The sequence below is a fragment of the Passer montanus genome, unplaced genomic scaffold (genome assembly GCF_014805655.1).
Source record: "Passer montanus isolate IOZ18808 unplaced genomic scaffold, ASM1480565v1 scaffold8, whole genome shotgun sequence".
In the NCBI taxonomy this organism is placed as follows: Eukaryota; Metazoa; Chordata; class Aves; order Passeriformes; family Passeridae; genus Passer; species Passer montanus.
In genome coordinates this window covers 2,067,717-2,597,139 of record NW_024373256.1, presented here as the reverse complement: position 1 = coordinate 2,597,139, position 529,423 = coordinate 2,067,717, and the positions used below count along the sequence as shown (strand labels likewise).

Genomic DNA, 529,423 nt, shown 5'->3' with positions numbered 1-529,423 from the left:
AATTCGCATGTATTCCCTCCCTGCTTAGTCAGGAACACCCAGCTGTGTTGAAATCCCATTCCTCGCAGGAAGCAAAACGCCTGCGGTGCAAGTGAAAGCAAAACACAGACCTGAGCTTGACACATTCCCCTGCCAGCCTCAGCTGAGATCACCCTCGTGGCCAGTCCTTCCTTCCTTCCTTCCTTCCGCAAATTTGCCCTCTCTATGGAACAAGGACAATACATTCCACTTGAAAACATTCCGGACTTCAAAAATTTAATATTTTGGAGCCTTATTCTTGCTGTCGAGCAGAAGCTTTTATTTCCCGGCTCAGTGCGTCCCTAACCCTGTCAGAACCACTTGGAGAACTCCCCCTTCTTCATCAGTTTTAACCCCCGAAGTGTTTTTTGAATGATCTTTGGTGTCTGCTCAGAACATCGAGCCCTCCTTGGTGCAGTGCTGCTTCTTTGGGGCTCGGCTTTTTCAGTGCTGCTCGGCTTTTAAGGGCTCCTGTCACACGAGGGGACAGAGCTGTCACACGAGTGCGTTTCGTGCAGAAAATCACCATTTTTACGTGCGTCCCCACATATCCCCGCCACCTCCGCAGGCAGGGAGGCGCATGGGGCGGCGCTGGGCACCCCACGGCCCGGCAGCGAGGGAAACTGAGGCAGGGCAGCCCGCGGGCGGCGGCGCTGCGCTGGCGCAGGGCGCTTGTGCCGCTTTAAGGCGGTGCCGGCGCTCCGGGCTCGCCAGGCACCGGGAACAGGAACTGGGCTTTGCACTGCCGGGTCGGGCCAGCGGCCCCGCTGCCGGGGAGGGATGGGGCGGGCAGGGCGAGGACAAGCTGGGGGCCAGCACGGGCTTTGGCATCGCCCCCGGCAGCCCCCGGCCGCTCCTTCCTCCCGCCGCGGCTTGGCAGCCTCGCTGCGTGCTCGGGATTGAGGCACCCCGCTTTGCTTGGAGAGCCCCCCCAGCCCTGCTCTGAGCCCCCGATCCCCTGCTCCGAGCCCCCCATCTGCTTCCTCGGGCACCCTTCCCCTGCTCCAAGCTCCATCCGCTTCCTCAAGCTCCCCAGTCCCTTCCTCAAGCCCCTATCCTCTTCCCTGAGCCCCCTTCCCCTGCTCTAAGCCCCATCCCCTTCCTTAAGCTCCCAGTCCCTTCCTCAAGCCCCTATCCCATTCCCTGAGCCCCCTTCCCCTGCTCCAAGGCTCTATCCCCTGTCTCAAGTCCCCTTCCCCTGCTCCAAGCCCCCATCCCCTTCCCCAAGCCCCCTACTCTGAGCCCCCATCCCCTTGTTCAAATCCCCCATCCCTTTCCTTGAGCCCCCTTTCTCTACCCCAAACCCCCATCCCCTGCCCTGACCCTGCTTCCCTGAGCCTCCCATTCCCTCCCCTGAGCCCCCTGCCCCAAATCCCCCCTCTCTTTCCCCAAATCCCTCTCCACAATGATTTTGCTGAGCTGCTTCCTGCACCTGCGGCCGCGGCGCTGCGGCGCCCTGGCCGGGCTGGGCAGGGGGCTGGGCCCCTCAGCGGGGTCCCGCCGGGCTCTGCGGGTGCTCGTGGACATGGACGGGGTGCTGGCTGACTTCGAGGGAGGCTTCCTGAAGAAATTCAGGGCCAGGTACCCCGACAAGCCCTACATTGCCCTGGAGGACCGGAGGGGCTTCTGGGTGTCGGAGCAGTACGGGCGCCTGGGAGCCGAGCTGAGTGTGAGTTGTGCTTGTCCCCCCCAGGGACCCTCTGACCCCCAGGTCATGGGAGCGGTGCTGGGGAGGGCTGTGGGGCCACCAAAAAGCTCCCACAGGAACACAGGAGGGCATCCAGCAGTGGGTTTTCCCCAGAAATCTATTTTTTTTTGTGCACGTCTGTGTCTTTCTTAGAATTCTAGAGTGGGTTGGGCTGATAAGGACCTTAAAGACCATCTCATTCCAACCTCCTGTCATGGGGAGGGACATCTTCCACTAGATATGATGGCCTAGTGGGCTTTTTCTCTGCATGCCTGGATGGAGACAGATGCAAGGAAAGGGGGTCTTTCAGAACATCTGTCTTGAAATACCCCAGATTGTATAGCTGGGGTTTTTTAGCTCTGATTTGGATTGGTACCATTCCTAGATGAATTATTTAGCTCCTCAAGAGTAATGTGAGGGGTGGGATGCAGCAGAACAGTTCAGAACAAACCATGCAATTGATGCTTCATTTGAAGGCTTACTTAAAATTAAAACAACCCAAGCCCTCCCATGCCAGAAGTTATTATATGCAGTTTAATAATTAAAGCTTAAAAGCAGAACCTCTCTTGATGTTGTAATTTAGCATTCAGCAACAGGCTGACTGCTGTAGAGAGGTGGTTTCTGCCTCTACAAATTTCCCATCCCAGTGAGTGTCTGTGGTCTCATCCATGGACTGTACTGATTGAAATGTGTTATGGTAAATAAAAGTGTTCCTGTTGTTAGGAGTATGATGGTTACAGAGAAAGGAGTGGGAATAAGGTCCAGGGCTCTCCCATGGGCAAAGTCCTAAAGAACTTGATGAGCTGAAGGAATAAATTGTCCTTCCTGGCTGGGAGTGGTGAGAGGGAAGTGCAGGACATCATTTGTGCAGTAAAGCAGCTGCTCAAAACCCTGCTTGGCAGGGGTAAGACATGATAACAATTTTTTTCTTCCTTGATCGTAACTACTTTGGATGTGTTAAATGAAGTGAGCTCGTCTTGTGTCTGCTGTGATCATGTAAAACCACCAAAACCTTGGGCTGAACAACTTGCACTGCCTGACCTCAGGGCAGTCCTGGTTTTCCCCGTGGTTTCAGGGCAGGGCTGAAGTGAGTAGGAGCTGCTCTGTGGCTACAGACACGTGGGCCATCCCAGGCTCTGACCAGAGAGCCCCACTGACCTGCTTCAGGGAGCAGAAAACAGGAGCCAAAGAGTCCAACGAGCTGCAGGTCCCAGCTCTGAAAGGGAGGGAGCTCAGCAATGCAGTGAGCACACAGACCTGGAGGGATGAGAGCCCTGGACAGGCAGGGAGATTCCTTAAGGGGCTGAGGGTCTGTCCTGGCCCATGGTGGGATTCCCAGCCTGGGGGATTTTTCCATCTGCTGGTCAGCATGCTGGTCATGGTGCCACAGGGAATTTTTCTGGCTCTGGGAGTGGACTGGGTCTTTTCCTCAAGTTGCACTTGATTGCAAAATGCTTTTTGACACAATTGGAAGTGGGATAGCTGTGGAAGTGCTGCTGTAAGAAAACACTTCAGTGCAGTTTGAAGTGCTCTGCTGCACGAGGCTGCATTTCTCAGGGGTCTCTTGTGCAACTACAGACAATATCTTAAAAATAAAATACCATTAGTGCTCAGTCTGAGGCAGATCAATTGGAGTTTGAATGTTTGCATGGCAAACTTTCAGGCTGGTTGTCCTTGCCATGGAGCCTGGAGGCATTTCTGCACCACAACACTGGGGCTGGGCTGCTTCTGCTTCCTCCCAGCTCTCCTCCCTGAGGACACGGTGTTTGTGAAAAATAATTGCTTTCCTTGGCACCTGACAAGCTGTAAAGCTGTTTGAGGCAGTGCAGGGGCTGCAGTTCCTCACAGCTGAGCTGGACCCATTGCAGGCAGCCCCTGGACTCTGCCCTCACCCCAAGGTTTTGCTCCCTGTGGTCTCCTCTGTGTTCTCCCTGTGCCACACCAGTGCCCCCAGGCTGCTGTCCTGGATGTTGTGTTTCAAATCCTTGCCTGGAGATGCTCTATTTGCCTGCTAGACCTTGCCCAGGCTTCCCTGAGGAGGAGCATCTGCATTCATCCTGACGTGTGGTTCCTGCTGTAATGTAATGTAATGTTCCTCCTGTAACCTTCTCCTGAGAGAGCAGCCTGGCTGCTATTTTAAGTGATCTCATGGAGACAAATAGGCCAGGCAGCACCTGTGCCTGAACAGCATCAAGGTAGAGCAGGGCCACCAGGCCACGACAGCTGGATCCACCTGGATCTGTCCCTTTGCATGGGTTTGGTTTGGATCTGGACAATCTCTGGTGTTTGGCCTTACAGGAAGGTGCAGCTCCCTCTGTGTGTGGGGCTGCAGAGGCAAAACCAAGCCTGGTTTTTTGTTCCAGAGCATCTCCAATCTGAATTGTTTGGGGTGGCTGCAGGTTGGTGGGTGGGGAGCAGAGGCACCTACAGAGGCAGAGGGGTGAGCAGGAGGGACTGGAGCTGGTGCTCCCACTGTTCTCCCTGTCCCATCCTCTGTCCTAGCAAAGAGTGAGGAGGATGCACATGCAGGAAAAATTGCAAGAAGTGCAGTAACTGCTTGCTTTCCCCTCACAGGAGAAAGCCATCAGCATCTGGGAATCCAAGAACTTCTTCATCGAGCTGGACCCTCTCCCTGGGGCTGTGGAAGCTGTGAAGCAAATGGCAAATCTGGCAGAGTGAGTATGAACCTGCGTGTGGGGATGGACAGAGGAGCAGCTGTGTCTTCACTTCCACCTCTTGGCAGAAGTGCTGATACAACAACAGCATTAAAAATAAATATCTCCCAGCCATCAGGGAAGGGAGGGGAGAGAGGGCTTTGACTCCTGGAGCAGTCACCTAGAATATCAGCCATGTGCAGCCTCTTCCCTTCAGCTCTCTGCTCCCAGCAAAGGTTGTGAAAAGGGGAATACGATTGTGCTGTGGGATTCTGTGAGATGGGGGATTCATGTCTTAAATCTGTTTGGTCTGTGTGTGGTGGGGGTTGGCTTTGGGCTGCTGCCTGCTCTGGCCCAGAATGACACTCTGCCCCTGCTTTTCTCCTTGTGGCAGCACTGATGTGTTCATCTGCACAAGCCCAATCAAGAAGTACCGGTACTGCCCTTATGAGAAGGTGAGCAGGCCCAAATCTCAGCTCCCCCTCCCATCCACACTGCCCAGTGAAAGGTGTCTGACCCCTGCATGCCTCTGGCTGTAGAATTTACCTGTGCCATCCATTTGCATGCACTGAGGCTCTTGGTCTTAGTCTTTCATCATGACATCAAAAGCTGCTTGGCTTTCAAAGAACTTTTACTCCAACAGCATCCAAATCCATCCCACTAATGAACTTACTAAGAGAGATATCCTCCCTGAGTGGGGGCCAGGGCTGCTGCCACCCCACCAAGCACCCCCTGCCCCATCCATCAGCCTTCCCTGAGCTCACCAGCCATCCCTTGCCTTCCAGTATGCCTGGGTGGAGAAGCACTTTGGCCCTGAATTTCTTGAGCAGATTGTTTTGACACGAGATAAGACAGTGGTTTCTGCTGATCTGCTTATAGATGACAGACCTGATATAACAGGTGAGGGCTGAGGGTGAAGCACTGACTGGGGGCAGCCGGGGATGGGTGTTGGTCTTGCTGTGCTGTTTGGGTTTTGTAACTTTGGGGTCTTCACGTTGGAGTAAAATCAACCTCAGTGTCTCAGTGGAGTTATCCAGACCACTGACCTTCCTTCCCTTGCAGGGGCAGAGCAGAACCCCAGCTGGGAGCACGTGCTCTTCACTGCCTGCCACAACAAGCACCTGCAGCTGAAGCCCCCCAGCCGCCGGCTGCACTCCTGGTCTGATGACTGGAAGGCCATTCTGGACAGCAAACGCCTCCCACCCGGCCAGGCCACCTAAACACCAGCCCCCACGGCCACCTGGGGCTGCAGCCACCTGCCTGTGTCCCTGTGGAGCCCTGCTGAAGGCCAGAACCACGGATGGACAGACAGACAGACACTGTCTCTGCTGCAGAGAGGAAGGGGAGGGTGAGCTGAAGTGCCACAGTCACCTGGACTTGAAGAAGAGACCCCAGCCCAGCCCTGCCACGAGGGAGCAACAGCAGGATTGTGCCTGCGGACCTGACAGCCTGGCTGGGGGGCATTTCCCACTGGCTCCTGGGGTCTCTGTGCTGCATCTGCACCCCCCACAGCCTGGACAAGGTCACCCTCAGCGTGTCACTGCCCTTGCCTGGTGCACTGCAGGGCACAGACCAGCTCTGCATCCTCCCCTCCACGTCATGTCAGGGATCATGTGTGTGGTTTTAGTCCTTGCAAGGTTTCATCCCAAGGGGCTGCCTCGGGAGATCTTTCCCCCTGGCAGTGCCTGGATCTGGGGAGAGGGGTGGCTGGAAGGGCAGGGAGAGCAGGCAGGGGCTGCTCCCTGCACTGGGCATTGTCACAAGCACGTCCATGGATGCTGTCTGCAGTTCTCACACACTGCAAGGGAAGATGGGGGGATGCTGCTGTTAAAGGCTGGGGAGCTGTGCTGGTTTAATTCAGGGTAGAGTTAATGTTCTTCACAGAAAATAGAGCCCCATACAAGCTGCTGTGAAAAAAATTAACTCTACCCTGGCCAAAAGCAGCATGGGAGCCCATGAGAGGTGCCCAGGGTAGTTTGTTCTGCAGCTCCACCACAGTCCCAGCTCTGGATGTCTGGGGACAGAGCATGCTGCCAGCCCCACTCCCCTGGCTCTGGCCCCTGCAGAGAGGTGTTCAGTGCCTGGCTGGTGCAAAGGGCTCACAGCACACACTGCTGGACCAGCCCCCTCTGCCAGGGGCAGTGCAGGGGCTGCTGAGCTCTGGGAGCAGCCAGCGCTGCTGGGAAGCTGCAGTTGGCCCCCAAAAAGGGAGGGTTTAGACCAAGGGGCAGCTCCAAGAGGGATGGTTTTGGCACAGCTGTGCCCACAGCCTCTTCTTCCCTTGTTTGTCTCATTTTTGCTTCTCTGAGCCCGCAGCAGTCCGGCCTTGAACTTCAGCGACCTGTCTGACAGGAGAAAGCTGCTGCTGCTGCTGCTGGCCTCAGGGAGACATCCCAGCTGCTGGGAGAGCCTGGCATCCCCTCCCTGCCTGTGGCACTGCCACAGGGCAGCCACAGCCTGGCTGTCCCCAGTGGGAGCTGGTGCTGGGCCACCGCAGACCAAGCCCCAGGGGCGAGCTGGGTGTGTCACTGCTGACACCACAGAGGCCATCAGCCCCTGCTGCCGTGTGTCCCCACGCTGTCCAGGAGCCCACTGCCCTCCTGGCCCAAGGACTTGCTGGCTGCAGCAGTAAAATTCCTCACTTGGACACATAACCCCACAGGCAGAGGTGTTAGCCAGGGCTTGGCTGGGATTTGCCATCCTGCACCCTGTGCTCACACCTTTGCTTTGCCTCTCTGCTCTCCTGTGGATCCCCATCAACGAAAGGACATGAACTTGAAGCTACATAACCAACAAATAATGTAATTCAGCAGTGGCAGCCAGACCCCTCCTGTACCCAGGGCCTGGAGGGGTTCTGGACTTGGTGCTTTGGAACCTGTGCCTTCCCTGGGTGCTGCAGGGCCAGGGATGGGGCCTGTGTTGACTTGGGGCTTGCCCTGTTTCTTGGGATGGGGGGAGTTTACAAAGTCAGCATGGTTGGCCCAGGGCAGTAGGACTTACATACCACAAGCATCTTTTTTTCTTTCTTTCTTTTTTTCCTTTCATTTTTGTTTCCTGTGTAAACCACTGTGTGCTTCTCTGGGCAGTGGGTTTGGTTTGGAGGGGTCTATTTGAGACGTGCAGCTGCCTGAGCTGCAGCCCTCTGGCCAAGAGCTGCTGGGGGGTTTGCAGGCTGGGAACTGGGACAGTGTGGGAGCACCATGGGCAGCTGCTGCAGCTGCTGAACATCAGGAACCCCCTGGCTCCACCAGCTGTTGGCCCCTCTGTGCAGCCAGGGTGACCTCATGGGGTCCAAGCTATTTTTTTTTCTAATGGTACCATGTAAATATGAGCTGCCTGAGCTCCCCAGAGCCTTCTCCCTGCTTATTGAGCCAAAACGAGCTGGCACATCTCTCCAGCAGCTGCCCAAATCTGTCATCTTCCCCCGAGGCCAGGGCAGACCCAAGGGATGTGGCTCTCTGGGGCCAGCAGGACTTTTCCCTGTGGTGAGATGTGATGCAAGAGGTAAACACACCACACCGAATATACTTGAAAGCAGAGCTGGAGTTTCTCATGCCTGAAGCTCCAGTTCCATGCACAGAGATCCTGAGCTGGTAGCTGCACTGTTTGCTCCCACACTCAGGACCAGGAGCTGACTCCATGGCTGATGGATCAGCCCCTTGGTCCTTCAAGCCTGTCTGTGTCCAGCTGAGATACACAGAGCTTTTGTTTTTGAATGTACATCTATAAACCTGAGGCAAATGAGGAGCACTGCAATAAACACTGGGTTGTTTGGCATCCAGCTGCCTAAAAATGGGGTTTGGGGTTTGCAGTTTCCCAGCCGTGACTCTGGGAAAAGGGGTGGGGGGGCATTTCACCTCCAGGTTTGGGAATGTCCCCTTGTCCAGAAAACCTGCAGCCAGCCCTGCTGCCCTGGCAGTGCCATCAGCCTGTTAGACACAGTCCCTGTGGGCAGAAATAAAGCCAAGTGCAGGGTGGAGTTCATGGTCCTAAAGATCTTGTATAATAAATAAAGCTGTGAAGTGTGAGTCCTGTTGGGCCACAGAGCAGAAGCTATAAAAGGGGCTGGGACTGCCGTGGGCTGCCTCTCCCTGGGATTTTATGCCTTATCCATCACTGCTGGCTGCTCCACATCCACACACTCCTGTGAGGTGTCCATGGACTCCCCTGCCCATTGTGGGGCTGTGCCATGAGAGTCCCTGTGCCTGACCAGAACCTGCATGCTGTGAGCAGTGCCATAGCCCAGCTGGGCACAGGGACCAGAGCCAGGGAGCACTTTGGGACCATCCCAGCAGGGCTGGGAAAATCAGGATCACAGGACAGAACCTGACTGTGTGCTCCTTGCACTGGTGTGGCTCCAGGATGGGACACAAAGAGTTACCAGGGTCACATCTGTAGTCCTGCTGGAGCTGGGACACCAAGGGATCCTGGCCAGCATGGGGACAAGGTGATTCAGCTGCCAGCTCAAACAGAACTGGGTGTGCACCTCCCCAGGCTGCTGCTGTGGGGCCCATAAAGCTGTCCCAGGGCTGGTTTAGCCACAAGCATCTCCCTGCCCTTCCAGGTGCTTTTTGGGGCTTCCTGGCAGCAAGTGTTGGGCCACAGCTCCTCCTCCATGCCCACTGCCTCCCCTGCACTGGAGGTCCCAGCTCCCCAGAGGAGACCCCATCCTTCCCTGGCCCAGGGATGGTTTGACATCAGCTCTACCTGAGCTGCTGGGTGGTGGCACTGGGACCAGGGTCATGTTTCCAGTACAAGATGGGGCAAGCTGGAGTGGCTGCATCCTGATGGAGCATGGTGAACTCCCGGTCTGCCGCTGTGTCTGTTCTTCCACGCTCTCCTACGTGGCTTTTTTTCCCCTTGAAAAGCCTCAGGTTGCAGATATCACATAAATTCCAGGTGATAAGCAGTTTCTAAAGCAGGCAGAGGTAGAGAGGAGATGGTACACAGGGCACAGGGCAGTGCTCAGGGTGCTGGTGGGAACATTTACACCCTTCCCGTGGGTAGGAGCTGCTGGACAAATATTCCAACACTCACCCCCCTCAGGGGATTCCCACCCGAGAGCATCCCTGGCCCAAGGCAGCAGGCCCTGGCAGGCTGGGAACAAGTGATGCTGGCCCTGGGTCCGGGAAGCAGTCGCTAGTGGGTGCTCATCAGCTCGGATGCTCATCAGCTCGGATGCTCATTAGCTCGGGTGCTCATTAGCTCGTGCTCGTGCTGGCCACTGCCCAAGTGCCTCGGAGCAGTGTGAAATCCCAGCGGAGCGAGGGCCAGGAAGGCAGGGGCCAGCCGGGGCCAGCCCTGACGCAAGGGCAGCGGGCGGTGTGTCCAGAGCCGGGGCTGCGGGGAGGATGAGTCACCCAAAACACGCAGCAGGGGAAGGAAGGAGCGAGCAAGCCACGCAGCAGCTGCAGGCAGCTGGACGGGCTTTGCTCTGCCGCCGTGCCCAGCTGCAGGAGAGGAGCAGCGTGGTGCTGCAGGGTGCTCTGGGACCCGGCTTTGGAGCCCAGGCAGTGCGGGCAGGACATCCGCGAGGATGGGATGTGGATGGAAGAGGAATAGCCACTAGAGGGGACTGTGTGATCGCGTGTGGAGCTGCCAGCCTGCGCTCTGCACCGTGTGCCAGCCCTCCTTGCAGCCCTGCCGGGTATCCAGCCCAGGCTCCAATGCCCTCTGTGTCCCTCCCGCTGGGCTCTGCAGCCCCCAGGCACAGAGGCACACCAGGGGTACCGAGGGGCAGCCGCAGCCGCCAGGGAAATCAGAGAATCATGGAATGGTTTGGGCTGGAAGGGATCTTGAAAACCATCCCATTGCAACCCATGGGCAGGGACACCTTCCACTATCCCAGGTTGCTCCAAGTGCCATCCAGCCTGGCCTTGGACATTTCCAGGGAAGGGGAAATGCTCTGGGGTGGCCTCCACCAGCTGCTGAGCCTCCTCCCAGCCCTTGCTCTCTCTCCTGGATGGGGCAGAGAATGGGATGGGCAAAAACATGAATGACTTGTGGGTTAGAAGATGAACTAGGTACCTATAGGGTCCATATAGAAAATATCCCTGGAAAAATCACAGGCTGAAGGCCCCTGACAGCCCAGGGCTTCCCTCCTTCCCCTGCTCAGCTCTGCCCCTGCTCCCCCCTGGGACCTCACAGCTCTCCCAGGGCTGAGATTGCTCATCCTGCCCCGAAAGCCTGAAATCCCCCAAGGAGCTGGAACATGACTTTGCCTTTTCCTTTTGCTCACTCTGAAGCCAGAGCCTGTTTTGGGGAGCAGAGTGGGGGCAGATCTGACAGTGGTAAGGACAGGGGGACGAGGATGGTTCCTGGTGGGTTTTGCTGGCCTTTCCATTCTCCCCCAGCACTATGATATTATTTCCCTCCAGGTTGGATTAATGGGATTTTCTTCTCAATTTGTGCACAGGGACTTGAGTAATGCACTCCCCAGAGAGAAATAACTTCCCTTGCCCCAGCAGTGCTGGGGAGGCCAGAGCAGAGCCCACATGATAGGCTGCACTGGCTTTCTCCTGTCCTTCAAGGCTCCACACACATTAAGCCCGTCCTCCTGGCAAAAATCTTGCAAAATATTTATTTGTGACTATGTTAACAAACATGCCTGGGGAACATGTTGTATTCAGACGTGAGCATGCCACCTTCTCCCAGCCTCCCTGGGGCCAGGACTGTGGGCAGCGAGGGGCCAGGGCTCAGAGCTGCCAAAATCCAGCTGACGCTGCACTGGGAGCACCGCCGGGACCAGCAACCCCGAGCACGAGGCCACCTCGCCTGCTGCTCCCACCAACCACCAAACCTGCCAGCAACATCCCACCAGTGCCTTTTTTCCTGGAGGTCCCCAGCTCATGGCTTTTTCCTGGAGGTCCCCAGCTCATGGATGCAGCTGGGGGAAGGGTCTGACCTCGCAGAACCCTGGTGTCCTGCAGCCAGAGGGACGTGGACACGAGGGCTCCAGGGATCCTGTCCAGCTCTGTAAACACCCGTCATAGGGGAGGGCACTGCTGTCAGGCCACACCATGGGCACAGACCAGTGGAGCTGAGCTTGCACACCCCACACCACCCTGAGCTCATCCCTGTCCCCCACCTGTCCACTCCTCCTCAGCTGCTGGCTGCCAGCAATGATCCTGGGATGGAGAAGGTGCCCTGGAGAAACGGTGCTGCTCCTCTCCCAGAACACACTCACCCTGAGCACACACTGATTTAAACTCTAACTTGACAGATTTGGGGTGAGCTTGTGTCTGGGTTCAATACTCCATGCACCTGAATCTGCTTTGAGCACCTCCAGGTAACCAGGGCTGGAGCTGGGTCTGTTTTCCTGCCATCCTGGGGAGGGAGATGAACAGTAATTATTGAAGGGCTGTAGTTCAGGCACTGGGTGAGAGCATTTGAGGGTCTGTGGAGGTATAATCAAGCCTGTGAGCCCCTGTGTGCCCATGGCATTTTTCCTTCATGCCATCCCAGAGGGAGCCTCAGCTGGGCAGCACCTGTGCTGCCTCCACAAACCTCTGGTGAGTCACCCAGCAGCTCCTGGGGATGGCTTCAAAACACCAGAGGGCTCAGGGAAACTCCCAAAAATGCTGGGAGATGCACTGGCAGCAGCTGTGGAGGCTGGGAGTTGGCTTCTGTTTAGTAAAGTGAGGCAAGAGGGTCCTGTTGTGAGCACCATGGGATGTGTGAAGATGAGGAGCAGCTCCTGCTGCATGGCCTGAGTCCTTCCTGGGAGAAGGGATGGGAAAGGCAGGGGCTTGGTGCTGCAAAGCACCTGAACACCACACTGCTGCCACCCAGGCAAGGCTCAGAGCTGTCACCAGGGCTGGAACTGGATGGTCTTTAAGGCTCCAACCCTGACCATTTTGTGATCCCACTGCTGAAGGCACCATCCAGGTGTGGGCAGCAGCCAGTCCCAGCTCTAGCCAGCTCCCCAGCTCGCTGGGATGGGATTCCTGGTGTTACCTTTTCTGTGCCCACCTGCACGAGGCTTTTGGCCAGCTGGGAAGCCCTGGCTCAGTGCCCCAGCCCTGCTCCCTTCCCCTCCCAGTCACAGCCATGCCAGGTGAGACTCCATGAGCCTGAGGAACAATCTCTGAAGCTTTCCAGGTGTTCCAGCTGTCCTCCTCTTGCAGGCATCTCCTTTGCTCTCAGTCCCAGACCCTCTGGCTCTCACAGCCTCTGGAAAAGCAAGCTCCTGCCTTGGGTGCCTGTTTTATAACAGATTTTCCTTTTCCAGTCTAGCAGAGCTGTCTCACAGCTGTGCTTCCTGCTCATGCATCTTGTGCACATCCTCTTTTATCCCAGGGAAAGTGCTCCTGGGTGGCTCCTGGGGACAGTGGCAGCCTCAGCCACCCTCAGAGCACAGGGGATGTTTTGGGACTGGTTCCCTGCCCCAGGGCCAGTTTATTCTCTGCAGGACATAACAGTCTGCAGGGAAACATGTCTGACTGTCAACATCACTGGCATCTCCTCACTCCAAAACTGATCTCTGGGTTACCCACAACCATTCAGATTATGAAAATGGAGGCACAGAATATGTTCTAGCTCCTCTCTGTATAGGGGAGTTGGGACTGCCCACACCTAAGGGATACAGGAAAATAGGGACCTGAGTGTCACACCCTGCCCAGCATGGGCAGAGCCCTGCTTTGTAATGGGAATTCATAAAAAGACACCACCAAGAAAGGGCAGAGCTTCATTTCTACTCCTCCTGGTGTGGCCACAGGGCAGAACCCCCCATGGACAGGGCTTTTGACAGTGTTTTATACAAAAAGGGGTTCAGAAGTGCCCAAACCTTTAGGGCTACATGTTCCCAAGAAGCCATAAACCCTCCTGCACCTGTCCCCCCAAACCTGCAGCACTGCAGCCCCAGCCATGAACCCCCAGAACCCCCCAGCCCTAGGGACCCTGCTGTTTTCCACCCTGTCCTGCTCTGCAGTGTGCTTGTGGAACACGTCAGACGTGCCTGGAGGAGTGTTCCTGGCCCAGCACCTGCCTTCCCCACGCAGCATTGTTTCCCCAAAGCCCAGGAGAGCAGCGGCAGCTCCACACAGCCTGACTCCAGCCGGCTCTGTCCTGCTCTGAGGTGGTTGTTTCATCCCAAACTAGCTAATTCTTGCTGCTTTTTTTATCCTTGCATTCGAAGGAGGAAGGGGAGAACAAAACAGCCCTTGGGGTGAAGTTACCTCCTTAATTAACAACGCTGAGAGCTTTGCAGAGATTGTGCAGAAGGAGAGAAAAATAAGGGAAACTGGGCAAAACCAGAAAGGCTTGGGTTCAGTTGTCAGACCAATTAACCTAGATCCACACTCTCCCCCTGGATGAATTGCTCGTTACTACGTAATTGCTCGGGCCCAGCTCCTGATTGAGAGAAATTAAAATCAGACACTTAACAAGGCAACCTGGTGTGGAGATGGGATGCAGGAGCTGCCTGGGGATGCCATTCACAAGACAAAACTCACAGAGAGCCCAAGCTTGGAGGATCTTGCTGAAATCAGCATTATCTGCACCATTTGCACCATCCTGGACTCAAAACATGGCTGGGCTGGGGCATAATTTGAAAAGGCCCTGGGAGATGGTGAGAGGAGGAAAGCCCTGATTTAGCCAAGCATTTCACTTTCTGTATAATTGCAATGTAGCTGCAGGTCCAGCTCAGCTCAGTGCAGGATTTAGATGAAATATAAGATGTGCTCAGTCAGGGACAAAGTGATTAAAGAGCTCTTTTGTCTAAAAGAAAAAATAAAATTCTTTGCAAACCCTTCTTGACTCTGTGTTAAGACCCATCTGCCCAGAGAAGAGGAAAAAATCCACCATTACAGACTTTTAAATCTATACCTAGTGAAAAAAAAAAAAAAAAGCCACTATTCCTGATAAATCAGCCTGGGAAAAGCAGCCTGTGCTGTAGCTGAGCACGTTCTTCCCTGTGTAGGGCTGATGAGTTCACGTGCAGTGGGAAATTCAGACACAGTGTTTGGGAAAGCTCAGTGGTTTCAATATTAGCTTAAGAGTAGGCAAACATGTTTTCCTGCTGCTGAAGGAGAAGGGGATCTCCTTGTGGGAGCATTGGCCTTTTCCATCCCCTGTGCTTCCATCTGCCTCTTTTCCTGCCGAGGAATTATCTGTGGAGCAAGGGAGGGCTGCAGAAAGCCCCAGGCATGGCTGCACCCCCAGCAGCACTGCACTGCTGTGCTGAGGTGTGATCACAGCTCTGCTTCCAGCTGCTCACCCTCCTGCAAGATCTGCATTTCCCCCGAGGAATTTTTGGGGTGCTGTTCCTTTGTCTCGTGCTGGGCTTCAACCAAGCCCCAAGTGCTGACCCCTCTCTTTGGCCAAATCCTGCTGCAGTCTGTGCTTGTTGTGCAATAATCCTTAAAGAAAAAAAGGCCTGGATCCCCCAATTTCAGCAGTTTGAGCTTATCCTGGTGTTTGGTGCCTGCAGTCTCAGCCACACATGTCCCTGGAGCCAGGACAGACACCCCAAAGGGCTTTAATCCCATCTGCTTTATTTTTTATTAATGAACCAGCTGTCCCAACAAGTCATAAAAACTACCACAGGCAGGGCAGCAAAGGATGAGAATAGCCCAAACCAACTCTACACCTCCAGCTGGAAAACCCCAAAGACTCCAGCAACACGTGTCCAAAGGAAAACCACCGGTGCTCTGGCTACACCACGTGTATTTATTGACACAGAAAACAGCCACCGTGTGTTTTCCACCTCCAGGCTCAGCCCACAGCCACCAACACCCTTCAAACATCCCTTGGTGGCATCCAGGAGAGTCTGAAGGGTCCCTCCCCTCCTGGGCAGTTTCATCTGAGGCTGAAACGGGCTCAGGATTTTCCTATGAAGGCGCTGGGATTAAATTAAAGAGGATTTAAGCAGATGGTCGGTTCTCTGCTCATGGTAGTTGGCAAAATGGGAACCATATCGCTGAATTGTCTGCCTGCACTAATTAATGTTTGTACAGAGCTCTGCGCTGCAAACCGCTGCCGACGTGCTAACTGCTATCATTAGTATTATTACTAAGCTGTTTATGCCTGTTCCAGTGCTTTCTCTCCTCATCCCCGAGGGCTTTGCCTCTTTCCTGTGCAGATGTATGGGGAGAGGAATCAGCCCTCTCAGGCTGTGGCTGGCTCTGCCCCAGGCTCAGATCCCTGGTTTGTTGGTGAAACCCTCTGGCTCCTCTGGCAGCTCCGTGGTGAGGGCAGGGGGAGGTTCTGCCCAGAAATGGGGTTTAGCATCATCCTGCCCAGCCCTGGGTGAGGTGGTTGTTTCAGTGCACCTCCTGATTGCAAAATGGGCTGGATGTTGCTTCCCTGCCTCCTTCGTGTTCCTACAGGGAAAAGCTTTTCTGTGCTCTTAGGGGCTCTTCGCATCCTTCTCTGTCACTGCATGGCAAAGGGTTTTGTAGGGGAAGGGAGGATCACTCATCCTTCCTAATGACCTGAGAGGAGACTGAGGAGCAGAGGAGTTCAGTGATGGATGAGCTCAGCCATGCTCCACGACAGGCCCTTGTCCCTGTGCAACAACCCAGCAGTGACGTCTGCTGCCACCGGCAAAGGGACGCTGCATTCCCTACAAATAACCATCCTGCAGGGCAGTGTTCTGCAAAGCTGAGGGATGGCTTCTCCCCTTCCTGCCCAGTGAAGCTTTTGGCAGAGAAGCAACTCACCAGAAATCGGGGATGCTGCCTCTGGAAAGCAGTGAAAGGACAATCATCTGCTCACGGGTGCACGGAGCAGCAAACTCCCCACAAACACACTCAAACCTCAGAGCTCAAGATCATGGAATCATGGAATGGCCTGGGTTGGAGGGGACCTTGAAGGTCATGGGGTTCTAGTCCCCTTCCATGGGGCACTTTCCACTATCCCAGGTTGTCCAACCTGGTTTTGGACACTCGCAGGGATGGGGCACCCACAGCTCCTCTGGGCTGTTCCAGGTCCAGTCCCTCACCACCCAGGCACAGATCTTTGACCTGATCAGTGCTTCCAAGACCCTGCTTGGGAATCCTTTGCTCATTAAACCCAACCAGGCAGAACATTCCTAACCATCCCCACTGGCATCTTTCAGATACCAGAGTGGTTTTTGTGACTTGGTCGGGAGAGAAACTGCCCAAACCAAGAAACTGGGGCAGTCCCTGAGAGGAACCAAACGAAATACAGCATGCAGGGAGTCAGGTATCCGACTTGCCACAGGGACATGACAGGCAGCATTCCCAACTTTGCTCCCTCAGGGTGAGGAAGGCACCCTCACTGCCCAAACAGTGAGGTGATTTGGCTGAGGACTGATGGGATGCTTCCAACGAGAAGTTTAGGGCGTGAATCATCCTTATTTTTCCCCCACAGCAAATGCATGAGATGAAATGAGATCCAGAAAGTTGGATGTGGGATGCAGGCAGAGCAGACAGCTCCTGGAGTGAGAACAGGCATTACTCCAGCCAGGACAGGCTCCACTCTTGCCCTGAGCCAGGCTGCATTTGCTTTGCAGAGGTTGTTTAGCCCAAACAAAGAATTGCAGAGAAAAACAGCTCCGGCAAGCAGGCGATCAACATTTTCTGCGTGGTTTGAATTATCCATGACTTTTGACCCAAGATTAAATCTAGTGTGTAACTGGTGGTTATATATTGAGTCATATGAGCAGCCTAATCACAGAAACCCCATGTTCTCCAAACAGCCTGAGCCCCGTCGGGGCCGACTGCGAGCCGCTCACGTTTCCCAGCCAAAGCACCCTGCAGCTTTTGCATCATCCTTTTAATTCAACACTTACAAAGCATTTTTTTCATCCCACCGGTATCTCAAGCCCAGAACAAAACAAACCCAGCCCCGCCGTGAGTGGCCAGCCCAAGGAAGCCAGATTTCCCAGGAAGTTTGGCCTCTGGGCGGCTGCTCCGGTGGCTGGTGGAGGGCTGGGCTCACGCTGCAGCGTTTTTCTCAGCAGGAGCTGTCTCGCCTCTCCATCCTCCATCAGCAACTCTCCTGATGCGCATAGAAATTGCCTTTTGACTTCTACCTCCAGTGTAATTTGGGTGAAAATGAGCACAGGAGTTGGAAAGTGTTAGTGGGGGGTACATGGCATGACAAGGGGCCCGACACCGCCTTTGATACCCACTGTGAATGCAGCAGGGCTTGGCACAGCACGGCCCTGGCTCTCCCCAAACTAATTTTTAGCTGTTTGCACCTGCCTTTCCTCTCCTTGGGGCTGTGGGAGGCTGAACTGCTTCACCCTTCCCAGAGAGGCTGGCTGGGAGCCGTGAAAGGCTGTTATCAGCCACAGGGATCGGTATCACTCCTGCCAGTACAGCCCTGCAGGCTCACGGGGTATTTCCCAGAGCCCATGGCTGGGACAGGGCTGGCACAGCCCCTGTGTGCTGGAACTCTTTGCCATTCCTCCGCCCAGCCAGGCTGGTCCCCAGGAGGACCCAAAATGGGGACAATCCAGGGTCTGCCCAAACTCTGGTGAGTGGGGAATGTGTTGGAAGACGCTTGCATTGTGTAGGGGCTTCCCACGAGCTCACACACACTGGGGTGGCAGTGGGGGATGCACACGGCCATGGAGGGAGTAGGGTGAAGCTCACAGCCTCAAATCCATACTCAGGGCTGGGGGAGAGACACCCAGCTTTTTGCAGCAAGGATAAATGAAGGCTAAATCCTCTCTTTCCTCCTGCAATAACTCACTGGCTGGTGGCAACCCAGCTGGAAGAGCATGACCTCAGCACGGGCTGGTTGTCAGTCTGGTATGGAGCTGCTCAAGAGGCATTTCATCACCAAAGGCTCTTTGTCTGGAAGGCCAGCCACTGTCTCAAATTGTCCCAGGAGGAATGCTGGTGATGCTGTCTCAGGTTTAGAAGGTGGACAGCTCCATCCTGACAGCCCCAGAACCCACCTGGGGTCCCCTGAGGAAAGGGATCCCCAGCATTCCCCCAGGCAGTGCTGGCTTTGGTGTGACCCCACACGTGCCACCACTTCAGTGTCCCCCAGTTCATGGCAGACCCCAAATCTGTACACCTGATCCCACTGCAGGACCTCTCTGTGTCCCTTCACGTTGATCCCACCCCCCAGGAGAATGCCCAGCTCCTTGCTGGTCTGAACTGGTGCAGGCACCAGTGCTGAGCTTTCACCTGCTCTCAGTCAAGGTGGTTCTGCATCGCTTTGCAGTGAAAATAAAGAAACAGCCTGAGGGGAAAAATTCCCGGTTAGCAAACAGAGCTGAGCAACCACAGACCTCTCACCCAGGAGGGGAGGAGGAGGGCAGAGACAGGCTGGGAGAACCCAGGGCTGGATTTCAACACTCTGCAGAAGACAAGGTGCTGTATTGAATGTATTTAATTGTCTGGGTCGCAGCCGTGTGAGAGGTGTTTGGTCTGGCTGCAGAGCCCTGCATGGATCAGGAGGAGCTGGATGGGAAGGGAGCAGTGACAGCCGAGGAATGAGAAGTGGCTGGGATTTGGGGTTGGCACTTGGGGCTGGCTTTGCCCTCTCCCCTCCCTGCCTCCCTGCAGAGGAGGGTGGTGGTGTAAGGAGATGAGGTGCCTGGAAGCCAGGGGTGTCCCAGATCCCAGTTACTTGGGAGCCCTGAATTTCCACAGCTCCTCTGCTTTGTGTTATTGCTGAGCGACTTCCCTGAGTCCAACACCACATCTGCTGCCACTCCGCATGACTTGCTTTGTCTTTGGGTCACCTGGTGTACCCTGTGGCAGTGCCAGCTCCTATCATGTCCCTCCTGGATGTGGCAGATGAGCAAACTTCTGAACTAGAGCCAAAAATTTGCATTTTAAATTCTCATGTCTGTTTTTTTCCATGAGGGGAATGAGTGACTGAACACATGCACGCTGTCACCCATCCTGTGGATGCCACCTCTGTCCTCAGGGGACACTTCTCTGACCTCAGAGCTTTGTCCTGCGTGGCCAGGTAAGGTCATGCTGGATTAATGCCGGGGCTCCTTTGGTGCTGGCTGTGACAGCTCTGTCCCGCTCCACCTCCACCATAAATCATGGCAGGCTACAAATCCCTGCCAGCGCTCAGGGACCCGTCCCTGGGGAGGGCAGCGGTTCAGCCCTGAGGCAGCAAAAACAAGGATCGTGTTTTTCACAGGGACAGGATCACCCAGAGGCACAAACAAGACCCTGGAGCAGAGGGTGCTGGCACTGCAGCACCTCGGGGCGGCACCGGTCCAGCCGGACCCGTGCAGGGACAACTCGGGGCACAAACCTTTGGCAGGGCACATACTCCCAGCTGAACTTGGTCCCTGACCTGACTTCTGCATGAATCCTCATGTCAGCACAAGGAAAAGGAATCGAGCAGGGCAATGGGGACACAGGGCAGGGATACGTTGTGTTTGGGGGTTCATGGAAATGTTGGGTATTCCTGCCCTGCAGAGGGACTGTGGCCAAAGGGGACAGGGATGGAGCTGCCCTGGGTGTCCCTGCTCCTTGCCTAGCCCCTTTCCCAGCTCTGTGCTTTACAAACCCCAATGTTCCCAGCCCCATAGCAGCTCCTGCACTGTAGGGACCTGTCTTCACTCAGCCTTTTTGGGTTCAGCCAGGAGAAAGATTTGGGGAGATTTTGGGCCAAACACTACAGAACACACAAACAGCCTCACCCTGGCTTTCCATGGTACAGGCAGTTGAGATCAGGTTTAGTTTTCCTAGTAAACTCCTGAGGTCTCCACAGCAGAAATTTCATGGGAATCTTGATTTTCTTTTTAAAAAAACAACTATTTTCCTGATGTGACAACTGCCACAAGAAGCCCAAGACTGCAAAAGGTGTTATGAACTTGTCAGTGAAGAGATTAAATGGGATCTCAGCACACAAAAGGGGCAGAAAACCATGGAGGGCAACCAAAAGTGGCTCATGAGAGTTACTGGAACAATCCAAGGATTTGCTGGGAAATGCTGCAGGAGCCTCTGTGTGCCTGCACGTGCACCAACGTGGCAGGACCCGTGTGATTTCTCATCACTGGCCGCTCACAATCTCTTCCACAGGAACCAGGCAGATTATTTCTCCATTTGTGGGTGTGGGAGGTTGATAAGGAGCAGGGCCAGGAAGCAGAGAGACTGAGTTTTTTGTCCTTGAGCTTGTCCCAGAGCTGGTGGTGGGTGACAACAAAGTGCCAGACCCCCTCCTGCCATCAGGGGTTGTAATGATTCACTTTTTCTTCTAGAAATCTCCCTTGCCACACCAGAGGAATAAAATACCCACAGCAGATGATGAGGGTGCCCACCTCGTGGCTGATACATGGAGCAGTGAACCACTGCCAGCCCTGTGCAAGGAGACACTGCCCAGAGCTTTTCCTGATTTTGGTGCAGGGTCACATTGTCCCTGGTTTCTGTGACTCAGAGTCCCCACGTCCCTGAGTAAGGACCAGCCACAATGCTCATGGTGGGATGTGGGATTCAGTCCCATTTTCCTCCATTTTGTGAGTATAAGCATGGCCTTGCTGCAAGCCCCAGCTGCTCCCTGCCCTCCTGTCCCCAGCCTTGTCCCCACAGCACAGTCCAGGTCACTGCCAGCAGCTCCTTGGTGGCCACCAAGGGGTTTTAGAGGTGAGACAAGGTGCAGACAACTGGAATATGCTGGTTTTCCAGTTGAGTGCCCTGTGCTACCCAGGGCAGCAGTCACATTTTTCATGGAGCAGCACCACAAACTCCCTGACCTCCCTGGGCTCCCTGAGCACGTGGTGAGAGCCAGGGGGGTTTCCAGCTGAAGGCTGACTGAGAGCTGCTCATCCCTGCTTGTGCTCCCAGAGGAGCTTCCCCAGCCAGCCTTTGGGATTTGCTGACGAAGGACAAACGGGAAGGATGCAAAGGAGCAGTGAGGTTGCTTGGGGTGTCAGAGCTTGGTCCCCACCCCCACCACAGCCTGGAGGCTGTAACATCCCAGGAACAGCCTGAAGGTCCCGTTCCAGCTCCCAAACTGAAAACAAAAGTGCGTCTTGTTCCCATCCTGTTTTCAAAGGCAGAAAGGTCGGGGCCGCGAGAGCCCTGCCAGGCTGGGCAGCACTGCCAGCTCCCATTGCCTGCCCCGACCTCGACTCCAGCAGGGACAGAAGTGTCCCACTGCTCCTCCTGGACAGCAGCACTGGGATGGTGACAGCTGGGGGTGTCCCCAAAAGTCTGTGTTTGGAGAAACTTGTGCCCAAGTTCATGTTCTTGTTCCTGCTCCCTGCACTGCACCAGGAGAGGGAGGGGAAGAAAGATGTGGAGCTGCTGGAGCAGGTCCAGAGAAGGCCACAAAGATGTTCCAGGGGCTGCAGCAGCTCTGCTGTGGGGACAGCTGGGGTGAGAGAGAGCTGGGGATGTTCAGCCTGGAGAACAGAAGGTGACAGGGAGATCTTAGAATCCCTTCCAGTGCCTGAAGAGGCTCCAAGAGAGCTGGAGAGGGACTTTGCATAAGGGCATGGAGTGAATGGCTTCCCACTGACAGAGGGCAGGGTTAGATGGGATATTGGGAAGAAATTCCTCCCTGTGAGGGTGGTGAGGCCCTGGCACAGGTTGTCCAGAGAAGCTGTGGCTGCCCCATCCCTGGAAGTGTCCAAAGCCAGGTTGGACGGGGCTTGGAGCAACCTGGGATAGTGAAAGGTGTCCCTGCCCATGGCTGGGGATTGGAACTGGATGACTTTTAACATTCTTTCTAATCCAGGCCAGTCCATAGTTCTGTGTGTGGGAATGCTGTGTCCAAGAGGACACACTTTGGAACCCCTGCACCCAGCACAGCTCCAAAGCTTTCAAACCCCTCCTGCAAAACACCATCAGCTCCTGGGAGTTTCCCTGCCACTGTGAAGGGGTTTCCTAATTCACCTCCAAATTCCCCAAGCCCAGAGACTTTGTTTTCATTAAATAGGTCCATAATTACGGGGGCGGGTGCTGCTGGCATTGAGGGCTCCATGGGCAGCACTCCTGCTGGGATGGGCTGGGGAGGAATGGAAAGGATCCATATGTCAGGGAGAACAGCACGGACCTGCCATTGCCACGTCAGGCTCTGAATGATCCCACTCATCCCCGTGCCCTGTGCCTGCACTGCTGCTGCTCAGTGGAGATTATTAACAGGGAAAATCGTTAGGCACAGGGCCGGCAGCTCAAGGGACACGCGAGTGCCTCTGTCACTTGGAAATCAATCCCAGCCATCCGCTCCAGCCGAGCTTCCTCCAGCCCGGCTTGAAATGACAGCAGTTTCACTCCATCTGGGAAGAGGAGGAGGGGTGGTTTCTCCCGGTCCGGTGCTCAGTGGGATTTGCTGCCTTCCGGATATCAGAGCAAACAGCTGTGTTTTGCTCATGGACATCAACCACACCCGAGCCCTGGGAAGAAAATTCTGCACCAGAGCCCTATGGAGGAGGCAGTTTTGGGCTTTAAAACCAGAAACTGGAGGAGACAGGGAGGATGTCATTAAGAGGCATCACAACCTGCTCACCACCTCACTATCCAGGGATGGAAAGAGGGTATAGGGACCTGTGGGCTGAACAGACAAAGCTGTTAGCACACCATGGAATTCTTATTCTCAGGGACCGTTGTCCTGCTTGACCCTGCAGCAAGCAGAGGCTTTTTGGGCACCCCATGCCTGTTGTTGGGGAGCAGCACACCCGACAGCCGGGTTCCTATAAGCACCCTGTGTCCCCAAGGCGAATTTGGCATTCTTGCTCACAACGTATTGACATTCATTTTGACCTTTTGAATCACAAGGATGTTCTGTCCTTCCCAGCCAAGTACAGCCTGGCTAGCCCGTGGGTGGATTATACTGTATATACAGTGCTGCAAATAGGGAGCTGGCAGAAGAGAAGTGTTTGTGTGCTCGCAGGGGTGCGGCGGTGCTGGGATGAGGACAGGGAGCTGCTGCCAGCTCCCGCTCTTCCTGCCAGGATGCCTGAGCGGATGTGGCACCACGGCAGGAGGACGGAGATGGTGGCAGGAGAAATGCCAGCAGCTGGTTTGGTGGGGGAGAAGGGATCCTGCTAAAGCGGGAGCCTCCCCCTTGCCAGCAGCTCCCGACTGCTGCCGGATCCCCGCACTTCCCGTCCTCCAGCTGACTGAGCCTTTTGCATTGAGGGAACATGAAGAGCTGCAATTAGGAGACAACACACAAAATCGGCCACGAGCGCCCAGCTGGCTCCCGAAGACACTGCTTTGGGTGGTCTTGGCCACCCAAATCCCCCTCTGGGCAGCAGCAGATGTGGTTTCAATACAAAACCTACCCCAGCCTCAAAAGATCGAGCTGGTACAAAGGGCAGGGTTTCCCCAAAGGTGAAAAATTTATATCTAATCCATGCCCTGTTGCTGACCACACCCTGTGCCCTGGGATGGCAGCACTGGCAGGGAATGGAGCAGAGAGTGGGGTGCAGGTGCCTGAATTTGGGGGGCATCATCCCCATCACCCATTCCCCACACAGCCCTGAGGAGCTGGAGCAGGTCCCTGGCTGGGGCTGCCTCCTCCCTGCCTTCTGCAGTTTTGGCAGAGGGCTCCCAAGCCTGGCCAGCAAGCAGGCTTTGCCACAGGGCCAGCTCCATCCAAAGCTGTCACAGCCCGGATCTGGCCACCCTGCAGCCCCATGGTGCCAGGAAGGCCATTGGCTTCATGCTCCCAGCCCAGATGCGTCACTTATCTCTCCCCTTTCTTGCCCTGACGCATTTTTTCCTCTCTCTCCTTTCCCAGCCAGCTCGTAGGACTCTTATCTCAAACCCCAAACCACCCCTTCCTAAGGCAAACTCAGCACCATCTTTTGCAAACTCATTTCTAGGGGCTTGTGTATTACACAAGGGGCACAAGTGACAACCTGGCAGCCAAACCCTTTTGCCCAACATCTTTATGCCACATGGATGTCCTCACACCCCTTCCAGCCACCAAGGCAGGAGGGTTAATTCAAGGGGTGCTGCTCTGAGAACAAGACTTGCACTTTCACAGTTTTCTGCAGCTGCTTTGTGGAGAAGAAGGGAAAAACAAGTGAGATGCAGAGCCCAGGGTTGAGCTGAGAGCTGTGGGATGGGATGGATGGGATGCACAGCCTCTGCTGACGCTGCCTCAAACCCACATGTTTGTGAGCATGAGCAGAGTGGGAATGCCACAGCTGGCTGCTCAATACATCCTGCAGCACGGAGCAATTACCAGCAGCCTTCCAGGTGCCAGATGGGGTGCAGGGAGAGAAGCACCACGCTCCTGCCTTGTTCAAATGCCGTCCCTGCTGCCAAGCCAGCCTCGTGCACTTGAACAGCCCCGATGTGAGATGGTGGATCCTCAGATCTTGCAGAGTGCTTGTTGGTGGAGGAGAAATCAATGCCCAGTCAGGGGTTCCTGCCACGTGGGCACTTCATCCAGCCCATTGTGTGGGGGGAGAGGGTGACGCTTGCTGCGGTCCTGGCCGGCCGCGTGTCCTGGCAGCATGGAGCAGGTCTGCCTGAAGGAACAGCATGGGGAGCCTGTGACAACCCCTGCTGCCTGCAATGGCATTGCCCAAAACCAGGGGCACCACCAGAACACACACAGCTCATCACACTCTGAGCAGCCACTGCACAGTAACAAAGCAGCCTGGCAAACCAGCATTGCAGTCAGAGGACCCTCAGCACACAGACTCTGCTTCAGGTGCCCAGATCCAGCCTGGTCTGGCCTTTCCTGCCTCAGAGGAGCTGCTTTCCAGCCCTGAAATAGCAACTCGGATGATGCTCTCAGCAGCTGGGGATGATGATGCAAAATACTCGTTATCCAGCAGGAACAATTAGACTTATGGCAATTATCTCTGCAGTTGCTGAGAGATGCCGGAACGGGCCGGCCGGCAGCCAGGTCCCGGTGTAATCCCTGGGAGGGAGAGATGCAGTGCCCAGCCTTCCAGCAGCTGCCACTGCCATGGAGAGCATCCCAAGAGCTTCCTGCAGTGCCAGGTGGGCTGGTTTTGCATGGGAGTGAGGGCGAGGATGGGTCAGTGTTTGCCTGAATGCCAAATGTCCCTCTCTAATGACATTTGTTTGCATTTGGATCAATGACGAATGAGCTGAGCCACACTGGGGTAAGAGGATGGTGTTGGGGATTGAAATGCTTTGAGTGATTCTCCAGCCTCCCTCTCTACTGGATGCCCCTACAAGAGAAGCCAGGATGGGCTCAGCTAATCCACAAAGTAGAAAAAGGCAAAACCTGGCTCCAGGTTGGATCGAGCCATGGGCACCCCATGGTCACTGAGATGGGCAGTAGCTGCTGAGCTGGGCTTTAGGGCATATTCCTTTGGGGGAAAAAGTCAGGCTTTTGGCTGAGAATTGCCCATGGGGTAAAGGCAGGAAGAACAAATTCACTCATTTCTCAAGTCAGAACAACAAGGAGGGTTTTTCTTTTCCCTCTTGACATTGTTTGAAAACTTTATTTTGATTTCCCTGCAGCTGCTTGGAGCCAAACCCCCAAACCAATCCAACCCCATAAAACAACTCCTCCTTGGATAAATCAGTGTGCAGCCAGGATGGAGAGAAAGCTTTGGGTAGGATGGGACATAGCTGAGCATTGGATCACCAGCTGAAGGAATGCCCAGGAGTGAGGGAGTAGGGAACCTGCTTTGGGAAACTTCTACAACTCTATCTGAGATGAAAATGTCACCACATCCTGGCCTTGTTTGTGCCACAAAATTCAGCAAACTTCCCAGGAAAGTTTAGCTACCTGGTCGTCAAAACCTCCCCGATACGCCTTGTTTATTAGCAGCTAAACATTAAGCCCTTGGCAAACAGGGGCCAGGGACACGTGACAATGACAAGCCACTCATGGGTGCCAGTGCCAGAACCGGGTGGGAGCTGCTGGTGTGGCTGAGGAGGGGGACAGGCTGCTCCAGGTGGGAGATGGCAGCATGCTGGGGATGCCCAGGGCTCACAAAGCCCAGGGTCAGGAGGAGAAAGGCTCAGCAAACCCCTGCTCTTGCCATGGCCCTGCAGAGATGCACCATTCCCCAGGTCAGGAGAAGGATTAAATGGTTTCTCACTGGAGCTAGAGGGAGACTTCTCCACCTCCCAGGATGTGTCTCCCACAGTGTCAGTGCTGCCCCAGAAACCCACTGTTCTTTCTGTGTAAAATTATTCTTTGAGGACACCTGACTGATCTTGCAAAGCCCACATAAATTTTGTCTCATTTCAGTAATTAGGCCAATTATAGCAAAATGTTGTTTGCAATTCAAGTGAAGGATGGGCTAAAATCTTAACCAGATGCTTTTTCTGTGGTGCCAAAGCAAAGTCTGAACAAAGCTCCTTTCCTCTCCCTCTGTGTTAAGTAACCCAAGAGAAATATTTTGAAGGGCTCCAGCATCAGGTAATGGCTTTTCCTGCCACGCTTGAAGGGACCCTGACAAACACACAAAGCCTGACCCATTTTAGAAGAATAAGTGATTCCAAGAAAGGGAGCTGGGATTTCATTAATGTCCTTAATGTGACCCCATTAGTGAGTGTCTACTCTGTGCATCCAGGTAAATTTATCTGTCCTCCATGACACCCACAGTGTCCCTGTGCAGGGCAGTGGTGCCCTGGGATCCATGGATGCACAAGCACAGGGACACAAGAGCACAAGGATGCACCCAGGGATGCAGCCAGGAATGTACAAGCACACAGGGCTGTGTGTGCACAGGGATGCACACATATGTGCTGTCCCACCTTCCCAACATGCTGGGTATGCATCCAGAAGCTCAGGAGAGAAATCCTTGCTTGGGCTGAGCCTTGCCCTTCAGTGCAGGCTCTTGCAGCATTGCTTCAAGGCCACGGTTGCATATTGAGAGTGAAACTGTTGCTGCCTCATGTTTTTGGCCGCACGTGTTCAGAGCCTCACTCATTATTTCTAAATAATGGCAGGGACGTTGCTGACTCACCACAGTGCAGCAGGAGCCAGCAGGGATCCAGGGCTGCTTTTGCCCAGTGGTAACAAGGGCACTTCTCTCTGCAGGCATAGGTTTCCTCAGGGACACCCCAAATTCACACTCTGAGTTCCTCTCTTGCTCCTGCAAGGTGACTTTTGCCCCTTTGCCCTGAGTGCAAAACAGCTCGGAGTGTTCAAACCTGACTGTGGGATGATTCTGCAGGGACTGGTGGCTCCCAGGACTCAGCACTCTGGGGTGCTGCACAGTCACAGAGCTGCCCAACGGGGACAGTGAGCTCCAGAGCCACCTGCAGCTGGAGCTGGGCCAGGCTGTGGCCGCTCTGCCTGCGTGTTTTCCTCGATCCATGTTTCTGCGTAGCTGATCTTGTGCAAGAAGTCCTCGATGCTCCCTCTGCCCACGAAATGGGCAGGGTGCCTCCCCTGGGGTGGCCTGGGCCAGCCTCCGTGTTTGGTCAGCAGTGGGGTGGCATTGGAGAACACGGGGAGGTCACTGGACACTCCCTGTGGCCTTGAATTATCCCCACTCACCTCCTGAGGCTTGGAGCACTGAAGAACTGGCCTGCATGGCCAGGCCAATGCCCTGCAGTGACACCAACCTGCTGCTACAGGCAGCCTGGCCAAGCCTCCTGTGCCTCCTCTTCTCCCCGGCTCTGTCCTGCATGCTGGGCTCTCCTCGAGGGTGGCATCTCCTGGGTCATGGGATGATGGCCCTCCTCCCATGGCAGCCCCATTTCCCCAGCAGCCAGTGACTCCAGGAGGCATTAGGGTGATGCGGATGTCTTTGGTGCTGCTTGTTTGGATGTTAAATGTCAATGGCACCCGGGGCATCAGCAGCTCTGGGAGGATGTGGGAGTGCAGGGCTGAGTTTTGGGGCAGCCAGACCTCCAGGGCCTGAATTCCTCTGGTAAAACATGGTTTCAAAGGATGAAGCTCAACTTATGACCTGCCACTCCCATCAGCACCCCCATGAGAAGACTGATACACCAGGGCCTGAAATCATCCCAGAAGTCAAGACAGGGCAGAGCCCAAGACTGAATCCACATCTGGTCAAAATTAGGGAGATCTTAGCCACAAACCTGAGCAGTTGTAGGATCACGGCCATGACCTAACAAAAAGGTGCCCTTATCACAGGCAAAGGCTAGAGCTGTAACTTCTCATTCCCATCACCCCCCTCCCAGGTGGCCACAACCCTGACACCTCCCTGACTGAGCAACACAGACTTATCCCACCACAGCAGCTTAGCAAGACTGAAACAGAAAATTCAGCTGATGATGCAGTGCAGGAGCAAGAGGAAGAGATAAAGTTCAACCTGGTGATAGCCTCATAGTAAAAAACGATAACAGAGCTGGTGGCAACAGCACAACAAGCTCCAGATGGTCCAACAGCAAGAAGTGGAGCCCAGTGAAATGTCAGACCATCAATATAAAAACATCAAGTCATTGTAAGGAAATAGTGAAAGGCACAGAGTCACCTGGTGCTGAATTAAATAACTGGTGGTAAATACCTCAAAAGTTCCCTTTGGAAGAGGACAAGAGGTACAATCTGTACAGAAATGACAGGAGAAGAAAGAATAACATTGATATCATAAAGAAACAGGCAATAACAAAAGATACTCTGGATACGGATTATTTGATCAGCTGGGTTTTAGGATAATAGGTTAATGAAATGTCTGGGTGAGCAATGAATGTACACAGAAAATCAGATGGTTTGGAAACATTCACACATTTCAGACACTGCCTGTCCAGAAAATGAATTGTACAAAGAGCCACAATTAAATTGAGGAACAGGTCGATCATTTGCACTTCAGGTTTATTACCAAATCCAGGGGGAAATTATTCATTTCATTCATCACTAAGTGTCTTTGTTCATGCTTTGGCTGCCTCACATGGAGTTTTCACAGGTTGCCCATTCAAACCTTTCTGCTGAGGAACTGATAGCAGGTGAAAAAATCTAGAATGAAAATTAGGGAGAACTGCAGGGCAACAGCAGCTCCTCCTGAGAACAGAGGATGGGCTGACACAGCCCTCCCATCTGAGATGGAGACCCCAACACAGCTGCCAAAGGATCTGGAAAGAACTGCATTACAAGGACATAACAAAGGTCACCCCTTGGAACAAAGGCCTCACAGCTTGGAGCTCCATCAGGACAGGTGAAGATTTGGGTGCACCAGCACTGCCCCTCACCTGAGGTCAACACCGTGCACACCCACAGAGCAGAAAACCAAAAATCTTCTCTTCCCTGCCAGGTCTGTCAGCTGCTCTCAGCTCTCCCTGCAGCCCTCACTAGGGACATGAACACACTGTCATGCTACAGAGCATGGCTCTCCTCGTGCAGGCTGACACCACACAGTCTCATCTGACCAATTCACCAGCATCTCCAGTGGTGGAGGAGCCTTTCAAACTTTAACCAGACTGTGAAACACATTTGCTGTCCCCTGGACTTGCCACAAGGCACGACAAGCCCCAAAGGACAGAGGTGGGTCACCTGGGGGAGCTGGAGGAGCTCTTTCCACAAGGAAGAAAAGGCAGGAGGCAGGGACACACCACCTAGGTAAAGCTGTGTTCCAGCTCTGTGGGAACACGAGACTCCAAATAGAAGTGGAAAGGCAAAAAGAAATGCTGATTGACAGCACTTTAGGTACTGAATAGTATCTGCATGTTGTCACCTGCTGGAACAACTGCCTGATTCAAACATCAGAGGCAGGCATCCAGCAACCCAGCAATTATTGCTGCCCTCCTCCAGAAAGCCAAGGGGAGAATTAAAACCAGCACAGTACAGAGGGAAGTGTCCCCCACAGAGCCTGAATCAACTCCTGCTTTAGAAACAGCCCTTAAAAAGAGGCAGAAATGAACCATTTAGCCCCATCCAAAGGACACAGCATCCTGTGCCTCCTGCTTGGCTCAGTCAAGGGCCATAAATACCAGCAGCCTTCCCACAGGGATCTGCTCAGTGAAACCTGGGCTCCCCCAGGCTCCTTTGCACATTCCAGCATCAGTTACTGAACCAGGATCTATTCCTGACAGTAGGAACAAAGTGAGCGATTGCATCTGCTATATTTAGAGCCAACAGCCAATACCCCCCATTTTAATGGCTGCCAGCATTCTCATTAGATGTATAAATAGCCTCTGTTTGTTTTCAGAAAGAAATTGGTTTAAAAAAGAAAATTGCCTTCCCAGTTTTCCTCAGCCTATAACCATTGAGCAGGGAGGCCTATTTCAAATGAAAAATTAAATAATGCGTTTGGTCTAAGCCAAACCAGGGAAAAAAGCTCTCAACTGTGGCTGGTATTATCCATGCTGTGATGCTTTGTGTGGGTACAGGGGTTTGAACACAAGGGCAGCACTTCACTGAAGCAAATTGAGGCTGCTTGGTGCAGAGGGGCATCACCCTCCCTCTCCCAGCCTTGACCACTCACCATTCCGAGCCACCTCTTCCCCCTGCAGGTCAGTCACACCACAGCTCCACGTCTTCACAGAATCCCAGAATGGTTTGGGTTGGAAAGGACTTTAAAGATCACCTGTTCCCTGCCATGGGCAAGGACACCTTCTGCTAGACCAGGTTGCTTCAAACGTTGTCCAGCCTGGTTTTGGACACTTCCAGGGATGGGGCAGCCACAGCTTCCCTGGGCAACCTGTGCCTCACCCTCAGAGGGAAGAATTCTTTCCCAATATCCCAGGTAACCCTGCCCTCTGGCAATGGGAAGCCATTCCCCCTTGTCCTGTCATTCCAGGCCTTGTCCAAAGTCCCTCTCCAGCTCTCTTGGAGCCCCTTTAGGCAGTGGAAGGGGCTCTGAGGTCTCCCCAGAGTCCTCTCCTCTCCAGGCTGAGCACCCCCAGCTCTCTAAGCCTTCTCCCCCTTCTTCTCCCTCTCCCAGCTTCACAGCAGTCCCAGCCCTGACATCACACTTCTGTTCTTCCTCCAGATTCTTCCAGTCTCTAGTTCAGGCTCTCATCCAACACTCCAGCTTGCTTTTCCTCCAACTGATGCTGGCCATGCTTCCTCCCTTGAGCAGAAAGTCCCACAGAAACATCTGTCCTTAAGGCACTTCAAGGATCACATCCCCATCATCCAGACCATATCATCCCCATTTGCATTAAAGTCAAACTGAGGACTCCAAATAACAAAAAAAATATGTTGGAAGAGAAACACTGCTGTGGTTATATACACAGAATAATGCAATTTCCCCCTCAGATTTGGCTTGAAAGAGGGATGTATAGAAACTTGAGACACCAATCCAAGTGTGCTGAGGGGCTGGGAGCCACAACCAGCCCACGGAGAGCTCGTGGAACTGCTGGGTGGTTCTGGGGATCCCTGGATGGTCCCTGGGACACACGGATGTTTTCTGGGACCTCTGGGTGGTTTGAGTGGCTCCTGGGACACCTGGATGTTTCCTGGCACCCCTTCTCCTCACCGTGCCCTTGGGATGCAGGATTCCACAATCTCTCCTTCCTCCAATCCCCCACCTCTTGTTTGGGGCTCGGGAAGGATCATTGTGGGGGTGTCAGGGGAAGATCCCTGGGGATTACAGGGGGATCACTGAGGGGTGCAGGGGGAAACAGAGGGGCACAGGGACTATCACTGAGGGATCTCAGGGGGATCACTGTGAAGGCACTTAGAGGGTATCACTGTGGGTTTTGGGGAGGATCACTGGAAGTTCCAGGGGGATCACTGAGGGTCTCAGGGGGATCACTGGAGGTTTCAGGGCAATCACTGAAGGTCTCAGGGGGTTCACTGAGGGTCTCAGGGGTTCACTGAGGTTCTCAGGGGGATCACTGGAGGTTTCAGGGGGACCACTGAGGGTCTCAGGGGGATCACTGAGGGTCTCAGGGGGATCACTGGAGGTTTCAGGAAGGATCACTGGCGGGGTGCAGGGGGATCACTGGTGCACAGGCAGGATCACCGTGGAGGCATTTAGCGGGGGGATCACTGTGAGTTTCGGGGGAGATCACTGGAGGTTTCAGGAAGGATCACTGGCGGGGTGCAGGGGGATCACTGGGTGTAGGGAGATCACTGGTGCACAGGCAGGATCACCGTGGAGGCATTTAGGGGCGATCACTGTGGGTTTCGGGGGAGATCACTGGAGGTTTCAGAAGGGATCACTGAGGGTCTCCGGGGATCACTGGAGGTCTCAGGAGGATCACTGAGGGTCTCCGGGGATCACTGGCAGGGTCTCGGGGGATCACTGGCAGGGTCTCGGGGGATCACTGCTGCACAGGCAGGATCACCGTGGAGGCATTTAGGGGGGGATCACTGTGGGTTTCGGGGAAGGATCACTGGAGGTTTCAGGGCGATCACTGCAGCCTCAGCGGGATCACAGTGCGGGCGCAGGGCACGGCTCCACTCCCCGGCCCTCACGGCCGCCCGGCTCCAGGCTCCGTGAGGGGCACCGCGGCGGGCTCCGGCGGCCGTGAGGCGGCCGTGAGGCGGAGCCATGCCGGGCCCGCCCCGCTCCGTCACTGCCGGGCCGCCATTGCGTCCGGGCCCGCGGGCCGCGCCGCCGAGGAGCCGCCGCCGCCGGAGCCGCCCGCCGAGCAGAAGCCGCCTTCGCTGCCGCCCGCGCAGGAGGAGTTCTCCTTCCTGCCGCTCGTCCACGACATCATCAAATGGTAACGGCGGGCACGGCCCCCGCCGCCCCGCCGGGCGCCGCGGCCCTGCCGCCGCCGCTGCTCGGACGGTGCTGCCTCACACCAGGGCTCCCGGGAGGCTGAGGGGTGCCTCGCTGGTGATGCTCTCCCAGTCACAGCATCCGCGGGCATGCCCTGCCTGGGGAGTGAGGCAGTGGGATGCCCCCTCTAGTGATGCTCACCCGGCTCCCGGCATCGCCGGGATGCTCGGGATGGGGAGCAGGGAAGTGGGGTTCGCCCTCAAGTGATGTTCTGCCAACCACAGCATCTCTGGGATCTCTGGACAGGGAGCAGAGTTATGGGGTTTCCTCTAAGTTGTTTTTTCATCCTTAGCACACTCATAAGGCCTTGAACAGGGAGCTGGGCTATTGAATCCTCCCTCAAGTGATGCTCTCCCAGCCCTCACTTCCCCAGGACTCCCTGAAGATGTAGCAGCGCAATGGGGTCACCCTTCTAGTGATGCTCTCCATCCTCCCAGCATCTCCTTTGCCCTTTTTCTCTCAGTTGGAGTGCCTGGGATGAGTGCTGGAGGGAGCTGGCACAGCCCCAAGTGCATCTTCACTCTGAGTCGTGCCAGTGCCTGGGTGGTGCCAGGGTCACCCGGGCAGTGCAGGTGCTCCCATGGCTCAGGAACACTGCCCCACCACCAACCCCAGAGCAGGAGCACTCTGTGGCCGCTGGGTTATTGCTCCAGAGAACTCTACTCTCTGGCTGATAACAGCCTCAGGAAGTACAGGCAGTGCGTCAGGAATGCAGCCCGTTTCTGGGAAGTTGTAAAAAGGGGGATGGCTTCCTCAGTGGGACATACACTGTTCTTTTCCCAGCTCAAGATAAGCACTGTACAGGTGAAAGGTGCTGGTACAAGAGTTCCTAAGAATTTATGTGTTTTTGGGCCAGGATAACCACTCCAGAGATGCTCATCTGAATTCCCAGAAAGGGGATGCCTCAGCCATGGAAATCCATCCAGGCAGACTCTGTGCTCTCACCTGAGCAGGGTGAGGCACTGGGCATGGGAAGCATGAATTGCTTTCTTCCTGCCCTCTCCCTGTGCACTCATTGAGGAGCTGATTTGTGTCCTGCTGCTTCACTTGGAGCAAACATGTCTGAAAGGTGAGGGATGTTGATCCTTAATGGCTCTGCAGCCCAAGCAGCCCAATCCATGGGAATGAATACCTTTGACACACCAGTCCAGCATGGGCATGAGAGCACAAACAGTGTAATTTCACTCACTTTCCCCATTGTGCTAGCTGTAGGCCATCAGGTTGCCCCCTGACCTTGATTCTCTGTGATCTGTGCAGACCACAGAGTGAGGCTAAATCCCCTGCCAGGTGTGTGCGTGTACATCCCCAGAGCGGGCAGTAGCCACGGGCTGAGACCTCCCAGGCTGTGATGTGTCACTGATCAGGTTGTAGTGACTCACAGATGACAGTCCCAGGGATATCTTGTGCCCTGTCCCACCGAGCCACCCACTCCTGCTGCCCAGCTCCCTCCTTGGCTTGGAGTGTGGCATTTCCTGGGCAGCCTGAGCCGATGTGGGGGATCACTGTGGGTTTCGGGGAAGGATCACTGGAGGTTTCAGGGCGATCACTGCAGCCTCAGCGAGATCACACTGCGGGCGCAGGGCACGGCTCCACTCCCCGGCCCTCACGGCCGCCCGGCTCCAGGCTCCGTGAGGGGCACCGCGGCGGGCTCCGGCGGCCGTGAGGCGGCCGTGAGGCGGAGCCATGCCGGGCCCGGCATTTCCTGGGCAGCCTGAGCCGATGTGGAGGCTGAACAGTGTGGCAGAAAGGTCGCACCGCGGTGGCCAGCGGTGGGATGCTGTGCCTCCTGTCCCTGACAGATGGCAAACGGGCTGTCCTCTAACACTGCCTCGAGTGGCAGAGCCCAGCCCTGCTGTTCTGACACTGACTCAGCTGTGAGGACACATCTCCAAGGTGACTCTGTGCTCCGGAGCGAGGATGTATCACGTAAATTTGCTGACATTCAAGGATGGGTGCTGTTTTCCTGTTGTTTGGGTCTGGAGAAAGTTTTCCTAAACAGAGTCTGCTGATGTTTTCAGCCTTGTGCAGTCAATGGCATCACTGCTGAGGTCCCACTGTGTGGCTCTGCCAATGGTTGTGCTGGTGTGGTGAAGGACACCGTGCCTTAGGGCAGGTTTTGTGCCCAGTGTATCAGCACAGGCTGTGGTTGGATGCTGTGTTGAATCCTGTGTTAGTGCAGGCAGCTGCAGGCTCTCCCCACACCTTCTCTTCCCACACCTTCTCACTCCCACATCTCCATGCCCCCCAAAAGGAAATCACTTCAGTGGCTTGATCCAGCAGGAAAACTACCCATCAGGAGAAAAACCCCACCAACTCTGAAATATTTATCCCTTTGGATCAACCAGGCAACAGGCAGCTGTCAGTTCTCTTTGAGTGGGGAGGACACACTGTCAAAGCCAGCCTGCAGCTGTGGTGGATGAAAGGCAGTGCCACCCCATCCCCAGATGTGCCATGGGCTTGGTTGTGTGTCTGTTTCTGTATTTTTCCACTGCCAACCTGGCCCTGAGTGCCTGCATAATGGGGAGACATTATAGTACCAGCTGCAGTTTTATTTAGAAGGGAATAATGAATATTTTGTTCCAACAGGCTTTTGAAACAAGCGGCTGCCATCTGCTTAAAAGTTTTGCTCTCAGCCATGTCACGATTCCCCAAAGTTATAATCGAGCACCTCTCTGCCCTGGTCATGCCAAGCAGATTTATTTTTAGGCCTGGCTATTGAACAGGCTCCCAGTTTTTCAAAGACCATTAGAATCCTGCTCTCCCTATTAACAGGCAGCCTGGAAGCAGGGACTTGCTTTTGCCTGGAATCAGTAAAACTTCTTGCTGGTGCTAACAAAGCTGAGTCAGATACTAATGAGGGTTCAAGGGCAGACGCTGCCTCAGACAACACTGAGCCTTGAAAAGCACAGAGCTGGCTGCAGAGCCAATTCTGCTGCTCTTGGAAAAAACACCCCAAACCAACCCAAAAAACCCTGCCGCTTTTCTTTTATTAAGTATTAATCCCCAGAGACTCATTTTAAAGCTCCCAAGTGCCATTTTCTCTGCCTTTGGACACTCTCTGACACTTTGGGGAGCAGTTTCTGTTTTCTGCTGTCAAGCTCCTTGGCTGCATTGATTTTTTTTGTATTATAGCAGCAACAGGTCACGGGTGAGACTGAGATCTTTTTTTCCAGGTGACTACACACAACACATATGCAATCTTACCTTCCCCAAAGAGACGTACAGGAGTTCAGAGGGAGAATTTAGCCTGCTCCAGGGTGATGTTTAAAAGCTGCAGAGCAGCTCCTAACCTGATTAATGCATCCTGAGGTGACTGGATTGTGTGCTGGGAATTTGCAGGAAACCAGGTTGCCCCATAGCTACCCAGTCTGTATCAATCTGTGTCATTTTATTGGGATAGGTGAATCAGAGTGTGTAGCTAGATACCAAGAGCAATTTTCCCAGTGAATTCCAGTTTAAACCCTGGTTGCATTGGAAATTACAGCATTTTCAGTAGGAGAATTCACAGTGTCTCGATTTTCTCTCCTCTGCAGCATGGACAAGGACAGCCAGGATGTTCACCAGGTGCTGAATGAGCTGAAGAACAAGTTCCAGGAGATGAGGAAGCTGATCAGCTCCATGCCTGGCATCGGGGTGAGCCCAGAGCAGCAGCAGCAGCAGCTGCAGAACCTGCGGGAGCAGGTCCGCACCAAAAACGAGCTGCTGCAGAAGTACAAGAGCCTCTGCATGTTTGAAATCCCCAAGGAGTAAGAAACACACAGCTGCACTCTCTGGGTCTGAGATTCTGAGATACCTCCTGTCCAGGCTGAGCAGGGTGGCAGAAGTTGACATTTCTTTCTTTAGGTTTTGTGGATATGGGGCTGTGGCGTTGTGCCTGTGTGGACCATGGGTGTGTGACACTGGGCCAGGACACTGTGTGCTCTCCTGGGACAATGGCAGCAGCACGTTCCTTTGATCAGCTGCAGGACTGTGCACTTATATATCCCCTCTCCTGTTTTCTCTCAGGGTGGGGTTCTTCTTTTTTATGTTCAAACAAGCAGGAGATATTTTGTTTTCTCCTCACTAAGGGTCAAAGTACCTGCTGGTGAAAAAGGGGGCATTTCTGCAATTTTTTTTTTTAACATAAAAATGGCCAAACATCAAAAGGGAATATAAGAGGGAAGAATGAACTGTTTGGCCCTGCTCCTGGAAAGAGTCTCTGGTACACTTTCCATTCCCTGTGTGTTGGAAGAGGAATGATTGCTTTCAGTTACTTGTGTATGTCTCTTTTTAAACAATTGGTGGTTGTGTCTGAGATGAGTCAAATAAAGATTTATGAATTCCAAACTGCCCCTCTTGTGTTGACTGAGTGGATGTGGGCAGAGCAGGGGCAGGATGTTGGCAGCACGTGGGACTCTGGGCCCAGCTCCAACTTTCCCTCTTAAAACAGAGGAAGGGCAAGAATCAAAACAAAGGCCATAAATGATAAAAGCTTTTAGTTATTCCATACTACAGTCAGGCTCAACAGGTCAGGTAAGTTCCACATCCAGGGGCTTCCCACAAGCACAAACATTTGAGCAGCTGGAACAGGTAATTCTGCTCGGTGGGGTGGTTGCAACTCACCTGTAGCTTAGATATTTACTCTGTCCCCACTGAAATACTGTGCTAGTACTTTCTTTGGGAAGGTGCCAGTGTGTAAACTCTGAGTAAAGCAGAACACCGAGATAAACAAAGCACAATGTACACATTTTTTATTACTGAAATTGCCTTTCCACCAGCCATTGCCTGTCCCAGCTCAATAAATTCCTGTGTCTCATGCCTGGACGATGTTTTCCATTCTTTTGCCAGTTGCTGTTCCTGTGAAATCAGGCATAGTCAGAGCTGGAAGAAACAACTTGTTGCCAAAGAAATGTCTGGCACTTAGCTCAGGAGCAAGTTAACTCTGTCAACTTGAATCCAAGTTTCAAGTGAAACTGAGGGGCTTTGCTTTGCTGCCTCTCTCCCCCACCGTTGTTTTGTGGCTCCAATGTGATTTTTTTTTTGCCATTAATATGTACTAAACACAGATTTGTGCTGCTGCATGAGGGGAAAGCGGAGGTGGAAAATGAGTTCTTTGAAGAGTGATCCTGTTTCCCTTTCAGTTCTAGCAATGATTACTGCAACATGTTATTGGGAAGAGATTAAAAACCATCAGATGTAAAGGTGACCTTTCGAGCAAAGCACTTCCTTTACTCATATTGCAGAGTAAAAACAATCTCCCAGCTGGGGTGCCAATGAATCAGTCTGTGTTGACATCATTAAAGCGTGCTTAGTTAATCGGCAAAGAGCCTGAAACACAATCAGCTCTTTATAACGAAGTGATGTCAGTTTGCTGGGTGACTGCAGGCGGTGACACGCCATGCCCGGCTGTCGTGGGGCTGGCAGCACCGTCACTCGGCGTAGCGGAGTGAGGAAAGAGTGCTGCCTCAGTGACCCCTGGCAGTCAGCAGCTCCTGCGTGGCCTCTCGTTACCCTGTGTGGCAAAACCCCGGCGGCTTGCAGAGGCGGGAACCTTTGCACTGGGAGTCGCAGAAAATGGGGCACTACAGGGCTGAAGTGAGAGGCTGGCTTGGCCTCCTCGGAGCTCAGGCCTTTTCTTGAGCAGGATTTGCTATGGGATGGGGCAAGGAAGCAAAGGCAAACCCAAAGGTGTAATTTTTAAAAAGATTTTATTAATTTGTAGAAAAAATAAAACATCAAGTTTCACCCACGGTAGAAACACTTGAAGATTTTTTTTTTGTTCATGTCGATGACAAACAATACCTACATAAAGTGCCTATTATTTTATTTTGTAAAACCCTTCCCGCTCCCCCCACCCTCCCCAAATCTTGCAAATCAAACAAGACGAATGTAAACAAGAGTCAGTTTTTTGGTCCATCGGGGCTGTAACTCTGCAATGTCTTTTGCAACAGCTTAGGAGTGTCTTCTGCACGTGTTTCGCAGACACAGATGAACACACAACATAGAGCCAAGAGTCCGTGCACAGCTTCTCAAGTTGGAAAAAAAAAAATAAATCAAGAACCAAGCCCAAAGCCCCAGGCAGGTGCTGGCCAGGCCCCTGCCCTCCCTGCTGAAGGCAGTGCCTGAGGCTGGGTGGTCTGGGAGGGAAAGAAACACCAAGGTCTGTGCCCTCCACACTCACCCTCCCACCTGGCTGCCCAGCAGCTCACCCTTTCCCTGTCTCTCTGCCCAGAGGAGGAGGCTGTTCCCAGGGACATCCCCTCCTGCCCTCCAAAGCCTCCCCCTTCGCATCCCTCGCTCCCAAAATGCCCCCCCGGGGAAGGGGGGAGATGATGAAAACGGGAGGAGGGAGGCTGGGGGAGAGGCGACGCCCTCTCTGCCCGGCTGGCCACCGGCCCAAAGTCAATTCGGAAACGAGCATCTTTTCCCTCCTCCTTTCCTTCTTTCCTCCCTTCCTTCCTTCTTCCCCGTGGCGAGGGGGGCTCCTAGCTGATCACGCAGCGGTCCTTGTCCTTGCCGTGCCCGCCGCCGATGGCTTTCTCCCGGATGTACATGAGGTCGCTGTGCACGCTGGGCCGCCGGGCGAAGGGGGCCACGATGCCGTACGCCTCCTCCGTGCCGCCCCGGCCCCCTTCCTTCAGCAGCTTTTTGCCTTTCAGCGCCTTCTTGTGCAGGATGTCGCAGTACTGCACCGAGACCTTGCGGTGCAGGTCGGGGCTCATCTCACTGGGAAGCTTGGCCATGGCGAAGAGCGCCTGGAACATCTGGTCCAGGCTGCTGTTCCTCTTGGCTGAGATCTCGAAGTAGGCGCATTTTTTGGGGTCCCCTCCCACCAGCTGCTCGATCTCCCGGGGCTGCACCTCCCGGTAAAAGTCCCGGTCGCCCTTGTTGCCGCAGATGACCAGGGGCACCTCGATGTTCTCCTTGGTTTTGTTCTTCAGGCACGACTTGGTCTCCAGGATCTGCTGCTTCAGGCGCTGCACCTCCTCGAAGGAGTCTCGGTTGTCCAGGCTGAACACAAGGATGAACACATCTCCTGGGGACAAAGAGAGAACGTGAGATTGTTGCATGGATGGGGACACAGAGAGACCCACTCCTAAGCCAAACACAGGCTTGGAGAAAGAAGGACCAGGCAGCACCAAGAAGAGCTGCCCAACCACTCGAACACACAAAATCCTACCTCCCTCCTCCCAGGACTGCAAAAACATCCCCAAACTGAGCAGGAAACTGGCAGAGGGACCTCCTGACAAGTACCTGTGAGGATGGAGAGGCGGCGCATGGCGGGGAAGGGGTGGTTGCCCGACGTGTCCAGGATGTCGAGCTGGTACACCTCACCACGGATGCTGTAGAACTTGCGGTGGAAGTCCTCGATGGTGGGCGTGTATTGCTCCTCGAAGCGGCCGGTGAGGAAGCGCGAGACGATGGCCGTCTTGCCCACCTTGGAGGAGCCCAGGATGACCATGCGGTAGCAGTTCTTGGCGGGGATGCTCAGCTCGGCCTCGCTGGGACACATCTTCTTGATCATCGCTGCCAGTTTCATTGACGCCGGCAAAAGCGCAGCTTGCGCCGAGAAGGAGACGGAGGAGAAGGAGGAAGGCGCTGCCTGCCCGGCTGCTCAGCCCCTCTTCCCTCTCAGGAAGGGTCGGTGTGAGCTCTGCACGGCGGCCGCCGCGTTATATGGAGCCGGCAGCGACCGCCCCTCGGCGCGTCACGGCCCGGGGCGGCGGCGGCTGAGTCAGCGCCCGGCTCCGCGCCCGGTCCCGTTCGCAGCCCCGTTCGCGCGCCCGCTGCTGCGCAGCCCGGTCCCGTTCCCGTCCCGGTTTGCGCTCCCGGGGGTGCACAGTCCGATCCCGTTCCCATCCCAGTTCGCACTGCCCGGGGTGCACAGACAGATCCCGTTCCCGTCCCGGTTCACACTCCCCGGGGTGCACAGTCAGATCCCGTTCCCATCCTGGTTTGCGCTCCCGGGGGTGCACAGACAGATCCCGTTCCCGTCCCAGTTCACACTCCCCGGGGTCCACAGTCAGATCCCGTTCCCGTCCCAGTTCACACTCCCCGGGGTGCACAGACAGATCCCGCTCCCGTCCCGGTTCGCGCTCCCGGGGGTGCACAGACAGATCCCGTTCCCATCCCGGTTTGCGCTCCCGGAGATTTACAGCCCGGTCCCGGTTGGAACTCTGGTTCTTCGAACTCCCGCTCGCGCTCCCGGTCCCTTTCACAGTCCCGTTTGCAAACAGATCTCTTTCCATCTCAGCCCGGGGTTTCTGTGCTTTGTACCCGTCCCGTTCTTAGCCCGGTGCCGCAGCCGGCTCGGGGCTCCCGGGGCTCGGGGGGGGGGGGGACCCCGAGCCGCAGGAGCCGGGGGCGGGGGGTGCAGAGGGTCCCACGCCACTCCCTGCCGTGGTTTCGCTCCGGTTTACACTTGCCGGGTGCAAATGCCCGGAAAACGGGAGAAAAGCCCCGTTTCGGTGCTAGAGGGGCCGGGAGCAGAGAGAAGCCCCGGTCCCACCAGGGGCTGCAGCGCGGGCTGGGGACGACACCTTGACAGAGGCTCTTAGCACGGCGGCTTCCCTTGACCCCGACCTCGACCCTGATTCCGGTCCCTGTCCCTGTCCCTGTCCCTGTCCCGGTGCCGGTGCCGCTGCTGGTCCCGGTGCGGGGCGCCGAGCGCAGCCGCTGCAGCGCCGCTTCTGCCCGCTAGGGGACGGGCGAGAGTCCGGCCGGCGGCAGCGCGGGCAGGGAACGGGAATGGGAACGGGAATGGGAATGGGAATGGGAATGGGAATGGGAATGGGAATGGGAATGGGAATGGGAATGGGAATGGGAATGGGAATGGGAATGGGAATGGGAATGGGAATGGGAATGGGAATGGGAATGGGAATGGGAATGGGAATGGGAATGGGAATGGGAATGGGAATGGGAATGGGAATGGGAATGGGAATGGGAATGGGAATGGGAATGGGAATGGGAATGGGAATGGGAATGGGAATGGGAATGGGAATGGGAATGGGAATGGGAATGGGAATGGGAATGGGAATGGGAATGGGAATGGGAATGGGAATGGGAACGGGAATGGGAATGGGAACGGGAGTGCAAATGGGAATATGGGACTGGGACTGGGAATGGGAATGGGAATGGGAATGGGAACGGGAACGGGAACGGGAATGGGAATGGGAATGGGAATGGGAACGGGAGCGGGAATGGGAACAGGAGCGGTGCCGTACTGGGGGAACTGGGAATGGCCAGCCTGGGGAATGGAAGGTTCTGGGGAGACCTTAGAACCCCTTCCAGTGGCTAAAGGTGCTCCAGGAGAGATGGAGAGGGACTTTGGACAAGGGCTGGAGTCACAGAACAAGGGGGACTGGCTTCACGCTGACAGATGGCAGAATTAGATGGGATATGGGGAAAAAACTCTTCCCTCTGAGGGTGGTGAGGCACTGGAATAGGTTGCCCAGGGTGGCTGCACCCATTGCTGGAAGTGTCCAAGGCCAGGTAGGACAGACTTGGAGCAATCTTGTTTAGCAGAAGGTGCCCTTGCCCATGGCAGGGGCTGGTTCAAGATGAGCTTTAAGATCCCTTCCAATCCAGCCTGTTCTATGATAAAAATGAAATAAGAATTAAAAAAAAAAAAAAATTAAACTAACAAAAACAAAATCTTAGCAAAAGGTGATGCTTTAGTAAAGTTCAGGGCAGCAGAAGCCTCACCTATAACACAGAGAGGGACCTCAGGGACAGCCAGAACACACAGACTGGGGCAGAGCCGTGCCCTTCATCAGCACCACTCAGGAAATGGATGGTGCTGAGCTTCTCCTCTCCCCTGAGTGCAGTGTCACCCTCGGATAATTTAATTTAAACACCCTTGGAAGGCTTAGGGAGGGATTGTGGTTGTCTGTGTCTGTCTGGAAGGGAGCAGCAGCTCAAGCAGCCCCGTCCCTGCCTGCAGGGAAACATCCTGCCCAGAGGCACAAGGACACTTGGAGGAGAGAAAGTGGGACAGTTTCCTGTGTTTATTCATCTGTGTGTGAGACAGCGGAGAAGTTTAATAGCCCAACACAAAGCCCAAATGTATCACCCCAAATAACAAAAAGATCATTTAATTGAAGCGGTTGATGGAAAACAACGGGGGGAATAGGAAGTGGCAACCTCTGGAGGACAGACAAATCGAATATCTCGATCAGCATTTATTGCTGGCCGTACAACTATTAATAGAGTCAGGAACAGGTAAAAATAGCCTGCTTGAAACCTGCTCCTGGCTGACAGGAAAAAAAATCCATTTGCTCCTTCTCAACAGTTCTTTGGGCAGAGCGTGCCAGGAGACAGATGTGCTCTGGGATCCTGTGGGCTTGGTGGAGTGGGAGCAGAGCCAGGGACCCCCTGGCAGCAAGGACAGGATGTCAGGGATCTGGGGTGGGTGGAGGAGAGCTGCAGTGGTGGGAGCTCTCAGAGAAGGGGTCGTGAGCACTGCCTGTGCCATCCCAGAGCCCAGCTCCTCGTGGAGTCACGCAGAGCCCGAGCAGGGAGCATTACACAGCATTAGCTGAGTCCTCCCAGGCTCATCCAGAAACTCATCTCCTGTAGGAGCAAAGCGCATTTGCTGGGAGCTGCTGCCAGTGATTGATGATAAAGGATCCACCTCGCTGCGAGGCAAAGCCTTGCACTGTTATGACTCTCTTACAAATCACCACCTATTTCTGACCTGACTGCAAATAGCCCAAGGCTTAAAGCAGAGGCAGGTAAAAGGGCATTTCCCCCACGGCTGCCAGAGTTTGTCCCTGCTATTTGTGGGATGTTTTGCTCTTTGCCTGGTTTTGGAGGATAGAATCTCTTTGATGCAGCAGCTCAGCACAGCCACAGCCACGGGCAGGATGCTCTGCACCAACCCCAGCGACACCTTTAATGGAATCACCTTCAGCACAGATCAATCCTTGTTTTCTTGCCATTCCCCTCCCTGTTTTCACCCTCCTCGGTTCACCAGCCACCTGCCAACCAGCAAATCCCACCCCGTGTCCGCGAGCAAGTGGCAGAGGAAAGGAAATTCCACGAAAGTCACACAAACATCCCGGCGACAGAACACGCGGCTCCCCAGGGCCTGCCTTGGACGAGCTGTGCAGCAGCAGAACAGAGCTCACAGCAGCAGCACCACGGCGAAAATGTAGGAAGCAGAATGTTCCAGGAAGCAGGAGCGGCACCGAGGTGCCCAGCGCAGGGGGATACTCGGAAAAGGACAATTACATCAGAACATGAGCTTGGTTTCTGAGTGTGCTGCGAAGGATCATCCCCCCGGGGCCGGGCTGGCCTCGGTTCACGGCCGGGTCCCGCGGCTCTGAGCGGTGAGGCAGGACTGGGAGAGCTTTGTGTCCTTCCCACCTGGCACAGGCAGGTCCTGCAGCTGTCCCAGGCTCCGAGACGGGCACATCCCACAGGAGCTCCCCGTCAGCTGCTGCACATCCCACCAAGGGCTCATCCTCGCAGCACACAGCATTCCCAGGCTCTGGAGCAACCTCGCACGTGGAGCCAAGCCCAGCTCTCCTGGCTCCCCAATCTCTGCTTTTCTCCCCCAGGGCTGTCCTTTGGACAGGGCCCCTCTCCCTGGGGGCTCTACAGCAAGCTGGTGTCCAGCTCCTTACCCTGCTCCCAAGGAACCAGCGTGGGCTCTGCATTTCCCCATTTCCCAGCAGCTGGGACCCCAAATCCTGCCCTGGCTGCTCCCCGGGGTGGGAGAGCAGTGAATGGCCAGAGGAAGAGGGGAGCAGCTGGGCAGGGAAGGGAAGGGAGGCTTTAGCCATAGTTCTTGCTTGTCCCCCTGAGGAAAAGCATCTGATTAAATCAAGATGCAGAATCCAGGGTTGCTATTCATTCCCTATATTATTAGCTTGTCTCATTTTATTAAATCTCTTTAAGGCTTTTCAGAAGAAGCACGTAATTCCCAAAATATAATTTTTCCCAGATGAGATATGATGCAGAAGCTGCTCCTTCTCTGGGGAATGGGGGGGGGGGGGCTTTATTTGTTTCCCTCCCCCACCCCCTGCTTCTTTAGCAACACTTTTCATGTCTCTTGATTCCTTTTAGCACTTGGGATTTGATTAAGAGAGAATCTGAAAGCCTGAGATGTCTCAAATCCCCAGTTCCTGGAGTTACCCAGGCAAGGAGTGCCAAGAGGTCCCTTGAGACACCATCCCTGTGCTCAGCACGGTGCAGCTCCGAGCCAGGAACACCCTGGAAATCTCCTGCTCCCAATTTCCATCTCTTTTTATCCCATCCTCTTGCCCACAGACCATGCAACAGCCTGCCAGCATGAACAAAGGTGTCCCCATGTCCTGGACGTGTCCCCAAACTCCAGCACCTTCTGCTCCCTTCCAAGGAGCAGAGTTTCCTTCAGCTCCTCTGGGAGTGGAGAGAAATGTCACCTGTGACCAGAGACAGGCACCAGCTGGGCTTGGGATACGAGGCACAGGCGAGAGGGAGGCTTGGTGACCCCAGGGGATGCATTGCTGAGAGTTCAGCAGGGTTCCCATGGAAATAGGGATGGTTGGCAGGGCTGGCAGGACAGAAATGAAAGCCCAGGAGCAGGCAGGGAGCAGGCTGGGCAGTGCCAGGCTGGAGGTGGCCGAGGGAAGGGCAGCAGTGCTGGGGCTCAGAGCATGGAGATGTTTCCTGTCGGGTCCCACATCTGTTCCTGAGGCTCCAGAGGGGCTGTGCAGTGATGGAGAGGCTGGGATTTGGGGAGTTGAGCCAGGCAAAGGCTGAGCCCGTGGCCAAATCCAGGACCCTCGAGGCTCCCTTGGGGCAGAGCCTGGCCCTGACGTCTTCCCAGGACTCTGGTGGCTCTGAGCCCTCCTGCAGCCCTGACGGGGAAAGGAGCTGTGCTCCGTAAACAGCTCCTCCCGACCAAAATGCAACATGGAAAAAGCAGCACATTCCTACCATTTCTGTCCTTTGAAACAGGATCCAAGGAGGATGCGGCTCACCGGGCTGTCTCGGGGCGGCTTTTGAGTGTGGAAATTAAAGAAAACAGCCTGGTAACTTGTCCTCTGCCTCGTGGCAGGAGCTCCGTGCGTAAGGGCCCCCGGAGTGAGGGTGGAAATGGGCTGGGAGGGGTTGGATGGAGCCTTCCCCACCCTGCCCTGACAGGGGTGATGCCCGGGGCAGGGGGACAGTGGCCATGGGGGGCTGCTGCTGCTGCTCCCCAGCACTGGGGGAAATGTCAAAGCTTTCCCTGGACACCAGTGGGTTGGGAACTGCCTGTATCCCAGATCCCTGAGCACGGATGTGCCAGCAGAGCCCATGCAGCTCAGCCCTGGGATGCCCATCCTGCCCATGGCATTTGGGCTCCAGCACTGGGGGTTTCCCACATGGGAGCAGTTTCCCACCAGGGCATTCTTGCCATTGCTTTGTGAACATTTAAAGTCCAAATTAAAGACTGTTTTCCCAACACAGCAGAGATAGAACAGACTGGTTTATTCCCCTACAAAATATAAATTCTGTCATGTCCCCTGTCCACCTTCTCTGGATTAAGGGATCCCCAATAAATCAGTGACCAAACTGCCCCCAAAGCCAAAAGCTCATCTTTGCTTTTACATCAAACCCAACCACTGGCAAGAAAGGCAAGGTTCTGCCTCAGTGTTGGGATGGGTTTGGGAGCCCTGAGCCCCTCATTCCCAGCCAGCCCAGACTCAGGAGGCAGGAGTGGGGTGGGAATGGTGAATTCCCGGCGCTGCCAGCGCCACACGTGCCGCCCGGCTGTGCCACGTGTTTGTTCTGTGTTTGTCTGCCACGGTGTTTGTTCTGTGTTTGTTTGCCACCCAAGGGCTGATGGCTGTCCCTGCCCTGGGCCAAGGCAGAGCAGCTTCCCCGGGCAGGGCAAACACGGGGTTACAGGTGGTCACAAGGGAGAGAATGGCCTTTGGGAATGTGTCCCTGCTCCCGGGTGCCACCACCACCAGGGAGAGGGCTGCAGGATGCTGAAGTGCTCCTGGAGGGAGCATCCTGTGAGAGTGGAGCTGGCCCCACAGCCCATTGCTGGGTGTTTGTCGTGGAGATGATCCTCCCATCCCAAGGAAGTGCCACGGCAGTTCCATGGAAGGGAGATGTGTGTGGGGAGCCACGGAAACAAGCACGCAGAGGAAACCCCCGTGAGGGTGGGCACAGAGGTTTTCTGGTGGGGTAGGGGCAGCTGAGGCAGCAGAGAGTGATGGCCTGGGTGACCCAGCTGTCCCTGCCAGCTAGGAGTTGAGATTTAACTAGTTTCTCCTTTCCTGGTGTTTGCTCTGGAGAAATATCCCAAACTTCAAAGGAAGTGTTATCTGTGGCGTCAGCACACAGCACCACGTGAAGCAATTCCCAAGGCTGCAAACAACCTCCCTGCCAGCTCCAGTGGGCCCAGAAAGCTCCATCCTGGATTTTGAAGGCACGAAGGCATGACAATGGCCCCATGACCCCATTTCCAGGGACCCCATTTGGCCCTGGATGCTCCTGCCTGTGCTGCTGCAGAGCTGGGGCTGCATCCAGCTGGTCCTGGGGGTCCCACAGGTGCAGCTCTGTCCTTTGGAAGCAGCAGGACTCACCTTCTGACCATGAGATCCACCCCTAGATCCATGCAGGATGTGTCCCAGCTGCAGCCAGGAAAAGGGGAAAGAGCTGTGACACCACCAGCACTTTGTGCTCAGCCTGAAGGTTTCACCCCCTCCCTGTGTAATCTCCAATTCTTGGAAATATTAGGCAGTTGGAGAGGAATTGCTTTTTTTTTTCCTTATAACCAAGGAGAGTCCTCCAATCTCTTGTTGTTAAATACCATAAAACAACATAAATAATGGAGCAGCACAGCAACACCTGGGACTGTCCTGGCCAAGGCCATCCCTTGGGGTGAAAGGTGGGCTCAGACCCCTTGAGATGGGCTGAAACATCAACTCCCAACTCTTCAGGGAACAGAGCAGGTGCCTCTAAAATATCAAACTCCAGCCTTGTGCCAGCCAGAAGCTGTTGTGTGAAGGCAGAGTTGTTTAATCCGTGCTGCCTGCTGTGGGAAGAGCTGCTAAAATCAGGGATGTGTCTGGCATAACCCCCCAAAAAAACCTTGTGCTGGAAGTGGCAGATGAAGGGGGAAGGAGTGTGTGAAGCCAGACCCAGCACCAAACCCCTGTGCTCACGGGGTGCTGTGGGCATGGCATGGGAAGCAGCTCCACCACTGGGGCTTGTGGTGACAGAACCATGATTTAGGAGGCTGACATTGGCTGGGGAGGGGAATGGCACAACTGGGGTCCCTCCTGGCCTTGCAGGAGGGACTGGGAAAGGCACACATGGTCCCCAGACCGGGAATGAGACAGCACAAATACAGCCCTGGCTCTGCTCTCATTAGGAATAATTCTTCCCGTATGAGCACGTGCTTCTCCAGTAAATACTGATTTCACTTATCAACAAATCCAAGTTTATTGACATCAGAGACTTTGAGCCAGGACTGGCAACTCTGACATAAATTGTCTGAATAATGCAATGTATCCTCTCCTCGATGGTTGCTATGGGTACTGGGCCGGTTTAGCCTCCCTCTATAAACATTAGCTGTGAAGGGAATGTGGAAACTCATCTAAAAATAAAATACTATGCCCAAATCTTTGAGAGGAAGGTGGTTGAGACGGCAATAAAGAAATAAATCTGTGTGTAATGGTTCTGAAGTGATGAAACGCAAACACAGCATTTGTGAGCCCTTCCGGAGGAAATGGAGGCCGGACTGAAAAGAGACCAACACTTTTAATTCTGCTGAGCAATGCCTGGAGGGTGAGTTAATTACAACGTGTGAAAGCAAAGGGAAATGGAACCGTTTCGTGGAGGTGACACTGAGAAGAGAGAGGACCCTCTGTGGAGGGGACAGTGTGGTGCAGAGATGTGGTGCCACATTCCAGTGCCCGTGTGGAGCTGGCAGCAGCACAGCTCCCTTCTCCAGCACCTGCTCACTTGGTCATTTACAGTTTATTTCTCAAACTCTTCTGGGAATCTGTGAAAACAGAGCCTGGGGCTGGAGCATCACCTCTGGAATCTTTGTGCTCAAGGCAGGATTCAGCACTGGACAGTTTCGGGGCAGGCTGGTGGCAGGGGCAGAGGGGCACAGCCCTGCCTGGCTGCTGCACGGTGTGGAAGGCAGAAACAAACCTTGCCCTCTCCTCCCTCCCTCCCACTGCCCCTGCAAGACCGTGGAAAACAGCTGGAAGGCACTGGGTGGTGGGAAAGGCAGCAGGACCCTCATGTGGACCCAGGGAAAAGGAGGGGCATCAACATGGCCAGGGGTGGGATGTCTGTGAAGTGCAGACAGGGATTGACTCTTCCCCTGGGTCTTCTCCATGCTGGGGCTTCCCCACAGGACAGCTGCCATCCCTCCATGCCCCTGGGCTCTGGTTTAGGTCATACATTCACATTCCTGTGCTTTTCAGTCACTTTGCTCAGAGCCTTTGCAATAGTGTGGAGAGGCTGCAGGGCTCTACATGGGTGGGAAACTGCAGCTCTGGATGGGGAGGTTCCTTTCCCAAAAAAAGGGGCTGGTTTTTTGTTTTGCAGCAGGTTTTGCTATTGTTGAGCTCACAGCAGCTTCCCCTGCTCCTTCCCCCTCTGTGTTTGAATCCTCAGGGGCTCCTGAGCTCTCTCCACTGCTGGACCTGAGCTTTGTCTGCTTCTCGTGGCATCTCTTCAGATGATCTTCAGGACACGCTGCAGCTGGTGCTTCCATTTGCTCAGAGCTCACTCGTGAAAGGCCCCTGGTGTTTCCATCATTGCTCTGCTTCCCCTCCAGTCCCAAGGGAATTCCTTGTGCCTGCAGATCTCCAGCAATCAGTGTGGGAGGAGAGGTGAGGAGGTCCCACACTGAGGAACTCCCGGGAGAGCATCGGGAGCTGCAGTGACCTGGACAGAGCCCTGGGGACAGGGACCTCCCTGCCACCACTCAGGCTGTTCCTCTGGTCACTTCCAGTGCTGCAGGGAGCTCAGCTGGCTCATTAAGGGTTGCTGGGTTAATTAGTAGGATACATCTCAGTAGGAAAATGGGCAAATCAGACAGTGTGGGGGCCGGAGAGGCACGAGGTACCCCAGAGAGTGCCCTGCAAAAGGCAAAGGGACAAGAGTCCATTGGGGACCTCAGTGGTGCCACAGCAGCTCTGTCACAGCAGTGCCATGGGATTGTCCCAGCCCTCCAAAAACCAGCAGGCAAAAATGCACTGGGGGTTCCCAGATGGCAATGAACCCCCAGGAAAGGAGCTTGTGCTGCTGGAGAAGCTTTTGGCCCCCCAAACAAGCCTGGGCTGAGGTTTTAGGGTGAGCCCACTGGCAGAAATGTTCCTGGCTCAGGCAAGGAGCAGCTGGAGCAGGGAGGCCTGGTTTCCCTGAGGGATGAGCAGGCACACATGCCCTCTCACACCATCCCTTGCCACTCTCTGGAGCACCTGCCATGGCCAATAGTTGTATTTTTCTGCCTGATTCAGATTAAGCCTGGAGCCTCAAAGCTTCCCAGCAATTTTCCCTTGCACTGATTCTCAAGTGTATAATCAAAACAATTTGGGGGCTGCTGGTCGGGTGCCAGGAGGCAGACACAACTGCTGCTGTGAAAAGCTTTCTGCTTGGGATTTTGCAGAGGCTTGAAGCTTTGAGAAGGGTGGGAAGGGCTCTAGAGGAGCCAGGCAAGGCAGGGCTGGGCTGGGGTGCTCGTTGGTGGGGGAGCCCAGCAAAGCAGCCCCTGAAATGCCCCCATCAGCAAACGTACCTGGGGCTATTTGCTCTTCACTCCCTTCTGCTTCCTCCGATAGATTTCCTCTGTGAAAGGCCTGCAGTTGGGAGGATGGCAATTTGGGGAGAGAAGGGGGCAGAGACAAAAGAGAAGGGCAAAAGAAGGGAGGAAGAATTAAAATCAAGGCTACTGAGTGCTCACCTTTGGGCCTACAAGATTTGTCCTCCACAGGTTGGCACAGCCTGACTATTCCTGGTCTGTGGCAACCCTGGTTTCAGCCTCTCTGGACTGAGGAGCAGCTACAGGACCATCCCTGTGCCAAGCAGGACAAGGCTCAGCACACCCCCCTGCAGACCATGGCTCTCTGCATCTCCCCCTCCCTTGCAAACACAAAAGACCTTTCACTGCTGAAGTACAACTGCCACTTCTGGGAGTTATTTTGTGCTGCTCCATCCTGTGCTACTTCTGGGAGTTATTTTGTGCTGCTCCATCCTGTGCTGCTGGCTGGGCTATTGTAGTGCAAAACAGCAGAGAAGCCCATCCAAGGAACCACAAAATGCAAGTGCTTCTTGTAGGGGGCTCTTGTGAAGACACAATGAGTCCTCTCACTGCATTCCTTATTGTTCTATAGACAGAATCTGGCACCCAAAAGGAAAAAAAGGCCTCGTTTTGATAAAAATAAACACGCAAATGTTCCTAGAACTCAGCAAATAGCTTCGGACTGGAATTTGCCCATTATCAAAACAATTGAAAAAAAATTCCTGTTTTCCTTCTTCCCCGCTGAATTAATTGGAAAAAAAAGCCCATCCCTACTTGTGCAGCTCTCTGAAACCTCGAGAGTTAAAGCTGGTAGAAATAATTAGAAGCTCTCCAGTTCTGCACAGCTACTCACCCCTCGTACAGCACAGCGATTGTGTAGGAAATTGCCACTACAGCTGTCAGCAAAAGGCCAGCTGGGCTGGCGTGCCTGTTTTGAAAGAGAAGGGAAAGATCAGGTAAGTACAGGGGCTTATGCAAGACCTGGTTGAGAAAGTGAAATGAGACACTGGGCTGCAGAGAGCTCTGCTCGCTCATTAAACTGAAGCAAACAAAAGGGTTGGGGTTTTTTTGTGCTTAATGTTAACTGTCTTAGGCAGATGTTCCTTGGCAAAGGCTCTTCCCCAGCCTACTTCAGCGACTTCTTTTAAGTCTGATCCCTGCACGTCTCTGCTGTGAGAGCTCCTGCTTTGATGCTAAATCCTGAGATTATGGGGATGTTTGAGGGCTGAGCAGCTGCTGACACACAGCTGCAGCCCCCAGCCCATGCTCTGAGGGAAATGCCTGATGTCCCAAAGAGGTGGGCCACCCAGGGTACAGGGGACACCAGGCAGCCAGAGCAGGGTATGGCACCACACACATCCAAGTGGTGATGGATGCACTCAGCCAGGGCAGGGATGGGGTTGGGAAGGGATGGGAAGGGATGGGAAGGGATGGGAAGGTCCATTCCTGCCCTGGGCAGGGTGCTGGGGTGGGTGCTGCACTGGGGCTGCGGGCTTGGTTCACTTTTAAACCTTTTTCTAAGTGTTTCAGGAATGTGCCCTCCAGCCAGATGTCACCAGGCACAGCACTGGCTGGTTATGGGGAGACCAAGAACTGAGGCACAGGGGAGATGGCTGCACAGCACGGGGCACGGATGCCACCACTGCTCCTCACTGGCTGGTTATGGGGAGACCAAGAACTGAGGCACAGTGGAGATGGCTGCTCCTTTTCCTCCTTTTAGCAGAGGCCATAGCTTGGGGACCAAAAATCCTCATCACCTCCTGCTCTGAAGAGAGATGTCACTGAATCATAGAATCACAGAATGGTTTTGACTGGAAAGGATCTCAAACCTCATCTCACCCGACCCCTGCCATGGGCAAGGACACCTTCCACAATCCCTGTTCCAAACCCTGTCCAGCCTGGCCTTGCACATTTCCCCACCAAGGACCAGCTAAATACTTTATTTGCTGACAGCCAGCCCTCATCCCTCTCAGAGCTGCCACCAGCAGTCAAAGGCAATCACCAGTGTCCTAATTAAGGGGGACAATTAAGATAAGCTTTAAAGTTTCTTCCAAGCCAAACCATTCTGTGATTTTATGAGGACAAACATCCCACAAGCCTGGTGCAAGGTGACTTGTGCTGCTGGGAAAACACCTGCAGAGAGAGACTGAACTACCTGAACCTCATACTGGAGCCACTTTCAGGGATCACCCAGCCTCATCAGTCCCTGGAGAGGCACCCACAAATCTCCACTTTTTCACCATTTTCATTCTGCAATAACTTTTTCCCTCATTAGGAAGCTTCGGGCAACTTCCCTCTCTCCCAAGCCCCTGCTATTACATGCTTAGTCATGTCTCCTTCTTGATTCCTATCAGAGAGAACAAATTTACATGATTGTTTGTTGACAGCAAGACCTCTAATTGCATCATTTGGCTGCAGCTCCAGCTCTGATTTACACAGCCTGTTGCTGTGAGTTAGAACACTTCCCTACCAGAGGCACACGAAGCTGTCCCCACACAGTGAATGCTCCATTTGTCTGCCAGGAGAAATGAGGCTGCTCAGCACAGGTGATGAGCAGCATTTGGGTGAACTCTTCCTGTCCTCTTACGAGTCTGACCTACATTTTGGGCCACATCTGATTGCAGCAGCGACGATGAATCAGTCAGGAAGGTTTTGTTGTCCTGCTAGGACTTTTTTTTGGGGGTAGGAAGTCTGTCTGTCCCCAGCCTTGCTGCAGCTCCCCATGGCTGTGGGTTGTCACCCCACTTGATGCTTTTGAGGCTGGACTGGAGGCAGAGGCCAGGCTGGTTGGTGTGATGTGTTTTCATCCCTTATGGATGAGAATGGATCAATCCTTTGGGTTCTGATGCCACAATTAGGAGTGTGATGCATCCCCAGGAGAGGACAAATGTGCTCTGTGTTTTTGGTCTGGCCAGAATCAGATTCCTCCAGCAACCCTCCTGCTGCCACCAAGATGGGACATCAGCTCTGGCCTCTGAGGGCAGACACCTGACATCTTCTGAAAGCCCTGGGACCTCAGGAAAAAGTGTGGACCCCCCAAAAATCAGCCAATGGAGAGTGTCCAGAGAAGGGAACAGAGCTGGGGATGGGTCTGGAGCACCAGGAGCAGCTGAGGGAGGTGGGTGGGCTCAGCCTGGAGAAAAGGAGGCTCAGGGGGAACCTTCTCACTCTCTCCAACTCCCTGGCAGAAGGGTGAAGCCAGGGATACAAGCAACAGGAAAAGAGGAAATGGCCTCAAGGTGCCCCACACGAGGTTTAGGTTGGATAATGGGAAAATTTCTTCCCTGGAAGGGCTGTCAAGCCCTGGCGGTGGTGGAGCCACCATCCCTGGAGGGATGTAAAAACCATGTAAATGTGGCATTTGGGGACATGTTTTAGTGCTGATCATGGCAGTGCTGGGTTAATGCTTGGACTCGATGAGTGGTGGAGCCACCATCCCTGGGGGGATGTAAAAACCATGTAAATGTGGCACATGTTTTAGTGCTGATCATGGCAGTGCTGGGTTAATGCTTGGACTCGATGATCTTGTAATTCTCTTCCAACCTAAATGATTCTGTGACTGTATGAAGTGAGGTCCCAGGGAAGAGAAACAGCCAAAAACCACCGTGAGAAGGGCTGTGCTGAGCTTCCCCCAGGCAGGTGGGTGGTGTCTTGGTGCCACTCTGCACAGCACCAGCAATTTGTTCACAGCAATTATTTGTCACGCCTGGCTGGCCTTAATGGTGGCAGCCTTTTAACGAGAAAAAGGAGGCAATCACTGCTGTCCTGAGCTGCCTGGAGCTGCTCCTGCCCAGAACTGTGCTGGAAGAGCACAATGAGAGGGGTGAGGAAGGGATTCTGCGACAGAAACAGCTCAGGGGGTTTCAGTGCATTCCGCAAAGGTTTTAGGAAGTAGTTTGATGCTGATTTTAAAACAAACAAAGATCTCCTGATAATTCCTCCTGGTCAAAACCCTGCTTCTGTGCTTCTGTGGGGGTTGTGGTGTGGTGTGGGGGAATCATCCTGTCCCAGCTGTCCCACTCCCCACAGCAATATAAACATTTCCAGACCTGTGGCCAACTCTCGTGCCCAGCACTGCCTCCCTTTGGCACTGAAATCCTGCACCATTTCCCAGGATTCAAACCCCATCCAGCGCCGTGGCTCTGCCAGGAAGGGAAGCAGCCTCATGCAGCCAGCCCTGACAGCACTGGGGGGATTTCAAGTGCAGAACTTGCAACAACAACAGCAAGCTGGAGAATGGATCAATCCTCTGGGTTTTTTAACAGCAACAAGGCTCAGTGGAGACAGGAGAGAAACCATCAGCTTTAGTTATTACCAGGGGCTGCACACATGGCTGAAAAAATGACCAGAACGTGGCAAAGCACTTCATTTTTCCCACCCAAGCAGAGGAGAGGTGGTCACAGTCAGGAGCACCAGTGCAAAATACCCAGTGATAACAGCCTGCAACACTCCCTGGGCTCCTCAAGTAACACAGCCAGGGCTTTTTTTTCCTCCTGGGCAAATAAATAAAATGTGATATTAAATGAGAACCACATCAAACTTGTTACACTGAATAGAGTATATTGCTCATTTGCTGCTAAATTACAGCCTATTCATTTCCTCCTAAGCAGGCTATTAAGCTGTGTTGTATCACACAAGGAGTGTTTCGGAAGTGTTTTCACCGTGGGCTGGGGGAAAGGGTGGCTTGGCTTGTTTTGCTTTTTTCAGAGTAATTGCAGGGTCACACTGCTCCCCAGTGCCAGTGCCCTGCCCCTGCCGAGTGACACCCTGCATGAATTTGGCCCTGAATGTTGATTTTTCCACGTGCAGAGCCTGCCAAGGGCCTCGTTGAGCCGCAGAGCATTTGCTGATGCCTCCTCTCCCCCAGCACTTGGCTGCTATTTATTTTTCTACAACAAACTCTGCGAGTGTTTCGAGACAGCACAAGATTTTCCACGCACAAAAATAGCCAGGGAGGCAGAAGTCAGGGCATCTGTGCCATCACAGAGTGTCTTTTAGGCCCCAAATGCACCCTGGCACCCCATGCCCTGCCAGGAGCCCCCACAGTGACCCTACAGGCAGAGGTGTTTGCAGGGGCAGGTACTCACATGAGGGACCAGCCCAGGTAGATGGCTGTGCTGCCCCAGTACATGGGGTTATCCAGGATGCTGAAGGGGAAGCTGGTCACTTTTTCCTCCATCAGGATGCCAAAGTAATCACCTAAGAGCAAGCAGAGAGCTTCTGGTTAGGCTCCATGAAACTGGGGGTCGTGGGGGGCTTTGGCACACTGACACCCTCCCTGTGCCACAGGGCATCCCTGGCAGGGATTCACAGCACAGGGCTTCAGCACTGACTTCCAGGCTGAGGAAACAGCAACAAAAAAGCTGTTTGTTTACTCTGTGTCTATCAGCTTTTCCAGGAATGGCTCTCTGCCCACGAGGAAGGCTCCTGCATTGCAATGAGGCTGTGGCAGCCACGTCCCTCATCAGGACACAGCTCTCCAGGTCCCAACTGGTTAATTCTGTTTTTTTTCATTTGTAAAATCGCCTGTCAAATGGCACTCCACGATGAAGCAAGTGCATGGGATCAAACCCGTTTAATGTGAAAATAAACCCAGTGCTGTGAAATGGTGTTTGGAGCTGTTTTCATCATGACCACCACAACCAAATGCCCTCATCCATAATGTCACCCTTATCTCATAGTTCAGAGAAATTCTCAGAATTTCAGAAAATAGCACCTCTGCCTACAAAACACTCAGTTATTGGCACAATGATGATGATGACAATGGGTGATTGTCATCTGTAATGAGGAAAGCTTTCAGAACTGTCAGCATCCAACCAGCTTCCCATCTACCTTGGAGCAATCCTTCCACCCTCCTGAAAGGAGCTTGGGAAAGAAATGACAGGGAGATGTGCAGCTTGTGAGCAACATTTCAGAGGGGCAAAGGGCCAGGATGCAGATTCTGGTTCTGCTGGTCTTACAAGTGAGACCACAAAGCACCACATCCAGATGACTTTTAAATCCCTCCACTGTCCTGGGCAGCCTGTGCCAGGGCTTGACAACCCCTTTGGTGAAGAATTTTTTCCTGACATCAAATGTCAACATCCCCTGGTACAACTTGGGGTCATTTCCTCTTGTCCTGTCCCCTGGGAGCAGAGCCTGACCCCTCTCTGGCTGCACCCTCCTGTCAGGGAGTTGTGGAGAGCCAAAAAGTTCCCCCTGAACCTCCTTTTCTCCATGCTGAGCCTCTCCCAGCTCCTTCAGCTGCTCCTGGTGCTCCAGCCCCTTCTGCTCTGTTCCCTTCTGCACCATCCATGCTCCATGACCACTGCCAGGCACTGATCCATCAGGAGCAGCCTGTCCCTCAGCCACCACCCTGGGCTGAGCTCCCAGCTTTGCTGCCAGCCCCTTCCCTGACCTTGGGCAAGTCTCCCCTGTCCCTCCAGGTGCTATTGTGCACTGATCATAACATCAGTCTTTCTTAGAGCACAGGGGGTGGTGAGGATTAATGTATGGTGAGAAAGTGCTCACAAATCCAGATGAAAGGCATTACAGGAGTGCAAACTATTCAAGGTTATTATTATTACCTGGATCGTAGTGTAATTTCTTTGACCTCACATGGTGCTGAAACATTTATTTCTAAGGATAAACAGCCCCTGCCCAATTACACAATGCTTTTGGGTTTTAACTGCAGGCCACTAAGTGAGATAATTGCCTTGTATTCATACTATATGTTCTCACAGTTACTTGGCAATACATCTCTGAGATTGTTCTGGTAGAAAGAACACATCACCCCCTGCCACAGCCCGTTTCTGTGCTTTCTTATGTGTCAAAATGCTTCATTATCCCCTGCCCGCCCTCGCCCTTGAGCTGAACACCTCATTCCCCACATGGCCCTGGCACTGAGGAGGTTCACACAAAGCCCTGGGTCCCTGGGGCTGGCAGGGGCTTATCTGTGCCCAGCACTGGTGGGGCTGTGCAGCCCTCCAGGCAGGCTCCCCACCAGCAGCAGCACACAGGCAGCTCCCCAGGAGCTGTTCCAAGGTAATCTCTGCCTCTAAACCTGCACAGGTCAATGCACATGACCACCAGAGAGGTGGTTTCTATGTGTTTATGTTCAGAGAGGTGCTTAGGGACAGGTCTGTGTGTTTGTGTTGCACAGCATCACCCTGGGCATCTCCTGTGCCTTTGCTGAGCCCTCAAATCAGGACTGAGCTCCTTGCCAAGCTGAGGCACTTTGGCACCTACGAGGAGCTATTTTCTGCTGGAGGTTTGTGCAGCCATCTCACTGCTCAGGGTGGGATCACAGCAGCAAAAGCCACTCTGCAAGGTCCCCCAGCATGCCTGGAGCCTGACCTGGGCTGGAGCACCAGCTCTGCTTCACCCCAGAGAGTTGTCAGCTTCTCCAGGCCCAGCAACAGACTTTGGTCAAGTCAGATTGAGTTGGAATCTTGGTCAGAGCTGCAAGAAATGTCACTGGGGTATGAGGGTATGAGGCAGATGGGCTCAGACAGGCAGAGCAGCCTCTCCACGTCCTCAGCCTTGACATAAGCTCAGCCCTCATCACTGTTTTTGGGGAAACAGGGAAAAAAAGGAGGGTGCTGAAGTGATGCTGAAGTGATGCCTGAATCCCTGTGAGGGCACAGCAGGGAGACAGGGCACCAGGGATGGCTCTGCCAGGGAGAGGGGCCACATCCAGCTGCTGCAAACAGCATCTGGAGCTGGTGCTGGAGATGGGGTGGCACAGCCAGGCTGCTGGAGAAGGGTGACTCACACAGCTCCCACTGAGCCCACACTAGAGACAAAGTGTTCTGCAGCTGCTCTGAAGCCTAAATGTGCTGTAAGGAAGGAATTCAACAGGAAGCCCTGTGCCTTGCCTGGTTCAGCTGTCACTGCTGTAGAAAAACCCACAAAGGGTCAAATCCAGCTCCTGTGATTTTTGAAGTGCCTGTTGTCAGAGGCTCTCTCAAAACTTCTCTTGAGCTCTTGAGATGTCGACAGTGAGAAGAAGCTGAATTCCCCTCCTTGCCAAAGCAGTGCAGCCCTTTGCTGTGTGGAGTCCTTGCTCCTCCTGCCCACCAGGGCAGCACTAAAATCCTGCATGGATGTTGGAAGTACCAGTCCTGAGAGAGTCCTGAGCAAGAGAATATCCCACACGAGGTCCTCAGAGACCTGCAGACCCGTTGTCTTCCCCTTGGATGGGCAACAAACCATGCTGAGGGACATTCTCCATTAAGAGTCTGCTGACTTGGACTCATGGGGCTTGTGTGGAGTGGAGAAGCTGTTACCAGTGCAAGGATGGATCCTCTGTGGGGCTCTCTTGGGATCTCCTCTGGTCCAGGTGACCCCGATGTGTGTTAAAAAGTCTCTTTTCCCCATCCCAGCTGTTGAAGAAGGAGTCAGAAGTCTTCAGCTGTCGATCTCAGGTGGTTTATTATTTCATATCTAAAACATTTTCTGTCTGGCCTGCCAAGCTCTGTTCAGCAGGTCAGTCTGAGGCACACTGCCTGCCCATTGGGCTGGTGTTATCTTTTATACTATAAACTGCATATTTTGTATTTACAGTTATGTCCCAATACCTATCACCTATGTTAGACAGTGACTTTCTACTCTACACCAATCCCAAAATGCCACCATCACCAAGAAGATGGAGGCTAGGAAGAAGAGGAAGAAGGACAGGACAACACCCAAATTCTCCATCTTGTCCCCTAGACCCCCATAGTAAAAACCTTCAAAATTCCACCTTTCACCCTGTGACAACTACAACTATCTAAACTTTTGTGGTATGTAATTCTTCATATAAAGTTGGTAATTTGCTCCATGGGTTAAGATCAAAATCCCAAATGCCTTTGGCTTCCTGCCAGAGTCTCCGAGCCCCTGCCAGGATTTTGAGCATCCAGAAGGATGCCCTGGGCTCCAACAGGGCTCCATCTGGGCCATGCCTCAGTGCTGCAGAGGTCCTGAGCCAGCCTGGCTGCACTGGCACGTGTGGCATGTCCCCACCCTGGCTCAGCTCTGCCCTGGTGCCCGGCATGCCCTGCCAGCAGAGAGAGCTGGTCCTTGCCGTGTCAGAGCAGGGCAGGGCTGGCAGGGAGGATGGAGCAGAAATGCCTTATAAGGACCACCAGCACCCAGCTCTCCCCTGCCTCGGGGACACGGATCTGAGGGCCAGGGCCTCTCACCTCTTACGCCGAGCCTGACTCACTTGTTTGCTTTTTCCCAGCGGTTCAAGTCCAGTGGATCCTCCTGGTCAGATGAATCAGGCTTTACGTAAACAACTCCAGATCTGGCTGAACTTCAGGAGCATTCAAGCAGCTCCTGCTGACGGGTTCTCCTGTGCCTGGCCCTTCTGGACATGTCTCCACAGGCACAGCATCCCTTCAGGGGCTGCTGGTGATTTTGGAGGATGCTGGTGCCCGGTGGCTGAGGGACAGGGCTGTGACAGGGGGCAGGAGTGAGGCTGCACACCGAGGGTGAGGGCACATGTTTAGGAGTGCTGAGCTCTATTTCTGGCAGCAGGATTTCGGCCAACTCAACACATTTCTTTGCAACTCTACTTGAAACCAGGAAGGCTTATTACATCCCTCTCTTCTTCCTAGCGACGCCACAGGAGCTAATTGAATTTGGTTTGTAAAGCACTTGCAAAAGCACAGCCTAAATGAGGTGTCAAAGCTGGGGCTGTGATTATTTCAGCCAGCAGGAGCTGCCCCTTTCCTTGGATATTTATTGTTCCTGTCTCTACTTTATTTTTATGAATTCCACACATACTGGCATGTTTTCAAAGTCAACAATGCTAACAGAATTACGCTCTAAATGTGAAAGCAGGCACAGTGGAAAATGCCTTCTGCCATAAAGTGGGAGATAAAAGGATCTGTCAACGAACATCAGGTTTATTGCAGAGGGGAGAGCAAACAACATCCTGCCTCAGCACGTGTGATGAGCAGGTGGGTGCTTGGAGCAGGGCTGCTGGACAGCTCACACATGCTGCGCCAGTGCCACTTGTGAGGTCTTGAATTTGGGGTCCCATTCTGGAGGGTGTTTGGGCTGGCAGATGAGCAGCTGTGCTCCAAACCTCCAGGCTTGATGCTGGAGGTGATGGGATTTGCTGTATAAAACCAGAGTGCCATCCCCTCTGTGGTAACAGCAGGATTGGGTCCTGCTTTGGTATCACAATGACAAATCTAACAGCCCTGAAGGCAAGGACGAGGAAAGTCCTACAGGACTCTGCCCTAGCAAGAGATCCCTGCAAGGATTAAATGCACCTTCTGGTAAAGCTGTTGGATTTTCAGTGCTTACCTAGGAACGTCCCAGTGAATCCCAGTGCTAAGAAGCTGGAGATGACAAACAAGGTCCCCACAGCCGAGATGGCCAAGCCTGAGTAGTAGGTCCAGTGGCAGTCCCAGCCCTCCAGCTTCGGCTGGCTCTTCATGGCTTCTGTGAAGCTATTGGGGAGACAACAAGGGCTGTTAAAAGCAGCAATTCATAATTAACATCACTCATATCTCCCTGGGAGACGTGGAGCTTTGGGAAGCTGCTGACAAGGTCCCCTCTTCAGATCCCTTTTTCTACTCAACCTCCCAATGGGAGAAGCAATCAGCTGAAGACTGTGAGGAGCCAGGGCTCGATCTGGGGCAGCTATTTCTGCTCACAACCCTTGCTCACTCCTGGAAATACCAGTCCCACTGACTTGTGCTATCAAATGCTCTGCCTTATTCACCAAATCCCAGTTTTCATCCTGACTGGGAGCTCTGGGACAGACGCCCTTGCAAGTGCTGGAGGCTGCGATGCCTCGGCACAGGACTCGAAGGGCTGGGAACAATTGGCTGGATTATCTCGTGCTCCCACCCCCGTTCCCCTCCATCAAAATATTTTGCAGCTTTCATGTGTTAGCCACGTGCCCAGGAGTGATTCACGGCTGGAGCCTGACAGTCAGGGGGAGGATTGGAACAGCAAAAGGAAAATACGAGAGACGAGGCGTTCTCGAGAGCGAGCACAGCTCCTCCCTTCCAGGCTGGGGCAGGCATTTTGGGTCTGACCTTCCAAATACTCATTTATGATTGGAATAATGGTGACCCCTCCCTTCAGCCCCCCGAGCTCTGCCCAGGGCAGGGCTTGGCAGGCTCAGCATCGCACACGGCTCCCACACGATGACAAAAGAGACAATGCTGTGATTAAAAAAACACCGTTAATAACGCCAGAGGAGGTAACAGACCCACAGAGCTCTACACAGTGTTTCTCCACATGCTGTTGACACATGAGGTAGGAAACTTTGAGCCTTTTTTTAATGAGCACCCTGGAGGCTAAAATTCAAGTGGAATAACAGCTCTCCTGCGCCTCTGGCCACCACTGTCTGTCAGGGCCAGGAGTTATTCCTGCCCACAGTCCTGGGCTTCTCAGCTGGAAAGCGCTTCCATAATGCTACCTGCAGGGCTTGGGATAGCTTTTTTCCCTGGTGTCCATCTTCCTGAAGTCCTGCAACCTCTGGATTTTCCCTGTTGCCCAAATAAAAGCCAAGAGAGACAGTCCTGCCTGCATGGCTGAAGGCCAGGCAGATGGAAACACATCTTTCAAAGGCTTGATGGCAAGTTCATGCACCAAGCAAGCCCAGGATAATACTTAAACTCTGTGGTTTAGGAACCTGGATGATATCCCTTGTTCACTCTGAGCTTGCTCCCACTAGGCTTTCCATTGTTGAGGGGTTTTTAGGATCCCAGAACAAGACATTTAATCATCAGTTTGGATTGGAGCAAGGAAACAAAACATGGAATAAATGTAATATGCTCAGAAGTGAGCAAAACCACAGCATCTGGGTGATTTACACTGTGGAAATTACAGGGAAATTCCTTTTCCCAGGAGCCAAGCACAGACAGAGGAACAACAGCGTGGCCCGAGGCGATGCAGGCACAGTCCCCAGGGCTGGCCCTCCTCCAGTGCCCAGCACAGCTCCCTGTGCTCACCAGGCTCACACTGCCTTAGCTTAAAATCATTTCCGATGGGAAGACGCAAATCTGGCTGCACCGTGAAGCAGCAGCAGCTGCACACCCCTTTGCATCATCTCTGTGCTGGTTATTTTTAAATGACACGAGTCTCCTCTACGAGGAAGCCAAAAAAGCCATGTCCCTGCTACCAGCACTGCCTGGGTTTGGGAGGAAAGCAATCCCCCTGAAGGGATGTGCCTTTCTGCCCGAGGAGTCCTGGCCTGGCTGTGCACTCCAAACACACCCTGACATCCCTGGGGATGCTCCGCTCTTTCCTCACACAGAGGAGGATGTGCTTTTCACAGCATGAGGGTTTGGCTCCACATCTGGCCAGGACCCATCCAGAGGGCAGCAGCACCAGGAAGGATTTTACAGCAATTTGCTGATCCTCAGGGAGGCAAACCTGGGACAGCAATGCTGTGCTGGAAGCCACTTGGATCCCAGGCACTGGCAGAGAGATGGCAAAGCAGAAGAAGTACAGCAAGAGCAAAGCCCTCAGAGCCTGCTTCTTGCTCTGGATGAGCTGCATTCACACCCTCTCACATCCTCGGGGCTCCTCTGTCCGATGCCCATGACCTGACTCGGTCTTGGAACATTGAACAAAGGTGGCTTCAAGAACACAAACTGGCTGGCTGGGAATCAGCACTGGAAGTTTTGCAACCAGCACATGGTATGGTTTGTTTTGGCAAAGCTGTCTCTCCTGCTCCAGATGATCCCATCCTTCCTTTCCATGGTTGGACAGGCCTGCATTAGTTATTCTCATCAGCATGTCTTGCTCAGTTCCCTGCTGTTTGGCTTACAGCTAGGGAGGGAGGTGTTTGCACGGAGATAATGGACTGCCTTTCCCTCTAGGAATGGTTTATATCTTCCTAAACACACTCTGTATTTGCATTAAACATGATGCGCTCAGGAGTTTTCAGAATTGGTAAATAAACCTTTTAAGCATTTATGACGCTGGGCCGTGACAAGCAGCACGGAGCCATCAATTATTGCAGCATCCACGACGGTGAGGGAGCCTCCCTGCCCTCCCTGGCAGGCAAGGACAAGGTTTTGGGCATTTCCCCTGCCAGGGAGCCGGTCTCCTGAAATATGACATATTTCAGTCTGTCATGAAGCCAGTCCCTTCCTTCATGTGCCTGTGAGTCACGTTGGTGACAACATTTATTTCAGGCTCACGACAAGGCGGCGGCGCAGCTCAGCATCCAAGAGGACAGCAATTAGAGCCAGGCTTTGTCCCAGTACCTGGAACTGCATTCTGTGCTGAGCTGAGCCATTGCCATGGTGAGGAGCACCCATCCCTCCTCCAGCACAGGGGAGGGGGGCGAGGCTGAGACCTACTTTGGTCACATCCCTGGCTGCTGTCATGAGGATGGCTGTGCCCATGGCAGGGCTTGGAAGATGCCCCAGCTTCTGCAAAGGGAAAATGGGGTAATGGGGCTTCCCCTGACATCTCCCCACACTTGCCAGCTTGAAGCATGATGCCAGAGGCACACATTCTGAACCAGCTGGGAAAAGCCCAAATCCTTCAACTCTGCTTCAAACTGGCAGATTTGGCTAATTCCTGGCAGGATAGGAGTAACCAAGGCAGTAGGCATTTTCTGCTCACCCTTCCCAAAAACAGAGAGGTGCTTGCTCAGACACTCAGAAATCTTATCAGTGCTCTGTGGGAATCCCAGAATGGTTTGGATTGGAAGGGACCTTAAAGCCAGTTCCAAAATCCTTAAATCCAATTCCAAACCCCTGCCATGGGCAGGGGCACCTTCCACTATCCCAGGTTGCTCCAAGCCCCACCCAACCAGTCCTTGGACACTTCCAGGGATGGGGAAGCCACAGCTTCTCTGGGCAACCTGTGTTTCCTCATAAAACATTTCCTCATTAAAAATTTCATCCTTATATCTAGTCTGAATCTCTCCTCTTTCTGTCTGCCACATAAAATACCACATGAACTGGAAAACCACTCAAAGTGGCTCTGCACTATGGGGATGGACATGTCACACCAGTGGGGTCACAGAAGAAAGAGGCAGTGAGGGAAAGGGGCAGCAGATCCTCTGGCTGGGACACGGACAGGACGTGCAGCCAGGTTTGCACATCAGGTGCCGATTTATTCAGCCAGAAAACTTAACAAGTCACAGTCCGAAACACATCCCCAAAGGCCACGTGGAGCAGGAAGAAAACACAGAAATACTGTACTAAAAGAGAAGCTGAGGTTTCTAGGTCTTGTTGGGGGCATCTCCCCGTGGCCCCCACCGAGTGTATTTTGTCATCCCTCTCCTCCAAAGGAGGACAAAGACCTCGTCCAGCAAACTGGGTCGCTGCAGGGAGCAGCCCAGCAGTGCTCCCTGACTGATCCCAAAAACCAGCCTGGAAACTGGGGCTGATGAGCACAATTGGAGCAGAATTGGGCCAGGGGCCAGCAGGCAGCAAGGAAGCAGCAGTGGGGCAGGCAAGCGGGGTTTCGGTGACAACAGCCACCACTGCAAGGTGCCACAGTCACTGCGTGGGGCGTCGCTCTGTCCCCCGTGCTGGGGGTTTTGTTCTTCTTGGCTAAAGGAGGCAACAGGGATAAAAATCATCCGGTGGTGCCCAGCAGCACAAGCTGCAACAAAAGATCTTGTTCATTAGGAAACAGCAACCTCAACAACACTGAAATCATCCTGCCGATACCACTGGCAATTGTCAGCCCGGTCATCATCCTCACAGCTTCCTCTGCCAATAATGACTTTGCTTTTCTGACAGCACTGGGGTGTGTGTGTTATTTAGGTCAGCTGGGGGCTGTGGCAGCTTCTCCCCCTGCCTTACATCTGAGCTGTGAGGTTTCCTCATCTGGATGCCGTGGGCAGGAGGTGCTGTTGGCTCCCTGGGGCTGTTCCTGAACAGGTATCAGATATTTCTGGCACTGTGGCTCACAGGGGGCACCAGCTCTGTCAGGCCGTGCTCCATTCCCATCATCAACCTCGGTCACTTCTGCACACAGGGCCCTGTGGCTCTGGGATCAATGCCATTTACAGCACACTCATTCATGGTGCCAGCTCACAAAATTGAACAGGGTTGAGCATAAGGTGAGAGGCACTACCTGGCAATGACAAACAACCCCTTTTCTGTGCAAAATCCCGTCCCAGGGGGGATTTATTTTCTGGGAAGCATCGGCTCCAAGTGAAAAATCCACACAATACCCAGAGTGTGGCATCAATGCAGGACTTGATGCCAGCCTGCAGCACGATGCCACTGAGCCACTGCCAGTGGCACTGGGTGGCACAGCCTCTGTGGGACTCACACTGAGCCCCCCCAGTCAAGGTGTGCACATGGGTGTTGCCTTTAAGCTCAGGCAAACATCCTGAAACCCCTCAGGAGGAAGGCTCAGAACCTCCCTGTGCACCTTCCCAAGGGTGGGGAGTGTGCCAGGGTGTGCCAAAGGCCGTGCTGGGGGGTTTGGAGGCAGTGCCAGGGGCTAATTGTGAATAAACTGGTGCAGGGAAAGATACCAACAACGTGGTAAGGGAGGAGAGAGAGAGATACTGGATGTGAGTATGGAGGACAGTGAAGGTTGTCACGTCCCATGTCACACTGATAACAGCCACAAACTGCACACAGTTCAAAAGTTCAGGAGTTGTTTTCACAGATTAAAACCTCGGTGATGGAAGTTCCTTGCTTCTTGCAGAAAGAAACTGTTGTAATGAAAATAATCATTGCACCAAAGCAATTAAGGATGCTTGTCTTGTGCACTTGACTAAGCAGGTCCCCTCTGGTCACAGGTCAGTCTGGATTGCAAGCCAAGGCTGATAATGAAGCTGAGAGCTGGGAAACATCTAATTGCTTAATTGAGCACAAAGACATCCCTCTTCTTCTGGAAAAGTATCCTTTTGGAGCCAAGCTGGCACGAGAGCATCGGGGTGCTGGGCTGAGGAAGGAGCCCTGCACAGACCCCGTGTGGGGTGGGTGGTGAAGCAGCCACACATCCTGGCTCCCAGGTGCTGTCAGCTAAAATGCCAACCCACTCCCAAAGTTCTGTCTGCTCTGCCCTCCCCTCCTCCGCCTCCAGCTTGGAGCCTTTCAAAAAATTCAGCTGCAAAAAGGAAGGAGGCTTTTAAAACCAAAAGAAACATCCCCTGGGCTCCTCATCGCTCCCTGGCAGCCCCCACCCACGTAACAAGTCCCCAGAGCAGGAAAAGAGGAGTTTTAAAGGCTGCATTACAGCACTGGAGGTGGAGGGACCCCTGAGGCTGCTTTTTTGCTCACTATCAGCATCCCTCACACTCTGCACAAGCCACCCTGGCCACCGTGCCAGGCATGGTCTCCAAGGAAGCAGAAAACCTGCTCAGAGAATAAAAAAAGGGAAAAGCAAACTAGCAAGAGCAGGTTAGACATGTCTCTCCCAGTATCACTGGTCTCTGAGGTGACAGTGACTGTCATATGAAGCCCCTCTGGTCAGTGGAACCCTGGGCTGGCCCTGGCTGGTGTTATCCTGCAAGGGTAAGGGGCAGGATGAATCCTTGCCAAGCAGCAAAAGCTCTCCAGGCTGGAGCAATAAGCCTTGGGCAGCCCTGGAGGGCTCACTGAGCTGGGAATGGAGGCAGTGAGGCTCCCAGGTGTGTTTTGGGGTAACTCCAGCAGCTGCTGCTCTGATGATCACCCTGGAACCACCCAATCCCTCCCACAGTTTAGGGCTTGCCTTGCCAGAAGAGCCTCCAAAGCCTGCTGGCCATCACTCAGGCCAACTTCAGCACCAAGGAAAGGGGAGGGGACAACCCAACCACGTAGAAACATCTGAGGGAAATAAACTTTCCATTGCAGTAATTTGAAAGGCTTTGGCCCATCAGGATGGGCTGTCTCATCTGTGTTCTGCTGGGGCTGAGCTGCCCCATCTTCTAGAGCCTCTCCTCCAAACCCAAGGTGCAGAGGGGGCTTTTCCAGCCCCTGGCTCCACCTTGCTGCTTCCTTCAGGGCCCAGCTGCTGGGCTGCACAGGCAGAGCCAAACCCAGTGAGTCCCACAGTCCCCACAGACTCATGGCACAGGGCAGAGCCAGCCCTGGTGGGGCCCTGCAGTGTGACACAGAGCCAGGACACACGAGGACACTTTGGCTCTCCCAGCAGCTCCCTCTCAGTGCCTTGCTGTGACCCACGAGCCTCGCTGACCCAGGAGCCAGCAGGACCACTGGAAATGAAGACTGTCCCTCCACCAGCTGTGCTTTTAATTAAAGGCAAGGACAAGGCTTTGCATTGCTTCCCAGACAACAAGTGACTATGTAATTTGTGCAAGAGACTGTCGAGACATTCTCCAGCAAAATCCAAGCCTGCTGTGTCACTGAGACATCAGCAGCACATACACATGCCCTCTGCATTCGATTATAGCCTTGTTCACTGCAAGCTTTCTTTAGTTTCTGCCATCAGCAGTAGCTGGGACAAACACAGAAGGGCAAGGGCAGGTCCTGGTGTCATTTCCAGGAAAGCAGAGCTCTTAAATACATGTGCAAATTCCAACCTGAGAACTCTTCGCCTGGGAAATTACCCAGAGTACTAAACAACCCATTAGCTGTGACCCTGGTATAACTGAATCTGGGAATTTAGTGAGTCTGTCTCTCCTAACAGCAGTGGAGATAAAGCCAACCAGATTGCAGATAAATTGCTGGCATTGAGGAAATCTTCTGCAGTAAAACCTCTCTGCTGCACTGGGAACGTTAAAGGACATATTCCCATGGAGTATGGTCTATCAGTCATACAATACTATTAGCTAGCACAGGTAGTGTTTAGAGATAGCAGATAAGAGTTTCAAGAGGCTGATTGTTAAGTGCACAGGTAATCCTGCTCTTCTGCACAGGAAACTGCGGCTTCTTAAAAGCACCTTTAATTTTGTTTATGATTTTTACAAGAAAACAAAAAAGAAATTCTGCTGTTGCATATGATCCGCCCTGTGTAAACAGCCCTGCCACCTGGGCTGCTCACAGGAGAGAGGAAACATCCCCAGGGAGCAGAGCAAGGTACCCTGTGACACTTAACCACCGCTGAAACGGATGGGTTTGCCATGCTGCTGCATCCCTCATCTTTATTACAAATCCTGCAATAAATCTGCTGCTGCCTCAAGTTACCCAACCGTGGAAAAGCAATACGCTGGGGTTGGATTTAACACTGCTGAGCAAACGTCCCTTTCCCCCCTCACTCCAGAGGGGCATTTCTTCCCGTGGATATACAGCAGCAGGGTGAGCTCTTACCAGTGGCTGCGCACACAGTTCAGCACCAGGATCACAGCACCCAGGCAGTAACAGGCAGCATGGGGAGAGCCGAAGATTTGGCTGAGTGCTCGTGTTTTGTGCTCCCATCTGGCTACCTGGAGAGACAAGGGAAAACAAAGTGGGTGGTTGGGGTGCCTGGAACACGCTGCCCCAGGAGCACAAATCCCACAGCCTTGGCCTCGCGCGCGCAGAACGCTTTGTCTGTGTGGCTTTGTGCAAGAAACAAGTGGAGGACACTGATGGGGCATGGCTGAATCGAGCCTGGGGATGGGAGCTCTTTCTCCCACCTGTGTCAGACTCTGCTTGCATTGCATATGCCCTTGCACACGATGTCGGCCAGCAGCACCAAAAAAGAGAGGCTCAAACAGGCTCAACAGGCTCAAAAAAAAGAGAGAAAAACAAACCAGAAAATACCCTACACATTAGTTTTAGGGAATCCAAGGCTCATATTCCAACATGTGTCCAGCAAAGCTGAGAGCATTGCTTATGCTGTCCCCTGGCCATCAGAAACAAGGCCCCTGCTGTGGATCCTAGTATTGCTCTCCTGAGAGGAAAACAGATCCTGAGCACCACAGGGATGCTCAGCTCTCATTTTCTGGGCTGTGGCGTCTCCCACAACCAGTCTCAGGGACTACACCTGCCAGAAACAACCCTTCCCTCTGCACATCCAGAAACAGTTGCAAGCCCTCCCTCAAGCTTCCCCAAGACAAGATCTGCCAGCTTTGCCCAGAGAACTGCTTCCACTTTAGCCAGCTTAGCCTTCACTAGCACTCCACAATCGTAGCCATTCAGGTTTAGTGTGCCCTCCTCACCCACCCCAGCCTGGCAGAGACAGCCCAGGACTCACACATCCACACCCAGCATCCCTGGGGAGGTGTTAGCATCCTTCACAGCAGGCTTTTCCCTGGCTGCCATGTTCAGCTCCCTGCTCTGCAGATGCTGATGGGCCCCTTTCCAAACCACCCCACGGATGAGGAGGTGCCCTCTCACCCTAGGGGCTGCTGCACGCAGGTGGCTGGAGCTGCTCCCAAAATCTGCAGAACCAGATCCACCCCAGCCACCAAATCCAGGCCCAGAACTCCCAGCTGATAAAAACCCTTACAGCTGCTTTATCCTCTACCTTTCCTGCATCCCTCGGAAAGCTGCCACTATATTTATGGCCCCTCTCAGGCTCCGCTTTCAGGCACCAAGCCGGAGGTTTGGATCAGACATCAGACCCGAAATTCCAGCCAAGGAGAGAGAGCACACCTGGGCAATGAGGCAGGAAGTGGGAGTCAGCAGAACATCTCAGCACCAATTTGCTTCTCAGACATGGCTGGCACTTGATTAGCTTCAAATGCACTTCACTCCCTCGCATGGAGCCTGGGCAGCTTTCAGGGGCACCTGCAACCCAGCTCTTCATCTACTCTGAATGTATTTGGTAATTTATTGGCTCAATTTGAGCAGAAAAAGGCAGCTTTGCAGGTCTCGCTTTCTTCCCAGGCTGCTGCAGAAGCACAAAGTGCTGCTGGTGGAGGGGGACTGCTGCCTTCAGGAGGGGGGAACGATGAAAACCTCTGATAAGCAGGGGCACTGATTTCACATGCTGAGAGCTGATTCAATTAGTTATGCAATGATTGCTCTGAAATTACAAATCCACTCATGACAGAGAGAGCTGCTTCACTGCCTTTTGCTGGCTGGTATAAATAGTTTGTATTCTAAATTGAATTTAAAACACCGTGCGTCACGCTGCTGCTAAAATCGGAGCTGCTGTTTGAGTGCTGAGAGAGTGGAAAAAGAAATATAAGGTGCATTACCACCTTTGGAAAGTAAAAAGAAGTGACCATACAGGTGACTTGAGTCACAGATGGAAAAATGCAGCCACGTGCCAGTTATCTGTACCAGCTTCCTAATTCCCTGGAAATTACTCTGGCAGCGTTTGCATTGATGGCAGCTCCTGGCTTGCTCGGGGAGCTTTGAAGAGCACCTCAGCAGCAGCAGAGCTGAAGGAAAAGGAGCAGGCAGAGCCACTGGGATCAGAGGGAAGAGCTGGTGTGCTTCTGGGAGCTGGTCACTGTAATTACCCTCAGCTTTGGAAAGGCACATCTGGGCAGCAATTCTGGGATGAGGGGCCGTGTTCCTTCAGGCAGCAGCTGCCACGGCTGCCATGGGATGACTCCCAGTTTGTGCTGCATCACACAGCTGGGACTGAGATGCCAACTCTTATTTAGCTGTCACAGCCTTCAGATGGGACCCCAGGCTCCTTTTCAAGCCCACACAGGAGCCATCCCAAGCAAAGCTGGGAGCCAGAGCGGGGCTGGAAGCGGCGGCACCCACCGGGCCCTGCGGCGATATTGCAGTAACAATTAATTAGTTCCGGTTCTGGTTCTATTCCTTGAACAACTAATTAGTTCTGGCTGGGTTCTAATTTTCTAATTTTAGTCATTTTGAGCTAATATTAGCACTCGATCGACCCACAGCTACGCAGCAGCCTTAATGGCTTTATGAAATCGTGAGCCGGCGTGTTATTATTTACTGTGTGGTGGAAGCAAAATGCTTCCAGCATCTTCCACAGCCGGGTGTAGGACAGAGCAGGGCTGAGACCAGCAGCTTCCCAGGAGGCTGCACCCATTCCTGGTGTGCTGTTTGCCCTCCCAGCTAAGGTGGGCACTGTGCTGACCATGGGCAAGCCCCATGTCAGGGATGTGCATCCTGGAAAAGGAGAGAGAGGAGCATTTTTATTTTTCTTCCAGCTCCAAATTTGGAAATGGAGTTAATACAAAGTTTCCTGACTTACCCAAGGGTCAAAGCAATACAAAAAAATTCCTCTTCCAAAGCTCCCAGCACTCTGCTTTCACTTTAGGATACTTGGTGAGGGCTGCAAGTAATTTTTTTAATGTTTCCCCCAATGCTCGTTATTGAAATAAATCAACGAGCGGATGTGGCTGCAAAGCCAGGGATGCTCTTGGGTCCCATGTTCTGCCTTTGGCAGGCCATTCTGGGGGCAGGCTCAGCTGGCTGATGTTCCCAGGGAATTGCTTCCTTCTAGACGTAAATTTGGGGCTGATTTCTACGTAACCGATCCAAGACATTTCCCCAACCTCTCAGCAAGTGCGTAAACAAAAATGAAAGCACAGGCACACATCCCCAGTGCCTGCCCTGATAGAAAATGGAAAAGCAGAGCATTTCCATTTTCTTCCCGTTTTTTTTGGGGTAGGCAAACCACGAGCCACCTCGAGAAAGGCCACAAATAACCATTCAAAAAGCAATTTCATCTCACGAACCTGCCTCCGCAGTGATCAATGGGAAATGCTCTTTCCAGCTCTGTGTGCACGGCAGACCACGGCCTCTCATTAATATTTAGTATTTGTTTGAAGGAAATTGATTCTTTTTTGTCTGCCATCCAGGGAAGCTGCTTTCTGAACATGCTACATTTTAATTGCTCAGCCCCAGCTCTGAATTAGAGCCTTTGTGCTGTTTCATGTGACTCCATTGCTATATCTGGCTGGCCCCAGAGATGGGCAAGGAAACCAGATAGCCCAAAGGCTCAGGACAAAGGGACACCTTGCATCTCAATGCAAATCAGTCATTTTATGTCCTCACATTGCCCCATCACCATGGTACCCAAAGAAAAACGTGCAGGGACTGGTGAATTTAGCCTTATGGCACTCCTGGGAGCCCGGGATGGATTAGCAGCTCCTTTTGAATCAGGGGAAACTGAGGCACAGGAGGATTGAGATGAATGCTTCCCAGCTCTCCAGGGAGCAGGGTAGAGGGGCTGTGTCTACATCCTGCAAAATCCCTTCATCCACCCAGGGAAATGCTCTGCACATTTCTTGGGATGCCCTTGCCCTGGACAAACTGATGGCATGGAAATATTCAGTATGCAAGTCTGGGATGGAGAAAAGATGACAGTGAACAGAATGTTCTCCCTTCACATACCCTCTCACAGTATTTGACAGCATGAAGGATATTCCCCCCATTCTATGGGGTCTAGGATGCCTGCTGAGGGGTTCATACATCAGAAATTCCATGAAAAGTCCAGAGGAAGAGCAATGAGCTCTCCAGGGTACATCTGAGCCCCAGTTCCAAAAGGATGCAAGTTCACAGGGCAAACCCTGCATATGTGGGTGATCCTGCCCCAACTCAGTAAAAACCTTCAGACAAAACTGACCTGAGCAAATTTATTTTCATAGAATCACGGAGTAGTTTAGATTGGAAGGGACCTTAAACTCATCTCATTCCACCCCCTGCCACGGGCAGGGACACCTGGGCAGCCTGTGCCAGGGCCTCACCATCCTTATAGTAAGGCATTTCTTCCAACAGAATAAATTTCTCCTTCAGTCTGACCTTTCCTAGGCCAGCCACGGGGAAAGTTATCCCCTGAGGTGCTAGGGCAGGAGAATCCCTGACTCTGGGCTTAGGTGGCTCCATGTGAGCATCTCCCACTGGGAAAGACATGCCCCAGCTGGCTCCTGACCTGCCGAAAGAGCACAAAACCTGATATTACCCTTATTTCACCCACAGAGACCAGAGGCATCGACCTGTTCATGTTACGAAAAATCCATTTTTCCCTTTCTGCTTCCCTGTAATCCCTCATTAAAGCATAAGGACATTCTCTGCTCCCTGTCACTGCTTGGATGCTGGAAAACAGCCCTGCTCACAGCCATTACATTTATCTAAAGACAGGGAGGGAAAAGACAGACCTGAGCACCCAGGGCCTGGCTGTGGTGCTCCCAAGAGCAGGCAGGGAAGCAGAGCTGGCTGGAGTGGAAATGCAAGCACTGGGGCTGGCTGACCTTTGCCAAATGCCAGAGGAACCAGCCTTTCTGGCTGTCCCAGGTGGCTGGGGAGGCAATGAGCCTGGCCTGACCTTATCCCTCCTAACTCAGGGCTCGAGCCCCTCTGCAGCACTCAGAGCAGACAGAGCAGTGCCAAAGGGGAGCACCAACAGCACCAGGTGGACACTGTGGCCACCCTGACAGCCTGCATCACTTTGGCTGAGTGTGTCCCTCCTAGGTGAGAAAAGTTCTGTGTTTCCAGAAGGTTGCAAAGCTTAGGAGAGGCAGGAGGGGAAACTGCAGGGCTGCTCCCGGGGAGGATCGTGCATGGCCACCCCATGGGATGTGTGGGGGCTGTTCCTGCAGCTCACCAGGACAGCACTGAGCCCCTGGCACAGGAGTGACACCACCCGAGGCTGGCATGTGCCCATGTGCAGCCACATCAGCCCACCCCAGCACCAGGCACAGGCTTTCCAAAGGCATGTGCAGAAAATGCCCCGGGGACCTGCGTGCCACTGGCAGCAGGAACATGATTAGCAGGAGCTCTGGGCAGCGAAGGCAGGAGGAAAAGAACAGAACAAACCACGGTTTTAATTTGTACAAGCTGGTAATTATAGTTGCTATCTGTCTGAAATCTCTATTGAGTTTATTTAAATATGTTCTCCGTGAAGGCCATTCAGACAGGAATTATCAAGGTGTTGCAGCAGAGGAGATAATGCCATGCAGTTTTCAACAGATCAAGGGCTGATTAGGAGGAATTAATTAGCTGCTTAAACAGTCCTTGACTCGCTGCAGCAATTAGCCATCACCTCCCTGCAGTCACGTTCCCGGCACAGCAATACAAAGCACAAAACTCCTTCTCTGTGTGCTGGTGGGAGCACCAGCCCAGCCCCGGGTGGGCACATGGCCCTGGGAAGGCATCCTCAACCCACAGGAGCCCCAAAGGCACCCCTGGCAGACAGGAGGGCTGAGCTGGGCTGTGTGCCCACCCCAGTGCCCATCGCTGGTGGGTGATTCCCAACACGGGCACCATTGGGTGTCTTCCCTCCTCCAGCCTTTAGCAGGCCAGTCCCTCAGGCATTGCCCACTCACCAGCTCTTCTGTGCTGTGAACCACCAGCTCTCAGCTGTGCTCCTGCACTGGGGCCAGCAGATCATCCAGCAGCCTTTATCCCATGTGCCATCACCTGCTGTCCCTTTGGTGGGGTTGGAGCATCGCCTCTCACCTCTGCAAGCACTAAACCATGCAAAGCTGACGCTGCAGAGCTGGAGGCTGAGCCACCCCCACTGGACACTGCCCAGGAGGAGAAGCTGGCATTTGGGGTGACCAGGAGACCACCACGAGGCTCTGAGCCCCTCCTGCCAGCACAGTGCCTTGCAGGAGCTGCTCACAGCTGCCAAGCTCCTGCCAGCATCCCAGTGGGCTCCACTTGGCTTAGCTGCTCCCTGCCTGCACTAGGAAAAACTGTGGCAGCTTTGGACTACCTGATGCAGAAACTGAGCTACTTCTCTGAAGGTTTCTCGACTCACAAGCTCTTCATTACAGAGAGCCATCAGATGGTAATGCAGCCTGAAAGCTTTTTAGCAAATGATTAAAGCCTTGTGAAGTTCCCCCACCAAGTACTGGAGGAGCAGCTTCCAGTTCATGCAATTAAAACACTGAACTGATATGAGAAGAGACAAGCAGCATCTTAATGGTTTCTTGTGAGCTGTGAGGCAAACCAGGCTGAGGACTGTGTCCATGGAGCTTGTAAAGGCTTTTTCATGGTAATACTCCAAGAAAAGATTCACCCAGAGATGGTTTGATGGCAAGGAACAGGCGCTGGGGACAACAGGTGACAGTCTGTGCCCATGCACGTGGAGCCAGAGCATGGCAAGGACTCTGGCAGAGCCTGGAGGCTCCAAGCACCCTGGTTTGGGGGCTGGCAAGTGTCCCAAGAGATGGGGACAGGCTGGCTCATCCAGGTCTCCCCAGCAAGCTTTACCAGTTAAGTTTTTCCCTTTCCCATTCCCTCACTGTGTGATGGCAGTAAGAGTTGTCAGTGAGGCACAGCTGAGCAGCACAGCTCAGCTCCTCCACGTCTGCCAAGGGCTTGCAGTTTGGAAAGGAAGGCGTTGATTTGACGCAAGGAGGATTTTTTCCATTGCCTTCCACTGGTTCTGGATGGGGGGTTTGTTGTTTGTTCCAGCCAAAAGAAACAGGAGAGGGATTTTGGAGAGACAAGGCAATGTGTGGCCTGGCTGTGCAAGGACACTGAGGTGAGGAACAGCCAGCTGGAACACTGGGGCTGCACGCCCAGGTGACAAAGAGCTGCACAGAGGGAAAAACCACATGTTTGCAGGCTCTCACAGTGGAACATGGGGTTTGGAACACACAAAGGGCTTCAAAAAAAAAGGGAGAACATCCAAGTGCTGAAGAAGAGAACTATCTAGAAGCAGAGAGCAGGGTGGGCTGCTCTCCAAAACCAAAAAGCTGAAGTGAGATGAGACAGCGTGACAAACCCTCAGTGTCTACAGTCCCCATCACCCAAACCAGCAAGTTAAGAGGATGAAACATAAGCTGGAGTGCCTCTTCTAGTGACTCTGTCCTCATGAATGCTGCCAGCGAGGAGGTCAACAGGGTCCAGTCTGAGCACTTTGACACAGGGAGAAGAATAAAGCGACTCCACTTCCAAAGAAGCGGAAGGATAGTGAAGTAACCCAGCCTGCCTGCACCACTTTTAGCCTAAAAAACAACCCTCCCTGCACCCATGCCTAGTGAAAGTAATTGGACTGAAATGGCACAGGTCACCTCAGCTAACAGCCTTGAGCTGGGGAAACAAAACAAGGTAAACAGATAAGGGTTTCATAAAGACTAGGTACGCTTTACCTCAGAGTTATCCCTCCAGATTACCTCCACATGAGCCTTTACCTTGAATCCACTCATGATAAAGAGTGAGATAAAAAATTTCATTTCTCTAATAGTGTTTATGTGATTTGTCAAAGTAGGATCTCATTAGCTGGCTGCAGTGAAAACAAGCCCTTGCTTAGTGTATGCCAAGGCAGGCCGGGTCCATCGATGTTCCATGAGCCACATCCTCTCCTCTTCAATAAAAACAAAAATGACACAGAATATGGGCTGTATTTGCTAGCAATTTCCAACACAAAATCCGAACAGTTTCTCCTCAAAGCAAAGAGCTCATGATTTATGTCCAAAGAGCTGGAAGCTGAAGGCAGGTGATTTCAATAACCCAGAACGAGCTGTGTTAATTAATTCTGAGTGTGGGCATGGGGAGCCCTTATGATCAGCTCCCCGAGAGCGAAGGGGAAGGGCAGATGCATTCCCACCACAGGGAATCAGGCTCAGCCCAACCCGATTTTCCCAGCCAGCAAATCCCATGGAAAAACTATTTGTGAAATAATGATTTCTCCAGAGCACAGCACGGGATGGGGAAGGACCTTTCCAGGCCCAGCCTGGGCCGTAGAAGGGATGGCCCAACAGTGGGAGGGACACGGGCTGCATGGGGGAACAGGGACACACCCAGCTCTTCTAAACCAGGAATGCAACCAAATAAAAGAATCTCCTGAGATTAGGCAAAGGCAGAAATTCCCCCTACACTAATATGTGGGGCTCTGCTGCAGCTCAGAGGGAAGGTAAGTGCTGCCAGATGAGCATCTCGTGAGCAGGACGGTGAAGCATTTTTCCAGATTTCTTTTCATCTTCCATGCCCAGATGACTTGGCCCACACTCAGCTTCCCACTGCACACAGTCCCCATCCAGAAAACCACAAGCCTTGTATTTTCACACGTTTCTCTGAAGCTCAGAGTGTTTTCCTTGGGGCAAACAGATTGGAAACAGGCAGCCCGTAGCAGCCACTTTCATAAACAAACCAGAAGCAAAGGTGTGTGCCAGCCTCCTGAGTGACTGAGAACATTCTGCCCACATCACATCCTGTATTTGCATGGGATTTTTTCCTGTTGCTTGTACTCATGCAGCCCTAAATAAAGCAAAGCTGAGGAAGAGCCTGAAGTGCTCTGCACAGCTGCTTTCATTGAACCAGGCTGTCTACCCAACAGACCCATTTTCAAACAAAGCAGTCCAACAATAGCACTGACGATGTTTGAACTGGCACGGATTTAGGAAGACAAGCTCTTTGCTGCACCACACTGTCAGCAAGGACTCAGTACAAATGCCACGTTACAAGATAAACATCTCCCTTTTTTTTTTAAAGACCTTTTACTTTCGCGCCTCTGTTCGGTTGTGTTATTTCCAAACGAGGCCCTGGATCCCAAAGGATCACAGTGCTGAGGTCAAGTCCCTCAGAATTCACTTCAGAGCCTTGGGTTTGGTTTAAAATGTGGAGATAAAGCTTGATCTGCATCATGAAGCATCTATTCTGCTCCTCAAAGCTTCCCAACGCTGCTGCAAACCTCTAGTTCCAATTGCTATCACTGTTGCAAATAAGGTCAGCCTGATTAAAAAGCAGTTATTCTAGGTGGAGTGAAAATGCTCAATCTTCTGCCAGACTGTGCTATGTAGAAAATATCCTGTTCCTGAACTGAAAGGAGCCTTCATGGGCTCCAGGTAAAAGGAGATTGAGGTCACCTAACAACTGACATTACTTGCAGCCTCTGATTCATTGCAGAGACTGTGTAAAGCTATACTGGAAGTGTCAGCTAAATCAGGTGTTTCTTTCTCTCCTGTATGACCTGCATTTAATTGCAGATACAGGTTCAGGTACCACTGTGAGCAGCCAGTGTCCCCAGCCAGCCCAACCTGCAGATGTCACACTGCCTGCAACCGAAAACTAGGGCTGGATGCTGCAATATTTCAATTCAGGCAATTACTCAAGGAGCTGGGGCCCATGGGAGTGAAAACACTCTGGCTCTGTTGTCTTAAAGATTAAATCAGAAGCTCCAATTCACCCAATGTATGAGTAAGAAGGAGCAGGCAGGAGAGAAGGGGATGGAGAAAGGCTGTGGGTGACAGCAAGCAGCAGCCTCCAGAGACACAAACCCAGCAGCACAAAAGCACCCAGCCCCACACAGAGGAAGATAAAGCAGCTGAGCCATCCCAGCACTGCCTGGATCCTGTGTTTGATGTGAAGGTTTTAAGGACTGGGCATCATCTTTGCAGTTTGCTCTCCTTAATAGGTTTGCTTGGATTCCAGCTCAGCCCAGCTCATTAGCCACACTGCCGAATCCCACACTAATTCTGCATCCCTTCTACTGCTACAGATAAATAACAAAATTGCCTCCACGCAGGGGTTGTTTTCTTCCTCTCTCCCCCTTATGCAGGTCTGGTAGCATCTCATGTTTCTGTTAATGAAGTCCATAATATCCAGAGTTTCTCAGCAAGTAAAAATTACAATCATTAGCCAGTGAGTGATGAGACAAAACCACCATTTCTGCTGGGCTGGCAGTAACAGTACAGCAAGTACACGTCCTGGAGAGCTGAGCCTTGCTCTCCTGTAATGTGGTACCCAATGTTCTTCATTAGCACCTCTCTCTAATAGAGCAAGGCAGCGTCCTGCAGCAGGTCACAATTACACACAACAATTAATTCAGGGAGAAACAATGACAGGCAACGCAGAGGAACACTTTGCAGAGGGGTGTTAAAAAGATGAAATGGAAGAGGAATAGGAACACATTAAAGCCCTGCCTGAAACAAGTGGAGGCACAAGTGACAGCGTGGTAGAGGAGCCATGGCTGGTTTCCTTGTACACAACTTTGTAATTTTTGTTTTAAATAGAAAAGAAACACAGCAATTACTCTTTTGGTCACAATACCCCAGTGACCAGGACCAGCAGGCTCAGACCAGGACTTCTTGTGCTATTTGCAAACAACACACAAAGCCTACTCAGCTTCTCCCAGAGCTGCAGCCTCTCTCTTGCTGCCCTTTTGTGAAATTAGGGTTTAATTCTCTAGAATAAGTCTGCTAATAAGGAGTCCCAACACACCCATCCTCTGGACAGAGTGTACCTGCTCATCGTTCCCCCAGGAGCTGTGATGGGAGGGGGACAGGGAAGGGGGGAGAAGAAAATAAATCCACCTCGGAGAGCACAAAATGCAAGAGAAATCCAATACTCCTTCACAGAGGAGTGAGAGGTTGTTGGAATAGAGGTACTGGCTGCACTGGCCATGCTCAGCAAAGCACAGATTTCGTCTCCTGTCCTCTCCCAGCTGGACAGATCATGTTCCACGCTCCGTGTTAAGCTCCCCTGGGAACATTTCCCACCGAGGACACGCATGTTTGCGATGCTGCTGTCGTGGCAGCAACAATAGAGAGGGACAATGTGATCTTTATGTAACACGGGCTCTGTTCCCCTCTGCCCAGGGATGAGATGTTCAACACACAGGCACAACAGGTAATAACAGCCTGAAGGGTTAAACACAACCACCAGACCCCTCTGGTGTCAGCACTGGAGTTCCTCTGGGTGTGCATGGGTGTAACCACGTGCCCCACGGTATTTCTTCATCTGTTCAATGCAAGAAAAGGAACCCAAAAGCAGAGTGAATACTCAGTCATGCTCAGATCCAGGGATCTGCATCCCAGGGGAGCTCCTTCCTCTTCCTGCAGCCTCAAAGTTCAGTGCTGGGATACAGATACCAGCCCTGCATCCAGCGCTCAAAGATTCCCACAGCCTTTTGCTCCATGAATTTCTACTAGAGGCCTGCACAGAGCTGGAGGAGAAAGGCTGAGAAAGTCCTTCCAGATATGAATCTACTCACATGTGCACCAGTGGCCAAAGCTTAATGGATACAGGAAGAAAAGTAATGTTTCTCCATTGGGCAATGCACCCGCTTTGGCTTCTGAGTACATCAGTCTCTGGAAAATGATTGTACAACAAAATCTCGGAATGAAACTAATTCAATGCTGCTCTCCAGCCTTGGGAATGAAATGAGTAAGTCTGCAGTCATTACAACAATGTCCTGGTAAAAATAAACAGGAAAGGGCACTTAGTAGGAATGCTTCATAGTTAAAAATACAGTATCTCGTCTGAGGTCATTCTGGCTTTTTATAGGAACAGGCATGTGTTCCTCAAAGTGATCAGACTTGGTATTACTTCCTGTTACAGAAGGACACCTCAGCCACGGACAGATGGACAAGGATCTCTTTCCCAGTCCAAAACCTCACCTGAGATGATGCAGATTGAGCATCTGCTACTGGGCTGGCAGCTCTCAGGGAAGAGGCAGGAATTGGAACACCTGACTACATGGGGGGATTTGGGGTCTGTCTTCCATTCACTCAACAAGACTGACAAGGAGGACGCCCAACTTTTTCTATCTGAAAGGTGCAAAGAAGAGGTTTGAGCCAGAGGTGGTCACGCTGAGCAGCAGGCAGGCACAGAGACGGTGCTGGACAAAGGGCAGGAGGCAAGAAAAGCGCGCAGAAGAAGTACTGTAAAGGATCATAAAAGCTGCATGTACACTTTCCTTCACAGAAAATGTCTTTCTGCTTTTATGGCAAGGAGCTGCTACAATTACAGCTTCTTTTATAAGCGAAGCAGAAACCAGATAATGAGCAAACCTCCCACAGTACAAAGGAGGTGACGAAGGCGCTCTGGGAGCCCTGACGGTCAGGCTTCCCCGCAACAGCCAAAAGCACAGAAAATTGCTAAAACCCATCTCCATTTCACCCTCTTCAGGGCTGTGAGCTGTTCATAGCCTTTTTCTTCCCCAAAGTACAAAAAGGATCATACCAAAAATATGCCTACACGGATAGCAAGTGAAAACCCTTCAGCCAGACAAAGCAGAGCTTGCAGATGCGGACCGGCAGAATGAGCCCACGGCTGCATCATCCTGGTCTGGGGGAGTAACAAGAGGGAACAAAAAAAGATTTCACAAAGAAAGAAACAAGTAAGATATTGTCCAATCCAGGTGAGCTTGTACTTCACCACAGAGGTTCATGATTTCAATGACACATGGGAAAATCAAGAGTTCCCACCAGTCTTCCTCTCCTTGACCTCAATAGCCACTGGGTGAGCAGGGCAGTTTGATGAAGCCATGTGCATGTGCAGGAGTTTTCTGGAAACCAAGTTTTTAACTTCCTAAGAAAGTTGCACCTCATTCCTGCATGGGAGCAAGCACAGAAGTTCAGATGGTTTGGTAGGGAATAGGAAAATTCAGGTAAATTCAGGCAGCAACTTCCCCTGGATTGGGGTCACCCTCTAAAATCAAAACTCCTTGCTCTGTACAGTCAGTGCACTGCTGCTCCCATCCCTCTGCCACATACCAACCAAGCCAGGCACACTCTTGTGTCCACAGCTCATGTCCTCCATCAACGAAATACATCAGCACTAACTTCCAAAAATCAACTTTTTTCCCTGGGTTTGGGTACAGGGATTTTAAAGTTTCGTCAGGATCCCTGAGGAAGTGGAATGGTAGGGGACTGATGCAGGCAGGCAGCCTGAGAGGCTCACACACTTGTTTACTTTAATTGAGATGAGGTTCTTAATATCTACAAGGAACCAATGTCCAACAAGCACTGCTGTGAGCAGGCTGCTGAAGTATCTGGTGCCACACTCAGGAGAGCAGGGATGTGGGACGCTCCTGCCAAGAACCATTTCCAGCTGCACATATCACTGAGGTCATTATAGAGGTGGAAAACACATGGAGGGTTTTGCTCTAGTGATTTACTAATCTATTTCCCACCCATTTGCTGCTGCCATGTGAGTAACTGGAGATGTGTCCCCTCAGAGTTCATGCAGGAGGGAAAAAATAGGGAAAATGAGGTGGCATTTTCCTTGGGGTGCCACCAGCCTGCCACAAGCCAGAGTCAGCACCCCCACCATGAAACCCCAAGGAATCCCTCCCCACCATGAGCCCCCAGGCATGCAGAAGATGCAACTGCATCCTGATGGAAGCACAGCAGCAGAAATAACCTCCCAAGAGCACCCAGCACACTGCATGTCTGCATTTCTCCGCCAAAACAGCCTATTTTGGGAGATCACATCCTTCTGGGAACTGGGCAGGCTTCTGCTAAGCAACCTGTGACACAGCACAGCTGGAACTGACCCAGCTCATGTCTGTGATTGTGGCAGGCCCCTGCCCAGCCCCTGCATCACTGACATTCAGTGGAAGTGAGTTTCTCCCCTCGGGGCTCCAGCAGCTCCCAGTCACAAACACTGCCACAGCCCAGGGCCATGCAGGAGGAGCTGCCTCTTCCCCACCTCCCCATCTGGGTAGATAAAAGCACTTTTTTTTTTGCTTCCAGCTGCACCTTTTCCCTTGTCCCGTGAGACACAGGTGGCCACAGACCTGCACGTGAGAAGGCTTAGCAGCAGGATGGCAGGAGAGGGATGGAGTGGGATGGAGAAGAAAGGGCCTCTTCCAGCTTCCAGGGTCTAAAGATAATCCTCTGATCCCATATGGAAACAAGACTCTTGGCTTAAATATTTTTTTTTCATCTTTTGTGTGTGTGCTGACTTACTCCAGCAGGGCTGCCAGAAGCCTGCAGTTTATTTTTAAAATACTAAACAAGAGAAGTCCAGTATATACAACAAAGACCCTAAGTTTTCAGAGAAGCACTCTGCAGATTCTAAAAAAAGGAGGTTGCTTATCAGGTCAGCTGTGAGGTGAGAGGCAGATTCTGACCTTGGCTTGGAGAAATGCTGAGCTGGCACGTCACACACCAGCTGGATCCCAAATTCACTCTAGGAACAGGCACAGAAATGGCTCAGCTTCCCAAGCACAGCCTGCCTTGGCAGGTACCCGTGCACAGTGGGTGGGCAGCTGCTGGAATGACTGTCACCACCTCACCAGAGCCCTGAGACCGTGCCCAGCTCGACACACAGACAAAGCACCTCAGCTCACAGCTGCCTGCCCAGGCTGGGCTCCACCATACCCCCACCACAGGCAGCTCAGCCTGCAGGGACACCATAAAAATACATTGCACAGCTTCTTCAAGAGGATTTAGATGAAAACACCACCACCTCCAGCTGTGAGGAGCAGTGCTGGGACGAAGGATGTGGCTCTCCCTCAAGGTGAGAGCGCTCCTAATTGTGCCAGTCCAGCCGGCACGCCGGAGGGTGCGACCCAGTTCTGGTGCTTGTTATGAGGCTCACAGCGGTGCTGACACGCTGGAAAAGCTAAATTTAGGAGACAAACAGGCCTGGTGTTACACACCCAGGCAGGACTGGCTCTGTTACGAGAGCTGGAAGCGTTACGGCGGCGCTGCGAAGCCCTCGCTGCCGGAGTGAAAGCGTTACCAAGTCACTTGGAATAAAATTGCCACTAAATGCTATTTGGGAGATGGGGAAAAAAAAAAAGGAAGAAAAAAAAGGCAAATCCTCACTCTTTCTCAGCTATTGTAGGAAATGAAAATGGCTATTGCTGCCTGGTAGAGAGTCCAATTATGAATAATGTGCGTTCTCTCCCTGCACAAAGGATGAAAGGCATCAGAGCTGGTGGTGACATTTTAAGACCGGAGATGTAAGAGCGGATCTGAGCCTCGTTGCAAGCCCAGCTTTACCCCAATAAAGAAACACTTTCTGTAGTCAATTGCCTTGCAGCGTAGCTTGAAGCCCTGCTATTGATCTAGCATCTGTTATAAGCAGATAATCATCGCCGCTGTGCCATGGCTGCTATGATGGGGTCTAAAAGCACTTTCCAGAAGCTGGTTGAGGGCTGTTTTCTGCCCTCCCCTGCAGCTGCAGGAAGGCAAAGGTTTGTGGGGGAGCCCACAAAAGTCTCGCAGGTTGACAGAATTTGAAGGCCAGAAAAAGAAATATTGAATCACCCCAATTCATTCAACTCCCAATCCTGTAAACTTCAGGTGACTGAGGTGCACTCCCTGCAAGGCTCTGCTGCCATCCCAGCCCTCACACAGTTATTTTATACCCTGCAATTTCCTTTCCCCAGCGAGGTGCTGACACACCACCATCAAGCCACAGCTCAATCCTTTCCTTCTCTAAGACAGGCAGTGAGAGCTGCTGAAATCTCCCAGCATCAGGCTTTTTTCTCCTGTCCCCAAAAGGTTTCTCAGGCTCTGGCTCACTGAGGTTTGAATCCTGGCAACTCCTGAGCTTCTATCTACTTCCCAGCAGTGTGGGGATGTTTTGGGCCAGGCACCTTCCTCCAAGTTTAGCAAGAAGTGGTCAGAGGTAGGTGAAATCAGACTGCCAGTGCCTGAAATCTCCCCCTCCCTTCCAGTGCAAACACTTCTTACCCACTAGGCAGATTCCTCCAATCTCCAAAGAAGGAGAAAAGCATGGGAAATTAAAAATAAATGAACCAAGAGATACACATCCATCAGGAGCCAGGCGTTGTCAGCCCAGGTCCCTGTGCAACTACTTCTTTAATCAAAACCTCACGCAGCTTAAACGCTTGACAGAAGTCTAGAACAGAGATCGTGTTACCCTGAACAGGAGAAGCTGCAACCTTGAAGAATAAAACCACTCTCTGATGGGGTCTATTTTCTTTAAAATCACGCTGAATTACGCCAAGCCCGTTCCTAGCTGTGACATTTGAGGTTTCACCCTGCAGATTCCTGTGAGACACACGGGTGTCTCTCGGGGGTGACCAGAGGTGATGGGAGGAGTGAGGGCGCCAGCTGAAGATGAGCCATTTCTAAATCGGTCCATGACGCCAGACCTAAATTTTTAAGAGGCTCAAATCAAGAAAAGATTGCTGATGGATGCACTCCCCACTTAAAACTCACTTGCGTGGTGATGGACGTCAGACTGCCGGCCTCATGGCTATGCCTGGCTGCTACTGGGAGTGACAGAAACCTTCCAGCTTTCTAGAAAGTCCTCGCCTGCCAAGGCTCAGCCAGCTCCTTAGAGCCTCCTGCACGCAGGTTATCTGCCTCTCTTGGCTTGAAAATGTTTGTCCCCGAGGAGTTTTTATTTAATGCCTTCCTTAGTTACCAAGGGATGAGAAGTTTCTCCCATCGTTCTGCGGCTTTCCAAACACAGATGGGATTTATTGAAGTTCCTGCTGCTCTGGCCTCATTAATGTTTTATGGCACAGCTCCAGAGATGTGCCTGCTCCTTGCTGGGTGCCCCTCTACACCCCCACGGTGGCTCAGGTCTCCTGGCTGCACTGAACATCCTTGGGGAGTTTTAAGTGATTTCATTCCCAAAACAGTTCTGCTGCTTCCTTTTGAGACCTCACCTGCACCCTGCCTCCTGTGGGACCACAGCTCCCAGCAGCTCCTCTCATAACAGACACAGTGGGTGGGAAAGCAGAGACAGCAGAGCAGGAGAGAGGAAAAAAAATATGAGAAAAACTAGAGAATAGTGCAGGAACACATTCAGGCTGTGCCGTGGACAATATACCCTGTCCAGAGACAGACAGGATTTTAACTGGCACAAAGAGGGAAGCAGAAGAGGGAGTGCAAGCCCAGGGTTTGGTGAGGAAATGCAGCAGGTGGTCCTGGAGAGACATTGCTGGTACCCTCCTGCACATGCCTGCAGGGAGGAAGGTGGGAATTACAAGTCCTGAGGCCTTCTGGAAGAGCTTTTCTCCGATGTAGAGAACAGGAGGGAGCACCAGCACAGCTGGAGTCTGCAAATTGCCCCATTTAGGCTCTGGTCATCAGAACTGCTCTTACCCAAAGTACATCCACTGACCTGACAAGCATCACATTTTTCTCCAGAGGCCACACTCCTCCACAGCCTCCAGAGTTCGTGTTTCATCCCCAAACTCTACAGGTTTTGTCCCAGAGAAACACGCCTGGTGCTCCCCAGGACACCTTGCTGTGCTCAAGGCCTTGGGAAGTGCCTCTCCATGATCCAAGCACTGCATGGAGCCCGGGTTTCCCCACCACATATTTATTCAGAGGCACTGCACAGCAAGGACAACCCGGCGCCAAACTTTGGAAGAGGCAGAGCTGGCTGGAGTTCAGCAGAAACAGGGAATTAAGACACTGAACTAAATCAATGCATACCCACCCAATTTCTATCCAAATCAGGAATTTCATGCACAGGAGAGATTTTGACCAGTGTCCCAGGTTAGTTATTGAGCAGAGAGAGCAAAGAGTGCTTGGCACTGTGCAGAATTCCAGTCTTTGCACTGAAGCTCTTGGAAACCCAGAGTAATTCAGATGCAGAAGCAATCTTAGCTGCTGGGAAGGAACTCAAACAGCCAAGGAGAGAGAGAGTCTGTGCAGGGATGTAGGGGAAGAAAGAAGAGCTGCTGGCTGGGTGCAGGGAGGGGACAATGACCACATGGACAAAAGGATGGGGAGGAGGTGAAGGAAGGAGGGCAGGGAAAATCCACGGATAGCCAGGACCACTCTTGCTGAAATGTACCCAACAGTGAGGGCTTGTTTAGGGCTGCAGGACCCACAGATTTCCTGCAAGAGCTTTCCAGCACTGCCTGGTGTGAGCCACACACGGGGACTGCAAACATCAGGGAGATGCTGGGGGGCTTGGGCAGAGCAAGGATAGAGGCACATGGACTGCAGGACCCACCCGGCCCATTCCAGATGGAGAAACACGGAATGCCACGCTCAGAGCTTTCCCCAACACCCAGCTCGGGTTGCTCACTCAAACCCCCTGCTCGTCTGGCTTGGAGTGCCACCTGCTGCCAACGGTGCCGCTCTCCAGTCCCTGCGAGGGGACAACAGCAGCACAGAGCAACAAACTTCCTGCTCTTACACCGGCTTTCCCTGTCCTTTAACAGCAGCCAAACTCCTGATCCAAAAAGCAACGCTATTTCCCAAGCTGCAGGCGTCCCACGAGTTGCAGGCACAGCAGCAGATGTTAATAAAGTACTTTTTTTCTTTGCCTTTCATGCAGTCTCTCGCTGGAGCCAGCCTCTCCCCCCAGAGACCACATCCTGAATCTTCTTGTTCATTGGTTCTTTATGCTAAATGATGACTCTGCAGTCGAAATAATGTGGCATATTCCAGCTCGCATTTCAGACACCGTGAGACTTTTTAATAACGAGTTGCATGAAAAATTAGAGAGGCTGCAACAAAGAGCTCCGACAGAGGTTTCCAAAGTGACTCACAGCAAGCAGAGCCTCCCTTTTCCAAAGCCCAGTGTGAGACAATCTCAAGAGCCCCCGCACTCAGAGAGAGAGGAGTTCTTCCCCTCTGGAAAAATAAGGCGTTTTTAAGGAGAATTCTCCAGGGAGAGAATCCCTGCAGGGAGGTTTGGCGGGCGGATCTGGGAATTGTGGCTGAGATGACATCCCACTCCCAGGAGTGCTCGCGGGGATGTCTCACCCCACACCTCAGCTGTGCTGCAGGGTGGGAGTCACTTCACCCTGCAGCCAATATGCCAACCTATCCTGCTTGGCATATTGGCTCTGGAATGCTCCAGAACGGGGCCAGCAATGGCTCCTGCAGGTTTTGCAAGGAGGCAGCAAACCACAGCAGTAACAGGCACTGGAGGTTTCTCTGTGGCACCCAGAGCCACAGCAAACATCACCCCTGCACAGGTATCCTGCTCCTCCTAGGGCTGGCTTCTTGCCAACCCTGCAGCTCTCTGCCAGGCTTTGCAGCATGATGGAGGAGGGATTTTTTCAGGCCAACTTTTGGCTGAGTGTTTTTGCTTCCTGCCATCCACAAGAACAGCTGCCAACATATTTCAAGGGGAAGCAGCAGGCAACATATCCAGTGCAGCCACCCTGATGGGGATTAATGCCATTCATTCTCAGTCCCAGCAGTGAACAGGGCCTGGCTGCTGGGTGGGACATGTGGCTGAAGGATGGGCTTGATTGCTCTGCTCCCTCTCCCAAGCTCAGCTCCAAATTCCTTCTGTATCCTGAGCTGGCTCCCACCTTCACCTCCTCTGTGACAGCCCTCAGAGTCACCCCCAGCCCCAGGAGTTGCAGCACAGCTCCCAGCTCACCCACTCCTAAGGTTTAATTGAGCACAGTTCCCCCCACCCAGCCCAGCAGACTTCTCAAAAGAGGTTTTTCCTCCCAAAGGAAGCTGGGAAAGGAAGGCTGGGAGTAAAGGAGCAGCTGGCACAAAGGCAGCTCTTACCACATTCCAGAAGAAAGGGTTGAAGGCTATTGAGAGGACAGCCACAATGAAGCCAGTGTCGGTGACATCCACGTAGCCAAAGAGCTGCACCATGGCTGCCACATCCACCTGTGGAAGAAGGGATGGTTACTGCACCTCACCTCAAACCAAACCCACCAAACCCATCTGCCAAGGGTGGATGAACCTTTTACTAGCCCTAAGCAACGTGTTGTTACAGCTTGCAAAGTGCTGTGTCAAGGTGCAAAGCCCAGGAGGAGGAGGGGGGATTCTCCAAGCTGTCCCCCCAAACCTCAGGGGCACTGGGTCCTCTGGGAGCCCCACACTCACAGCGTGCCCAAAAGGATGCAGGATCAGAGGTGACACTGCTGCCCTGAGGATGAGCACCAGTCCTCAGCTGCCAGCTCATCAGTGTTTTAGGAGAGGGAGCACCATTCCACAGCACCTCAGCATGCCTGGGGACACAGGACTGTCCCAGGGATGCTGCTCTGCATGGAATCCCCCAGCAATGAACTGTGGCAGCTTCAAACTCATCTCTCATAAAGTCAGAGTGATGCAAACCCCCTCCACAGCCAGGGGGAATGCATTTGCACTGTAAGGAGCTGTCTTAATGACAACAACAAAAACCCCTTAAAACTCACTGCTCTCCTTTTTAAAACGAGATTTTTCTCAAGACAGTTCCCTGACATTGTCAGAGTTTTTACGTGCAGTAAGCCATGCTGCTTCTCCCTCCACACTCCCTCTCCCTGTGCTGGTATTTGGATGAAAAACAGCCAGTGTCTTTTCTTTTTTTTTTTGGTCAAAACCTTTGAAAACAAAAAACAAAACAGCCCATCCCAAGCCCAGCCCTCACTTGAAACAAAACCAACACGACAACATTGAGATGTGGAAGGTTTTTGCTTCCCCAACACAGCTGTGTTTTCAAAACCTTTGGATGCCAGGGGACAGGCACAGCTCGAAAAGGGACTGGCTCCACCTGCCCCTTAGGGAGGGAGGGAAATTCCCACTGGCTCCTCACAGGCTCTTGGGACGAACCAGAGCCACAGTGTCATCCGTGGAAAGGGGCTGGTAAGCCCAGCACCCCTCCTAGCCCAGACAAAAGGCTGTGGAACAGCTCCTGTGCTGGCCCAGGGCACATCCAGCCTCTCCTGCCCAGCCATGACTGCCCAAGGTGCAAAGTGCAGGAGCAAAGATCACACAGCCCTGGGGAAAGGGGGGATGGAACCTCACTGGGGTCCACAGCTGCCCTCAAACCAGCACTGCCCCAGGCCCTCCAGCTCCTTCATCCCTGGGGACACAGCTGCTGGCAGAGAATGGGAACAGCCCCCATGGCCTGATCCAGACCCATCTCCCCCTATTCCCACCCTGCACAGCCTCTCCTCCCCTCCCCTCACCCCTAGCAGCCCTTCCCCACCAGATTCATCCCTCCAAGCCACAACCCAAGCAGCTGCTGGCACCGGGGCCGAACTGTCTAATCCCGCTTCAATTGCAATCCCGTGGGACCAGGACAGCTTCTTTCCTCTCGTTTTGTACGGTGCTGAGCACAGTGCTAGCACGGGCTGAACAAAAGCTTCTTGACCTACTAACTCCTGGCAGGCACCATCGTTAACATCGCACTCACCTTCTTTTCTCCTGCTCAACAACCAAATTCGCGGCTGCCAGCGGGAGGCAGATTGGCCTGTGCCTGGCGTGTGCTTTTCGGGATAAAAGGGGAGCCCTAATGGGATGAGCTGTCTCTGCGAGCCGCTGGGACAGCCACGTAACAGGCACAGAACATTCAACTTTGCCCCCTCCTCCACGCTGGGGGATCAATGACCGTGGCGAGCGGTGCCCGCTTGATCAAAGCCCCGAAGTCAGGGACGGTGGGAACAGCACGGGCACACGGGGGAGAGCTGTGCGGGCACTTGGTGACAGCTGAGACCCGGACGGGCACACGGGGAGAGCTGTGCGGGCACCCAGGTGACAGCTGAGACCTGGACGGGCGCACGGGGAGAGCTGTGCGGGCACCCAGGTGACAGCTGAGACAGGAACGGGCACAGGGGGAGAGCTGTGCGGGCACCCAGGTGACAGCTGAGACCTGGACGGGCACAGGGGGAGAGCTGTGCGGGCACCCAGGTGACAGCTGAGACCCGGACGGGCACACGGGGAAGAGCTGTGCGGGCACCCAGGTGACACCTGCACGGGCACCTGGTGAGACCTGGACGGGCACACGGGGGATAGTCGTGCAGGCACCTGGGGACAGCAATACAGGCACCGAGATGAGGGCTGCATGGGCACTTGGGTGAGAGCTGTATCGGCACCTGAGTAAGAGTTACATGGACACCTGCATGAGAGCTGCATGGGCACTTCAACAAGAGCTGCGGGGGCAGCCGGGTGAGCCGGTGGCAGCACCCGCGGGCATTCCGCGCCGTGCCAGCGCAGCCCCTGCTTCCAGCTCACACCGGGCTGGGGAGGGCGGTGGGAGCACCTGGGGAACGGGGGACCGAGCACCCCGAGGCCTGCTGCACCTGCGGGCACAACCCGGGGCCGATTCCCAGCGGATCTGCCGAGCCCCGCGGCAGCACCGGCGGGGGATCCATGCCCGGGCTCCCCGCGCTGCCCCGGGCCGGGCCCTCCCCGGGGCCCTCCCGCCCGCGCCCGGCCCGCCCGCCCCGCCGGGAGGAGCCGGGCCTGGAGCCGCGGCGGGCCCGGGGCCTGCGGGCCGGGGCAGCACTGACCTCACGCCGCGGGTGCGTGATGGTGTCGGGCCGCGGCCGGAGTCGGACCGTGCCCGCGGGAGCAGCGGGAGCGGGCGGGACGGACCCCCCGGGAGCTGGGGAGCGGCTGGGAGTGGGACGGCCCTGGTGGGAGAGGGAGCGAGAACCGAGGGGGCACCGCTGCTGCGGGGGCAGAGCTGGCACTGCCTGCCCCCATCTCTCCCCTGCCAGCCCCGGCCAGCTCCCGTGCCTGATCCCTCCCCGTTCCCTTTTGCCCGGAGGAGCTGTGACTGCCCCTTGCCTGGAAGTGTTCCAGGCCAGGCTGGACTGGGCTTGGAGCAACCTGGCCTAGTGCAAGGTTTCCCAGCCCGAGATGATCTTTAAGGTCCCTTCCAACTCCATGATTCTGTGATCCCTGCCCATCCCCTGCCCTGTCCCGGTTCAGTGCTCACAGCAGCGCCAAGAGCTGGGAAATAATTGCAGTGGCTCCCTGGCACAGGAAATTAAACGCCGCTTGACCAATGTTACTCATTCAAGGGCAAAATCTAAAGCCACCAAGTCTAAATGTATTTTAAGGACAATTCATTGCAGCCTTCTCCCTTCAGCCTATGCAGTATATTTTTTTTTACTGTTGTTATTATTACTACTCATGTTATTTTTTTTACTTCAGTCCCCTCTAGGATGTTTCAGGTTGGTGCACTTCATGGGCTGCAGTCCTGGACCTGTCTGGAAAATAGGTTGCTATCATCCCTGCAGACCCCTGGGGGTCTGTGCTTTTGCAGATCCTGCTTTGCAAGGAAATGAATTTTCTTCAAAAAGGAATTTGGTGTAACGAGCTGCAAGTGTCCCTCCCAGAGGTCTCATGGGAGCAGGAAAGGCACAGGATATCCAAGTACTCATGTCCTGGCAGGCACCGAAAGTGTGCATGAGTGATGGCTCACTTGAATCCTTCCCTGGGAGAATGGCATCTCTGGAGGATACACTTCAGCAGACCCCAGGGATCCCAGTTTGGCTCCACGGGAAGCCAGCCTTCCTTAGTTCTGCTGCTCCAAACCCCTTGGAGCACCAGCACATCCCACCGCCAGCCCCGGCACTCGGGGTGCTCACACAGCCCCCAAGGAGCACATTCACGGCATGAGCTGGGCTGCTTGGGGTGAGGCACACGCCGAGGCGCTGTGGGTGGGAGCGGCGTTCCCCATGGATGATCCCCAGCTGCTTCCAGCCTCTTCTCCCCCGCGCTGGATAATTTTGCTGTGCCGAGTGTGTAATTATCGCCTGTGCCATCTCCCGGGCTGGGCCGCGGGAGCAGGTGGGAGGATGTTTGCTCTCAGTCCCACCAGCTGGGTGCTGGGAGCAGCAGGAAGGGCGGTGTGGATGCGGTGAGGGCAGCGATGGTGGCTGGGGTGTGTGAGATGGTAATGCCCCTCTCCAGGAGGAATCAGCAGGGTGAAATCTCCAAAGTGTCCTGGCTGCAAAGGGAAGGTGTCCTGGTGATGGCAGCGGTGCCAGGAAAGGACAAGGGTGTTGTGGCACAGCGGGAGGAGGAATGGGTCTGGCTGAGGGATGGATGGTGAGGAGGTGCAGAGGGATGAAGTGTCTCACTGGCTACTCATTTAGGGTCGGCAGAGCTGGGCTGTCATGGAAATGTCTCTCCTGTCACCCCAGTGAAGGCACGTGCTGCAGAACACAGTGTCCTGCCACCAGCTCAGTTGTGTTTGGGGCAGCAAATCACACTTGAGCCTCCTTGCTGTTTCCACTGCCAAATTCCCTGTCCGTGGAAGTTTTTCCATGTAAGAAGGAAAGAAGATGTTTGTGGCAGTGGGGCCCCTCTGTGCTGGCCTTCGTCCCACCTTGGACACATCCCTGCAGCTGTGAAGGAGACAAAGAGGGCTTTCTGCAAAGGCTGGACTTTATGTGCCCATCCCTCCCCTTCTCCCCATGGCATGCCTTTAATCCAGCTCTCCCTTTCTGAGCACTGAGCTCAGGAAGAGGACATTGCCCTCAGCTTTCCCAAGTCTTTTATCAGCATGAACTCCCTCAGTGCCCCTTGAAATCCCACCACGGTCCCAAGAGACCCCGATGAATATGGAATTGCATCATGGCAAAGGATGCTGGATGTGTGTTAGCAGGACACTGTGGCTTGGCAAGCTGCAGTTTGTTCAGGAGCATTTCAAATTTCAAACACAACCCGGGAAACTGCCCACATGTGGAAATCTAGGGCAGGGAGTGCTGTTGGATGGTTTTCCCTTAGAAATGGGCCATTGATTGGGAAACTGCAGTCCGGTAACTTCAGCACAGAGGGACAGCTCTCCTTGCAAGACCAGGAAAACTTTCAAGGCCAAATGATTGCTTTCCTTGCTGGGAAAATAAAAGACAAGTCTTACTCCCGTTCCTTTTTGTCCATGTCCCTGTGTCATGGTCCTCATATTCAAACCTGCCCTGAAATAAAGCTGATCCCTGTGGGTTTGGCCCTTACAAACCTGCAAGGTCCTGTGCTGATGGGTCATGGAGATCAAGGACAGAGCATTGAAACGTGTGGTGAAGAACAACAAATGATGCTGCAGCACAGAGCCGAAACCTTGGGGAAAAGCAGCAAAACTGCAGCTACTCCTGTGTCCTCCATCAGATAATGTACAGTTACCAGCGGTGTAATGCTGCAATCCAGACCTGCAATCCTAGTGGAAATCCTCTAGTGTTTGTGCTGGAGGTTAGTTCTATTTATTTTCTGATGAATGATTTACTTGAGTAATTGGCACACAGCTCCCCTATTACAGATCATAAAGAATTAATCACGAGATTTTCAATGCTCCCCTATCAATTTTATTAGGCTTGATTGAGCGTAGTGGATTGGGAGCATATGGTATGTGAGGCAGACTCTGCTCCCAGTTACACCCTGGTTATGCTGAGGACTTGCTCAGCTGCTGATCCCTGTAAATCCAGAGAGACAGCTGCTCCTTTCCTCCTTCCCATGCCCCCACTGTTCCTTGAGTTCCCTTAAATACCCAGGGATACAGAGAACAACCAACACCACCTCCACGTACCTAAATTCTCCAAAAGCCTGAGATGCTCCCAAACTGGAAGCCGAGCTGGGTAGAGGATGCTTTGCTTCCAGCTCGTCCATGTGCCAGCAGGAGCCAGAAACTGGAGCCAAAAGCTTGGGAGCTCAAGATCTGCCCCTGCGAAGGGGACGTGTCACGGCGTGGGAGGCTTGTCACTGATGAAAGCTGAGGATGCCTGTGTTGGCGTCAGGGAGTCCTGCCAGCCAGGTTTGCCCACGGGAGATGTTTTCTTGGAAGAATTGGCAAAAAGAAGCCCTAACACCTGCAGGAGCAGGATGACACATCCCTGCCCCGAACCAGCAGCACAGCGTGGTTCCCTGGAGCAGAAACCTTCTTAAAAGCCACATCCCCTGCGTGATTCCCCTCATGCAGAGAACCAGGAAAACCTTCAAAATTTCCATGTGGAAGGCTCACAGTCCTTCCCTTGCTTTGTGCCTGTGGGTGTTGTTACCATGCAGAGTCGTGATTTCAGGGAAGGGGATGGTGCAGGGCCCTGCTCCAGCTTGTGGGCAACGCTCACCTCAGTAAAACTGCTCCCAGTAACACCAGTACCTCAATAGGTATTTGCAGGAGAGAATGGAAACTTTGGAAGTAGATGGAGCTACTTGCATAAGCCCAGTTTATCCTGAGCTAGCTATCCTTGCAAAGCAGCCAGTCTGGCTCAGCTTCAAGCCCCATCCCCATCTGCTGCCTCGAGCAGCTGCATTGAAGGGCACCGAGAAGTTATTGCCAGTAACCATTGGCAGGAGCCAGTGTGGAAACCTCCCTCTGGGAGAGCTGACCTGGGGAGGGAAAATCAGGAATGCAGCAGAGAACAGAGCAGGATCTGGCTGTTACAGCCAGAACATTTTATATGCACACGGTCGTGGTTCAGGAGCAGAGCGAGCTGGACTTTGCACAAGGGTCTTGCCCAGCTTCAGTGTGCCCAGTTGATAGGACTGCCCCTTTCTGCCCTGACCCTGCTGCCTGCACCTGAACCAGCTCTCCAAGGCTTTGTTGTGTCCATGCTTCTGGGTGAACATCCCTCACAAACCCCCCAGGCTCTGGGAATTCCACGCTGACTCCAGGTGAACCTTGTCTTGAAGCTGGCTCTCACCCGGGTGCTCTGCCCTGGCACAGCCACAGCTCGCACTGCTTCGAGCCAGGGCATCGTGCCCTTGTCACACTTCAGTGGAAGAGGCACACACAGAGGCATAAAGGTGCATTTTTCCAGCCTCAGCATTCCCAGGGAGCTCCAGTGCCCCTCAGAGCCTCACATGTGATGGGCACAGTGGGATGGAGCAGGCTCCCTCCAGAGGAAGCCATCCTGTCAGAGGAGCTTCCAACACCTGCGCTCTGAGCCTGGTGGAGATAACATTTAGGGGAGGATTCTCAGAGCTCCCCTGCTCCCCCAGGCCGCGTTCATCACCAGCATGTCTCTAATGAAGCGGAGGCTTTGCTTTCTGGGATCAATGAATCCACCGATCGTGACCTGTCTGCTAAGTGGGAAATCAGGTCTCTCCCTCCCCAAACTCGTCTGAGCTGGGCTCAAACAGCAGGTTCTGTCCCCAGGGTGACTCTGTGTCGCTTAATTGCAAACCCTGAGTCTGATTAGAGAGCAGCAGCCAGGGTGTGCAGAGCTACCACGGAGCAGCGGCTGCTTCCCCAGCCGGGGAGGTGGCTGCAAACAAGGAGGACATTTTGAGGCTCCAGGTGGGTGGAAATGACCCAGATTTCCCTTTTCCAAAAGGTCCTGACTCTGCACAGCTGGTTGGAGGGTTTACTGCCAATCTGCTCTCCCCCAAAGCCCTAAATCCCTCCAAAGCACTTTTCATGGGGACAGATGCTTTAAGAGAAGCTGAGGCTCCCCAAAGCAGAAGGCAGCTGAAAAGGTCACTGCTACCATGTTCCCTGGCCACAGGCACGTCCCATGGCAGACGTGGGAGCAACCCCCATTGCCCCTGAGTCCATCCAAAAAAGCTGAACAGCTTTCCCTAAAGCTTTCTGCCCCTACACACCACCCTGTGCACCCCCAGCACCTTTTCCTGTAAGGTGCAAAGGGCTGAACCAGCCTCTGAAATAATTCCCTGCACATCAGCAGCCCAGGGGTGAGGGGCATTGCTCCAGACACATCTAATTAGGGTGTCCCCATTTAGCTGAGCCACCCAGATGCCCAGCATCAGGGAGGGGTGGGATGGATCCATCGTGTGGAGGGGGCTGAGTCACAGCACCAAGCATTCCCTCTGTGGCCATCTCTCATCCCTCGCTCTGCTGGTGCCTGGCTTTTCCCAGGCAATCAGCACTGCTCTCAAAAGTGAGCCCCAGGAGGGCTGTGGGGAGAAAAAGCTCTCATTGAGGACTTGGCAGGGGAAAAAAGCCTGGAAGTGGAGGCTGCTTCGTGCCAGGTGTGATGGCCCCTACAGCAAGTGCCACAGAGAGCTGGGCTCAGAGCCTTTTCAGAGCATCAGCCTTTCCCTGAGTGGTCTCCAAAAGCTGTGGGGATGTGCTCTGCCTCCAGGCTGAACCCACGTGGAAGACTCCTGGGGAAGGGCTGACTGCAAGGCAGGGACACAAACATATGCTTGTGGGGGCCAGGGAAGAGGCTCCACGGGAACACACAGGTCTATCCTGAGGAACCACAGAGCCAGCTATAAATACCTCCTCAGAGCATCACTCCCCCTCCTCTTTGATGTTTTCCTGTTATTTACTTCAAACCCACTCCTGCTGCTGTTATTTTTATCTTATCTCTGCTTTCCCCCCTGCTTTTGTGTCTGTTTACGAGCTGCATCACAGAAGGGTTTCAAAAGGAAGATGGAAAGATGGTCAGGGACCCTGGGAAGAAGGTCAGGGACCCCAGACAGAAGGTTGGGGACCCTGGAAAGAAGGTTGGGGACCTCAGGGGGGCAGAGGCTCTCCTGCTGCCAGCACGCTGCTCTCCAGCAGGACACGATGGGAAATGCAGAATGTCCCTATGGGACTGCTGTGGTGGGTGACCCAAACTACTCCCCACTGTGGGGAAGGGGCAAATGGAGCCTCCTGCTGCTCTCCAGCAACCCACATCTGTCAAGTTTGCAGGAAATTGGTCTCCCTGTGATGCCAAACCCCTGCCAGAGCCAGAGGAATCCAGGCAAGTGGCTCAGAAATTAATGAAAGTGGAGGCCCTGTGAGTAGTCAGACACAGATGAGCTTAATTCCCTTAAACAAATTAAAAATACATCACTCCTCACCAGTGTGAGCCTGGAGCCACAGCAGCAGGAGGGGAGTGTGAGCTGTGAGTGCCTTGGCCCTTGGACAGCCCCAAACTGGGTAACCAGGATTGCTGCCATGATCCTCCCATAGGCAGACTGGGAGCTGGGTGCCATTGCTGGGTCATGATTCAACTCATTTCAACAAAGAGAAACTGCTGGAGCCAACTGTATGCTTCCCTTCCTTCAGTTTTTCAGCCCAAACTGATCTTTGATTGTATAAAATGGCACAAAGCAGAAGTTCTGGGGATTCCCCACCCAAGCCAAAGCAGACTGTTTACCTTGTTTCAGGTTTAAGATGTTTAATCCCTTTAGTGCTAAGGAAAGATGCTGTCCCCACTCCTTCCTTCAAGCATCTCCCCTTCCCACACCCACCTGGAAGCACATTCCCAGACATTCCCTTTGCCAGGGTGCCTTCCTGTAGCATCACCCACTTGCCAAGAACTGGGGTATTTTTGCAGATTCCCATAAAAAAGGGCAGCAGCTGGGGTGTGGGTCGGTGCCCAGGCAGGGGGGTGGGGGCTCCCTGCCAGCCCTGCCCACTGGGATGGATGTTTCCTGCTGTGGTTTGTTTCTGCTGGTGGAGAGCCCCTGGGACCCTGTTTGGACATCAGCTAGCAGGGAGAAATGGAACCCAAAGGTCAGGGAAGGAAGGGGGAGAGGCTGGAGTGAAGCTGGGAGCATGGGGTGGCCCCAGCACCCACTGGCCACAGCCCTAGAGCAGAGTGTGGGGTGTGGGAGGAGGAAAGCCCAGCTGGAAGTGTGGCTGGAGCAGGAATGAGGAGGCTTTACCAGCAGATGGGTTTAGTGGGGGCTGCCATGAATTCTTCAATGTGGGCAAAACTTAAAATCCCAGCAGGCTGCTCCTCTGCAAGGTCTGCTCCTGCCCAGACGGGCAGGCATCCAGGGCAGCCTCCAGGACTGCAGGGGAGGCCGTGGCTGTCCCTGTGGGGTCTGTGAGCTGGTGAGGATGGAAACCACAGCCAGGGGCTGCCGTGGATCCGAGCCAGGGCACGGGACCCTCCCCTGCTCCAGGAACACTCCAGGGGAAAGCAGCTGGGCTGGGGAAGTCCTGAGTCACTCTGCAGATGGGCTGCCCCTGTACCCCCAGAGACCCTACTGCTGGCACTGGCCCTGCTATTCAGCTGCCTCTCCTCATGCCTTGGAGCTGGACCGTGCCTGGCTTCGCTCTGGGATCAGTGCTGGGCTGAAAACAAATCTTGGCTGCTTGGAGAGTGACCGTGTCCCAGAGCTGGTAGGGGCATGCAGGACAGCCCTGACTGGGGAGAGAAATTCCATCCATCCCCTTGTGCTCTCCTAAAAGCCAGGCCTGGCAGTGTGCTCTCCCAAGTGGGTTCTCAGTGGGATGGGTGCTCCCCTGGCCTCTGGGGACACACACAGCATCCTTCAGTGCAGGACCTAAGAGTGCAGTGGGTGCAGGGATGGGGTTTGGGGCTGCAGCAGCTGTCAAGGTGCATCTTGGGGTTCCATGATCAGCCCTAAACCTGTCCCTGCTGAGTTCTGGTGCAGGGAAGCTGCCTGCAATCCATCACCTCTCGTGGAGAGGAAAATAGGCTTGGGGGCATGCAGTATGGGTCCAGGGCACGCTCTCTCTGCTTGGCTAAAATGACACTAATTAAGCCCCTTGCAGTGTGTAAAAGCTATTCCTACAGGGCAGACAATTAACCTTGAAACTTGGCTTTTAGTGCTTGGAGGGGAGCGAATTTTTCATCCTGTTATTTCCCCGTGCTATTAAGCTAATCCTGGAGACCGTGAGGGAGAAGCCGTGTGACACGTCTGCAGCTCCCAGCCTTGCCAGGAGCACAGTGTGTGGCCAGCAGCCTCCTCCTCCATCCCTCCATCCTCTCTTATTTTCTCCCATGGTCTCCAGCAGGATCATCAGCACTGGGGAATGCCAGGAGCCAGGGATGTGACCATAGCACATGGCAAGGCTGTGGCATTACATGGTTATTATGGTCAGGAGTAAATCCAGCCTCCTGTGAGTGTGCTAGACACAGAGCCAGCCCAGCCTTGACTTTTCAGGGAGTTCCCTGGGAGGGACAGCGTGTCCCCAGCCCTCCAAGGCTGTGGCTGCTGGCTTGGCATTTCCTTGGCCCAAGCTTTGTGTGAGAAGTTTTGTTTTCCTGGAGGAGAAAGGGAAGGATGAGAGAGGTGGAGAAAGTGGGAAGATTTCCTCTGTGAAGGTCAAACCCTGCTGTGGGGCTGGGGGTGTCCCTGGTGTGCCCTGTGTCCTCCCCAGAGTTCACAGTTCCTCTCCCCCAAGCTCCCCTCTCGTCCCCCAAACACACACAGTCACAGTGCTGAGCCTGGGGACACTGGGGACAGGAGCTGGTGGCTTGGTCTGATCCTGCCCTCAGCAGAAAGGAGGGAAAAGGGAGGATGGAAAACCCACAAAACCCCCTCCACGGGCTGCCACACAAGCACCAGCACACACAACATATTTAAGCACTAAAAACCAGTCTTGGGGTATTTCTTACAACAAGCTACAAAAAAGAACTGAAATGTTAAAAAATCCCTCAGGAAGAGAGCACTGGGAGGGTCCTGTGAGGTGAATAGTGGTGGGAACTGGGGGGTCTGTGGGTTTCCCCACTCCAGGAGTAAGGATGGAGCATCCTTGCTGCCAAGAAGCAAGGGAAGGTGTGGAAGATGCACTGCTCCTGGCAGCAACGGTGCCACGAGTGCATAAACCAGCCCTTGGGTGCCCAGAAAACATGGGAGAGGCATCCTTCAGAAAGGTTTTCCCTGTTTTCAGCAACCCCTTTCCCACTGGTGGGACCTGCAGACCCTCACACCAAGCTGAGCATTGGCTGCTCCGAGCCTCACCCCAAAAGAGCAGCAAACCTCCCACCTGAGCACTCCCCTGAGAGCTTTTTCCAGCTCTAATTGGCCTTTCCATGGCAGCAGGGGAGGCTGCAGCACCCCTCTAGGAGCAATTTTCCATGTGGGAGCTGTTTTTCTGCAATGGCCTGGTTTTAAACTGCTTTCCTGTTTTTTTCTTGAGGGGGTGGTGCATTATGGAGGCTGGATAAAGCGACGGAAGGGAGAGCTGTGCCATAAAAGCCAGGCTGCTGCTAAAGCTGGTGAAAAAAATGATGCTGCAAAGTGCCTTTGCAGTTGTTTAGTCATGTGTTAGCCTGGCTGAGGGGTGATTTGTGTGGCCAAGCACCAGCTGCAGAACATCATGTAGGGCAAAATGCCCTGAGTGTGTGCGGAGACCAGAGGAAGGATCAGGAAAGGAGCATGAGAGAGTACTGAGAGATTTTTTTTTTTTTCTAGGTGATGTTTTTGGCTTGTGTCTCATTCTCCCTTTTACAAAATAACCCTCATCTTCTCCAGGGCTCCCATGGAGGTAAATTCAGCTCCTGCTGCCTCACAGCTTTTCTCTCCCCAAGAACCCTGGCCGTGGAAGTCACTTTTCCTGCTGCCCTGTTGTTTCTCACATTAGCTTTAATAAAAAAAAAAAAAGAATAGGTGCCCGGGGTAGCAGATGGGACTGGTTTCTCCTGCCTGCTGTAAATCACAGAGGAGGTTTCACCTTCCTGGGATGAAGCTCTGGGAGCACTGATCCTGCTGGAATCAGCCACAGGAACGACAGCACAGCTGGCTGCCAGTGCTACCACTGCAGGAGGAGAAGAGAAACCAACCTCCTCACCTCTCCTGCAGAAGTGGCCAGGTCCTAATGGGATTTCTAAATCACCACTGAGCTTCGGAGCGTCCTTCTGCTGGCATAAATCAGCCTGGCTGGAATGGCCAGAGCTGTGCTGATTTACACCAGGGAGCCGTGGGGGGAGAGGCTGGAGGGTTCATCCGAGTGTCCCTGTCCTCTGAGCAGTGGCAGGAGGCCACAAATCATCTGGGGGCCATGGAAATAACTCAGCAGCCTGAGACTGGGTGTGGGGGTGAGGTATGTGAGCCCAAAGGGTTTTCAAGGTGGATGTGGGAATGAATTTTAAAATTAGAATAGAATAGAATAGAATAGAATAGAATAGAATAGAATAGAATAGAATAGAATAGAAGTGTTTCAGCTGAAAAGGACCTACAGTGATCCTCTGGTCCCACTGCCTGACCACTTCAGGGCTGACCAAAAGCTAAAGCATGTTATTAAAGGCATTTTCCAAATGCTTCTTGGGCAGGCTTGGGACATTGAAGGAAGGAAGCCTGTTCCAGGGTTTGACCGTTCCCTCCAGAAAGAAAGAATTTCAAATATCCAGTCTAACACCCCCTACAATACAACTTTTCACCGTTCACAAGTTGGACTTGATGATCTTGGAGGACTTTTCCAACCTTAATGATTCTGTGTTTCATTCCCACACATCCCATCGCTTGATCCCAGGGAGAAGAGCAACGCTTGCAGACCTCCCAGGCCTGCTGGAGGCTGGGTTTCTGCAGGATTTCGGGGTGTTTTAGCACATATCTCGTTGATGTAGCAGGAGAAGGAGCCCTCTGGGCAGGGCAGGCTCAGCCCAGGGCTGTTCTTGGGGCGGGTGGTTCCGAGCGGCCGCTTGCTCCAGAGCTGCAAGGGATAAATGTGGAGTGGAACGCGTGCCAGCCCACCCAGCTGTGATAAACCCGGCGTGAGCGCTGGGCTGGGACAAAGCAGCGGCACCGAGGGGCTCACATGTGAGCCGGGATTTATCGGGATTCACAGCTCCGGGCAGCGGGGCTGGGTGGGACCGGGAGCTGCCAGGAGCCACCACATCCTTGGCTGAGCATAGTCTGTACCTGCCCCCAGCCCGGGGAAAAAAAGCTGGATGGGATCTGTGTGCTGCCAGGAGCCACCGAGTCCTTGGCTGAGCGTCAGGTGTACCTGTCCCCAGCCCCAGGGAAAAAAGCTGGATGGGATCTGTGTGCTGCCAGGAGCCACCACATCCTTGGCTGAGCATCGGCCATACCTGCCCCCAGCCCCAGGGAAAAAAGCTGGATGGGATTTGTGTGCTGCCAGGAGCCACCGAGTCCTTGGCTGAGCATGGTGTACCTGTCCTCAGCCCCGGGGGAAAAAAAGCACCTGCAGCCTTGCAGGTGGCATGTGCCCCTGTTGAGGTGCACGTAAATTACAGCCTGCTGGGTCCCACTGAAAACAAGGCTGAGTTAGATTAGATATAAGGGAGATATTTTTTACAGTGAGGGTGGTAGAATAACTGCAATAGAACACTGGCACAGGCTGCCCAGAGAATCTGTAGATGCCCCATCCATGGAAATATCCATGCTCAGGTTGGATGGGGCCCAGAGCAAGTTTATCTATTTAGAGATGTCTCTGCTTATTGTAGGGGCAGGACTACATGACCTTTTAAAGGTCCTTTCCAACCTAAACCAGCCTGGAATTCTATTTTATGAAGTCCATGCAGGATTGTACTGCCTGCACGTGCTGGGGTGGGCAGGGGCTGGGGAGATCCCCACCTCACACACAGCATTTGGTGCCCTGATGGTGCAGGACGGGCTGAGGGACCAGCTCAGTGTGGGAGCGAGGGTTCCTGCTCTGCACTGGGATAGCTTGGCAAACTGGGTGCAATTCCCAAGGTTAAAATTTGTCACCGTGCCAAGGACAATGCCCGGGAGGGAGCAGGGGCTGCCCTGTGTCATGCTGCCTGTCTCTTTGATCTCCCACGCTGGTTTGAACTGCTGCCTTCCCCCAAAACACCCAGAATGGTCATTTGACCTATTTTTATTTTACTTTCCTGCCATCCTGCGCTGCAGAAAACCCAGAGCAGCCTTTCCCTGAAGTGTCAGCACTTTATCCAGCACAAGTCCCAACGTGCTTCCCTAATCACAGACACACTGACATGCACACAAGCAGGATTCAGCTCCCAGGACTCATTTCTATCCCTGTGCTTCTTGATAGCACTGCAAATCCTCACGGTGGGTTCTGGGGTCATGGCAATACCTGCAGCAGAAATACCTCCTTGCCTTAAGCAGCACGTTTTTATCCCAAGACAGTGTTTGTTTAGTGGATTGTGAGTCTAATTCAGCATATGGTACCAACAGCTGCCAGCCCCGAGCCTTATCTCCCTCCTAGCAGGCAGCACTGACCCGATGCGACCCCGTGCAGGGCACCCAGGGCTGGGGGTGAGGGTGTCCCCTGGCACAACCCTCAGTGTGCTGGGCACCAGGCAGCTCTTGGCCAGGTTGGGAGTCCTGGGAGCCAGTCCTGTACCCTCCCCAAGGGTGCTGAAGCCCCCTGTGAAGATGCTGAAGCCCCCTGTGAAGATCCTGAAGCCCCCTCTGAAGATGCTGAAACCCCTCTGAAGATGCTGAAACCCCTCTGAAGATGCTGGATCCCCCCCGAGGATGCCGAAGCGCCCTCTCAGGACGCTGCTGCCCAGACTGTGCTGCCCGGGCGCTGCCAGGGGCTGCCCCAAAGCCGGGCAGAGGCTGCCACTTAGTGTTGGAAGGGAGCACGGCTGCTGCAGGGAGCTGGCAGAGCGCCGCGGCTGGGGACAGGCCACTCCTGTGCTCCTTGGAAGGTCCCCAGGCTCCTGCTCAGCCCCCGGGCTGCCTGAGCATCCCTGGGTGAGGGTGGTCCCATCTAACCACGGCTCTGCTGATAATTGCTGATGGGGCTGATGGGGCTCGTGCTCATGCAGGCCCTGTTTGTCCCCTTGGGGTGCTGGCAGAGGTCACCCCCCAGCCCTGCACCCCCAGACAGCTGAGCTGGTCCTCACCCCTGCCCAGGCACTGCCCAAATCAGCCCCATCACAATGCCCAACACAAATCACAGAATGGTTTGGGTTGGAAGGGACCTTCAAGTCCACCCATTTTCACCCCCCTTCTACTATCTCAGGTTGCTCCAAACCCTGTCCAGCCTGGCCTTGGAAGCTTCCAGGGATGGGGCAGTCACAGTTTCTGCTCACCTTGTGCTCTAAGGTCTCCCTGGCGCCTTCTGCTCCAGCTGCTCTCCTGGATGTGTTACTATTTAAACAATATTACTTAGAGACCTTTTTCCTAGAGAATGTGGCACCAAGGCATCCAGGGGAGGTAGGATCCTGCTGCTGTCCTTGGCAAGCTCTCCTCTGCCTCAGTTTCCCTTGACTTTACAGTGGTTCAATGAGAAGCCCTTCAACGATCTCCTGGGGTGTCCTGAGTACCTGAGCCCCTTGGCCATCTGGGGAAACTGAGGCAGGGCACAGCCAAGGAGGGCTGGGTGGTCCTGAGCAGCTCCCCCCACCCCAACCCTTCTGGCTGCTGTCATCTCCTGCTCCTTCCCCTCATTCCAGCCTGACTCCCCGGAGACGGCGGCGGCGGAGCGTCCTTCCTGGTGATGTTCTATTAGCTTAATAGCATTTTTCCACTCCATTTGAGAGGGGAATTTACAATGATCTGCGATTAGGACTGCCTCAGGAATGTCTCTGATTAGCACCATCCGCTCCCTGGCCACTTGGGCTCACCCTCCCCACCCCAGATCCAAGGGCTGCGGGTGCCAGCTGACCCCTGGCCACTCATCACCCCACAGAGCCACAGCTTCTCTGGGCACCCTGTGCCAGAGCCTCACACCCTCACAGGGCAGAATTCCTTCCCAATAGCCCATCCATGCCCTTTGTCAGTGGGAAGCCATTCCCCCTTGTCCTGTCACCCCAGGCCCTTGTCCAAAGTCCCTCTCCTCTTTTTGAGCCCCTTCAGCCCCCTGCTTTAGGAGGGGGCTCTGAGGTCTCCCTGGAGGCTTCTCTTCTCCAGGCTGGACACCCCTCAGCTCTCTCACCCTGTCTCCAGAGCAGAGATGCTCCAGCCCTTGGCCTCCTCTGGACTTGCTCCAGCAGCTCCACATCCTTCTGCTGTTGGAGACCTCAGAGCAGGAGGCAGCTCTGCAGGTGGGGGTCCCACCTGAACACAGCAGAGGGGGTGAATCCCCTCCCTTGACCTGCTGGCCACACTGCTGCTCCTCAGGACACAGATGGCACACAGGAACAGACCCTGCCATCCCTCTCACGGCCCTGCTTGCTGGGCAAGTCCAGCAGGCAGCCCCCCAGGGGGGCAAGCAGCCCCTCGCTGCCCCTCGCCCATCCCTGGCAGCCACTGCCCTCCGGAGCACCGGGGGCTGCTGAGCCCCGGCCCCTCCTCACCCTGAGCTGCCACTGCTCTTCCCTCCCCTCTGCCACAGCCGGTGCTGGGATCACTAACCAATTAGTGTGGCCTGCTCATTAAAGCTCATTATCTGCCAGTGTGAACTTGGATGGGATTGTGAGGCTTGGCGGGGGATCAAAATCTTCCCTTTTTTCCCGATTGCATCCCGCTCGGCCCCCACGCTCCGGGAGCAGCCCCGCGGCTGCACCAGAAGGTTGGGGGATACAGTGCTGCCTTTTAGAGGGGAAAATAAAGTGCCCAACAAATTAAGTCGAGTCCTCCACACAGCAGAGAGCGGGTGCTGCTCCACACGGATGCTGTGATGGAGCGGGATGATGCCTGGGTCGCTGTTTTCCATGGATTTCCAGGAATCTGGGGATGCACGGGGGGGGGCGGGGGGGATGGCAGGACTTTTTGTCCATTGTGGGATAATGAGCTCAGCCCGGCTCCAGGATACAGAGCTGGCAGTGATGGGAAATATCAGCTGCCAACCGCAGAAATTAGGTTTCTTCTCCATTGCTGGGAGGGGCTGGTCACAGAGGTGTCTTGGCTATTTCCCAGTTTGAAGTGCAAGGATAGAGAGGAAAACACAAGGCTCTGACAAAACCAGTCTTGCCCCACTGCCTCGGTGGGTGTTTTGAGTTAAACAGAAAACACAACAGATTTTATGGCTTGGATGTTATCACCCCCACTCATGGAGGGAGATTTCACTTCCTGGCTGTGATCTGAGCTGGAGGGCAGAACCCTGCAACCCCATCCTGCCCCGTTGCACCCCGAGCTGTCTGTGTGGGACTGGCTCTGCTGCCACCACACACCCCAGCTCTGGGACACTGCCTGGGGGTGACATGGACCCAGATCCTTGGGCAGGGGTGGGAATGTTGCTTTGCAGCCACAGGGGCTGGTCCTGGGCATCCTGCAGCTACAAGGCAAACAAGCCAAAGTCTTTCTGTGCTGGGAAAATCAATCCCAAATGCAGCCTGGTTTCATAAGAACCAGGAGCATGGGAGTGGGAGCTGTGTCTTTCCAGTGCCTCCTTCCCCTCTTTCCCAAAGCTGTCCTTCCCCAGGGACACACCAGGTCTGGCTTTCATTAGCGAATGAGCCTGTTTTGGTGAATGGCTCTTGTCAATATTGATTAAATTCCATCTTCCCATGTGCAGACAAATCCTCTCTCAGTCCCTTCAGCGCAACCATCCTAAAATAACTCAGTAACAAGGCACGGTTTAACCCTTCCCTTCTCCAAAAAAAACCAAACCCTAAGGTGAAATCACCCACTGGGCTGCTCCTTTGTTCATCTCCCGCATGGAGCCACCCAGTAACAAGACAAAAATCCACCAGCCAGTGGAAAGCAGCTGGTCTAAGTTCAAGCCAAAGAGCCTCAGCTTGTGTGAGCCAGGGCTTTAGCACAGGCCAAGCTGGGAAGGCTGCGCCTACATCATTAACAAAATCCCCAGCAAATGCTCCCCGTGGCATCCAACCAGCTCTCCAGGGCTGCAAATTGTGCCCAGGAGCGTATTCTTCCTCAGCTCCTCCTTGCCAGGGTGCCTTTCACTGCAGACATCCCTCTGCCTGCATCCCACGCTGCCCTGGATTAACCGCCTCTTTTATTGCTGCCAATTACTGGCAGCAAAGCTGCCTCGGGGATGGAGGATGTGAGATGGGTTACACCTTCCTGGCCTTAATGACGTGAGGATTTGCAGGCTGGAGCAGCAACCTCGGCTCCCCACGGAGCAGGGGATCAGCACACAGACCCCCGCAGTGCTTCCCTGCATGTCCTCTGCACCCCACTTCTGGAAGCTGCAGAGATTATTGTGGGGACAGCTGGATCCCCGAGCTCTGGCATGGATCAGGGGACGGGAAATGCGTGGATCAGGGGATGGGAATGCGTGGATCAGGGGATGGGAATGCGTGGATCAGGGGATGGGAATGCCATGCCCATCCCTGGTGACCCGGAGCCTCCCGCGTGGGTGGGAGCGGAGGCAGCGCCGGGCTGCAGGCAGCAGACCACACTCGACTGCTGCTGAATGCTCTGAGGCTTCACACTGCGAGAAGAATGAGCAGATAATAGGATTTTCCATCTCTTCAAAGGGCACTCGAGCCAGGCCCCGGCGCTGTGCGGAGCCCTGGGAAGAGCCGCCGGGAAGATCCCACACCTCGCAGCCGGCGCCGCAGCCCCGGGGATGCTCCCAGCTGCAAAACAGCCACCAGCGTGCAAACGGGGACTGGGAATCGGGATCCTGGGAGGGCAGCATGCTGGGAGGACCACAGTGATACCCAGCAAGGCGAGGCAAGAGGGGTGAAATGCTGGTGGTGCCACATCGGGAGTCAGGGGAAGGTTCATCTGTCCCAGCGTGGTGGGTTTTTAATGGAACTGTAGAATGCTTTGGGTTAGAGGGGACCCTAAATCTCATCTCATTCCACCCCCTGCCATGGCAGGGACACCTTCCACTATCCCAGCTTGCTCCCAGCCTCATCCAACCTGGCTTTGAACACTTCCAGGGATGTGGCATCCACAGCTTCTCTGTGCATCCGTGCCAGTGCCTCACCACCCTCCCAGGGAAGGATTCCTTGTTAATATCCAATCTAAACCTCCTCTCTTCCAGCTTAAAGCCAGGAACAGCTGCTGTGCTGCGGAAGCGAGCGGGGAAGCAGACACTGAGCTTTCCACCCGGTGCCTGCAGCAGCCAAGGGCACGGCACACTCACACCTCTCTGGGCACACACTGGCACAGCCCGGGGCACAGCTGCCGCCCCCGGCCAGCCCTCGGCCCCTGGGTCCCCTCCTGCTGCACAGGGGCAGCCGAGGGACCATCTGGAGCCTCATTTGAAGAGCTCCCACGTCCCCGCGTCCCCGCTCCATTTCTCCTCGGATGGCTTATCAGCAGTGACTTTCCCGACAGCAATCGATAGAAAACATTTTATCACCTTCCCAGGCGGCAGGATCCGTGGAGTGGGTCTGATTTCTGTTTCTATGGTGACATCTTCCGGGCTTGTGAAAGATTTTGCCTTTCTTGGTTGTTGTTGGGTGGTGGAGACAGGGGGGTGGGGTGGAGGGGGGGCTGGTGCTATATTTTTTTGTTGTTGTAGGTTTTGCTTTTTTTATTATTATTTTTTTAATACCATTTTCAGCACACCAAGGAAGCTGCCAGCCAGCCAAACACGATGCTCGCAGCGTACCCACAGCAATGCTGCTCGCTGGGAGGGGCCCCAGGGCAGCTTTCATCCCCAAAATGCCTCTGAAAGCTATTGAAGCTCGAACTGGGGCCGTTTTCTTCCTTCCCTTATCCCAGTCCCCCTTCCCACCCCTCCGGGCTTCTCCTGCCAGGCCTGGAAAAAGCCACTCGGCCACACAGCAGGGATGGCCTCAAGCACAAGTGACTGCTCGGGGCGTTTTGTAGTGCAGCTGATTTTGCTCCTCAGCTCTGCTCCCTCCTCCTTCCCCTTCCTTTTTATCTCCCTCCACCTGCTTTGGTGGAGGAGGAGGGGGTTTGTCACCCTGCTCTGCCAGCTGTGGTGGCCCTGGGACCCGATCAAAGGGACAAGGAGGGACATGGCAGGGTGGGGGGGGGGATAATTTCCTAGCTCTGGGACATCTCCTGCATGCAAATGGCCCAGTGCTTCTGCTGAGTTATCAGCACCTGAGGATCTCACCGACTGCCTGATTAATGTCTGCAGTTCCCTCTCCTTAGAGCTCCCTGTACCCCATGAACCACATTGCTCCTGACACCTGGCCCTGCCAAAACAGTCCATGTGCTCCTGCTGGGGGCTGGAGGGATGGATGGATGGATGGATGGATGGATATACAGGAGAGGGACTTTGGACAAGGGCATAGAGTGACAGAAGAAGGGGGAATCGCTTCCTACTGTTAGAGGGCAGGGTTAGATGGGATATTGGGAAGGAATTTTTCCCTGTGATGGTGGTTGCCAGAGCAGCTGTGGCTGCCCCATCCCTGGAAGTGTTCAAGGCCAGGTTGGACAGGGCTTGGAGCAAGCTGGGATACTGGAAGGTTCCCTGCTCACGGCAGGGGGGTGGAACTGGATTGGTTTTAAGGTGCCCTCCAACCCAAACCATTCTGGGATTCAATGATTCCATGGATGGATAGAGAGAGGGAGGGAGAAAGGGAAGGAGGGAGGGAGTTGCCCTGTGCTGATGCATTTAGCAAAGCAGCCACCACCTCTTCAGCCCCAGTGGATTGGGACCCCAAAGGGAAGCCCCCTCCTCCACTCCTGTGTCCCCAGCAGTGCTGAACCCTTGTCCTTACTGCCAGGGGAGCAGCTGCACATCCTGGTGTGACACCAGCCGTGCCACCTGGCCGGGGACGTGCTGCAAGAGCAAGTGCAAGGGCAGGGACTGGTACAGAGCAGCTGGGAGGGCTGAGGTGCTGCTGACAGCATCAGTCCAGGTTGCCAGAGGGGGGTTTGGAAGGCACTGCCAGCTTGGCTCTCCCCACACCTTTCCCGTAATGATCAAGGCACACTGCTCTATTTAATTAATGTTTCTCAGTGGCACAGCATTCAGCTGCTAAAATAAGTAAATAAAATAAAGCAGAGGTTTCTTCTGTTTTTTTGTTTGCCTTTTTTTTTTTTTAATAAGGGGAAACTCCAAAGCTCATAAAGTTGGAACCGTGTCCTGGCATTAAGTGACAGCAGGGGATCACTCCTTGCATCGGGCACAGACCCAAAGCACTTAAAAGCAAGGGCAGGAATGGGTAATGCAGGGCTGCCATCCCCTTACCCAGCCAAGAGAAACGCAGTGTCCGTGACACAGATCAGCACCCCTTCATATTTCATCTCAACGCAATGCCCTTATCTTTGACCCAAAATAAAAATTATTCCTTGCTCAGCGATCTCAAAATACAAAATTATCTACGCGTGCACTAATGCCACGTATCAATCAACTTCAAATGCAAATCCCCACAGCGTTTAGCCCTAATTTTACCATAAAAGGATGGGTCCACGCCAAGCACCTCGCTCAACGTTATTGGAGGGAACGGCAGCTTCCATCAGCAAATCTTCTCCTGGTCATTGACAAATACTTGGATCCTCAGCTTTTCCTAATGGAAACAATCTGGCCAGTTCCTGAGAAAGGGTGAAGCATGGAAGGAGAGCAGCACAATCTCTTCTCTCCCCCCTTTCCCAGCCTCTCTCCTAAAAACCTCTTCAGTTCTGGTGCAGGGATGGGTGCTGGGGGAAGGAGAGCAGAGCCAGGTGGGAGCAGCCAGAAAAACCCCTCTGCTGTCTCTGCAAGGATCAGCATCCTCAGCCACACTGGGGAGAGCCTGCACCCCATCCCTGCTGACAGCAATGCTGCTCCAAGGGAAGCCAGGATGTGCAGTGGGTAATTAGGGATTTGCAAGGCTGGGCACACTCTGCAAGCCTTTTTCTTCCTTTTTACAGCAGTGAGGGAGCGTTGGTGGGGAAAGGCGCTGTGCAAGCGACAGGAAAACACCAGGGAACACTTGAAGGAATGTCAAAGTGCAGATCAAACCCAGCCTGTATTAAATGTCTTTCCAGGTTGCTGCAAGGCTGGTGGGGTGCGGGTGGAGCAGGCAGACAGCAGAGCTACTGCAGGGCCACTACAAACACCAGCAGGAGCTCTGGAAAGGCTGAAAATCCCCGGGCATGTGCCATGCTCCAGCTGCAAGGAGCAGCAGAGCCCTCTCAAGGGGTTTGTTCCACTGGGGCTGGTGGAATATCAGTGACCCCTCCACCAACCACAGCGTTTCACCAATTCCCACCCTGAACCCACTCAGTCTGCGACCAGTCCCGGCAGTGCTGGGAGCGTGGCACGCAACGGGTCCATCCAAATTTCCGCCCCACATCCTCGAGGAACAATGGCCCGTGTGTCCCCGGGAGGCCCCTCCTGCCACACGCGGCCTCCGAACACTCTCCCTCTTGTTCGCCTTGGCCGGGAAGCGGCGGAGCAGCAGGTATTTCCTGCCCCCGGCTGCCATCCCCGCCTGGCCGGCCCCACGGGGGACGTGCTGCTCCATCTCTCGCCCCTGGCATCCCCGAGGGACCTGCCACCCCTCGGGGACAAACAGGCACCGCAGCGGTCGCTGTCCCCCGGCGGGCAGGTGGCCCCGCTCCAAAGGGACACCAGCAGCTCCGCGCACTCCCCCGCTGTGCACATCCTGCTGGAAAAGATTTCCCTTCTGCTGTTCCAAGTCCCTGCTAAAATGAGGCTCGAAAAACGTGCAAAACGCTGGTTTTGCCTCGTTTCCTTTGTGTGTTTCAGTGTGTTCTGCAAACAGGGCACTTCCTCAGAGCTCCGCTTTGGCTCTCACGTTCGGGAATAAGAGAGAGGCTTTTATTTTAATAGGAAAACAGGATTATAAATTAGCAGTCAAGCTGTGAGAGCACAGAGTCTTCCTCTTAAAATATCTGCACACGTCGCCTCGGCCAAAGCTGGGTGTCAGCACTGGGGACACGAGCACGGAGGGGTCCCGGGTGTCACCCCTCTCGGTGCACTGCAGGTGCTGGTGGCACATCCAAAACGCTCATGAATAACCAGCTGCCACCACCCTGCAGCGAGGGCTTACACCGGATACCTGATGGAGAGGAAAATCCCAGGCAAACATCAGGCAGCGCTGCTGGCTGCAGCCAATTTTCCTCACTTAATATGTTTCCTGCACTCATCCCCCTCCCTGACCTCGGCTCCTCCTTGGAGCACGTTCAGCCCCAGACGCACCGCTGAGCACAGCCAAGGCCAGCGGGACCGCTGCCATTTCGTCCCTCCCCTCTGCTCCTTGCTCAGGGCTCCTGTCACGCTGCTGCAGACCCCAGCTTGCCCCTGAAGGTGCCCAGAGCACGGTAAGTGGGCAGTGATGAACAAACACCCCGTGGGGTGATGGTGCTCTGTGCACCCGTGGAATGCTCGGAGAGCAGGGGGTGGAAAGGCTACATCCATCCTTTTTGAAAGATGCGTGTCCCAGACTCGGATCCAGATGAGGAGCTGAATCCAGCTCTGAAGGCAAGTCCAGATGTGGATCCAAATTCAGCTCCAAATGCAAATCCAGATGTGGATCAGAATCCAGTTCCAAATCCTGATCTAAATCCAGACACAGACCCAAGTGCAGACCCACACGTGGTGCAGTCTTGATCCAATTGTGGATTCAAGCCCAGAGACAGCTCCAGCTCCAAACCCAGATCCAGGCTCTGGTGTGTGTCTGCAGGGACCTCATCCTGCCCAGTGCCCGGTGGGATGCCCTGCACCCAGCACCGGTGTCACCAGCACCTGGCAGGTGCCACCCGGGGGCTTCCCTGCACCCAGCACCGGTGCCACTCTCCCGTGAATGGTCCCCGATGCCCAGTGCCCGCACCCATCAGGGTGCCCGGTACCCAACCCCACTTCCACCCTCCACTGCCCGGTCCCCGGTGCCCAGCTCAGGAGCTGCCACGCGGTTCCTGCTGCTGGCGCCCAGCACCCGCTGCCCGCTGCTCGGTGCGCCGTGCCCCGGCTCCCAGCGTGCCATGCCCAGTGCCTGCCCTTGTGCCCGGTGCTTGTTGTGCCGTGTCCCGATTCCCGCTGTGCCGTGCCCAGCGCCCGCCCCATTGCTCCCTATGCCCGTGTGCCGTGCCCCAGTGCCCGGTGCCGTGCCCCGGTTCCCGGTGTGCCGTGCCCAGCGCCCGCTCCATTGCCCCACTGCCCCGTGTGCTGTGCCCCGGTTCCCGGTATGCCGTGCCCAGCGCCCGCCCCGCTGCCCCCGCTGCTCCGTGTACCGTGCCCCGGTATGCCCGGTGCCGTGCCCAGCGCCCGCCCCGCTGCCCCCGCTGCTCCGTGTACCGTGCCCCGGTATGCCCGGTGCCGTGCCCAGCGCCCGCCCCGCTGCCCCGCCGCCCCCGCCCAGCGCCGCCGCTGAGAGGCAGCGGGGCTCGGCCCGCCAGGTAAGGAGGGCTCCGGACGCGGCTCCGGGGGAACCGGGCGGGCCGCCGGGCCCGGGGAGGGCCCGGGGAGGGCGGCGGGTGAGAGGGGCCGGCGGAGGGAGCGAGGGGAGCGGAGGGGCCGGGCCAGCGGGGCGCTGCCGGAGGCGGGGGGGGCCCTGCCCGCCGCTCCGTTACCCCCCCGGGGCTTCGCGTCGCAGCTGCGGCTGCAGCCGCGGCTCCCGCCGGGCCCGCTGCTCTCCTGCTGCCGCTGGAGCGGCGGGGGCACCGCGAACCCGCCGCCACATCCCCTTCCCTTCCCTTCCCTTCCCTTCCCTTCCTTTCCCTTCCGCCCGCGCTCCCACCGCACCGCGCTCGTATTTCCAACCCCAGCCCGTTGCGGCCCCCCCAAAGCCGCCTCGATCCCCCCAAAACGCCAGCCCGTCCCTGGCTGGCTGACGTCACGGAGGGGCTCCCCGGCCCCCCCGGTGCCGCGGGTGCGGGTGGCCGCGGTGCTCCCGGCCGACGGTGCCGAAATGCCGAGCGGGGACATGGTGCGTGTTGGATAGACAGCCCCGAGCCCCTCCTGTGCCCTTGTGCTGCAGCTGTGAAATTCCATTTAAATTCCTCTGTGTGTGTGTGTGTGTGTGTGTCCATTCCCACTCTCCCTGCAGCTGGAGCAGCACCTTGAGCGTGGCGGTGGGATCCCAGTGGAGGTGCTGAGCTGCCCCAGGGCTCGGCATCCCGAGGGCTCTCCGGCTGGTTGCAGACCTGCCGGAGGTTCTCACTGACGTCAGAGCAGGATGCTGTTGGGGTGCTTGTTTGTTCCCCATTGCCTTTGATGGAGAGTGGTGCCATCCCTTAGATGTGAGCAGATTTTGGCTTGATGAAAGCTCTTGTGGCCACTGGCCCTGCCTGCTTTCCCCTTGGCTGCCAGCGGTGCCCGTGTTGGCTGCCCTCAGGTGACCTCCCAAAGTGATGGTGTGGAGGAGCAAATCCAACAGTTGGGGTTTTGCATGGGAGAGTGCTCCTAGGGCCCTGTGCCAGCTGTGGGAGAGCATCACTGGTGGTGCCAGCACCTTCCATGAGCTCTCCCAGCTCAGCTGCAGCTGCCCCAGCTCCTGGGCATCACTAGAGCCTCCTTGATGGTACAGAAATGGTTCCCTGCTGTGTGCTGGGACTTTGTGGAGTGCTCCTAGCCCCCAGCTGCCTTTCCCAGGGTGGCAGTGTGTGTGCCCCAGGTGTGTGAGCAGCGCCGTGGTGGCTGTGCGGATGTGGGTGCTGTCACCTGTGTGCTGGTGACAGAGGGTGGGGGGCAGAGGCTGGCTGTGCGTGGTGCCCGCCGGTGCTGAGACTGCTTCTCCCGGTGACTGTCAGTGCCTGATGAAAATGGACCTCGAGCTGCTGGGAGACGGAGTGGAGAAAGATGGGAGGAAGCCAAGTGAGATGGAGAAAAGGACATGTTCCCCCTGAGTGCCCTTCCCTCCCCGTTCCCCGTGGGATTGAGGTGGTGTGCCTCGAGGCGTGGCGAGAGTGGTGGTGGTGAGGGGTTCACTGTGGGTCTGTGCACGGGGCTGGGGGCACCCACACCCTGAGCAGCAGCTCTGCAACCCAGGCCAGGAGCTGTGTGAAGTTCAAGGCAGGAAGTGAGAAATAAAAAAATCTAAAAAAATAAAAAAAATACCACGGCTGGTAGAAACCACCAGGGAGATTTAGGGAAGCAGCAGTGCTGTGCTGTGGAGCCCAGAAGAAGTGTGTATCCTCATCTGATGAGGAGCTGCCTGTGCCAGGGACCGCAGACCCACCTCTCCTCTCCCGGCTCTGTCTCCGCTGCAAGCCCCAGGGAACAATTGCATACAGAGTGCTTCGTTTCAGAGCCGCCACAGTCATTTCAGAGACCTTTTAGGCAGGAAAAGTGCTCTGTAGCGTGTAATTTGAAGGCTCTGCTCTGAACCTTCACTGTCGCTCTGCTAAATGATCCTCTGCTCTTCCAAACCTTTGCTGCCTGGAAACCAGCAGCGGTGACCTGGTTCCTGGCCCCGCTGGGTCCCTGGTCTCCCGTCAGCTCCGTGCTAAGGTGAGGGGAGTTGCAGGTTGCAAGGAGCAGCCTGGGGTGGTTCTCTGCCTTGCATGGGGCCTCTCAGATGTCAGAGTCCTGGGAGATTTCAGCCAGTCTTAATCATCTCTCGCCTCAGCCTGAGCTGCAGAGGTTGTCAGAGCACACTAGGATTTTCCAGCCTGGAGGGTCGACTCCTGTGAGGGCTCTGCAGGAAAATCTAGGGACTCCAACTGATTTCTCCCGAAACGGGGGAGGTGCAGAATTTTCTGTAGCATCCCTCAGGCAGCTCACGATGGGGAAGGACCGTTTGTTCTGCCATCAGAGGAAATGGCACAACTTTGGTTTAACCGATGGAGCTGTGCCACAGCCTCACTGGGGGCACCAGAGGTGACCCTGGAGGTGCTGCACCATCAGTTGGCCAGGGAGTGTGATAGCACCTGGGGTTTCCTTGGTTTTCCTTTCCTCCCTGTCCTTGTTAGCTGCCCTACAACTTTTGTCTGCTGGAGGCACACCTGCCGGAGCAGAGCGAGCTGTGCGTTTCCTCTCGCCGTGGGCAGATGCAGGCAGGGCCCCGAGTTCCTGGCAGCCAGGGCGTGCAGGCAGCCTGGCAGGGGGGTGCAGGAAAAGGGTACAGGATGGGGAGGAGAAACGTTTGGACATGAAGGGTTTGGCTGTCACCTCTTCACCTGCTCTGGTCCTGGGCTGGGGTGGCACAGGGCAGGCACCTGTGTGTTTTCTCTTGGCTTCCGTGGCTTTGCTCTGGTTTGGATTTGTTCTGCTTTGGATTTCCTCTGGTTTGGATTTGCTCCTGGTTCCTGCCGAGCCGGGAGAGTCCCAGTGGTGGTGGATTTATGCACGTCACCAAATCAGAGACACAGCCAAGGCAGGAGGCACCAGCTTGAGTCTGCCCTAGCTGTATCAGCCGTGCCAGGCGGGCACCTCAGTCTAACCTGCCCTTAAATCCTGGTGGTGCTGGGGACCCCGCCCTGTCCCCAGGCAGTTGCTGCCACCCACTGATTACAAGACTTCCACTTGGCTTCCGCTGCTGCTCTCATCCTATCCCCCCCAGAAGGTCATGGCAGCAGGGCACGAGGCAGAGGAAAGGCAGTTTCCCTTTCCCTTCTTCACCTCTCAGAGGGATCCTCCACAGCTGCAGCCCTTCCGAAGAGCAGGCAGGATGCATCCCAGCTGGGGTGGAGCGGGCAGAGCCGGGTATTGTCCTGCCACCATCCTGTCCCATTGCCTGCCTGAAAACACACTCAGAATCCACCTGCGTGGGATTGCGTGGGTTTGGGATTTCCCCCTGGAGGACTGGTCCAGCTGCTTGAGGCCGGCAGCAGCGAGGCTTTCACCTGGTGTGGAGGAGGAGGAGGAGGTGGGAGGCAGGTGCAGGTGCTGGGGTTCCAGCCTCACATCCAAGCACAAGGAGCTCGCTCACCACCTGCGCTCACCAACACCCAGCTGGCAAAAACTACACGTCCCAGCAAGCAGAGGGCCACCAGCAGCCCTGCAGGATGGAGAGTGGCTTCCTGGGGCTGGCAGTGACCCCTGATTCCCCTGGGGGAGGCTGGGATCGCTGCGGGAATGCCGCTTCACCGCGGGAAGGTGGCAGCTTGGTTTTTGCTTTGGTTGCACGGCCTAGTTTCGAGAGCTGGAATATGCTCAAAGCTGGGCTTTCTGAGTTGCTTTTTTTGGTTTTGTTTTGTTTTAAATGACAGCATTTCCCCTTTAAATTTACATCTCTAGCTGGGGAACACAGAGCCTGGTGAGAGAGGGAGTGTGAGACTTTTATAAAAAGAACGAGTCGGGTTTTATTATCCCTTTGAGACGAGCAGGGAAAATCTATACTGAAGGCATGAAATAGCAATAAAAATGGACTTTTTGCCAAAGCAAAATTAATTGAGTGAATCTCAGTCCTCAAGCCTGAGCTCTGAGAGGCTTATGAGTTGGATATGAACCACGCTGCCCCCTTCCAGGCTCTCATCCCCCAAGGAGGAGAGGCAAATCCTCCCTCTGGTCCTCGGTGTGCGATGTGATCAGTGCCTGGGAGCCAAACACTCCTGCTTGGGATCCAGTGAGGGTGAGGATGCCTCCAGCCCTGACTGTCCCTGGAGCAAGGACCTTCTCCGTGTCCTTTGGCTTGGGGATGCTGGCGGTCATTCAGAGGTCATCGCTCCGGCGTTCCCATCACTGTGAGTCACGGCATCCCATCTGGACTCTGGATTTGGGGGAGTTCAGCAAGAAAGAAGAGGAAGACTGGACGCAGGCTCCTTGAACCCACTGTGGAAGCCTGGAGAGGATCCTGCTGTCTTACCCTGGCCTTGCTCTTATTGACCATTTTCTTCCCTCATCTCTGCATCCAGCTCTTGCTGCACTCTGGGGTCTGGCTCTCCAAGGTGCTTTCTGGGCAAATCCTTCACAGAAAAGGAAACTCCCCTCCTGGGTTTTGTTCTTTTCGACGTCACATGAGGTGACACCGCTCTGCTTTCCCCATTTTTGGGGGGAGGGTGGCAGGAGGAGCCGCTGGACAGAGCAGCAGGGGAAAGGCAGATTCTTTTCAGCAGATGGTGCAAAGAGGATGAAGCTGTGTAAACCTCCTGAGTCCACTGGAGAGACGAAGATTAAATAGTGAGAGGGCCGAGAGGCAGCTCCAGGCAGGAGAAGGAAGGAGAAGAAAGGAAAATGGGGGTGGAAATGGGATTGGAGAGTGGAGCTGGGGAGAGGAGTGTTGGTTTGAACCGGCATCCCTCTCCCACTTGATGTCTCCCCTCCAATTCATAGGGCCTGGATTCAGTGCCATAAAAATATAGCCCTTTTCAATCCCTTATCTTGCAGGAGCAGAAACAATTGGCCTGCAAAGAAGGAGAAAACAATCTGTTTGACTGACAAACAAAACCACATTTCTGCACAAAAGGAGGAGGAGGAAGAGGCAGCTGTCTGGCTGCTGCTTCGGCTTTTTTCCTTTCCCCTCCCTCTCCTGTCCCCTCGCTGATGGTGTCAGAGCAGAGCCTCTACCCTTGCCAGCAAAACACCCGCTGTTCTGACTGGCTGGGTTCAATGTCAGGCTCCTGCAGCAAATGTCATTGTCCTCCCTGCTGTCCCCAGCCACGCTGGAGATGCACCAGCCCTGATGTGATGCCCTCCTGGGGATGGTGCAGGCAAAGGTGGCACCCCGAGATCACCGGGGCAGAGCCCAGCTGCTGGGAGAGGAGCTTGTGGGTGCCAGAGACAGAAAGGGATGCTCAGGAGAGGGACCAGGGCCAGGAGCTCGTGGCAGCTGAGCTGGGGACGGAGGGGACACAGGAGGTTGGGACCTTGGGAGGTTCAGCCAGGTTGTGGGTGATGCTGATATTGCAGCATCCATGGAGCGCCCGAGTGCTGCAGCTGGAGGTGCTGCTGGAGCCTTGTCCCTCTCCAGAGCCAGCCCTGTGCCTCAGTTTCTCTGTCTGCAGGGTTAGCAGGGTAACACACAGATGCTGTAGGAGGGCTGGGGCACAAAAGTGCCCTGTGCACCTAAAGTCATTATCCCAACAAATTGTTATCCCTAAAAATTCATTACAGCAACCGCTGTATCAGCCAAATGGGTGCTGGGGGGAATCCATCAGACAGGCAGGAGCAGAGCCCATGGGAATCTCCGTTCTCCATCTCTCCGGAACAAACTCCTCACTTGGAGGATTTTTTGAAAAAGAAACTGATTTTCCCCATGTGATTCCCTTACCAGGAGCAGCAGCAGTTTCCTGCCTGGAACAGTTTTCCAAGGGGACTCTGCTCTGTGGGGACATGTGAAGCAAACACCCACGCTCTGAAAACAGCCAAATGCAATAAATACCCAGTGCCTGAACCTGGAAAAGCAGAGGCTGGAACAGGGCAATCTCTGCAGGGGCTGGTAGTGCTGCCACAGAGGGAATCAACAGTAAATAAAGGGGCACAAGAAGCAAACACTGAAGCCCCCAGGACACTCTTTTGATGCAGTTGCTGGTGACCTACTAGAATCCACTGGAAAGATGATCCTCCACTGGTGGGTGGTTCACTTTATCCTTTTTCTATTTTTTGAGGAGCTGTTTCACTCTGCAGACAAGTAGCAAAATAACATGTAAGAAATCAGAGATTCCAGGTGAGTTAATAACAAATAATGAGTCTCTCAGTTCCTGAGTGGTTCTCTGGTTGCCGCAGTCCAGGCGTATAACAGCCAGGCTTTCCTGAGCATCCTCAGCCAGGCTTGTTGAAATACTGCTACAGATTGATAGAAACATCCTGAATTCAAGGGAATTTAAGAGATGCAGCCTCTACATTCTTAGATTGCCAGAATAGAAGCTTTGGGGAATATTTGACCTGAACCGTTGGAAGAATTTGATTTATTTTTAATTCCTGCTCCTGAAATGCAGAATTTTCTGCATTTTTCTTTCGTCTCTCATTTCATAGGAGGAGAGGAAGTATCCCTGCACACGTCAAACTGCAGGAAAGAGAAGATACAAAAGATGACTGGACTACTTTTTACAACTTTGGCTCTTGACTTTCCTCCCCAGAAGGGGAAGATGCACTGTCAGCCTGTCTTGTGATCAGGCTGTATCCTTTTGTTACCCTGATAAATGTCAGCTGACCAGGCTAGGATGTGAAAAAGCTCCATCTTTACCAGACCTTTGCTGCTTTTCCTCACTGTTGGGGCAGGGAAGGGCCCAGCATCTCCCCACCTGAGTGGTGCTTGCAGACTTTGACAGACCCCACAAGGTCCCCATCTCCTCCACGCCCTGCTGTGGTCCCCCAAGGTCCTCCAAAACCTTTTCTCCTTTGCCTGCTCTGCCCTCCAAATTCTCCCTTCCTTCTCCCTTCAGATCCTTCCTCCCAGCTGGACTCTACAGGCAGTGGTGAGATTTTGGCCTCCATGCTCATTGCTGGTAGGTGAAATGCAAAGCTCGTGCTGTGATAAAGTAAATCTAACAAAGATGCAGGTTTTGGCTCCTGGGCAAGAAAGGCCATTCCGTTTTCAGCAGATTCCTGCTTCTCGTGTCCTGCATGCTCTGATCATGGCCATGGCAGCAGCTCTCAGTGTGAGGCCGGGGTTTGGCTCAGCCCAGCACTTGAAGGGAGGTGGCAGAAGCAGAGTGGGTTCTGCTGGAGCCCCATCTCTCAGCCTCAGACCCTGGGGACACCCAGGGATACTCACAGTCCCTGGCTGATGGCATGACGTTTCCCATGGCACAGCCAGCATTTGGTGATGCAGCATCCACCCGTGTTTGATCCAGACCTACCTGGAACCTCTCCTTTCCCAGGGCATCTCCCACCCCTCCCACCAGCCACAATCACACAGAAGCTCGTCCTTGGTGTTCCTGTGTGCTTGTGCCTCTTGGGATTTGGCCAGCATGTGTCAGGGCTCCTCTTCCTCTGCAGCTGCTCTCTGCTCAGCTGCCTCACCCGGAGCATCCCTTCCTCCTGCCCGGGGCTGCTGGAACATCCTGCTTCCCGAGTTATTTCACCCTGATTTTACCAGGTCACGGGCGTGTTGGCTGTGGTGGCACAGCCTCTTTGATTAGGTGTATCTCCAAGCATGACTTCCATCTGTCCATCAGTCTCCATCACTAATTCCTGCAGCATTTACAGCCAGGCAGGGGCCTTGGTCATTTGGAATAGTCGCTGGTGGTGGCAGGACTGTGCTAAATGATCTATTCCACACGTTTCACCTCTTCTCTGTTCGCAAATTGTTGGTGATTTTTTTTTTTTGTAGTTGCATTAAGTATTCCAAGTGACTGCGATTTCCCCCATCGTATTCATTATTCAAAATTGTTCTCCGGATAATTTCTGCAAATAATTCGCGGTCTTTGCTCTTTTGTGAATACTCGGTCTCAAGAATGAGAGTTGTTTTAATTGGGATCTCACATCACATGATGGGTTTTGGCTTCCCGATTGGGCAGGCTTAATTTTTAGACTTGAGATTTGGGGAGGGAAACTGTTGCAATTAAGAATTTGAAATCCACTTTCTTCCAATATCTTCCGCTGATGCTTAAAATTAACAGAAATTAACAGTCTGTCTCACTTTATTTTTTTTTTCCTTCTTCTTCCTGGCTAAAAATCCCTGTCGGTAACTTGTTGGCAAGAAACACTTGGAGAATATAAACAAAAAGGTGGCACCAAAACAGCTAAATTTAACATATCTAAAAACTGGAGTGATGATTCACGGTGGTTTGTTGTATATTATTCACCTCACTCTGGTAAAAATAATGATCAAAATAATTTAGAAACTCAAAAAGTCACATAGCAAGGGGACATTTATAGCACTTGGTTTCATAAAATCTTCCATCAGCTGCTGTCTGTGTGCCTGAGAAACATCCTGTGGGCTGGCTGGTGTGCTGTACCCCAGCCCTCAGTGCTCCAGCCCTGTGCTGAGGCTGCTCCCAGCTGGGTGGAGGTGGAGAAAAGGAAGGTTCAGCCATCAAGGCACCCCACACTGCCTCAGCAGGCAGGGCTCCAGTTGCCTCGCACAGAGCTCGACTCCAGGCAGAGGGTGGCTGTAAGTGACTTGCCCAAGGTCACACTCCAGCTCCGTGGTTCAGCTGGAAATAGCTCCAAGGTCTCCTGATCCCCCCAGCAGCCCCCTCGCTGCCAGGCGAGACGGAAAGGTGCAGAGTTCACGTGGCTTCTCTGACCGACAGCCTGGCTCCTGCCACCTCACCTAAAACCTCAAACCTCCTTGGCTCTGTGTTCTGCCCTCCCTGCCATCGGGCTGAGTCAATACAGCCCCCCCTGAACAGCCTGGGCTCCCGTGGCATATTTATGCCTCTGGAGTGGAGCGTTGTGCCGGCGTTCCCCTTCGTGCAGCACCCGCACAGCCCGGCTGCTCGCTTCCACCAGCTGCTGCTGCCGATTTCCCTTAAAAATAAAACCCCTCTAAAGGTACAGCAGGGACACCTTAAATGCAGAGCCGTGGCGTGCAGTTAATCATATCCTCTTAACGGGTTTATTCGCTCATTAAATATTTAAGACTCGTTTCTCTTTATCAATAGTGTGGAGGCGTGCAGGCCCGGTGCAAAGATTTATGCACACAATAGGATCGGTGCGTTTAGATTTGTTTGAAGGGATCTGAGAGCCATTTAAAACCCGACCGAGGGGGACGGTTGCTGCTGCTGCTGCTGTTTTCCTCCAGCGAGGTTTCTGCCTTTTCTGCCTCCTGACTGTGGTTGGAAGGTGGCAGGAGGTGAGGTTGGGGGGCACAGATTGACGGCTGCCTCTGGTACCCCCACAGTTCCTTTTGAAACAGCTGTGCCCCCTTTTTGAGGGATGCTGAGGTCTTGGTGGGGCCATGTTTGGCTTGAGTGTCTCATAGTGGTGAGGATGGTCTCTAAAAAATGCAGCGTGTGGAGGCAGGACCCAGTGTTGGGAGCGTGTCTGTGGAAGTGGTGTTTTGATCCCTGCTTCCCACTGCTGTCTGTGGGAAGAGCTTTGCTGTTGTGGCTCAGAAGTGAATTCCAGCTCGTCTGGCGCCGTTCGGGAGCCGTCATGCAGGTGCAACATCTGTTGTTCTTCTGTTACTACCTGGGCTCTGCTCTTCACACAGGTGTAAGAGCAGTGGTGGCCGTTTTGGTTCATAGGATGGGGAGGGACAAAACCCATGCCATCATCCTGCCTCATCCCCCCCATCATCTGCCCCTCTGCCCACCACAGCTCGCCAGCCCAGACCTCCATCCAGGACATCTTCATCCAGTACCCAGCATTTCCCACCTTCCCTACGTGGGGCTTTGTGGGTTCCAGCTGCTGCCAGATGTGTCACTCATCCTGGGTGCAGGGAAGCAGCTCCTCCCAGTGATGTGGGGACACCTGCTCCCTGAGCTCCAAGGGCTCTGGGCTGTGGTGTGGGGTGTGGGACACGGACAGAGGCCTCAGTGTCCATTGCACAATGTGCCCTGGTCTGTCCTTTCATGGAGAGCATTGCTGGAGCTTGCAGGGACAGCAGGTCCCGGCATGCAGGACTCAATCTCCATCTCAGCAGCCTCTGCTTAGATCAGGAGGGAACATCTCATGCCAAGACCTGTCCTCCCCAGGCTGAAGCTCGGAGTCAGAGATGGCAGCAGCTGATGCCCATTTTTTTTCACCCCCTGTGGCATCCTGGCAGGATCTTCCCGCAGCTTTGCATGCAGCCAGACATGCCTGTTCCAAAACCTCCTCTCCAGGAGGTGCTGGGGGTGGATAGGAAGGGTGAGTAGCTGCAGTGGCAATGGGCAGAGCTGGCAGCTGCCTCCTGAGGGTGTGAGAAATACCCCGGCTGGATTATTGACAGACAGCCCAGAGCATGGGAAGTGCGTGCGTGCGTCAGATATTTACCCAAACCTCTCCTGCTTTGCAACGTGCCCACAGAAAAAAGGATCTGACAGCAATAAAACTGTCGGGCGGCTGCTGCTGCTTTTTTTTAAAGTTCTATGATAGCTTCTCCCCCCGCCTTTTTTTAATAGCTAATGCATCTGTCACTACTTTCCTAATGAGCTTTCCGAAAAGGGCCTTGGGGACCTCTACCTATCCATGTGGGCTTGGATCAGAGCGTACTCAGGGGAGGCAGAGAGAATTCAGCTCCCTGTTTCACCCTCATCCCCTCCCCAAACTCCTCTCTGAGGGCAGGTTGTCCAGAGGGAGGGGAAGGCAGCAATATCTCAGCACTCGGCGAGCTGGCGTGCACCCCCTGCAATCACAGCCAATAATGACAAAAAGACGGGGCTGCTGCCAGAGATAGAGAGCTGAGCTCCAAGCGTTACAGCAATGTCACAGCCTTGGGACTGCTGCTGGCTGCTACTGGAAAGAAATTTCCTCACAACAGGCAGAGTTATAGGAAGGAGCCATTGATTGCATTAAAAAACACCCTCCCCACCTCTTTTTTTTTGGCATGGATTTTCAAGGCTTTTTTTTTTTTTCCCTTTCCTCTCCCCCCCTTTCTCTCTCCATTTGCCATTGAAGTTGCGTTCAATAAAACCCATCGCCCGAGAGCGTCTGTTCGCATGTTCTCAGCAGTACAATGGGCAGAGGACTGCAGTGTGCAGAGCCCCAGCCAGCCTCTGCAGACAATGAGGGGCTGGCAGCGGGGCAGGGGGGGCTTCTAGTTTATTTTATTTCATTTTTCCCCCACCTGCCAGCCCCCAGTACTAATTGTAATCACAAAAGGCAAATGGGAAGGGACTGGGGGAGCAAGGCTGTGGTTCACTGGGGTCATGGTCTCCATCAGTCATTCTCCCAGCCTGTTGCTGGGTAAAAGCTCGGCTCCTTGGTTTATCAAAATGACTGTGCAGTAAAAGCCTCTTTGCCCAAACCTCCCTCCCCCTCGAAAAAAAGCTGTTTACTGACTCAAAAAGCCTGAATTTCCCATTACCATCCATGGGAGACTTCCCGTTGACTTCTCTAGGCACAGAAGGGAAAACAGAGGGTTTGGTGATTCAGGCACAAACCTGGGATCTCTTCCTCCTGCTGATGCTGTTGGCAAATCTTTTAGGATTTAGCCAGAATCATCCAGGGACCGAGCACCACCATCCCTGTGCCACTGATTGGGCACAAGAGGATGCACCACTTGGCAGGAGTGAATTCCTAATTGTGCCGTGCCTAAATTCCCCTCAGCTGTGAGATGTAACGGTGCTCACCCTGTGTTGCACGATGGTGGAGGAGCTAATAGCTATTAATGCCAGAGAGATGCTTCCAGATCTCTAGATAAAAGGTGCTCAAGGAGGGAAAATTATTATCATCATGGGCCAAAGAGCTACGGGGGATTTGAAATCTGTTTGTGTTTGTAGGATGTAACCACTAAGGAGGGAGAGACTGGGACAATGGAGCATGCACAGCACTAATGGAATGAGCGTAGGAAAGAGGATATCTCTGGAGACCCTTAGAAACCATTTCCCAGTGGTAAGATCTACTTGGGTTGTTTGTTCTTCTTCCCAGATGAGAGCTGCAGTCGTGGACGCTTTTATCACTTACGAGCTGGACTAGATGGAGGCCAGAGAGCGCATTGTAGGGACGAGCCCGTGTGGCTCTCCAGTGGGTAGGTACTGATTTATCCGGTCTCAGCTTCCATTTCTGGCTTTCAGAGCTGTGCTTTATAATAGGGGACCCTGGAATGGATGTTTCAGGCCTGTTTTTCAAGCTTATGGGATGCAAGGTAGAGCTGCAAGGGCATGGTGTGGGTATTTTGAGGCTGCAGCAGAAGGGTTATTTGTGCCTTGGGATACAGTTTGGGCTGAGGTGTGGGTTTGGAGCGGCTCCATGGTAGCATGTGGTGGTTCCTTGAAGACATTTCACTTGGAGATTCACTTTTTCCAGCTGATTCATGTCCTCGTGTGAGCCCATTTCTCGCCATGGTGATAGTGAAGCTGGCTGAGGCTCTGTGTGATAATGCTCCTGGTCCAGGCTAGAGGCTCCTAACGGGCTCTGAGCCCAGAGGGGCCAGAGACTGTACAAACACGGGTTGTTCCCCTGAGATTAAACCCCAGCTAGACGAGCTGTTTGCAGTCTGTGGTCTGGCAGTGCTGAGTACACTGCTGTGCAAAGCGTTGGGCAAGCAGGTGAGGCACAGGCAGCATCCATCCCTGCTCCCCTGGAGTGTGCATCCTGGATCCTCACTTCCATCCTGCTCCAAAATCACCACATCACCTTCACTTTGCTCCCTGAGACAGCCCCATTTTGTGCTCGGGGGAGATGCAGCCTTTCTCACTGGAGACCTGCAGCACACCATGCTCTTTTTTCCCTCTCCTGTCTTTTTTTTTTTTTTTCCCTTCTCTCCTGGACACTTTACTTAGCTTCTTTCTTCCCTCTCATTTTCTCTACCATCAAATGAAAGCCATTCAGACCAAAACGGTTCAGTCTGCTCTTTGTGTCTGGAAAACAGAACACCAAAGACAGCTGGACCTACCCGAGATGGCCACGGCCGTGGCAACAGTGGCTCTTTGTTAGCGCTGTTGTCTCTGCCCCTATCTCCAGTGTCTGGGGCCCTGTCTCTTTAAAGCTTTAGTGTGCTGTGTCAAAGCCAACAGAGAGTTCAGCTTATTAATGGATTCGCTAGGTTAATATCCCAACAGTTTGGTGTGGTGGGTTGTTTTTTTTTTTCCTTTCCACCAGCATAATTTAGAAAGAGGGGGAGGGGGAGAGAAAGATAACCCAGACCCATTTCTAGGGAGGAGGGCACGGCATGGCTCATTGCTTTGGAGAAATGGAGCTGGAATGGTTGGTCGGGGCCACGAGAAGGTGGTGGCCCAGCCCTTTGCCTTCCTGTCTGTATGTACATCTCTCTCTATCTCCTTCTCCTGCGGGGTTCCCTGCATCAAAGCTTCTTCCAGTTCTTATGCTAATGAGGTGCATTAATGCTTAATGACTGTGAACAGGCTTGTTTAATTGCACCTATCTGAGCAGGAGGCACGTTGCTGTATAAGAGGGAACGACCATGTAAGCAGCTGCATGCCCTCCTGGACAGTCTTAATTACATGTAAAACTGATGTGATCTAAACCACCAGGCTGGTGATTAGTTTAGTGAGGCAGGTGGTACTTTGCAATTCAGTGCCTCAGAAACTCTAGAGCAAGTGAGATCAGATTCTTTCGTAGGCTATGGAGGATAAGGCAAGCCCTGATCATCCTTGAATTTGATGTTGGGTGGGGACAAGCACGGCATAGTAGATTAATTTAATTAATTTATTGCAGTTAGTTTGCAAAGACATTATCCGCCAGCGTCTGTGCAGAATACTGAGCAGTCCCATTAATGCAATGCTATTTTGCCTGTAAATCCTCTCCCCCCGCCCCTTACAGGAGGAATGAGCTGCGATGGTCTCAGCTTTCTGCAGCGTTATCTTGCGCTGGTTGAATGCAACTGATTGTCTGAACTACAAAGGGGCCCGGCTAATGCAAAGCCATCCCTATTGGCACCAGACCTAGATTAATGACTCTGCATGCATTGACTTGGCTCCAAACTGGATTTCCCTAAAGCAGCTCGCTGCTGTCTGCACTCCCATATCCCCTAGCTGGGCTGGGATTGGGCTGGTGAGAGCCACAGAGCTGGGAGCTTGGGAGCTCCAGGTGGGAAGGCTGTGGGTAAGGGGTGCACAGGTATGAAGGTACCTCTTATCACCAGCCATCTGCTGCTCATCACCCAGCCTCGCTGCTTGGGGTTATTTGTTTTGCTTTTATTCACCAGAGGGAGGATAAAAAAAAAATAAAACAGCCTTTATTAGAAATGGCTTTGGAAGGGGAGTAAACCAGATCCAGCAGGATTTTGGGGTCGGTTATTTTCCCAGGATAGGTGTCTCCCAGCACTCCTCTGCCCAAGTGGATGCTCACACCTTCCTCGTCCCCACAGTGGACTCCTTGCTGTCACCCCACTGGACTCTTCCCTATCCCTATAGTGGACTATTCTGTGTCCCCACACTGGACCCTTCCCCATTCTCACACCAGACCCTTCCCAATCCCTACACTGGACCATTCTCTGTCTCTACACCAGACCTTTCCCCATTTGCACACTGGACCATTTTCAGTCCCCACACTGGACCATTCCCTGTTCTCTCACTGGACCCTTCACCATCCCCACTATGGACTCTTTGCTATCCTCACACCTGACCCTTTCCTGTCCCTACACTGGGCTCTCACCAGACCCTTCCCCTTCCCCACACTGGCCCATTCCCCATCCCCACACCAGACCCTTCCCCTTCCCCACACTGGATCGCTCCCTGTCCCCATACTGGATCCCTCCCCATCCCCACACTGGATCCCTCCCTGTCCCCACACCAGATCCTTCCCCTTCCCCACAGCAGACCCCTCCCTGTCCCACCCTGGACTCTTCCCTTGGCTGGTCTCCCTCAGGCTCTTCCTCCCCGTAGCCCTGCCATGAACTCAGATCTCCCCTCTCCCTGCCCGCCCGGGCCCCAGCCGAGGCTCTTCCTGACGTTACTCCCACAACAACCACTTCCTTCCCATCCCAGCACCCCAGCTCCACAACCCTCCCTGCCCAGCCCCTCGCTATCTCCCCGATACTCCTGTCCTGCTCCTCTCCTTCCAGCCACCGCTGTTTATTTTATAAAAGAACTTGGAGATTGTTTGTCCTGGAGTGAAGCCGATGGCGGAGCTGCCGGGCGGGGGGTCACTCAGCGTCCCGCTTCCACCACAGAAGTTTCCTCTTGGTGTCCACACTCCTGTGGGGTTTTGGGGTTAGAAACCCAGCGTGTGGGATGTGTTTTTAGCCAACAGGCCAGCACCAGCTGCCCCAAACGAAGCGTCCCCCAAGCCCGCCATGTTTCAGGCTCAGCAGGGAGGGAAGGCCTGGCCATGGCCGCCGCCTGCATGTGGTGGGAAGGCGGCAGGGCAGGAGCTGGGGTGAGGTGTGTGGTGGGGAATTAGAGTGCTGCGGTGTCTTCCTCAATGTCTTTCTCCCACTGGGCACATTTTGTGGTGGCAGAAGGCTCGGCCATGGCGGGGGCAGCAGCTGAGGAGACGCTCAAGAGGGAGGCTCGAGATGGAGGCAGCTTTGAGAGGGAGAGCAGTTGGATTTTGGTGGGAGCTCTCCCTCCTTGCTCCGAGGGGCTGCAGCTGCCTGGCTCCCCATGGGAAGAACAAGCAGCACCACCACCATCTGCCCTCCCCTCGGCCACTCCATGCTGCCTGCTCCCCCATTGTCCCACCAAGACATTTTGCTGCATCAACACTTGGCCTTGCGATGGCCTCGAGGCAGATTTTGGGTGGAAAAGCAGACTTTTCTTCTCAGAAAAGCCACCTAGAGCACAGCTCCATGGTGAGGGCACCAAGGCAGCCCCTGAGCATCGTGGCCTTGCTGCTGCCAGGTGCTACCCAAGACCTCGCTGTGGTGGCAGTGGCATGGCCACCCACAGTGCCACTCCTCTGAGTGGGACAGGCACCCTGAGGCACGCCATCACTGTGAAATCAGGAGTGTTTTGCTCTTCTGAGGGATGCTGCAGAAACCGGTGCCACGTCAGGGTGCATCCCCTGCGGGGGGGTTCAGCCTTGCCTCGTCTGTGGGCGAAACACCCTCACACTGAACCCCCAGCCTGAGCAAAACCTTTTTTTAGCACTCCCCTATTTGCCAAGCATACTTCCTTTCTTTTGATTCTTACCACCTACATACAGTCTGACTGCAACGGCAAAAAAAAAAGAAAAAGGGGGGGGGAAGAATTGCAACATTCAGTTGAAGGCTTTTCTGTCTAATGACGTTAAATTTATTAACCAAAACTCCAGCTGCACCAGGCTGGGATCTAATAATATTCAGGCTATGGAGACATCAAGTAGAAAGAAGCTTAAAGCCCTTTTTATTTCACAGTAAAACTGTCAGTAAATAACTGGATTGTCTTGAGACTGAGAAAATGGGGATTTATCTTCCTGAACATGAAAAGTGTGCTTATTTTTTTTTATCAGCTTCAAAAAGCCCCAGCAACCTTGATTTTCCTTCCACACCGTTCTCAGCTGCTCTGCCAAGCCCCAAAACCACACAAATCAAGAGACAGGCTCTAAAGATATTTTTAATTAAATTAATTCCTTTTCCTTCCTTCCCCATTTCTCCCTTGTCCCCTCCTCCATCCTCTCTTTCTCTCTCCCTGTGTCCCCAGCTAATGACTTCTAAGCACTGTGACATTTCAGCACTGGCTGTCACTAACACCACACCTCCGTGCTGGTTATAAATTGGGCACAGAGACATAAAATTCCCTGCAGAAGGTCCCCGTTTGATGATATTCTCCGAGGTAAACCTCCAATAGCTCCCTGTTTTCTTTAATAACGCTAATAGGCATAGATTAATTAAACTGTTATATTACTTCCTTCTTTCTACCAGCACCAGTTAGAAATCTTATTACCTGCTCCTCTCCGCTTGCCTTTTCCCCAAGGTGGTTCTATTCCAACCAGTTACCAAGGTTTCTCAGAGCCTGTAGCACAAGGTGAAACGGCAGACAGCGTCTCCACGAGGCTGGATCCTGCTCCCAGCCCTTGCCTCCCAAACCCCACCGACCTCGGCGGGCGTAACCGGGGTCAGGATTAAGCCCGGTTTGTCTGAAGAGGTTCTGTCTTGAAAGCAACAGCAGGGCTATTGTTGAGTCTGGATGCCCCCTCTAAAAGGGACCACAGCTGTAGGAAAGGGAATTGTATACATCCATCAACTCCTCCAGGGCCTCAGGATGTATTAGTTAAGATTGTGGGATAGCATGTCTCGGCTCCACTGAAGGGCTCCTTTGAATGACATGTTGGATATACTGTTGCACATCTGGCTGCTGTATTATTGAATTGCTCTATGGTTGCATTTTCCAGACCACGGGAATGTGTTGGTTCAGGAGTGTAGGGGGGGAAAGGATGAAGGGGACAACATGTGGGAAAATTAGAGGGATGCATCCCGCAGGGTGGGGTGGGTTTGGATGGAGCTGCGTGGTGGAGGCGGGGAGGGAGCGGGGGGAGCGAGGCAATGCTTTCACACAAAATGCCGTGTTGCCATTTGAAATCCACTCCAGAGCTTCCTGCTCTAATTAAATTTGTCACCATCGTTACTATAATGCCTGCCATTCCTCCGGTGCTTTTTGTTCTCTGGGATCCCAAAACATGACAGAGGCAAGGGCAGATCCTCTGTGTTTCCTCTGCGGGAGCTTTTTCAGAGCAAAGCAGGGAAAATGCAGTTGTAGGAAAATGCAGTTGTAGGAGCTGCTTTGGGGCGGGAGCGCAGCCACTCCTGGTTTGGGGACACTGGAGTGAGGGACACTGAGCCTGAGGAGTCTGGGCAACTCTTCATGGCCTTTTCCAACCTTAATGATTCTGTAAGGTGTCTCCTGGGACTGCTGCCTTGCAGGAGCTTGGGTGAGTGCCCTGGGAGACCCAGAAGCCCTTCTTGGGCTCTCACTTGGCTCATCCTGCTCTCAGCCCCTCTGGACCCACACTGGAGGCCGGCATCCCCACTGCCACCTATGCTCTTGGCACCACGTGTGCCCACTGGCCACTGCCAGCCTGCCAGGAGATGCTGGGTACGGCTGCTCTGCGCCGCACTGGGGCAGGAGGAATTCACTAATTACTCGCAGCTCTTAATATGGCCCCTGAACGCTGCCAGAGTGGCGTGAAGGGCTCAGAGCAGGAGACACAACCTGCTCCATCGTGTCTTCTGTGTCAGCTTTCAGCGAACTGAATGCAAAAAGGCTGTCTGAGCTGAAAACAGCAGAGCCCTTGGAAATTTAAAGGTGCAGAGCACAGAAAACAAAGGCGTTTACGCTGCTGAATATTCATCCTGGCGTCTGATCCTGCCAGGAGCAAAGCCCGCACAGCTCCTGTGAAAGCTGATGGGAGGGAACCTTGGTCTCAACCTCATCTTGGGCTCCAGCCCAAATCTGAGGGGGGAGAGCAAATTAGTCCTTAATGCACATATATCTTAGACTAAAACCTGATAAGGGAACTCTCCTATGTTAATTTACCTGAGTTATTTGCTATACTGATTGCTGAAGGTACTCTGATTAGCGCATGAAATATTTCTATACCTTCGGTCTGATTAACCCATATCTGCAAAATAAATATTTGTCTCATTATAGTTATGCGATCGTGCAATCAAAGACCCTATCATAATGGGAAAGGGGATTGAGTATCCATGTGAAAAAGGCAGGGAATGGCGACACGGAACGGGCAGGTTGGAGAGCAGGGAGATGAGGAGCAGGGGCATGGCTGCAGGGGGAGGCTCAGTGGTCCCAGCCCCTGGCTGCAGGGGTTGAAATGCCGGGGAGGGCACGGTTCTCCTCCCGTTTCACCGGTGCTAATTGGGACTAATTCCGTTTGACTCAGCAGCGTTGCGCCAGTCCCAGCGAGAGGAGGGTCAGACCTTGGGAATCACAGGGGTGAGTCCCAGCAGGCTCCCAGCCTCCAGCTTTTTTGAAACAGAAGCAGGGAGTTCCCGGCAGCGCGGTGCATGTGCCAGTCTCCCAGACGAGCTCTTAAAATAGCCCAGCGCACCAGGCTGTGGCACCGGGGGAGAGCGCGGAGGATGAAGTGTTCCGTCTTCCTGGCCCAGATCCGGGGAGAGGAGGGGTTGGCAGCTCCCTGCCCAAGGCAAAGGTGCTTTACAGTGCCATTTGGGGACGAGGGCAGTTGTCACCCTTCAGCCAGGTGGCAGGGAGCAAAGGAGTCGCCAGGCAGCAATGCCGGCTCTGCTGAGCATGCTGGACATCCTCCCTCAGCGATGGGAGCTGTAAGTCATCTGGAGGAGAGGATCCCCCCTCTGCCGTTGCAGGGCTGTTTTGCATATGCTCCGTTAGGAAAAGAGGAGTTTTATTGTGGCTGTGCAGAAGAGCTAAGTCAAGAGGTTGCTTTATGGCTTGTGGATCCCAGCGTGGAGAGGCAGGCGTCCCAGATGCAGCATATAGCAAAGCCTGGCAGTGGCGTAGAGCACTGCTGCAGCGCAGAGCAGGGCTCAGAGAAAGAGCTGAAGTCATTTTTCTTCTAAGGGCAGGGGGTAGTGGGGAGGAAATATGAAGGCAGCCCTGTTGCTAAGGAAATCTGCTCTTTGTACGGTCGTACATTTAGGTAATGCTAATGAAAGGCCATATAGTAGCGAGGTGCGGATGTCAGCACTGTGCACTCCTGGATATTTGATTAGCATTTCTTTGACTTTGCCTCCTCTAACAGAAATACCTGAGTGCATGGATATTAGGAAAACAAAATCCCCCTTCTCCTCTGCCAAGAGCCTGGTGTTACGCAGAGAAACGAAAAGCCTCACCAAAATATGACACTCCATAATGAATGTGTGTTTTTTTCCCCCTGCACACACCCTGGAGAGGATGAGAGCAAACATGTGATGAGAACAGAAATAGTCACATCACTTAATGCATTGCTGGACGGTACCCAGCGATGAACCTGGCGTGAGACCCGAGAGCAGCAAACCAGCATAGCATCCCATTTAATGGCTGATGGCCCACAGATGTTTTAAACCTCGAGACTGCATCTCTCAGAGGGTTTCCCTTTCGACTCGAGCATCACTGGGCAGCTTTTGGAAGCAAGGGCTGTATGCAGGGACCCAGCACATCTGTGGGTTAGCTGGTGTGTGTGTGGCATCCGAGGCCAGATCCTGATCTGGCTTAGGGAGCAGGAGAGGACCCACTCTGCTGCTCCAGAGCACGAGCACCGTGTCCTGCTCTCAAGCGTTGCTGGAAGAATGAGTCAGCCGTTTTCCTGCTCATGGGGGTCGAGTGGCTGTCCCTGTCTGAGTGTCACTAATGAAAGCACCCAGGAATGGAAGGGCTCTGTGCTTGCATGGCGTGCTTGCAGCAGTCTTAAAGACCAGCTGCTCTGCGTGAGACTTCCAGAGAGTGAGAGCGCTTGAATGAAGCCCTTATATCTCTCTCTTTTTCTTTCTTTTTTTCTTTTTTCTATTTTTTTTTTTGCCACACAGTGCAGCGTGGGCTCTGTTCCTCCTCGCCTTTTGCTCTTGCTCCCTGGGGCAGCCCGCTGTGTCTCAGAGGCATGAGGAGTGAGTACTCCTGGGAGTCCTCCAGTTCCTGTGAGGAATGGCCCCTCGGGGGATAAATCCACCAGGGCCCGAGGTGGCAGAGACGTCCATGAGTGTCTCTCCTCGATGACAGCAGCGCCTGGGATGGAGATTTGGAGGTTTGCACGCCTTCACTCCCTCCCTGCCAGCACCTGCCCCTCCCTTTCGCCGTTGTGCAACATCCCAAGGGCAATTACAGCAATGCTTACGTGGAGGAGTGATATTGGGAAAGTATTTAGTCATTTTAACTGTTCTGCTGGTGGCTCCCCTCCCTTAAGGTGGTTCCTATTTATTCTTTTCCCTCTCCCAGCAATTCATCGCAACTCTCGCTGCACCCTGTGGCCCAGCGACCCTTTTGGTGTGTCCTGGGGTACTGGAGGCTCCTCTTGGCAAGGAGGAGTGGAAAAGCCACATTCCCATCCGATAATACTTTTCCTTTCCTTTCCTCATCCCTCCCCTGCTTACTACAGTGATTTTAAAGCTTCCGCCCCTTGACAGTGATGCAGGAGGCGAGGCGGGGGGGATGATTCTGTGAGCAGAAGCAAGAGGCAAGAGCCTGAAGAGCTTCTCCTGCTCTCAGAGGCTTCTGGACGCTTCTGTGTCTCCATCCCTGGAGTGATTTTCCCTGGGCCCAGTGTAAACAAGGCAATCCATTACGGCAGTTTGAGCGTTACTCCACAAACACGCTGCCGGTCCCTGCCCCCATCACAGGCTCTGCTCCTGCTCCTCCTGCGCCGTGCAGGGAGCCTTGCTGTGGCACTGGGGTCATCCAGATGCTCATCCACACGTGGGAGCAACCTCCGAGCATCAGAGGGTGGCCAAGGCTCCAGAAGGAACTGGAGCTGAGCCTGAACAACCCCACTGCTCGTTCTGCAAAACAGGGGAGTGTTCAGGGGAGTTCAGGGACATTGATGCACTCGCAGGGAGGGACGTGGAAGAGTCGTGGGTATTGTTTATCCTAACAAGAGAGTGAAAAGAAGATCCCACGGTAGAAGGAAGATAAGCTCACGAGCGCACAGGAGCAACACTAAAAAATACATGATTAAGGTTACAAAGTCAGGCACGGAGCGTGTAAGAAATCCTGGAATTAAGGACATCTGAGCAGCTTATGGCCGTAGAATGCCGTGCATTCATTAGGGGACAGCCTTAACTCTGGTCTCAAGGTGTTTCCTCTGCAGTGTCTCTGCCTCAGGGAGTGTGTGGGATGGATGGAGCTTGGTTAAAAGCAGCTCAATGTCCAGTTTGTGACTGACCCCCAGTATTCTGTCTGCAGGCCCAGTGTCTTGTTCCCTGTGCATTGTGTAAATCCTGCTTGGAGGTTGAAATTGTTCCTCCTGGACTTCCTAAAATGCTAAGCCTGCTCTTGCCTCTGTCTTTTCCCTTCCTTCCCTCTGTCCCACCTTCATGCTGCTTGGGGCTGGCAAGGGGGAATAACAGGATCTCCCCCAGCAATAACCCTTTTGGGGTCTGGCTTTGCCCTGGGACCCTGGCACAGGAAGGAATACACTCTGCAGCTCCAGGAGGGCTGGTGCGAGTGCAGCCCACATGCTTCACACTGCCAGCATTTGATTTTCCATCTGTTTTTTGTTTTGGTTTAGTTAAAGGCAGAGAGGAGAGGTGGGTTTTGGTGTGAACCTCTCGTCTGTCTGCATGCAGTGTGTGGGACAAAGGCAGCTTAGCACGGAAAGCCCCAGAAGCACCCCAAGGAGTGGGCTGGGGGACTTAAAAGACATAATTTCTCCTGAAGCTGTGGGAAAAGTGTATATTTAGGACAAGCAGCCTTGCAGCCTGCTGTATGTATTCACTGTCTGAGAGCAGAGCCAGCCAGAGCCTGGAGGGGACAGATGGAGGAATTAAGGACATCTCAGCTGGGCAGCAGGACCAAGGGATGCTTGCAGGGGAGCTGGCTCCCACACCTGAACCACTTTGGAGGCAAGGCTGGGAGTTACCAGAGCTTTTCTTAGCAAGAGAGCCCTCCACCGGAATAATGTGTTGTGGACATAAAAGGAGATCTGGAGAGGGAATATTTTCACTCTGGAAGCTGCTAAGGAACTTGAATTTAGCTGCTAGCAATCTGTTTCAAACTGAGTTCCTGTCCCAGGAAAGAGAAAGCAGAGCAGTCTCGCTGTGTGGACCGACTGTAAATTCTTTTCTGGCTTTGCTGGGGAAAAACAATGTGCTCTCAGTGAAAACCTCCCAGAAATCCAGGACGTGGGTATTTTATAAGTCAGCCCTTTGGAGAGAGCAGCTAAGGAGACCAGTCAAGTAGATTCCCCTGACTTTTATTTACTGGCAAGTCAGTGGAGTGGCTGGAGAAGGACAGAGATGCTGCCGCCCTCACGGAGACGGGCAGGTCACGGTGACACACGCGTGACCGCAGGAGAGAGGCTGGGAAAGCATTCCTGAGAGAAGAGATTTGAAAGGGATATATCTAGCAGAGCACAGAACTCAAAAAGTCATGGTGAAACTTTGCATTTAGATGCCTGCAGCAGCAACCCGGGGAAGCTTTCCACGAGGACCGATACATTTCCCGCCTCACGGCATTTGCTTAGAAAGAATTCATAAATATACCCACCACTACTAACCATCCTTTTCTGCTGGGAATTGCCATTAGCAGCTAAATTCAGTGTTTTACATATAAAAAGCACCGAGACTTAATTCTGTGCAATGCTTTCTTCAAAGTCTTTGTAGGAGAGACAGCTCCAAGCTGGATTTGGGCTGAGTTACATCGAGGTGTTGGGATTCTGTCAGTGCAGGACATGTGATGGCAACACCCAGGAGGTGCACGTGGAGCAAGATGAGATGTCATGAAGGATGGGGTGTATGACCCTGAGAGGGACCTGTCAGACCTGTGAGTCGCTGCACATGGAAGCAGCTTCCATCAAACATGCACAAATGACACTCACTGGGAGACCAAAAATGGACGGATTTTCCTGGATATATTAAGAATCCTGGAATCACAGAATGGTTTGGGTTGGAAGGGGCTTTAAAGATCATCTCATTCAACCCCCCTGCCGTTGGCAAGGACACCTTCCACTATCCCAGGTGGCTCCAAGCCCCATCCAGCTTGGACACTTCCAGGAATGTGGCAGCCACAGCTGCTCAGGGCAGCCTGTGCCAGGGCTCACCACCCTCACAGGGAAGAATTTCTTCCTAATATCTAATCTAACCCTGCCCTCTGGCAGTTAAGAAGCACGAGAAGCACATCCCTGACTCTAATTATCCCATCACATTGCAAATCCCTGCTGCAGCACCGGGGGCTGTGTGAGATGTTCAGCCTTTTGCATAGGGAGGGAGATTCCTGTTCCCTCAGCCACTTTCACAGCAGGAGCTGGACTTTCCCAGCCAAGGTTGTACCCCTGCTGGAAGGAGCCTGGAGCAAAGTCCCCATGGAGTTGCTTGTTTGGAAGGGAGATGCAGTCTCATGCTCTGGTCTGCGGAGGAGTTACCAAACCCAGGGAATTAGGATGGGATTTCAGTGGAAGCAGATTATCCCGTTTCTCTCTGAGCACATTTCTGCCTCTGAATCAGCACATGACAGGCAGGGCAGCCGGGGCAGCCAGCAGGGCAGCTCCCATGCATGCCAGAGGGGACTGAGCCCGGGTCAGGGAGGGTTTCCTGTGTTCCCAGCGTGGCTGGAGCAGGAGCTGGGATGGCAGGAGAGGGATGGAGGGGGAGCAGGCGGCGGGCACGGAGCTGCGGTGCTGGAGGGGCGGCACAAAGCGCTGTCAGAACAGCAGGGACTCGGCTGCAAATGGAGATGGAAAGGGCTGGAAAGGAAAGGACTCAACACAGCTGGTCCCCTTCGGCTTTGATCTTGAAAGCAGAGGGGTGTTGGCCACAGAGCAGGAGAGGGGAAGAAGGGGGATGACTCATAAAAATATTGGTGTTTCCATGAAGATGCTGTTACCTGAGGACAGGAAGGAGGAGGAACCTTCCCTGCAAATGTGGAGGGAGCTGCAAGAATAAGTCCTCCTTGTGTAGAAATTTCCAGCCTGCTTAGGAACATGGGGCTGTTTGCTCTGGAGCCAGCGGCTTGGTTGTTTGCTGGGAATTGCTGGTTTTGTGCAGAGCAGAAGGTGGTTTGTGTGCTTGTTGCTTCAGGGCAAAAAAAAAAGAGAAAAATAAAGGAAGAGCTGGTTTTCTTGGAGGCCTGTGTGGTATTTGGAAGAAGAAAGAGTGCTCTCCTTCTTGCTGCTGGTTGAGGGTTCAAGGGGGATGATCCCACCCTGGGTGGCTGGGGAGAAGTCAGACACTCCCCAGGATCTTCGATCAGAGACTCTGGCCACAGGAGGGCTCACGTTTGATCTTCCTGGCCACCACAGGGATGTGCTGGGGAGAGGGTTGTAGTGTACTCACAGGCACATGGATTTGCTCCATGTCCCCATCCCTTCCACTCACAAGTGACAGAAGTGGCTTGTCCTGCACAGGAGGACACAAGAAGGATGGATGGACACAGGTGATGCCAGCTCTGTACCAAAGCCAGCTCAAACTTTCTGTGCCCCCTCCATGAGCCCTTGGGGAATTCCAGTTCACAGCAGCCATACATGCAGTGTTGGACCAGCTGTAATTTTTATCCTGGAGGCAAAAATCACTGGAAATAATGCTTCATCACTCTGAAGGTCCTGACACCACCCTTAACCACCACATCACGAACCTCCTGTCGCAATTGTGATCTGCGTATGTGTCAAATCTTGCCTCGCAGATAAAAGCTGCTCCGCAGGCACCTTTTGTACTAAAATACGGAGCCTTTAAAATGTGAAAGAAACAACAAAATGTAGGACGCCACACAAAGCTGACCCACTGGGGACTGGGGGGGAGAGAAAAACCCGCAAGAAGGAGGGCTTGACATACAAAAATTGTTTTGTTAACAAAGCATCATTGTTCCACTCTGAATCGGTTCGACTGGAGTGGTAGAAACACCCCATCTGGAGACAGATGGAGAGTTTTCTGGCTAAAGAGACGGCGGGAGGAGGGCCGGCTGACAACCCAGCAGATAGCATTGTCTGCTGCTACCTTGGCAATGGGGAGCAGAAAGGGCGGGTGGCAGCTTGGGCGTCCCCTGTGCCACCCGCCCAGCACGCTGCATCCCTCTGCACAGGGAGGTGTGAGCCCAGGTTGGCTGCTCACACCTCAGGATAATCCTCCCTCTTCTTTGGGGCTGGCTGGGTGCTCATGGGGACCAGCCACGTGTCTGGGGAGGCTGCAAGCCACTGAATTCCCTTCCAAGGTGCTCTTGGTGGGATGGTCCTGCTCCGCTTGTGTGCTGTGCCAGGCCTTGGTGTGGTGTGGCTTTAGCAGCTCTGGGGGACCAAAGTGCAAATCTCATCCCAGCGTGAGCGTGGAAGGCTTGCTCCTGCTCTTGAATGGGTTTTGCCACTAACTTCCAGGAGAGCAGGGTTTGGGGTGGTGCTGAGTGTAAACCAGAATGGTCAGAGCTGCAGGCGGGAGCAGCGAGAGTTGATGCAATGTCAAAATGCCCAGGGATGGATCATGTGTGGGGTGCTCAGGTTGACCCAGCAGGCCTGCAAGATGCCTGAGGGTTCTTGGAATTGTCCTGGAATTGCTGAGGTTGGGAATGAGCGAGGAAAAATCTGTGTTGAATGCCCAGGGTCTTTGAGCTACAGCACAGGCTAAACGTGAGGTGTTTTATGGCATCAGGCTCTGCTGGCACAGTGTCTGCTCTGCTCCTGAGAGCTCACCAACAGCCCCTGCTCCCTCTGCTGCCTTCCATGCCTGATGGGAAACTCCAGGGTGGGTAATGCTCCTGCCAGAGCTTTGAGGGATGGTATCCTGCCCACCCTATCTGAATTCCTGATGACTTGCTAATTGCTTGACACACTCTACTTGCAATGCAAGAGACAGGCTCACGTCATCCTCTGTGGTTTGCCAGGGGAGAGTGTGAACCTCTTTTTGACTTGCCTTGAAATAGATGAAAAAGAATAGAGCTCGATATGATTAATGTGAAAACTTCAGCTTGGTTTCCTGCTTTGGCATCTGGGCTTTGGTCTTCTTAGCATCCCCGTGCCTTGTTTTTTGAGGAATGGCTGCACGTGGGAGCATCTGAGAGCTGAAGGTGCTGCCTGTGCTGTGGTGGTCTGGGGGCTCCTCTGCAAGGTCTGTCCATAATCCCCAGCTGCTGGAAACATTCCAGGTTTGTGCAGCAGTCACGGAAGGATTCAGGTGGTTGCCTCGAGGCACTGCTGAGATAATACCTCAAGGGGCTCCTATTCAAACCCACTGGGGCCTTCACAGTTGCATGGTGAAAATCTATTCAGATGCACCATGGCTTTTTGGGGAGCCAGATGAGCAGCCCAGCTTGGCCACTGGATGTGGGCAGGTGGTCACCCATGCAGAGTGGAGCAGCACAGCTTTGATACACCCTGCAAAAAAAAAGTGGAAGGATTAAAGGAAAAGGTGGATTTGATCTTTGAGCCTTGCAGCAGTGTGGTGGTGACAAGCGGTGTCCTGGTGTCCCCAGACACATCCAGAGTGTTCCCATGGGCTTGCAGAGCTGGGTTCAATTTTGGCTTACTGGGTTTATCTTCTGCATGCCCTGCTGTGGGCTGGGTCCCACCTGATCCGAGCAGTGCTGAGCTGCAGAGGGACACGGCACAGGGAGGAGTGTGAGGGTGACAGGAAAGTCTGTGTCACATCTGAGATCCCCGAGTGATTGCATCCAATGTGGCACCACAGGTGACTTCGGGATGTAGTGGCCTCAGGGGGGAGAAGTGAATGGGGTCACAGAATGCAAGATGGAGTAGAACAGGATGGATCTGTTCACCTGAGCTCTCCTACAGTGTGTTGTGGTTTTCCCAGAGGGAAGAGACCTGGACTGGTGAGAAGCTAAACCCTTGGACAGCCATCCCCTGCTTTTGCAGCCGTTTGCCTTCCCTGGGCTGCTGGGGACACCATTCCTACAGCTGCTCCAAAAAACCGTCCTTTTGCTGTCTCGGATTTTGGCGCTGCTGCTGCACCAGCTGCACCGTGCTGGCAGGAGGGGAGAGGAGAGGAGAGGGAAGGTGAGGCAGGGTGGGCAGCTCGGTTGGTGCTGGCTGCTGTCACAGCACAGCGCCCTTGATGTGGCAGTGGGTGCCAGGAGCCAGCCGGGGCACTGCCTGCCCTGGAAGGAGGAGATTGGATTGGATTGCTGATGATGCATCAAAGCATCCAGGAGTGAGGTCTGACACCTGCCTGGCAGCGGGTCAGGGTGCTGTTCTCCTTGCCCTGTTCCCTGGGGAAGGAGTGCCATCCACCCCATCCCGCTGCCCTGCGCAGCGTGAAATCTTTCACCTTGCTTTCCCCGCTGTGCAGAAAGAGGAGGCAAATTGGCACGCGAGCTCTCCCGGGACATGGAGGGGATGGATTCACCTTGCTGGGAGGTGAGGGAGCCACTGGGAAAGAGGTGCTGGAAGAAGAGCAGGGTGGATTAATCCGCAGCGACTCCTCTGCCGCCAGCCAGCGGTGCGAAGGCGCCCGGGGAGCTCGGGTGCGTTCGGGCGGTGCTGGGCTGCTCTCCCTGCCTCCCAAACGCCTCCTGCGCCGGGCTCTGTGAATCAGCATTTCTGCAGTCAGAACAAGGCAGCGGGGAAAGGCAGGAGGATGTCAGGGCACGGGGAGCCCGGCGGGGAGGAGGATGGAGGGGACCTCATTAAAAAGGGGCAGCCTGTGAGTTGGGGGTGGTCTCATGCCGCGGCTCTGCAATCTGCTCCCTCCAGGTTTTTGCTCATTACCGCCGTACACCCCTCGTGCTCGGTGCTGAGGTAAACAAGCGCTGCGAGCCATGCCTCCCCTTCCCACCCGTCAGCGACGGGGGAATGTGACAAGCTGGCACCGGGAGAAGGCATGGAAGCGATGTGATCCGCCGCAGCTCCTGAGCCGGGAACCTGCGGAGATCCACTCACAGCAGCGGGGTTAGAACAAAAGAGATTTGCCTCTGGGATCAGTTCCTCTCCGTTTTCCGGGCTGTGCACGTGTGTGTGTGCCTGGAATGGCCCCGGTCTGTGCCGCACCGGCAGCCCGGGCCCGGCTGAGCACCAGGGCTCTGACGCTCCGGAATGCTTCTTTTTCCCAAAACAGGGAGAGCAGGGTAATCCCCTGGGACAGGCCTAGAAATAGCAAGGCCAAGCCAGGCTTTGCAATGCTTGGAAGTCAGGAGCCAAGCAGGGCAGCTGGCGGCCGCTGGAGCTCCAGCCTTTGCTCTGCCAAGGGCTGAGCTCTGAGTTGGGATGTGAGACCACCCCTGGTCCCCGTGGTTTGCTCCCAAGGCATCTCCAGGTGATGCCTCCTCCCTTCCATCATAAATGCGGCCAGTGAGCAAAACCCCAATCCCTCAAAAACCTTTTTTGCCCCTTGTTGGCCGTGCCAACACCGCGTTATCCGAGATGCCTTTAACCCACGGCCGTGGTGGGGCTGGGGGAATATCATGAGCCTTTCACGTGTGCTGCAGAAGCAGCTTAAGGAATCAGCAGGATCCTGCACCCTGGGATGCTTGTCGCTCATTTGGGGGGGGGGTTGGGTGGCTTATTTGGGGGGGGGGTTTTTTTGGCATCTTGCCTTCTCCCAAATGCCGCCGGGGATGAGCCATGGAGAGCACAGATGTGCATCCCGAGCATACCACAACAAGGTTCCTGATTTAAGGACTGTGATTAACCTCTTTCCGACAGTTGCTAACCAGGTGCAGGATTGTGACGGGAAGAGGAGAAAGCTCAGTGAAAACAGCCACTTTTCCTCCGTCACCTGGAAATGCACACGGTTGCCATTTTCTGCCTGGAAATCAGGCAGATTTTAGGATTTATAATGGGTGCAGGGACACCCTGTTTGTGTCAGTGCTGACCTGCAGCTGCTCCCCAGAGCTTGTCTTCTCCTTTCCTGCTTGGGATCCCACAAACAAGGCATCGATAGAGTGTGAATCCAGCACAGGGCATGCTGGTGTGTGGGATCATGGGCCACTTGGGGCCATGCATGCAGGGTTGCTAACAGAAAACTGGGCAGAAAATCACCCTGCATTTGCCCACTCCGGGTTTTCCTGGTATCTTGCCCTTTGGAAAGCTGGGTATCCGGAGGAAAAGTGGTATTTCACAGTTAGCCATGAAAAGGGGAAGCATTGCAGCTTGTGTTTTGCAGGCAAGAGTTAAACCAGGAGCTGCCAAAGTTGCTCATTTTCAGGAAATCTGGTATCCGTGGGATTCAGGGCTCCTCTGGCCAGGACTACAAAAGCTGGAGAGGGACTCTTTCCAAGGGCATGGAGTGACAGGACAAGGGGGAATGGCTTCACATCAACAGTCGGCAGGGATAGATTGGCTATTAGGAAGAAATTCTTCCCTGTGAGGGTGGTGAGCCATTAGCACAGAGAAACTAATTGCCCCATCCCTGGAAGCGTTCCAGGCCAGGTTAGAAGGGGCTTGGAGCAACCTGGGATAGTGGAAGGTGTCCCTGCCCATGGCAGGGGGTTGGAACAAGGTGGGCCTTAAGGTCCCTTCCAACCCAAACCATTCTGAGATTCCATGACTGTCGCTGGCCTCCCAGGTCTGGGCTTCATGTGTGTCACTCATAAATGCTGTACCTCATCCTAAATTCCCCTCTGGCATCATGGTGGCTTTCAGATCAGCTTTGGAATTCCCTGTGCTGTGGTTCATGGATCACTTTGTGCACCATGTTTTTTTGGAGAGCCACACTTACTGCTTTTCCAGCCCCTGGCTGGATGGTTTTAGGACCCCCTCGTTGTACCTCCTCCCCTTTCCATCTCCCCATCTCTTAACTGCAAATCCCTGTATTTCTTCCCAAAGAAGAGGCAGCAGTCTGTGTTACACACTGGGGCTCCAAACACTTTGCAGAGTCAAGAGCTGTTCCATGAGGGAACAGCAAGGAGAGAGAGGGATGGGGGCCTGGGCAAGAGGGCACCCCCCAAAGTGGATGAGTAGAATATAGGTTTGGGAAATCTGAAGAGACAGAAAAATTTATTAAAAACAATTAATAGCTGCTCCAACCAAGGATTTAACCTGAAACCAAAACCTTAGGGAGGGAGGAAATGAAGTGGCGTACGATTGTTATTTTATTGCTTAATTATTTTTTTTTAAATATGATATGCTAAATGCAAATAAGCATTTGCACCAAGCAGGAGAGGGAGGGGATGGAAGACATGCCGGGAAAAGTGAGTGGGATCTAGGTTTTGCATCGTTCACTGAATTACTGGCAGGTCTTTTGTAACATCTGTTAAAAATAAAACAAACATTCATTTCCATTTCTCGCTGCCTGAGATGGCTCCTGCAAAAAAATTTCAACCTGTCCAGGAATTCATCTTGAAAGTTGCCCTCCCTCTCCTCACGCCTCCTCCAGGGGAGATTTCCTTCCTGGACTTCCCAGGGGCTCCATTAGCCCCACATTAAAGCCTTTCTACTTTGCTCTAAAACTCTCCATCGAAGTAAAAGGAATTCTAATAAACCACTGGGAAGACTCTGCTATTCACTCTTTCCATGGAAACACGGCGCTGCCTTGGAGCAGAGCTCCTCTCGATGGAGCCTGGGTCACGGCAGGAGGAGACCAAGGAGGGATGCAGAGATGGTTTCCATTATAAGAGACCTTTTGAGAGAAATAATCGCTGCTCTCCCACCAAGGAAAGCCTTGGAGATGTCAGGGGCCTCGGGAGCGGGGCCGGCCCCGGAGGGGGTGGTGTGGGAAGTGGGATCTGCCGGGCACTGAGAAACTCATTAAAACAGCTGATTAGTGGAAATTAAGGCACCCAGCACTGACTCCTCCCTCTCAGTGTGAGGGATGAGTCCAGGAGGGTGGATGGACCCGTGATGCAGGGAGAGGCTACACAGAGGGGCTCAGGGCTGGGGTACGGGGAGGGCACGGGGTCACGGGAGGACAGTGGTGGCTCCACACCCAAGGCTGTGCTGCACAGACCAAACATCTCATCACAAAAATACATTTTTCAAGGCCAAAAAAAGCCTGTTTGCTCTGGGAGGGGATTTCTGGCTGTTCCCTGGGTCCCAGACGGGAGCTGGACAAGGAGGTCAGTGGATGGATCCCTACCTAAAGCCACTGTGATATAATTAATTTCCAGCCTCCTCGCAGGCACAGTCATCCCGAGTGTTGCTGTTCTGACACCGTGCTGCAAGATGAAGGATTTTATTTTTTTTTTTAAAGCGTGAGGAAGCTCGTTAGAAATAGCCCGAAGGGCAAAGTTAGGAAATGAAAATCCATCGGATCCGCTCGGAGCCGGTGCACGGAGCTTGATGAGAGCTGGGGCAGGGCTGCTGCTCCTGCCTGTGAGGAGCCACCACGTGTGAGGTGTGTGGTACCCGGACCAGGGAACAAAAATTGGGATGGTTGGGAGTGGGGCTGAAGGAAAATCTGCCAGGAAGAGGGATGAAAAAAAGATGAATGAAAAAGAGCCAGCTTAGAGCATCCCATGTAGCTGCTGGAGAGGTCCTTGGACCCCGGGTTGGCCACTCATGTCGGGGCTGGATGAGGAGGCTGGTGGGAAAAGCTCAGTTTTCTCAGGATGCCTTATCATTTAGGTCAAAGCAGTGAGACACGGAGGGAGCCAGAGTGCCTTTGTTTTAGCAGCTCCAGAAATAACATTGCTATGAGTCATTATTTTTTAGCCTCTCCAGGGCAAGGAGGTGGGAGGTTGTGTCCAGGGAAGCCTCCAACTTTGATCAGCAAGGTGAGCCCTGCTCACATGGCAGGGAAGATGGGAAGAGGCTTTTTGATGCTGGTCGTGCTGCTTTGTGGTAGCTCAGGGTGAGATCTGCTCCAGGATGCACTGGATCTGGATTTTATCAAGGGGATGGAAACTTTTCCATCTGCGTAACTGAGCAGCAGCATCCTCTATGAGCTTGGAGGTTTTAATGAGTAAAGTTAATTGGTGTTATAGGTGGTGGTCTCCCACCCAGGCAGTGGTTTGGCTCAGATAGACATGACCGTGTCATGCAAACAGAGGTGACGTGGGTGTTGACACCTCAGAAATGCTGAGAAGTCATGAAATCAGCCTTTTTGAATCCGTAAATCGTAGGTGCAGAACTTTAAAGGTTCCAGAAAAAGAACAGTGTTTAATAACCAAAGTGTTTGGTGGTGATTTAATTTGCATATGGGGCTCTCTGGGGCTTGTGGTTTCAACCTTTCTCCCCACCACGGTGAGGTCAGGGCTGGAGGAGAGCAGGGCTGAGATCTTCCTGAAAGAGGAGGGGATTTCAAACATACCAGAGCTGAGAAATAACACGGACAGACCAGATTGTTGAATTTATTGGATTGTAGTGTAAAAATAACAAATCCTTTAGTCTTCTGTCAATCCCAGAGGAGAAGCTGGGGGTGACGTCCTTTGGGTCCATCCCACCTTGGCTTTCCTAGGGTGGCAGTCACGGCTTGTGATGCCAAACAGTGCCAGGCTCTTGAGTGTGAAGGGCAGGGCAGATTGGTGATTACAGGGAATAACACCAAGTCCCTGGAGAGCCATGAGGTCCCAGCTTGATTTACCATCCTGCAGAGAGGCATGTGTGAAGCTGGAGGTGGCTGGGAGCATATTGTGGTGTATTACCTACAAACAGCCAGACTGGGTCTGCCGTGGGGATGGGGATGGGGATGAGGATGAGGAGGAAAAAGACAGGGGAGATGAGAGCAAGCAGTCTGCTTTTGCAGGTGCTGTGTCCCCTTGTGAGGTTTGGTCTGGTTTGCAGCTTGATGGCTGCTATCTCGAGTAATTAACAGGGAAAAGAGAGGGCCTGGTTATCCATCCTTCAAGAGCAAGGGGTTGAATTGAAAGGCAGCGCCTTGGAAGTGGATCAAATAGCTCTCCAGCCCCCCGCGTACGGCTCGGAAACTTGCTGCCGTGCTGCGTTATCAAGGTGAACAGCTTTAGTTCAATTAACGAGAGGCTCGGAGCGGAGTCGGGGGAGGAGGCAGGGCTGGGCGTTTGTGCCCTTCGGGCAGCAGCCGGGCCACGGCACGGCACGGGTGGCCCGGTGTGCCAGGGCCACCCCTTCCCTTGGCGAGGGGACCAGCTCCCCCTCCTCGCCTCTGCGACGGGTTTTATTTACCCCTTGGAAAAAAAAAAAAATAAAATCAGTGTGTGTGTGTTGAAGGGTTTGCTCTTTGTTAGCACCTCCCTTTCCCCCCTCCTGCTAATGATAAACCTCCCCAAAATCAATCGCTGCCAGCGATGAGATGCCACCGGCTCGCCGTGCGCCTCAGTCCCCGCGGGTGACGGTGCCGGGAGCCCGCACGGCTGGATTTTTGCTGCCGGTCGCTGCCTGGGCTGCAGCTGGCTCCGGCACGCAGAAAGCTGCAGGTGTGATTTGTTCATTTGCCTCCACCTCCCCCCTTTTCCCCCCCTCGCTCTGCCTCCCTCCTGCTCTGCTTCCCCGCCGAGCCCACCTAGCTCATCCCACCCAGACCCGCATCCCGCCCGAGTCCGGCATCTCCCCGGTGCAGTGCTGGCCGAGGGTTGGGATGGCTGGGATGGAGACTGTGTGTGTGTGTGTGTGTGTGTGTGTGCGTGGAGGGCAGAGAGAGGAGGGGGGTTAATCTGATCCTACGAGGTTAGAAGAGGAAAGGGAAAAAAAAAAAAAAAAATAAAATCAGTGTGTGTGTGTTGAAGGGTTTGCTCTTTGTTAGCACCTCCCTTTCCCCCCTCCTGCTAATGATAAACCTCCCCAAAATCAATCGCTGCCAGCGATGAGATGCCACCGGCTCGCCGTGCGCCTCAGTCCCCGCGGGTGACGGTGCCGGGAGCCCGCACGGCTGGATTTTTGCTGCCGGTCGCTGCCTGGGCTGCAGCTGGCTCCGGCACGCAGAAAGCTGCAGGTGTGATTTGTTCATTTGCCTCCACCTCCCCCCTTTTCCCCCCCTCGCTCTGCCTCCCTCCTGCTCTGCTTCCCCGCCGAGCCCACCTAGCTCATCCCACCCAGACCCGCATCCCGCCCGAGTCCGGCATCTCCCCGGTGCAGTGCTGGCCGAGGGTTGGGATGGCTGGGATGGAGACTGTGTGTGTGTGTGTGTGTGTGTGTGCGTGGAGGGCAGAGAGAGGAGGGGGGTTAATCTGATCCTACGAGGTTAGAAGAGGAAAGGGAAAAAAAAAAATCAAAACTATAAAGAAGGCAGCAGCCTCCTCCTTTTCCCTCTCCCCCGCTCCAGAGGATTAAGCCTACAAAAAAAAAAAAAAAAAAAAAAAGGAGAGAGAGAGAGAGAGAGAGAAAAAAGCGCGCACACACGCTTTCTGTTGACCCTGCATGATGGCATTTTTGCGCTCTGTGTGCTGCCTCTGCTGATTGCTATTCCTGGCACAAACACACACACACACGCGCGCACACACACACACACGCAGCCCCAGCACGGCTCACACGGGCACGGCGAGCCCACTCCAAAATACAAAAAAAAAAAAAAAAATCCAAAAAAAAAAACCCCAAACCCAACCCAAACCGGTGCCGCTCGGTGTCCCTGGCCACCCTGGTCTCTGTCGGGAGAGCTGCCAGCAGCCACTCGCCCTCTCCTCCACCCCACTTCTCACCTCGGTCCCCAGCTCCAGCGAGCACTTTCTGCCGGAGCCGCCCGCAGCCAGAGCCCTCCACCACTCCTACCGCTGGCATTACATTTTCAGGCTGGATGCTATAGGGCCGTTTCTAATTACCTTATATCCCCTAGTGGTCTATGAATAATGGTTAGTGAAGGAGCTCAGAAGGGCTGCTGAGAAGGGAAGCAAAAAAAAAAAAAAAAAAAAAAGGGAGAATTGTGCTATTTCTCACATTTTTTTTTCTAAGGATCTAATCTGGCTACTGTGCTCTGGAAGAGGAGGAGAGCGAGCCAGCAGGAGAGAGAGGAGAGAGCGAGGACCATCGCAGGTATTGTTGCAAGCTACATCTTTGTGCTTTTTTTTCCCTTTTTTTTTTCCTTCTTTTTTTTTTTTTTTTTTTTTTTTCCTTGAAGTTGCAGCAGAATTGGAAGGGAGGGCGTGAGGGGGGGGGCGGGTGAGGGTGTGCGGACAGAGCTTTTTCCGGATTTATTTTTCTCTTGTGCAACTCGTGTGCTGCTGCGATTGAATGGATGCACGGCGCCGGCATCGCGGAGTTTGGGGAGGGAGGGGGGATTTTACGTGTGTGTGTTGTGTGTGTTGTGTGTGTTGTGTGTGTGTGTCCTATTTGCAGCAGCAACGGAGGAGCCGGGGGGCGTGTGTGGGGGGGTTGTTTTGCTTTTCTGGAAGTAATAAAGAAATTTGCAACCGGTCCAAAACCCCTCCTGACTTGCCGATTGATGGGTGTCTGAACAAAGATACAGCTGAGACTTGGAAATGTTTGTGTGTGGATTTCGTTTTGCTTGTCCTGAGTCCCTACTTTTGCAAAGTTAAAATAATAATGGGCACGGGGCTGGAAAAGCCTCTGCAGAGGGAAAAGTCTTCCCGGGGAGGCTTGTTTAATTGAGGAGTTATGGATGTGCATGGTTTTATACTTCCAAAAGTTGCGGCGGTGCCGCGGGCGGGCGCCTGGCTCTCCTTGCCGTTGTCTGCACGTGAGAACGCTGACTTGATGGATTTTCTTTCTTTTATTCGGTGGCTGGCAGGGCAGGAAAAAATGGATCTAGCAGATAACCCAAGGAACCGTGGGGTTTGCACATCTGGCTGCGCCTTTGGAAAGCCCCTTGATGGGACTTTCACCTCCCGCTCCCTTTCTCCCACGGCAAATTTTGCCTCCAAATCCTCCGTTGACATTAATAAACAAACAAACCAGGGAATAGCCGTGGAGCCCGGTGAGGGGGCTCGGAGTGCTGCCCGGGGGTGGGGAACCGTGTGCTTTTGTTTTAAATAACGAAACGGCGATGATTGAAAACATATGAATAGGATGCAATGCAGAGCGGGTGTGTAACGGGGCGGGCGGGGGGGGAAGAGCTGGAAAACTGCTTATACGACAGAAGCAGAGCTTGAATGAGTGTGGTGAGATGAAAGGCGAGGGGTCCGTCCCTCGCCCGGCTGCGAGGGGGGGCGATTCCCAAAGGCGGAGGAATGATCTCGGGGTGGGGAAGAAAAAAAAAAACAAACCCAAAAAAAACCACCAAACCCAAAAAAAACCCCAAACCCCCCCCAAAAAAACCCCAACCAACCTGAAGTATGTGATTATATCCCGTCCAACTTTGCCGGTTGCGGTGTTAATGGAGATAATTCTCCTCAAAAATAATAAACCCGGGGGAAATACGGCTGTGTGTGGAGGGGGGAGATGTGCGGGGAGCAGAAGCAGGTCCCCAAACCCCCCAGGGGCTCCCCCAAAAGCGCCGCCGAGGTTGGGGGGTACCCAAACGTGGCTGGGTTGTGTTGATTTGGGCGGAAATAAAGATGGAGCAACTGCCCTGGGGAAGGCTGTGAATCCCCCCGGGAAGGGCTCTGAGGCTCTCCGGTGCTGCCCTTCGCTGCCTGCCCTGCCTGGCCTTGCTTTTGTGTTTGTTTGCTTCCGAGGAGGGGGGACAAGGGAGCTGGGGGGGCCGCGAAGGCGGGGAGAAGCCGGGAGGGCGGAGAGCCGATTTAAATTGGACTTAATGGATTCCCAGGGCAGCTCTTTTAGATGAAAGTCAAAATAAGAGCCAAAGTGAATCTCAGCAGACCTGTCTGTTGCATTAGAGATGCAGCCCTTCCTCTCCCTCCCTCCCTTTATTCTTTAAAAGAGAGGGGGAAAAAAGTGTTATCCTTACGGAAGACGGCGTGGAGTTTCTCATTCCTATAATGCGAGCTCTAATTGAAGAACTTGCAGCCTCTTGGGAGAGTCTTTACTGATCGCTGCTTTTGTTATTCATGCCGCGCTCTGTTTTTCTTGGGATTTTTTTGGGGGGCTGATGCAAGTCTGGTGTGATGCTGTGTCCCCCCCAGGCTGGCTCCGTGGGCTGACAGCAGGTAGGACCCCCTGGTCCCCTCCTCAGGGGGTCACCCCGGGTAGGTCGTGCTGTGCTGGAGGAGGAGATGAGCAGCTGAAAGCCCCCGGGAGCAGTCGGGGGGAGATGCTGCAGCCTGGCTGCGGGTGGCTCTGTCCCCACAGGACCCCCTGGCACGGCTCCTGCCCAGCGTGGCACATGGGGGTGGGAGCACAGCAGGGCTTCTGCCTCCTGCCTGTGTTCGCTGCAATGATTTTGGGGTGCCATGGAGTGCCACACGCCTGCTTGGTGCAGAGGGCACGGTGCAGCCCTGCTGCCACAGCTCTCCTGTCCCCCGGGGGTCTGCGGTGTCACCTGGAGGGGACAGGTGTTGTGCCAAAGCCACGTGGGTGCTCTGCCCACCCAGGGCGAGGAGCAGGACACAGGCAGAGAGCCTGCAGGACCTGTGCTGGGCGAGTTTCCCTCTTTCCTGCCTTTTCTGTTGCTCAGGAATTCAGGGGTGCACAGGGAGACTGGCAGATGGGGCTCCCCCCTTCAGAGGTCTCACCACCACCCATTTCCCCTCCCAGCCCCCTTGGGTGGCCAGAGGAGTTGCTGGCCTGTGTCCCCAAGCCCTGTGTCCCCCCGAGGTCCCATGGTGATGCTGCCCATGGCGGTGGGCTGGTTTGATGCAGCCGAAAGCTCCTTGGGGGCAGGTCCTTGTCCCTGGGTCTCTTTCCCAGCCTTGGGCACCCATTTGAACTACACTTGAGCTCTGCATGGATGAAAACAAGAGCCACAAGCCCCAGGGCTGCTGTCAGTGGCATTTGGTGGCTATGGGGTGAGCGTGGCTGGGGAGGAGGATGTGTGAGCAGCATGGGGCTCTGCCAGCCCATCGGCTTAGCACGGAGGCAAAGCAGTTAACCTGGACATCTGATCTCCCCGGGAATTGTGTATTGACCCTGACAGCGATGCATCAGGAGCGACAGACTCTCCATCATCGATCCCTCTCCTCCCATCACCAGGTGTCGACACCGACAGCCGTGGAGCCAGCTTTAATTTCAGGCCTCTGGCTCCAGCACGTAACACTTAGCCACGGTCCCAAGGTGCCACCAGGCTTTGCAAACAAACACCCCCACGGGCAGGTGACCGTCCCCATTTTGTGGCAGGGATGGCACTTGCTGTGGGAGGCCAGCTGAGCTGGGGGCAGGGTTGGCAAGGGACCATCCCAGGGCCATTTGGCATGGTGACATCTCAGCCTTTGGTGGGGGATCTGGGGATCACCTGGAGTTCCTGCTTTGCCAGTCTTTGCTAGGAAAACCCTCTGATCTGTCACTCCTTGTGCCATCATTGTTGAACAGCAGAGGATTTGCCCAAGCTGGGGTGTCCCACTCCTTTTGCAGCCTCTTCTGGGTGACCTTATCTGGCCTGGATGTGTCTTGTCTTCCCCACCTCTAAAATGGCCACTGCCAAACCTGCTGGGTGGTCGGGTGTGTGTGCCACCCCACAGAGACCTGCTGGGGATCGTGGTGGGTTTCTTGGGTGCCTTGATTTTGGGCAGGACGCCGGCAGTGGCAGGGGCTGGCTGGCACCTCGCCTCTCCTCCTTCCCAGCATCTTGAGATTTCCGAGACGCACGCAGCCAAGCTGAGGCTGGAAAAGCTGCTTGTGGTTCAAGAGCATCTCCTCGAATGGAGGAGAGAGGGAGGCTTTTCATTCCTCCCTTTCTTTTGGAGCTATCCAAGCTCCCCTCACCGGTGCAGGGGCTCTTCCCTCTCCCCCCTGCAAGGGAACGTTAAAAGCCAGGGGCAGAGGATATCTTGACACCCCGTCAATCCGAGCCTTTTACAGCAGCAGTCTCTGAAGGCTGGCACTGCTGCACAGAAGAAAACAAGTGAGAAGAGGGGGGGAGGCGAGAGCAAGCCTTTGCAGCCGGCAATCGATAATTGTGGTGTCACTCACTGCCTTGGAAGTTCCCGCATCCCCACGGTCGCTGGTGGGGGGAAAAGGGGAGGGTGAGAGCTGGGCTCTGCCCCGCCAGCAGTGGGCACGGGGCAGGGAGGATGGCAGAGGGCGAGAGCCCAGCCCTGAGCAGGAGCCTCCCGCTGCATTACTCACCACTTGATGTAGCTTGAACCTTTCAACTCCCTCCCCTTGGGGATGGAGCGGGCTGGGCAGAAGGTGTTGACGGAAAACGCTCTCCTTTCTTAGCTTTGAGGGTTTTTATTCCCCTTTCCTTCTTTTTTTTTTTCCTTCCCCACGTCTCTCCATGGGAATTTTGGGCTTTAATAATCCCCCCAAAATATAAAAGAAACCCAAAAAAAAACCCCAGCCCAGCTCCCCCTCATGTGTGTCTCCATCTTAGCAAAAGCCGAGGCAAAAGATCAAGGAATTCTTCCTTTTGTGCAGCTTTCAAGACCAAAGATGTGTCGGTGAAAAGGGGAGGCTCAGAGTACCAGGCACACACAAGTGTTAAAGGAGAGGCTTCCCTTTTGTCTCCAAGGCAATCAGCCGGTGAAGGGATCCACAAATTAATTAAAAATTGCTCTGTCTTGATTGAGTTATTCCTGCTCGCATCCCACCTGCCTATCAAAAGACTGGGAATGGCAGGAGGAAATTCCTATTTCTTTCCCAAACAGCTCAGACACGTACCATGGTCTGTCTCGCTTGCCTTTTATCCCAGGCAGCAAAGGAAATAAAAAAAAAGAAAGGGCTGGCGCGGTATCCAAAGAGATCTCTCCCGGAGGATGCGTCCCCTCTCCTGCGCTAACAAATGCTGCGGTATTTGGACGATTTGGAAGAAAAATGAGCAGATTTACGTGTCAGGCATGGGCCAAATTGTAGTTGTAAGTCCATGAAGTTGATGGAGATCCATCGGAGATTAATTTGGCCCCAGGTCTGGCGCTTGCTCCGCAGGGAATAGGCTGGATCTCTGCCTTGGTTGAAACAAGAGGTATTCAAATGGGTTTGTTGTGGCTGTGCTATGCCCAAGTGGTAGAGCCGAGCAAAAATCCCAACTGGTTGTATCCCCGGTGCCAAAGCACCATAAATACACCTCGAGCTGTCAAGTCCTGCACAGTCTCTACCGCATTTACCACTGGGAATGCTTTCAGGGGGTAGATTTATCTGTAAGGGCTGTACACAAGTCTCCGTGTGTGCTTTAGTAAGAGGCTTGAACTCCATCCCGCTGTCCTGATGGGGGAAGCCTTTCTCCCTTCCTCTTTATGGGATTTCCACCCAAACCGAGCCTGCGCCGGGGCTCAGCCTGAGCCCCAGAGAGCCCAGCCCTCCTTCAGTGGGTTCAGGATCTGATTTGGGGGGGCATGATCAGCCAGTGCCTCTCAGAGCAGGATTCGGGGGGGTTGGTTTGCTGCTTTGCAGTCAGACCTTGCTTCCTGTGCTTTATTGTCATCTCCGCTCTTAGTCACCGCTCGATGCCTCACCAGAGGACACTGCTCCTGCTGCATTTATGGCAGCCACTAAAATTGGCTGCTCCGACAGGGAGGGACACCGAGCATCAGGGAGGCTCAGCCCAGCTCCCTCCTTGGGAGCGTAGGGGAGCTGCAGGGCAGCTCTGTCACCAAACGCGTCCCCTGTGCTGAGGATGCATCTCCAGCTCCGCCGGGTCCCTCCAGCTGATGCATGAGGGAATATGGGAGCAGTGCTGGAAAGGAGCAGCAGTGGCCACGTTCTCAGGTGGAGATGGCTGGCGTGTAAATGAAAATGAGATGCTCGATAAAGTAGGAAAGCATAATTAAAAACGTTCACGGCTGCTGGCTCGCAAAGCGTGGGCACTCAGTGATCCAGCGAGGCACAGCCGTGCCCCCTCCCCAAACCCCACAGCTCTCAGCCCTCCTCGTCCTGTAATAGCATGTCCTTCACATGCCTGTCTCTACATGATCTATAGAACAGGGCTGGCCTCTCATACCTTCACCAGGCCAGTGACTGGATTCTCCAGAGGAGACTCTAGTCCTATCATAGCATGTCCTTCACCGTGACTGCTGCTGCACAGAGACACGGCAGCACGGGGCTCTAATACCTTGTAATTCACTGTGACTGCTGTGGCAGGACCTGCACCGTGCTGTGCTGCCGCAGCCCTTCAGACCCCTTGGCTTTTGCATCTCCTCTTGGGCTTCAGAGCAGGGGCTGGGTGGGAGGGGACAGACAGTGGGGGTACCTCGGAGGTGTCCAGGCTTGGAGGCTGGTTCCAGGTCCTGGTGGGGCTGGGAAGGTGCTGAGTATCCCCAGGGCACAACCCCATCCTGCCTTCTGGGTGGTTTAAAAGAGGGAGTGCTGGGGGCCAAGCTCTGCCTTGGCAGGGGAGAAATCCCTGTGACTGTGCCAAGGTGAGAAATGGCCCTTGGATGCAAGGAAAGCATCCTTCCTCTGGGTGGTTTGGGCATCATAATAAATGTCAATATCTCCGCACACACAAAGGAGAAGGGGACATTTGGCTACCAAGTGTGTTTGTTCCAGGAGCTGATTTACTTTGAAGACTTCAAGGGTTCTCTGATGCTTCCCTCTTCACTGGTTAACCCTGTTCCTTTGCCAGTTAAATAGAAATGCAGCTGCCATCAATACAGCCCTTCTGGAGGCTGTTCCATGTCTGTTGCCACACTGCTGCCAGTGCTGTGCTGGACACTGCTCCCTCTCCAGCTGATCTGGTTTAGCTCCTCCACGGGCAGGAGGTGGCTGCACCCCTGAGCTTTTGCTGCCCTGGTAAAGTGAGGATCCCTGTGAGGGGATTTCCAGCCAGGTGATGGAGATCCCAGTGCTCAGAGCATCCCCTTGGAGCCTTGCTGTGCACAGAGCAGGGTGGGGGTGACCATGGCTCAGCCAGGAACCAGATCTGGGGTTGTTGCTTTGTGTTGCTGGGTTTTTTTTGGAGGAGAGACATTGGAAAGCCTGGAAGCTGGAGCCTGTAAGAAGAGTGAGGATGTCTTGTCAGGGCTCCCAGGAGGGAAGAATAGCATGTTTGGTGGTGAGATGTATGAGGGAGCAAATTTTGGGAGCTAGTTAGCTTCCCTGCAGCGTGATGCTCAGCTTGTTTTCCAAAAAAAAACAGGAGTTGGCATCTCCTGTTTCACTTCCATACAAATCTCAGTGTTGTTGCTCCTGCTTGGACTGAGGAAGGAGGAATTTGGCCCAGTGGCTTTCTTCTCTCCTGCTTCCCCTAGCAGTTAGGCTACAGATCTGCAAACAGCTGTAAGGAGAGCAGAGATCATTAGCTGGCAGGATCAGATGAGATAGTTTCTTAAAAGGATTGTCTGATTTCTCTATTGATCAGCCTGATTTAAAAGGGGGAGTTGGGTCAGAGGGCATAAATTATCATTGAAGGAGGGGTGAAGGCCTCAAAGGCTGTGCTGCACTTAGCTGCAGTGCTGAGGAATGTGTCTCTCGGCGGGGACGTGCAGAGCCGAGCGCCGTGGCTGCCGGCCAAGCTGGGTCTCCTCTACTGAGCTGGGAACCGAGTCAAGGGAAGTGCATTTAAACTTGGGTAAAGAGCCTCTCTCTCTTTGCCAAACTGGCTCCTGCAGCCCCCACCGTTTGGGGGCAGAGGGGGAAGGGGTGCAGCGTGTGGCCCCGGTGAGGTTTGGGGTGTGGTGATGGGCTGGGGCTGCTGTGGGTCCTGCTGGCTCTGAGCTGCCTCCCTCCCTCCCTGGAGAGAGGATGCTCTCACCCTGCAGAGACCTGCGACCTCTCCCTGGCTTTCCCCAGGCTCCCTGTGTGGTCTGCAGCAAGATGTTTGAACCACGGGAGGTTTCTGCCTCCCTGGCTGTAAAATGAAGCTAATCTGCAACCTGAGGTTGCTGCTTTCCCCGTTCTTGTGATCGCTGCCCAGGGCTCCTGCATCTCCTGCCTCTGGAGTCACGGGACTTGCAGGCTTTGCAGTGGCCCCCCCAGCTCTGGATTGTGGGAAGAGGAATGGGAAAATATCCAGGGGAAATGAGATACCGTCCACATCAATGGCAGAGGGTCTGGTTTTGGGGACATGGCACATCTTCCACACCAGCTTGTTCTGCTGCAGTCTGGATCCTTGTTCATTCTTCCCTCATTCCCATCCATCCTCATGGTAGAGGAGCTTTTTGTACCTAGGTCAGTGTCCCATCTCTACCTTCTCTGAGGGTTTCTATCTCCCACGGCTCTCTGGGCAGGACTGTGGGGATCTGCAGTGGGGCTATGTCACTGTGACAGGGTTGTGTCACCCCAGCAGGGCATGAGCTGGAGCCAGGACAGGCTGTCTCAACAGGAAAAGCTGCAGGAGCACTTGAGAGGTGCCAGATCATCCTCTGATTGGGGTTTGTGCCCTTTCCAACCCCGATGGGGCTTGTTCCTCTTATTTCTGGCTGTGCTAAATTAAAACAGTGCAAGAAGTGTGATTTCTGCAGCTCTGGGCAGGGCTGAGGTGCCCTGGTGAGCACTGGGCTGGCTCATCTGCCTGGAGTGGCACCGTGGGGGAGGCTGACACAGCCACTCTGCTGGTGTCCCCAGGCTGGGGACATGTCCTGAAACTGGGTCCATCTGCCCTTTCCCAATGCTGTTGCACATGCCAAAGGTGCAGCCAAGGCTGCTGCCTGCCCCTGTGCTGCCCATCCTCTTGTTCCTGCCCTCCTGCATAAAATCAGTGAATCACAGCATCATTAAGGCTGGGAAACTCCTCTAAGACCATCAGCCAACCATTAGCTGCCAAGCCCACCACTAAACCATGTCCCCAGATGCCGTATCCAGACATTTTTTGAACGCTTCCAGGATGGATGAACACTCCACCAATACCCTGAGCAGCCTGTTCCGATGCCTGACCACCCTTTTGGGGAAGACATTTTTCCTAATACCCAAGATCACCTGCCCCTGGCTCAACTTGAGCCATATCCCCTTGTCCTATTGCTTGTTACCTGGAGCAGAGCCTGACTCCCACCTGGCTGCACCTTTCTGTCAGGGAATTGTGAAGAGTGAGAAATTTTCTCCTGAGATTCCTTTTCTCCAGGCTGAACCCCGCCAGCTCCCTCAGCCTCTACCTCTTCTTGTGCTCCTTCCCCAGCTCTGTTGCCTTTTTCTGGACAGAAAAAGCCTCTTCCTTGGAGTGAGGGGAGCATGCCCATGTGCCCCACCCCTGTTCACGGTGGCTGCTGGGGACAGCAGCATGGTGGTTCCCCATGACGTGTGGCTTGGAAGGAGCTGAGCCAAGCCATTATCACGGATCACTTCTGCCAGGTGGCGAGCAGGGGACCTGCATGCCAGCCCAGGGCACGGCTGGGAGCGGGCACAGGGTTCAAAGGCTGAGCCAGGGAGACAGGGGCTCGCTGCAGCCCCACTCCCACCGAGGAAGAGAGCATCTCTTCCAAGCACCGGCCTCCCAGCATGGCTGTGGGAGCAGCCACCAGCGTGCGGCAGCTGGGCTGGCATTATCCTGGAAATGTCATCCGAATGCCAGCCCAACGGTGAGCGCCAGGACGTGGCAGGAGGCGGTGACTCGGCTTGCCGGCATTGGCTACCATTTTAGAGGAAATGTGGAGCGGCGGGTAATTATTTCTCGTTCTTAATTGAAATTTCAGCCTCAGTGCTTCGCGAGAGCGGGCGAGAGCAGGAGCGCAGGCGAGCGTGACACGAACGCAGGGCTCGTTGTGGGATGAGGGGGAGCACGAGTGAGCTGAGCCTGTGGGGTGGCAAAGCATCTCCCAGCTCACGCAGAGTCCAGCGCTCCAGGGAAGGAATTCCCATAGCCCACAGCGTGGCCTGCTCACGGCTGTGAGATAAAACCAACCCCCAGAACGCCAAGATTTTAATTTTTTTTTTTTTTTTAGCGGGGGAGGATGCTTTATTGTTTCTTTATTCCTGTATTTCTGTTTTGCTTGGGATGAAGGGCCAATTAACTGGAATTAGGCACTGCAGCCTGGCACCCCGCGTCGGCTCGGAGCAATCAGGTGTAGCGCAGCATGGCTGATGAGAGCCAATCAAGATGTATAAATGAGGTGTTGACATTCAAACAGCGGGTACCCGCGCCGCCCGGCGCAGCCGCGCCTGCGCGCTGCCGAGCCCGCGGCACCCACCGGGCACGGGCACGGGCACGGGCACGGGCACGGGCTGCAGCCCCATGGGGCAGCCAGGTCTGCTTTGCCTCCAGAGCATTCTGTGTTGAGTGGGATGCTGGGGACACACTGGGGGCAGTGGGCGTGAGGGACAGTATGGACACCCCTGCCAGGGGCTGTTTGCTGCCAGGCCCCGTGCCCAGTGCCCCTGCTCCAGGCCCTTAGTGCTGCTCCAGGGTGTCACACCAGGCCAAACAAATGCTCTTGTTTTACATCAGCAAACTCCTGAAGAAAACAATTTATTTTGAGTTTTCTTAGCCAGCTCAAGCTCAGCTCGAGTGATGCAAGGCAGGAGCCCTTGCAAGGATTTAAGGCAAATTTAAGGCATGAATGGGGTTTATATAAGCCCTGGTCTAGGCAGACAAACCACTATAAGCAAGACCAAGCAGGAGTGGGACAAGGCACGTTAATAAGGGGCAGAGAATCTACTCCACTAAATAATCTATGTACACTTATCCTTGGGGTAGTGAACCTACCTCCTTGTACCTATTCTCTAAACAGAAGTGAACCCCTTTGATGCTTCTTAAACTCACATTCTGATGGCAGCCAAGCAAAATTTTGTTCCTTTGGGGAAACCGAGGCACGGGGCAAGATGGTGGACAAGGTCCATAATGCTGGTTTCACCCTCAAGGTTTTGTATTTCCGTTGCCTGTGTCAGTCTTGCCTTCAAGTCCCTGAGTGGTATTGGGACACGTTTGTCCCCCCACTGTCTGGGGAGTGTGGATGGGGACCTTGGTGTGACCACCATACTGGCAGGTGCAGGGCCAGCACCCTCAGCAGTTTGTCACCCTCAGCTCTTGGGTTTGCCATAGCTGCTGCTGTGGGGAGGTGGGGACCAGGGCCACCGGTGGCCGTGGCAGCACCACCCAGGCCAGAGGAGCTCGGAGGCCATCCAGGGAGGAGCAGGCAGCTCCGGGGCGAACAGCCTCATCAGCGTTTCCTGTCTCTCGATGGAGAAATCGCATGTGGCGAGAGGCTCTAAAAATAGGCTCAGCAAACTTTTAACCACATTTGCAGCTGTTAAAGGTAAAGCCAGAGCAGCCCCGGGGAAGAAAACATCCCTGGCCGTGCCTCCCTGGTGCTAACCCTCAGCTCTGCCGGTGGTGGGGAGCCAGCTCTGAGGGCAGGAGCCCCCAGATGGGCAGTGGGGCTGATCCTCTGCCTGGTGACATCGTTCTGCTGTGTGTCCCCATTAAGTGTGTGGCAGGAGGACATTAGGAGCAGGAGCACGTAGCGGCAGGCTCTGTCTAACAGCGCTGCCGCCTGACCCTGATTTGTAGCAGGGCTGAGCAGGGAGGTTTGCTGTAGTGTTACAGCTTTTCCTGTGGTAATAGCCGGCCAGGCAGCACTGTCACGGCGCTGCCAGTGGCACCAGGAGCCCGCAGTGGCACGGGGAACCCACGGTGGGAAGGAGAGGCTGCGGCTGGGTCATGGCACATTTGCTTGCAAGAGAACCGAGGGGGCATGTGGGGACACGGCGTTGCTGCTGGAGTTGTGTCTCCCCATGGCAGCAGTGGTGGCAGGAACACAGCTGGATCTGCCTGTCCTTGTCCCCACCAGCCCAATGACTCCATGTCAGTGGCGTGTCCTGCACATTGCAGTGGGTGCTGCTGTCCCCTTGCCTCCTGCCCGTGTCACATCACCAGGGCTGGAGTCAGCTGGGGACAGTGGCCAGGGCTGCCAGGTCCTCTCCCAGCCAGGGTGTCAGCTCCCTGATGGCACTCAGGGGACGTTGTTTCATTTCCCCTGTTTCTGCCACGCAAACCATCAGAGGGTGGCAGTCCTGTGCACACAGTGGCCACAGCAAGGTCCCTTTGTACCGTCCTGTGGGGATCTCTGTGTGGGGGTGGATGCATCCCATTGCCATGCATCCCCAGGGGCTTGCAGAGGCAAAACGGACCTGGTAATGGAATGCAAATAAAAAGCCTGGAGGGTTGAGGTGAGCCCCAAGGTTGTGGTCCTTGTGGAGGTCTGGCAAGGGGCATTCTGCCCACAAAAGATGGAAGGGCAGCATCACTCTGTGGTGCTCTGGTGCCTGGCCTCTTCCAGCCCCCAGCCCCAAGTGGGAGATAGCAAAAATCTTTAACCTCACAGACATGGAAGGTTGACTCGAATGATCAGAAAGATGAGAGACAGAGAGAGGGGAGGATTAAAGGGAAGAAATGGAGATTCCTCACGTTACCTTCGCTGCCTGCTGCCTGATGCCAGCAGCTTGCAAACCCTCAGCACCTCTCACTGCAGCTCGGTGCTGGGGCGCAGGAGGGCACATGACTTTCTCCTCAGGAGGGAACTTCCCAGGAAGATTTTAATACTTGCTGTTGGTGTGATATCTGGGGGAATCCACTGCTTTCTGTCTGCCATTGCCTGGCCTCACCTTCTCCTGCCAGCAACTGATGTGTCCTCACAGCTGCGTTTGGGGTGATGGTTTGGGTTGTTGTCAGCCTTCACCTGCAACACTGGAGGGGAAAAACTTCCCCTCAGAGTTTTATTTAGCTAAAAAACCAACCCAAACCCAACCTCAGTCAGGTGCAGGCTGTAGGGTGCCTCATGGTAGGATGACTGGGATGCTGAGGAGCAGCACTGGTCCCCAGGAATCTCCACTGGCCACACTGGGATCAGTGTTTTGGCAAAAGGCATCACCTTGCCAGTAGGAATAATAGCCAGGAGGGGGAGGGGGCCGGGGCAGGCAGACAAGCAAATCCGTTTTATCAGACGCCGCATATTTTATGAAAGCACATTTCAGCTCTTCAGCCTTGGAAAGCTTTTCATACCCTTTAATTTTCTAATAAAAAGGAATTACATTTGCTGAAAAGCCAGTAACAAGATTCACTGTCATTGTCTTTTGTGCAGACCATAATTCCTGGCTCGGGCTCCTGCCTGCAGCCCCGTTGTGTGGTCCCAGGTGTGGGTCTGGGGTGGTGGCACGGGGGACCTCAGGACCACAGCTTTGCTGCTGGAAGCTTGTGGCAGGTGCCCAGGAATGATGGGGTGGAGGTGAGCACCACGTTTGTCTGCATCCACAGTGATGCCTCTTGGTGCCCAGCACAGATCCCTGAGAAAGCAGCATCTGATTTTGAGGTGGTTCCTGCTGTCTGAGTGTGCCAGGCGGGATGGCCTTGAACCAAAAATCAGTTTAATTGCCTGGTCATTGGCCTTGTAACCGCGAGCTCGAGAGCGATGTGAGGTCCTGACGAGGCTGGTGGCTGGCAGACAGCTTTCCTGGTCTTTGATGTGGCTGGGACAGGTTGTGGTTACACACGTGTTGGAGCAATGGGGTGTCTTTGCTGAGGACGAGCTGGTGTCCCATGGCCCTGCAGGGTGAAAAGGTTCAGCTGGGCAGCCAGCAATTCCCAGTTATCCCCCACCATCCCAGGTATCCCCGCTGCAGGCTGCAAGATCTGGCATGCAAACAGCATCTACCACACGTGACATCTCAGCAAGCCCAAAATCCAACCTGCCACAGGCTCTGACAGCGCGCAAAGCGAGACCGAGAGCCACCAACTCCTCCCGGCTCCCCGCGAGCCCCGCGCACATCCTGGCAGTGTTTGCAGCATGGAGAGCCCTCACAGGCTCACTCACACCCCACTTTCCTGCAGGGGTGGGTCCCTCTCCGAGCTCTGGAGCTGGTGCCACGTGGTGCCAGAGCCGCGACGCCGCAGCCGCTGGCGCTCTGTCGCCTTCCGAGCTGCTCACTTGAAGTTTCAGCTCGCCGGCTGTTTCCGTGCAGGTGGGATGCAAAACCCTCCCACAAACACCAATAAATATTTTCTGTATCCTCCTCCCCCCCACCCCGCCTCCAATTCTCGTTTTCATTCTTACTTCCCAGCTGGTTTTGGGGGGGAAAAGGGGTTTTCAAAGCGTTCCGTAAACGTGTGTAACAATAGGAAGCGTTGCCTTTTAGCCTGCGGCCGGCACAGTTTTAAATGAGGTCCCAGGTAGTCATGGTTACCTCTCCTCTTCAGTAAGAGATGACTTTTATTTCCTGCCTTTTGTATTTGCACATCTCAGATATACATTCTCCTAAACCATAATTGGTATTCACGGATAGACAGGAACGCAGGAGTGAGCTGCCACAAGAGGGGAAGAGCCAGATGGACGCAGGGGGTGTCAAGGTCTCCAAGCCCCCAAACATCAGGAAATCTTAATTTCAAGTCATTTTTCCTCCCCTGGCAAGGGCGGGGAGGCAGACCTGTCTCTCCACAGCCTCAGGGCTTGTCCTGATCCCACCTCCCTTGCAGCATCCTGGCTATTCTGATTGCTGCACCAGAATGGGATTTACCCTCGTGTCCTGCAAGCCTCTCTGTCATCCTGCATCCCCCCCAAGCATCCCTTGATTGTGCTGAGCTGGGAATGTGAAGGAGGGGTTGCCCTGTGCCCCTTGTCCCCAAGCAGAGCCCTGACCACCCCCCAGGCACTTGGGGGGCCAAGCCTGCACCCCTCGATGTTTGGAGGCACGAAGGGGAAGCAGAGCTGAGGGGCTGCACAGCCCGGGGAGCGGGCGCGGGAGGGAGAAGCGCTCGGCAGTGATTGATGAAAGATCATAGCCTCATTCCACGGGATCATTGCTCAGAGTGTGGGCAAAGCTGCGAGTCCCAAGGGGACCATCGCCTGGATGCATGTGAGCCTGCGATTCAGGGCAGAGGGGATGCAAAGCCACATATTTTATGCCTTTTTTATTTTTTTTCCTCTCTCTCTCTCTCTCTCTCTTTCTCTCTCTCTCTTTCTCTCTCTCTCTCTAAAGCACCAGGAAAACAAAAACCCAAGCTGTCTAATCAGAGACAAGCAGATTCCACCCACTTCCTTGGAAAACTTGCATTTGCTAGGAAATCATCTCGCTGCATTTACAGCAAGCAGAGTGCCCCAGCGGTAGCTCGTGCCTTTCTGGCAGGATGATAACCAGTGCTGAACAATTATTGCGCTGGAGCGGGAGCAGCAGACATATTGGCTTTTCTCAGCCAGCAGGAAAGAATTTGCAAAACTAAGCAGGCGACTGGAGCAGCTCGGATTTGCAGCGTTGGATGCGCGGTGCCGCGGATTCACAGCTCACCAGATTTGCTGGTGGCAGCATATCAGGGACTCGCACACCGCATGCACCTGGGCTCCTATTTACATGATTTTTTAATTTTTTTTTTGCAAGGGAAGGGCTTGATTTTGCTGCCTGGAAAATGTGTCTGATTCCCAGCTTCCCCCCGTGGATGCTCAGCCCCCCAGGTGTGCGCTCGGGTAGTGGGGAGAAGTTGTTTGCTTTTGTGGTTTTTTCCCTTTTAATGAGAAAAGTGGGTATTTGTCACAGAATCGTAGAATGGTTTGGGGTGAAAGGGACTTAAAGGCCATCCCCTTCCACCCCCTGCTATGGGCAGGGACATCTTCCACTAGAGCAGGTTGCTCCAAGCCCTGTCCAGCCTATTCTTGGGCATTTCCAGGGATGGGGCATTCAAAGCTTTTCTGTGCACGTGTGCCAGGGCCTCACCACGCTCACAGGAGGGTGTTCTTAAAAGAAGCTCTCAAAAAATACGATCAAAATTGTTGTGAAGAAGGTTGTCCTTAAAAACAGTGCTGGGAAGAAAGGCAGCAGTTCCAGCAGGATCCTGCCCCATGCCAGCCTGGCTGCCCTTAGCATCACCAGAGGAGCAGAGTCAGTCTGGGGGTTCACAGGGGAACCCTCTTGGGCACAGCCACAGATCTTCAATCAAGGAAAAACTCCTTTGCTCAGTTGTAACTTCAGGCAGAGATGTGTGGGATTGCTGGAGCAGCTCCCATCCCTCAGAGGTTTTGTGGTTCTTCCACAGATAAAACTCTCCCTGATTGCAGGTCCCACATCTGCCCTTGTCTTCTCCATGGGCTGAGCAGAGTGGAAGCAAAGAAATCCCTTCCCTTCAGGCTTCTGGGGTTGGGAACTGGATCTGTTCCCATTTCCCTCTGCCCACTCACAGCACTCCCTGTCTCTGCTGGAGCGTTTCTGAGCGGGATGTTTCACTGGAGAGGTGACACTGTGGGGTTTTGCTGTGAATCTGAACTGCCTTCCCACCATGGGTGCTGCTTGGCAAGGACAGCGGGCAGAGCCTGGCTTGGGATACTCTTCCCAGCCCTGCTCGGGATGCAAACTGTGCATCAGTTGCACCAGCAGCTGATGGAGACTCCAGTATATTAGCAGCATTAATTAAGTTACAAAAATTATGCATGTTATCAGTTATGAGACGACCTTTCATAAACTCCGTTATTAAAGCAATAAAGCATGACCCGCTGGTCCTAACCAGTCTAATGGCTGGCTAAGAGCACGCTTTTTCACATAATACTTTTAGCAGGTCATTAGCTGAGCAATAAGATAACGTGGAGAGCCAAAGTGATGTGCAGGAATGGCAGTGGAAGCAGAGACAGTGCTTGATGAGGGGACATGGGGCTGGGGGTCACCTGGCCTCCCACATGGTTGTACGGGTGTGCAGGGCTCTGGTGGTGGGTGATGGTGGAGTTGTGGGTGATGCTGGGGTGCTCCCAGACTCTGCAGTGCTGAAATCCCAGTGCCATGGGGCAAACCCAGCCCTGGGGCAGGTGTGGGGCTGGTGTTGGACCCTCTGAGCCCTGGTTTCCCTGCCAGAGCCCACCCTGCAGAAGGGAGATGGGGTGTTGTGATGTGACCATCCCAACTGCAGCCCCAGTGAGCTGTAGGATGAGGATGGAGGTTCTGACTTTCCATGAGGCCAGGGCTGGGATGGAGGGGCCTGGGCTCCCTCTGCCTGAGTAGTGTTGGTGTATAGGCAGTGCTGATCTCAGCATGTGGTTGGTGTTGGTCTCTATGGGCTAAGACCCCGATTTGGGGCTATACAGGTTGGTCCCCTCCTGCCGTGCCTGGGGGGACATGCCAGGCATCCAGGGCCACCTGGAGGAAGCCACCAAGCCGTGGCCCCAAGTCCTGCTCCCTCCACAGACTGGAGCACACCCCAGCTGAGTATGATGCCCTCCCTACCCCTGGCTGTGCCATGAGAGCTGCACCACAATCCAGCACCCCCAAAGCGCCTTTCCCGGTCCCCGCCAGCCGTTTCCAAGCACTGACCCTCTCCATAAACAAAGGAGAGGGAGAGGGAGGGTGGCTGGCATGTTAATATACTCTCCCCCCCTCTTTTCCTCCCTTCATCCCTCTGGGAAAGGCCTTTGCAGATATAAGCAAACCTTGATTAAAAGCTGCCTGACAGGCAACGGCAGCAGCAAGCAGCAGGCAAGGAAGCTCTCCAAGTCCAAAGGGAGCTGCTTCTGCTGCTGCCGCTGCTGCCTCCATTCTCAGATGTCCCTGATCCTTTAATCAATCACAGCCGCGGAAGAGAAGAGCAAACACCCGTGCTGGGGCAGAGGTATGTGCACGCATTCGTTCCAGCCGCAGCCTTGGGCTGCAGCCACGGAGCCGTCCCCGCGCCCGGAGCTGCTCTTTCATCTCCCGGAGACAAGCAGGGGCTGTGTCCCTGCCCCTGCCTCCCACAGCCCCCAGGAATCCGGCGTGGAGGATGGTTCCCCATGGGGAGCAGGCTGCGGGAGGAGCGTCTTGCCCTCTCTCCCCAGGTGCTCCATTCCTGGGGAGAGGATTCTCCCAGCTGCCATCCCATGGGCTGTGCCACGCCGGCACTCGTGTGGCTAGCAGGGAGAATGGGGTGCTTGCAGATGTTGGGGAGCTCTGGGAATGGAGATGGCCACAGGGAGCCAGCCTGGCTTTGGTGATGGCCAAAACCCATCCATCCTTTGGTGGCACACCATGGCTGGGAACGCGGAGCAGCGCTCGTGGCTCCTGGGGTGACCCCATTGGGGGGCAGAGCCCCATCCTGGGCTGTGTGGGGTGGGCAAGGATCTGCTCCAGCCCCGGAGGGACAGGCAGGGCCTCACGCCAGCTGCGGCCGTGCCCGGAACCACCAGCATGCAGAGAAACCGCCCACCCCCGGGATGATTTGTCACCAAGTCCTGTGTGTCACCGCGGGGCTCGCTGCACAGAGAGGCTGGAGATGGGGGCGGAGGGAGGGGAAAAACACGTCGTTTTAATAAAACCCAGCAAAATCCTCTCGTTCCTGACGTGCTTCCCCAGCTCGCGTGCGGCAGCGGGAGCTCCACCGGTGCGAGGCCGGCAGGGGCAGGCAGGGACCGCGATTTTCCTGCTTATTTTTGCTCTTGCTTATTTTTAGCGCCGCGTCTTAATATATTGTGACAGTGCCCTGGGACGCAGCGCGCCTCTGGTCGCAGGAGAAGGTGTCTGGGGCAGAGCTGCTCGATGCCACGAGCGAGCTGTGGCACAAGGGCGGCTAACGAGGCACCCGCCGCTAACAGGGGTCCCCGGGGGAGTGCTGGGGGTGAACCTTGCATTGAATTCGTCAGGGCTCTGCAGGGAGGGACTTGATCTTGGGGGAGTCATGGGTTTTAATGTGTTTTTTTAATTAGGCAGTTGTGGTAATGGCGGGCTGGTCACTGGCAGAGCTGGTGCCAGGTGGGAGCAGTGCCGTGGTGGAGTGGGTGTCTGTGCAGGCAGGGACATGGATGGTTTGGTGTTTCAGGTACCTCGTGTGTACTGGGGGACTCCAGTGCTTTGCTGACATCAATCTCCCTCGCTGGAGCTGGTTTTTGGGAAGAGTTGTGTGGTTTCCATGCCAAAATGTGCCTCATGGTTGCCATTTTGGACCTCCAAGTGCGTTTTGATGCGAGGCAGAGAGGCAGCTGGCAGAGGCACAGGATGTCACTGGGGTCAGGGTGAGATCCCACCAAGCCTGAGGTTGCTGGCGCTGGCTCAGCCATGAGTGTAATTCCAGTGGGGATGCTGTGTCCATGGGGAGATCCAGGTTGGTGTGGTGCTGGGTTTGGCAGCAGGAGTCTGCCTGCACGGGCTCTGCCTGCCCCAAGCCCATTAATGATGGATCTTTGTGGAATAACCCTCCTCATTAAGGCGAGCTGCCCCGTGTGTCAAAGCTGCTTTATAAGGAAATTATGCTCTGCTCCAGCCGGGATGTGCGTATGTAAATGGGGCGATGCACAGCCCTGATTGAGACATCATGGGGCAGCTCAGCCCAGGACCCCTGGGAATCTTCAGTCCTGGGGGAAACAGGGGCTCCAGAGGGGTTGAGGGTGCTGGTGGTGTGGGGTGCACCTCAGCCACCTCCTGGGGTCTGGCAGCCCCTGCGTGCACTCAGGGCTTTGGCAGAAGCCATGGAGCTGGCTAGGGCTGGAATGTCTTCATGTGATGGAAGCTCCACTCACCACATCCTCCCAACAGCTTTGCAAAGTACCTCCTCTCTGTACTGTGTTTGAGGGAGTAGAGGGGAAGCCCCTCTCTTCCATCCCATCCCACCCCCCAGTTTTGTCAAGATGTCACTTGTGTGCCCAGTACTGGTGGAGGAAGTGTGGAGTCCCACTCTGCTCCCCGCATCATGACCTGAAACCCTTCTGAGCTGGAATTAAATCCTCCTGACCGCACATCTGAGGCGCTGGGATGCTCCACAGACACACTGGAAACGTTGGGATGCCCAATGGAAGAAGCAGGAAGAATGTGCCAGAGATTAAGCCATCACAGGGCTTTGTTGCCTATAATGGGACACTGAGGACACCAAAGGACCCCAAGGTTCTTCACACAGCACCTGTGCTCACTGCTCCCTTCCAGGACACAGCACGCACCAGCCCCCGGGATCCAGGGGGAGCATCCCCTCAGGACATTGGCACCTCTTTGTGGAAACAGGGTGACAGCTTGGCAGGGAATTGAGACCCTTCTTTTTTTTGGCAGCGCGTTCCTAATCAGCAGGACCCGCGCGCCCCGCCGCAGGCACGCCGCGCGCTGCTATTTACGGAGCTACTTGAAATACACCTGCAAGAGAGCAGAGCAGAGAGGAGCCAGCAAGTAAATAACCCAGCAGCCCGCCGGAATGAAAACAGGGAGAAGAGATGCAGGCAAAAAAAAAACCCCAAAAGGAAGTGTGGTGTGGAATTGAGGGGCTCCATCCCAATCGTGCTGTGGTTTTCCACCAGGATGCTCCGTGGTTTTGGTGGCTGGTGGGGAGACCCCATCCCACTGTTGGCCATCTCAGTGCATCTCTGGAATGGCAGGGAGATGGATGGATGGATGGATGGATGGATGGATGGATGGATGGATGGATGGAGCCTTTTGCCTACCTCCCCACTTGCTTTGTTTACCTCATGCTGCTGTTCATCTCCTGCCTCCCCCCACCCTCGTCTGAAACATTATAAATCAAACAGCTTAAAATGTAAAGCATCAAAAATTCTAAAACCTTCATCTATTATTAACTGTGACAGTAAATTCCACCTCTGAATGTTTCACATAGCAACTGTTACCAGGACTCAGCATCCAAAGCTGATGTTCCAGCAACTTTCCATCATGGTGCCACTGCCACTCCAACAGTGCTGACACCAGCCTGCTGAGACAGGCTGCCACTCCCAACACTCTTCAATGGGATTGGGATGCCAGCACAGAAACTGAGCTCAGATTTAGTAAATACAACCCAGGATCAGAAAGGAACTTGATGCCTGCATGTGGGAGCTGGTGGTGGGATCCTCCGTCATGGTCCTCCCTCTGTGTTGGTCATGCAGCCCCCCAAACTTCATTACTTTCACCATCATGTTCTGAAGCACCATAAATAACAAGGATGGGAATGGAGTGGTTAAAATAAATGGATAGGAAAGGGGTTTTGCAGGGGTTGGTGTTTGCTTTTCTACCTCCACTTTGTCCCAGTGCTGGATGTTGTTGTGGCCCCTGAGTGGTGACCCTCAGCCTGGCATGGGCAGGGGTTTCACTGCTCTGAGTGTTGGGTTGTGGTGAGTTTGTGATGTGCCAGGTGCCCAGAGGGACCAGGACCCAGGTGTTCACCGAGGGGGTTTGTTCACCTTTTGGTGTTTGCTTGCTTTCCCCACGTGCCATCATGGCTCTGTTCTGTGTTGTGTCCCCTGCCTGGAGGTTGAGTGGGTTGTTTTATGTTGGATTTGGCTGCATGGCAGCACTGGGAGCCTGGTTGGAGGTAGGGAGAGCTGTGGCTCTGCAACCCCACAGAGTGCTGAGCCTGCTCTGGTGGGAGCCCCACCAACGCACCAGCACCACGACCATGGCAAGGCTCACACCGGCACCCCAAGCACCCAAAACCACCCAAATTCCCCCAGCAGCACCCACCAGGCCGTGCCTGGTGCCCCCATACCCTGGCACAGGCATCCCTTCCTTGCCATCATCCTGCAAATCCCGTGCTGCCCACTGGGATCTCGTGTTGTGCCGTGCTGGCTGCGGGGCCAGGCAGCAGCGGCTGCTCTGCCACTCCCCAGGGACAGGCAGCAATTTTCCTGCTCTGAAGAAGCCTGTGAAGGTTTGAGTGAATCTGGGAAGCAAATCTAATTGGCAACCTGGTAATTCCTCGGGGGGACATGTACTTTGGTCATATCTAAGTACATTCCAGCCAGTGTTTAAGACACGCTGAATCCAAACTTGGACAGTCAAATACCAGCAGCTCTAAGCTCCTTATCTATTTCAGGCAGATTAACTCCTTAATCATCTCTTTTGGAAGTTCCCTGCCCCAAATTCCTCTCCCCTCCTTTTCCCCCGCCCCCAGTTTTTCAGCAGGAACAAAAGGAACCGATTTTGCAGGGTGCCAAAGGTGGGGATGGCGCCTGCTGTGATTGACAGAGTCAATAACCTGGAGCCGGGAGAAGGCCTTTGGAAATCTGCTTCCCACTTCACCTGCCCCAGTGTTTGTCTTCAGGATTTGAAGCTGGGGAATATATAATACCAAAATAATTTACCACACAGCATCAAACCTCAATTTATTATTTTCAACCTTCTTTTATGTTTTCTTTCTTTTTTTTTTTTTACTTGATTTATTTTTTCCAACCCCGTTTTATCTTTTTTTCTCCTTTCCCCCAGGGGATTCCAGCTCAGCATCCCCTAGCAGGTGAGCCCTGCTGGTGGCAGGGGGATGCTCGTCCCCTGGCTGGCAGGCAGAGGAGGCCGTGCTGAGCCCTGGGGACACAGGCGGTGCTGGCCGCTGTCACTCAGGGGAGTGGCGGAGCATTGCGCTTCATTACCGAGCTGTCTGCTGCCGGCAGGGGAGGCTCGGGGCACAGCCGGGGCTGGCCCCGGTGCATGGAGCTGGCTGTGGGCAGATGCTGAAACGTGGCATCTCTGGGGTGCCCCTACCCAAGGCACCTCACAGTTTTTGCTGTGATGGCAGCGGGGAGCTGGTGGTTGCTGGGTCATGAGATGGGCTGCCCCAAAAGTGAAGGCAGGAGCTGCCACAGAAAGGCAAAACACCCTTTTGCCTTTGCAGGGTAATGCCCCCCATAACCATGGATCCCAGTGAGGGGGTCTCACTGAGACAGGGAGTGGGGATCTCTCTGGGATCACCAGTGATAATTGAATAGCACTCATCTAAAACACAGCTGTAAATGTCCCGTGTGCCTGACGTGTGGGGACACTGGGACAAAGCCCCATCTTCTCCTGGAGAGGGAGAGAGTTTGGGATGGGGAGAAGGCGTGGGATGGTGCCAGGGTCTGTCCTTTGCTGTCAGCAGCCATCCCACAGCAGCTGGGGTTGGATGTGGCAGCGTGAATTTGCTGAGTTTTCCTGACAGGAAAACAGGCTGTGACCAGGGATGAGCCAGAGGGGCTGGACCCAGTGGCACATTCAGAGGAGCTGGGAATGTCCTGGGGGTGACAGCCACCTGTCATCCTTCGGGGTCTCCACTTCTGCTGGGGATGGGGAGACCCTGGGGAGGACCCTGGGGCTGGGGCACGAGCCTGCTCCACTCCCCTGCTCCACTCCCCTGCTCCTGGGCTGGCACTTCCCAGCATCAGCACTGACCCCAGCACAAACCTGGACCACTCTACAGTGGGGAAACTGAGGCATGGCTAGAGAGTGGTCCTGCTTCCAAACCAGTGAATTTTCCAGTTCCAAGCTGCTGAGTGGGTGCCAGGTTCTGCCACCAGGTTTGGTGTGGGTTTGCAGGTGCCAGGGGACACGAGCCATCCATGTCACATTCCCCACAGAGCCGTATGCATCCAACCACATCCATGAGCAACCAGCTCACGAGATGCAGACCAGATCCAGGACTGGGATGAGGATCCTTTCCCTCTTCCATACTTGGGAGGGCTTTAATTTGCTTTTATTTTTGCTGTAAGCAGCATGGACCCCTTGGGGCATCAGCGTTGCAGAGGAGGGTGCCAAGGGCATGGCATCTGCTCCCTGCCTTTCCTGGCAGGGATGGAGCTTCTGTCCGGCCTCAAGGGGAAACTGAGGCAGGGGACAAGCAGGATGTGGGAGAAGAAGGGAGGGTTAATATTAGCGGTCACAGTAATGATTGGAATGGTTAATTATTATTGGAATTGAAGTGAGTCAGGCTGAGAGCAGGAGGGGAGGGAGGAAGGAAGAAGGATCCCAAGCTGTCAAGCAGAAAATGAGTAAAGAAAAAAACTGTGAGCATGTGGAGAAGTGGCCAGGCTGTCACGCTGGCCCTGTGCTGGCCCCATGCTCGGGGTGAGGCTGGAGGGTTGGCTGAAGGTCACCACGGTAGTGACAACAACCCCGTGGCCATGGTTGTGCCCATTGGTGCCCTGGCACCGTTGTACTGACAGCTCCAGGCAGGTCTGCAGCAGGATTTGGGTTTGGAGACTGGGATTGCTGGATCTCTCCTGACCTCAGCTGTGTCTCCAGCCTCCTGCAGGGTTGGTTTTCCTTCCCCTCAGAGCCCCAGGGTCGATGTCCAGCCTCTGGCTGGGAGCAGGGTCATGTGGAGCCTCACTCCATGGTACATCCGGCCATGAATTTTGCTCTGGAGTGGAACATGCTTCACCTCCAGAGAGGGAATTTGCCCAGGAAGGCTCAGGCTAAGCATCTGTTTTGCTGTGAGCCTCCAGCCTTTTCTTTTCCCTCTTCTTTTTTCCCTTTTTTTTGGTCTTTTTCTTCCTACTTTTCTCTTATTCTTTCTCTGTGTTTTTCTTCTTTTTTGTTTTCTTTTCTATTTTCCTTTTCTTAATTTTCCTTTCCCCCTCCTCTCCTTTTTTCTTCTTTTCCCCGTTTTTCTTCCTCTTATTCCCCCTTTTATTTCCTCCCTTCCTTTTGAAATCCTTCCTTACCAACTGATATTTTCCACCACCAAGGAGAAAAAAAAAACAACCCAGGAACTTGCTGTGACTCCCAGAACCTCCCATCATCCTCCCCAGCCCAACCCTCTGCAAACCTCCCATCCCTGACATCAAGAACCCAACCCCCCCCCTTCCAAAATAAAGGAGGAAAAACCAAGGGGAGAGAGGCTGGAGCTGGCGGCTTTGCCGGATTTCCATGTGAGGGGATGAGGTTGGGGCGGCCACGGGCTTCCCCTGGCAAGCGACAGAGGAACCGGGGCCAGCAGAAACGTTGAGTCATGAGTGCGGTTCGCAGGCGGTGGATTTTTTTTTTTCCCAAGGAAAATTCCTCAGTGGGGAGGAGCAGAGCTGGGAGCGGGGGCAGCAGTGAAGGACTGTGGCCCCTAAATGGGACACTGATCTGGGGATGGGGATGCACCCCATTGCCACGGGAATCCCCTGGGCAGGTTCCAACCCCCGGGAGGATGGTTTGGGATAGCGGGGGACCTGCCCAGGGAATTCCCCAGCAGCTGGATGGGAGGAGCAGCGTGATCTGGGGGGGCTGCGGGAGATGGGGACCCCATCCTTCCTCCTCCTCCTCCTCCTCCTCCTTCCCCACATCCGCCCACCCCCACGCAATGGGCGGCGCAGCCCCAGCTCCATTTATCATCATCTGCGGGCAAGTGAAGTGTGCAGGGAACAGCTGCTGCGCTCGGCTGAGCGCCGAAATGGGGCGGGACGCGGGGCTGGGGGGGCTGCGGCTGCCCTGGGGACCTGAACCCCCCGGCCGCGGCGCTGGGATGGGCGCGGCGGGGTGGGGATGCTGCTGGGGATGGGGGGGCGTTAAAGGGGTGCACTGCGGGGAGAGCGCATTATTGGGGTGCACTGGGGCAAGGGGGCACTAATGAGAGTGCATTGAAGGGGTGCACTGGGGAGAGGGTGCGATAAAGGGGTTCACTGGGAGGGGCCATTATTGGGGTGAATTAAAGGGGTTTATTGGGAAGGAGACCATTATTGGGGTGCATTAAAGGGGTTTATTGGGGGGCAGTGTAGTAAGGGGGTGCATTGGAGAGAGGGTGCAATAAAGGGGTTTATTTGGGGAGGAGACCATTATTGGGGTGCATTACAGGGCTTTATTGGGGAGGAGACCATTATTGGGGTGCAATAAAGGGGTTCACTGGGAGGGGACCATTATTGGGGTGCATTACAGGGCTTTATTGGGGAGGAGACCATTATTGGGGTGCATTAAAGGGGTTTATTGGGGGGTAGGGCAGTAAGGGGGTGCATTGGGGAGTTCACATTATTGGGGTGCATTAAAGGGGTTTATTGGGGGACAGTGCAGGGGGTGCATTGGGGAGAGGGTGCATTAAAGGGATTCACAGAAGGGGCATTGAAGGGGGGGTGCTCTGGCAGCGGGGTGTCTGTGGGGTGCAGGGACAAACAGCAGCAGCTCCACAGCTGCGTGGAGGGTTTGCCCCTACCCCGGGTTGCCCCAGGGGTCCCTCTGTACTGCTGAGGGGGTCTGTCTGTATTCCATCCCCCCAGCTCCTCTCCTTCCCAGCTCCCGAGGCAGGATGCCCTTTCCTGGTCTGTCCCACACACCCCGGCTCCCCCCGCGCAGCCTCCCCTTTTCTCTCCTCCCTTAATAATCAAATTCTCCGGAGCACTTTGCGGTGTGGCAGCCAGCCAGAAAGGGTTTCTTTAAACTCCACCAGCTCACAATTAAACAAATCCGGGGCTGACGCTACTCGATAGGCGCTTATTCCCCTCGCCGAGAGCTGCCGGGGGATCCAGGGGGGTCCAATCTCTTCGTTCCCAGCTCCGATAGCAGCTCACCGTGTGGGGCTGTGGGACGAGGGCTGGGACGGGGTCAGCCCCGGGGGTTTGGGGTGGGGAGCGGGGTGTCCGCGGTGCCAGCAGGGCTCTGATGGCGGAGCATCCCCGCTGCTATTTTTAGTCGCTGAGTCCTTGTTGATGGCGCAGCAGCGAGGGCGAGGGAGCAGCCGGAGGAGCAGCGGGGCTGGATCAGCTGGGGAGCAAGGCAGGGACACGGGGGATGCCTTGTGCCCCCTGGGCTGAGAGGTTGAGGGTCTTGGGGGCTTACCGAGGGTCCCTGCCTTGGGAAGTCCTGAGCTGCCTTCAGAGGGCTCCGGATCCAGGAATGCCATGTCCCTGCCAGGAGAGAGGATGGGAGAGGAAAGGGGAGAAGGCAGGAAGGGAAGGGAGGCAGGGAGGCAGGAAGGGAGGCAGGAAGGGAGGCAGGAAGGGAGGCAGGAAGGAAGGAAGGAAGGAAGGAAGGAAGGAAGGAAGGAAGGAGAGGAAAATAACACAAAATCCAGCCACACAGCACAAATCCTCATGAGCAGCAGGCAGGCTGCAGGCCACTGTGTATGCTGGCCTGGCAGTGCCACACGGTGCCCCAGCTCAGCTCCTGGCATGGGGCCATGCCATGCATCAGCCCCAGCACCATGGCAGCATGGCCCTGTGCACCACCATGGCCCCGGGTCATACCCTGGCGCATCAGGGAGGTGCAGCAGGTCCTTGTGTGTCCCCCGTGAGTGACACGGGCTGTGCTGGGCTGTCCGTGCTCCCTTGGGACCAGGGGGACAGGATGCTCTGGCTGTAGCCAGCAGTGAGTGCTGCTGCTCCCTGTGTTCCAGGGACAGGGTTGTGCCAGTGCTGGTCACCGTGGTGGCCCCAAGTCCCTGTCCTCTCCCTTCTCAGGGAGCCATGCCATGAGCCCTGGCTACAGCAGGGCTTTGCCAAGGGCAGGTGTCCAGCTGCAGCCATGCAGCAACAGCCCTGCATCGATTCCCATCTCAGAGGCAGTGGCTGGAAACTTCTTCAGGGTCAGGAGAGCACGTCCAGCAGGGACGTGGCAGGGACAGGGAGTGGGCAGGGCCCCCGTGGGGGGCCACAGCCACCTCCCTCTCCGGGGGAAGGCTGTAACCTCCCTGCTGTCGACAGCTTGATTTGATGCCATTAAAGCGTTTGCTCGGAATCAGCCTGCATCAGGCACAACATCTGGCACGGCCCTTCCCCGGCAACGCCGTGGCAGATCCGAGAGCAGAGCCGGCCTCTGGCTCTGCCAGCGGCTCCGGGTGCTGCTGGTGATGAGTGTGTCCCCTCCCAGGCACAGCCTGGTGCCCAGGTGGCCCTCGGGGACATGGGGCCGTGGCTCTGGGCTTGTGGGATTTCAGCTGGAACACGTTCCCTCTGTGCATCCCCACCTCTGTGTGCCGGTGACTGATCCTTCCCCTCGCACCATGCGCTCCTGCTCATCCCAACATTGTCCCAGCTGTTTGGAAAATTAACAATAATTAATTAATAATAATAATTAATTAATCACGATAATTAATAATAAAGGAGAAAGGGGAGAAAAGCTTCCCCTAAAGCTTCAGCCCAGGGTCTTCTCAAGCTGATTTCATTTTTCAAACCCACTCCCACACAGCATGAAGGGCTCTTTGCTCCCATTAATTCTCTCACCACAGCCCAGGGCTGCCCCACAGCCTGGCTTTGATTTTCCTGCCTTTGTTCCAGCAGCACTGGCACAGGATACCATGCTGTGGTAGGGGCTTTTGTGCCAGCTTTCCAGATTTTTTTTGACCCATCTTTTCCCTGGAATTTAGGTTTTAGCTGCATCCAGTTGCCCACAGAGCCTGCAAGATGCAACAGCAATATGTGGCAGTGACATGGAAAACATCCCAGAAGGGGATGGGGAACAGGGAGGGATGGGTTGCTGGACTGCTGTGGGTGGCACTGAGCCTGGCTCCAGTGGTGCCCGAGGACACTGTGATTGGTGCACGCCTGAGCAGCTGGTGTTTGTGGAAATAGAATTAAATAAAGCCCCTTGTGTGTGTGTGTGTGTAGACCCAAAAAGGTGCTGAGGTGTTACTGGTGGGTGCTGCAAGGAAAAGGGCTGAGCTGGGGCCTGTCAAACCAGCAGTGTGGTTTATGTGGCTGTGGCAGAACTGCCAGCAAAGGGACCATGTGGTGTTTGACATGGTGTGGCAGTGGCATGAGGGTGATGGAGGGACATGGGGGAACACACATGAATCCATGTCCCAGCTCAAGGCTGCCTGGCACCACAGGGAAGTGTGCCAGGAGCTGGGATGGGCTCAGACACTGCCAGCACCCTGTGCCCTACTCTTGTTATACTCCTTGCCTCGATGGAGGCTGAGGGGACAGCACTGGTGCCACCACTGTGTCACTGCCAAGGGAGCAGCACTGAGGATGTCCCTGGACAGCCACAGACCCTTGGGGCTGCCCTAACCCAGTCTGACAAATCTCTGTCTCATCCAGGCTTGCGTCCACCCCAGTACCTTCAACCCACGGCTACTGGGGACAGTCAGGATGCATCCCCCCGCCACCAAGCCCTTCATTAGCCCCCACAAGCCACTTGACTGCCTTAAGAGATCAAACCAGTGCCCCAGGTGCGTCGCTGCTCCCAGAGCAGGCGGGCTGAGGAAATGGGGAGCTTTAATGACGGCGGTGGCGAGGCGCTGGGTAATGACGGCTGCTGGCGGGAGCAGACAGCTTCCAGATGGCATCGCGCCGGGGCAGGGGGATGGCTGGGGCCGGGGGGGCTGCGGGAGGCAGCAGCCGGCAGAGACGGCCAGAGCCAGCAAGTTGAAATGACTTTTTTTGCAGCAGAGCCTGCGGTTCTGGCCCTCCGCGCTGCTGCTTCCAGTAATTAGCCCAATAATTAAAAAGAATGGCGATAAGAGGGGTGTGCAGAGGCGCTCGCAGGATCTCGGCGTCCCTGGGGAGGCGTGTGAGAAGGGCGGGAGTGATTTGCGGATGCGAGGGATGTGGATGTGTGAAACACAAAGCAGAGGGACCCCGGCACGGTGTGGGGGGTCACTGCACCAGGTGACAAGGCAGGGAGGGGTGGGCAGCAGGGATGGGCAGCATCAGCAGCAGGGCAGGAGGGTGGCTGAGCCCACTGCAGGCTGGGAGGAGGCAACCAGACCCCAGCACCCTGCTGGCCATGGGCACCATGCTGCAATACAGGGGATAGAGAGGATGCAGGATGCTGCAGGTGGGGATGCAGCGCCAGGCAATGTGATGCAGGGCGACACGGCACGATGCAGAGTGATGCGAGGTGACACAGAGCCAGCTGCTGCCACACGGATGGGATGCAGGGCAGTGGGATGCCATGCCGGGCAATGAGATGCAGGGCAATGCAAGCCCATGCAATGCAGGGCAGCACAATGCAGGGGGATGAAATGCAAGGTGATGCGATGCAGGGTGATGTGAGGTGAGGAAGGAGGAGGCGATGCAGGGCAATGCAGTTCAGGGCGATGCAATGCAAGGCAACACAATGCAGGGAGTCAAAATGGAAAGTGATGTGATGCAGGATGAGGCAAAGCAATGTGATGCAGGGTGATGCAAATCAGGGTGATGAAAAGCAAGGCAACATGAGGCAAGGTAGGTAGTGTGAGGCGATGCAATGCAGGGCAAATCAGGGCGGTGCAGTTTGGGGTGATGCAAGACAACAAGATGCAGGGAGGTGAAACACGAGGTGTGGTGTTGGAGAGCAACGCAAGGCCACGCAGGCAATTCAGTGCACCATGGGGTGATGCCAGACAATGCAGGGCAATGCGAGGTGATGCAGCATCACGTGCTGTGTTCCAGGGTGGCTGAGAGACGATGCCCAGCGGGGCAATGCCCAGCAGCTGGGTGAGGTGAGGCGAGGCAATGATGTCCCCATGGTGCAGGTGACACTGTCCCTCTCGGACCCCGGCCACCATGGTGGCGACGCTTCATTTGAATTCTCGCCTCTCTCTCTTCGCAGATAACGAGCCCGCGCCATGCAGTCCTTTCGAGAAAGGTGTGGTTTCCATGGCAACCAGCAGAGCTACCAGCCGACTTCACAAGATACATCACGCCTGGAGAATTACAGGCATCAAAGTCAGGCAGGGCCGAACTGCGAGCGGCAGAGGCTGGTGGCGAAGGAGTACTACAGTCAGCAGCAGCTGCCGTACGCGGGCTATGAGAACAGCGCCGTGGAGAAATACCACCGGGGAAACAAGCAATTAGCAGGGCAGCAGCTGCAGGGCAGGCCGGCCTTTTCCAATTACACCGTGCAGGAGAACAGCCCTTATCCGGCCCGGTATTCCGGGGACGAGAGCCTGCAGGCGTGGGGAGGCCAGCCACAGGCACTGCCCGGCGGCGTGGCCAAGTATGAGGACAACCTGATGAAGAAGACAGTGGCGTTGGCGGGTGGGCGGCCGTACCATGAGCCGGCAGCCACCTCGCTGCCCTTCCGGACTCACTTCCAGCAGCAGCCGCAGCAGCAGCAGCAGCAGCAACAGCAGCAGCAGCAGCCGCCCGCACTCCCCTACCCCAAGCTGCAGCGGCAGAAACTGCCCAACGATGTCTCCTCACCCATGCCCTTCTCACAGAGCCCTCACTTCGGGCAGCACTCCCAGTCCTTCCCTGCCTCCTCCACCTACTCCTCGGTGCCGGGGGGCAGCCAGCCGGCACACTCCTACAAGAGCTGCACGGCGCCCTCGGGGCAGCCGCCGCTGGAGCGGCCCCTGGGTAGCGCTGCCAGCCTGGCCCCCGGCCCCCGTGTGCCCAACCTGCACGGCTACCAGCCCAACCGCATTGGCTACGAGCAGCCCCCACAGCCACCACCACAGCCCCCCCAGCCGCCGCCACCACAGCCCCCGCAGCCACCGCAGCCCCCGCAGCCCCCACAGCCCATGCAGGGGCGGCATCACGCCTCAGAGACCCTCCACTACCAAAACCTGGCCAAGTACCAACATTACAACCAGCCAGGCCAGACCTACTGCCAGGGCGATGCGCCGCCCGTCCGGACGCCGGAGCAGTACTACCAGACCTTCAGCCCCAGCGCCAGCCACTCGCCGGCTCGCTCCGTCGGCAGGTCCCCCTCCTACAGCTCCACTCCCTCCCCTCTGATGCCCAACCTGGAGAACTTCCAATACAGCCAGCAGCCCCTGAATGCTGGTGCCTTCCCGGCCGGCATTGCTGACCACAGCCATTTCATGCCGCTGCTGAACCCTTCTCCCACTGACGGGACGAGCCCCGACACTCAGTCTGGGAACTGCAAAAACATGCAGAAGGAGAAGCTGCCTGAAAACCTGCTGTCAGACCTGAGCCTGCAGAGCCTGACGGCACTCACCTCCCAGGTGGAGAACATCTCCAACACTGTCCAGCAGCTGCTGCTCTCCAAAGCAGCTGTGCCCCAGAAAAAGGGCATCAAGACCCCAGCGAGAACCCCTGAGCAGCTCAAGGGGCAGCACTGCAGTCCTGAGAGCAGCACCTACTCGGCAGAGCAGGTGGGGACCCCCCTGTCCGACCCACTGAGCACCCCCCAGTCTGTGCACGCTGAGACACAGGACACTGACTATCTCAGTGGGTCAGAGGACCAGCTGGAGAGGAGTTTCCTGTACTGCAACCAGAACCGCAGCCCTGCCCGCGTCAACAGCAACTCCAAGGCAAAGCCTGAGTCGGTGTCCACCTGCTCTGTGACCTCCCCAGACGACATGTCCACCAAATCAGATGACTCTTTCCAGAGTATCCACGCCACCCTGCCCCTGGAGACCTTCACCAAGTATGTGAGCAATGAACGGGACTGCCCCCGACTGCTCCTCAGCGCCCTGTCCCAGGAGGAGCTGGCTTCTGAGATCATCGTCCTGCAGGATGCCATCAGCGAGAAGGCAGACAAAGCCTGGGCCAACTTGCCCATGCTGGGCAAGGAGACCACCAAGTCCCCCTTCCAGATGGAGAACCACCGGCCCAGCCTGGACTCCATGGTGAAAGGTGCCTGGCCCAGCCAGGGTGACTCCAGCACGCTCACCGAGCCCCTCAAGCTGGACAAAGCTTCGGGGGCCAGCACAGGGAAGGACTTTAATGAGGAGGTGTACGAGGGTCCCCAGGTGGAGTTCACAGCCACCGAAAGCAAGGATGTGCTGAAGGACACTGCCCCACTGGCCTTCAACTCCAAGCCCAGCATGCCGGCAGCGACGTCAAGCACGGGAGCCACTGGCTACAGCTGCTACTCAAACACCACCGCCAACTCGGTGGCGTCTGAGAATGCCATGGAGCATTTTGAGTGGCCAGAGGAGAGCCTGGGTGAGGCCTGCCTGCGGTGGAAGGATCTCCAGGCCACTGACCTCCCCAAGGGCTTGTTCCCCAGCAAACTGGTGAGCTCCTGCAAGGAGAAAAAAAACGCCTGCGGCTTGGACCTGTGTGATGGAGAGCAGCCAGCCAAGAGTGAGCCGGTCCAGGACTTTGGCCAGCAGGTGATGGAGGAGGAGGAGGAGACACTGACCTACGATGAAGCAACAAAGGCAGACAGCGAGAGGTGGCTGCAGGACACCCGGCACTGCTGCTCAGCTGGGGACTTTAGTGAGATCCCCATCATCTCCTCGCCGGATCTGAAGGAGTCAGACCTGGAGGCAGAGGAGTACTCCTCACTCTGTGAGCTGGCTGGCTCGGAGCAGAAGTCAGTGACATACGATGCCTCATCACCCAAGCCCCCGGAGATGCCGGCCGTGCTGTCCTCCAGTGAGGTGCCTGTGTCTGCCGAGGAGACCGTCAGCACAGTGGAGAAGGAGAGCTCAGCTCCCACCCCACGCCTCTCTGGCCAGTCTGTCATCCTGCTGGGCCCTGCTGTGGGCACGGAGACCAAGGTGAAAAGCTGGTTCAAATCCTCCCTGCCCCACATCCAGCCTGAGGAGGAGAACGGTGGAGGGGAGACATCCCACCTGGAGGCGGCCGATGCTGAATCCGCCTCATCGGTCATGGTGAAGCAGCAACTCACGCCCGAAAACGTGCTGGGGAAGATGGAGCCTGTCTCACGGGGCAAGAGCCTCCGCAACAAGAGGGTCCACTGCCGGCTGCCGGAGGGGGATGGCCCTGGCAGCACCGTGCTGAGTCCCTTCGATGAGCTGCCAGCAGCCAGCAGCGTGGCCGGCGCCTGCCTGGGGCCAGACGGACAGACGGAGGTACCGAGCAAGAGCGCCCAGAGCCAAACACCCCGGTTTCCAGCCGAGGGGCTGCCGGCACGCATGTGCACCCGCTCCTTCACCGCCCTGGCCGAGCCCCGCGCCCCTGCCCCGCTGGAGGGACTGAAGGCCCCCGCGCACCAGGAGAAGCTGGGGAAGAAGCCCGGCTGCGGCGTGAAGCAGCGGGTGGCTTTCAAAACCAGGAAGCGCAACAGCCGGCCGGCCCCCAGGGTGGTCCAAAACACCGGCGATGCCACCCTCCTGGTGCCCGGCTTGGTGGCGGCGGAGGAGGTGGCAGGGCCGACACCGCTGGAGGGGGACGCGGTGGAAGCCGGGGAGAGGGACCAGCGGTCGATGATCCTCCGCTCGCGCACGAAGACACAGGAGGTTTTCTACACCAAGCGGCAGAGGGGCAAGCGGGCAGCTGAAGTCCGGCTGAAGAACTGCAAGGCGCCCAAAAAGCTCATATCCAACAACCACCTCCCACCTGCCTTCAAGCTGCCAGCGCCAGGCAGCCCCCACAAGGAGGGCAAGGTGGGTGCGCGGATGAAGCTGCCCAAAGCAGGGCCGGGCGTGGGCGGCAAGATGTCGGAGCGGCCGCTGCACTCACTGAAGAGGAAGTCCACCTTCATCTCCCCCATCCCCACCAAGAAGAGGAACCTGGTCCTGCGGAGCAACAGCGGTGGCGTGAAGGAGGAGAAGCCAGAGGGTCCCCCCAGCCTCTTCAAAAAAATGCCGGTGGCCAAGAAGGTGAAAGCCAAGCTGCCCCCCAAGAGCTCTGGCGAAGCCATCCCGAAGCCCCCCCTGCCAAAGGAGGCCCCCGATGTCTGCATCAAGATCACCTCCCGGGCGGCCTTCCAGGAGGCCACCAAGACCAAAGTGCTGCCTCCCCGCAAGGGCCGCGGCCTCAAGCTGGAGGCCATTGTCCAGAAGATCACCTCACCCAACCTGAAGAAGTTCACCTGCAAACCAGCAGCCACAGCAGTGGCAGCCACAGTCGCTGCCTATGGCTCCTCCCTGAGCCCGGCTGGGGCAGAGCGGGAGCGGGTAGTGAAGCACAGTGGGGTGGCTGTGGCAGTGGGCGATGCGAGGCTGCCCAAGCTGGGGGCAGCACAGAAGGTGCCCACGATGCCGGTGGCTGAGCCGCTCTGCCGGAACCCCAATGGCCGAGCACCAAAGGGGAAGCCGGGTGGTGGGAAGAAGCTGCCCCATGACGGCTGCCAGGGGGAGGCTTGTGGGTCAACGCCAGGGACCCAGTCCAGCCCCAACATGGTGGCCAAGAACCTGGGGCTCCTCCCCAAGAAGAGGAACCGCAAGGGCAAAGCAGCAGCGCTGGGCATGGCCAAGGCGCCCCTGAGCCCTGCACTGCCTGCACCGCTGCCCCGGGAGCGTGTAGCCGGCCCGGGTGGTGCGGAGGAGGCGCCTCGGGAGAAAAAACCAAAGACTGAGGAGAAGGAGGCAGGGAGCAGCGACGGCCCTCCTGAGGGACGCTCGGCCGCCGGGCCGGCGCGGGGCCCGAAGCCGCGGGCCAACCACTCCAACTACAACGGCTACTCCAAGCGGCAGCGGAAGCGTCTGGGCCATGGCAAGGCCAAGGCGGTGCCGGCGCGGTGCAAGAGCCGCGGGAAGCGGCGGCGGCAGCCCCAGCAGGCCCCGCTGCTGCACCCCGCCGAGCCCGAGATCCGGCTCAAGTACATCTCCTGCAAGCGGCTGCGGGCGGACAGCCGCGCCCCGCCTTTCGCTCCCTACGTGCGCGTGGAGCGGCGCGGAGACTTCACCACCACCTGCACCGTCGTCAACTCGCCCGGCGACGAGGCGCGGCTGCAGCGGGGACCGGCCGGGCCGGCGCCGCGGCCGCGGGCGGCCCTGCCCGCCTCCTCCACCATGCACATGGGCCCGGTGGTGTCGAAGGCGCTGAGCGCCGCGTGCCTGGTCTGCTGCCTCTGCCGCAACCCCGCCAACTACAAGGACCTGGGGGACCTCTGCGGGCCCTACTACCCCGAGGACTGCCTGCCCAAGAAGAAATCGCGGCTGAAGGAGAAGGCGCGGGCAGAGGGGCCGGGCGAGGAGTCCGGCGTGCCCGCCACGGCCGAGCGGGCGCCCCGCGGGACTGAGGGCGGCTGCGGCGGCAAGGCGGCGCGGCCTGAGGGGGCCGCCGAGGCGGCCAAGCAGAGCTCGCTGCGCTCCAGCCCGCGGGGCATGTTCCGTCGGCTGCAGAGCTGCTACTGCTGTGACGAGAGGACAGAGGGCGAGGAGGCGGCCGAAAAGCCCCGGCGGCACGAATGTCACAAGGCCGAGTCGCCGCCGCAGGAGCCGGCAGGCGACACGCAGGAGCACTGGCTGCACGAGGCCTGTGCCGTATGGACCGCTGGGGTTTTCCTGGTGGCGGGCAAGCTCTATGGGCTGCAGGAGGCTGTCAAGGCGGCTGCCGACCTGGTAAGAGCTCGGCCGCACGCCCGAGGCGGCATCTTCCGCTGGCCTCCTTCAGCCAAAATATTTCCCGTGCCTGCGCCTCCGGTCGGGATGGAAATCAATAGTTCTGCCCTGGGAGAGCAGGGGAGGTGCTCAGCACCCTGAGCCCTGCTGGGTCCCTACGAGATTTGTGCTGCTGCGTCTCTGATAGCACCTGAACTCTCCCTGATAGGCACAGAAATAGCCTGCGGGTTATGTTTTAGGAAGGCGGCTGGCCCCTCCTGGGATTGTCACATCCCCTGGCCCAGTCGAGTGTTGCACGGGGTGGCTCAGAGCAGGACAGATGCCGCAGGGTGGGAGGTGAAAATGGGCACAACACAGCCTGATGCCACCGTGATGGGCAGCAGGGAGGGGATGACCCTGCCCTGCTCCTCTCCCACAGTGGTTGGAGCAAGCAAAGCAGGGAGGTTGCTGAAGGGGATGAGAAGTTGTGGCTGGCTCATTCCTGGAAGTGTTCAAGGCTGGATGGGGCTTGGAGCAACCTCTTCTAGTGGAAAGTATTCCTGCCTGTGGGAGGAGGCTGGAATGAGATGAGTTTTTTCAAGTCCCTTCCATACCATTCTAGGATTCTGTGACATGGATTTTTAGTGCTGGGGAGAGGAAGGGGACAGCCTCCCATCAGAGGCTGTGCAGGGGGTTTCCAGCAAGTGCCCCCAGTGCCAGGTTTGGGGGCTGGCTGTATTCCCAAGCCTGTGTGCTCATTTCATGGCTGTCTGGAGGCTGCTGCCCTCGCCACAGAGCCAGCTGCTCCCATCCCTGCAGCCCCTGCTGGGGACGGGGCAGGTAGGGCACAACCCAGCTCATGTCCCTTCCCCTCCTGCCCCATGGAGCATGGCTGTGGGCTCGGTGTCATCCAGGGGAGTGGCATGGCAGGTGGAAACCTCGTGCGTGGATGCAGACAGCCCAGTGACGGGCGTGGTGTGGTTCACAGTGCGCTGGCACGGGAGGAAGGATGCTGCCTGGGAGAGGCAAGGAGGGGCTGGAGAGAATCAGGGACACCGGTGTTGCCCTCGCTGCTGGGGCTGTCGTGGTTCTCTTCTTCTGTGCTGGGCTTTGACAGGGTCTCTCTGTCTCTCCACATCTCTCCTTCCCTGCTGCGAATCCCCGGGTGCGCGTGCAGAAGTGCTCGAGCTGCCAGCAAGCAGGAGCCACCGTGGGCTGCTGCCAGAAGGGGTGTCCCCACACCTACCACTACGCATGTGCCATCGACACAGGTGAGCCCGGCCACGGGGATGGGGCACGGGGTCCTGGGCACTGACACAGCTCAGTGTGGGTCATTGCTCCAGGGTCAGGGGTTTGTGGCTCGCTGCTTGCCAGGGTGGTGATGCCCACTGTGCTGGTGGCACTGGCAGGTGTCACAAGTTTGTCTGGCCTCAGCTGAGCCCTTTACACTGTGGCTGGTGGGTGGCTGTGGGCTGGGGGGACACTGCATTCCCCTCACTCGGGGGCAGCTGCCTCGCAGCGCAGGCTGTGCCCTGACACGTCCTTGTCCTCTCCTCGCAGGCTGCTTATTAACTGAGGAGAGCTTCTCTCTGAGATGTCCCAAACATAAGGTAAGCCAGAGCCCCCTGTGCACCCCGCAATGCTCTGCAGCTCCCTGTGGTGGGAGGACCTGCCTTCAGACCCCAAATTGCTGGGGATGCCCATCCTGGATGCTCAGCTCTGTGTGGGCATCACATCCCCGGGGTATCCGGGTGTGCCAGCCACTGGATCTGGGGCACCCAGCTGGGTCTGAGGGGTCTTATCCCCTTCCCTGAGCACAGACGAGGTGGCGGATGATGGTTGAAAGCACAGCGTGCCGGGTGGATGCTCGGTTATTGGTGGGGGGGCGATGAGGACAACCCAGGGGCATCCCCCTCCCTCCATGGGGATCCCGGGCTGACTCCTCCGTTCTCCCCGCAGAGGCAGCCGGTGTAGCGCCCGCGGGCACCCGCCCCGCCGCCAGCGAGGGACCGGCAGAGGAGGCAGCGCCTGGAGCAGAGCGGGGCCGGGCCGGGCCGTGCCGGGACCCCTGAGCGCCCCGGGACCCCCGAGCCCGCTCCGGGCGGGCGGAGCCAGCGCCGGGCTTTCCCTCCCGCCGGGGCCCGGTAAAACCCGGTCTGGATCCGCGGGGGCCGGATCGGGATCCCCCACCCGCCATGGCTGCACAGGGGGCGGGGGGTGTCCGTGTGCGAGGGGGGTCCCGGCGATGTTGTCTTACTGTGGGGCCGCCGGACCCTCCGCGGGTCCCGGCTCTCAATATCACACTGATCTGATCTGAGATGTTGCCTTCAGCAAACCTCATGGTGTCTGTATATAGTTCAGCGAAGAAGAAGATTAAAAAAAAAAAAGACAAAAAAAAAAGAGAAAAATGAGAAAAATGCGAAAAAAAAAAAGGGCAAACAACGGCCTGCTGTTTGAAACACCACTCTGCTTTTTCTGTTTTGTTCTTCCATCTCCTGTTTGCCCACTCCCAGGGTGCTGGGGGGGTAAGGATGCTTGGCCAGGCTGGTGGGCACCCACCGGGCTGCCCCAGCCCCGCTCCCAAACCCCAAACCCTGACTCATTGCACCCCCACCCTGCCACTCCACAAGGCGCTGGCACTGCTGGGCTGGGGACACCTGGTCCTGCTGTCCAGGACCCCAAACCCACCCTCCTGCCTGTGCTTGGCCTCACCATCCCCCTTCTGTGGCTCCTCTCGCGGGGGCTTTGCTCCCTGTGCTTGTGCTGAACCCCACAGCTCTGCGTGCTGACCTGGGGGAGGAGGAGGAGGCATTTGCTTCCTCCCTGCACACGGGCCTGGCTCACCCCTCGCTGCCCTGGGTTTGCTCAGCTCCCTCAGCTTTTGCTTTCTGGCCACCTCAGTGGAGCTGGGGGGCTGCCCAACACTTCAGTGACCCCTGCCCACGTCCCCAGGCTCCACAGCCCATCTTTGTGTCACCCTGACACAGGTAGCAAGCAGCCCAGGGTGAACCAGCTCCAAATCTCATCCTAAAAACAGCCAACACGTCCCCCAAGCTCTGCAGCACCCTGCAAAGGGGGGCACGCTGCTGCTCCCATCCATGTCCCCTGCAGAGCCAGCGCCCCGTGTCCACACCACCTTGTGTCCCCTCCATCCCACCCACCCCAAGGTTTGCTGGCCACACAATGTCTGTTGTTTCAGCAGCTGCCTCGGACACAGGAGTGAAAAACAAAAAGAGGAGGTGAGAAAAAAAAATTTAAAGGGAGAAATAATAATAATAATAATAATAAATTAATTTAAAGAGAAAAAAATATCCCGTGTCCTTGGCAGTGTTGCCTGAAATCTGGCTATTTTTAGTGACATCTTGTACATATGACTGTAAAATGGTAAACCGTGTGTATTATATATTGCCTCATTATATAGTGTATATATATGTATACATATACATATATATAATATATATGAAGACTGTAAATGTTAAGACTAGTGTTCTTATTAGTATATTGCTTCACACTGAAGATTGTGTGTAACAAGCTGTTTCTAAAAGATGTTTATTTTCCTTAAGAGTAAAAAAACAGGTCATTGCATTCAGAGCGTCAATAAAGATACAACGATTGTTTTGGAAGTACGTGGCGCCCTGCTCGTGGCCTCTCTTTATCCTTGGGGGGCTGCTGGGGTCCCCCCCGGGCTGTGACAGCCCCTGCCTGCTCCTTTGTCCCCAAGGGTCTCGATGGAGGGGAGGGGGTGTGGGGACAGCACCCCGGGGTAAAGAGGGGGTGTTTGGGGTCCCTCAGCAGCCAGTGTCCCCATCCCTGCCCCCCGTGTCCCCCCGTCCTGTGCAGCCCTGTGGGGACAAGGTGTCCACAGCTGTGGGGGGCCCCTTGCCCCCCGCTTTTGGTGCCAGCCCCCCTCCAATCCAGCACACACCAGTATAAATAATCAGCTTTAATTGTCTGTACAAAACTCTCCAACTATGAAAATACCGTTTAAAAAGGGAAAGGGGGAGTGGGGGGAGGCGAGGGGAGGGGTCTATGTACAAGAGGGGGTGAAGCGAGGACACAGGGGCACCCACCAGCCCCCCAGGAGCCCCCTGCCACCCTGCCAGCCCTTCTCCCAGAGCCTGTCCGTGCTCGGGGTGCTGGCAGCTCCCAATGCGGGGGATCGGAGCAGGGGGAAGGGTGGGGGTCCCCTCTTGCCTACCAAGGGCATGGCTGGGCAGGGGGCACGTCCCCGCTGCCGTGGGGCCACATCTCCAGCAGCAAGCCCCCAAGCCAAGGGGTCCCGCAGCGGTGGGACCCCCGGAGGGGTGCAGTGACAGCGGGGGGATGCGGGTGGCACCGGGGGGGTCGGGTGGCACCGGGGGTCGCTGCCGCGCGCGCCGGTGCCCTGCAATACTGCGGCAGTGGCACTAGAGGGCCCCACGCCCCGTCCCCCGCGCGGGCTGGGGACACGGACACGGCCGGGGGTCGGGGGGAGCCCACCCAGGGTACCCCACGTGTGGCCGCCCCACGCTGCCACCTCCACCAGGCATCACCCGCCCCCTCCCCACCCACCCCTTCACCCCCAAAACCGCTGCCCTAACATCACCCTGCGGGGAAACTGAGGCACGGCCTCCCGCCACCCCGCATCCCGCACCCGCGGGGGTGGCAGGGGGGCTGGCGGCCCCTTCCCCACCTATCCCGACGTGACGGTGGTGCCGCTGCCCAGCTTGATGATCATCTGCTGGCAGTCATGCAGCGTCCGGCGGTCGCCCAGCTTGTCCAGCGTGCGGGCGGCCTCGGCCAGCATCCCCACGCGCTGGCCCGGGCCCGCCAGGAAGCTGGGCGGGAGGTAGCAGCAGGCCAGCAGCAGCGCCTCGGCGTGCTCCCGGGGCGTGGGGTGGCTTTCTGGCTCGCCAGCTGCAGGGGACAGAGCTGAGGTCAGCCCGTGGAAATCACAGAATAAATCTCAGAGGGATCGCGGATGGGTTATTCGCCACCCTGGAGCTGGTGCCACCGCCCTGGAGGGGCTGGGAGCTCACGTGTTCCAGCTCTTGGGGTGCTGCAGGTGGGGTGTCCCACCCGGTGACCCACCAGCTGTGGGGCTGGAGTGCTGCAGGTGGGAAAGGGGTGTCCCACCCTGTGTCTCATCCCATATCCCACCATCCAAGCTGCTGTGGGTGCAGAATGGGGTTTCCCACACCCCAGCACCTGTAGGTGTGGAGCAGGGTGCCCCACCCCATTTCCCATCCTCCAAGGTGGTGACAAAGGTGTCCCACCCCATGTCCCTCCACCCAGCATGCTGGGGTACTGTGGCTGCACAGCGACGTGTCCCACCCCACATATTCCACACCCCCCAAGGCTGCTGGGGTGCTGCAGGTGAGCAGTGAGGTGTCCCACCCCGTGCCCACCTGTCTTGCTGCCCTGCACCCCTCTCCTCCGCAGGCTGCGGTCCAGCAGCTGGTGGGTGCGCGTGGGGCTGGCCCGGGCCATCAGCCTGGCGGTGGCTTCGTGCAGGAACACCTGGATCGGGGGGGACAGTGAGCACAGCCAGGTGCAGGGCGGCAGGGGAGCCAGCAGGGGACGGGTGGGGGGCTCACCCGGCGCATGGCGGGGCGCAGGGTCTGCGCCAGGCGCCGCAGGCTGCTGAGGTCCTGCTGGAAGCCGCGGAGCTCCAGGGCGGATGCCTGGTAGAGGCAGCTGCGCTGCTGGCTCGCCCCCATCTGCTGCTGCCACAGGTTGGTGCGGGTGACCAGCAGCAGGTCACAGAGCAGGAGCTGGACCGCCTGCAGGGACAAGGGGAAAGGGGTGAGCAGGGGGTGGGACGGACGGACGGGGGTGCCGAGGGGGTGGCTGCGGGCAGGCGCTGCTGCGCGGGACCCCCGCCGGGCTGCATGGCAGGGGCATTGCACTCCCAGTCTGACACATGCAATGCAACTACAATGCACCCCCGCGAGGGTCGGGGGCACCTCCCGCCAGGGCTGGGGGCTCGCGGCCACCTCGTCCCTCCCCAGCCCAGCTCACCTTGTCGATGGTGCCCTTGGGGGGGCTGCCCAGCTCCAGGCTCTCCCGCAGGCAGCTGCTGGCCTTCTCACAGTGGCCCAGGGTGGCCTGGCTCCCATCCTGTTTGTTCAGCAAGGCACGGACAGCTCGGAAAGAGTGCAGGGCAGCACGGGGAAGGGGCTTCCTGCAAGGTGGAGGGGGCACGGTCACTTCCTTCCTCAGCACACACCAGGTGCTCCAAGTGTGTTCAGAGTGGCTGTGCCAGTCCAAGGGGGATGGGAGACATGCATTGAGGTGCCACCCCTGTCCCCAGTGTCCCCAGCACTCACTCAGAGCTCTGCAGTGCCCGGGGCATGGTCTCCACCAGCGGGTAGAGGCGCTCAGCCCCCTCCTCATCTCCCTGCAGCCAGTGGATAACGATGCCAATGAAGGATGCCCACCACTTGGACACTGGGTCGGTGCCTGCAGGGCAGGAAGGACACAGGAGCAGGGTGTTTCCACCCCCACGGCCCCCACATGAAGTGACCCCAATGAGGGACATGCCAGCCTCACCTGTGACAGCTGCCAAGCCGGAGGTGATGGAGGGTGTGGGGCCAGGTGTGCCACTGACATCCGAGCAGCCGTTCAGCAGCTGGAGGTACTCGAGGGCATCGGAGAACCGCCTGTGGAAAGGGGCTGTGAGGGGGCTGGCCCCACGCCAGGCAGGGGGAGAAGGTGCCCACCCCACACTCACCCCTCTCCCTGGGCGGTGGGACGGCCGGGCTCAGGCATGGCCACGCAGCACAGCGCCTTCTCCAGGAGGTGCTCACGGAAGAGCTGGGTCACCTGAGCCAGCGGGTCCACTGGGACACAGAGATGGGGTCAGCAGGTACAGCACACCCCAAAACGGGGCTGCGGGGTTTGGGAGCTCGGGCTCACCTGGGTTGCCGGCGGAGCTGTAGATGGTTTCCCTGGGGACACCCTTGACCGCCCAGTCCCCGTCAACAAAGAAGCGGTGGCCCAAGGGGTGGCAGAGCCACTGCATGGCGGGGGGCACGGCCCCACCATGGGACAGGGCCACGCGCCGGGCGCTGCAGAGGAAGGGGCGCTGCGGGGAGAGCAGGGGGTCAGGAAGGGCCTGAGACCCCGGTCCCAGGGGACACAGGGGACACCCCAGTGCCCCGCGCTCACCGCCAGGAAGTGGAAGCAGCGGTGCAGGCTGGCCTTGATCCGCAGGGCAGCCGCCACGTAGATCTCGGCCAGCGCTGCCACCGAGATGGCGTCACCGGCGCACTCAGCCAGGTTGACAGCGCTTAGTGCCAGGTTGATGGCCAGCAGATGTCCCCCAGCCTGCTTCCCTGCAAGAATGGGGACGGGAGGCTCAGGCATGAGGTCAGGGCGTTGTGGGGACACAGGGGGCACAGGGGTCCTGTCCCTCCATACCGGCGAGGTGCAGCTGGTGCAGGCGGTGATACGCCATGGCAGCGTCGCGGGCGCTCTGGCGGACGTGGGCAGGGGGTGGCGGGTCCGGGCGCAGCCCCCCGGCGCGGGCAGCCAGCCAGCGGCCCACCCAGAGGCGCTGGAGCAGGTGGCGCAGGAGCGTCCAGAGCAGGCTGCAGGCCAGGTCCCCGTGGGAGGCCGGCAGCGGCCGCCCCAGCGCCCCGAGCGCCGTCCGCAGGTGCTGGGCGCCCTGCGCGAAGTCCCCCTGCACCAGAGACACGGTCAGCGTGGGCAGGACGAGGGGACAGGGCAGGTGGGGCAGGGACACGGTGCACGGCGGGGCGTACCCGGTCGAGGTCGAGGTCGGCCTGCCGGCGGTGCCGCCAGAAGAGGATGGAGGGCTCGGAGTGGGGGCGAGTGACGGGCTCCCCGCAGACGAAGAGCCGCACCACCGCGCCCAGCACCAGCGCCACGTTCAGCGCCCAGAAGGCCAATGTGGGCCACAGCCACTGCGTCCATCCCCGCGGGTCCTCTGTGCAGGGATGGGGTCAGCAACACCCCGCCAATGCTGCCCTGTGCCCACCCCAGGGTGTCCATCCAGTGGCCTTCATCCCATGTCCACCGAAGAGCCTCCACCCAGTCATGTCCACCCCAACAGATCCCACCCCAATGGTCTCTGCCTCACACGCACCCTAGGACATCCATTCTGATGGGCTTCACCCTGTGCCTATCCCAGCAGCATCCACCCAATGGCCTCTGCTCCATATCCACCCCAACCATCTCCCACCTCAGACCTACCCCGAGACCCCCATCCTGATGGCCTTCATGCCCTGTCTACCACGATCACCTCCACTGTGATGGTCACCACTCTGATGCCACCCATCCCAACAGTCTTCACCTCATGCTGACCCCAAAACCCTCGAGCCAGATAACTCCTACCATACACCCACCCCAACATCCTGCACCTCGATGGTCTTCACCTCAACAGCCTCTAGCCCATGCCCACCCTGACAGCCTCCATCCCACACCCATCCCAACAATCTCCATCCCAATGTGCCCCACCCCACACCAGAGCTTACCCAAAGTGCCAGACTCAGCCATGATGCTCCTGCCGGGACCAGCGGTGTCCTGGCTCCCCAAGGGGGCCGGGGAGGCAGAACCCCTCAGGAGGGAGGCCAGGGGGTTGAAGGAGAGGCAGAGGAAGACGAAGGCGCAGAGGGCCATGCGGGAGCGGTCCAGCATTCCCTGGCTGCTGGGCGAGGGTGGAGGGTGCTCCTGCTTCACCTGCACGGGCAGAGCTGTGTGAGCCTGGGACACGGGCATGGATGTGGGGTGGTGGGCACAGGCATGGGATATAGGGCATGGGATATAGGGCACGGCATCCAGAGCATGGGGTACATAGCATGGAATATAGGGTGTGGTGATGGGGATACAGGCAATGGGATACAGGCAATGGGGTACAGGGCATGGGGTACAGGGCATGGTGATGAGGCACAGGCTGGAGTACAGGGGCACGGATTTCAGGGTATAGGCATGGGGCACAGAGCACATTTTAAGGTAAAACAAACTCCACCCAGCCCCAAATCATGCAAGGAGCAGCCTCAGAGAACAAGACCAGGGCTCTCAGCTCTTTCCCCATCTGGTTCACTTTCCCCTTGGCACCTCCTACGTGAAGCAGCAGATCTCCTGCCCCACTCAGGGCAGGGAGATCCCCCCAGCCCCCCTCACCTTGCCAGGGGCACAGAGGGGGCTGTCGGGCTCCGAGTCGCTGCTGCTGTTGCTGCTGCCACCGCTGAGCGAGAGCGGGCTGCTGTGGGACGGTGAGCCCATGTCTGAGGGCGGCGGCGTCAGCATCTCCATCACCTCTGCCTTCACCACCTCCATGGGGGCCTCTGCCTTGGCCCCCCGGCTGCAGTGCGTCCCCAGGTCCTTCACAGGCTCTGCAGGAAGCAGAGGAAGCTGATGGCTGCTTGGGGGCACGGAGCTGAGCCCCCCATCCCAAGAGCTACCCTCCCACTCACGGTTCTTCTGCATGGCCATCTTCAGGGCGAGGTTCTCCTGCTTCAGCTTCTGGTTGCTCTGCTGCAGGAAGCGGATGTACTCGATGGCCTTCCTCAGGATCGCTGACTTGTTGAGCTGCCAGTGGGCCGGGACAGTTCAGCCCAAATTCCGCGCAAAGCCCAGAATTACCCAGCCCCGCCCCACCAACCCCTGCCTGCACCTTGGCCTCGGTGCCCACCACCAGGTCCTTGAGCTCCACGATCTTGTCGTTGATGGAGGAGCGGTAGCGCTTCTCGATGGCGTTGTGCGCTGTGCGCTTCTCGCCGCGGCTCTGCGCCAGCGCCGGCTTCCCGCTGGGCGCCAGCCGGTTGATGGGCAGCTTCTCCGCGTCCACCACCAGCGGCACCGTGGCCAGGATGGTCCCCCCGCTCACCAGCGCCTGCAGGGCACAGGGCACAGGGTGCAGGGTGGGGTCAGCGATGGGGTGAAGCTTCTCCCCACCCCGCAGCTCGCGGCGGTGGCACCTACCGGCACCTGGAGCGGCGTGGCAGAGCCGCCGGCGCTGGTGGCCAGGGAGGCCATGGTGGAAGTCTTGGCGCTGCTGGCGTCTGTCTTGACGGCCGTCAGCAGCAGGGAGTCAGCCTTGATGAAGTGGGGCTGCAGCAGAACCTGAGGGGCAGTGTGGGTCAGCGGGGCTGTGGGGGGCACCGGGACCCCCCACCCCTGGCCCCGGGCTTACCGGCACTGACTGGATCTGTGGTGACACGGACTGGGTGGTGGCGCTGGCGGGGGCCAGGAGCTGCTGGGGTGCCACGTTCTGCACGGGGGCGGGCAGTGTCACGGGCTGGCTGGGTTGTGGCGTGGGCAGAGGGCTTGGCAGGGTCTGCCCCGCACTCCCAGGCTGCACAGCTGGGCATGGAGCAGAGGACAGCGTTAAGAGAGCCCCTGGCACTAGCCCACCCCAAGCAGCCCCATCCTGCAGGGACACATCCCCCCTGCACCCCCAAATCCTCACCTGAGAAGCTGTGCTGGTTCTGGTAGCCCACCAAGGGCTGGGGAGTGAAGGGGCTGGGGGACGCAGGGACGAAGCTGGGGGCCAGCATGACGCCGGGCTGGGGCTGGCTGCTGGGCACCACGGATGGCTCCTCCTTGACACCCAGGGCCGGCGCCGGCACCAGCGGGGCCGGGGGCGGCGGGGTGAAGCTGGCCATCCCGGGGGGCCCCGCGTAGGCGCTGCCGGTGGGGGCGGCCGGGGGCGGCTTGCTGGGACCCAGGAAGGTGTTGAGGGTGCCCGGCGTGGAGGGAAGCCCCGGGGGCACGGAGCTCTCCGGGGCACTGAACGGTGAGTCGAACAACCCCGAGAAGTCATTGTCCGGCGTGTTGATCAGCTGCAGCATGTCTGTAAAACACACACACCCCCCGTGCCGTCAGCTGCTGCCCCGCACCTCCCAAGGTGGGCTTGGGCTGGTCCCGTCCTGCCCTCCCCGCAGTGCAGCATTTAGGGGAGAGATCCCTATAATCCAGAGGCTAAATTCCCTGAGAGCCCATGAATCTCCTGTGCCCTGTTCCTCTCAGCCTCCCACCCATCCTGACATCGGGGAAACTGAGGCACGGTGCTCAAAACGGGGGTGTCAGGGCTTGGCCAACAGCAGTCAGCGTTTTTCAGCCTGGTCTGGGAGTGGCAGGGCACATCTCAGCATGTCTCTGCTTTTGAGGGGGGCTTGTGCCAACTCATTCATTTACTCTGTTCTGGGAACCCCGAGAACCCCCAAATCAGCCCCTATATGAGGGGAGGGGGTGCTCAGACTGGGACAGTGGGGTGGCACCCCCAGGCTGTGCCAGACCCCAGCGCCAGGCGTGTTTGATCACAAGAGCCCTCAGGAGGGCAGCTGGGCAAGCACAGGGCTCACACAGCCATCAATGGCACCTGCACAGACACATCGGGGTCTCTGTGACACCTCCACTGAGCTGTCCTGGGATCCTGACCAGGACAGACCCCAGGACACCCCACACTCCGGTACCCCCAGGCTCACACCCCCCTGAACACACAGACCCTGGGATACCCCCAGGGCACCCCCGGCATGTCCCCCCCGAGCCACACAGCCCCCGGACACCGCCCTCCCCGTGGGGTGCAGCCTCCAAGAGGGACCACGGCGGTGACCCCGCCACACGAGGAGGAGGAGGAGGAGGAGGAGGCTGGAGAGGCGGGGGTACCTTCAAAGGTGCACTCCATGGAGGTGGGAGTGGAGGGATCCCCAGGAGGAGGTGGCAGCCCCCGCTCAGCCCCGTGCCCGGCAGCGAAGAGGCCCCGGGATATTTTAAAGCCATGTTCTCGCCTCCTCCCCGGCGCCCTCCCCGCGCTGCCCGCGCCAGGGCTGGAGCGCGGCCGGCGATGGGGTGATGCGACTCCGCCAATCGCCGCCGGCCGCCCCCGGACAGCCCCCGGCGCCCAAGGTGAGCCCGGCACCGGGTCACTGCCGGGCACTGGCCGCAAGCCGCCCGCGGTTACTCGGGGTCACTCTGCGCTAACCCCCCCGCCCAGCCCGGTGTGACCCCCGCACTCACTGCCCAGGAGTCACCCCGCAGCCATCGGGGCTGCACACAGCACTGCTACACCCCAAAACACACAGCACTTACACCCCAAAAACCGCCCAGCTCTCGGCATCCTGCCCTGCTCAGGGGGTGTCCTTCCGGGGGGCTCCCAGCCCCTCCTTCCACTCAGAAACCCCCCCCCCCCAAAAAAAAAAAGGCTCCCTCGTGGTCCAGAGCAAAGTCTGGGGTTGTAGAGAGGGTGCTCCCTCCTGTTGCCCTCCTGTTGCCCAGCCTGGGGGTGGGCACGGCTGTCCCACCCTCTTGGCACCTTCCAGGTGTTTCTGTCCTGCAGCACCCGCTGCCACCAGGACAATGGGCACCCACCAGGGCCACCCCCACCGAGGGAACCTGTGGGGCAGACCCACTCGCCTGTGGGTCCTGGCAGGTCCCAGCAGGCTCAGGACACCCACATCCGTGGGCACACATCCCACATCACCCCAGGGCTGGTACTGGGATGAGGGACAAGCCGTGGCCAGCCGGGCACGGGTGACAAACCCACTTTGGGGAACTGTGGGGTACGAGGTGGCCCGGCTGGCTGTGATACAAAGGAGAGTGGCAAAACCCCACAGCGGGAAAACCTCATCCCATACGGCACCACTCAGCCCTGGCACAGCTCCTCCTTCCCTGCCCACGCCAAAACCTCGCCAAGAAAAGCAGGTGGCACCTGGATCTGCTTTGATCCACCCCGACTGCCACTGCGACGAACCTGCGGAGCTGGGACGCCATCTCCACCCCAGATTTCGGAGGAGAGCCCACCACGGACCCCCAGTGGGGCAGGTGCTGGAGGTGCCGTGCCCGCCTTGCCGCGTGTCCCGCCGGCTGCGGGATGGCATGGATCGGCAGGGCCGGTGGAGCACGTGGCAAGGCGGGTGCGGGGCTTGCCACCAACAACCATGGCAGGGCCGGTGGAGCACGTGGCAAGGCGGGTGCGGGGCTTGCCGGCAGCTGCGATCCCCAATTTTTGTTGAGATCCCCAATTTTTGTTGAGATCCCCAATTTTTTTTTGATCCCTACCAACAACCCAATTTGTTGAAATCCCCAATTTTTTTTGAGATTCCTAATTTTTTTTTTTTGATCCCTAATTTTTTTGCTAAAGCCTTGGGAACACCGAACTCGGCACACGCGGTGCTGCGGTGGCGAGAAGCGGGTCCCCTGGAGGAAAGCGTCCCTTTGGGAAGCGGGGTCCCCCCGGGAAGGGCAGCATGCCCATGGCGCGGAGCCCAGGGCGGCGGGGAGGCGGCTGCGGGTGGGTGGTGGCGGGGGGCAGCCCCGGGGCTGGGCAGAGCCGCCCCATCGCCGCTCGGCTGGGCCGGGAGAGCCCCGGCGGCCCGGAGGGAACGACCGAGAGTAACCCCGCCGGTGACGTCACGGGGGGCGGGGCCACCGGCGGCACGGTGCCGTGACCGGGAGCGGGGGGGGAGCGTCGGGGCTGTCCCGGCGGCGGCACCGCCAGCGCGGGGGTCCCGCTGTCCCGTGTCCCCCCAGCCCGAGCCCCCCGCTATGCAGCGGCCCCCGGGAACGGAGCCAGAGCGGTTCCGCACCGACTCCGCGCCCCAGCAGCTCGGGGTCCCCCGCTCCCCACGCCGGGCCCGGCACCGAGCCCGGTCCGCCGGCCACGCACGGAGACCTGGTTATACACCGGTGCCGCTGTCCCGGCCAAACGCCGGTACCAAGCTCCCTGGCCGTGCACCGAGCCTGGACACGCCGGGCACGGCCGTGCACCGAGCGCGCCCGCCCATTCACCGAGCCCCGGTGATACCCCCAGCCCGGTACCGGCCACGCACCGAGCCCCGGTGATACCTGCAGCCCGGTCCTGCCCTTGCACCGAGCCTGGTCACACCCCCAGCCCGGTCCCGGCTGGGCCCCAAGCCCCGCTCACACCCCCAGCCATGTCCCGACCATGCTCCAAGCGCCGGTGCCGCACCGAGCCCAGCCCCCGGCGTGCACCGAGCCTGGCTTTCCCCCAGCCCGGTCCCGATCACGCACCGAGCCCCAGCACTGCACCGGGCCCGCAGCCCCGCCGCGCACCGAGCCCCCGTGAGCCCCCAGCCCGGTCCCGGTATGCCCCAAGCCCCGGCCACGCCGGGCCCCGTCCCCGCCGCTCCGCACCGTCGATGTCGCTGAGCAGGGCCGTGTCGATGTCGCTGGCCCCGGAGAGGCCGAGGGACGGTGCCAGCCCCTCCAGGGCCGCGTCGTCGAAGGCGAGCGCGCTCATCCCGGCGGCTCCGGCGGCTCCGGTGGCTCCGGTGGCTCCGGTGGCTCTCGGTGGCTCGGGCGGCTCTAGGGGCGGCGGGGCCGGCCGCCCGCCATGGCCGCGCTGGCCCGGGCACAGGCAGCACGGGGACGAGCCGCCAAGTTGCTCCCGCGAACCGTGCCCGGAGCTGGCACCGGGCGGGGACGGCGGGATGGAGGCGGGGCCGCCGCCGTGTCCCGCCCCGCGCCGCCTCTCCGCGCCGCCCCGCCGCACCGGGACCCGCGGGGACACCGGGCAGGGACCCTCGGGGACACCGGGCACGGACCCCGCGGCACCGGGCTGCGGGCTGGGAGCTGGGCGGGGAGAAGCGCAGGCTGCCACCCCTGAGCAGGACACCGTCCCCTGGGCATGTCACTGACCCCAGCGGATGTCACCAAGCCCTGGGGATGTCACCGACCCCTGGGGATGTCACTGACCCCAGGGGATGGGCACCGAGCCTTAGGAACAGACAGTGAGCCCGGGAAAATCATCGATCCCTGGGGTTGTTGCTGAGCCCTGGGGACGTCATTCACTCCTGGGGACAGGCACCAAACTCTAAGGACAGGCACCAAACCCTAAGGACAGGCCCCAGATCCCTGGGCTGGGCTCTAAACACCCTGGGCTGGGCACTGAGGCCCTTCAGTCCCAGACAGGGCATGCAGGGAGCATCTCGGGGAGCCCGGGTGGGCAGGGGGTGGCTGTGGCTGCAGAAGCCTCTGCACGTCGGATGCCACGTGCCAGGGCGAGGTTGGGCCACTGAACCAACCCTCTCAAGGGCCCTGGGCCTTCCCCGTGCCAGCTCCAGGGCTCAGAGCATGTCCCACCTGTGCTGCCCGCCCAGGGCATGGCCCAGGATGGGAGAGGCTCTCACACCCTGGTTAGGGACACGCCAGGGCTACCCTGTGAGCCTCAGCTGAGCCCATGCTCCCTCCTGGGGTCCATCAGTTGTGGGATCCAGGAAAAATGCTGGTGCCAATGGGATCAGTGCTGTGGCTGCTGCCCAAGCGTGGTAGGTCTCAGTGTGGGACTCTTGTGCCAGGAAAATGCCATGCCCTGTGCCCTGCAGAGCTCCATGGTCTGTCCTGCTGCTGGGATTCATTTAGGACTAGAAAATGTGCTGCAACATCAGCTCTCTGGAAGTTTGCCCCCTCTTCTCCTGTGCCACCAAACACAATCTGAGGCTACCTGGGAATTCATTAAAGCTGGCTGTACCTTAGAAACTTCCCTTTGGCCTCACTGGCTCCCACTTGGTGGCACAGCAGGGACCCCTGAGTGGCACAGAGCACCCCGGGGGAGCACACAGAGCTGGGCAGCAGAGCTGGAGCTGCACAGCCCTGCTTGTCCCCTCTGCACCCTCACCCCACTCCAGCCTCCTCAGTCCGGGGACACTGACCTGTGCCCGAGCTGGGGACGAGCCCAGGGAATCCTGGCTCAGCTCTGTGCCAGCAGCTGGGGCAGCATCAGCCCTCGGACATCCCTGACCCAGAGCAAACACCGCGGGGGGAGCAGCGACCACATGATCGGGAGAGCCGTGACCTGCCGTGGCACATGCAGGGAGCCTGCTGCTTCCCCCCTTGTGCTTCCCCCCTTGTGCATCCCCCCACCTTGTGCTGCCCCCCTTGTGCTGCCCCCCTTGTGCATCCCCCCCGTTTTTATTGGGGTCACTGCAGAGGAGCCAGGCTCCGTGGTGGCGGCGTTCCCCTTTCCTTGGTGCAGTCCCTGTGCTGTGGGAGGACAGGGCAGGTTTCCAGGGCTGGGGAGATGGATGTGCTGTGGCCCCCATGGATTTTGAGCAGCCTTGTGCAAGCGTGGGGGTCACAGACCTTTAATAACCCATACAACGTCCGGGGCACAGCCTTCCCTGGGGGATATAGAAGGACAAACCAGAAACGCAGAAGGGGGATATAACACACATAAACACAGCTTAACTTTTGCACACACTGTGTACAAAGCTGCATTTTGCCAGGCCCCATCCCCGGTCCCATCCAGAGGACGCCGGGAGCCCACAAGTGACGCTGTCCCTGGGTTCCCCAGCGAGCAGCAGCATCCCCCGCGCACCGCGCAAGGACGAGGCAGCGCGGCTCCGTGCGCCGGCTTTGGGGCCGATGGATTCCACTCGGGGTGGGGCTCCCGGGGATTGCGGAGCAGGGAAAACCCCGCCCGTAGGACCAGGGCCACGCAGCCAATAAGCGCGGCTCGGTGAGTGGAGTGATCCTGCATCACGGCTCGGGGCCCGCGATTACATCATGTCAGTCCTGCGGGGATGGCGGACGGGCCACGTGGGCGCTCCGGAGTCGCTCAGACGTTTTCCTGAGCGCAGGCTGGGAGGAAACCGCAGGATGAGAAAGAAAACAAACCGGCCCCGGCATGGCTGGGCTCTGGCTACCGGGCTACCGAGCCAGCCGGGCAGGCTGGTGCGGCTCCGCGGGCATGTGGAGCATCTCCCCGGGCATGTGGAGCATCTCCCCGGGCGGCAGCCGCAGCTCCGGACGTGCTGAGCCTGAACCGGCAGCCCCAGGAGGAGCATCCCCCGTCCTGGTGCCCCTCGCTCCGCCGGCTGGGCTCTCCCAGAGCGAGCCCCCGGCTGTTTCCCAGCTGCCAGCACACCTCGGCCCTGCGCTGGAAGCAGCGTGCCATGCTCCATGCCCAGCCTCTGGCACCCTGCCTGCCCCGGGGCTTGTTTTGCTCTGGCAGAACGCGGCGTTAATCATTAATTTGTGTCGCAAACAGATTCAAAAGCCTCTTCTCTCCTTCACTGCGTGTAGCTCGGCTTTGCCAGCTGTCCCTTCCTGAGCCGCAGCTTGGGGAGGCACAGGCAGGTTTGGTGGCACTGCAGTGCAGCCCCCACTCCGGGTTTATTTACCCTCGGGTTAAATGGGGAAAGGTAAATGACCTGTGGTCATTTCCTATTTGCACTGGCATGCAAAGCTGCTGCCCAGTGCCAGAAAGCAGTGACAGCTTGCCCGAGGCTGTGCCCACACGGGGCTCGGTGCCCGCTCTGTGCCCGGCTGGCAGCCCAGGGTGGGGGACAGTGATGTGTGGAAGCCCCCAGCCCAGGGTGGAGGGCAGTGATGTGTGGAAGCCCCCAGCCCACGGTGGGAGTTTGCAGTTGCTGTGGGAGCAGGCTGGGAGAAGAGAATCCCATCAGGGTTCACAAACCTGGGCTCAGTTCAGAGAGTTGGATCACCAGAGGCTGGAGGGGGACACAGGGGAAGGGCAAGGCCCTTTGTGCTTGTGCTGCTCTTACACTCTTCCCTTTGCACCCACTCTGGCCCCTGTTGGAGGCAGAATTTGAGGGTTTTGAGGGGATCTTTCCCTCACAAGTGTTACTGTGGGGCTGCAGAGGACAATGTGGTCAAGGTCCTGGAAGGAGCAGCCCCCTGTTCCCAAATCCCCCACTCCCAAATCCCCCACTCCCACATCCCCCACTCCCACATCCCCTGCTCCCAAATCCCCCACTCCCACATCCCCCATTCCCAAATCCCCCACTCCCACAGCCCCTGTTCCCACTGCCCCTCCTGCACAGCGCTGGACATTTCTGACCCGATGCTTTTTGTGTGATTCTGCCCTGTCAGGGCAGCAGCAGCTCCACACCTTTCCCAACAGATCCAGGCCAGGAGCCTCCCTGTATCCCACATTGAGCCAGGCACATGATCAGTGAGGGGTAAACAAGTTGGGGCAGGGCTGTTGAATGCTAATATGTAGCTACAGGGAGGGGAAACCCTGTAGCTATTGCAGCTATTCCACACCCCCTTCCCCAGATTTGAACACCCAGCGTGGATCTCCACGTGCAGAACGAGGGCACCATTCTGCCAGCCTGGTTCGGTTTTGGCCAATGCCACTTCTCTGGGGTTCCTAAGCTGGTGCTCTTCCTTCTCTGCCCATCAAACCCACCATCCATCCCCCATTCCCAAATCCCCCACTCCCACAGCCCCTGTTCCCACTGCCCCTCCTGCACAGCGCTGGACATTTCTGACCCGATGCTTTTTGTGTGATTCTGCCCTGTCAGGGCAGCAGCTGCTCCACACCTTTCCCAACAGATCCAGGCCAGGAGCCTCCCTGTATCCCACATTGAGCCAGGCACATGATCAGTGAGGGGTAAACAAGTTGGGGCAGGGCTGTTGAATGCTAATATGTAGCTACAGGGAGGGGAAACCCTGTAGCTATTGCAGCTATTCCACACCCCCTTCCCCAGATTTGAACACCCAGCGTGGATCTCCACGTGCAGAACGAGGGCACCATTCTGCCAGCCTGGTTCGGTTTTGGCCAATGCCACTTCTCTGGGGTTCCTAAGCTGGTGCTCTTCCTTCTCTGCCCATCAAACCCACCATCAGAATGGGGATGTTGGAACAAATTCCAGATGATGAGTCAGGAAAGTGGCCCTTGGATGGGCTGGGAACATCACCCATCTCTTTGCAGGTCACCAGAGGGGTGACCCAGCTGCCCTCCAAGGACTGTCAGTTAAGCCCAGCCAGGTGGGCAGATATCCCACCGAGCACCCAGGATGTCACCCCTGCATCTGCCTGGTGCCACCCTCAAAAGATGTGCCAGAATTTAGTGGGACATGAATTTAGCACTGCTGGCACATGAATTCAGCACTGAGGGCAGCACGAGCCATACAATGACACCAAGAGCAACTGCTGGGGACAAGCCTTCCCCCAGTGACAACACCCAGGTTCTGTCTCCTGGAGGAGAACGAGGACTCCCAGTTTTGGCATCTGGTGGGTACCCAAGGGCTGCACATGTCCCCTGTGTCCCATGTGCCAAGCGAGTCCCCAACTGAGAGACAGACAACAGCACCCCCAGCTCACACTAATAGTGTATTTATTGGAATATCTCACATGCAGGAACCAAGGAGATGATTTCTGGAGCAAGTTAAACAATGGCAGATTAATACAGTTGTCTTGTCCTTAACAGAAACACTTTCTACTTGAATACAGTGATGTTTTAGTGTTGGGTTTCTCTGCTTCTTGTGTATTTTGTTTCTCTTTACATAGTCAATCTCTTTAAACAGTTATGTCCCCTCTCTCCCCCTACCCCATTCCCAAACAAAAAAATATCCAGTATCTTCAGTAAATAAATATTATCCACTTTTATCTGGAAAGCCTACAGCTGTAATATACAGAGAAGCTATGACACAGGTTACGTTTGTAGGGTTAACAACAGCTCATAGGACCATGTAGGGGATGAGGAGCTCGTACTCATAAAAACACGGAGCAGGGTGGGAATTTTGGAGTAGTGCATTTGCCACGGGCTAAAGAGAACCAGCACCAGAGCTCGGTGCTGCTCAAGGCCAGCTGGCTCTTGGTGACACAGAGCCTCACCTCTCTGCTGGTGAGGAGGAGGGGTGTGGAAGCTGTGGTTGGGATGGATGGCTGGGAGGTGCTCTGGGGGCACCTCGTCTCCTGGGCTGGTGGGAGCCCACAGCAGCGCAAGGGTTAACTCCAACACAGCTCTAAATCCACTCACTGCTTCACTATTTCCATAAAAATAACTGTTCTGAGCTGTTTTTTTCCAGAGGAGGCTCTGCAAGGCTTGTGGTCAGCCCTGAGGAGGTAAACAATGACGGAGCTGCATGGGGATGGACAGGAATGGAGATAGCACAAGCAGTTCCCACTCCAGGGCTCCCAGCTGCCACAGGAGACTCAACAACTCACTGGCTGAAACAGAGTGTTGGAAATCCATCTTGTTTGCTCTCCTGGGCTGCACATCCTGTTCCTGTAGGTGACACCAGGAGAGCAGGGCACAGAGGAGCAGGGACAGGCTGTGCTGGCTGGGAGCTCCTGCATGGAGGGACCATCACCCCCTGCCCTGGGCCTGAAACCACAGCCCGGATCTGTTCTTCCACCACTGGAGGGAAACATCTCGCCACCACAGCCAGCTCCCAGTCCTCCATTTCCAAGTGGAAACAGCCAATGTATCCCATCAAAAAATGCTGAATGAAGTCAAACAAACAGAAATCCTCACCAAAAAAATCCTTCAGCTTGGAGGTGCAAGACCAGCCCTGGGAATGGCAGAGCTGGTTTGGTCAGCACACCCCAGGGATGGCGGTGTGATAATCAGAAGGGAAAAGGTATGTTGGAGGCTACGTGAGGGTCCCAGTAAGGACCAGTCTCAGCGTTTATGCTGTTCCCTTTAAGAGACACCGTGCTATGTTTTTATGAGCAGTTCCCCTATGAGCCTTACCTACACCCTAAACACCCTAAATGTCTGTACAGCACATTGTTATCTATTACACCTGCTGAAGACGCAGCTGAAAGCTACACAGAACAATTAAAAAAAACCCAAAACCCAAAGGATACATTTAAATAGAAACCATTGATTCCTTACATCTCAGCACATGAAGAGTTAACAGAAGAGGTTAAAAAACACACTGGAAAGAAAACATATAGACAAAATAAATATTTTAACCTAGAACAGGGCGCGATTAGACCTTACAAAGGACCCCGAGAATAATTTAGTGTCATTGAGTGTCAAGCTGTGATTCCTAGTATGCCTAGAAAGCGCTGGGATGTTATTTCTTATGGAAAGTGGATCAGGCTGCAGCTCCATCCCTGTTCTCCCAAGCACTGGAGCCACGCGAGTCCTCTGCCCACTTGCACAGAGGAAGCACTTAAGAATGAAAGCAGAGGAAGGATAAATGGAGAAGTTGGTCCCCTGAAGTGAAAAACCCCTTTTCCCTTTGCCTCAAACAGTTCTCACTGCTCCGGTTTTCAGCAGACCACAAGAGGACAGGGAAGATGAGAGATCCTGATACAGGACATTTGGGAAGCTCTAGCGTAGCTCTTGTATTTGTTAAAGAAGGTTTGGGCTAAGCCACCTGCTCTGCCACACTCTGTTCCCTTTGGTGCTTCCAGCCCTGAGAGCCAAGTGTGGATTTGGGCTCCAGATCCATCCCGGGTCTTTCCAAAAGTACATTTCCTCCCTAGGAAGGCATCTCCTGGGAGCTGCCCTACTTCCAGCAAAGCCACCACTTGTGCTGGTGGCACCTGCCACTCCCTGCAATCACTGCCACGGCTTTCCAGAGGATAATGTGGAGTGTCAGCAGGGACCTCGGGTTGCCTGGGGCTGCACACAGCAGCAGAGCCCCCTGAGCTCTGCCAACACACGCTCTGTACTTTCCCCCCAGCTCCAGCCTTCTCATTCCACCTCCTTTCCTCCCAGCTGGAGAGAGCAATCACCGACAGCTCTGCAGAATCTTCCAGAAAGGGACCAGATTCTCCCTAAAGCAACACCTTGGAGGTCCCAGGACAGGTTTAGTGTGACAGAAAAAAGCATTAAATGCACTCTCCCCCAGCACCTTTTGGCTGAGGGGTGGGGGATGCAGGGCCAGCTGCAGCAGTGGCACGCTGGGGGGCTCGGTGACAGTGACATCCGTGCCACTCTGCACCATCTGACAGTGTCCCCATGCCTGAGCAATGCGATTATCTCCTCTGGCTTGGCAGGGAAGCTGGATTAACATGCTTAGAATCACCTGATGTGGCCATTTACAGGGTCAATGTGCTTCAAGGATTTAGAAGAGAAAATACACACTTAAACACCCACGGAGCTTTCTGCATTGACAGGAATACCAGCAATTCATTCTGGGCTGGCAAGACTGCTCGGGCCATCACCAGGCGCCGTCTGAAATCAAATCAGTGTTGCCAAAGAAGTTTCCTCAGGTTTCTGGGAGCTGGTGGCCACATCTGACATGTTGCAGCAAGCTGGCAGTGCCAATCCCTGAGCGTTGGGCTCACCTTGTGTTGAGCAGTGAGGGCAGTGGGTGAGAGCAGGAGTGTGCAGTGCAGCCAAGGCAGACTGTTCCATCAGCCACGGAGAAGATGGAATGGGAGAAAGCCTCTGCAGACCCACACAGAAGGGCTTCAACTGGAGAGAGAGCCAGCAAGTGGGGAGAAAAGCTTGATGCCAAAGTTATCTCCATCCTTAAACTGGTTTTGCCTGTCCATTTGTAAGCTGTGCTACACACAGCAGTGATGAGGTGTCACGTCAGCACAGAGGGGTGGCAGGACAGCCCTGCCTGGGCCCAGCTACATATGGAGGGATGCTGGAAGAGGCTACAGGCAGGGCAGGACAGAGAAGACGATGAGCAGGGAGAGCACAGAGTGAAACCTGACCTGGGACAGCCTGGAAATCCTGCACCAAACAACATTTCCCTTCAAAGATTAATGTGTCCGCTGTCAAAGTCCATCAGCGCTGCAATCAGGCATTTGGTAACAGGCTTTGTGTGTCACAACGTCCCAAAGGGGGTGGTCCTCAGAGAGTATGGTATAGGCTGATAAAATGCTGTGCTCAGATAAAAGCTTCTATCACTTGGCCTAGAACAACTTTCAAGAGAGCTTGACACACATCAGCATCCTGGGAAGCTCAGACATGTCAGGTCAGAAGGAGGTTGCCTAAGCCAAGGAACACCCTGAGGAAGAGGGGTTGGAGCCTGCTGCCTGCACGGGCTTTTAGCTGATAAAGTGCCTCTCTGTCAGGATGGGAGATTCTCCTGCCATGCACTGCTCAGCTCTCTCTTTGATCCTGCCATCCTGCACCACTGGCTTCCTCCCAAGGAACGCGCTGGGGGACGCGGCGATGGCTGGAGCCGCCTGCTCCAGCTCTGCCTGTCAGCCCAGCAAGGCAGGCACACATGCTGGAATCCCTTCTGGCAGCCCCAGAGGAGCAGGAATCCTGGCCATGCCTCTGGCAAGCAAGGGAATATGTTTGTTTGCACAGAGACTGCAGCCCCGTAGGAGCCGGGAGTTAATGAAGGGCAGAGGGATCAAAGGACATTCCAAAAATTACAAATAGCACGCTCACAATCATTTCAACACTTTCTCGGGCCTAAAACTGGAAGGAAATGAGTTTTACCTCCAGCACAGCCTGGCACAGCTAATCCCTCCATGGTAACCACTTTCCTCAGCATTCCATACAAACCTCTGAGGTTTGCTCCTTTCCTCATCCCTACCCCCAAGAGCCAGCATATCCTACCAGGCATGGCAGGGAATCCAGGAAGCTCAGTTCACACCCAATCCATGAGCAAGTCCCATCCATCTGCACGGATGTTTACACCAAATGCAGAGCTTTAGAGTTACCAAAGAAGGAATCTAAGGTAAGGAGAAAATAACCAAGCTATTTTATAAAAGGCAAACATACCAGGAAAACTCCTGTGTGAGAATGGTCTCCCAAAGAGTGAGGTGCTTCCTGTGCCATTGCTACAGCATCCATTTAGCCCAGCATTTTCCATCCTTATCAACTGCCAGAGCTACTGGACATGGCCAACAGACTGCTTCAAATTAGAGCAAGCCCAGATAAAACACAAGGCAAAAAATACCCTGTGAGATTTAGAAATGAAAAGCCACAGAAAGTGGGGAAAAGCGACCACCATATGGTACCAGGAGATGTGTGAGTGGGAGAGTAAAGGATTTTAACTTGTGAAGCACATGTTGAAAGGGGAACAGTTGTTCCTTGCTGTCGAATCCAACACGAAAGCCAATACATTAACATTTTATCTAAAAATAAAGACACACTCCTCCTGAACATTCCAGCTCAGTCAATTACATGCTGATTGACAGAGCCGTCTACTTGGCAGGACCTGCCTACAGAAGAGGATGATCCCTACATAAATTGAAGGGCAAGGCTGCTCTCTTCCCCCTGGGCTTTTGTTTCAGCCCAGTGTGACGTACTCGTGCATTCTGAAGGGGTTTTCAGCATCAAGAGCTGGTTTTGTGCAGCTGGGACAGGAAGGAGGGGATTAAGCGAGTGCTGGAGAACCGTGGTCTGGCAGGAATAGTGTTGGATTTAAATAGAAAGAGTCAGCTTGTGGGGGTGGATCATTTGGGGAGGGAGGGAAGGAGAAGCAAACTATGGAATGGGGAGGACGGGAGTCGTTGTTAGCCAAGGACTGCGGGAGGGCGGAGTGGCCGTGAGGCGACATTCGCCGGCGGGAGGGAGGGCGGCTCCGCGCCACCTTCACAGTGCAAAGAGGGCGTCCTCCGAGCGCTCCTGCTTTTTCCTGCTGGAAGGATTTGTCGGAGGGGTGGGGGCTTCCACAGGAGGGGATGGCAGATTGGGAACCATCTCCGCCGCTTTGGCTCGCTCTTCTAAAAATTTGTCAAACTCTGCAATGTAAAAACAGAAGGGAGACCGGTAAGAAGGGGGCCGTGGGTTTGGCCCCGGGGACAGAGGTTGGCAGGGGATGAAATTCCAGGGCCTGGCATCCTGTCGGGCTGTGTTTGCAGGCACAAATACTGGTACAGCCTGACTTCCTCGGGAAAGGGTTCAGCCGTCCTTGGAGACACCCGAGCTCAGGCAGCAGCTGGAATCAAACCCACACTGTGCCACCGGCTGTGACAGAACCAGGGAAACATCATTCCAAAGGGCTGAGCAGCTTGGGGACACATTCCTGCTGGCACAAACACAGAGCACAGCCAAGGGAGATGGCAGGGAAGCACTTACAGCCAGGAGGGCTCCCCACACCATAAATATGAAGCTTTTGCTGTGAAATGCTCTCCTCCTGCCTTTCTGAGCATGGAAGCATTTGCTGGGGAACATCAGGCTGGGAGAAGGCAGCATCTCAGCAGGGATCACAGCAAATTCCATCTGAGCACGAACCTGAGAATGGCTCATAGCCAGGGGCATCTCTGCTTACCTTCACTGGTCACTCCTTCTTCCAGTTCGTTGCCTTTCTGCAATGGGAACAAAAAGGCACATGAGCACAGGCAGTGCTTCCCCTTCCCTGTCATCCCCTCCACCTTTAATACAACTGGACAGTTTCCACCACTTGTTTCCACATATTAACCATGGGAGCAGGGTGACCTGGGGAAATCACAGGGCTCCCACCTCGGGAGGCCAGGGGGGACTGACATTTCACTGTGCTGCAGAGCAGGAGCACGAGCACTGAGGTGCCTCTGAAGATTGCTGGTGGACAGCTAAGCTTTCCCTGTTGGATCTGAATGTCAGTCCAGTGCTGCTTCCCCTTCAGACAGAAATTCTGGTCCAAATCTGAGCTGTGTGAGTCACACACACACTGTACCAGACTGCATCTTTTCTGTCACACAGTCATTTAACAAGTCAGGACTGTGGTTTGCATTGTGTCTTCAAGTAAAATGCCCTTTTAGCTGACAAAGGACATGTGCAAAATTGTTTGGGGTCAACATTCCTCTTGTGAGAGTTCGTTTTAGGTTTCATACAGAAATATAGCAGCTTTCATGTGCTCATGCTGCACAAAGACAAGACCAGGGTGAGCTGGATGAAGGACACTGACAGCAGTTAGTGTTTGTCCATCAGAATCAAAGGCTGGGAATGCCACAGGGTCACTGAATTTCCACCAGTTTGTGCATTTCAATGTGCTTTTAAAATAATGAAATTAAAAGTCCAGGGATAGGCATCCTGGTCAATCTATCAGGATGTTTAAGATGGGTAACAATACTGGTTGAAAACCTCACGTTGAAACTGGTTTGACAAAGTATTTGTCTGTACTTGGCTTCTCTACCAGGAGTGGGAGCATACTGACTTGGCCTCACATTTTAGAGCCTGAGCATCTCCTGGCTTCCTACAGCACTGAGGCTTCCAAAGGTTCACACAGCAGCCTCCTCACAGGCAGAGCTGCTGTTTGTCCCAGTGAACCCCAAAAAGGGTAAGGAAATAACAATTATCTAACCTAACCTGCAGCTTCCTCGCCTGGAAAGCAGAGAATTGAAATGAACTGATAACAGAAAAAGGAGGAGGTGACCCAGAGTGAAAAACAAAAATCCAGTCCAAGTTTTCACAGGTATCTCTCTGCTGCACCCACACAGGGTTGGGATGGGGACCCAGGGACATCCCCAGGCTTGCTCAGGCATTTCCAGGACACTTCTCTGCTTTGTTCCTTTTGAGCAAGTCTGTGCTGGGGATGACAGATGCACAGAGCTACCTCCATATCTCTCCATCAGATCTTCTCTCCCTCTAAATTAATTTAAATGGCAAAGACAAAAGTATATTGGTTAAGCAGAATGGACATGCTACGTTTACTGCATTTCTTTAACAAAATGAGGCCAGATTGTAATTAAATTTGAAAGTGACTCCTGTACCAAGGCCTGACAAACCTACCTGCAGCTGGAACCCAGTGACATTTCAGAGCCAGCCAGTCAGTCTGCCAAAAATCAAACACTGAACCTGGAATCTGTTTAAGCACTTCAGGCACCTCGGGAGAGCAGGAGAATTTTCTTCCTTCCAGTACAGCCAGCTCCTCCAGTGCCAGAGCACAGGGCTGACATGCCAGAGCATGCCTGCAGCTCTGCTGAGTCCCACAGCCCCAGCTGGGAGCTGAGCAGGCAGCAGCAGGGGGCTGGGGGACACCCTAAGGAGCTGGGGGCTTTCTGCCTCAAGCTGGGAGAATGGAAGGAGATGATCCTTGGGGATATGGTGAGTGCAAGTTCAGTTCACTAAAAGCATGTTTAAAAGAACAGTGTGAACACAACCCACCACCCACCCCCCAAAATGCACTTGTTTGATTTGAGTCATATGCTTACACTGAAAAAAACCCAAAACAGAGTAAATGTGTACTAGTTTATCCTGCTTAAACCAAATGTGTGTTGGGACAGCAAAACAAACTCCAGGGTGAAGGCAAAGCTACTTTTAGTTCTGCTTTTTGTTTGTTTGTTTAATAATTACTAGACAATAATCATTTAGGAGAAAGTTATAAACATTGAAGAGACTGTTATAAATTTTTATTATTACGATTATGAAACAAGATTGCCTGCCAGTTTAACAAAGACATCTTGATTTGAAAGGAATCTAAGCCCTGATCCAGCATCTCTTAAAAGCATGCCTCAACACAAGCATGAACTTAGATCCTGTCTAAATAATGAAGCTTTAAACATGGACTTTAAGTATGGTGCAGAAAAATTCAGGCCATGTTTAATGCTTCCCTATTTGAGGATCAGAATCCCATGGTTTCTGGAACATGTGTTACTCTGTGATGTTCACATGGTGAGAAGGGAAAATAAAACAGCTCAGAAAAAAGTGTTTTGATTGAATTGCTGAACACAGCCCTGACTCTTTCTGCTTAGATATTCCCTTCAAAGGGAACCAGACTCTCTGCTTGGGAAGTTTCACTGCTTCCTGCTATGACAAGTACCAGGAACTCAGCAATGCATTGAAAGTTACCCATGCAAGTGAAAAATGAAAATATAAAGAGTCTCACCAAGTCGGTACTGAGCCACTCCTCAATGTCATCCATGACAGAGGACTGTGCAACAGGGATCTAGGGAGTGCAGCGAGAGAACAGCAAGGCAGGCAAAAACCAAAACACATCCACAATCATGGCCACAGAGCGATGGAAAACGCCAGAAATAAGATTAAAAACAAAACAAAAACAAAGATGTAAGATGTGCTGGAAAAAAAAAAAAAGAAGGCAACAAAATATAAATGGCATTTCAAATAAAGAAACAACTTGGAAAGGAAATTATGAACAACAAGGCTAAAAAAAACAGGAGAAAGATTATGGGGAATGACGTGACTGGATGCCAGCATAAGATGAGTAACTTCTCGACCACATATTAAAACCATCAAGATGGACTGATGATTCTAATCTTGATCGTGAAACGCTTTTAAGGGTAGAATACTGGATATCAGTTAGGTTTTGAAATGTTAAATTTACACCTTTTGTTTTTTAAAATGGGTATTAGCCGCAGTGAAGGGTTAGGAAAAAGAGGGGCTCAAAGTCTTCAGGCAACACTCCTAAGAAAACAAATTGGTTTTCTGCGCAGGTGGAGAAGTCAGAGCCCAGGGTACAGTCATGCTTCCTCCCAGATCCTCCTCCCACCACACCACCAAGCCCTGGCAAGCCTTGGCACAAGGGTTTAGAGCAAAACTGTCCCAGCTCCCAGTTCCCACTCCTCTGCCAAAGGTGACCCTTGGCAGCAGAGCCCAGCGTGTGCCAGTGCAAAGTGTGGAGTCTCAAAGGTGAGGGAGGAAGAGGATGGGGCAGAGGAGGAGAGCGCAGCCCCAGAGCTGCAGCAGGGCTCTCCAGAGCAGGTCAGGCTCCAGGGATAGTTAAACACACAGGTGTGGAAGCTTTGCCTCTGCTCCTGCAGTGGAACTGGTGTGATACCAGTGTGATTACAACAGGCAGCAGAGGCAGCTGAAGGGCAGCGATTTCACGCAGTGCTAAGGGTAACTGGGTCAGCAAAGGGAAATTACTGAGTATTAGGGTAGAATTTCCTGACTTAACTACACTGCTTAAATACAACAGAGCCCTGCCGAGGTAAACAGGAAAACACCACAATAGATCTGGTAAGGACAACCTGAGAAATAGCTGGAAAACAATGTCAGACATGCAAGTTCCAGGCCAGGGCATGGCAGCTGAGCAGCAGGGCTGGCAGGGAGGAGACCTGGCACTGTTAGAGGGACTCTCCCAGGCAGAAGAGGTGTCAGGGGTTCTCCACAGCTTTGTCTGAAACCTCCCACAGGAATTTCCCATCCTAGAAGTGATAAAAAACCCTGTGGATGTGGTGCTTTGGGACCTGGCTTAGTTGCAGCGGTGGGTTAATGGTTGGACTTGATGGTCTTGGAGGTCTTTTCCAGCTTTAATGACTCTGTGATTCAATAAAAAAAGCTGGAAGAGGCTCTGCAGATACATTTCCTGGGAAATTTTTCTCAGGCACTTCCAGCAGAGGAAGATGGACAGATGCTGGATCACAGAGGCTGAGGCTGTTTAGCAAAGCTCCTCAGGAATTTTTTCTCAGAATCAAGTGGCCCTTTGTACTGAGGAGGCCAGTTAAGCCCTGCTTGAGGTGTGCTAAAGTGGGTTAGTTGTGTCCAAGAACTGTAAGTCCAGAACTCAATTCAAAGCATCTCCCCCAAAGAGCAGCACAGGAAGGTGGCTGGGCTCTGACTTGACAAGTCACTGGACAAAGTGACAGTCCCCATGGTCAGAGGTACAAGGTGTCACTTTGCTTCCAGCAAATTCATAAAGATCCCAAACAGAAAATAAATTCCTGCAGTTTCCTCTGGAATAGGCCAGATTTAGAATAACTTTCCCTTTCTGATTTCCTGAATCATGCACACACAACACTATCACAGTGAGCTGGAGGAGCTGGCCACTCACAAGGGAAGAGCTCCAAGCACCTTCCAACACATTCCTTCCCAAGGACAAGTTGCATCTTGTAAAACTGTCTCCTTGGTTTAACAGCTTTATAAAATACTGGCTTCAGAGATATAAAGTAATGATTTTATTCATCCTACAGCAACCTAAAACCTACTGCAGAAATTGCACTGCTGCCTCTCTCCTGTGTTGCTTAACACTGTGGAAGGTGCAGCCTCTGAGCTGTTGGCTGGGTTGCAGCTCAGAAAGGTGCTTAAGTTTCTCTAAGGATAAGAACATGTGCATGGAAGGCAGGAAAAAAACTGGTTTATTTTTTCCTTTTCTGTGAATAAAATTTACAGGAATACAGGGGGCTCCAAGAGAGCTGGAGGGGGATTTTGGATGAAGGCCTGCAGTGACAGGACAAGGAGGAATGGCTTTAAGCTGAAAAAGGGTGGATTTAGATTAGATATTAGAAGAGATTATTCCCTATGAGGGTGGGGAGGTTGCCAAAGAAGCTGTGGCTGCTCCATCCCTGGAAGTGTTCCAGGCCAGGTTGGATGGGGCTTGGAGCAGTCTGGGATAGTGGAAGGTGTCCCTGCCCGTGGCAGGGGGTTGGAATGAGATGATCTTTTTTTCCAACCCAAACCATTCCAGGATTTTATGATTTTATGAATATAAGAGCAGCTGTTCTACAAAGTGTGGCAGTACTGTGCCCCCGTATTAGAAGGAACAGCAGCTCAAATCTTGATTATCCTCAGAACATGACAGATGACTGATCAAGTACTGAGTTCCTGAGAATCACAGGGCTCTTGAATTTGCAGAAGTCCTCGAAGAACAGCTCAGCAGCACAAGAGTTTGTGCTGTGGTGTTTCGTAAGAATTTTTTAAAAATGAAAAGAAAAAAAAAGCAAAAAAGGGAATTCTACTTTCAGCTAGAGCTACTTATAACAAACAAACAAAGCCCTCAGAAGTGCAAGAGCACTTCTTGCAGAGAAGCAGACAAAGCTGTAAGATAAACATCTGAGTGTGTCAGTCGTTTGCTATTCAGCACTGACCTTTTAAAAAGCTTTCCCTGACTCCCAGCACACCCACAGAAGAGCTGAGGGTTGGTATCTATTGCTCCTTCCATGCACAAACTTCCAGTTTACTTTCCTAAGACTCTGAGCCCCATTTCCTCATAAAACATGGGTTACGTGTGTCAGGTTTAACTTGTTCAAGAATAAAGAGGGAGGAAATTCTCACAGAGCAACTGGAAGTTTTAAATTATTTTAATGATAACATTGTAACATTTATTTTTCATTTTAAACTGAGAAGAGAACATACAGAGAAGCTCAGTTTTTTGCCAGTCAGTTGGGTACTTGGCAAGTCTTCCCCTTTCAGAAGCCCTAAACTGAAAGATGTGCAGGGGAATTTTGTAATAACTAACCCCTAAATCACAACAGAGACAATGTAAAAATAAATTAACTAGTTTACACATAAAAAAAGACAACAGTTTCTGGGAACAAGCAGCAGTGCAACCACAGACTACATGGAAAAAACTCTGGAATGGGACACTGTCTTGTTGATATTTTGATTATGCAAACTTCCATGGTCTAGTGAAGCTTTCAGTCTTGGCAAGAGAGCTCCCCAGATAGTGTAGGCTGCAAGAGCTGTTTGTATAAATATATTTGTGATTTTTTTTTAAGTCTATACTTACAGTAAATGGAAATTAAGTCACAAAATATTTTTGGGTACTTCAAGTAACTGGCTTTAATTAAAAGCTGGTCTGATTGTTTAAATTCCTTTTTTATTTAGTCTTTGGAAAATCCTAGAAATGGGATCATCTCAACAGCCCTGAAAGAGAAATGGAAAAGCAGGGCTGGGAGAACAAAAGTGAGTGCTCAATCCCACAAAACCCACAGGAACCTGGAATTCAAGTTCCTACTTATCTAAGCTAGATTGTGTTGATGTTCTCACTAGCAATCAAAAGCCAAAGAGTATTGCCAATATTTTTCCTCAGAAGTCATAAAATCCAATATTCTACCCTTAAAAAGACAGTTTAAGGTTATTATTATCACATTTTATTTCTATTAAAAATGATCCCACTGGAAAAGAAGCAGGTATGAAATGACAATTCAGGTCTCTAGGTGAGCTCATTAATGTTCTTAAAATGTTTAACAAGGTTTATGCTAATTGTTGCTAGACTACTGCCTTGTAATAGCTTAGTTAATTCCACTTCTTTCTAGATGTTTAACAAAGCTGACACCAGTTCTTGGTTAGTTGCTACTCGCTCCCCCTTGCTGGTTAGCAGTAGTAAAGGTCTGGCATTCCTACAGCAGCACTAGGAGCACACTAGCAGGCTACTCCAGCTTACTACTACAGCCTTACCATCTATTTAAAGTTGTTGAGATCTTGAAATAGCTGCTTGGCTTCAATATTGGACCACGCTTGGCTTTACATGTAAGGATTAAATGAACTCCTGGGTTACTCCTGACTGTGCTGGCACACTGCAGGGCCGGGCAGGCAGGAGCTGGGCTGCAGAGTTCCCCTGCTGTGCCCAGGCTCTGCCAGGCTGTACAACCACCAGCCCATCTGCATGTGCCAGCCCTCACTGCCACTGCCACCAGGCACTGGGCTGTCCTTGCAGAGTGCTCTGAAAACACCACGGCTGGCTAAGGAGACCCCCATGGTCTTTGGGTAAGGGGAAGCAGCTGCTTGCCTTCAACAGGGAGAGGGGTCCCACCACATGGAAGGAATGAGATCTTCACGTGCCTGGTTTTGGGTTTATCCACAGTTCAAGCACTTTAGTCTTTAAGATGATGATGTTATTCAACAGTCTCACATTACCCAAGTCATTTCCACATCTCAGATCCTATCTCTCTCTTGAAGGCACATGGCGGCATCCCACTTGGTAACTAATTAACAGAGGTTTCATTTAATCTTTACTCACCTATCTTCCCTACAAAGAGGGCTCTCCTCTCTAGCCAGGCGTGCTGCTGGCAGTCAAGATAGAATGTTGAGTGGTGTTCATATCACTTTCTGTGAATTCTGGTGCAGTTTCATCCTTCCCCTGCCACTGTCCCAGTTAATGTCCTGACGTGGTGGCTTAAGCAGCACCTACTTCTCACTTTCATAACAAATAACCCATTTGGTATGTGAGTGGGTTGACAGATTATTCTAAGAAAGGAATATATTAATGCAAATCTCAGTAGCTGTCCAATCTCATGAGAAGAGAACTGAGACTACCTGCACTAAAACGTGGCTCTGTGGTAAAGTCTGTGCCTAATTGCTGCTGATACAGACCCCTGTGTGAGACCTGCAAAACCCTGACCTCACACTGCAGACAGATCTGCCACTGAACTGCTCACCTCCCATCCCTCAGCCATATAAACACCAGAAACATTTTCTGCCAATATAACTTTGTCTATTTTGGTTTTGTAGGTAGAGCTGAGATGGATAAAAGCATGGCTTGTGTCTGTCTCCATGGTTCTGGCATCACCTTGATGGCAGAACTGAGCCACAGGTTAACTGGAAACAAGAACAACACTGCCAAATTCACTGGGAGAGGAGAGCCAGAGACTGCAAAGGTGTGTGGTGAACTGGGATGCAGAGAAATGGAGTGGGAAGGACTCAGCCCAAAGAATGTATCACAGCTTGTACAGAATAATGTCAGGTCGTGAGGGATGTGAGAACCACTCTGGCAGGTGGAGAATTCCTTTTGAGTGGTCTCAGTGTTGTGCAGGCTCAGGGAACAGCAGTGTCAGCTCACCCCTTTCCTCCTCACCAAAGTACAAAAAGTACCCCACAGAGTGGGCACATCAAGGTCATACCTGGGATTCTAGTTATCCACTGGCACTGTAAATGCTACAGGTCATATTAATAAACACTGTTAAGAACTACAGCCAGTTAAGAGAGAAACAGAGTTAATGATTAGTTTAGTTTTATTTTAGGTATTTCTCTCTCGTATTTAGCATACAAACAAGGTGACAGGTTTGTAAGAGCAGTGACTGGTTGGACAGCCAGGCCCCCTTCCCTCCCCAAATCCATAGATCTCCATGAATGCTGCAGTATCCTTTTTCCAGACTGAATAACCACAAGCCAATGAAGGAATATGCTGTTTGCTTTTTTAATAAAGCAGTGGTGTGAGTGGTGTGAACAGCAGGGGTGCTGATTTCATGCTTCCCCGCTCTTGTAAACAGTGGAAAGGCAAAGAAGAAGAACTAACTCAATCACTGGATTATTCATTATGGATGAACATCTAACAGTGGCACAGCACATCCCTGCTGCAACAGAGCCACCAAACAGCAAGAGCCTCTGCAAGCCACAGCCAACAGCATCAGAGGCAAAGCTGATACTGCTGCTCATTCTACAGCTTTTCACCCTCACCTTGTGAGCTGTGGGTGTCTGACAGCACCAAAAGGACACTCTGGCTCCCAGGGACAGGTACCCACAGTGGGCTTATCCCACTGTGTGTGAGCAGGTGTGGAGCTGCTTTTGGGCAGGCAGATACAGCACCTGCCCCATCACTGTGTGTGCACCAGCCGTTCAAAATTCAGCCAAATTTCCAAGCTGGCCCTGAGAAATAATCTGCATTAGCCCTAAATCCAGAAGAATAAATGAAGTGTTTCACAGAGTGGATACTGCACACTTTGGATTTTCTAAACTTTAAGCTTTCTGGGATGTTTCTCTTGTTTAAGCACTGGGCAGCTTAGTCTGGGATATTCAGGACTCTCTTTGGAGTGAGACACTCCTGTTCCTGGTGCCCAGCCCCACATGCTGCACTGCCAGCACACCCCAGAGCAAAGGGAATTCTCCCTGCATCTCTCTGAACTCAGCTGCAGCCAGGACTGTCTCAGGAGGATTTTCTACAGTTAGGTCACATTATTGGTACTAATCTCAAACACTTAAAATGATGGATTACATAGTCCAAAAAAAATGGTCTTAGAACTTGGGTTTAAGGCATAGCTGAGGGTATTTTTCCTTTCCTCTGGCTTCTGCACCTAAAGCAAGCTTTGAACTTCTCTCTGAAAGCACATTGATGAAGGACAACTTCAAACAAGGTCAGAATGTGCACAGGTTCAGTGATCTTCAGAAGCCTGATTTTATCAAGGCACTGGCATCACCAGACACAGGAATTAAATCCTTGAAGCCAGAAACACTATTGTACCTTTTGGAGTCTGATTCCTAATGCCAGTGGGGTTGAAGATGTCAATCTGGGCAGCAGCTCTCCCATTCCCTTCCTTGCATAAAGAATGATCCCTACATTACTCAATTCAACTACATATGATCCTACAACTTCCCTATGTTTACTCCAGACCATGAATCTAAGCACTACCAGAAAAGGCTGCTTTACAGACAGATAGCAAGTGTCCTCTTTGTGAATAAGGTCCATGAGACTTGTGTTTATCCCTCGAAAAGTGGATACTGCATAAACAAATCAAGACAGTAGAAGGAACCAATTGGATCCCCAGGCCTCTTCTGAAGGTGACGTGGGATCCTACACATGATTCAGTTATTTACAGGTCTTTGTGCAGAACAAACCAGAAATTGGTGCAAATCTTTCCCTTTGCCCCAGGTAATGATGCAGGTGGGAAATAAACTCCTTGTACTGTCTGATTTCAAGCGGTTCAAGAGGGCAGGACAAGAGGTGAATGGAGGATGGTTATTCTAGGTCAGGGACTGGGGTGGGCAGGAGGAATTGCTTCACTGGTGAAGTCCTCACCATTCCTTGTGTAATTAGCCACTTGTCTATGGGCTCCATGTCTGAGTTCCCACCTTTACCTCTCCTCTGTGTTGAGAACAGAAAGGTCCATAAAGAGAGAAACCACAGCAACAACCCGTGATAAAGTAATAAAACAGTTAAAAACTTCACATACACAGACACACACATACACACACAGAGTTGCCTACAGTAGCTTCTGGCAGCAGCTGTGTCCCCCTCTGCCTGTCAGCTCTGTCCATAAGGGGACACACCTCACCCAGAATTCTGCACTTCCTACAGACAGTTCACAGCATTTTAGCACTCCCTCCATGATGTCCTTAAAAATAAAAACAATAATAATAATAAAATAAACCAATCACTGGCTAGTAGTGAGGCTGATGTTTGTCATCTTCTTAGAAGAAGGAAAAGTGAGGCTGCACAAGGTACTGCAGGCAGTGAGACTGCACTGGAAACTCTCATGTCACAGTCTGTGGAGCCCCTCTTGTCTATGAAGCCGTGGGCTGCAGCACCCCCTGCTCATGTCCTTGACCTCAGCAGACAGACTGTGCCCCACACAGACAGCACAGCAGCTCTGCAATGGTGTTGAGTGGAGGGAAGTGAGGGCAGTTTGCTGCAGTGTCCTGGCAGCCTTTCAAACTGCCCCTCTTGAAAAGCACAGAGGTTAAAGGACTGCTGATGCATCCAGCTCCCCTGAGCAGGCTGCAGACTGCATGGCACAGCACCACCAACACTCTAAGATGCTTCTGTGTCCTTCAGCACCTCCTCCCTGAGCCAGGGGATGCAGAGTCATCTCCAGCTCTGGAGGGGCTTGCTTGGGCTCAGCAGAGTGCAGTGGCTCCAGCCCAGAACTGGGTGAGCTCAGCAGAGAGCCACTGGTGTGTTGTGTACATCCACCCAGGCACCTGCACACAGGGGACACCTCCCTGTCCCCATTAACACAGGTAATGGAGAATCAGCTGCAATCTTTTATGTCTCATTTTATGAGGGGAAAAAAAATACAGGGAAATCATTCCAATTTCATCTACTCTCTGTGTAACACCAGAGACTTGTTTCTTGGACACCTCTCCTCCTGGTTGTGATCATGCAACAACTCAGTGGCAACAAAAGCAATTCCCAACATGGAAAAGCAATATTAAGAAAACAGTGTATTTTTAGCTCATCTTGTTTCCAGCTGCTAAATCACATTAAAAGACAGCTAATGCCACGTGATCAGCCCCGTCTCTGCAGACCATTCTGAGAATGACTGCATTAGAAACGTCGGATGTGCTGAATTCTGCCACTGGACAACTGTGCTGGAATGAGATGTGTGTGAAGAATGTGTTGCAAAGCTTTTGGCTCCTCCCCAGAGCTGTTCTTAAATTAGCTCTACCCAAATTAAAGCCTGTCTTTTCATTTACTGAGCACTGCCAGTTTTTTGCTACACATACTGGGGCTGGTAACTTTAGGAGAGTTTAATTTTTATTTCCTTTAAGAAGAGACACCCACAAGCCTCACAACAGTTGAGAAAAAGTGTTTACCAATTACAGAGCTACTGCATTTCAAAACAAGCTCTTCTGATTACATGTTACAGTCTCCAGGACCTTTGAAAAGAGGCTGAAAGTCTCAACATCTCATAGCCCCAAGTTCCACAACCCATAAGGCATTTACCCCTAAAAACTTTGACCCTCAGATGAGGTTAGCCACAGCCCTTTGAACTGACAACACTTGGGGCAGAGCAGCAGCTCTGCTGGTGTGAATGACAGGTTGTGCTGGTGCCTAAAGCAGAACTGGCTGGGAACAAAAGTGTTAATAAATGAAGACATGACCCTGAGGCCACTGGGGGAATACAGCCCCCTGGACCAGCTAAATGCAAGCCCCTTGCATTTGGTTAGCCAGGAACAAAGAGCAGGATCTCAAATCCTTCCCCAGGTCCTGCCAATAACAGCTCAGTGATACTGGGGGCTTGGGATGTCACACTGGACTCAGGAATTCCTGTGAAGGAATATTTCTGCCCCTGCCTCCTCATGCTTCCCCTTTTCCCTCAGTACTGCTGTCATGTGTTTTTGTGGGGCTGAGCTCCAGCTGGTCATGGGGCTGACCTGGGTTATAAATTGCCCTTCCTGCAGGAGGACAGGGACTCTGTAGGTAGGTTTGTGGGGTGGGGGATGCTCTGTGAGAGCTGAGGCCCTGCTCCCACTGAATGATGGCCTGGGCAGGCAGGCAGCTGTGATCTGACCCCAGCTGGCTCCCAACACAAATTCTCCCTGGCTTGGAGCACAAGCTGCCAGGCATGCCAGCTGCCCAGAGCACTCCCACTTCATGAAAGAACCAGGGTGGGATCAGCCAAGGCATGGGGAAGCAATTTTCCCCAGTGAGTGTGCACACTGCATTGGCTCTCCCATGCTATGCTGGCTCTGCCGTGCTCCCTAGTGGTCATCACAGCCCAGAATTGGACTGGAAAAGGCTCTGAACTTGCTCTGTCCTCTAAAACCTCACACACAGCTGTGTACAAAAGAACAGCAGAGTTTTTAAAAGCAGAGTGGTAGAAAGGGTCGAGGGATTATCTGAAAGCTCCTTCACTTCTGCCTTCACAGAGGGATGCAGACAAAGCTGCCCAAAGCTCTCTCACCCCTGTTTTAAGTGTCAGCTGCTGCAAGGTGACAGCACATGGGGCTCTTCTGCCCACACAAGAGAGCAAGAGCCTGCCCTGGGCAGACAGAACAGGCTGCAAGCAAGGGCAGTTATGGCACAGAATGTGAAGCAGTCTGCATCACTTCTCTCCCTGTAACTCGCTTGTGTATCCATGCACTTGAAGACTTTCATAAGTAAAACCAAACCAAGCCAATGCACATCAGTGTTCACAGGATATTCCCCATTTAATTCTTCTCAGCAGTGATTCCAGGCAAAGAGCTGGACTCCCCAGACAAGCTGCAAGGACACAGGAGAATTTACCCACTATGATTCTGAAGTCTTTTAGACTGGAGTGTAGCATCTCTTTAGAGATCATTACTGAGCAAGTACTTGCTCCCAGATATCAATTTCAAAATAGCCATTACTAGCACATTGCAGGAATACAGAATGAGAAGCTCAGTCAAAGCAGCCACCTCCAGCCTGGATTCCAGGTGGATAAGCAGACACAGAGCTGTGACCTACCCCTCCTGTGTTCTGTTTCCGGACATCCAGGGCAGATGCCAGGCCTTTGACAGCCTGCGGGTCCTCGTACATCACACTGGAAGAAAAGAACAATCCACAGAACTAGAAAGAAACTCCAGCAGTCATCCATAAGCAATCATGGAATCATATGAAGGTCTGGGTTGGAAGGGATCTTAAAAAATCATTTCATTCCAGCCCCCTGCCAGGGGCAGGGACACCTTCCACTATTCCAGGTTGCTCCAAGCTCTGTCCAATCTGGCCTTGGACACTTCTAGGGATGGGGCAGCCCCAGCTTCTCTGGGCAACCTGTGCCAGTGCTTCACCACCCTCACAAGGAAGAATTTCTTCCCAATATTCAATCTAGCCCTTCAAACTTTCTCAGTCTGAAGCCATTCCCCTTTGTCCTGTCACTCCAGACCCTTGTAAATAGTCTTTCCTCACCTTTCTTGTAGGCTCCCTTCAGGTATTGGAATTAGGTCACCCCAATCCCTTCTCTTTTCCAGGCTGAACAATCCCAATTCTCCCAGCCTTTCCTCACAGGAGAACAATACCCTGGATACCCTGATTTACTCCCCTGGGAACCAGAAAGCAATTCTTGTTCTTAACAAGACTTGGAGGGCACTGTGTGTACCCCAAGAAGAGGAACTTGCTCTGTACAAAGGCCACCCATCAGTTTTGGAAAGCACCTTGAAGCAAAGAGAGTAAGATCAGCATTATGAAAGGCAGGCAACCAGGTCACGAGGCACCCAAAGAATGTCCAGGAGCAAGTGGGGGACTGTGAAAAGAGGCCTGATTGCACATTATGTTTAACAAAGATTTGGAGATGACATCTGGAAGCCTGACCTTGCTGTGTGCATGGAGGGGAGGCAGAGCGAGACTCAAAGGGAGATGGAATTATGCAACTGCAGTGAAGCAGACAAAGAAATGCACTATTTACAGAGCTGTTAAAAGCTTCTTAAATTGCAATGCAAAAGGGACATGTAGCAGTCAGGTGACAGAGGCAGCAGCAGCATCTCGCAGAGCACAGGATGAACCATGAGCTGCAGCAGACACAAACACGTGCCCATAAATCAGCTCCTGGGAGGGGCTGCCTGAGCAGGGGGAGCCCTCTCTCCTCCTCCTGCTGGCTTCTCCCAAGCTGTGAGCACAGCACCCAGAGCTCTCACACCCAGAGCTGTCACCTACACACCACAGCAAGTCACACTCGTGCCTCTCCTCCTCCCTGCTGCTCTGTTTATGCAGTGCACAATCCAAGGAAGACAGAGCAATCCTCCCTTGTGAAATCATGGATGATCTGTGCTCCTTGTTCCATTAGGTACGGTGTGGGAAGAGTAGTTTTGTGCTTCATTTAGCACAAGAGACAGAGGGACCTCGATTAGATCTCTCCTGCAATGCATCTCCTTTCTAACTGTACATTAAGGCTCCCAGCCCAAAATCTCCAGTGGTGGCTTATCCCTCTACATTAAAGCATTTCTTCTCAGCACTGACACCACAGCTGAGGCAGTACCAATAGCTATATTGATAACTGCAAATAAAAGAGCCCAATAACTTTGTAGGCTCAAGTTTTCTAAATTTTTGATAAACTATTTAACAGCATTTCTTAGCTTGAGACAAGATATTGATGATGTTCTGACTGCTTCCTCTAATGTCTGAAGCCAGGAGGCAAGAAATAATATATGAAAGAAAAACACCTGAGTGTGTCTTTTATTGAATATCACTTGACAGGGATCAAAGGATTCCTTAATAAGTGCATAGATTTATTTTACATTAAAATAATTTGACCTGTTAAATGTCCTTGAAAGTGTCAGATTTGCAGCTCTAGAGATGCAAGCCCTATGCATATAAACAAATTAGGGGTAGCATGAAGCCAGGCAAGCTACACTGCCTTGACAGCCTGTGAGAGTCTGACTGGGGCCAAAAGGAGAGTTAACTGGATGGTAATTCTGTTTCCAAGCCTTTGATGACAGTAATTCAGCCACCAAAGCACATCCATAACCTTCAGGTGAAGGACTCTTCTGCTCCTGTATGGCTGGATGAGATGACAAGCCTTTAGGAGAAGGCAGAAATACAGGCAAGCACTCTTCCAATTTTCCAGTGAGCTCATTAACTAAGACAGTACCCAGCCAGTCTGCTCTGTCCAGCAGGAGGAACTTCTCCACGTGCTCATATTAATAACAACCAAAATGATAGGGATTGGATTAAAAGCACAAAAACATACACCAAGACTACTTTTTCAATCTGAAGTCAAGAAGTTTCAGATTGATGCCCTTAGAAAACAGCAGTGCCATGACTCAGTGCTGCAGACAAACTCCAACTTACTTCTTTCGCTGCTCAGCCAAGGAGCTGCCTCTTGTCTGTGCAAACATGTCAAAGTCATCACGAGGATTACTGTGCTGGAGGGAGCTGAGTGTGCCACTGACACTGTTTGTGCCCAAGTCTGCAACCAGAGGGGAAGAAATAGTGAACCAGTGAAATAACAAACCACATGCAAACACCACCATCATTAACAGCTGCAGCACTGAGGACAGTTTTGTTCAGGAAAGGCTGGAGGATGCTCATCATGTGTTTTTAAAAGAAAAATGTAGAGATGATCTAGTTCATCCTGGAAGCAACACTCCATAAATGCTCCTCATCAAGAAGCCAGCATTTGGGAATTGGTGTGAACCTGCTGCCAATATCCTGAGACATTTAGTGGTCGCTAACACAGTCCAAAATTTTGGGCTGGACAGTAGTTTTCTCCACAATGCTTTCTCTCAGTTACTGACTGTGAAACCAACACTTTCACACAAAGGGATATGGTATTGGTGCAGTGCTGAAAGAGGTGGAGAACCTTCAGTCAAATCCAGTGATCCAATCACACAATCTTTGGTTTGATTTAATGAAAACCACCTAAGAGCTTCATAAAACCCTTCACCCAAAGGTTATAAATATTATTTGTAGAAGGGGAATCAAGAACATCACCAAGCTGATGTCACAGAGAACTATAACTAAGCAGAAATAGAAGTAGTAGTACAAGTTCTGCCATGAACAACAAACTGCACCCTCTCCATCAGTCTTCCCTCTGATTAATAAATTCCTCCCTTGTGCCAGGCTGCTTCTCAATTGCAGATTGCCCCAGTGCAGGAGAGTGGGAATGCCTTCTAATCCTCCTGTAAGCCAAACACCCAAACCTTTTGGAGGCCACATGGCAACATTATAATAGGTAGAGCATGATCTAGATCAGGCACTCACCAAGCCCTGCAAGCTGTGAAGAAAGTGAAGATGGAGGTGCTGAGTTCCCGACCATTGGGCTCACCACAGCTGGAGAGCCAGGACCCAAATCTATTAAATTATCTTCTGTCACCTCATTCAGTACCTGTCAGGACACAAGAAACACGTAAGTTACACATGCCAGAAACTTCTTCTTGCAGTACAACATTAAACATCACAATTTTCCACATTAGGTACAAACTGTTTTCAGAAACAAAACTTCTTTGCTATGATTAAAATGTCAATAGAGAATCTTTGCTGAAGTTTGCCTCACACTGCAGAAGTGGTAAAGCACAGTAAACAGAGGAAATAGTTACGAATGCAGAAGAGAAAACAAAATAGAAGTACAGATTCATCATGAACTTAGACCTTGAACATTATAAAACAGCTACAAAAGAGTTTTCATTTAAAGAATAATTAGAAATCTTCAGCTTGGAGAGGGGCTGCTTAAATAGGAGATGAGAGTGGTTCCTAAAATTATGAATGGCAGGAAGAAAATTAACCTGAACAACGGTATTGTAAGACACAGTGAAGAAAAATTAGGTGAAGCAAACAAAAATCATTAAGTGACTTGATCAAATGTAAACAAAATATTTGTTATATATAAATGCAAAATAAATATATAAAAATGTATAGTGAAACTGTGGAACTTATTGCTTAAGGACACTGTGAACTCCTAAAGTCCACACAGACTCAAAAGCAATCAAAAATTTAATAGAGGAATGAAAATCCATCAAGAACTGTAAACACAGAGATGTTCTACTGTGAAGTGACTTCCTGAGCTAGAAGTCATCCCTTCGGATTTGCCACATTCTTACTTTTCCTGGCATCCACCATTAGCCACTACAGGCAGGCACAGGGCTGGGCAGGTAGAGGGTGTGATACTACTGACAGTGCTGCAGCTGGTAAGAGAGAATCAAAGGAATGAGGCACTTACTCCATTGCTGGCGTTCTGCGTTGAGCGTCCCGATCTGTATCGTTCAAACCTGTTCAGGAATAAAAAAAAACCAACATAGATTATCAAAGCCACCACTAAATAATAAAAATCATGAGTTTATAACTAAGCCATGACATGCTTGCCACTGAACTTAGTTTTCTCTGGCTCCAAAGGGAAGCCTGAAAGCTTTAACTCCAAGCCAGGACAAAGGGAGGATTGCTGAGAAGTTGCAGTCTTGGCAAAGGTGGATTTTAAGTTGACTAATCTGATCTTGCAGCACAAACATGCTTGAAAAACACTGCAGGATTTGTCTTTTGTTCGGGGGGGGGGTTTAATCATTAAGTGCTTTGTGACAGACTGCTGTGTGAGCCAAGGGACAGGAGGAACTGCAGCAAGATTGATGCTCACAGCTCAACAAGCCAAGCACTGCAGCTCATCTCACTCCCACTTACCAGCTCCCTCTTGCTGCAATAATGTAAATGAGGAGCCATATGTGTGTGGCACAGCCCAAGCCAGGCACACGTGGCATGAGAGACAATGGGCAGCACATTCACTGCTTAAAACATCCTGAGTCGACTCAAAAATGGCCTCACCCTGTGCTCAAATGGGTTGGTACTTTCCAACAAGGAAAAGTAATGATTTTGGATAAAACCTTCATACTTCTAAGGAGAAGAAGTAGGGTTAGTCAAGCTCTGATCTCTTCTTTACTCCATACATCTGGGGCCAAAACCTTAAACCCAGCTTTTACAAAAGTTTTCAAGGCCAGGCTGGATGGAGTTTTGAGAAACCTGGTCTAGTGGAAGGTGTCCTCACCCATGGCAGGGGGTGGGATTAGATGAGTTTTGAAGTCCCTTCCAACCCAAACCATTCTGTGATTCTATGAACTCAAAACAGCAGGGGAACTACCTCCTCCCATGGCCTGTCTGAGGCCAGTCTGATCTCCTTCCTTACCATGGAAAAGCACCATGACTTCTTGGAGGTTTGAATTTTTTAAAGTAGTTTTAGAAGTAGTTTCTCTTTCCAGCAAAAAGCCCATAATATTCACATAATCCTACGGGTTTTCTCCCAGATGGACAAAATACAACAGGGAATGTCAAGCAAACGAAAATGTTTTCTTAATGTAACAGAGGAAAACACAGACTTAAAAGGCAGCAAAACCAAATTCAGGCCCAAATTTCAATTTTAGGAAACTGTGGGTGTTTGCTATTACTGGAAATCCAACTCCCTTTGCTGGAAACCTAAGACACCTCCCACCTCATTTCTCACCAAAAGGCTTCTGTTCATTTACATCCCAAGGCTTCACAGCAAAGGCCAGAGCTCCTACTTGAGTCACTGCTGGAGCTTGGTCCCTGTGCTAGAAATCAGCATGATGGATGTGGAGCTTTTGGAATAGCAGAGGAGGAACTGGAATTTATTGAATGCTCAGACCAGTGCAGCTATTCCACCACAAATGGCTTGCTAACATCACTCAGCTTCCCTTTCATGAATAATGACTACAAGCACATCAGCCACAGTCAGCAAAGTCGCAGATGGGGGGAAATAGAAAAAATATTAAGGGTGACCAGACTAAACCTCAGTGTTAGTTACACTCTGCCACTTGTAGAATCCTGCTTGTGCATGAAACACACACCATTTCACATAAAAAGCCAGCGTTTGTTTCAAAGTTTGCCCCATCTCCTCTGAACGACGAAATCAAAGGCAAAATCGAGGGCACCGAGTCGTATTTGCAGCCTTTGCCGTGACAGCACAAATTCACAGATCTAGAGTCTAATTTATTTTTAAAGGCTTGAGAAACAAAGCCCTGTGTTAAGAGCAAGGAACAAAGGGTACTCTTTGGTGCCTCGCTCCCCAGGCCTGTCATTAAGGGGAAGATTAAACTTTCCCAAGACTGTGGCATCACGTGTCACCTCCTGCAGCAGATGTGCCTGACAGCGCCTTTGTCTGACATGTCGAAAGTCCTGTGCCCCAAGTCCTGTCCCTGGGGATGATTCCTGCAGACCAGCTCTTCAAAACACTAGCTCTGCACAAGACAGGCTTTTTTTGTTTTTCAAGATTTTAAGTGTTACTTAAAAACAAACCCTTTGCATGCACGGTGCTCCCGCCCACCTCAGACAGCTCCGCTTGCACCAGCACTGGGACTGGAGAGCTCAGAGACCAGAGGGCAGAGAGAGCTCATGGGAGCCTCCTTAAGCCAGGAAGCAGCACAGAGAGCCTGCAGAGCCTGGCTAGCAGGGGAGCTAGTGACTGTGGCTGTGCTATTTTTGGTCCCAAGTCCCTACACCTGTACAGCCCTGCACAACAGGGACTCGCAGACTCGAGTGTTTTCACAAGGTTTCCTTGCATTTTATGGATATGCCCTACAAAAATTCAATGCATAGTACAAAAAAAAAAATCCTAGTATTGAAAGAATCAACTGAAACAGGAATGTTACCATAAAAGGCAATAAAACCACAGTGTAAATGGTTCCTGTGGTTTGGTTCTCTGTGTCATGTTAGACCCTTGGCCCAGAAGGCCCAATTTCACCAAGTGACCTATTTTATTCTAATGTGGAAACCCTGAATGAATGTAGATGGTTGCTGGGAGAGATGCCCCACCTTTCATATCGGAGGAAGACGTTATTTAAATCATCATTCACGTGCAGCAGCTCCTCTGTGACTTCTTCATTGGACACCCGTGAGATAAGCTCCACAATTCTCTGCTGCATGGCTCTGCAGGTTCGGTTCAGTTCCTAGGAGGAATGCATTGTGCACACACATTCTGATAAGCAACAAGCAATAAGTAGATTTAGTTGAGCTCTGTTCACAGCCAAACATATCCCCCAGCTGAGAAACACTAAGACAAGTTTATCTTTGCATGATTAAATGTCACCCAAAAGCACATCTAATCAAACGCCCTTCAAGAGATGATGGCATAAAACCTTGAGAGCTTATTCACAATTCAACTTCCTGATTCTTATTTAACTCTGAGCACTTCAGAAAATAAATATCTGTATTTTTGTCATCTGTTTTAAGAATAAAACATGTTAATACAACACCTTCCCAGAAGAGAGCTTTCAAGGAAAATTCAATCTGCTCTTTCTGGCAGTACCATCCTTAAAAACTAAATGATGTGTAAGGTGGAACATGTGGGGGAAAAAAGGTTCATCAGGATTACCACAAATAGTAAGTGTGTGCTAGGATGAGAACTTACAGCTTCAGAGAACATGAGGGTAAAGACAAACCAAGGAGCAGGAGCATGAAAAGGTGAGTTCCACACACCCTCCAGCACTGAGACACACAGAAATGTTCCCTTCCACTGAGCAAGTGCACAGACAAGAGACTGCACAAAGGCAATGGCGAGTTTCAGAAGAACATTTTAAGGAATGCAGAGGGAGGGCATTTATTTTAAAAGCCTCTCATCAAGAAATCTAGATTTCAGTTTGCCTAGACCAGGAGTTCTCATGCTTCCAGGACATCTTTTCTATCACCAAATACTTAGCAGAATTCTGTAGTCCTGAAAGGCCTCAAGACCAAAGGTCAAACTGGTCTGCTGAGGAGAACTGCAAGAAGAAACATGACGTATGGCAGGGTGCCTCTGATCAGGCCAATGGTTTTACTTCAATAAGCACTGACACATTCCAGCTAAAGCATGTCCCTCTGTCATCTTCCACTCCTCCCAGCTCCACTTCACAGCAAAAATTCAGCACTAAACAAGCATGACTTGTTGGTACACAACCTTCAGGATGAAAGCAAAAATGTGTTTGTTTTCCTTACATGGTCTGACATCCTAAGCTCTGGATAAATTTCACCTAGTGCAATCCAGCTGCCTTAACAGCTTGAGGAATGTGTTCTCCAATGTCAGTTTTGATCCCATCACTTTCAAAGCAGATTGTGACATTTCAGAGGTTTGTTTGCTGCCTTTCCGAGAGGGCTGACAGTACCTATCTATTCTGCTCAGAGCTGGCTCTCTCACAGGCTGTTTACATTTGATTGTTGGAGAAAATGTCAGGAATTATTTAAGGAGGAGGGCTATATAAACCTCAAAGCAAGGAGTCCTTGCATGCAGCACCCAACTCACAGCTCTCAAAAGGCTAACCATCCTTTGTGATCAAAAACGGGTTCTCCCCAGCCTGTGATTCAGATTTAGGCTGCATCAGTCACAGAAGGGAACCAGCTGGAGTAAAGAATCCTTGCTGTCACTCCATTTTATGATCAAGTTCTTTCACCTTAAAGCTGTGCTCTAAGGTTACGCTGTCAAGATGCTGGTGGTTGTTTCTCAGTGTAAGCAAACTGTTCGATTTCGGCCTGTCATGGTTTCCTGGAAGCTGCTTTTGTTTTGAGCAGTTTCGACCCAAATGGGCAGTGACTGAAAGGCTCTTTATTGCAGAGCCTCTCATCAGCTGCCATGATGGCTCTGAGACAAACACACAATGCCACTGCATGGGAGAGACCAGTTTTTGGATGGATTTCAAACTCTGATGTATCACAGAGCAATTCCCTGCCTTCCTCCGACTGGATTGCTGTGGGAGCCCATCCTCCCTGCTGGAGGATCAAAACAGAAGGCTATTTCTGAAGCTGTGGAAAAGCTAATCCCACGTTAAGGGCAGCAGCTGGAATGTCAGATCACAATGCTCCTCATCTGTGGGACTCTGTGACTTTCCTCAGCCAAAAGGCAACCCCATGACCACTAGCCTTGGGAAACAGGTGTCAAGCCTGAGGCACGAGCTCAGTTTATACTGTTTTCCCTCTTGAGATGCACAGTACTGCACTGGACTGAGATTTTCCAGCAAGGAAATCCCTCCTGATTATATGGTCTAGCCCTCTGGACACCACAAAACTTCACCTGAGCACCTGCCTTAAGACACCACACCTTGAGGAAAAAACACCTTCTGGAAAGACAATTAGTTCATAGATAAGATTTCAAGTGGCAGAGGATCCACAGACCCTTAGCATTCTTTTGTCCAGATGGACATATGGAGTGCTTTTTCCTACATGGTGACTGGGAATGTTTTGACACGTGGTGATGAGGAGTGTAAAAGATGCAGGAATGCTCAGGGCTTACAGAACCTGTGGCAATTCTAAGCTGCTTACTGGTAAAGGAGACCTGATATTCAACACTGGGAAAAATTTCTAGCTACACAAAGAGGAAAGCAGTAGAACAAGTTTCAAGGGAAGTCAGGAAACCCTTATCACTGGAAGCTTTAACAAATGAAGAAAATCAAGTGATGGCACTTGCCAGGGTCAGGCACAGCCCAGATTCATTATGAATCCAAGCAGGGGCTGTGAAGTGAGCTACAACAAAACACACTCCCCAGAAAAACACAAGCACAGAAAGGGTCAGAATAATATTTTCTAGGAAACTTACCTGAAGCAACTCAAGGTCTGAGGAATCCTCTTGTCCAGGTACCATTTCTGTCAGCATTTCAGACATCACTTTTGTATTCCCACGAACAATATCCAGCTCACTGCGCAGCCGGGCAATCTAAATTGGGGTAACAAGACAGAAAAACACTGCATAATCTTTTAGTTGAAGCAGTTCATTTTCAAGAACTGACTTTGAGATATCTCTGGTTCTGTCTGACTTGATATCTCAGGCTCCAGACATTCTAGCAGGAAAAAACTAAAAGAGATAAAAAGTTTACCCAGGAGAAAAAGAAGAGAAAAAGAGAAGAATTATCATCACAAATCCAGATGTGCTGTGTCTGTATGGAAGGGAAGCAATTGCAAACAGCACCTAAAGCCAGGCCTTGGCTGTGGTGCCTCATCCCAGTGTGGGGAAAGAAGAACATATTTTAAGTAGAATCTTTGGCTCTGAAGTTATCATTTTGCATTGAGAAAAGAAAATCCTGTATTAGGGCATTTGCATTCTGTGCCTTGAAAGGAGAGGGGATAATGGGAATAACTGCTAAAATACTGCTGAGAGGGCTGGACCAGCAGATTGTGCTGTCATTACCAGGCCACAGAGACACGTCCAAAGCCCAGATTTTACAGCATAACAGGAAGAAAGATTACTAAGTAGAGCCAGACCTAGGAGACCAAAGAGTTAAAATGAAAGTTCCTCTGCAAATTAATTTCTAATTTGATTTGCTGAAAGAGTCTCACTCGAAAGAATCAACATGCCAATACCTGTTCAGAATTAGCAGTGATGGGACCAGTGACATTCAAGGCTGGGGCCTGAGGAGCAGAATAGGCTGTTGGAGAGGTCGAGGAGTAAGAACTGCTGCTCATCCTTTGCTGAGACTGGGAATTGTGCATATTTGCTGCAGGATCAACTTCAGGAACACTCTGCCACATCAGAAAGACAGGAGTTCAAAAGCTGAGCTGGGACAGCACTTGCTTTGTCAGCAACCTCAGGCCAAACAGGCTCAAATATAGAACATAATTGCACCTTGTGGGAAAGGTCAGTGCAGCTACTAGAAAAGAATGACAGCTCCAAAAATCTTCCATGCCCATCTCTTTTGACCCAACCCACAAACATTTAAGTCCATTTGGTTTTACAAGAAAAGTGAGAAGCAAAATAAAAACAAGAGCCAAAGAGAAACAATTATAAATTATTTTTAAACTAGGAATTAAGTTACAGGCTTCCAAAAAATGATGTGATACGTAGATACTGAATTTAATTAACCTTGACACAAGAATTGTAATCTCTCAGTCCTTGATCACTTGCATTTGCCGCTTCAAAGATTCATTAACTTCAGTTTTCAGAGTGAATAATCAGAGCACCTGTGATCATTAAGTTACTTCCAAGCAGCAGTTCTGTCGACTTTCCAGACCTAACTTTTCAGAGGTGTAAAGTTCTCACATTACTGTGGGATCAGAGAGATTCAGACTCTGTACACCCCTAACAGACAGGCAGACCTTGGCTCAGGGTTATCACCAACAGAAACAGCCACACTTTTGAGCAAAAGAAGTAAATCTTAATCATAAATCCTGGGCTCTCTTTGAACAAATTAGTTGCATTTGTTTGGTGGTTTTATGGTACAAGATTAAATATAACAATTTACAGCTTCTCAGATTGATGATTGACTCAAGGGAGGAGATAGCTTATCAGTCTGTATTATGCCTCTCTTACATGCCCTTTCACTATTAAAATGTCCTTCCAGGAGTGAGAAAATGAGCCAAATTCAGAGAAATGGGAGGGGGAAAACGAGTAGTTATCCATCTATTTAGACACCCTGGGAAAACACCCCAGAATTGCAAGGCTGCAGCTTACCCTCTGTGGTGTGTGTATTGGAGACAGAGCATCAAGATCTGCCATGGGGAACTCGATGCCTTTCCTCTTGAGTTCTTCATAAATATGCACTACTCCAGTTAAATCGGGGCTACTTCGGAAGGCATCAGCCCAGGCCTGGAAAACACAAGAGATTATCCATAAACCTTCCAAATGAAGCTCCAGCCCCACCCTGACCTCGGATACTGACTGTAAAAGCTTCCATAGATTTCAGCTTCAAAGGAAAGCTGGAATTATGAGACCTGGTCTAAAAGATCCTGCAAATATTAAGAGAGGCACCCATACATTTTATTCAGATATAAAACAGAGGAACCCAGTGCAGAGTGGCTGTGAGTAGCTCCTGATCATCAAAATCTGTGAACATACATGAAAGTCTCTTCCCATCTCCTCTCCTCAGCAGTGATTGATGCTAATCTTTTCTGGCATATTGCACAGCAAATGACCCACCAGAAAAGGTCTGTGTGAAAGATTCAACAGATCTAACCTAAATTCACAAAGCTGTACAATCATCTTAAACAATCTCCATTCACTTTGTGAAACATCCTCATTTGTTGCCAAAGGAAAAACACAGCCATTAAGTTGTCTTCAGTGTTTTATTTGGACCAGACTTAAATGAAAAAAAAAAGGCCCTTTCTGAGGTTCTTGTCCTGTGAAAGAGACAGTCCCCTGAGCAGCAGAACTAATGATGCCTGGGCTCTGACAGAGCATATCCAACACTCAAGACACCCCAGTGTGGCACAAAGGATGAGTTTAAAAGAGAGAAATTCCCACAGCCAGAACATTCATAATATCTCTCCTGCATGAATTCTCTAGTGTCTAAAAAGACTTCAATTCACATTTGAGCTTTTCCTTCAGTGGGAGTACTAAGTGCTTCTCTTGGCTAGCCAGCCTCCTGCACTCACGAAGCTGCTGGGAGCACAGTATGCTAAAAGCCTCAGCCCCTTTCACTTGTGTTGGAAATGAACCAAATATGAAAAAGGTAGAGGAAGGAAAAAATGAAATATTATGACTCAATTAAAAAATGAAGCATTCCACAAACCCCCATGTGTGTGGAGCAGGGTATCAGTGTGCTGGATCCAGAACTGCTGCGAGACGCACGTGGGCTCGGAATTTAATTCATTTAGTCATCACTTTTACACTAGTTCTTTGGCTATTTTTACTTTAAAAGCTCTTTGAACCACTTTTTATATTTGAGAGGACAGAAATCCAAGATAGCAAAGTAAGATAAGAAATAATATTAATTTTTAACTTGCATTCCTGTCCTGTTCAGTTCTAAGAAAGAGCATTTCCTACCATCTGTGCCCAGGAGACAATCCATTATCAGGTGCAAGCAGACAATCCTGGGTTTGCTTCTCAGCTTTGTTAAGAGTAAATTAACTGCATCAACTCTTCTGATGCAGTGCAAGTCCAGACAGTCCTGCTTGAACCAGAGAAAACAGCTCTGACAGCACACAGGATTGTTTCCTTGGAACTGACCTTCCAAAACATCCCCAATTCTGATGGAGGTTTTGACTGCACAAGTAACTCCACCTTTGCCATTTCACTGCCTTTCCAATTTACATCAGAAGCCATCTGAATGACGCTTCTACATAATGGTGTTCACCACTCCAACTCTATTTGCAAGCAAAAGGGAAAAGTGTTAGGCAAGGGATGTTCTATTTAATAATCATCACTCAAAGGAAACTTAGAGGCAAAAATATGCTGAATTCTGTCCCCAGTTTTGAGTGAAGCTTGCTTGTCCAGGAGGATGTACTAATGCATCCCCTCTTTCACTGGCTTCCTGTGGATTTTGTAAAATTATCTCAGTTCATCTGCACTTCACCTTTTAAAAATATTCTCTCTTCTGCAATTCTCTTCCCTGGAGAAAGGAGACACTTCCATTTGTATTCTTCTTCACCTGAGCTGGGAGCATTATCTACCTTAGTGTGTCTCAGAGGTCACAAGTAGGACAGGCACTATTGTTCTAAGTGCTGTCCACACACACTGTAAGACAATCCCTGTCCTAGACAGCTTACAACCCAACCAGGCAGCTGCAATATTAGCTCTGCTTTATGGATAAGGAGCTACACTAGAGCTTAGGAGACCTGCCCATTGTCCAAACACGTGTAGGACAAAGGGGCTATTGAATTCAGAGCTTCAAATACTTCAGGATAAATCCCACTTGGATCCTCAGTGTGCCCAAACCGGTCACTTCAATACCATTGTAAATCCAGCCCCTAAATTTGGGACCATCCCAGTGTCTGGAAACAGGGTGACAGGCCAGCTCTTACCAGGGGCACAGTGACAAGGAATATTTCCAAGGCCTCCCAGCAAGGTGAAGAAGGAAGGATAAGCACTGTGTAACATATGCTAATTCATGTACACTGGGAAATAGGTTGGGAAAGTGAGACACAAGATGCTCAACATCTCAAAACAAGTCTCTAGATAAGAAACTGGATGGCAGCTTTATCTACCCTTGTTATGGAAAGGCCCATGAATTTCAGAGCTGTGTGCCTGAAGATGTGTGCTGTTTGTACAGTTCTCTTCCATGCTTCCAAGTCTGGGCTATTAATCCTCTCATTTCTGTTCTTATTAATTCCCCAATTAAAAAACCCCTGGATATAGAAAGGGATAAATACAATGCTGGTGGGGCAAAGCTGAGATCAGCTCTCTGGGACAGGGTTACCTCCAACCCCAGGGAGCTCTGCAGAGCACAGCCCCAGCTGAGTGAAGCTGTCATGGGGTATTTTGGGGGTGTGTGTCCATAGGGCACCTGGGATGAGTGACTGCCACCACTCTTCCAAACTTGTCAGGCAATCTGGAAAACAAAGTCCCCTACCACCTCCAGCTAAAGAGACACGTACAGAACCCACCCACAGGCAACCTTCATAATTTTCAGGCTTTTTATATCAAAAGGCATTTAGTACCCAGAGTGAGGCTTTTAGCTCTACTGCACTGAGTCTCCTCAGATAAAGCTCTGTTTAATACACTGAGGCAATGACTGTGGCTTTGTGATTATGTTACAAACCCTCCCATCTTAGCTGCATTCACAACTGGGAATCCATTTAAACCCAGAGCCCAGCAAAACCAACATTCCCTAAAACAACATGGAAACACACCCAGTTTGTCTTTATGGGACCGTTTTTAACCTCATCTCCTGGTCACTGCATGCATCCAGTCTCCCATAAAGGGAGGCAGAAACCTGAGGGCTCAGTCAGATGCAGAAGAATTGCTTTCAATAAATTCATTAATTTTGTGCTATTTTTTAAAAAATCCATAAAATCATATACCAGAAATAAAGGGACCCCACAGACCTCAACTCAATGCCCACCCTACCTATTTCCTGTTTGAAAATCACTTATTTACATTGTCATGCTCTAAGGATGCCCTATCCCTGTATCCAAATAAGAAATAAAGCAGCAGAAATCCAAGTGCATGCTTTGCCATAAAAATCAGAAGTGTGTCTGGCAAATGATGCTGTGCATTTGTAAATACCTCCCCACAAGGAAACACTGCAGCAGGTTTATATCATTTTAAATACGCACTGTCTTTTAGTCTCTGGTGTATGCAGTAGCCTGTGGAAGCTTAGTGATAAAGCTTCCTATAATTGTCAGATTTCCTCCAGGCAGGCACCAATGTTTCCTCATGTGTGGCTAATGGTTTGTGGAATTAACATGGCTGTTTATTGTTGTGCTGCACAGAAGGAGAAGTGGCAGACAGGCCCATGTCTGCAGTTCCCACTGCAGGCAAGGATCTGACAGTGTGCTTTTACTGCACAATAACCACAGAAAAGACACCAAAACCATTTTAATTCCTGTATGGTCATTTACTCTTCTATAACCATCTTTGAAAGGAATGCAGAATGCTTTCAAATGGAGGGAAACAGCTCCATTTTCCGGTCAGGGAAACAGACACAGAAAGGCAAGTGTTCTGCAGCTGACACCAAAAGCACAATCCTCTGAAATCTCCTGGCCTCAGATGACAAGCTCATCACCCAGGCAAGTCTCCAGCTTCTAGATATGACTGTTAAATTGCAAAAGCATCCATTCGCCTTTTATTAAATCCTCCTGTTTTAGCACGGTACCTCTCTAACCAGACAGCTCTCCCTGGATAAAATATCTATGTGTGTACATGTCTGCTTTTCCCCACCAATCTGGATATATTGTTTGAGTTTATATATAAAAAACTTGCCACATTTTTAACGATGACAGCATGTTTAGTGATGCGTAGCATTGAAGCAGACAGTCCTTATTTCAGGCAGCAACATATGGAAGCAGAGACAAGCTGTGTACCTGAATCAGTGCTAGGACTTTATCCTGTACTATAGTGGGGGGGTTGTTCTTGGGTGAGATGATTTTCACCAGAACGCCATCGATGAAGTCACGGTTTGCCACCAAGACGTGGAAGCGATGGCCACAGTTCTTCACACAGGTCTCCAACACCTACACACACAAAGAAAACCCAGCATTCATTGTTGGAGCAAAGCTTGATCACACACACAGCACCTGATTTTTAATTTATTTTAGATTTTTTGATGGGAGGGTGAGAAGACAGAGGGGAGATCACAGTTATACTCTTATTACTTCTTTTCTTCCCCAGTTTTGCCAAAAAACTTCTCTACACACACATTCAGCTGTACCTCACCCACTGTTAACATATTGGGCATTTTTGGGATCCACCTTTCCTGTTTCCAAGGTAAAGAAATAGAAAGTTTCTTCGTCTTCAAAGCAGAACTTTCCAGCCAGCGCAGCTGAACAGCCAAGTACACAGCAGCCCATCAGGAGCAGGTAAGACAGAGGACATCCTGTCACAGTGAGATATTATCGTGCTGTGCCACTCCACCATTTTCTATGTGCCTGGAACACAGCTGGACCCAGTTGCTCCGAGCTATAAGCCATGTTTTAGAGTTGGGAATTCAGGTGAATGATCTTCACTCATTCAAAACACTCCCCTGTGAATGCTCTGACAGGTTATACTTTGACACATTTTCCCCCTGCAACCTAGCTGGAGGCACCTTCCACTTGCCATTCAACTGCCATGGAAGAACAGCTGTTGATTTCTCTCTGAAGAACATGATTAGCATGGAGATAAATCCAACGCGTCACTTCTCCTTACAGCCATGCCTAATAACCACTGCGACTCTGAACCGAGGAATCTGTAATTACTCTCCTCCTTCAGCTACTTTCATCAGCCATGATGACACGGGCTCATTCCTGATGGATTTTGCTCTTTCCTGCACAATGGATAATCTCATGGTTTGGACTTTGGTAATCTGTCAAAATGACAATCCAGGATGGGAAATGGCAAGAAGACAAAAAGTACGGCTACGCCTCGTCAGGGAGATGCAACAAGAGCTCTGTGAAAGAATCATGCAGATCACCTCCCCACAGCAGGATAACTCGATCTAGCTACTGCCAGAGCCAGCCCAGCACCCCACACAGGAGGGCTGCACTACCCAGGAAACCTCCAGCTAAAGCCATCAGCAGGAAAGGTCACTGCTAAATTATCCTGCACCTTAGCAGTGCTGTCTAAATGCACAGAATATAATTTACACTTTATTGAGTGAAATTAGATCAGCATAAATTAATGCGGTGTCTCCTACAGAGATTCATTCACAAGGGAAATTGTGCATCAGCTACTTATGAAGCTGAAAATATGGCAAGTTCATCATCCTCACTCCCAGATACGTCCACAGCTGTTGCCTTGGAGTGGAGGAATGGTTGGACACAGGGAAATGAGAGTAGAAAGGAAAACCTCAAAGAGCAACAGACCCATTTTAGCCACTTTAACTCTCCTCAGTCAGTACTTGGGATGAATAAGAGCCACGAAAAGAAGCAGAAATCAATTGAGTTGGAAAACTGCTATGCAAAGCTTCCAGCAGCTCTCCCCAAGGAAGTGAGGAGGCAATTGGAGAGAAGAAAAGGGCAGAGCAGTGGCTGTTAAAGGAAATAGTGTGTACATTCAAGAGAGTGCCAGGAAGAGGAAAATGACAAAAGGGTTCTGCCCTTTGAAGCATTCCAGCCTGCCCCCACTCACCGTCAGCGCCAGCATGACCTCTCTGTAATTTTTGTTTCCATTCAGCCTCTTCTTCAGCGCTCGAATGGCATCCTTGGGCCTGAAGGAGAAACACACCATTTTAACAGACAGCTCAGACAGGCTTTTCACATCCCATAAACTGTGGGAAAATGAATCCTTTGCCATTTCCAGCTGGACATAAGCATGTGGGTTAACTTCAGATCATCTGACTACAACCGAACCGGGGTCATGGAGAAATATGTGAGGAGACAAGGTACCACAGAAATCAAGACTGGAGGAATGCCCCAAGTCTCCAAAAATCCAGGCTGTTGACTAGGCAGGGAAGACTGACAGCCACTCTGACAAGCCCAGGGAATAAGAGCAGTGATCAGTTCTCCTGCAGACTGCAAGCAGCAAAGCTTTCTGGTGCTGGAGGTCTGTCAAAAAAGCTGTCTACACAGATAGCTGAAATTAAAGGCACTGCAAAGAGATACACCTGCTGAAAAACAAAGGTGGCACCCTCTCCAAAAAGTTTTTCATACCAGCCCTCCCAAGCAGAGACTGACCACAGAAAATATCACAGAATCATTTGGGTGGAAAGGCTCTCTTGGATCATTGAGTGCAACCATTAACTCAGCACTAAGCCCACCACTATACTACATCCCAAAATGTAGTATAAAACAAAACACATCCATGTGTTTTTGAATGCTTCCAGGAATGGTGGTTCCACCACTTCCCTGGGCAGCCTGACCCAGTGCCTGACTTTCAGTGAAGAATTTTTTCCTAATACATCATCTAAATAAGTTGCTCTCCTGGCACAACTTGAGGCCATCTCCTCTCATCCTGAATCCCACAGGTGCTGCATCATACAGAATTTTCTAAGAGCAGGGGAGGTCTAAGGAGCAGGAAAACCAAGCAACTGATCTGCAAACTGCATTCAAACCACGAGCATCTGTCCCCAGCCTCACTGCACCTCCTCACATGCTGAGTACAACCAGAGGAAGATTGTGTTCAGGGACCTTTCCAAGTCTGCTGAAATGGCACATACCCTTCTTCTGTCTCGTTGATAATGTCACAGATCTCCATGTTAAGTGTCCAGTCTTCACTCTGCAAAGAGCCATCTGTGGCCTTTTCTGTAAAGTAAAGAAAAATAAATCTTTTCACATCTTCCTGATTAGGTCTGTACCTCAATCCATGTTCAGTTACTCCAAGCTGAAACTGTTCAGTAACAGACAGAAAAAAACAAATCCCTGCTGACAGTAAACAATGTCAATCCTTCCATCCTGGTTTTAGGGATCAGCATAGAGGTTTCCAGACAGAATCAATTATCCCTCCAGCCCACATAGATGGGCTGTTCTTCAAAGACTCCTGAATTCCTGGGAGAGTAGGAAAATGTCAGCTAATTCCAATTTAAACTCTTCAGATGCTGCATTGCTGGCAAGTTATGAGCTAGGAAAATATCCCCCAAACCAGCATGACCTCCTCCCTGTTTCAGCAGATAATACCTCCACATGAATTGAGGGAGGAAAAAGAGCAACCTGGAGACAGAATTCAAGGAATTTCAGCACGAAAAGACCCACCAGCATGTGAAAACATTTAGCACATAACAGTTCAGGTCATGATATCTGTCCCATGCTACGTCCCTCTCCATGCAGGGGCTCTGTACACACCTCCCAAGCTCTGCCTTCCTCCCAAATCTTCCCTCACAATTTGTGTGGCAGGTTAAGTCACTCTGGCATCACTCAATTCCCAGGGAAGGATGACCTATAGCACTGTGACAGTGGCAGATGCCAACTGTTGGCACTTTAATTTATAGACATCTGCAGGAGTAGCATAACCATAACTTGTAGTAATCAGTTGACAAGAACTATTTTCTCCTTGGGATTTCCTCCTAAATCAATATAGTTCTGTCTAGCAGTGCCTGGAACATCCCTGGAATTTTTCACACTCCTCACTTAAAGCATTCAAATCCTATCTGCTACCCACATGCAGGAATGATGTTAAGTTGAACATAAAAGCCTGTCACTAGGAAGATCTAAAAAGGGGACCTTTGAGCCAAGCATGATCTTCTCTAAATTACTCTGGGTTTTTCTACAGATCCCTGGCATTCAGTGCTGGAAGACAAAGAGGGTAAGCAAACCCACTTTTAAACATTTCAAAGCAGAAACAAAACCACAGGTACCACCTTCTCCAAATATTCTTCTGTCTACATCTAACCCCAATCTGTACCCCAGGACAGGGCAGATTTTGTTTGGAAAGACCAGGCTCCAAGGACTTCACACATCTCTTTTTGTTTACCAACAGTGTTTTTTTCCTATTTATATTTCCATTACTGTGACTGAGGATACAGATGCCCACAGGCCATAATTATGGGATATTGTTTGGAGAAAGACTGTGCCTGGGTAATTCAAGTTTCAGTGACTTGTCTACACCAAAATCATGGTTAAAAAAGCAGCTCCACCAAGAAGAAGTTTGAGACAAACCAGACAGCAATGCAAAACCCCAGAAGGGAGAGCTGAACAGAAAAGAACCATGAAAAAGAAGATTATGGAACAGGAAAATATTTGTTACAGACCTCACTTCTCATTCTGAGAAGCAGCACTGCAGTGTACCCATTGGGGAGGGAATGGAGGCTGAAAATCTCCCAGCTGGATCTTTTTTCAGCCATCACCACCTCATGGTGAAGTTCACTTTGGTCAATGAAAATTCTTTATGCTTGAGAGATGCACATCTTCCATAATGCCCAATAAATACTAGACAGGTTACTGAGAATTTTTAATTTACTGCATGTACAGTGCAGGCAGAGCTGTTTAATGTTTTCTAGGATACAGGAATTTATCTTTGTACAAAGCTACTTTTAAGAATCACTTCTCTTAGTTGCTTTGTGTTCTTCAGTCTACATAAAGTTTTATTGCTACAGAATGTGATCTGCCTTCACCTCCATATAGTCCTTATTGCTTAGGAAAACATTTTATTCACCATTAGGAAAAAACCCTTAACAGTCAGAGATAAAAAAAATAAAAATCACTACATCTGATTTGCTAGAGAAGGTGATCCCCAGAGCTGCAAAGGATTTAGAAGCCAAATGCTCCAAAATAAGAGATTGTGCCTTAAATAGAGAGTATTCCTTAAGCTGGGCACATCATTTGTTTCCTTCATCTTAAACTATATTAAGAAATTTGTGTGTTCTTGATAGTATTTGGCATCAGGCAGCAACTTAGCAATGTTCAGTCTCTCTGGTCTGCTATAATCACTTTTTATATGATTTTGGGAAATGCTGATCCTGCCCAAAGTTGTGCTGGCAGCCAATTCACTCGCTGGTCTTGTAAAACCCATGGAGTTAAGGTTTATTTTGACAAAATATGGATATGGCAGCACTCCATAGGTAAAAAAAGGTGATATTTTGAAGATAGCAGAGTGAAGAGATGCTGCTGCAGCACTGTACATAGGTTAGCACCAGAATGCTCATCTGTGGTCCCTGATAACCTTGGTCATATTCCCTTTTTGAGATACTCCAGGGAAAACAAAATCCCCTTTCTCCCAAAAAACTTGGTTACTACCTTTTTATTTTTGCATTTCTGCACACACAGCTGAGACTGTGTGGGTTTAAGACATAACAGTTCCCTTCTTGAGAAATAGTTCTTTTCCCCTTGGGTAATTTTTAATTCGAGTAAGAGTCAGAAGCTAATTTTAGTTTCTTCTTCAGCAACAGAGAGCACACGAGCACTTGTCATCTGGAGTTGTGTGTCCTTTGTAGGGTGTGTGACCCAGATTTGCTGCTGCAGTGCTCTCTCAGCTGTACAAAGGAGTTCACTGGCTGCAGAGAAGGTTTGGGTGGGATTTGCCTCAAGAGCTGCATTGTGCTGCAACGAATTGAAAGCCTGCAGAGCTCTTCTAGAACCAAAACACAGCAGGTTGTAATTCTGGATTTCTAGTGAAACAGCTCTGCCTGCACTCAGCTGTAAGAGAATCCCCACACAACATAGCCTAAATGCAGGAAATTAAAAATACTCAATAACCTGTCCAGTATTTCATGGACACTTTGGAAGGCTCCTCCTCAAACAGCACCCAGATACAGCTGACAATTAAACAGATATTGGAAACTAACACAGAACAGCAGAGGAATGGCACACGAATCATGCAAATCCCCTTTGAAAGAGTAACCAGCTCCTCACCCTCTTTCACACCCATTAAAAGGCACCAGTTCATTCACACATGAACTCTGGAAAGTGACCAAAGGATTCCAGGGTGCAGTAAGAAATGTTAAGAGGGAAGGTGCTGAGGAGGAGTTTGCCCTGAATTGAAGAGTTTATGGTGTAGTTTAATTGCATCACAGAAGGGCTGGCAGCTCCCAGCCTGGTGCCAATGGCTCCTTGCACAGCTCCTGACTCAGGAGCAGCTCTGAGCACTGGGATAATGCTGGGTTTGTGTCTCACACAGAGACATGATACCACCAGCGAGATTATCAGAAAGTCTCTCTCTGAAACAAGATGCTATCAGTTCCCACCACGTGTCCCAAATTAAAGCATAAATGTTCTGGTGGGAAGAAAGACAATCTGGCACTCCACGCCTGACACGCAGCAGACCTGGGGCACTGCATATGCACACACAGCATCAGCTTATCTGTAGTCTGTGAGGAAAAGGAGAAAAAATGGTGCTATTTTTCTCATTCACACCTTCCCTCTGAGATCCAACTCTTGTGGCCGCATTTCCACGCTCTGCCAAACGGCAATATCAGCATTTCCCTGCTCACACTGAAATCCTGTGGCATTTACAGCACCCAGAGGGTTCAGCAGTGTAAAGTTCCCAGTACAAACAGTCTCAGTGCACACAGCCCCAGCCAAGCCTCTGCCCAAACAACCTGCTCCGACCCGAGATGTCACCACGAGGAAACCAGGTCAGAAATTCCTGTCCAATCACCACGTAACAAACAGGTTACACAGGGCAGGGCAGGGCAGCAATTAACTTCTAAATGCAGGAAGAAAACAGAACTTTTATCACCCATCCTGAAACCAAGTCAAAAGCGACCTCACAGAGAAACACTAACACTGGTTATCCTCAAGAAGCTCCTCTCTGCCCTCTTCAATCCACACTACTGCTCCATGTACATGTTTGTACAGCTGAGATTGGAATTCTGACTGCTGGAAGCACTGAGAGCAGCTATTCCAGCCTGAATGATAACAGGACCAGGGGAAAAATCTCTCCAAAAGTCCATTTATAAGTACCAGTGAATCTTTATGGTGCTGTAGAATGGTCTTGGGAGAAAAGGCAAAAGGGAAAGTTAAATGTGGCACTTGCTAGAAATAGCATTAAATGGAAACAGCACAACTGCAGTTTTCTCTTTGAATATCAGAATCTCATGAATGAACAGATCTTTTTTCAGAGAACTCACAGTTTTCTCTCTTGGGTCTTCTCCAGATGTTGCTTCAGAGACTCTCAATTCATACATTTGGGATGAACTACACACACAAAATCACCTTCTATTTAGGCAAGAAACATGCACACCAGTGCATTGTGTTAGAGAGATCCAAAACCAAGAAAACTCCAAGTCCACACTTCTCCCCTTCCCTCCAACAGTGTTTGGTGTTCACATAGCATAAAACATCTTAGGGTTTGTGGTTGTTTTTTCTTTTTTGCTTGCAAGTTCACAAGATTGCAGATCTTAGATCTTTGTCTTGTCTCTTAACAGTCCACCTGCCTACCAGCTGTGCTCCACCACTGAAATTAGCAAATCAAACAGTCAGATATGTTATATTTCACTCTGCATAATAAGGATCAGAAGGAGCCACAGTATCAGCAGGTTTTTGCTTCCATCCTGCTGGTTCCCCTCCCTTCAATGCAGCGTTGCTCTCTCAGAAGCGAGGGGCATTCACTGAGGGTAAAAGCAAAACGCTTTTACAGACTGGCCTTCAAGAATATATCAAGAGTTTTGCAAGGCAATCCAAACCAGACAAGATTGCTCAAATGAACAGGACAATGACATCTCTGGGCCATAGCCTATAGAACTGCTTTACACTTTAAAGCACCATTACATTTTGTGACTGCAGTTGTGTCTCTTGGATTCAATCATCAATGACCCCCACAGCACCATCAATAAGATCCAGGGAAAGACCATACCCAGGCCATGGAAACATATTTTAGCTGTCCAAGCAAAATGGAGATAAGGCCAAAGACCCCCAGCATTCACAAAGCTGCTGAGTTCAAGGCATCTCACTTGGGAGACAGACACACTCAAATAACACACTTGGATACTCCTGGACCCAACAGTCTATTCTTGTTTCTCTATATTTGCTTTTAAAAAGACAGTCACGGCCACTTAGACATTATGGTAACCAACAGGAGGATTGTTCCTTTTTATCAAAACGCTCCTATTAAAATATAAATGTGACTCATTCAAAATTCAAGATCAAAACTCAACTCTGGAGTGACTTACTCATAAAACCCCGCCAGCTTCTTTGTTAGAGCGCGCAGCTCCAAGAGCATTTTTCAATTAGCCACCTCACTGCTCCAAGTCCTTTTTCTACATTCCTTATTTCACACTGCTCTGAAAATGCTGAGCTTCACACTTCCAAGGAAAAAGCCAGTCAGCTAGAACAAACGGGCTCAATCTGAACGGCAAAGCACTACAGAAAACGTGATTTGGGTTGGACTGCTGCAGCACCGGCCACCACTTGTCATGACCACTGTGCTCTTTCACTTGGTTTTTAGCTATGCTCACACTAAAACTCTCTGGGATCAAATAATTTACCTTCCATTCATTGTTTTGCCGAAGTTTCTGATGCTGAATAAATGAATAGTTGGTAATGGCTGCAGAGTCTGTGTTAAAATAAAATAAAGAGACTCTGTGGACAGGCACACGTGCAATCCTAAAGAGTATTTAGCTCGAGTGCTGTTGGAAGGCACAGCAGTAAACTGGGAACTGTCATTTTCTCCAATTAACTTTCAGGTTTTCTTCTTTTTGAAGGTGCCACCCAAATGCCAAACTTCCTCCACCCTGCTTTCCAGATCACACGTACCTGCAATCATGAATATATAGTACATAATTACTGTGCCTTTTTAAGGACCTCATGGTACTCACAGTCATGCTACAACAGTCTTGTGATTTAGATATGCTGCAGAAAAAAACATCACCCACAAATTCAGCCTCTCAGGTGCAGGAAACTCCAGGTGAGCATAGCTGCACTGCAGGTTCAGAAGCAGAGCAAGGTGAATGGATTAATACATATTAAATAAATATTAACAGCTGTACAACAAAGACTTTTCTTTCATACTCAGATCAGAGCTTCACCTGAACAAAAAGAAAACCAAAACAGAAAGCCTTATAATAAAATCAGAGCAGGCAAGGGAGCATATCAGCATGGCTCACTTAGTTTATCTCATCTCAAAGGTCTTGATACGTTTGCAGGGTGTAAAACCAGTCAGACCTTCCCATCTGCAATTGTATTGCACAAGAAAGGCCTGGCAGGACAACCTGGTCCAGGCAGCTTCTGTACTCAGATGTCTCTCATCTCAGGCACGAATGGTAGTTTAGTCACAGTCCTTAAAAGCATTTGGAAGCTGGATCCCAAGCAGAACGGTGTGTTTCTATACAATAAAGACTTTTGTTATGAATCTTCTCCCTGAAGTTCCCCCATCAGCAGAAATTGTTGCTGCTGACAGCAAACTCCACTGAATGACATGTGTATGTGAGTTGCTCTCTTCCAAAACAGATGGCAGAGAGACACTACTGCTTCTTTAAAACACAGTGAAATCCATCTGACTTCTCAATTCTACACAGCTTTAGAAACAAAGCACAGAAAGCCACCTTCCTCCCATGCCCTGACACTCATCAGAGCTCACATGTTGACCCATGTACTGTAAATAGCCGTCCTTCAGAGCGAGGTCATACACAAGCAGCTCCCAGCTCATCAAGCCATTTGCATGATTCAGAGGCACTTTCCCCCAAAATTCAGCCTTCACTGCACGTTTCCTCATCTCTTTTAGCATTGACCTTGGGTAGATCCCCACCTCGCTGCCAGCCCACGCTTTTCAGATGATGGTGCTACTTTCTGATTGACAAACAGGGACCTGCTCACGTCAGGAATCGATACGCCCAAGCCTTCAATCAGAAATGTCAGAGCAGTTTTAAAATCTGCACCCTGTATTAATGGATTTTAATGGATTTGAATGGAGATGTTTGATTTACAGTAGGGGAGCAACAAATCAATGATCCTTTCTGACATGTCACATCTCGTGACAGTGTCCCCTCGTCCTGTTGTGTCGGGGGATGATGACTTGCCACTTCACAGACATCTGTGATCTATTAGGCAACACTTCCAGCAGTTTAATATCATCCCACTCGGAGTGTCCATCTTTCTTCTCTGAATGAGAGGCATGAAAGCATAAATTAAAATCCCCTGGGTGATGAAATGGTCTCCTTCAGATTTGCCTTTTCTAAATTTAACTGTGACTGCTGCGACGTGTCCGTAAAATTCTGTGTGGGAGAATTTATCAGCATGGTGTGGTTTTAACAGGTCAGTGCATCAGGGTGGGTACCCAAATCTCCTCCTCCTTTGAGCACTGTCCAGCAGCCAGTGCTTTATAACAAGATCATCAACATTTAGTCATTTCCACAGCCAGAACTTAGATTGTAGCCCACCACTGGCCAAAGAGTTTTCATCCTGTTTTAGTTTCTGGAATTTGGATGGTTGGAGGAGCTACCTCATTCCTTAACTTGGCTACCAATTCCTTAACTGAGAATTCAGGTATTAAAGCACTGACATACTGGATGAGTAACATCTGTTGATTAACACTAGAAATACCAGATTTTTTAACAGTTTTGGCTCTCCAAAAAAGCCAAAATACAAAGAAAGAAGCTGAAAAAAATAATCATTTTCCAAAGACCCATTAGTAGCTGAGAACCACTCACACAGACAGCCCCAATAACCCAAAACCACTGACTGCATTAATTTTTCCTAATACCAAAAAAACCCCAACTGCTAAAAAAAAAAGCAGACTCCATTAATTTTATCAGCCTTAACTTATGAATCTCAGAGAAAGAGGCAGATGAAAAAAGAAAAGCAGGCAGAGAGGCATCACAATTCCATACCCCAGCAGCACAACATGCTGTAATCACCATCAAGAGTAAGGAGCTATCCTGATCTGTGACTCTCTGCCCCATTCAGGACTTCAACAGCATCTAGTAATTACAGGTGAGCCCAAAAAAATGACTTTATGAAAAGTTATGGATGATCAGTGTGTCAGTGAGCTATATTTGAAATCTATCAGCTCTTGATGGCCAATTTTGTACTACATGAGTAAAGCAAGTCCTAATAACTCACTTGGGACTTCACTCCAGTACTTACAAGCTACGTGCTTTTCATATTCATAAAACAAAACTAATTGCCTTTCATGGATGAAATGTTCTAAGAATTTTTAATCCATGTCAGCTGCAAACTCTAAAAATCCATCCCCATATATTTCAAAATCTCCCTCCCACCTGCTCACTTGTAACATGTTTGCTGCAAACAAACTATGAGGCAGAAAGAATTATCACGCTCTTACATTAGAATTATTTGTATTATTTTTTACAGGCTACTCCTAAAATCAGTTGTCCACATTCTCACATACTTAAAATAAACTAAAAACACTATTGAGTGAGGGGGAAAAATAGGCAAAATCATCTATTCCTGCAAGGAGGCAGTTACAAGAACAGGCTTACTCCTTTGCTGCAGCATGCTACATGGGATTTTAAAGCAAGTGTTCACATGTGATAATTAAAATGTGTTACAAGTGAAATGCAACAACTCCTGCAGTAACTATCCATGTGCATGTTCCCACCCCCAGCTCTCCTACAACTAGGAAGGTGAGAGCTGCATCCTCTGGAAAACCACAATTATCCCCCATGTGGAGTGAACTGGACAGAGGAGTCTGCAGCTTTTGAGAGTTGATGGGTTGCTTTCTAGTGTGAAGGGTTCAGTTTGCATTTCAGTTTTTCAGCCTTCCCTTGTACTGCTCTACAGAACAACAGCAAGCCTGTGCAAGAGGCAGCAAGCTCCAACCCCATCCCAATTCTCCAAAATCTCCACGGCTTGAGCATCAGTGTCTGGAATACTCTAAGTGTTTTCATCATGGGAGCAGGGGAAGAGCTGGCTCCTCTTCCACTAGGTGACAGGAATTACTTCTGCCAGTGCTGTGCTCACTGAAAGGCTCCACTGCCAGCTGCCCATTCTGCTTGCTCTGCCTGCAGAAGCTCAGCAGATAAACACTCCCAAGCAATCTCCTCAGGAAACCCGAGTGCAATTCAGGCAACAGCAATAACAAGACATGTATGTGCAATCCCATCTTGGGGCTGAGAAATGTGGATTTCTTGGTCTCTAATAACCCTACTAAAAATTCTGTTCCATTTTTACAGCCCTGTTTCTTCATGTGCCACTGCTGTAGATAAGCCTGAAAAAGACTGATAAATAGAAAATGTAAATACCAGAAGTTTAGGTCAAGTATGCAAATGCCTATTTCTGAGACTGTCATTTTAATTTTCCCTTAAGCCCCCATTCACCAACTTGTGCTATCTAGGCACACAACTTTGTAAATTCTTTGGGTCAGGAGCTGTCCCAATCCATTTCGTGTTCCACTGCAATTGCCTCTATTACATCATACCATTAGTGTGGCAAAATTAATAAAAATGTAAATGTATCAGGGGACTGCAGCGTAATTTTGGAAAATAACTCCACTGGTTTAACTGTTTTGGACAGTTAAAATTCTAACTGGAACACAAATTTTGAGCAAGGCTTACAAACAGTTTAGTTTATTTAATACATGTAGCAGGGAAGAAAACCCCAGCAATGAAACAGGCTGCTCTGGTGCAGAGTATGGATGGGAGGGTAACCTTCCCAGTGAACATATGCAATATTTTGGAATCTGCAGAGAACCAGCTCCTCCTGCTTGGGAAAGCCATGAGGACAAGCAGCCTGCCCTGTGCACTGTGACCAGCTCTGGCCAAGGTCAGCCTCTCCTGGGCATTCCCTCCTGTTTCTGGGTGAATCACGACTTTCTCCACTTCCTTTGGGTTTGATGTTCATGCACACTGTGCACATCCTTCCTCTGAGCCCTCCCTGAGCAACCAACAACTGCAAAATGCTGCCTCTAATGAAAGGGAGCCCTTAGAGGTGCAAGGCTGAGCCAGGCTGCAGCAGCCCAGCTCCCTCCTGGTGCTCACCACAGCCAGGAGATGATTCTGCACCCAAAGTGAGCTTTGCTTTAAGGAATGCTACATGTGAAATACCTCATTACCCACAGCAAGACTCCAGGCCAATACCCATTAAAGAAGCTGGTAGGAAAAAGGGGTTTTTCTACTCATTGGCTATGCCAAGTCATTGGCACGGATGGGGATTTAAAAGGCAGTTTTAATTATAGTAGGTAAAACCCACAGATGATCAAGCTGCAGTGTCAGAAAACCATCAGAACTGAACACTGACCCATTTGGGTTGTTTGCTGAACTTTAATCACTTTCCAAGTCTGACAGCTGCTCAAACTTAATTGCTCATTACACTTGTAAATAAAAACTGATCTCACTCTCTGATTAGCCAACCATCTTATAGTTGCCATAACAACTCCTTGTCTAATAAGTGATTTCAGATTTACCATTATTTGTACTAGCAGAAAATTTCACAAAGGTCTGAGTTCGCTCTTTTCAGCAAAATACCCTTCTAATTAAAACCACAGAAAATCAGTAGAGAAAGGGCAGCTCAAAGATAATGAAAAAAACAAGCTATTTACTACAACAGCTTAAATGTGAGCTCAGGGTAACACAAACCCAAATAAATGCTGCATCCAGCCCAACCTCTACATCCCACTCTCAATCACCTTATTATCATACCTGCATCCCATAACAACTGCTCAGGAAACTACCAGACAGAATTCAGGAAATAACTCGGGTCACAGTGTGGAGATGGATTTCAAAACTCACTCCAGATGAAATATTCCAATAAAATTTGCATATTTTCTCTCCTAATCCTTAAATTAGGAACCAATTAACTGGGGAAATTCCTTAACACTCTGTTAACTGATCAGAGAGCTTTTTGGTGAAAACTGAGGAGTTAAGATCCTCAACAACTTATGTGAAAAAGAGGGGAAAGTGATGAGCCCAACAGATTGAACTGCAATCAAAGAGGTTTTGGAGGAAAAACTACAACAGAGCATCTCATCTCTGGATCACTTCAATCAAAACCTTACTTAGGCAGGACTTCTTGGACAAAACTAATAATCAAAGCCTTGCAGATGTTCTTAAAAAACATTATCTGTACTTCAGTAAGTATTTGGTCACCAAAGCTTAAGTAAAATGCTTCTATTTAATATACAGATGTATTTATTAGTCTCAGAAGACAAAGCTATGAAATATCTCTCACCTGTAGGCTCAGAATATCATAAAACTTTCCAAAATTTGCTGGCAAAGTGCTGAAGCTTGCAATTTGATTAATATGCTCAAGGTAGCTTTTTGTGTTTATGGGCAAAGAAAGGCAAGGTAAAATAAATGCAGAAAGCTATAATTGAGACAAAATAAAATTAAAAAAAAAATCAGGAAATACCAGATTTTTAAAAGGGACTTTCTGCATTTATTAAGCTAGGCAAAAAATGGGATTTTTTTTGTTATTTGGGTCAAATAGGAAACCATTCATATTTCTTGCAGTAAATGTATCCCATGAAAATAAAGAGGATGCAACATGTTCAAGTTAACATCTTCAACATCCTGAACACATTTGGGATGAAACAAAGTCTTTCCTGCCTTAAGAACATGAAATCAATGCTCTGAAAAATTCTTGGTATTCATACTCAGTTTAAACAGCTTACAACACAAATCTGTGCCTTCACTTTGTGTATGTTTTCTTTGATCTGAATTTGAAAAAAGAATTTTTTCCCAAGCTGATTTAACCCAGAAGGTTTCTGAGGTCCAGCTGGGAACAGGCTGCCCTACTCTCAAGGAACAAGCAGGCTACAAGGTAACCAACTTATTCAACAGGTTTCTTCTGAGTATCTCCTCATTTTTGAGTCTCCTGATGCTCCCTGAGACTACTGAGCTGCCAAAAGCTGGGAACCAAGAGAAACAGGAGCGTGGGTAAACAGTCCATACACAGCCATGCCAGGAATTGCTCAAACACAGACAGGGCACGGATTTTTTTCATCCTTAATCCTTGATTTTTAAATGAGTTACTGCATGGTGGAGCCCACCTTATAATTCTGTCAGGCAGAGAACAATTGTGGAGTGTATATTTAAATGTAAAGACATTGCTGCCAATAATAGACTGGCTGGATTTATTTGCATCTCCCTTTCCTGAGCAGTGGGAAATGTTACCCACTGCTGGAAGATCTGACTCCCTGGGTTGCACAAAAACATGAAAGGAGCTGCTCCTAAGGGAAGAGAGACCCAGCTCTAGCAAAGCTTTTAGACCAGTACGTTTTGTGCTGAAGAATCATCAATTTTAAAAGAGCCTTTTGCCACTGGCAGTAACTGAAATGATTGGGCAGAACCATCAACAAAATAACTACACAAATACAGAAGATAAGGCTTATCTATCCTTGGGAGGATTTTTATGCTCAGCAACAAGTTTCTTTTACATAGAAAACTAGGAATTCCCCAGGCAGATGCAAATGAGAAGGAGGAAAACTAGTTCTGGATGATCTGTGCTGTGTTTCACAGGCTGGGTTTTTGGGTCATTCCTCACTTCTCAGGGCTCCCAAAATGTCCTTTCTCTCTGTGCTCTTCAAACATTTATGCTCTTATCACCTACCCATTGTACAGATTTTACCCAAACACAGAGGATGAAATTACTTTTGGCCAAACAGAAAACACCAGATGAGGAAGGAGGTTGCCAGGCCAGCCTTGAAGAGCCCCAGGCCTGCAGGTTTCAGGCAGCACCTTCCCAGGGAAGGATCATCTCACCAAAACTTCTGCAAGAGCTGTTGTCCGGATCACTGTCACTGAGAATACCACAAATGCCTTCAACACCTTCAGAAATTGTTCATTAAAAACTCAACGCAGTTTATGAAATCATAGGAGAGTCTGCCTACCTTAAAACTGTTCCTCACAAAGGAAAACACAGAGTACTTCTATGGGGGAAAATTGTTTTGGATGAAATATTACATCAGTTGGAAGGGTTTGTGGGGATTTTCTGTGGGTTTTAGGCAAGCATATTTTAAATATGCAGTTTAAAAAAATCTGCTGAGTTCATGAACAGAGCAGTACCAAACTGGGAACAAGCTGTCCTCACTCTCACATACAGATAGATATTAGAAGCATATGGAATATACATTTAAGGGTACCAGGCTGAAAGAGATAAAACAGCATTACCCAAAAATACATGTTATAATACCTTCATGAACTACAATCTGCTTTTGTGCCTATAAAATAAATCCAGTCTTAGTAACCCAGTATTAAATGGCATTACACTAATTACCCAGCTTCACACGTGTGTGTAGTTTCTCCAAGTTGCCAGACTCATGACTCAGTATTTATTTGCTCCTTTAAAGAGCAAAGATATCCATTTTCGTATTTCATGGAGATTTTCCTTACAACATAATCCATTGTCATGAAGTGAAAGCAGATCCAAATAATCTTATAAAACTAAAAGCACTTTATCAGGCTCTTTTTGCATGACAAGCACAATTCTGAATGAGCAGAGGGGGGCTGGATTTCTAAAAACTGACCAGCTACAGGAGTACCTAGAGAAGTATTTCAGCTCTGAGGAGAGAACTTCTTGTGCCCTTTTCACTGCAGAAAAATGCAAAATCCATCTTTTTGATACAGCAAGAAAAGTTACTGCCACCTTGTATGGAGAGAAGCTTCCCTTAGAATAAGAGACAATGCTTCCATGGTTGTGGGTAAATGCAAAGGACTTTTTATTTCATTATAAGGCAATGAATGATGAGAGAGAAGATTCAGAGCCCAACAGCACACTGGAAAAATGATATTTTATGTGGACCACATCCTAAGATTATGGTGTACACTTTAAACACTGATTTCTAGCATTGGGGAAAGGCTTATCTATTAAAAAAAATATTTCACAGCACAGCAAAGTAGTAAGTTTACTCTGAAGGGAACTTAGGGAAATTGTGGACAAGAAAGGCTGGATTAATGCCTCCCACAGGACTACCACAGGCTGCTGGCTCTAATGCATTTCTCTGTTCCTACATGTAGTCATCAACTCATTTATTTAGGAACTGTTTTTATTCTAAGAATCATAAAAATCTTAGAGATATAAGAAACCTGAAGAAAAGGCTCGAGTGCTTCTTAGGGAAGGGAGAATAAAAGGTGTTTTAAACCCCTTGAAGCACTTTCCCATTAAAAAGGGGAAAAAATAAAAGAAAAGAAAAGGGGGGGGAACAAAACAGCAGCTCTGAAAACAGCCTGTATCCACCATATATATTATCAATTTAACAGCCTTGAATGGAAACTGCAAGTGCTTTGATAAAAATCAATTGAAAAGCTGTCTGCCTCACTGTTGCTTCAATAAAGTGCCTCTGTATCTTTTGCTGAAACCTTGTTTTTGTAGCCTCCTTAAATCACCACACTGTTTCTCCTCCAAAAACAGACCCCAAGTGCCCAGACCAGCACTGTGCATGGAAACTTCCCTTCTGCAACAGGGATCAGTGGTGTAAACCAGCAGCACCTGATCCCCACTCCCAGCCACACAGGACACCTCCATTTCTACATTGTTAAATGTAGAAATTGTTCTTCATTGTTAAAAATTAACTTTCAAGTCTCGCTGCACTTAATTCAGGTGCTGAACTTCACTCCCAGAGGCCTTTGGCTCTGGGTCTGGGGCAGCAGTGAGAAGAGCTGAGTTCAGCAGCACACACAGCCCTGACCAGAGCCTGACCAAAAGTGACCTTGATGGCCCTGTCCAGCACCCTGTGAGGAGCCCATTTCACACCTCACTGCCCCAGGCCAGCCCTCTGCACCTGCATCAGGGGGCAGCAGCAAGGTTTGGTTTGATTCAAACAAAGAAGCACTTTCCTGAAGCCTCTGCAATGTCTGCAGAGTAAAACAAACACAAAAAACCCTAAACCAGGCTTCCCTGTGTCCTCCCATGTAAGCCATATGGCCACTATCAAATAAGCAGAATGGCCAAAAAAGAGTCACCAGCACTCCACATTCTTGTAATTCAATCAGCTTTAATCATCCAAGATGTTTTCACTAACCTGCAGCAAGGGTATTTGTTCTAATAACCTTGAATAGAGTGGTGACACTTTAAAGATGGCTCCACTGAACAAAGAAAGATAAAAAAGCAATTTATGGCAGGATGGTGAATCTCAAGGCAAATTCTCACTACTGTAAATTGCAGCTTCTTCTCCAGGCCAATCCCTCTCCACACAGCAAGCACTCTGTCAGAGTTGCTTTACTACACATCTTCCTGCTCTTCTGCTCCTCACTGGTCTGTATATTCCTCAAGATGGTATTTACAGTGGTGATTGGAAAAAATAAACAGTTCAGTCAGAGGAACTGGGCCAGCACCCAGTGCCACAAAGGATCTTGTCAACCTCGCTGTACTTGGCAGCCTAGGAAACCCACGGCACCCAATTCCACCCTCCAGACTGTCACCAGCCTTCACAAAGCCCTTCTGAAAAACACCTCACAAAACCTTTGGGAAGTATTGGATTCTGCTACAAAATCCTGGGTGAGATTTTTGGTTTATATGTAAAATGATGCCATAAACTCCCTTCACAGCAACCTCCAGGTGAAAAGCAATATGGAATGAAAATGGTTTTTTTGAGTTCAGGAATGTCTCAGGTACATCTGCCACACACACAACAGCCCCACCAAAAACCAACCACTCATCTCAGGAGAGGACTTTGCTGGAGACACAAGGACAGCTGAGTGTCCACAGGTCCATCAAAGTATTATGGCAAAATTAGGGGAGGTTTGTAATTAGCAGCCATGGTGATGGCTTATATTGTTTCTGCTATGTCACCACTGGGAATTGAATAGAGGATACCATATAAATCCAAAAATCAGGTAGGTTTCAGCCATCAGGAACCTGGCTGCCATTTCAGCTGGCACTTCAGATGCAGGAGACTCTATCCATCTCCATTACAAATCCTCTGAGCTCATCCTAGCATTACTTTCCCACATTAAGCAAAAGAGTTAACATAAAAAGCCTGCCTAGCTTCAGACATTATCCAGATAAAGAGGAGAAAAGAGAAAATCCCTTGTATTACCTCTCTCAGCTCTCCCCAAACCTTTTCTGACATCTTTGTTCTTTCAGACCTGGCATTTATCTGCAGATACTGTAGAGCCCTAATTAAATCTTCCCGTGAACCTCTGCTGCTTCCTGGCAGAGAACACACACTCTTGGTGTGCTGATGGACCTGCAGGATTTTCTGCACTTCTCCCTTATGGTGAGTGTTAGGCCTTGCTTGGAAACATCACAACTGCGTACAACACAATATGTTTAAACAGAAACACAAAATTATTCCATCTCTTTCAAAGAATGAAGAGAAGCATAAGTGAAAATTATATTCCACAAGCTCATTGGAAAAACAAACTGTGGAAGCACTGGGCAAATAGCAGTGTCTGAGAACAAGGCATGCTTTTGTTTTACTGCTGTCTCAGAAAGGGATAACTGGCAGCAATAGGAGAAGCAGAAAAATTTGTCTTCCAAAATAAAAAAATAAAATCTGCAGTTATCTCTTCCCCCTGGGAGTAAAGAAAAACATTCTGAATTTTGCATTAAGGGGAGCTGCACACCTAACCTCATCTGATGGAAGCAGCTCAGTGCTCAAAGCCTCCAAGCTGGCAGCGACCAGGGGTGTGAGAGCTGTGAAAACCTTTGCACTCTGGAGCTGAACAGGCAGAAGGCTAAAAAAGCAGATTTTACCACTCCTCCCTCCCTGCCCAACAGTTCAGCTCCTCCAAACCACTGACTGGTGCTAAAGAAGCTGCCAATGAAGAGAGGAGAAGTTGGTGCCTTCCCTCCCCAGGCTGACGGCAGAGGCCTGGCCCAGCTGTCCTGGCAGGGCTGCTCCGCTGGCCAACTCACTCTAAAATCACCTTTCTCTTGAGCTGTTCCTGTTATTCTCCTCTGATTCCCAGCACTCCTCTCCCTCAGCAGAGGGAATAAACAGCCCAGATGGCTGAGGATAAGCAGGAGTTATGCATATGCTCCACACAGCCTGGCAGAGAGAGCCCAGCCACGCTCGAAGCACAGCGTGAGACTGGCCCAGGGCCTTTCACCCCAGCCAGGGGCTGTCCCTGCACGTGGGGATGGGGAAAGTTCTAGAGAAGAGCTTTGAGGCCATGAGCTAAAGCTCTGAAAAGTTTTCTCCAAGAGTTCCATCATTCCATAAATCAACGTGGAACAGCTGTAGGCCAGACTATGCACAGCTGTGTTACAGAATCCCAGAATGTTTGGGGTGGGAAGGGACACTAAAGATCATCTCATTCCACCCCTGCCACGGGCAGGGACACCTTCCACTACCCCAGGCTGCTCCAAGCCCTGTCTAACCTGGCCTGGAACACTCCCAGGCATGGGGCAGCCACAGCTTCTCTGGGAAACCTGTGCCAGGGCCTCCCCACCCTCACAGGGAAGGATTTCTTCTAACCACAGTCTCTTGCCAGTTTGAAGCCATTCTCCCTTGTCCTGTCACTCCAGACCCTCTCTCTCCATCTTTCCTGCAGGCTCCCTTCAGATATGGGAAGGCCACAACCAGGACACTCCAAGGCTCCTCTTTCCCAGGCTGAACAATCCCAGTTCTCCCAGCCCTCCCTGGCAGGAGACACGCTCAGCTGAGCATCACCTTGGCTCTGGGACTGCCCGCCCTCCTGCACTGCAGGAACCTGAGCCAGCCTGCTCCTTCCCACCGCAATGTCAGAGATCTTAAATTTCTCCAGGGCCCTACAGAGGAAAGCACTGAGAGCCCACCCCGCTGAGGTGAGGACTCAGAGTCACCAAACTCTGCACAAGTCATGCCCAGGATTTCTCCTTTCTCTTCTTTGCCCCAGACCAAAACATGAGTGGCCACAAAAGAACACATCTGTGGGAGGGAAGGAGGGAGGGAGCAGCCACAGCAGCCCAGGGAGGCCTGGAGTGGCCACGCAGTGAAAGCTGGCTCAGAGTAACCTGCTAATGGCACCAAAGCGTTACCAAAGCCACAGTTCAGCCTCCGGGCTGAAAAACGAGCACTCCTTTGTGTCTCTAGACCACATCACCCCCCTGCCCACTCAGGGGCACAGGGAGCTCTCAGTACTTTGGGGAGGAGTGGCTCGGTGACTGGGTGGTCTGGAAGGAGGCACTCCACTTCAGGAAAAGGAGCTGGCGGATGCAACAGCTTTCCTGCATCCATCTCGACGTGGAGCCAGTCTCTTCTCAGGGACAGCAGCCTGTTCCCCACACCTTCTCTGCCCTCTGACCCCTCCACGCCCCCCACTAACCCCAGAGTCCCGCCCTGAGGCCTCCAGCACCGCCCAAACGCCTTCCAGCCCCGCCAAGCGCCCACCAGCCCTGCAATCCCCGCTCCCCAGAGACCCTCCCGCTCCTCAGAGCCCCCCGCAGCCCCCAGAGCTCCCTCACCACCCGCACTGACCCCCACAACCGCCACACACCGCCCCTGAGCCCCTCAGCGAGCCCCAGATTCCCCCCAGGGGCTCTCACGGACTCTCCCCTCAGCGCTCCCACAGCCCCTCACGGACCCCCGGAGCCCCCACAGCCCCTCACAGGCCCCAGGGCCCCCCGCCGCCTCCGGCCCCGCCCGCCGGCCGAAGCCCCCGCGGTCTCCCCGGGCCCCTGCGCGCTCCCCAGGCCGCCGTACCGAGGCTCTGCCCCACCGGGGTGCTGAACGGGTTCCCCAGCAGAAACTCCATCTTGGGATGACAACAAACAGCGGCCCAGCGCCCGCCCCTCCCGCACCGCGCCCTGACCGACAGCCGCCAGCACCAACCACAGCGCGAGCTGGCAGCTGCGTCCCGCCTCCCTGCCTCCAATTGGGCAGCTGCGGGACGCGCGGCAAAGCTATTGGTTAGAGAGCGTGTCCATCACTGTCAAGCGAGGGGCCCGCCCCGGCGGTAGTCCCGCCCTTTTCCCCGCCCTCCCTTTGATGGACAGCGGAGACAATGAGACTGCCATTCCCTATTGGGCAAAGCCCGAAACTCTCTGCAACATTATTGGGCAAAGGGAACGTCAATCATCCGAGCCCTCTCCGCCCCGAGGGCACGGTCCCGGCGCTGATTGGCTGACACGGATTTCTCGCGCGCTGATTGGTAGCTGGCCTCCCCACCCACTCCACGCCCATTGGCGGCTGAGCCGGTCACGTGCCGCCCTTAGCAACGCACCGGGGCTTCCTTAGCGACGGGCGCTGAGGCGCGGGTGGGAACCGGGAACTGGGAACGGGAACCGGGAACGGGAACCGGGAACGGGAACGGGAACGGGAACTGGGAACGGGAACGGGAACCGGGAACGGGAACCGGGAACGGGAACGGGAACGGGAACGGGAACGGGAACGGGAACCGGGAACGGGAACCGCCCCAGGCCCCTGGGGACCGGCGGGTGAGAGGCCCCATGGGCCGGGATCTGGGTCCTGGGGGCGGGAGGCGGCGGCTCCTTCCCGGCCACCGGGCAGGGGTGGTGGAACCGGCACTGACCGAAGAGGCGCTGGACAAACGCACATCCCCGGAGCGCCCAGCGCCGGGCTGGGGCTTGGAGCAGCCTGGCACAGCGGAAGGTGTCCCGGCCATGACAAGATGAGCTTTAAGGCCCCTCCCGGCCCAAATAATTCTGTGATTGTACAGGAAAGAGAGAGAGGAAGGCCAGGGATGGATAAATCCAGAGCTGCTGCTCCTCAGTCTGTGCCGCACACAGCCACAGGGAGGTTTGGTTTGTTAATAAAACTCCATAATGGGAACAGAACTCTCTAAAGTCTGACATTTATCATCGCTGTCCCATGCAAAAATAAATCTGTAATTATAAACATCTTACACAAGCAAAAGTTTGAAGATGCAAGTCCTTCACAGCCGTTCATTAACTCTGCACGGTTTGAAAAAGACAAATGGTCTCATTGCCTCCAGGGCAACATTAGGGATATTTAAATTTCCATGAAAAATTTCCCCACTGGAGGGGTTGTCAAGCACTGGAACAGGCTGACAAGAGAAGCTGTGGATTCTCCATCCCTGGAGTGTCCAAGGCCAGGCTGGACGGGGCTTGGAGCACCCTGGGGTGGTGGAAGGTGCCCCTGCCCATGGCAGAGGATGGAATGAGATGGGTTTTAAGGTTCCTTCCCACCCAAACTGTTCTGGGATTCTGTGACTGCTGGAAAGAGTAGCCAGGCAGTGATTTAATTTATTTTTTTTCCTGTCCTTCAAGACTGATTCTGTCTCACAATGAGTCAGTTTAACAATAGCATTGAGCCAAACGTTATTGATGATGAAATGCTTCAGGAAGCCATTGAAGAGAAGTGTCCAGAGGACCTTGGAGATACTGCCAGAGAGGAAAGTACCAACGTTAAAGTTGTGACAGAGATACAATTCAGTTTTAAAAGTGAGTATCAGAATATATACATATTTCCCTCTTCTTTATCTAGAAGGTAATAGAATAAATGGGTAGCTGGCAATTAAGCAACCATTATTAGCTGGGATTTATTATGTGGAAATTAAATCTGGACTTGGATTTTGCTCACACCTGTACAAAGCAGCTTTTGCTGGTGGGTGACTTCAGAGCTGCTTCACTTCCCACCCCCTTGTCAGTGCTGCTCTCATTTAACATTTATATTGTGGTGACACCTACAGGCCACGGGCCTGCTGGGCCCCTCGGATGCTGCCAAATCCAGCCCAGGGCAGGCTCTGCCGAGCCTGCTGGTGATGTGAGAGCTCTTGGGGGATTGTGGTGGTGACAGCCCAGTCTGATGGCATTCCCTGGTCACCCATACCACTGCCATGGCTTGCCTCTTACTGTCAGAACTGTGGTAAAATTGCACCCAAAAAATGGAAAGGAAGAACACTTGGCTCAATTTTTGAGTATTTGAGGGAGGGGAGTAATTTCAGTTGATTATTCTTTGTGTTCCAGTAAAATATTGTGTGTGTGAGTTGATTTTCTTAGAAAAGACTCCCTTGACCTGGTCCTGCATGGATTTGTCTGCAAATACAAAATCCAGAAGTGTGTGAATATTTTGTGCATGCAGTTCCTTGGTTTATGGTGCCCTCACTGAATAAGGATAGCAGGACAGCAGATGAAATCTGGGAGGGCACTGCAGGGCAAAGAGAAATGGGAGTGAGAACATCCTGTGTTTCCTGTCACCTTGGTCCTGATCCTTTGCAAACAGCCTGCCCTTGTGACTCTGTGTTTGGGGGAACCCAAGTGCAGGGATATTGATTAGTTCCAAACTGCAGCCTGCACAGCAAGAGCAGAGCCCAGCTTCCTCTGCTGTGCCCAGAATCCTGGCAGCAGGGGAGTCATTTACAGAATCGGGAGCTGGGCACTGCTGGACTGCAAATGCAGAGAAAATCTCATCCCAAACCTCCTGCTCGGAGCTGGAGAGGAAAATGAAGGTCAGAACGTCCTGGCAGTGGATTCATGGAGGCACTGAGTGCCACAGTCAGCATCCCCTGCACGCCTGGGTGAGTGCTGGTGCAGGACACCGGGGTTAAGTGGGCTGTTTCATTGGGATCTCATCCAGCCAGTGCACCCCTGAGCTCTCCAGGGCACTCATCACACACTAAAAACCCTTTTGGAGGCAAGACTGGACGTGTTTGCCTTGTGCAAGGCAGGGTGTCTGCTGAAACAAAGCTGGCTCATGTGAAAAGCAATTTTCTTTTCTTTTTTTTTTTTTTTTCTGTGGTTTTAGACATCCTGCAAAAACAAAGCTGGCTCACGTGAAAAGCAATTTTCTTTTCTTTTCTTTTTTTTTCCTGTGGTTTTAGACATCCTGCAGATTAATAATCTGTGGCCATTAGAGAATCTGACTAAACTGCAGCTGGACAACAACGTCATTGAGAAGATAGAAGGCCTGGAGAGTCTGGTTCACCTTGTATGGCTTGGTGAGATGCAGGCAGAGGAGGGTGGATGCCTTTGCAGGTGCAAAATTTGAGATAAACCAGGATGTCACCTTCCTTCTCAGGCACGACTGATAGGAGCTTACCCTGAGAAGGCTGTCAGCTGTCTGACAGTCATTTGACTGTCAAATGTCAAAATGCCTGAGTATCAGAGCTGCAAAACAATCCTTCAAATGTTTAAAAACTGGGTTTAATACATTTGGTGTGGCAGGAACAGGAAGCTGAGGTCTCAATGTTGTTTCCAAGGTTTGTATTGTGTTTAAGGGTGACTTTCAGGAATATTTATGGAAACACCCCTGCGATTTAGAAGCCTGGATTCTGTTTCCAAAGCTGCTGCAGGCATTCCAAATCCCACAACCCCTCTATCCTCAAGGGCTGGGTGTCACCATTGTCCCAAGGAGTGCCCATCCTTGTGGCCTGATGTGGGTGCTTGCAGCCACACAGCTCAGAGCATTCCCTGGAACTGCAGCCACGTTGCTGGCTGGAATTCTAAATATATCCTCAGCATGCAGGGCTGGAGCTTGTGAGCACATTGTGAAATGTCTGATGGGTTCTTCCACCCAGTTGTCTGCACAGTCCTGCTCCACAGACGACTGAGGCACTCGTGAATCACCAAGTGATCGGTGTAAGCACGGTGTTTTGAAGCACACTCTCATCTTTTGTTTGCCCAAAGGCTGCAGTGGCTCAGCTGCTGCTGTACAAGTGTCTCAGCCACCCAAGAGACCTCATAAACTGTTTTTGGCCTCTTGGCTTGCTCAGTACTAATCCTCAGGCAAATCCTGCCCTTAGTCATGGTGAGTGTAGGTGTTAGGAGAGATGTTCTGGCAGGGGAAGAGGACATTTCAATAAGTGAAACAGCTCAAGTGAGTCTTTGCATAACTCCACTGACGTGGAACTGCCTTGTCCTGGTCCTGTGGGAGTGACCACAACTGTGGCAAGAAACAAGGCAGTGCCAGACTGATCACAGAAATCCCCCTCAAAGGGCATTTCCCCACCTCTTGTTTTGTGTTTCCCCATAAGGCAGAAGCCCCTTTCAGGCTGTGTAAGTGGACTCTGCATGGACTAACTTCAGCTTTTCCTCTCATTTAGAAGTTGCACAGACAATTGCAAGGAGGAGATGGGAATAAAGGATGATTTAATGCTGAGCCTTTCCTGTGGGACCTGGACCACCCCTGGGAAAAATCTGTACATAAACTCCTACATGCAGAACTAAATAGCAGAATCAGGGTGTTCTGCAAGAAATAATTTAATGTTTGGTTTATAAATTCTTCCCCAGACCTGTCCTTCAACAATATTGAAGTAATTGAGGGCCTGGATACTCTTGTCAAACTGCAGGACCTCAGTCTCTACAAAAACAGAATATCTAAAATTGAGCACATGGACACATTGCAAGAGCTGCAGATTTTCTCCATAGGGAAGAATAACCTGACCATTCTGGAAGATGTGAGTGCTCCCTGGCTTTGCAAATATTCCCTGCTGAAGGATCAGATATTCTAAAACTGGCATTTGCCATTGTGTCCAAGCCCCTCCTTAGGTGATAAAATTCTCCTTATGATTTCTAAGTAGTCTGAGCTATGGCTTTAGTCCTCTGGTGTTAAGTGCTTACTGCAGCCATTTTTCTTTTAGATTATTGACTCATGGGGGCCCAGTTCTGTGCCTGCTCTCAGCCATGGCAAAATTCCTGTTGGCTCCCATGAAAGCTAGAAAAGGAATAAGTGGCTACATATGAGAAAAGGGGGGAGGCCAGGATTTATTTGGGGTTCTTTTGAGGGCATCTTACCAATTTAGGATCTGTGATTTGTGCACCCCATCTGCCTTCTCTCTCCTCCCGTTGTCTAGATATTGCCAATGTGAATTTAAGCATTTCCTTTCCCAAAACCATTAGAAACTCATAATTGACTGTCGTGTGAATTTGGCAGCAGAGCAGAATACATATTGCAACTCAGCTGTAATAAAAGCAATAAATTCCAGGGCTGTGTTTCCCCAGCACTGGGAAATGCAGAGCTCTTTCCCTCTGGCACAGGTGATCTATCTCAGGAGGTTAAAAAGCTTGCAGACACTGAACCTCAGTGGGAACCCTTTCTGCAGTGAAGAGCACTACAGGCTGTTTGTTGTTGCTCATCTTCCCAGCCTGGTGTACTTGGACTTCAAGCTCGTGAGAAACTCCACGGTGAGATTTCTGCATTCCCTGGTTGGGAAATCAGGCAGCAGCATCTTACAGAGCCTTTGCTTTGTTGGTGTGCCAGCAATATTCCAGCACTGGGGGCAGGTTCCCTGCAGAAATCAGGCTCACAGAAACACACAGTGTTTATTCTGCTTCCACATAACAGCTGTGAACCTGTAGGCCAAATTCTGTCAAATCTGACAGAGAGGTAGAGGTGTCAGAAGCATGATGTCTTCACAGATTCTGTGAAAATCAGCAGCTGTGTGTGGGAGAGGGGCCTGGTTGGTGTTGCCACAGAGAGGCTGCAGTGTGAGTGCAAGTCTTCTCAGAGAATCTCAGAGGAAATCAGTCTGGAGACAAGGATCCAGGGGGAAGGAGCCTTGGTGGTCCTGCTGCTCACAGAGTGATTTGTTTCACTAGCAACCTGACAATCCAGGCAAGCAGCTGCCTGGATGCACTTCCCACTTTTGATTTCTGAGAATGAGACACTTCGTCCTCACCAGGAACCTGTGGAGCTGCTTTATCATCCCAGGGCTCAAAGGAACAAAGAGGGGGATTTTTTGTTCAGGGTTTGTTTGGTTTTTTTGGTAACCAAAGGACATGATTAATTGTAAATTTGCTTGGCACAGAGCAGGAGCTGTACTTGGAATGTACATTGCTCTTACCATAGGACTGGAAGGGTTTTCCAGGTCATGGAATGCAGTCCCTGCTCATCAGGGACGTCTGAGAATTGCATACTTAAATTTGTCAAGCTTCAGTTTCAAGCTAATGAGGTTCTTGCCCCTGGTGCTACCTTGCCATCCACTCCTCCAAAGAACCTTCTCCTCCTTCCTAGAAAATTTATTAACCTCACTGACTGATCAAATTGGAGCTCAAATTCTAGAAGTCAAAAAAACCCCAAAAACCTCTAAAGATGAGAAAATGGAGAGAGAAAAGCTTCCTGGGATTGAATTATCTCAGATGCATTGAATACAGAAACAGAGCAATATGCCAGCAAAAAATGGGATGAGGATTAGATTTGAAACTTCATAAATAGTTTAATAAAAAGCCCATGAGGAAATGGAGAGGCAGATGCCACTCTGGTGCACGTTCTAGAAAGATCAGTTGCTTACACCCTGACTCATTGAGCAATGTTGGCTAACCTAATACAAATAGTTTATTTATATTTCTCAGAGAAAAGCTGCAGCTTTAAAGTATCAAAATCTCACTAAGCCATTGGAGCAAGAGGAGGCTGAGGTCCTTGCTCTGCAGGAGGCAGAAGATGCAAAGCAGAAAGAGCTGGAGTACCACCAGGTGAGTTTTGTATTGTCCCAGGAGAAAGAAGCACAACACATATTGACTTTTCTTCTCCCTGCTTGAAGATTTAATGACAGGTTAACATCGACTCTGCTAAAACTAAGGCTCAGATTAATCTCTGTGATCTCTGAATCTTATCTTTTGGATGGAAACAGGAGCTGCTGTGGAATACACATGATGTGGGGGACATAATTCTTTGGGCTGAACAATGAAACTACAGATAGAGACCCTGCAAAGCTAAATAGTAAATCATACCCAGGGAGTTTATCAGCCTGACGTGAGATTAAGAAAATTACAGGTCTGAGGGAAATGTTAACATTTTCATGGTGAAGCGACTTTTTTTTCCTCTCCTTCACACTAAGTCAAGCTTTTCATTAGTTTTATGGTTAAACTCTCCAGGACTTTTGGAGATCACTGTAGTCCTGTGACTGGGCTGAAAGCAAGACCAGGTGGAATGGTGCTTTCAGTTGTAGCCTGGTTCTGTATGCCAGACCTCTGGATGATCAGAGTGGCTTAAGTTCAGTGTTTAGTGCCAGGGAGGGTGCTGCCAATCTTCCCTTTGAACCTCCCCAAAGTTCACCAACTCCTTAAATAGCCTTGCAATAAATGTTTGTATGTGGAAATGTCTTATACTGGCAATGAGCACAGGGTGCCCAGAGAAGCTGTGGCTGCCCCATCCCTGAGGTGTTCCAGGCCAGACTGGATGGGGCTTGGAGCATCCTGGGACAGTGGAAGGTGTCTCTGCCATGGCAGGGGGTGGGATTGGGTGATCTTTAATGTCCCTTCCAGCCCAAACCGTTTTATGATGCAGGCATCTGATACAAGATTAAGCAGAGGTTTCTATCCTTAGGCTACAGAGCTGTAGCAGCAAAGCCCCTGGGATGGGTTTCACTCCAGTTGCAAGGTGCTTTTGTGGCTTGCTTGGTGTTTCTGCAGTGCTCATGGAACTGTGTCTGCACCCAAGTTCTGCTGCTGCTGCTGAGGTGCTCACAGGAGAGACACATCCTGAGGACTGGCAGCAGGCTGGCATCTCTGTTTTACTTATTTTGCTCTGTTTCTCTTCAAAGGCAGCCTTTGTCGAGTACCTGAATGGATCATTCCTGTTTGACAGTCTGCATGAAGAGGATGGAGAAGCTGCCAAACTGGCTTCCCTCCCTGGAGTGGAGGAGCTGCTGCAGGCATATCCTTCCTGGGTTTGGAATACCTGCAGCTAACAGGTAATGCCTTCAGTTAAGAAGGAAGTGCATCCACAGGGACTCCTCATCTGTTGCTTTTGTCCAGAGCTGAAAGCTACATTGATCTAAGATCTGAGACAGTCTGTGTTCAATTTTGGAATGGTACCAAAAGTTACACTACAAGGCTGTGAGACCACTGACAGCTTTAAGGCATGATATCTTGTGAAATATGAGGGCTCCAAACAAATGGTTTATATTACTGACAAGCTGGCCAGCCCAGCTTGAGACATCCCATTTGTAAAACCACTCTTTTCTATCCCCAACAGGTCACGAGATCCCAGCATTTTAAATTCTCACCGTTGTAATTACCATATTCCTTTTCCTTCCCTTGAATCAAACACGATTTTGGTAGTCTCCTTTTCTGACCCTTCAAGAATCGAGACTTTGTACTTTCTTTAAGTCTGGAATCCACTTAAAGTTTAAAATGAGCTGGAAGATAAATCTCTGTCTGTTAGATTGTGAGAGCACAGTTGCTAAAATCATGTTGAAATTGAAGTGGTAGGAGATAGGAACAGACTAATCAGGATGATACAAGTCACATATCTCACAACCTGCCAGAACTGGCAACGGGAAGTTTCCAGGCCAGCACATTTTTCTGATCATTGCTCCTACACAGGGGAGCAGAAAGCAGACACTTTTTTTTCTTTTTTCTTTTCTCATTCAGATTAATAGAGTATTGTCAAGGCCAGTAACTTGACCTTCCTTAAAATTGCATTACACTGTTGGGGAAAAATGCATCACGGCTTAACTACAATAGACTCCAGAAACAATTCCATTGCCAAGATAATAGCAGAAGAAAAATTGACGTTATTTTTGTGATGCTACCAAGTCAGTAGTTTATTCTGTGCTCTGGCTGTGGGCTCCAGAGCTGTATTTATTAACTACACAGGCACTGTATTCACACTTGTGAAGACAGATAGGGTTGTAGGCTTCCTTCTGCTGCTGTGTCAGAAGAGTCAGACAAGTGAATGTATTTTCTTCTCTTCCTCAAGGCCTTTTTTCCCCCTCAAGTTGCCATAGCTTTCTCCATACCCTTAAGGCAGCAAAATTCTATGCATAAAACAGGAATGGGTGACCCAGTCCTGCCCTAGACAGAATATTTGGCAGCTCCCAGCAAGAACCACAGAGTTTACATAAAAGCAGCTCGTAGCTCTTGTTGCTCAGATTTGCGGAGGCAGAAGGAACACAACGTGTTGCTCCACTGAGCAAGCAAAAGACCTTGACTCTGCTGTCACATACAAGAAGGAGTTTGTCTTAGTTTGTGAGAACCTGTACAACTATGGACTGGAAGAGTTTGAAAAACGAGAAGCTGAAGTCTCTAAATTCTACAAAAGGCTCCATGAAATTCTGGCAGTCAACCAGCAAGAAAGCAAGAGAATAATCTCAGACTTTGAGAGTCGGAACCAAAGGGTAATGTTACACTTTTGTTTGTTTGATACGTGATTTCTCTACATCCTGTAGCATTAATGTCACCAATATTTGAGAAAATGGAAATGCTCAGCCTTCCTTTTAGTTTAAATATTTTTATAAAGTTGATTTTTAAGATAGATAGATAGATGTTTACTGTTGCTCCCCTTCTTTTTGAAGCTCCAATAACTCTTCCTTCATTGAAAAACCAGGGAGAAAAGGAAGGAAATTGCAGGGTATTCAGTTTATTTTCAAGTAATTTTCTGCTTCAGTTCATTTTTTCAACAACAGCTCAAGGAACTATAACCAAAAAAAAAATTAGAGAAAGTTATTTTAATGTATTTCTAGTCCTTTAAAGCAGAAACTCTCTTTTGATTCTGCTCAACTACAGCCACCCATTGTGGCTGCTCAGGGCGTAGCTTCTAGCTGGATCCCTTTCTAACCATGTATAATAGATGGATCATGACTTTGTTTCCACAGGAAAAAAAATAAAATAAGGGAGGGCTAAAGCCTGGTGACACTGTCAGCTGAGAGAGCCAGTCCCTGACAAGTGACACCAGCAGAGTCACAAGCTCTGGCTCCTGCTGGAAACCAGGTCACTTTTATTTCAGTGCCTGTCACGGGCTGACAGCTGCTGAGTCACTCTGCTCCCAGGGCCTTGAACCTCGCTGACTCACGTTGGAAATCTGCACCCAGCAGCTTTAGGAGCTGGCAGCACCACCAGAGTCACAGAGCTGCAGAATGGTTTGGGTTGGAAGGGACCTTAAAGAGCATCTCATTCCAGCCAGAAGTTTGGTTTGAATATTCAGTTAGCTTGTGCTTGGATTCTCACTGTGCCTTCCATGAAAAAACCCTAAACCAGCAAAACAACCCCTGCAAAACCTACAAAAACAAAGAAACAACATCAAAACCCAAAGATACACAGCTGAGGCCAGATTTTACCCCTTCACCTCTGTCTGACCTACAGGCTCAGCTGTGGATTGGGCTGCAAGGGGTGACAAGGAGGAATGGCCTAAAGCTGAAGGAGGGGTGGCTTAGATGGAATACTAGGAAGAAATTAGATTAAATATTAGGAAGAAATCCTTCTCTGTGAGGGTGGGAAGGCTCTGGCACAGATTCCCAGAGAAGCTGTGGCTGCCCCATGCCTGGAAGAGACCAAAGCCAGGTTGGAAAGGGCTTGGAGCCACCTGGGATAGAGGAAGGTGTCCCTGCCCATGGCAGGGCATGTGACTGGATGATCTTTAAGGTCTTTCTCAGCCCAAACCATTCTGGGATTCTGTGATTCTCTATAAACAGGACACAGGGGTCAGCATGCCAGTTTCCACATAAATATTAGAAGAGTTTGTGTCAAAACCGAACACAGTGTTTGAACATCATTTCCCCATAATTTAAAATTGCTGGAGGAGTTCAAAAGGCACAGAGGTCCCAGCAGACTGCAGTCTGTGAGCTGTTCTTAGGGCTGTTTGTCTGTCTGTAATCCTTTCATGTAAACTTGGGTAACCTGTGAAATCACTGCCTCTCTGAAGTTGGTTACGGAGGATTAAAGGCCTTGAACTTTGAAGTTTTTGCTCCCAGAGGTGCAGCTTGAGTGGCTCTGGGGTCTTTTGAGCCTTCTAACTTGTTTACATTAGAGAAGAAGAAACCTTGCTCTCCCCTTCCCCCTTTTAAACTGCAAAGTTTGGGTAATCCACCCCATTTCCAGACACAAGCCTTGGCAGGGGTTTTTAACAGAATTCTTTATTTCACCCCATCCATTCCCTCTCAGGAGAAGTGGATCAGACATAATAAAACATATATATTTTCCCTCCTTTTTTAAACAGTTGATTGTTAACTGATTTTAAACAGACTTGAAAATAACACATTCAGCACAAGAGGATTTTTTCTTTTTTTTTTTTTGATCCAAGCAAACATAAATCTTGCCTGATACAAAAGTGACATCAATACATAATTCTGAAGGGCAATAAATCCTTGCTGTAAGAGGAAGGCAGGCAATGATAGGTATTCCATATTCAGAATACTAAATCCTGACCCTACTGGAAGTCAGTCAAGATTCTCCCTGGCAGGAAGTGGATCAGGATTTACACCTGCCTTTCTTTCTCCAAAGCAATTGTTAATTTCTTCTTCACAGCCAGCAATGTCAATAATTAAATTTTGTTCTTTTTTGCTGGAAATGAAGGGAAGCATAGAAGGAGCAGAGTCTTCTGCTGAGTGGAGGATGAAGAAGAGTTTTCCCAATCCCCCTGCAGTAGCAAACCTCAGAACTGTTGACTACCCACTATGTAAATCTGGAGACTTCCCTGAATCATCACATTTCATTTCAGCTAATCAGCAGCAGGAACTTTTCTCACACATGTAACAAGTTAATTAAATTGCAATGGAATGCTGAACACAAACTATAATTCACGTATCTCTGTGTTTAGAGGCTGGATGAGCTTTATCAGGCCAGGAGTGGTGAAATTGCTGAGTCTAAACGAGCCCAGGGCAAGGAGGACATCCATCAGCTGTGGGATGCACTCATGACCTTGGAAGCACTGGTGTCCAACGACCTGGAGGTGAGATCCAAGCTCACACCTGTGAGACCTCACAGCCAGAACGTTGTGGGGTCACTTCTCTGTGGGGTCACTGCAGCCCTCTGTCACAAAGAGGGGGGCACAGCATTTCCACTCAGGAACATGTTTTGTCCCCATCTTTTTCTTTCTCTGTCCAAAGTTGATGGGAGTGAGATCAGGCCCTGGACATTGATACCTTACAGCAGGTTGCTGTTTCTCAGAGCAGAACACGGTATGTCCATCACATCTATCCAAGCTGATTTCCCACACTTTGGAGGCAGGGAGGTTGTGCAATCCACTTTATACGTCTGCACAAGTTGCTGCATAGCATGGGGTATGCATTTGGAATTCTAGAGGTGTCATTCTTTGAAGCTGATCTTTGCTAGAAGATTATACACATTCCTGCTCAGCTTGCTGCATTTGCTTGCATAATAGCTGCCTTTTCCTCCCCAGACTTTTCCTCAAAAACTAGGGCAGGGCTGCTGATGAGCATCTTCATGGAAGGAAAAAAACCCAAAATAATCTGTTTAAAAATGAGCAGGCAGGAGCTGTGGCCTGTGTGCAGCAGTTTAGTTTTGTGAGCATGGATGGCAGAAAGCAGCAGCTCAAAATGGATCCTCACTGCATCAGGATTGTGCCTTTTTAGAGTTTTCTGATTTGGCCCTTACATATCTGCAATCACTGATGGGATGAGCAGAAACATTTCTCCCTGTGTGCCCTGCTGGATTTGCAGGATTCAGCTACCAAGACATTTAAGTGCAACACTTCACAGATTCTCCATCAGCCATCTCTGAGAGAGGGAACAGGCAGCTGCACTTTTAATTTCTGAGGACTAAACCAAGAGCTGCAGTAAAGCCCAGGCAGGGGTTGTGCTTCTGACAAGAGGCTCTTCACACAGCCAAGGACAAGGAGGCATGGCAGGGTGTGGGAATGCAGCCCTCTCCAGGCACTGCTTAGGTGAGGGCAACAAAGGAACCCCTGGCTAATTCCAGGCACTTTAAATGCTTGAGGCAGTTCAGTTTCTGACTATGCTTATAACAGCAGTGAGTCCAAATTACAATAAATTGTAGATTCCTCCTAGATTCTCTGACTCCCTGTTATGTTTGTGCAAGTTTTTATTGTGGTATTTCCTCTTTTTCCCCTCTGTTAAGGAACTGTTACAGGATTTTAAAAGAAGCATTGATGTCATAGCATCAACATTCACTGAAAACATTCAAGGGATATATCCTTTTCACAGTAAGTTGGCCTACACCTCACCTCTAAATCCAAAAATGAGCTTCCAGTACAAAACCTTTTTTTTTTTAATTTTAATCAATAGAAAATATCTTTTTCCAGCCTTGAGGAATGCTCATTTAAGGTGCCTATCTTCTTTATGTGGAGACTCTGGAGAGCACTGAATGATTTAAATTCTACTGTGCTGGAATTCTGTAGGATTTAGGCAGCTTTCACCCTGTTGGGAATCTTCCTTTCTTCTCCATGCAGAGAAGACAAAACAGAGGGAAGATCTGGTTAGACTGTTGTCTAGGTACATTCCTGCCACAGCAGTAAATGAAATATCTACAATTCTGGTTGAATACTCTTTAAATGGTGTTCATTTCTGTATTTTTGATGTGTGCTGAAAAAAAAGTTATATGAGAATACTGAAGTGCTTGAGTGTCAGGTCACGCTGCTTTAAATCTAGAAATCTGATGGCCTGGTGCAAATAATTGCAGTGCATTCAGAGCTTAGCTTTCACCTGGAGGCCTCTTCCAATTTCCCTGGCAATCCCAGGTCCTCTCTCAGTCCTCTGTCATATTTGGCAGTGAAGGTGAGACCCAGTGTGTGATTGAGAACTGAGAGTGTGCATCCTGATATCCTGACAGCACAGCAGCTTCTGGGAGCAGCCAGGCTCATTTCTGCAGAATCTCCCTGTGCAGACCCTGGCTCCCAGTTACAGGAGGTCGTTCAATCTCCACAGATGAGTGGTGTGGTCAGCTTCTTCCTTAACCACGTTCTGTACGTTTAGCCAGTGCCGGGACCTGGAAAACCAACACCTTGAAAAGCTGATGGAGATTGTCAAGGCCACCCTGAAGAAAGTGGACCGCTATGAGCTTGAAGAGGATTTTCCAGATGATCTTCGAAGGGTGAGGGCACCAAGACAATTCATTTCTGTGAGAGAGTAGGCAAGAAAATGAGGCCACAGCCTCTTCTCTGAAGGGACAGGGTTTCCAGGAGGCTCAGTGCTGCCAGAGCCATTCCTGAACCACAGCAAAACCTCCTTCCTAGAGGGTCCTGCTGCTTGGCTGAGCTGTGGTGCCTCTGAACATCTCCACTGACTAGGACAGGGGATAACTGCGCTGCAGGTTTCCCTGGGCACTGCCAGAGCTGGTGGCAGCAGCCCAGGCGAGGTGCTGAGGAAATCTCTCTCCTGCCTCCAGCACAACTCACTGCTCTGGCTGGTTTCCAGGCACTCAGGCAGCATCTTTGCTGCACTCCCTCACAGCTGGTTTTGCTCAGACTCTCCCTGCTCCCTCAGCAGAATCCAAACACTGCTCTGAATTTTTTACACCAGGGCTCTGTTTGCCTCAGTGATTTCAAAATCCCTTCCTGGAGCTCCTGAGCCCACGAGCTGATCTGGAGGCAGGACACAACACTTTAAATGGAGCCTTCCACCGAGCCCTCAGTCTTGCTGTGCAAGCAAAGATCCCAGGAGCCTTTCCAAAAGCACCACCATCGTTGCAGTGCTCCACTCAGCAACGCTGCTGCCCTTTTTGCCTCCGTAATTCCTTCATTTAGTGGCTAAATTACTTAAATTTGCATTAGCTGTGGTTTTGCTCTGTCCAGATTATCCCAGCCCCCTGTCACTGCAGGTAATCAGGAGCTGACAGACACAAACCAGAGCCCTGAGCCCCCGGGGGAGCTGCTGCTTTATGGCCTGTGCAGATGGTGGCGGTTCCGCACCGCTGCCGTGCACCCATTTTGCTTCACTGCCATCCATTCCCATGGAGAAGGGAATTCATTTACCCAACAGCTGCACTTGGCTGCAGGAGGAGACTCATTATGGGTTAGTGAAGCCACCCTCTATTTAGAGCCATGAGGGAAGTCACCGCTTCCATTAGAAGCTGGGACTTTCCAAAAATGAAGATTTACAGCCAGTGCCAGCAGTGCAGGAATCCCTTCCAAGTGTGATTTTCCATTTCCAGGCATGCTGGAGCACATACAGCCTTTCTTTCTTCCACACCAGCTGCACGGCAGCCCTGCTTGCACTGAACTCCCCATTCCAGCATGTGGGGCCAAGGGTGCTGCCTCTGCTTCCCCACCTGTGTTAGGGATAATGCCCCATTACACCACAGCAAGGCCAAGGGTAGAGCCCTGGATTCATCCCGATGAAAAGGGATTTGCCAGGCTGAGACAGAGGGTTTCTCCCTCTGAGCACTGCTGTGCTGCTCGTTCATTGTGTGCTCACCCCTCCTCTCATCTGGTCACGTTACCTCCCAGCTCTTTAAGAACAAAAACGTCGTTGTCAACATCATCAACGTGTCCCACAGCATCCGCCTGCGGAAGATTGACAAGCGAGAGAGCGACATGCTCTCCAACATCTACCAGTGGCAGAAGTCAGTGACAGAGAAGGTAAGAGACCCTCACACTCAGCGGGATGGGGCACGGGCAGGTCTGGCCCAAGTGGCAGGGACACTCCCAGGTCTTTGCTGGACCTTGACATGCCTGCAGATTCACTGCTGGGTTTCAATCTGTCCAGGCTTTCCAAACCGAGAGCGACAGGAACCGCGCCTGCATCGAGAAGATCATCTGCTTCATCAACACTCTGCAGAAGGAGCTGGATAGCACAGTGATCCTGGAGCCTGCAGAATAGGGCTGGGGAGCTGCCTCAGCTGCAGCACACAGGACAGCCCCCAGCAGGAACAGCTGCCTCTCCATGGCCAAGCTGCCTGGGACATTTCAGACCAAATGCACATTTCTTCCATCCCACCATAAACTGCAAATAAAAGCTACTTCTTGACTCTGGAAAAGCATCCAAAGCCCTGTCTCTTCCATCACAGTGGCACAAAGCCCGTGCAGACAACTCAGACCTGGTCACAAGGGGTTATGGATCAGCTGTGAGCTGATTGAACCAAATCATCACAGCATATCATGCCTGAAAGCTTCAGTACCTGCGAGCTCAGTGGCAGGAACCTGTGAGCTGCTGGCACGAGGCAGCAGCTCGGGAGAGGAACACTCTCCATCAAACCACCCCCGAGATAACAGCAGGTTTCCAGCTCAGCAAGCACAAGGCTGGCGGGGGCTCCGTATGCCTGGGAGCCTCATCTTCTCACCCCTTCTCACAATCAGCTTTCTGCAGCGTGAGCAGAGCAGCCCCCAGCCAGCAGGAAGGGAAATCAATGGTTCCACAGGAGCTCACGCGCCGCCGCTCGCGACAGCCGAGCGAGGAGTCATTAATTCCCCTCCTTGCTTGGTGACAGGGCTCACACGCTCCTTGTGGGCAGCTTCTGAGGAATGCTGCTGGCCAGGGTGCTGCTGCTCCAGGCAGGCAGCAAGGAGAAGGTGGGAAGGTTAAACGAGAGGATGGCTGTGTGCTCGCCAGGGGCAGAGCAGGTCTCAGATGTGGCTGGTGCTGCCTGTCAAACACAGATTCAGCTCATCATGCTCTGTGCTTCTGAAGATGGCTGGAGCCCAGGTTTTACCCCTCTTGCTGCAGGAATACACAGTTGTCTCCTTGCTAACTCCTCAGCTGCATGGAGTGGTTCACACAGTAGTTAGTGTCTGCTCTGGTCTGTGATTTTTAATACCTGGAGCCATCCCAGCCCCTGCCCACAAGCTGGCAGCTCAGGACCCACCCCACAGTTTGGTGACTAAGACAAAGACACACAGCTTCTGGTACCTCACAGGGGCGAGTCTTTAATGGAACACAGAGACCCTGGTGTTACAGACAGGCACGCTGAGGGATGAACAACAGATGCAGTGGAGTCTGTTTTCAGATTTCCATAACAAGTGTGTGTCAGGAGCTGGCAGCTATGAAGACATGTGGCATATGCTGGGTATGTCTGTGCCGTGCCCTGCCCAGGAAGCTGTTTCTTCCGTGAGAGCTCCTCTGATGAGTTACAGACACCAGGAAAGGACGGAGCTGCTGGCTCGGGGATTCAGAGGAAACTCACCTTGACCTCTCCTCCTTGTGTGCTGCACTGCAGCAGGCAATCCAACTGAAGAGCTGCCCACAAAACCACAGCACATGAATCTGATCCCAGGAAAAGTGGAATGGCAGGAAGGTAGCTACCATCCCCTGGGTCAGGCCAGCAATTCCCAGCTGGACGTGTTCTTTCTGTGCCCTGCCCAGCTGCCTCAGTCCTGCAACAGCTTGTGTTTTACAGTTGAGCTCTCTGAGCAGAGGTGAACAAAGAGAGTCCCAGCTGCCGTGCGAGCACGCAGCTCACACAGGTCGTAGTCGTGGGCCCACTCCACGTTGCCCCAGCGCCGAATCTGAAGGAGAGGAGGAACATGGATCATACTGAAAGCAGCTCAGCAACTCTCAGCTTCCCTGCTCACAACCCCCCCAGGAACTGAGATGATCCTTGACTCTGAGGCAGGGATATCTCGAGATCAGGATGTGCTTCATCTGTACTGGGGTCTGAGGCAAAGCCTCTTAACAGGAGGATGAAAAGATTCCCAACTTCAGCCACTTTTGGGACAAGGAGAGCTTCACACCAAGCTAATTTCCAGCAAGCTTGATATCTTGATGTCTACCAAAGCCTCCAGGCTGGATAACCCTCAGCAGGAGAAGTCAGCCACAACTTTGCACTTCAGATTAGAGAGGGAGAAAAGCAGCCATCTGGGCTCTGTGAAAAGAAACTGGCAGCCCTGGGAGCACTCTGGGCTGGTGTGCCCGTGGTGTTGCTCTGCAGCAGCACGCTCCAAACGCTCTCAGACACAGAGACTGGTGGAGTGGAACGTCTCCTGCTACAGCAGGCACTTCCCCTGCCAGTTATTTGTGGTGGGGGATGCATTTGTCATGCTGAGATTATTGCTATTTGAATTATAGGGCTGTTTTGTAACATAATTTACCTGGTATTCTTCCTCCAGGCGAGACAGAAGCACAGCTTTCTCTACTGTAATGTGCCTGTCAATCAGGCTCATGGACAGAATCAGCGATTTCAGCTGGGTGATTACATATTCTATACCTGCAAGGGAATAACCCAAACCAAACAAGATTCATGGCTGTTTTCTGCAGCATTACAGCAGCATCTTCACACACTCTGAAGAGACAGGCAGGCTGTGGTACCCCCCCAGAGAGGGCCAGTGATGCTCCCACCTGCACCTGGGCACTCAGATCTGTGGTTAACTCCAGGCACAGAGCATTGTGCTGGCCCTGCCACCACAGTGACAAAGGCCATGCCCTGGACACCAGCTCCTTTTATTCTGCCACAACCCTTCCCTGTGCAAAGGGAAGAGACATCCATCCAGGCTCCAGCATTCTGTGTCTTTTGTGGGTTTCACTGCCTGCTGCTCATTCAGGTCTGGAGCAAAGCAAACCTCCCTTCATTTCTTTATCTTTTGGTGTCATTCATATGATTCAGGCAAGATTAAGTGGGATATAAGGATAAAAAAGTGAACACAGTGCACAGTGTGGGCACTTTGGAGCAGTAAAGCCTGATTTCTTTTCCTGGTAACAACAAAGCTAGGGATTAAATCATTAGAAGGTTTGGCATTAAAGAAGTTATTTGTGCTAAGGTGGAGCAAGCAGCTCATGGGACAGCACAGTCACATCCTGAACACCAGTGGCACTAAAGAGAATCCCTGCCTGTGACAAAAGCAGGTCAGGGCCTGGCCTGCAGATTTAAAACATAAACCTCCACACTTGGAGCAGGAGAAGAAAACCAGTCCAGTCACTCTCCTGCCCCGTGGAGAGGAAGCACCTCCTCACTGGCCCAGCCCCCTCACCTTGCAGGGCCCACATGTTGTAGGATGCCAGATGGCTGACAAAGGTCTCCTTGGTGCTGGCTGGAATGTTTGGCCCCAGGATGCTGGTCGAGGAGCCAATTGTCACGTTGTACCTGGAATGATCCCCCAAACCCTTAGCACAGCCCAGGGGAAAGGCCCAGGGCTCATGGAGCTTGTGGCCCTGGCACTTCTAAGCACCAGAGCTCCTGGGCTCAGCAGGGCAGTGCTTGAGCAGCCAGGACCCCTTTGAGCTCTCACCTTTTCTCAACCCAGGCGACCACAGGATCCCATTCATTCTTCTGTAGCTCTGCCAAGGCTGGAGGCTCCTCCACGCGATAGCTGGGACATCACAGAACAAAACCACACTGCATGGTCACTCCCACACACCTCTGGAAGGACACTGACCCCCCCCAGACCCACAGCAAGTGGAACAGAGACCTGCTGTCCACCCAGGCAGCAGTGACAGGGAACTATCCCCCAACTCTTCCTTAAATTCAGTGCTTTTTGTTATTCCAGGAAGGACAATTCTGTCTTACTACAAAACAGAGCAGTGAACCAGCCAGCTGAAAACTGCAGGCAGCCCCAAGCCACAGACTGCAGTGAGGTTTAGCAGTTAGAGGAGGGTACAAACCCCACTGCAACTCTCTGTGGGGCCACTCCTCCTTCTCCTTGCCCAGTGGCTCAGCTCAGCATTCCCTCCTCCCCAGTTTGACCAAAGCCACAAGGGCAGGTGGGGGAGCCTGTTCCTCTCTCCCCACAGGAACTGTGCAGCTGCCAGTGGAGGCTGGGACAGGAGCCTGGGCATGAACAGGCTTGATCCTACAGCTGACAGGGACTTTAAGGCATGAAGGGCATTTTGGGACTGGTACAAGTTGTCTGAACTATCTGTACTGGCACAGGAATACCAGGGACTGGCTGACAGATCCCCACAGGCCTTTCAAAGATGTTTTCTTTTCTCCTAGAGCTTCATTTCCCACTGCTCTCACTCTTGCCCAGTAGGGAGGTGTCCAAAAGAGAGTTCAGCAGAGGACCAAAACAGAGTTCAACAGAGGGGACCAAATCCAGTGCTCCTTCTTTGGGTGCAGAGACTCCAACCAGGCTTGCACATGCAGGACTGATCCAAACTAATTCAAACCCTCAGGCAAAAACCAGCAGAGATCAGAGCCAGGCCATGCCTGGGTGAGTGCAGATGTCTTCCCTCACTTCACCCAACCCTCTTTCCAAAACCCAGCTGGGTCCCCAGCTCATACCAGACTGTGTCTGTCTCCAGGAACTTCACAGCTGCTCGGATCAGCTGCGTCTTGTTCCGCTGCGTGGGATTGTCCAGTGCTGTGTTGCACAGAGTGGTCTGGGGATAAAAGCAGTTGAAACTGCTGTTATTCCAGGCTTGAAAAAGCAGCAGCTTCTGTGGTGCAATGCCAGGAAGAAGCAGAAGGATGTGTGGCAGATGAAAAACTGAGGGGTGCAGGGCCATAAAATGGCTAATGTAATAGGTATCTTCCCAAATCTTTCAGGATCCCTGGAAACAGCTCACTAAGCAGCAGGGAAAAAGGCCATGGATTGCTCCAGAGCTCAGTTTCCTCCTTCCCCTCACTATTCCCAATAACACTGTCCAGCCCCTTCACAAGTTCCCCTAGTGGCACAGATTCCCTCTAGACAGGCACCCAGCCAGCCCAGAGGAAGTCCTGACTTTCTGCTCACTGGGAGCAGGACACCCTGCTGCCTCCACACTCTGCATTTGGGGGTCTCAGCACTCCCCCCTGCCCTGCTCACCAGGTGCATTGTGTAGAACTTGATGGTGTCTTTCTGGGAGTCCCACTCTGTTGCCACTGCAATGGCCAAGGCCTCGCTGGGCACAGTGAAGAGCTTGGCCTGGGGCGTTTTCAGCTTCCGGTGGTCCAGGTTTATTTCAAAGCCTCCTGGGGAATCAGAGTAGAAATCCTGGGGAATCAAAGAGGAGCAGGCACTAAGGAACAACAGACAACCCCACAGTGGGAGCAGATTCAGAGCTGGAGCTGACAGGAATATTCAGGTTTCCCACCATCACTTGGTCCTGGAAGCTTTTTGTAAATGAGGAGGGGGCACAGCAGCTGGTGACAAACCTGCCACTGACACAGCCTGGGCTGCAGGGGCTGATGTGGTGACACCTCTCCCAGGGATCAGCCCTCCCACCCCATCCCTGTGGCCACACTCACCTTCCCCCTGCGAGATGCTCACGTTCTGGTAGAACCTCTTCCTCTCTGGGGACAGAAACACAAGGCAAAGAGAACACTCAGAGGGCAAACAGAGAATGTTCAGCCCCTTCTCCTGCTCTCCATCACAGCCTTTGGTGCTGTCCAGGTGGCCTGGTGACAGAAATCCAGCCCTCCATCCACAGTTTCCAAGCTGTGAGCTCCAGTGAGCAGGGAGCAAACAGAACCAGCTACACTCCTGCCAGGCTGGGGCTCAGCTGCTCAGGCTGTGGCAGGGCTGGCTTCCCAAGCAGGCCTGTCCCACCTCTCCTCAGGAGTTCTGCTTCAGGCTCAACCTTTCCAGATTGCACAAATACAGTCACACTGGACAAATTAACCCCCAAAGGACAGTACAGCCCAAACATCCCAGTCCAGCCCAGGAATACACCTGCCCCAGCATCAAGGTGAGCCTGAGGAAACTTCAGGTCTCATTTCAGGAGCAGCATCCTTTGCTACCAGCTCTCCTGACAGTGTGAGAGCAGGACTACACCCATTCCAAAGGCTCACACCCCTCCCACAAGGCAGGAAGAATCCACGAGCCACTCCCTCGACAACAGCAACCAGGTTGTAAATCCCAAACCCATAAATCTGTCTCGTGAAGGGCACAGCAAACAGGTCAGGCTGCAGGTCTGCTATTCCAGGCTAAAAGCAGCACATTCCCACTGGGGAAATGGAAGGATTTGCTCAGGCTTGGAGACCTGTGAGCTTCGGGGCCTCAGGCACAGTTCTAAAAGCAGATTAAAGTGTGTGTAACCCAGAGGAGCCCCGAGGCTCATCAGTGACTCCCAACACCTTGTCATGAGTCACCACGACTCTGCAGCCTCACCTCTGACAACACGAGATTAATTTTACTGTTCTCAAACCCACACGATTCTAGCAAAGCCTTTGGATGGGACACGTGGGCCAGAACCTACCTGAACCCCCATTCCCTCAAAACCCCTCAAACCCAACAAAACGCAAAAACAAGAGCAACAAACTGGTTGGGCGAGGGCTCGGCCGTGCTGCCAGCGAACCCTGCCCGCTCCAAACACAAATTAACACCAGGGAAAGAGCGCTGGGGGGGAACCCCAGCCCCGGGACCGCTCAGCGGCCGCGGGGAGCGCGGTCCCCGCGAGGCCGCGCCGCTCCCAGCCCTGCCCCGGGCTGGGTGCCCAGGGCAGGACCCCGCTCCCCACACGGGCCTGGAGCCGGCCCCGCGCTCCCTCACCTGCCGGCGGGGCATAGGCCCGGCGCCCGCACAGCCCCACCGGGCCGCTCCGGGCGTGTGCAGGAGGCGGTTGGGGGAGCCGAGCGGGCGGGGAGTGGGCCCACCACAGGCGGCGACAGCCGCGCCACATCGCGACAGAGCCGACACAGCGACAGAACGACACAGCGACAGAGCCCGTCCCGGCCGCGCTCAGCGCCGCTCGCTGGGCGCCGCCATCTTCCCGGCGCCCTCAACCAATCCGCGCCGCCCGCAGGGAAAATCCTACATTTCCCAGCAGCGCCAGCCGGCAGCACAACCAATCAGCGCCCGGCGTCGTGCCAGCAGCCAATCAGAGGCAGGGGACGCCCCTGAGGCACGCGCGCGGGGGCCAATGGGAGCGCGCGGAGGCGCTGCCAGGAGGCCCCGACCCAGCGGCGGCCGAGGCGTGAGGGAGCGGAGCGCAGCGGAGCGGGCGGCGTCCCCCGGCCGCACCCCGGCCCCGGCCACGCTGGCGCCCGGGGACCCCCCCGAGATGCCGGTTCGGAGCGAGAGGCGCCGCGCTGGAGGGGCGGGGGGCTCGGCCTCCTCCGCCGCCGCCGGAGCGGCCGCCAGCAGCCTGGTGCCGCCGCCCCCCATCAACACGGCGCAGCCCGGGGTGGCCACTTCGCTTCTCTACAGCGGGGCCAAGTTCCGCGGGCAGCAGCGCAGCAAAGGCAACGCCTACGAGGTGGAGGTCGTCATGCAGGTGAGGGGGGTGGCCGGGCGGGAAGGGCCGCCGAGGCCTGGGACGAACGGGGACCCGCTGGCCTGAGGCCGCCGTGGCCGAGCCCGCCCCGCCGGCCCCCTGCCACAGCACCCGCATCGCCCTGGCCCTCGGTGTAAGGAGGAATTTCTTCACTGAAAAGGTCGTTAAACATGGGAACGGACTGCCCAGGGAGGCGGTGGAGTCGCCATCCCTGGAGGGGTTTAAGGAGAGGCTGGACGTGGCGCCCAGCGCTGTGCTCTGGTTGACACGGTGGTGAATCAGTCACAGGATGGGCTGGGTGATCTCAGCTCCTGTCCGACCTCGGTGGCTCTGTGGTGATTCCAAGCCGGCGGGGTGTTTTTACGTTCGGTTCTCCGCGTTCCTGGTGGGATTTGTTGTGGTGGGGACATCCCATGGCTGCTCAGCTCCACTGCACGCTGCCACCTCGCAGGGGCTGGCTGTGCTTTTGTGCTTAAAAACGCTGCTTTTGTGCCTAAAACGTGCCTGTTTTGCATGTGTCAGCTGAGGAGAGGGGGCTGCCTGCTCTGCCTGTGCTGAGCACAGGGAAACGTTGCAGTCCTTTGATCACAGGTGGGGAAGATCCATCTTCTCATGGGCAGAGGTTTGCACTTCCCTGAATAACTCGCTGCGTGTTTTGAAAGCGGATCTGGAGATGTCAGGGAAAAGAAAAAAATTCTTGGAAAATCCCTGCTTTTAAAGGAGCAGGCAAATCCTTGCCTAGTTTCTGCACAGCACAGGCAGAGATGTGCAGCCTGATAACTCTAAATGCAGGTGGCATAAAAGCTTTAGATTTGGGAGAAAGGCCTCCTGCAAAATGCTGGGCATGTGGGTGATCCTTCCAGGGATGCTTTTTCTTGGAGAACACTGTGAGTCAGGTCCCTTCTGGCTGGAAAGGGGCTTTGCTTCCTGCTGCAGAGTTCTGGGCAGAGGGTGTTGCCTTGGGAGCAGGCCTGGGATGTGGAGGCTGCCAGAGGTGAGCTGGGCACCTGCAAATGATCTTTCCAGGTGGTTCCCTTCATGGAAAAGGGCTGGCAGTGTGAATATATTGGGCAGTGGGTACCAGCTGGAGCTGAAATTATCCTTGGAAGGGTTGGAAACTGCTCTGGATCAAGCATGCACCTTCGTGCCTGTTTTTATGGTTGGACTTTGCACTCTTTTCCAGCATGTGGATATGGAAAACTCCTATCTCTGTGGATACTTGAAGATTAAAGGCCTTACAGAGGTGAGTGTTAACTGTGCAGCACCACAAAGAGGGGCTCTGTAAAGGCTTTTATTTCCTGCTGGGCTGGGAGAAGCTGCTGCCAGAAATAGGAGGTGGAGGGATTGGATGTTGTAGATTTGATCACAGGGCATCAGCTGGGGAATGGTGCTGGCTGTAAATGTCACAGGTTTTAATCCAGCTGTGGATGCTCCATGGAATCATTTGAAGTTGGAAAAGCCCTCAAAAACCATTGAGTCCAACCATGGACCCAGGACACAGCCAGGTCCACCACTTCCCTGGGCAGCCTGTTCCAACCTTTAACCACTCTTTTAAATTGTTCCTGATATCCAATCTAAACCTCCCTTGGTGCAATTTGAGGACATTTCTGCTTGTCCTGTCCCTTGTTCCCTGAGAGCAGGGCTGCACCCTCCTGTCAGGAGAGTGAGGGTCCTTTCCCCAGGCTGAGCCATTCCTGCCCCTCAGCTGCTTGTGTTCCAAACCCTTCCCCACAGCCCAGCTCTGACATGGCTCCTGGCTTCATAAAGTGAGGAGAGAGGCAGAGAAGGGCTGGAATTAGAGAGTGGAAGAGTGAGCCTTGGAGAGGTGTGGGGCAGGACGAGGGGTGGGCGCAGCAGCCTCAGAGTGCCCGCAGCTCTCCCTGGGAGATGCTTTCTGCTGAGTGCATGGAGCCTTGTCTGCTGTTGGGATTGTGCCTGTAGGTGACAGTTGTGAGCCCCCTTTGTCTCCCCTCTGGCAGGAGTACCCAACCCTCACCACGTTCTTCGAGGGCGAGATAATCAGTAAGAAACACCCGTTCCTGACGCGCAAGTGGGACGCCGACGAGGACGTGGACCGCAAACACTGGGTACATCAATCTGGGGGCAGGGCTGGCTCTGGGCTGCTGCTTTGGGGGAGAGGTGCAGTGCAAGAGCTGGCAGAATGGCCTGGAGACCTCTCCTTTTTGCTGTCTCCCTCCTTCTCCCACTGGGATCTTTGCAAATAGAGATCTCTTCAGCAAGCTGTGATCTGTGGTGAGGGAGGGGTTTCTTGTTTTCCACTTGTTGGCCGTGGGGTGGGAAGGGAACAGGAGCAATCCCCATCTCTTGACCCCCTAAGAGAACACGCTCCTTATTTTTGGAGACTTATTGCAAAATGGAATGGAGAAGGGGAAAGGGGTCCCACGAGCACAGGTAGGGTAGTTGGTACCTGTGTCCCTGCTCAGGGCAGGGTGTTCCTGCTGCTGTGTTTTGAGGCCACAGTAGCCACCTGATCAGCCCCACCCTGACGTTGGTTGTTTGACAAGCTTTGATGTTTGTTATATTTCTGTCAAAATACCTTCCTCTGGAAGTGCAGGAGCTTCTCCAGCCAGGCTGGATGTTGCTCTGAGTGTCAGTAGATTTCCCTCCTAAACAGCAGCTGGTACTAGAAGTTCTATTCCTGGAATAAACATCCTGGTTGGTTTTTTTTCTTTTCTTTTTTGTTTCAGGGGAAATTCCAGGCTTTTTACCAGTATGCAAAAACATTTAACTCTGATGACTTTGATTATGAAGATCTAAAAAATGGGGACTATGTCTTCATGAGATGGAAGGTAAACCCTGCCTGTCTCCTCTGCTGAGCTGCTTGCAAAGCACTGACAGAGACTTGAGCTGTCAGAGCTTTTCCAGCTGTGGTGGTTTAATGAAAGATCTCACCCTGCCAATCCCAAAACCCACTGTACTTGCAAGTTCCAGTATGACTCGTGTCTAGCCAGCTAATTGTGTCCTTAAGGGCTGCAGTCGTGGCTAAAAGCACAACAGGAAAATCTTGCTTGGTGATGCTGCAGAGGATGAGAGAACTGATGTCTCCAGTCCCTGTTTGATGCAGACTGGCCACTCTGCAGCTCTGTTCTTCAGCTGAGGTCATCACAGAGTCACCATAGACTGGTTTGGGTTGGAAGGAACCTTAAAGCTCATCTTGTTCCACCTCCTGCCAAGGGCAGAGACACCTCCCACTATCCCAAGCCCTGTCCTTGGACACTTCCAGGGATCCAGGAGCACCCACAGCTTCTCTGGGCACCCTGTGCCAGGGCCTCCCCACCTTCACAGGGAAAAACGTTGTCCCAATATTCCATCTAACCCTGCCCTCTGGCAGTGGGAAGCCATTCCCTCTCTTCCTGTCACTCCCTGTCCTTAGCAGAGTTCCTCTCCAGCTTTCCCATAAGTGTTGAAAAGCTGTAGTAAGAATTCTCTGGAGCCTTCTCTTCATTCTCAGGCTGTGACTCCCAGTTTTGCAGGGGACAGGTGTTGAAACTGATCTCTTGCACTCTTAAAACTCATTCTGTTCTCAGTTGTCTGCTTCCCTGTGAGGTCCCTGCAGTGGCAGGTGTGAAGGGACACTGGTCTCTGCTCTGGGCTGAGAGTGCAGGGAGTGCTCAGCCAGGAATGCCTTCATGTTAGTGGGTGCCAATATTTGGGTTGGGAGGGCAGATTGGGGTGGGGTGGGGCTGTATTTGACCAACATTTTAAGGTGCAGCCTGTGTTTTGAATGCAGGAGCAGTTCCTAGTCCCAGATCACACCATCAAGGACATCAGTGGTGCTTCCTTTGCTGGTTTCTATTACATCTGCTTCCAGAAGTCAGCAGCATCTATAGAGGGCTATTACTACCATAGGAGTTCAGAATGGTAAGGATGTTTCCTTCCTCCTGGAGACATAAACCAAGCTGTGACTCCTCTGCTGCTTGTCCCCAGCCTTGGGAGTGTCCAGGCAGGAGATTCAGGCTCCTGGCTGGACCTTGGGGCTGAAGGGAGGGGTGTGGGCCATGGCTGGCCTGAGCTGGCTGGTGTGGTATAAAGTGCTGTCCTTACAGAAAAGGGGAGGAAATTTGGGATGGCAGGATGGAGGAGGGAAGGTGATACAGGATCTGGAGAAATGAGGGAGCTCAGTTCTCTCTCCTCAGGAACAGCTTGGCTGTTGCTCCCTTCAGGCAGAAATCTTGTCAGGCCAGTGTTTTGTATTCTGAGGTCCTTGGGGTGTTGCTGTTAAGACAAGAGAAAAGTCAAAGCTAATTGGTGGGGGTTTTGTTGGAGACAAGTAGCTGTGGAGAGCTCTTTTCCCTTGCTCATTGTCATGAGCAGCAGGTGGATGGCTGGAAGCTCTCAGGGGGAGGGAAGGAACCAGGAGGCTTTCAGACACATTCCCTCAAGCTGAGCTTTGAAAGACTCATGTGTAATTTGCACTTGTAGCAAACACTGTTTGAACTTGAAAGTTGTTGAATTTCAAAGGGAGTCCAAAAAACCACCACAGTCAGCCCACCAGGAATGCTGCCTTGCTGCAGGTGGCTCAGAGGGACCAGAGTGGGAATTACAGCATCATTAAAGTTGAAAAAAAACCTCCAAAATCATCAAGCCCAACCTTTGACCAAATGCTGCCATTCCCACTAAACCCTAAATGGAATATCTGTTTGATTTCTGAGCACTTCCAGGGATGGTAACTCCACCATTCCCTGGGCAGGCCATTCCAGGTCTAAACCACTCTTTCAGTGAGGGATTTTTTCTTTGTATCCAGCCTCTCCTGGCACACCTTGAGGCTGTTTCCCCTTGTCCTATCACTAGTTTTGTGGGAAAAGAGCCCGACCCTTACCTGGCTGCACCCTCCTGTCAGGGAGCTGTGGAGTGATGAGGAACGATGCTGAGCCCTGCCAGGATTTTGGACTGTGGGAAGTGGGTGCTGGATACCTGAACACCCTGGGGCTGTAACGGGGGAGAAAAGAGCAGCGTGTGTGCTCTGGCTGCCAGGCAGGAGCTGTGTGTAACCCTCCCCTCCCTCTCTGCCTCCTCTGCCAGGTATCAGTCGTTGAATTTAACGCACGTTCCCGAGCACAGCGCTCCTATCTACGAGTTCCGATGACAGCTGCCCACGTCTGAGAACACCCAGAAGCAAAGGGGCAGGAGGGCATGGCCTGCCAGGAGAACTGTGTCCCTGTGGGAGCACGGCAATGCACGCTTCTCTCCTGCCCTTGGACTCGAGAGAGAGAGAGAAAGAGAGCCTGGATGTGAACTCACCCAGCCCGAGGAGCTGCTGGAGCTTTGTTCTCCCTCCTGTCGAGTGGCCATTTGATCTTTACTCTGGTTTTAAGCTACTTTAATGCACTTTCTTGTTGCACAGCTCGTTTCTCTGTCACTGAAGTTCCTCCCGGCTCTCCTCTGGAAGCTGTTTCTCAGTAGCTGGAATCAGTGCTCTGGCCTCTAAATAATAAGGAAATGTAAGCTCAAGGCTTATATTTTCCTTGTTGTATCCTGATGTGGGTTGAAATCACCAGGATTCAGGTTTCTTGCCCAGATTTCCAGCTGTGATGCTGTCAGAGCCAGGTCCTGGGTGTGAGGCTCAGCTGTGGAGCCTTGGGGAGTGTTGGCTGAGGTAAGGCTGGAGTGAGGCTTGGCTGGCTAACAAGGTTAGCTGGAGCTGCAGATCTTTCAGGAACGCCAGCCCTTTGGAGCTGGGAGCTGTTCCTGTGTCTGGATACACCACTGGGAATTAATTTGATGTATGGACTTCCAGGCTCTCAGTAAAGTGGATCTGAACTCTGCTTGTAGGTGTATATTTGCTCTTTACTTAAGGGTAAAAAAAAAAAAGAAAAAAGTTAAAAAAAAAGACTAAAAAAAAACTTTTATTAAAAAAAATATCTATTTTTATGGTTCCTTTTCCAAAGGACCCTATGGCAAATGCACAAGTACTGGATTCCATGTTACAGTTTTCACATTGAAAACCAGGAATGTCTGTGTTTTTATATCTGTGTCTGTATCCAGCTAAGCTTTGGGAACACAACCAGAGCACAAACACTGAGCAGCATCACCCTGGGACTGCTCAACGTTTGTACTCCCCCTTCATGCTTCACCACCACTGCTTGACACCTTTTTACAAGGAAAAAGAAGAAAAAAATTTTTAAATAACCCTTCTCAGTAGCTCCCCCTGACTCTGAATGTTCCAAGTGACATAACTCAAGGCTCCTGTGCCAAAGCGTGTGTGTGTGGGGTGGTTTTTTTAAAGACACTTTAAAACTTGGCCTCAGTTGTGTTTTTACCTTGTCAGCCCCCCTGGGGGGCTTTGTGAGAGTTTAGTTTGCCTTTTTTTCTGGCTGTTTTAAAGCCCAGCTTCCTCCAGGCAGACGTGTGGTACTCTTGGTGCTGAGGATGGATTTTCCACCTGGGAGAGGGGATTGAAGCCTCCCTGTGCCACTGTGAGCTGCTTGGGGTTTTGCTTTGTAACTCATTTCCCTTTTGGCAGCAGTCATCGCTGGTTTAAGCCTCACTGAGGAAGATTCAGGGCTTGGAGAGCCCTTTCCTCTGTCCCAGGCTCTGTTTGGAGTGCTGGGTCTCAGGAGATGATGGGAATTCTCCTGCCCTGCACGTGCTGCTCTCCATGGATCAGCCCCTCTCCCCCTGGAGAGAGCAGGGACAGAGCTGGCCCTTCCAGGACGCTGTCCTGCTGCCTTGGGGGATGTGCAGGGACAGCACTGAGGTGATCTGGGGCTGTGAGCAGAGCCCTTGGGAAGTGAGTTCCCGTTTTAATTTGCTCCTCTCGGAGGAACTCGGGATGGAGCTTTCCTCAGGTTTGGTGCTGGGAGATGTCCTGCTTTTCAGAGGTGAAAACCAGTGGTGCTGCTCCACTGTGAGCAGCGTGGGGGTGAATGCTCCTTCCCAGGTGCTGTGTGGGTGCAGGGACCCAGCTGCAGTGGCTCTTGCAGCCTCTGGAGCTGCCTGTGCAGTGCTGGTGGTGGCACCGGTGTCCTGTGCCAGAGGGACACTTGCATTTCTGATCTGCTTCAGTTGAATTAACCCTGTTGGTTGGCAGAAGCTGAGTTAGGAGGTCCTGGGGGTGTTTAACACGTGTAACTGTCCCTAAACCAATGAAGTTGGGTTTTTTTTAAGACTTGATACGTTGTGAGAAGGGTGTGGAAAGAGAATCCTGCTCTGTGCCTGCCTTCTTCCCACCTGAAGGGAATTTCAGCTCAGATCCAGAGCTGGATGTGATGTGTGGCAGGTGCAGAGCAGGTTGTGGAGCTGAGGGCTTTGCAGGGCTGTGGGTGTGTGGGTTTTTCCCTCCTCAAAGGCCTTTGCTTTGGTTTTTCCTTTTCTTTGACCTGTTGGAGTTGAGGGGAGATGTTCTGTACGTCGTGGTGTGGTGAGAGAGAATGGCCCAGGGGAGGATTTGGGGGGCAGAGGTGAGAAATGGGGTGTGGGGCTCGGGAGAGGATGTGGTGTCTCTTGAACCACTGTGGCTGCAGCAGGGTGACCGTGTGGGGCCGAGGAGGAGTTTTGTGGAGCGATCAACGTCCGAATTAAACACGAATTCTGTTCAAGGGGCCTGTGTCCGTGTGTGTTTGTCCTGCACAGCACTCCCTGCTTCCAGGGCATTGCTGTGCTTCATCTCCTTCCTTGAGGGCTTCTCCAGGAATCCCAGCAGCTCCTGCTGGCCTGAATTCACACTGTCAGAATCATCAAAGCTGGAAAAGCCCCCTGAGAGCATCGAGTCCAGCCCATGTCCCATCCCCACCTTTTCACTTGGTGCCAGAGTGTCACACCCAGTCTGTCCCTGAACACCTCCAGGATGGGGACTCCACCAACTCCTGGACAGGCTGTTCCAGTATCTAACCACCCTTTTTGGGGAGAAATTCCTCCAGCTGCCCAGCCTGAACCTCCCCTGGCCCCCTGAGGCTGTTCCTCGTGTCCTGTAGCCCCATCCACGCTCCTTTCAGCATCCAGCCGTAATTAGAGGAGCAGGAGGAGTCAGTCCCGGCCAGGGGCTCTCCTGCTTCCTGAGACCCGTCCCTTTGCCCCCGTCCCCGCAGTCTCCTGTCCCCACCGGGGTCACTCCCGGGCCCCTCCCGGCGCCCCGCGGTGGCGGCGGCCGGAACGCAGGGCGCGGGGCTCGGGGCGCGGCCGGAGCTGGCGGCGCGGCGCGTCTGGGGGCTGTGTAAATAATAGAAATAAACCTGTAAGCTCCTGGTTTCATGCCTTTATCTGTTACAAAGTGAGACACCCACCTTCCTTTTTTTTTTCTTTTTTTTTTTTCCTGCTTCGGTGTAAATTCGAGTTTTTTGCTAAGAATAATGCAGCAAAATACTTTCACACATGTGAGCACTGAGCTAAAAGTGTCTTTATTTTCCCCTCCTCTTGTCAACTTTTAACCTGGTCGTTTTGGGGTCTGGATGTGAGCAGGTGGAAGGAGGGGCTGCTCCCCTGTGACCTGAACTGGCTGCCTCCATTCCTGCAGCTGCTCTCCCTCTGCCTTCTCCTTTAACTCAGGAGCTCTGTGCCTGTTTCCCTCCCCTCTGACTCGGGGCAGCTCCCTGCAAGGTTTGCTCTCAGTGCCCAGGGGGGCTGATGGAGCAGCTCTGTGCCTGCCAGTGCTTCAGGCATTACCAACACCCAGAAGTGTTTCCTTTTCAGGAGGGAAGGAGAATCACCAGGACTTTGTGCCAACAGCTGTTGTGTTTGTGTCGTTGCAGCCACCGAGTACCACCTGGGCCTGCTGAAGGCAAAGCTTGCCAAGTACAGAGCTCAGCTGCTGGAGCCCTCCAAATCCCCGGCTGCCAAGGGCGAGGGCTTCGATGTGATGAAATCAGGAGATGCCCGTGTGGCACTGATTGGATTTCCTTCTGTGGGGAAGGTCAGTCTGCTTTGTGCTCCCTGGGTTTGCAGGGGCTGCAGAGCACATTTGGGGAGGTCAGTCAGGTTTTTCAGGGGCTGCAGAGCAGGTTTGGGGAGGTCAGTTCAGGTTTGTGCTCCCTGGGGTTTGCAGTGGCTACAGAGCAGGTCTGGGGAGGTCAGTCAGGTTTGTGCTCACTGTGTCTCCAGCCCAGGGGTTTGCAGGGGCTGCACAGCACATCTGGGGAGGTCAGTCAGGTTTGCAGTGGCTGCAGAGCAGGTTTGGGATCACAGCACCCTGGGATGGTTTGGCTTGGGAGGCACCTTGAAGCTGCTCTGGATGGATCCCACCTGGAGTTTTGTGCCCACTGGGGTTTGCAGGGGCTGCACAGCACATCTGGGGAGGTCAGTCAGGTTCAGGTTTGTGCTCACTGTGTCTCCAGCGTTCACACTGAAAGTGTGCTCACTGGGGTTTGAGGTGTCTGTAGAGCACATTTGGGGAAGGTCAGTCAGGGTTTGCAGAGGCTGCAAAGTAGATGTGGGGAAGGTCAGTCAAGTTTGTGCTCACTGGGGTTTACAGTGGCTGCAGAGCAGGTTTGGGGTCACAGCACCCTGGGATGGTTTGGCTTGGGAGGCACCTTGAAGCTGCTCTGGATGGATCCCACCTGGAGTTTTGTGCTCACTGGGGTTTGCAGGGGCTGCAGAGCATATTTGGGGAGGTCAGTCAGGTTTATGCTCACTGGGGTTTGAGGTGGCTGCACAGCAGATTTGGGGAGGTCAGTCAGGTTTGTACTCCCTGGGGTTTGCAGTGACTGCAGAGCACATTTGGGGAGGTCAGTCAGGTTTTTCAGGGGCTGCAGAGCAGGTTTGGGGAGGTCAGTCAGGTTTGTGCTCACTGTGTCTCCAGCTCACTGGGGTTTGCAGTGGCTGCACAGCAGGTTTGGGATCAGCACCCTGGGATGGTTTGGCTTGGGAGGCACCTTGAAGCTGCTCTGGATGGATCCCACCTGGAGTCCTGTGCATGGTTCTGGTGTCTCCAGCATGAGGAGGACGTGGGACTGTTGGAGAGAGGAGACAGGCTGAGAGAGTTGGGGCTGGAGGAGAGAAGGGTGTGTGGAGACCTCACAGTACCTGGAAGGGCTGCAGGGGAGCTGGAAGGGGATTCTTTGTAGTGGCAGGAAAAGGAATGGGTTCACACTGAAAGAGGGGAAATTTAGATGAGATATATGGAAGGAATTCTTCCCTGTGAGGGCAGGGAGGCCCTGGCACAGGGTGCCCAGAGCAGCTGTGGCTGCTCCATCCCTGGAAGTGTCCAAGGCCAGGCTGGAAAGGGCTTGGAGCCACCTGGGACAGTGGCAGGGGTGGAATGAAATGGGCTTTGGGATCACTTCCAACCCAAACCATTCCATGATTCTGTGATCTGGCTGAAAGTTGGAGATGGGGAAACACTCCTTCATGTTGTGTGCTCTGCCCTGTGGAACTTGTTGTTCCTGAAAGTTGTTCTTGCCCAGCCCCTGCAGTGCTGAGGAAAGAAAAACCCTGATTTACTTCAGTTCCATGCCAGTGTCACCACCTCAGTCCCTGTGCCTGGAACAGCCACAACACAACTTCCACAGCCTGAGGGGCACTCTGGTGTTGCTTGTTTTGCTGAACCTTCTCATTTTCCTGCCTGCTGATGCTGATCTCTTGCATTTCAGTCCACGTTCCTGAGTTTAATGACCTCGACTGCCAGCGAAGCCGCGTCCTACGAGTTCACCACGCTGACCTGCATCCCAGGAGTCATAGAGGTGAGCAGGATTCTCCTGCAGCTGTGGAAATGTGTCTGCACCAGCCACACTTGTGCTGCCACTAAGGAGCACGCACATCCAAAGGTCTCCAAGGCTGAGTTTTGCTTTAAACTTTTCAGTGCTGATGCAGCACTTCGCTGAACTCCTCAGGACTGGCTGCCTGATCAGGATTTTTGTGCTGCTCTTGGACTGGCCAGAGCAACACCACAATTCTCAACTGAATTTTGTATAACCACTGTCAGTGCCAGTGACCAGCTGGCTGCAAACCTTGACAGATTTGTTTTTAATGAAGCTTTACAGAGGCAATCTGTGCTGTGATCACTTTCAAAACAAAATGCAGCTTTTCCTGTCCTTGTGGGGTTTTATTAGTGGTGACCTCAGCATCCATCAGTAAAGCAAATGATAAAGGGCATCAAACTGAAAAGTGTCCAAGAGTAATGAGGAAATCTGGCTCAGGATGGAAGGGGGAGTTAAATAATGAAAGTAACTGTGTTAGTGGGAAAAGGAGTTTGATGTAACACATTCCAGCAGAGGTGTGAGCTGCAGCAATTACTGGAGAGCCAATACCTTGCAAATCTAGGAATGTCTCCTGGGATTTTTTTACCTGCAGCACACCTGAATAGTTTGATCTGTCACAGTAGATGTGGCACTTGTTCATTACTGAGTTTTCTCATTTAACCAATAAAAGAAGAGTTGTTTTTCCTTTCCATTCCCCGAACTTGGGAATGTGTGGCTGCTGTGCTCTTTTGCTGGTGCTTTGTCCAGCTGCAGTTACGGGATGACTTTAGGGGGTCAGGACCTAATGCTGCATAACACAGCCCATGGCTCTGGAATTTGCCTCAGGACAGAGCCAGGAGCTTTGTGCTGATTTCCCCTGGCCTGCCAGTTCCATCCAATTCCACTCCCTGCAGGATGTGGACCCCCAGCAGAGTTTGGGGCTTTGGGGGCAGCTCAAGTGCCCTTCAGGAACCTTTCAACTTTCCACCCTTCCCTTTCCCTTTCAGTACAAAGGAGCCAATATTCAGCTGCTGGATCTGCCTGGAATCATCGAAGGAGCAGCTCAAGGTTGGCTCATGTCTGTGTTCATGTAGAGAGGGATTGCCCTCAGTAGTGCCCCTGGGTGTCTCAGATACACACAGGTTTCCTGGGCCAAGAGTTCCTACATTGTCTTCCCAGATTTTTGAGTCCTTGATCCTATGTGAGGCACGATTCCTGTCCCTGAGCCCACAGAAGGGTCTATATGTAGCACAAAGATGGTTTTCTGGAGGTGGGAGCCAAAGCAAGCCAGTCACTTCTCACGTCCTTGCCTGAGTGTGAAGTGGCTCATCTGTTTTCTGGTACTGAGGAAATCTATAGAAAGATGCTGGAGAGGCAGAGGGAGAATTACAGCTAAACACTAACCTTGTTTGAGTAATTCCCTGAGTTCCTGCCAGTCCTCCCATGACTCCTGATTCTGGGAAGAGATGTTGGCTTTGTCTCTCTGTGTTGTCATTGTCTTCATTGGCTGGTTGTGTCTGAAAATAGTTTAGGAAATCAGGGAGTCATGGAACATCTGGGATCATCCAGTCCCACTCCTGGCCCTGCACAGACACCCCAACAATCCCACCCTGTGCCTGGTGTTGTCCAAACCCTCCTGGAGCTCTGGCAGCCTCGGGGCTGTGCCCATTCCCAGGGGAGCCTGGGCAGTGCCCAAACACCCTCTGGGGGGGAAGAACCTTTTCCTAATATCCAACCTGACCCTGCCTGACACAGCTCCAGCCATTCCCTTGGGTCACTGGAGCAGTGGCTGTGTTTCCTTCTGGCTCTGATCTCTCTGCTGAGCTCTCTGTGCTGCCTGGAGCTGCTGCCAGGGTTTCCAGCACCTGACTGCAGCCAGAACAGCACTGCAGGATCTTTTTCCTTGCTTTCAAGCTGCTGCACAGGGCAGGAGTCCCCACGTGTCAGGGAACTCAGCTGGTCCCTGTTGCTGACGTGCCTCCCCTCCTGTGTCCCCAGGGAAGGGCAGAGGCCGGCAGGTGATCGCTGTGGCCAGGACAGCAGATGTTGTCATCATGATGCTGGATGCCACCAAGGGCGAGGTGCAGAGGTGAGTGTGGGCTGGGCTCTGGCCTTGGAAACACGCCAGCTCCCTGAGGAATTGTGGAGAGCACATGGGGAATGAGGAATTAAATTATTGAGTGTGACGGGGGGTTGTATCCCATGAGAAGCATCCTGCTGGCTGGAGTGGGTGCTCAGCTGGAGGGTCATTCCTACAGCATGGGAATATCAGCCTGGATTTCCACCACAGACTCTGATCTGCACTAGGGAGGGGTTTAGGCTTGTGCCAGGGCTGTATCAACACGAGAATCAAAAAGGGAAAGGTCTGGGTGTCCCCTGGCCATGCTCAGCCTCACAGGTGCTGTGTCCCCGCAGGGCCTTGCTGGAGAAAGAACTGGAATCTGTAGGAATCCGGCTGAACAAAAGCAAACCAAATATCTACTTCAAGGTGAGGCTTCCTGAGCTCCTGCAGGCACAGCTTGTCTCACTCTGTGCTGCCCCTCGTGCTGGGCAGGCTGAGGGGGCTGTGGGATTTGCAGAATGTTCTTACTTTGCTTTTTTGCCTCCTGCAGCCCAAGAAGGGTGGAGGCATCTCCTTCAACTCCACTGTCACATTGACTCAGTGCTCTGAGAAGCTGGTTCAGCTCATCCTCCATGAATACAGTATCCTTTCCTAAAAGGGGAAACCCTTAAGCCATCAGCAGCTCATGGTTTAAGTGCTTCCTGCTGTGGGAAAGCCTTGGTGTCACTTGGGTGCTGGCTGGCTGTCACCAGGCTGTCCCCAGGGAGCTCCGTCCCTGTTGTGAGTTGGGATTTGGGCCTTGACAGTGTCCACCTCAGAAATCTTCAACGCTGAGGTGCTGTTCAGAGAGGATTGTTCCCCTGATGAGTTCATTGATGTGATTGTAGGAAACAGGGTCTACATGCCATGCCTCTATGTGAGTATCCTGGGCAGCCTGGCTTCTCTCACACCCAGGATCTCTTCTCTGTGCCAAAGGAAACGTTGGAACTTCATGGAATCATGGAATGGTTTGGGTGGGATGGGACCTTAAAGCTCATCTCATTCCACCCCTGCCATGGCAGGGACACCTTCCACTGTCCCAGGCTGCTCCAAGCCCTGTCCAGCCTGGCCTTGGACACTTCCAGGGATCCAGGGGCAGCCACAGCTTCTCTGGGCACCCTGTGCCAGGGCCTCCCTGCCCTCACAGGGAAGATTATTTTCCCAATATCCCATCTAACCCTGCCCTCTCAATTTAAAGCCATTCCCCCTTGTCCTATTACTCCATGCCCTTGTTCCTGGCTCCTAAAACAGTAACGATTTGGGGTTTAAGAGGTGGAAAACAGCTCGACAGGGAGTTTTTTTATAGGCTTTGGATGTGCAGCCGTGCTGTGTGTGTTCTCTGGGCCCTCTTGTGGCTGATGCTGCCCTGGAGCAGCAGAGTTTCCAATCCTGGTGCAGGGGCTTTGCTCCCACGTGTGGAGCCTCCCCTGCTGCCAGCTCCGTGCTTAACTTGTCACGTCTGGTCCCTTGTGTGCCAGAGGTCCCTTTAGGGCTCTGTTTGTAGCCACTGGGTCTGTATAAAATCAAAGAACGTGTTCCAACTCATCCCAAAGGGAGAATTTTAAAAGGCCAAAATTTATATTCAAGCTTCTGAATTTTAATAGTTTGTTTTACTGAGAGTCTTGGCTTATCTTCTGACAAGATCTGTGTTTCTGTGTCAGGTGCTGGAGCTACCTTGTTCTTTGTACATGTTGCTGAATGGCCTTGCTGAGGGCTGTGTTGTTTTCATTTTGGTTTAGGTTTATAACAAGATTGACCAGATATCCATGGAGGAGGTGGATCGTCTCGCTCGGAGGCCCCACAGTGTTGTCATCAGGTAGGAGCTGTCACATTGCCTTCCCTGCTGGTCTGCCTGGTGTGGGGTTCATTCCACACCCCTTTCTCCAGCTTCTCCCAGGGCTGCTGGGGTGAGAAGCAGAGCTGCTGTGCTGCTTTTCCCAGATTTCCTTCCCCTGGAGAGGCAGGCAGCTTGGCTTCTCCGTGCTGTCTGCAGGACAGAGTCAGACAATCTGGCTTGTTTCCTTAGAAGTGCTGATGTATCTGCTGGGCTTTGCTGCTTCAAAGCTGTTCACCCTTCTGGAATCATGCATTGCTTTGGGTTGGAAGGGACCCTAAAGCTCATCTCATTCCACCCCCTGCCATGGGCAGGGACACCTTCCACTAAATCAGTTTGTTCCAGGCCCCATCCAACCTAGCCTTGAACAATTCCAGGGATGGAGCATGAAACTCTCTGTGCAACCTGTTCCAGTGCTTCTCCATCCCTTTAGCAAGGAATTTCTTCCTAGTATCTAATCTAGCCCTGCCCTCCTTCAGTTTAAGGTCATTTTACCTTGTGTTTTTCCTTTCTTTGCCTTATTAAAGACTTTGCCATCATTCTCCAGCACTTTGATAAAGACATTTCACCTTGTTCTTCTGGATCCCTAAATCACAACAGCAGTAAACAGATGGTCCTGGTGTTTTGCAGCTGTGGCATGAAGCTGAACCTGGACTACTTGCTGGAGAAGCTCTGGGAGTACCTGGCACTCACCTGCATCTACACCAAGAAACGGGGACGTAAGTGACCCCAGACATGCTGCCAGCAGGGCTGGTGCCTTGGAAATGCTGGAATTGCACCTTCCCTAATCATCTTTCAGCTCTTGGGAAATGCTTCCTGCTTTGTCTGATCCTGCCATGTGTGGATCCCACCATGGCCTTCCTGTTGTGTTTTACAAGAGCTGAATTTGCATAAGTCTTTACAGGATATAAGGGAATGAAATGTGCAAGTTCACAGCTTTTACCTTGTTATGCACACTGATGAACCCAGAAGTTTCCTGTTCCTGCTGCAACAAACTTGGTGATTCCCATGCCCTTGGAGTGCCTTTGATCCTCCTTTTGCTTTATAACCCACTTGCAGCTTCCAGTGATGAAGGCACATCTACAACTTGCTCTGTTTGGATGTGAGGAGATAAGGAATTTTCTGAGCTTGTTAAGCTCTGAAATCTTGGAATTTTGGTTTTTCCTTGAGCAGGTGTGTTTTGACTTGGGTGGTTTTGTTTCTCTTAAGTCAAGGGTTTGGGGTGGAGTCAGAGCAGTGGCTTGTGAGGAAGCTGCTGACTGTGTGGAGTGGGTAATGGCACTTGTGGGTGGTGAGAGCTGATTTGGTGCTTTTAGGTACTGGATCCCTGTTCTGTCTGGGAGCAGGAAGGAGGAATTTGGGAGTAGTAAGCACAAGGTGATGTGAGATGGTGTCAGCATTTTAGAACACACTTGATAGAAATCCAATGCTTTTTCCCCCCCTTCTGCTTCTCCACAGAGAGACCAGACTTTACAGATGCCATTATTCTACGGAAAGGAGCCTCTGTGGAACATGTGGTAATTTTTCTGCATCTTTTACATTTCCCTGTGTGCAGAAGGCAGTTCCTCCTGGACCTGCTGTGATTTGTGCTCCATAAAGCTCAGGACATGTCAGTGTTTGGTTGTGCTTCTCCTTTTGTTGCCTTTTATCTGCCTCAGGTTTCTTTCACAGCTGCTATAAAAGGTTTAAACAGTAATTATTTAATGCAGCCCAGTGAAAAAGCACATGGAAACAATGGAATGGGCTTTATGTGGGCTGGTGATTCCTGTGTCTGTTCTCTATGGTTTCAAGTGCTGTTAACTAGCTCTTAAAGTCTTCATTGTAAATTCTGGCATAGACTTGAATTTCTGTTAATTCCTGGGTATTGAAAAAGTTGTTTGCAAAGTGGTAAATGTAAATACTTCAACTTCTGCCCGCCTGTCTTGCAGTGCCATCGGATTCACAGATCATTAGCCAGCCAGTTCAAATATGCCTTGGTGTGGGTAAGTGTCAGACAGCAGCTGCAATCCCTGTCTTCAGGTGTCTCTGACTGGCCTTCTAACCCTTCTCCCCCTTTTTTGCTTCAAAGGGGACAAGCACAAAGTACAGCCCTCAAAGGGTGGGCTTAACCCACATGATGGAGCATGAAGATGTCATTCAGATCGTAAAGAAGTAACTGCTGGTGCCTGGCCTTGCCTTTAATCACTGCAATTGGAACTGACCATGTAAAAACAAAACAAAACACACCAAAAAAAAAGAAAAAAAAGAAAAAAAAAGAAAGGAAAAAGGGAGATGTGTTCCAGAGCCAAGAAAGCTTCTGTGAAGCTCCTTCTCTTGGAGAAAGGCAGAAAATGAGGCTACTGTGCTTGCAGGTGGGAATGGGGAAGGTGGGTTTTCATCTGGCAGCATTTCAGGCCAAGTGATGTTTCTTAAAAATTTGGAAGGAGCCAGTTCTTGTAGGGCACAGTTCCACAGCCAGCAGTGTCCTGTCCCTTGTGGGGTTTGCACACGAATCCATGTGCATTCCCAGTGGGTTTGTGTGTAAAAATCTGGCCCTGTGCTTTGGGCTGAGAGAACATTGCTGATGCTTTGCTGCTTATCCATTCACTTAATTTAAGCATTGATCTGAAGCAGAATCAGAGTTCTCCCTCCCCTGCTCGCTGCACACATCTCTGCAGCTGAGAACCCCAATTTTTAATGGTCTCACCTCAATTAACATTAAAACCTGGCACTCTGTGCCTCTCCATAGCCTTGCAGTGGGGTTTGTAGGATATCCTGGTACTGAGAGATGAGAAATTAAACTGGAAATGGTTAATTAGCCTGGCCAGATTGCAGTGGGGTATGATCCAAGAGCTGTAGTTTGGGGTGAGGATTCACTTCTGGCATCTCACTCATTGAGGAGCTGCCTTGGGAGCTTCCTCCTTTGTTGGGCAGGAGTTGTCCTGCCCTTCAGTGCCCAAGGTGGAGGTCTCTAAATTCCCTAAATTCCAGTTGCAGCTCTTTGGCTCCCAAGGTACCGCCCCATGCTGAGTTTTACCCCAGCCCTGTTAAACATTGCTTGTCTGGATATTGTTCATCAGAAATCTGGGATTTTTGTAATCATGCTTTTCCATTGAATACTGTTGCTGAACAACTCAGAGTGCCTGATAGAGGACAGCTCTTGCCTTCTGGGGTCAAGAGCTGCCAATAGCTTTTATTTTCTTTCATTGGAAAAGGGTTTGGTCTGATGTGGATGCAGAACTGTGAGGACAGGTGTGACAACTGTCTGAGCAGGGTTCCTCCCCTCCTGCTCCTCCCCACCCCTCACAACAGAGCATTCTGACTGAGCAGAAATGGAAGGATTATTTTATTTGAGAAAATAAAAAGTTGTTATTTCATGTGAATGGTGGGTAGATGGCTTGGTTTGTTTCTTAACTCACTTTTTTTGCCTTTGGCCACCTGAGGAATCCTGAATGCTCTCACAGGAGATTTAGGGGGCAATAGAAGGAGAAGTGGCTGCAAGAGACTGGTGAGGGGAGATAAACAGATACTATACACAGTGCCCAAGCTAAGAAGGTGACTTTGAACTCTGTAAGTTCCCTTCCCTGTTCCTGGCTTTGTTCACAGCTGGAGTGCAGAGGAAATCCTGACCACGGGAGTGGAGAACGAGCTCCAAATGATGCCCATTATCCCTGCCTGGCAGTGAAAGCTGGCCCTTCCCGGTGTGAGCTGGGTGGGATGCTGTTCCAGCACATTAACTCACCCTTCCCATTCCCATGAAGGTCACACAGGCAGAGTTGCCCTCACAAAGACTAATTTTGGTTTCGTTTTGTCCCTGAGTTTCTGACTTTTCCATCCAAATCCTGCAGCCTGCCAAGCCTTGGCATGGAGCTGGGCAGCCAGAACTGCTGACAGGGCTTCATGCTCAGCCCAGGTGGTGCTGGGAGCCAGGGGTGCTTGGTGTGAGGCTGAAATGCACGGTGTTACCTGCTAAAACCTGTCCTTGAATAGCTGCTGCTACCTCAGTGTGGCTTTCAAATTGATTTTGGCATATCATTGTTAAAACCCCCTCTGCCTAATTAGCTTCATTTAGGAAAATGGGCATTTTATCCTCTTCAAAATGAACAGATACATGATTAAAATTGGAATGGGGATGAAGTAAAAATAGTTAAGCTAGAAGAAGCCAACTTCTTTTTTCAGAGAGAGTAGCTTTTTTGGCAGCAAGTTTATGGCTGCATTTGAAGATGCACCATTTAATTGCAGTATCCTTCTTCCAGGAGCTTCCCTAATTGTTCTGCACTTATGTTAAAAGCAGCAAACGTTGCAGTTCGTGCTGGAGTGAATTTGCCTCCAAGAGATCTCCAAGTCCTGAAAAGACAAGATCCAGAGGGCAAGGGGGAAATCTGCTGCAGCATTAGGGTTGTACTGGAGCCTCCTGAGGTTCCTGGAATTTGCAGCATTTCAGTATTTAAAGGGGCTTGTAAAAAGGGTGAAGAGGGACTTTTCCCAAGGGCTTGTACTGACAGGAAAAGTGGGAATGGTTTTAAATTGAAAGGGGTGATACAGATGAGGTGTTAGGAGGAGATTCTTCCCTGTGGGGGTGGTGAGGCCCTGGCACAGGCTGCCCTGAGAAGCTCTGGCTGCCCCATCCCTGGAAGTGTCCTAAGCCAGGGCTTGGAGCACCCTGGGACAGTGGAGGGTGTCCCTGCCCATGGCAGGAGGAATGAGATGAGCTTTGAGCTCCCTGCCATCCCAAACCATTCTGGGATTGTGTGCACTGACCAGAGCCCCTCGCTGGGGAGCTGCTGAAGGGAATGTGATCACACTCTCCTGTGTGTTGGGCTCTCCAGGAGGGTGGGTGCAGGCAGGAGCTGTGGATTTGCCCCCAGACGAGCAGCACCCTGCGTTTCTCTGCTGTAGGAGGAAAGCCTCGGCTGGATGATGCCCACAGAAAGCTGCCCTCTGCAGCCCTGCTCTCTGCTCCTGCCACTCCCTCGCTCTCCCAGCTGCCTCCAGGCTCGTTCATGCTGTTCCCAGGGGGCTGTGCCCATCCTGCCCCATCCCTGGGGCCCTGCAGCACTCCAGGTGTGGAGCAGGGTGGATCAGATCAGCCTCCCCACAGCCCATCAGCCTCCATCTCTGCAACCAGCGACGACTCGAGCCGTGCTCTGTTTAAAACGCCTGTTCCAGGCAATCAAGCAGGTTTGATTGGCTGAACACTCCTCTTATAATTTAATTTAGTCAGGAATCGTTTGCAAGGTAATAAAGAGTGACTCTGCCTCCAAATGCATTCATTTAATTCAATGAGAGATGGTTGCTGCGGCAGGCTCGCCTCAGCCAGCTCCCCTCACCCCATCACGGTGACATCTCAAAGTGCTGCTCAGGGCCGTATATAAGAGTCACGATCCGCAGTGACAGCTTAATTGTCTCAAATGCTGACAAGGGTCACCCCAAGCAGCCGTCGGGAGTGGCGCGGAGCCGGCTGGGGAGGCTGCGGAGAGGAGGATTTATGGCTGGCAAATAGTTTTGAATTCCTCTGGTTGCGCCTGCTAAATGATGAACCTGCCCCGAGGGGATTGGGGCTATTGATTGTAATTTGCAGTTAAGCCCTCGCGTTCTGAGGAATCAGCATAATAAATACCCACCGCATTACGGCTGGGACGTGCCTGCCTGGAGGAGAAGGAGCCGAGGTTTTCCCGGCTCGGGTGCTGCAGCACCATCCTCTCCCTGCCCCTGCATTTGGCAGAGCCATGGCTCCATCACTGCAGGAAAACGGCCCCCAGCTTGGTGGGATGCAGGAGACCAGGGCTGGAATGGGGAGAATGGAATGTTGTGAAGGCAGGTGGAGTGTCCTGCTCAGCCAGGGAGGAGAGGGTGCCCTGATATTTTTGGGGTAATGAGTGTCTAAATCCCTGCCACAACCTCTGCAGCTGGTTGGTCCCAGCCCACCTTTGGAGAGGGGTGTGAGGAAGTGCATTTGTTCCTCACTCCCATGATCTGTGATTTCTTCTACACTCCTGTTGGTTTGGGGGCCAGAATGGGTCGGGGCCAGAATGGGTCAGGGCCATTTTCCAGCTGTTCACATCTGGGCTACACTGAGGCTGACCTGCATCCTGGGACGGATGTGGGACACTCCAGCTGTGTCACCAGGGCTGCAAGGGACAGGGACCAGGGGAGGAGGAGGCCCTCACCCCTCCAGCCCTGTGAGGGAAGATCAGCTCCCATGGCTCTGCCAGCAGAGATGACAATAATAGCAGTCATCAAATATGCAGCAGCACGGTCCCGCGGGGAGCGGAGCAGAGAGGCAGCCCCACGCCGTGCAGGGCAGCTGGTGCCCCAGGTGAGTGGCTCCGGGTGCCCCAGGTGGTGGCACCTCCCTTGGGCTCGCAGGGGCTTTGCTGGGAAGGGATCTTGGTGTGGATGGTGGTTTTTGAGCATTTTTTGAACGGTTTTTGCCGTTCAGGTTCTCCCGGTCAAGGTGTGTGGTGTCCCCTCACCTCTGCCTGTCCCTGCCTGTCCCTGCTTGCTGTCTTTACCCTCCCTTATTTCACCTTCTGCCTTCCCACCCTCTGCACAGCCCCACATTCCCACTGCCCTCCAGAGCAGAGCAGAGCAGCCTCCCCTGAACACTCCCTCCTTCCCTGGAACCCTCTACCCCAGCTTTCCTACCACCCCTTCCCCACATTCCTTTTACCTCGGGGTTGTTTTGCCCCAGGAAAGCTCCGGGGCTTGGCTTTGGGACTGAGGTGATGGCACCGGGCTGTGACCTGGCTCCAGGGCTGCCAGCCAGCATATTGCTGGGTGCATGCCAGCATCGTGCCCAGCTGCTTTGTTCTGCCAGCATCTGCTCTGGCCTATCTCCTCCCATAACGCCTCCCTCGTGGGAGCAGGCAGCAGCTGGCAGGCAGGGATTGCCGTGTATTGCTCATGTGCTGTGTCCCCATCCTCATTTTGGAGGCAGGAACAGGAGGGGGTGGAAATTAGCCAGGTAAGGGGGTGGTGGGTGCTTGGGGAGAAAGGAAAGACCCCACTGTGCCTTGGGGGCTTGGAGGGCTGTGCCATTGCCACACTGCTGGAAGGATCCAGCTTATCCCTGTGCTCCCAGCATCCCTGGAGCTGTGAGCGGAGTGACAAGAGCTGTGGCTGGGCTTCCTCACCTGCTCACAGGTGTTGGAGAGTGGATGAGCAGTGATGCAGAACTGAAGACAGAGAGGGGATGTGCTGAGAGGCGCTGCCACAGCCAGAATCTGCCCGGGCTGGCTCCGCCGTGCCGGAGCGCGCGGCTCCCGGGAGGCACAGCAGGGCCAGGGCTGCCGTGGCGTGCTGTGGTGTGGTGTGGTGGCACGGAGCCCTGCTCCTGCTGTAACTGGAAACAGGCTGTAAGCAGAGCCGGGGCTGGCCGGTGACCGCAGACCTGCCTGGAGAGCGGAGCTGCTGCCGCTGGAGCGCTGCCCGCCGGCGCCGGCTCTCCGAAGGTACAGTCCTGCCGGGCTGGGGCGGGTAACCCCCGAGGCCACAGCCTCCATCCCCTCCCTGCATCCAGCCAGGCACAGCCCCAGGCTGTGGCAGTGCCACCGGGGCTGCCCGGGCCGTGGCCCTGGAGGGAGGTGGCTTTGCCTGCCTCACCCACGTGGCTGGAGACATTCAGGAGTGACCTGGCTAAAGGATGCTCTGGGTGCCCATTGCCACCAGAGACCCCCTCAGTGCCAGGTTTTGCAGCCAGGGTCCCTCCTGTGTGCTGCTGCTGGATGCAGCCCTGCCCAGACACCCTGGACACAGCCACCAAGGGTGGGTGCCCCTCTGACCCCCTGCTTTGCTTCCATCCCACTGCACCTGGGCACAGAAGCCTCTTGGCCAGCTCTGCCGTGCCAAAGGCAGGTGAACCAGGACAAAGAACATGGGGAGGCATTTTGGGGGTCTGGTATGGAGGCTTGGGACCATGGGAGGCAGCATCTGTGTGGGATGAAGCCCCTCTCTCTCCCTTTATTCCCCCGCTCTTGGAGAGCCCTTGTCATGGGCAGGGAGGCACCACGGGCACAGCCATGGCAGCAGCATGGGAGCTGTGCCAGGGCACTGAGAGCACTGCCAGGGCCACCCTGCCGTGGGGACAGAGGTAGGGACCATGGAGGGCAGTGGGGTGGTGGCAAGGACTGCACGAGTGGTGGGATGCAGGGGGTGACCTCTAGCAGCTTTTACCAGGCTCGTGCCCCTTTGCTGTCTGCCAGCAGAGAGGGAAGGGCTGCGTCCCTGCCCGAGGTGGTTCCCTGCCACACCGTGGTGCCCATGCCAGGAGGAGGGGTGGGTGGTGCTGTGTGTGCCCCTGGCAGGGCAGGCTCTGTCAGCCCCACATGGCTCAGTGGCCATGGCAGACCTGTGACAGTGCCAGTAGGCTCCTGCTGGTCCTGTGTTCCTGTCACAGACCCTCTCCTGATGCCTGCCAGGTGCCCCTCTGCCCACCCTGCACTCCAGAGCTGCCTCCATCTGTGCAGAGCAGGATGTGTCCATCCCAGAAATTCATGCAGGGAGCAGGCAAAGCCATGGGATCACAGTGGATAGTGCTCCACTGTAGATGTGGCACGGAGGGACAAGGCTGGGGACAACACAGTGCCAGGAGGTGCCAGCCTTGGGCTCTTCTGATCCTGGGGGAGACCAATGGGTTCAGTCCAGCAACTGCTGCTGGTTCTTTGGTTCTGCCAGCTGCTGCACAGCTGGATGCTTCTGTCTCCCCCCCAGACACATCCCTGTAAGGGGGTGCAGCTGCCCCTGCCCACAGCAGCCCCACTGCTCCTGCAGGTGATCCATGTGGGACAGCGAGTTCCCACTGCTGCTGCTTAAACTTTGATGAGCTGCAGGAATCCAGGCCTGGCATTAACATTTGATGTGGTCACCGCGCTCCCGGGCACGTGTGTGTGCAAGCACACTGCTGGCACTGCCACGGGCCACACGTGCGGCACATGCAACCCCCCTCGCCAGCTGTGTGTGGGCACGTGTGGCACCCTGCCCACACCTGACACCTGGCATGGCATGAGGAGTGCCCTGCAGGCTCTGGGCTCCCCAGTGCTTCCAGCAGGGCTGTGGAGTTTGGTCTGGTGTTGGGTTCCTCCCTTGGGTGTGTGTTCCTGCTGCTGCCTTGGGCTCTGCAGAATTGTCACCTCTCTCTTGTGCCGCCGTTTGGCTTCTGGCATCCCAGGGCTCCATCCGACTCCGTGCTGCCTGGAGGAAGAGGCTGATTCCTCAGGGAGGGGCAGAGGAAGCCCCGAGGCGCGGGGAGGGTCCCGTTTTGGGGTAACGCTGCCCTGGAGGGATGCTCCCAACAGCAAGGAGCCTTTCCCTGCTCCTTCGGAAAACTCTCGGGGCCGGCGTGGTGCATCCCTTACATTATTCATGCCGCCGCGAGCCTGGCGGTTGGGTTACAGCCGGATCGCAGGCACGGCACGGCGCTGCCGGCTCGGGGTGCGCCGGAGGCAGGAGCAGCTCCGCCGGGCTGCCCCGGACCGGCTCCCGCCGCCGCAGCGCCATGCCAAGCGGGCAGCCACCGGCGCCCGGGGGAGCCGCGCACCGGCATGTGCCTCGCCACAGCCGGGCACAGGTAAACAGCCAGCCGGGGCCCCGAGCCGGGAGCAGCATCCTGCCCGAGCAGGGCATCGCCTCGCAGCGCCCCGCCGGGGCCGGAGCATGAGCGCCCGCCGCTGCCAGCATGGCCGGCAAGAAGGGGGAGCCCAAAGGGAAGGCGGGCAAAGGGAAAGGGAAGGATGGCAAGAAGGGCAAGAAGGAGGATCCCAACGAGTCGGAGGATGCCTCGGATGCGGAGCTGCTGAAGGCAGAGGAGAGCGAGGAGACGGAGGTGGTGGAGGAGGAAAAGGAAGAAAAGGAGGAAAAGGAGGAAAAGGAAGAGGAAAAGGAGGTGGAAAAGGAGGAAAAGGAGAAAGATGAGGAGGAGGTGGTCGCAGAGGAGCCCAAGAAGGGGAAGGGGAAGAAGGGGTTGCCCAAGGCAGGAGTGGCAAAGAAACTGGGCCGTGGGAAGAAGGAGACGGAGGAAGAGGAGGGCGAGAGCAATGCTGCAACAGCCAAGAAGAACACGAAGGGCACCTCCAAGCTGATGATGGGGCTGACAACCGACAAGAAGAAGAAAGGGGCCAAGGGTGCAGAGGCCAAGGGCCAGCCCAAAGATTCTGTGGAAGCCGGCCCAGCCGAGGAGGAGGCGGCAGCGCCTCCGAAGGCCCGGGCAAAGCGGAGCCTCCGCAGCACCTCGAAGCTCTTCCTGGGCTTCAAGAACCTGGGGCTGCGCCGGCCCAAGAAGGGCCAGTTCAAGAACACATCCCGCTTCTTCTGGGGCCTGCACAAGCACAGCACCAAGAAGAGGAAGAAAAAGAAGAACAAGGCAGTGCTCAAGTCCACCTCCAACCTGATGATGCGCTTCAAGCAGGTGGGCAAGAAGAGGAAGGAGGAGGCCAAGGAGGAGGCCAAGAAGGAGTCGCCATCGAGGCCGTCCTTCCTGCTGCTGCGGCACGGCGGGCAGGACCCTGAGCACGGCTCGCTGCTCTTCCGCCGGCGCCCGGAAAGGAAATTCAAGCCGCGGGCGCAGGTGCTGAGCAAGGCGGCCGCTGCCACGGGCTGGCTGGCCAGGAAGGTGCTGTCCCGGCGCGGGCGGCTGGTGGGGGGCGGCCGGGCCACTGACGCGGCCTGGCTGTCCCGCATCGGTGCCAAGAAGCTGCCGTTCCCCGCGGAAGACGAGATCCTCAGGCACCGGGCCAACATGAAGCGGATCCCTGGCGGTGTCGGGCTGCCGGCGCCCGGCACTCCGCGGCAGGGCAGCATGGCCAGGCGGCCGTCCCGGCGGAGCCTCCGGCGCGCGGCCGCCAAGCCGCCGGCACCGGCACCGCGCTACGGCTGGGCCGAGGAGGAGGACGGAGCCTACGGCCGCCGGCGGGGCTACGGCAAGGAGGATGGAGGCTATGGCTCCCGGCGAGGCTACGGCAGGAAGGAGGATGGAGCCCACGGGCCCTGGCGCAGCCAGCCCAAGGAGGAAGATGGAGCCTACGGCGCTCAGCACGGCTACGCCGAGGAGGATGGAGCCTACGGCCCGTGGCATGGCTACAGCGGGGAGGAGGATGGGGCCTACGGCCCCCAGCACAACTACTCCGAGGAGGAGGAAGGCTACATGCAGAGCCCAGCCTACCCAGCAGGGTATGGATTTGAGGACGCGGTGCCGGCCCCCTACTCTGACTACCCCGGCTATGAGACAGAGGAGGAGTATGACTACTACGGGGGGTTTTGGGAGGATGGTGAGCAGCCAGGGCACCCCTATGGTGACTCAGAGCTCGAGGATGAGGGACAATATGGTGGTGGGTCTCCCCTCAGCCTCTACGACCCGTACAGCAGTGACCCAGAGTACGGTGAGGAGGCAGCAGGGCCCTTCGGCTACAGGGGGGACCCCTACGAGGACTTTGGGGAGCCCTTTGCCGGGGGCTACCCTGGGGGCGAGTACCCCGAGCATCGCATCCAGTACAGCGAGGGTGGGTGGGCGCCGCACGCCCAATCCTCCTGCAACCCCTACGCCCTGGGCCTGGAGGAGATCGCGGAGGGAGAGGAGCCCGAGGAGTGGGAAGAAGAGGAGGAAGAAGAGAAGGAGTATCCCTTTTCCATGCTGAGCGCCTCCTCGCTCCGGGGCATGCGGGAGACGCTCTCCTCCAAGCTCTCCCTCAACAGGAAATTCAGGCTCTTCCCCCGACCCCAGGTCAAGCTTTTCGGCAGGGACCGCCTGGACGTCCCCCTGCCGCCGTCCCCCCACCTTCCCGCGGCCCGTGACGAGGACGACTACGACGAGTACGAGCCGCCGCCGCCCCCGGCAGCCCCCGGCCCCGCGGCATCCCCGGCACGCCCGGTTTCGGCAGCGCGGGCGTGCGGGAGCCCTCTGGGCCAGTTCCTGCAGCGATCCCTCTCCATTCCTGCCAGCCGCCCGCCGCGAGCTGCCGCGGGGTTTCGGGGGTCCCGCACCCCCCAGCTCTCCTACAGGCGCTCCAGCCGCAGGCTGGCGGGGATGGAGAGCGCCGGTTTGGGGGGCCGGGACTCCTCCCCACCGGGGGGGCCCTGGGGGCAGCCCCCTCCCCGGGAGCCGGGGGCTGCTCGCCGCCCGTCGCTCCGTAACCCCTTCGCCAACCCCGGGCGCTCCTCCTCGCCGCCGCCCGTCCGCCCGCGCCCCGGCAGCGCTCGGGGCGAGGGGCCGCGGCGCTCCCCCTCCCTCGGTGCCAGCCTCCGGCGCTTCGGCCCCGAGCCCCCCGCCCCGCCACCGCCCGCTCCCCGCTCCCCGGGGCCGGGGGCGAGGCGCCCGGGGGGCCCCGCGGCGAGGGGAGCGCTGTCATCGCGCCGCAGCAGCCCCCCCGGGCTGCCGCTCCCCCAGGCCTGGCCCCGGCTTCCCGAGCCCCCCACCAAGGCGGTGAAGCCCCTGCAGAGGAGCCCCTTCCTGGCGCCATCGTCCCGCCCCGGCAGCCGCCGCCGCGGCCCCCCCTGGGCTGAGGAGCTGCCCCCCTGGCAGGGCAGGGGTCCCGCGGGGGTGCCCCCTCCGCCCAGCCCCGCTCCCGGCACCCCCAAAAGTTTCATCCAGCGCATCGGACAGCCCCTAGCCGGGATGGCCCCGCACTCCCCACCCCCGAGGCCGTCTGCTGAAGCGGGGGGCCGCAGCCTCTCCAAGGGGCGCTCCGTGGCGCAGTCCCTGGCTTCGCTGCTCGTAAAGAGCATAGCCCCCAGCAAAGCCCCCTCGCCCTCCCCACCCAGCCGCCTTCCCTCCACCCGCTCGCCCCCCACGCCCCGGCGCCCATCCCGGCGGGACGGGAGCACCCGCCGCTCTCCGAGCCCACCCCCGGGGCGCCGGGGCTGGCCCGAGCTCGGGCGCCCCATCCTCCCGTCCAGCCCGCGGGGCAGCCGCAGCCCCTCGCCGCCCCGCCGCGCCGCTTTCCCCCCTCCCCACGGGCGAGCCCCCGGCTCTCCGGGCGTGCCCCGGCGCGGCGCTCGCTCCCCGGGGCCGGCGGAGCCCACGGAGGGCGCGGGGGCCGGGGAGGAGGGCGCGGGGCGCTACGCGGTGGTGACGCCGCAGGTGCAGAGGCTGGGCTCCTTCCGCCGCGCGTCCCGCATGTACAAGCAGCACTGGTCCACGCAGCACGTCGTGCGGGTGCGGGAGATGCCCGACGCCTGGACGGCCGAGCAAGGGGTCCCCCAGCAGCCCACGCAGCGCGGCCGGCGGTGGGCAGGCCAGTGGGGAGCCGATATCGCCCGGTACCTGTGCCAGCGCCCGCCGGCGGGCGGCTGGAGGGACAGGCACCCCTGGGCAGACGGGTACCTGGGCAGCAAGCAGCCCTGGCGCAGCAAGGTAACCCCCGCCGGGAGCCCCCTCGGGGGATGGAGCCGGGGGTGGGCTGGCAGCTGGCGGAACCGGGGCAGGGTGGGGAGTTGAGGCGCCTGATGGCTCACCAGGCACGACAGCACCGGTGCAGGGGGTTTGCGGTGCCCGGGGTGGGGAGGAATGGCTGTAGTGGGTGTCAATAGCTGTAGTGGGTGTCTGGGTGCTGGCAGGGTGCAGGCTGGAAGAGGGGACCACCAGCGGTTGTGTGTCCCCCCGCGAGCGGCCCCTCGGGGGACACTTGATTCTGGCGTATGGAAATGCAGAGACCCGATCCCGGGGACAGGTGCGGGTGGCACGGTGACCCGGCGGGGTGTCCGCTTTCCTGCCCACCCCCCGGCCGGGCGCCAGCGCAGGCTCCCGTGTGACACCTGTCCTGTGTCACCCCCGCACGTGGCCGGGGGGAGCAGCCGCAGCCCCCTGCCACCACCTGCCCTGAAGGTGCTGCCCACGGTGAGCCCAGGGAGCCGCGGTGAGCGGGATTCCCAGGAGCAGGTTTTCCTGGGACCAGCCCCAAGGTGGCCCTGGTGGCCTCATGTTTCTGTGTTCCAGCACTGCTGTTCTCACCTGACACACCATGCTCCTCCCGGGGGACTGGTTTTGGGGCTGTGGGGTGTTTTCTTGGGGTTGCAATGCTGGCTGCGTGTCCCCTGGTTTGGGGTCACAGACGGTGTTTTGGGGTGGTGTGGTGGCTGGGTGGGACACCTGAGGGTGCTGGCACATCCCTGCCATGATGGGGTGGTTGCTCCTTGCAGATGCAGTCGCTGTGCAGCCTGCCCATCGTGCGGTACCAGGAGCCACAGGAGGAGGACGGGCTGGAGGACATGACCCAGCTGGAGTGAGTGTCCCTGTCCCCTGTCCTGTGACTCAGCTCTGTGGGGGACAACGGGGCTGCACCCCCAGCCCCACACCCCTGACCCTGCTGTCCCACCCCATCTCATCCCAACACGGGCTCTGCTTCAGCCTCCCGGGCCTGGAGATGCTGAGGGCACTCTGGGCACGGCAGAGTCCCTCTGCCACCTCCTCTGTCCCTCTGCCACCCCCTAACTCAGCCTCTGCACCGCGGCAGGGACCTGCAGGAGGCTGCAGTGCTGAGCAACATCCGCACGCGGTTCGAGCGCCAGCTCATCTACGTAAGCCCAGGGGGACACAGCATCCCCCAGTGAGTGCGGGGTGGGGTCTTTGGGGTGCCAGCTCGCAGCCCCACACCCTCTCTCTGGCAGACCTACATCGGCAGCATCCTGGTGTCGGTGAACCCGTACCGGCTCTACAACATCTACGGCAAGGAGCAGGTGCAGCAGTACGAGGGCAGAGCCCTGGGTGAAAACCCACCGTGAGTACCAGGCTGGCCCCAAACGCCCTGAGGGGACGGGGTCACTGCCACCCTCCATCCCCCGCACTCAGATCCCGCAGCAGAGCCGGGGGAACCCTGGGTCACGGGGTGCTGGAGTGGCTGCGTCTGTGCAAGGGGAAGCTCGGGGCACTTTGGGGGTCCCTGTGCTGGTCCAGCATGGCACCACACCCCCCCTGCTTCTCCCCACCCCAGGCACCTCTTTGCCATCGCAAACGTCGCCTACTCCAAAGTGATGGATGCCAAACACAACCAGTGTATCGTCATCAGGTGGGACAGGGCTGTCCCCAGGCACAGCCCCTGGTTAACACCACCCTCATTGCTGGGCTGGCCACCAGCCTGCCTTGGCCCCGGGGATGGGCTGCTGGAGGGGTTTGGGGTGGGCACCCCTTGCCTGGTGATGGCCCAGCCAAGCCCCTGCTCTGTGTTTCAGTGGAGAGAGTGGCTCAGGGAAGACCGAAGCCACCAAGCTGATCCTGAGCTACCTGGCAGCTGTCAGCCAGAAACGCAGTGCTGCCCCACAGGTAGGGTGCTGCCCTGGGGACATCCCTGAGTCCCCATGTCCCCATCATCTTCTCCCACCTCCATCCCTCTGTTCCATCCCTCCTCACGCCTCTGCTGCTCTCTCCTTGTCCAATGCTTCCACCTGGACCATGGCAGATTGAGGTACCGAGGGGACATGTGGGCTGGGATGGGTCAGGGGGACAGAGAACCATGGTGGCACCTTGGCCATGGCACCCCAGCTGCGGGGGAAAGGCGGGAGGGACAGCAGGAAATCAGTGCATGTGCAGAGATGGAGCCTTTGTGCTCTCTCACATCCTCATTTAACCTGGCTGTGGTGCACACCTCAAATTCGGGCACCCACGGGTGTGTGCGTGGAGCGTAGGGTGGCAGGGTATCACAGGGGGGGCCCTAGCCTGGGAGATGCCCCGTGGTGTGTCGGGTGCCCAGGTTCACCCCCCCAGCTCTCCCCATCCCCACTACAGATCCTGGAGGCGACCCCTTTGCTGGAATCCTTCGGCAACGCCAAAACCGTGAGGAATGACAATTCCAGCAGGTTTGGGAAATTTGTGGAAATCTTCCTGGAGGAGTAAGTAATGCTGAGTAACCTGTGAGTGGCTGCTCCCACCCCATGCCCCCTGCTGCCCCAGGGGTGCCCAGCCCAAGCCTTGTCCCTTGGCTCTGGGAGGACACATAGGGATGTTTTTGGGATAAACCTGGTGTTGGAAAGGTGATGGCACCTGAGGACAGGTGGCTGTCCCTGGGGTAAGCGCAGGGATGCTGTGACCTGGCTGGCACCTTTCCCATTCCCAGTCCCCATCCCTGTCCTCATATCCCATCCCATCCTCTCTTGGCCCCACTGATCCTGACAGGGGGTGCCTGACATCACAGCCAGGTGCAGACACCTCTCCCTGCCCACGCATCCCTGGTGGGGGCATCTGGGGAGCAGCACTGATGTTGGGGGGCGTTGGGGCACGGCTGGGTGTGCTGGGGGGCCACAGTCCCTGCCCACACCGAGGTTGCCAGCCGGGTGCCCACTGTCCCCCTGCAGCGGCTTGATCTGCGGTGCCATAACCTCGCAGTACCTGCTGGAGAAGTCCCGCGTGGTCTTCCAGGTGCGTGGTGAGGGGGTCCTGGGCTCTGCCCCCCGCTCTGCCCCCTCTGCCACCCCCTCCCCAGCCCTGTCCTCTGCTCTCCAGGCCAAGAGCGAGCGCAACTACCACATCTTCTACGAGATGCTGGCAGGGCTGCCGTCCCAGCAGCGGCAGCGGTACTGCCTGCAGGGCGCCGAGACCTACTACTACCTGAACCAGGTACTGTGCCCCTCCCCGGCCCCCCAGGCCTGATTTTTGGGGGAGCTGTCTAACCTCAGCATGCTGATGGGCTCTTGAGTCCTCAATGTGTGGATGAGAAAGACGCTCAGGGCAGGGTGACACCCCTGTGCTGGGTGCTGACCCCTCACGCTGGGTGCTGACCCCCCTGGGACCCACTGATGGACTGAGGGTGTTGTGCCAGGGTGGGAACTGTGAGATCCCGGGCAAGGATGACGCTGAGGATTTCCGCCGGCTGCTCAACACCATGGAGGTGCTGAACTTCAGCGTGGATGAGCAGAACAGCATCTTCCGCATCCTCTCCTCCGTCCTCCACCTGGGCAACGTCTACTTTGAGAAATACGAGGTAGCCCACGGGGAGCCAAGCTGTGCTCCCGGGGCGTGGTTTGGGATGTGGCAAAGGGGGGATCACTGATGCCATGGCACTGATGCCACGGCATCTCTGTGTCCTGCAGACCGACTGCCAGGAGGTGGCCACGGTGGTCAGTGCCACGGAGATCCGCACGGTGGCCGAGCTGCTGCAGGTGTCCCCTGAGGGGCTGCAGAAAGCCATCACCTTCAAGGTGACGGTGAGTGCAGGGGGCACATCCTGGGAGGTGTCTCTGGCCCCTGGGGACCACCCTGGGCTGATGTTGCTGCAACCCCATCACGCCATTTCCCAACCAGGAAACGCAGCGGGAGAAGATTTTTACCCCTCTGACTGTTGAAAGCGCCGTGGATGCCAGGTAGAGGGAAAGGGGGGCTGCACTGCAGGAGGGTGTGGGGGGTCTGAAATGCAGATGCAGCCACTGTGCAGCCTGCCCATTGGGTGGTGTGGGAAGTGAAATGCCACAGATGGTGTGGGAAGTGAAATGCCAGCTGCAAAAGGGGATGAGCAGGTCCCCCAGTGTGGGTTAAACTGTGGTGATTAAAACCGATGCTGTGGTGGGTGCTGGCTGTGGCAGTGGAGAACACTGGTGCTTTCCAGAGCTCCAGCACTCTGCTCACCTCTCCCCTTCCCAGGGATGCCATTGCCAAGACCCTCTACTCCCTGCTCTTCGGCTGGCTCACGGACCGCATCAACAAGCTGGTGTACCCGCGGCAGGAGGCCCTGTCCATCGCCATCCTGGACATCTACGGCTTCGAGGTGAGCAGGATTCATCCCTCCTCCATCCCGGCTCAATCCCAGCTCCATCCTCCCTGGCTCCATGGATCTTCCTCCTTGCAGGACCTCAACTTCAACAGCTTCGAGCAGCTGTGCATCAACTACGCCAACGAGTATCTGCAGTTCTTCTTCAACAGGATTGTGTTCCAGGAGGAGCAGGTGGGGCTGCTGGGCAGTGCTGGGCTCTGCTGTGGGGCTGGGGGCACTGGGCTGACCCGGTGCCCACCCTGCAGGAGGAATATATCCGGGAGCAGATCGAGTGGAAGGAGATCCCCTTCAGTGACAACCAGCCCTGCATTGACCTCATCTCCCAAAAACCCTACGGCATCCTCCGGATCCTGGATGACCAGAGCTGCTTCCCCCAGGTGAAGGGCAGCCTGGTGATGATTGCTGCCAGCACTGGGAGGCCACTGTGGCTGGGGAATCACCATGGACCAGGGCTGCTCTTCTCCTGGGCTGTGCTGGACAACCTGGGAAATCCCCCAGGTTCCTCCAGGCTGGATAAGCCCAAAGAATCATAGAAACATCATGGAGTCACAGAATGGCTTGGGTTGGAAAGGACTTTGGAGATCATCTAGCTCCTGCTGAACTGCCTGAGCTGTGTGTCACTCCTGTGTCCCTTCCCAGGCCACCGACCACACATTCCTCCAGAAGTGTCACTACCACCACGGGACAAACCCGCTCTACACGAAGCCGAAGATGCCACTGCCCGAGTTCACCATCAAGCACTATGCAGGGAAGGTGACCTACCAGGTGTGTGACATTGGGACGTTAAGGCAGGTTAAAGAGGAGGTTGATCCTGCACCAAGGAGGGAAGTGCATCCCTGGGGGTCTGGCTGGGGTCCTGGAGCTCCTTGCCTCCCCCTGTCATCCTGCCAGGCTGCTCACCATGAGGTGTTGCCATTTGCCAGGTTCACAAGTTTTTGGATAAAAACTATGACCAGGTCCGTCAGGATGTGCTGGACCTGTTCATCAGCAGCAGGACCAAGGTAGGGCCTGGCACTGGCTCTGCAGTGACACTGGGCATCAATAGCCCCCTTCCACACATCCCTTTCCATGTCCCCAAGCATGTCCCCATGGCCAGTGAAGCCCAGGGGGAGCAGAAGCAGGGGATGCCTCTGGCTCCACCCATGGGACCCTCTGGGCTTGACCCCTCAAGCATTTGGCACAAACAGGCACATGGGCTGCTCCTGTGCTCTGTATTATCCATATCCTCATCCCCATCCCTGTCCAGGCAATCCTGCCACAATTAGGGCTGGGCACAAAAGGAGCGGCTGGGCTGAGAAGGAAAAGTGGGAGAGCTGCACCATCCCAGCCACCTTCGTCCTCTCTAACCCTTCCTGTGTCCCCAAGGTGGTGGCCAACCTCTTCTTCGGGCACGCCCAGGTGATGGCCCGGCAGAGGAGCCTCATCAGGAGGAGCAGCACCAGGACACGGCGCTACAAGGCTCCTACTGTGGCTGCACGGTTCCAGCAGTCACTCCTGGAGCTCGTGGAGAGGATGGAGAGGTCAGTGTGAGCAGGGTGGGCAGCCAGGCCGTCCTCTGGGCTGTTGGGAGCTGGACCTGAGCCCGAGGTGCCTGGGCTGGCTTTGTCCCCTGTTCCCTGTGGCTGACAGGGTCTCTCTGTCACAGGTGCAACCCCTTCTTTGTGCGCTGCATCAAACCCAACAACAAGAAGGTGAGAGCCGGGGCTCTCCTGCTGCTGCTGGTGCCTCTGCTACCTGCCCCGATGGCACTGGGAGTAGGTGGGCACACGGTAGGTACTTTTGGGTTTGCCCATGCAGTTGTTGATGCTTCTCCCCATCCCCACCCCAGGAGCCGGGGCTCTTTGAGGCCGACGTGGTCAGGAGCCAGCTGCGGTACTCGGGGATCCTGGAGACCATCCGCATCCGCAAGGAGGGCTACCCCATCCGCATCCCCTTCCTCGTCTTCATCGACAGGTGCCCGGGGGCTGGGCACTGCCATCCCAGCCAGGCGACACCACAGAGTTTGTGGCTGTTTTGGGGGCAGCGTTTGGGCTGGGGTTCCCCCACAGTGGGAGCTGGGAATGCCTCGTGTTAACGCACAGCTCTGGGAGAAGCTGCATCTCCAGGCGCAGCATTTGTCACCACAGGGAGGGTCTGTGCTGGTGTCCCAGCGGGGTCCTGTGTGGTGACAGTGTCATGGGCTCACCAGGTACCGCTGCCTCGTTGACATGTGGTCCAATGTCATTCCCAACGGAGCCAACTGTGTGGAGATGCTGAGGAGCCTCTGCCCCGTTAACCCCAGCATGTACTACGTCGGTGTCACCAAGGTACTGTCCCTAGAGGGGGCTTGGCTCCGGTGACGCCGTGGGGGTGGTGACCACGGCGGGGAGCTCAGGGCCTCACCCCTGCTCCCAGCTCTTCCTGAAGGAGCAGCTGTACCAGGCGCTGGAGAGCAAGCGATGCCGTGCCCATCACCTGGCCGCGCTCACGCTCCAGCGCTACGCTCGCACCTTCTTCATCAAGCGGCGCTTCCGCTCCCTCCGCCGCAAGATCGTCCTCCTGCAGAGCCGGGCGCGGGGATACCTGGCCAGGTGGGGGTCCCTGGGGGCGGCGGGCGGGCACGGGCGGGTGGCAGAGGGTGACGGGTGCCCTCCTGCAGGCAGCGGTACCGGCGCATGCGGCACACGCTCATCAAGTTCAGGTCGCTGGTGCACATCTACGTGAACCGCCGGAGGTACCTCAAGGTGAGGAGGGGCCTGTCACATCCCAGGGGGTTCCAGGGGACCTGCTGGCACCCTGCTGCATGTTCAGTCTGGAGAGGACACAGTGGCATCCCCAGGTTGTGAGCCCCAACACGTGCCACCCTGCCAATCTCCTCCATGCCCCACTGGGTATGGGCAGTGCCTTTTTGGGGTGAAAACCCTGCTGATGTTGGGGAGGGGGCAATGGCAGCCCAGAGTGCTGTGATGCCTCAGGGTCTCCCTTCCTCCGGTGGGACTCAGCACTGCTGCTCTGCTTGCAGAGGAAGGAGGATGCTCGCCGGCGGGCCGAGGAGGAGAAGGAGAGGATGAAGCAGGTAAAGCTGTGCGAGCACACGTGTGATGCATGTGCAGCCCGTGTCGCTACGCCCTCATCCCTGCCCGTCCCTGTGCTCCTGGCCGCGGCACCCGTGCCTGCTGGGGCAGGGACCAGCACGGCAAGCGGGCACATCCCTGTGCTGCGGCGGCAGGAGCTGACGCGGAGGGAGGTGGTGGATGTCACCCACCTGGAGATCCCGGCTGAGCTGATGGGGCTGCTGGAGGCCGCTGCAGGTGAGAGGGTCCCTCACCGCCGTCGCTCCCAGCCCCTTGTTCCCCCCACGACGGCCGTGCCGTAGCTTCCCGTGTGCCGCAGCCGCTCGGGAGGTGAATGCCGGCTGCGTGGTGCTGGTGCCGCCGCCGGCGCTGCAGCCCGACCCCCAGCTCACCCTCCCGCTCGACATCAACGACTACCCCATGGCCAAGTACGTGCGGGGCCACTTCCAGGTAAGGTGGGCAGCGGGGAGCTTTTCCCGGCGGGCAGACAGACAGCTTTTTGGGGAGTCCCTGGCGCCCCGGTCGTGGTGGAGCAGTGAGGTTCAGGGTCCCCGTGGTGGCTCCCCGCGCTGTCCCACCGGGCTCTGCCCCGGCTCCCACCCCGGGGACACCACGGGTAGCAAGAGAGGCTGGATCCGGGGTGGCTGTGGTGCTGTGGGGAGCTGGCTGCCACCTCCCTCCCTCCCCGTGGGTTCCTGTCGTCTCCAGAGGCCGGGGGGACCCTGCTGAGGTTATCGGAGAGAGACCCGCTGAGCCCTCCTGGACGCCCGGCGCGGGGCGGATCCGGAACGCTGGGGCGGGAGACCAGGTCGCTTTGCTCCCGGGACCCCGGCCCCACCCACCGTCACTTTGCCCCATTCCTCCTCCTCATCCCTATTTTTGCCCCGCGTTTCCCAGTCCCCGGCATCCTGAATGACAGCACCGGGGCTGGATAAGGCTCTCAGCCTTGCCGAGGTGTTGCCATGGAACTACAGAATGGTTTGGGTTGGGTGGGAATTAAAGACCATCCAGTTCCACTCCCTGCCATGGGCAGGGACACCTTCCACCAGACCAGGTGGCTGCAAGCCCTGTCCAACCTGGCGTTGAACTTTTCCAAGGATGGGGCAGCCACAGCTTCTCTGGGCAACCTGTGCCGGTGCCTCACCACCCATCTCTGGTGCTGCCAGCACAGCCTGAGCCCCTCCCTGCCCCACTCCCAGGACGCTGCTGGCCCCATCCTTCACCCCAGCCCTTTGGCAGCCCCACAAGCTCCAACACCATGCTCAGCACCGCGGGGCCAGCCCCTCGTGGCCTGAGGCTGTCCCCAGGTAGCCATGGGTGCGGGTGTCACCGCAGGAACCAGCATTTGGGATGCTGACGGCCCCGCTGAAAGCCCCCCTCACCCGGCTGGATGAGGAGCTGTGCCACGAGGCTCTCAGCCTCTTCCAGCTGGTAGGTGGGATGGCACGGGGTCCATCACCGCAGTCCCCTGCTCTGTGGTGGGGCCAGAGGGAGGACCTGGCTGTCCCTGTGGCAGATCCTGCGGTTCATGGGGGACCCGGGGCTGGGTGGCCAGCAGGAGACCCTCTTTGGCAACTACATCGTGCAGAAGGGGCTGTCGGTGCCGGGGCTGCGGGACGAGCTCCTGGCACAAGCTGCCAACCAGGTGTGGAGGAACACCAACGTCAACAACGAGGAGAGGGGCTGGCTGCTGCTGGCCACCTGCCTCAGCGCCTTCCCCCCGTCCGCCGCCTTCGACAAGTACCTGCTCAAGTGAGCTGGGCACGGGCTCTGGGGTGGGGAATGGGCACGGCTGGCACCCTCGGGAACACACTGCTGCTCCTGCCTGGGAGCACTGCTGGGGCTTTTCAGGGCTCTCCTGGCAGCTGAGGTTGCTGCCTACACCCCAGCTGGTTCCTCCATGATTGCGTGGGCCAGCCTGGCACGCATGGCCAGGTCCTGTTGGGAATGCTCTGAGGTCCCTTCAGGATCCCTCTGGCCAAGCTAGCATATGTGCCCATGTCCCTCTAGGTTCCTCAGGGCCAGCCTGGCACACGTACCCAGGGATACTTGCCAAGTCCCACTAGAGATGCTCTGAGATCCCTCCAAGATGCCTTGGGCCAGCCTGGCACATGTGCCCAGAGATCCCTCCAGGGATGCTCTTAATCCCTCTGTACAGTAGAAACAGGCAATCCTCCAGCTGGGGAATAATGTGCTCTGACTCCAATGATTCAGAAAGCTGAACAAATGCTTTATTAAGCCATACTATATTCCACTAATGCTATACTAAAACTATACTAAAGAGATTCTATACTAAAGAATACTAAAGAAAAACCTGTGTCTCCAGAGAGTCACAACACATGTGGATCCAATTGGTCAAGGAATCAAAACTAAAACTATACTAAAGAGATTCTATACTAAAGAATACTAGAGAAAAACCTGTGAGTGTCTCCAGACAGTCACAACACATGTGGATCCAATTGGATCAAAACAACCCTCACCAGTGTCAAATTAACAAGTAACTCTGGGTAAATAACCTGTATAACACATTCCACATGTGCCAAACGGCAGGAGCAGTGAACAGAGATAAGAATTATTTTCTCTTCTTCTCTGAGCTTTCTCTGCCTTCCCCACAAAAAATGAACAGAGATGAGAATTGTTTTCTCTTCTTCTCTGAGCTTTCTCTGCCTTCCCCACAAAAAATCCTTGGGGAAGCTGTGCCTGCTGCCCTCTGTGAAGAGAGCTGTGTCCACACCTCTGTGGTCCCAGCCTGGCACACAGGACCCTCCCTTCCCCTCAGGTTCGTGTCAGACTACGCCTTCGCCGGCTACAAGCCGGTGTGCCAGCGCAAGCTGATGCACGCCATGGCCCGCTCGCAGCTGGGCGCCGCGGCCGCCCGCGCCTTCCCCCCGTCGCTGCTGGAGTGGACGGCGAACCGGCAGCAGGCCAGCATGGCCCTGGACCTGCACTGCTTCAACGGTGCGAGGGCGCGGCGCTGGCGAGGGCTGGCACCAGGGTGGTCGCCCTCACGGGCAGGGAGGGGGCATTGGTGGCACCTGCTCATTGTGCTTCCCTCCCCAGGTGACCAATTCTCCTGCCCCATCCACTCCTGGAGCACAGGCGAGGAGCTGGCAGGGGATGTCCTGAAGCTCAGGTACATGCTGGCTTGGCACTCGCCCACCCTGTGGGTCACACTGTCACCTGGGGCTGCCTTGGGTGTCCCCAGGATGTGGGACCTGAATGCCCAGCTCATGGGCAGGGTGTCCCTGTGGAGCCCATGCCCATCCCCAGTGTCTGGCTGTTGGCAGAGGGCTGGCAGAGGGCTGGCGTGGCTGGTCTGTGGCTATGAAGGCGGGTGCCCAGTGGGCTGAGCTGGCTGGACACGACTACGTCCTGGACCTTGTCTCAGACCTGGAGCTGCTGCGGGGCTTCCCCAGGCAGAAATCCTGCTTCCTCATCGCATGGGATGGCACCGAGAGCCACAGCAGGGACAGCCGGCCGTAGGTACCCGGGCAGGGATGGTGCCCCACTGTGGGGCTGGTGGGGGAGCCCTGGCACCGGGCTGGAGGGGTGCCAGGGCTGGGTGGGCTCCTGATGGGAAACCTGGCACCCAGCGGGTGCTTGATGAGTGCATCCTCGCTCTCTGCAGGGTGCTGGGACACGGATTTGATTTGGATGAAGTGCCTCCTCCCCCAGCTGTGAAAGCCCCCACGCTGCCCTCCATGGAGGCGTACCACCCCCATGGTAGGGCATTGTTCCCCCCAGCTCCTGTCCCCCAGCGCTGTGACAAAGCCCTGCCATGCCAGTGGTCCTTGCCTTGTCCCCTCACAGATGGGGAATTCGGGGAGCCACGCAGCCAGAAGGGTCTGGACCGGTACCTGGACAGTCTCTTTGACCCCGTGCTCTCCTACGGCAATGGGGTGAGAGGGGTGTCCCCCTGCCCGAGGCATTTTGGGGGGCGGGTGGCTTGGCCACTGTGCCCTGACACCTGTCCCCCAGGAGCTGGAGAAGCCATCCATCCTGTCACAGAGGCTGAAGGGAGGAGGTGGCGTGGGAGGGGGGAACAGTGGCACTGATGCCACCCAGAGCAAACCTCCCGTGGCTGCAGAGATGCATCAGCAGAGGGGTGAGTGCCTCCAGCCCTCCCAAACCCCCAGCCAGCCCTGTGCCTCAGTTTCCCTGGTGTGGGGAACATCCCTGCACCCGGAGCCCCACAGGTGTGACTGAGCTCTCCTCTTTGCTGCCACAGGCGCAGAGCCAGACCCGTCCCCACAGCGCCGGGCAGATGCCAACCAGCCACCCGGAGCCTCGGTCAGTGCACGGGGCCGGGAGGGGTCAGGCCCCTTCTCTGCTTCAGGGCACCTCTCTGGGGCAGCCCCTGGGCATGGGGGCAGCTGGAGGTGCCAGGTGTTGACAGCATCGTGTCCCTTGCAGGGCAGAGCGACAGAGGGGACGCCAGCCCACGTCCCCCAGCCCCGACCCTACTCACAGAAAGCAGGTAAGGGGTCCTGGTGCATGGGGGTGGCCTCGGGGGCTCGTGGCACCGAGCCAGGGCCCCTGAGCCGTGTCCTTGGCTCCGCAGCAGCCGCGGGCCGGCGGTGGCCGGGAGAGCCCGTGCGGCATTCCCGGCTGAACTCGGAGCACTTCCCGCGGCCCACGCACGACATCCGCAACATCATCCGGCAGTGCCAGCCCGCCCCGCGCAGCTCCCAGCCCCACAGGTGCACACCGGGGCCCCGCCACGCCCGGGGCTTCTCCCGCCTGCCGCTGCCTGTGCTGGTCCTGGGGCCGGGGTGCAGGGAGTGCCGGGGTGTACAGAAGGATGGGGTGCAGGGAATGCCAGGATGCAGGGAATGCCGGGGTGTAGAGAAAGATGGGGTTCAGAGAATGCTAGGGTGCAGGGAATGATGGGGTGCAGGGAATGCCAGGGTGTAGGGAATTCTGGGGTGTAGGGAATGCTGGGGTTCAGAGAATGCCAGGGTGCAGGGAATGATGGAGTGCCCTAAGTGATGGGGCTGCAGGTGGTGTCAGGTGCAGGGAATGCTGGGGTGCAGGGAATGCCAGGGTGCAGGGAATGCCGGGGTGTAGGGAATGCTGGGGTGTACAGAATGATGGGGTGCAGGGAATGCTGGGGTTTAGAGAATGCCAGGGTGCAGGGAATGCCGGGGTGTAGGGAATGCCAGGGTGCAGGGAATGCTGGGGTGCAGCTGGTGCTGGGGTTCAGCTGCTGTGGGATTCTGTCTCAGCAGCAAGCTCTTTGGGAAGAAGCTGGACCCCCATGAGGAAGCCATGCAGGGTGCCCCAAGTGATGGGGCTGCAGGTGGTGTCAGGTCCAGGGAATGCTGGGGTGCAGCTGGAGTTTGGGTTCAGCTGCTGTGGGATTTTGTCTCAGCAAGCTCTTTGGGAAGAAGCTGGACCCCCATGAGGAAGCCATGCAGATCCTGAAGGAGCAGCTCTCAGCAGCCCGGGTGCCATCGGCTGTGGTAGGGCTGTGGCCGCCCCCGTGTCCCCCTGACGAGGCTGGCGTGTCACTGGCACTGCCCACAGCCCCTCTGTGCCTCGCAGGGGCCCAAGGAGGTGGTGGCTGCCGTGAAGCCGGTGCCAAGTGCCAGGTACCAGCCGCGAGCACCCACAGGACGTCCTGCAGCCACGCAGCCCCCAGGTATTGCTGGGCAGAGCTGTGGCACTGGGGACCACGGTGGAGTGAGGCACTTGGCCCTCCCAGTGGCACGGCTGATGCCTGGTGAGATAACTGCTGTGTCCGGCTCGGGCAGAGAGCTGCTCCCTGTGCCTCAGTTTCCCCAGGTGGAGGCAGCTGTTGGTGGTTCCCCCTGGGATTGCAAGGCTTCCTGTCCCTTTGCAGTCTTTGTCTCCCGGGAGCTCCCGTCCGAGGCGCAGCAGGTCCAGACCCAGCTGCACCGCAGCTGCAGCGAGGACTTCTACACCTACCACAACGTGCCCTGGAAAATATTCATCCGGAAGGAGGTGCAGATTATGGGGACACCTGGGCACAGGTTGGTGCCAAGGTCCTGCTGGGATAAGGGCTTTACACCAAGCCCTGGCCTCTCTCCTGGCAGGTTTTCTACCCCAAGGACAACATCAACAACCCACTGCTGCTGGACCTCATCTTCCGGCAGGTGAGGCACCGAGCTGGCCCCGCAGCCCCCCGGGGTCCCCTGGGCATGGGGCACTCCCCAGGGGGGTGATGATTTACTCATCCCACTGTGGCCATCCTGCCGTGGAGGAGCTGGGGCTGTTGCAAGCTGGGGATGGGGGGATTTTTGCTCCTCCCCACATGAGCCCACTGCTCCTCACCCCCTTTCCCAGATCTTCAGTGATGTGCTGTCTGACACCTGCATCCGGATCAGCCACGAGGAGCGGCTCCGCCTGAAATCCCTCTTTGGTAACCCTGTGTCCTGCTGCTCCCTGCCTGGGGGCTCACACCCAGCCACTCTTGTGCCTGTCCTCATCTCCTGGGTCTCTATCTCCAAGCCAGGACTGGCTCTGCCTAACCCTGGGTAGTTTTGCCTCCAAAAGCAATGACCCCCCTGTAATTTAGTGCTCCACAACATCACAGGTTGTGTCAGGTCTCAGGACACACATCTGTCCCTGCAGCACAGTCCTGCCAGGCATGGGAAGGGATGAGCATCCCTGCTTCCACTGGGAACTCTGTCCACACCCTCTCCAGGCAGAGGATGCTCACAGGAGATATTTCCCTCTCCCCACAGCGGAGAACAAGCTGGACTCCTTCAGCCCCGTGGCCACCGAGAGTGTCAAGAGGGAGATCATTGCCGCGGCCCGGGATGGCTGCGAGGTGTACTTCTCCCGCCTCTTCCCTGCCACGGTGAGGGGCCAGCAGGGTCAGCAGGGGGGGCATCGTGTCCCCGTGCCCCTGGCTGAGGTGCTGGCCTGGCCCCCAGGGCAGCGTGGGGACGGGTGTGCAGATCCTGGCCGTGTCCCACGCTGGCATCAAGCTGCTGCGGGTGGTGAAGGGCACCAACGTCCCCGGGGAGCAGCTGCGGGTGCTGCGAGCCTACAGGTAGGGGTGGCCAGGGTGGGGTGGGTGCTGTGGGTGCCACAGGTGCTGGGTGTTTCAGCCTCCCCTCGCCCTGCCCCAGCTACCCCGACGTGCTCTTCGTGACCACCCCATCCAGGAACATGCTGGAGTTCAACCTGCGTGGAGAGAAGCTCATCCTCTTCTCCCCCAAAGCCCCCCAGGTCAAGGTCATGGTCGACCACTTCATCACAGAGCTCAGGAAGGTGGGGGGTGCCCCGGGGCCAGGGTGGGTTTGTCCTGGGGGTCAGACCCTGCCCGTGTGTCCGTGTTTGGGAGGTTGGGGTGGGCAGAGGAGGGCATCCTGTGAATGGGACCGTGGATGGATTTGGGGGAGTGGTCCTGAGGCTGTGGGTGCTTGAAGTGCCTGTGCTGGGTGGGGTGTGGGTGTCCCTACGTGCACGGGCTGTGCCAGACCCCCTGTGCCCAGGACTCCCAGTATGTGGTGGCCGTGAGGAACTACAGCCCCGAGGACAGGGGCCAGCTCAGCTTCCACAAAGGGGACATCATCCACCTGCAGTCACTGGAGCACCCTGAGAGAGGTGAGGGACCCCCAAAGCCCCCCATGCCAAAATGCCTTTGATGGGGGACACAGGGGCAGCAGGCTGCTGGCTTGCCCTGCCCTGGAGGTGGCTGTGTGCTTGCCTTGCATCCTGTGACACCCCATGTCCCCATGGTGTCCCCATGGTGTCCCTGCAGACCACTACTATGGCTGCGTGGTGCGCAAGAAGGTGATGTACCTGGAGGAGCTGAAGACAGGCACTCAGGATTTTGGTGGGTGCCACACTGTCCCTGTGTGTGTCCCTGAGCTGTGTCTGGGGCCCCTCGTGGGTCTGGGGCATGGGGCAGGGTCCTGCCTCTGTCACCTCTCAGCAGGATGGTTTGGGGTCTTTTTGGCACTGACGTGATGCAGGGAGATGCTCCCCTGCAGGTCCCACCCTGGTGCCACCCACGTCCCTCGGGTGACAGGCTTTGTGGCCCCTGTTCTGCACCTTTCCCTTGAGTGACGCCAACTGCAGCTGCTTCCAGCCAAAACCCATGGCCAGATCCCTGAAAAGCTCTGGGGGTGCAGAGATGGGAGTGAGCAGGCAGAGAATGTCAGGGGTGACCCCACGGCTGCCAGCCCTCTGCCATCCCCACCATCTGTCTGGCACAGGGTGGAAGTTTGGGGCCATCCACGGCAGGTCAGGGCTCTTCCCTGCCGAGTACGTGCAGCCCGTGGCGGCGCCCGACTTCGTGCACCTGCCTGCGGAGAGGAAGGAGGAGCCCAGGGACAAGCAGGGCAAAGTGGCGGCGTCGGCGGCCGTGGCCGTGGCCGTGGCCTCCACTGCTGCTGCCCAGGAGCTGGACCGCAAAACCGAGGTGGGTCCTGGCCCGGGGCTGTCCCCGGTGCTGGCCCTGCCCGGTGCCCACTGCCCCTGCTCCGCAGGTGTCCCCAGCCAGTGCCAGCTTTGAGGAGGAGGGAGATGGTGACGAGCAGCTCAGGGATGTCACCGGGGCCTGTCCCATGCTGGCCTTTGCCCAGCGGCATTTCCGCGCAGCGCGACGTGGGACCACGTGAGTGTCAGTGTTGGGACGGGGCATGACATGGTGGGGACACCTGTGCCCACGTCCTGCCTTGTCCCTCTGCCAGGGACTCCCGTGGGATGAAGGTGCCAAGTGTGCTGGAGATGCTGACGTTCACCAAGGTGTGGGGAAGTGGGGTTCTGGGGTGCCCTTGTCCTGCTGTCACCTGCTGGTCCCTTTGAGGTCCCAGCAGGGTCCCAGAGCTGGCCCTCTCCCCCCGCTCCAGATTCCCATTCAGGAGTCACTCATTGAGTTTGTGGATGGTGGCCTCAACAAACTGGCTGCTGAGGCTTTCCAAGGTAGGCAGGGGCACGAGTGTCCTGTCCCCCTGTCCCTCAGCCATCCCCAGCCCTGTCCTTGGAGAAGGGTGGGGCTGGACTGGGATGGGCAGAAGAGGTGTCCTAGGGGAGTTTAGTTCTGGTCCCACTGCTCCATGTGCCCAGGATGTGCCCACCCAGGAGAGCACGTCCCTGGGGAAGGGACATGCTGACCTGTGTCACGTGTGGCTTTGTTGTCCCCAGCCGTGATGAAGTTCATGGGTGACCACCCCCTGCGGGGGCACACAGAGCTGGACGTCGTCTGCACCATCCTCAAGGTAAATCATCACTGGGGCGCTGAGTCCTGGGGGTGGCCTGGGCAGGGGGTGGCAGAGAGGTGGCAGCTGTGCCTGTCCCCAGCTGTGTGCAGAGCACGAGGTCCTGCGGGATGAGGTGTACTGCCAGATCATCAAGCAGATCACCAACAACACCAGCTCCAAGCCGTGAGTCCCTACACCCAGAGGCTGGCACTGGGACACTTGTACCCTGGCCAGGCCCAGCTGCTCCAGCCTGGGGGGACACCTGGGGACCTCATCCTGTGCTGCTCCCCAGGGTGATGGTGCCACCGTGAGCACCCTCACCCTGCTCAGGGGATCAGCCCTGGCTGTTCCCACAGGGACAGCTGCCAGAGGGGCTGGAGGCTGCTCTACATCCTCGCCGCCTACTACAGATGCTCTGAGGTGCTCCGGCCCTTCCTCGTGGCCTTCCTGCAGGATGCCAGCAGGCACCCGGAGCTGCCTTTCCACGGTAGGGGCTGGCACACACCCCAGGGTGCTGGGGACACTGTGGGAAAGGTGTCACAGAGCTCAGGAGGAGCTCTAACAGAGCCAGCGTGCAGCTCAGCCCCATCCTTCATCCCGGTCCCTGCTCTGCCAGGCATCGCCAAAGCCTGCGAGCAGAACCTGAGGAAAACCCTGCAGTTTGGTGGCCGCAGCCTCTTCCCCAGCAGCATGGAGCTCAAGGCCATGGTGGTGAGGCATGGGACTCGTGGGTGCCCGTGGGGTGGAGCAGGGCTGGTGTCAGCTTGAGAACCCCCCCAGAAGTTCTGGGTACCCACATGGGGTCAGGTTCTCCCTGTGGACTTGGGATCTCCCTCAGACACCACCCTGGAATGGAGCTGATCCTTTTTGGGGATCTTCCCAAAGGAGCACAGCCCTTCTTAGGGTCTGCTCTTCACCACTTTGGGGGTACCCTGAGCCTTCAGGGGTCGCCAGTGGGGATGGAGCTCTGTGGACATGGAGTAGGGGCATGATGGTTCAGGTGGACAGGATGGGCAAGAGACAGGATGAGCCCAATGGGATGGTTCCTTAGGGACAGCTGCAGGATTTGGGGTGTCCTGTGGGTTCTTGCTGTGTGAAGGCCCCCCTGCACCCCAACGTGTCCTCCCACGCAGGCTGGACGCAGCGCCAAGCGCCAGCTCTTCCTCCTGCCCGGCGGCATCGAGAGGCACCTCAAGATCAAGACGTGCTCGGTGAGCCAGAGGGGACAGGAGGCTCAGTGCACCCCAAGATCATGGTGACACCTCAGCTGTGGGCACCCAGAGGGGCTGGGTGTGGGGGGCTGCACCCTTTGGCTGTCCCTGCTGTGGGACTTCATCCTCTGGGAAAAGCGGATCATCACCAGGATGAGCCTCAGTGCAGGGCAAGTTGGTGGCCCGAGCACAGCAGGGGGACGTGGCAGTGTCCCAGCCTCCTGTCCCTGTGCTCAGGTGGCTCTGGATGTGATCGAGGAGCTGTGCTGTGAGATGGGGCTGCAGAATCCAGAGGCTCTGGAGGAATACATCCTCTTTGTGGTGACCGAGAGAGGTGAGGAGCTGGCAGGGGTGGGACATTCGGGACAGGACAAGCCACGCGGGTGGTGTGGTGGCCATCCTCAGACTGTGGGGTGGCACAGGGCAGAGCGTGAGGCCGCTGACCCGCCGGGAATACGTCCTGGACGTGGCTGCCGAGACGGAGCTCCGGGACACCAGCTACACCTTCTGGTGCCGCCGCGTGGTCTGGAGCCAGCCCCTCAAGTTCGACAACGAGCTCTACGTCACCGTCCACTACAACCAGGTCGGGCCACCCCCTCAGCCTCCCCCAGGGCCACCTCCCTGTCCCCCTCAGAGCGTGCCCTGTCCCCAAGCCGTGTCCCTGTGCTCTGTCCCCCTCCCAGGTGCTCCCTGACTACCTCAAGGGGCTGTTCACCGTCCTGCCGCCGGCGAGGCCGGGAGAGCAGCACTTCCCGCACGTGGCCAAGCTGGCCGCCCTCCAGCACCGAGCCAAGGACCGCCACCACCTGCCCACGGCGTACGGCAGGGGACAGGGCACCTGGAGGGGGGGAAACACGCGTCCCGTGGGACTGGGGACCCGCTGGCCAGCGCTGGCCCTGACCTCGGGCTCCCCACAGGCGGGAGATGCAGGACTACGTCCCCCCGCAGCTCTTCCGCCTGCTGAAGCCGCAGTCCTGGCTGCAGATGGTGACCCAGCACGTGCAGCAGGCACAGGCACTCAGCGCCCACCAGGCCAGGGCACAGTTCCTGGGTGAGGGGACAGGGAGGTGACATCCACAGCGGGAGGATGTAATGCTGCTGGGGATGTGGTCCTGCTGGGGGTGCGATGCTGCCTGGAGGGTGATGATGATGGGGATGGGATGCTGCTAGGACAGGCACAGAGCCTGGGGTGTTGCACATGCAGGATGGATTGGCAGGACATGACAGGCTGCTGCCAGGCCCCATTGGGACACCCATTTTTCCCCTCGGATGCTCCTGGGGACTGGGCAGATGGGGCTGGCAGTGGGCACTGAGAGCCCGTCCTCTGCCCCGCAGGGCTGCTGAGCGCCTACCCCATGTTTGGCTCGTCCTTCTTCTACATCCAGAGCTGCAGCAACAACGCCATCGTTTCGCCCTGCATCCTGGCCGTCAACCAGAACGGCCTCAACTTCCTCAGCAAGGAGACCCACGTAGGTGTGGGACACGTGGAATCATGGAACTGCTCGGGCTGGAACAAACCTTAACGCTCATCCAGTTCCACCTGCTGCCAGGGACACCCTCCACTAGACCAGTTTGCTCCAAGCCCTGTCCAAACTGGGGTCTGTGGTTCCCTGAGGGGGGTGGGTTCCCCTGTCACCCTTAGGGGCCACCCCCCTGTCCCCCTCCCAGGAGCTGATCGCCAAGTTCCCGCTGAGTGAGATCCAGTCCACGCGCACGCAGCGCCCCACGGCCGGCTCCAGCTCTCCCTACGTGGAGATCACCCTGGGAGACCTCCTGGCCCAGGGCATCACCCAGCTGCAGCTGGAGCAGGTCGGGGACACTTGGGGACACATCGGGGGGACCCTGCTGGGGCTGTCACAGCGGTGGCACGGCCACTGCCCGTCGGCGTGTCCCTCTGCAGGGCCTGGAGCTGTGCCGCGTGGTGGCCGCGCACATGGAGAGGCTGCTGGGCGCCCGGGAGAAGAGGCTGACGCTGCCGCCCAGCGAGATCACCCTGCTCTGAGCCCGCCATGGCCGGACCCCCAGGACCCCGGCACCCCGAACCCCCGGCACCCCTGACCCCCAGGACCCCGGCACCCCGGCAGGGGGGACAGAGGGTGCCGTGACCACGGGGTGTCCCCAGCCTGGCCAGTGGCCGCTGTCACCACCCCGCTCTTGTTCTGGAGTTTTATACACGCCCGGCATGACTCGGTGTCCGTGGTTTTGTGTTGCGCTCGCTGCCGCAGGGGGGATGCTGCCCGCCGTGTCTGACCGATCACCGTGTGTTTCCTATTCCCGGTGCCTCGGTTTCCCCCACCGGTCTCCGTTTCCCCATCCCGGTGCCTCAGTTTCCCCGCCATCCCGCCCGTGCCTCAGTTTCCCCCGCGCCTCCCCTTTCAGTCACGCCCCTCCTCCTGTCGCGCTCGTCGCGTCCGCCAGGGGGCGCCGGCGCCGCGCTCCCGCCGCCACCTCCGCGCCCCTCCCTCCCCGCCAACCCCCGCCCGCCGCCGCCCCCCGGCACCGCACGGGACCCCCCCACGCCTCCTCCGCTTATCCCCCGCCATGGGCAGAGCCGCGGCGGCGGGAACGGGGGCCGCCGCTGGGAATGTGCCAGGCCCTGCCGCCGCGTGAGCACCGGCAGCGTTGTCCGCGCCCGCCCCGGGCCGAGCCGTGAGTGTGGCCCCGGCAGGGAGGGAGGGAGGCAGGGAGAGGGCGGGAGCGGGGTCCCGTCCCCCGAGGAGGGCTGGCGGGCGGGAGCGGGTCTGGCGCGGCACCGGGACCCCGTGCTCACCTCGCCGTCCGGCGCGGCTCTCTCCCGGCAGGGCGGCGGGTGCCATGAGCAGCAGCTGCGCGTCCCCCGCCGCCGCCCGCCGCCGCCTGCAGCGCCGGGATCGATAGAGGCGGGGGCTGCGGACGCGCCATGGCCGGCAGCGGCTACACGGACCTGCGGGAGAAGCTCAAGTCCATGATGCCCTACCGGGACGGCCACAAAGGCGGCGGGGGAGGCGGCGGCCTGCCGCGGGAGCCCCCCGAGCCTCCGTACGACCGCAAGCGGCGGCACCAGGAGGACTCCGGCTCCGAGCCCAGCGACTACGAGGAGCAGAAGGAGGAGGAGGAGGCTCGGAAAGTGAAGAGCGGCATCCGCCAGCTTCGCCTCTTCAGCGCCGAGGAGTGCGCCAAGATCGAGGCGCGCATCGAGGACGTGGTGTCCCGGGCGGAGAAGGGGCTCTACAAGGAGCACACGGTGGACCGGGCGCCGCTGCGGAACAAGTATTTTTTCGGGGAAGGCTACACCTACGGGTCTCAGCTGCAGCGGCGAGGCCCCGGGCAGGAGCGCCTGTACCCGCGGGGCGAGGTGGACGCCATCCCCGAGTGGGTGCACGACCTGGTGATCAGGAAGCTGGTGGAGCACCGGGTGATCCCCGAGGGCTTTGTGAACAGTGCCGTCATCAACGACTACCAGCCGGGGGGCTGCATTGTCTCCCACGTGGACCCCATCCATATCTTTGAGAGGCCCATCGTCTCCGTGTCCTTCTTCAGCGACTCGGCGCTCTGCTTCGGCTGTAAGTTCCAGTTCAAGCCCATCAGGGTGTCGGAGCCCGTCCTGTTCCTGCCCGTGAAGAGGGGCAGCGTCACGGTGCTCAGGTGAGTGGCCCGCGTTGCCGAGGCCCCGGTTGTGTAACGCGGATCACGAGGCGCACGGATGCGCCTCGGGCTCCGGCTCCTCGCCCGCCGGTGCTCGGGGCTCGCTGTGCTGCAAGGGGTGAGGCAGGGATTTTGGGGAGGGCAGGTCCTGCCGTGGTGGTGGGTGAGGATTTGGGGGGTGCCCCCTCCATGGGGTTTGGGGTGAATGCTGGTGGGAGCGTGCTGAGTTTAGCCATTGGGTTCTTGTAAATGGTTAAAGTAACACGTTGAGACACAAAATGGATCCTTTGCCCAAGAGTGGTCAGATCGGAGCAGCTGTAGGGACAGGGCTCCTGGGTCTATTCTTAGCTCGGCCGGGTCTTCTCTGACCTGACCTTAACCGTGGAGAGGAGCTGTGAATGGCCCCGTCTTCCCAGTCTGTAAACTGGGAATGCTGAGCCCTCCCCTGCCCGGTGACATAGGGAGACAGCGTGCAGAGCCCCGCGTGATTGTCGCTTGGAAGTGCAGCGGGTCACGGGCACAGGAAGGGACTTCTCGTGTGTCGAGGAAGAGCCCTGGAAGGTGCAATGACCTGCCCAAGGTCACGCAGTTGGCCGGCAGCAAAGCTGGGGTTGGCACCGGGAAACGCCTGCTTCCTAAAATCCCGCTGCCTCCCGGTACCGGCTGGGAGGGGGAGCACACAGGTGAGGGGACAGGCAGGTAAGGGGACAGGAGGGGCTGGAGCACCGGGATCCTGCCGGTCCCCAGCTCCTGGGGAGGGCAGCTCCAAGCCTGGCACCGGGGCTGCCAGTCCTGGTGTCCCTGAAGGTCAGAGTGCTCCCTGCCAGGAGCAGGGATCACCCGGGCTGTGCCAGCACTGCTACCAGCTGTACCCTCGTTTGAGGGGATGTTTTTTTGGGCTGGTGAAGGTCCAGGCTGGTTTTCCGGGCTCCCAGGCCGTAATACAATCCCTTGCTTTGGCTTGTAAATTGATCGCTGCAGGGTTCGGGGAGGAATTTTTCCCCCCACAAACACACGGCCTCCTTGACTGGTGCATCAATAATAAATGCCGAGATCTCGCGTCGCTTTTATCTGGGAAAAGCTGCACAAACATTAACTAATCCTTGCCGTACCCCGGTGTTAGGTAACTTGTGTGGATTAGCCAGGGATGAGGGAGGCTGCAGAGGGAGTCGGGAATGGCGCTGAGGACATTTTCTCGTTCTCTGGTGGTTTGACAGGGCTCCGGGGGCAGAGGTCGGGGTGATTTTGTGAAATGGGACCCAAGGGGACCCATCCTGCTCTGTATCTTTTTACTGCAGAGCAAGCTCCATCCCCAGGGATGGACTGCTGGCTGTGAGGCAGCTGCTCTGCTCTCTGGTATCCTGAGATACCAGGAGGGAAACTTTCTACCTTAATTTCCTGCTCTTGATGTGAACCCCTCTGCTGTCTTTCCCTGTCGGGCCTGGATAAATAGTTGTCCTTCCTTTTACAGCCAGAGGCCTTGTTTTTAAGGACAGTGAGAGTTTTATCCTGTTTGGAAGCATTCTGGCAGAGCTGCTAATGCAGGGTCAGCCCCAAGTCGTGCAGTCAAAGCCTCCTGAAAAACTCCGGAGGAGGATCTGCAGTGGAGGATGGTGGGAGGAAGGAGAGATGCTTTCTCTGCTCCAGGACCAGAGAATGATGTTTTGTTATTCCAGACCCTTGCTCTGCTGGAAGAGGCTGCTGGCTCAGGGCTGGAATTTGAGTGAGGTGTCTCCCAGGGGTGTTTGGGTTGTTGGCCAGTGTCACTCAGGTGCTGTAATCAGTTTGTTCATGTGGCTGAAGCAGTCCTACAAACCAGATGAAAATATCTTGATATCTTTTCCCTCCAAATCCAAGAGCTGCCTTCTGACCCACCCATTCTGCAGCTTGATCACGGTCAGATGTTCTGCTTTCCAGCAAGTAATAGACTTTAAAACAGGGATTATTTCAAATTTGGTACAGCAGTTAGCAGGTGCTTTACACTCACTTATGAGGGATTCTGCCAAAGTGACTGTTCGCTGTTGATGGGATCCTGTCTGGAATCAATTCCTTGCCTCACAGCAGATCTCCTGTTCTCCCACCTCACCCCAGCAGTCCGGAGGAGCAGAGAGCTGCAGATTGTGCTCAGGGGTGTGTCACCAAATCCAGCCCTTGGTCATGACTAAGGCAACTCCCCAAACTTGGCATTTTCTCCTCTGGGTAAACAGCTGCTGGAGGCAGTTGCCCTGGAGATGGGGAACGGGCACAGATAGAGGTGGCATGCCTGTAATGTCTGGGATTCAAATCCTGCTGGGTCAGTGGCTGCTCCTGGCCTGCAGCCCTTCCAGGGAAGCTGTGTGTCTTTGGGGGCTGCGTGGAAGTCCTGAGGATCTAAAGGAAGCTGTCAGATCCCTCTCTTTGACCCCACAGCACTCTCACACTGGCCTCAGATTGCCCCTGTCCCATTCCTGCTCCTAATTCCACAGCTGCTGACCCAGTAGGGATTTTGCAGAGGCACTTTCCCCATTTCCCTCCCTTGATTTTGTTTGCCTGCCCTGAAGCAGGATGTGGTGTTTGCCAGCACTGAACCTGCCTCAGACTCCTTGGAAAGTGTTCAGACCTCAAGTGACAGGTGAGGTGGAACAAGATTCACGTGGCTGGGCTGTGCCCCTCTGCCAGAAGGCAAAGGCTGAGCCACCCCATGACCTGCCAGTGAGCCCTTCCCTCTTCCAGCAAGGCCCTGTCTCCTCTCCTTTCACATCTGCAGAGATTTGCTCCTGTAGGTTTTGAGATCTAGAAGGTGGCCTCCTCCAGTCCCCACTTTTCCCACAGCCCTGGAAGCAGGAGCTCCTGCAGGTTTGTCCCAGTGGCTGCCAGGCCAGGAGGAAGCATCAGCTCAGTGTGTGCTGCTGGATCCCAGTCCTGTGACCCACCAGCTCCCTGGGGAGGGGCTGCTGACCCCACCACGTTTCTGGGTTTTTCTTAATTTAACAATAATTTGGTGAGCATCAGTCCATAGAAGCAGTGTGGGGGGAGATGGAGGAATTTGCCTTTTCATCTTGGCATGCTTTGAGAATGCTTGGGCTGGGAAAAAGGGAGGGAACAGGGGGTGTGTGGAGCCAGCTGGGATGGGGGGTTCCAGGTGGACCCCTGCCCTGCAGCTGCTGTCATAGGAAGCAAATCTCAGCACTGAAACTGCCAGGTATGTTGTCTGAGCATTGGAAAGAGTGCAGCTGGAGGAGCGAAAGGCACAGGTAACATTTCCCAAGTTCCCAGAGCTTGTGCCATGCAGGCTTCCCTCCCGCAGCTCCAGGTCGTCTCCTGGCTGTTTGTAATGGCAGGGGAGTGCTGTCATGTGTGTCCCTCCTGTTGTCTCGAGGCGTGCCTGATGGAAGCATAATCAGAGCAGGTTGGAGTCTCTGGAGGATGAGCCTCCTTCCTTCCCAGCTGGAGGGATCTCTCTGCAGCTGGCTGCTCCAAAATAGCCTGATCCCTCAGAACAGGCTGTTGGTGCAGAGGAAGTTCCACGTGTGCCAGTGGTGATGAGGCAGAGATTTGTTCAAGCTTTTCTTGTTAGAGTCTGTAGAACTTCAAGGCTTCCTTTCTGGTGATGTTTGCACAAAAATATCTACTTTTATCTCTGTGTGAATCAGTTCTGGCTCAGTGGCAGCTCTTCTGGATGGAAAGACTCAGGGAAGAGTTGGGGGTATAAGGTTTGACAGGTTAGTTTGGAATTGGGGTCTGGTTTTGGGGTAGTGTGTGGCAAACATCAGCACTTCCCCATGTTCTTCTGGAAAACTCTGGGATGGAGATGACACACTCCGGTGTTCTCGTGGGCAGGAATTGGATGTTCCTTTCCAGGTTGTTTTGGGTTTCTTCACTGGGCAGGAAATTGAGTTTCTTCTCTGGATCTTCTCTGTGTGTAGACCCTTGATATCATTATGGGTGTTTTTCTTCAGGGTCTGCCCTTCACCCATGCTCAGGGTGTGCAAGGCTGGGCAGTGGGTGAGAAGTTCATGCTGGCACAAGGCAGCACGAGTATGAACACAACCAAATAATCCTTTTATTTCATTTCCCTGCCTGTGCAGAGGCACACCATCACTACCCATGATGTAGTGCAGAGTTTTCCACACCAGTTTGGCACTGGGGCAGACTGGTGTGTCCCCCTTATGGTCTCAGACCAGAGTGGTGGGGCTGTTGTTTGATGCTGTCCATGTGCATCTGAGACCACAAATGTCCTGGTGCCACTCTGGGAGTGATCTGAAAAGGGAAGGGGTGAAAAGGAGTGTCCAGGCTGATACTTAGTGGGTCTGGAAGCAGACCTTTCCCTGGTGTTCAGGGTGCTGCTGAGGATGCAGAGTTGAGTGTTAACGTGGGTGATATTCATGAATTCACTGGAGCTTGGTGCAGAGATTCCAGGAACATAACAGAGCATCATCACGAGCCCCTTGTCGTGCTCTGCGATGCCTGGAGCACGGTGGGGCTGGACACCACCCCTGCTTCAACTGGTGAGGCCTTAGACTTTTCACTCTCGTGGCAGAGCAGTAGATGTGTGTGTGAGGAGGTGTTTCTGGGTGAGTGGGTGGGTTATCTAACCAGATCAAGGAAACCCAGTCCTGTCCCCGGAGAAGACTTGCGTGTGTGAGCTCTGTTCTCTGCTCAGGGTGTCCTGAATACCCTGCCAGCCCCTGACCCTGGCCTGCCAGCAGTGGCACGGAAAAGCCTTGTGGGGACACTGGGCTTGGTGATTTCTGCTTCAGGCTGGCTGTGCTGGCTTGAGCAGCCTTTGCCCAAGTGCCTTCCAAGGTGTTGCTGCCCTTGTTGGGTGTTTCAGGAAGCACTGAAGGTGTTCAGCTTCTCTGTTGCCCGTGCTGGACTGCAGAAGGCTCTGGGTGAGCTGACACTCTCCAGACGGCAGGCAGAGGGCAGCCCCACCGCTGGGATCTGCTGGAGACACCCTGGGAGTGACGGGATGTGCTCCCAGCCCGGTTTGTGTGTCAGGGCAGGTGTGGTGGCAGCTCTGCATGGACCCACCGTGATTTCACCTGCTCTGCTGGCCACAGGAGCCCAGCTGGAAGCAGCATTTCCTCATGGCTGCTTCTCCAGTGTGTTGTTGAAGCTGGGGCTGTCCTTGGCCATGGCTTTTCTCCAGCCTGCTGAAGTGTGGAGTCTCTGGAGTCACATCACAGTGAAACACTTTGCTAACAACAGCCACTGCTGGAGCCTGGCTTTTCCTCAGCCCAGGGAGCTGTTTCACCCTGTTACAGGGAGGTTTTAGAGGAGTGCAGCTTGGTTTGCAGGTCTGAATTTGTAGGTTACCCCATGAGTACTGGGTTAGGGCTGGTGATGTTCTTGTGGTGGCTGAGGGTGTGCCGTGTGTTGGGGAGGATGATGAGCAGGAAAAGGGGGTGAGAGGCTCAGCTCTGCATGACTGCACCCCTCTGTGACTAAAAACCTCCTTGATGTGTTACATGTTTGGGTCTGGGTGTGCTGCACTCCTGAGCTGTGAGAGATAGCTTTTCTCATAGGCATGTTTGAGGTGATGCTTTGGAGGAATGTGCTCCTTTTCCCCCCTGTTGCTTTCTGATTTCTTCATAAATTAATCGTCTGAATCTACAGTTCTACATTTCTATGTGTTTTATTTCACAGTGCTGGAGCAGGTGGCAGTTTCCTCTGGGATAGGCTCAAAAATTGAGTCATGAAACCCCCAAGACCCCCTGACTGTTTTCATTCTTCCTCGATGTTTGTTCCTTCCTGCAAGTCTAGCTCCTGTGTACCTGGGGGGTGGTGTTTGGAGGAGGAATTCCTGGTGCAAGTTAGGAAATACTGGCCAAACTGAGTTGTTGAGGCTGGAAACCACTTTGTGCTTCTGCCTGGCATCTCCCTGATGGTGGCTTTTTGTTTCTGTTGTCAGTGGGTACGCGGCCGACGAAATCACACACTGCATTCGACCACAGGACATCAAGGAGAGGAGAGCTGTCATCATCCTCCGAAAGTAAGTGTTGAAGCCCTCCAGACAGCAAAATAAACGTGGATGTGGTGTCATGATGCTTAAACACTTGAAAACTGCCTTGCTTGTTAATTTGCTGGCTTGATCTCACACCTTGATTAGGTGTCGCTCTGACGCTCGCTCGTGTCTTGCCGAAGTGGCTGGAACCTGTTCCTGCAGGGTTCATCACTTCTTGGCTCTGTGCAGCAGCACTTTGTTGTATTGTCTGGGGTTGCAAGCCCTGCTGGTGCCCAAACTGGCTTTCTTTCCTTTGGCTGTCCAGCTCCAAACACGTAGGGTATCAAACTCTCTTGCTTTGGGCTGTGTGTTCAGGTTCTGGCCACGTGGTACCCACGTGTGTGAGTTACCTGGATGGTCTTTTTAAGCTGATGCTTGTGGTGAAGAATGTCCTGTGAAGCAGAGAAAGTTTTCTTGATATCATGGCTTTTGTTTCCTGGGGAGAGAGGGAACGCTGGCTTTGGAGGGAAACACACAGAGAGTTCAATGCTCATTACAGAGCTTGTCCTTCGAGTCTGTGTTGGGAAGCCAAGCTCCATAAGCTGTTTTAGAAAGGGGCTTCCTGTTCTGGAAGAGCACTGTTGATGGCATTTCATCAATCAGTGCTTGTTCCTAAAGCTCTTAAGAAAATGAGAGACAAAGTAAACTAATCCCCACCCCAAAGTCCCTCAGTAAAACCTTCTTTTCTGCCTAGAAATCTCCTCTCTCATCACTTCCTTCTACTAGGAGACCAAAACATGTGACTGCCACACATTGACCCCTGCTGACTGTGCCTTGGAAGGTGTTAGCAGTAATTCTGCTGTCAATAAGTGTCTTTGTCAATGAAAATACACACTTTGAGTCCTGTAAACCCAGCCAAAAACGTGGGCATTGGTGGCAGAGCTGTGGTTGTGGCCTGGGCTGGCATAAGGCTCGCAGGCAAGTGGTCTGAGTCCAGTCTGGATGAGCTTTTGGATAGCTTAGTGGGTTTCAAAACAAGTCTGGCAACATGATGAGGATATGGCACAAAGCCAGTGGAGTGGAGTTGGACATCTGGTTAGAGAAACCCATGGAATGAAGGCAGGAAAAACAGCAGCCCTGAGGCATTAGCCAAACAAAATCAGCCCAGACCCAGGGAGGCAGGATGAGATGTGGCAGGAGATAGAGTGGGATGAAAGGCAGGCTGTAGCCAAACCACCCCACAGCTGGGTATGGCCACGTGAGGTTTGGGGCGAGAGGCTGTGATAAGAACTTACAGCTGTGGTGTTAGAGCAGCCAGAGAAAGCAGCACAATGCTCACAAGGAGGCATCTCCAAGTCTTGTAGCTGCTTTGGTTGGACTTTGGGAAAGAGAAGCTGCCTGTCCTAGGTTGTGCAGCAGTTTTCTGGAAAAGACAGACTCGGATAAATAAGATAAAGCTGCCCAAACTGGTGCAGATGTCCAATGTACCTGTTTAAACTGGCTCTGCCTCTTGCTTTCTCCAGCCTTGGTAAGCTGAGGGTGTTGGATTGTTCCAGTCAAACCTGACTGCCCTCAAAGTGCATCAGGACAAGAAGGGACCTTAAACCTCACCTTGTTTCAGGCCCTGCCATGGGCAAGGATACCATCCACTAGACCAGGTTGCTCAGAGCCCTGGGCAACCTGTGCCAGTGCTTCACTGCTCTCTGAGTAAAGGATTTCTTTCTAATACCAATCTAAATTGTCCCTCTTCTAGTTTAACACTGGTCCCTCTTGTCTTCTGACCATCTCCCAGTGTAAAAAGTTGCTCTCTGTGTTTTTTATAAGCTCCCTTTAAGTCCTGGGAGGAGCAGTGAGGTCTCCCCAGTTGTACCCAGCTGATCTGCTGCATTCCTGCTGAAGGGACAGAGCCTGGAGCTCTGCTGGCTTTGTTTGCCCATCCACCCTGATTTTTGGGGCCTGATTTGCTTCACATCAGAGCAGAAGTGTCTCTGCCCATCAGACAGTGAGGGGCTAACCCGACAGACAAACCAGATGAAACCACACCAGGGTTTTTCTCTGGAGCAAAGCACAAACCCCCTGGTGATTATTTCTGCGTAGCCTCCGCAGCTGTGGTGAATCCCTGGCGATGTTTGCCAAAGGCTGGGCTGTGATTGCTGCCAAATAGAGCTTATTAATTGCTGCTTATCCCTGGCCAGAGTGGCCACTTCCCCGTGTCCCCTGCGTGTCCCTGCCCGTGCCTGTGCCAGGATCTGTGCCCAGCGCCGTTCTGCTCCCCGGATGGGATCATGCGGCCGCGCCTGGAACAGGCTGTTGTGCAACCAGGAAAGCAGCTCCTTCCCCTGGTGGTCTGCAAGCACGAGAGGCCTCATACAACTCCTCTTCCTCTTTTTGGTGGTGAGGATCAGCCCTGAGCTCTCCGGATCAGATCAGTTGGATCATCCCAGTTGGAGCTGGGATGTTCGGCTCTGAATTCTGCCGGAGCCCGCTGGGTCCCAGACGTTTGAGCCTGGCTCTGCTCTGCCTCTGCTCCAAGCGTGTTCTCACTGACAGCAGCAGGAGAACAAAGCTGTGGGAGCTGGGGGAGCAGTGGAGTTCAGGATTCTCCAGGGCAGTGTGGTTACCAAGCAGGTCATAAACACTTCAGTGCTCGGTGTTTGCTGTGTGGGATCACCCGGCTGCCCAGAGCCAGCAGGGTTTGGAAGTGCTTTGAGCCAGAGGAGGGGAGGAATGGTGCTCTCAATTTATGAGATGCTGGGAGAGGTAACGTGGGAGGTGGGTGTAGAAATGAGACCTACTCAACCTTGAAAGCAGTTTTAGAGGCTTTTGCTGCCATTCTGCTTCCACTCTCATAAGCAGAGTTTGTCTATTTGTAGGTACATTGTTCTCCATGTTAGTGTCACCTCTCCTTGCACCTGGCCACAGGGAGCTTGGCTGGTGTTCCCTTGCCCTTGCAGTGTCTTGGGGGTTGGTTTGTTTGAATTGCAGCCCTGCAGTTGCTGTTGAATTTGAGAGGTATTTAAACCACCTTCCTTGACACAGGCAGGATCTTTAAGACCTTTGGTGTTCAGGCTGGACTGGGTCCAGCCCTGGAGCTGAGAAGAACTCAGGATGACAGCATGGACTAGCACAGGCTCCAACCTGGCAGCTGCCTCTGCAAGTGTTCCTTGTTTCTGGCATGCTGGGCAAACCCAGGCTGCCATGCCCAGCTTTGCCTGTGCCAGATTGGCATCACCCTGATTAGCTGAAGAGGCTCTCCCTGATGGCAGAGAGAAGCTTGGCAAGTGGATGTGCTTCCTAATGGAAGTTTGGATTGGGATTCTCCTGTGGAAACCTCCCTCAGGAGCTGAAGTTCAGCATTGGAGAGCAAGTAGTGGTTCTCCCCCTTTGTTTTTGCTGCCTCCTCCACCTGTGCATGGCTACAGTCCTGTGACTGTTCTCTTTTGGGATGAGCTCTGCTTCCTCTCCAGCATAGCCTGAGTGTGTGCAGAGCTGCTGGAAGGGATGTGTGATGCAGCTTCTGTTTGCTACACCTTCTCCTGACTCGTACTTCAACTCTCTGCACTTTGTAGTCGAGCTGAGGAACACCTGACCCCGGGAGATCCGTGGGCAGGAGGGAGTTTCCAGGTGGAAGCAGTTATTACTGTTGCAGGTGATGATGCTTTTGCAGGGCATCTCCCAGCCAGGTGGCTTAACTGGAGCTGTGAGTTATTGCCAGGTGATTTCAGGGGATTTCACAGGTGCTCCAGCAGCTCTGCTCCTTATCCCAGAGCTGGGGTTGCAGTGAGCTCAGCACCTTTTGCATTCACCTCGTGACTGTGTGTCCCTAAGCCAAGGCAGGATAAAGGGCAGTGGCTTCAAACTGGCAGAGAGTATGTTTAAATCAGATATAAGGAAAAAATCCTTTCCTGTGAGGGTGCTGAGGCCCTGGCACAGGTTGCCCAGAAAAGTTGTGGCTGCCCCATCCTTGAAAATGTCCAAGGCCAAGGTGGACAGGGCTTGGAGCAATCTGGGACAGTGGAAGGTGTTCCTGCCTGTGGCAGGGGGTTGGAAATGAGATGATCTTCAGGGTCCCTTTCAACTCAAACCGTTCTGTGATGCTGTGAAGCTTCTAGTACCACAAAGGTGCAGCTTGCTGTGGTGTGGAATGGGGTATTCCTGCCCCTCCTCCTGAGCTGTGGGGTTGGGGTGGAGGGCTCTGCTGTGATTCCGTAGAAACTCCTTGCAAATTCTTTTTTCTTTCAATATTTGCAGAACAAGACTAGATGCACCTCGATTGGAAACAAAATCCCTGAGTAGCTCTGTGTTGCCAGCAGGTTATAACTCTGACCGCCTGTCGGGGAGCAACCGGGACCAGATCCTGAAACCAAAGCGGTCCCATCGCAAAGCAGATCCTGATGCTGCCCACAGGTGGGATCATCTCTCCTAAAAGCCATGTTTGGGATGTTGTCTGTGGATCAGTGCATAACTGAGGTGCCTGGCCTCAGAACATATTTAAAACCATTCTGATTTGCACCTGCCAGGTGCTTGCTGCAGTGCCCAGATCTGTTTTATCAGAATGAGCTCTTTGTACGTTCCTCCCAGACTTGTGGAGGCTGAGCTCTGGCTGTAAGCAGCTTACATTGTTTATCCTGTGAGTGGCATAATGAAGAAGCAATAGATTTGGCTGGCTTTTGATAATGCAGTCGTTCAGAACAATAGTTTCCCTGCAGCTAATCATTTTTGACCTCTATTGCCAAGCAACCTGTGCAGCTGTGTTAAACTATATTATGAAAGCAGTCCTGGGAGGGAATGTGAGGGTTTGCTATCTGGGAAAGGTTAAGGACTTCTTGGGAAGCTTCTCAGGCCTGTTTTGATTCCAGAGCTCTGTGTGTGTATTTTTGTGTGAGAAACCAGACCGTGTGGACGTTTAAGGCTGACCTTCAGGGAAGCTCCTTGCTGAGGTTTCAGACAAGCTTGAGCTCTGCAGCAAGGCTTCCCTTAAACACCTTGGTGTGAGCACCCTGCTGGCTGTGAGTGATAGCCAGTCTGCCAGCTGTCCTGCATATTCCAATTCCAAAGCTTCCTGAGGATCCAGATGGCATTCTCTGCACAATGGGTACAACCCTAAAGTTGATTTGGTCCCAGGGCTTGGCTGCCACGTGGTCCCAGCCCTGTTTGAACCTGTCCTGGAGGGAGGAGGGTGGGGATGGTTTGTTTGTGAGCAGTGTTCATTCACCTGGACGCAGGCTGGAAGGTGGATGAGGATGTGGGGCTGGGCTGCAGATGCAGCTTCCCTGGGAGCAGGCAGAGGGCTGGTGTCCGATTAGAGGAGCGATCATGCGGGACAAATGTGCGCATCCCTCAGAGCTGTTTGTCAGCCTGATGTGACCTTATCAGGCTGTGGGGGATGGCTTGCATAGGCTCCTGCAGCAGATGGGTGTGAAAAACATGTTTTTCCTCTTTCTCTGGCCTCAGAGGCTCCAGTGTAACAGATAATTCTCATGGATATCATAGTGGGATCTCTCAGGAACCACTCAGATAAAGTAGGTGGTGTGTGCATCTCACCAACCCAGTCCTGCTAGAAAGTGATCAGAGGCAGCTCTGCAGAAATAACAGTTACACTGTGCTAATATTTGACAGAACAAAGGATTTTAGAGCTGTGGTGTGATCCTGCACCATAAGGAGCTCAGCTCTATGCTCTGAATTCTGCTGCAGTAGAGACAGACCCCTCTGCCCAAGGGATTTTTCTTGGGGCCATAAGCTGCAAGTAAAAAAAAAAGAAAAAAAAAAAAGAGGTTGACTGTTTTTTTTCTGGTGGAGGTAAAGGCCAAAGCTTGCCTTGGGAAGGGAAGGAACTGGCCCATCATAGCAAAGTTCTCAGCTCCTCTAGGGAGATGCAACTTGGTGATCTGTTCCTGCTCTGCCAAGTACCCAGTGCTGGGAAAGCAGTGGGAAAACAGGCAGAGCTGTCACAGCAGGTAACCTGCAGACAGCATCCAGAGAACGCCTGGCCCCCGTCGTGCTGTGCTCTCACTCCTGTTTTCTCCCTCTCCACAGGCCACGGATTCTAGAAATGGATAAGGAGGAGAACAGGCGTTCAGTCCTCTTACCAAAACATAGGAGACGGAGCAACTTCAGCTCTGAGAACTATTGGCGAAGGTCTTACGAGTACACGGAGGACTGTGACGAGGAGGAGGAGGATGGCAGCCCCGCCAGGAAAGTTAAAATGAGACGACACTGAGGATTGCACTTCCCAGGCTCGTGGAGCTGATGAGATTGGCCTCCAGTCTGTGAAAACTTTCTCCTCCCTCTGGCTATCTTCCATCTAGCTTCAGTTTTGGTTTTTCCTTTCAGGCTGAAGAGTAAACAGGAAGGATTTGGTTTTATGAATGGAGGAATGCTGAGACATACGTGAGGATGGAACATGTCCAGTGCACGTGGTGTCCTGAGTCATGGGTCAGGCGGGCATCTCTCCCTTAGGAGGCAGATAAAGTTATGCCAGGTGGTCTGTTGGGATTTCTTTTGAAAACACCAAAAAGTTTAACTGTTTCATTGCGCAAGATTCAAGAATTGTATTATTTTTGTTTTGGTTTTTGGTTGGGTTTTTTTTTTGTTTTGTTTTGCTTTTTTTTTCTTTTTTTTTTTCTTTAACACTTTTCCTTTCCAAATGTTCTAAATATGATGTTTGACCCCAGGAGCTGAAATTCCATGGTGGGCTCGTATTCCTTGTTTCACCAAAGGGCTCCTTGGTCTTTTTTACCTGGTGGTTGTTGGGTCTGTTTTAAGGGTGCCCTGCAGTAACTGGAAGTTTGAAGCTTTGCAGACCCCTCTTGCTGTGATCAATTTCAAAGGGTTTAGGACATTTTTGTTGCACTTTAGTGTTTTAAATGCTGTAGGTTTCCTTTCCAGACCCTTTCCCAAGCCAGCATGGGCTCGCAGCCCTGTGTCCCTGCGCTGCCCTCTCCAAGAAGAATGTACTAGAGCTCTGGTTTCTCAGTGCTGGTCTGACTGGGGCTGTGGTTCAGGAGGAAGGAAACGTGGCCCAGCATTGTCCTGAGGTCCATATTGGAATCTCTGGGCTGCCAAGTGAGGGATCACACTGAGCATGTGCTGCTTCCCAGAGCTGGGGATAGCAAAGAGGAGTAGGAGACGCTGTGCTTGTGAGGGCTTGTGCCTTGGGACCCCGAGAAGAGCCCTTCTCCACTGCCCCTTCCAGGTGGAGAGAGCTGAGCGGGTGCGGCATTCCCAGCACAGTGTCCACCCCGAGGGACTGGCTGCACTCCCGTGGAGCAGGAGCTGCTGTGGCCTTGGGGGAGCTGAGCAGCTCTGTCCCCTCCGAGGCTGGCTCTGGGAGCAGGGACGCTGCAGGGCTCGAGTTTGGCCCCAGCTCAGTGCATCCAGCACTGGAGTTGCCTGCTTTCTCCTGGCTTATTCCTGCCTGTGTTCCTGGGGTGGGGAGTTTTCTGGTTGCTACAGGAAATGCTGAGGAGAATCAGGCATTCAGCCCCGTGGGGTTGTGATAAGAGCATCTGCCATCATCATCCTCTTCTCCCACCTGGTTTGTGTTAGCCCAGACCAAAGCCTTGGTGTTTGAAAAGTTTGGGGCCCAATGCCATATTTAGAGCTGTACTTTTAAGGAAAACTTCCTCCAGTTGATTCTTTGAACCCAAGTGTTGGCAGTTGTAAGGAGTAGTCTTATTTTTAAATTTTTACTGCTTTGCCCTCCCTCCAATTGTAGTTTTTCTTAGTGTCGTGTCCCCCACACACTTCATGGTCTGCACGCTTGGCAATAAAAAGATGTAATATATTTTGAAACTTGTTTGCTGCTGTCTTGAGGGGCTCCTGGTCTAAAACAACCACCCAGGCGTTGTTCCCTGCAGTGCTGATCGAGAACATTTGCTGACATCTGGGTCCCACTGTCCTTTTCCTTCCCTGCTGATTTTCACCTGGTGTTGGGGTTCTGCTCAGGCTGGATCTTGTCACATGAGCTCACAGTGCTGGCTCTGGGAGTTTTGTCTCTGATTTATCCAGTGGTTTTCCTGCTGAGAGCTCCCACTGGCTCCGTGCTGAGGCACAGCCTCTGAAGGAATATGTCTTGTCAGTCCAGAGATCCAAAAGTTTGTGCTTCTGCTGCCTGTGAAACCTTGAAAATGCCATTTTCAGACCACACGTAGCATTTGAAGCGATGTTCCTCACCCTGCCAGCTTTCTGCTGCAAATCCAGGCCAGCTCTTGGCTACAAACCCCCTGTTTTGGACAGCTTGGCATTCCCCTGACAGCAAAACTGCACGCAGGGAGCAGAGATCCCTTCTCCTCCTGCTGGCTTTGTCCTTCTGGATCCATCCTGGCCATGCCCTGTTCCAGTCACGGTGCCAGGCTCTGCTGTGGGTGCAGACAGTGACAGAGGTCACTGCCAGAGGTCTCAGCTCTCCCCTCCTGGCTCCCAATTTTATTCTGCCTCACCAGTATGGATACTCTACCCTGGTGTCAACTCAAGGTGAAGCTGGAGCAGCTGGCCTTTCCACAGCTGCTTCCCAGAGCAGGATTTCCATGGGATGAGATGCTGGCTCTGTCTCTGGACATGCTGAGGTCTTGCACCTCTGTCCTGGTCCCAGCCACACCTCATCCCAGTCCTTGTGCAGGCTGTACAGGTGCCAGATTCCTTTCCCAGCTTGTTTTGGTATTCCTGCATGTCCTGCTTGGGAGCTTTCCCCCCTTCCCTGTTCCCATCCTGCAGTGGGTCAGAGTGTGGCTGGGGGGACAGGAGGAGCTGCTCCTGGTTTTAACCTGGCTGCTTGGGGCTTGGCACCTTGGAGAGAGAGAGGGAGCAGGATCCCTCAGGAGAGGAGTCCCCAGCGTGCAGGCAGGGCCATCTTCCCACTTGTACAGACATTTTCTATAGACACGGATGTATATGTGTAGATAACATATGGTTTTTTAACTCTTTTGCACTGAACAACATCAGAGTGAAACCTGGATTGGAAACTAGAAGACATTTTTCACACGGATCCAGAGGTCTGGATCCTTCCTGTAACCTGTGGCTCGGAATTCCTGGTTTTCACTGCTGGGCTGCACACAGGCATCAGGTCAGGCTGGTGGCACGGGGCTGGAGCTGAGCTCGAGTTTGGAGGCAAAACTTCTCCCCAGGCTCATGCACAGCCCTGAGCCTGTTAGTTTGTTGTGTTTTTGATCTGGTTGTGTGTAGTCCAGCCTCTCCATGCACCCACAGCGTGTCCCTGCCCAGCCCCAAACTGGGAGCTACATCCAGTGTGACAATCCACGTGCCCAGACCAGGAGAACTGTCTTTCCTAAGGAAGGGGGAGGAAGGTGGGGTTCATCCCTGCTTTTCCACAAAGAACAGGAGGAATTGGGGTTTGTTACTGTTACCGTATCTCCAGAAGGGTCAGTGGTGGAATTATCCAAGCCCATGGATCAAAACAGCTGCCAGGTTTTGAGGAGGACTCGGGGGTCCAGGGTCTAGACCCCCACCAGCAGCAAAGAGTCTTTTACCTGCCAAAAATGTTCCCTTTCCCCTCTTGGGAGGAGAAACATTCGACTGAGAAATGTCTTTGCTCCTTCCCCTGCCCACACTTAGAAGTTCTGGCTGACTTTAGTTTTTGTTTTTTAAAAGATTCTAATTTTTTTTGTTACCAATAAAAATAAAAATGAAAAAAAAATAATAAAAAAGAAAGTGGCAATATTTTTTTCTGTAAGCTTTTCCTAGGAAAAAGCGTGGTTTGTAACAAAGTTGTACAGTTCTGAAGTTTGAGATACGAGAAGTACTGTGTGAAACGCTGTAAATGGAGCAGAGATTATTTTATGTACAGTCTGACGTGGGGGAATCTTTTAATTCCAGTTGATTCTTAGGAAGAATTTGGTTCTTCACTGTCAGGGTTTGGAATTTCATGGTTTCATTATTATTTTTTTTCTTGTATAGATTGCTGCATTAATTGAATAAAAGCAGAAAGCATCTCTTGGCCTGGCTGTGTGGTACTGGGGGCCGGGCTGTGCCTCGATTCCCCCTGGCAGGAATGAGGTGGTTGGGAGCAGAAAACTGGTTCTAAATAAAGGGAGTCACCGGCTCCCCGGGGACAGAGCCAAACAGTGGCTGTGCTTCCCGTGCTGTCCTAGAAAGCAGGGACAGGGATCTCTGCCTTCCTCCCCTTCTGCCAGCGCCCTGTGCTTCGGCCTCGTGCTGGGACCCTCTTCCTCCTGCAAGAGGGAGATGGGATGGGTGTGATGTGCCAGGGGGAGGATGGATGGGATCTGCTGGTCTGTGGCCTTGCTTCTTTCTCCTCTCCTCTCCTCTCCTCCTCCTCCTCCTCCTCCTCCATCTCTCCTCATTTGCCTCCATCTCTCCTCTCCCTTCTTCCCCTCCTCTCTTCTTCACACCTCTTTATCTCATCCCCTTCCTCTGCCTCTCCTCTTTCTCTCCTCCCCTTTTCACTACCTGTGTTCTTTCTCCCCTCTGTTCTTCCTCCTCCTCTCTCCTCAGAGCAGACCCATCCTGCCCACCCTCAGTGCCGGGGCTGTTCCGCCGCCTCAGGCCCCTCCATCCACCCATCCATGAGCCCACAGCCCACCACCGGGGCATCGCTCCCCGCTCTCCCCCGGGCTGTTTTCCGCTCCGAAGCCCTGCGTCAGCCCAGAGCCGATCTCCCCGGGGCCGGGGTTAGTCAGCAGGGAGGGGAAGCCGTGCCCTGCCCGGGGTGACTCACCCCAAAACTGGGTGCAGGGCAGGCTGCTCCCCCTCCCACCTTGCCATGCTGCCGTGGGGGAGTGGGGAACAACATTCCCGGTGGCCTGGCGGTAAGAATGAGTCGCCAGCCGGGAATTAAGAGGCTCGGGTGCTCATTGTGGGTGCTGAGGATGCTGAGGGCCGGGGCGCCGCCATGTTGATGCACCCCACGGCTGTGGGGCGCACTGTGGGACCCTAAACCCACGGCACCCCATGTTTGTGAGGGCTTTGTGACCACGATGACCAGGCTTGGGGCGTCCTCGCTGTCTCTCCCCATGCCCACGAGGAGGAAAGAAACCGAAAGAAGTGTATTTTAAAAATAATATAAATAAACCCAGCGCGGAGGGCGTCGAGTTGGACGACTACACCTCCCATCGGCAGCCGCGGCGGCGCAGGCGCAGCGCGGGTGGGCGGGGCCGCGGCGCGCGGCGCGCGTTGCCGCGCGGCGGGCCGCGCCCGCCCCGCCCGGTACCGCGCCGCCGCCACCGCCGCCGCCGGCCCAACCATGATGAAGTTTCGGTTCCGGCGGCAGGGTGCCGACCCGCACCGCGACCGCCTCCGCCACGACCTCTTCGCCTTCAGCAAGGTGCGTGTAGAGCGAGCGGGGGGCGCGGCGGTGGATCCCGGGGGGGCGGCGGCCGCCGGGAGGCACCGGGAGTACCGGGCAGGGTGCGGCAGCCCCCCGGGGCCGCGGGGCTCCGGTACCCCGGCGGGATGCTGCCCGCGGGGAGGCGAGCAGCGTGCGGGGCACCGCCCCCCGGCACCGGCGGAACCCCCGGGGGAGCCGCGCACCGGGACCTCCCCGGGAACGGGCACGGATGCACCCCCGGGGGCGGCTACCGGGAGCCGCGGGATGCGGACCGGGGGCTGCGCTGCTCCCGGTGCGGTGCAGGGCGGCACTCCGGGAGGGGATGCCGCCCCCTCAGCGCCGCGACATCCCTGTCCCCAGCCCCGCCTGGAGGGGCTCCCCGGAGCCCCCCGGCTCCCGCTCCCCCTGCCCCGCGCATTCCCCCCGTCCTCGCTCGGGAGCGTTTCGGGGTGCCCGTGGTCCCGCTCCCTGTCCGGCCTTGGAGCATCCCCGGCCGCATCCCCCTTGTGGGGCTCACCCCCCACCCCGTGTCCCCAGGGGTGGGATATCGGGGGGCTGGACCCCCTGTGTGAGCCGGCTGGTGATGACCCCTGTGCTTTTGGGGTTCCCTGGCGCCCCAGAGGTGTGTCTCTGTGGGAACATGAGAGGCCAGCCCTTGCCCCACTCCTCACTCCGAGTTTTCCCACTTACCCCCCTCATTTGGGGCGGGAGAGACCCCCAGGCTTATCAAACAACCCCAGAACGACCCCCACCAGCCCTGGGGTGCCAGACCCTTCCCTGGGGACATGTGGTGCCCACCTGGGACTTGGTGCCGTGGCACTGGGACCGTTCTCCTGCCTTTCGGGGGGCGGGAGACCCCCGGCAGCAGCCCCTGGGTGAGCCCGGACCGAGCCCATCATCATTCCGTCACCCGGCACATCCCGGGGCTGCTGCGGGGCGCTTGCCCCGTTCCCGCGGGGACGCTGCCGTGCCCCGGAGCGACCCCCGGGCTGTCCCACAGCGGGGTGGGGCCGCGGGGTGTCGGTGCTGAGGGTCGGAGCCGGCTCCGCTGCCCAGCACAGCCCCGACCCCGCATCTCGCTGCCCTGGGTGAGGGTCTGGCCGGGGTGCGAGGCTCAGCCCAGCCAGAGCCCCCCTGTTTTTGGGGGTGCCCCGGCCGGATCCCGCCCGAAGGAGTGCCCAGGGTGGGTGTGTGGCGGTGGGATGTCCCGGGGGGAGGCTGAGGAGAGCCCCAGCCCTGCAGCTGCCCACCTGCCTTCCATTAAGGGTTGTTTTTCCTCCCGAGCTCCAGATCTGCCTGGGATTTGCTGTAATTTGGCCGGGAGCGAGCCTTGGCCGGCCGGCGCAGCCTGCCGGATGCGGCCCCGCTGCGGGCGGGGGGCTGAGCCGGGCCCCCCTTTGCGGCTGGGAGTGCTGGGCAGCTGCGGCAGCGCTTTTGGGGGAAATCTTCGCCGGTGTCACCGCGTTGGTTTGTGGCCTAAAGCATCGCTGCGGTGTCCCTGTGCTGCTGCTGCCGTCCCAGCTCCGTCCTCCAGCGCAGCGCGCATCCCGGGGGGATTCAGCATGACCCACCGGCGTCCACTTCCTCGCCCCCTGGGCGTTTCGGGACCCGCTTGGACGGGCCGGGACGCCGGGGATGGGCTGGGGATGGGCTCCTGGAGGTGTCCCCGGGGAGGGGAGCAGGAGCCGGGGTGACAGCGGCCGCCGCCGGCGGGTGCGGAAAGCCGCCCCGCTGCGCCTCTCGGATGCCCCAGACAAAGGGAGCAGGTCGGGATCCGGCCGGTCTGGCTCCGGCGGCCTCCCTATCGTCTGATCGCGCCGGCGCTGCTCGGCCCAGCTGCCCTCGGGAGCCCCGCGGTCCCCGCAGCGCGGGCCGGGCCGGTGGGTGCCCCCCGCCGCCAGGGCAGCCCCTCCCCAGCCGGCGAGCCCGGGCACGCCGGACGGCCGGCACTTCCTTGGGAAGGTGCCCTCGGGGGACACGCGGCTCCGGCGGGGACGGCCCTGGCGCTGGCGGGTCCCGCTCGCCTGGTTCTGCCGCCCGGTGATGTGGCACTGGGGGTCCCGCTCGCCTCTCCGGGGTGTCCTCACCTCGGGGGTTTGGAGCAGGGGGGTCCCATCCCCAAAGTGCTGGGACAGTTCAAGGGCAGAGCTACCCCGGCCCGCGGTGTGGATGTTGGGATGGGGTTTGGGGTGCTGGGTGGAAACTGGGCGAGGAGTGATGTCCCCCCTCCCCAAGGTGGCACTGGGGGACAGAGCAGCATCTTCGTGACGCCCCACGTCAGGGTGATGCTCAGGCTGGCGCGGGGTCGGAGCTGTGGGGGTGAGGGGAAGGTTTGGGGGTGTCGGAGGCGGGGGGTCCCGCTCTGACCTGCCTGTCCCCATGGCAGACGGTGGAGCACGGCTTCCCCAGCCAGCCCAGCGCCCTGGCCTACGACCCCGTGCTGCGTGTGATGGCCATCGGCACCAAGGCGGGAGCCGTCAAGCTGTATCCTTTTCCTCCCGCACCCTCCTGCACTCGCTGCCCTGGCTGTCCCCATCCCGGAGAGCGCTTGGAGACGTGGCTGTGCTGCTCCTGGCCCAGCCGGCAGCCCCCACTCGGCTCTCGTCCATCCCTCCGTCCAGCTGTGCTGCAGCTGGGCCGGGCGGCGAGGGGGCGGCTGCAGGAAACCCCCACCTCGCCCGAAACGCCGCGGGGAAAAAAGAGCTCGGGGGCATCCCCAGTGGGGGGGTCCTCCCTGCTGTTCTCCCGGGGGGCTCCTGCCCACCCTGCAGCCCTCGGGGGAGGGGGCTGCGGTGGGCGCGGAGCCCGGTGCCGGGTGGGGGGCCGAAGCGGGGGGACGCCGAGCGGGGCCGGCCGGGCTTTGTTGCCGGCAGCGTGCAGGGAGACTTCAGAGGGCTGCTGGCGGGCGGCCAGCGCTGGATGCGGGCCGTGCTCGGGGGGCCCCGCGCCGCAGGAATGCGGGGAGGGGGCGCGGGGGCGGCGGGGTCGGGGCGCGCCTCCCGAGCACAAAGATGGCGTGTTTTGTTCTGCCGGGTGCCAGCCCGGCCGCGACGTCGCCGGCCGCCCCACTCGCGGTGCCGGTCCCAGCTGAGCCCACCCCCCCGTCCCCGATGCGGTTGTGGGGGGCTGCGGTGCTCTGAGCATCCTCTGCGGGGATGGTTTTGGGGTGGTACCCAGCGTGGTACCCCGTGCCCGCTCCTCCAAAAAGATGCTTCTGGAGGTTGGCGGGGCCGGGCGAGGCAGCAGCCGGAGCTGGCCTGACTGGCGCTACTGGTTAGTGGGGGCACCCCTGGGTGCTCCCGGCCGGGCTGGGTGGATCTGGTTGCCGGCAGCATGGCATTGAGGGGCAGCCAGCACTTGGGGGGTCTCCTGGGGCAGCTGAGGGTCTGTCTTGGACCCCCATCCCACATACTGGTGACACTGGTGTGCCCGAGCCACTTGCCCTGAGGGCTCTCAGCTTGTGGCACAATTTAGGGTGGGAAAAGACCCCAGGATGAGCAAGGATGGGTGGCATCCCCATGCGTGTAGCACCGAGAGCCCTCTGCGTGCTCCCTGCTTCATTCCCTGTCGCCTGCTCTCCCCAAAACTCCGTGGCTGTCCCCTGGCTCTGCCAGACAGCCCCTGCCTGTCCGGCCGGGCAGAGCCGCCGGGCTGGTTCCCTGTGCCCGGGGCACCAGGCGGCGGCCAGGGGCAAGGACTGCCAGCGCACGGCATGCCCGGCTGGGGCTGCCCTGCTGACACCGGGCTGGGGGTGCCGGGGATGCCGGGCCGGGCCGGGCCGGGCCGATCCGAGCGGTGCCGCCGCCTCTGCGCGGGTCCTGCCGCGGGTCCCGCCGAGCGGCGTCGCCGAAGGAGCCGGGACCAGTCGGGCGAGTGCGGCTGTGCCGGCGCATTCCGAACCCCACCCCGCTGCCTCTCGCACACCCACCCAGCCGTGCGTGCTGGCCGCAGCCTGACCCGGGACATCCCGGCAGGAGTAGTTGGTGGATCCCAGCCTGACCCGGGACATCCCGGCAGGAGGTGCCTGGTGGATCCCAGCCTGACCCGGGACATCCCGGCAGGAGGTGCCTGGTGGATCCCAGCCTGACCTGGGATATCTTGGCAGGAGGTGGCTGGTGGATCCCAGCCTGACCTGGGATATCTTGGCAGGAGGTGGCTGGTGGATCCCAGCCTGACCCGGGACATCCCAGCTGGAAGTGCTTGGTGGATCCCAGCCTGACCTGCAGTGTCCCAGCTGGAGGTGTTTGGTGGATTTTAGGCTGATTCAGAGCATCCTGGTTGGAGTTGGAGGTGCCTGGTGGAGCCTGGATGGGGATGGTGGTGCCAAGGCCAGCTCTGGCAGGGGGTGCAGCCAGGGATGCTCTGCCCTGGCTCTCCTGGGGACATGGGGCTGAATTGGTGTTTGCAGGCAGAGCTGTGACTTGAGGGAATTCTGAAGGTCCTGAGGTTTGCTATGGGGGGCATGGGGGGGCTCTTCCCTCGTTGTTTCCTTGACGGTCCCCCCAGATATGGCGCACCAGGTGTGGAGCTGACAGGCCTGCACAAAGAGACAGCCACTGTCACCCAGCTGCACTTCCTTCCCGGCCAGGTACGGGGGTGTCCCAGGGGGGGAACCCATCAGCAGCCCCCCAGCACCTCACACACCCCCTCTATCATCCCCCCCGTCCCCAGGGCTGGCTCCTGTCGCTGCTGGACGACAACACGCTGCACCTGTGGGAGGTGTGCCAGAAGGAGGGCTGCTCCCACCTGGAGGAGACGCGCAGCTTCGGCCTCCCGGGCCGCCCAGGGTCCGGCAGCGCTAAGTACTCGCCCGGGGGGGGGTCGGAGCCGCTCCCCCGCGGGGCTGCGGCCGCTGCCGGCTGGGAACGGCTGGGAACGGCGCGTGGGAGCAGCCGGGCTGCCGGGGCGGGACGGGGGCCAAGGTCCTCTCCCCGCGGTGGGGGTGTTTTCCCCACTGGGGATGCTCCTCTGATCTCAGCTGAGGTGCTGAGTGCAGGGAACAGCTCTGGATTGTTATGGTGCAGGCAGGGCCCCCGGGGTGATTAATGGGTGTAATTGCAGTCCAGCACTGAGGCTGTCCTTGCCCTTGTGCTCCTGCACTCAGGGAGATGGGAATGAAGGGATGGAGCAGGGTTGGTCTGGGGTCTCTTTGATGCTCCCCCAGACCCAACACGGTGCTGAGGCAGCCCCTGTTCCCCCCCCAGCTGCTCCCCTGGCATCACACGGGTGACAGTGGTCCTGCCGCTGGCTGCCAGTGCCATGGTCTGCCTGGGCACTGAGGGCGGTGCCGTGTACTTTGTCACCCTGCCCACCCTGACGCTGCTGGAGGACAAAACCCTCTTCCCGGACGAGATCCTGCAGAGGTGAGAGCCCTGCAGACCCCACGCCCCGTGCCCAGCCCCCCCAGCCCATCTGTGACCCCCTGTGCCTGTCCCCCCGCAGTGTCCCCGACGAGTACCGCTGCGGGAAGGCGCTGGGGCCCGTGGAGTCCATCCAGGAGCACCCACGCCACGGCAGCCGGCTGCTCATCGGCTACAGCCGCGGGCTGCTGGTCCTGTGGGAGCAGAGCACTCGTGCTGTCCAGCACCTCTTCCTGGGGAACCAGGTACCGGGGCTGGCGTGGTGGGGCCGTGGCTCTGTGTGTGGGTGTGTGGGGGTGTCCCCATGCGAGTGCTGAGCCCGCCGTGTGGCCCCGCAGCAGCTGGAGAGCCTGGCCTGGGAGCAGAGCGGGAAGAGCATCGTCAGCTCGCACAGCGACGGCGGCTACATGGTGTGGGCAGTGAGCAGCACTGGCCAGAGGAGCCAGCAGCCCGTCATGTCCACCATCCCCTACGGTACACATCGGGGTCTGGGGGGCTCTGGGGGTGGGAGCTGATCCCCACGTATCCCAGTGCTGCAGCCAGGGCTGGTTCTTCGTTTCAGGGCCGTTCCCTTGCAAAGCCATCAGCAAAATCCTCTGGCGAACCTGCGAGTCAGGGTAGGTGGGTGGCTGGGCTGGGCACAGGGGGCACTTGGGGCTCCTGGGTCTGATGGCAGCTGCTTCGTCCCACCCAGGAACCCCTTCATCATCTTCAGTGGGGGGATGCCACGGGCCAGCTACGGTGACAGGCACTGTGTCAGCGTGCTGCAGGGCCAGACCCTGGCCACGCTCGACTTCACCTCCCGCGTCATTGACTTCTTCACTGTGCAGAGTGCAGAGGTGCCCGAGGGAGGTACGTCCTGCCAGGGCCAGCCGGGGAGTGGGTGGTGGTGTGGGGGTCTCCACGTGCAGCCATCTCCCTCCTCCCCAGGCTTTGAGAACCCCCGAGCCCTCGTGGTGCTGGTGGAGGAGGAGCTGGTGGCCATCGACCTGCAGACGCCGGGCTGGCCCACCATCCCTGCCCCGTACCTGGCCCCTCTCCACTCCTCTGCCATCACCTGCTCCTGCCATGTCTCCAACGTGCCCCTCAAGCTCTGGGAGAGGATCGTCAGTGTGGGCGAGCAGCAGAGCCCCCGGCAGTCCTCTGCGGTCAGTGATGGGGATGGTGGGGAGGGGTCCTGCTGAGCCCCTTCCAGCATGGCCCAGTGGGCTTCATCCCTTCCTCCATCCCCTCTCCATCCCTCCCTCCAGGCTTGGCCCATTGATGGGGGAAAGAACCTGGCCCAGGAGCCCACACAGAGGGGGCTTCTCCTCACTGGGTGAGTGGGGTGACAGCAGGGAAACCTAAAATGCAGAGGGGACACATCCACACCCATTTCTGCAGAAGGGGAGATTAATGGCACTAATTGCTAATTGTGATGGTGGTGGCATCCACTCCCTCATTTCGGGTGGGCTCCCCCTTCTTGTTCTGGCTGGGCATGAGCGTGTCACCCGCTGTCCCCCGGTGCCCCCCCTCTGGCACGGGGGCTGCCAGCACACAGGCAGCTCTTGTTGGCCGGGCAGATGTTGGGGCCCCGCGCTGACAGGACCCCCCCGCCCAGGCACGAGGACGGCACGGTGCGGTTCTGGGACGCCTCGGGGGTCTCCCTGAAGCCCCTCTACAAGCTGGGCACCGCCAACATCTTCCAGACAGACTGTGAGCACAACGACAGCCTCAACCAGGCGGGCGAGGAGGAGTGGCCTCCGTTCCGCAAGGTGAGGTCCCCTGGGCAGGGTGACACTACCATGGAGCTTGGCACCCTCCCGGCTCTGCCAGCACTGGAGGGGGCAGACCCAGAGCTGGGCACGGGGGATGCACCTGCTGGAGCCATCCCGGCTGCGCCCCGGGGACGTGTCCCCTGGCTCAGGGCACAGCTGCTGTGTGACGCACTGCGGGGACACAAGGGACACTTGTTCCGTGGGCCCTGTCCATGGGTCTGCCCCAGCATGGGGGACACAGCCGGGGGGTGCGTGGGGACAGACTTCTCCTGGGCGTGATGCCCAGAGTGGCCCGTGTGCCACAGCTGGTGGAGGGCTGTGGGGGTGCAGGGGGGCTGTCCCACAGCTGGGTGCGGGTCCTGGCTGTCCCTTCAGCTGTCCCCTCCCGCAGGTGGGCTGCTTTGATCCCTACAGCGATGACCCGCGCCTGGGTGTGCAGAAGATCGCGCTCTGCAAGTACACGGCCAAGATGGTGGTGGCTGGCACAGCAGGGCAGGTAAGGTGGCAGGGACAGAGCAGGGGCTGCTGAGCACCTCTCGGCTCCTCCACCCACAGCATGAGGGGGCTACAGACCCCCACAGTTGTCCTTGAAGGGTTCCTAGCCTGGGTTTAGCCCCCGGTGTGCAGCAGGCTGGCTGGCTGGGGTGGGGTCCAGTGTCCCCCTGTCTCTGCTTGTCCCTGCAGGTGCTGGTGATGGAGCTGAGCGACGAGAAGTCGGAGCACACGGTCAGCGTGGCCACCGTGGACCTGCTGCAGGACCGCGAGGGCTTCACCTGGAAGGGCCACGACCGGCTGGCCCCCCGGAACGGGCCCCTCCACTTCCCCCCCGGCTTCCAGCCCAGCGTGCTGGTGCAGTGCGTGCCCCCCGCCGCCGTCACCGCCGTCACCCTCCACTCCGAGTGGAACCTCGTGGCCTTCGGCACCAGCCACGGCTTCGGGCTCTTCGACTACTACCGGCGCAACCCCGTGCTGGCCAGGTATGGGGGGCCTCAGTGCTGGGGACCCCTGGAGGGGCACGGTGGGTGCTGAGCAGCATCACTGCCCGCAGGTGTACGCTGCACCCCAACGACTCGCTGGCCATGGAGGGGCCCCTGTCCCGCGTGAAGTCCCTCAAGAAGTCCCTGCGCCAGTCCTTCCGCCGCATCCGCAAGAGCCGCGTCTCGGGCAAGAAGAGGCTCAACGCCAGCAGCCCCTCCAGCAAGGTGGGCAGGGAGAGGGAGTGGGGCCCACCATGGCAGCTCCCCGTCCCCCAAGCAGGGACTGAGCCTGTGCCCCTCCCCAGGTGCAGGAGGCCAACGCGCAGCTGGCGGAGCAGGCGGGGCCCCCCGAGGTGGAGATGACGCCGGTGCAGCGGCGGATCGAGCCTCGCTCGGCTGACGATTCGCTTTCGGGGGTCGTGCGGTGCCTCTACTTTGCCGACACCTTCCTCCGTGACGGTGAGACCCCTCTCCCTCCTTCTCTCCCTGGGAAAAGCCCCCAGGCTGGGTCTGTGGGGAGGGGGCTCTGACACTGCTCCACCTCCACAGCCGCCCACCACGGCCCCACGATGTGGGCAGGGACCAACTCCGGCTCGGTGTTCGCCTACGCCCTGGAGGTGCCGTCACAGGAGAAGTTCTCGGAGCGGGCGGTGGAGGCGGTGCTGGGGAAGGAGATCCAGCTGATGCACCGGGCACCAGTGGTGGCCATTGCGGTGCTGGACGGGCGGGGGAACCCCCTGCCCGAGCCCTACGAGGTGTCTCGGGACCTGGCCAAGGCCCCCGACATGCAGGGCAGCCACTCCATGCTCATCTCCTCCGAGGAACAGTTCAAGGTGAGCGCGGGGCTCGGTGTCCCGCTGCGGTAGAGGTGGGACACAAAATGTCCCTTGTCCTCTTTGGATGTCCTCATCACGCAGGGGCTGGAGGTGACCAGTCAGGTTTTGGGGGCACTCCTATGCCTGTTCTACGGTGGTGAATCCAAGGGGAAGGTGCCCCCTAAACCCTGCAGGTTCCTGTTCTCCCCTGAGCCCGGCTCCTCCTGCCCCCCCAGGTGTTCACGCTGCCCAAAGTGAGTGCCAAGACCAAGTTCAAGCTGACAGCACACGAGGGCTGCCGGGTGCGGAAGGTGGCCCTGGTGAGCCTGGCCAGCGCTGGCTCCGAGGAGAGGCTGGAAAACTGCCTGGCCTGTCTCACCAACCTGGGGGACATCCACATCTTCACCGTGCCCAGCCTGCGGCCCCAGGTCCACTACAGCTGCATCCGTAAGGAGGACATCAGTGGCATTGCCTCCTGTGTCTTCACCAAGCACGGCCAGGGTGAGGACACCAGGTGACATCTGTGTTGATGGGATGTTGACTTCACCTGCAGCCCTGTGGGTGATGCCTGAGGCTCGTTGTTGTCCCCCCTGTAGGTTTCTACCTAATTTCACCATCCGAGTTCGAGCGCTTCTCGCTGAGCGCCAGGAATGTGACGGAGCCACTGTGCCGGCTGGAGGTCGCCCGGCTCCAGGACACCTCCTGCCTCAGGTGGGCTGTCTGAGGGTGTGGGGGGCTTTGCTGTGGTGGAACCCCTGTACACCCTCCCTGTGACACTGGTTCTGGCCGTGACTTCTGCCTGTTTCCTTCCAGCAACAGCTCAACGGTGACGCCGAAGCTGCCGCAGGCGAACGGCACCCACGTCCCACGCAGCTCCGAGGGCCAGCACTCCCCCTCGGACAGCGACCGTGAGTGACCACGCTGTCCCTGCACACACACGGTGTCCCACAGCCCTGCTCCAAGCCTGGCTCTGTGTCCTGGCTGTCCCCAATCCCTCCTGTCCCGTCACTCCCCAGGGTCCCCTGAGGAGCACCCGGCCAGCTTCTCTCCTGGCCCCATCGACTCCCCCAACAGCAGCATGGAGAACCCGCTGGACACCACCGGGGACATCACCGTGGAGGAAGTGAAGGATTTCCTGGCGTGAGTGGGGTGGGAATGGGGTAAACGGTGCTGAGGGGCCGTGGCAGTGCCTCTCACCCTGCTCTGCCCCAGGTCCTCAGAGGAAGCAGAGCAGAACCTGAGGAACACCAGCGAGGACGAGGCCCGGCCCACGGGGATCCTCATCAAGTGAGGTCTGTGAGAGGCTGGTGGTCCCTGGGGTGGGCGTGGGATTTGGAGCTGCGACCCCAGCGCAGTGCCCTGGCTTCCTGATCCATCGTGGGAGGATGGAGTTGTGATCCCTGGGGCTCATAGAGGAAGGGGGGAGCAGAGGGAATGCTTATCCTGATCCCCACCAACTCTTGCTGAGGAGCTGCCTCGCCCGCAGGCATCGCTGGCCTCCCTGACCCATCTCAGTGCTCGGATTCCCGGGACGCGCGACTCGACTGGACCCCCGCGCCCCCTCCCCTGTAACGTAGGCTCGCCTCCTCTCTAACATCTGCAGCCCGGCTCCGGCACTGCCCGCACACCCCCTGCCCGGCCCCCGGCCGTGGGCACAAACTCTTCCCGGGGAAGATCAGTTCCTTTTTTATACACGGTCGAGTGTCACTGTCCCCTGCTCCAGAGCCCCCTTCCTGGGGGATGCTGCTGCTTCCCCGGCTCCACGGGGAGGGCTGGGGCTTGTGGACCCCCCCTTGTCCCCTGGTTTTGGTCCCTTGGGGCAGTGGGGGGCCAGAAGCCCCCGGGCACGGCCCCCCCATACCCTGGTCTGTGTTTACATGCCCAGCTCCCTGCAGTTTACAGCCCCGTTCCCTGCCTGCCAGGAGGCTCTGGCTGCTGCACAGGGACTGTCCCCAGGGGAGCCCGGTGGGGATCCCCTGGCTCCCAGGTGGGCAGCAGAGGCCTTGAGCAGCCCGAGGAGGGGCACGGTGGGGGGTCACAGGTGGCCTTTTTCTCTTAGTGGCTTCTCCAAGGGCTATTCTCCAGGTTGGGCTCTGTGCCTGCTGCTCCTTTCTGACACTAATTCCTGCCACGGGGTGGGTTTGGGATGGGATCACGCTGTGGAATTACACACGGGCTCCTGGTCCTGGTCCATGTTGGTGCTGGGCGGGGGCAGACGGGGTTACCCCAGCCCCCTCCTGCCCCAGGCTGGGCTGCCCCACCCTGGGGGTCTCACTGTGCCAAATCCCCCCCCGGGCTCCGAGCCTGGCCTCGTCCTCCTGGGGGGCTGTGGTGACGCCGGCTCTGTCCCCTGGCCCATGGTGGCTGTTCCAGGGGCTCAGCTGGCCCTGCCCCTGTCCTTTTGGGGAGCTGTGGCCCCCGGGCTCTTGCGGTACGTGTGTGGCTGGGGGGGTTCGGGCTCTGTTGCTGCCGGCCGAGGCCGGGGCTGTAGCGTCCCTGGTAGAACCCCCCCCCACCCAAACCTCATCTTTTTTTTGTTTTTGGTAAGATGAATTTAGCATTGTTTAGTTATTAAAAATACTGGTTTTTAATATTGAAAATAAAGCATTTAATATCAGCTGCCTGGGCTGCAGGTGTTTGCTGAGCCTCAGAGCCAGGTGAGTGCTGAGCTGCAGAGGGGCACGAGCAGGGCTGGGGGTGACCCCCTTTGGGAGTGAGTCAGAGCCTGGGACAGGGCCGAGGTGAGAAATACAGCCTTTATTGATATGATCCAGAGGGCTGATCCCTGCTGAGGGTCCATCCCCCAGGACAGCAGGGACCAGCTGTAAGGCCCAGGGCTGAGAGCCCCTCACTCCCCCAAATTCTCCTTAGCAAAGCATTCTCCCACCCAAACTGGGAGTCACTCCTGTCCCCCAGTCACGGGGGGAGCTCGGCACTGGTTTGGGGCAGCAGCATCCCCAAGCAGGGTGTGGCAGGGGCCCACACCACCCCGTATGCCCCCCAGGAAGGGCAGGGGCTGAGCTGGGCCCTGTGCTGGGAGAAGGGGGGACAGAGGGACAAGCCCCAGTGATCCCCACTGGCCCCAGCTCGGGGGGAAGCGGCTCCAGGCTGAGCCTGGCGTTGGCGGCAGCGTGGGGTGCCAGGGCCAGCTGTGCCAGGGGGGCTGTGGCTGGAGCACCGGGTGCCCCCCACCCTTAGGTGGGCGGCTTGCGGAACACGCTCCAGGCGTGGAAGCAGCGGGTGAAGGGCCAGGGCTCGTTGCCTTTCCGCACCAGCCGCAGCTTGCGGGGATGTGTGGGGTCCTTGGAGCGCATGTGCTGGATGTACACCTGGGGCAGAGCATTGCTGTGGGGGTCCTGGCCCTCACCCTCCTCTGGGGCTGGTACTCCCCAGCCCAGAGCTCTGCAGGACCCAGGTCAGGGCCCTGAGGGGAGATGAAGTGCCCAAATCCTCCCCCACGCAGTCCCAGGATGGAGGGAGGTCTTACCTGGCAGGCCTTGAGGCTCAGCTTGATCTCCACCTGGCTGGTCTGGGTGCCCACCCACATGTAGACCTGCAGGAAGGATCAGCAGCTGGGCTCAGCCCTCAGAGGCACTGGCAGGTCTGAGCCCAGGACAGCCTCCTGGCCCCAGCTCACCTCCCGCCCGTTGTCCAGCAGCATGATGTCATCATCAGCCAGGTCATCCTGGCAGAAGTCTGAGCACTTCTCTGACACGGAGAAATAACCTTTCTCATTGGAGCATCTGCAGGGAGAGGGACAGGGACAGCATCAGGCATGAGTTTGTTGGGATTCAGCTCATGGAGAGGGCAGGGATGTGATGGAGCAGCTGTTCTGGCTGGTTGGTTCCCAAGGGTTCTGTGAGGAAGGGAAGCAGCCCAGACTGGAGCATCCCCCTCCAGGCCAGTGCTCACCTGAAGAGCCGTGAGTGCTTCATGTAGTCAGCATCTTCATCGTAGGGCTTCTGGCCCCCAATGCCCACCCAGAAGAAGTTTTCAGGTTCTTCTCCCTCGTTGATGACCTGAAAGGGCAGGAACAGGGCTGAGTGTGGCCTGGGTGGTCACTGTCACCCAGGTAAGGTGGCACTGAGCCCTGCTCACCTGTTTGCTGTAGGAGTCATCAAACATGTGGTTCATGATGTCCTCAGCCAGCTTGGCCTCGTCAGGGTCAGCTGCCCGGCCCACCCAGGTGTACACAATGCCCTGGTTGTCCGTGCTCTCAAAAGGCACCTGGGGGACAGTGGAGTCAGGGCTGCCCAGAGGGGCAGGAGGGCACCCAGGCAGCCCTGAGGATGCTCAGCCATGAGCAGTACCTTGAGGATGAAGCAGAACTCGGAGTTGAGCAGAGCAGCGTCCGTGTTGATCTGGATGCACCTGGAGACAGAGCCCCGAGGCACAAATCAGAGGGAGACCCGGCAGCTGTGCCCACCAGCAGGTATCCCAGTGGATGTGGCACCCGTGGGTGCTGCCTGGCACTGACCTGGTGCAGAGGGCCCCGCCGTTGGTGCGGATGTGGTACAGGCTGGGCTGGGGAGTGCTGACCCGGTCCTTGCGCTTGCCCCGGTGGATCACAAACCTCCTCTTGAAGTGCGACAGGAACTTGGGGTTCTCCTGCTGCTGGGTCATGCGCACCACCTGCACAGGGCTGGCTGTCAGAAGGGGCACAGGGACTTCCCAAACGCAGCTCCAAGCCCCAGCTGCACCCCGCTGCCAGCTCCCATCTCTGCTGCTGTCCCCTGCCTCAGCCTGAGGGGCAGGGAGGGGATGGGGGAGAGGCAAAGCTGGGGCACCCCTGTGTCACCCTCAAACTGTCACCTCCAGCTTGCCACGGAAGTGACTCTCAAACTTCTTCTGGAGGCTGAAGGTGAAGGTGAGCCAGCCCATGTTGGAGGCCTCCCGGCCCTGCCAGAAGTAGACGATGCACTGGGAGTCTTCCTCGGGCTGCTTCTCCTCCTCTTCTTCCTCACCCTCCTCTTCCCCTTTGCCTTCACCCTTCTTCTTTTTCTCCTCATCCTCCTCGTACTCCACTGGCACCCAGTACCTGAGGGCAGGAACAGGGAGTAATGTGAGGGATGGGACAGTCAGGAGGACTGGGCAGGGAGGCTGGGGACAAGGTGGTCCAGCAGCCCCTGAGAGGGGACAAGCCAGCTGTCACCTGCACAGGAAGACATAGCAGTCGTGGGTGTGGAAGTGGCCAAACTCCTCCTCGGGCAGGCGAGTGAATTTCTTGCCCTCCAGCACGAAGCCCTCCATGCCATCCAGGTCCTCGTTCCACTCCTCCATCAGCTGCTCTGCCTGTGGCCCCATGAGCTGTCAGCCCCCCAGCTCCTCCATCAGCACCCAGCCCCACACCATGGGGGATTCATGGGGGTCCCCAGCCCTACCTCGCTGAGGGGCATGGGGGGCTGGCGGGGCAGGAAGAGCGCAGTGAGGTCGGCCTTCATCTGGTCCTTCTTCTCGGCGTCCTTGCGCACCTTGCCGGCCAGGCCGCCGTCCTGCAGCACCGTCTCGGCGTTCCGGGTGTAATCCACGCGCAGGACGTCATCCCAGTTCTTGAACTTGGACTTGAACACCTGCATCACAGAATCAGTAAGGCTGGAAAAGACCTCCAAGATCATCGAGTCCAACCTGTGACCGATCCCCACCTCGTCAACCAGACCAGAGCATCATCCAGTCATTCAAGGTGTAAATTGGTGAGCAGGTAACAGACCCTCGGCCTCAGCCCCCTCCCAGGCACCCAGCACCCATGTGAGGGGCCCAAGCCCCACCTGGCACTCGGTGCCCTCCAGGTTCCTGGTGACCATGGCGTGCTTGGGCCGGTGCAGCATGGTGCACAGCTCCTGGCTCAGCTTCAGCGCCGCCGCCCGCACCAGCCGCGACGACTTCCTGCCGATCCAGATGAAGACGTCGGACCAGCAGTCCAGGATGTACACGCTCTTGGTGTCCAGCAGGCTCTGCAGCTGAGGGCACCACAGGGGAGAGGGGTCAGGCACCTGCAGGCTTTCCCAGCTGGAAAACCCTGCCTGCTCCCAACAGAGCAGAGCATCCCCCAGCCAGGCGCTGCTGGCTGAACCTCCCTCTCCCAGGGCACAGCTGGAGCCAGAAGGGGCATGAAACCAGTCTCACTGGTCAGACTGGGAGAACCTCCCCGCCCCATCCTACCAGGCGCATCTCTGGCATCAGATCAGCCTTCAGCCTCTTCTTGTGCTCCACGGAGAGCTTGTAGTTGATCTGGGGAAGCTCCAGGTAGCCCAGACCGAGGCCGACCTGCAGAGGGGATGGGGACAGAGGTGAGTGGGGGCTGCAGGACCTCAGCAGGGCTGGTGGCCCTATGGATGCAGCTCCCCACCTTGTACAGCTTGGGCTTGTGGGGCTGGAAGTCATCGGGGACACAGGGTCGGATCTCCTCAGGCTGCCCCCCCAGCACCTCCCAGAATTCGGGGGTCTCCTGGCCCTGGGTGAGCAGCGTGATCTCGGCCTTGCCCTTCCGCTCGTTCTTGTTGATCTTCTCGGCGAAGAGCCTGCAGTGGGAGCAGGTGAGATGGCAGCTGGGCTCCCCACACCCCGGCACCCCCACCAGCCCTACCTGGCCTTGGTGGTGCTGCTCAGCGTGGCCTGGCTCCCACGCCACACCAGGAGCTCGAGGCCGTGGTCCAGGAGGAAAACAAACCTGGTGGAGAGAGGTGAGAGGAGTCAGGAGAGAATGGGTGTGCTGAGAATTCTCCCCATCCTGGGGGTCCCTGCAGGGCACCAAGGGGGGTTTGAACCCATATTCTTGTAGAAAGGTGCTGGCATAGCCCATTTGCACCACAGAACTGCAGCTATAATGTCTCAGGTGGATTCTGCTGAAACTTCTGCAAGGTCCCTCTGTCCCCTAGCCACTCACCGGGGGTCCAGTGATGTCCCTTTCAGTGCCACTGGCTCCAGCTTGACATTCTTCTTCCCATAGACACGGTAGAGCCTGGGGAAGGGACAGCCATGGTGGGACATGGGGCACTGCCTGCCCCACACATCCCCTCCAGCCCCTGTCCCCAGCTGTACCTGGTGACATACTGCGTGTCCTCAACGGTGAAGAAACCGCTGGCTGTGCCACCCTCGATGTAGGAGATGTCATTGTCGAAGACCTGGGGGCAGGGAGGGGGTGAGGGTGGGACACGAGGGGTCGGGGGCTACAGGGGAGCTGGGGGTTGGCCTCACCTGAAGGAACTCCTCACTTTCATCCCCCATCTCCTCCCGGATGCTGCGGCACTCAGCCCCCAGGTAGTTGCGGAGGTTGACGGCGTGGATGGCTGAACAGGCCTTCTTGTCCAGTGTGGCCTCCTGCCCGATCCAGTAGTAGATCTCCCAGTTCAGGGAACCATTCTCATCCAGGAAGGTCTGGGAAGGACAGGGTGTGAGATGGGCTGGCTGCAGCTCCAGGCAGGGGATGCAGGGGACCCTTGGTCCTCCCCGGGTACCTTGAGCACGATGTAGCAGTCAGCTTCGTAGAACTTGCCGTGGAAAGCCTCGTCCACCAGCGTGGGCACGAAGTTCTCGATCTGCCAGACACAGACGCCAGGCAGCTGCCCCACGTCCTCACTGAAGAACTCTGAGTAGTCCAGCTGTGGCTTCTCCAGGCCCTGGTCCCAGCGCCGTGTCTTCAGGTCTGGTGCCTTTGCCTCCCCACTCTCCTGTGGGACAGGAACAGGTCAAATAAGGGACAACCGGAACCCTGCCAGCACCCAAGGTAGGCCAGGGACATTGAGATGCCCTCTCCCACCCCAGACCCTACCTCTATCTTCTTATTCTTCTCCTGGGCCACGTCCGACATCCCCTTCAGCACCTGCTTGGCCTGGTCATCCTGGGCCGAGTCCTTGCGCCGCCGCAGCCGCATCTTGCGGGCCAGCGGGTCCTTGGTGCTGCTCCCTGGGGACACGGGGACGGGGTGAGAGGCAGCCTGTGGGGCACCCTCTGGAGCAGGGCTCACTTCCAGCCTCTCCCAGGGCCGTGCCAAGGCAGGGGCTGCGTGCCCCCCTCCCTGCACGCGTACCCGCGGCGGCGGCGGCCACGGTGGCGGGGGAGGCCCCGGCCAGGCGGAGCTGGTTCTGCAGGGAGAAGTCGATGTTGTACCACTCCGAGGAGCGATCCGCCGGCTTCGGGGGCATCACCAGGTTGGGGTTCTCGCGCACGTCCAGGATCTGCCAAGGAGGGCACAGAGACCGCGCTGAAGTCCGTGCTCACAGGGACGTTTGGGAGTGTGGCACGGCAGGAGACTCTGGAGCACTCCAGGCTTCAGTGAGATGAGGGGATGTGGAAGGAGCTCCACAGCCTGCCTGGGCTGAACCACGTGGCAGATTGCAGGTACTGGCCCTGAGCTCCCCTGCCCTCACCTCATCCAGCCCACCCTACAGCCCCAGGGTCCCAGGGAGGTGCTGGGGCTGTGGTGGAGCCAGCCCAAGGCAGAGAGGTTCTGGGTGCCCACCTCCACATCCGTCAGGAAGTGGATGGCCTCCGGCAGCGTCACCAGGCGGTTCTTGTTCAGCACCAGCTTCCTCAGCTTGGAGCACCTGTGGGACAGTGATGCTGGTGACAGGCCAGCCAGGGTGACCTGTGACCACACCACCTCTGTGTTCCCTCCTGGGCACACAGCAGATCCAGCTGTGTGTTCCTTACCTGCACAGGCTCTCAGGAATGAGCTCCAGGTTGTTGTTGGCTGCCATGAACTCCTCAAGGTTGGTGAGCTTGCCAATGCCTGAGGGGATCCCATCAAAGTCCAGCTTGTTGGAGTTCAGGTACATCTTCTTCAGCTTGGTCAGCTTACAGATGGCCGACTGGGGAAGGGGGAGATGGTGGGGTGAGGGAGAGCCATGGAACCACGAGCAGGGATGGCACATAAGGGCAGGGACATACAGGTAAGGAGGTGAGCTGGTTGCGGGACAGGTTGAGGGTCTCCAGCTGGGTCCACTGGTCGATGCAGAGGGACAGCTCTGTGATCTGGTTGCTGCTGAGGTTGAGGCGCCGCAGGCTGCCCAGGGTGTAGAGACACTCGGGGACACGGCTGAGGTCGTTGCAGGACAGGTCCACATCTGAGGACAGAAACAACGGGGTGACACCACCAGCCAGACCAACACTGGGGCTGGGAAAGCCCCTGGAGGGCTCTGTGGGGCTGGATGCCCCAGCCCTACCTGCCAGGTTCACCAGGGCCTCGAGGCTGGTGGGCAGGTTGCTCTGCGTGCGCTGGGTGTTGCGGAGGTGGAGGGTCTGCAGGGCTGTCATGGCCGGGAGCTGCCTGAAGAGCAGGGAGAGCCACAGGGCACAGAGAGGGTCAGGAAGGAGCAGAAACCTCAGTGCCAGCCCTGCCAGCCCGGGAGGCAGCCTGGGGAGCGGGGCTGTACCGGAGCTGAGCGTGCAGGAGGGGGTTGTTGTTGAGGATGAGGGTCTGCAGGTGCACCAGGCGCCTCATCTGTGGGGGGAGACTCTCCAGCTTGTTGTCACTCAGGTCCAGGTAGAGCAGGTCAGTCAGGTTGATGAAGAGCTGGTTGGGGATGGTGTCGATGCTGCAGGGATATGGGAAAATTCAGGAGTGCCTAGGACCAACCCCAGGTTTCCCTCGAGGGGCAGAAAGTAGGACCCAGAGCAAAGTGTGACCAATAGAGGTGGCCATGGCCAGGAGGAGGAGATGGTCACTCTAGCCTGGACCCACCTGTTGTGGCCAAGGTTAAGGACCAGCATGTTCTTGGCATTCTCCAGCTCCCTGGGACACTCTGTGAGCTGGTTGTAGCTCAGGTCCTGGGAAAATGGGAGCACAAAGCAGCTCAGCCCCACAGCCAGCCAGCAGCACCCAAACCTCAGGCCTGGGGGGCATCTCCAGGGGCACAGCAGGAGCTGGAGCAGCACACAGGGAACCCAGGGAGCCCATCCCTGGCACCAGCCTTTAAAGGAGGTATTGCCAGAGGGTCACCCTGCCAACAGCCCTGGAGCTCAGCCATGGGTTTGGGACTGGTGCTCCCAAGGAGCACAAGGAACCACCAAGGTACAGGAGTGGGACCCAGGAGTCTGAGCTGGCTCCTGCCTCAGCTGAGGACACTCTGCACCCACCAGCACTGAGAGGTCATCCAGCTGGAAGATGTCATCAGGGACTCCTGAGTTCTTCAGGCTGTTTGCACGAGCCACAATTGCCTGCAAAGGGGAGAGAGGCAGGAATGCAGCTGCCAGCTGAGCCCCCAGGGTGCCCAGGTATGATCTTTGTGTGCCCTGAGATCCCAGAGGTGCCCAGGGACCCCTGAGGCAGGAGGGGGACACTCACCCTGAGGCAGGGCAGGCCGGAGAGCTCTCCATGGAGCGTGGTGAGGCTGTTGTGGCTCACGGAGAGGTGCTCCTGCAGGGAAGGCCCAGACAAGCCCCAGTGAGCAGAGAGAGGAGCTGGGGCTGTGCAGGGCAAGGGCTGGGCCCCCACATTGATGCAGAGGCTCCTCCATCCCAGGAGAGCTGGGGACTTGTGCAGCCCTGTCACACACAGGGCTGCTGGGACACTCCCAGTCCCAAACTGGTTGGTTGGCCCAGCGTGCCTGTGCTGCTTGCACATCTCTCATCCCCTGGGGTAGCCCTGGCTGGACACTCAGCCCTGCTGAGGGGTTTGGGGTGCTCTGGATGCTCAGAGCTGTCCCTGTGCACACAGATCCCAGCCCTTGGAAGCGCCTCTCCCTGGAAACGGGCAGACGTGGGCACTGCTGGGGAGGAGGAATTTCCCTGGGAAATGTTTTGCTCTGAGCATCAGCAGCCCGGCTGTTCCTGCTCAGGAACACAAGGCACTGGCAGGCTGTGGGCGGGATGCCAGGATTTCAGTCTTGCTGTGGCCCCCGAGCACCTGGCAGGGCTGGCAGGAGTGGCACGGAGGGATTCCCTGCACCTGGCACAGGGATGGGGGCTCCTGGCAGCGTTTAAAGCCCTGAGTTTGTCTGACACTGACAGGAGGAGGTCCCTGATGTGCTCTGGACACCACCAAAGCCAAGCTGAGCCACAACTCCACCAAGGGCCTGGTTGAACCACCCAAAAAACAAAGCCAGGCAGCTGCCAGCTCCTGCTTTTTAAATACTTTAGCAAAGGAGAAGGGAAAAAAGCCCAAAAACCCTTGATTGTCCCCATTGTGACCATCACCCTTCCCTTCTGCTACAGGGTAGAGGATCTAAGCATGGTTTTTAATCTGGTTTTCTAGGAAAACAAGGTGAAACTGAGAGCAAGTCCATGCCAACCCCTCTTCTGACATCTCCTGCATCCCATTTCAACCACACATTGTAGCTCAGTGCTATTATTAGACACTGGAGCATCTGCTGAGCCACGAGGCTGGAGGGAACAGAGAACAGCTCCCTCGGATCCCACGGCCCCAGCGGGACAGGGGAGCCCCATTCCACCCCAAAAGAGGGGGCTCACCAGCTTCTGGAGGGCAGCGAGCTCCTCGGGCAGGTAACAGAGCCCCGTGCGGTTCAGCTTCAGCCAGCGCAGGCTCGTCATCGCCTTCACGTGCTCCGGGAAGTATCCGCCCTGCCAGCAGCAGCAGCAGGAGGAGGAGGGTGAGGAGCTGGGCACCTCCCCGCCCTGCCAGCAGCAGCAGGAGGAGGAGGAGGGTGAGGAGCTGGGCACCTCAGTCTGACTGAGGCTCTGCGGTCATGGGAGGTTTGGGGTCGAGCAGTCCTACGGGACTGGGAAGTGTGGGGTCATGATGACCCAGTCCCGAGAGATGGGGAGCTGTGGGGATTGGGATCAAGCAGTCCCAAAAAATTGGGAACTAAGGGGCTGGGATCACTCAGTTCTAGGGGACTGGGAGCTGGGAGCCATGGAGACCCAGTCCTGTGGGATCGGGGATCGCCCAGTCCTTAGGGAATGGGAGCTGGGATCGCCCAGTCCTGTGGGATCGGGGATCGCCCAGTCCTATGAGAATGGGAGCTGGGATCGCTCAGTCCTATGGGATCGGGAGCTGGGATCGCCCAGTCCTACGGGACAGGCAGCTGGGATTGCTCAGTCCTGTGGGAATGGGGATCTCTCAGTCCTATGGGAAGGGGAGCTGGGATTGCTCAGTCCTGTGGGAATGGGGATCTCTCAGTCCTATGGGACAGGGAGCTGGGATCGCCCAGTCCTGTGGGAATGGGAGCCATGGATACCCAGTCCTGTGGGATCGGGAGCCAGGATCACCCAGTCCTATGGGAATGGGAGCCATGGAGACCCAGTTCTATTGGGATCGGGAGCTGGGATCGCCCAGTTCTATGGGAGTTGGGATTGCCCAGCCCTATGGGAATTGGGAGCTGGGATCACCCAGTCCTAGGGGACTGGGAGCTGGGGGCCATGGATACCCAGTCCTGTGGGATCGGGGATTGCCCAGTGCTATAGGATCAGGGATTGCCCAGTCCTGTGGGATCGGGAGCCGGGATCGCCCAGTCCTGTGGGATGGGGAGCTGGAGGCTCGGGGATCACCGGTCTCTCGGGAACCCCGTGGGCTGGGGGCCGGGTTGCTCAACCACAGCGGCTCGACGGGTGTCAGGGACCGCCCAGCCCCGCTGTCGCGACCGGGACTGTCCCGGTCACCCAGCCCGGGCGGGGCCGGCGCCGGGATTCCCCCGCCCCGGGGGCCGCGCCGGGCCTGACAGCCCCGCGGGGCGCGGGCCCGCTGCGGGGCCGTGTGCCGAGCTGCCCCCCGCTCCCGCTCCCCCGCACCTTGAAGTCGTTGCCGCTGAGATCGACGCCGCGGACGAAGGGCAGGACGCCGGTGGCCGCCATGGCGGAAGGGCGGGGGAGCCTGAGGCGGGGTCCCGGAGCCGGAGCCGCTCCCGGTCCCGCTCCAGGTCCCGGAGCCGGAGCCGCTCCCGGAGCCGCTCCCGGTCCCGGTGCCGCCGCCGCCTGCCCTCGGTCAGCGTGGTCGGGGGGCTCCCTTCCCGCGGGCCGCGGTACCGCCCCGGTGCCCCGCGAGGCTTTGCGGTAGGGCTGGGTGAAGACTGCCCCTTCCTTCCCCGGGGTGCCCCTTCGCTGGCTGTCCCTTCCTCCCCCGGCGTGTCCCCTCCCGGGTGTCCCTTCCTCCCGCGGTGTGTGTCCTCCCGGGTGTCGCTTTCCTGGATGACCCTTGCTCCCCGGCCGTCCCGGCGGCGGCGGGAGCTTTGTCCCGGAGGGAAGCGGCCCAGCGGAACCCCTCGTTCCCCAACCCTCCCTCCCCCGGCTCTGCCTGTCCCGGGGACACAGCTCCCCCACGCCGGGGGTGACGCTGCTGTTGTCCGCAGGGTGAGCATGGCGGCGTTCTGGCAGCAGCGGGGCAGGCGGCAGGAGAACGGCGGGCTGGGCAGTGTCATCGACGGGCTGGGCAGCGTGTTCGATGTGCTGCTGGCCAACGCCAGGCTGGTGCTGGGCGTCAGCGGCGCCGCCGTGCTGGCCATCGCCACGCTGGCTGTCAAGAGGGTAAGGCTGCAGTGGGGAGCAGAGCACCAGAAGATGCCCAGGGGAGTTGGCTTTGCCCCAGTGGTGGGGCAAGATGTGCCCCAAATCTCGATGTTTGCTCCTGAGATGGTTTCTTGCATACGGCACAGACGCCACCAGTGCCGGTGGCAGTGCCATGGGCATGGAGCTGCCTGCTCCCACCTGGCAGAAATGCCACCAGTTCTGGCCATGGGCATGGAGCTGCCTGCTCCCACCCTGTGGGACCACGTATCCCTGTTTGCCTGGAGCATTTGGGATACACTATCCCATCCCAAAAAGGACTTAAGTTGTATTTAGGTGTCTGTTTTCCATGTAAAAAAAATATCTGTTTTCCACCTGCATGACGACAATGTGCATGTTTGTGGCTGCCCCCCAATCTGGGTGTTTTTCTGAGCAGAAGCCTTGAGTGAGGCTGTCCCCCCATGTGTGTGCTCCAGAGGGGCTGTTGTCACCCTCAGTTCATGGAAAACAAAGATAACGTCCTGTCCTCTTGTGTTTTCCTTCCCTCCAGCTGATCGACCGAGCCACCAGCCCTCGGGATGAGGGCGATCCCAAAGCTGAGCAGAAATCCCTGGAGGAGAGCTGGCAGGATTTACCATTAATCAAGACAACACCAAAACCCCCCAAGAAGCAGAGAAGGGAAGACCTCAGCGAGCCCCTGCTGTCTCCAGCTGGGCCCCTGGTGCCAGGTGAGGCTGTGGTGCCCAGCCAGGGGATCACCTTGGTGTGCTCCGCTGTGCCGCAGCTCCGCGGTATTTTTAGCTCGGTGTCCAGAAAGCTGACCCCACTGAGCCTGCCCTCTGGGAGGCTCCCGAGCCACAGCCCCTTTTTAGGCAATGCCTGTGGAAACAGGACCTCTGGTGACAGCCAGGGTGTCCTGGCAGGGGCTGTCGGGGTTTGTTTCCTCTGGAGCAGCGTTGGCTGTGCTCGTTTTCTGGGTCAGCTGTGCCTGCAGGAAGGTGTGCTCGGGAGCTGCTGCAGACAAAGGCTGCCTTGTCCAGCTGCCCATGGAGATGGCGTTTTTCCAAGTGGGAAACTGGCCCAGCTGGGTCCAGGGCATGTCCTGAGATAATGGACCCAGAGCAGGATTGTCTGCAGGATCCTCGTGTGAGGAGGTGGAGGGGCAGGCACTGATCTCTCTGACCAGTGACAGGATGTGAGGGAGCAGCAGGAGCTGTGTCAGGGAGGTTCAGGTTGGATATTAGAAAAAAGGTTCTTCCCCCAGAAGGTGTTTGGGCACAGCCCCAAGGCTGCCAGAGCTCCAGGAGTGTTTGGACACCACTCTCAGGGACAGGGTGGGATTATTGGGGTGTCTGTGCAGGGCCAGGAGTTGGACTGGATGATTTTGTGGGTCCTTTCCAACTCAGCATATTCTGTGATTCTCTGACCCTGGCAGCAAGTGCCTTGCCTGGTTCCCATCCCTGGCTGAGGAGTGAGGCTGGGAACAGTCAGGTTTTGGGGGTGGTTTGGGCTCTGCATGGCTGAGAAGTGCTGTTAACATCAGTGTGCTCAGTGGGGGCCCTTGGTGAGGTTGATGTTACCTCCAGAGGGATGGGCTGAGAGCTGGGCACCCAACTTGTGCTGCTGAGGGTTTCAGATGATGTGCTCAGAGCTGTGACTTCTCCTTTCCCTTCTCACAGATCCCAGGGGCTCCTCTGCTCCCCTGGGGGCTCCTCAGGTCAAGCCCAGCCCCCTGCGCTGCCTCACGCTGCAGGAGAAGCTCCTCTCACACAGCAGCCAGCTGGCCGTGCCCGAGATCCAAGTGTCCCTCGTCCCACAGCTGGCCAGGAGCATCTGCACCCAGCTGCAGAACTTCCTGAGGAGCAAGTTCCCAGAGCTGCCCTTCGGCCGCCTCTTCCTCAGCGGAGCTCTCCTTGATGGCCTCGAGGTCCTGGCAGCTGACCACGTCCACCTCATGCTCCCAGTGGTCCTTGACGCCGGGCTCTGGAGCCTCATCTCAGGAGAGGACACCGTGGTGAGGAATCCCCAGTACTGGATGATCAAGAGGATCGATCTGGGGTATTTCCCTCGTGGGTGCAGCCCCTGGGACAGGTTCATTGTGGGCCGGTACCTCTCCTCCAGCGTGCTCAACGAGACCCTCCACAAGCTGCTGGTGGCCTCCATCAACTGGCCTGCCATCGGTGGCCTGCTGGGCTGTGCCATCCACCCCGTCGTGGCCTCCCGGGAGCTGAAGCTGGAAGTCAAACACGATCAGGTTGATCTGAGCATCACCCTCTTCCCAGTGGTGGAAATGGAGGGCAAGGTTCTTCTGGCTGTTCCTCCCGAAGGACTGGTGGAAAACCTGTGGCTGGAGAGCTTTGACAGGGCGGCAGTCTCGAGGGTGAAGGAGCTGGATGCTGGTGACTCCGGGGCTCGGCAGCTCTGCCTCCGCATCCTGAACGGCGTCTGCAAGAGCCAGCCCAGGCTGCACAAACTGGGGGGCAGCCCCGTGACCCACGCCATCCTGCACCTCAGTGACACTGCCTCGGACTGGGCAGAGGACAGCCTCGCCGACAGGTTCCAGCAGGTGCTTGAGGAGCTGGTGGCCTCCCTGGAGAAAGGAGTCCTGCCTTCCTATTTCAACCCCAAAGTCAACCTGTTCTCCGGGCTGTTGGAAGAGGAAATTGATGAGATGGGCTTTGTGCTCTACAGGGCCATATCTGAGCCAGAGGTCCTGCTGAAGTGACCGGTGTGTTGGGAGCTCCTGAACATGGGGTGTTGCTCCCTGCTGTGAGGGCTGTGATGCTTCTAGTTGACTAGTCAGTAAGAGGCAAAGTTCTTGCACTTTATGAGGGAAAAAAAAACATTTCCTGTGTGACTAAAACGTGCCTGAGCAGAGGTGGGTGCTGGCAGAAGGAGCCTTTGGCTCAGAGGCTCTGCTGAACCCGGGGTGAGGGCAGCCCACACCACACACGTGAGTTCTGTCTGCTGGGAGCCCAGTGAAGCATGTTTGGTCCCTGGCTCCCAGTGTCCTCTGCCTGTCCCAGCTGTCAGGCTCCCCTCAGGCTCTGAGACCAGCTGGAGCTGGAGGGGAGCAGCCCCTTCCTGCTGCTGTGTCCTGCAGACCCCTCAGGTGCCACGTCCTGGGTTGGTCCTGTCACCAGCACCCTGCGTGGCCTCACTGTGCCAGCACTCGGGGCAGGGGGAGCCTCACCCACCTGTAGGATTTTGCCAATCCAAAACAAGCCCTGTGGATGACCTGGGTGCTGGATGGTACAGCCATAGCAAAGGGGGGTTTATTCCTTGGAGACTCTTCCAGCTGCCAGAAGGGGTGAGCTCTGCCCTGCCTCTTTGTTCTGACAGTGTTGATGCTGCCCCAAAGAAGGGGCCCTTGTCCCATGCAGTGTTTTGCTGGAAGATGTCCTGAGAAAGAGCTGCTGGCTCTGGGGAAACTCTTGGTTCAGCTGGAAGCTGTTTCCCCTCCCCAGTGGGTGGGTGGCTGCCAGTGTCTGTCTGCAGGTCCCTGTCCCCTCCCAGTCTGTCTGGTCACCTTTTCACACATGTATTGCTGCTGTCTTGAGGTCCTTTTTCCCTGGAGCCCCACGGAATGGGGTGGGGAAGGAGGGCAGGAATGATGTTGTGAGCAGAGTGCTTGCAAGAACTGAAGTGGTTTCTGCTTTTTATTAAGAAGATATATTTTGTTTGGGTATTTTGTTGGTTTTTTCTTTTCCTTTGAGTGGCTGCTAGTAGGGTTTGGTCTGGCTCTAGTCCCAGAGAAAAGCAGTTTATTCTTATATTTAATGGGAAGAGCTGGTTTTGCACGCGGGTGGAGCTGGAGAAATCCTTTGGACTTCACTGTGAGCAGCTGTTGTGGTTTAGTTTTCTTTACAGCTATCATCTTGTTTATGGGAGGGAAAAAACCTGCTTTTCCTCCCAGTCTGACAATTCCTTTGTTCCTCCAAACCACTTCCCAGGTGTTAGTGATGAGAATAAACCTTCCCTGTGCGCACTGGTTCTCTGGTGTCAGCTCTCCTTTGTCTGCTTTCCCCTGCTAAGGGTTGAAATGATTCCCTGGCCTTCCTGGGACCCACCCAGGGTGTGTCCCTGCTGCCTGGAGAGCTTGGTGATGGTCAGATCCCATCCTGCAGTCTTCCTCCTCCTCTTCCAAAGCCCTGGACCCACAGAGTGCCTGGCTGCAGTGTGGGAGCTGTCTGGATACTGAGCTTGTACCACTGACAGGGCTCAGCTGAGACTCCTAAAGCTGGTCCTGGCTGATCCACCAGCAGGGTTTAAGCTGCTCCCTGTGTGCTGCACAGCTGCTTCCCACTGCTGTTGCCATTCCAAGGTGGCTGCTGCCCTGCCCTGGCTCAGTGACTGCATTCCCAAGCCTTGTAATGCTGTTTTTTTAGCCCAGGGTGGGTATTTTTAGGCCACGGCTGTTGATGGTGGGAGTGAGGGCTACAGGGAAATGCAACCCAAATTCTCCTGACTTTCTGCATGGATTTAGGCCTGATAGCAATGGACTGCTGCAGGGTTTCAGGCTCTCTTTCAGACCTGTGCTGCTGTGGGCTCTGCTTCCAGCTGCCCTCCAAGTGCTCCAGCCCATCCCCTCAGTGCTGACCCCAGGAACTGCTCCGTGCAGGATCCTGAGCAGCACTGGAGCTCCTGGCAGCACAGCACACAGGAATCCTGCAGACTCCCTCCTTTGATGGACACAGGAAGCCCCAACAGAGAGGGAAGAGGCAGCCTGGCTTCCCAGGGAGTTCATTCTGAACTCAGAACAGGAAAACAGAGCTTCTCTTCAGCTCAGCCAGCTCTGTCTGTCTGTCCCAGGTCAGCAGATGCAGCTGGTGAGATAAAAACTTTTTTCCATCTCTTTGTAGCTCATTTCTAAATTGCTGTGGGAGTTTCTGCCAAGAAAGCTCCTCTATTGTTCCAGTGATTGGAAAGAGCAAGATTTGGCTGGATGCTTTTACAGTAGAAGCTTCACTATTTTATGTAGGAAGAAATAATTAGGGAAAGCTAAAGTGTCACTGCATCAAATTTAAAATTTAAATAATATTTTAATAAGAAACTCATTAGTTTGACAAAAATAACTTTCATCAGCTAGCAGCATCACAAAGGCATGTCTCAAAGTTTGAGGAAGAACTTGCCTTCAAATTCAGGAACCATCTAAAATGAGGGCTCTTCCTGAGCACTGCAGCTGAGCTCCTCCCAGGGCAAGCACCAGATCCAGCTCCTCTGCACCTGACCCTCCTTCACTGGCAGGGACAAGCCAGGTAAGGGTGACAGAAATGGGGAATGTTGCTCAGGTAACATCAACTGAGAAGGGAACTTAAATTCCACACTGTGGAAAGCCAGAGACTGAGCAGAGCTTGGCCCTGGTGTCTGTCCTGGTGCCCTGATCCAGCTCTTCCCTGCACGGAGAGGCCAGGAACACCAGGATGGTGCAGTGCAGTTTTCTCCACAGACTCAGCTTCCAAGTGCTTATTGAAATGTTCAGACTTTCCCAAACTGCTCAGCAGAAGAGCAGCTGGAAACAAAACCTGATAGTGGAACCACTTTTCCAAGCTGGTTGAACCCTTGCTGAAACAAATGGCATCCCTTGGCAGGAGCAGCCTGCAACCAGCCCCTCCAAAAAACTCTCAAGGGACTTGTTCCCAAAGTCCAGTTCCTCGTGGCTCTGCAGAGTTCCCAACCCTTGCAGACTCTGAGGTCCATCCCAGCTCAGTGGTTCTGAGGACAGGTTTTCCTCGTGTGCCCAGGCTGGTGGCAGATGCTGCAGGTCCGTGGCTTCTTGGCAGAAGATGCTGAGGAGAGGTTGCCTGGTCTCTTGGCCTTGCTTCCCAACCCTCTGGAGTATCCATTGCTGCCAAAGTGGTTCAGAGAGTCATCTCCAGAAGGGCCTAGAGATAAACAACTTGAATTTAAGGATCGTTGAAAGCATAAATAGGTGAGAAACACAAGGTAAATTCAAAATAGATCAAAGATTCTAGATTATTCCTGGACCTGCACTTGCTTCAGACTTGTCTGAACTGTGAAATGTTCTTTTCATTTTTCCCATTTATCTTGCAGCATTAGAGCCATATGGGAATAACACAGGACAAGCTGACCTGCCTGCTTGCATGCTCTGGTCTGCAGCTGAAGCAGAAACAAAACATGGCAGAGAAGAACTTGGGGTTTAAGTAGTTTTGAAAACTTGATTTTTACCCCTTTAGGCCCAAATGTCTGAAGAAGAGGAGGATGTCTCACAGACCACATCTCCTCCTCTGTATCTATTATGTCCCTTTTTGTCAGTTCTCTCTCTTTTGCATCCTTGTCATTATTTTTGTTTTCATCATCTTTCCACACAGTTTCATCTCTGATCAAAGCTCCAGAATGACTTGTCCTTTCCCTTTACCCCTTAACTAGGGCAGAGGGAGCATCACAGTTTCCCTGGCATGCCAGGTGGGTTTCAATGTCTCCAGAGAGGGACACTATCACCTCCCTGGGCAGCTGTTCCAGAGCTCTGCCACCTTTAATGTAAAGAAGTTCTTCCTCGTGCTGAGGTCAAACTTCTTGTGTTTTAGTTTCTGGCCATTGCTCCTCGTCCTGTCACTGGGCACCACCAAAAAAAGCCTGGCACCACCCTTCCCTGAGATATTTACATGCATTAATGAGATCTTCTCTTCTCTAGACTAAACAGGCCCAGCTCCCTCAGTCAGAGAGATGCTTCAGTCTCCCACCATCTCTGTGGCCTCCACTGGACCTCCTCCAGCAGCTCCTTGTTTTGCTCAGCTTAGGAGCAACCTGCAGCCCTGGTGTGTGCCCCCAGCCCAGCCATACCTGGTGCCACGTTCTCATCTGCCCACTGGAAGAAGCCGCACTGCTGCTCCCGGGGCTTGGGGCAGGTGTGGAACTGCCTGCCCTTGTTGGGCCCGTCCTTCTGCACGGTGCGCGTCACCGCGGGCTGCTCGCACCTGCACAGCGCGCCCCCGCCAGCGTCCGAGCTGCTGCTGCCCAAGGGCTCTCTCCCTCCTCCTGCGTGCTGCAATCCCACTGGGGTTCTTCCAGCAGCTGGCTGGAGCAGCGTGGAGCTGCCTCTGTCCTGTGGCTGCTCGTCAGCCCAGAGGAAGAAGTTGCAGGTGCTGGAGCTGCACTTGTAGAACTGGCGGCCCTTGTTGGGGCCGTCCTTGCGCACGGTCAGCAGCAGCGCCTCGCTCCCACAGTTGCACACCACGGCATTGCCATCGTCTGGGGCAGCTGCAGGAGCAGCCCTGGGGGTCCTGGAGGAGTTGATGGAGAGCAGGTGTCCCCGTGCCATGTTTGAGGTCCCCCTGGCTTGCCTGGTCTCACTGCTGGCTCTGTTCAGGGAGTGGTTGGCCTGCAGGTGATGCCCTGGCTGGGTGCTGGATGGTGCAGGTTGGGATGATCTGTGTGAGTACTTGAGGTCCAAAAGCTCTTTCAGCATCTCATCACAGCCTCCAACGCAGCCAACGAACTCCAGGGGCATCACAGGGGGAACGCTGCCCTTCTTGAATTTAAACTTCAGTCTGCAAGGAAAGCAAGAGTCAAAGTCTGCCAGATTCTCATCAACAGACCTCAATTTATACTTGGACTTTTATTTATTGTTTTGACTCTGCTACATGGAGGCCAGTTTCCCCAACCCCTCTTTTTTCCATCCCCAAGCCAAGTGCTACTCCAGCTTTCCAAGACTGGAATGGAAAATGGTTGCCCAGCTTAGCCCTTGGAAGTCTCTGCCCCAATGTCCAACAAGGGAGAACTGGCATGACCTACCTGTGAACTGGATGGGGTTTACACACATCACAGATGCTCTCGTCCCTGGTCACATCCACCACAAAATCAGGGAACCAGACTGCAGTTCTGCAGGTTGGATAGCCCATGCAGCTGAGGTAGAACCTGCCAAGGGACAAAGGCACTGGATGAGGAAGAGGCAAACTCAAGACAATTGGGGATTCTTTCTCATGCCTTCTCAGCCATCAGAAATTGTCAAAACTGCAATTTTACAGGGGAAATACCTACTTGAGAAGAGATTCAGCTGAGTCCACACAGCTCAAGTAGCTGGTGGAGTCAGCAAGCTGCAGCCCAAGGTTTCCAAGCTTTTACCAAAGGAGGTAAATGAAAGCCTGGAGAAACACAAACTAGCACAGAAGGCTACAAGAGGGAAGGTCACCAACCCGCCATTCTTCCTGGTCTTCAGCACCATGTCACTGTTGCACTGGGGACATTTCCGTACAGAAAGGGGCGTTGCTGGGTACACCTCCTCCTGCTCTGGAACTTCTGCAGCTTCTCCCAAATACTGAGCCAGGGCCTGGTCCAACCTGTAAAGAAACCAGCAGAGCATCCTGTGTGTCTCTGCAAAGAGCAATCAGTGACTCAGAGCCTGCTGCCCCCCACACAGCCCCTCTGAGCTCCTCCAGGAGCACATTGACTCAGCACACATTTCTGGAGCAGGAAAAGTGTGGGCACAGCATCAGAGGTCAGTGCATGTTGCCATCCCCAAATTTAATCTGAACTGCTCATCCTGGTTTAAACCCTTAGCTGGGAGGAACTCCTGACAGCATGCCAGGCTTTGAGTCATCCTTTCCCACACAAATATCACAACACAGGGGGCAGAGCTTTAGGGAAATGGTGTGAAAGGATCCCCCACTCCAGACTGAGCCCCAGAAGAGCAGCCAGCACCTCCCAGCAAAACAAAGCAAAAGGAAGAGGACAAAGACAGTACTCACTTGTTGGCTCTGGCCACAGCTTCAATGAAGACTTGCTTGTACTTCTGGACCTGCTGCTGCAACACTACAGATTTGTCTTTCTTCCCCTCACAGATCAGTTTCAGATCAGCCTCCAGCTCAGCTCGAAGGTCAGGCTTGGACATCTCATAGCCCATGGAATCATATCCTGAGGAATATGTGGAATGGTAAGTGAAAGGAAGGAGCCAGTAAGGACTCTGCCATCTTTGTGAGGACTCTCTCCTCACCTTCCACCAGCCCCATGCCCAGCTGGCCGGGCAGGAAGCGCTGATATGCCGTCAGCCCCACGTACATCCGCGTCTTGATCGTCTCGATGTGCTCGGCGTGGGTGGCGTCAGTGCCTGGAAGCAGGGAGAGGTCAGTCAAATCAGGAGCCAAGAAGTTATTTCCCCTATGCCCAGGGACAAAGACACAACTTATGGTGAGGAGCAGCACTGCCTTTGTGCCCTGCTGGCACTGAGGCCAGTGAGGCGCTGGTGGCAAACCCTGAACCCAAAATTTCCCACCTCCCTGGGTACTGGAGGCACTCTGCAGGCTCCTGAGGATGTTTGGACTTTGCCCTTTATATATCTTTTTTCTGCACATTTAAGTAATTTCTTATCTGCAGCAACATTTGGAGAATTCCCTGGGGAGAATTCCCTCTGCCAAGAGCAAGAGGCCATGCTGCCCAGTACTGACCAATGCCGTGTTTCTCCATGAGAGCAATGAGATCTGCTTCTGTGAGGAGCAAGGGAGGGCTGGTTTCCCCATCCACCATCTCCACTGTGGTGGGCTGAAAGCGAGATCCTTTCTGATACAGAGGGATAACCTGAAGGGAAGGAGAGTCTCTTTGAAAATGCTTCCTGGTCCATTCACTCAGGACAAAGGCTCTGAGTCAAACAGCCAGAAATGGTCAAAAGATGTTGTGCAGAGAGGTCTGAAGTTGGCAGTGAAGTGCTACTTTAGCCTCTCCCACTTGTGTTACTCAAGGGGATTACCTTATCACTCCACTTGTCATAAGGATACACTTCCAGGTAATTTCTGGCCAGGATCATGAGTCCTTGAGCAATGAATTGCTCGTTGGCAATGTCGATCTCCACGGTTGTTTCCTGTCCTTTGGCATCTTGAGAGCAGCAAGCCAAGAAGTGGCGCACGATGAATTCATAGAGTCTCTGCTCATTGCCCTGAGATCAAACAGTGAGAAGGGTGAGTGTCCTCCCAGGTTAACAAGACATCACAAAATCAGGGGGATCTCAGATGAGGATTTTGTGCTACTGACCACGTTAAGATTTTATCTTTATTTATCAAGTAACACAACCCATCCAGTTCCCTCTGGTTACACCCACCTGCAGGTTGCTGGTGTATTTTGTGGGGTGAATGGGAGGGTGAGCCTGATCAGATTTGGTTCCACTCCGAGGGGTTGGCCCACCCTGATCCAAAATCCTCTGTGCAAACCCTCCCCAGTTTGGGTCCTGTGTTTGCTGTTCTACCAAGGCAGAGAGGTTCAGCTCCTTGGGGAAAATGTTGGTCTCGGTTCGAGGGTAACTAATGAACCTTAGGAAGAAAGACAGCAGAGCACTTTAAGAGTTGCTCCAAGATGCTTCCCATTTTGAACAAAAGGCCATTTAGTTGTAGAAGAATTAAGTTTACTAAGCCAAGTCCTGCTTTCTTACCCTTTGGTATAGAGTTTTTCTGCTATTGTCATTGTTTCCTTTGCATTTATTTTCAGTTTGCGGGAAGCCAATTTTTCCAGTTCCTTCATTGGGAAGAGCCAGAAAACCCAAAAGTATTAGTGGATAATTCAAAGCAGTGAGTAAAACATCTGTTCAAAGCTCTTTTCAGAAAAACCCATCCCAGAGTTCAAACATACCACAGTGTCCAGGGGCAGGGGCCTCCATTTGCTCTTTGGCTTGCTCACAACATCAACAACAGTCGCTACCGGATCCTAAACAGAGTAAGCAAAACCCACATATCCTTTAGGAGTTTACACAAACTGCTCTTTCAAAGTCTTGAGCAAGACAGATACAGGGACTGTTTGGCTGAATCTGGATTCTGCAGCTATTTACAAGCTTTCCTACCTCCATACACATCTGGTAAAGGACCAGGCACGCTGTGTGATTGAAGAGCCGGTTCCTCTTCCAGTTGAAGACCACGCTGCTGTCCTCATGGTCGTGGGTCACTGCGAGGGACAACAGAGCTGGCTGATGGAGGAGCCACAAAATGGAAATACCACAAAGGAACTTGGAAACCTTCCAGCTCTGCTAACTGGTTGTGGCAGAGGAAGATGAAATAATCTCTGGAGCGTTTTTGTGTCAGTTGCTCCAACGTTTTTCCTTTTTATGCACATCAAACCCTCAAAGATGGAGCCCAGGACTGTGTTTCCCCAAACATACCTTTAATTTTGTAGAAGGCTTCAGGAACAAATGCCTGGATGGCTTTGAAGCGTTCAACTACAAATCCCAGTGTTGGGAACTGGCAGCTGCCATAGCTGATCAGCTGATCTGCTAAAATATCAGGGAAGATCTTCCGCAGCCTCAGAGTCTGGAATCTGGTGAAGGCAGCACCTGAGGAAACAGAATGGGCACCACAAATGAATACAACAAGGCTGAGTGATAATCACAGTACTTCAGATATTTTTAATATTCTGAGCATTAATTTTACTCCGTTTAATACTCAGTTGAAGAAGCTTGTCAGTGCTGCATGAGCTATAACATTAATATTTGCTTCAAGGAGGAATTTCTTCACAGAAGAGGCCTTTAAACATTGGAATGGACTGCCCATGGAGGTGGTAGAGTCACCATCCCTTGAGATGTTCAACAAACAACAGGTATCCAGTGCTCTGGTCTGGTTTACCAGGAAGGGATCAGTCACTGGCTGGACTCGGTCTTGGGAGCTGATGATGCTCTGATTCAAAGAGCACACTTCCAGTAAAACACAAGATGCCTTTTAGTCATATCTGCTCTAAAAATCAGGTTTATGAGACTACAGAGGGCACTTCTGCCTTGTGTTGAGGTTTACGTGCCTATCCTGAGGTCCAGCTCCTGCCTGACGTCGACGGCATCGCTGGTTTTCTGGTCGGGCTGGGTGAGGTTCTCACAGGCTGCTCTGACAGCGTGCGGTGTGATCTCGGAGAAGCGCGCTCGGAAAACCTGCAGGTTTGGCTTCACTGCAGACACACACACAGGAGAAATCAGAGGGACTCAAACACCAACCAAAAGGAGCAACTAATACACAGATATTGAGAGAGTGTGGTGTCAACTGATTCTACAGCGTTCCAACAGCTGGGTGCATTTCTATCACAGCCACATGTTTATTAGAATTAGTCAGCATTTAACCTGGACACATAAAAATTGAGAATTTGCCTTTGCTAAAGGAGTTGTTAAATTAATTAATTAATGGTGATGAAGATGCTCTACACACCAGCTTTGCACACGTGGATGATCTCAAAGCCAATGTTCTCTCCTTCTCGATCGCAGTCAGTCCAGATCACCAGGGCTTGGCACTGCTGGATTTCTCGTTCAAGGGTTCTCTGAGAGGAGAAAAACAACTCAGGGAGAACATTCCAGGCCACTGGCTCTGTCATTTTATTTCAGAATGACTCACTGAACACAAAATGCAATGTGTATCCATGGAGATGGGTTGTTGCAATAATATTTTGTAATTGTGTGTCTCGAGAGATCAGGCAGCTTTTAAAAGAATTGACTCATTTATTTACATATAATTCTGTTAAAAAGTTTGGCTTGGAGCAGGTTGTACCACAATCTGTTTTCTAAAAATGTCTTTTTCTGTAAAACTGAGTCACAATCATCAATTCCACCTTGCTGGAAAAAAACATTTCTATTTTTAGCTGCTTCTTCACTGCACTACTTGTACATGAGCAAGAGTTTCAGTGCCACAAATGAACAGCATATACAGTCCTAAGAAATGTAGGAGGAATCTCCTAAACTGCAGAAATTTGGATGTCACAGACAAAAGTAAGATCATCCTTCAGTCTGGGACAGAAGGATGCTGATCTGTCCTTCAGTCTGGGACAGATTTGCTGAACCAACCGCTGAGCTCAAAGTCTTAACCATGATGTACCTTGATATCCAGGTAATTTTCAGGGCAATACTTCTCAATTTCAGCATCAAAAAGAGCTAAAGGGTTGCAGCTGTGCCTGGAAAACAGAGGAGAAACGTGTGTGTGCATCACATTAAACTAAAACACTGTTTGTGAGACACTACCTGGTGCTCTCTACGTACTGGAATTAATGTATTTTATTACAGGCCTTGTTTCAGACAACAGAGAGTTCACGTGGAATGCTGAGTAACATTTAAAAGCAACAGAATGAAAACCAGCCAGAGAAAACAGCAAATCTGGAAGACAACAAGCAGCTTCTCCTATGTGAAGCCCAGAGTACAAAAGGAGGTAAGGCAGAGAAAGCACCTTGCTTCCCAGAACAGTTCCTAGCTGAACAAAGAACACAAAACCATCCCATTTTGGAGTCAGTTGAATTCCCTGTGTCTGCCTTGATGTATTTTAACCAGTATTATGTCTTCAGGGGGTTTTAGCACTCTGAAGACAGGAATTTGAAGCAATAATTTGGCTATTTTCTGTAAAATTTGGAACACATCACCCTGCTCTGAGTCAGAATCACTCCCTGCCCCTTTGTCTTTGAGCTCGCAGTGTCAAGGAGGAGAACAGGAGGTGACAGGCCCCTCCTGTGAGGGCCAGGAGGTGACAGAGCCCTTCCCCTTCCTGCCAGGGCCACGAGGTACCAACCATTTGCGAAATGGCATGATAAAATCATGAGCCAGTAAATGTCCTGACACAGATGTCATCACCATGGTAACGTTCTGCAAGAGACACAGCAAGGAAATTAGTGCCCATCACTCACCAAAAACTACCCACAGCCCCCAAATCTCCCTTTGGCTCTCAATTTAAATGGTTAGTGACACCTTTCTCCTGTTAATCCCAGAATGGTTTGGGTTGGGAGGGACCTTAAAGCCCATCCAGTGCCACCCCTGCCATGGCAGGGACACCTTCCACTGTCCCAGGCTGCTCCAAGCCCTGTCCAGCCTGGCCTGGAAACCTTCCAGGGATGGAGCAACCAAAATTAATACATCAGAACAAGCTCTCTCCATGGCCTTATCCTCAATTTTTGTAGGAAGCTCCCAATTCTAAACAGCAACGTAATTTTGACTGACCTAAAACCAGCAAGTTAAAATATTTAGAGCAACAAAACAGGTGGTGGAGCCAAGAAAACAACATCTGACTTTTTCTCATCTTTGGGCAGAACATCTCAATGGCTGGAGCTGTGTTTTGTAACTCCTGACAAATGGCTTTTATTAATTAGTATTTGTACTTCATTAATCCAGCAGCAGATTGAGAGAAAACTCTTACCTGGCCAAACATCTGGTAGTCGTATTCATAGATTTTGTTGAACTTGGAAAACCCTTCTCGCTGGAAAGAAAAGGAGAATTCCTGGGTTTCTGGCTTTTCACATGACACAAATTCTTAATTTTTTTAAATTAAATTTTTTAATAGGAAACAAATCCATCCTGCCCCACTTTGTCCACACTGGGATGGAGCACAAGAGGCACGTGGCAAAGGAAAAGCAGCTACTGGAGCTAGTGGGAATTGCAGCAAGGGGATGGAAATCTCCTGTACCATTTATGGAGGCACTGAAATGGTGATTTCCAAGGTAAGAGGATTTTAAACCATTCCTGAAGGTGCTTCCAGGGTTATCTCCCCATGAATAATGAGCAACTGATTTATTTAATGAGGCTGGCCAGTGTTTAGAATCTCCTATCTTGTTCCAAGTGACAAGCAGTGTCCCCAAGGCTTCCTCCCACTTAACTGGGACTCATGGAAGTTTCTAGATTGTGTATTTCCTGGTTTTTTTTACAGAAGCAGGATGAGGTCTTGATTGGGACTGTCAGCACCCAGGTTCTCAATAACACCTCTTATTCAAATAAAGGGAGCCATGTGGGGCTCAGCCTCTTCTCCCAGGTGACAAGGTGAGAGGGAACAGCCTCAGGCTGTCCCAGGGAAGGGTCAGGCTGGACATCAGGAAGAATTTCTTCATGGAAAGGGTTATCAAGCACTGCAAGTGCCCAGGGAAGTGGTGGAGTCACCACCCCTGGAGGTGTTCAAGGAGCAACTGGATGTGGCACTCAGTGCTGTGGTCTGGCTGCCAAGGTGGGGATCATGGGTTGGACTTGGCAATCCCAGAGGTCTTCTGCAACCTCAGTGACTGATTCTGGTCTAGTGGCACCTTAGTTTGGAAATTCCTTAGTTTGGAAACAGGAAGTGATTATGCAAACTGTTACCACAGCAGCACGGAGTGGAAATATTTGAATTTTTCTTCTCCGAACCACAGCCTGGTTTGCTTTATTTGGTGGCCTCCAGTAAACCCCTGACACTTGCTGATGCTGCAGAATTGGTGCTTTTAGACAGGGAAATGCACGCCAAGGGATGGTGTCAGTTTCTGAAGCCCGTGTATTACACTGCTAATCCAGGAAGGACCAGGGAGCCCTCACCACGGGAAGGCAGAGGGAGCAGAGCTCCCACTGGATTAACCCACAAGGACCTGAGACTCCCAAACACATTTGGGCAAGAGATGTTTGTCCACAGAACATTCTTGTGCCCTCGTGTGTTCAGGGACAAAACCAGATCCAAGTGTGCTGACGTGGCCATGCCAAGCTCTGGAGCTGAGCTGCCACACACACACACAGACCCTCCCCAGCCCCGTCGCGGTGCCCCAGGGAGCAGCACGACGTGTGGGCGGGCCGTTCCTACCCGCCGCATCCTCCTGTTGGAGAGCAGCTCGGCGATGCCCCGGGCGGCGTCGTTCTTCTCGGCCACGCAGAGCACCTTGCGGATCCTCTGCAGCGCCGCGTCCTCCGCGGCCCGCGAGAAGCCGCGCCAGGGCTGGGGCAGCATCCTGGCCCCGGGCAGCAGCCGCACAGAGAGGTTCATCGCAGGAGGCGAGGCCGGGGCATGCTGCTGCTGCTGCTCCGCCTCCCGAGGCTGGGTGCTGCGGGGATGGAGAGGTTGCCGCTGTCACGGCTCGGCCGCCCCGGGGGCTCAGGGCAGCCCCTGGGGATGGAGAAGGTGTCACCCCGCTGCAGGCACGGCTGTCGGGGCGTCCCGCAGCGTGTCCCTCAGTCCTGTGCTCCCCTGCTGGGGCTGGGGCTGCCCTCTCCCCCATGGTCGGGGTAGCGCAGTCCTCTCACCATCCCAGGTCCCCCCTCGGGCTGCCCCTTTGCCACCCTGATGCCTCTCAGGCTGTCCCTTACTCAGGGCAGCTCAGCCCCCTCATTACCCTGATCCTCCCTCAGGCTGTCCCTTTGCCACCCCAGATCCCCCTCAGGCTGCCCCTTACCCGGGGCAGTGCAGCCCCCTCGTCACCCCCGATCCCCCCTCAGGGTGTCCCCTCTGCTACCCCAGATCCCCCTCGGGCTGCCCCTTACCCGGGGCAGTGCAGCCCCCTCGCCATCCCAGATCCCCCCTCAGTCTGTCCCTTTGCCACCCCAGATCCCCCTCGGGCTGTCCCTCACTCAGGACAGCTCAGCCCCCTCATCACCCCTGATTCCCCACCTCAGGCTGTCCCCTCGCAATTCCAGATCCCCCCTCAGGCTGTCCCTTACCTGGGGCAGCGCAGCCTTCCCGCCATCCCTGATCCCCCCTCAGGCTGTCCCTTTGCCACCCCAGATCCCCCTCGGGCTGTCCCCTACCCAGGGCAGCTCAGCCCCCTTGTAATCCCCGATCCCCCCTCGGGCTGTTCCCTACCCAGGGCAGACCTTTCCCGTTCTTTTCGCCCTTTTCTCCCCCGTTCCCCCTCACCTCCCAGCGCTCCCGCGCTCCGCTGTCGCTCTCCCTCCCCGTCACGTCCTGCCGCAGAGCGCAGCCGCGGCGGCGCCACGGAACTACAACTCCCGAGATGCTCCGCGGCGCCCCGCCCGCCGCCGCTCCGCCTCGGTTTTCCCCCTTTCCCGCCGCCGCTGGGCCCGTGCCAGGATCGGTAACAACAAAGCGCGACGTCGGCAAAAATAAACAACTCCAGCTGAGGAAGAGGAGGAGGAGGAGGAGGCGGTGGCGTCTCTTCCTTCCTGCCGGCGGGGTCAGAGGCCGCGCGTCATGTGACTCCAAGATGGCTGCGGGGCCGTGAGGAGGCGGCGGCTCCGGCCATGGCGGCGGCGTGAGGGGAGCGCGGGGCTGCGGCAGCGGCGGGGCCGGGCCGGGGCTGCGCCGGTGCCTCCCGCGGGGCCCGGCGGTGGCGGGGGGACCGGGGGCGCGTCGCTGCTCCATGTCGGTCCCGTCCTGCGGGAAATATGATCAGCGCCCCTGACGTGGTGGCCTTCACCAGGGAGGAGGAGCTGGAGGATGATCTGTACCGCGAGCCGCCCCTGCCCGAGGAGTACTCGGTGCCGCTGTTCCCCTTCGCCGGCCAGGGCGCCAACCCCTGGGCCAAGGTCGCCGGCTCCAAGTTCACCCGGGACTTCATCCTCATCTCCGAGTTCTCGGAGCAAGTGGGGCCCCAGCCCCTCCTGACCATCCCCGATGACGCCAAAGTGTCGGGCACCTTCGACCTCAACTATTTCTCCCTGCGGATCATGTCTGTGGATTACCAGGCATCCTTCGTGGGGCACCCTCCCGGCTCTGCCTACCCCAAGCTGAACTTTGTGGAGGATTCCAAGGTGGTGCTGGGGGACTCCAAGGAAGGCGCCTTTGCCTACGTGCACCACTTGACCCTGTACGACCTGGAGGCCAGGGGCTTTGTGAGGCCCTTCTGCATGGCCTACATTTCTGCTGACGAGCACAAAATCATGCAGCAGTTTCAGGAACTTTCCGCCGAGTTCTCCAAAGCCTCCGAATGCCTGAAGACGGGGAACCGGAAAGCGTTTGCCAACGAACTGGAAAAGAAACTGAAAGATCTCGACTACACCAGGACCGTCCTGCACAACGAGACTGAGCAGCAGAAGAAAGCCAACGACAAGGGGTACTACACAACCCAGGCCATTGAGAAGGCCAACGAGCTGGCCAGCGTGGAGAAGTCGATCATCGAGCACCAAGACCTGCTGAGGCAAATCCGGTCCTATCCCTACAGGAAGCTGAGGGACTCTGAATTCCACCCCTACGAGCCAGAGTGTGCCCTGGAGCGGGCTGACGTGGGCAGCGATCAGGACCCGACTGCCTCTGAGCCCGGTGAAACTCACCTCTACCCCCACGTGCCATCCTACACCCCCAAACTCATCAAAGCCAAGTCTGCCAAGTGCTTTGACAAGAAGCTGAAGACACTGGAGGAGCTCTGTGATGTTTATTTTTTCACCCAGACCCTTGACCAGTTGCACCATATCGAGAGGACTTTCCGAGGGGATGTGTGTTACCTGCTGACAGAGCAGATCAGCCGGGCTCTCCTCAAGCAGCAGAGTGTCACCAACTTCCTCTTTGAGGACATGTCTTTCCTGGATGAAAAACCTCCCGAAAAACAGTACAGAGGCTGCCAGGGGCTCGGCCAAGATGCCATAGATGAAAAGTGCTCGGAAGAGTCCCTTGCTCCCAAAGTGATCATCAGCCTGGGCTCCTACAAATCCAGCGTGGAATGTGTGCCCATCAAGATGGAGCAGGAAATGGATGACTCTGAAGAACCCAAAATGTCTGAGTCCGTGGTGTCTGAGCCCCAGGAGAGCCTGGACTACCTGGATGCAGATATCAAGGGCAGCATCAGCAGCGGGGAGAGCATCGAGGTGCTGGGAACGGAGAAGCCGGGCTCTGGGCTGACGAAATCCGAGAGCCAGGCCAGCCTGCCCGTCATGCCCAGCCCCCAGGCGGGCCGCAGCAAGGTGGGCAGCCGGCGCACGGTCAGCGAGGACAGCATCGAGGTGCTCAGCACGTGCCCCTCCGAGTCCCTCATCCCCGAGGACTTCAAAGCGAGCTACCCAAGTGCCATTAACGAGGAGCCCCACGCGGATGACGACGAGGGCGGCCTTCGCTTCGCCCCCAGAGCCAACGCGCCCGCCCAGGACGACGTCTCAAAGCAGGAAAGCTTGGTGCAGGTGGACGCCGCCTGTTGCATCGGGAAGGAGAGCCCCAACTTCCTGGAGCCCCTGGGCGAGCTGGGGCAGAAGGCGTGCGAGGAGGACGGCGTGGTGCGGATCCCCCCGCAGCCCTACCACCGCCCGGCCGAGCAGGGGCTGCGCGGGGGCTTCCCCTGCCACGACCCCCTCTCGGGGGGGCTGCTGCCCTACGAGCTCGACTCTCGCTACCTGACGGGCAGCAGGGAGGTGAGTAAGAGCAGCCTGGACGAGTGCTCGGACTCCACCAGCTACATGAGCAGCGCTGCCTCCACGTGCTCCGACAGGACCCCGTCCCCCGCGCGCCCGGCCTGCGCCGCCGGGGACAGGCACAGGAAGAGGGCCGGGCAGAACGCGCTGCGCTTCATCCGCCAGTACCCCTTTGCCCACCCCGCCATCTTCTCCCTGCTCAGCGGGAGGACCCTGGTGGTGCTGGGAGAGGACGAGGCCATGGTCAGGAAGCTCGTGACGGCGCTCTCCATCTTCGTGCCCAACTGTGGTGTGTACGCCAAGCCCGTCAAGCACTGGGTCACCTCCGCTCTGCACTTGGTGGATTTCCAGAAGTGGAAGTTGATTGGACTGCAGAGGTAAATGCAAGGATGTGTTTGGTTTAGTAGGGTTGAGGTGTGTGGTAAGAACTTCATCTCGGAGGGGCAGTGGGTGTGCAGGGGAGGTCTCTTAATTACCAACGTAGCTGCCACGAATTTCTGCTGGTGAGATTTATTTTAGAAAAGGAGTAGACTTATCTCTGTATCTATCCAGTTAATGTTTAAAACATCTGCTGGGCACTTGCTGCCTGCCTCAGGTGAGTTACTTGGCCAGGAAGTTTTTGCCTGGCAAAGCAGAGAGCAAACACCTGAGTCCTGCTGGGTTCCTGGGTGATCTGATACAAGTGTTCCTGGACTCTCTTATATGCTTTGCCATCTCCTACTGGAGCTCTTCTCACATTTTTAGCTGGAATTTTAGGGTAAATGGTCCTGTGCTGGAGGGGAGCCTATTGAAGAAGTGATGAGATCTGCAGGTCAGAATTGGAGTTCAGCCCCTCAGTCTGTGCTGGTGAGGAAGAAAGGTCCCTGGAGCTGTGCAGGAGCAGTGCTGGGATTGTAGGAAACCTTTGCTTAGGGAGAGAACTGTCCCAAAAACAAGTGCCCCTTCCCAACACCCAGTCCTGAGCTGTGGCTTCACAGATTAGCTCATATTAGCAAAGAGTGTTTGCTCTGCTCAAGGGCCCTGCCCTTGTTGATGAAAAGGATTTTTTTGTGTGTTCCAGGATGTGTTCTGTGCCTAGGGTGCAGGTATGGCAGGGAATGGCCATTGCTGTCACCAGTGTGGAAAACATGAGTCAGAGTGGCAGACAGTGCTCAGAGCCAGGCTGGAACAGCTCCTGCAGGAGTGTTTGTAAACAGCAGGAAAATTAAAACACAGAAACCTCCTTTCTGAGCTGCAGGGTATTGTATTGCTGGGGGATGTGGATGGTGAAATTATCCAAAACTGTGAGTTTGCTCTCATTTCCATGCTTGTGAGGCAGGATGACAGCTCTGCCTACAGCTGCTCACAAGCTCTCTGTCTGTCAGGGAGGTTTTTAAAAACCCCAAGTGTTTACTCGTTGCTCAATGTTTGTGGTTAGATGCCATTTTTATAAACAGAAATCTCTATTTAAGAACTGCTTGTAACATGTGTCAGTCATTTTAGCTCTCCTCCGTGGAATGTTAATTAAGTGTTCAGTTTAATGTGGGTGCTCTCCACAAACCATTTGTAGGAGAGCTCTGGGAAGGAATTTAGAGGCTGAACTATTTATTCCAATGAGGATCCTGTGTCTGCTATGGCCAGGTGCTGCCTGGGCACTGGGGCAGCCCCTACACCAGTTGAGGCTCCCAGTTTGAGGCTGGGAGCTGTATGACAGCCCAGCAGCTGTCAGCACAAAGCATGGAGGAGCTGAAGGGTTTGCGTGGGCTGCTGATTTGCATTTCAATAGCATTAGGTTAAGCTTGGTGGGTAATTGTATCCTTGTGAGCTGTGGATTTGCACCTGAGTGACAAATAGCCAGGCTCAGCCACGGAATGCTGTGGGTTCAGGGTGGTTCTCCCTTTTAGGAAATTCAGAAGCTTCTGCTCCACTCAGGGCTTCGACCACCTCAGAGCAGCTCCCTCCCAAAGGGATTTGGGGGGAATGTGGAGCTGGGGAAAGGGGGGACTGCTTTGGGTTTCTGAGTCACATCGGGAGGCTCCCAGCTGCTGTGAGATGTGTCTGTTCACCAGAGGTGTCCTATGAGTCCCTCTGCGTGTCACTGAGGGAGGGAGCTGACCTCAAGTGTGGTGGTTTATGCTGCAGCATGCACACTACACATCAGGGCATATGGTAATCCAGGGAATCGAGGTTTCTTTGGGATCTGGCAGTCTGGAGAGCCAATTTATCCCCGCCAGGCTTTATTCACCCACAGTGGTCTTGCACCAGCTCATGCAGGGCACGAACACACCCTGCTGCTTCACTGTGCCTGCCCTGCAGCCCTGACGTGTCTGTTGCTGTTGCAGGGCAGTGTCCCCTGCCGGGGTGAACGTGCTGCACGCCCTGAGCCGCTACAGCCGCTACCTGAGCATCCTGGACGCCGACAGCAAGACCCTGCGCTGTCCCCTCTACAAGGGCACCGTGGTGGCCCGGCTGGCCGACCACCGCACGCAGATCAAGCGCGGCAGCACCTACTACATGCACGTCCAAAGCATCCTCACCCAGCTGTGCTCTAAAGCCTTCCTCTTCACCTTCTGCCATCATTTGCACCTTCCCATCAGCGAAAGGGAGCCGGAGGAATCCGTTGTGAGTCGCAGGATGAACTTCCTAAAGCTTCAGCTGGGCCTCGCCAATGAAGATATCAAAATCGTGCAGTACTTGGCCGAGCTGCTGAAGCTGCACTACATTCAGGAACCGGGGCAAGGGGGGAGCCCCCTGCTCAGATTTGACTATGTTCCCAGCTTTTTGTACAAAATCTAGCCTTGCACAGGCCGCGTGCCCGCGTGCTGGGAGTCTGACAGAGCTCATCCGTGCTTGACATTGCCGCTGTCTGCAGTAGCTCTCACACATCGGGAAGGGGCCGAGGTGTTGGTGGCTCTGCTCTGCAGAAATCCTGTCTGTGGGAGTGCATTTCTGGGTGTTCCCTGTAGCCAAAAGCGTAGGTGTTCCATCACATAAACCATCAGGCACTCTGTAAATGTTAGAAGGGGCACTGTTAAAGTGGATCACAGCAGCATCCCGGGGGGTTATGGCATGAGGGGAGGTGGGCTATCTTGGGGATCAATACTGACTAGTGTGCAGCCCCCCCGTATAGCACAGTGTCCTCCACGCCTCTGCCAGAACCCTGAGCACTGTCAGTCCCTTCATGGAGCCAGGGCTGTGACCAGAGGTGTAAAGTGAAGTTTTGTATCCACTGATGTGACTGTCACGGGAGTGTAGCTCAGAGCCCCCTGGCAGGGTGGCAGCTCACAGGTCTGTGCACAGCCACAGAGCATGGTGTCCCTTCCTGCACTGAGTTTCTGGGCACTTCCCAGGATAGGTCACCCCTGGGTGAGTGGGAGCACAGTGGAGGCACACGTGGTTCTCTCCAGAAAGGCTTTCCCAGTGTCTCCCAGCTTTGTTAAAATCAGGAAGGTGGAAGCAGTCCTAAGGCTGGTGAGCCCGAGGCGCCGGCCGCTGCGAATGTAGAGCACTGTGCCTTGTTCATTTGTCACCTCCGACTTGCTGGGTGTGCAGGGAGCCTGGGAATCCTCAGGCTGCAGGGAGCCTGGGAATCCTCAGAGCCTGTGAGGTTGGGGGTGGCTTTTTGAAGGCAAAAGGGAGCTGAAAGAGGGTGAGGGTCCTCTTTTTAGGTGCTTTTTGTGGTGGGGAAATGATGTGATTGAGCTGGAGCCACGCTGTGAGACAGCAGGCTGTACCACAGGCTGGTGAGGTACAAGTGCTCAGGAAAGATTGGGGATGAATGTACTTGATTCTATGTTTTATCCATAATAGTTTATTTTATTTTATTTTATTTTATTTTGTTGGGGAGTTGGCATTTGTGCTTTGTGGTAAAACAGGGCTGGCATTTCTGCCTGCTGCTCCTGGCTGAGCCATTGTCGTGTCCTGACTACCTCTCCCAGGGCTCCTTGGTGGCTCTGGATGGGGCAGAACTGCTGCTCTCTGAGCCTGGGTACTGAGAACTTTTCCTTTCAAAGCTTCTGTGCCATAAAGGAGGTACCACCAACGTGGTGACATTCCCAGGTCATTCCTGGCAGTGCCCAGAGCTTTGTGCCCGGGCACAGCGCTTCCTTCTGGAGTCTCCTAGGTGACACTGGGCCTGGGCTGCTCTGCCCAGTGCCATGTGGCACTAGCAGCTCCCAAGGGTACTTCTAAGTAAGAAAAGTCTTTCTAGGAAAGCTAATCTTGGTTTTAATTCTTTTTAATGCCGATTATGGGGTGAGAGCAGCTGACATCATACAAGAGCTGATCTGTTCTTTGGTTTGTTGTTTTTTTTTTAACTTCTGTTTATGGTGATAATGTGAGGCAGCTTTGGAGGTGAATGTGATCTTCCTTCTGAGCTTGGGAAGTTTCTGTGTACAGCCTGGGGTTCCCCAGTGTGGCTTAGACCCTGCTGAGACTTGTTGTGAGACCTGCACCCCTCCAAAACCATGTCCTGGAGGCAGGCAAGCTCCCTGGGGAGGCTGACATTTTGCACCAGCATCAGTGCCTCAGGATTGTGTCACCTCCTTCTCTCCCCTGGAAAGGGCTCTCTGGGGTATAAATCAACAGGGTGGAAAAGTTGTTTTTAAGGTTATTGCTGTTTATGGTGGCTCAGCCAAGTTGGCCTTGTGGTTCTCTCCAGAGGGATTTCCTGGGTCAGGGGTTGTTTGTGATGGTGTTTTGAGGTCGTGGCTGGAAGCAGTGTGGTGTGGCCTTTGCTGAGGGTGAGCTTCTCACCTTTACAGCATGTTCAAAGCCTTTTCCTGTCCTGCTGTGCCCTCCTGTCTCATGTGAGCTGAGTCTGCTGGTGAAAGGCCTCTGTGGCTGCTTCCTGATGTGACTCAAGGTGCCCCTGAGTGATTCATGCACACCCAAATTCCACACTAAAGCTGAGGTGAGATTCCCTGGGGTAGATGAGTAATGCAGGTGACACCAGGTAGATGAAAGCTCCCAGCATCCTGCTCTGGAGCAGTGCTCAAAACAGGAGCTTATTTCCTGCTGAGAAACCACCCAGTGCTGTTTGGGTGTAAGGAGGGAGGGAGGGACAGACTTTTTTCCTGCTGACTCACGTCTTCCTCCAGCATGGCGTGGGAGAGATGATTTGTGGTGGCTCATCTTAGAGTCACAGTGGTCTCGACCTGTGGTGTTCAGCTGTGCTCATAAATTGATAACTCACTTCTTGCTCCCTCTGTCCAACCTGTAGTATCAGATACTCAAGGCTGTGTTGAGCAATACTTGCACTATCACCTGTCTGACCTGCTTCACCTCTCTGCCACAAAGCAGCCCTGACTGGGGAGGATGCCCCGGGGGCTTGGCTGGAACATCACCCAATTCTCAGCAGGAGCTCCGGGATTATCTGCAATTGGGAGCTGTGGAGAAACACGCCCTGGAGTGCCTGTCCTGCTCTCAGCAGTGTGACCTCTGAACTGGAAAAGGGGGAGGTGACACCAGGCTGTGGCACCTCTGGGCATTTGGAGCCCTCTCTGCTTGTGGTGGCACAAACTGGGGGGATTCTGAGGGCAGCTGGTGTCTGGGAGCTGAGTTCCTCTTTCCTCTGTAATTTCTCTGTCTCTGTTCTTCTGCTGCTGTACAGTACAGATCCCTGTATTGGCACTTTAGGACTTTTCCCCATCTCTGCTGTGGTACCTCACCAGTTTCTGATATTCACAGACTAACAACAAGCCACAACCTTTGCACTGACAGCTCCCACCATGACGTGTGTGTTGTTGTCTTGCCTGAGCCATCCTTCCACGAGGAGCAGGGCGGGTTCCTGGCAGTGGCAGTGCCATCCTCACCAGCCTTTCAGCTGCCAGAGCCAGCAGTGCCCTGCATGGCTGTCCCCTGCTTCTGTGAGTGCTGCCAGCCCAGCATGAACCCACTCCCAGCCCTGCTGGCTCCCCCCTCGCTGCCAGGGAGAGGAGGTGTCCACCTGACTGAGAATTCATCAGAGCAGAAGCCTCCCCCAGCCAGCAGGGAGGGCTCCCATTTCCCACTCCTGCTCTTCCCAGCTGCCAGCCCCTGCTCTGCTCTCCACTACCCCCCTGCTTCCAGCTCCCACCCCAGGAGGCTCAGCCATAGCTGTAGGTGATCTTAACCCTACAAAGGTTTCATTTCTCAGAGAACAGTGCTCAGATTTCCTTTCATCTGATAGCAATCACTTCTGAGCAGCTCCACAGTTGCCTTGCCTCAGCAGGGAGGAGCTGCCTGTACTCTAGCAATATTCATCGTGGTGGGGGGGTGGGAGAGGCACTCCAGGGGTGGGAGCTGATGGCTCAGTGCCCCCAGGCCAGTTCTTTGGGTTTTATTGAGTGTGAGGGTCCAGAGCCCCCTGGGCTGGTGGTGGGGGCCAGCCCACACTGCAGATTCTGGGAGCTGGGCCGGACCCAGGGCTGGTAGGAGCACGGTGAGAAGGCTCCTGTAACAGGGTCTGAGGGAATTCAGGGAGTGCCCAGGCTGCAGGAGAACACCTGCCCCAGAGCACAATGTCAGAGCACCAAACTGCACCCCGATACTGGAGGGGTCACAACCCCCAGGCACTGCTCCCTGAGAGGGACTGAACTGGAAGGCAGAAGCAGGGTACCCGGTCCTGCCGGCAGCACGGTGCTGGCACGGGGATGGGGCTGGGCTTGGAGCTGCCTCTAAAGGCTGCCAGGAGGCTGTGATGAATTCTCATCCTATTTTAAAAGCACTGTATCCTATTCCTGCATGTTGAGTTCCGTGTGTGTGCCTGTGCGTGCCGAATGCTTGCGTCAGTAGTTAGGGCGAGTGTGACCGGGAGAAATCCAAGAAGCATGTCTCAGTGTCGTGCTGTGTTATTGCACAAGAGTTTAACAGATGTTAACACCAAATGACTAGTCTGAGAAATGTACTTTTAAAAAAAAATATTTATTTGGGTTCAGATATTTTTGAAAAAAAAAAAAAAAAAAAAAAAATTGGTCGTATTTTTTAAAGCTTATAATTTTTGTCATAAGTTGTGGTTAAATTCTTAATTTTACTGTGCTTATTAAAAAATGGTTCAACCTTTGTGCCAAGGGCTCTGAGAAAATACTGGAGGATCTGGTTAGGATGAGATGGTGATCCCAGGAGGGATGTTCAGGACAAGGCTTGGCCTTGTCGTAGCCTGTGGAGGTGGCAAGGCACATAGGATGAAGGGGAATCCTTGAGGCTGAAACCAGGGGGACTTTTAGTGGCTGTGACATTCCTGGTGAAGCTGGAACCCCTGTCTCTCACACTGCCATGGGCAGGGTGTCCAGGGAATGTGGATAGACCAACCTACATCTCATCTGCTGCTCCACAGCCAGCAGGAGCTGGCCCTGAGGTGAGGGTGACCTGGTGCTCGGTGACACAGCGGTGAAGGGCTGGTGTCCCCACAGGGGTTGTACTCATGGGGTCCCTGCGCCCCACATGGGAGGGGAAAGGGGAGTAAGAGCCAAAGGAGGAGCTGCTGCTGCAGTTCCACAGGGAAGTGCTGGGAGAAGGCACTGGGGTGTTGGTCTCAGGCTGGGCAATGTGGGTGTGCACTGATCCCAGGTACTCCCGTGGCTCCAGGAGCGGGCATGGGCTGTGTCCCTTTACAGGACAGGCAGCCCCGGGAGCGGGAACGTGGCTGCAAAGGCTTCTACCTCTTCCTTCAGTGCCTTCAGCTCCCCACGGTATTTTGGGTCCTCCAATTTGTCCTTGAATTCCTTCAGCGTGGCCTTGGGACTCATGTCCTTCTGCACACGCAGAGCCAGCTCGATCCCTGCCAGGATGGGAGATGTCTTGGTCAGCCCTTTCAGCTGCTGCAGCCCACAGCTGCTCCCTGGGACACAGCCCTGCTCCCTCCCTCCTTCCCATCTCAGGGACTTGCTGCCCAGGGAAACAACTTGGAGCTCCTGAGGACAACTGGGAGAGAGCTGCGAGATGGACAACGCCTGCAGTGGGGAGAGTTTGGCTGCTCCCAGCTGTGGCCAGATGCCCTCCCACACACCCAGATGTGGAGGTAGGATGGCTATTCCTCATTTGTGGGTGTGCTCCCTTGCCAGCTGGTGCCTCCTCACCCAGGGGAGCTGCCCCGTTCCAGGCTGGAGCTGGAGCTGAGGCTCCACGGGCCCCCAGCTCACCTTTGTGGATGTACTGGGCCACCTTTCGGAAATCGTCCTGCCGGAAGCCGCGCGAGGTCAGAGCCGGCGTGCCGAAGCGGAGGCCGCTGGGCCGCAGGGCACTGACATCACCTGCAGCACAACGAGGCACCCGTGACCACCCCTGGCACCAAAACCACCACCCGTGGGATTCCAGCCTGGCTCCTGGGGCGGAGCAGGGGCTGGCAGAGCTGGTGGGATCCCTCACCAGGGCACGTGTTCTTGTTGCAGGCGATGGAGCAGAGCTCCAGCACCCGCTCGGCCCGGCCGCCGTCTGTGCCTTTGCTGCGCAGGTCCACCAGGATCAGGTGGTTGTCAGAGCCCCCTGCAAGGAGAGGGGTTTGGTGGGGTTGGGGAAACGTTGCTTCCGCAGGAAAATTCAGCAAAAGAAGGCTTGAGATCTAACAAGGGGTGAGGAATTGCACCAACAGAGCCCTGCCCATGGTGTCCTTGAAGAGCTGCCCTGCTCAGAGCCCAGGGTCAGCCCCATCCCACTGCCAAGATGTGTCCTGACCTGTGACGATGTCGTAGCCCATCTCCATCAGTGCTGATGAGAGTGCCTTGCAGTTGGCCACCACCTGCTGCTGGTAAGCCTTGAACTCGGGTGTCATGGCCTGATGCAGCGCCACGGCGATCCCTGTGGATAGAGGGAGGCTGGGGTCAGGTTTGGGGGGCTTCCACCAGCAATGGCACTGCCAGCAGAAGCCATACTGGAGCCAAACAAACTAGTGGACTGATCCTTCCTTTCCCCTAGCCAGGCTGGTGGCATTGCCATGAGCCAAAACACAGGACAGGATGGGAGATGTCTTGGTCAGCCCTTTCACTCCTTGGGCAATGCTGGATTAACGCAGGCTGGTGGCATCGCCATGAGCCAAAACACAGGACAGGACAGGCCTGGTCACTCCTTGGGCAATGCTGGATTAACCAGCTGCCTTTTGCCACAGTGTGCCCAGGCTGTGAGCCCTGCAGGGCAGCTGGAGCCCCCCGTGCTGCTGCTGGGGGTCAGAGCCCTGCCAGGACACCTTTGCCAGCTCCCTCTGCCGTGCTGGAGCTGGCAGCCAGCCTGGCTGCATACCTGCAATGGCGTGGTTGTGTGGGCCTCCCTGCAGCCCCGGGAACACCGCCTGGTTGATGAGGCTCTCCAGGTTGTAGAGGGTCTCCTTGCCTGTCTTGGGGTCCACGCTGCGGGTGCCTGTGAGACAGGGAGGACATGGTCACAAGGCAGCACAGCCACCCTTCTCCCACGAGCTGCTTTCACCCCCCTGGCTGCCCACAGCAGGCACAGTGGTTGTTCCTCTTCAAATCTGAGCCAGAATTAGCCCAGAGAAGCGCCCCAGACACTCCCAGGATCCTCCTGCCCTCCCTCCTTCCCCTTAGAGCGGGAAGGAGCGTTAACTTGCGGCGTTTCTCCCGGCACCCCGGCAGGTGGGGCACCTTTGCGGTAGAAGATCATGCCGGCCCTGCAGCCCCGCAGGGTCTTGTGGGTGGTGGTGGAGACGATGTCGCAGTGCTCGAAGGGCGAGGGCACCACGCCGGCGGCCACCAGCCCGCTGATGTGCGCCATGTCGGCCATGAGGTAGGCCCCGTTGTCGTCAGCGATCTTCCGCATGCGGGCGTAGTCCAGGTTCCGCGAGTAGCAGCTGACACCTGCGGGGACAGGCGGTGAGGAGGGGACACCAGCAGATGTGCAGGACCCTGGGACAGCCCAGCAGGCTGTACACAAGCACAGTACACAACCTCCAACCTTCCTCCTGGCACTGCAGCATCCAGGGGCTTACGGGTTTGCTGCTGGCTTCAGGGAGCCACCCCCACCCCGGCTGTGCCAGCAGAAAGGTCAGTACAGGTGTGATCCTCACCTGCTATGATCAGCTTGGGGTGGAAGAGCCGGGCGTTCTCCTCCAGCTTGTCATAGTCGATGTAACCAGTCTTGGGGTTGACCTGGGAGAGGAAGAGGAGGGTTCAGCCACCTCGCTGTGTGAAGGTCAGCTGCAGTGCTGTCCTCCAGGAGGGAGTGCTGGCAGCCTGGTGCTGGTACTTTTAAGAGGCACCAACACTTTTGATAACTGCATCCTGGCTCTGGCTGGAGCAGCTCTCTACCTTGTAGGGCATGGACTCGAAGAAGACGGAGGTGGCAGAGATCTTCTTCTTGTCTGTCATGAAGCCGTGGGTGAGGTGGCCGCCATCGGGCAGGTCCAGCCCCATGATCCTGCCGTGGGGCTCCACCAGGGCCGTGTACACCGCAAAGTTTGCAGGTGACCCTGCAGCGAGAGCACACCAGGCTGGTTATGAATGCTGGGGCACACAGGGGCCTGGGCAAACTGTCCTGGCTCTCCTGAGCACCCCAATACCTGAGTAGGGCTGGACATTGACTCCCCACTTCTGGGGGTCGAGCCGGTAAGCCTGCAGGGCTCGCTTCTGGCACAGCCTCTCCAGCTCATCCACGAACTCTGTCCCACCGTAGTACCTGCAGGACAGGACAGGGCAGGGCTCAAACCAAACTCAGTACTCAGAACAGACCCTGTGACCAAACTGGGGTGATGCCCCTTTTGTGCAGCCACAGCAGATGTCACCCTGCTGAAATGTGTGGCCAAGGACAGAGGCTGAGAAGGTCAGAGCCTGTCCTGGAAGAGCCTGGCTGCTGCCAGCACAAGGACACTGCTTCCTTCTCTGAGGTGAGGCCTGGCAGGATGGGGGGTTCCTCTCCCACCCTGCCAGGGTTTGGGTTGGTGGGCCTTAGCCCCAGCCCCATACCTCTGCCCTGGGTAGCCCTCAGAGTATTTGTTGTTCATGCAGGATCCCAGGGCCTCCAGGACTGCCCGGCTTGCAAAGTTCTCCGATGCAATTAACTCCAGCCCCAGCCTCTGCCGCTGCTTCTCCTTCTTGATGATGCTGTGCACCTTTGGGAGAGGAGAGAAATGGCTTCAGCCATCTCTGCACAGAGATGTGGATCCTCCACCACGGGGACAGGTGCTGCAGAGCAGAGATGTGATCCCTTCTTGGTGCAGCTGATCCCGAGCAGTCTCAGAGAGGGCACAGAGGATGGATGGGTTCCAGCAGCCCAGCCTTGGACCCTGCCACGTCCTTGGCTTGACAGGGTCAGCATCCCCAAGGCTGGCTGGGGGATGAATGAAGCAGGAGCCAGGAAGGGGCTCTCACCTCGGGGTCGTTGGTGTCCAGTGGCTCCATCACCATCTTGTTGTGGGAGGCCCAGAGCTCGGCGCTGGGGAGGCCCTGTGTTGAGCTCGCCATGGTGCTGCTGCTGGGTCTGAGTCACCTGCCAGGGGAACAGGGAGTCTGTGGGATGGCAGCAGGGCTGGGTGCCTCCACACCTCCCTGTGTGCTGCCTGCTGCCATCCCATGTATTCCCTGAGAACAGCCACGGGCTGTTGGGTGAGGAAAACACACAACCTTCAGGCTTCCCCTGCTGATTTAAGATCAGTTTGTTAATTCCTGTGCTTTGATAATGTCTGATACTCTCCAATCACCCCGCCTCCCTGAGCTCCCCCCGCCCAGCTCGGCAGTGCCTGATGTTTAATTTCAAGGGCAGTGAAGTGCTCGTACCCACAGATCTCAATTTTAACACACGCTGTGATGCCCAGCACGCTTAAACCTCTTGGCTGCTTTCCTTTGGCAAAATCCCAGCAGGTCAGAGTCCTGCCCCAAACCCTGACTGAAGCCTCTTGTGGAGCTGAGAGGCAGCAGCTCTGCCTCTGCTGGTTCCATGGCATGGGTGATGCCCAGGCCTGGCAGGAGCCTTCTGTCCCAGTTGATGCCACTGCTGCTTTTGGGGAAGGAGTAACAGCCTAGCTGCTGCCTTGGCAGAAAACAATGCATCTTTTTACTCATTAACCCCGCAAGCACGGGTGAAGGTCCGTGAGCAGGTTATTAAGCAATCCCACACGGTTTCCTTGTGCCAAGCTGCCAAAGTCCATTCACGCCGCCCAGCAAGGGCAGGGATGCCCAGCCATGCTCTGGCCCAAGCCCAGGCCTCACTGGCAGGGTGGGAATCCTCCGGCCCGAGGGGCTGGGCTGAGCAAAGAGCTGCGAGGGGAAGTGCTCTGGCTCCGAGCAGGATGCAGGTGCTGCATGTCCCCCAGCCCAGGCTGCTGCAGCAGAGAGGGGCACAGCTGCCATTCCCAAGCACGATGAGACCCCCCAAAGCTGCCACCTCACCTGGAGACCCCCATCCCCGAAGCTCCATCTCCGCCGAGTCCTGCACCCCCTGTATCCCCACTCCATCACCTCCCACCTCCCGAGGGGCTGGTGACGCGCCCCTCCGCCCTGCCCCGGGCGGCGGGCACCGGCGCTGCCTGGCCGCTGTCCCCCGCAGCGGGATGCCGTGCCCCGGCCCTGCTCTCCCCACGCCGCACGGCCCCGGTCCTTGTCCCGGTCCCTGTTCCCTGTCCCTGTCCCTGTTCCCGGCCCCGGTCCCTGTCCCTGGTCCCTGTCCCTGGTCCCGGTCCCTGTTCCCGGTCCCTGTTCCCTGTCCTGTTCCCGGTCCCTGTCCCTGTTCCCGGTCCCTGTTCCCGGTCCCGGCCCCGCTCCTTACCCGGTCCCGATTCCGCCACCGCGCGAATTGCCCGCGCGCTACCATAGCCCGGCCGCGCCCCGCCCCCTCCGCGCCGCGCCCAATCAGCGCCGCGCTCCTCCCCGGCGGTGAGTACGCTCGGGAAGCATCTGGACCAATCAGCGCCGCGCACGGCCCCCTCCCCGCCTCCCATTGGCCAGCGCGGGGGCGGGGCTGGCGGCGCGGCCCGCACGTGGCGCACGGGTGACCTTGGCCGCGGCGGGGCCCGCCAGTGTCACCCATGGGCTGTCACCCCTGTGCTGTCACCCCTGTGCTGTCCCCCCTGTGCTGTCCCCCCTGTGCTGACACCCCTGTGCTGACACCCCTGGGCTGTTCCCCCTCTGCCATCACCCACAGCTCCAGCCCTGCCTGCCCTGCACCCCCAGGTGCTTCTCCACCAGCCCCGCGGTGTTCCCAGTGTCCCATGTCCCCCATGGGACACCCCAACACCCCGCAGCGGGCAGGGAGCATTTTCCCGCGGTGTTCCCAGTGTCCCATGGCCCCCATGGCCCCCATGGGACACCCCAACACCCCGCAGCGGGCAGGGAGCACCCCCAGAACCCCCCGGCCAAGACCGTGTCTGCAGGACAGCAGGTGTGCCAGGCCCTGGCACAGGCTGGGCACGTTGTGCTGTTGTGGGGAGCAGAGCTGGCCCTGTCCCCCCTCATGGCAGGGCACCCCGGTGCCCAGAGGGATTTTGGGGTGCTCAGGAGGGAGAGCTGCCAGGGGGATGAATGGTGCAGGCAGGAGAGGGGCTGTGTTTTCCTCATTCATCAAATCTGAGTTAGTGGGTGGGCTTGGCCAGCCAGCCCCAGGGATCCTGCACCCCCTGGGGCTTCAGGGGTTAAATCAACACACCACAAATTGAGGAAGAAGATTAGGGAATAAGCGATCCTACTAAATTCCTCGTGATCCCAAGCCACGGGAAAATGGGGTGAGGCAGTGTGAGTCACCCTGGAGAGGAGCAGCACAAGGGGATCAGGCAGGAGGGGAGACCACCCGCTGTGGGCAGAGCAGCCAAGGATCAGCGCCGTGAGCCTGCCAGGACCTGCCAAGGCAAGTGCCAGGACGAACAGGAGAGAGATGAGGAGAAGGGTGGGCAAAGGGCCTATGGTTGCACTTGGATATAGCTCAGGTGTTGGTCTGCACCTCCCTGGAAGGGGCTTGGTCTGTTAATATCATTGTTACCATTCTAATAGCTTTTGCTGTCATGATTTGTTACTGCTCATCCAAAGAGGATTGGTCACAGTGGGGGATCTGGGTTTCCATGGTTTTGCTGCTGGTCCATGCTGGATTGCTGCTGTGGGCTGATGATGAAGGTGTTGCTCTGACACACTGACATCAACAGCAAAATTTGGGTTTCTCTGGTGGAGGTGGGTCTGTGAGGTGCAGCTGCACATGGTATAGAGAAGGACTTCATATTAATTACAAATTCATTTATCTAATCTGGCTTTTCATACACATATTGTGTACAGTTGCTCGCAAAGATTTTCACCTCTCTCGAGCTGCAGATAACAGCTCTGTTGTGATTTCAGGTCTTGGCTTGCTAGTGATGGACAGCACCTCTTCTTCCCCTTCCCCCTTCTCTGCCAGCTGCCCCACGGAGCAGCCTGACAATGCCACTGACCATGACTACTACTCTGGCCTGCAGAAGACCATGCACGTCCTCTCCATGGTGGTGTACAGCATCGCCTGTCTGCTGGGCGTGTCAGGGAACGGCCTCGTCATTTGGATTGCAGGCTTCAAGATGAAGAAGACAGTGAATTCCATCTGGTTCCTCAACCTGGCCATAGCTGACTTCATCTTTACCTTTTTCCTGCCCCTCAGCATCGCCTACACCGCCCTGGGCTTCCACTGGCCGTTTGGGAAGCTCCTGTGCAAGCTGAACAGCACCATGGCCTTCCTCAACATGTTTGCCAGCGTCTTCCTCCTGACGGTGATCAGCATCGACCGCTGCGTTTCCGTGGCCTTCCCCGTCTGGTCTCACAACCGCAGGAGCCCGGAGCTGGCGGCCAGGATCGCGCTGGGGACGTGGCTCCTGGCTGTCCTGCTCAGCTCCCCGTACCTCGTCTTTCGGGACACCGTGGTCAGCTCCAGGAACGTCACCAGCTGTTACAATAACTTCGCGCTGTCTGACGATTACGCGTCGGAGGCGACGCGCAGGCTGTGGAGGATGCGGCACAAAGCGATGATCGTCACGCGGTTCTTGTGTGGGTTCCTCATCCCCTTCATGGTCATTCTCATCTGCTACAGCGTCGTGGCTGTCAAGCTGAAAAGAAGGCAGCTGGCCAACTCTGCAAAGCCCTACAGAATCATCATTGCTGTCACAGCCTCGTTTTTCCTCTGTTATTTCCCATATCACGTCTTCTCCTTGCTGGAAATATCCAACAACTCTTCCAGCCATGAGATGAAACTGGCCCTTTACATAGGGATCCCCTTGGTTTCCAGCCTCGCTTTCTTCAACAGCTGCATCAACCCCATCCTGTACGTCTTTGTGGGGCCGGATTTCAAGGAGAAGTTTCGCCAGTCCATCCTGTCGACCTTTGAAGGGGCCTTCAGCGAGGAGTCGGTCCTGGGCAGCCTGACCAGCCGGCGCAAGTCCAGGTCTGCTTCGGAAGTGGAGGTCCCGAGGGTCTGAGCAGGGGCTGGTGTGGAAGGGACTGTTGTTTTCTCTGCAATTTCCCTCATTCAGAGCTCAAATCACGGGACTGGGGACTGTGAAGGGCTGCACATGCTAACGAGGTGTGATTTTGTGTTTTGGAGATGTCTCAAATATGCTATGATTTAACACACAATGGGGATGGAAGAACTCTCTGGAGCTGCAGCAAGGTGGGTCAAAGTAGCAGCATTTTCCTCCTTGTGCCTTTTGACTCTCGTGTATGGAGCCTTTATAGAAAGAGGGTTAAATGCAATGGCTGTATGTATTTTTATAGGGAATGGAATAGTGAGTAAGACACTCTTTTCTCTCCTCAAACAGGACAAATCAGTGGTCGTGCTGCTGTTACTCAGATTTGATGTATTTCTGAGCAACGCTTGTCTCTGTTTGTGTTTGACATGTTTCCAGCTCTTAAATAGCAGAGATCTGATACATTGTGCTGTTGGTGAATGAATATTGATCCCAAATAAACTTGTGTAAAACATACCCATCCTGTTGTGTTGCCTGTGGGATAAAACACTTGATCCAACCATCACCGAGCAGGTTCATCTTTGGTAAGAGAACAAACAGATAAAAAGATTAATTATCTAGAATTTGGAAACAAACCACTGGTATTAGCAGCAGCTCTATGAGTGAGGCAGACAGGACATGAGCTGGGTGTGAGGATTTGCCTGGGGCACATAGATCTGATTGCCAGACCATGGTAATGGTTTATTGGGGTTTCAGGCCTTCTCCAGTGATTGGGAGAAGAAAGAAGTGGCTGAGCTGAGTCTGGCCAAACTTCATGTTTGCAAGCTGTTCAGGATGAAGAATTTGGGGACTTTCTTACAGGCTTCATAAGCCTCTGGAACTCCTAGATTTTTGCGAGTAGAAAATGTCGGTCACAGAACAGGGAATGATGGCACGGAGGTGTTGTCATTCCCAGCCCATCCTCGGCAGCTGAGCGAGCAGGGACTGTATCACACCTCCTTCTCCTGCCCTACCCATTTCACCTGTAGATTAGTCCAACCTCCAATTGTCCTGTTCGTCCTGTCAGAAACCTGCCTTGGAGGCTCCCTGCTCCAGTGGTGGAAAATCTCTGACTCCCAGCTGGACTGTAGGAATTTACACACACCTCACTGTTCTGTATGGATGATGTTACGAATGAGAGCTGTCACTTGAACATGTTGGGGATTAATTATGGGTCTGCTGGGCTGTGCAGTATTGAATGAAGGCAGTGATCCTGAAGGCACACATGCACTTATTCATGCACAAACCCGCTGAGAACAGGGAATGTAACACGACGACCATACATCAAGCTTGAGTGAACAGATTTAACCTTTGCCACAAATTGCTGCCTGTCATGCAGATAAAACTGCAATGTTTGCCATGCAGCACGTAACTCTGGGGCTATTTACCTGCACCTGGTGGTAAACTACAGCATCGATTGCCATGTCAAGGTTTTGCTTGACCAGGTTTGCTGTTTCTGGTTTTCCTTATCTGTTTGCAGAGTCCACATAATTCCTTGTGACAAGAGTCTCCACGGGTGTTGGACCAAGGCCTTGGACTCTTGGCTTGCCTCTCTCCTCAAGCCTGGCAGCCTTGAAGGTCAGGATTTGAAGTGTTGACTGGGTTTATGGTAGGAAAGAAAGCAATTTTCTGGGTCATTTGGAGATCCAAGGTGTGTACAGATTCCCATGGGACAACGTGGTTTAAGTGAAGCAGAGCATCTGGATGATCTAAGGAATTACCACTGGAAAAGCCGTAGGTAACGGAGCAGGATGAGCTTGGGATAGAGATGGATTTGTCATCCTGATTCTGATCCCTGCCCTTTGTGCAATGGGAAACCGTGCTGACAGCAAGACAGGCCAGGCTGCCACGGGACTGCTTCCAAGATAAATCTCCCATTGTATCGAGTTCCCTCATGTTCAGACTATCTCATTATCACTGGCATAATTGTCAGTCCCTCATTCCCAACTAGGAGGCAGTTCATTCCCTCTGATATTTCCATTTGCCATATCCTTATCTAGAAAAGCTTGAATGAAAAAAAGGGGGAAATACTTTCCAAGAGGCAAGCAGAGGAGGCTGAATGGCTGCTTTGGCAGCTGCTGCCCCCTCTGACGCAGCTTCGCTGTCAAGGCTCTTTCACATGCCATGGGAGGAGTGGAACAGCCTGAACCCCCCAGTATTTGCAGTCATTGAGAAAGATGCTGAACCTGCTGCCCTGCTGGGGTGAGGCCTCATTGGCCCTGCAGAGGGGCAGATCCAACAGCCCCTCCCCTACAAACAGCAGGCTGGGGTGGGCAGAGCCACTGCGGGGTTTGGGGTCCAGGCACTGAGGTGTGTGTGGTTCAGGTTGTGCATGGGGAGCCTTACTGAGAGAGCAAGCAAGTTTTTAGTGAGCATTTAAGTCAGGGATCTCCCCACGAGCAGCTGTTGCTGACTTTCCTTGGAGGAGAGATTATTGCAGGTAACTCTGGAGGCAGAGATGTCAGGGAGGAAACCAGCCAAGGAGGATGTGGCAAGCGGTAACAAAAGAGGAGAAAGTATTTTCTCCCTGGGACCTGGATGAGATCAGGGAGATAAAAAATGGGCTCAGAATAGTTATGAGGAAAGAGGAAGGAGTGGGAGCCTTGAAAGTACCAGCAGCAGGATAGTGAATGCAAATGAATGGGAGGGACACTGCAGCAGGTGAGGAAATTCTCATTAAGAAGAGCTTAATGAGACAATAAAAGCCTCTGGGAAGCCTCCCAGTCCCCACGCCTCTCCTCTGGTGAGACTTTCCTGGTGAGTAAAATTTTTAAGTGTCCCACTCTTGAACTTGTTTGATAAGGTCAAAGGCAGTATACAGAAGTCTGAGAGCAGAACCTCTTCCAGCGCTTGCTGAAACCAGGCAGGAAGGAAATAATACAGTGAATTAGAGGAGAGGATCTGGTAGAAAGATTCTCTGTGAAGGAGATGGTGGTAATAGTGTCAGTAAGTGGGGTGGGGTGGGCTGAAGAGGCCTGAGTAAGGCTCAGCCTTTTTTTGGTGTAGCAGCTGGGTGAGGGTCCCACTCCCAGTACAAGCATTAATCTGCTGCTGGTCCTGGTCAGAACCAAACTGGGGAGGACAGAGAACACACTTTGCTGCTTCCCTACACCTCTTCCAGCTCCTTTTTAGTGCATGAGCCAAGGCTGGTACCAAATTTTTCTTTGCACCCCACAGTTGTGCATGCAAAGCACAGGACCTGCTCTCATATGCTGAATTCTGCTTTAATCCTCTGAGCTGCTCTGCAGTGGCCAAGTCAAGCCCTTGTGTGCTCACTAAATGCCTGCACAGGGCATGGTGCCTGTGTGCTATTTGGACAGGAGCTGCAGCTTAGTGAGGCAAATGGCAAATCCTGCTGGGACCCAGTCAGCAGGACAAAGAGGAACAGAGCACTAATTCGTGTTTGTCATGGACTGTGTAGCTGTTCAAATTCCCTAAAATGACATGGTTTCACTGTGCAGTCCAATCAATTTTGCTTAAAGGGCAAACCACACCTGTAAACACCAGGTGATGGGTGTGAACAGGATCTCACACAGACTTTGCAGGACAGAGCTGCCCACGCACAGCAAAGCAGAGGGAATCTGAGAACCAAACAAGACACACCACCACCGTGCTGGTGCCGTGTTTGTCCAAACCCTCACCTTGACATCCAGCTCGAGCTGTCTGTCTGTGCAGGACCTGCCACACTCCAGGTATTCCCACAAAACCTCTCATCCCCTTGTTGGGAGGCTGGCTGGAGATAACCCTGTGTCTGTGCTGGAGCTGATGTGGCAGATCTGTTAAACATTACAGACTGATCCGGAACTGGGAGCGCGGTTGGAAACAGGAAAAAATCCCTGAACTCAGGGAGTCCTTTGTGACTCAGGGGGAACAGGACTGTGACAAATGAGTCTGTGTCTGTTTCCCACAGACAGCCAAGCAGTAATATTTGATAAAGCAATGAGTGCTGTCTGCTGCCACAGCCCTTCACACAGAGAAGATGTGTTCTCTACTCCAGGACTTTTATTAAAGCACTTTATTTCCAGGCATGGGGAATGCTATTTCCAGATCACTCCCAAGATATGATAAAATTACACCTTCCATCAATTCCAAAATGCATTTATAGTTGTTTTGGGTTCTGTCTCCCTAGCTGGGTGGTATCCAAGGCAGAATCTGCTGGAAGTTGGACACAGTTTTCCCCCAGGCAATAAAGCTGAAAGCAGGGGAGCAGGGAGGTGATGGCTTTTGGTCTGTGCTCAGTGTGGAGGTCTCTGTGTGCTGCAGAACCTGCCTGCAGGCTCACAGGGGCTGTGTAGGGTAGAGGATGTTTTTGGGATGCCTTTATTTGTTGGGAGAGACCAAACTTATCCACAGGGCTCTGTCAGGATGAAATCAGAGTGTTTCTCTGGTGCACCGTGTCTGATGGTTCTCACTGTCAGCTGGTTTGGGAGGTGAGCTTTAATATCCACTTTTTTTCTTTTTTTAACAGAAACAACTCCAAACAAACAAACAAAAGCCAACCTGGTTGAGCAGTGATGGATGGAGCTCAGGAGCTGGGGTGACAGCAGCATTTATCTTCTCCCAGGTGATGGATGCAGGCTGTCGTCCAGCCCAGTGCTGGATGAGCAGTGCCCTTCACCTTGGCTGGACTAGGTGTGGTGTGGGGGAGTTTTATTTTTGCCAGGGTCACATCTGGAATAAGAACAACAAGCCTCTGTGAGCCAGTGTGTTCACAGCCAGCAAATTTTCAGAATTCCTTAGATGGCTGCTAATTGAATGAAACAAAATCCACGTGCTCATCTTGGAGCAAGTGCTTGTTGAACTCTTAGTGTTTAAATAGAGTATTGTCAACTTAACAAATCCCTCTCCCTTGGGAGCTGAGATTTAAACTGGTGTTCCTCTGATCAGGAAGACAGAGGTGGGAAATAAATAGATTTTTTTTTTCTCCAAGAAAACAAGGGCAGTAGCCTTATAAAAACAGGTCAGAAGACAGGATCACTTAGTTCCTGGTCCTGTGGTTTGCTTAAGCAATGTCACGAATTTGGGGCAGCACAAATCAAACAGTCAGCAAATTCTGAGTGCCCTGGGGTTTTGAAAAATGCTTCTGGGGAAGGCTGCTAATTGCACTAAGGATCAGTGCTTCACCATGTGTTGCTTCTGGTCATTCTGCATTAAACTCCTCTGCCACACCAGCCTGTAGTGGGATCCTGCGAGGGAGACTGATGCGAAGAGAAATATCTGCTGCTCTGTGAAGAGGCCAACAAAAAGCTCACCCCCCTTTCCTTTTTGTCCTGAAAACCCTGAAACAAAAAAAGAACCTGCTTTGGGTCAGTGATCCTGAATCAGCTGTGTGGCAGCACCAGCCTGGAAGCAGAAAAACATGGGCTGGGAATGGTGGGGGTGATGAGGGATGGGACTATTCCCTTGCACCTCAGTGTAATTTGGAAAAGGATGTAGGAAAGGCAGAGGATCACTGCAGCATCTAAGAGGCTTGGTGGCCTCTCTGCTCACATATTTCTAACAGATGTCCTGGCTTTGTGAGCCTGCAAGTGGAGTGCTCAGCATCTGCTCCACGGCTCCACGTTAAATGGGCTTCTCCTTCCCCAGCTCCAACTCTGCTGGAAAAAATAAAAAATAAAAAAAAAGAGATGACCAAGTCTTGGAATGCATGAAGCAAGAAACAAATGTGAAATCTGGGGAAAACACTGGCCTGTGATATTTAAAGTGGAAAATGCAGCTTGTAGTGGCAAAAAACACAGTTTCAAATTATGAATTTAATGGGGTCCCTTTGCAGGCATGTTTGGTGAGCTGGCCTGTGGATTTTCCTCCTCCTTTATGTTAAGGCCACCGTGGGCAGAAATATCTGCTGGGATGATCAGCCTTGCTCCAATGCACCCTGCAGTCCAGGAATAATAAATTTAATTACTTTTTGTGAGAAAAGCTTCAGTGGAAAGTACCTGAATTGTAGCTTTATGCTAAAAGCTAAAATTCTGATCCATAAAATGCTGCTCAACTTGGGCATACTGAGAAGTGTAATTTAAAACAGGTTCTAACCGCGCAGTCTGGGGAAAAAACATGGTGTTTGGGTTTTGTATTTAAAGGAGGGATGTGTGTCTGTGTGGGATGACTGTAAGTTCCTCAAAGCAGTTTTATCATGGGTGTCTTGGGATAAAGCCTTTTTTTTCCGCTTTTAAACAGGGGGAAAACAGATCTGTACTTCTCTTTTTCAGCAAAGGACAACAAGGCTCGTGACAGGTCTAGAAATGTATTTTATAAGGGATGGCTGAGCTGGGTTTGTTTACTCTGGAGGATGCTCGGGGCCCTTATCATTGCCTTCAACTCCCTGAAAAGATGTTGTACTGAGGAGAGGGCTGGTCTTGGAAATGCCCTTAAGCTGACACATGGGAGATTCAGATTAGATATAAGAAAAATTCTTTTCATTGTCCGTGCGGCCAGGCATTGGCATAGGTACGCGGGGAGGTGTTGGAAGAGGCACCCGCATCTGGCGGTGGGTGATGTGGTTTGGTGCTGCGCTGACAGCCGGACTGGACGATCCTGAAGGTCCCTTCCAACACTGACTATTCTAAACCCCTAAAACTCCGTGACTCCAAGACCCCGCGGCCATTGACTATTCTAAAACCCTAATACCCTGTGCCTCCAAACCCCGCCGCGAGCCCGGCGCGCTGAGGGCGAAGATGGCGCCCGCTCCCCTCAGCGCGGCGGGGAAGGGGGGGGGCGCCGCCTCGGGCCCGCCCCGCCCGCCCGCGCTCCCTCCCTCACGCCCCGCCGCCATCTTGCCCGCGGAGCACCGGAGGGGCTGAGCTCCGCCGCCGCCTCTGCCTCTCCCCCTCCTTCCCCTCCGGCCGGGCCGCCTTCTCCCGCGGCCGGGGGGCCGGAGCCGGCAGGTAAGGCCTTCAGCGAGGGGCGCTGCCGCCCGCTCAGCCCAGTTCAGCCGGCTGTGTGAGGGCAGGACATCCCCCTTCCCCGCACGGGGTTCCGACGCCTGAGGAATGGGTTAGGTCGCCCTTCCCTCAGGGGGATGGAGACCGTCTCCTGGGCGGCCCCTTCTCGGCGTTGTTGGGGCTGCCCGCAGGTGCCACAGGTGCGGGGCAGCGGCGTGGGGCGGCGGCGTGCCCGGGCCGCTCTGGGGCGGAGGGATGGGATCCACCGGGGGCACGGGGCCCGCCTGGAGCATCCGAAGGACCGAGGGAGGTGTGGGCTGGAAGGGTCTCTTAGCCCACCGGGATCGGCGAGTGTGGAGAAACGGGAAAATTCCCTGTGGGGAGAGTGGTGAGAGGGTGCAGATTCCGTCCATCCCATGGGGTCCGTTCCTTATCCCGTCCATTTATTCCTGCCTCCGTTGCTTTCTGTGTGGACATGCTCAGTTGATGGAGGCATAAAGCCATGTGTGCCCAGTAATGGTTGTGCTCATCGTGATGTGTCTGTGTAATTGTGTGCAGCCCAAAAGGAGAGGCAGGTGTTTGTGCTGCAGCCTGTTCTGTGCTTCTGTTCAGCCCTGGAAGGTTGGTCCACCTCAAACCAGAGGGTTATTATCCCATGTACCGCTGTGGAGTTATGCCTTTGCACATCTAATAAAGTTTTGTGAGCTTGCTTTCATCCCAACACCTGTTTGAAGGTTGATGTATCCATACTACTCTTGAAATGCAACTTCCCTGCCCACACATGCCATAGCCCACCTGTAGCTGCTGGAGTACATCCACAAGAAAGTCCTTGACCTATACTAATATGAAGAGCAGTGTTCACTGTTGCTTGAAAATACATCAGTATATGGTGGTGTAAAATGCACCCTCAGCAATAGTTGGGAGCCAACAACTCATCTTTTCAGATCTCTTAATCAGCTCCTCATTTGCCTAATCTATGGACCAAAGGAGACACACAACTGGATAAAAATACACCTTCTGAATATAAAAATACACCTTCTGAACCCTCTGTGAATGCTTTTAGGAACACAGAAAGTTGCCTCCACGCTGTTCCCATCCAGCACACAAGCAGGGTGCTCTCAGGTGCTGTTCTCAGACCTAAAAGCATTTGAGGTTCTTCGCTCTGGTGGAGCTGAGAGGAACTCGAACACCATCATGAACATTTAATGGATGATGGCCATTAGTTGACAGCTGGGAGTTGCAGAGAGTGAGTGAGCAGCAGAGCAGAGAACCACTAGATATGAAATAGGTTTTTTTAAAGGTATTTAATTTGAGAGGGATGCAGGTTTTGCTTTGGGTGTCCCTCTGGATTTAGTGCAGTGAAGCATTCAGACATTCTGGGGGCTGGAGCTGTCTGTGCACAGTTCTGATGACAGGCAGGTTTTCATTCATGGCAGGCGAGCACAGCTCAGCCTTGGCCCCGGCACATTTGTTGTTAGAAGTTCCTGACTTGACTTTGGCTCTTCACAAGAGTGAATCGGGTTCCTGTGACAAAGTTAAACCGAGCCAGACTGTCTGGTTGTAAAGGAGGTGTGAAGGAGTTTCATTACAGACCTAGCCAGCTGTTCCTGTAAATACAAAACTCTTCCTTTGAGTAGTTGTTTTGGAGTACTTAATAGTTGATGCATCATCAGCTTTTTCTAACCAATTATGTGTGACTATTAGATAATTCTGTTTCTCAGTGGGGAGATGTTTACCAGGAAAAAAGTTACAGATTTTGCTGTAACTTCTGCTTGCTCTGGTTTAAATTATGCCACTTGTGTTTCATATTTCCAGTCTCCTACATAATGCTGAAATGGATGATGAGGGATTGGATTATTTATGCAGCAGGATTTTGAGTTGAATATTCCTTCCATCTAACCCGGGCTGCTGGTCAATGGGATTTTATTTTTTTTTAAATATTTTATTTAACTAAAATTTTACAGTAGAAGTAACCATGAAAATGTGATTTACAAAGAATAATAAAAACCTGGAATCCCATCAAGTCCTTGGTGAGATTAGTGGTTTGTGCCTTTATTTGAAACAAAAAAACAAATTATACTGATTTCCTCCTGATATTTTTTTCCTGTTTTCACAGGAAAAATATTGCATTCAAAGAATGACAACAGCTGCTCCAGCAAGTGGATTTGCTGTGCAAGAGGTCATTATTTACAGCTGCCAGCTTTACTGAATTCTTCCTTACATTTCATCCTTATTTGTAAGTTTATAAGTTACTGCAAAGTAATGGGAAGAGACTCAGCTTTGGAAATAGCCTCTTCTAGCCAGGGCCCAGGAGCTCTTTTAGCTCAATTCTACCTCAGACTGTCGTTGTGATTTTGGGAAAGTCAATAAACGTTGCTCAGTTCTGGAAAATGAACTGGACAAGGTGATGGAAAAAAGTATCAGTAATACTGGATGATAGCCTGAGGAAAACAGTTAAAAAGGAAAAAAATCCTGGTGCTAGAAGGTTGTCTTGGGGATCTTTGGAGAGCTGTAGGGAAGCTGTTAAATGGGGATAACAGACTTTAAGGATGCTGGAATATCCAGGGTTCTGGGAGACTACGCTTTCTAAACAGAGCAAATGTGTGTCTTGTTTCGTTTTGTTTTGTTTCTTAACATGGATTTAAATGCTTTGATCTCTTGCAGTCTTTTAGAAGTGGCAAAACAACTTAGGGTTGATGTTTTGTGTGCCATCAACTGAATTTGGGGCCATCATGAATATCACCAAGGGTGGGCTGGTGCTGTTCTCAGCCAATTCCAATTCCTCGTGCATGGAACTGTCCAAGAGGATTGCTGAGTAAGTCAAGTCTGCAGGGAATCTTCCCATTAATCTTGGGGTTATTCTGATGGGATTTGTTTTACTGGACACTTGTTTTCCCTATTTAAGGGAAGTTTCATGGGAAAACTGCCATGATTTCCAAGAATATGGAGTTTGCTCTGTTGGAGAGGATATTCAACAGCTCAATAACAGAGAGAGTAACTTGTGTTTGAATTGTTCCACAGCAGGCTGTGACTGGCTGCAGCATTTGATAGGAAACACGTGGGATAATTAATGTTTGCATAGTGTTAAATCATCATGGCAGAATTTTCACTCCTTGTAGTGGGATATTTTTAGGCAGGAAAGCTACATCCCTCCTGCTCTCTGAATATTTTGGATGGGAACATTTCTTTAGCTTAAATCCATTAATAGCTGTGGCAGAACTTTTAGGACTTGAGTACATTTTTAATGTGCTAATTAGGATGCATAAGATTGCTGGGAATATTAGACAAGATGGATTTCTTGCAGAGGCTTATTTACCCAAATTTAGGTGTGATAGGAGGGGAAAGGGGAGTGCAAAGGAACTCAGGTTACGTGTAGAAAGAATTTGGGCCTGAGTGCAGTAGTGTTGGGGTCTAGCTAATGCTGACAAGGAATAAATGCAGCAGATATTATTCTTCCATTATCCATAAAATAGTGCTTGCTACTCTTTCCTCTTCACTCTGCATTGACTTTTTTCTGCAGAGAAGAATGATTTAAAAGCAGTATTTTTAAGTATTGTGCACATGTATGTTGCCACATGTGTGTGTATATATACAGGGCAAGAAATATATTAAAAATTACAAAATGTTAGATTTTTACAGCAGCTTTTTTCTTTCTCCTGCTGCTTATTCTGAGCTTGACTGGAAAATAAGTTTAGCATAGGCTGCAGTGCAGCTTTTGGAAATGTAGATTTTTTTAAAGAGATGTTCACTGTAATTACTGGTTTTATGGTTTGGGATTTTCTTTCCTTGGTTTTCTCCCATGGAATGCACCCTTTCCAGTCACTGTTGCATTATGTGGGATTTACATTTGATTTGCCCTTCCTCTTCCCTTATTGACTTCTACCTTATTTCTGTTCCTGCAGGCGCCTGGGAGTTGAGATGGGGAAGGTTCAGGTTTATCAAGAGCCAAACAGAGGTGAGCATTTAATTAGCAAAACTGGAAATGCACCTGACACTGATTTGAATATCTTGGTTCCCCTTTTCTTAGACTCTAAAAAGAGTTTTGCTCTTGCAAATATTGCATCTTTCTCTTCTTGGCAGAAACACGAGTGCAGATTCAGGAGTCTGTGAGAGGAAAGGATGTGTTTATCATCCAAACAGTTTCAAAGTGAGTAACTCTGCTGGCATTTGATGTGGGCTGTCCATAGCAATGCTTCTGATCTTCATTTTTAATCACCTTTTGTCTTTGTGATGTAGTGTAATAAGCTTATATTAACTAGATAGAGGCTTGTGGAGGGTTTTTGGTATTGGTTTTGTTGGGTTTTTTTATGTACACAAAGACAGCTGTGGCATAAGGTAGCTTCTACAATTCTACTTTTTAGTGACTATATCAATAAAGCCTTCCCCTTGGTCTCTGCATTCCTTCCCTAAGTGTATTCTTTTGCTTATGTCAATCTCTTTAAATTCTTCTCTTCTCAGCTCCCTGTCTCCAGCACCATCACAAAGTTAAGATGTAGGAGGAATGTTTCCTGGGCAATGTGTCCTGTGATTCAGAAATTCTTTAATGTTATGTGAAAAGAACTTTACAAATGCTAAGACTTTTTTAATGGCAGCAGAAATACAGATCTTAGTTGATGTCCAATTCTCTAAAAACGTGCCCTCTCCATCTCTGCTGGGTGTGAATACTGTGGTGAACAGAGGATTTTTATGCACCAGCTACAGAAGCAGATGTTTCTCTTGCAGGGATGTGAATACCACGATCATGGAGCTCCTGATCATGGTGTATGCATGTAAAACCTCCTGTGCCAAAAGCATTATTGGAGTGATTCCTTACTTCCCCTACAGCAAACAGTGCAAGATGAGGAAAAGGGGCTCCATTGTCTCCAAATTGCTGGCCTCCATGATGTGCAAAGCTGGTAAGAATGTGGCTCTCCTTAAATCAGAGCAAGGGGGGTTCCTGCTGTCAGCTTCCAGGTTTACAGAGATCTGTACACAAGTTTGGACTCTGTTTAAAAATAACTGCCAGGCTTTTCATGTGTTTAAAACCTGTGTGAAAAGGAGAGTGTAATTAGAAATGTTTCCAAATTATGAGTTCATAAAAAACCCAAATTTGATACAGCCATTTTACATTGAGGTGTACTGAGCTGGCAAAATGAGTCTGCTGGGCTGAGCTGCTTTGGGCTCTGGTATCCACCTCTCATTATACAATCTTTTGCCTTTCTTACAGTCTGGAACAGTTGTGCCTTGTCATTTCTGTCTTGTTTTTTACTTCTTGGATGAATGCACTTTGTCCTTTACATCTGAGACCATGTGGGAGAATGAGATTATTCATTTTCACAGCCTTCAACACATTTTCTACTTCTTTCCTTTCACTCCCATCCCTGGGAAAAAAGCAGGCAGTTATAACAAACTGTGGGATCTGGGCTGTTATTTTGAGAGAAGTGGTTTTTGATTAGGAGCTTGGCCCATTTTTCAGGAGTTCAGAACTAATGAGTGTGCCAGGGTCTTGCTGTGTGACACAGGACAAATCAATGCTTCCATTTTGTCCCGTGTCCAGTGAGAAGGATCTTGCCTGCCTCAGTGTGGCACTGCAGAGTCAGTTATGTGCAGTGTTCTGAGGTTCTTTTAAAAAAGTCACTGTAGAAGCCTCAAAACATGTTAATGCCAGTGTGCTTAAGAGGGACTAAAATTAATTTATTATGTGTTTTCACCCAGTGTTCTCATGCAGCTTAGAAATTTTCTAACAGCATTGAAGCTAAGAAAAATAAAGTGTCTGTTCTCTCTTACTTTTCCTGATGTGCTTCTCTGTATGTCTTGCTATTTTATTTTAAAGGACTAACTCATCTTATTACCATGGATTTACATCAGAAGGAAATTCAGGGTTTCTTCAATATTCCAGTTGATAACTTGAGAGCATCTCCATTTTTACTCCAGTACATCCAAGAAGAGGTGAGGAAGGCTGGTTATTACAGCTGGTTTTTTTTTTTTTAATTCTTTTTTTGTCATGTCTCAGAGCATCTGAAACAAATCCCTCTGAAAATATTAACTTATCAAACTGAATTTTAAGGGGAGATGGGTCATATTGGGGCAGGAAGTGGTGTTAGGAGCTGTTGTTTCTTCTCTTCCCCACATGTAACTTTTGCTTTCTTGAAGAGCTGGTGTTTTCTTACCCATGCAGCAGTGCTGGTTTTTTTCTTAGATATATTCCCCTAACACTGAAAATTAATTAGCATTTTCCTGCTCTCGATGTGCTCTTCCTTTCCTATTTCCAGTTTCCTTGACATTTATAGGATGGGCTGCTTGTGTGGGCATAAATTTAAATCACATCATGAGAAACACTTTGGAAGTTGTAAACTATTCAGAGCCTACTGATTGTGCCCTGGAAGTCAGGCTGGTGGGTGGAAATCTCACTCACTGTTAGTTCAGACTGCGTGTCTTGACTTGAGGAGCTTAACTTGGGATGTTCTGTGCCTCCATTTCTCCATCTTATTTTTATAAGGGTTTTGAGAGGTGCTCCTGGTAGATTGGCCTGTGCAAACTGTGCAGATGATAATTGTAGGTATAAGATGCACGTTAAGCCTCTGACTAATGGTAATTTGGAATAAAGCAAGTGCTTTCTTCCTGGTGAGAGAAAAGGTTTAGCTCACTCTTGCTTTTGAATCCAAGCTATTTCTTTTTATAAAGATGGGAATGCCTCCTCCATTTAAAAAACAAAACACACCCCACCCCACCCCCTTAGAGAAACCCAAACCAACATCATTTTGTTATGACAGTATTAAAATCTGTTTGAATTTCTCATTATAATTTCATTTGGTAATAGAGTCAAAGAGGATGGCAGAACAAAACTCCAGGCTCTGGCTTTGCCACAGTCATTCATCTTGTGTTCCAGCAAAGAAGTATTTCCCATTGTAAGCACTTCCTAACTTTAAAAAAAAAAAACCAAAAGTGGAAAACCAAATACACAGACACAAGACATGTTTGCCTTTATGTGTTTCTTGAAAGTGTGGTGTATGGTCAGTAACAAGATCCTGGTCCTGATTTGGTCTTGAAGCACATTTTGATTCCTGAGCTTTCAGTGGTTTACACAGAATTGTTGCAGCTTTGAGTCTGACACTGCTGTGCAATCTAACAAATGACCATTTGTAGAGATCTGAAGTATGTGTAGAGAAGTTTTAAGATACTTTCAGTTCTTCATCCCTCTGCTCATCCATGAGGGGATTTTCTAAAACCAGAGTTAACTAAATGGATCTGATCACATGGGATCTCTGGCAAATACTTTCAGCAGCCAGATAATTTATAGTATCTGTGCTTAAAATCTTGATCCTTTCCTGCTCAGGGGGAATTTAGTATTCATCTCAACTTCCTGGTGGCCACAACTTGCTGGATATCCTGCTCTGGGAAAGCCAGAGCTTTCAAAGCTGTGGGAATCATGGTGGGATGTACTGAGGAGCATGAAATGGAGTCCAGGTGATAAGAACGCAAGTCACTTAAAAAACATCTCACTGAAAGTTAGGAGAATGAGGGCTTGTAGTTGTTCCCTGTTAGAAATGTATGCCTAGACGTGAAGAGAATCAGTTGCTGTTCTGGGATGAAGACAGTCCAATCAGTGAAATTCCTGTGATATGAAAGTAGTTGGGTGTTTAGTTTGGTGTGCTTGGCAGATGTTGGAAACTTCGTGGCTTCTCTTTCCTTTTAGCAGGTGTTAATCCCAGAGTGACACAGCCCTTTGTTACATGGACATGTTGACACCTCAGAGTCTTTGGGATGACATTTCTGGCTTTCTGACTTCATTTTTGAAGAGCTGAGAACAAATTTGGTAATTTGGCAGAGGAAAAATGAGGCAGTGGTGTCTGAACTAGATCAAAGCCTTTGTTATGTCGAGTGACAGGCCCTGCCTTGTCCATGCCTTCCGTCATGTTAATCTTGTAGCCTCTTGTATAACTCAGTGTTTGTGAAGGACAGAACGTGCTGAATTCCCAGTTTATAGGTGGAGTTACTAACATTGTGGGTTATTAGTGTTGCCTGACGTGCTCAGCAAATTTCTTATTTTCCATTGGTTGAGCCCTTGCCCAAATTCTGAACTAATTTTTTTTTTCCCATGCCCATTTCAGGTAGAGCTTTTGGAAATAATCAGGCAGTGCAGTTTGTATATTGTGGATCAGATTGTGGAAGAACTTTGCCTATGTTTGCAGAAACCCCAAGTATTTCTGTGCTCTGGAATGGGTATTTGATATCTGACAAGGTGCTGAGCTGCATGACAGGGTGTCATCCCCACAAATCTGTGAATCCCACCCCTAACAGCTCAATTTTCAGGTATTTAGTGAAGAGTCTTCCATCCCTTAACACTGGGATTCTGGGGACTGGACCTGCTCTGAGGACTTTGCTTGGCTCAGGCCTGTGGTTTTTGGCTAGAAGGACAGACAGGTTCTCTGAGCTGCTCTCCACAGAGATGGATCATCCCAGCACAGTGAAGGGAAAGGCTGAGTTTGCAAGGAGTGGGGTAAAATGAGATACCAGAGGGAGTGCAGTTGTAGTTGCTGTTGGAAGGGAGATCTGGAAGTATGGATGGTGGAATGCTTGGGAAGTTACAAGCCAGATGAATCTGATGTGGAGTCACTGTTTGCAGGGAAAATAGAGATGAGAATAAGAAACTTTTAGACATGGGGACTAAAATGCTAATTAAATGGGGATCAGGAGTGTGGAGTGAAAAACCAGTATGAGATGGGGCAGGGGCAGCAAACTCAGGAGCAGACTGTGCTTGTAGCCTGACTGAAGCACATGTCAGACATCAGAGGGAAACCCAGACTTGCTGGCCTCATCCCTCTGCTGCTGTCTGCATTTGCAGCAGCATCTCCTGGTGCTGACCAGCATGGCAGGGTTTGCAGCACTGTGAGACTGCCTCCAGGATCTCTGCAATGGCTGTGGAAGTTTTATCCCTTCTGGTAGTCCAGAGAAAGAGTCAGTGTGATATGATGGAGAGGTGTGACTTTTCTTGGTACTCTATAAGACAGTAGGAAGTTGTAAAATGCTGGGTTTTAGTGATGAAAGACAATTTCTGTTGAGCAGGAAACTTTAATTTTGATGGTTTCCTGTTTCTTTCAACACTTGTAGGTGTAACCCTGGTGTCCTAAAGCAGTTGCTTTTCTGCTACCTGTGCTATAAAATGGGGTTTATAAAAGGTACAGTTTGAAGTTGATATCTGAATTTTCTAAATATGTGTTTTTACTGAGCTGTCAACCCTGATCATGTACCATGGATTCCTGAGGTTGCTTTCTTAGGTAAAATGTTCAATGCTTACAATTCTTCTGGCAAAATAAAGTTCTCTGATTCTTACTGAGTTTAAATTTGTCTAAAGATATGAAGTGGACATTGCTATCTGTTATTTACTACAGATACCAGACTACAGGAATGCTGTAATTGTGGCCAAATCTCCTGCATCTGCAAAGAGGTGGGTAAGATCTGCTCTCTTGCCTTAGAGCAGGAAATCTCTTTTGGGATTTTGTTCTTGGGATCAAGTGAAGGACAAATACCCAGTAATTAGAATATGCAGCCTTCACACCACTCCCAATTCTCCTCTGTCAGCTGTGTACTTCTTACATCATTGCTGTAATCATAATAAATCTAAGGAGAGTGAAAAAAAAACCCATACAAAAGGAGGTGGTAAATGCTTATGATTAAGAAGATTTTTAATCATGTTATATTTGTGTGCTTTTACATTATAAATCTCCTGCTGCAAATGAGGAAAAGTGGCTGGAAGTTAATGCCATTAATCCAGATGAGTTTCTTAACATGGGCATAACTAAGAGCATGGCTGATCAGATCCTAAACACAGATGGTGAAACTGGGTTTGCTGTTTGAGGTGATTGTGATTGTCAAGTCTTTGGTGGGTGAATGGCTGTTCTTAATCCATGAAGCTTTTTAGTTGACTGTTCCTAAACTCTGGAATTACCTGCTGTCAGCAGGTGCTGTAAGAGCTGGATGATGCTTTAAGAAAGGCTGTATTTGCTGTGGTGACAAACCAAGAGTTTTTTGAAAAGATATTTGGACTTCCATGCCAGAGAATTGTGATACTCTGTGTGTTCCTTATTTTCTGGAGCAAACCACCTTTTTTCATCTATTTCTCCAGCAGTACTTTTTGTGATTTCTTTTGTTTTGGCCAGGTAATTTTACATTTGTTTCTTTTCCATTTCTCTTCCACAGTGTCACTCTTGCCTCTTGGGTGGAGGCAAGTGTTTGTTGCAGCATTTTAATGCTCATCCAGTAATTGTCAATGCCAGCAAATAGACAGATGAGTTGCACATCATGCAGTGATTTGTGGAGGAGAGGATCCCACAAGTGTATTGTTTAGCTTCTTCACATGTTCCTATGAGTATTTAAGGACAATATCTGTAGAGTTACATTGTATTGGGAGAGGGATAATTGGATGTTTCAGCCTAATCCAGGCTGAAAACAATCTAGGAAAATACTTTTGATGAATGCCTGCTTGTGAAAAAGAACCCCTGTGTGGTGAAGTTCAGAATGTCTCTGTGGTTTCTGAGCTCACTGGAAATGAACAAATCACTTGGCTGTTATTTTGAACTTTATTCAGTTTAATACTGCATTTTAAGGTCATTAATACGGTTTTATTGATAGGATTATTCCTGCTAAATCATAGCTCTTATTGTTTGTAATTATAATTACCTATAATTAACTACTTGCAAATATATTGCAACTGTATGATAACCACAGGGTGGAAGATTCTTAATTTTTAATTAACTAAGTATCACGATGGGCAAATTATTCTCTGGACTTTGTATTGTTTGGATATTGTTTCAAAGCCCTTTGAAATAAGGCTTAAGGACAGAGGAGGTGATTCAGGCTCTGGTCTGAGGTGCTGATGTTAGGGCAGGGTGAATCACTCTGGATGTGCTGGGCTTGCTTGGGCCAGAGCAGACCTGGATGTGTGGCTTAGGCAGGATCCCAAACCCTTGGGTGTGCAAGGTGAGCTGGGGTGGATGTGCCAATTAGTATTTGCTGCTTCCAATATCTGGGATGCAAATTCCTATTTTCCTGACTCTGCTTTTCCCACTCCCCCAACTAACCTTACACTTCATTACAGAAATTTCTAATTTTGGTTGAAGAAATATTGCAGTGTGAAAGAACTTCATGTCAGCTAATTAAAAAATCCAAGCTGTTCAACTCCCAAGTGTGGTTTGTCAGGCAGAATGATCATCTGGATCCCCTTTTCCATAGGGTATCTCAGGTTATGTACCAGCAGGTCAGGGACATTGTCTTTATTTACTAGTAAATGAATAGGTGAACACTTCACTTCTTTTTTTATATGAGTATTTTTTTCCTATTAATTGTTGACAATGCAGACATCAACACTGTTCTTGGTTACTGTTAGATGTGTCCAGCTAAAGCATGGGATCCCTGAAGGCTGGGAAGTGTTATTTTGGCTCTTGGGCAAAGCAGAAGGGAGCAGTCAGCATTTTGTGACTTGCAGCATTCATCCTGCTGCTTTAAGGCCCTTTGAAGGTTACTCTGACTTTACCAAGCCTGATAAAAAAAGATCCTGAGAAGCAACTGATTTCTTCTATGAATTCTCCTAAAATTTTAAGATCGTCTGACTTCCCTCTGAAACACTAGAAATAAAATGGAAATAGGGTTGTGCACAGGTGAGTTACTTGAAGTGTAACCTTTTCTAACCTTTTCCTGGGCTCTGTTAACCCTTCCCCTGCAGGGCACAGTCGTTCGCCGAGCGCCTGCGGTTGGGCATCGCCGTGATCCACGGGGAAGCTCAGGATGCTGAGTCTGACATGGTGGATGGCCGGCACTCCCCTCCCACAGCCAAGTACGTGGCTGCCATCCACCCCAGCCTGGAGATCCCCAGTAAGTAAGTGTGTGGGGGAAGGTGTTACCTGGTGGGTTTGTGGCTTTAGGGATTGGGTTTGGCAGGGGTGGGTTGGCTAAAAGGAGTGGTTCTTCACAGAGGAAAAAAAAATCTTTCTTGGTGGGGAGAAGATGATTCTTGCTGGAGTGTGGATGTGACCCACAGCTGCACCACCAACACTGCAGGGCACAAACCCAGCGTGGGTGTCAATGGGTGATTGGACTGGTTGTGTTTGCAAGCCACTCTTTCTGTGCTGAAATTAAGAATTAATTGAATTTGTAAAGAATTCAGATAAAAATTACTATAATTAATATTTTAATTAAGCTTTAAAAATATTTATGTATCAGAATCTTGCTAATTTTCTTTAGTAGTGATGTTGAAATAGTTGCTGCTTCGTGTCTCTAATAGTGGTGACCCATCAGACATTTCCACAAATAAATTATATAAACTTCCTCTTTTCTTTCTCCTTTTTACCCCTCTAAAAACATCTGCCATTAATCAGTGCTGATTCCCAAGGAAAAGCCACCCATCACAGTTGTTGGAGATGTAGGAGGAAGAATAGCTATCATTGTGGTAAGTGACATGCCATCAGTGATATTAAACATGTCAAAGTTGCAGAAATCAAGTAGCTGTTCTGTATCAGCCACTGAACTTTGGTTGCTGGTGGATTTCTGATAGGATGGGGCAGCACTGAGCACACTCACAGAGCTGGCTGGGACTCTGAGGGGATCCACTCTGGGAGCAGCACTGGGACCTTGTTTCCATGAGCAGAGCAAGTGGAATTCTGTTCAGTGCTGACCTGAAGGGTTCAAAGTGCTGCATGCACAGCACAGGAGGAGGGGAGAATCACCCAGTTCCTGCTGCTGAGTTGGGAAATGCCAGTGAGGCTGAGGTGATGGACGTGGACTTGTTGGAACAAGTCTGGAGGAGGCCACCAAGATGATCAGAGGGATGGAGCAGCTGTGCTGTGAGGAAAGGCTGAGAGAACTGGGATTGCTCAGCCTGGAAAAGAGAAGGATCTGGGGTGACCTAATTGTGGCTGTCCAGTACCTGAGGAGAGCCTGCAAGAAAAATGGAGAGAGACTATTTATAAGGGCCTGCAGTGACAGAACGAGGGGGAATGGCTTCAGACTTACAGGAGAGTAGGTTTAGATTGGATTTAAGGAAGAAATTTTTCCCTGTGAGGGCAGCTGTGGGGGCCCCATCCCTGGAAGCATTCAAGGCTAGGCTGTGTGGAACTCTGAGCAACCAGGTCTCATGGGAGGGGTCCCTGCCCATGGCAGGGCTTGCAATGAGATGATCCTTAAGGTCCCTTCCAACCCAGGCCATTCTGTCATTCCTTGATGCACTTTTCTCTAAAGCAGAGTGTAATCTCTGGGCTTGTCAAGGAAAAGAACAATTTTCTGATAGTTTGGGGTTTGTTACACTTGGTAAAGCTGTGCTGTCAGTCAGGTGTGCTGCGTTGGCCTGTCTGGTGTGGTGAACCCTCAGTGACTCTGGGATTTTGGCAGGATGACATCATCGATGACGTTGACACCTTTCTGGCTGCAGCTGAGACCCTCAAGGAGAGAGGGGCCTACAAGATCTTTGTCATGGCCACCCATGGCCTGCTGTCCTCAGATGCTCCCCGGCTGATCGAGGAGTCTGCCATCGACGAAGTGAGTGTGGGGTCTGAGCTCTGAGCAGGGGATTTGGGCTTTTCACAGCAGCCATTTTCTCCTGAATTGATTCTTGACATATGCTGGTATGGCTGTGTTTGAGGGCCCCAGGATGAGGGAAGAGATGAGACTCTTGACTCCACGTTTCAGAAGGTTGATTTATTCTATTATGATATTATATTATTTTAAAATGCTGTACTAAAACTATACTAGAATAGAGAGAAAGGATCCATCAGAAAGCAGGAAAGGAAAAAGGAAAGGGGAAAGGACAGGGGAAAGGAAAGGAGAGGGAAGGGAAGGGAAGGGAAGGGTTCACATGGGGTGTAAACAGTTCTCCAAATCACATTCCAAAGCAGCAAAACATGGGGAAGCTGAAGCTTCCCATCTTCTCAGGAGGAAAGATCCTGGCAAAAGGATTTTTCATAAATTATGTCTGTGACATGCTGGCATTAAGGATTTAGATGGGAGGCTCCTGGTTCAGGCTCTCTTACTGTGGGATTGTGTGCTGGAGTATTAGCATCCACATGTCCTCAAATATAGCAGTGGGGATGTGGGAAGTGGTGAGGTGCTGGACTGTCAGTACAGCACACCTTTCTCTTCAGTGGTGGGATGTTTTTGTACCTCCTCTGGATCTGTGTGGCAGAGGGAATGAATGAAAGGAAGGAGGGACAGTGCCATTGGTATCCATGGATACATGGAACCTGTGGGAACACACGGCTCTTCCTCACACTGTGACCCTGACAGTAATGTAAAATGTTGTTTTGTCAGCCAGAGTGGTTTTGTGGGATCTCTAAAAGGCCCTTTCACCCTTCCAGTATAAAAGGTGGAAAACAACAGAGCTACATCTCCCTGAGCATTTCTTCTTCCTGTAGGTGGTTGTTACAAATACAATTCCACATGAAATACAAAAACTTCAGTGCCCTAAAATCAAGACTGTGGATATCAGCATGATCCTGTCAGAAGCCATTCGCAGGATCCACAATGGGGAGTCCATGTCCTACCTTTTCAGGAATATAGGAGTGGATGATTAAAGCTTTTCTTCCTCTCAAGAAACACCCCGGGCCAAACTGGAAGCGAACAGAGAACGAGCTGTGAAGCGTTGTGCTTACCTTAATATTTCCATTGAGCCACTTCTTGTTTCTCTTGGTTTAAGTATCAAGGTAGAACAGTTTTTAAGACTTTTTTTTTCCTTTGATGGGTTTTTTTGGAGTGGGGGGGTTGGTGGGAATAAACGTTTTACAAAAAAAACTGTTCTAGTTGCTTTTAGGTTAGTTGCACTATACACGATGGAAAAATCCCACAAAACACTTGAGGCAAGAATTTGGCTTCTAAATTAAGCATTCCTTTTCCAAAGCTGCTTGCTACAAGTGCTTTAAATGATAATAAAATGAAGTGACTGTATAATATTTGCATTTTAAAAGCCAAAAAGGTTGTACTGTTGTATGCAGTTCAGTGATTTTGTAGGAGTGCTTTTATAGAAAAGCATATGGAATATGCACCTGTATTTATTTTCTGCGACAAAGAATAAAGACTTGTTTTGTGTGAGCTTTCTAAAAATGTTCATGTGCTGCTCCTTTGTCTTCTAGACTGTGTGTCCTTAAATATGGCAGGTGGGTGTCAGGGAGCAACAGGGACTTGCTCAGAACATGGCACAGATTCCCAGAGAAGCTGTGGCTGCCCCTGGATCCCTGGAAGTGTCCAAGGCCAGGCTGGATGGGGCTTGGAGCCACCTGGGACAGGGAAAGGTGTCCCTGCCATGGCAAGGTTTGGAATGAGATGATCCTTCCCAACCCAAACCATTCTGTCACTCTTTGACTTGGGAATGTTGTGGGTAGGTTCCAGCTGGTAAAATCCAAACCAGCCCATCACAGGTAAACTGGGGGGGTTTTTTTGAGATTTCTTGCCTGCCCTGAATGCGTGGATGAGCTGAAGAATGTGCCATGAGCAGAGCTGAACTTGCCCGGGTGTGTTTTCCCAGCCCTCCCTGGGCAGGTGTGGGTGGCATGGCCGGCTGGCTGCCAGGCAGCAGCTCCCAGTCCCAGAGAGTTCCTCAGAGAGTTCCTCACCTGCCCAGAGAAAACAGTGCTGGAATTGATGAGCATTTAGAGGCTGTTTGGTTTAATCTTTCCATCGTGTCCTACAAATGAGTGTAAAGCTTTTGGCGTGTTCACAAGTGAAAATTAACCTTTGTTGACACCGTTTCTATGTTGGAGACAAACTTCCAAGGACTTTGGAGGGTTCATTGACTTGAAAGGATAAAACCAGGTGCTTTCCTCAATGTTAATGGATACAGCAGGCTGATTTATTGACACGTGTGGCTACTTTGGATGTGTTAATGCAGGTCAAATTCCAGCTGAGCACTGGCGGGGAAGGTCGGCTCCTTTCAGGGACGTGCAGAGCTGCTCCCGCTGCTGCTGCTGCGGGGCTCCTTCAAAGAGGAGAAATGCTGACCCGACTCAGTGATGGGCACATTAACGTGTTTATTTTATTAGTGAGGCCTTGTGGAGGTGTGCTGCCACTCGGGAATGAGCCAGACAAGCGTCCAGTGCAGCAAACTGATGGCTGAGTACCCCAAAACAAGGGATTCTGAGGTGGTTTCCTGTGTTGGCCTTTAGAGGAATTGCTGTCCTCCTCTCCACAGTTCCCTGACAGGAGGATGCTGTCTTTTCTCCCAGTTAACAAGAGGAAACAATCTCAAGCTGCACCAGGAGAGGTGAGGTTGGATATTAGGAAAAATCTCATGGGAAGGGTTGTCAAGCATTGGCACAGAGTGCCCAGAGCAGTGCTGGAATCTCCAGGGATTTAAAAGCAGTGTAGATGTGGAATGATGGTTGGACTGAATGATCTTGCAGGACTTTTCCAAGCCAGATGATTCCATGATCTCTTCTGTGGGGGTCTCTCCTGGTCAGCCCTTGCTGCCATGCCAGGCTCCACCTCAGCCATTCACCCAACTCCTGTTGGATGTTTGCTCTAAAACACAGAAACCCTCAACTCTGCCAGCCTGGTTTCATGCAATTATACAAATCTATTGGTGAGGGCTCAGGAATTTGGGAGCAAACTGCACCCATGAGGCTGGGCTGCTGCTCCTTTGGCCATTGGGAGTGTTGGAGTGGTCGAGGGGAGCACACGAGGCATCACTCAGACATTTCTCAGCCCTGCCCCTCTGTGAGACACTGAAATCAGGAGGTTTTGGCTCCCTGGGGAGGGTGGAAGCAGTGGGGGCCAGGCTGCCCACCCGGGCACCTTTGGAAGCACAATTCCTGCTGCTGTTCAGTGATAAACGCCCTTGGGCTGCTAATGAGTTCCTGATTCAGTCACCCTGGAGGCTGAGGATGAAGAAGGAGGCAGAGGAATGAAGGAGTTCACTTCTGCTGGATCTGTTACCCCCTCACACAGTTCAGCATTCTGACCTTGTTGTAGTGGTTTATTTTCCCTTAAACGTTGGTGTGGGAATATGGCTAAGAGCCTTTTGTTCCTTTCTGCTTTCTTGTTTGAATACATTTTCTTTTCAGGGCTGGAATATTTTCTGCATGGAATATTTGAAAACTTCTATTATTTTCTTGTCATTTTCACTTGTGTATTTTGTGTGCTATGCTGTGTGGTGCCAGGCTGGGAGAGCTGGGGGTGCTCATCTGGAGAAGAGAGAGGTCTGGGGATACCCCAGAGCCCCTCCCAGTGCCTGAAGAGCTGGAGAGGAACTTTGGACAAGAGCCTGGAGTGACAGGATGAGGAAAAATGGCTTCTTCCTGCTACAGAGAGCAGCCTTGGATGGGGTATTGGGAAGAAATTCCTCCCTGTGAGGGTGGGCAGGCCCTGGCACGGGGTGCCCAGAGAAGCTGTGGCTGCCCCTGGATCCTGGAGAGTGTCCAAGGCCAGGCTGGACAGGGCTTGGAGCAACCTGGGATGGTAGAAGGGTTTTGGAACAAGGTGAGATTTAAGGTTCCTTCCAATGCAAACCCTTTTGGGGTTCTGTGGCTTGCTCTGTTTTGTATAAATCCTCTGCCCCTTTCACCCCCTATGGAAATAGCCTGGGAGCAAGGTGGAATTAAGCACAGAATTAACCAATTAACCATCTCTCCCCCAGCCTGTGTCTGCTGGGTGTGAGCAGCTCTGCCCCTTGTCTATTACAGGGTGTTGAGCCAAATGCCCTGATAAGAACCCTGATAACAGCAACAAGGATCAGCAGCAGCCTCAGAAAAAGACTCTGCAATTGCATTTATTCTGCCTTGCAGAAAAATCCCGGCCAAAGCTGTGTCCTACGAGCCAGCCTGTCTGCTGGGGGTGGCATGCAGCAGCCTCAGAAAGAGACTCTGCAATTGCATTTATTCTGCCTTGCAGAAAAATCCCGGCCAAAGCTGTGTCCTACGAGCCAGCCTGTCTGCTGGGGGTGGCACTAGGGCAGGAACATCCTCCCTGCTTCCCCTCTCCAGGTGCTTCCTTTTGCTATTCATGGCTCCAGGTGCCTGGGCTGCAGCCACCGTTTGGGGTAATTAAGCTGGAGTTGCAGAGCTCCCATTAATTATCGAGTCTCCTGTCTCTCGGCTTCTTGTCTGGGAGACTTGGGTGCTGGTGACTTGTCTGGGTTTTAGGGAAAAGGGTGCTCTGTGCTGATCCTTCCTCCTCCCAGTCTTCCTGCAGGGTGAACAGGAGCACTGTCAGTGGCTGGAGTGCCATGGCCTGGTGGGCAGCAAGTACAGACAGACCTGTGTGTCCCTCTTGTGACACCCTGGGCACACTGAATCCCCCCCTGCTCCCTCCACTGCTTGCCCACGCTTTCCCCCACCCTGCCCAACTCCTCCTGCCAGAATTTATGTCCTTGGAGCTGTTTTCCCTTCTCCTTGCACAGAGGATGCTGGAGTTTGTTGGGTTTTCCCCACGGGCTGCTCTGAGCTTGGGGAGGGATCTGTGGGGCCAAACATCCATCTCCACCATTCCTGCATGTCCCTGGTGACTCCAACAGACTAGGCAGTCCCAAATTTCCTTTTTTTCCCCTCTTATTTCTGCCTGATCTTGACAAACTGGCTGTGTTGGTCCTTTTCCTTGCACCTCCAGCAGGGTTTGTGGCAACCACAGCACCGTGTGGCTCCTCATCCTCCTGGAGACAGGAAAGTCAATCCCAAACCCAGCAGGTGAAGAAAACACCACAACAAGCAGGGATGTCCAGATGAGCTGGGCTACGGGAGCATCACATTCCTCTACCTGAATTTATGTGCTAAAAAAAGCATTTTCTTGCATCCCTCATCCCACACGGGGGCTCTTTGGCCACGCTTTACTTTCAGTAACAACAGAGATACCCTTACCCTGTTGATCTAATTCAAATCATATTTTTCCCACCTCCTTTTCCCGAGTTATCCCCTGGGGAAGCACCAAAGCTGGTGGGGCTGGCACAGCCCCTGCAGCGAAGGCTCCGTGTCGCTGTCGCCGGCCCCAGTCGTGTCACAAACGTGCCCTGTCATTAGGGCAATGAGCTCTGTCGCAGCAGATGGGCCATTTCACAGCCTCGAAAGGTTCGGGAGGAGCCGCGCAGGGGGTAATTAACGCAGCCCTGCTAACTCAGCTTTCCCCGGTGTCCTGCGGTGAGGCTGGAGTCAGTCAGCTCCACGTGCTCTGGGAAAGGGACATTTTGGAGCCGAGCTGCTAATCCGGCCCCTGCAGGTCCTACCGGGGACGTGGCTGAATGGGTCACCCGTTCCCTGCTTCCCCCAAAGTCCTTGGACACTGGAGATAAAAAACCAAACCCCAACAAAAACAAACCCCACAAAAAAACCCCCCAAAACAAAAACAAAACAAAAAAACCAACCAAACCCAAAAATAAAACAAAACAAAAACCCAGAAAAAAAACCCAAAACAAACAAAAAATCCCCATTTTGTGGTGCTCAAGGAGTTGGTGGGAAGTGCCCAGTCAGGAGCTGAAGGGCTGAAGGGAAGCAGGATCCTGCTGGCAGGGATGCCAGGGGGTCTCCAGCACCCCCAAAAGGGTATCGAGGGTATCTGAAGGCATTTGTGGGTGCAAATGTGCCCTCGAGGGTGGGCCAGGGCTGCATCAGGAGCAGAGCCAGGGTCTGGGATGCAGTCAGCCTTGAGCTGCATCAGTGGCCATATATTTTTCTGTCTTTCCTCCTTCCTGACAGGCAATTTATGCCCTTCTGGCACTGGCCTGGGTGTTTGTGCCAGTCTGCCCCTCACCCGGGGTATGGACAGTGCCCTGAGCCTGCTGTGGGGAGCGTGGCCTTGGACAGGTCCCTGCTCCCAGGAATCCTGGGGGATGCACAAGTTCTGCTCTGGGAATCCTGCTGTCCCCTTGCCCTGCCAGCACCATCCCGGGAGGATGGGGCCTGCACAGGGCACTGATGGCTCTCCCTCCCTGGCAGATTGTCACAATTCCTGAGCATCTCCAGCAGAGCTTTGGAGGGGAGAGGATCTGGGTGTATCTCTCCAGCCTGGTGCTCCTGCTCTCCATCTTCACCAAAATCTCCGTGAGTAGCCCCATTTTCAACTCTGTGGCCAATCCAGGACTTATTTCCAGCTATCAGAAGGTTATTTTTGGGGTCAGACCTTGTAGAGCCAAAGAGGGGGGAGAACATCTGCAAGATGCTCCAGGAAGAAGGGGGACAGAAAGTGGGAATTTGTGGAATTTGTGGGCAGATGCTGTCTGTGCCATCCCATGGGTTCAAAGACAGATCCAGCAGTGATGGTCCTTCCCAGGGGCCCTGACGGGTGTGTGGCTGTGTGTCAGGATTCCCAAACTTGCCTTGCAGCAGAGGTTTGGGTGAAATGTGCTCAGAGGTTGGGCTGCACTGCCTGGGTTTGTCTCCAGTCTCTGGCAGTGATGCTTTCCAGCATTCCCACAGGACCTGGGACAGCCAGGGGCTGAACTGGGAGTGGATGAATGAATGAATTCCTTTGGGGTTCCTGGGTTTTCTGAGGAAAGGAAGCCTTGCTGCAGCTGCAGGATACTCAGGGCTGTACCCTGCCTGGAAATCAGGGATGTTCTCCCCTCGTTTTAACCTCACCCACAGCTCCCTGTGTGCAGCCTCTGCTCCTGCTGGGGAAGGGTTTATCCGAGGTAAAACACCTCAGGAGCCTGTGATACCAGGTCTAGGGCAAGCAGGAGAGAGCCTGGCACAGACAGCCCTGGGGGGCTGGAGACAGCGAGACAGAGATCAAGAGCAGAGAGCTCAGAAAAGCTGGAGAGAAGGAAAACCTGCCGCAGGGAGCAGTCCTGCTCTGATGGAACAGGTGGATCTCACCTGGGCTCTGCTGGGGCTAAAACAAATGTGCTTTTGCAGGTGGCTGGCTGCAAGAAAAGTGTTTTTGCAGAGCAGAGGCTGAGGCAGGAGGCGCTCAGTGTCTGTCCCTGTGCTCATCCAGCATCCCTGGGTGTGCCATGGCTCCCTGCACGGCGTTTCTGCAGCCCCAGGCCCTGGGCTGAGCTCAGGGGGATCCTCGGAGGGCTGTGGGGGATGGAGCAGCCCCAGCCCGGGCTGTCTGTGCACATCCATCAGTGATTCCTGCAAAGGGAGAGGCTGGATGTGCCTGGGACATCCCCAGCTCCAGGAGAGCCCTGCCTCCCCTCCTGAGCTGCTCTCCGACCCTGGCCAGGAGGTTTTGGGTTGGACAGGCAGGCTGCAGGGACACAGCAGCCCTTTCCACAACCCCAGGGCTCCCTGAGTGCCAGAGGTGGCACTGGGGACTCTGGTGCTGCCACTGTGCCCTGTATTTCCCCCACAGAACCATGCTCTGTCCTGCTGCAGGGCATCCTTCCATGCAGCTAATATTCTTTATATCCCAGTCATGTATGGTGTCGGAAAATCCTGCAGCACTATTCCTGAAATCATCTTTTGGAGCACAAGCTCAGCTTGCAAGTTTGGGCAGTGGCACTTGGACTAACCTCTGGTTGTCCTGGTACCCAGTAAACTGTGGAAACTCACTCCCCTCGTGTGTCACATCTCCCAGACACCCAGGAGGGGCTCAGGGGACGTGCTGGAGCACGTGTGTGTCTGTGGTCCCTGGTTCTGTGAGCTGGGGGCTCTCACAGATCCCTGCTGGCATTTAACAGGAAAGGAAGCTGGGATAGGATTTGTGCTGGGATAGTTTGTTCTTGCTGGTTTGAGTTGGAAGAAAGAGATCACTGGCAGCTTGAGGTTTCAGTCTCTTCCCAGGCATTCCCCAGTGCCCTGTTCCCTCTCCAGTGATGTCCTGCTCAGCCATGGGGACGTGCTTGGTCCCTTTGTTTTGCAGCCTCCCCACGGCCTCATCCACGCATGGATGTCCTTCCTCCAGCTCGTCCTGAGCTCGGCAGGTGGCTGTGGTGTCAGGTGACACCAGAAGAACCTGCAGTGACCCCTGAGCAGTGCCTGCTGCAGCAGGAGCCTCTGCAGCCCTGCGGGCCCTTCTCCTCACAGCTTTGTGTTTGGGGCTCCACGGGCACTCCCAACCTGCTCCTCCCGAGCCTCCCTCAGCCTCCGCCGTCCTTCCTTTGGTCTGCTGAGCTTTCTCTCATCTCTGACTCAGGCAGGGTGCATCAGAGGAGGGATCAGGCTGACGAGGGGATTATCTTGGCATCTGGCTGCTCGCAGTGAACCCACAGACAATGGCTGTTTGCAGCAGGGCTGTCTGCAGCTCGGGGCGTTCCCGAGCGTGTCCCCATCCCTGCGGTGGCCACAGCGTGGGAGGGAAATGTGAGGCAGGGCTGTGTGTCCCCAGGGCTGTCCTTGCTGCCCCAAGCCCAGGGTTATCTGGGCTTCTCCTGCCTCCTCTCCCTGCAGATTCTCTGCTCACAGTTTTTGCTCCATGTTCTGCCAAGCTGAGACGCTGCATCAGTGCTGCTCCCTCAGCTCTCCTTTCTGGCAGAGGGGATGCCAGACCCTTCTCTTCTGGAAATCTCCTTTTGCTGCACCCCAACCCTCCCCGTTTCCTGGCGGGGTGCAGCAGGGCAGCCCAAAATCCTGCTGGGAGATGGTTTCCCACCCAGCTGGGAAGCTGTGAGGAGCTGCACAGGCGTCCTAGCCTTGGCAAAGAGCCCCTGGAGACTGCTCTGTACCAGGGGAACTCGTTCTGCCGAGGTTCTGGCTTCACCAATTGCTAATCCCAAGCTGTCTCCAAAGCCAGCTTTTATTGGGAAGGCTTTAGCGACAGTTGGGCAAGAACAAGTTTGCAGGTGAGGTCACTGGTGGAGGCAGGGATCTCTCTGGTTATGAAGCCTGACTTCAAAGGCTTCTCCTCTCCTCTTGAGGTTGAAAGGAGTTATTTTATGAATAGGTCATGCCTGGTTTTAATTAGCTTGTTTTTGTATTTGGGATGTCTTATTAATGCCTCGGTCACATGTGCTTTTATTTTTTCCCACCCTTGCAGGATTACCAGGAAGGGAGGTGGAGATTCCTCTGCTTCCTCATAGCAAAGCCTTCGACTCATTTGCAGACGACTGCAAAAATGATTAAGCATTGAGAAATCCAGGAGAAGCAATGATGAAATGTCTTGTCCAGGGCTGAATCTTGCAGCTGGGCTGTGGGGAAGGGTTGCTGGAGAAGGGGGAGAAAATCAGGGAGGGAAAAATATTCCTGGCTGGTGCTGAGGTGACAAGAGATGGATCCCTCTGAGGGACATGAGGAGCTCTGGGAGACACCAAGGATGCTTGGCTGGGAAAGCTGGGACTGTTTTGGGTTCCCACTTCAGGCTGTGTTGGGAGGAGCTGGCTGAGAGCCCTGGCTGGGGATTTTCTGCCTTGTCACTGCAGCTTGTGCTGGGTGAGGCCTTCAGCTGCCCTCTCTGCTCAGGGTCTCAGGCTGTGCTTGGATTGCATCTGCAGTGGGGAAACCTCTGAGGAGGCACTGGGGGAGGCCATGGGATGGTTGCCATGAGCTGGTTCCTCTTCAGGAGCTCATTCCAGGGCTGAATTCCTTCCTGGTGCTGACAGGACTCTCCCAGACCGTCCCAGGTGCAGCTGAGGACAGGCAGTGCCTCCCTTGGCTGTGCTCTAAACCTGGTCCAGATGCCACGGAAGAGGCCCTGAATTAGATCCTCAGGATGATGGTGAAGTGCTCTTCTGGCTGGTTTGGTTTGATTTCACTGAGCTTGTGCCTGACACTGCGGGCTCAGGCAGGGGAAGGGCTTTTGTTGGAGCTGGATGTGTGCCCCCCTCCTGGCTTTGGGGCTGCTGCAGCCCTCGTGGGCAGCTCACACCTCTGCTCCTCCCTGGTGGTCCTGCAGGGCCCCTCTCCATGCCCTGCTCCGCGTGGGAACGTGCAGGAGCAGGGCAGAGCTGGCCCAAGGAGGGCTGACACGGGAACAACGCCTGCCCAGCGCCTTCCTAATCCCCAGGGACTGCTCCCATGACGGGGCAGGACAGCCCTGCTCTGGGGGAGGCTGCCTGGGAGGTGTGTGAGCAGATGTCAAATCAGAGCCGCTCTCCTGGCTCTGGGAACCCGCACCAGCTCGGGGCCAGGGTGTGGAGCCAGCTCTTCGTGCCTCTTCCTGCCCCTTCTGGCCCCGTTCCCTTCCCCAAACAAGGTTTTTTGTGAAGATGCCCCAGCTGAGCTCAGCTCTGGGTGGAGATGTGCTGGTGGCACTGCCACTGTCCCTCTGCCAGGTCCTGTCCTCCCGTGGTGCCGTGGCTTTTGCTGAAGGTATCCCAGCTCTGGGTCTCTGCTTTATTTCTCATTTCCACCCCCCGTGGGTGCAAGGAGAGCTGGAGCTGCCTGCTCTGCTCCCTGAGACTGTGGGGGATCTGTGACACTGCCACCCCTGGGGTTCGGGATTGTCCTGGTGTGTGCACAGGGGTTCAGAAAAGGCTCCATGAGAACCTAAACGTGGCTTTTTGGTATTTAAATGGCTTATAAAAAAGAGGGAGACTCACTTTTTATATGGGCAGATCGTGATAGGACAAGGGGGAATGGCTTTAAATAAAAGAGGAGAGATTTAGATTGGATACAAGGAAAAAAATCCTTCCCTGGGAGGGTAGAGGGCCCAGGGCAGCTGTGGCTGCCCCTGGATCCCCAGAAGTGTCCAAGGCCAGGCTGGACAGGCTTGGAGCAGCCTGGGACAGGGGGAGGTGTCCCTGCCATGGCAGGGGTGGGATGTGATGGTCCTGCAGGTCCCTTCCCACCCAAACCATTCCAGGTTTCCACGTGCTCCCTGTCCCCACAGGGGTGGCTGTTTCCCTGCTGTGCCACCCCTGCAGCAGCCCCTGGGTGCTGGATGTCACCTGTCCCTGTGTTCCTTTTGCACACACAGCTCTGTGACCTTCCCCTGTCCCCTGTCCTGATGCTGCTGCTCAGGAGCTCTGCACCAGTCCAGGTGATCTGCTCAGCATCTCCTGGCCTCTATTTTTGTCTTGCATTGAAACACGCCCCTTTACCCTTCTGCTTGTGTTTGATTGCTGTTCTTTGTGGTTTTTTAGGGGTTATACCGCTGGGGTTGGCGTCCCTGCCCCATCCAGCCAGTACCTGATCAGCTTTCTGCAGCAGCTGATGACTCAACCCACGATTTCCTTTGTCACTGCACCTTTTTATTTGTAATAACTCCTCCCCCAGCCCTCTTGGGCCCTTTCCTGTGTGTGTACCTATTTGTACCAGCAATGATCTGGCCTTCTCCTATTGCAGGATTATTATTGTGGAATCTACAAGCCCAGAGCCCTTGACCTGGCTCCTTTCCCTCCCTCTGGCCCTGCCCTCAGTGCAGCCTGCTGCCCTCCCTTCCCAAAGCTTTCAGGAATATTCCTTGGCCCTGTTTCCCTGCTGTGGGACCGGCTGGGTTTTGTGCAGGGTCATCCCATGGGTGGTTCTGTGATCTGGATGGAGCTGGGGTTGGAAACTGTGGGTTCCTGGCTGCCAGCCCCTCTCAGCCCCTGGCACCGTGTGCCCCTGCCAGCCCTTTGGGTTTTATTCTTTTGGCTGGACCTTGCCTGCCCTGGCAGTGCCAGTGGAGACAGCAGCACTGAATCCTCCCTCCTTATCTCATCCAAAGGGGAAACAACCCCAAATGCACCCACAGCACCCTGGCTTTGGCAAGGCGTGGGTTTCAGGCCAGTCCCTCCTGGGGTTTTCCCTGCCCACGAGGCCTGTTGTGAGCCAGGTGTGAGCTCAGCCAGGTGTGGCCATTGCATCGCCCTGAGCATCCCTGCAAACCCCAGGCAGGCTGGGGATGTTGCAGCCCCGACTTCCCTGCGTCTGAGTCACACACTGGTGCTTCCATTTTTGACCCATTTTTTAAAATTCTGCTACTTTTTGATGCTTTTGTTGGTGTGCTGAGTGATGGGTTCTGGCTGGGGTTTCAGCAGGTCCAGAGGGAGAGCTTGGGATGGAAAGGGACAAAGGATGGCCACAGGGGACCCTGCTGAGCTGGGAAAATAAAACTGTAGGGCTGGCAGGAGAGCTGAGGCTGCACTAAGGGGAGATTTGGGGAGAAGTGGGATGGAAATCAATGTCCTGCATGTGATCTGCCTGCTGTCCTGACTGTGTGGAGCTGTGGGGCTGCATCCCCCCCCTCCAGCCTGCCCTTGGCTCCCCTCCCAAGCCCCTGGGGGGGCTGCAGCCCCTGTGGCTCTCAGCTGCTCCCTGCCACCCCATCCGTGGGGCTGCTGTGCCCCCCGGGCTCCAGAGCCAGGGAGGAGCTGCTGCCCCTGCCCACTGCAGCTCACCAGGCAGGTGACAGGCGTGTCCCTGCCAGCCTGGCACTTTTACTGAGATTTTCTGACTGCTCCCAGCCCAGATCCAGCCTTTGTCCTGTGCAGGGGGCTGGCAGCTGGCCCCTGCACCCTGCGGGCACTGCTCGTGGTGCTGCAGTGAGAGGTGAGAGCACAGACCCATCACAGGGACCCCCCTTCCCCAGGAGGGAAGGAATATTCAGTCTGAGCAATCTGGTGGCCAGGATGCCCAGCAAAGACACCCTAAATAAAATCTGTGGTGTCCCCTGTGCCATTGCAGCGGGGCAGGGGCTGGGAAACATCCCCCTGGTGCTCCATGTGGGGCTGTCCCTGCCCTGCTGCCACCCCTGCTGCTCAGGATTGTGTCTCACTCTGACTCTGACCAGGAGTTTCACACAAAGCAGAATCCCCAGCCCTGCTCCAGGAGTTTTGGTGGATCCAGAGGGGATCCCAGAGCCCAGGGAGGTGCCTGGCAGGAGGAGCAAGGCACTGCTGCAGGGCTGGATGTGGCTCCTGCTCCGGGTTGGGCTGAGGGTGGTTCCTCACCAGCCCTTCCTGAGCCCCCAGCGCTGTTGTGTCTCCCCTTTTTCTGCCTCAGAGCATCCTTGGGAGCTTCCACCAGCCTGGCTCTGCCATCGGGGCTCTCAGCCCTGGGGAGCAGGAAGCAAAAAGTCAGGTCCCAGCTTCAAAGGGAGGTGTTTACCTGCAGAGGATGACTCTAGGGGCTCTGCTGGGATGATTTCAGCATCGCTGGGGAAGGCTCTGCCCAGAGCTGTGCAGGTGGGAGCTGCCCCAGCCTGGTCCTGTGGCTGCTCCCCAGTGCCCAAGCAGAGCCCTGGATGCAGCCAGGCATGCTTACAAAGGTCAGATGAAAGGGCAGGGGCTTTCTGGAGACGGGACAGTGGCGTTTAACCATGCACAGAGCTGCTCCAGGCACAGCAGGGCTTCAGATCCGAGCAGGGGCTGCAGTGCCTGGGTGTTGGAATTGTTGGGAGCCCTCCTTGGCCGTGGGGCTCCCTGAGGATTCTCTGCCAGGTGCAGAGCAGCCAGAGGAGGAGGCAAAGCCTGGAAAATCCCCTGGGGGAGCTGCGGGGCCCGGTTTGTTTTGGCTTTGCTGCCGCTTGGCAGATCCAGGGCAGCCCAAAGACAAGCTGCTGGTTGCACAGGCTTCTCCCCAGCTCTCAGGAGGCCTCAGGACCTGGAGGGGGCTGTGCCCAAGGGTGCTTGGCTTGCCCCAGCTCCTGTCAGGCTCAGCTGATAAGGGACACTCAGCAGAACCCCAGGATGGATTGGGACATTAAATCTCATCTCGTTCCACCCCTGCCATGGCAGGGACACCTTCCACTGTCCCAGCTGCTCCAAGCCCATCCAGCCTGGCTTTAGGCACTGCCAGGGATCCAGGGGCAGCCACAGCTGCTCTGGGAATGTGTGCCAGGGCCTCACAGGCAAGAATTCCCTCCCAAAATCCCATCCATCCCTGCCCTGTGCCAGTTTAACCCCCCTTTGCTGAACACACACCTTGGTGGTGGCTCTGCCCAGCTCTGGCATCACAGATGAGGCAGACTGGGGCCATCCCCCCCCTCCTGCCATCCACCACGGGGATTTAACCCTTTGTGCTGCATCCCAGCCTCTGCCAGCTCCTGCTGCCTGCAGGGCTTTCCCTGCTCTTCCTCCTTGGCAGGCGTGGGTGCTGTGGCTTGCTGGGGAGCTCCTCTGGGGAGGGAGCAGGTCTGCAGCCCCAGGCACAAATCTCTGCTTTCAGCACTCGCTCGGTGCCTCTGGAGAGCCTTTGTTGGTGCCCAACGCCCATGCAGAGCCTGGGAGTAGCCGGCGCCTGGATAAACCAAGCCCTGGAGGGGGGCCAGGGCTGCTTGTGCAAGAGCAGGAGGAGCTCCCGAATGCTGACTCCTGTGAAACACGGCGGGACGGGCTGGGAACACGGTGGGTGATGCCCCTTTGGCAGCTCCCCAGGGGCTCAGGCCAGGGGATGCTCTGGGGGACAGGCCAGGGACAGGGGAGGGCTGCAGGGAGAGCTGCTCCAGGCTGGAGGGGACACTGGAACTGGAGGAAGAATTGGGAATTGGGATTTGCACAAGCTGCACTGGGTGGAGATCCCAGTGCCTGGTGTCTGAGGGGTTTGTGGTCTAAGCACAGCAGCACTCGTGGGGAGGGTCCTGTGGGGGGGAGATTGCCCAGGAGCACATTCCCACCTCATCCTGCTGCTCTGGAGGGGAGCAGAGCTCTGGAGGGGGCTGCACTGCAGGGATGGAAGGGATCCAGGGTGAGACAGCAGGACCAGCTGTGGGGAATGCACCACGGGATGCTCCTGGCTCTGGCTTTGTTCCCCTCCTCTCCCCTGGGTTTGGGGGTGCCAATGCCCCTCCCTGTGTGGTGCCTCCCATCCCTCTCTCCAAAAAGTGATGCCTGTGGCTCCAAAATTCCCCTGCTGGAGCACCCGGGGGAGCTGCAAGGAGGGTTCACCCCGTGCCCCCAGCAGCAGTGGGGAGCCAGCAGAGCCCAGGGCTGGCTGGCAGCGCTGGCAGGAGCTCAGGGCAGTGCCAAGGGCTCAGGGCTCGCTTGTTCATGGCACATTTTCCTTGCCAGGCCTCAGGCTCAGACCTTGGGTGCCATTTCCCAGGAAAAATGCAGTGAAAAGGGGATTCTTTTCTTATTTTTCTTCTACTGGTTGCTGGAGGTTTGGGGATGGGAGCACATGGGGCTGCTGGGGAAATGCTCAGGGGGGTAGAAAATACTTGGCTGCACATTTGTGCCAAGGCACCTTGAGCTGCAGTTTATTGAGTCCAAGGCCACCTAATCTTGCATTTTAATAGTTTTAGGCGAGGTTCTCCTGCCGTGGGACAGGGGAGCTTTAATGAACAAGTTGCTTTTTTACAGTACAAGTTTAAAAGAGGTGAGTCCCTTGAGGAGTCTTTGTCCCAGGACACGGGTCACCCTCCAAAGGGAGGGCAGGCTGCAGTGGGACCTGCTGTGCAAAATGGTAACAGAAGAGTCTCTTAAATAACCAGAGGAAAACACGACCATGGATGATCCCTCCTTTTCCAGGCAGCACTCTGGGATGAGGAGCTGGCTGGCTTTTACCAGCTGATCCCACAGACTGCTGGGTACCAGCTGCCCCAACGATGCTTCCCAGCTTTTACCGAGGTCAGAGATCCCCCAGCCTGGAAGAGACCAATTTAAAGGCTGTGCCATCCAAGATTATTCCCAACACTCTGCCACCTGCCAGGGCGGATGCCATGCACCCCTTCTGAGGCCTGATCTCTGGAGCTCTGCCCTGGACAGGGGTGATTTTGGGCTGTCCATCGTGGCCACGTGCTGCTGGCAAATGTAAACAAGAACCCCCAGCCCCAGGGAAGGAGCCTGGGCTCCCCCAGCTCTGCAGGGCCACCACCACCAGCCCCTACTGCTCCTGCTGGCCCGTGGCCTCGGCGGGTGCCTTTTTGCAGTCCACAGGAGCACCTTGGGCTCCTGCAACCCTGTTCTTGAGGTGCTTGGACTGGGAGAGCTTGGAGAGCGGGATGCCCAGGGGTGTCCTCATCTCCTCAGCTGCCTTCTGGCCCTCGGGCAGGGAGCTGAAGCGTTTGCCCGCCGCGTTCGGGGGCAGCCCTGGTGCCGCGGCCTTGCTGGGGCTGAAGGCTTTGCTCTGCCAGTAGGGCTGGCTGCCTGCCACGGTCTTTTTGGGTTCTGCTGCCTCCCCTCTGTACTTGGTGGCCCTGAGGGGTTTCTCGTGCGTCGGGGAGCAGGAGAGCTCCTGGCCTGGCTCCCTGCCCGCCGCGCTCCTGGGCCGGTAGCGGAAGATGTGAGCGCCCTGTTGGGGAAAGAGCAGAGACACGGTGAGCTCTGGCTGCTGCAGGGCCACCCCTTCGCCTCTGCCAGGTGTCCTCGTGGACAAATCCCCCCGTCCCTCACCCAAATTCCCTGGTGGAACTGGGTCAGATATTAACCCTGGCTGCTGGTCTGATTCCTGACCCTGGTGGCAAGCGCTGACATTTCCCCAGCAGCCCTGGAGGCTGTCCTGGAAATCCAGGACAAGGCACCTCAACACCTTCTCTGCAGCACCATCCTGAACACCCACATTAATCATTTCAGCCCTCACATCAGCCCCAAAGAGCATCCAGCCATCCAGAGCCAGCCTGGCATCAGGTGAGTGCCAGGATCAGATGGAAGCTTGGAGGGCTGGCAGAGGAGACAGCAGGAGCTGCAGCAGCCCTGCGGGGGTGGCTCTCCTTAGCTGGGTTGAGACACACGTTTGGGTCACCCTGATTCTGGCTGGGTAAGGCTGTCACACGTGGCTGTGGCCACCAGATGTTTATCTCCCCTTTGGGTGTGCCCGTGCCATGATCTGGAGGTGCAATTGCAGATTGCAGAGCCACCAGGGGAGGTGGGGTCTGGTGAGAGCTGGCTGTGCCAACCTGCCCTGCCTCTGCCATGACCCTCACCGTGTCAGGCAGTCCCAGAGTCCCAAAGGCCTCCCTGGCCCTGCAGCTGACACCTCCTGCTTTGACCAGGAGGGTTGTGTTAACCAGTTTAGCTCAGGTAGTCCGAGATTGATTTAATTAGGTGCTTAAAATCAGTGTTAAGGTCTGCGATGGCTTCAGGTGAGCAGGATTAAGGGTGATTTAGCTTTTCTCCCTCTGAGCTCATCATGTGCCTGAGCTAGGTGGTGGCTCCTGACATGCTCTGGCTCTTGGGAAGAAGTTAAACCATGGCTTACACCAAGTATCCCCCCAGGACCAGCAGCCTGTGCCTCCTGCCCACCAGCAGAACGAGGCAGTGCTGGCCCAGGAGAGCCTGAAAACTGCTGGGTGCTGAGCACTCCCCTGGGAGCCTTTGGAGGGACTCTGAGCCCTGTGAAATCAGCAATTCCTGCAGACGTTGCTGTTTAGGAGGGGTGGCTGTGCTGTGCATGGACACGGCTTGGCAGAGCTTTGAGGTGTGATGGTTTGAGCGGGGCTGTGGGAGGAGGAGGAGGAGGCTGGACTCGGTTTCCATGTCCTTGTGGGCACTCTTTGGGGGGGAGATTGGCTAGAAGGGGCAAGAGGGGTGGGAAGGTGGTGGGGAATGGTGGCTCCAGGCTGGAGGATGTGCTGCTGTGCTTGCACTGGGCTTTTCTGGTGCTATGGTGTAACCCCAACCCGTTACTGGTCTGGAGAGAAACCCCACTCATGTCTCCACTGCCTTTGGGCCCCGTGCCCAGTGGCTCCAGCATTGGGGATGCAGTTTGGCTGATGTGGAGTGATGCTGGTGCTGCTCAGCCCTCCTGCCTGCCTCTCCACAGGTCACTCTCTGCTAAAAACCTGAGCCACAGCAAGGCTCCATCCTGGACATGGAAAACGTGATGTTTGCTCTGAGTAAACCTCCACCTGTGTTTTGGGCAATGGGCCAGCACCTAAGAAACGTGGAACCAGGAAAAAAAAAATATATTTGGGAGAATTGGTAGTGATTTCTGTCAAATTTGAGTTTTCAAGAGTTAATCAAGGGTTACTTCAATTTATTCTTTTTGCACATGGGAGAAACTCTTCCCTGCACCTCTCCACTGAGTGCTGGCTTTCCTAACCCTGATGCTGTGCTAATTATCTGCATCTCATCAAAGGGCCAGAACAAGTTGCTGCAGGAACAGCAGCGTACCCAGCCGTCCCCAGCAAGGTGGCACCTGGGACCTGGGTCACAGAGCATCAAAGAGCTCGGTGCTCCTTGCCCTGCAGGGCTCAGGGGTATTTGATGTGCCAGGATGAAAGCTCTGAGCTCCCTGTCGCTGGCTGGGAAGGGAGAAGCGAGTGGACTCTGGGATGGTACATTTAATTCTCTGTAAACACAGATTAGATGCTCAGCTGGGGTGACCTCAGGCAGTTTCAGTGATTTCAGCTGCTGGTTTGGCCCTGGGGGTTTGAATGCCCCAAAAACAGCGGGCGGGGAGCCTTGAGAAGCCGGAATGCTTGGCAGAGGTGCAGGAGGTTGCAGAGCTGGGGTGGGAATGTGGGGATGGCAGTGTTGTCACCCTGGGTGGGACGATGCTGTGGCCCAGGTGGGGATGCTGCTGTGGCCCCGTGGGGTCCTGGCCTGCCCCCCACGGAACTGAGCAGTGACAGGGCCAGCGTCACTCGTGGATCAGCCCCAAAGCTGCTGACTGTGGCACTCGCCCACGGAGGCTGCTGTCCCTGTTTCTCCGCTGTCTTGCTCTGCCTAATTATGTGTCCAGCGCTTTCCCTTTGATGCTAATCACCCTGGCAAGGCGCTGCAAAACAAGCCTGAGAAGGACACGCCTTCAGTGTGCACAGTCTGTCCCCAGCTGGGCGTGAGGGGCTGTGGATGGAGCTCAGGGAGCCCCAGCACATCTGTACAGCTGTGCCTGGAGCTGTGGGATCATCTTTAATTACCAAACCCATCCCCTTTAACAGCCATCCCACCAGGAGCTGTCTTTGGTCACCTCTTGGGTGACCATGGCCACGTGCAGGGTGTTGTTCTCCTTTATGGCAGGCTGATCTCAGCATCTGGGACAACACCAGAGGTCGGGATGGCACCAAAAAACTCAGGATGACATCACGCCTCGGCTGAGCTCACTGGGTCACCTCCAGGTTTGCAGACCTTTGTAGGGTGGAGAAACAAAAGCAAGAAGTCCTACCTGGGCAGCAGTGCTGGGGTAGGAGCCGTTTCCATCCAGGATGGCGCGGGGCAGCATGGGCCTGATCTCCACGGCGTTGCTCCTCCTCTTCGTCACGTCCTCCAAGCGCACGTGCCTCAGGGAGGGCAGGCTGCCCAGGGGGCTGATGAAGGTGCCCCGGCTGATGTGAGGGTCGCTGAGCTTCCTCTGCATGGGGAGGATCTCCCCGTTGTGGGTGACGTCCGAGTTGGTTCTGCGGAGGGGCCCGTAGCGGTGGTCCCTCACCTCGAAGTACTCGTCGGAGATGGAGGAGGCGTTGGAGCGGCGGTAGCTGTGGTCAGCAGAGCTGCTGGAGTAGCTCTCCTGGTCACTGAGGGTGATGTACTCCTCCTCCTCCTCCTCCTCCTCCTCTCCCAGCCCGTTGTGGCTGCAGGGAGGCCCTTTGCCCTCCTGTGGAGCTGCTGCTGGCTGGGCACGGCCGCTCTCCCTGGCAGCTCGGCTGGGTTTCTCCTCCTGCTTCACGCCCGTGTGCTCAGGCAGCACTGGCTGGGTGTCACCCTGCGGGGCAGCGCTGCTGTCACACGTGGTGGTGGCTTTGGTCATGAGGACACCCACAGGGACGGTCCTTGGCTTTGGAACTGGGGGTTTGACATCCTGCAGTGCCTCCTCCTGTGGCTTCACGTGGTGGCCCAGAGGTGAAGAGGCAAATGTCCCCACTTGCCTCGTTGTCCAGCTGACACCCTCGATGGGGGTGGGGGCTGCAGGAGCTTCCGTGGGGGGCTGTGGGACCTGTCTGTGGCTGGGGGACAGCAGAGGCAGCTCCTGCTCCGAGTTCTTCCTGGCCTCCATCTCCCTGTTCCTCAGCATCTGGCGGTGCTGGGCGCTGGCCTGGGACACGTCGCAGACCTTGATGCGGTTCATCTGCGACAGCTTCACGTTCTTCACCTTGGGGTCGATAATGTTGATGTAGCCCAAAACCTCGCTGCCGGGCTCGGGGTCAGGCTCCACCCAGGTGGGCAGGTAGTCAAACATGTTGGCTTTCTCCAGGTTCAGGAGGCCGGGGTGGATGAGCGGGGCGAGGTCGGCCCCGTCCCCGTGCCGCTCGCCCCCCTGGCCCTCGGGAGGCGTTTTGCCTTTGTTGTCACTCTTCTGGTTTTTGTCCTGGTTCTCAGATGAGGTCTTGCTGATCTGGTCGGCGCTCTTGGCCTTCACCAGGGCGTATTTGGGGTTTATCAGCTTCTTCACCACGGCGTTGGCGGGGGTCACCGGCACCACGGAGGGCAGCGTTACGGGCTCGGGCTCGGGCTCTTCGCCCACGGAGATGGACTTGAGGCTCACCCCCTTGGACATGAGGTAGAGCTCCTGGAACTGCTTGTCAAACGCCTCCACCACCTGGCCCGAGAGCACCGTGATGACGTTCCGGTCCGTCCTCGCCGCGGACCAGGTGAAGCTGGAACAGAAACATCAGAGATCTCAGCTGGTAAATGTCACCTCTCCCCTGGCCTGGCCTTCCCCGGGGACTGATGGTGCCAGCAGGGATGTGATCTCACTGTAAACATAACAGTGGGATTGACAAAATAGCTCCCATCCCAAATTAGTGCCTGGCCTTCCCTGATGGTGCCAGCAGGAACATGGTCTCACTGTAAACATAACAGTGGGATTGACAAAATAGCTCCCATCCCAAATTAGAGTGAAGGGTTGAAGTCTTGAGCACAGTGGGACTTGAAGTAAAAATAAAAGGAATTTTCAGTGGGTCAGTTTTTGCCTTGGCTGCTTTTCCTGTCTCGGTTTGGGTTAAGAGAAGTGGCTCCTAAGTGGATGGCAGTGGGTCAGTTTTTGCCTTACTTTGCCTTAGGGTCAGTTTTTGCCTTGGCTGTTTTTCCTGTCTCAGTTTGGGTTAAGAGAAGTGGCTCCTAAGTGGATGTGTTATTTGTTATGGCCAGAAAAGAGGAAATGTTCCAGCTCCATGTTTATAAATCTTGTCTTTTAGACCTGAAACCTGACCAGAGCTGGTCGGTTTCTACCTAAACAAGTTTTCCTTTGAACAAACTGAAAAATACTTGGTGTAGGAAATTGACTGGAAAGCTGAGCTTGGTGTGGGAGCTGGGACTGGCTGCGGTTTGAAGCTCTGGTCCTTCCTGTGCTGATCAGCACAGAAGCACTTGGCGTGTCCCTCCACCTCCAAGAAGGGTGGCTGTCCTAGACCTGGCGGTGTGGGGAGTAGTGGGAACCCCTTAGGGCCCACCCCACATCTCCTTGGGCTGAGGATGGTTTAGGAAATCTCCTCCCAGTTTAGGATGAGCAGAGCAAGCCTGGCACGGGCTCCTGGGACCACGAGGGTCGATGTTGATCCTTTGACCAGCACCTCGGTGGGCTGGGCAGGAGGAGATGCCGCTGCTGTACCTGTAGGAGCCACACATGGCTCGGTCCCCGTCCACGAACATGAACTTCTGGGCCAGAGCCCCCTTGAACTTGGTGGCCGAGCGGGTGAAGAACTCGGTGCCGCCGGTGCTGCGGATGCGCAGGTTCTGCAGGGCAAAGGCAGCAGTGAGGAGCTGGAGTGACACCGGCAGCCACCCCTCCAGGAACGGCCCTGTGGGTGCTCCCCGTGCCCTGTGGGTGCTCCCCGTGCCCTGTGGGTGCTCCCCGGCCCCTCTGGGTGCTCCCCGGCCCCTCTGAGCAGTGGCACTGTTCTTCACGGCCAGCTCAGAGGATGCCACAGAGATGAATTAATTTGCCCAAGGCCACCATGGGCTCGGCCTGGAGAGTTTCCTGCGTTGCCAGGCTGTGTTTGCCATCTCCTGAGCTCGGTGTCTGTGGGTGAGAGCTGTGTGTGGCGCTGCCAAGCGCTCCCCAGCTCCTGCAATCCATGCAAATGCCACCGTGGGAGAGGAGGGTGCACTCCTGCTCCCAGCAGATCTGCAGGGGGTTTAGGGGGAGGTGGGGACCCCAGGACAGCCCACGTGGACCTGCTGGCGGTGGGTTTGTCCTTCCCCATGCTCCCCCTCTGCTGTGCTCCTAAATTTGGGTATCTAATCCTGCTTTTAGGGGCTGGTGGGAAATCAGGCAGTGGGGAAACATCTTTTCACCCTCGGGAAATGAAACCTGGTGATGTGGGAGCAGGTCCCTGGAATGGAGCTGGGTGTCCTCCCCGGTGATGCAGGGGCAGCCCTGGCTCTGTGAAAATGTTTTTGTTCTTTTTTTTTATCCCCAGCCTGGCTCCTGTCTCTGGTGTCTCCATGGAGGGCATTGGCACATTCCAAGCAGAGCAGATAGCATCTCCCAGGGCTCCTTTTGGGTGGGGAGAAAATATTTTCTTGAGAAAGCGCCTGCATTCCTCCTGCTCCTGCTGGGATGTTGGTAAGGCTGTTGCAAAAGGCTCTGTGTCATCACTGGGTCATGCCCTCCATGCCTGTTTTATTGTGTGTTTTGTTTTGTTTTTTAAAGAAAAGCATCACAAATATTTGTCCTCCGCTCCTCCATCCAGCCTTTCTCATCTGCTTCCCTGGGCTCTCTATCCCTGGAGACCATGACCAGGCACAGTCCTCAGCCCAGGTGCACCCCTAGCCCCTGGCAGGAAAATTCTGTGCAGATGATGTGCAAGCAACATCTTTCCTGTCTCTGTTTCCAGGGAAGCTCCACTCACTGAACAGAGAAGGTTTGGGGGGGGAATTTTTTATGAATTTCACGTTTTTCTTAGCAAAAATGCTAAGACAATGCTTTTAGCCTGCTGTGGCTGGGACAAAACTGGTGCTGAGCATCCTAATTTGCTGCACTGAGGGGCTGGGATGGCAATGCCCACCCCTGCCCCGTGTTCTGGGGCTGCTGAGGGAGCAGTGACACCCAAGGCTTCACCCTCTGCCCGTCACCACCCGGAGCTGCCCCTTTACCCACACCCAAGGAGCAGCTCTGGGTGATTTTCAGGCGACACCTCTCCCGGTGCTGGTGCCTTTTCCTCCTCCGATCACTGCTGCTGAGTGAGATCTGCAGTCTGAGGCAGCGGGATGGCCGAGGGGCCGGGCAGGGTGAATCACAGCCCTTGCTCAAGCAGCGCCCGCCTTGCCCCAGCCGGTTGCTAATTGCCACCGAGATAACGAGGGGACGTTTCGTTAACATCTCCTGCCTCCAGAAGCAGCTCCCAGACTCTGCCCTACTTTCCTCACCTCCTCCTGCATCCCGTGCCAGCGAACTGGCTGCAATATGTGGCAAATCCCAACTTCTAGACATTTGCAGAGCTCTGCAGATGTTCTCCTGCTTTTCCAGTCCTGCCACCGGGCTGCTCATGCAGGAAAACACCAGAGTGCGTCAGCGCTGGCTTTTCTGGTCTTGAAGCAGCAGCAGCCTGCGGGATCCCAGGCTCTCCAGGGAGCTTGGGTGCAGGTAAAAGCTGGGCTGCTTTAATTGTTGGGAGCAGCAATTAAGCCAGGCTGGCGGGCAGCTGGTAAAAGCTGTGAGGCTTTGGGGGTCCCTGAGCCCCAGCTCCCCCTCCTCGTGCCAGCCAGGTGTGAGGGTGTCGTGGCTCCTGCGTGTTCCTGCTCAGCCAGGGGTTGGCCCTCACCCTAAGCAAATTTGGGGAGCTTGCCCGGGCACGGGCTCTCCTGGCGGGCGTTTGGCTGACGTCAGGAGCAGCAGCTTGGCTCTTCTGCCAGGCAACAGGCGAGGCCCAGCCGTGGTGGCCTGGGGTGGGGGTCTGCAAGCCCCCAGTGGGGCTGGGGGGCTGCTCTGGGTGTTTGCAGCCCTGGGGTGTTTGCAGCTCTGGGTGGCTGTGCCCAGGGCAGAGCCTGGGGCTGTGCTGTGGTTGGAGTGAGGGTCCCTGCTCTGGCTGCTGCTGCTGAGGCTGAAATGACCCCTGTGCTCTCCTCTGCCCCTCCTGCCTTGGCATGAGCTCTGTGACTGGTGGTTTTCTCTGCACCCCCTGCTCACACAGGGATGTGGAAGGGGAATCCCAGAATTGCCTGGGTTGGAAGGGACCTTAAATCTCATTCCAACCCCCTGCCAGGGGCAGGGACACTTTAAACTAGACCAGGTTCCTCCAAACCCCGTCCAACCGACCCTGCCCTGACAGGCATCCCCCCTTGTGCTCTGCCTTCCCTGGTTTGCCATGGATTCCTGACAGGAGTGATTCCGTGTGCACCCACGGCAGATCAGTCCCTGCAGCGGGCACTGCCCAGCACAGCCAGGGCATCCTTGGCAGCTGCCAGGCCCTCGGGCAGTGTGGGAGCCTCCCTGCTCCGCTCCCGGCCCCGTGCTGGGGCGGAGGCTCCGGAAAAGGGGAAAATCGAGTTTTTAATTCCAGCCTCTGACTTGCGGTGGCTGCTGCCGGTCCTGCCCCCGGGGCAGCAGCAGGCAGGGAGCTGGTGACAGCACAGACCCGGCCCTGGCACAGCACCTGCTGCTCCCTGTCCCTCGGGAGGAGCTGAGCTCGCAGGTTTGCCCTGGGCTTTGCTGTGCCCACCCTGGTAGGGCTGCACCTCTGTCCCAGCCCTGGCTGGGTACCAGCAGCCCCCTGGGCTTTCTGCTCCAGCTTTGCTGGGTGTAAATCCACATCCCATCCCCTCAGCCACCCCTCTGTGCTGCTCCTGAATTTGCTGAGTGTAAATCCACATCCCATCCCCTCAGCCAACCCCTCCGTGCTGCTCCACCTTTGCTGGGTGTAAATCCACATCCCATCCCCTCAGCCACCCCTCTATGCTGCTCCTGAATTTGCTGAGTGTAAATCCACATCCCATCCTCTCCCCCAACCCCTCCGTGCTGCTCCACCTTTGCTGGGTGTAAATCCACATCCCATCCTCTCCCCTACCCCTCCACGCTGCTCCTGAATTTGCTGAGTGTAAATCCACATCCATCCTCTCCCCCACCCCTCCGTGCTGCTCCATCACCTCCAGCTTTGGCTACAGGAAAAATGGACTGAACGCTTCACATCTGGGGGTTGTGACTCCCCAGGCCAGGAGGGAGCAGGATGATAATTCTGTTTAACTCTGATTATCTCTGATTTGGAGGAGGTTCCCCAGCTCCAGACCCTCAGGTCATCCCTACCTTCAAGTGTCCAGCGTGCATGTGGGCTCGCTCGCACATCTGCAGGAAGTGCTTCACGTTGGTCTCATCCAGAATGATGTAGACTCCCACTTTCCTCTTGAAGCCGGCGTCCAGGAGGTCCTTGAAGATGTCCACGTCAGTGAACATGTCCATGACCACAGCAATGACCTGCAGAGGGGACAGGAGACGTGAGTCTGGGTATTGTGGCCAGGGACAGCCCAAGGTACAGTCAGAGCTTGTTTTGTGAGAGGCAAAGCAAGGTGCTGCCTGTAGGAGGCTGGAATTTGGGCTGGGGGAGCCCGGGATTGCCCCCAGTCTGAGAATGGAAAGTCCTCCCAGTCCTCTGCTGTCACTGTGGAAAGTTTGATCTCCAAGAGAGGCAGATGTGGCACCTGGGGCCATGGTTTAGTGGTGGCCCTGGCAGTGCTGAGTTAATTTTTGTACTTGATGGTCTTTGGATGTTTTTCTCCAACCCTGACCACTTCAGTGGTGATCCAGAGCATAATCTACTGATAAAAACCAGTTACTGAGGGTGAATCTAACTTCCCTGCCTTTAACAGGCTTCACACAATTCAGAGTCCAGTTTGTGAGAACTTTGGTGTCCCTTTGCTCTCAGCGTTGCAGGGGAGACCTTTGATGCACAATGACCACAGGATTGCTGAGGCTGACAAAGGCCTGCAGGATCATCAAGCCCAGCCACTGAGTGAGTGCAGTGTCCATCTGTCCTGGTCTCACTGCCCTGCATCCCTCCTTCCTCCCAGGCTGAGGAGGAGCAGGGCCAGGGCAGCAGTGGCAGCACCCTGGGCAGTGCCAGCTGTGTTTGTCACATGCCAGTGTCACTGACACCCACAAGCTGGAGCTGCCAGGGTGTTTGCTGCTGTCCCAGCCACAGCTGGGGCTGACAGGACAATGGGTCTGGGCCACGCTGGGGATGTCACTGGGCTGTCTGCCTGTGCCCATGGCTGTTGGTCTCCTGGTGATGGCATCACCTGTGGCAGAGGGGCTGGAGGCAATCCCAGGGCAGCTCCACAGGGATTTCTGCCTCCCCTCCTCCCAGGGTTGGCATCGGGAGCTGCTTTGTCACTGTCCCGTGGCTGGCATTCCTCCCATCCCTGTGGCTGCTCCTGGGCTGGGGCAGGGGCTGCTCTTGGCCATTTGCCCCCCCAGAGGGGCCCTGCTGGCCATGGCACGTGGCTGAGCCGGGGGGGACACCAGGGAGACCCCAGGGTGCCTCTGCCCCCCTCAGGAAGGGGCTGGGATGGTGCTGGGTCCCTGCACACTCAGACACGTCCAGTCCAGAGCTCTCAAAGCACCGAGCTGCCTTTTAATTAGTTCTGTGCCACAGGACGTGCAGAGCTTTAATTAAGCAGAGGATTGTTATGGCACTGCTGGCTCTTCCTTTTCTGCAGGCGATGGGGGGAGAGCAAGGCTGTGTGGGGAGCCCCAGCCCTGGTGTCCCCAGCCCTGCCCTCACAGGGGTGTTCTGGGGGGTGCCAGGGCACTTTATGGCTTTGCCACTCGATTTTAACTGAATTCCCATTTATCCTCACCCCAGGCCTTGCTGTGAAAAGCCAAATCCTCACTCCCTTGTGCACCCACTCGTGTGTTCTGCTCATCCTCGTTGTCCTGCTGGGGAAACTGAGGCAGGAACCAGCTGCTGGATTTGCATGGATGCAAAGTGGGACTGGTTCAAAGCTACTCTGGGAGCTGTGAGCTTGGATTTTCCGTGTTCAGCAAGAAATTGGGGAGGAGCTGAGCTGTCTTCCATGAGTCCTGGGTAAGGGACACCTGGTGGGACAGAGTGGGTTTGGTTTGGGGATGTGGGTTTGATGGCAGAGGGTTTGGTGGGAAATGATTTGCTTTGACCCTGATGCCCCATGCCCATGCCACTTCTCCTGTGTGCTGTGTTTTCCCCAGGAAAAGTTGAGCACTTGTGAAATGGGGTTGAGAACAGAGCTGACTTTGGTTTTGAGGGAGAAGAACACTTTCCCCCTGTGGTCCCAGCAGTGCTGAGGCCTTGGCTCTCTGCTCGAAGGGGTGAGGGAGCTGTGCAGGGCTGTGGGCAGCCCTGGCATGCCCAGCCCTGCTCACACACTGCAGGCAGTGGCTCGGGCACCTGCCCACGTTTGAGCCCAGCTCCTCCTGCCCAGCTGGGGCATCCTGTCACTGCTCAGCTCCTGCTTCCCTCCCTGCTGTGCCCTGCCTGCAGGACAGGCTTGGTTTGTCACCAGGATCTCATGCCAATGTGCCAACACTGCCCTGGCACAGGGCGGGTGACAGAGCAAGGATGGCACTGGCAGAGCTCCCGTGGGGCACTGTCCTTGCCTGGCTGAAATCTGTTCTGGGCTTGGGCCCTGGGCTGCCAAGCCTGGCACAGGGGTAACCTGCAAAGAGTGGAGGCCAGTCTGCTGTGGAGCAGTGAAATCCTGCCTGCTCTTTGCTTCCCAGCTCGGGGATGGCACTGTCTGCAGCAAGCTGTGCCACCTGCCTGGGAGGAGCCAGCCTGTCCCTTGTCCCTGCCACCTCTGCCAGGGCAGTGCTTGGTGCTGGACGTTCCCTTTCCTGGAGCCCTTGTGCTGCTGTGCCATCCCAGGGAGCTTTGCCATCCCTTTGCCATTCTCCTGGAGGGTGCAGGGGAAATCAGCCCCAAATCTGCAGCTGGAGGCTCCCAGTGCCATGCAGGTGAAGCTTTTCCTGCCAGAATCCGTGGGGCACAGCAGCTGTGCAGGGCTGGGTCCCAAATCCCTGAGGAGCAGGGAGCACTGAACCCCCTGGGCACGGGGCAAATGCTGTTGGGATTTTTTGGAGCAGCTTTGATGAGCACCTAAACTGCAGGATCATGTTTTATAGAGGAAGTTGCAGCTCTTTATTGTCTCACTATGAATCATCAGATAATGACTTTTGGGGTGCACCACGTGGGCATTTAATAAATTAGGCAGGCACCAAGGCACAATTAGAGGAAGAGTGTTGGGATGGAGGAGAGGTGGGACAAGTAACATTAATAATTGCTCTCCCCTGTCGACCCTTTCATCCAGGAACAGCAGAAGGTTTTGTAAACAGTAATTAATAGGGCCTCCCAACCTTCGCTGGAAGTTGCTCAGGGTAATTACATCACCACAATCCCAACCTGGAACCTCAAGTGAAGACAGGAGGTCAGAGTCGCTGCTCTCTCCACTGGCTCTGGGCCAAGGTCAATGTTTTCGTGCTCTGGTTTCTGGTCAGAGAGAGCCAAGAGGAGAGGAGGAGGGAGATCTTCCTCCCTTCCACACAGAGTCATTAATGCTGGAAAAGACATTCAGGATTGTCAAGTCCTGGATCCATCACCACTTTTCACCAGGCCTGAGCACTGAGTGCCACATCCACAAACTCCTTGGGCACCTCCAGGATGGGGACTCCAAACCTCTCTGGGCAGCCCCTTCCCGTGCCTGACCACCCTTTCCATGAAGAAATTGTTGCTCAAGTCCAAGCTGTGAGCTTTGCAGCCTGAGGGATGCAGCAAGGAGGATCCACAGGCTCGGCCTGGTGAAGGTCTCGGCGTGAGTCCCTCACCAGCTCTGCTTGTTGGCCACAAAAATGGGATTTTCAGGGACCTGGCCACAGGATCCTGCCTCTGCTTTGTCCCATTCATTCCCAGCAAGAGGAGGGGATCATTTGCATCTCTGTCTGGCACGCCTGGGTTTGAGGCAGCGTTTGGCTCATTGCTGTGTTCCTGTGAGCACCAGGGCTCCTCTGACCCTCAGAGCGGCCTCACATGCCTGGGATTCCTCACCCTGAGAGCTCTGTGACCTCCCGGCAGCAGCCCTGCTCTGCTGGGCTCTGAACTCTGCTGGGACAGCGCCAGAGGACTTTGCTCTCCTGGGGACAGTGAGTGACACGGCGGGTTTGGGGCTGGCACCGGGGCAGGGACGGCGTCTGGAGCAAGGGTCATCCTCTGGCAGGGACTGTCAGCCTCTCCCAAGCCTCTGCTCCTCTGCACGTGGTGGAGAGCACTGTGGGATGGGACAGGTCAGCAGGATCTCCCCAGGGAGGACAGAGCACCTGGACAGCGTGTGTGACATCTGATGGTGGCAGCAGGACGGCCCCTTTGTCCACTCTCAGCTTCCTCAGCCAAACCCCTTTCACCTCTGAGCTGCTGAAATCTGCAGGGTGGTCTAGCCCAGCGTCCCCCACCCTTAGGAGCACCCACAAGTTGTCACCTGGGCTCTGCTGTGTGACAGCAGGCTGAGCTGCAAGGATTCCTGTGCTCCAGCACGGGATGGGAGATGGAAGAACCCCGCTCTCCTGGAACCCCTGCACCCCCAGGCCCTGCAGCACAAGCACTCACCCATCTCTGCATTTCCTGAGGCACCACAAGCTCCAGGCAGCTCCTGCATGTCACCAGTGGTGTCACCATGTCTCACCCCACAGTCAGGGCCCGTCTGGAGCGGGAGGCAGAGCCCAGCCCTGCTCAGGGGCCATCCAGGACGGGTGATGAGCACAGCAGCACCAAGCTGGCCACGTCCCCGTGTCCTGGAGAGGCTCCAGGGGAGCTGGGGATGGGCCTGAGTCAGCTCGGGAGCAGGAGCAGGGTGTGGGGTGACTCAGGAGGAGCTGCTGGCGTGGGGCAGGTGGGAGGGTGAGGAGGCAAAGGCAGGAGCTGCGAGCCCGAGTCACAGGCGGCAGGAAAGACCCGAGGATGAGCCATTGTTTGTTGTGGGATTGTTCTCCCGTCCTCCATCCCACGGGATGTCAGCTCTCCCTTCCCTCTGTGCTCGCTGCGAAGCGCTTTGGCGGGGAAAATGTCACAGGTGAGGACAAGGCACCTCGACTCCTGTGAGGTGACAGTGGGCAGAGATGGCTCCTGCCCTGACACCCCCAACAGCCATTCCCGAGACCCTGCTGCCTTGGATGTTTTCAGAGATTCATTTTCCTGCCTGAGCTGGTCTGAGGAGGCTCTGCTGGCTGCATGTCACAGTGTCCCTCTCTCCCAGCAGGACCTGCACACCCCAGCACTGTCTCTGGAGCAGCCAGGTGGACCTGACACATCCCAGGCTGTCCCTCTGCTCCACAGCTACCCCAGCAGGGTCTCCCTGTTTCCCTGCTGGAATTCCTCTGTCTGGGAAGCTCCTTCCTTGGAGCTCTCACGGTACTGGATGCACACAACTCAAAGAGCTTCAAAGCACCAAGAAACCAGCAGGAACCAGCCCCTCGTGGGACTGGGTCACTGGGAGGCACCAGCAGCACCTTCCCACCCCTGCTGGCCTTCAGCACAGGCCAGCGTCTCCCTCCTTGCTGGGGTGATGGCTCATGCATGCCCACTCCCTGCTTGACGCCACAGGGAGGACAAGTCTGAACCCAAACCCCTTCAGCATCTGCCCAGCCTTGTCCCTGCCCTCTCCAGCTCATCCTTGTCCTCTGAGCGCCAGGATGAGCCAGCTTGGAGCCCCAAAGCCATCTCGGGCCAAGCTTGGCCCTCGTGTGGGTCAGAGCTGGACCAGGAGCTTTGGCTGCTTTACCCCAGGGTCATGGACTGGATGGGTGGGGGACACAAGGGCTGAGGCCGGGCCATGACCCCAGGGTTGGTACTGGACAGCTGCTGGACCCAGGGCCCGAAACCAGAGCACAATCCCATGTTCCTGCATGCTGTCACGTGCTGTCACACGATTGTGGAGTGGCTGGGACCATGAGAACAGCTCAGCCCATTTTTCTCCCCAGCAGCTTTCCCCAGAGCCCCGCAGGGACCCTGGGATGAGCAGAGCTGCTGTGTGGACACTGGGAAGGGCTGTGCTGCTCCCAGGAGCGCTGAACCCCGCTGGCACATGCTCAGCAAAACCCCAAATATAGGTACCAAGGCAAACCCCCCGGCTCGGCCCCGCTGCCTGCGCTCGGGCAGAGCTTGGCTGGCATATCCTCAGCAAAACCCCAAATATCGGTACCAATGCCAAACCCCCCGGCTCGGCCCCGCTGCCTGCGCTCGGGCAGAGCTTCCCGCAGGACAGGGATCTCCCGGCTGGGCAGGACGCGGAGCGCGGCGCCCTGGGGCCAACCCTGCCCCGTCCCCGCGGCCACCTCACCTTCTGAGCCTGGCAGATCATCTTCCTCACCACCTCCTTGATGTGCGCCTGGCCCTCGATGGGCGGCTGCATGTACACGGTGGCCCTGGTGACCCCGCGGTAGGCGATGGTCTCGGGCCAGCCCAGGTCCAGCTGCGGGATGGAGCGGTCCGACCTCTGCGGCCAGTACTCCAGGGAAGGGGCCACGTCCTGCTCGTCCCCTTGGCTGTTCCTGTCGCCGTCGCTGTCGCCGCCGCCGCTGCCGTGCCGCGGGATGTACTCGGAGCCGGGGTCGTACGTCTCCAGCGTGTCCAGGATCTTCTTCAGCTCCAGCTCGGACAGAAAGTCCCTGATGTTCTCCCTCTTCAGGACCTCATAGAAGGCGTCGGGGCCACGGGAGGCCAGCGCCTCCAGGGCCAGGCGCTGCTCCTCGCTGTAGAAGAACTCGGGCTTGGACTCGCTGGACCTCCAGTTGACGTGGCTGTCGTCCAGGCACTGCACCTGGGAGAAAGCCATGGTGGCCCCGCACGCCGGTCCCCTCTCCCGAGGGAGCTCTGTGCCCCCAGCGAGCGCCGGATGTCGGCAATAAATAGGAATTAATTATTCTCCAGTCTTTAAGTACACAGTTTGCTTCACCGTGCCCGGCTCCAGGCACCGCTCCCTTTCCCAGCGGCTCCTGCCACGCCGGAGCTCTTCCTGCCGGGGAGGAGGCTTTGCTTTCGCGAGGAAAGCGCGGAGCTGCCCGCAGCAGGGGCTGCGTGCCGGGGCAGACAGCCCCAGGTGTACCCACGGCACCGGGAACGTCCTTCAGCCCCGCGCCCGCTCCCTCCTCATCCTCCGCTCTGCCGAGGCAGCGCTAGCGCCGGGCGGAATAAAAAACTGGGGAAGAAACAAAGAGGAAAAGCGGCTTAAGGCAGGGCAGCGAGGCGCAGGGTGCCCGGGCCGGGGGGCAGCGCCTGGTGCCCGGAGGAGCGGGCGCGGTGCCCGCTGCGCATCGCCCCGGCCGCGCACGGCTCGGGCTGTGCCAGCGCGCACTGCCGGGCCCGGACAGGTAACAGCAAGAAGAGAAAAGAGGAAAAGGAAAAGAGTGATTCATCCCTCCGCCCTGCCCCACCTGCAGTCACATGCTGCCTTCACACATTCCCTGCCCAGCCCGATTAACTCTTTCGGCTGATGCGGCCTCGCACCTGCGGAGCCCCCGGAGCTGCGGGTGCGGGAGGGTCCTGGGGGCTCCAAAGCTGTTTTGTCTTTCTTTTTCTTTCTTTTTCTTTTTCTTTTTCTTTTTCTTTTTCTTTTTCTTTCTTTCTTTTTTTTTTTCTTTTTCTTTTTTCCTCGGGGGCTCCAGAGCTGTTTTGTCTTTCTTTTTTTTCTTTTTCTTTTTCTTTCTTTCTTTTTTTTTTTCTTTTTCTTTTTTCCTTTTCTTTAATCTTTCCTCTGAGGTTCTCCCCTCTCCCCATGTGCCGGCTGGTAAGTCAATATTTTCCAGGAAAAAAGCTCTGTCCTGTGGTTAACCCCTCCTGTGCTGGAGCAGGAGCTCAGAGCCCGGGTGGGTAGCACGAGTGGGAGCTGCCAGAACACTTCAAAGCTGCACTGAGGCAGGTTTAGACTGGATTTTGGGAAGCATTTCTTTGTGGAGAGGGTGTTCCAGTGGTGGAACATGCTGCTTAGAGAGGTGGTCAAGGCCTCAAACCTGTCAGTGTTTAAGAGGCATTTGGACAATGCCCTTAATTTTTTTTGGTCAGCCCTGAATTGGTCAGGCAGTGGGACCAGATGATTGTTGTAGGGCTCTTCCACAAAACCATTTATTTATTCTGTTCTGTCCTGTCATGTCCTGTCCTGTCCTGTCCTGTCCCTCCTTCTACAGAGTCTGCAGCGTGGTCACAGCAACGTCACCAGATCTGGCTGTGACAGATTTTATTAATAACTGTGAGAAGGACAAAAAACCCCACCCTGGACTCACCAGTTGGTGCTCACAAGCCAGAAATGTGGAAGCTCTCCTGAGCTTTTCTCTTGGAAGCTCAGCCGGAGACGAATTTCAGGAATTGGGGTCAGATTCTTGCGCCAATGCAAAGAAGGGAAGTGCCACGGGCTGTGTGTCTGTCCCTGGCGTTGGTGTGGCTCATCTGGATTCACAGCCGGGTAAATGAGGGCCCTGCCTGAGTCAGGCTCCCGGGGCCAAGCCGCCTGTCTGGCCGGCTGCTCGGCCACCAAAGTGCTCCTCTCTGCAGGCACAGGGGCCCTGCTCGCCCCACAGTGACAAATCCTGTGTGGGCTCGTGCCCAGCGCTGGCCTGGCCCCTGCAGGAGGTGGCAGCAGGGCTGGGGGACACAGGAAGGTGACAGCTGGTTGTTGGGATCATGGAATCGCTGAGGTTGGAAAGGATCACTGAGTCCAGGGCAGCACTGCCAGCTCCAGCACTGCACCGTGTCCCCCAGTGTCACCTGGGGAAGGTGCAGGGGTTTGGCTCCCAAAGAGCACCAGCTCAGGAGGGGTTCCAGGTGGACCTGGTGACTTCAGGGCTGACCCTGCAGGGATTCCCCAGGGCTGGGGTGACATCCCCACGCCGTGGCCTGCTCAGAGACTGCTGCAGCCGAGACTGAGGGAGCTGCAGCCAAACCTGGGCGTTTTAGGTGAAATCCCAGAGCTGGGGACAGCAAATGGGACAGAGGTGAGCACCGAGCCAGCAGCCAGGACCTCTTGGGGTGTGAAGGAGATGGCCCAGATGGGTGCTGCAGTGGGTGTGTGGCGTGGCAGGAGCGTGCTGTGGTTTTGGCCGCCTCAGCCGCTTGCTCCAGGTGTTTTTATTGTGCCAGGAGATTTACAGACTCTTTCACGGGGTGTGTGCATTAATGATTTATTGCATGTGGGGTAAATGCTGCATCCCAGCCACTGTGTGCCGTGTGCTGGCTCTGCTGCTGGGGGTGGATTGGGGTGGCAGAGCCCCACACCTGCAGCATCACCACACCCGGTCCTCACCTGGGTGCCCATCTCCCCATCCCGGGGGTTTCCTCACCCCACAAGGTGAATTTAGCCCTGAATTGGGTGCAGCCCCTGTTTGCAGGCTGAGCAGGTTGGTCTCATCATTCCAGGTGTCCCCGGGTGGATCCAGCTGGACAGGCAGCACCCGCTGCAGACACGGCCCCTTCCTGCAGATGGAAGCGTTAATTACAAGGTCCTAACTAATTTTCCATTTTTAGCAGAGGGCCTAAAAGTGAGGCAGAGGGGTATGACACTGAGCTCTGCTCCTGGCTCGGGGGCTCCTGCTTCCCACTCACTCCGAGGTGCCACCGAGTGTTCAGTGGTGGAGCTGAGGCCTGGGGCAGGCATTTCAGCTGGAATACAACACCCAGACACTGCCTTGCCCTTTGGAACCTTTTCCACCCTCCAGCCAGCAACGATTTGCATGGAGCCGTGCACAACGTGGTGTTTTAGAGAGGGGAAACTGAGGCAGGGAGCGCTGATGGCAGCTTGGCTCAGGGCTGCTGCAGGAAGGAGTCACTGGAGCCTCAGGGCTGAGTCCAGGCTGGGCTTTTTGGCATCCTTGGGATGTGCTGAGCACGGCCTGCGGTCTGCCCACAGCCCAGCCGTGCTCCCAGCGCGCCCCACGCTGCTTTGTGGAGAGTCCCAAGGTGTCACCAGTGGTGTTTGAGACAAACTGGGAGGCTGAGGGCTGTGCTGGTGGAGTCACAGGCAGGAGAAGCAGGCCAGTGCTGTGCAGGGATCACCCGTGCTCGTCCCCGTGCTCCTGCCTGGGCGGGTGCAGCCCTGAGAGCCAGGCAGCCCATCCATATTTATGCCTGACATTAATTTCCATTCATTTCAATATTTTATGAGCGTAACAATTAAAAGAAAAAAAAAAAAAGGGTTCAGCGCTCGTTGAGACATAGAAATAATTGGGTGTTGATGGTCCTGGAGCGCTGCCACCCAAATCCCAAGAGCTGCTGGTGCTGCCCATGCCCAGGAAATTTCCACAACGGTGCAGGAACCTGGCTGGGGATGGGCAGTGCCTGCCCGGGGCTCTGCTGCCTCTGGCCGTAGCCCCGGGTCCTGGTGGGGCTCTGGAGATCCCCCCGGGGCAGCTGCCACTGGGTTTAACTGGGAATAGATCCGGCCTGCAGCGGGCTGGGCAGCACAGGGTCAGGGGTCCTGCAGTGCTGGAGCTGAGGGTGGGCGAGGCACAGGTGGATTTTCACCTCTGAGGTGGGATGTGCTCCTTGCTCCTCCACCGGTGTCCTGCCAGGGTCTGGGCATGGTGGCCATGGCAGAGGCAAAGGGGGGAGAGGGGGTGAAGGGGTGCAGGGCTGGCCCCCACGCTGCCAGGGGTCTCAGCGTGTCACTGTGCTCTGTCCCCCAGCCTCCGTGGGCTGTGTGGACCCTGAGGAGTGCGCCTGTGAGTGTGGGGCTGCTCCAACATCACTGCCCTAGGCTGGTGGTTGAGCCTCCAGCCGGGTCCGGTCATACACGGGGGTGGCAGGGACAGTGGCACAGGGCTGTGGCAGAGGGCAGTGGCAGAGGGTGGTGGCACAAGGCGGTGGCACAGGGCAGTGGCAGAGGACAGTGACACAGCACAGTGGCACAGGGCGGTGGCACAGGGCTGTCCCACATCCCCGTTGCCCCCGGCGGTGCCCGCGGAGCCGCGCTCGGTGCCCGCAGGCAGCGCTGGGGAGTGCCCGGCTCGGTGCCCCCGGCTCGGTGCCCCCGGCTCGGTGCCCCCGGCCCAGACACAATGACAGGGAGCGAATCTGGGTCAGGGCTCCGGCCGCGCTGTGCCCAGGCTGGGCCGGAGCAGCGGCTGGTTCTTGGCATTCCCACGTCCGGAGGGTGGGAAGGGGATGGGCGGCGATGCCGGGACTGGGGGTCCCGTCTTGTCCCCCTTGGGAAGAGGGGTGCCTGTCTCAGAGCGGCTTAGCCCCTCCCTGGCACTGGCACTGGCTTGGCTCCGGTGACAAGGGTGTGACAAGGCAGGAGAGCTTTCCCCGGTGGATAATGAATGTTTGCGAAGGGCTTTGCCCGCCCGGGGCGGGAGGCGCTGCCGCGGTGGATCCCGAGCAGCTTCCCCAGGACAGAGCCAAGGAAATGAGCTTGGCACAGGGAGAAAAGCTCTGTGAGCTGCAGGTTTGAGGTTTTCCTCAGCGTGGGTTGAGTTCTGAGTAGTTGTCAGGGGGTCCCAAATGCCCCCACACCCAGCAGGGAGGGGATGCCACATCCTGGGATGGAAGGTTCCTTAAAGATCATCTCGTTCCAGCCCTGAGAAAAGGGCTTTGACTGTGGTGGGGCAAAGAGCTCCAAGCTCCCAGACCTGGGGGTCTGAGCTCCAGGAGGTGGCTGTCCCCAGGCTCATCTGTCCCCCACACTCAGCATGTGTCTGTGCCAGGTTCCTGCTCAGCCACCCACGGCCACGGGACGCTGGCTGTGGCCCTTGGGGACACCACAGGACCCCCGTTCTGGGCCCGTGTCTGTGCCATCAGCACCTTTGTCCTGATGTGTGTCAATATTTCCTGTCATGCCTGTTTTGCCCAGCACCCTGACAGCCCCTGAGGTGGGCAAGAGTGCTTGGAGAGGAGAAAAATGAGGATTTGGGTGGTGGTTTTTATTTGTTTGGGATGTGGTGTTTAAATCCACGGGTGCAGTGATTTGGGTGTTCTGGGCACTGCATTCCCTGAGTGCATCCCAGGGGGTGTGAGGTGTGGGGGGCATTTGTGGGGGCAGAAAATCCCTGGAGGGGGTTTGGGACAGGCACTGGGGTGGGGAAGTGGGGGATGCAGGGAAGTAAAACTGCAGGGAAGCAGCACTGGCATGAATGGAGGGATGGGATCACCCTGGCAGTGCTGGGAAAGGAGCGGCCACTCTCAGGGGCAACACCCAAACACATTTTACTGGCCCTAAATAAAAATAATATAAAAAAGCACCACAATTCACAGCTATGAACAGCACCCACAGGATGGAATCCCTGTGGATCAGCCTTCCCTGGTTCCCTGAGTCCTGGAATTCCTCCGTGGAGTTGTGGGTTCTGGTTGTGTCCTGCCTGCCTGCAGCCCTCCCTGGAGCTGGGGCTTTGCTTATGGGGTTGGGAGAGGATTCAGGGTTGGGAGAGGATTCAGGGTTTGGGGGTTTGGGCTCCCTCCCTCTGTTGCTGTCACCCCACTGGATTTTGCCTCTGGAAAAGTTTTTATGGCCATGGTTGTGGCACACTGGCAGTGCTGCCAGCCCCATCCCTGGGCTGGGGGTCACGCACCAGGGGGACAAGGACCAGGCACCATCCTGGGGACAAAGGGACACTCAGGCTGTGTGGGCAGCTCTGGTGAGGGGGGACAGCGGGGCCAGGTCCTGCCTGGTCAGCGGCGGCGTGGTGAGGGTCACCTGTGGATGGTCACTCAAAGGTCACTTGTGGATGGTCACTCAAAGGTCACCTGTGGATGGTCACACAAAGGTCATTCTGCATGGTCACTCGAAGGTCACATGTGGATGGGGTGGACGTAGCTCCGTGGGAAGAGCCCGACACGGCCGTAGATCTTCCCCTGCCACCAGTTGGGGTCGGGGCAGCCCAGGACCTCAATGATGTCCCCACGGAGGAAGGGCAGCTGGGAGCCCTCCTGGGCTGAGAAGTCGAACTGGGCTTGCACGAATCGGGGTCTCTTCACCGGCAGGGAAGCCGAGGGCTGGGGTTGGTGGGAGGAGAGGGGTCCCCACCTGCCAGCCCCTGGCACTGGGCAGCACTGCCAGGGTCCTGGTGGGGACACTGTGCCACCACGGGATGAGCATGAGCCTTGGGATGCCTGCTGTGGAGAGACAAGCAAGGAAAGGGAAGAGTGGATTGCTGGGAGATCCCAGATGCAGGGCAACACCCCGGGGCACAAGACTCCCTGTTCTTGCTGCTGGGACACCCCAGAAGGGTGCCCAGGGAGGCAGTTGGCACCCTCTCCTTCCCAGGTCCTTCCAGGTACTGGAGCCTTCCCCATCCCAGCTCCCAGTTTTGTCACCTCCACAACCACTGCCCCAGGGCTTGGCTTTGCTGGAGTTTGGCCGTGCCCTGTCCTGGCTCTGCCACCTGCCCTGGGCATCACCCCTGGCCCGAGGGACAGGGATGTGTGCCCTGCCCTGCCCCCTGAGCTGCCCCAGCAGCTCTTCCTCCCTGCAGCACCGCCTGTCTCAGGCTGCTGCACCTCTCCTGCTCCTCACCCCCAAGCCAAAGGGTGAGTGCCAGGCAGGGATGTCCCTGTCCCTCTGCAGGGACACTGAGCCTCCAGGGGGCTCACGCAGGGGTTTGGGACCCACAGCCCCACCCGTGGTGGTACCTCCTGGGCCTGCTCCTCGTCCCACAGGAAAACCTGCTGCTCTTTGGAGATCGTGGTCATCCTGTAGAAATCCACCAGCTTGTTGAGGGAGTTGAACTTTTCCTCCCAGAGGAAATATTTGCCGTTCCTCTCCCTGAGCACCTTGAAGTGCTGGACGTGCTTCCCGTAGCTGCAGAAGGAGGATGGATGGATGGATGGATGGATGGATGGATGGATGGATGATGGATGGATGGATGATGGATGGATGGATGGATGGATGGATGGATGAGGATGGATGGATGGATGGATGGATGGATAGATAAATGGATGGATGTCACACTGGGAACATCCTGGCAGCATCCCCTGAGGTGGGTAAACCCTGGGGTCGGAGTGAGCCCGTGGGTCTCACTGCACCCCTCCTGCCATGATGGTGGCACTGGGGTTGTTCCTGGCCCTGCAGTGAGGACCCACAGCTGAGCCCTGCTGCAACTCGCCCCACAGGCAGCTGAAGCTGGTGCCCAGCCCTGGCACAGTGGGAGCTCAGGGGGGTGGCAGCGTGCCAGCCAGGTGGAGGGCAGGTGGCTTTGCCCAGGGCCACATCTGGGGAAGGCGTGGTGAGAGCTGCAGGTCTGGGCACAAGCCAGGAGGCTGCAGAGGCTGGGATTGTGCTCCTGGGGACCCCTGTGCTGCAGGAGGACGGGGCAGGCAGGCTGTCCCTTGCTGTCACCTCGCAGGGCGTGCCTGGGGTGCCAGGCTGCCCCGGGCAGGGGCGGGACCTGCTTGTGCTGCCGGTGACTCGGCAGAGCACGGCTCCCTTTCATTAGGGGCAAGAACCTCCCAAAACGTTCAATTAGGGATTAAAAGTGTGAGAAAGTGCCTGGCTGGCCTGGGGCTGCCCCCTGCTCCCCAGGCCGGGGCAGGGCAGGGGTGAGATCCCCGGGGACAGGCTCTGCCCCTTGTACAGCCGGTGCCAAAGTCATGGGGATGCTGAGTCCTGCATCCCTGGGGTTGCTGAGCCTTTCCTCCCTGGGATGTGAGCCTTTCATCCCTGGGATGTGAGCCTTTTCTCCCTGGGATGCTGAGCCTTTCCTCCCTGGGATGTGAGCCTTTCCTCCCTGGGATGTGAGCCTTTCCTCCCTGGGATGTGAGCCTTTCCTCCCTGGGATGCTGAGCCTTTTCTCCCTGGGATGCTGAGCCTTTCCTCCCTGGGATGCTGAGCCTTTCCTCCCTGGGATGTGAGCCTTTTCTCCCTGGGATGCTGAGCCTTTTCTCCCTGGGATGTGAGCCTTTTCTCCCTGGGATGTGAGCCTTTCCTCCCTGGGGATGCTGAGCCTTTCCTCCCTGGGATGCTGAGCCCTGCATCCCTGGGGATGCTGAGCCTTTCCTCCCTGGGATGCTGAGCCCTGCATCCCTGGGGATGCTCCGGGCTTTGCTGCCCCGGCCCCAGCCCCACCATCACCCACGGGGCTGTGTTTAGGGGTGTCCCTGCCAGGGCAGCGGTGCAGGCAGCAGCGGGGATGGAGGCGGAGCTGTGCAGGAGAGGAAGGAGCGGAAGGAGAGGAAGGAGAGGAAGGAGCGGAAGGTCCCGTGCCAGGCGTGCTGGATGAGCTGGCACCCGGCTCCGCAGCCCCTCCGAGGTGGCCAGCACAGGGCAGGGTGCTCAGCCCTTCCCAGCCCACACCAGGGCGGCCCCAAAGCGGGGGCTGCAGGGACCCTTCCCCTCCTGCCGCCTGTCCCCGGGGCACTCACCTGACGGAGAGGGAGAACTCGCCCGGGGCGCTCTCGCTGTCGCGGATCAGGAAGGCTCCCAGGTGATCGCGCTGCAGCAGCCGCTCCTCTGCCAGCTGCCGGGACATCCTGCCCGCGTACCACCTGCGAGGGGCACCGGGCTGAGCCAGGCGGGCCCCCCGGGCACACGGGGACACCGCGGCGCCGCATCCGCAGCCTGCGCGGTGGAGGCACCGAGATTCCCGGGAGAGGGGTCGGCATCGGGCTCCTCACAAGGCTGCGACCCTCCCCCGGCAGTTTCTCCCTTCCTTCCCCCTCTTGGTTCACCCCGGAATTGTCGGGGGGCACCGCAGGGTGCTGTGGGCGCGCTGCCCCCTCCGCGTCACCGACAGCTGCCCCCGCATCCTGTCACCTGGGCTGTCACCGCGCCTGTCCCCTCCTCCGCTTCCCTGCGCCCCTGGTGGGAGCAGCCCTTCCAGGTGGAGAGCAGAAACCCCCCGGTGCCAGGATAAACCCCTCCTGCTGCAGCTCCTTTGCTGTGTCCCACCGCTGTGCCCGGTATTTCAGGTGCCTGGGCTGGGAAGATTCTCTGCTGCTGTAAAAATGATCAGCACAGAGGCAGCCCCGCAGGTGCTGCACGGGAGGCTGCGTCTCGCCCATCCCGGTTGTTATCCCAAGCTGGAGGAGCAGTGGGATGTGCCCCGGGCTGCCCCGAGCCCACGCGCTCGCTCTGGCATTTAAATGTGATTTACCAGGGGCTAAGGATAAATAAAACACAGGTTCAGTTGGCGATGGATTAGGCTGGGCTTTAATAACGTGCTAATAGGATTGTGTTTAATGCAGTCATAATCCCATAAGGTTTTCTTGTTCCCCAGTTATCATTTATTCAGTGGCAGCTCGATGTGAGGGTTGGATTTTTGGGGGTACGTGGGTGTGCTGCTGCCTCCTGTCCCCTTGGGCTGTGGTGGCACCGGCAGACTGACCCCCTCCATCTCTGTGACTCAGTTTCCCCACGTGTGGGACTACCCTGGCTCACGTCAGACCTTTGAGAACTGGGATTGCTGCCTCCCTGGTGGGATGGTACTTACGGGTGTGGCTTGACCTTGATGTAGTTTTTGGGGACAAAGCCCTCGCGGCCGAACAGCTCAGCCTTGTACCAGTTCTGATCATCCTCCATGTTGAGGATCTGAGGTGGGAGAGGAGCAGGGAGGCGTCAGCCTGGCTGCCATTCCCCTGGGACGGGGGCTGAGTGTGACCCCATTGCTGCTCCAGACCCCACAACGCCCCCCAACCATCCCCGGGGGAAAAGGGGGCCCTGGCAGTGCTGGCACACTTGGGGGTTCGGGGTCACAGAGCCGGGAGGTGCCCGCTGTTGTCCCAAAGCCCTGCCCGGGGCAGAGGGTGGGATCTGTCCCTGGAGCAGCCAGGAGGTGAGGCAGGCCCCCGCGTCCCCCGGCACGGTGGCAGCGGGTGCTGTCACCGCTTCCGTGTGACAACATTTTCCAGCCTCCCCCGCAGGGGCCCGGCTCAGCTGTGAAAACAGGATCTGAAACCCGGGGCCAGGGCACGGGGAAAACACGCCGGGAGGCAGGGATGGCACGGCGGGTCTGGGGCTCTGGGATCCAGCCGGGATGTGCCCCTGTCCCCCCGGGGGGCTGCAGGGTGCCAGGGGTCCGGGAGGAGCCCGAGAGGGATGAGCACACGGGCAGGGAGGGGGGGCTCTCACTCCTGTTGCAGGGCTGCTGCCCCCCAGGGATGTCCTGAGCGCCCCTGGAGCTTTTTGGGATTCCCAGGTGGCATCTAAGAGCCCACCCCAATGCCAGTGCCTGGGTGGGTGTTTGGGCACATGGTCCCTGCTGCCGGATCCCTGTGACTTCCAGTGCCTCCCAGACAAGGAAAACGTGTCCCCCTGTGACCTCCAGTGCCCCCCAGACAGGGAAAATGCGTCCCCCTGTGACTTCCAGTGCCTCCTGGGCAGGGAAAAGTGTCCCAGCCCCGAGGGGCTGCCACTGAGCTCAGCTGGTGGCACTGACGGAGGCCACATGCCATGTCCCAGCTGTGGTGTCCTTCTCTGAAGCTGTGCCCACAGACAAGCAGGGAATGCCACTCCACACTCCCAAACCCTCGAGGCCGGCTCCTTGTATCCCACAGAAAGCCCCAGAAGCATTGAAGCCAGGGACAAAGAAAGCACCGGTGTCACCGTGGGCCCACTCCGTCCCCGCAAAGCAACATCACCCAAGCCCCGCGGCTGGTCCCCTGTACCTTCAGCGTGTCCCCTTTGTGGAAGGGCAGCTCGTCCTCCTCCGTCGCCTGGAAGCTGTACAGGGCCAGCGACTCCATGGCCGGGGGGGTCCGCACAGGGGTCCCGGGGCCCGCTCGGGGCTCGGGGCTGCGCTCGCCGTGCGGCGGCGGAGGGCAGGAAACCGAGCTGATGTCAGCGCTGCCGGGGCGCCACGCGGGCCCTGCCGCGGCCACAGCTGCCCAGATGTGCGGGGGGAGCCGTGCCAGCCCACCCCAGTGCCAGGGGATCCATGTGCCCGAGGATGGCAGAAGGATTTGGCGTTTCCCCCGCGGTGAGTGGAGGGCAGCGGCCAGGTTTGGGTGGGAACGGGGTGGGGATTTTGGGAGGATGGTGTTTGGACAGCACGGGCAGCGCTGCTGGGGGGGTCTCTGCTTGAGGGGCTTGGTGGGAAGGGTTGTTCCAGAAGCAGGAGAATGGCGGCGGGTGGGAATGGCGGGGGCGGAGGGAGGTGGGTGGATGCACACACCTGGTTTCTTTGGAATTCAGAGCGAACCCTCCGTGGCTCGGCTCTGAGCAGCGAGCTCTCAGCATTATCAGAGCGAGCTCTCAGCATTATCAGAGGATGATTTTGCTTCTTTGGGCTGCGGCCCCTCGAGCGGGTTGGTTTTTCCCAGTTTTCTTCTGCAGGGCTCAGGGAATAAAAATCCCTTTTAGACTAAAACTGAGCACTGAAACTTCCCGCTGCTCCCGTGGGCGTCAGGCACCGACTCTGCAGGGCTCACACGCCGGGGATCATTCCCAGCAGGAAGGTCTCCGGAGCTCTTCAGCCTTCCTGTGTGTGGGCTGGGGCATGGAAAATCCGCCAGACACTGCCTGGTTTGGCTGAGAGGAATCAAACCAGGGACAGCTGCAGCGCAGTCCCTGCCCGAGAGTTTGGGCATTTTCCAGCGCTGCTGCCATCTGCCCGGGGTGGGATGAGCCATGCTGCTTGTAGGGCCACTGTGGGGACACGGGCTGGAGATTCACCTCTCCCAAACCTTATTCCCAGCTCCTGACTGCATCCAAACAGCAAACGCCCTCTAGCACCCCGCTGAGGCTGCTTCCAGTGCCCGTGGAAGCAGAGAGGGATGTGCAGGGTGTCACTGGGTGTCCCCACACCCAGCGAGGCACAGTCCCCAGGGGTTATCCTGGGATGTGCTGCTCCCAGGGGACACAGAGGTGCTGGGAAGGCCAGGAGGGTCAGGGGGGCCGTGGGAAGAGGATCACAATGTGCTCGGCTGCCACAGGGAGGAGGGGACTCAGCAAATCCCCACATCCCAGAGAGACCCAGGGGATGGGAATGCAGCAGGAAATCATCTCGGGATGAGCTTCCTCTGCCCCTCAGCAGCCCTGGGGAGGGTGGAGCTGGATGTTCCCTGGGGAAAGCAGCCCAGCAGAGCTGCTCCCCCTCTGCTGTGGCCAAGGGCCTGATCCTGTCCCTGCTCCATGATGCAGGGGCCACTCCAGGCCACCCCACATGGAGAACAAGAGGGCAGGGAGGGTGTCTGGGAAGGGGTCGGTGTGGGAGAAACCTGCAGCCCAGGAGTGGGTTATGGGGGTGACAATCAGCTGTGCCTTGGGGACACCAGGAGCAGTTTTGGGGTTTGGATTCCGGGGCCAGCACGGAGGCTTTGGGGACACCTTGGGGTGGCCGGGCTGGAGCCGCACGTGGTCCCGCAGTGCCTGGGAGGGGACACAGGACAGTGGGGTCACACAGGGTCCCCAGGCCAGGCTCAGGACCGGCGCAGGATGGGATCCTGCCAGCAGATGGCAGCAGTGCCCCAAGGGACACTGGGGACACTGGGGACACTGGGGACAGCGCCACCTGCCCCTGCACTCCGGCTCTGGTGAGGCGGGCAGCCCCTTCCACATCTCTGTCACATCACAGCCCCTCCCCGGGCGGGTCACGGTCCCTTCCGCTGGCTGGTGGCCCTGGTGGCTCGCTGTCCCTGCCTGAGCACACCTGGTCACCGTGGGGTGACAGCAGCGCCCCAGGGCAGGCTGGGCTGGTCCGTGCCCCTTCGCGGGGTCGGGAGCCAAACCCTGCAGAGTTCAGCTGGACCCCAGGTGCCCTGCCGTGAGCCCGGCAGGGTGGCATCCTGGGGGATGTGTCCCCTCACCCCTGTGCCCTGCACGTCCCCAGTGTCCAGAGGGACACAGGAGGTGCCACGTGGTTGCTGCTGGTTGTCAAAGCTTGAACTCTGGGGCTCGGTCCTGAGCTCAGCTCAGCCTGTGAGGAGATCCCAAGGGATGCCATGGATCACCCAAGGGATGCCAGCCTGCCCTGGCTTTGTCACCAGCCCACGCCGCCTCTCCCTGTGAGCTGTGAGCTCCGTGGCCCTGGGGACAGGCGGAGGAAGGTGCCAGGGCTCTGGCATTGCCCTTTCCTGGCTGCAGGGCCATTCCAGGCCTTGGGAGCTGCCTGGAGCTCCTGCTGACTCCCGGCTTGCCCAATCTGCCCAGCCCTGTTTCATCAACATCCTGTGTTTACCTGGCTGCAAAATCCCCACGCGGGAGGGAGGAAGAGGAGGGAGGGGAGCCTCTTCCCCTTCCTCTGTGGCCTGGGGAGCTTTGTTATGGACAGCACTCCGGGCTCCCCAGCTCCTCTCCGGCCTCTGCCTCAGTGACCCCTTGCTCTGCCCATGGAGGGGGTGTCTCAAGCCTGGCTTTGCCTCCCTGGGGGCAGGTTCAGGGCTGGGCAAGGGGAGCTGGATCACTGCAGACCCAGGGCTTTGCCCCTGGAGCAGGGAGAGGGATGGATCTGCCCCAGGACACGGCGCTGTGCTGGGGGTTGGGAGTGCAGCACAGCCAGGATTCAGGCTCGTTCAGGGATGGGGAACGTGGATAAATCCTGTAAAATAAAGGCTGCAGCTGTGGGTAAATCCTGTGGGATAAAGGCTGCAGCTGCCTGTGTGCCCAGGGATGGATTCAGCCCTTCCCATGGGGGCCCGGATGTCTCTGGAGCCCCACTGAGGCCCCGTGCAGAGAGGGAGTGACATCCTGGGCTAGAAAATGCCACATCAGGGCCCCCAGGCAGGATCTCGGTGTCAGCACTTTCCCCCCAGAGCAGAGGCCACGTCGGTGACTCCTGAGCACTGGATCTTGTGTGTAACCCATCCCCTCAGCCCACACTGAGGAACCTGTATCACCATTTACACCCTGGTGTAGCTGAGGACAGAGGGTCAGACCCCTCTGGACCTCACATTATCCCACAGGATCTGTAGGAAAACATCTACAGGAGGAGCAGACACAGGGACGATTGGTCACACTGGGTCCAGCGTGGCCAGGAAAGGCTCCTTGAGGTGCTGGTGCTCTCCAGATGTGCAGCTGCATCTCCTCAGGGTCAGCAGGGGTGGCTGGGGCTGGTATTGGGGTTTTTGAGCTGGTAAATCAGAGCAGAGCCCGCTTGCCTGTGATGTAGGTGGGTTGGGAGTGGGACTGTGCTCTCACGGGAGAAGCCCGAGGGCAGGGGGCTGGTGGTGGGGCCTCACTTTCTGCTTTTGGCCCCAAAAATGGATCTGGAAAAGAAGTGGATATCATGAAGCTTTGGGTGTGGAATTCAACCCCAAACCTGCAAGAAAGGATTGCTGACAGGGTCATCCCAAACAGCCTCTCCAAGAGGGAGACAGCCTTGGATGGTGGCTGGGATTGAACTCCTGGGAAAGGCCAAACCCTGTTTGGGTGGGGAGGGAGAGCCCAGACGAGCAGCCAAGGGAACAAACAGTGGGGGCTTCCTGGGAGAGCCCAGACGGAGCAGCCAAGGGAACAAACAGTGGGGGCTTCCTGGGTGTTCCCAGGACTGTTTTGGGCTGCTGGGTGAGGTCACTGTCAGTGCCTGGGCTGGGATGGGGGCTCGGGCCAGGATCGTTTACAGAGGTGTGAACCATTAATGGCTTAATCATCAGCTGCAGGTTATTTGCCTCCCTGGGCTCTATAAAAGGACCTGGAGGCCGCTTCTGGGGTTTGGACCCAGGAGAAGGGAGTGTTCTTTCTTGTGGCTGTGTCTTGGAGCTGCTCCTGAGATCCTGCTGTTCCCTGGGATGCACCAAGAGCAAAGGTGAGCTGTCCCTCTGTGTGGTGGCTGTGTCTTCCCTGGTGTCACCAGGAGAGGATGGAGCTGTCCAGATCCACCTGGAGCAGGTCCTTGGTGTCCAGCTGGCAGCAGATCTTGTGTGTCCCATGGCTGTGGTGTCCTGGGACCTTGCTGTGGTCACTGACACACCTGGGGGTAACTCTGGGACCTGCTGGGTGCCCTCATGCAGGTCAGGCTCTGCTCCAAGCTGTGGGAGGAATGTTTTCTGCTGAATCCTGCTGTGGAAATGTCTGATGGTGACTCCTGGGATGAGCAGCTGTGTCCGGCCTGCAATCTCCATCCTTGGTGCTGGGCTGTGGAGAAGCCCAGGTCCCCATGCTGAAATTTCCCAGATGGGCACGGATGGGAGCTGGGAATGCTCTGCCAGCCCTTGTGGGTCCTCAGAAGCCATTCCCAGAGAGCTGAAGCTGGAAACCCCCCCGTGCTGCATTCTGTCAGCGCAGCATGGGGGTGCAGAGGGTCCAGCACCGCTCTGATTCACATGGGACACAAACAAAAAAGGTTCCTTTAAGTGGAAGTCCCAAAGCAGCGGGCAGGAGCTGGGATTTGGGTGTGGAGGCTGTTTGCTGTCGCTGTTTGCCATGGGGGGAGGCTCCTCACTGGCAGAGGAGCCACCCATGGGCAGGGGATCTCCGCGGCTCCCGCAGGGCTCCTTTGAGGGGAAGCTGGAGTTTGGGCACAGCCAGGCTCAGCCTGAACGGATTCCAAGAATCTCCCCCTCAAGCAAGAGCATCTGTTATTTTTCTAGGAATTAAAAAGAAAAGCCCGCCGCGGAAGGCTGTGCTGTGTGCGTAGGTGAGGGGACCGTGCTGTCACCCTGCTGTCACCGCCGTGACTCAGCCGGGGGGCTGCCACTCCCGGCAACAACAGCAACAACAAAAAATAAATGTAGGGAGAAATTGTGAATGATCGCCGGCTGCCGGTGACTGAGCTCCGGGCTGGTCAAATTTTGGTTCCTCCTTAGGGCTGGCTGGTTAACAAAGAAGTTATTAATAACCAATTAACCACAGCTCACGTCACTCCTTCCTCTGGGAGTGTGGCAAGAGCGGGCCTGGTTCCTCCTTCGGCTCCGTACCCACCCTGCTGCTTTGGGGGGACATTGGGGCAGCTGTCCCCTCCCTGCAGGGCTGCTGGGGATGGGGACGTGCCCAGGTGACACCTGCCAGGGCCACGGTGACACCTGCCAGGGCTGTGCGGGACCGCCAGCACAGAGGTGACCCGAGGCTGGCACACGGTGTGTTTGGCTGCGCTGCTGGTGGGAGAGGCAGGAATTTGGGCAGTGCCAGCGCAGATGGTGACAGCCGTGGGGACACGGAGGGAGGAGGAGGAGGAGGAGGAAGGTCCCTGCTGGCCAGTGATGTGCGCGGTGCCACATCCCGGGCAGAGCCGGATGCGCAGAGAATCCGGGCACTGTGCTGCTCCTGAAGCTGCCTATTCAGGGCTCGGAGGGCAGCACAAGAGGGAGGAAGCGGAGGAAGGGGGAGCACTGAAGGCCTCTGTGTGTGGCCGGACGGATGCAGGTGCAGCTGTGGATTCCCCGGATGCTCCACGCTGCCCTTTCTCGAGGGGAGTCCCCCCAGAGCCCCCAGCTCTGCTGTCACTCTGATTTATTCCTCTTGCCACACTGCCCAGTGCTGCCTTTTTTTTTTCTTTTTTTTTTTTTTTCTGTAGGTCTGTGTGGATTCTCTGAAATGACACCCAGGGTTGGGCTGTCCCTCATTTCTCTGACCTCTCTCCTCTCCTCAGCTGAGTATCTGCAGGAAATGTTTAGCAATTAAGTAGCTGTGAAAACTCTGCCCAGCCTGTCATCAGCTGGGGCTGAAATCAGCCCCGAAGGATCCATGGGAGAATCCACACACGTGGCCTTGCCTGTCCCAGCCCACGCCCTGCTGCTCCCTTTGGAAAACCAAGCTGAATAAAGCTGCTGCTCTGGTGGCAGAGCCCTCTCAGGGCACTTTTCCTCAGTGGTGATTTTCACCTGTGCAAGGCAAGAGGAAAAAACTGAGTGCAGATTTTTCAGGAAGCCACAATAAAACTGATGAATTCCTCCCAAGGGCTGTGTTGGGCTGTGATTTCTGACACATCAGCTGTGGCAATCCAGGGTGATTTCACTGAAGCCTCTCCAGATATCTGTGTGTAAATGAGAGCAGGATCTGGCCCGTGTTAAAGGAACACTGCCCAGGGGTTTGCTCCAAGATGTGTGTTCTTGCTTTCTGCTCTCTTAGCAAACGCAGCACTCCTAGGAGGCAATTCTGCATCTTAAATAGAAAGCCAAGGCAGTGCTTTCTCTTGAAGTATTCCTGTAGAGCTGGGAACAGCATTTGCTTCAATGGAAGAGTTTGAGATCCCCAGGAAAATGGGGCCTGACCCCCTCCCTGTGAAGCTGATGGCAAAGGAACAGCATTGCCCTGACAGGGCTCATGATGTGAGGCACTAACATTAGCACAGGTAATAAAAACCCTCCCCATGTAGGTGTGTTTGGCACAAGATGCATTTGCAGTAGCAAGCAAAGCATTTGGCAAAATCCTGTAAAATATCTGTTTCTACACCGTGTTCCTTTCGGCATCTGAAATGCAGATTTGTCATCTTCCTTCCTCCTTCCTCCCCTCTCTTCCTCTCTCAGGCTGAAAGAGGAACTCTGGGTTTTGCTGGTTTTTGGGCTTTGTTTGGGGGGGGCTGGTGGTCACTACAGGCTGAGCAGCTGCTGAGGAGGTGGCGGCAGGAGCCAGTGGTGTGTTGTGTCCTTTTGTCACATTAGTGGCACATGGTGATGTCCTGCTGTGCTGGAGAAATGGCCCTGCTGGTCCTCCCTGCTGCAGAAACTGGGATTCCAGTGCCATTTCATGTCAGGGAGGGTCAGGTTGGATTTAGGAGAAGAGGGTGGCGGGCACTGCCCAGGCTCCCCAGGAATGGGCACAGCCCCAAGGCTGCCAGAGCTCCAGGAGGGTTTGGGCACCACTCCCAGGCACAGGCTGGGATTGTTGGGGTGTCTGTGCAGGGCCAGGAGTTGGATCAATGATCCCTGTGTGACCCAACTCAGCCTGGGAGCAGGAGGCTGGAGGCACCACGGGGCACAGGATGCCCTGGAAGGGCTCAGATGAGCAACAGGGGCAAGAGTTTGATGGTGGGCAAGCTCCAGCTCCAAGTGGAGGGGACAGTGTGCAGGGTGAGGTGGCTGGAGGAGCTCAGGAAACCTCTGGAGCAACAGGAACAGTCTGGACTGGGCACAAAGGACTGGAATCACTTTTGGGAAACCCTCAAAAACAGCTTGGGAAGGGGCTACAGCCCCTCTCCAGTGTGGGCACCTGTGTCTTCCCCCTCTGAAAAGCAAATTAGCACAAATTCTATATCCCAGCCTGATGCCTGCTTGCTGCTCCCTGGGCTGGGATCAGCAATGCAGCCTCCAGTGGTTTGCAGCTCTGCTGTTCTTGGCTCCCCGGGGCAGAGACAGCTCAGTAAATCGTTTTAGCATATGTTTAACTCTCCCTGAGCACCTCTGGGTGCAGAAGGCTTAGGGAATGTGCCAAGTGTCTGCGAGGCTAAGGGTGCCAGTCCATGGAGAGTCTGGGGAAAGGAGATTCCCAGGGATGGAGCTTTTGGGAGAAACCCAGGAGAGCTGAGGAAAACAGCACGTGGGTGCTGCTCTTGGCCTCTGCTCTGAAGGATGGTAAACATGAAGGTCTGGGGCTGGGAGCCAATGTGTGGGAAGATAAGAACATCCATCCTGCTTAAAACCAGGTGTCCAGTCCAAAATCTGAGCACTGGCAGTGTTTATAGCAAATGTTTGAGGATAATGGGAGGGTATAACTGCAGAGGGACTTTTCACAAGGGTGAGTAGTGACAGGATTGGGGGAATGCCTTAAGCTGAAGCAGGGTTAGATTAGGTATTAGGAAGAAATTCTTCCCTGTGAGGGTGGGGAGGCACTAGACCAGGTTGCCCAGAGAACCTGTGGCTGCTCCATTCCTGGAGGTGTCCAAGGCCAGGCTGGATGGGGCTCGGAGCAAACTGGGACAGTGGAAGGTGTCCCTGGCCGTGGGCAGGGCTTGGAGCTGGATGATTTTTAAGGTTCCTTCATATCCAAACCAGTCTATGATTCTCTGATAAGAGGAATACGTGAGTGAGCAGCCAGAACTCCACGCTGTGTTCTCCTTCTTGGATTCAGTAATTCTGGGCACCTCCCAAACTGCAGCTGTGTCTGCAAGATGCATCTTGAAGGAGGCAACCTTGAGTAACAGCATCTCCAGCTCCCTGCCTTCCCCCAGGCTCTGATCTCAGAGCAAAACAAGAGGTCCTGCCCTGCCTGCAGGGAAAACACGGGACTCTCGCGTTTCTCTCTCAAGTGCAAGCTGGAAAAGCTGATGCAGACACGCTCTGGAACCGTAATGAAGGCACAGGGTGCTTGTGTGGAAGTGCCTGTCAGTTGTCATTTAAGGGTCAGTTGGTGGCTTCTTGGAGGAAATGGCCTGCACAGCCCAGCCCTTCCTCCCCAAGTGCTGGAGATCCTGCTGAGTGCAGAGAACTTCTCAGCTGAGCTGAGCAGGTGCCACAAACCCTTCTTCCAGCCCACTGGTGACACATGAGGGGTTTTCATGACATCAGGCATTTTGGGCTTTAGTTTGCACCCTCCTGGACTGGATTATTCAGCTGATGTTTCACCAAAGGCCACTTTCAGTACTGCTAAAATCTGTCGTGGTTGTGCGTGGTTTGCACCCTGTGCCCCTCCCAAAATGCTCTGAGTGACGTGGAAGCATCTTGAGGGACAGAGGAAACTTGCTGTCTGTAGCAACTTGCTCTGCAGTTATTTTTGGTTGAGGTTATTGTGGTTTGTGTCCCAGAAAAGACGGGGCTGTGCACAGCCAGTTCCCAGCAGTGCTGGTGTTTGCCTCTCACCTTTTCCTATCAGAGATGTCTGATTTCTAAAAATCAGAAGGCAACAGACCCCTTTGACCTCCTCTCGTGTTCACAGGGTCAGGGAGCAATCCTGTATTTCTCCATCTCAGTCCATAGGAATGTGGAAGCTTGTAGGAGTATTAATTACAGCCAATTATAACCTGCTTGACTGGCTAAGGTGTTCAAATGGCTCCTGAGACTTGCTGTTGTTGAAGAGGAATGTTCTCCTTCCACCAAGTTTTTGAGGAGCTCAGAGCAGGGCTGATCCATGGGGCAGCTTGGCTGGGTTGTGTTAGGATTGAACACGTTCTGGAGGAATTCTGGCCTGCAGTGCTGTGCAGTTTGTTTGCTTTGTGGAGTCCTGATGGCTTGTCACGAATCTCTTCCAGCCCAGCTGGTGATTATTTTTTTAATCTGCTTGTTTACCACACAGGGACCGTGTATTTACAGCTCTGCAGCATTGTTTAGGGTTTTTTACAGAGTGAAAGTTCCTGGGAAGCCTGTTGAGGATGAGATGGGGCAGCAGGGACAAGTTTGGAGTCACAAACGTGCATGCAGATATGAAAGTTTCAAGTGGCTCTGTGAGCCTGGGAATGGAGGAAGTTACTTGCAGAAGTGGGAATCAGAAACCCAGAAATTGGGCCAACCAATTAAGTGACTGGCTGGATGCTGTGCAAACACAAACCAAGCAGACAGCTCTCAGTTTTCATCTGTCAAGGGGGAAAGCTACCAGCTTTTCAGTGATGGGCATCCAGCTGGAATCCAGGGATGTGGCAGCGCTGTTCCAGCCTCCCTGTTTAAAAAACACAAAACACCTGCAGCTTCCAGTACTTGCTCTGCTTTGGGGGGGTCACATCTTTGTGTTTGAGAGCAAGGCTCTGAAATTTGAGCCAAAACTGGCTGTAGCTGTGCAGCTCAGCTGCCAGGGTTGGAGCTGAGGAGCTTTCCAGGCATTGCTTGCTCTGGGAGCAGAGCACGCATGGAGGAAGCTCCAGTTGTCCCCATGAGTCCCAAAATCTCTGTGAGCACCACACTGTGGTGTGATAATGCTGATTTCAGTGTTGGCACCCCTGAGTCACTCCAGCTAAGGGGTGGATGATTTGCTGAATCTGATTCCTGTGGGGAAGGAGGTGCTTTCTGGGGTTTCGTGCTTAAAAATGCAACTCCTTGTGCTGGACCATGTCCTGTGCCAGCAGTGGCCACAGGCTGGATGCTTGGTTGTAGCTACACACAATTTTCCCCCCCTTCTCTACGAGTATACAAAGTCTGTTGCCACCCTTTCCAGCCAAAATCCCAGTCCCGACAGGAGAGAGGAGACCCAAATTCCAGAGGATTCTGCAGAGCCAGGAGTGTAGCTCCTGACACGTTCCTCAGAGCCAAGCCCACAGGGCGTTTTCCCTCAAGGTCAGAAACAGCTGGGAGGAGTGAGGATAATCCCTGGCCACGTGAGATCCTTGTGCAACTGCACAGGTCATCCTGCAGTTTGGAAGTGATTGTGGAGCCTCTATCAGTCTGAGGATGGGCCTGGGGCAAAAGGGAGGGGCTGCCTCTCCAGGTGACATCCTTTGGGTGGCTGCAGGAACGAGAGGAGGAATTCTGATGGGTGATGTTGTCCATCAGCTCCATCCTGGCAGGAAGTGCTCTTCTTGTGACAAGGAAGAAGTCAAGAGGGATAGAACAAATTGTACCAAGCAAAAGGGAGCTCACAGGCTCTGCTTTGGGGAGCCAGATGGTAACAATAAATGAGCCTGACTTTGCTGGGCCTGAGTCTGCCACTCCAAACTGTGCAGATGGTCCGAATGGGTGAGTGCTCCCAGCCTGGAAACAAGCAGCAGATCCAGGCTCTTTGGGTCAAGTGTGTTCCTTGTGTCCTATAAACCCAGAAAAATGCCTCCTCAGCAGTCGGTGTGGCCTTGCACGGCCCTGTCCTCTCTTTTCTGCTGATGTGGGTGCTGATCTGAGCCTCTGGCGAGCTGGTTCAGGGAGCTGAACTGGCTGAGAAGCAGCACTCCCCCCAAAAAAGTGATTAATCTTCACCACAGGTGGTATAAGCTGGTGCTGGTGGCAGGGAGGGAATGGGAAGGGGTGGTGGAGGAAGGGCAGGAACCACAACACCCTGACTTAGGTCAATTAAAACTTGTGGAATTTCACCCCCAGGCTTCAGTGGGATTTAATGTAAGCAGCACCAGTAGCTTTGGCTTCTTGCTGAGGCATGGGAGAAACTGCACCTCCGGAGCAGTAAGGAGAAAGGAATGAGGGAAGGTGCCCACAGATGAGAACAGCTCCAGCTTCTAAAGAAACACAACACTTGGTAATTACTAGAACTAAGCACATTCAAACGTCACTGCCTCCTGCACTGTCAGAGCACATTCATTTTGAGAAAACCAGAATGTGCTGGGCTTGCATTCTCTCTTCTCTTTTCATGAATCTGCCAACGTGTTCAGAAAAGGTCTGGTTTGAATACCCATATTAGAGGTGTATTAATTTTGAACTTGTCAAAAGGAATATTTGCATTGGAAACAGTTCTACAAGTTTGTCTGCACCACGAAGGGAACGAACCCCCCTCCTGCTGGCTCTGTTCTGATTAGCTTGGGTTGCTTCCAGCTGAACTCAGGCACAGGCTCACTGGGCTCTACTCTCCCATCCTTCTGCTTTTCTCCCTTATTTAAAGATGTTTGAAGAAGCCAGGCTAAATATGATGGGAGCTAAACTCTTATTTTGGTTCTCCTCGCTTCGTAGACAAACCCTGGAAGTGTGGAAGGGCTGCAGACCCCGTGGATCTGTGTGTCTAATTGAAGCAGACAAGGCTGTAACTCAGACTTTGCATATTTCAATGAAATATTCATGAATCCAGGAGAGAATAACCCGGGGTGAACATCAAGTTGTATAATCTGAATATATTCTCTATAACTGTCAGCAACATGCAGACAGCTCAGAAAATTCCAGGGAGGGTCTGTGCTTGTTGAGAAACATCTCTCTGCTTTGGCTCGAAGGACAATGATGATTGTGTTTGCCCAGACTATTTAATTAGCAGATTTCCCAAATTGGGCTCTTAGGGACAGAAGTCCCCATTTACCCCATGTGGAAGCATGTGGCTTCCCGGGAAGGCTGGGAAGCTCCAGCTGCCCCTGGAGTGGAGGGTGCCCAAGCTCCTGAGACACGAGGCAGTTCCTCCCTTGGCTGTTTAATCCGGGCTGAGGCGCTGAACATGAAACACACCTTCATTAGGTGATGCTCGTCTCTATTTCTGCATTGATTCCTCTGAAGACCTGCAGGTTAGGAGTGGGAAGGAAAATCAGTAATGGAGCAAAATGACTGTGATTTAGAGCTCGGATTGCACGCAGCCAGGGCCATGCATCAGGATAATGAGATTCAGTCTTGTTTGCTTACAAGCACTGGAGACAGAAGCAGAAAATGTGATCCACCAAGCCAGCTCTCAGGAAATGAGGAACAATAGAGTGAGGAAATCAAATTTCAAACGGCAGGGATATATTTATCGAGTTTTCCTTGGGATTTCTGCAGAGCTTTGGGGCGTTCTCTGTGCAGTGTTTTTTCGGGCAGCCGACATATGGCAGGAGGATTAGATCACTGCAAAGCACCGTTGGTTGTGACCTATTTGTTAATGCGGGGCTGGGGTCAGCGACAGGAGACAAACGCACTTGTCACTGTTTGGGGCTTTTCAAGTGCTGCTCCTGTTGTCCCTCGCACCATGGCCAGACATTTGGAACAAACTCATTAGCTAATTAGTGGTGTGCTCAGCCCCACGTGGGCGATATTCCCATTATGGCTGTGGAACAGGCCCTCCTGAGGCTCCCTGGCAGCTGCTCTTCCCTAGGTTAGTTGGGAGGGCAGCTGGGGGAGGATGTGACTTCCTCATCTTCTCTGGGAGAGCCTCCTGCATTCCAGACATCCCATTCCTTATCCTCCTGCTCCTTTATCCTCCTGCTCCTTGCCTACTCCCACTCTCTGGGTCCAGTGCCACCAGCTCATCTCTGGTGAGCAGTCACAGGAGCAGAGGGCACGGCGTGAAGCTGTGCCAGGAAGGTTTAGGTTATCAGGAAAAGGGTTTTCACCCAGAGGTGCTGGGGCACTGGACAGGTTCCCCAGGGAATGGCATCAAGGCTGCCAGAGCTCCAGGAGTGTTTGGACAACGCTCTCAGTCACAGGGTGGGATTCATAGAATCACAGAACAGTTTGGGTTGGAAGGGATCTCAAAAACCCTCCAGGTCCATCCCTGCTGTGGGCAGGGACACCTTCCACTATCCCAGGTTTCTCCAAGCCCTGTCCAACCTGGTCTTGGACACTTCCAGGGATGTGGCAACCACAGCTTCTCTGGGCAACCTGGTCTAGTGAAAAGTGTCCCCATCCTTGGTGTTGTCCTGTGCAGGAGCACGAGCTGGATTTGATGCTCCTTGTGAGTCCCTTTCATATCCCGAGGATATCCTGGGAGTCTGTGAGCTGCCTTCTCCGTGTGCATTGCTCTGCTGGTTATCAGGGTGGTGCCACAGCTCCTGGTGACCGACTCAGACTGCAAATCGTGGCCTTGGACTCTGGTTCTGCCAACGCAGCTGAAATGTTGTGGGCTGGGAAGGATCAGAGATGGCTCGGGTCAAGCTCCAGGTACAGCCTGCTCCAGAAGGACGGGGCAGGGCTGCAGTGGGAAGTGTTCTGCACCAGCTCCTGGCTTTAAAATCACAGGGCAAACACGGTGACCTCCTGTTGCTAATAGGAAACAAGAGACATAAATCCACTGCCACGAGTCTGCTCCAGGGCCACCAGGAAGAACATCCCTGTGCAGCTTGGGCAGAGCTCTGCTGGAGCAGCTCCACCACTCATGCACCTGCCCAGGGCAGCAGGAGCACTGAACTTTAAGGCATTAACACGGATATAATAATAAAAAAATAAGTGATTTTACTTGGCTGGTTTGTTGTACTCGTACTAAGGGGCTTGATCTGGTTGATAGAGAAGTGTTTTTTTGGTGGAAGCGTGCCAGCTGCAGGAGGTTTTTGCTGGGTTTGCTGATTTGCACACTTAATGATGTAGACAGACACCTGGGATGGAGCTGGGAATGGAGAGGAAGCTGCCTCCTGCTCTGGAGAGCTGTCTGCCAGGTCTGGAAGGAACACAGGCAGGAGAGAAGGCAGCAGGAAAAATCCTGTTCTTCCCATTTTATTTTAACCAAGAGCTTTCTTCTCCTCCTTTAGAGCTGTCAGCACCTGATCATTAGGATTAATGAACGTGCACAGAAACATTGGGTTTCCATCATTGCTGTTTTCTTGCAAAGAAGAAAAGGGGGAAGTATTCTTTCAGCTCGTGCTGATACCATCAGATGTGTGCTGATCCCTTATTTTTTTTCACCCAGAATTTAATCCTGCCTAGCTCAAGGTTAACAGCTAAGCCAGAATCACAGCTTGCTGCAGAAGATTCGGAGCTTCCCAGCTCCCAGATGGTGTTCAAGGCATTGGAATGTGCAGCATTTCTAAACAAGTTGCTTTTAATGCAGCTCACCCGGTGGTTCACTGCAGTCCTCGTTCTTCTGTATTTAAACCTCAAATCTGTGGCAGATTTGATAGTGGCTCCATGGGAGGAAGGGCTGGGCTCTAAGTGGTGGATGCTCCATCCATGGAAGTTTTCAAGGCCAGGTTGGACATGCTTGGAGCATCTTGTGACAGCGGGAGGTGTCCCTGCCCCTGGCAGGGTTTGGAACGAGATGATTTTTAAGGTCCCTTCCCAAACCATTGTGGGATTTGATGAAGTTCGCAGCACTCAGCCTGACCTTCCTTTCACTTAAAAGCAGTGACTCATAAACTGGATTTTGCTCCACATTTCTGTTTTCCTATGCTTTTGTAAGGCACGATTCCTGAGGAATTGGGGTTTTAAATAACCAGCAGCGATCCAAGCAGAGCTCTGCTATCCAGCTTCTCCCCTGGCCCACACCAATCCTGACTGTCTCCCGAGCAGCCGTGTCCCGTTTCCTTGAATTGTCTCCCGTTTTTTTAAGATGGGAACAAATATATTCAGGGAGGACTACAATGGGAGCAGAACCCTCCTCCAGCCCGCGGTGCCGGACACAGGTTTAGTCATTATCCCGAGGGGAAGGACGTGTGCTCCAACCCACCCAGACCATCCGGCTCCTCCTGCCACGTTTGTGCCTCTGTGTCCCTTCGTCACCCGCTGTGGCGACCCTGGTCCATAAATGTGTCCATAAAGTGTCCCCTTAGCCATAAATGTGGTTATTTTACATTGGCGTCTGCAGTGGGAGTATCTGTGCTGTGTGAGGCAATGGGAGCTGTGCCAGGGAGGTTCAGGTTGGACACTGGGAGGGATTTTTCTCATCGAAAGAGTGAATAAATATTGGAATGGGCTGCCCAAGGATGCAGTGGGGTCACTGGCCCTGGAGGTGTTTAAGGAAAAGCTGGATGTGGCACTCAGTGCCATAGTCTAGTTGACAAAGGGACATTTGGCCACAAGCTGGGACTTGATCATCTCAGGTCTTTTCCAAACTAATTAATTCTATAATTCTGCTTTGGAGGCTGCCTGCCCACACTGGACCTCGATTTTTGGGGGGTTACCCTGCCCTGAAATGTATTTCTCCCAGGTGCTGTCAGTGTGGAGGGGGAGTGTGTTCCCCAAGCCTTCTCTTTCCATCAAAGGCAGCCCCAGACCTGCTTTAAAGTGTACCCTGATCCATAAATGTGGTTATTTTGCACTGATAGTCATTATTTTGTATTTTTTGGCCCTGGATTTTGGGGGATCTCTAGCCCTGAGCCCGGTTTCTCCTGGGCTCTGTGAGCGCTGAGGGGGATCCCCAAACCCCAAATCCATCAAACCCAGCCCCGCACCCTCCCTAAAGCGTTCTGACCCATAAATGTAGTTATTTTGTAACGATAAACTTGTTCAGTATTATTTCACCCAGGTTTCTGGGGGACCCCTGAGCGCTTTGAGCACTCAGGGGCCTCCCCAGGCGCTCCCCCGTGCCCGGGGGCCGATCCTGCCTCGCTCCTCACTGGCGCCGGGTCCGGCTGCGGGGAGCCGCGCCAGCAGGGAGGGAAGGAGGAGAAGAGGGAGGGAAGGAGGGGAAAAGGGAGGGAAGCGGGCGCGGGAAGGGCCCCCGGGGGTCCCCGCGGGGAGGGCGCGGGGCCGCGGTGGCCTTTGTTGTCGCCGGTGGGTGGCTGGGCGGGCGGCGGCGGGGACGGGCCGGCTCTCCGCGGCCCCGAGTTTGGGCCTGGCTCCCGATGGGCCTCCCGGGGCTGCGGGGGATGGCGGGGCCTGCGGGCTCGGGGGGCTCCCGGCGGCGGCGCTGGGGCGGGGGGCTCCGCTGCGCCCGGTCCGACCCCCGCCCCGGCGCTGCTCACCTCCATCGTGGCGGGGCGGGGGATATTTTGTTGTATTTTCAGTAATATCGTTGTTTGGGAGGTGTGTGTTAATGCTTTTAATGATTTTTAAGGGTCTGTTTTATATAGGGGGATTGGACTAGAGGTCCCTTTCAACCCTAATAATTCTGATTTTCTGTTGTTCTGTGATATTCTCTCTCTATATATATATTTTACACCAATACATACTTATATATATTTATTTTTTTTAATTTTACCTGCAGTACCTGTGATGCTAGAGATTAAGGTTGGGTAGTCAGCGAGCTGTATTACATTATTGCTGTGAAATATATTGAAATAGTAATTATCACAGGCTGCCCGCAATGGAAGTCCCCTGTTTTAAAGGCGTAAGGCTTTAATGTAAATGTTAAAATATTCATGTTAAGGTTTAAAGCTCTAAGGCTTTAAAACTGGTAGCGTTTGGTCTCAGTTTTATGGGTGTGTAATGCTTCCCCCTCCCCCTTCTCAAGTGTGCTATCGACACTGATCTGAAAAGCCAAATGAGATTTTAAATTTACAGCACTTGGACGTATTTCTTCTTCTCATCTATTAAGAAAATAACCTGAATTATCTACACGCTCATCCATTTTCAACAGGAGGCCTAAAAGACTTGTTAGGATTGTGAAGCTGTTGCAGATGTTATGGGCTGTAGAGTCTGACTCGAGGAGTTCAAAATGCAAATTGGGCCACGAGATTAAGTTTTATTATTCTCTCCACTGAAATACGTGTTTTATGGTAATACAGAACTCTTGCATAATTCCAATTGTTGCTGTGTTTTGTGAGACACAAGGTCATAGGAAATTGTATTGCTGGGGTGTGAAATGTGGGATGAATGATTTTTTAAAATCAGAAATATATTGTAATGGTATCTTTAGCAAAATGCAGCCTGTTTAGGAGTTACTTCTAAATCTGTTTGTCTTGGCTGATTCTCAGATGTGTTATTTTTGAACAAACTCAAGTGTAGACTTTTATTGGGAGAAATCAAAACTTTTGATAAATTTTCCTTTATGAGCTCAAAGTAATGGTAAACTAGCTCGACAGAATTTCAGAGATAATCTTACCCATATTAAATATTTAACTATGTTATCAAGACTTATCGAGCACAAATGACCCACGAGTGTGCATTCCTGGAGGCGGATTCCGATAAGCCCAAATTGACTCTGGGTTCCATTTGAGGAAGTTTGACTTGGGGGTGCTGGTTGTGACTTCCTCTATTCCATGAAGTTGCTCTGCAGCGTTACACCTGTGTCACAACAGCTCTCTGACACAGCAGCTTGACTTTCACATCTGCTGAGGAATGGAAATTGTTATCAGCCTTCAGGAGATGCAAGGTGGCACGCACAGGATCTTTGAATCCCAGAATGGGTTGGGTTGGAAGGGACCTCACAGCTCATCCAGTCCCACCCTGTTGTGGCAGGGACACCTTCCACTATCCCCGGGTTTTCCAAAAAAGGTCCAGCCTGGCCTTGGACCCCTCCAGGGATCCAGGGGCAGCCACAGCTTCTCTGGGAATGTGTGCCAGGGCCTGCCCACCCTCCCAGGGAGGAATTCCTTCCCGATATCCCATCCAAGGCTGCTCTCTGGCAGTGGGAAGCCGTTCCCCCTTGGCTGTCACTCCAAGCCCTTGTACATAAATATCCTCTCTCCATCTTTCTCCACCTCTCCATGGGCTTGTCTCCTGAGAAAAAGTAGACTTGTTCCTTAGGTAGAAGCTAAGCAGTGGTGGGTAATATTTGGGCTAAAAAAATGCTGTTTGTGAGTTACCTGATGGGTGTGGAAGGACCAGAGGAGAGACCCCTGACTGTCAGCTAGCTTGGCTGGTGATGTTCATGTTGGTTTTCACTTCCATTGTTCCTACAGTCCCATTTAACGTAGAGCTCACAAACATCTGATGTCCAGTATAATGCAGGCAGCAGAAATGAATTCAGCTTGCACTGACCACATCATTATTTACATAACTGGTTAATCATGCTAGTTTTCTTCCAGCTGTCAGCCATTTGATTGCTTTAAAACTTGGAGCTTTTAAGAAGTCTCAAATCTTGGATCACTGCTGGGAAATGCCAAAGGCCTAATTTGTTACTTCATAAAAATGCTGATAGTCTCTCTTGATACAGAAATCAGGGTTTTGTTTCTGTGGTTGTTTTTTTTTTTTCCTTTAGAGAGAGAGAGAGAGAGAGCAATCATTAAATGATAATCAGTTTAGGGGAAATACATTAAAGAGTAGTTATGATGTTCCTGATCTTGCTTTTCTTAGGTCTCATACGTGGGATGGGGAAATGACTCTGGCTTTTGCTTGGCATAGAAGAATATAAGTTACTCTAATACCTTTCTTTAATGACTGGTACTCAGGAAGCAACTTCCCAGTCTTGCAGGGCCATATTTGCAGAGTGCTAAAGTGTCCCTTGGGATGTTGCTAATAGAAAATGAAATGTGCCTGCTTTGTAGGAACGCCTGTAATGTTCTTTTCCCACTTCGCCTGGCTCTGATCTGTGCAGGGAAAATATCGAAACGTACCAGCATCCTGCTGGCTTAAGTGCTTCAAAGAACAGCAGGTTTTTGTGTGTTTCAGTAGCCTGGCTGCTCATTAAGAAGGCAGGAGGCTCCATGGAGGAGAACAACATGGATTGCTGTCCTCTGGAATAAATCCTGCCGTGGCTGATTGTAGGTCTGCTAGCGTTGCTGTGCTCCAGGTTTGGTGCAGACTGGGCTGTGCTGAATAACAGACCCTAAAATGCCTGAGTTAATCAGTTTAGCTGGTTGTTACAGGACTGCTTTCCTGTTCTGCATGGAGAAAAAATTCAGAATGGTTGGATGTGAGTGGATTCAGAGACCCTGGGCTTCAGGATGGATCTGGAGCTCAGTGAGTTGGGCTGAGCCTCTCGGTGGGTGGTGCAGCAGGTAGAAAGCTACAGGAAAACTGGTATTCTTTATTTATCATTTTACAAATAACATTTTGTCTCTGGTTTCCAGATCTGGGGTTTGCTTGATTTTATGATGCTGCTCCAGACAGGCAAAGTAGTTGGGTCAGAATGTTCTGTGGTGTTTTCTGGAGGTTACCAGTGATTGTAGGCAAGTTTAAGGAGAGTAGCTTAAGTTACCAAGATTGAGTTCAATGTAAATATCTAATAGTGGAGTTTGTATGAATGATGATACTAATTAGAAAATCAGTATAGGAGTACTTTGTTGGTTGCACTGGCACTGGAGATGTCTGCAGAATTCAGTTTATAATTCACTGTTGTGCCTTTCCATATGGAAATATAACTTTGAGTCATGCTAGCGAGATGCTTTTCTTCTGTATAGATAATTCTCAGCTCATTTTTCTGGTATTTTTACAAAAACTGAACTTGAATTGATCTCAGAGCCAATACCCTGTGTTACATTAATTGTTAATAGTGTGTCTCTGTTTCCTGTCACCCAGGGCTGTTAACATAAATGCCTCTAGCTGGTGCCTGGAGCTTGTGTTCAAGGTCAGGCCTGGGCTGTTCACGCCTCCTGTGCCTTGGCTTGCCAAATCCAGCTCTGTGCAGGTGGGGTAGCAGCAGCTCAGGCTCGGACAGGTCCCCACTGGCAGTGGGAGTGCAGCTGCCTCTGCTCTGCGACTGGGTGAAACCAGCCCCAGCCCAGGCCTGGCTGCAGCTCCACCTTGGAGGCTCCCCTTATCTGTGTTTTGTGCTCGAGGTGATTGGAGGAAGTTTGAAGGAGTCTCAACACACTCTTGTTTTGTTGTCGTGATCCATACAAATTGTTTTCAAGGCGCAGTTTTCCTTCCACCATCAGGAGTGGAGCTCCCTGAGCTGCCTCAAGTAATTAGCTGAAATTTGTGCATGAGACCTCTGCAGTTTCCTTCCACCTTTCTCCTGCCTTTCCTTCGACCCTGCTCCTTCTCCTGCCTTTCCTTCCACCCTGCTCCTTCTCCTGCCTTTCCTTCCACCCTGTTCCTGCTCCTTCATTTCCTTCCACCCTGCTCCTTCTCCTGCCTTTCCTTCCCCCCTGCTCCTGCCTCTCCTCCCAGAGCTGTTTTAGCCATGTTGTTTGCAGTGCCTGAGCCTCTCGTGTCACCATACAATAAATCCCAAATGCTCATGAGGTCCAGGAGGGTTTGGAGGGTGGCCCAGGCAGGAGAAAGCCCCTGTGCTGCTTCTGCAGGCTTGGGACAGACCTGGCTCTTTGAGGCCTTTTTGTTTCTCAGAATGCAGCACTCAGTGAACAATACTTGTACAAATTAAGTCATAAATTATTTTTTTGAAAGTTCAAAGCTGCTTATGAGTTTAAAACCATGCCAGACACCTTAGTTAGAGATGTTTTATGTTCACCCTACCAGACAGAAATCTGAAGACTCCCTTGCCTTGTTTGTTTTTCAGTATTGCAGGAGTTATGGCAGATTTTGGGGGCTGGAGTTTTAGAACAAATTACTTAAGATACATGGTGGAGTCTGGGGGTCATGGCTAAAATTCAGCAGCCAGACACTGATTTAATCTCTCTCCTGTATAACCTCATAGAGACTCCCTGCCCTTCTGGAGATGTCACTTACATAATGTGATGGCTTCTAAAATCCACCTGGGAGTTTTCATTATTTAAAAGCAGAAGCCCAGGCAGAGCAAGCTCCCTACTTCTGATGGATGGGTTTGAGTTTTGCCACCAAGAAATGCTACAACACACGTGGTACCCCTGCTAGGGAAAAATACCAGCACGGCTGACAGGGTACTAATGATGTTCTTTTACATTTTTATCTTTATTCTCCCAAATCATATTAATTTCTAGACTTAACATCAATTTAGTAGTTTCTGAACCTTTGCAAGGGCAATGGTCTTTCAGAGCTTTGCTAGAACAAAGACATTTTAAGAATCTTAATAGAGAATCGTATAATCTTATTACAACTGCTCCTGTTTAAATCACTTCCTTGTACTTAAATAACAATCTGTCAGCAGCTATTTCTTGATTGTAGTTTTTGTCAGTTGCAATTTATCCCCCTCCCTGGTTTGGTTGAACTTTTTTTTCCCCCCTGATTGTGCAACCTTTAGGTTGGCAAAGCTTCTTTCTCACACAGTTCTTCTGAGTCCACTGGGAGTAATTGCCTGAGTAAATTTCTCACTGGTGTAAGAGCTGTGCAGTTCACAAGTAAAACCTTAGTGGGACAAACCCCAGTGAAACAAGTGGCACAGACATTTCTGATATTCCTCAGGGAGAGACCAAACAAAGTCTTTTTTAAGGTAACTTCCTCCCCTGAGATGGCAGCACAAAAGAATCCCTCAGACACGTTTCCCTCTAGGTGGGAATTCTGCTCCCAGGAGGTTCCTCGTGGGGATGAGCAGACCCCAAGCATCACCTCAGTTTTGTCATGCTGATTTTTATTTATTTCTTTCTTTTTAGTGATGAGGATTTCTTCAGCCAAATCTGTTGACCCAGTTGCTGCTGAAGCTGCTTTTCTACTGACTTTCAGCTCTGTTTGGACAGGGATGAGGCTTGTGACAACAGCAGTAAGGCAGAGATGTTTGCTCTAACCTATGAAATCAGCCAGAATTGAAGATCATTAATTAATCCTTATCTGCAGAGCTGTTCTAACATGCCTGTTCTCTGGTGGGGATGGTCAAGCACAGTGTGCTCTGCCACATGGTGCACGTAAAGGAAAGCACTTCAACTGTTAGTTGAAAAACAGAACTTGAATATTTTTAATTATTCACTTCATTAATCAGTGAAACACCCTCCCATTTTGTGCCATTGCTGGATTGTGACTGGTAATGTCTGGTTAGAGGTTCCTGATCAGGCATTACCCTCAATATTCACATCCAGGGAAGATCTGATGCATCTTTAAAATGCCCCTGCCCAGGTATTTAATTATTTGATGAAAACCTCTTTCTCTAATGACCATGGGAAAGCACAAGCTCCCCTCTGTTGTATTATCTAATGAAATATTTGCCTTCTGAGCCCATCCTGCCTTATTGCAGGGGTTTGATTGCTTCTTGCAGTGTTCTGCTGCTTGCAGTGATTTTTTTTTTTACAGATGGAATGCTTATTACCTATGAGAAGTGTTACTATATTTTGCTGCTGTTGTTGAGCAGAGTTCATGAAGTTAAACTTTGTCTACCAATTTAGAAGAGTTTCTCAGAAAGTCGAGATAATGCCTCTGTTGGAATGTTTTCAGATAAACAGCATAGGTGACACAGACTACTTTTCTTAGGAGTATACAAATACGGATCAGAAATCAATATTTAATACTGTAATTTTTGAGAATATTTCCAATTTATCTATATTTTTAAGGCAGAAATTTCTATCTGCTGCTTAGAAGAACAGCATGACTGTCCTTGCACCAGGCTATGATCGTGGTATTTCATACTTTTTAGCAAAGCTGCTGCTTTCTGAAGAATTTATTGGTACTTGGGTGACTCCTCTGAAAGATATTTATGTTTATATGTTTACTGGTTCTCTTGGGAAGCTTAAATAAGGAAGTAAAATCCAGGAATGTTTATAATTGGTTGGACTGGCTTTCAGAATTCTTGTAGAGAAGCTGAAGTATAAAAGCTCGAGTACAGCAAAATCACTTGTAGACTGGTTTATTGCAGAGAAGCACTGAGGTAAATCATCAAAGGATTTTTAGTCTGCAAAACTGCTTAAGTGTTGTGTTTAAAATTTACAAATCGCTGACCCCTTTGTGAGACACAGACAGACTGAAATGTCTGGCTCTTTTTTACGTTTGGCTACCTAGTGAATAATCTCCTTTTGCCTGGCCTGCTGCTTTAAGCACACTGAGTGCTGCAATTGCCATTTTGGTGTCTGTCTGCCAACCAACAGTGGCCGTGTAGATTTAATTTCATCATAATACGACCATAGGATGCCTCCAGGAGCATTTACATGGGCTTTAAAAGTCAGCACGTGCTTTATGGCTGGAGATTTGGAATTTTGGGGAGTGCTCTGCGTGGTGGGAGCTCTGCTGAAATGTTGAGGAGTGAGGAACAGCAGGAGAGTTTTGTAGCTTGTCTTTTTTATTCTGTTTTTAATTTGCTTTGTGGGGTGGGTGTGTTCTGCACGAGATGGTGTGGATCAAGCAGAGTGTGAGCACATCTCTCACCCTGAGGGGTGAGGGACCTGCTGGGCTGGGGCTGACTGGGATCCCTGGTTTTTTAGGGCTGTTTGCTTTCAGGTGTGAGTGCAGGAAACACGCTCCAACATCCTGAATGCAGGAGCACTTTTGTTCTCTATGCTCTGTGCAAAATTGTGTCTGGATGCCTTGGCTTCCAGCCAGGCTTTTAATCTCTTCTTTTTTGTGTCAGCTTGGATAGTGTATATAATGCTATAGTGCCTTTTCCTGTCCCTGGAAATGCTGATTTTTAGTTTTATTTTAAGAAAGGTTTTCTTTTTCTCATTCAGAAGAAAAATAAACTTTAAAGGAGGAGGAAAGTCTGTGCTGTTTTTTTTTCTCCTTTTTAATTTCTTGTTGTAGTTTATGCTTTATTAAAAGGCCTGAAATGTGCTGTCTAAGCTTTATCTCTTGTCACACAAATTCAAAATTTAGAAACGGGTCTCAGGGCAAGGTGGGAAGGGTCTCAAGGTAATTTGAAGTGAGAGGAGAGAATTAAAAACCCATTCAGTGCCCATCACACGTGTGAAATGGATGTGCCTTTAGATGCCACAGGGCTTATTCTTCCATCCAGCTTGACCAGTCTTTTGTCAAAACTCCTATTTTAACTATTTAAATAAAACACGGTGACTTTGGCATTCTCTGCCTTCATGGGAAAGCCGAGTAAAAGAGAATTTAGCCCCGCCTGCCGCTTCCATGCTAAACAGATGCAAATCAGAGCTCCCTTCCTCCAGTTGCCTCTTCTCTCCTCCTGGGTTTCATTGTTTTGATGAAAGCTGTTCTGGTGCCAACTCCCAGCCCAGAGGGCAGGTGAGAGGAATTAAAAAAATCCCAGATTCCAGCTCGGTGATTAACATATCGTTTGGAGCTTGTAATGTCATCCTTGCACACAAAACAAAGTCACAACAGCTTCACAGAGCAGAGGTTTGTCAGAAAGACAAACATCAAAGTGGCAAGAAAAGAGGAGTTTATTTAAAATATAGCAGAAAGACTTAAAACATTCGTGCTCACCTATGAGAGCTATTAAAAATTAAAAAGAAGCCTTTGAAGGCAAGCATTAAAGATTTAATAGTATTAATTGAATTAAGCCGTGGGAGTTGAGGATATGTAGACACATGTGTGAGTGTGTGTTGTGAGACATCATCTGTGTTAAGGCAGCAGAGTGCTGAGACCTCAGTTAGCTGTGCTTGCTCTACAAGGGCTACCTTAACAAACCCAGTTATTCCCGGGGTTAATTAGAGATACCATTAGAACTGGGAGTGTAAACAGAAGGAGAGATGGAAAACTGCAGAGCCCACCAGCCTTGGCATCCCTGGGCAAGGCAGAGCAGGCAGAGCCCTTTCCAATCTACTTTTAAGGATAATTTTGTTTATATCATTAAGGCTGATTTATTTTTTTTTTTCAGGAATAGATTCCTTTTCCTTTGTTGTGAGAGCAGTAACTTAATACTGTTGTACTCCAGCCACAGGTATGGGTTTTTTTTTTTGGCAGCTAAACTTCCATGTTACTTGATAATTATTTTCTTTTAAGACTGGCTGATTTTGGTAGCTTTTTAGCTTTTCTTATGCATAGAACTTTCACTGTTAGGAAAACTTAAGTTTGTCTGGAAATGGACACAAAAATAAAATTACAGTTCAGGGTGATTGCAGTAACCTGGTGGGTGGGGGGGTTTTGTTGTTTTGTTTTGGGGTTTTTTTTTTTGCAAATAATCAATTTAAGTCTTAACATACTTGCATTGTACATGAAAAAGCAGGGAAAAACCAAATCCTTGTATCATTTCTAGAAAGAAAGAGCACTGAAAGCTCCTTGCAAGCCTGCAGGTGGCTTGGCAAAGGAGGGCCATGGCCAGGGGGAGCAGCTCCAGGAGGATTTGGTGGCTCTGGGAATCCTGGTGTGGAGAGGGGCAGCAGAGCTGAGGGAGATCTCAGTACACTCATTTTTCCCTCTTCAGGGAGCTGGCTGTGGGGAGGGCTGTGTGAGCTGCTGCAGATGTAGTTACCAAATGATTCAGCACGAGGCCGTGCCCACGGACTGGAGCAATATTGATTAATTCATTACTGCTCTCTGATGGATGTTAATGGGCCAGAATTTCTTCTGTGCATTTGGACTAGGTGGAAAGCTTAAAAAAAAAAAGAGAGAAAATGGAGTTAGTGAGTTTTTAAGCCACTTTTGTGTTCTGCTTCTAAATCTAACGAGGGAATGTTTTTAATGACTTGCATGAAAACAATGGTCGGAACAATAATCACCAGGCAGCTCTGGGAGGGACAGGGAGGAGCAGTGCTGCTCCAGGGATTTATTGCAGTTTATTCAGTATATCCCAAGCCACAATCAGCTGCTTTGGAAACAGAGGTGGGGTTTGCCTTTTCCATGTGGGCTCCTTAGGAGATATCTGGAGTCCCAAGGCCATGATCCAGTTGCTGCCTGCAGGGTATCAAAGCTGAGGGGTAGAAGATGTTCTCTGCAAGAGCTGACTGGAAGAAAATGACCTTTAATGAAGGAACAGGCACAGATGCTTTTGAGTAACAAGTCTTTGTCATCCTCTTTGAAACGAACAAGCTGCCTCCCACTCAAATAATTTTCCGTCTAAATATCCAGAATAGATAAAAGAGTAGGTAGAATTTTACTGCTGGAGGATGGATTCAGAAAACTTGAGGAATTGTTATGCTGACAGCTGAAAATTTCTATATATCTGCATAGGAGAATGTGGGATTCACTGGCATGTTCAAACCACATTTTCTTCTTAATTCTACAAAAATCAACAAAATAATAATAAAGTAATAACAAATATTTTTATTGTTGATCAAGCATGACTCTTTTTTGTGCATGAATGAAGGAATTGGAAAGTCTGAAGCAGAAAAAAGAGACAAAATCCTTCTGTCAAATGTGCTGATATTTAAAAAAAAATCTTTAAGTGATTCACTTCCATCAAAGCTGAACTTAAAAGTACAGCTCAGAATCAGGAACTGGGGCATCACAGAAGTTGACCAAAGAGAATTATTTTTATATTATTCATTATTCTTGAGTTCTGTTTCCTGGGAGCCAGAATCCAGTGTAGAGTTCCAGGTGGCACAGCTGGGACCTCTCCTCTGGAATTGCTCCTGCCAAGGTGGTGGAGCTGGACATGTCAGACAGGTCTGAGAGGAAGAGGGAGAAGAGGTGGGTTGGTTTGGGAAGGATTTTGGAAACTGTGGTGTGTGCAGGATGAAAAGATTGGAGATAGGAGGAGTCAGAGGGAAAGCTGAACATTTGGTGTTGACAGAGCTAAAATTGGGGTGGGAAAAGGGCTAAGGTTTTATGAATTGTGGTAATTTGGAGAGTGAAGGACCAAATTTCCTCCTGGAATGTGGAATTGCTTTGTGCCTAGGCAGGAAAAGGAGATTTCCCAGACCCCCAGGCTGCAGTCCTGCAGTCCCCTGAACCAAGTCCCAAAGCTGAACCATCACCTTCAGCTCCAGTTTGAGCTTCCCAGGTGCAGCTTTGCCCGGTGAGCTGTAACTGGAGCCTGCTGTTGAAATGCCTGGTGCTCCCCTAACTTGGGGTGTTCTTTAGAGTAATTAGAGTGACCTTGGCTTTAATTGCTTGGGTGACATGGTCTGTGGGCAGCCCCAGCCCTGCCTGTCCCCTGCCTGCCCCGGTGTGTGGGGAGCTGTTCCACTTGTGGCTGTGTTGGAGAGGCAGGAGCTGCACAATCCCATCCTCCCTGCTCCTCTGACCTGACTGCTGGGCTCAGATCCTGCTCTGGAGCCCTGGGCTTGGGCCAGAACCTTCCTGCAGGGAGGATTTTGGGATGTGTTTCCTACTTTGCAATCTTACAACAGTTTATTCACAGAATCCCAGAATGGGTTGGGTTGGAAGGGACCTTAAAGCTCATCCAGTGCCACCCCTGCCAAGGCAGGGACACCTCCCACTGTCCCAGGCTGCTCCAAGCCCTGTCCAGCCTGGCCTGGAACACTTCCAGGGATCCAGGGGCAGCCACTGCTTCTCTGGGAATCTGTGCCAGGGCCTCCCCACCCTCCCAGGGAAGGATTTTCTCCTCAACTCCAATCTCATGAGCAGACAGCTCCTGTACCTGAATTTCTGAGGTTTAAAGCAATCTGATGTTTGAATTAAGACATTGTGGTGACTTTTCAAGATGATTGTGCAAAATCTGGTGGCTGTGAGGGAAGGCACTTGAAATTTTATGCCATGAATGGACATTGATGAATGTAAGTCAGATATTAAATCAATCTCTGTTTTCTTTGCAGGCTTGTAGTTTGTGCTGGCAGGAAGCACACTTAATTAAAATGGAAAAAATAGTTTTTGGATGTGTGGACAGGTATTTCTTGGCATCTTGTACTTCTTGAACAATCCTTTTCCTTAGAAATCCATGTCATAAAATAAAAGTATTAATCCTTCAGCTTCCACCAGTAGTAACAGAGAGTTAAGCTGTTTTTCCCCCCTAATCTTTGTCAGGGTGAGCATTTGCCTCTGGCCTGCTGAGTGTCTTAATGTGGTTTCATATCTGATGTGTGTAGGAGGATGGGAGAAACTGCACTTGGTGACGTTTGCTTCATATTAATAAAGGTGAAAAATCAGTTTAGGTAATGAAATCATCGGGTAATTTTCAGTAGCAGGTATCTTCCCAAAATACATCCCCAAAATATGGAGTCTGATACATGAGCACACAGCTAGGTGAATATGAATTTTAAAAATTACAGTTCTATGGGAAAACACTGGGGTTTAAAGAAGAGAGCTGACATTTTGTGCTCTTGTATTTTTTGCAATTCCTCCTGTGTTCAAGCTGATCTGTGAGGGCCTGAGCAGGTGCCTGTCCCCCCATAACAGCCTAAGTGACAAGGCTGGACTTTTCTAATTAGAAATAGATTCTGAGGCACATCCTCTGGCAAGAATTTTGGATATCCTCTTCCCTTCCAAAAGGAAAATGTGAAAGGAGAGAAGTCTCCTACTGCCCTTAATTCAGTTGAAAATACAATTCCAGTGTACTTGGTAAGCTGAATTTATTTCAGATTGTTACCTTTCAGTCAAGGCACACATTGGGTGGTGAAAATACAATTCAAGTATACTTTGTAAGCTGAATTTATTTCAGATTGTTACCTTTCAGTCAAGGCACACATTGGGTGGTCTTTTTTTTTTTTTCCTACTCAATTTGTGAGAAAACAGATGAAGTGCTTTCCTTGAAACAGGTAATCCCCAGAGAACAAATTCCTTTGGGGAGGTGTTTTCACTGCCCTGTTGGATTAATTTGCATTTGGCATTTCTGCTTTGGTGTGTAATGGCCTGACCTCACACTGGTGTGTAATTGTGCAATATTCTGATATTTACTGCACACCTGCAGCATGCAGAATAAACTGAGATGTGCCCATGCCAGACAATACCCTTCTCCTGACCCAGAGATGGGGTAACTGAGAGGTATTTTAAAAACTTTTATTGCATTTTCAGTCTTGTGAGAAGGGTGAGACAATACAGGTGCTAAAATTCACACCATCACAATCAGAAGCCAACTATTTGTTAATTACAATACATTTTAAGTGTTTCTTGGTCTATCAGCTTTAGCCACACCATGCTGTAGATGCCTTAAAGCAAATCATCTAAAATTACCCCCTGTGGGTCCTACTACAATGCATCTTTCATAGTTCTATTTCTCCAAAGTATTTAGTCTTAAATACTAGTTTTAAATTTAGTCTTAATATTATGTGGAGTCTTTTAGTCTTATCACAGAAAACCAGTCAGCCAATTTAGATTGATCAATAACCTCTGAAACAAAATTAAATATTATAAAAAAATTAGTAAGTGAACAAGTACAAAAAACCCACATCAAACCTGCAAACCTGCCCACAGTGCAGGTGGCACCGTGGGTGACACTTGACCTGGCTGGAGAAGGAGGAATGTGTTATTTTTAAAGAGCTGTTGTCAAAGCTTGTAATCCTAAAATTAGATCCTGGTGCAGGTCGGATTTGGGTCGTGAGTGGTGATTGCAGGTCTGGCAGAGCTGGCCCCTCTCCCAGCCCTTCAGAGCACTTTTACAGCCCCCTGTCCCTGATTCCAGCTGCAAGGGCCAGTGCACCTGGGGTGACAAAACCCCAGAGGGCCAGGGACAAAACCCCACAAAGGCTGATGGAGCTGGGAATGACAAAACCCCAAAGGGCCAGGGACAAAACCCCACAAAGGCTGATGGAGCTGGGAATGACAAAACCCCAAAGGGCCAGGGACAAAACCCCACAAAGGCTGATGGAGCTGGGAATGACAAAACCCCAAAGGGCCAGGGACAAAACCCCACAAAGGCCAGTACACCTGAGGGTGACAAAACCCCACAAAGGCCAGGGGAACTGGGGGGCACAAAACCCCACAAATGCTGGTGTAGCCAGGGGTGACAAAACTCAACAAAGGCCAGGGGAGCTGGGGGTGACAAAACCCCACAAATGCTGGTGGAGCTGGGGGTGACAGCCCCACAAAGGCCAGGGAGCTGGGGGTGACAAAACTCCAAAGAGCCAGGGACAAAACCCCACAAAGGCCAGGGAGCTGGGGGTGACAAAACTCCACGAGAGCCAGTGCAGCTGGGGGTGACAAAGCCCCATAAGGGCCAGTGACAAAACTCCACAAAGGCCAGGGAAGGTGGAAGTGACAAAACCCCACAAAGCCCAAGAGAGCTGGGGGTGACAAAGCCCCACAAATGCTGGTGGAGCTGGGGGTGACAAAACCCCACAAAGGCCAGTGGAGCTGGGGATGACAAAACCCCACAAAGGCCAGTGGAGCTGGGGGTGACAAAACCCCACAAATGCTGGTGGAGCTGGGGGTAACAAAACCCCATAAAGGCCAGGGGAGTTGGGGATGACAAAACCCCACAAATGCTAGTGGAGCTGGGGGTGACAGCCCCACAAAGGCCAGGGGAGCTGGGGGTGACAAAGCCCCACAAATGCTGGTGGAGCTGGGGGTGACAAAGCCCCACAAAGGCCAGTGGAGCTGGGGGTGACAAAGCCCCACCTGGCTTGGCAGGTCCCACAAGGACGTGGCAGGTGGTGCTGCTGTGTGAGGCAGGTTGGAGATTTGCTCCTCGCTCCCCTTCCCATCCACTCTGAGAAATGAGCTCCCCATGGAGCTCAAATGCTGGGAATTTAAGAGACAAGAATGAACAAAAGGTGGTATGGAGAAAACAGAACCAGATTTGTGTCTGTAAGTCTCTTTTACAGCTAAAAGTCTGCTCAAGCTGGAGCTCCTTTCCCCCAGTGAGGCTGAGACAGGGCTGTAAAACCAGTGCAGAATCAAACCTTGGCACTCATGAATATGCATAAATTTGAAGGAGAATTATCTTTCAGCATTAACTCTTTAAATAAAGAAATAATTTGGCCACCTGCTGTCTGTGAAAGCTGACCTTGTTCTCCCATTTGTAAAAGGGAGTGGAAAGCTTCCAAAACTTTGAATTTTGAACCATTTCCTCTCCTCAGAAATTACACTGAAGACAAGCATTTAAGCTGTGAAAAATGGAACTGAAACCTTTCATCTGGAGTTAACCCTGTTCTCCAAACCCTTTGCCAATCTGTATTTGTAACTCGTTTCCTAAATAATGTTGAAGGTTGAGGAAGGGCATTGATGGGAATTTCAGGCTCTTCATTTTGCTGTTTTATTCCCATGAATTGCTGTTTTCTCTGCTGTAGAACAGCAAAAGAGAGCTAATAAGTGTTCTGCTTGTTGGCTTTTCTGTGTAGTGCCAAGTGTCTTCTGTCCTCTCAGTCCTCTCCTCCAAGTGGCCACGATGCACAGTTGCCCCTTTTCCTGTTTGGTTTTGGGATTGCAGTTGGATATTTTATTCTGAGCAGGGTAATGGTACCCTCTGGTCAGCCAGTTGTTCACTGAGAATAATTTATGAAGGGGGATAAAAAGCAGAGAATTAGTTAAGTTTTAAAATCTGTCTAGCAGTGTGGATTTAGTATAAGAAAAATGGCTTTTTTCTGCATTATATTCCTGATTTTTATATGAAGGTTTGTGCTTGGGTTTTTTCAAATTTCTGAGCTGTTTGTGGAAAATGAGACTTCCTAAAACACAGTGGGCTTGGATTTAGACACACAACGAGCTATCCCAGGAAAAGCAGGATGTGAATTCAGCGTCAGACAATGGGAATCCTTTTTCTTTGCCATAAATAGGAGCTGACTTCTGGTTGGGACTGGGGTTGTGTGTGCAGGTGTGGTGTCAGTATCTGTCAGGTTCCTCAGTCAGCAGCCTCTCTGAGCCTGATCGTGGCAGATTGGCAAGAATTCCCTGATTTATCCTGGAATGCAAGTCCCTGAGCATCTCCTGCCCCTGTCACTGCAGCCTGGTGGCAGGGAGAGCAGATCTCTGTGTTCCCCCCGAGAGGAGAGGCAGCAAGGCTGGGATATTTTTATGCAGATTAATGTTCTGCAGATTCAGATCACAGACTGGCTGAATTAATAACTATTTTCCAAACCTCCCTTTTCGTGCATGTGACTTACAGTAAATGTCTAATCTAAGGATATATGTTGTCTGTAATACTGTTAATTAAAATTTTATGCAAATGTCTGCTGAACTCCTGATGCTTAATGTTAATTTTCACACTTGATATTAAAAGCTTTTCATATATTTCCTGTGCATGCTTAGCTGGGCTGTGCAGATATTTACCTTCAGGCTGATACAAAGGGCATTTTATCAGTGCAGACAAATCCTGCTTGGAGTTTTGCATTCCAGAGGTGTGAATGGATTCTGCTGAAAGCCTGTCTGTAGGTGGATTTGTGGGGCTGTTTGCTTTCAGCTGAGTTTGTGAAGGACTCTGTGGCTTGGCCTTGCTTCTGTGTCAGTCTCAGCAAGTTAAAGATGTTTCCTCGTGCAGATTTCATTGACTGAGCTTCATCTCTTGTGAGAGAGATGAGTTCAGGCAAGAATTACTTCTGTCTGCACGTTGGGTGTAGGAAAGCACCAGGAGAATTCATTATTTGTGTAATGGAATTGCTGGAATAGGAGGGCACGGGGTGTTTCCCTCCAGGTTCCCCCTGCTAACACAGGTAAGCTTCACCTTCTTGTCTGCACATCTCTTTGCTTTGGATTGGAGATGTCAGATGCTTCAAAATAGAGAAAATGCCTTGTAGGGACCAAGAGCAAAAGTGAGGAGGGCTCCCCAGGACTGAACTGTTTAACTTCCACAGAAATCTGCTCAGGCTTTTTCCTGCTAACCAGAAACAGCTTTAATCAACTGGTCTCACTTTCTGCTTTCTTTGCAACTCTGCTGTTGAAAATACAAACTCACATTTTTGCTGAAGTTGCAAGTGCATTGTGCTTCCTTGTGGTTTGTTGTGAGAAGTTAATTCACTGATGTCTCTGGAAAAAAGAAATCTAAACTTTCTGTGTAAGAATTTGTTAGATTATGTTAGAAACTGTTCCTCTTTTATGCAGTTGGGGTGTTTGCCTTTTTGATCTGTTTAATGATAAATTGTGGTGCTGGAAGATTTGGAATAATCCAGGAGAAGGCTTCCATTGTGTGGTGAGGGAGCAGAGTGGGTAAAGCAGGGACAGAGCAGAGCTCTTGGGTGAGGGTCGGTCCCACTGAGTTATTGGTGCAGCTGCATTGCTGGGGCAGCACCAGCCCCATCAGCTTCCCATCCTGCCACCCCCTGGCTGTTTATCTAGCTTTAGAATAAATTGCTTTTTATGGGCTATGAGTAGAGTAAGATGAAAACATGTCCATCAAGAAAAGGAAAAAACAAACCTTAATGTCTCATTGAAGGCCTTGGTTTTCAGGAGTGAAGATAGGAAAGTGAAGAATCCCTCAGCGTTGATGGATTGATGGGTTTTGAGTCTGTTACAGAACAACAAGTGAAATATTTAATTTCCTGGCAGTGTGTAAATTGCTGGTTTCTCTCTACCCAGTTGTTCTCTCCTGTGTTTGCTCTGGGGTTGTTTTTCCAAAGTGCTCCTCCAGCCTTAGAAAAGCTTCCAAAGGAGTTCTTCCTCTGGTTTCTCCAAAACCAAGTGCCTGCTTTCCTAGTGGGCTGTAATTGGGAGGGAATGAAGGCTCTTTGCTCTGTTTTTTTAGACTTTGACAGCTCTGTGTTGCATTTAATCAGCTCCAGAAGTGATCCAGGGTTGGGTTGTTATTAGTTGCAAAGCTTAAGAGACTTGGAGTATTTTTCCTGTGCTGTTGTGTAAAAATGGCTGGATTTGGTGTGAAAGAGAGAAAAGGGAAGCAGTCTTGTGTTGTGAGGGTGGTTCATTCTTCAGGGACTTTTACATGTGAGGTATTAAAATGATTTTTGCAAAAGCCTGTGAAATTGTAAAGTAAGGAACTTGTCTTTGGGGAGATACACACGGGTGAGGCACTTGCTCCTGTAGGGCACTTGTAAAAGGATTTTGGGGAGGCCTCTCATCCCTGGCCTTGAAAGAAATAAAACTTTCATAAGGCAAGAATGTTTTTCATAGATTTGCAAAGGGTTAAAGGACAGGAAATGGGGTTAGGAGTAAATGTTGGTTCTCAGAGGGAAGAACTCTTCCCAGCCAAGTGTCCTGCCAGAGATCAGTGCTTGTGCAAGTACTCCCTTTAGCAGATTGGCCCAAAATAATATGGCTAAATTGAAGCAAATTAGTCAAATTTGAGCTTAATCTTGAATTGAAAGGCATGATGAAAGATTGAGACCTGCTGAGGGCTAAAGTGGCAGGTGAAATGCACAGTGAGAAGAACTGTGTGTATCCCAAGAAATGGAGTTTCATCTGTGCATGGAAATGGCACTGTGGTAATTGGAAGAATTATAACCATGTCAGGTTTGAAATCGGTGCTTTCCTTGTCTCCAGTGTCCCTGTGAGGGACGAGGTTGGTTCTGGGAGTGTTTGGAGGAACATTAAAGGACATCTGGAATGGGCATCTGTGAACGTGGCCAGCTCAGTCGCAGAGTCCCTGCTCAGTGTTTGTGCCACTGGTGGCCCTCGGGGCTGCTCTGTGTTCATGGCATGGCCAATCTGCCACTTTGCTCCAGTAATTTATTCCAAAGCTTAATAGGCCTCTGTTTACTTGAAACAGTGACCTTAACTAAAGAACTGACACAGCTTTCCAGCTCCACAGCTTGTCCTTGCCTTTTCTTGCCAATCATTTTGGCTTTACAATTCCATTCTCACAGAATTAAAAATTCTTCCGTGCTGTGTGAAAGACACAGAGCAGAAAGTGTGGATCTGCTGAGTGTTGTCAAATGAAAAAAGTAAATGTATTTGGGAACAAAAAAAATTCCTTCTAATCTGCTTATCATGAAAGGTCACCTTGAGTTGGAGTGTGTTGGGCCACAGGACCTCTGTCCTGAGACTGAGAGGGCTTTAAACTACTTTAAACTTTAAACTACCCAAGGTTTCAGAAATGGCTTGGTTGATTTTTTGGATATTTGCTCTTTCTCTCTGGATGCAGATTTGTGCTGTTAGAGGGCTGCTGAACATGGAATTCCTCATGTGGTTTCATCTGAGCTTTGTAATTTCTGTAATTTAAAGTTTTAGGTAGGCTTTACATTGGAAACTAAGTCTCCAGGTTGGACTTTGTTTCTGGTTTGATTTTGAAATTTTGCCTTTGTATCAGTGTGATTGTCTTCTTGCTTTTGTTTTGCTCAGCACTTCAGGTTTTTAATCTTAAATGTTTAATGTGACTCGTGAGAAGAACAAGTTATTTTCCAAATCAGAAGAAATTCGAGGAGGAAAAAATTAATCTAGGAAAATTTCTCCCAAGTGTGTGTGGCTTGCTGGCTGTGCAGAACAATCAGAGCCAACTAACCTGCTCCGTTTTCTTTCCTCACTCAGGTCATGATTTTCATTTTCTCCTGTCATTCTCTTGAGGAGAGGAAATGATTGTAGTGGAACGTGTCACAAGCACGCCACTGCTCCGGAGCCTTCGCAGTTCAGACACGTTCCTAGAAGAGCAAATTTAGCCCTTTGCTGTTTGTGTTGTGGAATCTGTCTTGGTAAAAAGGGAAATAAAAATGACGACTTCGTCTATCCGACGGCAGATGAAGAACATTGTGAACAATTACTCAGAGGCCGAAATAAAAGTTCGGGAAGCGACCTCGAATGACCCCTGGGGTCCTTCCAGTTCCTTGATGACTGAAATAGCAGACCTGACCTACAATGTTGTGGCCTTTTCTGAAATTATGAGCATGATCTGGAAACGACTGAATGACCACGGCAAGAACTGGCGACACGTCTACAAGGCCCTCACTCTCTTAGATTACCTGATTAAAACTGGCTCTGAGAGGGTGGCCCAGCAGTGTAAAGAGAATATTTTTGCTATCCAGACGTTGAAAGATTTTCAGTACATCGATCGAGATGGGAAGGACCAGGGCATCAACGTGAGGGAGAAATCCAAGCAGCTGGTGTCCCTTCTGAAGGACGACGAGCGCCTCAAGACAGAGAGGGCCCAAGCCCTGAAGACCAAAGAACGGATGGCTCAGGTGGCCACCGGGGTGGGCAGCAACCAGATCACCTTTGGCCGAGGCTCCAGCCAGCCCAACCTGTCCACCAGCTACTCAGAGCAGGAGTATGGGAAGTCTGGAGGATCCCCAGCATCCTACCATGGCTGTGAGTACAGCAACCACATCCCAAATCCTTTTGTGTGGATGCTCTCGGGGCTGGGAGTGAGTGGTGGGAGGGTGGAAATGCTGCCTGCCAGGGGCTCTGGGATCTCTGGGTCTGCTCCGTGCTGTTGATGTCTCTGCAGATGCCTGGGTAAATATTTGCTTTGGAGAGGATGTGTGTAGTGGTGGAAATCGATTTTAAAAGCCCTTGTTTGCTGTCAGTTCCAAAGGTAGCAGTGCCAGGCTGCTCTCGTGAACCTGTTCCAGGGTTTGCTGTGATGGGGAGGGTGTGAAGGGGAGTTCCTGTTTGTTTCTGGTTTTAAAAGGAGTGCTTGAGGATGTGTTCTTTTTGTTCAGGATGGAATCTAGGATGGTTTGGGTTGGGAGGGAATTGAAAGCTGATCTCATTCCACCCCCCTGCCATGCTCAGGGACAACTTCCACTGTCCCAGGCTGCTCCAAGTCCCATCCAGCTTGGATTAAGAGTAAATAAGAAATACAGAATATTTCCTGAATCATTTTGCTACTTTATGCTGCTCCTATTGGACTTTGGCAACAATGCTGCTGTTTAATTTCCTTTATTGCTTACTCAGCAGTTCTTGGAGGAGGAGTGCTTTAAATGTGTATTTAAATATTTAGATTCTCTGCATTTGGTGTGTGAGTGTCTGTCCTAAACACTAAATACTATACTTCATTCTTAAAAAATGAATGCAGTGATGTGGGAAGAGCAAATTCTTTCCAGCACTGCTTGGTGGGACTCCCTGTCATGTCAGGAAGAGGCCTGATCTGGCACTAAATCCTCCTTAATGTAAGTAATGATCTGATGAAAGCTGCTTTGGCTGGGATGTCAGTGCTTGTGGTCTAATTCTGAAGGGAAATCTTTTCTTTAAATGAATGTTTAGAGAGTGTGGAGGGCTGTGACTGAGCCAGGGTGCAGGAACCATTGAGCCCCAGCTTTAAGAATCTGAACTTTGTCATGTCCTGGGTCCCAAAGTGCTTCTTAAATCACAAATCCATGAGTGGGGTCAGCCCTGCTGACATTTGCAGCAGGAGATAGCAGGAAAATCAAACCAGGGTGGAGAAAAGCTCTGTTTAAAGCTTTGGAGACAAGCAGAAAAAAATTATTTCCTAAAGGAAATTTTTTTAGCATCGAGGGTACAAAAAATGTGAGTGAAGGTACAAAAAATATGAGTAAATGTGAGTTAAGGTACAAAAAATGTGAGTGAAGGTACAAAAAATATGAGTGGAGGTTTCCAGCTATGACAGTTTTTGATCTTAGCTTTTAATTAGCAGTAGGATAACAAACATCTTAATTTTTCTGTAATAATAATTTTTCTGTGTTTATATTTTTTCTATAATAACCATGCTTGAGCACTGTGAATTTTTAAAGTAAAACTCATATATTGTTACCTCAACAATAACAACATTTCTCCTTTTCAAATCTATTGATTGTTGCTGACTACAACAAAAATTCTTAATTTAGAAATAGCTTGAAATATTGATTTTAACTTGGGCTGAAATAAGTGACTGAATTTTGCTGAGCACACCTTGGGTTTCACAGAATTATTTCTCCACCAATCCCAACTTTAATTAATGCCTGGAACTATTGTTTGGAATCCTAAATGCTCCCCAGGATTCCTGCAGCAGGGCTGAGCAATGCAGGGCGTGTTCCTCAATTGTTCCTGGGCTGCTTTAGGAATTTGGAAGGGAGAAGGAGTTTGGCTGTCCCTCAGTGCTCCAGGGGTGCATTTCCTGCTGCCTCCTCCCTGTGTGTCCTGTGGCAGGATTGCTTTGGAGGTAAAGATTCCTTAAGCTATTTTTTTTTTCCTCTCACCCCCTAAGAAGCTTTAGAAATGTCTTTTTTTTTTTTTTTTTTTTTTTTTTCCTCCTTCTTCTCCCTTGGTTCTTTCTCTTTTCCAGCTCTCCTGGACTTTTTTTGCAGTGGGTCAGCAGAAATCCAGGTGGCTCTCAGGTTGTCTGGTTTGAGTTTGAAATGTGTTTTTTGTCTGGTTTAATTGAGTGGAGCAAAGCAAACCAGCACCTTCCAGAACAGCTGTGCTAAGTCCTTCTGATATTGGGAAACTGGGAAGAGCTTTAGCCCAGGAAACGAGGAAGGAGTTTCATTAAAATCCAGACATTTAATCTGTTACATAAATGTAGGGTTATTCCTGTGCCTGCTAAATTTGATGGAAAAGATGCTTTTCATTATTTAAAGTGAAAGAGATTGCATCCATTGTGTGTTCTTAAAAAAATTAAATTTTTATATATAACATATAAATAAAAAAGAAAAATAAATTTAAAAAATAAATAAATATATATTTAAATTATCTATTTTTAATTACTAATACCCTTCTTTTGTGCTGAAAAAAATCTTGATTCAGAAAAAAAATCTGGAAAAGGAATGAAGTTGTGCTTCACTCCTGGGAAATACTCCCCTTAGAACATCCCTAAGATGCTGTTGCTGCTCTGTATATTCTGGCAGAATTCTCTTTCATTCCTCTGAGCCTTTGAAGAAGAGATCAGAGACTTTTAGATTTGCCATCTACAGCAAGAGATTTGCCTCTTCAAAATGTGCAGCCACCCTTTGCTGCATGTCCAGCACTCCTGCTTAGCAGGCAAATAAAATCAAGTTTGGGAGAGTGGCAGAGCCCTTCTGGCAGCACCACCCAGCAAATGTGGAAATGTGGAAATGTGGAAATGTGGAAATGTTTCATCCCTCAGTGCTTTGCTATCTGCACATTTTACTCTTGCTCCTTCTCCACACGCTGGGTGGAGGTTGCAGAATTCATTCCCCTTGTCTGTTGGGTTATAAAATCTCATTTTTAGTGCTTTCCTGTAGAAGGAAGAGCTGAGAGGTTGGTAGTTGCTGCAGGACAGCTCCCCAGTAACCCCCAGTGGATACTGGGCTGGATGTGAGGGAGCTCTGCTCCTTTCAGGACTAAAATGAAGTTTTGGTTAAATCAGAGAAGCCTTTTTGGGTCACTTTGTTGAGAATGTTGGATCAGCCGCCCTGCACTGCCTGAACTCTGCTCAAACTCCTCTCCAGCTTCCCAACCTGTGCAGGCTTGCATGGGAACAATTGGATTTTTGCTTGATGTTGAGCCACGAGGGGTTTTCTTAAAGAATTGCTGGGTTTTGTGTCCCAGATTCATCCTTTGTGACAAAATAAAAGCAGTATTGATACCTTGTGTATGAGAGAGAATTCAAGATGGAAAAGGATCTCTTGACTGATATCCAATCATCCCTCACTGCTGCAGGCAAATAAGGATATTTTCCCCTGTTTTCTTGTGAATATTTTCATTTCATCTCTAAAAATCCTTTAGAAACTGTGCAAAATGAAATGGTGCAACTTGATAGTTTTTAATAAAATCCTTTCCTCCGAAGCTTTGCCTTAATGACTTTGTTGGCCCTGAAGATCTCTGTGCTTGGATAATTCCAGGGAGCACACTATGGAATGTGAATTGTAAAAGTATTTGTGGGGTTTTTTTTTCTTCCCAGTCTCATAACCTGAAAATTGAAGCCATGAGAGATATTCAAAAGGAAAAAGCAGAAATAAAGTTCCTCCCTACCTCCATCTTGTCAGCAATTTCTGACATACTGGGAGCAGTTGTTTTATTTCCCAGCTTCAAACCAATTAATGCTCAGAGTAGGAGCTATTAAATATTCTATGACAAAATGCATAATTTTTATTTCTTTTGGAAAATGTGCCAATTCTGTAGAGTTGCATCAAACCAGGTTTTATTTCACCTTAAGGAAATATTCTTGTGTAATGCTGAAACCAAACTTAGTGGAGAGAGGAAGTGATATAAAACAGAAATCAAAAATCTTTTGGAGCAGTAGTCCCTCACTCCTAATCTGCCTCTGGGTCTAAATAATTGGGTTTTTGCCTGACATTTGTCACCCAGTTTCGAAAACTTCAGCCTCTTGTTCCTGGCCTTGTTTCATCTCCAGCTGCCAGTGACCACTTAAATAGGATTCTGGATTTATGGCTGCACAGGGAAAAGTAGGATGTTCTTAATTTAGACACTAAAGCCTGAGCTGGGATGCTGCTGGTGCTGTTCTAAAACCAAGTTTACTGAGGCCACGCTTTTTTTAAGAGATCCAATCCTGTTATGCCCAAGCTGGGATGTCCAGGTGTTGTTTAGGGTTGTGCTCACATCCTTCCCTTTCTCCCTGTGCTCCAGGAGGGGATGGGATGGGATGGGATGGGATGGGAGGGATGGATGCCCCGATTTCAGTGACACAGACCCCGATTTCAGTGACACAAACCCCAGTTTCACTGACACAGACCCAAATTTCAGTGACACAAACCCCAATTTCAGTGACACAGACCCCAATTTCAGTGGCACAGACCCCAGTTTCACTGACACAGACCCCAATTTCAGTGACACAAGCCCCGATTTCAGTGACACAGACCCCAATTTCAGTGACACAGACCCCGATTTCAGTGGCACAGACCCCGATTTCAGTGACACAAACCCCAATTTCAGTGACACAAACCCCAATTTCAGTGGCACAGACCCCAATTTCACTGACACAAACCTGATTTCAGTGACACAACCCCCAATTTCAGAGACACACACAGAGCTGGGTGTGACCTGATTCCAGCAGCACTGCCCGAGGTGGGCTCAGCTCAGCTCGCTGTGCTCAGAGCCTGCTGGAGAGAGGAGATGCTGGAAGTTGCACTGGGAAGGGCTTTTCTGGATCTTGGGAAATGCCAGGTCTTTAACCTGAACCTGGAAAAATTCTGGAGCAATTTGCTGTAGCTGAATTAAGGAGTTTAATATTTCCAGTGATTATTCACGTTGACTCGTTACTTAAAACCAGTTTTGTGAAGCCTCAGCAAGTTTGTGTTCACACATCTGTTTTGGTTTTGTCTCCCCTCTTGCTTGGAGTAGAAAATAATTCAGAGGAATTGCTTGTTGGGTTTGACACAATAGGAAATTGATGAAATCCAGAATGATTTGGGTTTGAAGGGACCTTGAAGCTCATCTTGTCCCAGCCCCTTGCCATGGGACACTTTCCACCATCCCAGGGTGCTCCAGCCTTGAACATTCCAGGGATGTGGCAGCCACAGCTTCTCTGGGCAGCCTGTTCTATTCAGAACACTCCTGTTTTTAAAGGGTTTGCTTTTTATTTAATAATTATTTCTTTAATAATCTGTTCTGCATCTCTGCAGGTTGGAACACATCCCTGCCCTTCCATCTTAGTCAGGGAATATCACCCAGCAGTGAATCTGGCTGAACAGCGTGGAGATTTCCCGTGGTTTGAGGTGTTGAAGGAATGTGGCAGACTCCTGTCAGATGTCATTTGACAGCTTGATTAAATCCTCTCATCATACATTTATTTTTCTGGTGCTGAGAGTGAAGGTGGGAGGTGCCACTGGTGCATCCAGACTTTGTAGTGACACTGAATTATCCAAGTCCATTCACACGGGGGTTGGGATCACCTGCAAGGAAAATACTCCCAACAAAACAAACCTGAAGGATTTGTTGAGTGTTAAGTGAATGTCAGCAGCTCTCAGTCTGCTCAGTGCAATCAGAATCCTGCAGGAAGGTTGAGCAGCTTGTCACATTCATCAGTGTTATCAGCTCTCTTCTTGTACCTGAAAGATTCCTTCAGTCCCAAGGGAAAGGTGGATTACACAATTCCTCCTGGATTAAACAGCTTGCACTTGCCTTTCCATCATTTGGCTTTTTCAAATTATCCCATTTTATTTGAGTGGTTGTTCACTGGCAGGCTGACAGATGGGATCTCTGAATTCTGAGTCCTTACCTTGATATTATTTCAGTTTTTCAAGCAATTTTTGGTTTTGCCCACCTTTGTAGGTTCCACTGTGTGAGTGAGGAAGCAGCTTTTCATTCTGAGCAAAAGTGACTGAGAGCTGAATTCTGGTCTTCAGAATTCCACCTGCAGATTAGAAAGCCTGACACTAAAGAAAAAACCCAGAAATAACAAAAACAGCCCCAAAACCCAAGCACAGAATTCTGAATGAAAATACAGCCTGATTTTTATTATTAATGCAGGCTCTGCTCTCTGTGTCCTGTATTTCACTTTAACTCAGCCAGATCTATAACCAGCTACAGAGGCCTTTTAATAGAGCCAAAATATAGGAAATCATCAATAGCTGTGTCTGGGAGCTGTCCCAGCCTGGCCAGGCACAGATGGTGCAGCAGAATCCTGCTTTAGTGATTAACTGAGCCTCCAGATGATTTCCTTGGGCAGCCAGCCCTGTGCTCCCTGCAGGAACACATCCCACAAATGTGCTCCTGGAGGGACTGGGATCCCCAAATTCCCAGCCAAGCAGGGCTTGGCAGGTCAGGATTGATCTGTTGAGTCCCATCTTACATAAACATCTGAGTGAGCTGTCATGTGCTGGGGACAAGGGATGCTTTGTGTGGCACCATCCTGCTCCTAAGGCTGTGACCTTTCTGCTGCATCCTGGGAATTCTGACCTTCCAGCAGGATGAGGCCCATATGGACAGGAATCTTAGGTAAAACTTGTCATGTTACTCCCAAGAGTGGTGTTTTGAATTTCCTTTAATCCTTTAAAAAAAAGTGCTGGCAGCTCTTTAATGTGGATGGTTTTATAACACTGCAGAGGCTTACATGGAAAACAGCAACGTTCCTACAGTTTGTTTTTTTATTGAGAACTTCAAATGGACGTTTTCTCCTTTTATTTTAGGTTAAAAGGAGCTGGAAATACCTTTTAGAGTTAATGAAAGCAAGTAGAATGAAGTGCTGGAAAGCCTAGAAGTGAGAAGGAGTAACCTGTGTGTGTGTGAGCCCCTGGTGTCCGTGTGGGATCCCAGAGCTGCTGCTCTTGGGAACTCCTGGAGCTCCCTGCCAAAGCCAAGCCAGCCCTTCCCATGCCTGGCTGGGAGTGCAGAGCCAGGGAAAGGCTTGGCCTGAGATCCAATCCCTGCTTTTTCCATCTTTTCCAGGCAGCAATGCACTGGGCAGTGAGTTCAGCAAGTCCTTAGTGTGGAAAGGGGAGGAAGAGCCATGGAATTGAACCCATTTTGCATCATTTTAATTTTAATGTCACTGTGCCATCAGGCTCTTGGTGGTTGTGGAATGCAGTGATGGGAAAGCTGGGATGCAGGAAATGCAGGAAATGCAGGAAATGCCATTTCCCCCCACAGTTCAAAGCCCAGCAGAGCAGAAGGTTCCTCCCTGCTCCTGCTCCAGGTGCCATCTGTTCTCAGGTGACTCTGCTGGTGTCCCCTGTGTCCAGGCTCTGGTTTTAAACCACTTAGGACTCTTTCCTTCTCTAATCCCTGCTGCAAAACTGCTCTTCTCCACCTGCATCTCAGATCTGTTCATGGCCAGTTTGTACCATCAATTCTTGCCCCTTTATCTGAAATAATTTTTCTCTCTCTGGTATTTGCAAGCCTGAGGTGTTTAACAACCATAAACTGCTCCATCTTCTTCTGGCAAAGATAAATAGAAAACATTCTCTGGGCTCCAAAGGAAAGTGTTTCCACCTCCATCCTGGTTTAAAATCATCCATTTTGGATTAGAATGATTAGAATTAGTGCTAATTTATCACCTGTATTAGGTGAGTGGCTGGGAATTATCACATGCTTTAATCATCATATTTTAATATAATACATTGGAGAGCCTGGCAGTGACTGTTGGAGCAGTAAGTACTCATCAACCAGGCTAAATTTAATTATTTTATATGAGAAAGTGTGGAAGAGTAATAGAATTGAGCTATGAGTAGCATCTTAATTGAAGTGAGGTTGGCTTGAGAGCTTCAGCATCAGCACAAGGTGGAAGAATCATTGTGGGTGATTAATTAATTAATGTCTTTAGAAGCAGATGGGGTGGGAGGGCACCTCGGGGTGTGCTGGGAAGAAGGAAAGGTCATTCCTTGTTTATGGAGAGTCCCCTTCCTGCTGGCCTGCTGGACGAGAAAGTTCCACTTGTTTTGTGCTGTCATTTTGGCCTGAACCTTCAGGAGAGGCAGACAAGACTGGGAAAGGTTTGGAGGATTAAAGCAGTGATGAAAAAGTGGTTTTCAAACCCAATTTGGCAATCTCATTTTCACATACCCAGCTGACCTGGTAGGAAAAAACTTGATTTCTTTGAGCTTGACACGCTAGTTTGAAACATTCAATTAAATGTATTAAATGTCAATATCTATTTTGCCAAACTAATATTATTCCAGCCACTAAATACAAACTTCATTGCCAAAGTGAGGTAAAATTTCAGTGTGAACGATTTGGATGCTAAAGAATTGTCTGAGAGAGAGTGAGCACAAAATTGTTTAATCACTGTATAGTGCTAACCTGCTAGTGGTGTGGGATGGGAATTTCACATGCTCCTGGAGTGAAAACACCACTAAAAGATGGTTTGTGTGTTGAGAAATTGCATGTTTTACCTGTCAGGGTTGAAGAGGAGGGGAGGAGATACCCCCCAAAAAGCCCCCCACCAACCAACACCCCAACCCATTTACCAAAAAAATCCCCACCAACCCCAGAAACCAACCAACACCCCAACCCATTTACCAAACTCTTCCTTAGCAGAGAATGATCCTGGATTTGTGTAAATTTGGAGCCTGAATAGCTGGTTTGTTTATCTGCAAGCCTGCTCAGCAGTTCAGAATAGTTCTTTATCTTCCCATTAAGACTGTATTATTTTACAGAAAAGTGGGTGGTATCCAGTTTTACCCTGATATTGGCCCACTCCCAGCAGATCCTTGCTGACACTGGGAGATGGAAGAAATACTCACAAATGTTTCCTTCAACAATGAATTTTTAAGTCAGGAGCTCTGATACACTCCAGCATGAGCTGGGGGCACTTCTTAATATCACAACCCTATTAAAAACCTGGGATTTTCCAGGAACATTTATCCCTTCAGGCAGCAAGGCTGGCATGCAGAGCTAAGTGCTCACCCTTGGCAGAAGCTTCACTCTTCACCCCGAGGCAGCTCTGAGAGCAACCACGGGGTGTGGAAATTGAGTTCCCTGGGCTCTTGGGCTCCACTCTGGCTGGCTGTAGACCCTCGCCCACACGAGGCTTCACAGATGAAGATAAAAGATTGAGAAGCACTCTCCTCCATGTGGGAAACGTCCTTTATTCCGTGGCACACATCAGGAGGACAAACCCATGGGAGAAAAGAGGACATTCCCTGGTGGCAGGGAGCTTTTATAGCCCAGGATGGGGACAGAGAGAGATGCACAGGCAGTGGGACACCGGTGAGGAGTGGTGACCCAGGGGACAGACCTCCAGGTGAGGGAAAGACAAAGTGATGGGAGAAAGGGGTAACAAAGCACCCGATCCAGCATCAACTGCAAAACCATTGCGTGCAAATTGCCAGTCCCGCAGTGCAAGAGAGCTGAGCTGCACCATGGCAGGGCTGCAGGAGCTGCACCGCGGCAGGGCTGCAGGAGCTGCACCGCGGCAGGGCTGCAGGAGCTGCACCATGACAGGGCTGCAGGAGCTGCACCATGACAGGGCTGCAGGAGCTGCACCATGACAGGGCTGCAGGAGCTGCACCATGACAGGGGCTGCAGGAGCTGCACCAGGGCAGGGCTGCAGGAGCTGCACCAGGGCAGGGCTGCAGGAGCTGCACCAGGGCAGGGCTGCAGGAGCTGCACCATGGCAGGGCTGCAGGAGCTGCACCACGGCCCAGCTGCAGGAGCTGCACCATGACAGGGCTGCAGGCGCTGCACCATGACAGGGCTGCACCATGACAGGGCTGCAGGAGCTGCACCATGACAGGGCTGCAGGAGCTGCACCATGGCAGGGCTGCAGGAGCTGCACCAGGACAGGGCTGCAGGAGCTGCACCAGGACAGGGCTGCAGGCGCTGCCCCTGCCCTGGCTCAGCCCTGCCTTTGTCTCCCACAGCCACGTCCCCGCGGGTGTCCTCGGAGCTGGAGCAGGCGCGGCCCCAGACCAGCGGCGAGGAGGAGCTGCAGCTGCAGCTGGCGCTGGCCATGAGCCGGGAGGTGGCGGAGCAGGTCGGTGCCCGTGCAGGTTTGCCAAATGCCCGTGCTGGAGGGTGCATTGCAACCTGGTGTGGATGGTTGGATTGGATTTTATTTTATTTTATTTTATTTTATTTTATTTTATTTTATTTTATTTTATTTTATTTTATTTTATTTTATTATTTTTATTTTTATTTCATTTTAATTTTATTTTTATTTTTATTTTTTATTTTTTATTTTTTATTTAATTTTATTTTTATTTTATTTTAATTTTTTATTATTTGTATTTTTATTTTATTTATTTTACTCTATTTTATTTTATTCATTTATATTTATGTCTATATCTATACCTATATATATATTTATATTCTTTTCTTATTTTATTTTAATTTTATTTTTATTTTATTTTAATTTTTTTATTATTTTTATTCTATTTATTTTACTCTATTTTATTGTATTCATTTGTATTTATATCTATACCTATACCTATATCTATATTTATATCCTTTTGTCTTATTTTATTTTAATTTTATTTTTATTTTATTTTATCTTACTTTATCCTGATTTCTTTTTTTTGTTTTATTTTTATTTTAATATTTTATTTTATTTTATTTTACTTTCTCTTATTTTTTCTTAATTTATTTTTCATTTTATTTTATTTTATCTTATTTCATTTAATTTTATCTCATTTCATTTAATTTTATCTCATTTATTTTATCTTATTTCATTTAATTTCATGTATTTTATTTAATCTTATTTTATTTCATTTTATTTCATTTCTTTTATTTTATCTTATTTCATTTTATTTCATTTATTTTACCTTATTTTATTATTTTATTTCTGGCAGCTTGGCTTTGCTCCAGGTAGAACCTTGTGTGTGGGTTTTTTTTTTATTATTATTATTATTCTTTAAATCTCTTTTTAAAGTAACTTCAGCCTCCGAGCTGTTGAGACTAGTGGAAGACGACAGCCACTTTGAGAGAAGACTTTGTGTGGGAGGATGTTAATCATCACATCACTGGAGATGTTTTCAGCTAGGAGGGGCTGCAGGCATGACTGCTGCTGAAATCTTCATTAATTCAGGGAGTTGTGATTGCAGTGCAGTTTGGAACAGTCTGCTCATTGGTGGCAGTTCCTGCAACAGGGGGGTGACCTGACACAAAGTACCAGAATATATCAAAATATCAGAATATATCAAAAAAGGTGTAAAGGAATTGACTCCTGATCTGTCACCTGGGTTATGCTGCTGTGCTGATCCTTAGGAGCTTCCTTCTGAATTTGGAGTAAATTTGGATAAACGACTGCATTTTCATACATAACAAAGTCAGATCTCAGCTCTGAGTGAAAATTCACGTCAGCCGTGCTGAGTGCCTGGAATATTTTAGAGATTCCTGTAACAATTTAGTTTACAGCTCTGTGTTAAGCACGAGTGCTTGGAAGGGGAAACTGTCACCCAGTAAACTCGATCATTATTGAGCAATAAAGGGAACTAAAATATAAATCAGAATCTAAACATTTGAAATAGCTTCAGAAATGCCAAGCTGGGGGATCAGTCAGCTTCTGAGAGACGTGGTGCAAGCAGAGGTGTTTAAAGGAGTTGATGTGGCATAAACATTGCAGTTACAGGTGTTTAAACCTCCACATTATACCTGGAGTTGGCAAGACTTGATTCCCTTGGTGGATCTTGCACCAGCGTGGAGGGGAGTGAACAAATCAAGGGAAATTTCAGTTGAGTTCCCTACAACCCTCAGTGCTGATCTGAATGCTGAAAAACCACGATGCCACTTTAAAAACAGCTCGTTCACTTGAAGTTCTGTGCTGTTCCTAAATTAATTTTGGAAAGAATAAAACACCACCAGGGTAAATCCTGACCAAGCCTGTGAGCACAGCAGGGTTGGGGTGCTCCTGAGGCAGGAATCCCAGGAAAACTCCTTTCCTTGTTTGTGCTTGTGGGAATTGCAGCCCTGTGGAGCCCTGCAGGGAGCAGCAGCTCCGAGCAGCCCCGTGCTTTATATCACCAGTGTTGGTTTCCTTTGCAGGAGGAGCGCCTCAGACGCGGGGACGATCTGAGATTACAGATGGCTCTGGAGGAGAGTCGCAGAGACACAATTAAAATTCCCAAAAAGAAGGAGGTAGTGCCTTCGCCTAAGAAATTCCCGGTTACGCTGCCAAAAGCTGAAATACAGTAACACAAACTTAGCTTAATACTGAGCTCTTTTATGCTTTTGGGTTTGCTTTGTCGTGTAGCTTAAAGCTTCTTCCATGTGGGTTAAATTTGGAACTAGTCAATGCAGGCGTGTAAAAGGAAAAATAATAATAATAATAATAATAATAATAATAATAATAATAATAATAATAATAATAATAATTGCTTCTTCACTCTCACGGGTTTGGACTTCAGCCTGGCAAGGCTCTTGAGTAAAGCTCAGTTTCTTCCTGCCCTCAGCACACCACCCTGTTGGACCTGATGGATGCCCTGCCCTCCTCGGCACCAGCCCCCCCCAAAAGCGAGCCCTGGGGACCTCCTGCTGCTGCTGCCAACCCCACGGATCCCTGGGGAGGATCCTCGGCTGCAGCCCCTGCCTCCGACCCCTGGCAATCATTTGGTGAGAGCAAACTGCCAGGAGCACTGGGATTTCAAAGGTTTTGCTTTTTAACCTTGAGCATTTCAGCGTTCCTCACTGTTGTACTCGTGTGTGAGTCCATTTTCATTCATTTCACTAAATTCCTCATTTCCAAGCACACACCAATGCCAGTTGCATTTTTAAAGCATTTTTTCTGTGTGTGCGACTGCCAGGTCATCATTCCTAGTGTCACCTGCTTTGTTTTGGTGATAGGAACTGAGAAAAAGCCCAGATTTTGGGCCCTGAGGCCATTCAGTTCCTTTTTCCATGGCTAAAAGCAACCAAAATCCACTTTCCTCAAATCTCCAGGCTGATGTGTCACCCTCTGACAGGATTTTCCTTGTACCAGTTCCAGCTGTAGCATCTCCTCAGTGCTTCCCAGCTTTCTTTCACCACAGCACAATCCCTGCTTCCAGCCTGCTGGATTCTCCCAGGAACAGTCTCAAGTTTATGAATTTGCTGGTAAAAAAATGACTCATGAATCTGCATTTCCCAAATCCTGCCAGTGCTGTGGTGTTGCAGTGGAGCTGATGGAAGCACTGGGAAGGGATTTTCCTGAGTTTTCTCATTTTGAATGCTCCTTTTAGGGAAGGAAGGACATTTTGGGAAGCTGCTGGTGATGGGAAATGCTGTCATTAGTGTGGCACTGCTCCTAGCTCAGCACTGGGGGCAGATAAAGGAAATGGGAGTACTGGTGTGGGAATAGTGGGGCTTCCTTGGAGAGTTTTGGCATTTCCTGCTCCGGAGCTGTAGCGACCACGTGGCTGCTGATGGAACAAAACCCAAAATTCCAGCTGGAATTTGTGCCACTGTGTGCAGCATTCCTGATTTACAGGAAAATTAGGATGCCAGGGGAGTTGAATGGAGTTTTAAAAGCTAAAATAAATTTCAGTTGTAATTTGAGACCTGCAGGATATTGAAGGTAAGAGCTGTTGCATGTGGGTGATTCTGTCCTGCTCTCTTGGGTTATAAAATCCTCATTTGGGAATGAAACCTTTGGTGATGGAATTTGTAGGAATGAAGAGTTGTCAGCATCTTCCAGGAAAAATGAGAACCTTGAAATACAGGCATTGGGTTAAAAATAATAAAGGGGTATCAGTGGGCAGCTTAGATGTGTGTCAGGAGTGCTTAGAAATGGGAATAAAAAAGCACAGCTGGCTCAGGGGAGCTGATTATATTTTTATAAAACAGCAGTGTGGTTAAAAGAGTTGGAAATGAAGTTTCCAGCATTCCCTCTGAATCTTACAGACTCCTTTGTCCAAGGGTTAATATTGTGTATCTCACACCTTTTACCTTTGGGCTTTTTATAAACTCTCTTTCCCCTGAGTTCATAAATAGACCCTGTGATTTAGGTCACCTCCAGCCAGGGATTGTCACTTTTGGTGCCAATGTCAGCAACAAAGGCACGTTTATTTTCTTGTTGGAACTGCAGGTATTTGTTTCCAGGTTCAAAGAGGGGAATTGTTTATTCCTCTGCCTTGCCCAGAATTTCCTGGTGCTGTTGTTGGTCACAGTGTGACAAATGCTGGGAGTGGCTGGTGCTGAGCTGCTGCTCCTATTAATGCTCGGTGTTAATTGGGAGGAAAGGCTCCTGGGAGGGGTCAGTCCCCAGGGAAAGGCTCCTGGAGGGGTCAGTCTCCAAGGAAAGCTTTCCAAAGGGAAGCTGCTGACTTCTCTTCCTGCTGCTTCTTCTTGCAGGTGCCAAACCAGCTGCTTCTGTTGACCCTTGGGCAGCACCAGCAGGATCCACAGCTCAGCCTCTGGCCAAAAATGTGGACCCTTGGGCTCCTGCTCAGCCATCTTCTACTGCAGCAAAATCTTCTGATCCTTGGGGATCAGCACCTGCAAACAAACCTCTCTCTACTTCTGGTGAGCAATATTCTCATCCCATATCCATCTTATTTGAGTAATGAGGAGAAGTCCAAATGGTTTTCTTGCATTGTGTGGTTCAGAGAAGCTGGACAATTGGCAGAATTGGTCTTCAAAATAAAAGGGACCTGTAATAACCAGCGGGAAGAAGAAACTTAAATGTAATTATTCAGACTTACAGCTCTGATTTCGAGGTGCTGCTTTGTGCTCTGTCCCTTCCAAGTCTCCTCCTGGTATTTGTGGCTCCCTGCTGAGCACTTGGGACTGCTGCTGCTCTTGGGTTTTAGCTTTAATTAGACAAGGACTTAATTTCTGGCAAGGAATGATACTCTAATTTCACCTTTCCTCGTGATAAATAGCTCTGCAGATGGATGTCTCTGCAGATGTAGATTGACAGCTTGAGCAGCTCGGAGGAGACTTTTAGAGGTGCAAATGAAGGTTTGTTCCTTCAGACTGAGGGTGTGAAACCCTCCCTGAGCTCTGGTAAAGACGCAGAATGTGCTGCTGTAATTGTCTCTTCATGCTCTGTAGCTAATACAACCTTGATGAGTTTAATACCTGGCATTTTCATATTGGCACCGTGGCTGAAAGCATCCAAAATGCATTTTCTGTTTGTCATTCATCCCTGTACACAACAGACAAAGGAATCTGAGTGCCGCAAAAACTTCTCTAAGCAGCTTTTCCTGGGCAAAGGGCAATAACTGGAGCATTGTGAAATGAGCCTCGAGCTGTGGTGGCTCTTTGTTCTTGATAAATATTGGTTTTATATTCAATTTTCACCTTCTCTTGGGGTTTGTCATCTTGTGCTCTTCTTGCTTGAAATGTCCTGAAGGTGGCTAAGGTAAACTGAGAAAACATTTCAGCTAATTAAAATTAAAGCTGTTCAGGAGTGTGCTTGCTGATCACTTAGGTGTTTTTGTGCTCCAGTCTGAGGTAAGAGTGTGTCCACATTGGGAATGGTGATGTTCCATTGATTGCAAGCTCTGGGTGAGTGCTGGTGCTTCAGCTAACGGGGCTTTGCCATCTCCACACCTCTGCTCTGGCATTCCTCCTCCTTTCCACTTGGGAAGCAGAAATGAAATCATCACTGGTGGTGTTTCCCTTGATTAACACCTGACAGTAGAGGCTGTAAATCCATTTCTGTCCTCTCCTTCCACAGCAAGATCTGCTTGTCTCTAATGCAGACACCCAATCAACCAAACCCCAGCGTGCTCAGGTGTGCCCTACACTGATCCAAAAGCAAATTTAGTTGTTCTGATTTAGTTGTTCCATGCTTCAGAAAGGACAATTCCTTGACATTCTCCTCCCAGCTGAGAGTTAGGAGCACTCCCAGCCTGTGGTGGCTTCTTGGGAACAGGAATGGGTCAGGAATTGCTTCCAGGAGGATCAGCTGTGTGATGCAACCCAAGATGTGTTAATGACAGGGCTGTCTTGTTGTTTTGAACAGGAAGTACATCTTTTGACCTCTTCAGTAATTTGAATGGTACAGTTAAAGATGATTTTTCTGAATTTGACACACTTCGAACTTCCAAAAAGCCAGGTACGAATCAAGTTCTTAGCATGTGGACAGGTTGGGTGAGAGTCACGGCAACAAATGTCTCTGTTCTTAAATTTTACTGAACAAAAAAAGCAGTTTTCACAAAGGGAAGGAAGTGATGATGCAGCAGTAAAAGCTCCTTGTTCCCATTTTGGCCTGTGCATGAACTCGTGGGGAATGGGCCTTTTGTAATCCATGGAATTGCACCGTGTGACCTTTTGCTGCATTGACCCAGAAATTTGTTGGACTTCCTAATTTCCAGTGTCCAGCATGTTTGGAGCAGGGCTTATGCTCAGAGACTCAACCAGAACCACGCTGACTGAATTTCTCAAATGTGTGAATTCCATAGGAAGATGAGAAAATACCTTCTGTGAATACTCTTAATTTATTTTTTTCTGTGGTCAATGGTCAGTAAATCAAAATTGCCAGACCCTGTCAGTGCTCTCAGGGTGGTTGTGCCTGGAGCACAGCTGGGCTTTTTGAGGCTCAGCCCTGGGTGGAATCCAGCTAGGAAGGGACAGCAGTGTGTAGGGCCAGGGCACGAGCCAAGGCTTTGGAGTTTCTGTTCCTTGCAGCCTGTGAGTCCCACCTGGAGCAGCAAAGCTGTGGGAATTCCACCAGTAGAGCACTGCAACTCTGACTGTAGCTTCCTCATGCTCTGCTAAAGGACATTGACCTGCTTGCATGCTGAGAGGGTGTAACAGCCTGGAACACTGAGCCTTGACTAACACAACTTAGCATAAAGCATCTCTGCTTTCACACCCCTCAGGCTTCTCTCTGCCAGCTCTGTGATTAACCAGCAGTTCTGTTTGTCCCTTTGTGTTCTTGCAGCTGAATCAGGTTCCACTCTGCCCTCTCAGCACAGTGGTACCACGAGTCCTGATCTCTTTGAGTCCCAGCACTCGAGTGGGACATCAGGCAAGCAGAGCACGGCCCGCAAAACCCCGGAGTCCTTCCTGGGCCCCAACGCTGCCCTGGTGAACCTGGATTCCCTGGTGTCCAAGCCACCACAACCTGTTACTTCTCTGAACCCATTCTTGGCACCAGGTTGGTTTCTGCACAGTCATTCACGTTTCTGTTGGAGCTTTCCCTTCCTGCAGGGAAGCCCTGCACAGCTCGGTGCTGGTGGGGTTAAACATGGGTGATCTGGGCTTGGTTTTGTTGGTTACTTCAGCCAGCAGATCATGAGCAAGAGCAGGAGGATGTCAGGGAGGTGTCCTGGGCTCCCCCAGCACAGTGACAGTCCCTGAAAACACAAAGTCTCTGCTCTTGGTGTGCAGCTGAACTTCAATCCAGCAGTTCCCCTCACTCAGAATTATCTGTGTTAGAAGGTTTGGGGTTGTTAAAAATGGCTGAATTCAGCTGGATTTTATCAAAACAGGTAAGATTGCCTTGGGAAGGTATAACAGATAAGAGTTTCCTGTGGAAGGAGGTTGGAGTTGCCATTTTCCTGGAGCTGCAGCAGGCACAGGAGATCTCTGACTGCAGCCAGAGGTCCCAGAAGGCAAATTCTGCAGGGTAATTCAGTGAGCTGCTGGTTAGTCTGTCTGAGGCTGCCACAGAGAGCCAGTTTTGATCTGAAAACACATTCTACGTGTATCTTGGAAAAAAAAAAATTGGCTGTTGCAGTTCTCCTGCAAGCTGGGCCTGTTAGAAGTGAGCCCTTGCTTGGAGCAGACTGAAATGGTGACACCAAACATGTGGCAGATGTGTTTTTTAAAAGCTGAATTTGCACTGACGTTTTCCTGTGTTGTTCTTAGGGTGAAACTTGGAAATGCTCTTTCAGTATTTATTTTCATCACTCTTCCAGTAGAAGAAAAAGTCAATTTATTAAAATCCCTGAGTAGGAAAAAGCAGTGAGTGATTCTGAGCAGCCTTGGCAGTGAGCAGGGAGAGAGAGGAAATCTGTGGATCTGCCCTTCCCGGGTACTACAAAAAGTTTGTGAGGGGTCACTGGGCCATCCAAATAATCCTGGGCTTGTACACTAAAAGGAATTTGCAGGGCTGGCAGCAGTCCAGGGAACCTCAGAGGCTGGGAAAGTTGTGCTCTGCTTTTTCGAGCACCGCTGTAATTCGGAAACAAGTTGTTTACTTTGGGAATTCTTGTCCCAGCTCGGTGCCAGGAACACGAAAATGGAGGTGGCTGCTGGGAGCTTGGAGCAAGCACACAAATCACAGAGTCCCAGGATGGCTTGGAAGGGACCTTAAAAACCATCCCTGCCATGGCAGGGACACTTCCCACTGTCCCAGGTGGCTCCAAGCCCTGCCCAGCCTGGCCTTGGGCACTGCCAGGGATCCAGGGGCAGCCACAGCTTCTCTGGGAATGTGTGCCAGGGCCTGCCCACCTTCACAGGGAAGGATTTCTTCCCAGTATCTGATGTGAACTCACTCTCTGCAGTAAAGGAGCACAGAGAGTCTGCTAGCAGCATATAAACATTAAATCAGTGATGTGGATGTCGTGGTTAGGGCTTTTGCAGGGAGCCAAATTTGGAACCTGTGACTGCAGCCGGGGCTGTTGGAGCTGGGAGCTGTTGGTCAGTGAAGGGATGCTGGAGGCACTGGGAACACACTGTGCTCTGCTGGGGATCAGGTGCTCCAGGGGGTGTTTTGGGCATGGGGATGCACACAGGGAGTGTTCTTTGCCAGGAGAGATGAGTGCAGCCCCTGGTGCTGGTGGCAGTGCCTTGTAGCTATGATATCTTAAGAAAAATCCTCTGCTAGGATTTTTCCTGTCCTGAGGAGCTGAGAGCCTCAGGAAAGAAATGTAAACAATAACTGTGTGCTGCTGTGGAGTGCCACAGGTGCATCTTCCATTGGTCCATGTGGATTGTTTTCAGTCAGTGACCAATCACAGCCCCCTGTGCCAAGGCTGTGAGCAGTCACAGGATTTTGTTATTGATTCCTATTCGATTCTTGTCTTTGTAGCCTTCTGATCTTCTTCTCTCTCTGTTCTTTAGTACAGTTTTAATGTAGTATTTTAATATAATAGATAACATAATAAACCAACCTTCTGATGAAAATGGAGTCAAACCTCGTGACCTCACAGCAGGGTCGTCAAGACAAGAGTGCCTCACTGTCCCTTCTCTGCCCCGCAGGCGCCGCTACGGCAGCGACTCCAGTCAACCCCTTCCAGGTGAACCAGCCTCAGCCTCTGACCCTGAACCAGATGAGAGCCAGTCCCGTGATGGGCAGCAGCCCCTCGTTCAGCGCCGTGCCCCCGATGAGCATGGAGCCAATACCTCTGTCTTCCATGGCCCCCGTGCCCGTGGGCATGGCGCCGCTGCCGGCCATGGGCACCATCAGGATGGGCCAGGGGCTGAGCATTGCAGGATCAATGCCCCAAGCTCTGCACAGTACAGCAATGCCGCCAGCAGCCTCCCAGGCTGCAAATACAACTAACCCTTTCCTCCTATAAAGACCCAATTAAAGGAACTTTTCTTTTCTTAGTGTTTCCAGGCTGAAGTCTTTCCAGCGAAACGCACGTGGCCTGTGTGGACTGAACGGTGTGTGAGAGACTTGGAAGTAGATTTGCAGTTTACAGTTATGATCTTTGAAGAGTTGTCTCTACTTACCAGTTAATCTAAATCTAGTCTTTGCTACAGATGGTACCTTACTTTGGCTTGTTGAGCATCATGTGAAATGTTCAGACTTTTCACCAAAGTTAGATTCTGCCCATTTTTGTTACTTTGTTAATCATTTCAAACACACTTTCTAGGGAGGAGAACCTGCCACCGGAAAACTCCCTTGGCTATTTTGTAGATGTCAGATCATGTGCTGGATTCCTGAAGTTACTCTTGCCCTGCATCTGTCACTTCCTCTGCCCGTAAGATAGACCTGAGATTGCGAGTGCTAGTGAATGTTTTGCACATAACTCCACACAGTTCTAGACTGTTGGTTCACCCATAGTCCTTACTCTTAGAAGAGACCGACCCGGAGGGCCCAGGGGGGCTTGGTTTTTATGCATTAAACATTGCAAACTCGCACTGCTTTGGTATCTCTGAGGTGTGACTGACAACAGCAAGCTTGTCTCGAAAGGCAAAGAACACAAAACCCCAGACAAAACACCCAAGACCATGCTCGAGTTGTGCTGTCGTGTGCAGTGTTGAATTCCTACACTACTCTAAGGACTCCTGGAACTCTCTGTGAGTGGCTGCACTCGTGCTGAGTGAGTGTCCTGCTCTGTGCTTGTCCAGTACCAGCTTCGTTTGGAAGTTTTTTCATGTGTATTTTGTTTTTATTTGACTTACAATGTGAGTTGAAAGAAAAAAAAAAGGAAAAAAACAAAGAAAAGCAAAAAAAAACAACAAAAAAAAGGAGATACAGTGGGACAACTTTGAATTCAGTTTCACCGGGGCAAGCTTTAAAACTAATTCAGGCTTAACCTTGCTATATGCAGTTACTCTTGTATACTTTTGCACATATTTTGTTTAGTACAGTTTCATATTTTGAGTTTGCAGAGTTACCTAATAGTCCTTTTTTTGCTAATTTTTATAATGTGGTTCTTATTTAACTGTCTGGTTTTGATAGATTTATCAAGTCTGGCTGAAAAATTAAGATATTGGCAAATGTCATTTTTATGGTTTTAATGCCCTCTTATTTATGGTTTTCGCTCTTTGTTTCTGTAAAGAGAGTTTAAAAGGGAAGATTAACACTAAAATATTTACTTTTAAATGAAGTATTCATAATGCAAATCAAAAACAAATCCTCGTGACTAATTATTTTTAGATTAATTGAATTTGAGCATAACATGATTTAAGACTACATTAAAAAGAAAAAACACTAAAGTCGCCTTTCCCTTGGTTTGTTCCCATTTCCCAATCCCCAGCCTGGACAGACTTTTAGCCTTGATGAAGATCCCAAGAGAGGCTCTTTGGTTTTATTTTCCTTGTCAAACTTGTGGAGCTGTTCAAAATCCTGATGTACAACCAGAACTTGTTTGGTTTTATGCACTGATTTTTCCTGCTGGAAGGTGCACTCCGTTGGATGACTGCAGCTGAGTTATCCCTTTAAAATGAATTTTCATGCCTGGACTCCTCACCACGCTCAGGGGTTCTGCTGGAGCTCCAGCCTCTCCCAAAAATCCACGGAAAAGGAATTTTCCTGCCTGCAGGGCACCTCTGAACGGACTTGGTGGCCTTTCCTTAATTTAAGAGGTGGGGGAAAAACCAGAATTTGCCAGAGTTGTGTTGAGGTGGAACAATTCCCTGTGGGGCTGGAGAGGGGCTGGATCCCATGGAGGGAGAGGATGCCATGGAGGGAGAGGATCCCATGGAGGGAGAGGATCCCATGGAGGGAGAGGATCCCATGGAGGGAGAGGATCCCATGGAGGGAGCGGATGCCATGGAGGGAGAGGATTGGATCCCATGGAGGGACTGGGATCCACTCCTGGTGGGAAGGGGAGGCTGCAGGATGATCAGATTTAGGGACCCAGCCCCAGACTGGAGCTGTGCAGGTCAGGGTAGTTCTGGTAGAGGGTGGAATGCTCAGTTTGTGGATGTTCCTGTGCAGATCTGGGATCCTCTGGAACTGGCAAGGAGCATTCCCAATCCTTGTTTTTATAGAGGATTGCTGTCCACACCCAGCCTGTCTTCAAAAACAAAAGCAAACCCCATTCATGTTGCCTTGCAGAGCAAAGAAAAAGGATTTTTTTGTGTTGTTGTTGAAGCTATTGAGAAGTGTAGAGCAGGAAGGGTGTGATTCTTGTGCACTTGCAGAAAGTGCTTTTTTCCAGCTGGTCTGTGACAAGATTCCTCCTGGCTTGTTTTCCAGTTGGATTTGAGCAGCTCTGGAATCAAGGTCACTCGGGGTTTGTCCCTCTGTCCCCTGAACTGCAGGGATGGGGCACTGTCTGTCCAGCCAAGAGTCCTGGCCACGTCCTGGGGAACTTTTCAGAGGCAAGATGAGGTTGATAAGAAATATTGAAAGTGCTGAAATAATCTGCAGTCGGAGCTGTCACTGTAAATTTGCTCTGGGAGGGAGCCCTGGCTTAATGAAGCTGTTGAATGGCAAATCGTTGCTTTTCCTCCAAGTCACTGCCCCAGAACTTTACCCCTTTTATATGAAATAAACACATTTATGGCACAACAAAAACCCCAAGGAAGCTCCCTGAGGAACCACAGCCCAAATTCTGGGGCTGGAAATATTTAGGCTGAGACTAACCAGGCTCAGATCCTGGCCTGGCACAGGGTTTGTGGCAGGAGCTGAGTTTAGGAGGAGAAAATGTTGGTTTGGGAAATGTTCCTGGGCTGGGCTGTGTCCCCAGGAGTGACACAGGGGGGTCACTGTCCTGGCAGGGGGTGCTGAATGGTCCAGCTCATTTTGTGATGATTTTCCTGCTCTCCAGGATAATCTTCCCTCCCTCCTGGCCCTCCCACATTTCTGGGGGATATTTGTGTGCCCTGTCACATCCCCTCTGCCCCATTTCTCCATTTTCCCCTCTTCTCCTTCTTTTTCTCACTTTGCAAATATTCAAAGTGCTTTTTTTTTTTCTTTTTTTTATTTTTAAAACCTTAGAATCCCCAAATAGCCTTACTGGTCAAATTGACCAAAGAGAAAAGTGTTAAATATCTTATTAAAAAAAAGGAAAAAAAAAAGTTAACACACACACACTCCTTGGCATAATTTGCCCCTAAATAAGCTCAGTTATTTATTCAGTTTCATGCTCTGGAGGGGCAGGGAAGGGAAGCCCTGCTGGGTTGTGGTGTTTGCAGGTTTTGGGAAGTCCCATAGCCAAGACTGCTCTTGTTCCCCTTGTGCCCCTTTGCTGCTCCAGCTCCAGGTGTGCTCTGTGCCTGAATGTTGCACAGGTGGGGAGAAAGAGGAGATTTCCTTTCCCAGCAGAATCTCTCAACTCTTCCTCTCCAAGTGTTCCAATATTTCCCCAACTGCTCATAACCCCGGGAGCCAGCTGCTTTTTCTGGATTTGTGCTGACTATTGCCATTATTTACTGTATAAATAATTTATCATTTGTACTATTGTATCATAATGTCTGTATCTTTGTGTCATTTTTTTTTCTCCCCCCCCCCAGCAGTGTCACAGATGTGATATTTAAACGATGCCATCAGAACAGTGGAAAGACGAGGGGTTTGGAGGTGACTGGTCAGAATTAAAATTGTATTGCTTCTATTCCAGCTGTGTTGCTTTGTCCAGGCTTCTGCGTGCTGTTTGTCCTCCCATCCCCAGCCAGGCCCTGCTGGGTGGTTTGCAGGATGCTGAAGGGTTTGGGGTGAGCTGCTGGAAGGTTTGTGGCAGGAGGATTGAGGGATGCTGTGGATTCCTTGGACTTTTCCCAGGAATGAGGCTGGGAGAGAGGAGGGTTTGTGTGGCTCCCTGAAATCAGGCTCAGCTGAGACCTTACTGACTCAATAAAAACGGAGATTTGTTGTGTTGCAGGTGCCGGGATTCCTTCTTTGAACCACTGGAACAGCCCCGTGGAGGCAGCAGGGCCTCTCTGGAGGCTCTGGATTTGTGTCCAGGCAGGAATCTGGGGAAGGTGCCAGTGGAAGGAGGGTTGGGGAGCTGGGACAGGACCTGGGAGTTCTCACTTCCCACTTTTGTAGCTCAGCCTCTGCTCGGTGGCACGGATCACATGGCAGAGCCTCTGCTTCCAGCCTGGAAGAGATCCAGGCCTCTAATCCCGGCTGCTTTAATTGAAGGGCACTTCATTAGCAGGCACCAGCAGGAGCTGCCTCTCCAGAGCCCCTCCAGCTTCCCTGCTTCGTTTGCTGCCAATCAGGCTGATCACTAATCAATGATCACTAATTAATGCTGGAGATGTGACGGTGGGAAAGGCGGTTTTGGGGAGAAAAGTCTCTGCTTTGGGGGTGCTGGGGGAAGCTGCTGCCCCTGTAAGGCTCCAGCATCCCTGGAGGAGCTGGGGCTGCCCCTGGATCCCTGGAGGTGCCCAGGGCTGGGCAGGGCTTGGAGCAGCCTGGGATGGTGGGAGGTGTTGGGGTTGGAATGGGCTTTAAGGTCCCTCCCAACCCAAACCACTCTGGGACTCCGACTCTACTCCTGCCTCTTGGAATTGCACCTTTTCAGCTAAATCTGCTCACTGTGTGGAAGGTGTGGGAATGGCTCAGGCTGGAAGCTGTGGGCACCCTGATCTCTTCCAGAGGAGCTGGATTCTGGTGGATTCTAGTGGATTTTGCTGGGTTCTGATGAGTTCTGGTGGGTTCTGGTGGATTCTGGTGCATTCTGCTGGGTTCTGGTGGCTGTGTGAACCAGGGCAGCCTGAGCTGCCCCAGCCCGTGGTGAGCAGAGCTGTGCCTGTGGTTGAGCTTTCTGCTGACCTCGCAGAGCTGCTCCCCCATCCCACATTTCCTTTTCCTCTTCCTCTCCAGAGGAGTGAGGAGGATTTGCCCGCTCTGCAGAGGAAGAGACTCTGGATAAGGATTTATCTTTTGGCTTCCCCTCGCCCACGCCAAAGATTTTGCTGAGGTTTGTGTTGCCTCTGGGCTGAGGGTGCAGCTCTGCCCCTTCTGCTGCTTTTCATGGAACTGTGGGGAAGGGGCTGGGCCCACCTCGAGCTCTGGCTTTGGCACTCTGGCACACCCTGCAAGCTGCATTTCAGGGAACCAGCAGGATTTGTGAACCCCTCACGTTCAAAGCTCCCATATTTTTCAAGTTACCTTGAAAAGTCACCTTTTCCCCATGAATGAGCTGGATTTCCTAAGGACTGCTGTTTGTTTGGGAGTCTGGGATTGGGAATGGTGCGGAGCCAGTGTGGATGTGGTGGTGGCAGTTCTGCCCTGCTGTTGGTGGATTGGAGCCTGTGATTGTTGAAGCTGAGCCGTGGGAAGTTCCCCTTGGTGCCAGGGAGGTTCACTGGCA

The 529,423-nt window shown here is 53.7% G+C and overlaps 24 protein-coding genes across 41 annotated transcripts; 14 read left to right on the top strand and 10 right to left on the bottom strand.

The window, feature by feature from the left end:
- Positions 1–513: 513 nt before the first annotated feature.
- Positions 514–8,152, top strand: NT5M (5',3'-nucleotidase, mitochondrial). The gene is made up of 5 exons (XM_039732089.1): positions 514–1,687; positions 4,280–4,380; positions 4,754–4,814; positions 5,145–5,259; positions 5,422–8,152. Exons 1-5 carry the CDS (start codon positions 1,424–1,426, stop codon positions 5,577–5,579), a joined length of 699 nt encoding a protein of 232 aa, XP_039588023.1. The 5' UTR covers positions 514–1,423; the 3' UTR covers positions 5,580–8,152.
- A 17,157-nt stretch (positions 8,153–25,309) lies between these two features.
- MED9 (mediator complex subunit 9) lies at positions 25,310–37,159 on the top strand. The gene is made up of 3 exons (XM_039731853.1): positions 25,310–25,336; positions 32,437–32,774; positions 36,367–37,159. The coding sequence occupies exons 1-3, from the start codon at positions 25,310–25,312 to the stop codon at positions 36,581–36,583; spliced, it is 582 nt and encodes a 193-aa protein (XP_039587787.1). The 3' UTR covers positions 36,584–37,159.
- A 1,344-nt stretch (positions 37,160–38,503) lies between these two features.
- RASD1 (ras related dexamethasone induced 1) lies at positions 38,504–40,551 on the bottom strand. Its single transcript, XM_039732534.1, has 2 exons — positions 40,067–40,551; positions 38,504–39,848 (listed from the first exon to the last, which is right to left on the bottom strand). The coding sequence occupies exons 1-2, from the start codon at positions 40,350–40,352 to the stop codon at positions 39,298–39,300; spliced, it is 837 nt and encodes a 278-aa protein (XP_039588468.1). The 5' UTR covers positions 40,353–40,551; the 3' UTR covers positions 38,504–39,297.
- Positions 40,552–48,537: 7,986 nt separating this feature from the next.
- Positions 48,538–91,386, bottom strand: PEMT (phosphatidylethanolamine N-methyltransferase). 2 transcript variants are annotated; one of them, XM_039732335.1, is made up of 8 exons: positions 91,134–91,386; positions 88,420–88,527; positions 68,720–68,835; positions 60,831–60,976; positions 55,643–55,754; positions 51,409–51,483; positions 50,553–50,613; positions 48,538–49,893 (listed from the first exon to the last, which is right to left on the bottom strand). In XM_039732335.1, exons 2-7 carry the CDS (start codon positions 88,510–88,512, stop codon positions 50,559–50,561), a joined length of 597 nt encoding a protein of 198 aa, XP_039588269.1. In that variant the 5' UTR covers positions 88,513–88,527; positions 91,134–91,386; the 3' UTR covers positions 48,538–49,893; positions 50,553–50,558. The 2 variants fall into 2 exon arrangements, with proteins under 2 accessions (XP_039588269.1, XP_039588268.1); XM_039732334.1 differs by lacking the exon at positions 91,134–91,386 and adding an exon at positions 90,038–90,193.
- Positions 91,387–113,303: 21,917 nt separating this feature from the next.
- RAI1 (retinoic acid induced 1) lies at positions 113,304–186,637 on the top strand. 2 transcript variants are annotated; one of them, XM_039731903.1, is made up of 6 exons: positions 113,304–113,355; positions 148,610–148,690; positions 178,640–184,256; positions 185,413–185,506; positions 185,796–185,845; positions 186,195–186,637. In XM_039731903.1, exons 3-6 carry the CDS (start codon positions 178,656–178,658, stop codon positions 186,207–186,209), a joined length of 5,760 nt encoding a protein of 1,919 aa, XP_039587837.1. In that variant the 5' UTR covers positions 113,304–113,355; positions 148,610–148,690; positions 178,640–178,655; the 3' UTR covers positions 186,210–186,637. The 2 variants fall into 2 exon arrangements, with proteins under 2 accessions (XP_039587837.1, XP_039587838.1); XM_039731904.1 differs by lacking the exon at positions 113,304–113,355 and adding an exon at positions 125,300–125,399.
- A 147-nt stretch (positions 186,638–186,784) lies between these two features.
- SREBF1 (sterol regulatory element binding transcription factor 1) lies at positions 186,785–198,711 on the bottom strand. Of its 5 annotated transcripts, none has more exons than XM_039731907.1 (19): positions 198,336–198,703; positions 194,650–195,033; positions 194,374–194,543; positions 194,163–194,303; positions 193,855–194,073; positions 193,655–193,769; positions 193,362–193,573; positions 192,713–192,917; positions 191,981–192,165; positions 191,637–191,898; positions 191,385–191,551; positions 191,133–191,301; positions 190,948–191,056; positions 190,767–190,876; positions 190,544–190,676; positions 190,236–190,398; positions 189,812–189,997; positions 189,623–189,734; positions 186,785–189,146 (listed from the first exon to the last, which is right to left on the bottom strand). In XM_039731907.1, the coding sequence occupies exons 1-19, from the start codon at positions 198,439–198,441 to the stop codon at positions 188,908–188,910; spliced, it is 3,387 nt and encodes a 1,128-aa protein (XP_039587841.1). In that variant the 5' UTR covers positions 198,442–198,703; the 3' UTR covers positions 186,785–188,907. The 5 variants fall into 5 exon arrangements, with proteins under 5 accessions (XP_039587841.1, XP_039587842.1, XP_039587843.1 ...); XM_039731908.1 differs by having other exon boundaries at positions 186,785–189,131; positions 198,336–198,696; XM_039731909.1 differs by lacking the exon at positions 198,336–198,703 and adding an exon at positions 195,849–196,142.
- Positions 198,712–203,266: 4,555 nt separating this feature from the next.
- TOM1L2 (target of myb1 like 2 membrane trafficking protein) lies at positions 203,267–259,595 on the bottom strand. Of its 4 annotated transcripts, XM_039731806.1 has the most exons (16): positions 259,515–259,595; positions 240,781–240,865; positions 239,754–239,832; positions 238,010–238,159; positions 233,721–233,855; positions 232,634–232,792; positions 231,873–231,989; positions 229,124–229,257; positions 226,530–226,578; positions 225,575–225,698; positions 224,663–224,780; positions 222,344–222,419; positions 219,212–219,277; positions 211,628–211,687; positions 209,093–209,129; positions 203,267–208,562 (listed from the first exon to the last, which is right to left on the bottom strand). In XM_039731806.1, exons 1-16 carry the CDS (start codon positions 259,564–259,566, stop codon positions 208,414–208,416), a joined length of 1,590 nt encoding a protein of 529 aa, XP_039587740.1. In that variant the 5' UTR covers positions 259,567–259,595; the 3' UTR covers positions 203,267–208,413. The 4 variants fall into 4 exon arrangements, with proteins under 4 accessions (XP_039587740.1, XP_039587741.1, XP_039587742.1 ...); XM_039731807.1 differs by lacking the exon at positions 219,212–219,277; XM_039731808.1 differs by lacking the exons at positions 211,628–211,687; positions 219,212–219,277.
- A 595-nt stretch (positions 259,596–260,190) lies between these two features.
- DRC3 (dynein regulatory complex subunit 3) lies at positions 260,191–275,413 on the top strand. The gene is made up of 13 exons (XM_039732278.1): positions 260,191–260,248; positions 261,062–261,235; positions 262,615–262,731; positions 264,023–264,189; positions 264,770–264,916; positions 266,084–266,203; positions 267,274–267,386; positions 268,677–268,851; positions 271,269–271,400; positions 272,549–272,619; positions 273,397–273,520; positions 274,875–275,006; positions 275,134–275,413. The coding sequence occupies exons 2-13, from the start codon at positions 261,079–261,081 to the stop codon at positions 275,245–275,247; spliced, it is 1,569 nt and encodes a 522-aa protein (XP_039588212.1). The 5' UTR covers positions 260,191–260,248; positions 261,062–261,078; the 3' UTR covers positions 275,248–275,413.
- Positions 275,414–276,264: 851 nt separating this feature from the next.
- On the bottom strand, positions 276,265–282,007 carry ATPAF2 (ATP synthase mitochondrial F1 complex assembly factor 2). The gene is made up of 8 exons (XM_039732518.1): positions 281,766–282,007; positions 280,523–280,567; positions 280,101–280,246; positions 279,578–279,675; positions 278,586–278,666; positions 278,328–278,440; positions 277,452–277,567; positions 276,265–276,869 (listed from the first exon to the last, which is right to left on the bottom strand). Exons 1-8 carry the CDS (start codon positions 281,893–281,895, stop codon positions 276,732–276,734), a joined length of 867 nt encoding a protein of 288 aa, XP_039588452.1. The 5' UTR covers positions 281,896–282,007; the 3' UTR covers positions 276,265–276,731.
- A 139-nt stretch (positions 282,008–282,146) lies between these two features.
- On the top strand, positions 282,147–290,048 carry GID4 (GID complex subunit 4 homolog). Its single transcript, XM_039732383.1, has 6 exons — positions 282,147–282,489; positions 283,673–283,732; positions 284,469–284,576; positions 285,198–285,299; positions 286,241–286,371; positions 287,533–290,048. The coding sequence occupies exons 1-6, from the start codon at positions 282,277–282,279 to the stop codon at positions 287,594–287,596; spliced, it is 678 nt and encodes a 225-aa protein (XP_039588317.1). The 5' UTR covers positions 282,147–282,276; the 3' UTR covers positions 287,597–290,048.
- A 726-nt stretch (positions 290,049–290,774) lies between these two features.
- On the top strand, positions 290,775–300,417 carry DRG2 (developmentally regulated GTP binding protein 2). Its single transcript, XM_039732357.1, has 13 exons — positions 290,775–290,822; positions 291,198–291,358; positions 293,034–293,123; positions 294,128–294,188; positions 295,119–295,209; positions 295,536–295,608; positions 295,733–295,823; positions 296,001–296,098; positions 296,961–297,037; positions 297,686–297,774; positions 298,514–298,572; positions 298,984–299,037; positions 299,124–300,417. Exons 2-13 carry the CDS (start codon positions 291,305–291,307, stop codon positions 299,208–299,210), a joined length of 924 nt encoding a protein of 307 aa, XP_039588291.1. The 5' UTR covers positions 290,775–290,822; positions 291,198–291,304; the 3' UTR covers positions 299,211–300,417.
- A 6,293-nt stretch (positions 300,418–306,710) lies between these two features.
- On the top strand, positions 306,711–330,513 carry MYO15A (myosin XVA). Its single transcript, XM_039731850.1, has 65 exons — positions 306,711–306,833; positions 306,867–310,379; positions 311,165–311,247; positions 311,479–311,542; positions 311,633–311,742; positions 311,956–312,030; positions 312,194–312,284; positions 312,421–312,426; positions 312,747–312,850; positions 313,313–313,376; positions 313,461–313,574; positions 313,777–313,938; positions 314,048–314,161; positions 314,259–314,317; positions 314,595–314,718; positions 314,800–314,895; positions 314,970–315,101; positions 315,364–315,489; positions 315,648–315,725; positions 316,090–316,244; positions 316,370–316,415; positions 316,553–316,677; positions 316,913–317,030; positions 317,119–317,294; positions 317,363–317,447; positions 317,726–317,779; positions 317,933–318,014; positions 318,097–318,227; positions 319,113–319,208; positions 319,294–319,529; positions 320,557–320,735; positions 320,838–320,910; positions 321,065–321,256; positions 321,406–321,500; positions 321,588–321,676; positions 321,756–321,882; positions 322,006–322,067; positions 322,191–322,254; positions 322,339–322,477; positions 323,149–323,239; positions 323,322–323,418; positions 323,620–323,741; positions 323,834–323,893; positions 324,084–324,159; positions 324,485–324,600; positions 324,677–324,795; positions 324,875–325,016; positions 325,241–325,352; positions 325,510–325,584; positions 325,967–326,172; positions 326,240–326,367; positions 326,444–326,498; positions 326,603–326,675; positions 326,898–326,971; positions 327,054–327,136; positions 327,310–327,440; positions 327,570–327,664; positions 328,087–328,164; positions 328,402–328,498; positions 328,587–328,747; positions 328,848–328,981; positions 329,082–329,215; positions 329,500–329,633; positions 329,833–329,973; positions 330,065–330,513. Exons 1-65 carry the CDS (start codon positions 306,711–306,713, stop codon positions 330,164–330,166), a joined length of 10,398 nt encoding a protein of 3,465 aa, XP_039587784.1. The 3' UTR covers positions 330,167–330,513.
- A 121-nt stretch (positions 330,514–330,634) lies between these two features.
- On the top strand, positions 330,635–347,664 carry ALKBH5 (alkB homolog 5, RNA demethylase). Its single transcript, XM_039731846.1, has 5 exons — positions 330,635–330,813; positions 330,966–331,788; positions 337,682–337,762; positions 341,966–342,121; positions 343,751–347,664. The coding sequence occupies exons 2-5, from the start codon at positions 331,064–331,066 to the stop codon at positions 343,932–343,934; spliced, it is 1,146 nt and encodes a 381-aa protein (XP_039587780.1). The 5' UTR covers positions 330,635–330,813; positions 330,966–331,063; the 3' UTR covers positions 343,935–347,664.
- Positions 347,665–348,881: 1,217 nt separating this feature from the next.
- LLGL1 (LLGL scribble cell polarity complex component 1) lies at positions 348,882–360,545 on the top strand. 2 transcript variants are annotated; one of them, XM_039731794.1, is made up of 23 exons: positions 348,882–349,016; positions 351,406–351,503; positions 353,526–353,607; positions 353,691–353,806; positions 354,224–354,382; positions 354,462–354,624; positions 354,718–354,853; positions 354,942–354,996; positions 355,074–355,231; positions 355,310–355,527; positions 355,630–355,697; positions 355,980–356,133; positions 356,528–356,632; positions 356,821–357,113; positions 357,185–357,338; positions 357,419–357,572; positions 357,663–357,946; positions 358,165–358,429; positions 358,525–358,639; positions 358,742–358,836; positions 358,945–359,068; positions 359,141–359,220; positions 359,415–360,545. In XM_039731794.1, exons 1-22 carry the CDS (start codon positions 348,936–348,938, stop codon positions 359,217–359,219), a joined length of 3,156 nt encoding a protein of 1,051 aa, XP_039587728.1. In that variant the 5' UTR covers positions 348,882–348,935; the 3' UTR covers position 359,220; positions 359,415–360,545. The 2 variants fall into 2 exon arrangements, with proteins under 2 accessions (XP_039587728.1, XP_039587727.1); XM_039731793.1 differs by having other exon boundaries at positions 353,691–353,821.
- Positions 360,546–360,665: 120 nt separating this feature from the next.
- On the bottom strand, positions 360,666–370,748 carry FLII (FLII actin remodeling protein). Its single transcript, XM_039731792.1, has 30 exons — positions 370,613–370,748; positions 369,335–369,445; positions 368,211–368,282; positions 368,003–368,083; positions 367,608–367,693; positions 367,300–367,461; positions 367,090–367,193; positions 366,815–366,990; positions 366,578–366,735; positions 366,387–366,471; positions 365,955–366,102; positions 365,697–365,830; positions 365,383–365,595; positions 365,123–365,302; positions 364,967–365,049; positions 364,812–364,886; positions 364,512–364,595; positions 364,275–364,446; positions 364,088–364,192; positions 363,694–363,885; positions 363,310–363,498; positions 363,081–363,220; positions 362,741–362,966; positions 362,406–362,560; positions 362,239–362,299; positions 362,027–362,155; positions 361,841–361,947; positions 361,566–361,671; positions 361,416–361,481; positions 360,666–361,257 (listed from the first exon to the last, which is right to left on the bottom strand). The coding sequence occupies exons 1-30, from the start codon at positions 370,673–370,675 to the stop codon at positions 361,123–361,125; spliced, it is 3,798 nt and encodes a 1,265-aa protein (XP_039587726.1). The 5' UTR covers positions 370,676–370,748; the 3' UTR covers positions 360,666–361,122.
- On the top strand, positions 370,738–375,316 carry MIEF2 (mitochondrial elongation factor 2). The gene is made up of 4 exons (XM_039731800.1): positions 370,738–370,873; positions 371,170–371,344; positions 371,874–372,051; positions 373,003–375,316. Exons 2-4 carry the CDS (start codon positions 371,177–371,179, stop codon positions 374,046–374,048), a joined length of 1,392 nt encoding a protein of 463 aa, XP_039587734.1. The 5' UTR covers positions 370,738–370,873; positions 371,170–371,176; the 3' UTR covers positions 374,049–375,316.
- Positions 375,317–376,345: 1,029 nt separating this feature from the next.
- On the bottom strand, positions 376,346–387,989 carry TOP3A (DNA topoisomerase III alpha). Of its 2 annotated transcripts, none has more exons than XM_039731796.1 (20): positions 387,856–387,989; positions 386,809–387,046; positions 385,411–385,470; positions 384,790–384,863; positions 384,109–384,184; positions 383,449–383,557; positions 383,051–383,194; positions 382,422–382,592; positions 382,107–382,207; positions 381,899–381,973; positions 381,702–381,784; positions 381,375–381,582; positions 381,027–381,212; positions 380,728–380,857; positions 380,277–380,390; positions 380,032–380,197; positions 379,480–379,623; positions 379,079–379,201; positions 378,128–378,834; positions 376,346–377,208 (listed from the first exon to the last, which is right to left on the bottom strand). In XM_039731796.1, exons 2-20 carry the CDS (start codon positions 386,986–386,988, stop codon positions 377,030–377,032), a joined length of 3,030 nt encoding a protein of 1,009 aa, XP_039587730.1. In that variant the 5' UTR covers positions 386,989–387,046; positions 387,856–387,989; the 3' UTR covers positions 376,346–377,029. The 2 variants fall into 2 exon arrangements, with proteins under 2 accessions (XP_039587730.1, XP_039587729.1); XM_039731795.1 differs by having other exon boundaries at positions 386,809–387,108; positions 387,856–387,988.
- A 177-nt stretch (positions 387,990–388,166) lies between these two features.
- On the top strand, positions 388,167–397,204 carry SMCR8 (SMCR8-C9orf72 complex subunit). The gene is made up of 2 exons (XM_039731797.1): positions 388,167–390,673; positions 392,618–397,204. The coding sequence occupies exons 1-2, from the start codon at positions 388,344–388,346 to the stop codon at positions 393,069–393,071; spliced, it is 2,784 nt and encodes a 927-aa protein (XP_039587731.1). The 5' UTR covers positions 388,167–388,343; the 3' UTR covers positions 393,072–397,204.
- Positions 394,602–403,025, bottom strand: SHMT1 (serine hydroxymethyltransferase 1). 2 transcript variants are annotated; one of them, XM_039731799.1, is made up of 12 exons: positions 402,963–403,025; positions 401,570–401,687; positions 401,165–401,310; positions 400,762–400,877; positions 400,511–400,671; positions 400,270–400,351; positions 399,848–400,060; positions 399,489–399,605; positions 398,928–399,050; positions 398,622–398,738; positions 398,396–398,506; positions 397,865–398,034 (listed from the first exon to the last, which is right to left on the bottom strand). In XM_039731799.1, the coding sequence occupies exons 2-12, from the start codon at positions 401,660–401,662 to the stop codon at positions 397,865–397,867; spliced, it is 1,449 nt and encodes a 482-aa protein (XP_039587733.1). In that variant the 5' UTR covers positions 401,663–401,687; positions 402,963–403,025. The 2 variants fall into 2 exon arrangements, with proteins under 2 accessions (XP_039587732.1, XP_039587733.1); XM_039731798.1 differs by lacking the exon at positions 402,963–403,025 and having other exon boundaries at positions 394,602–398,034; positions 401,570–401,920.
- On the top strand, positions 401,308–406,122 carry LOC120512946 (chemokine-like receptor 1). Of its 4 annotated transcripts, none has more exons than XM_039731801.1 (2): positions 401,308–401,380; positions 404,516–406,122. In XM_039731801.1, the coding sequence occupies exons 1-2, from the start codon at positions 401,329–401,331 to the stop codon at positions 405,616–405,618; spliced, it is 1,155 nt and encodes a 384-aa protein (XP_039587735.1). In that variant the 5' UTR covers positions 401,308–401,328; the 3' UTR covers positions 405,619–406,122. The 4 variants fall into 4 exon arrangements, with proteins under 4 accessions (XP_039587735.1, XP_039587739.1, XP_039587737.1 ...); XM_039731805.1 differs by lacking the exon at positions 401,308–401,380 and adding an exon at positions 401,404–401,508; XM_039731803.1 differs by lacking the exon at positions 401,308–401,380 and adding an exon at positions 403,535–403,574.
- Positions 406,123–412,392: 6,270 nt separating this feature from the next.
- Positions 412,393–427,592, top strand: PRPSAP2 (phosphoribosyl pyrophosphate synthetase associated protein 2). The gene is made up of 12 exons (XM_039732343.1): positions 412,393–412,529; positions 414,643–414,762; positions 415,191–415,341; positions 416,429–416,481; positions 416,607–416,673; positions 417,249–417,421; positions 418,339–418,454; positions 421,898–421,953; positions 424,228–424,376; positions 424,880–424,950; positions 425,889–426,035; positions 426,908–427,592. Exons 3-12 carry the CDS (start codon positions 415,223–415,225, stop codon positions 427,064–427,066), a joined length of 1,110 nt encoding a protein of 369 aa, XP_039588277.1. The 5' UTR covers positions 412,393–412,529; positions 414,643–414,762; positions 415,191–415,222; the 3' UTR covers positions 427,067–427,592.
- A 13,976-nt stretch (positions 427,593–441,568) lies between these two features.
- FAM83G (family with sequence similarity 83 member G) lies at positions 441,569–458,416 on the bottom strand. Its single transcript, XM_039732672.1, has 5 exons — positions 457,387–458,416; positions 451,334–451,501; positions 447,701–447,825; positions 445,319–446,747; positions 441,569–442,504 (listed from the first exon to the last, which is right to left on the bottom strand). Exons 1-5 carry the CDS (start codon positions 457,879–457,881, stop codon positions 442,097–442,099), a joined length of 2,625 nt encoding a protein of 874 aa, XP_039588606.1. The 5' UTR covers positions 457,882–458,416; the 3' UTR covers positions 441,569–442,096.
- A 4,600-nt stretch (positions 458,417–463,016) lies between these two features.
- On the bottom strand, positions 463,017–468,758 carry LOC120513163 (GRB2 related adaptor protein). The gene is made up of 5 exons (XM_039732300.1): positions 468,630–468,758; positions 467,456–467,553; positions 466,389–466,511; positions 464,661–464,829; positions 463,017–464,144 (listed from the first exon to the last, which is right to left on the bottom strand). The coding sequence occupies exons 1-5, from the start codon at positions 468,705–468,707 to the stop codon at positions 463,821–463,823; spliced, it is 792 nt and encodes a 263-aa protein (XP_039588234.1). The 5' UTR covers positions 468,708–468,758; the 3' UTR covers positions 463,017–463,820.
- A 21,617-nt stretch (positions 468,759–490,375) lies between these two features.
- EPN2 (epsin 2) lies at positions 490,376–527,982 on the top strand. Of its 3 annotated transcripts, none has more exons than XM_039731881.1 (9): positions 490,376–490,482; positions 503,856–504,629; positions 514,481–514,593; positions 516,600–516,692; positions 517,007–517,166; positions 518,883–519,053; positions 520,501–520,593; positions 521,422–521,637; positions 523,686–527,982. In XM_039731881.1, the coding sequence occupies exons 2-9, from the start codon at positions 504,035–504,037 to the stop codon at positions 524,003–524,005; spliced, it is 1,761 nt and encodes a 586-aa protein (XP_039587815.1). In that variant the 5' UTR covers positions 490,376–490,482; positions 503,856–504,034; the 3' UTR covers positions 524,006–527,982. The 3 variants fall into 3 exon arrangements, with proteins under 3 accessions (XP_039587815.1, XP_039587817.1, XP_039587816.1); XM_039731882.1 differs by lacking the exon at positions 490,376–490,482 and adding an exon at positions 493,486–493,548; XM_039731883.1 differs by lacking the exon at positions 520,501–520,593.
- The last annotated feature ends 1,441 nt before the right edge of the window (positions 527,983–529,423 follow it).

What these genes read in the sequence shown, in the direction of transcription:
- NT5M (XM_039732089.1), top strand. Translation starts at nt 1,424, where the DNA reads ATGATTTTGCTGAGCTGCTTCCTGCACCTGCGGCCGCGGCGCTGCGGC. An exon ending in CAAATGGCAAATCTGGCAGA is followed by an intron (nt 4,381 to 4,753) that starts GTGAGTATGAAC and finishes TCCTTGTGGCAG; the next exon opens with CACTGATGTGTTCATCTGCA. An exon ending in GGTACTGCCCTTATGAGAAG is followed by an intron (nt 4,815 to 5,144) that starts GTGAGCAGGCCC and finishes CTTGCCTTCCAG; the next exon opens with TATGCCTGGGTGGAGAAGCA.
- MED9 (XM_039731853.1), top strand. Translation starts at nt 25,310, where the DNA reads ATGACGAATGAGCTGAGCCACACTGGG. An exon ending in ATGAGCTGAGCCACACTGGG is followed by an intron (nt 25,337 to 32,436) that starts GTAAGAGGATGG and finishes GTTTCGGGGAAG; the next exon opens with GATCACTGGAGGTTTCAGGG. An exon ending in GTCCACGACATCATCAAATG is followed by an intron (nt 32,775 to 36,366) that starts GTAACGGCGGGC and finishes TCTCCTCTGCAG; the next exon opens with CATGGACAAGGACAGCCAGG.
- RASD1 (XM_039732534.1), bottom strand. Translation starts at nt 40,352, where the DNA reads ATGAAACTGGCAGCGATGATCAAGAAGATGTGTCCCAGCGAGGCCGAG. An exon ending in CCGCCTCTCCATCCTCACAG is followed by an intron (nt 39,849 to 40,066) that starts GTACTTGTCAGG and finishes CTTTGTCCCCAG; the next exon opens with GAGATGTGTTCATCCTTGTG.
- PEMT (XM_039732335.1), bottom strand. Translation starts at nt 88,512, where the DNA reads ATGGTGCAGCTCTTTGGCTACGTGGATGTCACCGACACTGGCTTCATT. An exon ending in AACTGTGTGCGCAGCCACTG is followed by an intron (nt 60,977 to 68,719) that starts GTAAGAGCTCAC and finishes TCTCCCCAATAG; the next exon opens with CTTCACAGAAGCCATGAAGA. An exon ending in ATCGCTGTGCTGTACGAGGG is followed by an intron (nt 50,614 to 51,408) that starts GTGAGTAGCTGT and finishes TCCCAACTGCAG; the next exon opens with GCCTTTCACAGAGGAAATCT.
- RAI1 (XM_039731903.1), top strand. Translation starts at nt 178,656, where the DNA reads ATGCAGTCCTTTCGAGAAAGGTGTGGTTTCCATGGCAACCAGCAGAGC. An exon ending in TCAAGGCGGCTGCCGACCTG is followed by an intron (nt 184,257 to 185,412) that starts GTAAGAGCTCGG and finishes GTGCGCGTGCAG; the next exon opens with AAGTGCTCGAGCTGCCAGCA. An exon ending in CGCATGTGCCATCGACACAG is followed by an intron (nt 185,507 to 185,795) that starts GTGAGCCCGGCC and finishes CTCTCCTCGCAG; the next exon opens with GCTGCTTATTAACTGAGGAG.
- SREBF1 (XM_039731905.1), bottom strand. Translation starts at nt 198,441, where the DNA reads ATGAGCGCGCTCGCCTTCGACGACGCGGCCCTGGAGGGGCTGGCACCG. An exon ending in GCACCAGCTGCACCTCGCCG is followed by an intron (nt 191,552 to 191,636) that starts GTATGGAGGGAC and finishes CCATTCTTGCAG; the next exon opens with GGAAGCAGGCTGGGGGACAT. An exon ending in CCCACCGCCCAGGGAGAGGG is followed by an intron (nt 190,877 to 190,947) that starts GTGAGTGTGGGG and finishes CCCTTTCCACAG; the next exon opens with GCGGTTCTCCGATGCCCTCG.
- TOM1L2 (XM_039731806.1), bottom strand. Translation starts at nt 259,566, where the DNA reads ATGGAGTTTCTGCTGGGGAACCCGTTCAGCACCCCGGTGGGGCAGAGC. An exon ending in AAGTCCTAGCACTGATTCAG is followed by an intron (nt 233,856 to 238,009) that starts GTACACAGCTTG and finishes TGTGTTTTCCAG; the next exon opens with GCCTGGGCTGATGCCTTCCG. An exon ending in GGCTAATTACACAAGGAATG is followed by an intron (nt 211,688 to 219,211) that starts GTGAGGACTTCA and finishes TGCACTCCCTAG; the next exon opens with ATCCCTGTTGCACAGTCCTC.
- DRC3 (XM_039732278.1), top strand. Translation starts at nt 261,079, where the DNA reads ATGAGTCAGTTTAACAATAGCATTGAGCCAAACGTTATTGATGATGAA. An exon ending in TGGTGTCCAACGACCTGGAG is followed by an intron (nt 271,401 to 272,548) that starts GTGAGATCCAAG and finishes CCCTCTGTTAAG; the next exon opens with GAACTGTTACAGGATTTTAA. An exon ending in TTCCAGATGATCTTCGAAGG is followed by an intron (nt 273,521 to 274,874) that starts GTGAGGGCACCA and finishes GTTACCTCCCAG; the next exon opens with CTCTTTAAGAACAAAAACGT.
- ATPAF2 (XM_039732518.1), bottom strand. Translation starts at nt 281,895, where the DNA reads ATGTGGCGCGGCTGTCGCCGCCTGTGGTGGGCCCACTCCCCGCCCGCT. An exon ending in AGTTCTACACAATGCACCTG is followed by an intron (nt 279,676 to 280,100) that starts GTGAGCAGGGCA and finishes TTTTATCCCCAG; the next exon opens with ACCACTCTGTGCAACACAGC. An exon ending in GTCGCCTGGGTTGAGAAAAG is followed by an intron (nt 278,441 to 278,585) that starts GTGAGAGCTCAA and finishes GGATCATTCCAG; the next exon opens with GTACAACGTGACAATTGGCT.
- GID4 (XM_039732383.1), top strand. Translation starts at nt 282,277, where the DNA reads ATGCCGGTTCGGAGCGAGAGGCGCCGCGCTGGAGGGGCGGGGGGCTCG. An exon ending in ACGTGGACCGCAAACACTGG is followed by an intron (nt 284,577 to 285,197) that starts GTACATCAATCT and finishes TTTTTGTTTCAG; the next exon opens with GGGAAATTCCAGGCTTTTTA. An exon ending in TACCATAGGAGTTCAGAATG is followed by an intron (nt 286,372 to 287,532) that starts GTAAGGATGTTT and finishes CTCCTCTGCCAG; the next exon opens with GTATCAGTCGTTGAATTTAA.
- DRG2 (XM_039732357.1), top strand. Translation starts at nt 291,305, where the DNA reads ATGAAATCAGGAGATGCCCGTGTGGCACTGATTGGATTTCCTTCTGTG. An exon ending in ACCAAGGGCGAGGTGCAGAG is followed by an intron (nt 295,210 to 295,535) that starts GTGAGTGTGGGC and finishes GTGTCCCCGCAG; the next exon opens with GGCCTTGCTGGAGAAAGAAC. An exon ending in CCCCACAGTGTTGTCATCAG is followed by an intron (nt 297,038 to 297,685) that starts GTAGGAGCTGTC and finishes GGTGTTTTGCAG; the next exon opens with CTGTGGCATGAAGCTGAACC.
- MYO15A (XM_039731850.1), top strand. Translation starts at nt 306,711, where the DNA reads ATGGCCGGCAAGAAGGGGGAGCCCAAAGGGAAGGCGGGCAAAGGGAAA. An exon ending in GCCCTGGGTGAAAACCCACC is followed by an intron (nt 311,743 to 311,955) that starts GTGAGTACCAGG and finishes TCCCCACCCCAG; the next exon opens with GCACCTCTTTGCCATCGCAA. An exon ending in TCAAGATCAAGACGTGCTCG is followed by an intron (nt 328,165 to 328,401) that starts GTGAGCCAGAGG and finishes CCCTGTGCTCAG; the next exon opens with GTGGCTCTGGATGTGATCGA.
- ALKBH5 (XM_039731846.1), top strand. Translation starts at nt 331,064, where the DNA reads ATGGCCGGCAGCGGCTACACGGACCTGCGGGAGAAGCTCAAGTCCATG. An exon ending in GGCAGCGTCACGGTGCTCAG is followed by an intron (nt 331,789 to 337,681) that starts GTGAGTGGCCCG and finishes TTCTGTTGTCAG; the next exon opens with TGGGTACGCGGCCGACGAAA. An exon ending in GCTGTCATCATCCTCCGAAA is followed by an intron (nt 337,763 to 341,965) that starts GTAAGTGTTGAA and finishes CAATATTTGCAG; the next exon opens with AACAAGACTAGATGCACCTC.
- LLGL1 (XM_039731793.1), top strand. Translation starts at nt 348,936, where the DNA reads ATGATGAAGTTTCGGTTCCGGCGGCAGGGTGCCGACCCGCACCGCGAC. An exon ending in AGGGGGCTTCTCCTCACTGG is followed by an intron (nt 355,698 to 355,979) that starts GTGAGTGGGGTG and finishes CCCCCCGCCCAG; the next exon opens with GCACGAGGACGGCACGGTGC. An exon ending in AGTGGCCTCCGTTCCGCAAG is followed by an intron (nt 356,134 to 356,527) that starts GTGAGGTCCCCT and finishes CCCCTCCCGCAG; the next exon opens with GTGGGCTGCTTTGATCCCTA.
- FLII (XM_039731792.1), bottom strand. Translation starts at nt 370,675, where the DNA reads ATGGCGGCCACCGGCGTCCTGCCCTTCGTCCGCGGCGTCGATCTCAGC. An exon ending in TCGCTGCCCTCCAGAAGCTG is followed by an intron (nt 368,283 to 369,334) that starts GTGAGCCCCCTC and finishes CCTTCCCTGCAG; the next exon opens with GAGCACCTCTCCGTGAGCCA. An exon ending in ACTTCCTGACGGATGTGGAG is followed by an intron (nt 366,103 to 366,386) that starts GTGGGCACCCAG and finishes CCTCCTTGGCAG; the next exon opens with ATCCTGGACGTGCGCGAGAA.
- MIEF2 (XM_039731800.1), top strand. Translation starts at nt 371,177, where the DNA reads ATGGCGGCGTTCTGGCAGCAGCGGGGCAGGCGGCAGGAGAACGGCGGG. An exon ending in CCACGCTGGCTGTCAAGAGG is followed by an intron (nt 371,345 to 371,873) that starts GTAAGGCTGCAG and finishes CCTTCCCTCCAG; the next exon opens with CTGATCGACCGAGCCACCAG. An exon ending in AGCTGGGCCCCTGGTGCCAG is followed by an intron (nt 372,052 to 373,002) that starts GTGAGGCTGTGG and finishes CCCTTCTCACAG; the next exon opens with ATCCCAGGGGCTCCTCTGCT.
- TOP3A (XM_039731796.1), bottom strand. Translation starts at nt 386,988, where the DNA reads ATGAACCTCTCTGTGCGGCTGCTGCCCGGGGCCAGGATGCTGCCCCAG. An exon ending in CATCCACGTGTGCAAAGCTG is followed by an intron (nt 383,195 to 383,448) that starts GTGTGTAGAGCA and finishes GTGTGTCTGCAG; the next exon opens with TGAAGCCAAACCTGCAGGTT. An exon ending in ATGACAAGTGGAGTGATAAG is followed by an intron (nt 380,858 to 381,026) that starts GTAATCCCCTTG and finishes CCTTCCCTTCAG; the next exon opens with GTTATCCCTCTGTATCAGAA.
- SMCR8 (XM_039731797.1), top strand. Translation starts at nt 388,344, where the DNA reads ATGATCAGCGCCCCTGACGTGGTGGCCTTCACCAGGGAGGAGGAGCTG. An exon ending in AAGTTGATTGGACTGCAGAG is followed by an intron (nt 390,674 to 392,617) that starts GTAAATGCAAGG and finishes TTGCTGTTGCAG; the next exon opens with GGCAGTGTCCCCTGCCGGGG.
- LOC120512946 (XM_039731801.1), top strand. Translation starts at nt 401,329, where the DNA reads ATGGCTTCAGCCATCTCTGCACAGAGATGTGGATCCTCCACCACGGGG. An exon ending in ATCCTCCACCACGGGGACAG is followed by an intron (nt 401,381 to 404,515) that starts GTGCTGCAGAGC and finishes TTGTGATTTCAG; the next exon opens with GTCTTGGCTTGCTAGTGATG.
- SHMT1 (XM_039731799.1), bottom strand. Translation starts at nt 401,662, where the DNA reads ATGGCGAGCTCAACACAGGGCCTCCCCAGCGCCGAGCTCTGGGCCTCC. An exon ending in TGGACACCAACGACCCCGAG is followed by an intron (nt 401,311 to 401,569) that starts GTGAGAGCCCCT and finishes CCTCTCCCAAAG; the next exon opens with GTGCACAGCATCATCAAGAA. An exon ending in GAGGGCTACCCAGGGCAGAG is followed by an intron (nt 400,878 to 401,164) that starts GTATGGGGCTGG and finishes CCTGTCCTGCAG; the next exon opens with GTACTACGGTGGGACAGAGT.
- PRPSAP2 (XM_039732343.1), top strand. Translation starts at nt 415,223, where the DNA reads ATGTTTTGTGTGCCATCAACTGAATTTGGGGCCATCATGAATATCACC. An exon ending in CTGTCCAAGAGGATTGCTGA is followed by an intron (nt 415,342 to 416,428) that starts GTAAGTCAAGTC and finishes CTGTTCCTGCAG; the next exon opens with GCGCCTGGGAGTTGAGATGG. An exon ending in TTATCAAGAGCCAAACAGAG is followed by an intron (nt 416,482 to 416,606) that starts GTGAGCATTTAA and finishes TCTTCTTGGCAG; the next exon opens with AAACACGAGTGCAGATTCAG.
- FAM83G (XM_039732672.1), bottom strand. Translation starts at nt 457,881, where the DNA reads ATGGCTTTCTCCCAGGTGCAGTGCCTGGACGACAGCCACGTCAACTGG. An exon ending in GCCATGTGTGGCTCCTACAG is followed by an intron (nt 446,748 to 447,700) that starts GTACAGCAGCGG and finishes TTTCTGTTCCAG; the next exon opens with CTTCACCTGGTCCGCGGCGA. An exon ending in ACCCCAGCACTGCTGCCCAG is followed by an intron (nt 442,505 to 445,318) that starts GTAGGACTTCTT and finishes TTTCCCCAACAG; the next exon opens with GGCGCTCACATCTTCCGCTA.
- LOC120513163 (XM_039732300.1), bottom strand. Translation starts at nt 468,707, where the DNA reads ATGGAGTCGCTGGCCCTGTACAGCTTCCAGGCGACGGAGGAGGACGAG. An exon ending in ACAAAGGGGACACGCTGAAG is followed by an intron (nt 467,554 to 468,629) that starts GTACAGGGGACC and finishes CTCCCACCTCAG; the next exon opens with ATCCTCAACATGGAGGATGA. An exon ending in ACGAGGAGCAGGCCCAGGAG is followed by an intron (nt 464,145 to 464,660) that starts GTACCACCACGG and finishes GTCTCTCCACAG; the next exon opens with CAGGCATCCCAAGGCTCATG.
- EPN2 (XM_039731881.1), top strand. Translation starts at nt 504,035, where the DNA reads ATGACGACTTCGTCTATCCGACGGCAGATGAAGAACATTGTGAACAAT. An exon ending in AAATTCCCAAAAAGAAGGAG is followed by an intron (nt 516,693 to 517,006) that starts GTAGTGCCTTCG and finishes TCCTGCCCTCAG; the next exon opens with CACACCACCCTGTTGGACCT. An exon ending in CAAACCTCTCTCTACTTCTG is followed by an intron (nt 519,054 to 520,500) that starts GTGAGCAATATT and finishes TGTTTTGAACAG; the next exon opens with GAAGTACATCTTTTGACCTC.